Below are 576,716 nucleotides of genomic sequence, written 5' to 3'. Positions count from 1 at the left end.
TTAATTTTTGCCTATTTTAGGTTGAAAAATCTCCAGTCCTTCTCTAATCCCTGATTTTATAGTGCAGTGAACACCTTGGTCCAAACTCATTCTTCCAGTTATTCCTGGAACAGGCATAGTAATGAATGAAAAGTTTATAACTGAAAACAGAATAGTTTTTGTTGCTGCATAAAAACTTTTCATTCCATAGAAGACAAGAGCTGAAAATGCCAGTATATGGGGCCACTGTTACAGACTTTTATCTGTATGCGTGAGTACTAGCCTGGGTTTTTCTTATTTTTCTAATCTACACAGCATGGCCATTCTTATACTGTCTGTAAATTATGGATTTTCTTTCCAGATATCAGCACATCCTGCCAGGATCTGAGGCAGTTAGCAATTACAGTAATTTACCTTCAGATTTAGCAAGGTTTTATGTTTGTGGGAATAAATGAATTTTTGATAGAGTAGCTAAACAACAACAACAAAAAAAAAAAGGTAAAGAAAAAATCAATCAGGTTGACTTAAAAGATTCCTTTCTTTTGTCTTCCTCCCTCCATTACTTAAAGAATGATATAATGTATTTTGCATCAGATAACTGTCTCAGTTAAATCTAAAGAAAGTTTCATTCATTCATTCTCAAATATTTCTAAAGTTGGATTAGTTTGCTTTGGGGTTTTTTGCAACTTAAACTTATAAAGAATTAATTCAAAACAGGAACTCAGCTTAATTTCAAATTTTATTTTTTTTTTAAATCTACTTTTTTTCTCCATTTTCATGGGTTAAACTATTTAATTTAACCTGAAATAGCACATCTTGATGCTTGCTTTAGGGAGCATATAGCTATTAATTACAAAAATGTTGTCATACTCCCCCCATGACTGGAAGGGGTGTTGAGTGAGACAGGTTTGAGGTGCATTTCAAGGGCATCTGTCACGGTCCATACACTGGCTGTGCTTGAGCTCTGCCATGACCAGGGACAGTCTGGCAGCTGCGGTGACAAAGCTGCACCTCTGAGCATATCTCAGAGGGCACAAGAGAGGGGCTCTTTTATATCCCCAGATGTGACATCTTGCCATAGGGGGCAAAAGGAAATGGGAGTGAGCAAGGAATTTTAAAAGGATTTTGACATTTCTAATCACAGCCCATCTTGTAGCCTGCTCCATTCACATCCAGCTAGGCTCAAGCAGGTGAGAAAAACTGAAGCACACTGGAAGGTTTGCCCCAAACAAGAGATAAGGCCAAGCTATTTAATCTTTAAAGCTTCAGAGCTGACTGCCCTCAAAGTGAGCTCCTGGCCTTCTCTGCTGGCCTTTTCCATGTAGAGTTACTCTCTCTAAATCCCTGCACCACATATTAGGATCTTTACAACCATCAACACGTCTCAAATCCCTTCTCTTCTGGCATTTCTGTGTGCTGTCTTTTCCCCCAAAACCAGGAATAAACAATAGAAATAGGCACAACAAAAAGAAATCAAGAAAAAGGCAGAAAGGGGTATGAATTTTCTATCTGCTGAAGGAATACATCCCAGTGGAAAAATAATAACAACTGCATAATTAACAGAGAAGAGATTCCTGGTTTAAAATCTCACCATGCATGTGTTACAGTCTTAATGATGACATTTATCACACCACAGTCATTGAAGAAGGTAAGTCCAGAAAATAAAACAATATATTTTGAAGGCAGCTAATCACATTAATTAATTATTAAACAATGCTCATGGACTATCTAAAACCAGCATGGTTTCTGGTGATGTCACGTTTATTAGAAAGCTCTTCCCATTGCTGAACAGTAGGAGTGGGGCACTGTGACATTAACCAGTAACTGTGGTGAGCAATAACCTCTTTTATGGAGCTGTGGGTGTGCATGATTAAAAATAAATAGGGGATCCATTTCCCAACTCCTTCTGAGACAAAGAGAAGGGAAATATTGGCAAATGTAGGAAAAAAAAAATTTCTTTTTCTTCTAGCCCAGTTAATTTTAATTTAGGTTTTTGTAAACCACAAGCATAGAAAGATAGATCCTTTAGATAATGTACCAAGAGGGAGAAACAACTGAAAAAGATTTTAAAATTACAAAGAATATAATGTGCCCTCAATACAGGTATGAGACAACTATTAGGAGAGGGAAAGTAAGTGTTCATGGGACCAGACTGAATGTCTTCACTGGGAATGATCAGGTTATTTCAGCAGAATGAATTTTCCATTAGTAAATGTGATTACTTCTATATTGATATACTCTGTGGAAAAATACAGAATTTGATTATGGTTTTGTGGGGAAAAACAAGAAAATGTTTCTATTGTTCTTAAAAGTTTGTTTTGTTATAGTGAAAATACATCAGATCTTGCTTCAACTTTCATACTGTATTAATCTCATTCTTGCATATATTGATATTATAATTAGGATTGTGCAGCATGTTTATCTTCTTACATGAGAATATTGTAAAAAATTAAACTTGTAACTAATTGAATTTAAGTATGTTGGCAACTTTATTCTATGAAAGAGTCCAATATTTCCAAATTATGATTTTGCTGGACACCAAAAAACCAAGCATGGTCTAAAGATCCCCATTGAAAGCAAGTCTGTACTTTAGGCACATGCAGGTGCAGGCAAACATTTACTAGACCAATCCATATTCCTGGCAAAAAATTGCCTAAATCAATAATAGTTTAGTGAACTCCATAGTGATTAAAATCCTGGATAAGGGACACTGCTGCCTGAAGTCACATAGTCACATAGCCTGAAGTCACATCCTGGCTCTCCCCAGGGAAAAGCTGTATCTGCTGGCAGTGATGGAGAGAAGAGGCTCCACACTGGGTCCCCCCAGCAATCAGCAGAGATAATTCTGCCCACCTGGCTGGACTCCCAATCCTGCCTGCCCTGGAGACACAGCCACCCCTGTGTCCCTGCTGCCCATTTCCTCCTGCACACGCAGAGAATATCCATATATACCACCAAGAGGTAAAATATCTGATTCACTGGCGGTGCTGGTGTCCCTCAGAGATGCATGGTGGGGCTGGGCTAGTGCTTTACATCCACATTGGCACAGAATTGCAGGCATGGAAATGGGAACATGCAGGAGCTGTGCTTGAAACCCTGGGACTCAGAGATAGGCTTTGAAAGGATTAAATGGCTAATTCTCTCTGAAAACAGTGGGAATTTGGAATACAAACACTTTTAAAAATATCAGTCTTCTTTTAGCAGACATCAAAATAAAATCCTCATATACTCAGACCGAAAAAAATTACTGGCTTAGTGAAGTAAGCTTCCACTGGAATTTTCTCAGACTTCTGCTTGCATTTTTGTATTGTTGAAGACAGCTGAAATGTAAACAACCTCCTGGAAATTCACCCAGAATGTTAGGTGCGATTTTTTCTCCTAATGATACAGAGCTGCTGACAATCACCCACAGTTGTATGGCAGCTTGCCCCTTACCAGAGTGAAGGTGCAGAGACAGATCTCCTTACCCCCCAGTCCAAAGGTGAGACAGCAGCATTTACAGGTGTACCAAAGCTTGGCATCTCAAGGTTCAGTTCAAGAATGCTTGTGGCCTTTAGAGACTGTCCGGGCTGCTGGAGGAGAGCACAGTGCCTCAGGTACTACACACCCATGTTCAGGCAGCAGAATCTCATCTTACATCTGTATGAACAGCAGTTATCCTTTTTCTGAATTGAGCCAGCTGAGATTCTTGGTGCTTAGTGGATGAGGAAGGTTCTAAAAATAATTTATGAGACTGTGACAATTAAAAGGTGCAACTTTGACCACTGTGGAAAAATACTTCTGTTCTTGGTCTTCTCTGAACTGCAGGCCCAAGTATGATTTCTAAGAAAATTTGTGTTGAAGTGCAAACACAAAACAGTTGTGGCAGCAGCTGTAACTAACACTGAGCACTGGACTGCTAGTAGTACTCACAGCTACTAGTGTTAGCTGCCAGCACACCTGAGCACACCTATGTGAAGACATGGAAATGTAGGTGTTTGAATCTGGAGTGGAAGCCATCCAATATCATAGACATCTCTCAAGGAATCTAATTGCCCTAAAGTAGGCTTCTAGCAACATGTGGTATGTGGCAGAGTATCTCAGTTGGCCCCTAGCTGCCATTCCAGAAAGGATTACCGCTTACCTAAAGTAAGTTGCCACAGCTGACTGTCCTACATGGAAATCTTGGTAACCCTTATCATCCAAAATCTGTGCTTAAACAGCTAAAGCCTTTCCCAAAGTTACATGATCTGAACCCCAAACTAAGAAACTGTACCAGGACAGAGAATATTGGTTCAGTCCCTCTCCTACTGGAGTCAACAACACAACAGGCTTTTATTGTTTTTAAATATCCATTTGTCTTTTCATGTTCCATTTATTTGCTTAAAATAAATGCAGATTAATACAGAACAACACCTTCTATATAAAATAAAAAGTAGAATACCTCCATCAGAGGCTAGAATTTTAATTTCAAAATACTTTCACTCAGTGTATTTGTCACTTCTTTTAAGGTCCAGTTTGATTTTAGTTTAAGTGACATTTAATCATTGTATTATTGAATCAAATTCTTTTGTACTAACTTAAAAGCACTACCTTTCTTTTCCAATAGAAATCTACCTACTTTATTTTCTCTTACATTGTTTAATTTAACCCAATGTAGATATCTGCCTGTTATTTCCTAAAAAATGTAGTGCAATTTGCTTACACCAAGAAAAGCAAGCAAAAAAACTAAATTTATATTACAGGAGAGAGTCAGATGCTTTTGTTTTGAATCTGAAATTTTTTTGTTTTATAAAAAAATCATAAAATAATTCCAAAAAACCTGCTGAAGAGAAAGAATTAGATAAATGGACTGAGTTCAGTATAAGCAGTTTTGAAATGTAGTAGAACTGTTATTACACAGAGGTCCCGCTTACAGCATATTTTCTCTATTGTAAGGCAGAGTTCAGGCTGCATAGCTATCCTATTGAGCTATACACTGCTTCTCTTCCATTTAACTCCTCTTTATATGAAAGCATTTTATCTGCCAGTAGGATTACTATTGAGACATCTTCCCCATGATTTGAAGGATTTGTTTATTCAAGGTTTTTAAGGACTGTTCCAATTTTTATTTCCTTGCCATGGCAGAGATCATATCTAAGTGAAATTACCCCTGTGTTGTACAGAGTTGCATCTCTTGTGACTCTGTAGATGCAGATGCAGATGTTCCTGCCATACCTTTCAGCAGAGCGTCTGCAACAGGATGGATTTGCAAGGCATTCGCCTCAGAGATCCAGTCCTCACCCACAGGGAGGGAGTCCTAATCTGGCAAAGACTAAAAGTACATAGGAAAATCCATACTATTTCAGGGTTTTACACTAAGTGGTCCATGAATGCTCCAGGGGGGGACAGTGAGAACATTAAACAAAATAGCATGCGGGTGCAGCTGCAAGTCCAGGCTCACAGTAATAATCATCAGCGTAGCCCTGGTGCAGCTCTGGGCCATGCCAGCATTCTCACTCTCACCCAGGTGCTGCCCCCAGTCGTTTCTGGGGAGAAACCAGCTGAGTCACAGGCATATGAGCTGCAAGATGTGCCATGCCATTCTTCAGCAAGACAAGAAAATAGTCCCTCACCCATTTTACTTACTGATATGAACATCACCTTAGCAGCGAATCAATTTTCTGCAAAGACTCAGCAAAGCCTCTAAGCAATTTCTTCATCCCAATGAGTTCCTGGTCATAGCTTCTGGAGGGATTTTTTTTCACTTCGCTGCACAACTGCCCTAAAGGCTTTGTTAGATTGAGACCTAAACAAATATTGAGTCCAAAACTGGTGTTAACTTTTCTATGCAAGAATAACCACCATGGTCTTTTAAAAAAATCAGGTTTTTTATTCCTTAACCCAACACACAAAAAATATTTCTTATATCCTTTTCCCCCTTTCCTGATATTGTCTTAGATGTTTTAACAAAGCAAGCTTCTCCTCTGTTCAGAGCAGTTTTTAGGATCTTCATTTTTTCTTTTTAGATGAAAGTTGTAGCTTTATCAAAACTCAAAGGGTCTAGTCGAGATGTACTAACCTCAGGTGTGAACCAGCCTGTACAGTTCCATGTTGCCTGGAAATGTTTTTTATTGTACAGCATGTAAAAAGCTTAAATATGATCATTCACAGTTCTAGCAATGAAAAGAGCAAACAGATGTTTGTGTTGTGAGGCAAACACATGTAAAGATAAGGAACTACCTTGTTCACTTATATTAGTTCATTTGTTTGGGACTCCTCTATCTTGACACTGCCCAAGTGTCAAGTGCCTATTTGACACTGAATTTTAGCTCATCCCTGAGGTTGTCTTTAAAACTGGGCATTTATTTCCATTTATTTCCTGTTCCTCAGCTCAACTAAGAGTCTCAGACAGGACAAGCCAAAATTGCCATTAGCATTTTAGCAAGTCTACTTTAGTAAGGGATAAATGTTAATTTAAAAGTGCATATGAGTGGATTTAAGAAAATACTTGCTTTGCTTAACTTTGCTTAATAGGTCTTACCCTGACCTATGGCTTAATCCAGTGATATTTTACATTAATCACTCCCCCTGGCACCAGACCCAACATTCTTGCTTGTGCTGTTCTATTTCACCCCCGCCACCCGTTCTGGGAGCCGGCACACATTGGAGTTTGTTTCCCAGTGTTGGTGCTGTACCCTCTGGGAAACCTTTCTTCTCTTGAAATGCCTCCATAGCACTGATTCTTCTTTAAACCGTTTCCTTAAAGCTTTCCTGTACACTTTGGCTTCTGAGTAATATTAAGCACCATTTGTGTCCTTTGTATTTCCCCGTCATTTGCAGCTAGTCTGTGAAAATACATTCCTAGCACTTTTGCTTCTTTTAAAATCCAACTTTTTATTCTTTCATATCTGTCTTTGTATATTATTTTCCTCGTATAGCAGCAAAAGTACCTTTGTTGCCCACTGTTTTCTCATCTTTGTCCTACTAAATTCTGTATTTTCACATCACTCATAAAATGATCTGAAGTAAAAAATATACTCTTCTTCTGGATGGAAGATTTTTTCTAGATGCTACATTGGTTGCTTCCTGTGCTTGTTGTTTTCTAGCCCCGGAAAATTCTATATAAGCTGGAAAAAAAATCACTCAAAGTGGGGAAAAAAATAGGTTTTTTTGACCAGAATTGATGGTGCACAGTAAAGAGGAAGGCAGTAACCTCATTACTTGCCATTCTGGACAGCTTTTGTGTGGGGTGAGAAGCTTCTGGGAAGCTTCAATCCAAGTTCTGTTCCTGTTGCTATGTGTCCCTATAGCAGCATCAGCCATAACTGGATGTCACTGTACTACTGAAGTGGCACAAAGCAAAAGATTCAGAAACCAGTGAAGTATTCCCTTGCAAATTCACTGTATCCAAAATTATAGTTGTTGTAAAAACCCTAATAAAAGTTAAGCACTTCTAATGAGCCTTGCAAGACCCCCAGACTGGGCTCCTTTAGAGGCACTGGCAAGATGTGCATCTAGTGGCCACACCCAGTCCTCTTAACTGCTTGCAGAAATGACCAGATGTGTTGGCAATTTCACAGTTACATCAGGAGTGTTACCAGGACATATCTTTCCACTTAGCTTTCAACTAGATGCCCTCTGGACCAAAAAAAAAAAATCACAAATATCATGATGACGGTATATCTGTTTAATGGCATATATTAGGGTGAGATCCCACTGACTTTTGACTAACCATTAATTCATTGGCATAGATTGACTTGTATTTGTAATTAGTATAAAAATGTATCACTGAAGCAATGGCTTGTATCTGGGGTCTGTGTGACATTAATGAATTTGAGAAAGAGAGTTTGACAGCGTGAGGCTGTCTTTTACATTGGGAAAAAGACATATCCTGTGGCTTGGGCTCTGTGTTAATCCTCAATAGTCACATCCCAGAAGTCTGCAAAGGTTTTGGTATTAATTTAAGTTATTTCACTGGACAAATGAGCAGCTTCAGGAACTCTAATCATTGTTAGTCCTCGTCGTGGTATGAAACAGGAAATTGGAGCACCCTATGCCTTCAAGAGTTGAAGTGAAAAGTTACACACAGAGCATACATTATTCATAGAACATAAAATACACATTACTAGAACAAGAGAAAGCTATTTTCTTTGGCACAATCAAATAAGTCTGCCTGAAAAAAATATGCAGTGGTATGTCACTTGGGGAGAGCCCCAAGTTAAACAGCATTCCCCACCTGTCAGGACCCATGTTTCACTCGCCTGCTGCTGGAATGAGCAGGGATTTGTTTTCAGCGAAGACTTCTGGTTCATCCACTGTAGCACTATTTGCTTAATTTCGTATTTATGTCCTGTGATTACTGAAGTGAAAGAGATGGCAAAATAAAAATTAAAATGAAACCTCAGAAAAATAAAATATTAGGTGAGAACAAAGCTTTCAAAGAACAAAACCAAGATACATTTAAAATCAGATCTATTACTTTGGTATTCACATTATGGCAGAAAAGTTTAAATTAAGATGTCCTTGAGTATATCTTGGATTTTTGACTAATATGTCTCTGAAGATCCCAATGTTGTACATCTAGGGTATTGAAATTCATACTATGAGCCATTAAAATAAGGTAGGACTAACTTCATTAAATTAGGCACCTAGCTGAAATCAAACCCTTAGTTTCTTTCTGTAGTCAAGGGTAAAAGAGGCATTACCAAAGAACAGTTCATTTTCCCATATCATATTTGCTGTCCCAGGAAGGGACGAGCAGCTCTTCAAATATGCCTCTGGCATACAGACTATGTCTGGATTTAGATGTCTAGCTCCCATTTAATGTTAAATTTGCACAGACTGAAGCAAAATGAGCTGAATCCCTCCCAAAGGGATGACAGTGTGAAATAAAAGGTTTGGTAAAGTCCAGTCCAGTTTCTCTGCTGGTTTGCTCAGTGAAGGTAGGCAAGTAATTTCATATATTCATATTTCTTTTCCTGCGACCTTCTTTCATTTAGTTTAACTAATAGCTAATACAACAGGGTTCCTGGCTTCTGTCTGTGTTGTCTAGACACTGTTATAACAGTGCTATAACAATGGTGTTTTAAAAAGTCTGTATAAGGCAGGACATCAGGAAGACAGTGTTGCTCAGCCATTTACATATCTAATATTTTACTTTGTTGTGATATGCAACATGCAGTTGGCACACCAGCTTCTGTTTCTTCATTATTGTGTAGGCTTTTATGACCAAATGTAATATTTAAATATGTCTGTACTTGAGGAAAGTCAGAAAGAGCTGCACATGTCTCAGTGAGACAGAAGCTAAACGTTAAAACCTAGATATTTTGTCATAGGTCACAAATACTAAACCAAACACAGAAACAAAACAACAAAAAACTCAGAAAAATCATGATGGTGGGGTTGCACAGGCTCATACTAGTGTTTTCAGCAATACATTTATCTTGAGTCCTGCTCTTGAGCAGCTATAGTTAATGGAAGTCCTGTGTCTCTGTTAGTAGAATTATATGAATAATGCAACATGATATTCATTTGCTTTTTTTCATCCCACCATTCTTCCACTAAGCCAGCTGCCAGCTTTAACTGTCATTTCCAAGGACCTAAGGATCAGGTGGGATTATATACTCAGGCTTTCCTGATTAATAACTTTGTGAATCAATAAGGGGTAAGCCATTTAGCATAATATACCTATGAAATACTAAGTTCCCCAGCTCAATTTTTAGTTCCTGTTTCTTGTGAATGTTGATATTGATGTGTTTGTTAGCACAGAATAAACTGTCATGGCTGGGGAGTAGATAGGTTTCTTGTGTTATGCTGAGCACTTCCTTCTTGCTCTGACAAAATATATGTACCCTTCAGGAATTAGACACTTTTAGAAGTGTTATTTACAAGACTTTATTTTTCAAGAATACCATCAGAGCTTTGAAAGTTGTTAAGAAGAGGGTGATTTATTAACAAATAATTAGGTGCTACAGTTTTCATTTTTTCAGTCAGCAAAATTTCTTTGGATCTTTTCACCACCAAGTTGAGCTGCATATTTTAAGATTAAAAATAAATCAGAAAGCAGTAACTTTGAAACAGGAAGCAGTTCTCCACTCCACAGGTATCTGGAGAATGGAGATTTGTCTTCTTCTGCTTGTCTGATGCCAGTCCTAGCTCTGTTCTCACATCTAAACAGCTAAGAAGTGGGGAAACTGCATCAGGGTAAAAAAGATTCACAGAAGGACTTGAAACAGTTATACTGAATCAATCACAGAATCACAGAATGGCTTGGTTTGGAAGGGACCTTACAAAGACCATGTAGTTCTAGCCCCCCACCATGAAGTACCAGATTCCCTGTTCCTGCACCTAAGCTCTCTGGTGTCAGGGAGGCAGTGACATCTCTCCAGACTGCACAGCAAACACACTTGAAATTACAGCTGCACAGGCAGACAGAGTAAGCAAAGATCCCTGCTGCCACAGTCCTCAGCAAAGCCTGAGACTGATGTTGCTTCCTCCCAGAGTTTATGTGGTGCCTAAAGGCAAGAGAGCTACAAGAAAAGCAAGGGCATTTGACAAGACCAAGGACTGGTCAGGTCTGCTGTGATTTTCTCTCTTCCCATCTCTTTCTTCCTTTTCTTGTGACTTTACCACTTAGCATCTTTGTACTCCGGGGCTCAGTGATTTAATGTACTGTCACTAATGGCAATTCAGACCTCATATTTCAGAAGTTATACTACAGTTCTACAACTGTACTTATGAAATGGGGAGAAGCAAAAAAAAAGCAAAGGTTACTAACCAGACATCTCTTTAGAAATATTGTTCCTAATTGGAGACCAGCACTAATGAACTAAATGGGACAATGAAAAAAAGAGAAGGCAGTATTTGGAAGAGCCAGTTCAATAATGAACTGTCAAGGCCTACTCTCTTCTCACCTAATTGAAATGCTGCATCTGCTGCCTTTTTTATTGAGTTGCCTTTGGCTTTCAAAATACTTCCCACACACAGATTGACATGTGGATTTTATATTAACTTCTGCATTTGCTGCACATCACTTTTATAGCATTGTTTAGGTTTTGAGATGGGTTTTTTGCCTATTTTTTACTAAATAAAGGAAAGAAAATTTTGACCGTATTAACAGCAGTGAAAACATAAATTTTCAGGCAATTTTCAGGCCCGCATAGCTTGGCCTACATAAATTGATTTGCATGCAAGCACAGACTAGACATAATCAGGGAACTGGTTGTTTTTTTCCATTATGGTGGTTAAACTAGATGATGACATTAAGAGACAGATTATTTTGTTTTGCATCCCATTTTCAAGTATTTTCTATGTTTATACCTTCATATGTTTTTAAGTTTCTAAGTGGCAATTTAAGGATTGGTGTTCTATGCCAATAAAAATAAAGTTTTGGTGCAAAGGAAGAACTCACCTAAACTCCTTATACTAATTGATGCTACTTACCAGCACCTCTGTTTCATCAGCAAAAAATAACAATTGCTTTTCTCATGAGAAGTAAAGAAGAAATTTGTCTACCCTCCCACTGTTCTGACCTTAGGGTTATTTGTGATGAGAGAAAGCACTTTTTTCTGTTTTCTTCAGTCACCAGTTACCCCGAAAAGCATTAAAGCAAAAATAACATAAACCATGTTCTCATCTCCTAAAGTAACCACATTACTTTAGATCTACAGGTCAGTTTGACAGGGAAGAGAAGCTCCCTCTGTGTAGGGCTGCAGCCTCTTCTGCAGCCTCATCTCTTGCTGCAGCTGCCCTGTGGGGCCCAGGGAGTTTTCCCCAAAGAGGGAAGATTTAGAGCTTCCTTGGCATTTGTAACAAGCACACTGAATGTCTATTAAAAGCTTCACTTCCAGCAAAGCCAGCTGTGGTTTTACTGCAGATTTCAGCAAGGTTTCCTTACTTGCTTGCTCTGCAGTGGCTTGCTACATGTAGCCTGCTGAGTCTTAGCTCCCATAGCCTGGAATTGGGATTTCTCCATCATCAGCTTCGAAAACTTCTGTGTGACACTGGCTTGATGTTTCCTCCCTGCCCAAAAACTAGGATGATGAAGAGATGAAGTGTCACTGCCCTGAATCTTAACCCAGGGTGGAATCCAGACCAAGGGCATGAACTCTCCTGAGTTTAATATTTCTGTTCTATTCTGAGATCAAGATTTCTGAAACCAAAGAGCTTTCTACAAATATGGATGCCACACTTCTATTGGAAGGAAAAAACAAATGGATTCAATGATGAATTTACCCAAAATAATAAAAAATAGACATTATTAATAATAATAATTATAATAAAATAAAAAGAAAAGAAAAAAATTTGCCACGCACAAATTAAGTGATAGCATTATAAGAGCAGCTCAAGAGTCCTTCCTGGAACTGCCTAAATGGAGCTGGCTGAATTAATCCACCCTGAATTAATTACCATTATAACTGATGTTCTTTCTTGAGCCTTGATGTTCATTATGTTGCACAATATGATTTGCTGTGCATTTTGTATTTACTTATCACCACTTAACTACAAGTCTGAGAGTTACTAACACTCCAGGTTTAGCATAGTTTAGTTGGCTGTTTCTGCCTGTATCATAATGGTTTTTTATAGTTCATTAAGTTTTTATGTGATTTTAGATGTTCTCACAAATCATTTACTTCATATATGTTAATGTTTTATTTGCATTTCTTTGCAATCCCTTTAAAACTAACTGCCAAATATTATAAAATCAGATATTAATTCTATCATAAACTATGATATTTATTGCCTATAGCTTAGAATAAGTAATAGATTATGCACAAATAAATGAATAATTTCTCCTTCTATAATATTGTCCATGGACACATAGAAAAATGCTCTAAACATCCTGATGTAAGTAATTCTTAGCTGTTCCCATGTGACCACACAATGAAAGAAGCTCAGAGAGATAAAGTGACTTGCTTATGGATTCTAATTTTAATGACCTAATTCAAAACCCTATTGAGTCAATCCACTGCCTCCAATAGGATTTGAATCAGTCCCCAGAAGTCAGCAGGAAGCGGAAAGCAGACTCCGGGATCTCTGTTAGGGCCAGGCCTTCTAATTAACAAGCCAGGAAATGATTCATCATAACAAGAAGTATTTAATTTTATTTGTTGCAGCTAGAAGTAGGCTATTAACTTCCAATGTCACTTTGGATCCCAAAGGATCCTTAATTGCCAAGGCCATGAAAAGAGATCACACTTGTAAATTCTGACTGACCAGTTTTGCCACTGAGATTTTATGTCATTTGCTGCCCAGTAGCTCATAATTTCTTTCTCCCAGCAGTTGCTGTCAATGAGTACTTTCTTCTAGCCAGAAACTGTCTCTTGGAGTCTGAAAAACAGTTTTGTGTCCTGTCATCCCCCTCATTTTGGTAGTTTCACATTGGCAGTGGAAGATGTACTGCCTGAATATAGCAAATGAATACAGATGTAGCATATAACATCCCTCATTTATCTTTACTTGCTAATGATCATTACTAGCTGAAAACTGATGGATTTGAAACCAAAGCTCCAACCCTCAGGTCATCAGTAACGATATAACTAATGATGTTTGGTGACCCTTTAATATTTTTAAATTAACTACATCAGACTGTACCCATGTCAAAGTGATCCTTTGGTAGCAAAAGGGCACCAAGGGGCAATATTTTCTTGCTGAGAGGGAAAAAGTCTGGGGACTTCAGCAATGCTTTTATTTCTCCTTTCTGCTCCCCAAGCAGAAAGGAGAATCCCCTTTTCTAAAAATGTTTATCACACAGCAGCAGAAAAGAACCTTCACCACAGCAGAGCCTGTTACTGACTAGGAGTGTTCTGTCAGACCTGAGACAGCCAAGCAGTGTTGCAGTCAGCAACTCCAGGATCTCGTCCAGGGAAGCAGCAGGATTCTGGGGACCAGCATGAAACACCAACGAGATGGGCTCCCGGTTCATGAAACCATTTATTCAGCATGAGAACAAACTCAGGTCCAGAACAGAGAGCTCTGAACAGAGGTACAGCAGGGGTTTTTGAGGGACAGAACCCCCGAGGGTTTCCACCTTTGAGGGTGGAGTTCAGGGTCAGGGACCAGTAGAAGAACACCAAGGGAGAACCCCCCAGGGACTCAAACCCAATCAGAGCACCTGGGCCGCCCTTCACAAGGGGTTTGGGGTGGGACAATGTAACCCTTTGTCTCCCCTGAGGCCACTGCCACAAAGCAGCTTCCTTCAGAAGCCCCAGGAAAGCTTTGGGAATAGTGCACCTTTCTGCCAGCCTGCAGTTCCCTGCACACAGAGCCAAGTTTCTGGTGAATATACTGTCAAGACTCTTGACAATATTAGCAGTTACTCTGTTTGGGATGTGCAGATCATTCTCAGCTCTTTTTTTAGCATGGAAGCAGTGTCAAAGATGGATATATCTCTTTCCTATATGCCAACCTAAGGATTATGATACAAATTTTTTTGTGAGATTTAGCTCAAACTGTCATCTCCAGTTTATTTTTTCAGGAGAAAGTGTGCAGCTGCATTTCAATCCAATCACAGTAAATACTATTCCATGAACAAGATGATCTCTACTTTCTTTACAGTGTCTAACTAGTGAATAGCAATCCTAAATCAATTGATGAGTACGTGTTGCCTTCTCTAAATAGGCTTTCTGCAAAATCCTAGAAATGTAATAAGCCCTCAGCAACCAAATTACTTTATTGCCTACTACTTCACATGGTGTTGAAAATTATTTAAGACAGAGGAAAACACTGCAACAGAGCAGAATACAGGAATAGAATAGAGCTTCTGAGGCAACACAGACTGCTGCAGACCTGCTCCAGATCTGGAGCAAATCACCATGGAGAAGTTACTTCTCTTTTTCTATTTATCAACCATTGCTGATTTATCTGCCAGACCTTGTCCATCTTCCTGGCAAAGAATGGCTCCTGCCATATAAACAGGCAGGCAGAATCCAGCACAAAAGGCCCCTGCTTGACACTAAAGAAATACTTTCATACTTTAATAACTGTGCCTGTGTCCAAATTTGATATACGGGTTGCAGATAACTTCACAACGTGTCAACATTTTGAGGAGTGAAGTCCAAGATGATCAACAGTGGACTTAATTTGGCAGTTTGAGAACTTAATAACTGCTTGTTGTCAGCCCTCAGCCTATCCCTCATAGCAGAGGTACTGAAGCAAGACTGCAGATATGTATTTCAGCACAAAGCATGTCAAGTGTGAGACTAAGCCTACTTCATCCTGCAGCTATTTTAAGCTGCAGGAGTTTGCATCGAAGCAGCAGAGATTCACGCATCCATCCTGTTCATCTGTATATTTCTCTTGCTGCGCACTTGAGGTCTTACAGAGATGAGCCAAGGGATCCTGAGGTAATAGGAGCTGACAGGGAAACTCCAGTGAAATACCTAAAAGGAATTAAGGAGCGTTCCTCCAAGAAGGTGTCACAACTGACAGTCCATCTGAGGAACCTCTACACCAACGCACTCAGCATGGGCAACAAACAGGAGTTAGAAGCCATCAAGCTGCTAGAAAGATATGACCTAGTTGCATTACTGAAAATTGGTGGGATGAATCCATGACTGGAGTGTGGCTTTTGATGGACACAGACTTTTCAGAGGGACTGGAGAGGACAGAGAGGTGGAGAGTTTGCCCTCTGCATCAATAAATGGAGAGACTGTGAAGAGCTGAGAAAAAAAAGCCATAAGCAGGTGAAAGTTTGTTAAGAGTAGGAGTTAAAAACTGAGGAAACAAAGGAAGCCTTGTCATTGATGACTACTACAGGCCACCTGATCCAAGTGGGACTACTGATGAAGCCTTCTTGTTCCAGCTGGTATCATGTTTTCCAGCTCTAGTCCTGCTGGAGCACTTCAGCCACCCCAATATTCACTGGAAAAGTAACACAGACAGCTGTAGGCAATGAGAAAACTCCTGGAGTACACTGAGTATACCTTCTTAAGCTAAGTAATAGACAGATATTATCTTAAGTCACATAATAGAAATATCTCTGCAATCACCAAGGTCAGTGCAGAAGGAGGGGCAGAAGGTGTTCCAGGTTCTGGAGCAGAGGTTCCTCTGGAGCCCCTGCTGCAGCCAATGGTGAGGCAGCTGTTCTCCTGCAGCCCATGGAGGTCATCAATGGAACAGCAATCTGCCTACAGTCCTTGTAGGACACCATGCTGAAGCAGGTGAATGCCTGAAGGAAGCTGGAAATGGCCCCATGGAAAACGCACTCTCCTGGCAGGACCGGTGGCCCTGTGGAGAGGAAAGCCACGCTGGTGCAGGTTTGCTGGCAGGACTTGTGACTCCGCTTGAGACACACACTGGAGCAGCCTGTTCCTGAAAGACTGCATTTCCTGGAGAGACCCACACTGGAGCACTCTTTGAAGAACCACAGCCTATGGGAAGGAATCACAGTGGAGGAGTTCGTGGCAGACTGTCTCCTGTGCAGTGGAAGGGTATGAAAAGTGTGAGGAGTTCTCCCTGTGAAGAGGAAGGAGAGGCAGAGACCATGTGTGATGAAGTGACTGCAGCCCTCATTCCCTGTCCCTCTGTGCCACTGAAATGAAGGGGTGGAGAAAATGGCAAATAAAGGAAGAAGGGAGGGATGGGGGGAAAGTGTTTTAAGATCTTGGTTTTATTTCACATAACCCCAGATTTATCTAATGTCCCCAAGCTGAGTCTGTGTTGACCATCACAGTAATTAGTGGGATGGTCAATCCCTATTCTCATCTTGGCCCACAGGCCTTTTATCATATTTTCTCTCCTTTGTCCAGTTGAGGAGGGCAGTGATAGAGTGGTTTTGGTGGTCACCTGTTGTCCAGCCAGGGTCAACCCACCACACAAACATTTTTTACAGGAAATGTTTGGTGATTTACAGTAGCTAATAACTATTTGGAAGGTATTTCAAAGCTAGGAAGGATTACAGCAATGCTAAATATGGTAGCAGTTATCCTTCTCTGGTCAGCAACAGTTGTTATATTTCAGCATTTTTAAGTGACATATCATCCCCACACTTCTTCCACTGACAGGTAGACACATGCATATGGACAATAGCATAGGTATCTCATATATAATAACTCATTCTTCAATATTTCCATAAGTGGCACATAAAAAAGAGGGAAATATGCAAAATTTTACTTTTACAGAGCTACGTAAAAAAGCCTACATCTCAGCATAGGTATAATTAAAGTGATATTTGAAAAGTTTCGGTCGTATACACTTTCTCTGTCTCTCCCTGTCTTGGTTCTCTTCAACACTTATTTGTGTTATTGATTAGTAGATCCTGTGATATGAAAAATATAATGGATATCTACTTTCCAACACATATTTCTACATGTCCTCTGTGTGTTCTTTGGCTGCGTGGTGGGCCTACAGATTCTTGTTTTCAGTATTTTGATTGTTGGAGAATGATGTCAAGAGTGACCTTCACAACAATTTCTTTTCTGCCAAATCTATTTTATTCTTAATTAAATGTTGCACTGCAATGTGTTTGGACATATTCACTGACATGTAGAAAGGAAAAAAAAGTGTATTCAAGGAATGACCTGCCCAGATTAGATGTCATAAGTGATAAAGCATTCTTATTTCCTGTAATTTATTGCTAGATATGACTGTAGCCATAGCATCAAGTGGTGAGACCTCATTAGGTCCCTTAAGGTCAGTCTAAATTTATGGTCACACAGAGATATCCACTGAAGACTAAAATATACAGGAAGAGCTTACAGCATTTGGTTCATTTTTCAAAATCTGAGTCACAGCACATATCACATGATCCCCCTTGACACTGTCACTGGTGCCCAACTTATCTTCCCTATACCTTCAGCATGTAATTTTTATTATGGCCTTAGTCGCTTTCATTGTGGTCCATGGCAGTCAAGCTAATTTAATTTATCCATTCCATGGAAAGTGGAGGGATCCCCCCTTCACAACCACACTCCACAAATCAGCTCCTTCTCCCCTTCCTTGCTTGTGTTGCCCTCTCTTCCTCCATCTCTTGTACCAGAAACATCTTTAAGTAAACTCACAAAAGCAATGGTAGCTCTGTACTAATGAACTAAATGAATGCACCTGCTGTGCACCAGAATGGCACAGTGGAAGTGGTGGGGGCACACAGTCGGAACTCAAGAGGAAAGAGACAGCAGGATGGAGTGGGAACTCCCCCATTAAACAGTATCCAGGACCACCACAATTCTTACCAATGCACGAGGATTCATCTCACTGAACTGCAGCCAGATGGGAACAGGACCAATTTTAGGCTGTCTCCTTCTTTCTTTAGTCCGAAGAAAAACGTTGGCACTACTGCAAGATGCTTCATCTCATCTCATCCCTCTCTCCTGACTACAAAGACTTTAAAGATTGGCTTAAATTAGACTTCTACTGAGCAATTTAAGTTCCTAAACAGGTGTATCTAAGGGCCAGAGGAGACACCCTAGGGTTTCATATCCATCAGCCTCAGACAGACATTTTGGATATCCCAGAGCATTCATAATGGTACTTATTCCTAAATGTAGGCACCTACATCACTCTCCCAACATCTGCCTTTTGGAAGTGCAGTTACTTTAAAAATAAAGGGAATGACTCTTCAGTTCCCCATTCTTTCACACCAGTGTCAACCTGTGAACCCAGGGAGTTGAAAATAAAAAGAGAAGCTTTCTATCTTTGTTCCAGAATACTAGTCTACCAGGATTAGTCAAAGTGATTATCTAATAAGGACCCTGCTTGTTCCTCTCTTGTGTCTGCAGAAAAAAACACTTGAGGGGGTGTTGTTCGTGCTCTGAATCCCCACTGAAATCCATCCAGCCCCACTGAATCACTGAATTCTGCTTACATCAGAAAATCTGCCAATGGAAGTTGTTATCATCATGCTGCTAGTTCTGCTTGGAGATATAAAAAATGTTGTTTTTGTGTTTTCAGTAATGTCTCCCTTTGCTATGGTATCTGAATATCTCACCACACATTCAACCTCTCATCTCAGTGTTCAAAACATCCCAGGGTCTATAGTGGTCATGCACTCAAAATTTAATATGTAGCCATTCACCTGAATGTCCTTTAGAGTGTCTCCCTACTTTTGCCAGGCTTTCTGACCAGGATATCTTTATATAACTTTGCAGTTATACTTCCTGGAACCAGGCAAAACCTCCAGTGCTTTAAACCCACATCAGTAAAACTCAAAAGATAAAAAAGATAAAAAAGATAAAAAAGATAAAAAAGATAAAAAAGATAAAAAAGATAAAAAAGGCAGGACTATTTTTAGCAAATATGTTACTGGCCAAACAGCACTGTCCCTTCATACCATAACCATAGAAATCTCAGGACAAAACCATCAAATGGTTTGAGTGGGACAAAACAGAAAAGCAGCAAAGGAAAAAAACAATTGGGATTGAAATGTTTTTACTCTAATGCATATGATTCTTGTTCCAAGCACCAAAATCCAAGTTTATTTCTTTGGCTAGAAAATATTTGAACAATTTTCCCAGGTTACCTAAAAGATTCAGGAACACTGTATTCAAGAATACAAGGGGTGGGAGTCTTCTTTCAGCATCTCCAGATAATGCTACCTGAGTTTAAACAATGTGCTCAGCTGAGGTAGGAATTGTTTTTCAACAAAGTATCTCCTAAGAAAATAGAGATCCCTTATGTGGATCATTCAGGCAAGATCTTTAACCAACTTCCACCACTTAGGGTATTGTCTTAACACCCAGGCTAGTGAGTCATTCCATATCTGGTCCTGTGGGTTTTTTTAAGCAGAATATGTTATTGTAGCACTCAGAATAACTCCTGCCAAACGGGGTAACTTCTGAATATTTTTATCTCTGCAGTATCTCTTTCCTGTAGACACAGCCTGTATAAATATTTCCCTTTTGTCCTCTGCAGTGTCCCAAGAGTTTCAGCTAGATTAAATGGGATAGAAATCAACACAAACCAAGATTACACCTGGCAAGTGAAATCCAGAAGGAATTCTGTCACTTTACAAATATGTAGGAACAAGTAGGAACTGGAATTCCAGTGGCAACATTCTTTCATATATACACATATATTTACTAGGGCACTGAGATGTTGGGTGTCTGTTCAGTATGAATATTTGTATAACTTTTCAACTATCTCTGCAGGATCAGCAAACTTAAATTTTAATTCCCAGGCAGATGTCTGTCAAGAAGCTCAGCACTGAGAAAAGCAGCATGTCCATGAGGTCATGGCATGTATAAACAGAGCAGTTTAGATTAGAAAATTTTTGGTTATGTAGTCCAGCCCCTTGCTTGGAGCTGGATCCAGTTTGCGCAGGTTTCTCAGAAACTCATCCAGTTGCACTCTGAGGATCTTCAGTAATGGAGATTTGACAATCCCTCTGGGCAACAGCTTTAAACCGATTTCTTCACATGTAATCATAATTTCACATATTCTAATTTTTGGCTGTTAACCCTTGTCCTATGCATTTTGTTCCTGCCTGTATCTATGCATCTCTGAGAACAGCTCAGCTCCGTCTTCTAGGTAACCTCCATTAGGTAGCTGCAGACATCAGCAAGATCTCCCCTTCTCTTGTTTTAAGGCTCATGCCCCCCCCCAGTTTTTTCAGCATCTCGTTTTACATCCCATGCACCAGCCACATGACTTTCTTAGTGATTTTGTGGTGTACTTCCTCCAGTACACCTACATATTTTTTGTGCTGAGGAGCCAAAATATGGGCACAGCACTTCAAATGTAGTATCACTCATGCTGAGAGGAATGGTAGGTTCACTGCCCTTGAGTTCTTGTTAATTTTTCTCAAGCTTATAATACAAAAGTACAGCTTTGAATATGTGATCCAGAGAGCATCCAGAGTGATCTTGATGTAACACCAAATGTGAAAGCCAAGCAGGAATGTTCTTGGGTTATCAAGATGGAAGATTATTCATCATTAGAAATAACTTTTCTCTCCTCAAAGAGATTCCATTTAAGGAGAGATTTTTTTTCTATACATCTGATTTTTTAACCATGAATTATGAACTTCATACAGGATGCTGCCAAACAGAAGTTTCGGTCTATTTCACATATTAAATCAGTTAGTTCTAAGGAACCCTTTTAACCCTAAACACATTTTCATTTTTTGGCTTCCAGCTGCTACTGGTTGCTGCAGGCATAAACTGTGGTCGATTCCCATGCATAACAGGACTTATTAGCAACATTCAAACAAATATGCACAAATACAGCTAGTGTTGCTCATAAGCAATACTTGCAATAGAAAACAATTTAGGTGCCATGAAATTACAGCTTGATATGTCCGTGAACAGGGCATGGCAGCTCAAAGCAGCTGACAAACACAAAGTTGTTCCCTTGTGAGCACAGGCTCACAAGGACAACAAATTTTGCTCTTCTGGACAAGCTGCTCATTGATCATCAGTGTAATTTCAGACAAAAAGGAGATAGAGTGTCTCCCTCTCCTTCACCACAAAAACATTGAGACAACGTAGGAAAGGCTCTACTCCACTAACAGACCTGCATAACTAAAGCAACACAGTAAAGAGATCAGTATCAAGCAAGGTCTTGTGCTAAACCAGATCATATATATATATATATATATATATATATATAATATATATATATGATCTTACTCCAAGTAACCTCTTTGGAGGTTTTCTTGGTAAAATCTCCATGCAGTACTGTGTTCTCCCACCCAGAACAAAGTGGTTGTGTTTCCATTGGTTTAAGTAGCCTGAAAATACCCACAGTGATCCAAGGATATGTTTCTAAGGATTTGCATTCACTGAGAAATGTATTGGTCTGTGTTATTGTTCTTTCTGCTAACCTCTTTTGCAGATACTTAATTGCTTCCTGGTGGTTTTGTAAGCATTTGTTTTGTTTTATCATTGTTACACTATCCATAAAAGATAAAGCAATTCTCTAGACATCTCTAGCAGTCATCTCAGAAAAAGCTGTCCTCTCTCTTACTGCTGATTTAAGACAGGACTTGTTCCAAGACAGACAAGGGCTGCACAGTGCACATGATGCTGAAGAGATTCAAGTGGAGAGAATAAACCAAGGACAAGATTGAAACAGTTTCCAGATTTTTATTTAAGAAAGGAACTCCAGTAAGTTTTCGGTGGCATTTGCAGGATGTGATTTAGTGACTTGGGCGAATAACTCACTCAGGGCAGCAGGTTGTACTTTTACCTTTGATCTCTGCTCTGTAGGAGCTTGACTTCTGTGGCTGTCAGTCATTTATCTTTTCCAGTTCATTTCCCCATTTCTTCAAATTAAGAAATGCAGACGTTTTTGAGCATGTGCTCACATGGCTCCATTTGTAGGAATTTTCAAAACTAAACTTACTGTAAAAATATTCCTCTATCTTCTGTTAAAAATCCAGGAATCTTAATGCTTTAAATGTCTATGATAAGGAAGAAATGGACAGAAGTATATTCATCAGGCAGAAAAGTAACTTGTGAATGAAAGGCTGTCTGCCTTCCCATAGCCCCTCCAGGAAAATAAACATAAATCTCCATCAATAAAGGGTATTAAGCACAGTGATATGAATTGGAAATGCAATCGCATTTTATTGTTATATAGGAAGTCACAACAATGACAGCTACTGGGGGTATCTGCCCAGCACAGCAGCAGAGGTCAAAAAGGGTACAAGGCACGTCATCTACTACAAAGCTCAAAAGGTTTTGCTGCAGTCAACACCTTTCCCATCCCCCTTACTATTGCTCTTGGGCAGAGTGCAGACAGGAGGTCGTTCATGATCCTCTGCACATGTCTGTGTAGCCCTGGGTATGAGCACTCAAACCCATTGAAATCATGTGGTCTGGCAAAACAGCAGATGTATTGGGTCACACTGAGGTCCCAACCAGCCCCACGTCCTGTCTCCAGCAGTGACATAGCAAATGCCTGTGAAATAGCTAAAAGTCAGAGCAATCATCATCACAGCTTCCCAGAATATTCTTCTATTGCTCCACAATTTGTAAGACAGGAAGCCCCAGAGCCAAAACTAGTGTCTTTATAATAGCTTTGAATATCTTTTTCTTCCCTGAACTTATCCATGCAACCAATTGAAATGTAAATGTTTAGCATCTGCAACAGCCTTTGGCAATGCATTATACACCCTAACTTCATGTTGTGCAGCTCTAACCACCTCCTTGTATTTGTTTTCATGGTGTTAAATTCAAGTGTCATTCGATAATCTCAAATCATGTGAGGGAAAAGGGCAGCAGCACCACCCCTAAGGCTGCTGACACTCACTAACCAGCCATCCAAGGAAAAAAGAAAGATTTTCAGCCCACTCACTATTGTGTTCTTAAATCAAACAGCCCAGGAAATCTCTACAGTGAGGGCAGGTAGCTGTTCTGCCTTATCCTAGCACTTGAAAGAGCAAATGAAATTACATACAGTCATTTATGGTAGAAATTTATTGTCAAAAATTGCAAGATTTATAAAGTCAACTCTGTTACTACAAAAATACCAGAACTATTGAAAATCAAGATTTCATCAGCTTTTACACTTCTTTGTATTGAAGTCCAGGGTTTTGAGGTGGGGTTTTTTTCAGGTTTTTTTGTTTGTTTGTTTTGTTTTTTGTCATTGTTATTGCTATTTTGATTTTTTTCACCCCTCATTTCTTACAAAAACCCTAGGTCCTATGCAGGACTAATATCTATAAATAAAGTCTGAGGCTTTATCATGTCCATCATGGACAAACAACTTAGCCACCTCCATTTTATGGTTCTCAGAACAGACTCAGTCCACTTTACCTCAGGTCAAGGCAGGTAACAGGATCTTTCTCACAAGGTCAATTTTCAACCATTCCTTGCTTTCCAACTTATTTGCCGAGGAGTTTCTGAGGCTACAATCATTTCTCTGTAGAACAGCCTTTAAATGATTCTCTCAAGACCACTTGCAACATGTGCTCCAAAATTTCTGCTTTTCCATATTCACCGATGATTGTATGGACCTTCACCACCCCTTTTGTGGGTGATTACATCTCTTAAACAACTATCTGTTCAAAAGAGTTCTCTATATATGATAGATTTCTTTTTTCTCTGCTAAGTATCTTTTTCCAGATTGACTGTATCTTTTAGTTGAACAGAGTGGGCTAGATCTCATACCATGCCAAAGATGTGGGAAAATTCTGAATTTCTAAAATCACATGACACCTTTTTTTGTTCTGCTTTGGTTTGCTTTCCTAAGAGTTCCTACCTTTTCATTTTCTGTGTATATTTTTACTCAGCCCTGAGCTGGGATTTCCACATACTTAACCATCCTAGTCATAAACATTTTATCCTTAAGTCTTAGTCAGCTCAGGGCATCATCATATTTGCAAAGCTGGGATCCACCTATACCCCACATATGTCATTCATAGATTGAATGTCATTTGCCCTTTTTTCTTCACCTGAATTCAGGACATTCTTCAGTATTTCAGTCAACTCTCAGCATTGGATAACAGTAGTGTCAGCAAACTCTGTCACCTCATTGTCTCCAGCCTCTTACCAGACCATTTGCAAATGTGGGATATCACAGCCTGTGGGTTTATTTTGGTAAATTTCCTTCCCTGTGAGAAATGAACATTTATCCCTACTTTGTTTCCTATTTTTAGGGAGTTATTTATCCAGTTACTTCATAATTTCCCATCTTCATGTCCTTGCAAGTCCTCAATGAGAAGTTTTCTTGACTACCTTTTGCAAATGTTGGTAGACTATGACACTTAGACTTGTCCATGGTAAGTTTCTGTTTTCCCTTATCACACATAGCAGATAAGTGATCTGTAATATGTTTTCTTGGTCAGCTACAGGTGTTACTAGCCAAATGGTTCACATACAAGTTCAAATGCTGTTTATTCAGAAAGAAAATACTCCCTGCCAAAACCTTGAATAGTATCTTTTCTATTAGCCAGATGTTAATTGTAAGTTCTTTCTGAATTCTAGGCTTAATGTTGAGCCTTCTTGGTGATATCCAGTCTCACTAAACAGGATGTCACATTAGGCAATCCCATTAGCCCTTCCTATAAGAGGAAGAGTCCTAAAAGTTCAAGTGTCATGTGAAATAAATTAAAATCACTCTTGATGATTATTCTGTGATGCTAGTAAAAAAGAACACTTTTATGAGGTTCCACTCTAAGAGCGCTTGAAAGAAGTAATGCATGCACATGAGGGAGAGCAAAGACTGAAACATGCTTGTACTAGCACCAAAACCATAAAGATGAACCATTAGTCCCCTGCACCCTGCCTCCTGCTGGGTGATGTTTGACAAAAGAGGTCAGAGTATAATGCAAGATTGACTAAAAAATGTCATGGAAAACAGTAGCAACAAGAGGCACTAGGCACAGGTGCTTGTAAGGTCTGAGAAGGAACCTAATCAAAATCTCTGTGTAAAACCCAGAGGGTCATTTGGCACATGAACTGACCAGCACTGTGCTAAAAGTTGGATGTAGAATAATAAGTCTAAAAATTGTGTTTAACTAAGATTCACAAATTTCTTTTTTTCCTTCTGTGAATGGAAGAGGATACAATGAAAATAATGAGTCTAAAAAGAACAGAAGGGGGAGAAAAAAGCATGCAAATGAATTGTTTGGAATAAAAAACCTGTGCATAGACATACGAGTTTAATACATGCCTTGTGATTAGCTAATTGCCACAAGAATCCTACAGTCACAGAATGGTTTGGATTGGAAGGGACCTTTGAAGATCAATGAGTTCCAAACTCCCTGCCATGGTCAGTGGCACATTCCATTAGACTGCAATTCCATTAGGCTGAAAGGGGCTGCTCAGACCCCCTTTCAGCCTGGCCTTGAACTCTTCAGAGATGGGGCATGTTAGAAGCTCTGATTATCATCATTAATATGAACCAAAACTTTCAGGATATTCTTTCTTGTAATGCAGAACAAAGAGAAAATTTCTCATGATTTTATGATTGTACAGAATATGACATTTAAAAATCAGGTAAGTAGACTGATGTATCTGTCTGCTGCACGGTTTTTATTTCTTCATTTCTAGTTGCAGGCACTCTCAGAGACATTATAGAATCCCAAAATGTCACACTGGAGAGCACTTTCACTCTAATTTGCAGTCTAAACTTATCTTTGTTTATTTGTTCATATTTCTGGAAGCCTGATACCGCCATAAAACTTCCAGTGCTTGTATATTCTTGAGGGTCAGAGATATAATGTGAAAATGCTTTTATGCTGAATACTTCCACCTTATTCCCAAATATGCTATGCCAAATCCATGTTTTCAATTGACACCAATGAATGGACTAGATCCTTTGTGAATATGAATCAATGTAGCTTCACTGATTTAATTTTACTTGAGTAATTCATGACAGCTGAGAATCCAGCTCAAGACTTTAATTGGCTCCAAAAAGCGAGAGAAAATGAAATACCAAAATCAAACAAACACAGGTACATTCAGTCAATATTTAGTACATTATACCTCATACTCTTCCACCAGCAGGTCTCTGCACCACCCAGCTCAATGTCTTTTTGATGTTGTATTTCAGTCAGTTAGGGAATGCCAATGTGCAACACCCAGAGAGAGTTAAATTCTGAAGACTGAGGGAACAGAAAGGAAAAGAGAGAACTTTCTGTCCTATAAATGTTGCTTGTGTGAGTAATTGACTTGAATTTCCTAATCCTCTCTAACTTGCACACAGAGAAGTCAGTCAAACTGACTTTTAATAAAATTCCTTATGACATCACTCTTCATGGCCGTGAACTGAGCATTGAGCAACACTCAGTGAGCAATGTTTACTTTGTTTGTGCTTGTTATTGCACACTTCTCAATGGAGAGTGGAATAGAGTCCCGGTTACTCAGGTGTTGTGCTTTGCAGTCCGAGGCAAGATTAAAGTCCAGCTAAGCCAGGTATTGAACAAAACACAAAGAGAGGCTTGAAGGACTGCAAAGAAAAGCACACAAGAAAAGAAAGATCAGTGCCCATCTCTGCAAACTCCATGAGCACTCAGAGGTTGCAAGCCAAGCTCAAAGTCCTCTTTGAGGGCTCTGAACTGTGATGTGGCTAGTGTGACCAGGAAAGGCTCTGGTAGAGCTAAGAGCAGCACTCCAAGTGAAAAGCCTTCTCTCCAGCTAGACTTTTTAAAAAGAGAAGTAGAGTGAGGGGGTGTAGACATGAAGATAACAATTGGAGACTCCAGTTTTTTCATTTTATGGATATGGATAAAAGAGGATGTCTGAGGACTGCAATTCCCTATGCACACACAGTCCTGCAGCTAGTAAAGAATACAGTTATACAAACCCAGTGCTTGATACATTTTGGCCATGTGACAGCTCTTGTTCTCCATTTACACAGGGACCATGTAAGGGTTTTTATATGTTCTTTTCAAAACATCTATTTTGCAATTCTGATCTTTCCAAAAGCAGCATATGGCATCTTTCCAGCAGCTCAGGGCCCTATCAGATATTTATTTTAGGGATTTCACTAGAAAAACACAGATGTGGGAGAGTAGTCCAGGAAAAACATTTATTTTTTTTCCAAGAAGATGCTTCCCCTGTAAGCCAATCAAAGCTTTTAAAGTTTGAAAACATATTGTAGTCAGGTGTCATCACCAGCAGGTTCATCTGTTGATTAATACAGCCTCCAAAACCCTCTGTACATAAGATGAAAACCCATTCAAGAAGAGTCACAGCCCCACAATTAATCACAACGTTTATTCAAGACAATTCAGACAGATATTGTTTTATAGAGTAAAAATAACAAACTTCTCCAATCTATCAAATTTATAGAATTTACTCTGTGTTAATAGGGCTCTGATCAAAGAAGCGAAGTTTTGTGCTGAGCACAGGAAAACAGAAGTTATTAGTACAAACATTTATTTCCCACCTCAGTGGGCCAAATCTTATGTCACTGTAAATTGACTTTAATGTATTTAACTAATTATTTTAATTGACTTTATTTGAGAGGGTTTGTTTTTTTTTTCCAGCTGATTTTGGTGAAGGGAGCTATACCTGGTTTAAAACTGAGACAGAGCAATTGGCAGCTTCTGCTGCTCTCTTCCCTCTCACCAGCTTCTTTCCAAGACAGCTGTTCTTGTGTTGCTAGCTGGTAGCTGTACTACAGGGTCGACAAAGCCAACCATGCATGAGCAGAAGGTTGATCTGGCTCTGTGTTGTCACGACTTGGCAACAGCAGGATTTTTCAAAGCCTGTGCCAAAGGCCAAGCATGATGTGACCACGAATAACAAACCAATCCTTACCCTCTCCAACAAACTTCTCTTCAAGAGGCAACAATGCAAGAAAAATTAAGTGATATACTGATACCTAAATATTTATTCAAGCATTTTACTCTGCCTTATATTCAGTTCACTGCTTCCTTCACAGCTGTAGACCAATCTTGCATACTAATGCTGAAATTTCTTAAATTTTATCTGAAAGAACACCAGATATGCCTGACTGTTTTCAGTATAGGTGAGGAATTTGTTTACTTGATTTATTTCAGTGGATTCTCTATGCCTCTCTCATTTGGAGGGTACCCAAGGATTGCTACCTTATAGAGTGCATTTTGATAAAATGGGGGGAAAGCTTCTGGTCCTCAGTTATAAAATTCTGTTGCATAGCAAGAAAGGAATATATGATATATATTAATGGTTTCATCATTCTAAGGAGAAATCTTTCAGGTAATTTGCACCCTCTTTGGAAGGAAGCAAAGACAGCACTTGCTCAGATGTCATAACCCAATGTTACCCTGCTGATTTAATAGACCATATTCAGTTTACGTTCACCCATTGAAGTGTGAAAGCATGAACTGGAAGGGAACTTCTAAATTATTATGTCCAGTCCTCTTTAACTGCAGGTTCCATGGGTAGCACCTGGACCATCACCAAAGATACCTTAAAGAAGATATACTTGAAGCCTTTAAAATATCAGAAGTCTTCTTATTCACACCACACTGTATTTCTAAGAAAAATTTCACTTGGATGTGGTTTATAATGGGTTAATAAATGATGCTTGGAGGTTTAAAGAAATTATTAAAGAATGGATGTACATTTTATGCATCTTAATGGCTTGATTGATTAACTCTTATGACATCCAGTATTGTCATCTATTGATGCGCTTATAACAAAGGCACAGCACAAATCTATAAAGGATTTACAGTCACTATCATTCATTTATTAACCCTTTCCATAGGTTTTATTAATAGAATCTTAATATCAAACCAAGTTAATACCCTATAATATTTTGGGGAGAGATTTTTATTAATCAAATATTATGAAATAAATAATAAACAATAAATAGTGTCCTCTTATATTGCTTAGAATTATTTCTAAGAAAATACCGAGATTCCTTTTTTATTTCTATCTTCTTAAAATATTGTGAGACTAAGGAACATACTGATCTCTGTAACAGTATGCAATAAAAATCCATTATGATGCTGTCTGTGTTATTTTCAGGAAAGTTAAAACTCTATTTTTTTTTAATATTCAGTTTACATCAATGAATCTCTTAGAGGCAATCTACATGATTTAAGGACTTAAATACTGAAATGAAAGGAAACTGAGGATCTATCGACCCTCTCTGGATCATATTTAAGGGTCATCATTTTAAACAGATGAACTCCACAAAGCACTTTTGAAAATAAAGTACTGTTGAAAATAGCATCATACACAAAGGGACTAGTAGTTGGTGAATAAAATTCATATTTCTGTAAGATAGCCCCCTTTGCACAGAATTACCAAGAATGGTGGAGGTGGGAGGGGACCTCTGAAGCTCTAGTCCAAGCCTCTGCCCAAAGCAAAGCCAGCAGGGGCATTGTCAAGTCAGGTAGTAAATATCTCCAGGGATGGGCACTACCAAATCTCTTTGGGAAAATTGTTTGTGCTCACTAGCCCTTACAGTGAAAAACCTTGCTTCTCAGATTTGAATGGAATTTCTGTGTTTCAGGTTGTGCCCATTGACTCTTGTCCTCTCAGTCAGCACTGCTGAAAAGAGCCTGGCTCTGTCCCCTTTGCATCATCTTCAGCTATTTATAGCCATGAATTCATAAGGTCCCCCTAAGTCTTCTCCAGGCTAAAACCACCCCACTCTTTTAGACATTTCTTGTATGGCACATGCTTCAAATCCTTGATTACTCGAGTTGCCCTTCATTGGACATGCCTGTCGAAGTCTGTCTGCAGCGGGCAGCACAGCACTGGGCACAGAACTCCACATGTGTCTCACCAGAACTGAGTAGAGGGGAAGGATCACCTCTCTCATCTGTCTGGAAATGCTTTTCTTTCTTTTCAGGTGATCACAGCTGTAATCAGCCAAAGATGAGCAGGTAAACTCTATTCACTTAATTCCCTTCTACCCTCTCTGCTTTCCACTGTTTCCTTCTGTGTATTTCAGGATCCATGTAGCGCCAAAACTAAAATCTCCTTCCTAACACCAGACCTCCCTGAGCAGCTCTCTCAGTCAGATGTGCCATGCTTCCCACTTCATGCATGGATCTTTCCCTCATTACATGCCCCCTCAGTGACCAACCATGGTGCTCACATTTCAATCCTAGCACCACTTCCCCTGGAGCCAGACCAGGAGCTTCCTCCCATAGCAGAGCTGAGCAATTGGGTTTGGTACCTCTGCCTCTGGAGGAGGAAAAAAGCATCCCAGCTCCCAGGTAGAAAATTTTCTGTATAAATAGATGATATTGAGGCAGTTTGTCTCTCCATGGCATGGGCCTTTCTTTGATACAAGAATATATTTCCACAGAAATCAATAACTATAATACAACTGTCTTCCATTTCAAAGAATTGCACAAATGTAACTATAGATGATCTGTCTAAATTTCCCATTCCTTTTTTCCCTTGAGCCTAGCTATGAACTAAGAGAGAATTGGAACCAAGAAGTTACTGATTTATCTTTTTCCTGAGTGTTTACTAGGCTGAATGCATTTGACAGGAGACTGCTAAGGAATGTTTTTAATGATGTTTCCAAAACACATTCTAAAACCTGCTGGTTCAGTAATTACCAAGTAAGAAGGATGAGAGAAAAATTTTTTAATTTACCTTAGAACTGCTGCTATGGCCACCAAGTATTAACACAATTGATTCTGATTGCCATGGCATTCAGCTCAAATCAAACATATGCAAATCTTGTACTGCACCCTTTGAAAAGCAACCATGCCAGTGTAGGGGCTGAGTGTTAGAGGCTGGAAGAGCACAGGTGATCTCAAAGATAATATTGCTCATTAGCTAGCAAGGAAAAGAGCACTCATTGGCTAAGCAAGGATAAATTATCACAAGTTTATTTCATGCTCTCAAAGTTTTCCCTCTCATAACTTATCATGCATGTTACTGCAGCTGAGCAGTAACACCCACATGTTTGCTCCCCACACCATACATTGCTTTGCATCAATGAAAATACAAACCAGCAAGAGGTCCTTCTGGTCAGTGCAAGGACACAGCTGAGCCAAACCGATGCCGGCCGTCTTCCGAGAACCATCTTTGTTTTGCAATGATTTCACAATCTGAACTAAACTTTCTGAACTTGAGCCACCATTCATCATGCTGGTCTGGCCAGATGCCACATCTGAAAAGGACCCAAGAAAGACACACAGCAGTGGGTACAATGTTTCTGTAAATTTAAATCATCGAGGAGTCAGACAGAAAAAAGTGGGCAACAAAAGTCCTGTCATCCACTGTATCTGCCTGGAGTTTTCTCTTGACTGGTTCCCCAGCTGAGGATAGGATTTTAACCAATACCAAATGAGTTCTGAAAATCTAAAATTTAATTTTTAGTTGCCTTTTTATCCAGAATTACTTTTCACCCATATTTTCCTGAAGTGGGTTTTTAATTCATCACCAATAAATGGCACCATTTAATTAGTTCTGATAAAAAACATGCAAGGGTGAAAGGTGGTAATGCACAGAAAAATCTAGACAATAAACACTGCACAGGTCCAAGCACAGCCTGTCTCTTTTTTTTTTTTCCACACAAACTCATGAGTTTTCCACACAAACTCACACTCATGCTCATACACATGCAAATGATGAAAGCATCAAACCACTCTATGGGGTCTTCAAGCTTCTGGTTGTTCAGCCTACCAGGTCAGTGTTATAGAATGAAAGCTGTTAATTTTTCATGATTTTCTGAATATGTCCAGAATTAGTTTTACCAAGTGACTTGGTGTTTGCCAAAAGTTGTTTTGACAAGACACAGAATACAACTTTTTTGGAGACCATCCACTTTGCCCAATGATGGCACTGCAACAGTTTTTCATGCAGCAGAAAACCCTGATCTGAGCTTCAAAATCACACAGGATTCTCTGTGTTAAAGTAATAACCACAGCGAAAAAATAAGCATTAACTCTGCCTGCATCTAGCCTACGTTATGGAGTAGATTAACTGATCATTCTTTCTTTGTGTCCAGCTGACTTCATACTGGACTGTTACTGAGGATACAGGGTAAGGATCTTATCTTTTTTGTGCATATTGAATTAAAGTTGGCCTAAAAGCAGCAATCTTAAGCCAGTGTGCCAAGCTCCTCTTCTTTTCCCTCATGTGCCTGTGCCAACAGTAATGCCAAGTGAGAGCAATCATAACCCTGGTAAGATATCAGTGAGCTGTTGCACCATGCTGACAACTTTAATAATAGCCAAACAGTTTGTAGATTGTCACTGTAAGAAAAGGCCAGACAGTTTTTCAGATTTTGCTTTGTCTCAGTGCTGCCAGCTAGATGTAACCTGACAGCAGTTCAGACACATGCACACAGGGCTAGGTAGCTGCAGGTAGATATAAAGCAGATATTCTGCAGGAGACAGTATGTAAATGCATGTTGGGAGTAGAAAGGATTTAGCTGTAAGAAACTCAAAACTGTATGTCTCTGTCAGCAAATCAATTTCTTCTTGGACTTCTTCCTCTCTTTTCTGCTGGGTTTTGTGTATGTTAATCAAACAAATTACTAGAAAAAAAAATAAGCTGTCGGGAAACCAAAGAGCAGTACAACACCTTACATCCAAGTCACATTTTATTACCAGTTACATCTTCCCATGCAACCAGCCCCCTCCTCACCACCACCCTGCCATCACCACTGGCACCAGCACCTGTGTCCAATGAGACTGTCTGATGGGAAGTATTGCCTATTCAGTGTGGGATTTATTAGCTGCAGAGAGGAAACTGTTAGAGCCAGCCATGCCAGATTATCCTTTTAATAACTAGAATCCATGTGATTTGTCAGGCCAGGGCAGCCCTTGTACTCTGGAAGGTTTCCCCACTCTGGTTATTCCACTCAATCCGCACCCAAGCAGTGGCAATAAACACTGGAGAAAGAGAATTGTTTGTGTCCCATTCTGTTGTCACCAGCAACAGAAATTAAAGCAATATCCCCAGGCTACCCTATGGTATTCATTCAAGGGCCAGAGTGGAATTCTATTTTGAGAGAACATTAGAATGTAAATGGAGGTGAAATTCTCTATTTCTCCCTTTCTCTCTCGCAGAACAAGTCGCAGACATTGTTCAGTGCTTCAAAGCTAACAATAAAAGACCGTCGTCTTATTCAAGTTGCAGTGTTCAGTGCTTTTGTTCTCCAAATCTATTTTACCACGTGGAAAGGCTTTCTGAGGAGTTAATATACACTGTACAAGAATTGTCTCCATATAAAAGATTTGTTACATTCTAAAAATAGTGTGAGCTCTATTATATGTATTTGAGATTTTCTCTGAAGTTGGGATCAAAGTTTGGAATTACTGAACTAAAAATCAGTTACCAATATGAATGGCAGTAGCCTTTAAGCACGACCATTATATGCTAGATGAATGCGAGCAAGGCCCACAGCAGGTAAATAGGTCACACCTGTTTTTTCCTAGATATAGTATGGAACAGTGAAATACATTGCAGCACAGCTTAGTGTAGCATAGCACAGTGTAGTGTTGTACACTATGGTACAGCATGGCACGGCATAGTTTAATGCAGCCATATCCTCCTAGAAGCTATGCTGTGGCACCTGGAGGGCAGAGAGGTGACTCAAGACAGTCTTCATGGCTTCACCAAGGGCCTGGTGGCCTTCTACAGTGGAGTGACTACAGCAGTGAACAAGGAAAGGGTCCTAGATGTCATCTTGTGTAAAACCTTTGGCACAGTCCCCCCACACCATCTCCTTTTCTCTAAAGTGGAGAGAGGTAGATTTGATGAGTGAACTGTTCAGTGGACACAGAATTGGCTAGACTGTTGCATCCCTATGGTAGCAGTCAACAGCTCAGAGTCCAAGTAGACATCAGTGATGAGTGGTGTCCCACAGGGGGTCCATGTTGTGACAAATGTTATTTAAACTCTTCATTAATAAGATAGATTAAGAGATCAAGAGCACTCTCAGAAAATTTGCAGAAAACACCAAGCTGAATGGTCCTGTTGACACTCCTGAAGGATGGGATGCTATCCAGATGGCCTTGGGACTCTCTCATGAAGTAAGCCCATGGGAATTTCATTAAATTTAACCACATGCAAGGTGCTGCACCTGGATTGGTGCAACACATGGGATCAGTACAGGCTGGAGGATGAAGAGATCAGAGCAGCCCTGCCCAAAAGGACTTGGGAGTGCTGGTGGATGAGAGGCTGGACATGACCCAGCCATGGGCACTCACAGCCCAGAAAGCCAAATGTGTCATGGACTGCAACAAAAGCCAGCAGGGAGAAGGAGGGGATTCTGCCCCTCTACTCTGCTCTGGTGAGACCCCACCTGGATCCAGTAACCAGGTCTGGCATACCAGCACAAGAAGGACATCAACCAATAAGGACAGCTCCAGAGAAAGGCTACCAAGATGGTTAGTGGGATGGAGCACCTTTCCTATGAGAAAAGGTTGTGATTGTTCATTCTAGAGAAGAAAAACCTTTGAGATGACCTAATTGCAGGTTTCCGGTACTTCAAAGGGGCCTAAAGGAAAGAGAGAGAGACAGACAGACAGCTTACAAGGGCATGAGGACAAGCAGGGAGGGCTTCAAGTTGAAAGAGGGTAGGATTAGACTAGATATCAGAAAGAAATTCTTTACCATGAAAGTATTGAGGCAGTTGAAGAGGTTGCTGAGTGAAGTTATGGATGCCCAGTACCTAGGAGTTTTCAGTGTCAGGTTGAATAAAGCTCTGAGCAACATGGTGTAGTGGAAGGTGTCCCTGCCCACAGCAGGATGTTGGAACCAGATGATCTTTAAGGCCACATCAAATCCAAGCCATTATATGAATCTCTTACATAATTTATGTTGTAACGTAAGTCCATGTCAATATCCATATGTCTTGTGCATTAGATACACTGTCATGTCCCCAGAGATCTCAAACCATTAAAATTTGTCCTCCATAGAAAGACAATTCCTTTAATCTAAAATATCATTATTTGTCAACTATGAAGCTTCATAGTTCATGAAGTTCATGAAGTACAGGATCATCAGGGGTATCTCATTTCCATCAAATCCAGAGAATTTTTCCCCCAGACTTTTAAATTGTAAGAAATACAGAGCTGCAAAACCCACCATATTCTGGAAGTATAAGGGTTTGAGCATAAGAGGAGCCAGACAAGGACTTTTCCTAGTCAAAGAAGTTCCCAGAAGGAGGAAGGACATGCACTTAACTTCAAACACTATCAACATCAGTTGTTCCCTCTCTCAGACACTTCTCATTCATTTGCAAGCTGCCACCAACATCCACAGCTGAGCTGTTTTCTGGAGCGTGTGCTCTTCATGATGGTGATCTCCCATGTCACAGTTGAGTTAGCTCAGCTTTTTGCTACCATAGTCCTACAGCCAACATGTATCTTGATTTAAAGCCTGGGATTTCCCAGTGCTGCTCAGCCTTGCCCTGTGTACTTCACTGAGAGACAGTGAGTTTGTTTACTTCCTGCTGGCTGATTAGGCTCTGTGTCGATTCAATGTCAAGCAGCTTATTCTCCTCACAAATTGCAATGCATAACCAAACTATCCTGGACATAAACCCCACATCAGCCCTGCTGGGATTTCACACAGGCACAGCAGTTTTATTTACATGCTTTTTTAAAGTCAGATCAAATCCTTAGCCTAAGAAACAGGTTTTGAATAGCAATCTTAATAGTAGTAAGAGGTTTTGATGTGTCTTCAGTGGACATATGCTTAGGCTGACAGATCGATCTAATTTGGATCAGATGAAGGTCCTTTATGTATTTGGAAATCTTACAGAACTCCTTCCTTGCCAAGTAGTTTTCAATAGACCTTTCATGATAAAGGAGCATGTTATAAAAATATTTCTATGTTAGCAATTCTGAACATGCTCAAAAGCTGGCACAAGAATGGTGGTGGCTCAGTAGCTGTATGAATCAGTGATTTATATGGAGAAAAAGATCAATTAGTTAAATCTTTTCAGGAATATATTAAAGTTGTTACCATGAAAGCAAGGATGACCATTTAGATAGCTTTCCTGTAGGGGAAAAAAACAGTAGAAGCAATAATAATGAAAGCAGTAAAGAGACATTAAATAATTTTTTTAGGAAAACTGTCTGCCATCCAGAGGGATTTGGACAAGCTCAAGAACTGGAGTCACAAGAACTTCATGAGGTTCAACAAGGCCAAGTGCAAGGTCCTGCACATGGGTAATGGCCACCCCGTGTCCCAACACAGGCTGAGGCATGAACAGATCAGAGCAGCCCTGCCCAGGGCTTGGAGGCACTGCTGGATGAGAGGCTGAGCATGACCCAGGCATGGGCACTCACAGCCCAGAAAGCAAATCCTGTCCTGGGCTGCATCCAGCAGGGTGAGAGAAGGGATTCTGCCCCTCTCCTCTGCCCTTGTGAGACTCCACCTGGAGCATTGCATCTAACTCTGGGTCCCCAACACAAAAAGGATATGGATCTGTAAGAAAGTGCCCAGAGGAGGCCAACCAGATGATCTCTCCTGTGCAGACAGGATGATACAGGGAAAGGCGTAACAGTTTTAAAATGTTTTTTTAACCATTTTTTTAAAAATGTTGGGGGAGGTTAATGGTTTTAAAAGTGGGTTGATTTAGATTAAATATAATATAAGAAATAAGTGTTTCACAATGAAGGTTATAAAGCACTTAAGTTACCCACAGAAGTGGTAGATACCCCATGCCTGGAAGTGTTCAAGGTTAGGTTGGATGGACCTCTGAGCAACCTGGTCTAGTGGAAGGTGCTCCTTCCAATCCATAATATTTTATGATTCTATGAAAATATGATTCTATATTCTGTGTGATAAAAGCAAGAATTTTTTTTTGAAGGGTTTGTATGTAAGATGATGAAAATTAGAATGAAGTTGAGAAAAACAGGTAAAAACTGAGAAAAGACTCCCATGCAGACAAATCACCATGTACTAATAAGCCAGAAACCAAAATGCCAAAAACAAAATAAAGATGTGGTAGCCAACATGTCCTAAGGCAGAAGAGTTAGAGACATGTGGTATCTCTTTCTAAATCAAAATACAAGTGAAAAAAATGTGCAGACTTCACATTGAAAGTCAGTTAGGGAACCAAAGAAGAATTTTTAAGCAGAAAATAACATTCATTTTTCCTCAGCTCTGTCAGCTGGTCTGGTAAAATATGTCCCTTCTCCCTTAAAAGCTTGCATTTAAAAATAAAAACAGATGTGATTCTCAAACAAATTACATTTCTTTCATGTCCATCCAAGATGCAGATTTCAGGAATGTCTGAAACAGCAAATCATCTAAAAAACACCTTCCTGAAACTACAGAAAAAACCCAGATCTCTGCTAACCTAGCCCTCCTTGTTCCACAGAATGGGATTATTATGCATTAATCAATTCATGCAAAAGACTACCCCTTCTCCTATTACTCAGTAGAAATAGTTTAACATTGGATACAAGATCAAAAGTGCATAAAAAGGTAGTACTCCTGACTTATTCAAACCACCTGTCTAAGCATTTAAATTAATAAAAGGAGGAAAAGAATCAGAATGAACATAAAAGGAAGAGCGTCCCATTACATCACCACATGATTTTGGACTCTTAAGGCGAGGAGATATTACAATTCACTTAATACAGTATCTGTAGTGTCACACTGAAGTACCAAGTACCAAAAGGCAGACAGTTATTGCAAGTGTGGATGCTGTTCTGCAGTTATAAAAAAAGTACAATCTGGTTTTGGCTTCTTTAGTTTCCAACTAAATATAAGAAAACAAACACCCACTTCCTTATGTATGTTGCTGCCTTGTTCTCAAATATACAGACAAACACTGCAATCTTATGTCTCTTTTTTTTTTTTCCTGAAAGGACTGCTAATTTGCAGTCTGGGCTCTTTTGTGTTTTCTTCAGTTTCTTCGTGTCACATAGATCACTGTTTGTGTATAAGATCCGTGTTTTTCCAAACTAGTATTTACCACTTAGTCTTCCAGGGACCCAAGCTAGTAGGACATGTGTGTAAGCCAGGGTTCTTACATATTTAATGTATAATTCTCAGGAAAACTAGCAGAAACTACACATTTTCTCAATATACCAAGTTACAGGTTTGTAATAAAACTTTTTTCCCAAAACTGATGAACTAAGAATTAAACCTGTAGAAATATCCTTTTGCCACTTCATTGGTGTCCTGTTGAGTCAATTTTCTTAGGGATTTCTTGTAAAAATCTTGTCCATCTGTTACATTTTTATCCAGCAGAGAAAGTGTTCTTTTTAAGTATTATTTTATATTTTCTTTAATAAAGAATGAAGTGCCAAGAAAATCATAGCAAGTCTTCAACTGCACTAAGACCACCTTGATAGTAATGAAGAACTGAAAAGTGTCAGGGTCACTGCTCTATTTTCTGTTGTCTTATCTTGACAATCTTGGCTGATTTCAAGTTTTATAGAGTCTGGTTATGAAAAAAAATGCAAGGCATGTGTGTACATACATATTTTTGTGTTTGTGGTCTTGTCTGTATTTTTATTTACTATTTCAAATCAAAGAACAATATGCATCATTTGCATCAATTGGAGCATCCCAAACAAACTCTGAAACTTAGGAATTCTGCAAAAAGGTGACCAGAGGAATGAAGCTGTATATATGAATATTATATACTTCAGTGGCAGTTTGTCAAAAACTCTGTAAAAATAAAAATAAATAAGCTAATACTTCCCTTGCACAAGCAAATCACAACTCGCTTTCCCATCTTCAATAGATGATGCATCCATTTAATTAGTTCCAAGTCTCTGACTATTACATATTTTGGTGTATTCCAAATAGAGAATAGCATCCTCCTGGAATAATCAAAGCTTCAGGAATGAAATAGCACAAAAAGGTATATGAAATATACAGTGAGTCCAAACACAGAACAGGAAGCTCCAGAGCATAGCTGGAGGGTTCCTGGCAATAGGGAAGTATCCTAAGTCATATTAGAAATGTGATGTGAAGGAAGCTTTCCTAGGGATCCTCTGCGGTTGCTTACACGAAAGACAAGAAATTGCCCTGAAAGGACAAAATGTGTAGACAAAAGGGACAGATTTCTTTTAAACATTTAATTCTGTTTCAGTCCAACTATCCTCTACGTAAAGAGTTATGTCGTGGTAGCTTATTATTTTGTGTTCTAATAACATAAAAGCTTTAGAGATTAGCAATATTTGGTGCTTCTTGGCACATGTCTTAGGAGTTAGAAGTCATTTTATTTCAAAGGCTTTAGGCAGCCCAACATCAAACACACCACATCCCCTCCCTTCCATGAGCCATTTAGAGAAGAGATTGGCTGGACCGGGCGTTCAAAGAAATGCTTCTTTCTAAATGGATATTAAAAGAATTCACAGAACATTAGATTATGGGACTTGCAAATGAGGACATTTATTCTGGGAAAAGGTCTTAGGAGCTTATCCACTAATGCAAAGACATATAAATGACCATTTCAGATAATACAAGCAGGGTTTAGTTAAAAATACTGCCATGCCACCTACAGTCTATCTAACGTAGACATCAAACTTCAGAGAAATAATGTGCTTTAGAAGACATCTAAGGTGACTAACTTGGATTTAGACAGTTTCATTCGGCCAGGTGAATCTCACCTCATCTCACCTAGCTTGATCATGGGTACTAAAATTGCTGCTCCAGGCAAATGGAAAGTTGTTTACCAGAAAAGTTGGTTTTTTTCTCCAGTGTCAAATACTTACACTGGTTTATTCTCTGAAGGCTGAATTGAAGAAACACCAGATGATTGTGGTTTCTTCCTGATTCTGAGAAGTCTACCTGTTTTAAAATGTGTGTTATAGTGAGAACTAATAGAGGGTTTTTCATGGAAACCACTTTGCTCTGAAAATACTATTGCCTTAAATCAAAACGGTTTTTATTTAGGTTTCTTGGTGCAAATAAAATCTCCATCAAGAATGAATCTACATCAAAATACAAGACCAAAAAAAAAAAAAACCAAAACAGGAAAAAAAACCCCACCATACACAGAAAAATTTTGTTCCATGCATGGATTATATAGCCCACAAGGATATCACTGGGTGTCATGGCACACTGGTTCTTCTTTGGTAAAAAATTTCCAAACGTTTGGGGGCTTTTTTAAACCTTAATAAAATAAAAATTTAAAAAGGTGAAAGAATTGTTTATTGCCTAGTTCTACATATAACACAGAGAACATTGGCTGTGATAAAATTTAATGAACATCAATTAAATTTTGATTGAGGAGTACTTGCAATTAATTGTTTATAAACAATCCAGAAAGAAAAAAGTGTTTATCAAAAATATTGAGAAAATTAATTTATTTAGAAGTTCAAATAAAATAGCAAGCTGCTCATTAACAATTCATGAACATCAAAAAGACTGAATTAATTCTATGAAGGACTTGATATTAGTTGTTATTATCGCCTTACTTCCAAAAGAATGTGATTGTTCTAGAACAATCCTGGTCAAGCAGCTCATTCTAACACCCTCAGCTGCAAGCAATCAAAAATTAGTTTTGGACCCAGCCCAAAATCCCAACCCAATGTAATAAAAACGCTACTAATCCTTCTGACTTTGTTTACCCAGACTCTCAAAATTTCACAGAATTCAGATGTCCCATGCAAGTGTTATTACAAAATAAAATAAAATTAAATAAGCATGTTTCCTAGCCACTCTCATTTATGTTCCACCAAATAATTAGTTATTTAATAATTCTTAAAAACTAATTCAACCTAGTTCAGTCTCTCTCCACTAATAGTGAATAGAAGTTTACTGTGGCTTGTTACAAAAATTCTCTCTCATATGTTCTACTGGTTTTTGGCTTTTTAGTAAAATCCACTTGATGTTGTAGGAGGAGTAGGACGATATGAAGTGCTTACAACAGTGAGTTCATAGAAGCTTGAATCCAGCACCATGTTTAGATATGCAAACACAATCTTTTAAGCCTAGACATTTATCTAGGCTTATGAAGATATCTTGTTGTACTGTACTCCCTCAGAACCTTGTAGAGGGATCATCTAAAGCTATCTAGAGCTAAATATTGCTTCACTGGGGAGAAGTCCCTTCTTTTGAAGTGCTCATAGCCAGCAAGGATGAGGCCCTGAGAAACCTGATCCAGTGGGTGGCACCCCTTCTATGGCAGAGAGCTTGGAACAAGATGATCTGCAAGGTGCCTCCCGACCCAACCCATTCCAAGATTCTGATTCTAGGATCCAAGGAGAGCTTACTACCTCTATTAATTAACTCTTCTAAGATGGTCTTGGATGTGCAGTCCAGGTCGAACACCCCTTGAAACCCTCTCTCCAAAATTTCAGATGCTCCACAACACAGTTCTGTGTGGATTCATGTGTCACATCCCTCACCCTGCCCACAAATCCATTGACCAGGATCCTGGGATTCAGTGCTTGGGAGAAGGATCTCAACACCCTCACTGAAACTTCCTATGTGTCTTCTCCTGAGCAACAGCCCAGCATTTAATTCTGATTCCAAACAGAGCAACAACTAATTATAAAATCTTTGCTTCTAGCCCAGTCTTTGTTTCAGAACCATTATTTTCTCCAGAATTTAAATTGACTGGCAGTTGTTCAATCTGTTCTAACTTTGAGCTATGGGACCTATTATTACAAATTAGAGTTTTCAACCAAAACCCTGCCCCTGCAAGATTTATATTCAACACCAGCATATTTCTGATTTGATCATCCTGTCTTTTCCCCTTCCTTTCTCCCTTTTCTTTCCTGTAAACAATCCATGGTTCACACTGATTATAATAAAAACACATTTTACAATGACCTTGCAGTGCCTCTGCAGAGAGGAGCTGTTAACAGCTACTACTTCCCCAGAGTTAGAAAGAAGTAAAGAAGCTGGTTCTAGTCCAGACTTCATTGTCAGTGCTCAGCCATTCCATTGAGGTACAGCACAGGCTGGCTTCCTTTCCCAGGAGATCACATATAACATCCAAACTCATTGCCTCTGACCTGTAGGAAGAATTATGACTAGTCAGCTGCATAAAAGTGACAGAGGGGTTGTGTAGCTGTATTTCAGTACAGTAATTGTTCTTGTTTATATGCACTGATAACCTTTGCTATTTTTACTCCTTTTACTTAAGGAAAGACAAAAAAACTAAACACAAAACCCCAAAAGCCTCTTTTTACACAACTCACAAAAGTATCAGCTCCAAAAGTCAACAAGAAAGCATAAAGTATCATTTGCATGGCTAGAAAAAAAAATCAGACCTGTTAAGTTGAACTGAAAAAAAGTAGAGTGACTGGGTCCAACCCCACAAAATAGTCTTTGAAGAGATAATGTCTGCATTAAATAAGAAATTAATCATTGAGCTATTAATATCTTATTCTGGACAAGAGTTTGAGGACTAAGACGGGCAGATAGATCAGAAGTTTTCACATGGTTGACTCTTGCTTGTTATATGGCATGGTAAGATGATCCTGGCAATAGATTTCCTCCTATATCACTTGAAAAGGAGCTTGTTCATACAGAATATGAGAGCAGAGGTCACTCAATAGGATCTGACAAATCCCACATGCATTCCACCTCTACTGAATGTTTAGATCACATGCCAAGATCACATGCATTAAATCTGGGTGTCAAAGCAAAATATAACATTTTTCATGTGTTGTACTGAATTTTCCTCTGCTTAATTTTCCTTGATTTTTTTGAAATGAAGAACAGTGAAAATCAGTTCATTTATTACAGGTGTTAAATATTAACGTAGGGCATTTAATATTAGCAGGCATTATTAAAATAAGGAACTTTAATGTCTGTCAGACCCTCTGGCTAAAGAATCTCTGAAGTATCTAAGTACTCCAAAGCCATAGAAAGTTTCCAGTCTTCCAGGAGGCATTTATCATTCTCATTACATGAGCCTCCCTGAAGCCAGATGGTCCTTTCCAGAATGAAAAACACAAAAGGAACAATCAAAGTAAGTGACTGTACCCAGCAAACAACCAAGCTACATTTTATAGCTCATGTGTGTGCAAATTTCTTCTGTCAGCAAGAAGGATGGTTCTTCCTGCAACCACGTGGGATTTGAACTACATAGAGCATCCTTGATCATATTTCTCAGCAGTGAATGTGGTGCATTGCAACTGTACCTCCTGCAGAGACACATACACACAGAAGAGTCCAGAAGTGAGACTGGTTTTAGTTAGCTGTTTCTAAAACAAAAAATCATGGCCCTGCTCTACCTCAGAGAAACCATTGACGAGCAATTTGCCACTGCAAAAAGCCACCAAGGTCAGTTCAGCACGAGCCTGCTAAATATAGAAGAGGTGGGAGGTTGCATCAGCTCTTACACTGGCCTTCCACTAGTTTTTTCATTAAGGAAGGACTGTCCTGGGCTAGTTAATTTATAGGAAATATTTTAATTTTCATCTCTATGTCTCATTGCATCTATCTATTGATTACAAAGAAAGTTACAGCAGAAAAGACAAATCAAAGAGCTCCCAGACAATAGCACAGGAACATATACAGAAGATCTTATGCTCATGAAAACCCAAGTGGAAGCCACCACCCTGTGCTAAGCTTTCTAGTTCTCCATGTGGCATTCCTTGACTTTTTAAATCTTTACTAACTCCAGTAGTCCCTTCTTCATTTCAGTTTCCTTGAAGTCCTCTTTGCACCATCTGAAGTTAAATGACACTTCCTCAAAGGAAAATTAACATCAGAAACATATCTTCTAATTTATACACAGACACTAGTAATGTCCCATTAGAGAAAAACCATTACTCTCACCTCTATTTCATGTTAGGGAATGAAATATAGGTTGATGTGTAGCACTCTGTGAAGTGGCTCTTTCAAATATATAGAAAATAATAAATTTAGTTAGCTAAAGAAACAGGGTATATAGTAGCCATTTATGACATGAAACACTTTATTTTCTTTGTTGTATAGTCAGGTATTTCCAGTTTTGGAAATGTCAGCAGTGCAATCCAAAGGCACAGCACTCATTATCTATGAGATGATTTAATTTAAAAATGCTGTATCAAAGAAAAATGAAACAAGAGCAAGAAAAAAGCCAACTTTGAAGGCATAAAAGAAAAAAACACTGAATGAAAGTGGAAAAAAAAATCAATGCAGATTTTCTCAAGAAATTGAAAGTTATTGCTGAAATGTTGTTGCACTAGATAGGCCTCTTCACTCCCATCTTATCACTTTATCATTTAGCAAATATAATAAATTTTGTCTATCCTACTCAGGGTACATGAAGGTCCATCATCTTTTTCATTTCATTTTTTCCCTGTTGATGCTCAGAAATTTTCACAAGCAAAGAGCTCAGGATTTTGGACTGGAAGAGGTTTTGAAAAAGGAAAAATGCATGAGGAGCAAAAAGATAAGTTCAGAGTAATGGGTTAGACATGCTTCACATCATTTCATTAACCAACACTGAAAAGTCAAAAAACCAGAAGAATCAACAATAAAAAAGCATCAAAATGTCAAGGAATATATAAATTTTCAGCTTTTTCATTAAAGACCCTTAATTTTGCAAGAGTTCTAGGGGGAAAAGCATGCCAAGAAAGATTTCCATGCAGAAAAACAAAAGATTTATATATATATATGTAAACAGTACAATCTGTGTGGGGAATGTCTAAATGAACAGCAGATACTGTTCATCAGACACTGGAGGAAAGGAGAATATTAAAGAAAAAAAAAAACATATTTGGGTTAGTCCAAAAAACAATAAGAAGGAGACAGATAGTAACAATAACTGCTATGCTGTTCTAGGTGACTCAGAGCCCCTGGCTGTTCTGATCCATCCACTCAGACCTCGGGCAAGGACCTTATAGCCCCTATTAACTTTTCAGGAGAATTTGTTCCTAGAAATAAAATACAAAAGAAAAGAAACTGCAGAAAAATTAGGCAATTGCTTCAGAGGAAACAAATAAAAACAATGCCTAAAAGGAGTAGTCCAAACCCAAGACATCTATATGCATCATGAAGGTTTTGGAAAAAAAATATATTTTATAGGATCCCTGATAAAATATGCACCATAATTCAAAAGGAAAACAAAGCAATATAATAACACTCTGCATGGCTCAATGGAAAACTTAAGGAGGCTGTCGCAGGGAAAAGGTCAACAGTTAAAAAATTGAAAACTTGCTCAAATAAGGGAAACAGGTCAAAAGGAAAGCAGGTCATTTGAAGGGTTAGGACTGCAGAGCATGCACAGGGTGACTTTTTTCATTGATGGTCACATATTCACTAAATACTTCAAGTGGGGGATGCAGGTGAGTCAGTCAGTGGAACTGCTTGATGACCAAAGTATGAAAAAGAGATTCAGGGAACATAATTCCACAGTGAAAAAGCTCAGTGAACTCTTGCCATGATCCTTTCCCATGCTATGCAGAGGAAATACCTTCATATCTAACTTTGTCTGTAGTCAATAGGTCAGAGAGATTTGACACAATACAGACAAATACACGGGGTGTTTTAAACCCCACAGGTAGCTAAGACTTCAGCAGGACTGGATGGTATTTACCTGAGAGAACTGCTGAAACTGAGAAATTTCAGAGCCACAGCTGGTACATGTCAAATACAGCACAGCTAGAATCTCCTGTGCTGAGGAATGGTGGGGTGCCAAGGTGACTTGTCCACAGAAAATGGTCAGGCAGGGTCTCATAAGCACAGACTTCCGAGTCTGACCTCCAGCCTTTGCATGACAGGAAAGCCTGTAACACAGTGAAAGGTCACAGAACCAAGACAGCCTAGTGGGAAAGGCTCAGCACAGCACCTGTGGAGGGAATTCCTGACTTGGTTCAATGGCTGTGTCCCTAAGCTGATCCACTCAACACCCTAGACTTGTTTGCCCAAGAACATTTTGGGAAGGTTTTTTCTTGAAAGACCATCAAAGAAGCAACGATAAGAAGTTGAAGAAAAAGCCGCTTTGTGGATGTGAAACTGTTTAAAGGATGGGAACCAAAAGGCAGGGGTCAGTGGTCATTTCCCAGAGTGGAGAAAAAGGATCAACTATATGGCACCAAAAAGCACCAAACATCATCAGAAAGGGCTCTGAGAACAAAACACAAAACTTCATGTTGACACTGTATAAAAATTTGGCACATCCACATCTTGATTACTGTTCATGGTTCTTATCTCCACACCTCCAGAAGGTCTTTGCACAGATAGACAGGATACAGAGAAGAAAATTATCATAAGGACAGACCTGAAGTGTCTGGAAAGATTAAAAATATCTCTGGTTTACAGTTTTGAGAGGAGACTCAGTAAAATTCTGATTGAATGTAAAAAATATTAAGCCAGTAGATTATCAAGATGCAGAATTATTAGTCAACGGATCCTGCAATGCTAGAACTATCTGGAACACTTCAGAAATATCTTCAGAACACTGAAGCTTGGAGGAGCTCAAAATGGTTGAAAGGACTTAGCTTTTCACAGCCAGGGAAGTTGTCCCCATGGGAAGTTATGGGAAGCGACAGGACCAACAGATTCAGAATGAGATTAGCCATAGGTAACAAATCCACAACCAGATATGCTGCTGATGGGCATGCTGGGGAATACAGGGGGAGGGAGAGCCTACTGCAGGTGGCAGATTGGCTCACGCTCACAGCCTCACTTTCTGCACTGTCCGAAGCCTGTCCTGTGTGGGCCACTGGTCTAACCCAGCAAGATATTCCACTTTTTCTCAAGAGATGAAATAATGTGACATAAACCCTGCCCTGAAGACGTGTCTATAGCAATGCTTTATTTATTCTTTTCTTCTTCTCCTCTGATACCATCCATTAGCCTGGTCTACTGTATCAGTATAACCCATGTGTCAAAGAAGCAGCCTAGACCTAGATAGATGCTTTGTCAGGTTGGAAGCTTCCTTGGCATTTCCTAACTGTCCCAGTTTAATCCCTCATCTATTATTCTGAATAGAGAGGGTGTTTCTGGGGGAAATGAAAATATATGGAAGATCCTAGAAAAAAGCCACCTTTTATTCCAGATTCATTCTTATATTTTCATTCTTGTGTGTTCCTTAAGCTGCCCATGGGGTTAATACAAAAAGACTGAAATGAGAAAATACATTTTCAAGGGTTTTGTTGGTTTGTTGTTGTGTCTTGAGTTTTTTCCAGCTTGTCTTGACTCCCAGTATAGCTGTAACACAGAAGAAAATAACAGACTACTTTCAGGGTAATGTGGAATTCTTGCCACTCAAATTTCCTTCTAGTGTCTGCAATGCCTACTGATGTTCACCTTCAATTTTCAGAGGATCCAGGGTTCCCTACCATCTTGGCTTTATTTGATGATGTATGAGCAATGTGAGACACAAAATGTCTGATTTTCTGTGTGAAAGGCATACTAATGTTTATGACTTTCTATGTCTCAGCTAGGGAAGATGAAAAAACTCCCAGATAGTGAGGACCTAGACACACACTCAGACACATGGCACTCTGATCAAAATGGAAATTAAAAAGTTCTTTTTCGAAAAACTAAGAAATATGGGTGCATTTATTTACCTTGCAATCTATGTTTGAAAAATGCATGCATGAATGCATGAAGTGTTGGCAGAGCACACTATCACGTGTTGGCCTATTTCAAACACCATCAATTTGAACTAGCTGTAACACACTGTTGCCTTATTTCTGTTGGTCTGCAGTAGAATATTGGTTTTACTCTACAATTTGCCTAATTTTCAATAACTCTGATTTCCCTCCTGCTTTATACCTAGCCAGTGGAAGCAAGATAAAGCGTGACAATGCAGATACTCCAATTTAGCAAGATGCATTTTGCTAAATCATCCCTATGCATCAGAACCACTGTCTATTTGTGTCTAGCAACATCTGGCAAACAAGCACTGATATATTATAATGTTTATCGTGCCAGATGGCAATATGTCTTCAATGTCACCTGCAGGATGAAATAAAACCTTTGTTATCACTTTTTCTTATCCACCTACTCACTTCCTCCTTCCCCTCTCTCCAGTCATCATAAGAGAGCTCAATTCTCTGCTGACAGAGCATCCGTAGTTAAATATTGAAATAAATGTAAGAAATGGCAACAGGTTGCTAAACAAAACTAATTGTTTAAAGGTGTAAAGCATTTAATAATTAGAAATTTTATAGTCATTCAACAACCTTCCATTTTCATTATAAACACAACAATTTCCGCACAATTAAAAATTACGCATAAACTATCGTTCTGGACAATGATAATTGTGTACTGCAAGGGAACAAAATATCCAAGGTCATGACTATTTGAATGCATGTTCGTGAAATCAAAAGGAAGCATTTCCAGCTGCATCTGTGGCATATCAAGTGCTTTCTTCTTCCATTTGGGATTCTCCATATGTTACCTCCTTGAACAAGGGCAGTTTGAAGTCATTATAATCTTCTATTAATGGGGTTTACCTATCAGTCCCTTTTCTGGGAGCACTCCTGTGATGGATTTAACCTGGAGCTGCAAAATAGTACAGTGGGAAAAAAAACTGAGTAATTCTCTTGGCTTGTTCATTAGAAAGGTTTTTTTTTGCTCTGAATATTCTGTTATACTTTATCAACAAGATCTTGGTTATCTTCAAGACGAATATGAGTTGTTTTCGATATTTTAGACCAGTTAAAATGAAACATTTTGTGGATCAAACATATTTTAAACGTAAGAGATATTAATTTTCAAAAAACGCTGTTGGAAACCATCAAACTTTGTAAGTTTCACATTTTTTCATATATTATGTATTCACTTTCCAGGAAAAAATTAATATACTGTGTTTCACTAGAAGTTCCTGATAGAAATCAAATCAGGATACCTACCATTTATCAAAGGATTAAGCTTCCACATAAAAAATGCAAAAATAAAACCATCACCCCTTTTAAGGTGTATTGCTATTAGCATTCATAGATAAAGAAGAACTTTAGCAACAAAGTTCTCTTTGAATACTTTTTTAAAGGCCTGAAATAAAAGCACGAAAATGATGAAGTTCCCAGGCTTCTTCTGACATTTCTATTTAAGGCCTGTGGTCATTGGCCTGCACAACAGAGGACCAAAGAATTGCCCAGTTGTGCATTTGGTCCCCTAATTACTGTTTAATTTCTCTTCCATCCCCACAAAACGAGTGTTACAAATGAAAATGAAATAGCAATTTGGGGGCCAAATGCCCAATTGTGCAATTCTTGAGAGTGCAGCTTATACTTACTAGTGCTGGCAAATTAAGCATGACATCCAAGTAAATGAACCCTACTTTAGATCATCTGGAGAAGGCTTTATGGTCACCAACCATTTGGAAATCAATACAAACCCTGCCTTTGATTTTAGAGGTACAGGGTTAGACTTTGCTTCACAAAAGGAAAGCTAGAGTGACTGTGAAAAGACGTGTTTCCTACTTACTGAACTGACATACATAAGTCTAAAACTAAGGATTAAAACAAAATGAAGTCGAATTTCTTGGGATCTTTGTACCTATCACTAAAAATAAAAGAAGGGCTCAGGAAACAAGAAAATTTGTTCCTATTTATAAAGGTATCTACATTCAGCTGTGAATTGTTCAGTTTTTAATAGCTGGCTTGACAGTATAACTTGCTTTCCCAAGTCTAGAGCTACATCAAATTTAGCTTCAGATGATGGAAGAAATTAGATGCTTCTGGTAACCCCGAAAGTGTGCAGGTGAGAAATAGGATCAGCTTTATCTTTCTAAGAATCTATTTAAAATAAGTACTTATTGTTTTCTTACAACATGACATACAATCTGAGGATGCATATATTAAACTGAAGAAGTAAAAGATTTAATGAAAGTTCTATTTCTACAATATGATCTTTCTGTGTCTGTCTGTGCCCCAAAGACAGACTAAAGGACCATGACCTTCTGTATAAACACAGAAAATTTATTTGGTCCCCACTGGAAAGTCTCAAAAGACAATTAAGATCAGATTTCCAGTGGACAAGAAAAAAAAGAAAAAAAGGAGTTATTTTGGCCCAAATACTACCAACTCAAAGCATAAAAAATGGAGGAAGGAAGTCTCTTAGTACAGTTTCCCTTGCTCTGCAGAGATGCTAAGGATTCATTTCAGACTCATTTCCTCTCACCTTAGCTGACCACAATCTGGGCATCTCAATCTAATGATTTTATGTGCTCAAATTGGTCGGCCAGTAGAGGCATCGGCCTCTGAGCATCATATAGGTGCCATGGTGTTGGCTTGGATCCCTCACTTTCCACCAGTGACTGCCCAGAGAGAGGTCTTCTTCCCAAGGTCACAGGCTCTGCTTTAATGCTACAGGCAGCTGAACTTGCCTCCCACAAGCAAAGGGGAGATGTGTACAGAGAATGCAGAGACACTCCCTTTAAACCTCCCAGACGGTGACAGCCAAGCTGCAGGGGTTAGGCTGCTCTCCTCTTCCAGAACATGGTGTCTGTTCCAGGTGAGCTGCTCTGAGGGGGCAATGCAGGTATACCCTGAGTCTGGTAATTTCTCTTTCAGTGCCTTCTTTTCAACTGGGAAGCATTTGAAGGGAAGTATTTGAAGGGAAGTACTTGCCTCTTGAGTGCTCAAGTGTGTACTTTGTATTGCCAAGAAAGGGCACTCCAATAGCTCTTCTGGGAAAGCGCACCATATTTCACATCACCCATGCACTTTCAAGGGGCTTTGCAGAAATGGCTTATTCTGGGACATCTATGAAATATAATTAGGAAGAAAAATAAAGAAACTTTCTTCTCTTTCTGGCTGAGATAACCCACAGCGAGAAAAATAAGACTCTTGCCTTTTACTTGCCTGAAGTTCTCCAGCCTCTGAGAGGTCATCTTTGAGACAGAAGTGTTTTAATTTCCTAGCTTATAAAGCAAGCAATTATGATATTCAGGGAAACAGTGTGGATTTTGTGCAGTTAATTTCTGAGCAAGAAAAACAACAGTAGTCTGTATCCACAGAGCAGCAGCCACACTTCTCTATGGGACCATCAGGTCTGGTATGTGCAGGAAAAGTGGTGGCTGCATGGTGGTTATGCTATTTCAGTGTAAGGGGTGGCGGTAATGTACTAAGGCCAGAAATATCATTGTCTCCAGGTTATTTCTAGTGCAAACTACATGTAGAGTGAAATGAAGATAAGTATTTACAGGGGCAAAATTGGCTTTTACTTCTAATTGTAGTATAGCTCATTTGGGCAGTGTTGAAAGAAATGAGGTTTTTCATGGTAATTTGCTTTTTTTTTCCCCACCAGCGTGAGCTATAGAATGAAAATCAGGGATGTTTTGAACTACCATAAGCAAAATCAATGGCAAATAATGATACTACTCTCTATTAGTTAATACTTTCTATTGCTTTTTTCTCTGGTTATGTGTTTATAAACACACAGAGGTCCATGGGAAAAAAATTCTGAGCACTTTGGATGTTGCCAGGCTGTCTTCTATATTTGTGCAGATAACACACAAAGGGCATGTTAGGTCTGTGCTGGCCTAAACCCTGCACAAGGCTGGCCCCAGCCATAAGGAGAAACAGTACCAAGTTGCCATGGGAGGGCAAAACACCAAGTCTTGTGTGATAGGTTTTTTTATGTTTATGGCTAGCTACTCGGTCTCCCTTCACCCTTTTTTCCCTTGTGTGAAGAGGCCTCTTGTTCTTGAACTTCTTCAGAAAACCTGGAGAAGTTTTCTTTGACAAAACTTTATATTTGTTATTTTCTTCTGAACTCTCCCTAACTTTTCAGTGCTGTGTTTGCAACACAGCATTTGTAATAGACTGCTGTATTCCAATTATAATTCCAGCAGTGCTACATAGAGAAAAAAATTTGCTTGCCTTATATGCACATAACCCTCTTCCTTGTTCCTCTTGTCACTGGCCTGAATTCAAAATCTCCAATCTATTGTGACATTTCTTCAGCTCAAATAAAGATGTAATTACTTTTCGTAAGGTGTTTTAACCCTGCAATATTGAAACTTCGAGATTTCCTGAAATTGAGAAGTTGTGACCCAACATGTTTCTGCATGGATCAGACTGACAGCTCTCACCATTCTGCATCACACAGCTGTCTCTCCCCACTGCATGCACAGCTAGCACAGCTCGGGGGCATCCCTGGCTGGGAAAGCAAAAGTCAGCAGAGTAAAATGCTCCTGAGGCAGTCTGGAGGGTGGGATGGACAGGAATGTAAGAAGTTCAGATATTTCAGAGTATCAGAAATAATCTTTTCCATAGTGCAGTATGGCATATATCCCATGAAATGAAGCAGACTAAAGAGTCTATCTTCCTCCATCTAAGGAGGAAAGGGAGGAGGGACTATGTAACTTTTGAGCTGGTCTCAAAGAGTCTGGGTTGCTCTGTTCTAAGGAAAGAGACAGGTGGGGTAGGACAAACAAGGAAATCAACGCAGATGCCTGTCTTGGCCTGGAGTGATATTTCTCCTCACATCTGCACTGTATATGTAATCAACTAACCTAACTTTAGACTGCTAAATGGAAGTCACAATGACTTTATCCCATCAGTCTGAAGCTGATGGGGTTAGGCTGCTATCCTCTTCCAGGACAGGGTGTCTGTTTTATGTTCTAATCAACTGAAGAGCATGGAAACACAGGAGTTCTATCACAGCCCAGTCTAACAGCAATGCATCTCACTGAAGCTAGGAATGGTACTGCAAAAAGCACATCTAGGCCAAAGTGTGCCCGAATTACTGAGCCCCTTGCTGTGGACATCAGCAGGAGCAGGCCCTGCAAAGGAAAGTCAAACAAGTCAAATGTAGTGTTTACTCATTGCTTTCACAGGGCTTTGTAATACTAATCTCATTAGTATAAATCAGTGGCAAGCTTATTTATGTCATTACAGTTATATCAAGCAAATCAAGGTGCTCGGGCCCTGTTTCACCGCCTCTTACTAATATTCTGCCAGGATTATTGATAATGCTGGTGCACAAGCAAGGAAACTATGAAAAATATTCATTTCAAGCTCCACTGCAAGTAGAGTAAAATAATCAATATACACTTACAAACAAGAAAGAAAAGAACTTTGCTTTTGAAGAAAACTGGTCTTACAAGTAAAATGTAGTGGGAATAATTGGAATAAAATAGTAAGTATACAATTAAAACAACCTGTTTAAAGGAACATTCTCCAGATAAAATCCATACCTAGTTGGCTTCTAATTTTTTTTGTTTGCCTGCTTCCTTTTTAATTTAGCTTTAGATTTATTTTTATTATTATTATTTTTTTCTTACTTTTTCCCTCCATTAAGTGCAATTTTTGTCAATTTGGTTCTGTCTGAAGCCAGTTTCATTCCCGTGTTCTTCACTATTGGAACCCTGCTCGCTGGCTTTGCCTCAAATATGTTTTTAGAAGAACAAGAACCTGAATTGAATGATTAAGCTTTTTGTGTTTTCCATTCTTTCAGTTTGCACAAAGATATATTTTGCTTTTTTTTCTCTAGGTATCACCAAAATTACTTTTAATTTCAATTAAAAAGGAAAGTTCTACCAGAATAGCAGTAACAAAACTAACTCCTTTGGAAAAAATCATATTACATACAAACATATTATATAGTCCCCAGTTTTGTTTGATTTGTTTAATACTGTTTTCAAAAATTTCTTTAGAACATACCCTTATATCGTCTAAAATAGCATAAATTGTTGGTTTCTCTTAGATAGACCATAAAATGCAGATTAATTTTGTGATTGGATGCTCAGCTGGAGTTATTCTTTACTTACCACAGAAAAGCAGATGTTTCATATCCTCTGGGTAACTGTAGACCATAAAAAGTCATAGAAATTTTTCTCCTTTATTTTTTAAAAACCCCCAAACTAACTAGATAACGATTCTATGGTTTTTCCATTCTAAATACAGACTCATTCACCAAGAACACTGAAATATGACAACCCTATATGAATTTGAAGCACATAATTAGAGCAAAACTCAACAGCAGAATCTTATTCCTTAATGCTTTCCTTACTTCTATGAGTTGTAAATATTTGTTCCTGTACAATTCAAACATATTACTCAGTTATTAATGAGAATGCAATACTGTGAGCAGGAGAAAAATGCTTTACTGGGAATGTCCCAAAGATTAACTGAAATTCAGAAAGCTAAATAGCAATATTTTGTCTGAGCTTATATGGAAAGATTCCTTTGTATAACCTTGGCTGTGAACTTGTTAGAAGGATTGTACATTGATCTGTGTCCATGCTTATGGGCATGATATCCAGGAGTAGTGGTTTAAACAAGGGGTAATAGCTTCAAGCTGAAAGAAGGTAGGTTTGTATTGGATATTAGGAAGAAATTATTTACTATGAGGGTGGTGAGGCTCTGGAGCAGGTTGCCCAGAGAAGTTCTGGCTGTCCCATCCTTGGAAGGGTTCAAGTTCAGTTTGGATGGGGTTTTGAGCAACCTGGTCTAGCAGAAGGTATCCCTTCCCATGGCAAAGGCATTGAAAAATCTTTAAGGTCCCTTCCAATACAAATATTTCCATGATTCTATTATTTTATCTGACAGCATATACCAGTTACATGAACTATCAATAGAAGAGAAGCCAGGTGACCCTCATTTCTTGTCACAGAAACATTTGTCCTGTAGAAAGCACAAATCATTGTGGATAGTTATGGCAGACCACTCAATGTGTAGCAAGCTCACAGCCCATAACCCAGGCTTTGCTTTTGAACTCTCTCCTGAATAAACACCCCTCATTCCTCCTGCAGGAGACATTAACAGCCAGAGGCAAAAAGCAGGGTCCCATTGGGCTGCAATTGCTCTGCCCAACAGGCAGAGCAGTAGCAAGGGGAAGCCCCTTCCCATGCAGAAACAGCTGAATGGGCAGGTGGCCAGATTCAGCAGGGAAATGAGACAGCAGGTGGAAAGAAGAGATAGGAAAGGAAATTAATGAGGAGAACAATCTTGTTTCACATGCTGGACCATAGCCTCTCTGCATCGTCTGGCACTATCCCTCTCAGCCTCCAGGCGTCTGTTGCACTTTCTGTTACTGATAGAGGTTCCCCATGCTGTGAGCTCTTGGACAGCCCTGAATAAATTCTCAGGGCTGCACCCTGTCTCTTCCAGCATTGTTGCATGTCTGGGAGTTTTCCTGACACAGACACCAACCATTTCATCATCACCAATGGAAGGAGAGATGACCAGAGACAGATAGCTTGGGCAGGGAGGACAAAATGCTGTGTTAGAAGCTAAGGAAGTGGAAGCTTTTGCTTATCAATTTTTGCTCATTATCTCAATGAAAAATGGATTTGAATATCATTAGTCATGAGGAGTTTAAACTACCCCACCAAAGCAAAGTCCATTTAAACCTACTTTACACCAATTAGCTATTGATATGAGCAGTGTTTTCTTCTTCCCTTAGCCAGAGATCTCAAAGCACTCAACAAAGCTGGTTCTGCGTTACTTCCCATAAGCTGCAGGTATTGCTTTGCTTTGATTCTTGGGGTTCTCCTAAGTGTCTGCAAGGCCACATACCCAAAACCCTGTCCATGTTCAGGGCTCCATTTCTTTTACATCTTTTTTGGAAGAAACAAACAGCAGGATGACAGCTCAGACTCCAAAATCTTTCACATTAAAGCTAAAACCTGGTGACTGGCAGCATGCCTCTCCCTGTGCAGGCTCTCTATCAATTACCAGAGGGGCTCTGTGCAGAGACAGCAGTTTTCTCCTCCACAAGTGCAAAAATCAGAGCCAACTAGAGCAGAGGCTGATGGTGAAACAAATCAGAGTGGAAGTCAAGGAAAACTAAAGTCACAGCAATAAAGCTGTGTAGATGAGATGAGCACAGAAACCAAGTCCTGGTTCATGCGTGTGGAGTGGTTAGGTGACATGCTTTACTCCATACAGCCCTAGCAAGGTCAAAAGCAGATCTTTTATTCTTTTCCATTAACAATTTCAACACTGGGTATCACTGAGACCTGCATTAGCAGTGTGGTGAATCAGTGCATTTTTGTCATTTATGCTATTATATTTACTGTATTACAACTTGCCAGGATTTGTGACTAACAGCATCAGATACAAATCAGCAAGTATTGTATTTCATGGCCTGTTTTTCTAGAACCTTACAACAATGCCAAACAGATTCTTTAGCCACGGTACACCTCTCTTTTCTTCTTTGATTTCTTTTATTTCCTTCAGTAGATCCCCTTTTGAAACAGTGAAGAATTCCACACAAGGCAATGAAGATCCAATATACATTGCTTAAAGAGAATTATTTCCCTGTAAATTGATTTCAAAAAAAGATCTTGGCATTTTGACCAAAACCACATATCTTAAATTATCTTGTATCCCTCCAAACACACAGTCCTAAGCCCTTTTTTGTCCATACTAGAAAGACAGTCATACTTTGGCACAATTTAAAAGGTTTTGAGAATGATGATGATTTAAAACAAAGTATTCCCCAAGCAGGCTGTGGACTTGAGCAGAAACAGCCGCAGAGTCCTGCGGGGACTTCACAGCATAGAATTGATTTAGCAGGGAAGTGTGTAGACTGAACAGTGATGGATGCTGTAGAAAACTGTGTGATATAGAAGATAGATGGTCATTTGGAAAAGATCAAGGAAAAACACACTGAAAACCAGAAGAGCCTCCAGCTTTGTTCAAATTATGATCAGTATCAGGCCCAGTAAGGCCTCAGAAACAGAGAATGGATAAAGCCATGATCAGTATCAGGCCCAGTAAGGCCTCAGAGACAGAGAATGGATAAAGCCATGCTCTGCAGTGTCCCTTCTCTTCAGAAGGGTTGCCCCAGTGCAAAAAGCTGTTGCTGCATTAGACGCCATTAGACATCCACACAGCTGTATGGAAACTCATCTTACACAACATGGGGACATGTGTGGGGTGTTCACGTATTAAAATACTGATATTGCTGGTGCTAGAGGGAAAATATCCATCTAACATCCCCTGGCTTCTCCTGCATAGGGGCTCAGCCCCCAGATGTGCTCCCAGCTCCCTTTCCTGCCTGAACTGGAGCAGGTGCTGTGTGCAAGGTGCTGCATGGATGGCCAGCGTGGGGCCAGGGGTCTTATCCTGAAAAGGATGACCAGCATGAGAGAGGAAAAAGCAGAGGGTGCCCTGCACTGCTTGTCACCTGGAGCTCATTAAATGCATCTCTTATTTTTTCTCCTTTTTTTGCAGGAGATTTGTTTGTTTGTGGTGACAGAGGATGTGGGCTATCCATCAGTCTTACTCTTAGAAAGCACTTCAGGCCCTTTTATGTTCTTCAAGCAGAAGACAGAGTGATGGAAATATGTCTGCAAATATCCCCTGTCCTCTCAAAAAAACACATCCAAAGACAAAATGATGTAAAAAATCAACCATGCTATTTGATAAATTCCTGTATAAAGCTATATAAAGCTATATAAAACCTCATCCCATTGTAAACACCAGAGAATGCAATTTTTGCAAAGACACTAAGAGAAAATATGTACATTTGTGCTTGCAAATGTAAGTTAAATTCCAAGGGCTCGTTTTGAGACTACTTCCAATTCTTAATTTTGCAAATGCTGTTAATACCTTTAATGCTTCATTAGCATATTCTGTATGCTCTTTAAATTATACAGAAGCTGCTATCAAAAACCTGCTAAGGGAGATTCCAGAGAACCGCAACACACAAAAAAATGTGCTTAATATCTACATTTTAACATTAGTCAGAGCCTACATAGATCAAAGATATACTCTGGAACAGCATGATTATAAGCCCACACAAGTGAAAAATAGGAAGCAAATGAAAGGACAGGACCCTGAGCATCTGCATATCTGTAGACTAAATACACTCATAAAGCAAAATGCTTTGGGAGACACTAATGATCTGTGCACTAAAGCAGTATGAGAAGAGCTGTGACAAAAGACTAGCACTGGAATCCTAAAATTGTAGCAATAAAATTACCAGTTTTCTTCCTCAAAGTTTCCACTGCTTTCCATCTTGTTCTTCATAAGAGCAAAATTATCTATTTATTAGACTATTTAAATGAAGAAGCCTCAAACATAGATAAGCAAAAGACTTTGTCCATGAAAAATTCTTATAAGTGCAAAATTTGTAACATGAAACTTTTTTTTTTTACACTTCTGTAAAACCTTTAGAAAACATTGTGTGTACAAATAGGCTTCTTTCAAACATCTGAACAAAAATAGAGCTGATTTTGAAAGGGTTGAAAATGTTTTCCTGCTGTTTCTCTTTTAATTTTCAAAATGCAGGAGGGGTTAATTTTCAAACCACAGGAAGGGTTGAAAATAATGTCAAAGTAAAAGAACTCATGAAAGAAAGTGAATTGTTTTTTGCAACAGATTCATAAAGTAAGCTTTCAGTATTGGAGCAGTGCATCTTCAGGAGTTTAATTCAATGACCATGTTACTTGGCTCATTTGCTGATTGCCAATTTTTTATGATTATTTCTTGATCTGAATAACTCCCCTTAGGAAAAAAAAAAAATAAAAAAAATAGCAGACTCATTTATCTGCCCTGAAACTACTAAACAATTGACTGATTTCAATCCCCTCATTTGAATTTCCAAATACAGAAAAGCCTCTAAATGCCAATATATTCCTTTCCACACTCATATGTCAGAATATGCCAGAAAAGTTCGCTAACATTTTTCATTCCCATGAAGTGCAGAGTTTTACAGGTTGTGAACAAAGATCATTTTGTCGGCTCATAAAATAGTTTTATGTGAGGAAATACAGCAGCAAGTCTCTTCTATTTCAGAATTAAGGAGTGGGAATCTTAATTAGACATAGGGATAATATCAGCTAGTTACACAGAACAGAATAAAATGCATAAAGGGTATAAACTCTCATGCTTCAGGACATTAGTCAAGCAGTAATGGATGGGTTAGCACAGAAATACCCCTGGGGAGTAGGCAATTTTTTCATTTCCCCTTTCATTTATTGCCTTTGAAAGCTAACTCATCTGAACAGGTGTAAATGAGTCCAGTGGGTCTAATGAGACATATGAAAAAGAGGATGGGAGTTACACTGAAGATCACTAGTTTGGAAATGAAGCTTCATGAGAAGAAATAGCTGAATAATGCATTAGCTTGCCTGATAGCCACCCCTGCTACTTTTACCCCTGCTCCTCGCCCCACATTTTGTCACTGATTACCGAGGTGAAGCAATTAGGCATGTCGGTTCTCAACTACCCATAACCTATTGCTGGCTCCCCAGCAGGGATGAGCCTATTATGTACATATGAATGCAGCAGCTTTCCCATTTGTACGGACCAGTACGTTTTTAGGATCAATTTAGCTCACCGTTATAATGTGCAAAGGAGATGTAATGTGTCTTCTAACTAAACCAAACAATATCTTTCAGTGAATTTTTTGTCTTCATCCCAGCGTGTGCTCCTTCCCTGAAGGAAACACAATGTGTTATATGAGTTTGGGCGTCAGCTATGGCTTGTATTTAGTGATGGTTGTTTCTCGGCAGAGATGACTCTTGCTGCAAAATCCTAATGACAAGGCACAGATTGTAACCTCAGTAAAACTAAACGAACTGAGCCCTACAATCCCCACCAGCAATTGATTTTGGCTACTAATTTGTGGCAAAAACTACCAGCATCTCTCCTAGTGTTTTACAGGAAGATAGCTGTAAATCCTGCAGAAAACCCGCTCTTTGCACTGAAGACAAAGCTTATGTGCATAAACCGAGCTGCCAATAAATTCAATGCAAGTTGTCCATAAGCCAGATTCTCAGCTGGTGTGGACTGGCACAGCTCCACGCATGTCAATTACCAGCAACATGATGTCTGTCTCTGCTGCTGGTAGGCCATGTGCTAATTTGCAGAAGGAGAGGACACATCACACTGGATGGCTCTTGCTGGGCTGCAGCAGAGTACAGTGAATTAACTGTTTGCATGGTTTGATGGTCACCCTGTTTCACCCAGGACTGCAGTGACTAGGGCTTTGACACAGGCTTGGTTCCCAGCTCTGCAGGAGGGGATCAAAACGTCTCCTTGGTTGCAGTTATTGACCCCTTAAAGTGGACGATGTGATGAGTAGCTGACAGTCTCTCTCGTGCCCGTTGCAGTGTCATTCATAGAGTCAGGAAAAGCAGGGCTGTGGGTAGCCCTGTGGCTTGCCTGGTGCACAGACACTGCAAGCAGGAATATAAACATTCTGTGAGCTCACAATTATTTATCAGCTAAATGCACACAGCAGGCAGTGAGGGATAACAGGCTACTAGGCTCAGCAGGAGCACGCTTGCTGTCCATGACAGAGGTACCCTGTGAGTGTCTGTTGTCCAGGCAGCCGTCAGTCAGATGGGGAAGTGTCAGCTTCCTTGTTGGAAATGACTGAACTTTGACCTTCCTGAATTGCTCTCATTTCTTGGAGTTTTGTGCCATCACATGTCAGCAGTTTTCTCCTGAGGACTTAATTCTCCTTCTGCCTGTGTTTTGAATTTTCTTATTTTGCATGGCTTTGGCTTATGTTCCCTTAGAGCTTGACAGCTGCTCTTTTCATTCAAGCTAAGCTGAAATCAGAGAGCTTGGTTTCAAAATCCAAGCCGTGGGTCACAGGCAGCTAAAACCCTGGGCTGCATGCTCCATTGCCATCTCCAGCAGTGCAGTCCCACTCCTCCCTTCACACCTTTACTAGCCTATCAGCAGCTGAGCAGCAAACTTGGAGAGAGCACCAGATCCAGGCACGAGCAATTATTTCTCTCTTCCACATGAATGTAGCTTGCAGCCAGGCCATATTCCTGGCTTCACAAGGGTTCCCAGCAGCACTAAGGAGGGAAGCAGAACAGCTATCCAAAGAAAAAGTGGGAGGATAGTAATCTTGTAGCTTTAATCTGAAAGGAGGTCTGACTCTACCAATAATGAAACTACAATTTGAGAACAAGACATTCGAAAAGCCTAGTAGCAATTTAAGGAAATATCCATAGGAGATGTCAGTCTTCCTTGCCCTAGGCAAAGTAGGGAACTGAACTCCATTCTTCCAGTCTCCCCAAAAAAGCTCCCTTGATATTGAAGGACTCACTAAAAGGGACACTAATCACTTTCTTCCTATATTTTGTGAAAAGACTTTAAACAAAGTCCTCTAGAGCCATTTGTGTCATTTTTCTTAAAGATTTTCATAATTAGAATAATATTCTTTATTTGCAGATCAAATTAAATGTTTCCAGTGTTTTACTGATCTTTTTATTTAGACAAGTTAAAAACAAGAAAAAGTTGCATATTGGGGAAAAAACTTCCTCTTCCATTTAGCATACAAATCAAGAAAACAGTTATTAATGGAGTCCTATCCTGCTGTGCTGCTGTAATATGTATTTTATAGAAACCATTTCCTACAGCTCATGCTGTTCTCTCTTTTCTCAGTGATGTATCCCAAAGGATAGTCTTAAGGAATTACTTGACCTCTAGTGTCCCTGAGATTTTCAGAAAGAATCTGCTGGAGATGCTCACTGAAACAGAAAGTGGAAAACAGGTTGAAGAGAGCTTCCACAGGTTTTTATTTCAGAGAGTGAGTTCAGGACCACTTTTCTGTAAAAAACAGTGGGACAGCCTGATTTTCCATATCAGTGTCTGCTCCTGGGGTAACAGCAGGAAAAAAGAGCTTTCTGATCATTCTTTCATCTGTACTGATGCTCTGAAGACTGCATACAGACTTCATCGCCATTTAACAGTACTAGTTTTTAAAACTTTTGTTCTGACTTAGTTCTTCTGAAACTTTTCACAAAAAGGAAAAATTACAGTATCCAACCGATTCTTGAGAAAAGACTGAACTGACAGAGATATTTATTTATTTGTGCCTGTTGTCATTGAAATGTCTATGTCAGTTAGACTGTAATTAAAAATTCTGTTTGGCTGATGCACAAGGAAATTTTTTCAAATTTTTTCTAATTTTAGAGCCCAAAGAAGCACTTTGAAAGAACCATGTCCAGAGCATATAGTGCAGCATGTGTGGACACATGATTTAACAAGGCTGAGATATGACAGGTGAACAAATTACCACTATGCAGCTGAGCTCCCACATCTGGACAGTTGTGCCTCCTTGGCTTATTCCAATAATGAAACAGAATATATTAGAGGAAGCAAAATATGCTTCCCCAATGGTGGGGAAAAGCATGAAGAGTCAATTATTACCACCCAACTGCTGGGCATCAATTTCTTATGCCACAGTGATTTGATCTTTCTTGATTGTATGCCAAAATAGGTACATACAATCAGTGCTACGCAGTACCAGGTGATGGGTGGTAACTTTCTGACTTTACTTTGCTAGATTACACTTCATCATGTGTAACTTTAGATTCATTCTCAGGAATAATACAGTAATTTGTGCTCCAATTGCCTAAAAGGGCTTGTGTGGGCTTTTCAAAAGCAGTTTGGAGTATTAGAAACTTAAATTCTATTGAAAATGGGAAAGTATTTATATGTGATACAGTACTTGTCCTAATGTATACCTGCCAAATTGCATTCATCTTGTAACTTGTCACATCAACATGCTTCAAGATGCATGACAAGATGTTTTACAACCTTAAGGTGTTTCTGTTTGTGAATTATTTTACACTGAAAGAATTTGCAATTTGATCAATTGTTTGCTCAATCTGGTTATTTTTGTGTGCAGCAACTTGTAAAGCTTTGTATTTCTGCACTCTTTTGGACAAACTTTCAGTATAATTGACAATAACAATATAAAATTTATTTCTGCTGTATATGCTTTTAATTTCTTTGTTTTCCTTCTATCATTTTTTGTGACAAAATCTCTCACTGAAGTAGGAAACACAAATAGGATTATGTAGTAGCCATTTCCATTAGAAGATCAATGTTTTACTTCTTGTTCTTTGTTGCAAGATGATTTTTGACTCCCTAGCAATATTTTATAAAGTTATAAAGAGCTTTTGGGTAGCATTTTGGTCTTTTCTATACACTGGATTTCACCTGATTAAATGTCTTTAGTGCAGAATTCAACAGCTAAGAAGATTCCTAGCTTCACCTTATAGTTTTTGGGAAAGAAATAGGCATTGAAACAGAATGGATTATTTCAGCCTCAACTGATCATCTAAGATGAGACACCTAAAAGAAGGCATCCAGTTTGTGCTCTAAAATGCCTAAATCTTTCAACTGACTAAGGAAGGCTGATGATGACAGATTTATTCTGCAGGCATCCCAAACTGAAACAAAGCGACTCATCCTATGCTCTTGCAGGTTTTTCCCAGGATCTTGTTGTTGAAAGGAAGTGGAGACTACACAGTTTGTCACTGCTGCCAGATCTAACCCTAACCACCTGCCTTTAGCAAACAAACATTGCTGATCATCATGATGATAAGGAATTAAACATATGTGCAGTGCCACCATCCCAAGCTCCACAGCTATAAAAATATCCTGTCTGTGAGTATCAGTTTTAAGTATTCAGTTGAAATGAATTACCCACTAGAATGTTAAATAAAGGTTATCTAATACTTTATTTTGGAGGTGGGGGAGGGATTTCTAACCTCAATCACATAATAATATTGAACGAGCTGCATTTCAATCTTGTTGGCCAATAAAACATTGATTACACAGCTGATGCCACAGTAGAAAAATTATATCTCTCTGAGAAAGCTTGTGAATATTTCACACAACAAAGGAAGTGTACTGTGCACAGAAACATTATGCAATGTGTTACACAAAACCAACATAGCGTGGAGTGTATTATTTCCTAATATTTGTTTTTATGGTACTTCTAAGAGGTCTGTAAGTCATCTGTTTAGCCTGAAGAAATACTTCCTGATTGTTACAAAGCCAGCACAAAATCTGCAGCTCAGAATTCATATGCTTTCACTAACGCTCCTGAAAATTTTAGAGGCCAGCTAAGTCTCAGATCTGGTGGAGCTTATGGCAATCTCCACAGATCCAAATTCTGGCTTCTTCTGCACATGTGTTCTTTTGACCCTGTCCTATTAACCCTTGCTAAGTCATATTTAATAGAGCTTCTGATATACTCATGTATTACTACTTCAGAAATTTGTCTCTGAGAGAAAGAAATTCTGCATGTTCTTTACATTTCTCATATTTAGTTCATATTTGAAAAAACTGACAAATATTTTTTTCCTTTTCTGGAATGGGAAGATTTTTAGAAAGTCGAACAGACACAGTCCCTGATTGCTATGCTCCTAAGTGCTCCTGTGATAATCCTCTCTCTATGCCATGCCATGCCCAGGAAAACACAGTTTTCTTTTTTTTTCCAAGGAGAAGCATTTCAAAAACATACAAAGGTATTTCTCTATGAAGTCTTTAGCCATTTTTGCAAAGAAATGTAATGAACTTACTTTTTGGCTAAGGCCTTCAAAACACATCCCACCTTCCTTCCCTTTCTTGGCATTTGAATGCTGTTTAATCAGTCACAAGCACTAAACAAAATGAAAGAACCAGGAAAGGAAATGTGGGATCAAATTATCTAGTTCTTTTCATGCCTTATTTCAGAAATCATCAGTGAGAGATTGTGTGATTGGTTCCGATCTCATTTAATAGCCAACTAAAAACATTCTTTAAAGAAACCAGTAACATTCAGTGACTCTGAGAACAAAAGGGCATTCAGGGATTTTGTTTCTCAGTCCAAGGAAAGTGTTCAGAATCCTTTCCGATAAGATCATTCAGCAGCTTTAATTTCTCATTAGAGCAGTTTTCAAGAAGTCTAAAGTCAGATTTCCATTCAGACACATCTTGTGAATTCAAGTTACTGTGCTGGTAAAGTGTTTGTTAATTAAAAGAACATGTGGTATAGATGTGTGTGTTCTCTTGATCCACTTTAGATAAAGTGTGCTTGCCCTCTTTGGAGCACTGTGGAATGTGTTTTACCATGTTTTTTCTCGGATGGGGCACCTAATAACTTGTGTGGCTATTGGATAAACAGGTACTCAACAGTCCTCAGGCTGTATAGGCATGTTTCATGTTTCTTGATAAGAAAATGTGGAAAATTCATATAGCTTTATTTAAAGAGAGAAATTCAATTCACTTGTAGTAATTAAAATCTGAGGTAGCAATTGGTCTCAACTCACATGTACAATGGCACGTACACATACCAAGCATTACTTACTGCTCTTATGCAAACTTTGTTGTTAGCATTACATTGTGGGCTGAGAAGAAACAAGCTACAGAGTTTTCCCACTCCAGTTCTGAGGCTCTGCTTCAGGAGAGAATGGGTGGGGAAGGAGGGCAATCCTGACTTTTATCTCCCTCACCCTGGGCAAGATGAGCAGATGTTTCTGGTATGAGGTTTGACTTCAGCCTTAGAAGAGAAAATAGAAAACACGGGCTTTCCAAATAAATGCTGCTGAATATTAGTCTTTGCTATAGATTCACAGTAACTCCCCAATTTTCCCTCTGAGAGAAAATAATAAAAAGAACAATAAAAGAGAACTTCCTTTTAAAGCCACTGCCTTGCAGTTCCATCACACCTTTGTTCAGCCATAGCCAAGGCAAGAATCTGCCCTTACCACACCCTTGCCCAGGGCCAACAACTCTCCCTGAAAAGGCTTTCACTGCTTTTAGTGCCAGCCCAGAAGTAAAAGGCACTCAGTAAGTGTGAGATGACAAATAGCAGGGCCCACACCAAACACTGGAAGCCCATAACTCTCTTTGAAAAGGAGGAGGAGACAAGGCAGTGAGATGCCTGCTAGTTTCTTGTGTTGTATGGGAAATCTCACCCATAACACATCAACATTAATTCTTACGCTTTTCTGCTACATGTAGCTTTTGTGCTAAGCTCCCCATTTTCATTATTTATTCCTGAACAGCTGCTTCCTCTTAGGTATCACATGGACTGAAGCAAGGTCCTTCACAAACACAGTAGATGTTTAGAACAATAGTTGAGAAACCTAAGGTATCCAGATGGATTTAATTTTCTAAAAATTACCTTCTTGGAAAGCTAAGTTTCTCAACAGAGTAAAAACCACAGAATCACCCAAATGTGTTCCCTTATACTTGACTCCCCTAAGAGGTGTAAGCAAAAGTTGGACACAAAACACTGAACTTATGGTAATAAATCCAAATACATCCAGGAATGTTCTTGCACTCTGAAACAGTTATCTTTGCTAATAAACCATTAGACTGCTCCCCAGTATACACATGGGCTTTTCACCCCATCTATTTTACTGAAATCCCAAGTACATCCTAGAAGTTTAACTGCCCAGGAACCATTCCCAAAAGATAGAGAGAGATATTCACTCTCTCTTGGTGGCTTAAGCACCTACCTACTGTAAATGGAAACTGATCCAGAGCAATATACCTCCACACCCAGCAGTTTTCACCACCATGCTTAACCTGGTGAGATAGACCTAGATCAAATAGGTTAAGGTGCTAAATTAATATCTAGCAGACAAGTAGAAGTATCTTCCTTCTCCCAGTCCTGGAGCATCCCAGTACTGCTGAGGTCAAGAGCAGTAACAGGGCTTGAGTGCCCCTGAAAATTAATTTAGTTCTAATTGTGTAGAGAGTGAGAAGTCTGATGATAGGTTTGGACGTTTTGACCAAACTCTGTGTGACAGTCTTTAATATTGGCTGTATTATTTCCACAATCTCTTTAGAAAATACAAATACCCATTTACCAACAAAAGACAAGGCTGACAGGTTTGCACTACCAGAACTTGAATGTGGCTGAAAATTTAGTCTTGTGTGGCATAGGAAGTATATTATTTGAATCTTAACTGCAAAAGTCTCAGCCAGTGGGAAAATAAATTCTGAAACAAAATAGAGCAAGGCTTTTGCAATCCCTGCTTTGCATCTGTTTCTTGAAATAACAAACAGGTTGTGGTTATTCCTTGTCACACCCAGTGGTATATAAAAGGTGAAAAGGATTTTTGGGTTCCAGTCCATGGCTGTTAATAATTCTTTTGAAAATCCTCTGTTTATGCCTCATTTCCGGGTTGAATGTGGTTTTACAGGAGTTGCACATGAAATTGCAGCATGGACTCAGTCTTGAAAATAACCTGTGATTAACCAAAATGAAACCCCTGCACGTTTTTAATTTGGTCTCCCATTTCTTTCTAATTATTTGGTGCGAGCTATATTGTGATTCATTAGCATGATTGGGTTACAGTGTGCTTGTCACACATAAGTCCAGCATGGCTTCCAGAACTGACAATATTTTTAAAAATTTATTTTAATTTTAGACCTCTCCCTTTAAAAGGTAAGTTACATGTTTGTTGCCAAGAAATTAAATCCTACTTTGTCCATGAATATCTTTCTGAATTATCCTTATTAATCATTGTTGTCACAGCAAAGTGACTAGTGGCAAAGCAGAAAGTCAGCAGTGATTAAAACAAATTATGAGAGAAATGGAGCAATTGCATGGACACAGTACTTTTAATCTATAATGAAGACTGATGCTTATACCGGAAACAAAACTATCCTGGTGGTCTTCAACTCCTCTGCAATCGATATTCCATCTGCATCCTAAAAAGCAAGCTGGACTCTGTCTCTCTCTTCACAGAGGGAGATGGTCGCTTATGATCAAGGCTGTCAGCTGGCTCTAAGCGGAGTCATTCCGTCAGTTTTCGTGGAGTTATGCTGCTTTAGGCTGGCTTAAGACCTCAATTTACATAGCAGGGGTGTCAAAGGGCAGGGGAAAGGTATGTGAAACACCTGTCTGAATACAGCAGGACACTCACCTCTTCTGAGCAGCTGGTTATGCTGCGTTGATGCACCCCAGGATGTGGTCTGCCCTCTTGGCAGCTGGGGCACACTGTTGGCTCACACTGAGCTGCTGCTGACCTGCACTCCCAGATTGCTCCCTACAGAGCTGCTCTCCAGGCATCCCTCTCCCAATTTATGCTTATTCACAGCAATATATGCTTGTTCTGGCGCTTTTTCTCCCCCCATTTCAATACAGCTGTTCTTCAGCCCTGTGTCAGGAAGAAGAGGTATCACGGGGTTGCTCGTTTACAAATGCTTAATTCAACACTACTTTGCTGAAGCACAACTCCAGCGAGTTCCTACCCCAATTTTAAGACTGCCTGAATCAGCTGAAACCGCTGTTTTGTCAGATTTTACCACTTGTAAAACAGGGATAATGTTACCTGCCACCTTTGTTCTGCACATTGGAGCCTCCATAGGCAAAGTGTTATATAAATGTTCCACATTTACCATTTCAAATAGTAAATCAAGGGCAGGACAAGTACAGCAAGCCGGAACAGGTCTTAAATCTGCAGCCATAAGCAGAGTTGTGTGTGCAAAATGTTTCAAAAATAATATGAAAATGTGGGAATAATTCTCTGTAGTGAAGGAATAAGAGTAATTGCAGAAGCATAAGGGTGAGATGGGAATCGTGGGAATTACCACTCACACAAAATTAACTGCAACAGTGTTTTGCAAGCACACAGGACATGAATATGAAAGATTAGTCAAAAGGACTGGAAAAGTAGTCAAGCCAAGCTGTAGCAAAAGTCAGAGTCTTGGTGGCTACTGCTAGAAATTGAGGTCTTTATGGTTCTGCTTCATATGGACTAAATTAACATTACTGAAAGGATTCTGCTTATATTGGAGGAATTTGTTTCCCCACAAAAAAAAATAAAAAAAAATAAATACTGCAGTAGCTAAATCCATAGGAAAATTTCTATTAAATAAAGAATTAGGTCATTGTATATGATTTCAGACAGCCTCCATACAAGTGATATATGGGAGTACAGTGGTTCCTACAAGTCAGGGAGTACGATATCCTTAATTTGTCTGAAGAGGTGCAACTCCATTTCCAGATGCAGGTCAGGTAAATGTTCTTCACTTCAAAACATACAGAGGAAGATGGGTAAATGTTAAGTAGGACAGATTGTATTTCCATAAAAAATATACTGAGGAACATAAGAAAATATGGCATGGCCCATCTTCCTGGCTTTGAGTGTGCCTTGAATGAAAGGGGAGACCAATCTTGGACACAGTGGAACCAGTAGAGGTGTATTCTGGATTTGAAAAGCATATGCAAAAGATATTTGACTCCTGGGTACTGCTCAGCACAGCTCTATCAAGAACTCTCTGATTACAGGTTAAGAACATCTGTTAATGAAAAAAACAACTCTTCCCCAGAAAAGGAGGTTTGCAGGAAAGGTTGTTTTTCTTTACACAAGCTTCATAGGATTTCCCTGTGGTATAAGAGGAGAGGCCTCAAGTACTTGGGTAATTAATGTGAAAAGTGATAAAATAAGTTACCTATTAAACTGAATAAAGACAGGTTATGTCCCACTTCCTTAGTGGGCTAGTTGTGATTATAACCCCTCTAGCAAATATCTCCTCTGTGCTTTCCTAATGGCAAAGGAGGAGGCTGCACGCTGAGGCCACAGGCAGTGACATGGGACAACTTTGTGCAGGAGCAGTACATAGCACCACAAAAAGCAGTGCTCCTGCTGAGCTCATGCCTGACAAAGAAATTCCAGTGGTGGACAGCACTGCTGCAGGCCCTCCTGGAAGTTGCTGAGGCTCCTTAATGTCCAGTAAAGTACAAGTAAATCCAGGCTGTGCGCATCTGTTGAAAGACATGTTCAGCTTTGTGAAGTGACTCTCAGAGTCTGAAATGTGAGAACTTGCTGCCTGGGACTGGTATTTGAAGGTCAAGAGCTTGAAGATAATTTCCCTCTTTACATACGATATCTGCAAGACAAGAATTGTTATTTCTCATGCAGACATCAACTATAGCTCAGACAGGGAAGAAAAATAGAATTGTAAAATCATAATTCATGTAATCATAGCAAGGTTTTAGTTCATAGAGCCCTTTAAGATCATCTAATTCCAACCTCCCTACCATGGACAGGGATACCACCCACTTCTCACCCACAAACTAATTCTAGCTGTTGGAGTCCAAAATATACTCAGGATGTATACTTAGGGAGGAGTTTTCTTTTCTTGTAAAAATATTCAGAGTCATCAGGACATATAATTCTTCAAAGCCCAGAGGTATTTGCAGCTATTAACAGTATTTTCTGTAACTCCTAAATCTCGGACCTCTGAAAACCAGAAAATAACAGAGATAAGCCATATGTATACTTTATTTACCCAGACAACTTTAATTCTGCTGACCCTGACTGAAATGACAGAAAGGAAGAAGCACCTGCTAGTAGTTTAGCTGCACCCAGTTTATTAGCTATAAGTGTCCTGAAGGGCTGAAGATAAAATGGAGCAATCAGGAGAGCTGTGATTGTGATGTGAAGTGCTTCAGGCATCCTCTGTGTGTGTGGAGAAAGGAAGAGCTGCAAATGTACCTCAGCAGGGGCTGTGGTGCCTCGTTTCAGCAGTGTGCTGAATAGACTGTGCCAGGAGTTTAGCATAATTTCTCTTTTTGTCTAGAGGATTATAATCCATTAAATGTGAGATGAGTGAAATCTTGGAAAATGAAAGAGGGGTGTTAGATGGCATTGTATATGAAAGGTGAGGGGATTACCAAATGAAAGTGAAGAACCCTAAATATTACCAGATGTGTGGCTTTTTCAGTGCACGGAAAGTATGTTACATCAGGCATTTCCCACTCTATTCATTTCCAAGACAGGGAGCACACATGTGTGGTAAAGGCACAGCACACCACTCAGAGATGACAGAATTATGAATGTGCTGCTCACCTGCATTTGCTTTTAGGGATTCAAGATGATTGAACTCAACACTGCAGAAGTATGAGGGGCATTGTGGAAAGCCTTGCGTCTAATTAACAGGTTCTGCCACTCTGTTTCCAAGGGAATGGTTCCCTTCCCCTGGTACCTTGATTTTTTAGTTCATCTTCCTGCTTTTAATGGAGGAAGGCTGGAAAGTCAGCAGGAAATTGGGATCTGTTTCAGGAAGAAAAACTGCTTCTCGGACAAAATAGTAATCATGCACAAAATAGTTTTGCATGGAAATACTACTGTGCTTGGATAGAAACAAGGGACATGACTTTCTTCTGGAACATTCCTTTAACTGCAATGTATACCTGCTGTATACATTGTAAGCATGGTGTGAAGACTGTGAATATACTTGGAAGTGTTTCCAAAGGGTTCATTAGACCCCTGAAATAATCCCAAATTTAGTCTGTGTCCTCACACATTCACACTTCTATTCCAAGGTGGGAACAATGAGTGGTAATTACAGGTGTGAAAATCGTCTCTCTAAATACAGTTCTCTCAGCAGAATGAGAATACCCATCGGTATAAATACAGATGGAGGAAGGAAGCTCAAAAATATTTGAACTGCTTTCTTGCTATCACTGCTACACGGCAGCACTAGCACCTGAGAGTCTGTGATGTGCATCAGAGGCACCTGTTCTCAGCTACTCTATCCAACCGTATCCAACTCTTTTTAGTGTATTTCACACACCTTTTTTCCCCTCTATTCCCTTTCCAGAGAGACAAGGCAAAACTTACAAAAGAACAGAAGTCCTCGGATTCATACCCATTCACAAAAGATGGAAAAGGGGAATGAAAAAGCCTCTGTTAGATTGACAGTTGCAGGCAATTCACACATTTCCAAAACCAGAGCACACTAGAGCATGCAGGAAGGTTTCCTCATGCATCCCTCTCACAGTACTCGTTAGATGAGAAAGCAAAGTCCCCACATCCCACCTATCTTACTGTGGGCATGGTCCCTTAGCACAGGACCAGTAAACTCTTTCTTCTATACTTTTAGATGCATTCTCCATGAGTTCTTGCTTGTCTCTTTGAAAGCATTTCTATTTGTAGCTTGCTTTATTTTGTGAGTACATCCTTAATTTCCTGCTGAGTTCAGATGAGTTTATTATCCATTCTCACTACCCCCTACAAGAACATTCAAGGTTTACAGATACACAGATGATGACAATATGAATAGTTTATAGCAATAGAATGATTTAATTTTTCTTTTGGTTCAACACAATGGAAATGCATTAGGAAAAGAGAAAAAAAACACAGTGTGTTCTCAAAAAAGAGTGAGCTCATTTTGAGACATTGTATATAGAAGAGCAATTAGCTGTTTTTCATGGTAAAGTGAATACTCAGTTCTTAAAAATATAGGCCAATGTCATCAACAAACTAATGTGAAGAAATATAGAGGCTACCAGTTCAGTTCTTCACTTTAAAACTTTGATTTAAAGTGTGATTTAAAGGCCACTTATGTCAGCGGAAGACTTTCTCCTGACTTCTAAAGGATTTTTCATCAGACCATTACAGATGTAACATTTCTGGGTCCATGGAAGAAATAGAAGTCAGACATGAAAATTAAATCACTTAAATGTGGATTGTGGACAGAAGGAAAACACATTCAGCATATTAAGATGAAGCATGCCTTTTCCTCTAATACTTGGAGAAACAAGAAGTGCAATACACTAACGTTCTAATAAATTACCTATTCCAGCACTTGTGTATGCTTAGAGTGGCAGACATTAAGATATTTTCAGACAGATGACTCCATCCTGTCATTTGGCACCTTTTCACCACAGTTGTCGTCTGCTTAATTCTAGTCACACCTCTTCTTCTTTGATAGAGTTCTTGTAAAGTCACCTTGTAGTTCTCACACAGCCTGATCTATTTTTCACTTTACAGCTAGCCTGATCTGCGTTCCATGTCACTACATGAGAACTCCACCAGAAATATGTGCTCAGAAGCAGTGGATAAACCGTGGGATATTTGTAAGACAGTCTTTGTAAGGATAAGAAACAACAGGGCAAGAATAACTGCTGGAGGATTAAATGTAATGGCCACCCAGCTACAGCTTTTCAATGTATTATCAGCTCAGCTTGCTGATAGGAGAGACAATATTATGAGGAATGAAAGCTAGTACCTCTGCCTCTGGTTTTTATTCAAACTGATAGCATGCAGATGAAAAATATCATACCCTACCCATCAGATTTTTTTCCATGCTGAGAAAGATATTACAGTTCTCCTGGAACTAATGGGGTTCTCAAAAATACTGTAGTTTGCCAATTAGTATAGTCATCATTTCCTACTTGACCATAGGTGCTGGGAAGCTTCCACACCTCTTGTGTGGTCTGCTAGCCAACACAATGCTAGCTAATATTCTTCCATGTAAATTGCTTAAATAAGCAAAAGAACATCTTTTGCTGATTTGTAATTTTAAAGACAGAGAAAAAAAGTAATTCATAGGGATAGGGAGGAAGAATAAGAACTAACCCAGAAGAAATTTCCCCTTCTTCTCTCAACCTGCTATAATTCTCTGAAAAGTTTGTCTAAGAGAAGTTGGAAGTTTCAAATGATACTGTGACTCCTGGATCTCTACCTTTCATGAAAACAAAAGAAACCCCAAAATTTTGTTGAAAAGATCAGAATATAAATAAATACTCACCATTGCAATTACACTGAAAAGTTGTGGGAGACAGATGGCATCTACATAATTGAAAATTTCTACACATTCAGTTCATGGGTATTGACTACCTCTCTCCATTGCCTACTAGAAAAAAATAATCATGTTCAGTGTACAGAACACTGAAAGGAGACATATGAACCTTCAAAAATGTAAAAGAAAGCAATAAATTGTTTTTCATATTTTCTGGGAGTAGACACAAAACATTATAGTATTATGTCAATACAATACAGAAACTATTCTAAATTCTAAACTCACAGAATTTCACAAGCATTATTCATGTAAACTGATTGCTTAGAGAGTGATGAACTTTCTGACTGAGGAAAAGAGAGGAGGAAGGTTATCACAGGTAAAGAAGGATAACAATTCAAGCAGATTACTGATGTCACTTTGAATTCTGCTGTTTCATGATTCACCAACCACCATTATTCATCAGTTGTGAGCTACTCTAGGTTCAAATCTTTGTGAATACCTATTGTCTCCTTAAGACTTACTAAGATACGAGGCATGACCGTGACATAGAACATCTTTACTCATGCAAGTGGCACCCAATTAGCCCACTGCCATATTTAATGAGAAAGGGCTCCTGGTGATGAACCTGTTCCTGAATAAATGACCAAACAAAGCATTTATGGTCATAGTAGACTGTCCCTTCACCAGAAGACTTTAAAACAGGAAGGCCCATCAAGCTTAAACAGATTTATTGAGATGGAAAAGCACAGTTATTGTCCTGTCTGTGATGGAGGTCAGGCTAAAGTAATATTACTTATGCTTTCCAGCAAGTAGTGTCCACACCAACACTTGATGGCTTGGGGATGAGCAGAAATGGAAACTCCTGAAGGGCAGGAAGCCATATCTGCCTGTTGCAGACAGTAGTGTAGATGGCCTTTTTCCTGTTCATTTCCTTTGTCTTGACCAATAAATAAGCAAGCTTGAGCAATTAAACCATGAGGGGGAAAACTTGCTGACTAATGAACTGGATTTTTTCTCATTCCTGACCTTGTTGGGCCATTCCACCAGTTTAGAGGATCATTAATCAACAAATCTCCTTCATTTTATCTTTGCCTGGAAAATGAAAAGGTTCACACTTTGCATTAGTGTCATGCACATACAGTTTATAAAGTCATATTCAATGAATAAATATACACTTTAATAAGTAGTTTACCAGTTGTTGCTGACCTTGGTCAACAGACTGTGTCTATACCATGGCTTCTCAGTTCTCACTACCATGCCTCTTTTTGTATTCTGCTCTGTTACTTTTACACAGTATTTACTGTTAACAATAAATTTAATATTTTAAAGTATTTCTTCATATATAATGTGACTTCTAATACTGAAAATATTTTACTTTGAGACTCCTTCTGTTATCAGGAGATGAATACCTTATTTTTTTCTCAGCCCTTTCTGAATAGGAACAATAGAAACTGATGTAACCACTAGCAAACATATATTAGTCTCTTGGCTTTATTTCTGAAACTTCTCTATTAGAGCCCACTTAATTAGATGCATAAATCCTGTAAATGATGTCAATGTTCATAATTAAATGAGACAATTGTGAAATCAGCTGCAGCACAAAATGTAGATAAATGTGGGAAGGAACAATAAGGGATTGCTTTATTATAAATCTGCATGACTAACACTACCATAGTGATATAGCAGAGAACCTATAACATCTGCTTCATACATATGAAAATTCAATTAAATTATCAGCCATGAATTACTGTAGCAAAAATACCAACAATAAAAACTTTGACCTAATTATTTTAAGATTTTTCAGAAGGAAAAGGTCACATTTCAATACAATGAAGTTGGTAGATTCATTTTTGTGATACTTAAAAAGCTTAATCCTAAGTCTTTTAAAATACATATTTCACCAATGGAAAGAATACAAAAATAATAAAGAGACATATATAAAATTTACTGCTGCTCAAAATAAAGTCAAATATCATAAAAACAAAGATACAACAACTGTAAATTGTTGTAGCAATCAAAGTTCTATTAATTAGGATATTTTATATCAAACCAGACCCTATATCTGAACTCCAGGTGCATATTATTGTTTCTTTAAAAGAAAGATCTATTTTTATGAAATAAGATGGATGGTACTGTCACTCCAATAGTTTGGTGGATGAGGAGTTTAGGGGAAAAAAATGGCCAAGAAAAAGGATTTCAAATGTTTTCACTCTCCCCATGTTCATGCTTAAAGGACTGACAGCAACCTCGACTTTGCCTGCAATATGCATAAATGCATTTTTATTAGTGTATTGACACATATGTGAATGCACAGAGATATATATGTACATATACATATATGCATATATATACAAAATTATATCACTCTCCTTTTTCACCCTTTTGGCCAAGTTTAGACTACATTGACTTCTAGTCAGCCTGCTATCCTTAGAGAATAAACACCAGACAGATACTATCCCATCAAATAAGAAGTAAATTTTAGTATTTATTCCCAAATAAATCTTGGTGACAGATGGACTGTTCTTTACAGGAATAATAATTAGGAGTTAGGTCATCCAGCTGGATTTGGCAGTCCTCTTGCAAAAGCAATCCTCAAAGTCTTTGGGCAGATGCTCAAGTCCACCACCATGAAGTCCCTGCTGAAGAACTGGCTCCTGTAGAGCACTTGGAGTGCTCTGCAGTTCAGTGCTTCAGAAAGACCCTGCTGCTGATGTCACATCCACTTTTGTGAGGAACACAAGAGCTGAGCCCAGGGCACAACCAATGCTCCATGTCCACATTCTCGACCTTGGCAGTACCAGATAGCGGCATCTTCTGCTGTTTTTGATAGACTGCCAAAGCCAGTGTCAGCACTTAACAAACAATACTAGTGGGGCACATCCAAAGCATTTACTTAGCATTATTGAATGGCAAACAGATAGATGGAGGGGTCACAATAAAAGGATTTATCCCCAAAGGTCCTCAAGTAAAGTACCAGAGACCTTCCTTCTGCACTAAATGAGCAGTTCAGCATGGCCTTGATCCTTGCATGGGCAAACAGAAGAGCATAAAATTGTTCTCCTCCTCCTCCTATTCCAAACACCAGTTAAAGGCTTAGGGACAAAGGTTATCATAGGCCTAATAGACAGCAGGTAGTACACTTCCTTGGACTTGGAAATTGTTGCAGAACTTAAAGCAAGCCTGGCTAGAGCAGAGCTGCTGAACCATGCTGCTGTTTGGGTTTGGAGAAGGCAGCTCACTGCCCTGACTTTTCCCCAAGGTTTTCTGAAAGGAGATTAGTTCAACCAAATTCACAAATGCTACAGAATTTTTTTTGACCTAGACATACACACCCAGACCTCTAAAGAGAAAGCCCTTTACATACAGAGGGCTCAGCCCTGAGGCAATCTTTGGGTCTGGAGGCAATGAAGCTTTAAGAAAGGTGATGCAAATCTCCTTTAATCAAATTTGGTTAAAAAAACCCACAGATAACTCCAAAGTTTGCATTCAGCAAGAACAGCTGAGTAGAAGAGCATTTGGGATGTATGGGAAGGTGATGGCACTCGTTCATAACTCAAAGCTAGCTGGTCACAAGCCAGCTCTGGCTCAGGTGCTCTCTAATCAACTGTGAGTGCATGGCTTCCATATCAGAACTGGATGGGGTCCAGATGGCTCAAGGCACAGGTGGGAAGACACAGACACATCCCTGACAGATGTGCCCTCAAGCCTGATCAATCAAGCCTTGCATCAAGTTGGAGTCCAGCATTCGCTCCTACACAATTTACTCTGAGACTCAGGGCTGGTAGCTCACAGGTTTCACAGCCTGTTTAGAGCCAGCTGTATTGGATGCATAAAGCACTAGTGCAGGAGAGGAGCCATGGTATTGTAAAACAGCAGGAGCCATATTACCCTTACCTTAAAAAGGCAAGTTTTCCTTCTGGTACTTGATTTTGGGCCTTTTCATTGCATATGGTGCACAGCAGCCCTTTTTGTCTCACATGATCTAGAGCACCAGATTTTAGTGTTGTGATGCTCAGGCACTGAGAATGTGATGCTTGGGCATTCCTCTACCATAGTAAAAACAGATTACCTAATACAAAAAAAAGAAAAAAAAATAATTGCAATAAGCCAGTGATCGTGCGATTCTGCCCTGAGGCTGAGATGGGAGAGAATGAGCTATTCCTGACAGATATCACATAAAGCACCACAGATGGTGGTGACCCTCTGAAGGGTTCAGGACACCTGCACAATGCACCTGCATCGACTAAACTGAGTTTTGCCGCATATACACAAACACACACACACACATACCTGCTGGGCTACGACGCTCATATCCTAATGGATAGGTCTTCCATGGCACAGCACCAGCACATTAGCAATGTTTGGTTTAATTATCTAAGTAGCAGAGAAAAAAGATCAAACCTGTATCAGATTTGCTTCCAATCAGAAATTAGACAGAGTGCCATTATCTACAGAAAGTCTATATTATGAACTGAGCTATAGGTCCTATCCTGATGGTGCCTAATGTACTTGCATTATTGACTGAGATCCATACAGTGTAAATGGAGTCAGTATGGCAAGTAGAGTTTATAGTGATGAACAAAAATAGTCATTTACTCTGTGCTAAGGTGCTGATGGGTACTGCTCCCTATCCTCAGTCTACTTCCATCTAAGCTGTACTGAGGACATTAAAAGTTAGGTGTGACAAAACCACATCCTGCGCTTCACAAGTTGCCATGGCCTGGGCATATCTGTTTCTTTAGCTGCACTGATATTTTATGCACATATACTAGCAGCTGATCTCAGCAGAAATCAGTAGATTTTTTTTTTTTAACAGCATATTTAATACCACAGAATCATAGAATGGTTTGAGGTGGAAGAGGGACCTTAAAGACAACCTAGTTCCAATCCCTCTGACATGGACAGGTATACCCTCTACTAGAAAACCTTGCTCAAAGCCCCATCCAATGTGGCCTTGAACACTTTCCAGAAATGGGGCACTCACAGATTCTCTGCACAACTTGTGCCAGTGCCTCACCACCCTCACAATAATAATTTCTTCCTAATACCTAGTACAAACTTATTCTTGTAGCACTGAAAGCCACTCCCCCTTGTCCAGTCTCAACAAGACCTTGTGAAAAGGGCCTCTCCAGCTTTCTTGTAGCCCTTTTTTGGTACTGGAGTACATAAAGGTACCTTTAGTACCTTCAGGTACTGGCTCCTAGGAGCTTTCTCTTCTCCCAAGTAAACAACCAAACCTTCTAAGTCCCAGGGTGAGACCAACCATGTCTGTTTTCATAGTAGAGGTTCCCCAGCTCTCTCATCATATTTATGGCTTCTTCTGGACTCCAACAAGACCATGCCCTTTTTATTTTGGGGGCCACAGAGCAGGATGCAGCACTTCAGGCAAGTTCTCACGAAACTCTCATGGGGCAGAGCAGAGGGGCAGAATCCCCTCCCTGGCCCTACTTCCTATGCTGGTTTGGATGCAGCCCAGGATATGGTTGATCTTCTGGGTTGCCAGTGCACATTGTGGGTCATGTTGAGTTTCTTACCAACCAGCAACCCCAAGTCTTTCTCTCCAGGTTAGTCTTGATGAATTCTCTGCACAGTCTGTATTTGTAGTTGGGATTGCCCCAGCCCAGGCGTAGGACTTTGCACTTCATCTTGGTGAATTTCATGAGATTTGCATAGGCCCACCTCTCAAGCGTATCCAGGTTTCTCTGGACGACATCTCTTCCTTCCGGCATGTTGACTACATCACATGTCAGATTAGAAAAATTCCTCTCTGAGGAATATAAGTGAACCTGGGATCACTATTGATTTTTAACAGCCTTTGCTTGTTCGCCTTTTCTTTTACCTGAAATTACACGTGATGGTAATTGTTAACACATGTAGCAATATGCTCCTGTCACTCTCCCATCACTCCATCTCACAGCTCTGCTAAGACTTGTTTTCATTTTTTTTATTTTTAATTCACTGAAACCAGGAAATACCAAAACCCTCCACCGTGACTAGAAGCAACTGCCCCAGATCTGACTGACTCACTGGTGAGATTCCTCTGGCTGAAAGCAAACCTCCACCTGCAGCACCTACAACTGAGCCTGTCATTTTCCTCTAGGCAGGGAATAAAAAGTGCAATTCAGCCAATTCTCCTAATATTATTTCCCCCCCCCCCCATTTTTGAATGTTTCAGTGTGGCATGTATTTAAACTGACCTTGGAAAAATATTTCAATTAAACTAAAAAAAAAAAAAAAAAAAAAAAAAAAAGGCCAAAAAAAGGAAAAAAAAAAAAAAAAGGCAGAACTAGATCCCATCTTGTATTTAATGTTTTTTACTTCACTAGTAGGTTAACAGGACCAGACAGGAGAACTAAGATTTTTTTTTCCAGGTGGACTTTAGATTCTCATCTATTATAATCAAAAATTATAGTTTTAATTAGTGTTTTCCCTTTCCTAATAAACATTCAAATAACCCTAAGAGTAAAGTAGTAGAGGTGTTGAGATTCAGAGCTAGTCAGAGTCCTTTGTGTTTTCACTTTGCTAAGGTCTGGCTTCTCAATTTGATTACACTGCTGTAAATCATGACCTGGTCAATAATGTCACACAGAAGCAGGGCAGTCAAGAAAAATGTTGGAACCTCTACAGGAGCTATATGAGCCTCCAGTCTCAAAGCTACAAAGTCCCATGTGCCCTGAACATCCTGAATTTCATTGTTGCAAGTGTTTTTATGCTCTCAGAGTGTTTGACTTTATATGGGTGCATTTTTTGGCTACTGAATAATCCTAGATTCATACAGAAAAGTGTAAAGCAGCATGGCAAATTAAGAATTAGCACCCAGCCAGGTAGCAGAAGTTGGAATATACATAAACCCAAGATGCTGTGTTGTCACTGTATTCTAGGGATATATCTCAGGATTAATTCTACACTTTTCAGCTTGTTCTTTTTTAATATTCATGCTTCGGCAACAGAATTGATTTAGGAAAGAGACATTTAATTAATTCAGAATCCAAAGCTATCTCTCTCTGGCTCAGTGATATCTTCTGCACCTGGGCCTTACCTGTCCTATTATTTATTGTCCATCTGGCAGCAGACTCAAGGGAAGCACCCCTCTGAAGCTGAATAGCTTCTTCAACCCATGCCCTGTGGCTATCCAGAAACAGCATCATTTTCACACTGTAGTTTCAGCTTTTCTGTCTCCCTGAATTTTAGACACCTCTTTTTCTGCAAAATATTTAAAATATCTGTGAGGTCAAGAGTAGGAATTAAGTTCAATAGCCGAGGAATACAAAGCCTTACTGGGCTTGGCGGCCACTGTAGCTACCAATCTCTCTAAAAGCACTTCATATCAGTCTCTTCAGGACTCTTCTTCTCTGGCTGGTTTTTCACTTTAGAACCTGACCCTCCTGAAAAAATGACTTGCTGACCAGTGTATTAATAATGCGTCGAACTATGCTAAAGAGTAACTACTCTGCATCTTTAGAAATATGCACATGCATTTCTATATTGGCATTCAAAAGACCTCATCTAATGTAGTGGGAAAGTGATGAAAATGAGCCTTACCTTTAGAGTCTGTCATCCCAAAACAAAATAAGAGACAAGTGGATCCAGTTAGGAAAGCACAACGAGACCACAAGCTTCTGTTTCTTTTCATTGTTCCATTTCAACTAGCAAACTGAACAATGAAATAGTTAAATAGTCTGGATTAAACATTTATCTTAGAGTGTTTGCCTTTTTACACATAAATTAAATTTTCATGTTTAATCTCTGCTTTTCTTCTAATTATCTCTTTACACACACACTGTTGGCTCACAACTAGCATATCTCTTAAAGCAAGACGATTAGGAAGTGTCTGTTGTTATTGGGCTTTCTTTTTTTTTTCTTAAATTTCTTTCTCCTGGAGATGATAATACTATTTGTTTGCTATGCAGATGTGGCTATGACAACATATAAAAGGCAAGAAAAGACCAGTAATTTTGGTGCCTCCTACCAGAACAGGACACAGCTTACATTTTTGACATCACATTTTTACAAGTTTTTTAAAACAAAAATTCCTGTAGTAGTTCTACCTTGACACATGATTTGCTTTTCAGCTTAAACACTGATTTTTGGTGTGTATGTGTGGGTAATGCTTTAGAACTAACTGCTAGGACTTTATTACAAAGAAGCCCAAGTTTGTTTCCTATGCATTTTAGAAGTATGGCTAGAAGAATGGGTAAGAAATGAGAAAACTCAGGCCAATTATGTAAGCAACATGCTTCTAGAAGCTACATGGCTAACAAAAAACCACAGGGGTGGACCCTAAAATGTCTTCATTTCAGTTGAAAAAAAAGTAAATACAAATCTTTGTTCCTCTAATGAAAGACTGTCTCCAGCCCTAGACTGAACTTTGAAAAGCCTTCCTGAAGCACTTCCTTTTACATATGGAAGCACATTACGTGTAAATATATATTTAATAGCAGTATATAGAAACAGCAGTACAAAGCATTTGTCTCATGGCCTTGTACTAGGAAGGATTAGACCTACCCACACATTACAGATGAACTGCTGCATACAGACTAAGCACTCCCTTCACTGTTGGTGTAAAGTTTTATGTGATCATGTCGTTTAGGAAAGAGACAGCCTTCAAATCCTCCAGTGGACAAGGCTGTAGGTTGATAGACAGCTACATCCACCCATGCATGCTCTCAAAAGCATATACACTTTTCTGCAAGATTGTGTACCTCTAAAATATGTTTTTATGGACATTGTCCAAATGTCACTTAAATCCCAATAGGCTTGGGGCACCAACTACCTCCCTAGGAAACCTGTTCCAAAACAGAATAATGAAATTGTGTTGATTCATGATAATAAGACTTAATTTTTGATCAGCCCTACATTGGTCAGGCTTCTTGGTCTAGATGTCCAGTTTAGGTCCCTTCCAATTGAAATATTCTATTCTATTCTATTCTATTCTATTCTATTCTATTCTATTCTATTCTATTCTATTCTATTCTATTCTATTCTATTCTATTCTATTCTATTCTATTCTATTCTATTCTATTCTATTCTATTCTATTCTATTCTATTCTATTCTATTCTATTCTATTCTATTCTGTTCTGTTCTGTTCCGTTCTGTTCCGTTCTGTTCTGTTCCTTTCCATTCTATATACTCAGTGAATTTTTCCCTCAGTCTGCATGCAGAGTAGAAACACCAGCATACACTGAAAAAAACTAAATAGCATATTTACTGTCTATATCACTGTGAAATTTAATCCTGATGTGTTTTTTTCATTTCAAAAATATGGCTTTCAGTTGACTTTCCTTCATATACATCCCAAACAAGTGCTTCTCACTTGTATTTTTGTTTCAATCTCACAGCTCATCAGAGCATTTTGCTATCATTTGGCTTAAAGCATCTCCAGCCTTGCCAATTAATTGATGAAGAACCATTATGAGACAAATATATCATCTGCATTTTAACTGCGTGAATGGAAGGTTATTGAAGTAATCACTGGCAACATCTAAGCCATTAATAAAATATGGTCTGGGAATAGCAAATTACAAATTTTTGTACCTAGTTCCCAAAATAAATTTGCTCTTGAAGGTAGTTCTAGCACTCATGATGACATAGATGAATGATGCTGATTAAAAAGAAGTGAAGAAAAGATTATCACTTCAGCATAGAAACCACTGGTGTCATTATCAGTGTCAACCATATAAAAAGTGTTAAATTTTTCAGTGGCTTCATTGCCTTGCTGTGAAATTGCAGGTGTCACTCTATACTGTCAGTTGAGCAGAAGATAAGACAAAAATGGAGCTAACATGGGTTAGACCATAAGCAAAAGCCCACAAATCAGGAGAAGATATGATAGTCCGTGGCTTTAAAATGGGCTCTTTGTGTGCTTCCTCTTGTGAATGAAATATTTTCATTGCTTTTGCTGGTGATGTTCCTTACAACAGGAACAGACATCACTTTGAAGGAGCTAATATGCCGTTAATGAGTAAAGATGTAAATTATCAAGTGTGCTTAATGTTGTTATCACAACCCAAAGGCATGAATAAGCTTCCTAGAGAGGGAATGAGTAGGACACAAGCTCAGAAGTATTGTGTATGTCTCTCTCTTCGCTTCATATTTTCAGTGAAATTGTAGATATGCCTCTTTCCTTCTGTCTACCTGTCTTTCCTCTTCCATTCTCTGTCTTCTTGTCAATTTAAAATTTAAACTCATTGCAGAAAGACTGGCTCTCACTATGTGGTTTGCACAGTCCCTCGCACAATTGCGCTGGTGTAATGCAAATTGTGGTATTAAATATTCATACAAAAGCTTCACAGTGTGGCTGCATGAAATCAGAACAATCAGGGAACAGGCACAAGCTGAGCACCTAGGTAAGATGAAGCACAGAGATTTCTATTACAATTGCTGCTTCATTACAGAGACTGTGCTGACATAAGCTGTGTTTTCATTGTCGTAGCCCAATTTCAAAACCATGTATTAGAGTTATGAGTTCTCCTAGCAAGCCATAATGTTTTCACTTTTGGCTGTGCAATCACATACTGTTAGCTTAAGACATTTAAACTTTATAAATAGCTCTGTAATATGTGGTCTTTTCAGCTATAAAATTGTTCCTTAAAAAATAATCTGAGCCATTGGTCAATGCAGTCAATGTCACCTAACAGCAAATAAATTTTGGCAATGAATTAGAAGTTAACTACATAACTGCGAGCAATTCCTTCAACTAAGAGTTAGACATATATTTTCTTTCTGCCCAATAAAAACATCACTAAAATGCTATGCAATGTTCCTGTTCCTATCTGCTGCTTTGCTTCAGAAATGATAAAGGATGTCTAATAAAGAATTATTTCCAGCAATTTGCAGGACTTTGTGCTGAGAATTTTAGCTGGAATGCCTGGATTGATGCCCCCTGTTTAGGAAAACTTGCCTTACTCTATAACCCAGATAAGGAGACAGAATACCCACACTTGAATGGTTTCGTAACACAAAAATGCACTGAGTAAAATCAAATCCACACTCAATAAAAAGCACTTTTTCCGTCCTTTATTGAATGATTGAGCCTCTCTCCAGCTATGCTATCTGTGTATTTAGGTTGTAAGCTGTTCAAGGCAGCTGTTATCTCCTGTTCATCCTGAAGCATGCTTTTCCTGTAAATTATAGCTGGAGAAGCTCATTCTTACTCTGTACTTCCTTAGTTAAACTTTTTATTTTCAGAGGGGGAAAACAAGGCTCTGTGTCTATCACAATGAATTAATATGCAGTATATTCTATATAAATATATTTTTATCGCAGTGGACATGAATTGAAATCTCAGAGATTTGACTTAGGGTTAATATTTTGCACTTGAAAGCTTTAGATGCAGCTCTCCAGGGTGCTCTCTAAAGGCAGATTTAAGGCAGTATTTCAGAAATGACCAAGAATTCTTACACCTGAAAGACAAATAGGCAGCAGATTTAACCAAATAAGTCAGCATTTAGAAATTATCATCATTTTAAGAGATCACAGCAAGCTGTTACATCTGTATGATTCTTACCTTCTCCTGGAGCTTGATGGGAAAAGAGATCCACGTGCGGCACACTGCCTGTAGAGCCTCCTGGGTGCCACTGTGAGATGGCAATCAAAGCACAGCAGGGCCAGTGGCATTTTGTTGCCACCAGCATCAGACCAGGAAGGGATAAAAGCCAGCCAGATCCCCTCTTTCATGTCAGAATTATGTGCTGAATTTAAAAGTGTTCAGAAACCTTCTCCACTGTTGACGTGCAAATCAAGTGGCACTCAGACACATCCTCATAACTCATCTTTGTGAGAGCTCATGAGATCTTCATCTCTCCCACTCCAACCCAGAGCAACTGAAAAAGGTGCTGGTCTGAATTTGTATGTTGTGGCTTCCCCAGAGCTGCCTGGTCTGACCTTTGACCAAAGCTCTTGATATCAAAATCTTCACCAGCTCCAGACTGCAGCTGTGTCACACCAAAATCCAAATTACATACCAAATATATTTTTCTCCAAGATGTAAATGCATAGATTCATCTTTGTGAGAGAGCTCCTTGCCAGTGATCACATAGAAGAGATCATTCATGTATCACTTCCACATCCAAAAAAACACAGGGGAAGGGCTGAGGAGGTCAAGGATGTTTTCATGGGAGACCTTCATAGACAAAATGTCACAGTGCCAGAGAGAAGAGAAAGCAGAAGTTGGGTGTGGTTGCAAGGATATTCCAGTTTAGCGTCTGGGCTGCGTATTGGCACAATGCTGTGTAGTGTCTTGTTTCCCTGCCACCTACAGAAAGAAAATCTGGGCATATGGTTTGGCCAGGAAAGCCCTGAACTGGATCCAGAGAAGTCAACAAATCTTGACACAGAGAGAGATCTGAGCTGGCTGATATCCTGATGCCATGGGCTTGGACAAAATACTGGCAGCATACAGAGCTAAGACATTTCTACATTGATGTCTTTAGGACTTTGAACTGATTGTATAAAAAAAAAAACAGATTTTTTTTTTTAATTTATTTTACTGTCAGCAACTGTTGTTGTGGCTGCTGACTTCTGATTCAATAACAACGTGGACATATTTCTTTAATAGGAAAGGTTGTTCATTTTCCCTTGAGAACTTCATGTTCTGACTGAGTTTATTCATGAACCACGGAAACATCATTAACATTCACTCTGAGCAAAAGAACAGCTTTTGCTGCATCCAGAATTATTGGATGTCGCACTTGATCCCATTTCTGTCCATCACACTGAGCACTCATTCCCCTCGACCGTTTACTCCCAGTAAACAGAGAGCATGTTCTGGGAAGTACAACAATGTACCTTGGGAAAACAAACAGTTTCTAGCTGCAAGAGAAATATAACACAAATGTTTTGAGTGATGAAATGGAGACAAGACATTTTCAATGTGCTTCAGAGGTGCTCCTGCAGCACTGTCACTGACCTATTAGGACTTGCAGCAGTGTTTAACCATGTGGAGAAGTGTCTGTGGCACAGCTCAGCCTTGTAAGCCCCAGAGTCTTTTTTCACCAGCACCGTGTAACTCTTCCTTCAGATTCAAGTGTGAATTTACCATCCGAAACACCGAAGGAAGGAAAACACAAAAACCAGCAACAATAACAACACAAACCAACAAAGCACAACACCCTAAGGTTTTTAAGCTGTTTTTTATTCTCAGATTAACCTGTGCTTTAAAGCAATTCTAAGGGACTGCTGCTACATTTATATTTTTTATATGTCTTGTACAAGACATACTTCTTTCCATTGCATTTGTACAATAAATGTTCATTGAAAACACACGAGGGGCAATTAGACGTTATTGCAACTATCACATTTATTAATAGTTATTGCCTCCAATCCATTCCACTACCTGTCACAAGCTTCTTTGACTGAGCTGGCAGTCAAAGAAGAATAGCAAATTTAAGGGAAGATTTCTCCTTCAGAGTCAGAACCACAAGGATTATTTCCTCTCTTTCTTCCCTCTATTTCCAAGTCTTACAATTTGCATATTTATGACATTCAGCCAAAACCAACTCTCTAGATTTCCAGGTTTTCATTCTTTGTTCTGATGAAGTGAATACATTTTTATTTGGTGTATCTTTGCTCTGAAAACTGTGTTAATTAACCATCTTTAAGATATTTCCAGCTTTATAGCAATCTTAAATGAATCATGTCTGTAGATAGGAACTGTGACTGAAGATCAACCTACAAGGTATTCAGATACATCAATATCACTGTTTCTGACTATGGTGTTACCCAAGTGTTTCTAGCATTCTATCTATCCATGGTAACTATGAAAAAAAATACCCAAATCAGGTAAAATTAAAAACCCTACAAATAACACTCAGATAAGTCATGATGGGCCAGATCTTTTGAAAAAAAGGAAAATTAACAATCTAGAGATTCTGATTGATGCACCAGCATAAGTCTTCACAGATCTTCATGTCTTCAATTCAGTGTGATAACTTCCAAGCATGGTTTAATCATCACATGAAGGTCACTCAGAAAACTGGACAAGAAATAAGAATGATGTAAGTAAGGTGTCTGGATAAAACTAACTGTAAACTTTTTGAATGAGTATCTAAAGTAAGTGTGGTTCTTAAGATTCTTCTCTCAAATTAATAATGACTCTGCTCTGGGTTATCATTTTTAATTAGGAAGGGGGATTTAAAATAATAAAAAACAATTTGAACCATGTTGAATTATCTATTATTTTGATGTAAACCAGCTGCAGTAGTGAAAGGGCTCAGATAAAGACATAGGAAATCATGAAGAGTTCAACCTGATAAGCACCCTCAAAGTTTGTGGGCATTACCCAAACAGCAGCTGAGGAGTACATCAGTTGATGATTAATTCCAGTAAAAGGAGTTCCTCAGTGATATTCCCCATTTTTCACAGTTTTATATACTGTTCCTATGGCATATGGAAAATCACCTGTTTTTGAAGCCAGCCACAAGCATTGTGTTGGCTTCCAGCACAGGAGGCAGAGAACCCAGTGCAGTGTGAATCCTACTTACCAGCAGCTCATGCCCAAAAAGCCAGCTTACCGAAAGGAAATTTCCTACTGGGTCCCAAACATATTCTTAATCTCAGCATCCCATTTATAATTTCCCTTCTTTCACCAGGATGGTATAAGGCTGTGCTGCAAAAAATGTGTGTCTTTTTTATCTTCTTTTTTTTTTTTTTTTTTTTTTTTTGATAGCTGTCTGACAACTGACAGCTCACTTTTGCTCACTGCCAGTAGATAGTAGCTTTCCCAGCACTGTCCACTTGCCTGGATCTCAAGCTCCCTGATAGATTGGGTTTTGAGGTATTGCTGCCAGCCCTTTGCATGAGGTTTCTCTCTGTTTTATAACTCTCTTTAGCAGCAACCAACTTAATATGTCTTTTGTATCTATAAGGATAAAATAAACTGCTATAAATTTACCCAAAAGGTGACACTTCTCAGACATTCCCATGCATGCAAAGAATCTACTAATAATTGTAGCTATTAAGATAACTATAATTAAAAGGTGCAGAAGGCATTCTCAACTGCAGCTGATCCACTTTTACACACAGAAACACCTGGTTTGTTTACTCTCACAGGGGAAAAATATGAAGAATGAAGAATAGTACAACTGAAACTTGCACATTGTCATTACAGAGAGGCTTCACCACCACTCCAGCAGGGCACACCAACAGCTGCAGCCACAATGGGACCAGGATCAGCCCTTCAGCTACTGAACAGAACCAGGTGAACATCCATCTCCGTACTGAGGTGCCCTGTAGCCACTTTAACTCCTCTGTCACTTAATCACTCCTTCCCTGGTTAAAGAAGTGATAGTAGTGGGTTTATACCCCAGTATTGGATTCATTGCAGGTTGACACCCTTAAAAGGTCACCATCCTCAAATCAGACACCTGAAAGTCAGACTGGAAAGGAGACCTTCAATGAAACTATATATTTTTTAAATGTTTCTTTGCACTTTAAAGCTCACTGCCGAAAAATATACTCACAAATTCTCCCCTCCTTCTTCACAGCATGCTTAGCAACAGGAAACCTATGTACTTTTCCAGCCTACAAACTCCTGTCAGCTCCACTTTTCCTTTCCAGTGGGGTAACAAGCCTGGAAGCAATGCCATTGGCAGCGCTGCTGAGGAGCAGGAACACCGTGTCCATCCCCAGGACAGCAGCCAGTGCAGGCTTGGCCATTTGGGGGAGCTGCACACGGCAGATAGCTGGAGCCTGAGTCCCCAGAGCAACTCACATTTGTCATGTCAAAAAATGACTGGAAAACATCAGAACAGAGATAGATAGCAAGAGTGAGAGATAAGCTGACACCTTCCAATATCAAGAGTAGGAAAACAAACCTGTGCACAAATAACTCGCCAAAGTAAACAGATTTATACTGCTTGTTCTGCTTTCAATGAATAGGCTCATGCAGAAGGTCTCACCTACGCCTGCCTTTTCCAAAACTCAGTCCCTGAAGAGCATTACTTTTTCACCTATTAGGTGAGCCAAGTTGATAGTGATTTCTAAGGAGAAATTTTGAATCCTCTGTATATTAAATGTTTGGTTTTTCCTCTCTTTCTTGCTGTCAGTAGATTGCATATTTCATTCATGGATAAACCACCTTATCTCTCATATTACTTTATTTTGCAGCTACTTAGCATACTGATGTTTACAGTTCCAGGTGAAGTTCTGTTTAACCTTCCCTTTGATAGTTTGGTTTTCTCTGTGGTATGCAATATGAATATTTACACTCCCAACTCATATCTGTGGTGAGCTGTGACACTAACGTATGAATTGTGAAGAAGCCAGGAGAGCTTGTCCAGCTGGTGGGAGGCCAGCAGTGCCCAAATCCTTGCCATGGAATATATCCTAGCCTAAATTTCCTGCCATAAGGAGTAATATGATGACCTGTGTTTAGAGTGAGCAACTGATCTCAGTAGGCACAACAGTTCATTTTCTTCCCCACAGGCTTTGAATAAAATTTCTTGACCTGCCCAGTTTTGGGAGACTTAAATGGAAGTCAGTAGCAGACCTCCTGGGTCCAGACGAATCCTCTTGGTGCGTCAGACACCCACCAGAGGTAATACATGAGGCATTTAATGCATGTGATGGTTGCATGGTACTTACTTGTATGACCATGTGCAAAACCAAGTCATTCTACGACAGAATTATGTGCATGTAAGACACAGAAATTTACAATAAGACAAGATCAGTCAATGAGAAGAGCAACAAGGTCAATAAACCAGCTCACTATATTCTTACAGCCAGCTCCTGTAAAGCACAGATCTCAACCCTTCACTGCCAGCACTGCAGAGTGGTTACACTCTGCTTTCCTTTCAGACGACACTGTGGACTGTTAGTAGGCAGACTAATATCCTCTGCTCCTTCTCAAGGAATCACACCATTGTCCTGCCAGCTAATAAAGTGTAACCACCTACAGAGAGCTGCAGCAGTCAGAGTAAAGACTAATCGAGCTGCTTACAACACAGTTCTCTAAGTCACTGACAAAAATAATCCCCAACACTGAGAATCATGCTCAAAATCCACAGTAGTGTCTATCTGTATATTTTCAAAGCTTCAGGTCCTTTCCCTTTCTCCAATTAAGATGTTTTCATGGAACTGTAGAACCAACAAAATGATTTCTTTGGGGTTAAAGGCAATAAAGAAGCATTGCCAAGATATCCACAGATTAGTTTGTCTCTGATCCAGGCCCCTTCTCAGCCGGGCATATAACCAGACATTGCATATAAAAAACTCAGCTGAAGGGTTCTGAAATGCTAAGTCATATAATTCTACTTCTATCTAATTTCAGTAATTATGATGAATTGTGTAGCTACATAGTAGTTGATGTTCTAAACTAAATTGTCAGTCATCATTGGAAGAAGAGTTCAGAGGCTGAAACTAAAACTGTTCTTTTTTTTAATGTAAAAGATGGCTAATACTGAAAACACTGTCTTAGTGCTCAACTTCTCTGTTATCTCTTAGCTTGTCCACGAATATGAAGGGAAGCTTAGAATCATAGAATTTTTCTGTATCTTTTTCCCCGACATAATACTGCAAAATAGATACATTCTGAATCTATTTTATTGACTGAAATAAACTCTGTTCTCCAAGCCTTCTTACTGCAACCATTGAGATCACTCCTGAGGTAAAGAGATAGTGGTGAAAGAAAAATATCAAACTCTGGCTCATTAAAATGGAAAGAAAACATGAATATAAGTTTTATGAGTTCCTGTTGTTTGAGTTTTATTATTATACTCTTAGTATAAAATTTTGAGAAGGTACTTAGGTTTTAAGATAGCTGTGGAGACCATCAAAATGACAAATGCTAACAATAGGTAAGAAAGGGAGCTATTAAAATATAAGAGTATTGAAATCCATATCGATCAACAGGCTACTCAGAGCAGAGAATTCATGGATCATTACATATTTCAATTCAAAATCCAAGGTTGAGATGCTTAATTTTTTTTTAATAGGCTCCAAGTAATAACATATCTTTAATCAAATAAGCTCAGTATTGCACATTATTGTGTAATAATATTTGGCTTTAAAGCTTTACTTCCAAATAAATTAACAACATGTAGACACATTAAACAAGTTTAGGAAGAAATCCTTTAGAGAATCTTTTTATTTCCAATTCTACAACAAAAAGCCTTTGGAAATGAGCAGATATACCTCACAAAGAGCTAGATCCCATCTTTCACTGTAATAGAAATGATAGAATGATGCAGAATATTGGAATTTTGACTTCCTCTCCAACACAATGACAATCAGCATTAGCAATTTTACATGTAGGATTGGATAGCATTTTATGAAAGATCAGATAGACTATTGTCTTGGAAAACACTCATCATTGTCTCTTTATGAACAGACTATAATAACATTTTGGCAAAATCTGATAATCACAGTTACTACATAGTTACCCTTGGCCATTGAGCCAATGGACTTTCAGAAGAATCTACAAAGTATAATTACTCTTGGCCATGAAGTCAGTGGATAAGACTTTCAGAAGTATCTACCAGATGTAGGACTGTAAGTCTTTGTGTCTTACAGTCAAGTTTTGCTCTGACAGTAAGTGGCCTTGTTGCCTATTTAAGAATAATTGTGACACTCCAGAATCCTAAATCTATCACATCTAAATCTACTTTTAGCCTTATCAGTTAGCTACAACAGTGTCTTCTTCTGTACCTCAAAATGTGCCTTTTCAAATAAAAGGAAGCTTTTGTGTTCATGAAAAATGATCTGAACTTCTGGAGACCCTTTGAGTAAGAGGCACCCAAACAAAATTTCCTGTTGGATGCATGACAGCAGTACACTCCTCCGTAGAAACTTAGTAACTGCCCATTTATCAGTCTATCACAAGACCCTGAGCTTTTCCAAATTCCTCTTTTCCAAAATACCATTACTGGGACTTTAAAAACTGCAGAAATCAACACAGAATCTCATCATACAGCCAGTGATGTCATCAAAACACAGAAAGGTTAAAAAAAAAAAAAAAAAAGGATTTTGGTGGTGTCGTGGTTTTAAACCAGTAACTAAAAAAGATTACTTATTTTTTGCTCTGAGATATGTATTAGAACAAGAGCAAAACAGGCTTAAAACTTAAAAGGAATAAAGAAAGTTTATTAACAAACTACAAGAATAAGAACACCAGAGTAAACTTCCAGAAAACCCTTTTTATCCCCTACTACCCACCATTCCCTTGTTCACATGACAACATAGAGACAAAAACTTTGGAACTTTGGTGTTTAAAACAGTCCCAATTCTTGCTAGAGTCTTTTCATCAGTCTTTGTAGAGAAACAGAAGTCTCTTTCTGCTAATCTATAGAGTTTCTCACAAGAAAACTATTTCTGCTATAGTTTTCTATTTCCCTGATTTCAGCTGCCCAGAACTGCTGTTATCAGAGCTCACTCCTCCCATTTCACATCACTCTGAGGTGTGTATGGGCCATGAGTCTAGGGATGTCATTTTAAGGATGAGTTATTCAAAGGCAAAAGTCTTTTTCATCTGTCTCTGTGAGCTTCACTAGAAAACAGTTTTCTTATTGCCCCCAAGGCTTCAAATCTTCGCTTTACTCTATTCCAGCACTTTACTGTATCACAATCACTCTACTTTTTACTCAAAATTTACACTTCGAACACTCTATTCCTCCCTATATACTGTCATGAATTAAAGGAGTTTTTTCAAGACCTTATTGTCCATTTACATAGCCTCAACAGAAAGGTATTTCAGCTCATAAAGCATCCTCTTATTCTCTACCCTTTCTGAAACTTAATTCTTTTCTTTACTGTCTCTGACTGCTTTATAAAGTCTCTTTACATGTTGATTACTCTCTTTTTCCTTTTCTGGATAAAAAAAGATTAATCTGCAAGTCTCATCTGGGTAATGAAAGGGTTAAAATCTTGGCCAGGCTCTTGTAGATGGTTCTGTCATCTCTGCTGGAGCAGGAGCTGGAGCTGTCTTCAATAGAAGATTCCTCATGGCTGCTCTGGAAAGTGTAGTCGCCACCTCAGCCCGCCGCAGGTTCAGAGCCCTTTTCTTTCTTTACTCGGCAGTCTCAGGTGAATTCAGTCACAGCAGAAACTGCAGCCGAGCCAGAGACCGGCCTGGCCCAACCAGAGCCCGGGGCAAGCCCCGCAGGCCCCATCTCCCAGCCGGGAGCCGCTGGGCCCAGCCCAGCCCCTGCCCGGGCCGCATGGCCAGGCAGGGAACGGGAGGCCAGCCCGAGCCCTGTTACCTTTCACAGCCAGGAAAACAAAGAGAACAAGCGAGCTCTGGCTTTACATCTTAAGGTAGGGTTCACAAGTTGATCCCACCTTTCAATGGCCAAAACTGCTGTCAATTCTCAGTAATGACTGATAATTGGTCAGGAGAAAAGACTCCCATCAGTCACCAGCAACTTCAACTTCCTTAGCTCTCAAAACCACCTTAAAGGTAAAGTCACCTCATGACAGGTGGCAAGATTTTCCAGAATGTACTGCGTAGACCTAGTTTTCTTGGATCTCTCTGAGCTGAGTCAAGGCGGAAAATTAAATGTCTTCACTACCCTCCACTAGACTTCTTGCAGAGCAGAAATGAACTCTTCAGTCAGCTAAAATGGGAATTTAATCAAGAATGATCTATAAGCAAAATTTACAGTAACACCCTGGCTCCTGGCTATCTTTCTTAACACTAGCTCCAAAACAATTGTCTTTCATAAGAAAGCTGTGAAACAAACAAACCAAAACAAAAACTGTTCTTTAATTTTTTTAACTTTTTTTTTCAGTCAAACTCCAGAACCTTCTTTGTTTTTAATAAAGATCATACTGAGACTTTCCATGCCTACTGAGAAAAAACCAGAAAGAATATTCACAATTTACAAAAAAGTCCTCAGTATCATCTAAATTTAGAATATCACACTGTTATCTCACTCACATACTTTATTTCTCACCTGTTAAATTATACTTGCTGGGAATACAGCCAAGGAACAACTGCTGGCATTGTCACTCTTTGTAAGGAACAACATTACAGGTATTACTTAGAGAACATGGGTGGATTGCAGGCTGTTTTTAAAATTTGGATTGGAAAAATATCATAGAACATATTAAAGAGCAGACAAGTTAGCTAGGAAATTCATCCCCTCCCTGCTTTGTTCTTTGGAACCAGCTAAATCTAATGACTGTGAAGAATTGTTATGGATGTTTGATATCTTGCTCAGGAAAATATCTATCAAAATATATCTCCCACCACTCCAAGCCCCAGAGTGAGTGTTATGAACGCTTCTCAAGGAGATGGGGAAGGCAGAAAGGAAAAGGCTCAATGTTTTCTAACACAGAATTAATTCTCTGAACATTGTGCAAACAAATAATTTAATTTAAAGTTTTTTTAAATGTTATATGTCTTGAAGTGGAACGGAAAGCACCTGATTCTGCTTGTGATTCAGCCTCTTTCTGTTGCTGAAATGACACAGACAGGGACAGGCTGGAGGAGATGTAGGGGCAAGGGGGAAGACTGTACTTGGGTTTGCAGACACAGCCCACTGCAGCTGCTCTGTGAGGCCACAGGTGAACTCACTGTGGTGAAGCAAGAAACAAATATTGTGACTAAACTTCCACTGCTTCTGATATGTTACCACTGAAGATGAATAGATCACACGGACACAGGTCGAGGTGTGGTGAAGAGAAGAGAGAGTTTATTTTTCCTCCCAGGATTTATAGGCTCCTGACCACAGCCAGGGATTGGATGGTCAGGATAACACTTTCTCACAGCACTGGCCATGAGAGATGCCCATCACAAGACGTGTAACAGAAAGAATGTACACATATCTATGTTTACAGTTACTGTCCTGGGAAAGTCTTTAGAAAACTATGTTAGCAAGCTCAGAAGCTGAGTTTTCAGGGCGACACTGATATCCACCTTTTATGTGTTTTTTATAGTTATCTATTCTTATGCCAATTATTCTTAAATATTTCCTAACAAGTTTTTGGTAATAAACTGCCACAAAATTAAAAGATAAGAAAATAACTTTGCTGTTTTTCAGACAAGGATCCTCTCTGTTGCTTTATCTAGCAAACGTTTGACAATTTTCAGTGTAGAACTGGGTTATGCTCAAGTTATTTATTTTCAGGACAATTTTTCAGATCCTGACATGAATTAAACACCCCACTTTAAGGCCCTGAAGACCCTGAAATCCAAAGGATGCTCCCAATTAAGACAGGATTTTACACTGCATTGAACTGTCTGTGATGAGTGCATATGTGCCGTACTACTGCACATGCAATGGTCATATATATGCAAATCCTGCATCTCTAAACTTCCAGTCTGAAAACACAGCTAATCTCACCAGTAACAATGGATTAATACATCCTATAGTATTTTTCTGAGAAACACATTGGGCAAGAACCTAGTATAATAATGCTGGGCATGAAATTCAAGAAAACAAAGATAAACCTTTCAAGGCGATAATTTTCAATACATATACTCCCTCCTTGTCTATTAAGATGTAATATTAACCAGCTATTAATATTGCATATCTAAAAATAAAACTATTAATCCAGATTTTAGGATTATATTTGAGTTGTCTTTCATATTTCCCAAGCTGCTTATGTAAGTCTCTTAGTTGTTCAGAAATTGAAAAGTTTGAAATTTTTTCATGTCTGGTGCATTTCTTATAGCTATAAATATAGTCCCACTGTGAATGGCTTTGTTTCATTTTCAAATACAATCCTCAGTAATCACTGGCAAATGGCTCTGCTTCCAGGCAGTTAGACACTCTAGTTGGATGCTCTGCAAAGATTGTTTGTCAAAGATAAATACTCCAGAAAGTTGAAAACAAGATTCAGACATAACATGGATATATTGCTGTTACAAGCACCTTGACTTTGGTGGATTCTTGGATCCATTAAAGTTGCTGGGAATTTTGCTGCTCACCTGTCTGGGGCCAGCATTTCAACTGTTTGTTCTCTTTTAATGTAGAACCATTGGGAATTTCAGAACACCCCACAGTGAAAAGGAGATCTGATGTTTAAGGCACAGATTCCCGCTTCAAAACCCTCAAGCGAAGACACTGCATCATCTGCATCATGCTGGAATGGCTATGAAGGCTGAACATCAGCTCCCAGATTAAAAGTTCCCTTTCCACAGAAACCCCAGCTGGGGATCATTGAGGAGGGACTAAGGTCCCCTGAAGTCACTCAGCATCACAGAATCATGGAAATGGGAAGTCACTCTGGAGACCAATGAGTTCATTTCCCTGAGCAAAGCAGAGTAAGTGAAAGCAGGCTGCTCCAGGCTTTGTCCAGCTGATCTTTTTGATAATTCAAATGGTCTAAATAACCTCTCTGGGCAATGTGGGATGGAGTTTGGCAACTCTCACAGTGAAAAGCTTTTTTTCTCATGTTTAAAAAGAATTTCCTGTATTTCATTTGAGGCCCATCACCTCTTGTACATGCATTGGACACTGCCAAGAAAAGTCCAACTCTGTCTTTTAATCTCCTTCATCAAATACTTATAGATAAAATTCCGCTGCATTTTTTTTTCTCCAGGCTGAGCAGTCCCAGCTCTTTGAGCCTTTCCTTGTGTAGTCCTGATTCAAAAAACAGTTAAGCATGTGCTTATCAGAGCTTTGCATTGAAAGGTCACCATATTTCATGGGGGCAGGCAGACATGTCAAAATTCTATCCAAATTCAGAAAAAAAAAGTCCCAATATTTAAAAATTGTCTGAAAAAGAGAAATCTATGGGTTCCCTATCTAATCTCTGCAGTTTCTCAGCAGCAAAGCAAGGAAGCCCTAAAATCCCCTGCCTTATAGGCTGTGGAGCTATGGAGTGTGCAGTAGCCCATCTGGAGAGCTGCCCTTTGGTCAGGACTAGAGACACCCCTTGGCAGCAGCTCTGCAACACTCCAACTTCCATTTCGATAATGTTGTTCCATTGCACGGCTTGTTTATTCCAATGACAATAACTTACTTGAAATTCACAAAATAAATAAATACCTCCCAAGAGATTTATTTAAATTAAAGCACTTCCTGTAGAACAGAACTTTAAATTAGAAAATAAAATCACATAGAGGCATAAAGTTGACATTTCAGTTTAATTAAGAAGACTCCCGTACAAATACTTGTTGTTAATATTAAACCAAGACAGACTCCAAAGTGCTGATAATAATGAAATTAAAATTAGGTGCACAGATGAGACGCTGAGTTAAAATTTGGATTGCTCTTCACTAATTCTGATAGGCAAAATTCATCCCATTAGGGAAGATCAATAAATGGTTCATATATCACTATGGACCACCTGAGGTCTTGCTTTACATAGAAGGCAGGGCCCTAATATAAAAATTCAGAAATGTGAGCTCTCTACTCTCTGAATATTACTAAGGATGTAAGCCTGTGATAGTGCTTTACATTTCTACATGGAAAAATTATATTCTCACTCTCATAAATTATTCTGTGACCTATATATGACAAGCTTTAAAAACACTCACCAGCTACCATAAATGGGAAGTCAGAAGTGAATATGCTCTGTGCTGAGCTTGTGTAGGGGAATGGATTTTCTTCACTTAGAACAATTTAATTTACACTTACTTCACACAGGAAATCCTCGTGTCATATTAACAAGTTGAAAATCATATTTATGGATGTGTCCAGCAATATGATATTTTATCACAAGAAAAGGAATAATGTTTCATTTAATGGAATTCAATTTAAAAAGCAGACTGCATGGTAAATAGCACACTGGCATTTATCCAGCTATTCTTTTGGTGGTTCCTAGTCCAAAATATTTAGAGGACTGGGGTATAAGTAAAGAGCCCCAGAGAATGCTGTTGTCAGGCTCAGAGTTTAAGTCCCTTTCTAACCAGCCCAATCAGAAATTAAAACTTTTCCTACACAGCCTCCTCATATAGATCCTGCAGAGAGGCAGGCACTTCTTATACAGAGTTTCACCCTGCCCTTGAACGACAGTCTCACAATGCTCTTGGTGTTTGGGTTTCCCCAGGGCCAGGAGAACAGCTGGGACTGGCAGGACTGCAGCTCTCATCTCACCCATCATTACCCTGGCCACAGAGCCACATCACCACACAGGGCAAAATGCTCTGTGCTGGTCTAACTACTGATCAAAAACACACATCAATGACACCAGGGAATAAGTCATGATTCCGTCCCCCAAATTTACTCAGATGAGTGTTCACGGGGCTGCGTTTCTGATTTGCCGTTTATAGCTTAATTCTGGATAATGCTCTAAATAAAAGAGCAGCAGCAGAGCAGCAGAGTCACCTGTATGAAAGAGAAATTCTCCAACAGCATCTTTTGGTTTTGTTCATACTGTTAAAAAAATATTTAAACTTAAACATATTGCACATGTGTCTATTTTTTGTTAATTTCTGCTGGGTCTTAGTGAAACATTGACTATCCAGACTGACCAACACTCATGACCAGCCAGTTTTCTATATTTAATTATTTGAAAAATCATTAAAGTGCTTACAAGGGTTTCATAGGAAACATACATCAGGATTTTTCAGATGCTATTCTAGGCTGACTTCCTTTGCAGTCAGAACAGAATTAAGTGGCAGCTGGAATATTAAATGCAGATTTGTGGGAAATAAAGTGTCCAATTTGCATAAATTCCAATATTCCAACAAGAAACAAAGCAGCAGAGCTTCCTGGGGTGCCTTTTCAGAGTGATTTCCTAGTGTGAGATATACCCCTTTAAAGAATAACTTAGTACAACCCTCAGGAAAGATGAACTTCAAACAAAACCCTGGCTTATGATGACACTTCTTGTCTGGCTGCTAGTAATACTGAGATTTACCTTGTAAAAGCTAAATATGAAGATATGACCTCAAATTTCTAGGTACATGTAAATTCTTAAAAAAGTACATCCTTCTTGAAAATACTTGCAGCTGTTTGATGGTATGTAACATGAAATATTCTAATTAATACTGGTTGGGCAATGCAGTTGCCTTGTATGACACTTAATAACCTGCAGTTCACCAAGGAAGGTATGAGAGTTTGTCACCTGCACTTGTCTTGGATACAGGCACTAAGTCTTGATCTCCCTCCAACAGGACAGTTTGGCCACTTTAGCTGAGTCAACAGGCTGAGAAAAGCGACAGGAACTAGGCCACAGACCAAATGGAAATGTGCTGGATGTACTTGGATCACCATCCTTCTTAACCACTAAGTGATCCATCCTTTTGACCTATGAAGGAAATCACATTAAATGGGAAAGGGAAAGAATCACACAACAAAATCCTGTGGAGATTTGCCACCTACACATTTTTTTTTGCCAAATGACCACAGGCTCCTGTATTTCTGAGAACTGCTCATGTGAAAGTTCAGCAGATGGACTGATGAGGGATTTTCCAGTGATTGGGTTACTATCCAAAAATACCATTAAGGTGAGTAATTTAGCACCCAGGTTTGGGCCAACTTACCTATGCCTTTTCCACTGCAGCTTTACCTATACTGCATAGAAAAGCAGGTTCTCCTGATCTTTGACTCCTCTTATCCAAAAACTACAGGTTCAGCAGGAGGCCAGCTAATTATCTTTGGAATCTAGATTTAAAATACTTCAATGTTATCTTTGTTTATAGCTAAATGCTACATCTTGATTCTGGTGTGACTTCACTTTTAAAATGGAACAGAACGTTCTGACCTTCAATGGTATTTTGTTTCCCCATTTAACTTCTGTATTATACATTAGGGAAGTGATGAAAGTTTAAAAAAATTAAATGCTTTATATTTTTTTACCAAAACAAATCCTTTCCATTTTCTTTATATTAAATGTTTCGCTTGAAGCTTGGGAGAGTTGGGGTTTTTTTTAAAAAATGAGTTTTATGGATATTATTTAAATAAAAACATAGTTTTCATTCCATTTTGGAATGAAGCAAAATATATCAGCATTGCATAGTGACTGAGAAAAGGGAAAATCTTGACCATACACAGCTTAACTCAGCAGTCATTCACCTCCAGACCAGAAATAACTGCTTTATTCTAAGCCAAGTTACTGGGACTGTGTGGTGGAAACTGGATGAAGCTTATTAGCTTGAGATAATTATAGCAGAGGTCAGGTTAGATCTGGCCGGTTCTGGCCTTAACTCCAGGAAATTTTGCTGCCTGTTTGGGGACTGAGATATTGCAGTTTCCATAGCCTGTGTAAAGCAATTTGTCAAGTCTCAGGAACATGAGTAAAGCCAGGACTCTTAACAGGATTTCTAGTAGGATCATCAATTGTTAAAAGTTAAAATAGGGAAAAGGAGGAAAAGACTCGTGACATATTTTCAGGTCTGTAGGTAGCTAGTCCTTGGATTTATGTCTTGCCCCCAACTACTGGTGCAGGTCTTTCCCTGGGTGTCTAAAGTATCAATCAATAACTGACTCAGTTGCCAAAGTAATTTCAGAAATACCTCTCTACTTCATTCCAGACTTCAACATTTTGAATTTTCACTCTCAAGCAGCGTTGCAGCCTCCAGTATTACCATCACAAAGCTGCCAGAGACAAACCATCTGCCCAGAGCCCAAGCCAACTGCTTTCTTTCTAATCAGCTTCTTGTATGTACCTGGGATTGAGCTGGAAAACAGATTAATTGTTTAGGCAGGCTTCAGCCTGGACCTCATCTTTCTGTTTTCTGAGGGCTCTTCGAGTCTCTTCAATTCCCAGACTGTAGATTCATCCATTCCTCCAAAGAGGAGGCATGTTGGCACATGTTGCTAAGAGCTCAACATATGGAGTGTGTCCATCAGTCCGTCCATCCATCCATCCATCCATCCATCCATCCGTCCGTCCGTCCGTCCGTCCGTCCGTCCATCCATCCATCCATCCATCCAGGCACACAGCAGTGCTTGTGGACATTGGACCACATGCACAAGAACTGCTGCACTTCCTCTCACAAGGCCTGACCAAGTCCTGACATGAGACACAAGAGATCAGTTTTGGTTATGTGATGGACATGCATCTGGGCCACTTGTTACAGGAATGTGTAAGAATTTGGTCAAGATGGGTCCATTTTGATACATGCAGTCATTTCACATGTTTGTTATGCATTCACAGGACAAGAAACACCTGCCTTGAACCCCAGGCATGTGACGGGATCAGCCTCAATTAATACAGAGCTTAAATGATACTAGTGGAGCTTATATATGGCACCTCCCCTGCAGAATGTTTGGCACCACAAGGCTGAGATCACTTTACCTTGTAGAGAACACTCTGACAGATAAGATCACTCACAAACGTGAGAGGGGGAAATGGTGCTTGCCAGAGGTGTACACAGACAGGCTTGATACCTACAAAACGCTTCTAATCTGTGAATTCCCCATGGTACGTCCAAGTTTACATGCCAATGATTTGTTCCTAAATAAAACCTGACAGAGGTCCATGCTGCTTTTCTAGCCCAAAACTCCTGGAAATTTGAGAATCCTAAATGAATCTTGAGAGTTGTAGCTGAACATCAGGGGCTGCTGGGGCTGCTGATCTGTATCAGCACTGGGCAGAGACAGGAGCACCCTGCAACAAGTGAGGTGATTAATCACAGCACCATAACCTTCGCCATTTGACTGATTAGATCCCATATAATGAAATGTACTAACCCTGTTTCTGAGCTTGTCATTGAAAATAATTTTTTCATTTTTTTTTACTCAGATGAAATTGCAAGAGACTCTATAATGTAGCTACAGCCCATTTTTTGAACTCTCTTTTTCCTTAGCTGCCACTGAAAGAAAAAGATTTAGGATCCTATCTCCCTCCTGCTATTTGGCATCTTTAGATGGATATTCTCCTAATTTCTAAGTCTTAGGTGACAATGGCAGTTTAAAGTGTTGAGTGAACTCTCAGCATGGAAAGAACATAAATGATTTTCTATTCCAACAGCACCAAACAGAGCAAGGTCATGTGCTGTTATAAATTTTTATTTATTTATTTATTTATTTAAAAACTAATCCAGGGAAAACTATTTTTTCTTTTTTCCCAAAAAGGAAGCCAAATTCACCTCTGTCTTCATCATGATTCACTGGATCTGCACCTACCAGAAATAAGATAGAAGATTGCTGCTTCCTTTGAAACTAAGACTTCTTCTCCTAAGCAAATTCATGCAATTTATCTCCCCCCAAGTCCTCTGCTGTTCTGATTTCAGCACCTGAGACAGACCAGGCAGGTCCCTGCTGTAGCCATTGGTCTCATGACTGAACACCCATGAACAGTTCTGACATCTGACTTAACAGACACTCCATGTTGAAATCATAAAGTCAAGTGCTGAAGGATGCAATGAATGGATGGGTGGATGGATGGATGGATGGATGGATGGATGGATGGATGGATGGATGGATGGATGGATGGATGGATGGATGGATGGATCTTTAGTCACAGATCACAAGCCCAGTGTAAGTGGGGGAAAAATTACCTCTGCTAAGGCATGTTTCATATCATGTTATAGCCATCCATTTGAGAAAGAGATGAAGCACATTCTAAAGGTTCTTGCTCCTCTTTTAATAAGCAAGGATTCAAGACTGACTGCTTCTCATGTAGACAACTCTATTGGAGAGGTCTAAATCCAAACTGGGGAAATTTTACCCACCTTACTTTTCCTCTCCCACAAATATACAGCAAAACTCAATTTATATGCTGCATCTCTGTAAGACAAAGGCCCATCTTTTTATGCACACTTATCTCCCAACAATACCTCAGAGCTGAAAAATAAAAGATTATGCCCTACCTTTGTTTGGTTTATTATATTGAAAAAACCAAACAGAAGGTACCCCATGTGTGACACTGAATGATAAGTATTACTTTTCTTCCTTTACTGGATATGCCAAGATTTTTAAAATAAATATAGAAAATGTGGAAATTGTAATGTATGTATGTGAATATGGTGCCTTTATATAGAAAAGTTAACTAAGTTTACATCAGGAAATTTATTTCTTGACAGCTTCTTTGTTTTGAGGTAGAAAGTAAGTTGCTTATGAAACCATCTACTCTTACACATCTTTGCATGGATTAATTTCTCACTCTTTCTTTCGGCAGCCAATAATTGTTTTTAAATCTAAGAATGCCATGGTCTTGGTTCTCCTTTTTTTTTTTTTTAGTGTTAAGTGGGAATTGTCACAGACATCAAAGCTCAGTCATTAACAAAGATAAATAGCAATCCAGACCAATATTTTTTAAATCTCAAACTTCTCTTTTGCATCAGAGCTAATTCCATCAACTTAGAGCCTGGCACAAGTTGCCACTATGATGGAAGGGAGATTTCAATGGAAAACCTGCAACTTTATAAAGAAGCTTGGCTTTAAGTCACCCCCCAGTGAAATATCAGGAGATCAATACTGCACAGCACCCTAGTGTACTGGATTATTGTGAACATCCTGCTGGCTACAATTCAGCTTTCCAGTTAATTGTGCTCTTATTTAGAATTCTGCTGTCCCCATAGAAGAGCAAGAGAAACTCAACAGGCATTTTGTAACGTTATGAACAATGAAAAGTCTAGATAAATGTCAGAAAAAGGATAGTAGGCCATAAATCATCACTTGATAGTATCAGATGAAAAAAACTTGTTCTCTCTCTCACCTCCCCAGGGCAAGCAACAATCTGTATGTTAAATGCTGAATTTACCAGTGATGCAACATCCCCACTGACACTAAGATATGAGGTCATTTCAAAAGTGATGGAGAATTTTTTTTTTCATCTCAAAATTATTTTGATTTTTCCAGGGACAAGAAGTCTCAAGCGACAGATAAAAATAGGGTAAAGTAGCTGCAAAACTTTAAAATCCAGCCTCACAAGTGATTGCATCATATCTGCCTTTGAAAAGCTGTGAAATAAATACATTCATATTGTAAGAGTAAGACAATTTATTTTCCACCATCTCTTTGATAATCATGAATGATAATGGCATGCCTGCAATATTGTCTTGTCAAATTACAGCATCCTGGGCACTCTGACTGCCTGATGTGGTCTCTCTCTGCCTAGATACATACAAAGCAGTGAAGGAAGAAAATCATTCCAGCCTGAAACCAAAGAGGGAATCATTAAAAAATGCTTCCAAATCAAAACAATTTTTCCTTTTGTCTCCACATTTTCTCCTTCATTTCATTCCACAGTGGCAGGGGGGAATGTTGTCATCTGGCATTGGTAACAACATCATATAAAATGCAATACCCAAAGGAAAAAAAAAATAATTTTTTTTTTTCATTGAAAAATGGAGTCAGATTTTCAGAGAAAGGGAACTAAATCATGTCTGCCATGTAGCGAATCCTTGCAAGTACATGCAGCCGCAGCCACACAGAGCATACGTGTGAAGTCCTGCCAAAGCTGGGCTGAGGAATTGCCATGCTCCTCCTTATTCCTCCCTTTATTTCTCCCCACAGAGCAGAAATACAACCCTGGGGCCTCTTTCCCACTCTGTGACTTCTGGCATCCTGTGCCACAGAACACAGGATCTCGAAACAGGATGATGGCCACTATCTGCAAGCTGAGAAAAAAAAGGCTCCCAGAGGAGCCTGCAAAGGAGGTCTGGCAGACAGGACAATCTTTGGGTACCCCCTTACCTGCACAGTTAAACAGACAAATCACTTGACTAAGGAAAAGCTTTTCACAGGAAAGAACCCACAATTTGGAGATCCACATGCATGTTTGCATACTGTGCATGTTTTGGTGCACCTCTGGATAACATTCCTGTTTGCAGCCTTCTATGAAGACAAGAAAACCTGGCTCCCTCTTGTCAAAATTAAAAGACCCGTGTGTAAATATTGCTGTTCTGCATTTCTCCCAAGGAGAGCCCTGGACAAAGGAGTGGAAGTGTGACTCACAGAGACTCAGGGAGCAGAGGGCACAGAGCAGCAGATGCAGCAGCTCTCAAACAGCATGGTGTGTCCATCCCCCTCCTCTGCACAGGCAATAGCTGGTGGCAAAAGCCACCCCAGAAAGATGAAGGGGTTGACCATATCACAGTCTTCTGACCTGGGGACATTGGTGACCCACAGGGCTGAAACTCTGGGGGCAATTTTCAAGGAAAGGAGTGTCCTGCAGGTTGAAAAAGAGCCAATGACTCTGATACTTCAAAGTTTATTCAAGACTTTCATTTTTGAAGGTTTTGAAGAGCATCCAAGTAAGTTAAGGCTACAGATGGGATGAAGTGAACTTGATTTAAATTTGGATTTCACACTGCACATATGCATACACATAGATGCACAGAGCACAGCAGCTTCTCTGATCTGAGAGACAGGTTTGAGCTGCTCTTGAGACAGAGATCAGCCATGGCACTGCATCCCTAAGTCACCACACCCCTATGAATTATAGCCACAGATACTGGGGGTAAGGAAGAAAGGCAGAAGGAAATATCTTTACCTCTGCAAAAACAAGTTTTAATAAACTTACAGAAAATGGCTTTCCTTTCCCATCTGTCTCATCATTACCTATGATAAATGGAAAGTAGCACCTTCTCTCAGCTCCAGGTTTTTTCCACTGATATTCTGCATGGCACCTTTCATATATGAGCAGACAAGGACCAAGCCATTATTTCTTTCCACAGCTCTAAGAGGCTTATGGCTCCTTTACCTTCCTACAAAAGAGAAATATCTGAATGCTCAGGAACTCCTTGAATTTTTCAGCAGTTTAAGCTTCTCCTTTACTCCTTTGCACTTATATCTGCAAAGAGGACCGAGAAATCACATTAAGTCTCTGATTTGCACTTACACTACATATTCAAAGTTATGTGGGACTTTGAAGGAGAGTTTCAAACTGGGAGAAGGGTTTGTTCTTTCTTATTTATTTATATTAGCTGCCAGATTAGATCACATGAAATTGCCATTTACCTGATCCCCTCATGGGCATTTAGACATTTGGATCTCCCAGAAGGAAAGAATGGTGCTCTTGCACATCACCTTGAAGGCTGCAGATTTGGGTTATTTAAAGTATTTAAACTGGGTTATTTACGTTGTTTTCTCTAGAGATCTACGTGATTTGGGGAAAGAAAAGTTGTATTCTACTCTGCCTTGTGCTTTCTCTGTGTCACAACAAAGTGGCTTAGTGCAAGAGGGCTTTAAATCAGAACAGCAGCTTAGGCACTTGTCTTACACAGAGGTAAATGATGCTGTGAGATAAATGGGTTATAAAGCAGGGCAACCTTTGTCCTTTTGTTTCATCACTGTGAAGTTTTGTCTGATTTGGTCTTCTTTGCATTTCTAAGGTAAACTCAAGATCACCAGGAGAGGAAAAAGCAAGATGGAAAAAAAAATAGAAGATACATCTATTCTCCATATTTGAAAGAAAATAATAGCTCTGGCAATTGTAACTGAAGATCCCTGAACACTTTTTGTAAGAATGCAGCTTCCATCTTAATGTTGGATTATATTCCTACTTAACCAATTGTATTTTTTATTTAAAACATCCTTCTCTGATAGCATTAAACACCATTGTCAAATATTTAAGAAGCTTCCCCTCAGTGGTGAAAAAAGAGACTACAATTTAAATACATCTGTTAGCATATGGAGACCACTGGTCACTCAAGAGGAAGAATACTAAATACCATGAAGGTCATCCATTTATTGAGTGTTTGGTAATTAATAATTTCTTCTTCAACTCCATTATTCATAAAATGTATGGAAATTTTGAGTTGTTTTTAATATGGCTTCTCTTTTTCCTGTTCCTGGGTATTAAAAGCAAACAAAAAAAACCCAAAAAACCTCTAGCAACAAAACCAACCAACCAACACAAAACTTGTGAATTTCCAACACCCAAACAAATGTAGTACTTTTTATCTTTAACCTTCTTCAGCAGCAGGGTATATTGACTATATGCAAACAGTGCTAAACGAACAAGATAAGGCTGCTCATACATGGAAAAAAAAACAAACCTCCAAATCAAAGAAACATTTTTAAAACGGAGGTATGCATATACTACAACTTCCTTTTGCAAAGGACACAAACATAATCTGCTTATCAAGTTATCTGTGGTTGTGTACTGGGTCTTCATTTGTAGCAATTGGTTCTCATTGGGATGAATATTTGGACTAGCATTCTGAAAATAAAACCATCAAATCTCCTAATCTCTGCAAATGCAGCAGAGACATAGCAACTATGTCCTTAGAACAAGGAAAGAAAGCTATTACTCCTCCAAAGTAAGCAAGAGAAAATGTTTCCCAACCCAGCTAAATGCCGAAACTTTTCAGCTATGTCAGTGCCCCAGTTAAAAACAAACAAAAGGGTTGCAATAGCCATTGGAGCCTTTCAGCTTCAAGTACATACTCAGAAAGGTTCTCCTTGTGAGGTTAATGTCTAATGAATATTGCAGGAGAACTTGCTGGTTCTGGCTCTATCAAAATCTGGCTGCACAAAGCAATAAACACACAAAAAGCAGCTACAAGTGGGCCTTTTATACTCAAGCTGGAAAAAAGTTCAACTGTGAAAACATTTCAGAGGCCAGTTTTGATTCCCAAGCACTTTAACTTATGTATTTATTTATTTGTTTGTTTGTTTGTTTGTTTGCCATGCTATATTTAAATAAGAGGGAGAAAAAAGCTAAAGTTTTGTTTTCCAGGTGTGTGGAAAGTGATATAAGGGATGACAAAAAACTGGAGCCTCATAATGCAGAATATGACAAGGGAAATAATGAACTGAAATGAAGCATTAGAGTAACAGACGCATCGCTCAGTCCAGAGCCATATGCACACAGAGCCTTGCTAGAGGGGGAAATGAGCCCTAGAGAGAGAAACCCTAAATTTTACTACAAACCATATGTAGGATTGGAGGAGACATGAACAATTAAGGATAAACGGAAGTTCATATTGAAATTAGAAACAGAAAACATATACATTTGTTATAGAAAATTGTATATGCAATATATTCAATATACCACCACCATTTCTCTTGATTGGCTTTGTGTTAAACCTTCCACTGAGTAATATATTCAAACACATAAAGGCCTCCTTGTCCTCACACTGCCATAATCAGATAGATACTTAAGCACCAGGATGAATCAAAACCTCAGCTGTCCCTCTCATGCTACCCTTCAGTGCTTTCCTCTTGTCTCTCATCTGGGTAGTCTCCACTGCTGCCTCTGAGTACAGTCCCCACATAACTACACTCCAGGCAAGGAATTCACTGTCTGTCAGTACAGACAAGTGTGTGAGGAATATCAACAGCCACAAGGTGCCACATAAAACACAGTGGGAAGATAGAAGCACTGGAGAGAGCTGGTCTCACTCCACTGACCATATTTTGCATGTGGGTGCCAAGCAAGGAAATCAAACCCTGGACACACTTTGCATGGGTTTGTCCACCTCAACTTCCCATGCTTCTGTAGCAGCAGAACTGCTCAAAAAACTCTCTCTGACTTCTGATTACCATTATAATTTTTTAAAGGGAAGAAAGATTGTCTCAGTAAAATAACCTTTTTGGGTATCAGAGAAAGCAGCCGAGTGCAGGCCCGTGGCACACACAGGAGGACAGGAGGTGTTGGAACTGAAAAAGCAATTAGATCCACAGTGTTTCAAGATTTCTTTTCAGTGGTTTGTTGTGGTTCTTACCACAACACATGCATGATTTTTATGGAAAGCAGATAACACTCATAAAAATATCTGCTTCACTAAAACTTGATTTCCTGCAAAGATTTTCCTAACTGCAAATTTTCAATCAGTTCCAGACACAATCATTTGCAAATGGCATCAAAACTGTTGATTTTATTTAAAACAAACAAAGAAACAAACAAAAATCCTTCCCCTTACTGAATCATAAAATGCTTCTGGATGTTTATATTCAGCATGTCACAGTTAAGAACTAAAGATTATCTAAAAAAACAGCTCAAAAATATAATGAACCCAGAAAACGTCTATGATTTGTCAAGTGATCAGGCTGGTAATTCTTTTAGATCTGAAAATTGTCTAGTTATCGGAAGGGGATTCTAATGAAAGGAAACCCGTCTGTGAGCACAGCAGTGTGATCACAACATCAGAGAGCTGCTCCTTGCTTACACGTGTGTGCACAAAAGACTGGTCACACCCTCTCAGTGCCATAGACAGTCAGAACAACCAGCTCTGGCTGAAATGTTTAGGTAGAAGACTTCAAACACAGGGGCTGTGTTTTCATTAGCAAGGAAAGCTGTGTTCATAAAACTCAGCTTTGGCTATAACAGTATCTCTGCCACTGGTGATTTTTAAATTAAGAGTGGATTTTGTGGTCTTTGCAAGATAACTCTGGTTCCTTTTCATATCAGTTTTCACAATTGTGTATGATTTACTGCATTATTTTTAACTGCAGTAATGTCTTCCTATGCATGGCCAAAAAAATGTTTTTGCAGAAATGGACTCCAGTCATGTTCCATAAATTCATCACAACAATACCAATGTTTCCAAAAGATTAATTCCCACAGACATGGAATTGGTATCCTTCAGCCTAACAAGGTATTGATTACAGAACTGTAAGAAGAGAGAGGTAAAGAAGGAATTAATGGGAATAAATACACTCAGCCCTCAGTGCAGGTTTTTGATAACACCCAGAAAATGAGGCTTATATGAGTGGTAGAAACTAAAAGAATCTCCTGGCACCTGGCATGGAAAAGAGATTGAGAGTAGGGATTGAAAGGGTGAAAGAAGGAACACGAGGAGAGGGAAGGAGATCCAAGCTCCTCATGTTCAGATCATGTCTCACCAGGAGTCTGTTTCCATAGGACAGAAAGACCCGAAGAGCCAGGCACAGCTAAGACACACCTTGCAAGTCACCACTGTGGTTATATTCCTCCCTGGAGGAAATAAAAGGAAATTCTACAATCTTCTCCCTCTGGTTCTTAATCTTTCCCCTCTGACTCTCACTGTGCAACAGCACATCTCCCACAGCTGAGACTCTAGGCTCATTTTTAACATGCCCCACATATTTGGTGGATAACCTTAATGTTAAGGAGGTCAGTGAATTCTTTAATGAATTTCAACATTTATATAAATCTATTTAGCACCCAATAATTTTCTACAGTCTTCAATGGCACTTATGTATCTGGCTCTAACTTTTACGAATGTCCAGCCTTCATCCGTACCTTAAGATAGAAAGAAACAGAATTTGAATTGAAGATTTGTAACTTGAACTTGACATTGCAGATATTTACTGACTAAGAAAAGGAAATGCCCATATGCTCTTTTCAGTTCATGACATAATTTCCTTCTGCACAGGCTTACTTTGGAGCAACAAATCAAAATAAATTTAGTAATAGCAATAATGTTTTGCATTGTTACAGCACTTGCCACAAGCCAGTTAAATAACCGCTGCTCTTCAAGTACTTTCACCACCACCCTGGATTTAGGATATTGCAGGCTGGTGAGAGATACTAAGTAACACATTTCAAACCATTCTTGACATCTGTTGCTGAAGCAGGAATAGACAGCAAGTCTCATGGGTATTTAACCATTCATTTCACCACAAAACGATCATTTCTGTCTATGATATGAGTTCTTCAGTCAAGAGATTTCAATTACACAGCCCGTGAACACAATTCACATTTACCCTTGGAGTAAAAAAAAAAAAAAAGCATTGATTGAAGGAAGGACCAACTTCTTTTTTTTTCTTTTTTTTTCTTTTTTTTTCTTTTTTTTTTTAATTGGAATTTAAACTAATGATCTTAGACAGGCTTGACAGTGCAAAACAAAGGTTGGCAGCTCACATCTGGGAATACTCTGACAGCATTAACTTGCCCCAGTGCCCCAGAAACTAGGAGGATTTGTTCAGGGAAGCTGAGAAAAAGATGCCCATTGAGGAGAAAAGAATTCACAATCAATTGTGATCTCCATCGTCATCTAAGATGATTCCTCACAATATAAAAATTCACAGTATCTCCAGCTTAAATAGGAAAGTATAAGCCCCTTCCAGATAAATGCTGGATAGAACTAAGTACTATGAAGGTTTTAATTGATAGCTTTTACCCCATTATGTTGGTGACATTTGGGGCCACTTGGTACATAGCAAGGTGAGACCCTGGACCACAGTGTCACCATTAAATATGTAGCACTTTACTACTGTCCACAACTGCAGTTGCACTGTTCCCTAAAGTTTCAGTGCTGAGGGATAAAGAGGGCCTTTCTTCTCCACTGAAAATGGGGATTAAACACATATTTATAGAAACATGGTTTTCACATGCTGTGCTGGACCAGCACCAAGATGCTCTGCATACTGCAGGCTGATGCCATATTCTCAACCCAACAAAACCCAGTAACATGATCAGAAACAGATTTTGCAGTATGAACTTCATCTAAGGGAAGTCAGTGCCTATTGCCTAAGATGCAGTAAAGCTAATATTGCTGCCAAGATTATCTGACTACTGTCAGAACTGCTCATCTTTCAGCAGACATCTTGAAGTAGTTGTTTTACCTGGTACCATTTCTCCAAGCTTTCCAAAATGACATGAACATTTTATAAAAACCTACTATGGAGCAATTCTTTTTTTCTTTTTCTCCCTTACAAAGACATACATTAGAGGTTGGAGGTCAGGGACTTACCTGAAAGATTTGTGGAAATTGAAGGAAATAAAATTAATCCCCCAAGAATAAGCCCAGTACAGTCCAACTTGCAGTGAGAAAATGCAGCTTACATGGTTTTGTCAACAGCCTTTGGGTACCTCAGGAAGAGAAAATACAGCAACATCTCTATGAAGACTTAGAAATTGTATTTTTAACTACTTCAAACTCTTCTCGTGGAAATTGTTCATTGCTCAAATAATTTGTTACTCTTTTGCCCAGAAGAAAGACTGATTGGATTATGTAGATATGGTACAGCACATTCCAGCTGTCCCCCCTTACCAAAGAAAACATATCCTTTCCCCACTCTCTTTACCTGCAAAATTGTTTTAACTTAGTATCTTTTGGGTGAAAGGGAAGGAAGATTCTTCCATTCGACATCTTATGAAACTTCTATGTTAAATAGTGTTTGGAGATGACTTCTACTTTATTAGCAGGCAATAAAGAGCTGTTGTGTTATTCTCTTTACCCCCTCCTTTCAGTTTTCATACTCGCTGAAATGAGTTCAGCAACCATCTGTAATTCCACTTCTAGAAAGCTGAATGTCAGAATTCCTGGGGATTTTCCAATGCTAGAGAGCCCTAGGGAAGCAACCATTAGCTTATTCAAATGTCAAGGGATGTGACATTTTCTACCATTGATACACCACCTTTCAACATGTGAAATTTGTCCTCATGTCTCCAAAGCAGAGAGAGCATAAAAGTAGCTTCTAATATCTTCTTTCTCCCAGAGGAAACACATGCTTATGCAAAAGTTCAAGGAAGAGCTGAGAGGACAAAACTTCCTTCAACTCTGCCCATGCTAGGAAAAAAGCATATGCTTTGAAATACGATAGCAAACACACTGTAAAGGTATCATGGAGACAGAGTATGAGTATTACTCTAGTGTTCTTTGGCCCTACACATCTGTGGCCTGGAATAACCCAAAACATTTTAAGAAACTGACCTACCTCATTGCTGATGGCAGCAGAAGGATAACATGGCTGTTTCTAACTCAGGCACACAAATTTCTGGGCTCTTGATCCAGTCAGTGACTCTCTCCAGCTGCATATTAGAAAATGGGATTGCTATGGGTCGCACGGAGGGTTCTGAAGAGTCAAGGATTTTTCACTGCTTAAGCATGCTGGGCTGCTTTCTGGACACATGCATAAAAAGGAAATAACAGAAAATAAATAAGGTTGCATGGTTAGTGCTCCAGGGCTGCCAACTGCTGCTGTTTTGTTGAAGCTTGAGAAATTTACTGATTTACTTAAAGCTGCAGCTCCTTGGGTCTGGTGTCTATACATCAGTTTTATTTTCATTTTTCAAGAATGATTCTATTTTTTTATGGTTGAAGAAGACATGTTGAAGCTTGAAAAATATGAAGACAAATAAAAAAGGAAGCCAAGAATACAGTAGGAGGTGGGAGGAAAATTGGGTTTTCAGCAATTTGACAGTCTCCTGCATTTATCTCATACATTTGGAAGGTGTCTGTGAATCTTGGATTTTGAATGTCCAGAATGTGCAGCACTGAGGTGGGAGCATAGTATTAAGCAGCCCAAGATACACATATTCCAAAGAGATCAGATGTGTTTGGGAAGGAACAAGCCAAAGAATCCTCCCATTTTCATGTCTCCCCTCTATTATTAGACTGTACCTTAGTTTACATTCTGGCATACCTAAAATGGGAAGGAATATGTCCATTTTCAAGGACTGATCTCTAAATCAAAGGACCTGCATCTCTGGACCAGTGACTGCAGCTGCAATTTCCCTTGTGTTGGCCATAGCATGTGCCACAAGGAGTACTGACTCCATAGAAAAGGAGTGTATTTGCCAGTGATGCTTCCTCACTGCCATAAGAACATGCCTAGGGGGGAGTGTTGCAGAAGGATTTCCACTTCAGCCAACAGAACCTCTGATCCTCAGAGAGTTACATGCCCATGGTCAAACCCCCATCTACCAAATGAGGATGATTTGCACAAGAAAACTTGGAAATGGCTATGAAAGAGACTGTGTGTTGGGTCAAAATTTAGTGGGACCAGGTTGGGTGGGGAATATGAGAATTTTTAGGGAAAGATGTCAGTATTCTGGCTTTGGATGCATGAGATATTTTGCATGGAGCACCTTCTTCAATGAATAGAATGTATTCCACACTGAAGAAACTCCACTGAAGTCGTGCTATTGAACTTCCCCCTATAAACCAATGGGACTAAGAGAAATTTAATGATGCATAGATTCTGTGCAACATTTCCAAGGCAGACAATTGGGACCAGCATAAGAGTTAGCACATGAGATGTCTAACTCTAAGGTTTCTTCTATCCGCTTCTTTGTGTGATCGTATGCAAGATTAATCGCTGGACTTCACTTTTACCATATCTAAGAAAAGATTTCACCTTTTTTAAGAATTCCTTCCTGATATTATTTTTAATGGGGAGCCTTTATTCTTCCACATTTTTGTCTCATTACTTATTACTTTTGTGGTAAAAGAAGCATAAAGACAAAGCAACATTTTGCAGGCACGCAGACGGTAAGGATATTTTTGATGGCATGTTGTCTCTCACAAACAAATTGCTGCTGACTTACTCTACTGTTTCCTATCCTCATATGCTGCATATACAGAGAGTCTTGTTTGCAAATTTCCACTTTCACTGCTCAGACAAAAACACTGGAAAATGTACTGCGGGGTTATGAACCAGTCAGTTTGAAGAAAATGTGCTGGCTGACTCTTTCTGTCAAAGTATCTGTTATAGGCATATTACACATTTCCAGCCAAAAAAATAGAGAGAGAAAAAAAAAAAGAATAAATACTTCAGCCTATTCAAACAAAGTGAATTCTTTTGCCATGATATAATTAGCCTCCAGAAATGTGTCAAATTAGGGGGTTTTGTTTTGTTTTCTGTTTCATTTATGTACCTGTAATATATGGCCAACAACATAAGGGATAAGTATTTGAAAGGTAATCTTAGGGCACAGATCATTTGGAAGTTTGAGGTAACAGGAAAGTATACTTTTAAAAAATACACCTTGCATACAGAAAAAAAAGAAAAATCCCATATTTGCCAGGGATTATGAAAATCCTCTATCTGTAGAGAAAAAAACAGGATGCTTGAACCCAAGGTGAGCTAACAGAGCTGAAACCATCAGGTCATCTGAGATTTCAGACTGCAGAGAGCATGTGTGAAGATTTCTAAGAAAAGCAAGTGAGAAAATAGGGTATTTCCTGATACTGCTTTGACAAAGTTACTGAAGGTGCAATGACCATGCAGGCATGGCTGCCAGCCTCTTCTTAAGCACAAATGTCTTGTCTTCAGCAGGGTGGCTCAGGGTTGTGATAGCAGCCTTGCAAGGTTTCACCTTACCTGCAGTAAAATCCACAGTGGTAACCTAGGTTAGATTGCACTGAGATTATTGGACATGCAGGTGTCCGGTTTTGTACCTCAGGAGACATTAGTGCTGTCAGCATGACTGTGCCAACAGGACAACAGTGCCATTGAATGCCAAGAAGGTCACAAAAAGGTGAAATCATCAGCATTTCAAAAGACTGGGCACAAACTGACCAACAACATGCTGGCTCTAGAGGAGATTTTCTTCCTGCTGGATTCACAAATACCTAAGCAGGCTTCTGTGATGATTTGTTATGTGTGCATGACAAGTGTAAATATATATTTATAAACACTCATGGTGGTCCTCAAACTTTCTGGACCAATAGAATTTTGAAACCCTTGCAGGTGATCATATTCCACTATATTCAGCTTTTGACTGAAAGAGTTTTGTTAAATCCTGCTCAGAATCATGGCCCAAGCTGTCAGTGGGCAATTTCCCTCGGGTCAACACAGTACAGTTTTGGAATGACTAAAGCAGCACAAAACCTGCTCTTTCACTGCCGAGAATGGATTCTGACACTGAGACTGGAGGCCAGCAAAGTCAAGATAACATTTCTGTGCCACTCTATCTGTAATTCATGAGTGGGGCTTCAAAACTGCAAAGTTTTATCTCACTTCTCCCACTTTGACATCAGTAAAACTCTAACGATGAGCTCTTCACCATAATGATACATGGTGAATTAAGAGATTAGCTGAATGTCTTACCTCTGTGGTGAAAAGCATGACAAATGCATAATGTCAAAATTAAACATCTATGGACAGAACAGCAGAAAAGGAAAAGCCAGAACCACCGCTCAAAGCCAGGCACTGAGGAACGTGCAGTCCCGTGTTATGGGTGCACCCAACACAGCCTCCACGTGCCACCATGCAGCTCTGTCCCTTCCTCACGGCTCACTTTTTGCCTCTACATGTTCACTGCAGGCTGTTATTCCTGAATCCCAAGCAGGAGCAATTTCATAAAAGCAGAGACTACTTGGCCACTTGAGGTGGAACAGACATGTGGCTGCGCTGCTGCACTTCATGGGAGGGAGGGATGGAGGGCTTAAAGCACCTCTGTCTGTGGGTACAGTGCTGTGAAACCCTGTGCACTCTCCTACAAGGGGTCAGACTGCACCCAAGGCAGTTGTCCAGTCTTGAAGCCTAGAAATATTCAGCTTCAGTCTGGTACATGGCTGCAAGCTCATGGAGTTTAATGCATTGAGAAGTTATCTTTATAGATTGAGAAAGCACAAGAAGATATTGAAGAACAGGAGTAAACAAGGCTTCAAAGCCAGGAATCTGTAAAATACTTTATAATTAATAAATGACCACACCAATTACAGCCATCTAGTGGGCATATGTATTAAGCAATGAGCTGTCAACAAAGTGGTGTCCCTTGTATTATTGGAAAATGTGCCTCTTCCAAGCTCTGATCTATGTTCCTAATTAAACCAGCCACCACAGGCACCTAGGAACACAATGCTTTACAGAACAAGGGCTGAGCTGCAAAATTTGGATTCTTTTGCAAACCCCACTTAAGGCTGAAAGTGTTTGTATCAAGAGCTTTGGCATATCTGTGCTAATAGTGTAAGCATGGGCTGCAATTGCAATAATCCTTCAGCATTTTAAGCGCAGGAATAAGAAAAAAAAAAAGCTCTCCTTCTCCATGAACACTTTGCCTTGAATTTCATCAGCAGGGGATGCATGTATTATTCAATCATACACCTACCACTACTATGAAGTTGCTCTTAATTATACTCCAAGTGGAACCTCTCAGGTAATCAGAATTCAGGGCTAATGCATAGCTATTCCCCCATCAATTTATAATAGACACAATTAATCCAATTTAGAATTTCAGGTCTTAGTGATTATTAAATGCAAACAAGTGTTCATTTTTTTGCTTGAGGGTGGCCATTTTTTAAAGTGCATCACTTTTTATGGCTTAGAAATGAATAAAGTAACAATTGTCACAAAAGCAGTTAGAGCATTAATATTAAGGAATCGTGACAGAGCATGAACTTCAGTGTGTGCTTGGACTAAACCCTGTGGGAATTCACTTTACCCATCCTCCCTCTAAATGTCTGGGCAGTCCCCTTCAGTTACTTTGTGCCGCTGTTGCTCTTCTTCTGTTTTTGCCTTGGGAACAATTTACAGCACAACACAGATAATAAACTGGCAGGAAAGATCCAGTCAGAGATCCTCTGCTACGAACCAGCATCCTGGCATCTCTTTTGTTTCTTGAATTCCTACTAAACATGAAAGATCAAGTGGTATGCTTATCAAATTCCTTAAAGCGAGGAACCATATGTCACTCTTAACAGTGAATCAAAGCTTGTAGCTTATGGCTGTATGGTTCCCAGGGGGGGAAAAAAAAAAAAAAGGTGTATTTAGAATAAAAAAAAAAAGCTATCTAAAAATCCTTCCATGACTGAGAAGGCATTACACCTCTGGAAGCAAGAATTAAAAAAAAAAAAAAATATCTCTTTCTTGCTTTTTCCTCCTAAGTTTAAAATATAGCTGACCTATATAATTTTAATGTTAAGTTTCAGATTCACTGAAGTGTAATTATATATTATACTACATACCAACACAATGCATTCATTCGAGGATTTTGCCCATCTTTAGAAACATGGGTTAAATCTCCAAAACTGTTTGTGCTTCATGCTCACTGTATATTTATAGACAGTGCATCTATAAGGACACTTATTTCCTTCCTGTAGGGCCTTAATGTAAAAGCAACCTTTAAAAACACAAAGGGAATGAAATTAACCCTCTCCCCCCTCAAACCCAACATTTCTCCCAGGCAAGCAGAAGGAATAGTTGGGAAGAAAGGGAACAGAATTCACAATTGTTCTGAGGAATCTCAGCACTCTGTATTTTTAGTCATCTCTGCCTGTCACAACTGTGAAGAAAATCCAAGCTGAGCTTCACTAGAGCAACAGCGTGGGCTTGGAACAGCAGAGCAGCCTGAAACAATCGCTCCAAGAAATATAAACTGCTGCACTCCTCACATCCAAGATGCTAACTCAGATGCTCATATGCTAACACTGTTAACTGTTTCATGGCCCACCAGAGCGCAGCAGAAAGCCTACGATGTTCTGCACAGTTTGTGCCGAGCGCTTTTGCATTGGTTTTCAGCATGCCCAGGAGGCCTTCCAAAGGAGCAGCTGGTGTGGATTTCCAGTACATATGCTGCTCATGAACCAGGCCCACTCATCCACTCCCATGTTTGCCATCGGACAGCTCTGGGCTGGGTGGAAACGCCATTTGAGATTTTTCTAGATGGAGAAGTAGCTCAGATACATCAATAAAAGTAATTCAGCCAGAAGGTCTGCTCCACACTAAGCAGCACTAAACACTTGGGTCCAAAGCTGCCGTCAGTGACCATACTGCTTCCAGTATCCAAAGCACGGACAGGGCCAGTCCACTGTGCAGCTGTGTGACCAGTGACCTCTGCCAGGTCCCTGATGGGTGGCCCTGGTGTACCTTCTGGATCTTGATAAGGCAAACCTCCGTTCTCCTGCATGGGAAGAGGGTCTACCAGGTGGCACAATCCTGTAATAATTTCAAGGATTAAAAAAAGAACAAGGGCTCTCCAGACATTATATTCCTTACTTCATTTTCTAATTAGGACACATTAATTTGTTCCTTTATTTGTATGCCATTTTATTTTATGCCATTAAACATCCACAACATGAACTATAGAAACCTCATCATCCTACCAGAAATAAACAATGTATGAACCTGTGAAGTTAAAGAATAAAAACAAAAAAGAAAATTACAATTAAGGACACATTTTTGAAGCACTGAAAGTGCTTAATACCTTGAACAAACTACTAAAGGAAGCGGTGAACCCCCCACCATTTGGGGTCTTTGGAGCAGGACTCTACAGCTTTCCTGAATTTGTGCATCAGATAAACACAGGTTTTAGACTTCATGCAGGGTAACTGAATGAAATTAAATACCCTGTTATCTGCAGGAAGTTCAGTGATTTAATGGTCCCACTTTGCCTTCAGCTTCCTGTATTCAGCTGCTTATAACTAAGACCTTACTAAGGGCCAATGTTGTGTTGAAAAGTCTGGTCTTCTTTACATTTCTGTATGTGTATGTGGGTATCACGTCTATAGGAATTCATCCCCCTATGAATGATTGTGTCACTAAAGTAATGCAGCCTTTCCCATGTCAGAGAGCAACACAAAACGAAAATTATTTTTATGCCAACTTCATGGCCTTGGGTTCATCATGGAGCACACATCTAGCAAAGCACAAGATTAACCATACCTCCTAGAGAAACACAAGGTGCCCTCATTATAGGAACTCCTTCATGCATCACATGCTGTTTTTAACATGCTCCTCTGCAGCAATGAGCCCAAGGCTGAGGGAAAATTCTGTGGATTTCCTTAACTTTAGACAATGACATTGCACCTCAGTGATGTTTCTCCAATGCAAGGAATGACTCAGCTCTAGGTTACAAACTTGACTTTAGGACATGTAGGATTTGCACAGTTGTAGCCATATTGAAAACTCAAAGTCTTTCTGGTCAAAGTTTTCTCAAAAAGCTGAAATAACAAAATCAGCCAGTTGAGGTTTTTTCAATGGACGTACCTTTCATCAGCACAGTCCTATCCTTGGACCTTTTTCTGCTGCTTCCAGTTTTTCTTAGCCTTTTTGGACCCACCATCTTGTATTTCTCATATCTTCTTGCTGCTTTTTGGTCCTGCTACCCAGGTATGATTATTTTCACAACCAAGTTCAAGTCCATATCTTTTCCTAACCTTTTGGAAAAACTTGGTCTTTCTTGATCCAAGCTGCCTAACCAGTTGCAGCCATTTTCACTGCATGTTGCTAAATCAATTTAACTTCTGTCTGCTCAGTACCCAACAGACAGGCCAAATTACCCAGTGGCTTTTACAGGCAGGCAGGCAGGCAGACAGGCAGACAGACAGACAGACATACATGCAGAGGTTAGGGCCACAGGTGTCCGTAACAATGGACCTAACAGACTGAATGAAGCAGACACAAAAGCAGAGCTGGCATCATATATCCACAGTCTGTGTTTTAGGGGTATTTTTAGGGCATCTATTGATGAAGTGGGAGCCAATTTTTTGTGTGTCATTGAAATGATATGGCTGTGATGGCAGAACCCAAACCTGACAGAAAGAGATTGTCAGAGAGAGAGAGAGGAAGTAACTTTAAAAAATTACTCAAAATGCTTTATTTGTCATCTGTGTTATTAATACAGCATGTGTTTTTTCAAAGAAAAGCCAAAGTGAAATTGAAAAACTACTTGAAGGGGATAATAGAAATTGTAGGAAATATGGCTGGAAAAGGATCTCAAATGCCATTACAACCACTTTCACAATTTTTGAGAAACAGCAGGACAGTAGCCATCTTCAAAACTTTTTCAAGGATAAGACAAAATTCTTCACAGTCCTCTACAGGACTTGAATCCTCCTTACCTTTTAAGTATGGGGTTGTGTGAGGTATACAGACCTATGTCACCCCCAAAATAAATCAGCTATGGATGCAAATTTCAAGGAGAATGTGAAACACTTTTAGAGTTTATGTACCTGTATTTAGAGTTTGTGTACCTACATGCATTTCAAATTAGCTTTGTAACTACACACATATTGTTTAATTTAACCCATCATTTTCTCAAGTGATTTTCAAAAGAAGGAATTAGAAATGGCAGTTTATAACATGTAAGGGTATGGCTTCACAATGACAGGTGCTGCACCAGCAAAGGAACCTGGTTTCCTGAAGCAGTTGATGGGATCATCCCACAAGAGCTCTGTCAGCAGCAGGAAAGGCATCACACCACAGCCTGGGGATAAAAAAAATATCCAGTGTAATGGGAAGAAAATGTTTGAGGCCAAATTCTTTGTAAGATGAAACTCTTGTGTGGCTTATAAAGTATGGCAAACATTTGTGCAAATGTGCAATAGAACCAAGAGGTAAATTTGGAGAAACACCTTGAGAACAGAGAGAACGTCCAGCTTGCTATATCTGTATTTCTTTATTCAATTACAAGAGAACTGCATACAGCAAGGAAACACAGTCCTATGGACCATGAGCCATCATGATTGTATTTAGCACAAATTTTTATATTATATTCCTATCTAAAATAACCAGGAGAAGTTAGGAATAAGACATGCAACAAAATTAAAGAAGAAAAAATCTTTAATCAAAGAAAGCAGAAAACTGAAGCTTTATGTCTTTATGTCTCCTGAACCAAGCCAGCACAGTGGCGGGCAATGTTGCAGCTTTCTATTTTAGTGTCTGACTGAGGCACTGGAAGAGCTATGGACAAGCATGCATTTAAGTAAAATCAAAGGCTAACTTCCATGAGTTTCTTTCTTCTGTAACCAATTTCATAATTAAGCAGGTAATCTTGATAACTCATTGCTTGTTACTTTAATTTCAAGCCTGCCTAGCTCTTGAAAAAATAATTCAGTAAATCTGATAGACACAACACCCATGCTTTTCCAGAAAACTTTCCTCAAAAGCACTGATAAAGTTAAAACCTGCTGGAGGGGCTGCAACCCAAAATACAAGCGTGAATCCCAGAAAACAGGCTGTGCTTCCTACCATTGTGCAGAGGATAGGGAGACTCTAAGACCATTTCAGCTGGCATGGGTCACTTAAACGTGATCAACAGGCAGGCATTTAAGAAGCAAGCCACACCCATGAACAAAATGTGGTACTTGAAAAACAAAATGTAAAGCGTAACTTTTTCCTCAATTTGCAGCATGTACGCGTCCAGCTAAATTGACTCTTATTCTCAAATATGTGATAGCTTCTGAATTATAATTATTTTTAATTGCTGATTAAAGATATTTACACTCTTAAAGAATTATGATTTTTCAGCATGATTAGCTACTGATTTCCAGAAATTGACGATGTATTTATCAGCAAGCTGCAGTGATATCAAACAGAAAGCTATTTCTTTCATCCCACACTCATACTGTACTGGCAATCATCACCAGGACCTGTTTCTGGTGCCTGGAGTAGCATTTGTTGACAAGACATGTCCCAAAATCTGAACTTTACTTTCTCAGCCTTTATTTTGTATGGAGAAACTTGTGATTTTAAACTCTACTGCAAGTACCATTGCATACCAGCAGCATAAACCTTTCTCAAGCACAGCACACACCTTTTAACCAGACATGATGCCTTTCATAAAAGGAGCATCTTTCAGAGTTGATGCTTGACCAGATCTTGTACTGCTGCTTACGCAAAGCAGCTGAAGCAAATCATCAAACATAACAGACTCCGCAGAGTGGTGATGTAGTCCACCCACCTAGTTAACCAAGGGTTAACCACTCCCATCTGACTCAACCTTCTGAATGCCTTTTGAAGTTAGCATCATCTGTGCTTTTGGCACTTGCAACCAGTTGAGTGCCCTTAGAGACAGCACCTGTGAAAATTAGTTTTCCCCAAGCAATCCTGACCCCAGCATGGGCCAGATGATGAACTTCAGTCATTTCCCTTTCCAGATACTTCCACCAGAATAAAAGGCAAAAAATTCAACCTGAGTTCTAGGGGGAAAGGCTGAGACAATCAGGCTTGTTTAGCCCAGAAAAGAGTGTCTTAACAGTGACCTTTCAGCACCTGAAGGGAGCCTACAAGAAAGAGATTATTTACAAGGGCCAGAAGTGTCAGGACAGGGGGGATGGTTTTGGATTACACTTTAGGAAGAAATTATTTACCATGAGGGTGGTGAGTCATTGGTACAGGTTGCCCAGAGAGTCTATGGATGCCACACCCTTGGAAATGTACAATTCCAGGCTGGATGGGGCTCTCAGCAATGTGGACTATTGGAAGGCGTCCCTGACCATGGCAGAGGGATGAAACTAGACGATCTTCAAGGTCCCTTCCTAACCAAATCAAACCACTCTGTGATTCTCTTCTGACCTGGTTTGAGTTCAGCCTGTCTCCTGTCCAATGGACAACACGTGGTCCCAGAACCAGTTTGTAACCAGAATTTTCCTCCCCTGGATTCACTGATTTACAGCAACATTGCCTGCACCTTCCAGAGCAATACTGCTTGCCAGGCAGCCCTCCTTCTTTGCTCCTGACACATGAATCCTTATCTTCTTTTTAGCCCCAAAATGGGTGAAAATAGCTCTTGAAAGGCCACAAGTGCTACTGTGTTACAGCTATGAAACCTGTGGTGTACATCTTGAAGATTTATTTGGGTGAATTTTCAGTGTCAGTCACACATACAGAGGAAGAAAGAAATCCATGAAACAAGGTTTTCCTACATGCTGAGACTCTCTTGACAATCTAACAGCAGGGTGATCTCAATAGGGTTAATCTAAAAGGAGGCCACTTGTCATCAAGAGTAGGGTTGAGAAGGACAGTAAACTCTCTGCTATCAATCTGGTAGTACTTCTCATACAAAAAAAAAAAAAAGCAACCCAAACGCACCTGCCATCATCTGGGCATCTTCATGATGTGTTAAGGCTGCAACATGCTCTCTCAGACAGAGCCTAGAGATGCCAGGCTTGTCTTTGGAAAGCAGCTTACCTTAATAAAGTGGTGTGATTTTCATTGGTCTTGGCACTGAGAAAGTATACTGGGCAAGCAGAAAGCCTGTGGGGATGATTCTCTAGTGTTTGCATGAGATTTTTCTAATTTCCTTCTTTTTCATGCCTTTTTTTCTTTTCCTTTTTTTTTTTTTTGTACTTACCAGCTGCTTCATATTCTGCCACTTGCTACAGAAGAAGGCTGTTCCAACTTGATAGGATCCAGTTCAGTGCATAGACATCACAAAATCGGAGCCACAAACTGGTTTATTTTTCCAGTTTACAGATTTTGTTCAAAAACCCAGCAGCAAGTCCCGAGGCACAGTGTGCCAGCACCAGAGACTGAGTGATGCAGAGGTGATTTCTGGAACATCTTTTCCATTTATAATTCAACTCCAAAAATATTTTTATGACTTCCTTCTTTTCCTTCTGCTGTGATCCATAAACAGAATAGACATTCAAGCTGAAAATTGCTGAAAGACTCTTACTCATTTGCATGAAAAACAAAGTTTTGAGCTTTCCTGGCCTAGTGATGCTACTTTTGTGTTCATATCAAAGTAATTTTTCAAAGAAAAATGCCTGTTGGAATCAGATCGAGGAATTTTGTTCAGATTTACATAGGAGTAGAAAAAGTAGAAATCTGAACCATACAGGACCCCCACTGGGAATGAATTTGAAAATAAATCGGGAAAAAATCCAGGAGATGAATATTATGGTCAGATTGGTAGATATGGACAAAACATGCAATATCTGTAGTCAGTGAAACTGAGGAAGCCTGGTCTCCTATGGAACTATGCCTTGCAGATGTACTCTTGGTGCCTTAATAACACTTGAGTGCATGTTGTGGCCCTTATCCCAGGGATATTAACAGCATCTCTCTCATCAATCCACCCTCTGTTATATTAGAACTTGTCAAAAAATAATCTCTTTGGGACCACTGCTAAATGTGATTGAAATTTCACAAGCCAAAAAAACCCAGAGGAAGAGAGTGACAGATAGATGCGCAGAGAATATGAGCACAGAAGCCCTGTTTCAAAATGAAAGCAGACTAGAAGCTGGTGTAGTTGCATTCAAAGTGGTATCCTGCTAATTTAAATCTATCAGTGAACATTTCCAAGTGCATCAAGAAGCGCCAAAAGAACAGGTTGTTTGCTTATAAAGGGAACGCCTTAACCATTTAACTATCACTTTTGTCGACTGATGGGGAAATGCAGTGTTACGTGGGCAATCAGACTGGAAGTTCACAAACACTCTCTGCAGATTTAAAATATGCAGGAGCATGAAGGAGTGTAAAAAATGTAAATCAAAGGAACCAGCTCCTATCTGGATTGAATAAATGAAGGATCATTGAAAAATGACAGGGTTTGTGGGAAAACAGTAGTTAGAGAGTATGCTTACACATATGCTTGTAAGCTTATATACACTTCTGCTTACAAATAGCGCCAGGAATGTTCTCAAGCACTGGAAATCAGTCCTCCAGACTGCTAACTTGTCAGAGAGCCCCTGACACTATGCATCCCAGGCCAAGTACCTTCTTCTAGCCATGGATTAGATGTTAGCATGGATCAAAGGCCAACAGACAGCTTGGTGGCAGCCTCCCAGTTTTATAAGGTTTAAAAAGAAAAATGTTTAATAGTCTGGAGCCAGCCCAGCATGACAGAGCAGTCCTCCTCCAGCTGATCTCACCACCCAGTGTTGAGGGAAGGATGCCACACGCTCTGCACTGAAGCCAAATGCCAGACCAAAGGCTGCTGATGCTGTGGGGAAATATGAGTAGTACATATTGATGTCAGCACCACTGAAGATCATCTGACTTTGTGAGAGATATCACACAGCTTGGAAAAGCACCTGGAGAGGGAGAAATGGGGAGTAAGTATCTGTATACATTTCCCCCTGCCACTCTAGCTTCAACAATCTCCACAAGCACAGCCCAAGAGAAAAATCAGACATCCCCTTGGTAGCAGCCCAAACTACATCAAGCACATCTTGTCCCTTGGAGACTTCCTCAGCTTTGTGCCCTGACACTCTCCAAGTGTCTCTTAAGCCTAAATAAACTCTAAGACAGGGCTGCCTACCAGCCTCAACACTGGAGAACACCACCATGGAAAGCAGATTCAAGATGTTATACTCAATTTGTTCTCTTTTTCTTTTTTTAATGGGCAAAATTTGGGGACATAGGACAGTGCAAACACATTGACACAAGTTCTCGCTCCAAATCTGCTTTCCCACTTCTTGCACTCCTGTAGGAAAACCCCAAACTCCAGGTCCCTTCCTAGATACTAAGGGTGTCTTCTGAACCACAGAGAACTGTAATAACCACATCATGAAGCCACTTCTGTCACTACCTTTGCAGACAAGACAATATGAACTTCTGAAATGTCTAGCTACCTCATCACTGAGCCACCAGCTTTGACCACCCACCAAGTGAATGTCCCTTTTTGAAAGTGAGAAGACCCTCTCACTCAATTTAACAAACTTGTGCATCTGCTCTGTGGTCAGAGATGTGAGGGATAAAATTCAGATCAAAATTAAAGTGCACAAATTTCAGTAAATGTAGGTGTAGATGATGTCCAGACAGTGAGGTGATGGGGCTCTGCCCAATCAACATGCCTGTCCAAGCACTAACTAAACCTCAACTCCTCTCCCACACAGGTTCTTTGTCCTTGAGGTGACTCCAGCTTTCTGGAATCAATTCTCTCTTCTACTCTCTGCCTGCCATGACATCATTCCATCTGCTCTCCTGTGCAATGCAATGCAGGACTATATTCTTGACTGCACTTTCCCCATTATTTGTCCCAATGCAGTCTCCAGCTTTCACTGATACACTTGCCATCTCAGAGCTCCCAGTTTGTGCTCTCTCACTGCCTATGCTAATCCAGCCCAAAGGTCTCACCAAAGAATGGCACATACAAGTACGTGCTGCCTTTCGCATCCAATAATCCTTCTCATACGAGCATTTATTTTCAGTCTTTGCCCTCAACAGGGTGAAGCTTCACAGACATTAAGTCATCTGCATATTATAGGTAATTTCTAGAGAAAAGCATAAACCACACATTGATAAAAACAGTCACTTGCTTTTTTTAATTGAATGATGCAGCTATCAGGAATGAAAGGAAAGACTCCCAGCATCACTTTTATGTTAAAAAAGTAACTAGCACAGTAATTGAGGGGAGTGATGGGAAAGTCTTAATCCTTTGCTGAAGGCATTTGAACTGAAGGACTAAACTGCTTCCATGTTAATTTTGATGTTACCCTGTAATATCTCTGAGTGCACTTTGGTGAAGCTCTAATACATTTGCACAAGTTAATGTTTTATATCCGATTAACTCAAATGGGTAAGATATGTTATAATGATGGCATACATTTAAGAAAGATAGGGAAATTAACGGTATGGGCATAACTCCCCTCTACTGTTTTGGATGGAAAACCCGTGAGACAAGGGCTTTCTTGTTCTAATGCCAGCTCAGGTACAGGAAGCCCTCACCAATCCACTTAAGCTCCCTTCTCAGTTTCCCAAAAGACATAGGAAAGGAATATTTATCCTTGAGAGATTATAACTACCTCTCATCTTTTGAAGATAGAAATCTTAACATGAATGCTGTATACTATTAAGTGTACAAATGCTGTATACTATTAAGTGTACAAAAGTGTACAATCAGGAAAAAAATACCTGATTTTTGCATCAGATTTTTGCATCAAATGTTATTGACTGTAGAAACCAAGCAAGGTAAAAATTGTTCCTTTCTCACAGTATTGAATGCTATGTTGATTCTTGGAAAATATTATCTGAATTGACTTTTATTTAATATTTTTGTCATTTGATTCTCTTTCAGACAGTCCTTTATTTACCAAGAGCAATGACTTCATAGCTTCTGTATCTATACTTCACTCTGTCTTTTGAACCATGATTCTGTGAAAGGAAATGGCAATCCCTTATCACATTTAGTTTCAATTATGACTTTCCTTCACTCCTAGAGGAATATTTATTGTGATTTACAAAAGCCAGACTAAAAGAAAAACACAGAAAATTATTTAAATTATTTTTGAGTGATAAGGAGTGCCAAATAACAAATTACTAAAAAGGCAAAAGTGTTGAAGCAGACATTTTTTTCTACATTAAATCTCACTGTAGAAACATGTTTGGATTAATTCAGGGGATGCTGAAATCTCCTATCCCTCTCAAATTACAGCAGATGATGCTTGGAAAGGAACTCTTCCATTCTACACTTGAAATTCTATTATTTTTCTAGCTTTCTAAAGGCAATATACAACAGAAATCCAGACTCCTTGGACTTACTAATTTCCAGGAAGCACAGAAAGGCTCTGTTTTGATCTTATTTCTTCTAGAAGAAGCAAAATCTGGTTTTCCAAATTTCTTAGGCATGCTTGACTTGATGAGGAGTCATTCTTCCTCTTTGATATAATTACAGTTTATCTATAGAGCCAACGCTATTAAACACCTATTGCATTGTACTCCAGAGGTGGCTTCATGTGTGTGGTGAAGAGGATGATCCCCATCTACAGCTCATAAAGAGTTTTATATAAATGTCCATTACCCACAGAATGGCAACAGCCAACAGTTTTATTAGGCAATATAAAAATATATTAGGGATATAAACCGTAATGCCTCAGGACAGAAGCCAATCAATGGCTCTCGAGTTAACCAGAAGAAACTTTTCTGTTTGCAAGTTATTCCCTCATCATCTGTTAGGCTGTTTCTTGCCTCCGTCTGCAAAACATCAGGGGACGGTCATGCTCAGAGCCAGGTTGTTGAATCCTGATGGGGTCTGGTTTGGTCCAGCGTAGAAAATCCCCAGTTCTTGTCACAATGCATAACTGAAGTGTGACAGTTCACTTTATCAAATGATTGATCTCCAGTGAAGACCAATCCAGGAATTCTCACATAAAATTCATGCTTGATAAAACAAATATATAGATTTTTTACCCAACTTTTTATTAGTTTAGTTCAGGACATTTCCTTGCTATGTTCAAGCCCTTCAAGTAGCAGATGAAATGACAATAAGCTCCTGCATTTCAGATGGTGAAGAGAACATAACAGTATGATGAATCCTGCAGTCCAGAGAGACACAGTCTCAGCTTTTGCCTTGGGATTCCAGTAAAATTTATTGGGATTTCTTTGAATCACAACTCTGCATTATCAATCTTTAGGATGCACACAACCGAAAAATTGCCTCCAGCTTTCCAAACCATGTGCTGAGCTCTCTTCTTGGAGGCCAGGCCTCAAGTGCCTAAAACAATCTTGTCAGGTTTTACTTTGTTTTAGCCTTTTAACTCTGTATCTCTCACAGAAGCATTATTCCCCAGGTGGCCCAACATGTGTCCCTCAAGCTCTCTTCTTTCTCATTTTCCCCAGCTCTCTCCTAAGTGCATCTCTTAATTCTCCTCTCCTCTCCTCTCCTCTCCTCTCCTCTCCTCTCCTCTCCTCTCCTCTCCGAACCTCTCCGAACCTCTCCTCTCCGAACCTCTCCGAACCTCTCCTCTCCGAACCTCTCCTCTCCTCTCTGAACCTCTCCTCTCCTCTCCGAACCTCTCCTCTCCGAACCTCTCCGAACCTCTCCGAACCTCTCCTCTCCGAACCTCTCCTCTCCGAACCTCTCCTCTCCGAACCTCTCCTCTCCGAACCTCCAGTCTCCTCTCCCCTCCTCCCAAGACTGATTTTAGCTTCGTCACTGCTGCTTCTCCCTAGTGTGTAGTTAATCCCAACAGCTAATTGACATGTATGAAATAAAAGTGCCTTGACAACCTTACAATGTGAATGTCACACACCCTAATGGCTCCAGAAGCCTTCTGGAATATAAAGAGCAATTGCAGGGTGGAACAAAGACATTAAAAAGACTTCAGATTTTGCTACTCGAAAGATTATTTTCCTTTGCATTAAAATACATTCTTTAATTGAGACTACTAAGTTATTTTGTAAAGTAGCCTCCTAAATATAGCAAAGAAGCTCATGCTGCTTTCAGGATATGGCTTTCCCACAGGTTGCTACCTTTTCCATGAGACAGAAATAGCCATAATCTCATCTAACAATCTGCTCAGATTGTAACACCTTTCTGCCTGAAAAAAACTGTTAGTGAGGGAAGAAGATGGGATCTCTTTTGGGTGGGATAAGTCTTGGTTTGTGTTGGCTTTTTAGGGGTGGCTGGGTGAAGCATGTTTGGATGGGGGAAAGCGAAGAGCATCTGTTTTGTGTGGTTTGTGATGCAGAGCCTTTTGTACCATTGCATTCAGTATCGGTTTGGCCAGGCTGGTCTCCCTGAGGATCACAGCCATTTCACCACGGAGGACTGAAAGCGAAGTGACATCAGTCAGGGGCCCTATCTGCAGCAGGTGCAAATAACAAAAGTCAAACACACTGAGGGTTTCCCTATTTCACATCTCAATGAATCCTCTGCTTTCTGTGCTTGCGTACTGGTTTGCTGAGACAAGGCTTTGTTCAGTCACACTGTGCATTACTGCCTCTGTCGGGCAGTCTGCTCCCAAAACTTCTGAATCCCTGTTTAGAAGGATAGGGATCTATAAGATATTAAATTCCTGTAAGAGTTATGAAAATATGTTGCAAGAAAGGAGAAAAAGATTGAGAGAGGCTTACTAGATACCAAAGAATTCATTCTACAAAGAGATACTATCACTTCTCTAAAGTGGAAAAGATCTCAATTTGCATCTTAATAGAAGCCAGAGAATCCATTTCTGCCCTTGTGGCCCTGGGGTAAGAGTTGCAGCTATGATTCAGTTTCCCAGATGGAAAGAAGTGATAGGGCTTCCTGATTTTCAGCGGGTATTAAACAGACAACAATTAACCAGGTCCCTTTCTAGTTGTTGCAAACTGCCCTCAAAACTTGCATCACCTGTAACAAGGCACTATTAAACATCTCCAGCCCCTGTACTTCCTTTGGATCTTCCCTTAACCCCCAGAGAGTAACTAACCTTCTGATGTACGATGACTAGCAACCTTTGCAGCTGCCTCCAGAAAACTGGGAAAATGGTAGCAGTGAAAACCAGAACACTTTCCAAGCTGGGTCATCTTACTTCTTCCCAGGTCTGTTGGGGACTTTGAGGAGCTGTGAGGCAGTGGCATGCAGTAGGTAGCAGCACTTAAAACACAGTGACATCCCAAGATGACAATGCCATATTTGCCTTGAATTATTTTTATCACATTTTATCCTTTCATTTCAGGTTCTTTTATCTTTTGTGGTCCCTAGTTTCCTCTTTGTGTCCTATTGTACAGCTGACTATTCTTACCTGTCTTTACTGAAGTCATCAAGTGCTGGCATATTGGATGACCAGCCCGTATCTGTTTTTTCCTCTTTTTTATCATCTCTTTTCTCCTTGCTTTCCATCATTTCTGTTTGTTATCTCACTGAGTGCAAGCACCAGGGATTGTGGTTTGCGAATGATTCAGCTGGAAGCAGGGGGCAGAGGGCAGCATGCAAAGCCAGCATTGGAATTACAAAATGCACCTGACAACCTGTCATTAATGCGGCCACCAAAAGAGGAGAGTAACAATGCAATCAAACAGGACTCAGATTCACATCTCATACTCTGTTCATTATCAAGAAGGCTTTTAGGAATGACAAGTTTTTAATCCTGTAACTCTATTATGAGCTGATGCCAACAGCAGGAACAGGAGCTGTGATACAAATTAAGCAAGGATTGCCTGGCATGGCAACGGAAAGCCATCTCACCTGATGTGAGGTGACAGCTATGGCATGCAACTACAGATAAGCTGGCATTTGTAAATATATACTTTCTAGATTTTTTTTTTAAACCTGGTACCATGAAAGCATAGAACAGCAAAAGAACCTGTGAACCCAAATAAACATGATCATTTCCTCCTGCTGAACTGTTATGCACAGCCAAGCAACTCCTTCTGCTCACTTAAAACTAAAGGTTTGCTAAGTCTGTGTTATACTTCCTCTTTATTTTCAGCAGCTCAGTGTACAGCTGGTAAAATTTTTCTCTGGTTAGAAGCTTGATTTATAAAGTCTCTAGTCCTAAAACAGGAAATGACTATTTTATCCCCACAAATTTAGGAGGATTTTTTTTTGCTTTTATGTTCCACAAAATCTGTTTTTATTTCCTATAAACGGTCCAGTCCAACTGCCATCAAAATCTGTAGAAATTCCCCTGACTTCAGCCAGGCTTGGCTCATGCCCTAAGGCAGTGCTACAGAAAGAGACAACACCTAATGAAATCATGTGTGCAAAGAATCAGGGAATCCCATACTAAATCCCCCACCCCACAAACAGCCATGCCTAAGCTTAAATGTGAATTAAAATTGAAGTAAAAAAGCCATCCATGTCTATCAAGTTAAGCACATGTTTAAATGTTTACTGGAGTCAGTTCTTTGTACAATGAACAGTAAAAGCTGTACAAAGCTATTGTGGGTAAGATCAATCCCTCCCTCATGCTGCATGGTATCCTAATCCTTACAGCTTTCTACTATCTGGCTGCAGAACCCTTCACAATTTTTATAAAATCAAGTTGCTTTCATTTAATTCTGTCTCTTGCATTAATTAATTTAACATACTTCTGATACTGTACATTTCCACTGACCTCAGAGTGCTCCAAGGAGAAATCTCAGAACAATTTATTGTACCTGTTAATAAAATTAAAGGACCTTAGTCAAAGTCAGACATCTAGAAGGTAAACCACTTTAAAATACAAAACAACATATATGTTTATTTGTCTAAAAACAGAAGACAGACAAAAAGTGTTTCTGGGTTTGTATCACAGACAGAAAACTGAGGCACAGAGACAACCCACGATTTCTCTAAAATCTCATACAGATAGTAAAACAGGGAATCAAACTGCAATTTGACTGGTAAGCTTGCAAAAATATATCTTTTCTTATCTTATGATCTCTGGCGACTCTGTATTTAATTTTTCAAAATGGGAAATCAAACTCAAGGAGGTTAAGGTAAAGGTCAAGAGCTACCTAGAAACTTGCTGGCAGAACTGAGACGAATGGAAACTTCTGGCTCTACACAGCAGTTCCTTCCTCTCTCAGATCTGTTTCAATGAAATAAAAATAAAAAAAAAAAAAGCCACAAAACCTGCTCTCAATTTTCCATGAGCAGGATTTGATACGTTAGATCCAGCCATCAAATGCACTATTACCTTGATGGAGGGTAAGCGTTCCAGCATCACCTCCTGTGATTTGCCTTCAGCTCACTGATGACATCGCTACCCTCTTTGACTGGCAGGTCTGTTCCCTGGGAAGGGAGTCTGTGGATTTGATGCACTCCTCTTTGAGACAGCGATAAGCACAGCTGGGCTTGAATGAGACTGGGTTATGGCTGAGATGAGCAAAGTAGAGCAGAGAGAAAAGCAAACTTTATTTAAGTTAAACAGTCAGAGCTGAGTCCTTCATGAATACACTGTCCAAAAAAGTGGTCACAGCATAAAACCTGACACAGCTCAAGAGGGGTTTGGACAATGGTCTCAGGCACATAGTATGATTCTTGGAGTTGTCCTATGCACAGCCAGGAGTTGGACTCAATAATCTCTGTGGGTCCCTTCCCATTCAGGATATTCTATGATCCTGTTATTGCTGCATCCTTCAAATGGAAAAAACCAGACACACCAAACTGAAAGTTTCCCTTCTACATGGGATGATCTTAGTCTGTGAGTTTAAGTCAAACCTCTGACATTCAGCTGCTAGAAATGCTAATAACTTTGTGCTGCAAGGCATAATCCAGCATAATACAAGGCAATACTTCAATATGCACTGTCAAAATGGATCTTTTGATGTGTGATCCTATTGCAGCCTCTAAAAGAGATGGAGACATCTGGCAAAACCCTGATCCAGTTTTTCTTGCATTAGCAGATCTTTCTGGTTGAATGGCACTGTAAGCTAGTGATAAGCTTTGTGCTGTACCTATCCCCTTAATTATTCCTGCAAACCCTCTTTTGCTGACCCTCCTGCAATGCCCTTGAATAACATTTGTGCAGGAATGTTGCTTCTTGAGGAAATGTGAAGAATGGCCTTGAAGCAAATTTCTGGTGTCGTCACCATCAATCTGTCTTGTGCTGCCACATCGTATTTCTAGAGAAGTCTATGAGCACTGTCACTACTTGTTAACTTTCCTAACACTGTGCTAGTGCTACTCACTGTCAGGAAAAGTGAGAAGAGACAAAAAAAACTGCAAGAAATTGGTAGTGAAGTCCTTGGTATGACCAAGAGGCTGCCATTCTACAGGGAATCAGATAGTCAGAGAGAAACCCACATATGGGATATTGGACTGTGATTTGTTCACAACAGTCTTGAGGCACTTCTGAATCAGGAGATTTTCTCTGTAAGATAAAGGAGAGGCTCTGAGCAGGAGATACTATAGTATCTTGCTCATAATGAACAAGATTCACAGTGAAACTCATGGAATTTGCAAAAGGTCATGGAATTTGCAAAAGGTGATGAATGATTTTTGTATAATTTGTATGACATTTCAAGTAATTGCTTTAATTCTTTTAAACCTCAGTTTGGTGAAGTACTTAAGTGCTGTTTGTAAATCTAACCATCTGGTACTAAAGCACTTTCTTAACAAATACTTTACAGAAATTGCATCTAAAACACTGTTCTGTAAAAAAGTCTCACAAAAAGTAACTTCAGTGTTGTACTTTTCACCCTTCAGAAAAGGAACAAAAGAAAGACAAAAGCATCGTCTATACACATTATTATGTGTACATATACATATACATACAATATACATTTTTATGTTTACATATACATATGAGCAATAATGGTGTCTTGCTATGTAGTCACATTCAAAGTTCAAAATTCAGGAAAGTATATGGAATATTTTTGCTTCTTGCTCCTGCCTCATTCTTCCACTGCTATCCAGACCTTTTATTGGTAGCAAGCCCAGAAAGGCAATTGTAGCCCATTGAATGCCTCTTCCTACGTTGGTGGCCTGTGGCTCTCAAACAGAAAGCAATTGCATGAAAACAAGCAATCTCTCTTACTGAAAATCACTGGTACTATACTGAATCAAGTTAGATTATGGATTAAGGAGCCAGTGAATTATGACTGATTACCTTTTCAAAGTAACTCACACAGCAGCCCTGGGGGACAGATTGTATTAAAACAGTTCCAATATGCAAATAGTTTGATACTTTGAAAAATAGAAGTGTTGTTAACATTTGGCCTGGTGATGGAAAAAGTGTATTAATTTGTTCAAGCAACTGTCTCTAAAACAGCGTATAAATAGCTCTTTTGCATTTATTCAAAGTGAAATGTCAATGCTTCATAATTTATGATATTATGCTGAGATTAAGCTTCAATAGCTCACTACTGGTTCAGTCAACATCAGGTCTAAAACTTGCCTTCCTGTCTCCTGAACCTTGAATCTTTGGGAAAACCTTTCCTTTCCGCTTGAATTTATATTTATTTATACTAGCTGAATTATTTATGGTAATTTCAATGCAATTTACTAAGTTAAGAGAATATGAAATATTCTGTTGTCGCAGTGGTTTACTCACACCTTGAATCTGACTCTCTTGGCAGGAAAATGAGGAGAAATGCCTGCAACTCAGGATATGAGAACCTAAAAGCTGTTTCCTGGTCTCTATCTGTAGAGCATGATGACATTATTAACTAGACATAAAATTATAGAATCATAAAATTGTCAGAGTTGGAAGAGACCTTTAAGATCATCAAGTCCAACTGTCAAAGCAGCACTACCAGTGTAACCCCTGTATCACCTAACTACCACCCAATGCCAGATCCACATGCCTTTTAAACACCCACAGGGATGCTGACTTCACCACCTCCCTGGGCACCCTATCAGTAAAACGTTTTTTCAAACATCTAATCTGAATCTCCACTGTTTCAGCCTAAGGCTATTTCCTCTAGTCCTCTCACAATAAAACAGACTGGGTCCCTCCTCACCACAATCTCCTCTGGAGTAGTTGTAGAGAGTAAGCAGGTCCCCACTGAGCCCCCAGTTCTGAGACTAATCACATCAATCACCACCTTCCAATATCATATCACACAATGCTTGGATTGGACAGGATCCTAAAAGATCATCTAGTTCCAGTGCCATTGGCATGGGCACCTTCCACCAGAACACATTGTGGAGAGCCTCATCCAACCTGCCCTTGAACACTTCCAGGGACATACACAACTTCTCTGGGCAACTGTGCCAGTGCCTCACTGCCCTCAGAGTAAAGAATTTATTCAACCTGCTCTGAATCATCTTTTACAATAGTGTAAATTTTACTGAACCTAACAAATACACAACTATAAAATGATGATATGGGAGACCACACAATTCTTTCTGCCCCAGTTATTCCTTAAGCATAATTTGAGAACTGCTCACCTCCTTGGAAAAAAAACAACAAAAAAAAAGATAATGAGATTGTTATAGATGAACAAAAATGTTATATACATGCAAAACGGTCTTGTTAATCAACAGAGCTCACTCCCTGCTGGAGGAAGCTCCAGAAGAACAACAGAAATCATTACCATGCTGGTAGGATTGACTAATTAGGAAAACAGCTTCTACTAATACTCATTAGCATTTATACATTGTAAAATCCACTAAATATATGTGTAAATAATTTTCCTAAACTGACAACTAAGGGTGCCTGAAGGGTGCCACATGATGTTTTACTGTTGTTTTCATCTTGTGTGGGTTTTGCATGACAAGAAGCGCTTCTGCATTGGCAAAGAAAACCTGTAAGAGGGAGCTGGAATAGGAAGAGAATGCATGGAAGGCACATTCTGAAACATGAGACATGTTTGACATAAGAACAAATGAAAGCTGTATGCCAGGGCACATTTTAGTGTGGCCAGACAGGGGATGGTGGAATATGGGAATAAATCCAGGGTACCACTACCAGGCAAAGTGTAGGTAAGAACTGCACAGCCCCTTTAGAGCCTCAGGAAAACACTGTGAGGAACAGGATCATCTCCCCCTCCCAGGACTAAGATTTGGACATGCTCTGGTTCCTTTTGAGGAATGGGGCAGCAAAAGGAAACACACTCAGAAAGCATCTGTGTTGGCCCAGATGCTATCTGTTAGTGCCTTTTGTTTCACAGCATGAATTTCTGGGTAGAGGACTTTCAAATAATGTGGTTTAAATTTAGAAAGTGACCATTCAGTTATCAGTGCAGTTGAAAATTATAATGAACTGGAGCCCAATAACTCCAAAATACTGGTCAAAAGATGATCATCTGTGTAATGTGTGTTTTCTGGAGTTCATGTGGAATTATCAAGCACTATTTTTAGTCTGGGTTTCAGGAGCGTTGTGTTTAGTTCTTGGCTCTGCCACAGACTTCCTGCATGACCTTGGGCAAATCGGTTTCTTTCTCAGTGCCATCTGCAGCATAATACACTTTCCTCCCACTCTAAATTTGTCTTGTTGATGTGGATTATGGGCCTTTTGGAATAGGACATCTCCTTGCTGTGTTCATTTAGTGAGTAGCATAGTGAGGTTCTGAACATGTGACTTCTAAATAGCTTTTTAATGCATCAAGAACACCTTCCATGACCAGTGAAACCAAGTGGTGGGTATAAAATCATTAGCTCTATTGTGGATTTTAGATGAAGCCGGGATTTGTTACACACATCCATTGTAGAACTTTTTATTTCAGCTGCTAAATTTTACAAGCAGTTCTTGTATTTGTTTTCCTCCTCCTTTTTCACAGTGTAGCCTATGCCCTCATGCTTTGTGGTTATTATCCTGGTCCCTCTGATTAGTGTGGAGCTGCTGGTTGGTTTTGTTTGCTTACTCATTTTTTCACCTTCACTCTAAATTACAGCAGCAAATTGCCCAGGGCACGAGTGTTTTCTGGAGCCAGTGACTGGCGCTATGCTGCCGGTCCTCACGGGGACCTTCTTACCTGTACATGGGTTTAGCAGATGTGACCTGCAGCTAAGTGGGAGGAATGGACAAAGTGAGAACAGCAAACTAGAAAACAAGCAAAAGTAGCAGCATTTCAAAGCTCTTGCAGAGCAGTGAATAGCTGAAGGTAGAGATTAAAAAAAAAATACATAGGAAAAAAGATGTTAAAGTGATCATTCTCTTTCTCTCTTGAATGAGATACCTGATCAGGCAGGGGCCTGGGCTCTCCTGTTGGTGAAGGAAACAAACTGAACAGATGATCAAACAGGTGCCTCTTCACAACATCCTATTAAAATAGCCAGAGTGAGAATGCGGATATCAATGCTCAAGCGCAGAAGGCACTAAATATATTTCCTCCCTACTGAAGCTAAAGGGACCAGCTCTTTGGACAGGTGTAGCTTTTGCAGCAGAGTGTCACAGGCTCTCACAGATCCCTGTCTCAGCCACCCAACTGCGATCACAGGCAGGTTGCGACCGGGCTGCGGCCCCGGAGCGTGTCCCGTGCTGAGCCAGCGGCCACCCGGGTATAGCGTGTCGGAGATCACCGGGCTGGCGCTGCTCAGCGCGGGGACCAGGCTCCCGGCAGGGCTGGGGTGCAGGTGAAGCGGCACCGGACATGGACGGGAGCGGCCGCCGGTGAGCGCAGAGCCGGCACTGCCCACTGGCCCGGCGGCAGGGGAGGAGCGGGGACCCCTGAGGGCAGCGGGGGACACCGGGCGGCGCGGCGCCCTACCGGGAGCGGATGACCTTGGGCGAGTTCCCTGGAGGACAGACATTCCACGAACGCCTCCTCAGCCCCCCGCGTGCGGGTCCGGGCGGTGGGAGCCCCGCGGCGGGCGGGGCCGGGGCCGGGGCCGGGGCGGCGGCGGCGCGGTCCCTCCCCGCGGGCGGGAGGCGGGCGCGGGCCGCGCTCCCGGCAGGCTGCGCTGGGCTGCGCTGAGCTCGGCGCGGCGCCGGGCGGGGAGCGCCCCAGTCGCCTCGTTCTTTGCCTCTCGCCACTGCCCGGCGGCCCCCAAGGCGGCATGGAGACCCAGCGCGGGAGGCCGCGGGGCAGCGCCCGGAGCTGAGCCGGCCGGTGCGTACCCGCCTGGGGCTCGGGGAGGGGCGCGGAGGCGATGGCGGAGAAACTTTCCGCCGGCCAAACTCGGCGGTGCGCGGGGGCTCCGGGGGCTGCGGCCGCCGCTCGGGGAAACTTCTGCCGCGGGGTCTCGGCCGTGGCAGCGTCGGTGCGCTGTGCCCGTGTCCCGCAGCCATCCCCGCGCCGCTCCCCGTCAGCCGCCGGTCCCGCTCCCGCTCTGCCCCGCAAGGTGCAGCGAGCGGCTGCCCCGGGCGCGCTTCCCGCTTCGCACCGGGGATGAGCTCGCAAGCAGGCAAGAGCTGGGTTTTCGTGTTTTAAAATTTTCCTCGCTGCCCTTTAAGTGCTGTTATTTTGTAGGTTTTTTGGTGGTAGTGTTTTTTGAGGGGGAGGTTGATGATTTTTTTTTTTTTTTAACTTGTGGAAGCGAGGGAGAGGGGGTGTGCGTGTCTGTCGCTGCTCTTCAGCTGCAGTTGCTCTTGTCTGAGCCTGGGGACTGACTGCAGCTGCTTGGGCTGGGGAGAAACGCGTGTTACCGGAGGACCTGCCTGTTGGTATTTCTAGCTATCTGTCTGTCCATCTAGTTTTTCTCAATGTTTTTAGGAGGGAGGGCTCGCCTTGCCCTCCCCGTTCGCAGGCTCCGGAGCCGGGGCTCTGGCTGGAGCTGGGGGAGCGCTCTGCCCGGGACAGCGGGGGCAGCAGCCGTGTCCCCTCGGCCCTGCCGCGCTTTGCTGGGGCTGCTCGCTGCGGGCTCCCCATCCCCTCCAGCCCTGCCGGGGGCTACCCTCTGCGCGCCCCGAAACTCGGACCGTGTGTAAATGTCTGTGTGTCTGTGTGTGAGTGTGCGTGCAAGGGCTGGGGGGTGCACCCCTGGGAAGGGAACCTGCTCCGGCTGGCCATGGGTTAAACGTGGCGCTCCCAGCTCTAACTTCTGCTATTAGAGGAAGTAACCCAGCCTCTCCTGCCCGCTTTTCGAATCCCACTGGATTATTTACTGGAGGAAAAGAGAGCCGCAGTGCCCCAAGGAATGCTTCAGTGGGTGTCTTTTACCTTTTTTTATTATTTTTTCTTATTACTATTTTTCACGGTGGCTTAGTGCCCTTGCTTTGTTGTTGGGAGGATTAAGTGTTGCCGAGCGTCCTTAGTCCCAGATTCAATTAAAATACATACAAGTACGTGGGACATAAAGAGAAGTCAGCACTGGCATCCCGGTAGAGGTACTAAAGCATCAAGTTTGGTTAAAAGGAAGGGATTCGAGGAAATGAATGCTTCTGTTTGTACTGGTTTGCTTTCCCTTTACAGTGCTGTCAGACAGCTTAGAGAGGTGTATCTTTTCACCTGGGGTTGTGTGTTCTTAACCAACTTCTGTCCAACAGAAAGAAAGAAAAAGTCCTCTCCACAGGCACAGGTGTTCTAATTTATCTCCCATTTAGCAAAAGCTTTATGAAATTTGGGTTGAGCTTTCAGTAAAGGAATTAAAAATCAGGAGAGGATGAACTGTGAGGAATGCAGAGGAGAGTTGCTGCACCATTCGACTTGCTGCCTGGATGCTCTGCTTTCATTGAGGACTCATTCCTGGTCTGGAGCAGTTGTGGGAGGGTATAAGCATTAGCTGGGAAAGCAGAACAAGGCAGAATAGCCTGGCTAGTACTTGTCTGTCATTTCCTCTTGACATTCAGAGGGCTGCTCCTTCAAGTTAATAAAAATTTCCTTTTGTTGCTTGGAGAGGACTTGGTGATGGCTGCAAGGAGAGGAGTGATCTCTTCCAGATTCAGCTTGCTGTTGCAGAGTGCTGCAAAGAAAGAGCTTACAGGTGTGATCGTGTTCCAAAAAACACTGGAGTCTAGCTGAGAGAGCCAGGTAGGAAACAATGTACTGCAGGACTGCAAACTGTGGATATCCCTCTGTCTGATCCTTTGGTGGTGCTAGTGTTGTAGAAAATCAACAGATTGGCTGTGCTTGTCTTGATGCAGTAAATCATAGTTTTATTTACTTTTGTTACTGTTTATTTTTAAGCTTGATTCTTAACACAGCATCTGTTGGCATTGTAATGACTGTGCTCCATACCTGCGTGCCGATGGTGTGTAGGACGGCTCCTGAACTGTTTGTTATGTTACTGTGCTGTTACCCTGTGTGCCAGACAGTGATGGGGTATAACCCCCTCGGTTTCCCCAAGTGCTGGCTTGCTCAGTTTCTCACATGAGGGACTTCTGTTCCAGTGGGTTATATCGTCATGTCTCCTACTATGTTGCGCTACTGTGACCTGATGTACTCTGGTTGCGATTCTGTCAAATACAATGAAATGAACAATTAGGAGGTAGTTAGGGTGTTTAGCCATTGCTTGTTGGGAGCAGTTTGTAGGTGCTGTTCCCCTACAGATATATTTCTGTGCTGAGTTCTAAAATGTCTTCCGACACATGCCAACTGCAGTCATACAGCTTGTATTTACAGGCAGGTTTTTGTGAAGGACAGGAAGTTGGTTAGGATAAGGTTTGTTTTAGAATGTTGTGCCAGTGTGAAACATCATGCTTCTGGATGCAGGTTTGAATCCCTTACAATTCAGCAGTGTCTTAAATTTTCTAACTGTTTGATGAGTATTTTTTTGCTTATGTGAAGGGTTTCATGACTTCTGCCTGCAGTACATAACACAAAAGCTCTTGGCACCTTACTGTGCTGGCTGGAAGTTCCAAGGCAGAATGGGCAGGGACTCAAAATTGCTGTGGCACAGGTGAAATCGTGGCTGTGCTGGCTTCAGTGGGAGTTTTGCCATAGAAGACAATGGGCCGAAACTTCAATCCAGAAGTAGTTCTCCCTTCTTGTTGGTAATCCTGGTGTATTCTCTGGGGAAGCTTTTGCTTTTCTGTTGCCACCCAGACTGAGTCTGTTAGGCAGAGAAGACGGAAGTCTCTTAGGATGTCATGCTGTGCCTTTCACAAGCACAGCATTCTTGGGAAGGGTATCAGGGCAGATAGGAGTGGAAACAAAACCCCAAATGTGGACATGTGCTGACTGCCTTGCTGCCTGTGTCCTGAGTCATTCCCAGGAACATGGATCGAGAACTCTGAACTGGAGCACACTTAGCTTCTTGAAACTGCAGAGGAGGGATCTGCCAATGCCTGCGGCCAGTGCAACTCCCAGTCCCTGCTTCTGCATTTGCAAATTATCGGTTTAGTGACAGACATTCAATATGTGAAGCAACAGTACATTCATTAATTCAACCCTACTTAGCCTATGCATACTGACTGAGTTTTCTGTATGTATGTGATCTAGTGAGTTATTCTCAGAGACACTTCATATATCCAGCATCTAGATAAATTTTTATGTTACATGACAGTGACAAATGGGAAGTGTTTGCTACTTTTTTCCAAGACTTGAAAGGTATGTGGTACAGAATATCAGAATATGCATTTAATCAGTGCTGATTGAAAGCTGGTCCAGGACATGGCCATGTAGTAAAACTGATCATCACAACAAGAATGTGTTGCTTCAGTTTATTATATTCAGTGGAATAGGGCTTGTTAATATATACCAAAAATATTGAGTAGGATTGAGTTATTTGAATCTGTCTGATTTTTTATTTTTTTTCCAGTGGAAGCACAGTAGTGTCTGCAATTCCAGTGCAGACAGTTTTCTTTCGCAGTACATTCTTCTACCATGCATTCATGCCAGACTTTTAGGTATTTTGCTTCTGTATGAAGATGAAAGAAATGAAAATATAAACTAATGTGAAACTAAGTAGCCTGTTTTACATGTGCATCCTTACTTTAACATACTTAAATAAGGAGAATATGTTAAACCTTTATAAATTATATCTTGTTAATGTCTCTCTGTTTGTTTGCCGTGAGGATTTATGCATCTAAAACAAAACAGTACTAATTCTTATTTACTTTATGCAGGTGCACAGGCCTCATTTTGTCCCAGTATAAAATTATAGATATTATAACAGGTATTATGTTAGACCCTGAAGTCATATGAGTGGTTAACATCTGGATGCATGTATTAATGGCAAATAATTTTTGGGCACTGTTAGTACTGTCAGGATGCAAAAGATGGCAGTGCTGTGAAGAAGGATCTGAGCAAACCCTGCTGGGCTGTCATTCAAACCTCTGCTCTGGGATCTGCATGGACTTCCATCTTCTGGGCTTGCAGGTTTTTTTTTTATATATGTGCAAAACAAAAAGTTGATAACCGTTGTCGTATCTTTGCTCTCTGTCTAAGCCCTAAGTAATGTATTCACTTCAGTGCCTGAACTTGAGGGCTGAGCTGGAGACAGGGTTTGCTGGGTGCTGGACTAGAATATACATCAAGTGATGCAGTGTGGGAGAGATGCTGTTCTTAGTTTGCTTGTTTTTCTTAGCTGCATGTGCAGTGCTACAGACTGGGGGAAGGAAGAATAGCTTGAAAGCTTCCCAGTGGAAAAGGACCCGGGGATGTTGGTCAACAGCAGCTGAACATGGTCCAGGGTGTGCGCAGCTGGTCAAGAAGGCCAGTGGTGCCCTGGCTTGGATCAGCAATGGTGTGGCCAGCAGGACCAGGGCAGTGATTGTCCCCTGTACTGGGCACTGGTGAGGCCACACCTCAAATCCTGTGTTCAGTTCTGGGCCCCTCACTGCAGGAAAGACATTGAGGGGCTGGAGCGTGTCCAGAGAAGGGCAACAGAGCTGGGGAAGAGTCTGGAGCAGAATTCCTGTTGAGGAGCTTCTGAGGTTGTTTAGTCTGTAGAAGAGGAGGCTCAGAGGGGACCGTATCACTTTCACAACTGCTTGAAAGGAGGCTATAACTAGGTGGAGGTCTGTCTCTTCTACAATGTAGAAATCCATAGAAAAGAGGAAATGGTGTTACGTTATGTCATGGGATATTTATATTGGATATTAGGAAAAATTTCATTTATGAAAGGGCTGTCAACCATTGGAAGAGGCTGCCAAGGGAAGTGTCACCATCCTGGGAGGGATTTAAAGGATGTGTAGATGTCGCACTTGGGGACATAGTTTAGTGGTGGATTTGGCAGTGCTAGGTTAATGGTTGTATTGGATGATCTTAGAGGTATTTTCCAACAGAAATGATTCTATGATTCTGTGAAAAATGCAACATATAGGGTGTTTTCGGGTGGAATTGGTGTTGCATGGGATTAGTGGCAATGCTACCTACTACTGATGTGAAAACTTCTGATTTCACTCTTTATTTTTTCTTGAAAGAATCAAGAGTAGACCTTGAGTAGGGTTGCAGGGATGTAGAGAGATGTAGGGTTTTGTGTTGGAAAATTCTCCATTGTCCTATTGAGCTGTTTTTGATTTTGCTGCTGTTCTTGGTGTATGAGCCTGGTTACTATAATAATTATACCTAAATGTGTCTGTGCCTGTACTGCCTGTCATCCACAGTAAATCAAAGGCATGGACCCTGCAGGCACTTAAAGCAAGTTAACACAAATGAAATCACCAGTGGCTTTGCCTGGGAGAAAACAATATTTTATTTCTTTCTCCTAGATGATGACACTACTAATTGTATGGCTTCATTGTATGGCTACACTGTGCATGAGTGTAACTTCCTTTGACGTCAGTGCACGTTGGCCTGGTCATTACACATGTGCTAACACAGTGCAGCCCCTGCTGCAGGGCGTCGGTGGTGCTCTCTCCCTCTCTTGCAGAGTCTGCAGCTCCATCCCTTGTCTGCGGAGCTGGTCGGAGAGATGTGGCAATATGTGGGGTGGCTACTCTGGACTGAAATCCTCCTTCCTTTTCTACTAACTAAGCTGATTGCTCGCTTCTTTTAAAAGGCATCCCTGATTTTTAAAAAATTAAGGTTTTTAATGAGTTTAGCAGACCATCCTGAGATGTTCTGGGCTTTCCAGGCAGGTAGCCATCAACAGGATGAGTTAGGCCACTTCTGTCTTCAGTGGAGCTGGTGGTGAGATTTAATGCTGACTGTAATAACAACTGCATTTGGGCCATTCAGAGCTCTTGAAATCCTGCCCTGCAGCATTTCCAGCTTCTTAGCTTGGTCCTGTAGAGCATCTGGGTAGAGGGAAATAGTTTTGAAGACTTCCTGTAGTGCTGGTGAGAAATGATCTGTCACCAGCACTGGAAATGAACCAGAAATACAACTTGTTTCTGCTTGCACTGTGCAAACCAGCCATAAATAACATTTCTTCCATGTCTTTGCAGACTTCAAAGAGTCTTCCAGCTGTTGCAGGAAGCCTAGTGAGAGAAGGTAGCTGCAAGTTTAATTGTAGCTTCAGGACTTTCTCTCAATCAAAATCCAAACAATCAGATAAAAATTACAGACACTTGAATGTTGTTAAAGGTCAAAAGTGAGCCCGCTCCAGAACTGCTATTAATGGTTTGTATCTTAAAATATAGGAGCTTATTAATATTCCTAAATAACATTGCACATACATTATTTTTGCCTTTGAACCATCTGAGCACTTTGCACAATAGTGCAAGTTACACGATGATAAGTGCATATAACAACAGTATAAATGTCAGTTTTGCTGTCAGATGTGTTGCACTAGTATATTAATATTAAACATGATTATTTCCCACATTGCTTATACAAATCATGGCATCCTGAGTCTTAAGAGGATGCCTTTGTATTCTGCTACAGGGAGAAATTTTTTGATGACTCCTCATATTTCATGGAATCCTAGAATGGTTTGGGTTGGAAGGGACCTTAAAGATTGGGTAGTTCCAATCCTTCTATCATGGGCATAGACACGTTCCACTAGATCACGTTGCTCAAAGCTTTATCCAGCATGGCCTTGAACACTTCCAGGGATGGAATAGCTACAGCTTTGCTAAGTAACCTGTTTCAGTGCCTCACCACCCTTACAGTAAATAATTTCTTCCTAATATCTAATCTAAACCTGACCTCTTTCAGTTTTAAGACATTCACTTATTCTCTCACTACGTTGTAAAGTAAGAAATATCGCTTGAGTTTTGTTGAAAGTTCCCTTTATGTACTGGAAGGATGGTAGGAGGGCTCCCGAGTTCATTCTCTTGTCTGGGCTGAACAGCCCAAATTCTCTCAGCCTATAGGAGAGGTATTCCAGTCCTCTGATCATCTTTGTGGCCCTCCTCTGGACTCACTCCGACAGATCTGTGTCTTTCCAATGCTAAGGCTCACAGAGCTGGATGCATTGGTCCAGGTTGGGGTCTCATGCGAGTGGAACAGAGGGGGATAATCACCTTCTTCAACTTGCTGTTCACGCTGTTTTTCATGTAGTCCAGGATATGGTTGGCTTTCTGGGCTGACAGCTCACATGTCTGGCTTAAGGTCCGTTTTCATTCACCAAGACTCCCAAGTTCTCCTCAGAGCTGCTCTCAATCTGTTTTCTTCCCAGCCTGTATTTGTGCTTGGGATTAGTCTTGCACTTGGCCTTGTTGAATTTCATGAGTTTTGTACAGGCCTACCTCTCCAACCTGTCCAGGTCCCTCTGGATGCCATCCCTTCCCACCAGCATCTCATCCTTACCACACAGCTTGCTGTCACCTGCAGAGCTGCTGAGGGTGCCTTCAATCCCACTGAACATGTTGCCGACAGAGGTGATAAAGTTCTGCTCCCAGTACCTACCCCCTAAGTCACTTGGAATGTGACTAACCAGAAAATTTCCTTATTCACTGAGTGGTCCACCCATGAAATTCATGTCTCTCCAGCTTACAGATAAGGATGTTGTGCAGGACAGTGTTGAATGCTTTGCACAAGTCCAGGTAGATGATGCTCATCCCTCATTCACCAATGCTGCATCCCCAAAGAAGAGGGCTACCAGATCTGTCAGGCATCATTTGCCCTTAGTAAAGCCGTGTTTGCTGTCACCAGTTACCTCCCTATTTCCCATGTACCTTAGCATGGTTTTGAGGAGGATCTGCTCTGTGGTCTTGCTGGGTACAAAGGGGATACTGACTGGCCTGTGGCTCCCCGGATCTTCCTTTCTTCCCTTTTTAATGCAACAGTGTGAACTTTGCGGGCGTGCCATGACTTCTCAAATATGATAGATAGTGCTTAGCCACTTCCTTGGCCAGTTCCCTCTGGACCTGCAAATGCAGCTCATCAGATCCTGTGGATTTGTGCCCCTTCAGGTTCCATAGATACTCTTGAACATCATGTTGTCCTGCAGTGGATGGTTATTGCTTCTCCATGTCCTTGACTTTGCTTTCTACTACTTGGGTAGCGGGACTGAAGCACTTCACAAGGAAGACCTGTTGTAAAAAACTCATGAGTACCACATTCATTTATGTATCCCAGGTAACCAAGTCTTCTGTTTCCTCCTGGAGAGGGGCCACATTTTCCCTAATCTTTCTATCATTGGTGTTCCTATGGAAGCTTTTCTTGTTGCCCTTTACATCCCTGGCCAGAATTTATTGTCAGTTCTTTGGCTTTCCTAACCTGTTCCTTGTCTGCTCAGACAATCTCAGACAATATTTCTTTCAGGCTGCCTGTCCTTACTGCCATCCTCTGGAAGCTTCCTTTTTGTGTTTGAATTTGTCCAAGAGCTTCTTGTTTATCCATGTGTCCATATTTAAATAAACAGTTAATAGTTTTGGAATATGCATGTGTAGGGTGAGTTTGGTTAGGATGGTTGTTCAGGTTTTGTTTTTGGGTGTTTTTTGAAAGCTGGTGTTTGAAATTCTTTCATTCATCCTCTGTCTGGTAATTAGCTAATGGCAGCTCTTGCTGCAGTCCAGGTGAGTGAAGTCTCTGTTTGCATGGCTGCATCTTTGTGGTGTGATTGGATGTGAGGTAGAGTTGCCAGCTTGTGTTGGGATGACCTAGCTTTATGGATTTTTCCTGTAGTGCAGTGATGGATACACTGGTTGTCAATAAACTCAGAGATGAGGTTTTACATGGACATTTTTTCAAGAGGCTTGCTGTGATATTTTTTGCTCAAAATTGAGACACCATGATTCACTGCTAGGATTTTCAAGGAAGCATAATTGCTGGTTTCATTTAGAGAAGACCAGCCTTTTTCTTTGTTCTTTCACTTTTCTGCTTTGTCCTTGGTAGTGGGTGTTCATATTATTATAGTGGTTCAAACATAGACAAAGTCTGCACTATCCAGAAGTGTTCCTCTGGCAGAGAAGCTAGAGGTGGAACGACAGCAGGAGTAATTGTTACTATTGTTATTTTAAGCTGCAGGTTTTCATCTGGGGCTGTGATGCAAACAAAGCGAAAAGGCAGATGTTGCCTTCTGGTAGCAAAAGCCTTCCATGTTGTCAGATACTGAATAGCTGGAGGCACTGTGATGGTAAAGCCTCTTGACAGTTCTGCCACTTACCTGGACCCAGGAGGCTGGGTAATTCTGAGATTTTCATGAGTCTTCAGGGAGCAAACCAGTTTTAAATTCTTACTGTTGACCTTGCATGTGTGAACACAGGTTTATCCAAATGATGCGTGAGCTTTAGATCACCTTTGATGCACTGGATGAGGCTTTGCCAGCCTGCCTTGCTGCCCCGTGCAGGCAGCTGGCTTGCTTCCCTTGGCTTTGCACAGCAGCATCTGTTTGGGAGGTTCTTTACCCAGGATGTTTGGTGCAGGGAATATTTAAAGATGCCCACAATGCTCTTTTGGTGGGGTTTGTTGCATGAGTAAAAACCATAGCGATTCAGATCATTAGGACTATAACCAAATTTTCTCTGTGCTTTTGCAGCCATATTGTGAGGTCGGGAGTAAATGGTGAGGCACACACGCTGCTCTTGGGGCTGTGAGGATTGACCTTTGCCAATCTGTGATGTGTCTGTATGGCTGTGGTTTGTCTTTGGGTGAATTGACATGGTGAGGTCTAGCTGGACTCATGCTGGGCCCTGCTCCTGTGAGCTTGCACAGCGCGTGCTTGAGTTCTGCTTTGGAGTAAACCAGCAGATCACACTGACAGTGAGAGCCTGAATAGCCCTTCTGGAAATTAAGCCAGTGGTGATTCCCTATGGATTATCATGGTGTAGGGAAAAAGTCTGCATGCCATGTTAAACCAGCAGGATGTAGAGTTCTGTTCCTTTCTCTCTGTTTCCTCCACTGATACCAGAAGCTGCATTCTGGAGCACCCTTCCAAGAGCTGTTTCTCTCTATGGTGGTTTAGTGACAGCTAAAATGATTCTTGAACATTAACACATATCTGCAGCTGACTTGTTCACGTGTAGATTGTATGTATGGAAAGACTAAAGGAAAAGTGAAAGGGAGGAGAGATTGCAAGATAGGTCAGGAGAGAGTAGAATGTACTGCTGTGTCTGGGCATGGGTTAACGGATGTGGAGGAGTGAAGGGTGGGGGAAAGAAGCAGTGGAAGGGAGAGTGCAGTTTTCTGATGGTGGTGACTCAATAAAGGAACATGGAAGCTTTGGGGTCCTGGACTATGCTAGGTACCTGTCTGGGGAATGGGGAGAAGGAGAAAGATGGATAGGGAATTTCAGCTATACCAGCCTTTAACTACTTCATTTATTTATTTTTTTAAGCTGTCTTAAATACCTGAGATTTTCAGTATGGCTAGAACAGCATAGCTGATGTCTTTGTTTGGTGTTCTTAGATTGAAAAGCTTAAAATGGGCTTTCAGAATTACTTTTTTATTAGCTAAGTACACGCAGGTGGAAAATGTCTCTGGACATAGATTCTGAGAGACAGTGATGTACAAAGGATCTGACTGAGATTGAATCAAATTTGACTTCTCCAAATTTGGTATCTTTGGAGTGCTTCATCCGTTATGTTACTGTTTTGTTTTTTTTTTTCTCCTGATTGATGTGTTGCTGGAGCTGCAGGAGCATCATTACTCACTTGGATAGTCCTGTTGTATATGCGAACCCTGCATCTTGAGGATTGTTCACATGTTGCCACCAGGACCAGAACTGCAGCCGGAGGTGAAGCCCTCCCCATAGCTGGTGAACCCAAGTGCATGTGCTGGTGCTCGCAGGCAGCTGGGGCTTGAACAGCAGGCAGGCTGGGCAGGGAGCTTGTCATGGCCACAGAGCATGCTCATGGCCATCCTCACAGATGCCCTTCAGGGGTTGTATGGAGATAGGCACTGGCTCTAATAGGAGTCATTAAGCAGGAATTATGTAGGTCATTATCCTGTGTGGAGCGCGAGTTCTTGTGCAGCGTGTGTGTGTGTGCATTCAGGATTGTGGCTGTTACCACGGCTGTTACCGTGGTATGTCTTTACTGGATTTAAATAATGTTGCTCTCATGTGTTTGAAGTTTGTTCCTAATAGGATTGGGCACCTTCAGGATGCACTTTATGTGTTGGCTGTCTTTAGTGTACTGACAGTGTAACTGTATTAGTTGCTGAAGGTCAGCAGAAGTCCTAGTTTCTGCTTTTCTTGGTTAAGTAGTTCTTGGCAGTTTTGGAGTAATTTTCCTTCCACCACAATGAAGCTGAGCTGAGGTTAGACTCTGATTCTCTGGATTTCAGATAAAAGGAATAGTGACTTCTTGTGAATGTTCATTTCCTTGCCAGTAGAGGCTGGATGACTTAATCTCTGCATATATCAACATGTTGATCAAGTTTCACACCAAAGTATCCAGGTCTAACTATAACAAACATTTAAAAATGTAAGCCCAGGTTGTAACTGAAAACCTTTCTTGGTTATACAGTTCTGAGCGTAATGAAATGACAGCTCAGGGCTGGATTTTTAGGATAGCTTTATCTGCAGTAATACTCAGCTCTGGGTCTATCAAAACAGCCTTCTAAAGCCAGAGCTGCCTGTGGCATGGCATTTTCTCAAATATGCCTTAATAAAGTCAGTGCCAGGTTTCCCATCCAAAGGGAAAATGAAGTCTCTGAGTGTATCTGCTTTTCATATACCTGCTAGGAAGTTCTGGGGCTGAGATTCTGTGAAAATGGCAAAGTTAGATTAATTCTGGATGTGTTTCCTGAGGGAGATGTGTGGCTGGTTGGTTTGCTCTTTCCTTCCTTCCTTTTGGGCAGTGAGCATAAGGCTGAAGCTGATGTCTTGGGTGGAGACGGGAGCAGAGCCCTTTGCAGAGTGATTGCTAAGTGCAAGCTGTTTACACAGAAGGATTTTAAAATCAGCCATCATGCAGAGTTGCATGCTGTCCCTTGCAAATGGAGGTACTTCAGCCTGCTTGTTCCAGCAGGTCAACCCCAGGTGCAGCTGGAGGAATCAGGTGGCTGTTGAGATCTATATGCAGAAATGCTGTAGACTGAACTCATCTCATCTTTGCCATTCCCAGCAGGAGCACTTAATTTGAAGTAATGTTATTTTATTATGAGCCAAACAAAACCACACAATTAAGCTAAAAACACACCAGACTGTGTGTTTTGAAGGTATCAATCGGGCTGTTAATTTAAAAGAAAAACCTTTTTCTAGCTTGCTTTCTTATACTGATTCTTTTTTAGTTCTTAACATCTCTTCTCTGCCTGTTCACGAGTTGACTTTGATATTAGGTCATTGGGATAAAAACTGGAATGAGATATGTGGGGCTTGCCACCCTTTACAGAACCAGTAACTCTTTTCTTCTTGAAAGTGTGGACCCTGAGTTGGAGCAGATTTCATTGCTGTCTGTGCTGTGAACATATAAAGGTTTGGGATCTTCTGTAGTACTCAGACTTTGAAATCTGCCTCAAGGTACTCACTTAGTAGTTAACAGAATGAAGAAGTAAGTCTACAGACCAACAGTCCCTCCAAGGAAACCATTTTACCATCCTTGTCCCCTTGTGCCCGTGTTTTTTCCGTTGAAAAAACCAAAAACCTGAAGGGAAAAGTGGAAACCCTGAAACTCTGACACGTTAGAGAATATTTCCCAAATTCATTTGGAGAGAGATGTTATTGCCTATTACCTTCAGGTCTTGCATTGTCTTGTGTTGTACGAGTCTGCAGAATCTCTGAGGGTCAAAGTTTCAGTGCTGATGTTAGCTTGTCTCACCCCTAGCAGAAGGTCCCAAAGGTCTGTCTCCTAGGAAGGGATTAGTGCCAAGCCCTAACACACCATAAATGGATAGACCTGTGCTCCACCTGCAGTAGTAGCAGTACTGCACAGACACAGGATCCTGAATTGTTCTAGAAATTGCTTTCTTTAATGAGTTCCCAGAAAATATCTACTATATCTTGGTATTTAGTGTTGCACAAGACAAGCCTTTAGAAGAAGGGAGATTATGGAGCAGTTCGATAGGAATGACTGATAACGAGTGAAAATGCTGCTAAACAGCCCTGAGCTGGTGCTATCTGGTATGGTCTAGCTGGTCATCCCAGCCAGCCCCTTCCAGAGGCTTATGTCTGTGCTGTGGAGACACAGCTCCAGCCCACAAACATGTAATTTGTTTCACTGATACATATCAAAAGGCTTCATGACTTAGGACAGGATCCTGACTTGCTCCTGTTTTAGAAATTAGGGAATCAAGGCAGAGGCAGGTGATCTGACTTGCTCCACGACCCCATAAGTACTAGACGTTGAGGGAGATCTGGGACCCAGCTGTCCTCAGATTTTTGATGAGCAGCAGACTTTGCTCAGCAATTCTGCCCAAGAGGAAGAAGACACAAAAGCTTGACCTAGCACTGCAGTGCTTAAAAAGTCACTCATGTTGGTTAGGGCACTGTGCATATTGATTTAATGTAAGGTTTCCCTCCTGCTCTTCCCTTTCCTATAAAGAGACTGTTAAGAGCAGCATTGAAGTAGTTATGTGGTATTTTTGTAAAGAAACCTGGTTCAGGTATTGAGGTAGTCAAATATCACCCATGAGCTGTAGTTTGTCCAAGTCCTGGGAACTGATGCCCTCCCTGCCAAAGAAGACAGGTCTGCTGGCCTCCTTATCATCAGCAGAGCTAGAGATAAGGAAATTCCATGCATGAAAGGTCACCCCAGCTTAGTAACAGACCTATGGTTAATGATAAGCACTTCCAGGTGGGTTTCATTCCTTCCTTCCCATGTATCTGGCCAGGAACTCAGGGTGGGTGATTTGTGCTGCATACATTGATTACTGTGGCAGTGGAGTTGACTAATTTAGATTAGATTCATAAATTTTAGCTGGCTGAGTTGGATGAGAAAAATTCCCCACTTATCTTGGGTGAGTTAGGTGACCTCCAGTAGTTCCACCACACTAGCGTCTGTTAGAGAACTGTATTGGTGAAAGAAAAGAATAAAGAAAGATACTTAGGAAAACAAATGAGAGATGCTGTGTTACTGCTAGGCTTCGCTTGATTTGAAGATCCAGAATGGTTAGAAATTGCTGATATGTTTGCTGTAGATATTTTGCTCTTGAGGGCATTTGGGCATTGTGTTTTGTGGAAATTTGGGATGAAATTTTTTTACAGAGGTAAGCACACTTAACTTATAGGAACTCTATCTGGGAAGCAGCAATTAGGAAGAGAAGGCAATAGCAGAAATTAAAAGAGAGAGGAAATTCTATTAATGCCTGTATTTTCAGTAGCAAGTAGGTCAGTGAGCTGAAAGGGACCCTAAAGAGACTTGCAATCCTCACACAGTGAGGAAGTTGAGATGGCAATTTAATCAGGGGTTGGTTGCATAAAGCAAAGAGTAGTCAGAATTTTATTTTGATTATTGAAAATAAAGATGAAACTCTGCATTCCCATGCAGAGACAGCCAAACCCATTGTCTTTGGGTTTTATGGATGGAGGGACTAAAGCAGATTAATTGAGGCCATGCAAGATTATTGTGTTGCACATGTGATTGCTGACCTTGGTGCAAGGCACTGTCTCTTTGTGTGTCCCATGCAAGGCAAACTGTGCCACGGCGTGGGTGGCAGAGGGACCTCAGGGCTACTGTCACAGGGGGTGTGCAGGAGCCAAGGTGCCCTGATTCAGAAAGCCATTTGCGTGATGAGCAAGTGACGACACAATTCCTCCCCAATGAGCGTGAGGGTAAGAGTCCAATTATTTTTCACATAATGAGAAGGTCGCTGAAAGAAGGACTGGAGTTTGGCAAGGCAAAATGGGAATGCTTCTTGCTTCCATTTTGCACTGGGAAGCCTCATTATTTAGTTATGTGATTATGGTTGTAGTTCTGGCTCTTGAGGTTTGAAGTTACTGAAAGGATGATGCGATTGTTGTGGTGTATCTGGGGATCGCATAAGATAGAGTAGGAAAGAGGATGTGACTGTATCAGTTTGCCTTTTTTGGAAACATCCTGGGGATGATGGAGGAGTAATTATGGACATGTCAACACAAAGCAGAATAAAGCCTATTAGTACTAACCATTGCTTATTTTAATTTTTTAAAGGAAATAAAATTTCAAACCTTTTCAAAGACTTTATACAGACTGATGTTTATTGAATAATGACACTTTGATCTAGGAAACTTGAAGCAACTGGAAGAATTGAACTGGGATGGGGTGCTGGGGCAATGACAGCAATGGGTGGGATATGCCTTGGTACTGGTAAGCCAGGAGTGTTCTAGGGCTGATGGGTACAAAGCTGCAGCAGGAGACCTGTAAGCAGCCTGGGAAACCAAATCTGCTGCTTCAGTGGAAAATATGGTGAGAAATCATGATTGAGCCATTGTTCTAAAAATGCTTTGGAACTTCTAAATTTTTACTTATGTCTGGTTGCTTTGGCTTTGATAGGAAAGGTTTTTCACCCAAATAGAGTTGTTTAGAAATACTTTTAAAATCAAAAGTGTTCTTCCATTTTCCATCTCTTCCAAAATTTTTTTCCATTGTTTAGGCTGCAGGGTGGAAAAGAACGAGATGGTTGTTGCACCTTGAAACCCGCTAGGTATTCTCCAAACAGTTAAAAAAACTTTCATAAACTTGAATGAGATGCTTTAATAAAAAATAAGTGTGTGCATGCATGGAATTAAAAAGCATCTTCATCTAATTTTTCTCTTTTTATTTTTGTATAAATTTACTTAACATGTAGGGAGGCAGCAAACTGTGTACCTGTATAGTTATCACATTAATGAAGCTCTAGGTTGAAAGAAGATGAAGTTATAAAAATGAAGTGCTTCATGGCATTGATTTCTCTAGATGCTAACAAGGCAGAATTTGAGTGGAGTTGACAACAAAGTAATGTCTCTGACGGCTAACATGCCAAATTAAAGAAAGTGTAAATAAATTAACTGAGTCATCCTGTTACCTTGCAGGCTAAAGAAGTTATACAAACAATTTCTAGAATATTCTAGAGGTTTGTGAAACTAGTAATGCAGTACTAAAGGCATATGAGATATTAAAATAATTTCTTGGTGTATAACAGGTTTATATTTGGAGTGGAGAGTTTCTGAGAAGAAATGATCCTTTATTTAATGCACAGCTGTATGGTAGAATCAATTGCAGGAGTAATGAAAGTCAAGCCCACCAAATGACTGGGGCAAAAAGTCCAGTCTTCTTCCAAGTATTGAATAAATCCATAGAAGGGATAGGATACATTCTTGAAAGATAAAAATTGAAGAAATTATTAGAGGTGTGGATGTGGCTCTCACTTCCACAGGGAGGTGGAAGTCTCTCTCTACTGTAGGGTCTTGTTTCTGCAGCCCATCCTTCAAGGAATTTTAGGACAGCCACAGCTGTCTCTCAAAGTAAACTTGATATTTTGGAGCATCATATTTATGTGTCTCAGTGGCTTTGGAAGTACGTCAATGAATTTACAATACAAGAGAAGTGCCTTTTCCTTTTCTGCTCTGTGCCCCTCTTGGGTACAGACTGGTGCTTTGTCTTCAGCCTGGGTAGTACCATCCAGCTGGGAACATCCCTCATCCAACAGGACATGTTCTTCTTTAGGCGTGGCACTCCTGCATCAGGTGTTTGGGTTTTCTGTGCTGTAATCATGAAACAACGTTTTTGCAGAACTATGGATTTCATGTGGTAGTGTGAAAATAAAAGTGAAATCTGGCCTAATAAAATCTCTAGTATGAGATGTAGCTGTCTGAGTTCAGCTTTTCTATAAAATCTAAGCCTAAAATTGAAAGGAAGAAATACTTGGCATGTTCACAAAAATGAAGCATGTGAAACCGGAGTCTGTGATATAGTTGGTTTTATAGCACAGCTCCAGAACTGTGTTTTTCTTCAGGAGGAGCCAACCCAATAGATAAAAATCTTTGTATGATATGGTTTGGTGTGGTTTTTATTTTGATATATGGGTATTTCTAATGCACGTCCAGGTTGCAGTTAAGCTGGAGTATTCCTTCTATGATCGTTGCATGGTTTTGTCTCTCATAGCTTTAGCAAGTCAGTGGTCGAAAAGAATTCTGGAATATATTTTGCTTGTTTTTTCTGTCTTGTTTTTTGACAGTAAAGGTATAACTCATAATTTGTGATCTAAATCAGTCATTTTTAAAAATAATTTTTCAAGAATTTTTTAAGAGATTGAAGGTTTTTTTCTTCTATTTTATAAAAGTTATGAAAAAGCAAATCACATCCACCTTTAAAAATATTCTGTTGGATTTTCTTTACTTCGATTTTCTGATTGGTTTATTTACTTACTCTTTATTTATTGTTTATTTAGTTACTTAGGTTTTCTCATGGTTTCAGGTTTTTTTAGTTTGGATTTTCTGTTGTAGGATCTTCAATCTGATATATCTGGACTAAGTTTTTGAGGAGGCAGGGAGGTGACTTTTGGGACTTTTTTCGCTGTTTGTATTGTGGCCTCAGATTAATACATTTTTTTTTATTACTTTCTGTAAATAGAAATACAGAGAGATAATACGCCTATGGAGAAGTAATATCCATCTGTAAGGAGGTAAGTAGGGAAAATATGTATCCTGCAGAAATAGAATATGTATTAGTTTACATTTCCTTCTGTATTTTGAGCTTTAAGAAATTATAGGGTGAGTTGTTGATGCAAGCTGCTGGTTAATATGATGTTTTTAAGTTCTGCTTACCATTGCAGTCAGGGTCTCTTGCTCCACATTCAAGTTGCTAATTCTTGACACACAGGATATTTTCCTTCTCATTAAAATGTATTTATTTATTTTGCAGTGAGAATATCTTGCTTAAGATGCTTCTTTTGATCTTTGGTAATGCCACAGACTCAGTAAGACTGCTAGCATAAAGTAGTGTTTATCTCATTTCACTTCTGCATCCACTGTTAATTGGACCTGAGTAATAGAACCCCATTGCAATAACTATTTTAGTTTTCCAAGTCTCAGTATGATGTCCAAAAAGAGGCAGGTAATATTAGTGTTTGGAAATTGCTCCCTGTCTATAATTGGAAGGCTTCTTCATGTGTTTCTGTGATTTTATTTGCATTTATTGGGTTTTAGGCTTTTTCAGAAATATGGGGAGGGGGAAAAGGTGTAGCAAGAAGTATAAAGTTTTTGCATAAACAATTTTTTTTTTTTTAGCTTGAATTTGTAATATCACTTAGGTTTCTAGGGCAACAACTTAATGTAATGCAGATCAGCAGCTGAAATACTTCTAGCAGCTGGAGAGTGAAGTTAGCAGGACCCACGGTCTGTTCTGCAGCTGATACAGGGAGCTTTGTGGCTGGTGGGGATTGTCCCTGAGCTGCCCTTCGTAGCTGGTGTCACTCTGGGGAGCAGCAAGCAGCAATGAGTGATACCAGAGCTATCCTCAAGAGAGGTGGTAATGTAGGATGCTGCAAGTTCAGGCGAGTGAATAAAATCAGATTTCTTATACCTCTGGCTCTGGAGGAGCTTTGAGAGGAGGGAGGAGGTGATGAAGTGAGCTTTCTCCAGAAACTTGGATTGCGGAGGAATGTGAAACTTCACAGTTTTCTCCCATCTTGCTTTTGAAAGTTAACACAAGAGATAGGAGTGGGAGACAGTTTTCTGACAGGAATCCCAGATTCTTCATCCTCAGAAGCTGAGATGGTGACAAGAAGCTGGGTACTCAGCAGAGAGTTACCCGCAAATTTTGTTGACTGAGTTAAATCCTCCAGCAAGCAGGTGTTGGGTAAATGTTTTGATTCCTTGCAGTATATATTTGCATATTTGAAGATTTCTGGTACGTATGACTCATTTTAGTTTGCCCAAATTTTAAAAAGAGCAAGCCGGCAGGGCCCTCAATTTTTAAGGTTTTGCTTTGTAAGGGTTTCGAGATGTGTGCCCTGAGCTGGGCATGCTGGGAGGGTGACGTATATTCAGGTCCTAACCATTGGCATCTTATGGATAGCTGTAGTCACACCTCAGACTGTGTGAAGTGTCTTTACTGTCACTGTCTCATCATCTCCAGCCCTGAACCTGTTTTCTACCAACACCTCTGCTGGGTCCCTCTTGCCCTTCCCAGCATGGGTGTGCCATTGTGTCCTGCTTCTTGACCAGGGTGGGTGGGTGTTGGTGTCACAGGTCAGGCTGTAGCAGCAAGCAGCTCTGGCCCTTACAGAAGGTCCTATGAAGTGTTTCAGAGCTCTAATGGAAAGTGAGGCTTCATCCGTAGTGACGTTTTGTTTATCCAGGTTTGTTTTCTCCATGCAAATAGACTGGGGGGGTTGGAGGAAAACTTGCTGAGAGGGTAACACTTGATGCCTTGAAGCATTTTTTCCTTGATAAAAAAGCTTTTCCTGTAAATTTTTTGGTTTTGTCACTTCTTATTTGCTGGGATCATGAAGGATGGTAATATGCTCTGTGTAACCTTCTTACGTGTATTTTTTTTCTGGTACATTAATAGCTTCATTAATACGTGAGGAAAAGCAAGTTTCAACTTACTAGTTGCTGATCAGAACATGAAAGTGCTATTTTTTTTCTAAAAACTGTAATTCAAGGTTATGCATGTGCAAAAATAGCTTTAGGCTACAACAAATACTTTCTTAAGCAGGTCTAGCTCATTTTATTGACATATTGTTTTGTAAACTGTGGGTGACTTGCATTGTTCTCAACCAAAACAACTTGCATCAATCAACATAAGAGGGTAATTAATTTACATATTTTCATTGTGGAAATGATCCAGACATTTTTACTCTGCAGTGCTAGACTTGAGAGAGGAAAAAACTGAAATAACATTTTAGGTTTGTACTTTGTTTTTAAGCTGTTATTCATTTCTGATTCTATTTCTGCTGGAGAAACCATTGTGACCTTCTTAAATTTGAACCTGGCACAGCATTGAATAAAAATAAAGCAAGACCTATTTCATCACTGTGTGGTACATTAGTACAGCCTTAATGAGATGAGGAGAGGGCAGCTATTGCATGCCATAGTAAAGTGTAGTCCAAAACACTTGCTAAGAACAAATGCAAGAGTTAGCGATTTCCTTTCTCTATGAGAAGCTGAAGCCAGCAGAGGATACCATGAGAGATAGGGAGTCTAATGAATTTTTTCAGGGTGTGCTTGGCAACTCTCTGCATATCACAGGTGAGTGAAAATTTGCATCATACTGTCTTTGAATAGGCAAGGGCTGGCTCCTGATTGTATGAGGCAGCAAAAGGTTTCAGAACTGTCTGAACTTCTCTAGTCCATTGGTGAAGTGTAGTTAAAACGCCAGTTTCTGAATCTGATGAAATGCGGAGAATGGAGTGGTTATAGTTTTGCATGGATTGACAGGAAGTGGCTTTTGAGGGAGTGTGAACTTGTGTCTCTAGCGGTTTGCCACTCCTCCTCTGCATCCTGACTATTCTATGTGCTTGATTAGCTGCTTTTTTTTTTTCTTTTTACTGCCATAGGGTGATGGAGCAATGAGCCAGGAAGCACAAAGTCTCCACATAAAGAGATACCACACACAGACTATTCAGGCAAATCCAGTTTACCTACAGTATCTTTAAGAATAAATTCTTACAGTATTAAACCTGAGATGGGGTAGTGCAAAACAGTCTTCATTTTATGTTACATGTTCTTTGTTACAGTGCTTGGTCTGTTACCAACATCGCCACTGTGACCTTAATTCCTCACTTTTAAGAACTGCCTGAGGGGATAGATAGCACTGGAGGTGAAAAAACTTCTCCTTAAGGCAGGACACTAGTAAGATTTGCCCACATCAACTAAAGACATCTTAGGGGAAAAAAACAACCAAACAAACCACTTTTGTTTCTTGCTGTTCTTATTCTTTGAACCTGATTCCTGGTAGGTTTTTTTTGAGAAATTGCCCATGAACAGAGGGCATTTAAAATGATGATGTTGGCATTTCTAGTGGCTTTTGAGTGGTCAGTGTTGCATCACTGGTGCCAATTTTTTTATCCTTCTGTGAGAGAGATGGTTGCTGTGATTAAACTATTGCTGCTGTAGAGATGAGGACTGGGATCAGATTTTCTGGGTTCAGGTTCTAGTACTGAGATGAGGTGCACAGCAGTACTGCTTGTGCTGACCAAGCATAAGCAGCTTCTCCGTGACCACTGCTTGGGAGCAGCAGGTTGGCCCAGCTCACTGATAACATCCCTAACTTCAGAATATGTTCTTCCTCCTGCTTGCTTGCAATCCTGTGTCTCACTCCTCCTATGCCCACACAGAAAACCCATCCTTGCATGGAGTGGTGTTTGCAAGCTGGCTGTGCTGGTGATGGTACAGCACCTATGTTCTGCTTCCATTCAAGCTGGTAACCCTCCCACTTTTCATGGAGTACCAGCAAGCTCCCCAGAGCATTCCTGCATTTTTCCCTGGATACGTGAAAGAATGAATCGATTTCCTAGTTTGCTGGCAAAGATTTGGAGAAGTGTTTGACCCAGCAGTGAAAAGTCCTCATGACTATTCACTCAGGGGCATGAAAGGCAAGGTAAACTACAAAAGGTTGTATAGCTGGTCATTGTGAGTGTTGGCAGCTTGGCAGGACCAGGTTAGTCCCAGGTACTCTTACCTCTCCTAACTCTGCTGGGGAGTTTCAGGCTGATGGGAGAAATGCAGTTGGGTTTCAGTAACTTGCAAAGATTGAAATCAGACTTCAATTTGTAGCAGTCCAGATGTGTTCTGCTTTCTTTCCCTTCCATAAAACCAGAGGTGTCAGGGTACTGCAATTTTTGAATCAAGCCCATTTTCTCTGCGTGCTTTCATTGAATCAAGTGGTGCAGGGGCTTGAACTTGGGCTGTCCTCATACCAGGTCAGTACTTTGCTCTGTGCTTAATTGATGTGATCTGCAAGCAAAGAGAACTGGTGAGCTAATCTAGTGAAAGCCTGTTCTCAGAGCTTCAGTTTTTAATCTCCTCCTGGAAGACAAGTGATGGGTGCAGTATATGGTGCCAAATACAGGGACCCAAACAGTACTCCCACACTGTCAGAGAGCACGTTATCCCATCCTTGCTTTTTGTAATGACTTTATGCATTATGAAAATTCATGAGGATTTTATTTTCCTTTGGGTTAAGGAATTATCTGATCAACTGTCTGTCATTCTGAGAGTGTCTGGATGCTGACAGTGTCTGGATGCAGTCTGTATTCCCCTTCCATTTCGACTCCTTTTAAAAGCTTCTGACTGGTATCCATTGTCCTGGCAGTGTTCATGGGCTCCTTTTGGAGGGCACGCAAATGACTGAGGCCCAAAGCCAACTGGTGCAATGCTCAGCGAGCACTGAAATGCTTAAATAGGCATGAAGGCTGGAGTTGTGTTGCCTAAACAGAGATATCTGCTGCCATGTTAGGAGCTTCAGGGTAGTACATTGTTGGTTCAAAAGGGCATGGATCTCTCAGCTTCCAAGATGCCTCTTGGGTGCCACCGTGCCCGGGTGACTGGGCAGATGAAACTCTTGTAGGCTTCTGTTAATTAAGTGATAACTTGCTATGTGAGGGGGATAAGCAGTGTGATGCTTCACGAATTTTTATACTTTCCTGGTAAAACAGTAATTTATTTGATCGATTGTGCTAGTTCAGTATATGATAGAATCATAGAATGGCTTGGGTTGGGAGGGACATTGAAAGACCATCTAGTTCCATCCTCCCCCTGCTGTGGGCAAGGACACATTCCACTAGACCAGGGTGCTCAGAGCCCCATCCAGCCTGGCCTTAAACACTTCCAGGGACAGGACATCCCAGAACTTGTCTGAGCAACCTATCCAATATTAGCAGTATCCATTTTTAAGGAAGTTGAAATATTGGGGTTTTTTATGAGAAAATGCAGTAAAGAAAAGTTAAAGATTGCAATGTATCAAATTTATCACAAATTCATTGTGATAAATTTCATTGTGATGTGCTTGTATCTAGCTTTTCAGTAGCATACCTCACCGCAGGATGGGGGTTGGCATTACACTGGCATTAGGCATGCATTGACAGGTTCCACTATTTTAATTTGCTTCACTGTCATGTCTTGCAAACTTCTCTCGTCTCATGCTATCTGGTGCATTTAATATCTGGATATTGTTGAAGTAAATCTCAGTAAAGGGAAAGTGAAAAAAATAAATGAAATGAGCTCAAAAACTAAATGAAAGAAAAATACAGCTTTCCCTGGGGTTGTTTTTTTTTTTGTTGATTTTTTCTTTCCCCCTTTTGAAAACTATTAAAAAATCTACCTTAATCTGGCACTGTAGTAGGCATTTTGCATCTGGCCCCATGAGAACCCATTTCTAAACAGGTAGAATATGCAAATATGTGCAAATACTGACTTGGATTCTCTAACTGTCTAGGATTCCTAAAGTGAGTGAAACTAAGCCTAATTTTTTTTTTTTTTTTCTGTTTTCTTCAACTGCAGGAAACTCCTTCAGCTCCCAGGATATACCTGTTTTCACCCTTCCTGATTGGGAACATTTGTTCTTCCAAATGCTATTTAAAAAATACTTCCAAGCAAGATCTTTCCTGAGATCTGTACTTTTTTCCCCCCACATTTATAAGTTTCTTTACAGACAAAAAATACTGTAGCATTTAAAACCAGTTTCAAAGTTAATGGCTGAGCATGATAATCTTAGAAGTCTTTTCCCACCTAAATGATTCTCTGCTTTTATTGTTTTGGGGGATTCAGTTATTGATGGGATTCTGTGTGGTGTGTAGGGTTTTTGAGGAGGAAAGCAGTAGCTGTCACTGCCATGGAGAAGAAGCATAAGCAGGAGAACCTCATAGGGTGACTCCCAGTTGTAGCATGGAGAAAATTCCTGACCAGTTTGGTTAGTACAACAGTACTCCTGGGATGCCTCATGCAGAAGGGGGTGTTATTGCCATTCCCAGTCCTCAGAGAGGAATTGTGCTTCCCTTGAATTCTCCTTGGCTTTAGTTGTCATCTGACCCTGGAGGACTGTTGTGACAAGTTCCTTCATGTGCTGGGGCAACATGAAGTTGGCTGGATTTCTGCAAATGCTGGTGCTGAGTGGTGCCTGTGTTGTGTATATAAAGTTGCAGAACGAACAGTCCAAAGCAAAGCTGTTTTAATGAGCTGGAATGCCAATTGTAGCATATCCTACCCAATCTGGCAGCATTCTACTGAGCTGAAATACCTTCTTTGTTCTAAAAATAGCCCCCACTGATTCAGATTTTAATTGCAGATATTACAGCTGTCAAAGGAAAGGAGAGGTGACCAGATGATTCTGTTGATAGTATAAATGGAAGCTGAGGATATGTCAAGTTCCAGCCTTTAGATCTTGCTTCATTTAAGATATGCCTTTGTGCTGCAGTGATTACCTGGGACAGAGGGTCTCTCTAATGTTAAGATGAACCTGAAGTGCACTCTGCCTCATTATATCCACCATGCTGACTAAACTAGTCTGACAAGGATTTCAGCACTAGTAATGGTAACAAATAGGCAGAGATATTAAAAATCTTGATTAAAGCCTGAATCTTGATAAATGTGGATGGTATTTACTAAAACGCTGAGAGACTGTGATTCAGGAGTTTATTTAAAACAAAACAATAATTAAGGAGGTGAATAAAATAAACTGTTTTTAAATTTTGGGCACTAGACTGCATGTTTGCGTTGTGTATCAGTCAGTGCTGGTCAGGGGGTGAGAACTCTTCTGAGTTAGTGAACTGAATTTTTTCAGTACAGATCTGTCAGGAGCAATTTTCAACTGAGCAGGCTGCCATGTTGCTGTTTTACTTCATTACAAATCGGGTTCTCCTTGAACTTGAACTCTCTTTGATTAATAGATCACCTTATGGAAAGACGCATGATAGGTTGTCTTTGGTTTGTATTTCTAAGTTTCTGGTGCTGAGGATGGATTTTTAGCTGGATGGAAAGGTACCTTTCAGGTTCCTCAGACTGCAGGAAAACATCATGAGTATAGGATGAGACCATCCACCTTAGGTGAGTGATAACGGACATGGGAAGGAGGGAAGAAAACAGCAAAAACCTCCAGGCTGAGTCTGGAGCTCAGTGCAATGCTGACTACACAAACTGACACTGTGATTCTGTCTTTGAGCCTTTCACTGTTCTGGGCAGGACTAGCAAGTCATATCTCACAGGGGAGAAGGAGCTTCTGCCAGCCGTGGGAGATTTCTGCAGGCAATCTGGGAGAATTATGGATGGATGGTAGCACACCTTGGTAATCTTTCAGGGTTCATGATTGTCCCAGTGTTGCTGTTATATGAAGGTTTCCATTATATCTCTTATGCATAGTATCAGTCACTATTAGGTGCACATGCACACAGTGAAAGATCAAGGGAGCGGCTGATACTTGCAGCACCTAGCAGATCTGGTCCTTACAGATCTGCAGGACTTTCTTACCCATTCCTGTTTTGAAAGGTAATATCATTCATGGTTGTTGAAGACTTAATTATGCCTTTGCAGCATTCTGATGTTCCTGAAGGGATTTTGCTGAAACTTATCAACAACACGAACAAAAGCAAGGTACAAGAGGGAAAATGTGATTTTGTTTGTGTGTTTTGCTTGAAGTAGTGAAGATGGAGAGGCAGATTGTTGCTTCAGGAGAACCAAAACCTTTTTCTTTTACTCTGGCACATAGTACTTTGTAAACACAGTAATAAAATCGATTTGCATTTTCTTTCTTCCCCTGTATGTGTGATAGGGACATTCTGCTCCAAAGATACTGGCCTATGTGCATAGCTACATTAATTATATAACAAAAAAAATGTTGGTAATGGACACTGAATTGTGTGAGGAGAGAGGTGTGTAAGTCCTCTGGTGCCCTGTGATGCCTGTCCTGGTGGCAGGATACTTAACTTCCACTTCATTTTGTTCCTTTGCTCTTGGTTGAGGTGAGAGGAGAAACAAGATGAGCTTTCTTCTCTAAAATACTGACTTGCTTATTAAAAGTCTTTCAGAAGTGGAAAGCAGAATTGTTTCAAGGTTACAAGAGCCATTTGAGCTGCCTTGCAGCCTCACCCAGGAGTGGAGAACAGCAGAAGGTGGTGGTACGCTGATAGCATACGACTGGAAATAATTATCTTGAGCTATCCTGTCTTAATGAAGTTTGAAGAATGAATGTGTATGCTTTCTGGCTGTCTTGTTTTGACAGCTTTTATTTTTAAATAGCTTCACAGGAAGTTTTAAAACATTGCAGCATGGCCTTATCCTGACTGTCGATTCAGGGCAGTCTTTCAGTTGAGGTGTCAGAGGTTTCAGTTCTCTGAAGACCTTTGCAAACCCAGCGTTTTATTAATGGTGAGTAGTAGACATTGCTCCATCTCCTTCTGATTGCTGTGTGTGTTCCACTCATCTTTGCTTGATGGAAAGTGGGAGGAACATCTCAGCATCTCATATTGTTTACACTGTTTATGAGCAAATGATTTAAAATCAAAAGCTTTGGAGGAGGTAATGTGAATGAAAATTGGGAGCTTAAGGAAATTGCACTTGATGACCAAACCCTGTAATTTTGCAAGCCAGAAAGTAGGCGTTGTTTTTCAGACAACCCAAAAAACTCCACAACCCCTACATCCCACTCTCAGATCGAATTGAAAGTATATTCAAAAAAGATATTTGTTCATGGTCTGTTTGTACCAGCATAGGGAGAATATTACTGAGACTAGGTGGTACTAGCAGCCCTGAAGGAAATAAGGCACACTTGAATTTTTCTTTTCACAGTGAGTGCAATTAATGATTAGGAAGAACTCATCCAAAAATGCCATGCGTGGCTGTCAGCTGTTTTCACAACTGGGTGCTTCTCTGAGAGGTGGTGTAGCTCAGTTTAAAATGGTGCACTAGATTCAGGAGCCATTTGGCCTGAACTGAGCAGTCAAGCAGTGTGCTCTTGACCTTAAATTCTGTAAGGCACTCAAATAACTTCTGCGTGTGTGTGTGTTTTCAATATAATAATTTAAGGGTTTTTTTATAGTTCTGAAATGGGAATTGTCTCATCCTGAGGAGGTGGTAAGTATTAAGTGATGAATATTATGGTTTTACTTTGAAGTATTTTTTAATAACTGCTTGTCCCTGGCATGCTCAATAGTACTGTTTGCTTTCTTCATTGACCACCAGTTGGACTACTGGTGGTATCCCTTGCATTAGTGTGCTGGATAAACACTTCAGGTGCACTCTCTGAGGAAAAAGCATTTTGCATCCAAGTCTTTATTTAATGCAAAGTGAGGCTGAAAGATTAATCAGATAATTACATTAATAGCATAGTGTTCTTTTTAAGACAAGGATTGTGGAATACCAAGTTAGTATTGCACAACACGTCCCTATGTGGGAAATGGAGGAGGAGTCCTTCAGGGACTCCGCTACCCTCAGTAGGTATCAAACTATCAAAATATTAAAATAGCTTTCAGTGCATGTGGACTGGGATAGTTAGGTGCAATTTTTTGGTGGGAGTTATGACTGTTTCTTATTCTGTAGTCATAGGAGGGAAGAAGAAAACATCTAAAAATCAATCTATTCTTGTAAAACTGGGAGGAGACTTCTTTTCTTATTAGCCTTTCATTTAATTTAATATTATATGGAGGCGCTGGATAAGGCTTGCCTTGGAGTTAACATAATAGACTCCCATTTGTACTGGGTTTTAGTCTGTATAGACTTGAAATTTGCCCCTGGGCTGGTAAATGGTAATGCAGGGAAATAATGTCATCAGCCCTCAGGAAAGGGCTGCCTGGCCAGCTCAGCCTTCCCAAAGATGGACAAGATTTGGGATCTGAAAGTGGCCAGGTCGCCGTAAGCCTGAGTTCAGACCTGCCCAGACAAAGGAGAGGCATTTTTGCTATGCAGAAGCTGTTGTAGCAGGAGCGTGTCTATGCAGATGGGCTGAGCTCAACCTCTTCAGCCAGTGGACTTGCTCTGGTCTGGAGATGTGTCACTGGGATAGCAGTGGCCTGTACATGCCCAAAAATGCTGTGCGCAGAGGTAATGTGGGCATAGTGGCAAGAGAGCTCCTGTTGCAGGACCAGCTTCCTGGTGCCTGGAGGAGGCTCAGCTGTCTGGTGCGAGCTCTTAAAGGGTGCAGATGCTGCACAGCTGGTTTGCAGATTCTAATGTGAGCTCTCAGCCTGCTTAGTCAAATTTGTGTGCTTGAAGTTAGGTTCAGATCAATACCTGGGCACCCATTAGGTTGTTTCGAAACTGTGCTAAGCAACAATGTTCACAGCTTCTCCTGTCAACATCTTCTTGTTCTTCCCTGCTCTCAGGGTAAATTTCCTCCTAACGCTGCCTGACCCAACCCAAATCTCTCCTCTTTAACTGTAAAGCAGCTCCCTCTTGTCTGATCACTATCCATGTAAAAGGTTGCTATCCCTTGTTTTTATAAGGCCACTTTAAGTACTGGAAGTCTGCAAGGAGGTCTCACCAGAGGTCTCTTCTTGCGGTTGAACAATCCCAGCTCTCTAAGCCTCTCTTCGATAGCAGACATGCTCCGGACCTCTGATTTTGTGACCCTCCTGTGCACTCACTCCAACAGGTCCACATCCTTCTGGTCAAATCACAGAGCTGGATGAGCTCTGGGGTGGGGTCTCACAAGGGCAGAGTAGAAGGGGAGAATTGTCTCTGCCAACCTGCTGGTCATGCTTCTTTTGATGCAAGCCACGATACAGTTAGCTCTCTGGGCTAGTTGTGGCATTAAAGGTCTTCAGAGGAAGAGAGGGTGTGCAAGAAACTTTAGTGCAGTAACTTAGGGATAGTTTTCCAGACAGTTTCTGAGGGGAAGGGGGGAGAAGCAGAGGTTCTGGGAAGGTGTGTGGGTTGCTGCCATGCTACTCTGGAGAGCTGTACTGCAGCCCCTTGCAGCAGCTGGAGCCTGGCAGGGCGGAGGCTCCCCAGTGCCAGGGCAATAGCCACTGTGTCAGTGTTAGTCACGCAGCGTGTGGCTGCCTGAGCTCCCTGTTGTCACCATTGTGAAGCTGAAATTCAGTGGCAGTTTCACAATGGCACAGTTCCCCATGTGAGGGAGGAAAAGTAGGTCGCAGACTGCCCTGCCGGCATTTGTTTGTATGGCTGTAGGGCCGTGCTGAGAGCTGAGGGCACTGAGGATCCAGCAGCCAGAATGTGTTTTTCACCCCTTTCCTTTGTCTCTGACTGGCATGGGAGTTGACTGGGGAAGAGATGCTGGAAGGTTTGGTTGACTTGCCTGCTATCGTTCTGCTTGACTTGACTGCTTCAGTAGGCCCCAAAGGTTTTTGGTATGACTGGGCACCAAGCATTGTGCGGGCTGGTCAGGTTGCCCATGTGCCAGAGAGGAAATGCTTCAGGTATCCACCTGAAGCTGAGCTACAGCACAGATAAAGTGTAATTTAAAGTTTTGGCTGCTGAAGTGTGTGGTTAGTATCTGCAGAAAGTGCTTCAGGAAACCAAGATAAGGCCTTCCAGCCCCAGAGGCAGTGAAAGCATAGCAGCACCTGCATTTTGACATGCACTGCACGGTGGGTGGACACTCCCTGCACTTCCTTTCAAAGCTGTGGTAAGCTAGTGATCTGAGGGTTGGGAGAGAAGCAAAGTGGGGACTTAAAAGGTTGTAAAAGCTTTAACATGACCAGAGTATTGCAAAGACTGGGTTAATGCAGTTGTACAGATGAACTGTTTGGCAAACCCTTGGATGCACAGCTGGAGCTGAGATCTGTGTTCATGCATCAGCAGTTGGAGCTCAGAAGAGTGGAGAATCTCCAGCTACACTGACCTGTGCTCCATGATGTGGAAAGGTTGGGGGTTGGTGCCCCTGGATGCTCCTCCATCTGTGCAGTTGTAGAAGTGATCAGACAGTTTTTCCTTGCCCTAGCTGGAGCAGATGGGGGCTCCAAAGTGGCACAAAAGAGAGGACAGATCAGATTCTCCTCTGAGCACTGGCCTCCCAGTATTTTCTTGGGGAAGCTGGAATTTTTGGTGTCATATAAAACAGGGCCAGGGAGAAATTCAAGTACCGCTCCTATGTTTATTCAGTATTTTTCCATTTTTTTTCATTTGGCTCAGATATGGAAACTACTTAAGAAATAAAAAGAAATCTCCTTAACAGGCTTCCTGTGAGTGATGTCACTGGGTGTTCTGAAGACTGTCCATCACTTACTAAAAAGTTAACTTAAAACATTGTGGCTCTTTTTGACCACCACAAGTCTTAAGCTGTTGCTTAGCTACCCTTTGGCAATGACCTTTTCCAACAGAAATGATGTTGTGAGCCTCCAGGCCGAAAAGGAAAGAGCACACAACATCCAAAGTCTTTACCCTGAACTCAGTGTTTTCTTGACAGGAACCTCCTGCCTTTTATGCATGATTTCATAGAATCATTAAGGTTGGTAAAGACCTCTAAGATCAGTGGCTCCAACCATTGACCCATGTTCACCACTAAACCATGTCTCTAAGCACTACGGTTACGCATCTGTTAAATCCCTCCAGGAATGGTGACTCCACCACTGCCCTGGACAGCCTGTTCCATCCTTTCAGAGGAGAAAGCTTTCCCATCTAACCTCCCTAACCTCCAAGGAACTTGAAGCCTTTTTCTCTTCCATCACTTGTTACATCAAAGAAAACATCAGCCCTCACCTTTCTAGAATATCTCTTCAGGTGGTTGAAGAGCATTTGACAAAACCATCAGAAATTTTGAGTGATAGTTAATGGGATGCTATCTTAAATGTAGGCTGTGAATTCTTTAGTTTCTGAGCTATCATTGCCTTCCAGTTGGTTCCTCTGTGCAATTTTGGTGCCATCAAGGTAAAAGCATTGCCTTTCTGCAATTGACTTTCTGGGAGTCAAAGCTGAGTATACCAACCATCCCTGGCATTTGGGTTGGAGCAGCAAACAAACGACATGTGGCAAAGCAGTGTGGCACTCCTTCAGTCATGGCCCAGGCATTGCTTGGTTTGGTGCTTCTTGTGTCCAGAAAGAGTCTCAGAGGTTATTCCCTGTGAGCCATGGGCAAGTGCTCCTCCCCAAGTGTTGGGGTCACTGGCTTCACAAACCCTTATTTCCATGGCTTGGAGGGAGCTCTGTGGGATTTTGCAAACAGAAAGGCAGTCTGTGATGTGTTTTTATTTCTTTTTTTCCATTTTCAACTTCTCGTGTTCTGAAAGGTAGACTTGAATTATAAGTACTGTTTTTATCAGGCTGACAGGTCATTTTTAGAGAGAAGGAAGAAGTTGGTCCATCCTGCATTGTGTACATTTCATTGAAATTATAAGTACTGATGCACTAAGAAGTCAAAGTCTGTCTTCCGTTGGTTTGCTTAGCTTTCAGTAATGCTTCTGAGGTGAATTCAGCCCATAATGTGCACTTGTGTCTCTTGTTCTGTTAGGTTATGTTCTGAGCAGGGCAATCTTAAATTTCTTTTTCTGGGAGAAAGAGAGTGGTTTTGTTTTCAGTGGAATTTAACTCTCATTCGCCGTCAAAGCCAGTTCAGCTGCACAGGTATGTATGGACACAGAAGGACCAGTAGTTACAGACCCAGACAAACAGTGTGTGCAGCAGAGAAGGCAGTAGGTGATCCAAAAGTTGCAGATTTGGCATCTGAACGTAGTCTCCCATTATCTAAATATGGAACGGGACAGCTTCGTTTTGAAGCCCAATGTCAGAAATCTTCAGCTTGTGTCAAAACCAGTGAGGGAAAAAGACAGAGGCTTTATCCCAGCTTTCTGTAAGCTGTCAAAAGTAGAATTTCATAGTATGGATGCCATAGTTTACACTACATTTTTTGGCTAGGTTATGTACAATCTGATGGCCTTCTGTTCTGAGATGGTAAAGAACAATAGATTGCAGTTAAGTTATTGAGGAGTTGATTTTCCATACCTTTGAAAATAGTGTTATGGGTTAATAAACTGTTTGCTGGTTAAACATCATCCCTAAGTAAACCCAAAATAAAAATTGTCTTCCCCACTGTTGACAGTGGTGCTTGTTTCATTTATTTGACACATTTCCTGGGTCTAAGGAGTAGCAAGTTGGCTGCTTTAGATTGATTATAAAGAGTGCCATAACTGGACTTGATCTAGCAAAAATAAATAAACAGAAAGTTTATGTGATTATGGCAGCTTGAGTGATGAAACCTAAGAAATGTGTTGGAATTAATTAGGTTTTGTGCCACTGTGAAAGATGCCAAAAAACATCAGTAAAAAGATACCTAGTTCATGTTTTGTGGGTGGGTACAGAGCAGTTTGGATAGTGAGAGGAAAGCAGTCTTATTATCTTAGGGAAGTCCAGTAGTAGTTTATTATAGAAAAGGAAGAGTCAAGGGAAGAGAAATTGTATAATTTTTTAAATCTTCAAACTTTGACCCTGTACTTTTCACTACGGTATTATCTCAGAAAATCAAAAGGTGGGATCTCTAGAGGTTTTTGTGAGGGATCATATTTTTGAAGAAAGGTAGAGTTGGAAAGGAAGCAGAAAATGAAATACATTAAAAAGTTCTCATTTGTTAAGCTGCTTTGCAAATAGTTTTAGAAGAGAGGAGAGAGGTTCAAGTTCAGACTCTAGCCTCAAGCTGCTTAGGTGCTGCAGTGTTTGATTTCTCATTTGCTGCAGGACAGATGCCAGGGACACAGAATGAGTCAGAGCTTTAGCTGAAATAGAATATGTAAGATCTTGGTCCTGTGAAATTAAGAAAAAAAGTTTAAAAATCTGTATGTTGAATGGTTGGTTGATCACTTCCATTTATGAGTGATAACAGTAATACCATTGCATTACAGAAGAATAGCATTTTAGACTGTTGAAGGCTTGTGATGGCAGGCTGCTGAAGGCTCCCTTCTAGCTGTGTGCCAAACCAGAGGGAAGGACATGGTCAGAAGCATGGCTAGTACTCCTGGCCAACATGCCCTGTCCCTCCACAGGACCTGACAAGCCCCATCTCTGCTTGGCACTCAGTGAAGAGCTTCCTCCTGACTTGCTGCCTGGGGGTGCAGTCTCATGTCTCCCTGCAGACCTGCTGTGGAGATGTCCTTTTGGGTTGCACTTAAATTTGTGTCTTGGCCACTGTTCCTGGGGGCGTGAGTCACTCCCTGCTCAGAGGAAGGGGATGTGCTCCTGGGCCGGAGGAGTTCCCAGTTAAAGAGGAGTACAAGTCTCTGCAGGTGAGCTCAGTGAGCAGTGAAGGAGGATGCAGGACAAGGGTGTGCAGGGCTGGCAAGTGTGTGTGTTGCCGTTTCTAAGTGTCACGTAAGCTCCCAGGCTTTCAGAGGGTAAATCAAGGTGGTGACTGGTAGTGCGTTACTTTCCCAGCTGTAACTTGCTCTGTGTAGCTGCCCTAGTAAATACATATCCCTCTCTCTGAGAGCTGGCTGGGGAGTGACCTGCCCTTTAATCTCATTGTAGCAAAATACACCAGAGCACTCAGAGACACACTCTAATTTCCCACCTCACATTCTTGCATATATATGCTTTTAATTATGTCTGGCTTTTTTTGAAAACATTTAGCTGCCCCGAGTGACCCAGGGGTTAATTTCTCTAACCTGAATCAATATTAGCTATATGGAAAGTACTGCTGTCCTGCCGAGCTGTGTGGGCTGTCCAACAGGCTGGGCTTCATCTGGCTGAACATCAGTATTCATGAGATGGCAATGTAGCATGAGCCAGGCACATCAGCATCCCCTCTTTCCCTTGTGGAGAAAGAAAGTTGGTACCCTTCTTTTGAGGCATCTTTTTTGAGGTGGGATGCTGAGGATGACCTTACTGAGGTGCTGGTTGCTTTTCCATGATGAGGGTGGGAGTGTTCCCCAGGACAAGCCTTAACTTGGGTTGATTTTAAGTGAGAGTAATTAATCTCTGGTTAAAAACTGTAAAGTTCCCTTGTGCTGGTTTGAACATACTTCACAGAAGCACAGAATTGTAGAATTGTTTGGGTTTGAAGGGACCTGAAAGATCATCTAGTCCAAATCCCCCACTGTGGGCAGGGACACCTTCTACTAGACCAGGTTGTTCAGGATCTCATCCAACCTGGTCTCAAATATTCCACGGACATCCACATCTTCACTAGGAAACTTGTTCTGGTGCCTCACAACCTGCACAGTAAAAAAAAGTTTCCTTGTAATGTCTACTCTAAATCTACTCTCTGATTAAATGGCTTAGAATGGAGAATAGGTGGATAGCTTTTGGGATGAGTACATGCCTGAAGGCTTTTTTTCTTTACTGGATGACCTCATTGGTATGAGTACAGCAGCCCCCAAAATACACTGCAGGGTAGAAATACCTCCTCTTGCTTTAAGTGATATATTGGGAACTAGCTGCAATTGAGCAATGCCAGTCGAGCAGCTCAGCAGAAGCTCCTTTTCTGTGCTGCTTGTGTGCACCAAACACCTTGGAAAATAGTATATTCATACTTGTAACACTTCTGGAAGAAGAGTGTTATACATAAAATTACTCTGATTAGCTGTCTTTGGGAGTGGTGGTGATTCTGCTCCTGAATGCTTACACCTGCTATGTACTAGGGCATGGAAGAGTTCATTTCAAAAATTAGGATTAATGGGTTGAAGGTCTTAAGTTTATATAAACACTATATGCAGTGTATTCAACAATTTTAGTTGCTTTTTGTCCATTATTTCCTTTTTTTCAGTCCATTTACTTAGTTTCCTTAAGAGTTTTGTCCAGTACCCATTTCTGAAATATAAATATTAGTTTCCGTTTTTCCTTTTAGACTCTCCTAAATAAGAAGCCTGATTTCATACGAGAGGTTTTTTTGCAAAGGTAAGAAGGGAAAACCATTCTCTTCATTGACGTATGTGTATGCATTGCTTTAGGATAACTCGAACTTCTTCAGTTCAAGAAACAAGATTTTATTTATATTGATTTAAGGAAAAGCTTAGGGGGTTACATTTGCATATTTAATGTAGTTAGAATTTTAGTTATTTGCATTAGCAATTGCTTCACCTCCAATATTAATAAGGCAGGTGCTTTTGTATAAATAAAAAATGAAAAAAAAAGAAGAGCAAAAAAGTAAAGAGATTAGTGCCACAGGTTAATTTTTGTATAAAGGTAATGACTTCCAGCCGTCACAGTAACACTCAATATTCCCTTAGTGATACCTCGAGTCAGGAAAGAAATTAACTTCTGTATATTAAGTTAGCAGTGGCAAACAAAATTGAAGATGAAAAGAAAATGAAGAGGCAAGGAAAAAGGCTCAGCTCTTCAACAGTGCCACAAAGAGCACTCAACTCTAATTTCAAGATTTGGTTACTTCCTTTAATACCTGACAAGTGAAAAATGCTATGGCAGCACTGGGCCATATCCAAATCCCTTCGAAGCTTGTAGGATCTTAGGCCTTTTATTAGTGAGGTTTTTTTGTTGTTTTTTTTTTTTTTTTTCTGGTGTTTGGAGTTTTTTTTGTTTGTTTGGATTTGGTTTTGGGTTTTTTGGCTCTGTTTTTCGATTAGTTTTTCCAGAAACAAAAAGGCAAAATAGGCCTGCTGAAGGCACATCAGGATATTCCAGCATATGAAGATCTGCCTTACTTAATACATCCTTTTGTTTTAATGATGTTTCATTCGGTGATGTAGATTAAAGCTACACCTGTGTGGAGCTACCTGAAGTCTTTTCCATTAATGCAATTTCAAGTGCCCACTCAGGAGGAAAGCCTGCAGGTGTTCAATATTTCACCTCTCTCCCTGTGGTGTGTTTTTTGCACCCAGGAGAAGCCAAAAGATGATGAGGACTGGATATGTTCTCCCAGCAATACCTTGGAGCTTTCCTCCGATGGAGCTAGAGTGGACTTGAGGAAGCTGTCTGATCTCCAGTAATGCAGTGACTATTTTTCCCTTCTTTGGAAGGAGAGCAACTCTGTTAGGGCATAGGAAGGAAGTCAAAAAGTCAAATTGGCTGAGAACAAATAATGAAATTAGCTAGTGCAGCTTCCCTGAGAGAGCTAATAAATGGGGCAGAAAAATCTAACAAAAAACACAAATTAAGATGGGGTTGTTATGCGTTTTTTAATACTCTGTGTGTGTAACATATATATATTTCTATTTCTCTCTATATATAAAATATATTATTTTATTCTGACATTGTTATTTAAAAACAGTTGTGTGCTTTTGGAGTTTCTGGCTCTTGCCACTGCAGATTATTTTCCAAAATTGTTGAGACACACAAAAATATGAAGAGCTTAGCATTGTTCTTTAAATGGTCAGGATCTTGGAAAGAATTAATTTCTGTTGTAATACAGTTAGTTCTATTTCAGTCATGTTGAAATCTGCTCTGACCAGGAATATTGAATTAGAGCTGGCTGTTGGTGTTAAGAGTCTCCACAGATACCTTTGCTTGTGTTGAAGAAAGGAAAGAAGACTTGAGGGTGGATGGTCCTGTCTGTGTTTGTGTTTCCTGGAGAGGAGCTGTCCTGTACCCAGCTGGCTGAAGAGGACCTGGCATGACGAGTTAAGCAAGGTGCTTGTCCTTGGCAGGAGCATCTTGCTAAACAAAAACCTGTTGCTTGTGTACTGTGGCTTAGCAAAACAAAACTGAATGGCCCAGAGGAGTGGATGGACCCAGCCAGCTAAGCACCAAGCATCAAAGTCCTGCTGTGTAATTTGAAGCAGCCAAAAGCTGGTGGCTGCCATTGGCTACGCAGGGGCTGAGGGCAGAAGGTGCAAGAGAAAGCAGGTGTTGCATGCACTTGGGCTTCTTCAGGTCAAACCTTAAAAAACTGTTGCTGCTGAGCACGTGGTGTACTTCATGTGAGTTGTGCTATGTATGCTTGGCCCTTGGGACCAATTGCTATGTAAATGCAAATTATTTAATTAACATTATTGTTTCCGTTTGCCATAGTATGATTTTTATGAGCATTTCTAGATTAAAGTTCACTTTAGAAACATAGCAATTGCTTCCAAATTGCTTGGCTGTGCACTGCATTTTAAACCCACTTAATGCAGTAAGGAATCCTTATCATTCCTTAAGCATCAGATGAGAAGCCAGAAGAAAAAATATAAAAGATGGGTAAATATAACACTTCAGAAAGCATAATGAAAGCCCTGTTTGTTTTGGCATGGCAGAACCAGTAATTCATGAAAGGTAACAGGACAAAAAAATACTCAGAGAAGAAACTTGTGTCCTCTGATCTTTAAATCATAAACAGAGTTTTATCTGAATTTCTTTTTTTTTTTTTTTTTCCCTTTATTTCCTTTCCACATCAGCAGCTATGGTGCTCTGTCAGTAGAAGTTCTGTATTTGCTAAAAGTTACACTGGTTTTCCTTCTATGTGGAAAATAGGAATGGGAGATAGATGTGCTGCCTGGGGCGGCACTGGTTGGTGTCACTGGTGTGACACCGGCCTGTGTGCGGGGTCCTGCCCATAACCCGGCCAGGATGCTCTGGCACACCTGGAGCTGTGCCAGGAGCTGCCTGTGTGAACATACAGCTTATTGCTTGGTCCTTATTCTTGTTCATTTCCATGGCTTGGAGGATAGCTCACAGATCAGTTGAAACACCTTTGGAATAGGAATGTATTGTTCTGGACTCTGGTTTGCATTGTGAAATTGTTCATGGTGAAAAATTTGAGAGCAATCCCCTTGGTTATAGATGTGAAAAAGCAGAAGTGTTGGACAGTGTCGCCTTGCTTTTCCCTGGGACAGAGTTTTCCTGAAGTTTGCAGCTTTTGCAAAAGTTGTTACTTAAGTTCCTGCAGTCTTAAGACTAAGCCAATTACATGTCAGTGCATGGAATTCCAAACAGAGGAATGTTTCCATAGCCAAATTTTTCTATCCTTTTTATTCTGTGGAATTTTAGTCTGCATTAATTTAGCAAGGAGTTGGGAAATGTCTTCAATACTTACTGTCTTCTACTGTTTTGTGTTTGGGGCTTGTTTGTTTTAGGTGTTTTTTTTCAAATGGTAACAGAGCACAAACTTGTCAGGTGTCTCACATGGAAGGTGCAAAAGCACTCTACTTTCCAGTGAATGTGAAGAAATTCATGTACAGAGGAACATTCCATAAGCCATGGATTTTTGCTTCAAAAGGGGAAAAAAGTATCCTGTTACTCCAAGCCTAGTTTTGTATTGCTGGGTCTGAGCAGCCGGTGTGTAGCTGCTAACACTTCCCTGCATACCTCCGATGGTGCTACAGCTGCTGAAATCTGTAGGAGCTGGAACTTCACTTCTTGGTTTGGGTCTCTCCCCATCTGCCTGCGGCACTGTGAGCAGTTGCATGGGGCTCGTGAGAGTTGCTGGCTTCTGTGCTCAGTGTAAGCACATGGAGGAAAAAGATAAGTGTATAATTTGTTCCTTCCACATAATCTAAGGTTTCTCTGGTCAAAGCAACAGATCAGAATTTGCCAGTCAGAAATGGCAGTAGTAGTTGACAACATACCTTTAGTCTTTAATTTGCATCTACAAGTTTGGCATGTTTTTTACCCTTCCATCAGCTGAAATTCACAGTGGTTTATGTTCCTGATTAATGGTTTACCTCTGTGCCTCCATGTGCCAACAAATATCTACATGGCAGAAGTTTACCAAGTGCTTTTGAGTGTTGGTGAGGAAATCTACGTACAATTCAGCCTCTTGTACAGGGCGCACTGCTGACTTGTGACTTCTTTCTGTTTTTGGAGAGGGCGAGAGGGGTGCTTGTAAGAGCCAGCTTCATTGCAGTAAACAGAAAAGACAGGGCTTGAAGTGTTTGTATTTTTTATTTTCAGTCCCTCTTAATCCTGCTTGGGGAAGAGTGAAGCATTTGATTAGGCATGGGTTGGACAGTGGCTGGAGTGCAATGTAGTGTTGCAGTGCTTCCCTCGTCCCTGCGGCAGGGATCACCATACCTGCAGCAGCCCTTGGTCACAGCGCATCAGCTGAATATTTCAGCTTTGAGCTGAGTGAATTAGAAGGCTCCTATTAGGCTGGGGTGAGATCAGGGGTTGAGTTTTCTTGCAGCTGCAATACCCTTCAGTGTATTGAGAGAGACAGAATAAGGAAACAAGAGTGAGACTGTATTTTTAAATGGATGGGAAATACAGAGGTGGGTCCTTGCTCCCCAGCCTTCCACTGGGCACTGCCCTGAAGTCAATCCTCTGTGCAGAGGGGTGTTTGATCTGTGCACTCAGGCATGTGGGGGGAAAAATGCTGCTCTGTACCCTCCCTCCCCACCTCCTCATCTAAGAGAAATTTCATTCACAGCCAAGATGTTCAGTTGGTTGATTTATGGTGTGAGGGTATTTTTAATTTTTTTTTCTTTTCTGTTTTGCTCTTAAAAAGCCAGCTGAGTTCAGTTCTCCCAAGGCAGGAGGAACATTTTCTGTCAGTTTAATTGATCTGTGAATAACTCTGATGTTCCAAGGCATAATGTTAATAGAGTTTGTGGCGTAAAGTCATATGAAGAAAATCTAAAAATAAAGAGCAGCTTGATTAACGTCCACAGCCTAAAAAGAGCACTGCTTGTGGAGCGGCCAGAGACTGGCAGTACTTGGAGAGGAGTTTTCTAAAAGGGGGAGCTGGAGATCGCTGTGTCTGGAAATGGGACTAAATTGTCTTCAGAATAGTTTCTTTAATTGAAACCAAACTGAAATTTTTCTTCCTGGGAAAGTGCCAGTCCGCTGCGGAGCCCATGCTATGTTGCTGGCAGTGCCTGGACTTGGCAAGGGACAACTGGAGGAGAGGGCAGGAGGCTCCAGACCTGCTTGCTGCCCCTGGAGGCCCCCAGGGGCACTCAGACAAAGTAACCTGGTTATTTGCATGGTGTAAGACTCTTTACTGATACTGCTGGATTTTTCTCGTGGTGTTTCTCTTCACGCTCCAATGCCTGACAACCTTTTCAGTGAAGATTTTTTTTTCCTAATATCTAATCTAAATCCTCCCTGATGCAAGTTGAGACCAGTTTATCTTGTCCTATCACTTGTTCCTTGGAAAAAAGACTGATCTCCACCTGTCTTTAACCTTCTTCCAGGTAGTTGTAGACACAGTTGGAGTGGTGGATCTTGGTCAGAGAGAAATCCTATCATCTTGGCAAGCAGGATCAAGACCTGACTGCTGAAGCTGTGTCTCTTTCTCACTCCCATCTCCAGAATCCAGAGGGAGCATATCCAGCAGTTCCAGGTCAGGTCTCAGCCGTGGTTGGGGCAGGTCACAGCCATAGCCTGCCCTGCAGCCTGAGGAGACCCATCACCTGATGTGCTCTCCTGGGAGACAGGGAATACATACTACATTGAATCCATGCAGAAAAGGGATATTTTGTTGAGAGCAGGCCAAGATCTTGTGCTCTTGCCCAGAACTGAGAAGCTGGTAGGAGCTCCCTGGTACTTGGGAAACCCTGTGTCTCTGAGGATGTACAAGCATGGTAGAGGTGCTGGGTCTCCTCTAGGTGACTGATGCCCACCCACTGGAGACCACAAACCACCCCTTCTACTTTCCTCTGTCCTCCTTGCCTACTGCTATTAGCATTAGGCATATCTGTTAGTAACAAACATTATTTTTATCCTGAGCAGAATCCCGCACAGCCTCCTGCAGGTTTGAGGGAACCATCTGAGCCATTCTTGCATATTAACAATATTCTTTACATGGCTGGAGCTTGTCTTCTTCAGGTGCTTGGAAATTTTGTGCAGGTGACCCTCTCTAGTCCGGATGTGAGTCCTCCTAAAGTCCCTTATGAGAGATGGATTCCATATGCCATGGGTGTGCCGGTCACAGTGAGGAGTTGGCATTGTCAGCTGGAAGTTTTAGTCCATGAGCCCTCCCCTCTGGACAGATGTGGCTGAAAGCTGCCAGGAGGAGGGCCTTTTCTTGCTATTTTTTATTTCTACCACCGCCAGCCTCTCCCCTGGTTCTTAGTCCCATTGTCTTAAAAATCCTTTAATAATTTTATCCAAATGAAGTGAGTGGTTTTTTGTGTTTGGAGGTTGTTTATTATTACTTCTGGATATAAAGTCTCCAGGACTAGTTTTCCTGTGCTGTCAGTGGGGAAGCTACAAAGATTTTCTGAAGATACGTTAAGACTGTGCCTTGGTGGGACCATGTGGTAGAAAGGTTCATGACCTGATGACTTGGGGTATCACTTTCTGTTATTCCTTGTCAACCTTTCCCTGTGTTTATACATTTTTTTAAATAACTGGGCAAAAAGCAAGATAAACCAACCAAACAATCAAAGGCCAGGACTGGTAAAACTCTTCAGATTAGAAGGAAATGCATGTGCTTGGAAACCAGATGTGGTTTTATTTGAAACAAAACAGAACACAGTTTATCTGTAGGAGTCCCCCCCTTTTTTTTTTTTTTTTTTTTAACAGATTAAACAGGTTCAGTATTTAAAGACTTGCAAGGCTGGTAAGGAATCATATCTTGTGACTGCTGCTTTCAATTTTTAAGACACTGTTGTAATAGTATTATGATAGGAAATGTCCTCTGTACATTTTCTTTCTAAAGGAGCCCCATTCCCTGAGTAAGCTGTATGTAAAATGTGGTCTGGAGCATCCCCAACCAGTTTGTGATTTCATGTTAATGATACCATCTGGGTAGGGCAACTCAGTCCTTAGTGGCCACCAAGTCTGGTTGGGAAAGCACTGGCTCAAGCTTGATACGATGGGACTGCAGTTCTGACCAACATGAGATGCATGGAGCAGAAAAAGGTTTGAGATCCTTTTCCGAAAGGAAAGATAAAGTTTTTTTCTTATTGACCTTGTCATCAGAGACTCTCTGATACGTCAGCTGGAATAGAGGATGGAACCCCACTGAGCACTAGATGTTTGACTGCTCTTGTACCAAAACGAAGGCAGATGCATTTGAAGAAGTTTATATGATGACTGCTTGCTGTTTCTTCTGGCATTTATTGTTCACCAGAGTTAAATTCATAAAAATGCATAAGTTGCAGATGGGGAAGTGATGGAGGAAATGCATCATTCAAATATGTGCAAGTGCCTTCAAGGAAAAAATGCCACTAAGTGGGAAAGATAGTTTTTTTGTGAAAGGGAAGAACCTTAGGTATCTCTACCAAGGCCAGGCTGTATGAGGCTTTGAACAACTTGGTCTAGTGGAAGGTGTCCCTGCCCGTGGCAAGTGGGCTGGAACTGGAGTATCTTTAAGATCCCTTCCAAGCCAGATCGGTCTATAATTCTATGAGATATTTCACTATTTGAGTGATAAGGACAGGAAGATATGTGGCAGGCTGAGTAGACTGAGATATCGATCTGGTATTGTATTGTGTTTTCTTATGATATAGAGTAATGATACATTATCTTTCACTTCAGGAAATAATGGCTTAAAAGGTTTTTGAGCAAAGAGGCTGTTGACTGTAGAAGTAAAATTAAGTGGAAGTTAGATGAAACTGGCTGGAAGAGATCCTAGAATTTAAAAGGGCTATTGTAAAGTAGGTGCTGGCACTTTTTCAGTGAGGGTGTGCCGCCCTGTAGCCTTTTTTTCCTAAATTAGAGGTTGCATGTTCCAGTAGAGATTGAGTGGAAGCTGAGAGCTGCTGCCTTTTGCAGAGTCCATAGAATGCTACAAGGTCCAGCTTTGGGCATGTTTACTGGAACGTTTGGGATCAGTCCTTGGAGGTTTGTGCTGCACACTGCCACTCTTGGTTGTGCAGAACTCTGTGGTGCTCAGAAAAGGTGGACTATGGATTAATTTACTGTTTCTTCACAGATTAGTCTTCATAAAGTAGATGTCCCACGTGTCATGCCTTTGTTGCTAACTGGCTCCAGGTTTTATGCCTCTCGTGTTTCAGATATGACATTACCAAGGAGGTTGCTGAAAAGGTTGTGCGTTGACTCCATGGTACTTTGAGCCCTCTCAGAGTAGCATCATTCTCCCACCATGGTGGAATTTGTCTGAATGTATTGCTGGTCTGGTAACCAATTTATGGGAGATGTTGTTAGCGCCTTGTAAATCCCAAGGACAGCTGAACACAGCCTTTTATAGTTTGTCATAGAATAGCCTTCTGTTCATGAAAGTGTGAAAATTACTGGTTTGCATGTAGACTTCCTTATTAAAAAAACAGTCTCTGGTTTGGTAAATGTCATTATTATTTTAATCAAATTAAGCTTCCTTTACACTTTTTGCAATCTGCTGTTAAGAAAAATCCTTTATTAAGCATTCTTAGTACTTTCTGAATGTTCATGGTCCAGAGCACAGTTGGGGAGGAAGAAAAAAAGGGAGTTAAAAGTGGACACTTTCTTCTAACTATTCCACATATTTTTGTAAAAACTTTTAATGAGAAGCCTTCACTTTTCAATAGAAGCCCATGTATTTAATATTCCTGCATTGGTTTCTCCTGGCCAAAGTGTGCCACTAAAGAATAATAACGTTCATGGCATTCTGTGTATTTTTAAATGCAAAGAAATGCTTGGACTCAAGAATAGCATGACTGTAAAGCTTTGACTCTCTTTGTAGGTGCTACGTGCATTTGATAGTGCAAAGTCTGAATTATACATAGAGCTTTCTTATATCAGGTGGCAGTCCCTTTGAAGGGACACTTGTCATTTCTCTTTTATTTTGTTTGCCTCTGCCTGGAGGCAGCATGTATTAAAAATAATAATAAGTATTTCCACCAATGCCTGATGGATATATGATGATAGCTTAGTAGTTTAGTCATCAGATGCAGAAATATCTGGCATTTTCAAAAATTAGGGCTCGAATGCCTCTCAGGATCTGTCTCCTCAATATTGGTGTTACTGTTTTGTTAGGTTGGGATTTTTTCCTGCAGCATATGAGTCCTGATCAGTCCAGGAGCTTTCAATACATCATCATGAAATGGGTTTCAAAGCATCTCTGAGTCTTGTGGAAGTGTTGGCCAGGCTTTCTTCACTGGAGCAAACACACCATTTCTGTGCTTCACAGCTTAAGAGTTGGTAAGGAAGATGCCTACACAGGAACACTAGGCTTCCTGCCATCTAATTCTAGGGCAGCTTGAAAAGCAAACATTTAGTAGAAATAAATGAATGAAACTCAGTCAGCAAAGGAATTGGCTACCAAAAAAAAAAAAAAGGACAGATCTTGGTATTAGTCCTGTGTCAATAAATCACATGTCATGTCAAGTTTCAAATATTGATGATTATTTTCTTTGACTGTCTCTTGATATCCATTTTCTGAAGTTGAGACAGAGACAGGAGAGTAGAACTGCCAAGATTTTCTTTTTTATCTTCATTTTCCTCCACTGAGAAAGCTAATTGTATTGCTTTCTGAACCACTTAATTCATTGCCTGTCATGCTCTTCTCTCAGTGTAAACTTCCTTGGGGCTATTGCTACAGTCCCAGCAGAGGAGGAAATTAGGGTCTCTAACAGAAATAACCTACAGCTTACATAGCATAAACAAATATTGGAAAGCAAACACTGGCAGGTTGGGGAAAAGTGTTTTTTTTAAAAAGAAAAGTAATAAAAAAAGAAAAGATTAAATGCAAACATAGTGCCCTGCAGTGTTTAAAACACTTCCTTATAGTCTGTCAGGCTCCATGTTCAGGACCTTTGATCAGGATGGAGGTTGTTTATTTCCTGTACAAACCAGCTTATACATTGATCAATGCATTGTTGATATAGTGAAGGTATTCATTCCCTTTACTGGTCTCTTTGAGAGGTCTTGGACTTGACAACAGTATTGTGAGCTTTAACATGGATTTCCAGAAAATGCAAAAAGAAGAGGATGGAGTTGGTATCCTGTTTAAGGGAAGAATGCTTGGAGAGGTTTCTGTGGAAAGCAGTGCAATGGTATGAAGGTTGTTCACACTTAGACCATTTGGGAGCCATTGGCCTAAATAACCAAGCATTTTGCTTACTGTGCTGGGAGGACCTACTACAAGAGTCCTGTAATAGGAGTTGTTTCTGACTGGTCATATGTGCCCTGTGCAAGGAGGAAGACATTAATACTAAAAGAAACTAACAAAACAACAAAAAAACTGTCAAAATATACCTTCTGCCTTAAAACTTTGCTGCATTTTGGTGCAAAAGTTTAGCATGTTCCTCAGGGTGGACCAGAATGCAGAGTTATGCAAAGAATAACCATAACTTTGTGTGCACGGTAATGGGATCTAAAATAACTATTGTTACAAAGGTAAACTAGCTTAGTTGGAAAGTGAAAGATTATTTACTTTTTGTCCCAGCTCTGTTAAGTCTGAGGCATCAGGCTTAAAGTGACCTGCTGGAGATCTGTAATGAAGCTGTGAAGTTTTCTACCACTGGATCTTGTGGATGCCAGAAGTTTTTGTGCCAACAGACAGCATCTGAACAAATTCATGAAAGAGAAATCCATCAGATTTCTCTTAAAAGAGAAAAATCCCCTCCATTTCCTGAAATGTGGGAGCTGCAAATAGCTCTGTTGCTGTCTATAGTTATTACAGTGGATTTTGCCTGGTTTTACTCAACCATACACGTTTCGTTGTGGACCACTATCGAGCTGTATTTGGGTTAGGAAAACCTTTGGCCTGACCTCTGTCAGTCATTCCTGTGACTCACAGAGCAAAGGTCAACTGCAAGCCACACTTTGGGAACCTCCGATCCCAACTCATTTTTAACAGAGCAACAATTCAATAATATTATGGTTACTTGGGCTACAGCTGGGTGGGATGAATTCAGTTTTCCATCTCAGTCCACACATTTCCTTTGTCACATAAAGTTCTTTTCTATCTTTGTGAAGCACTCTGTAAAACATGAATAATGGCTCTTCTCTGATTGTGTTTATTTCATCTAAAAGCCAGCCCCCCAGCATGTATTTGAGCGCTGATTTGGGGGTTAGTGGGCATTATAGACTCTACTAGCTCAGCAAAGGGAGGAGGAGGTGAAATTCCTTCATCCATCCTCTTGAGTGATGAGGATGAGTGATGCAGAGTAGGAGCCTCCTGTTTGCAGAGAGGGCAAGCTGTTATCTGTTAATATGGCAGCATTTCGCCAAATGATTAGACTGTCAGAATTGCAGCAATTTGAACACGCTGAGCACGCTCTTATACACACAGGAACAAGATGCCGGCGTTGGATTGCTGGAGAGGAGTAACATGCGCTGGAGATTGACAAGTGCTTGGCAAACCCATGTTCCTGGGCCTCATCAGACATTCATGGCTCTTATGCAATGCTGGTGAAGAGCATACTCAAGTGCCTTCATCATAGCCTGGGTGACATCTGGTGACATGCAGTTAGGCCTGTCATGTTTTTTGGGGATGAATTCATTTTCACAATATTTGAATGGAATCCACTTATGCAAAGTGGAAATATTCTGGCATGTGCAAGTGATTTTCAAGACTAATATTTTTGGTCCATCTTGTATTTGCTGACAAAAGTGTAATTAACTGCACTTAGCCACGTGCTATTTTATGGAGTAGTTTTCTGGATTTCTGTTGCTTCTTGCTGGCTCTGCTCCTCCTCTGCTCCTTCCTGATGAATGTAGCTACAACTGTTGGGATGAGGAGGAGGAGGGAGCACAGGTACACTTGGCAGTTTCCTGTGGTCGTAACTGGGGCTCCACATAAATGTGTCTGCTAGCAGAGGTGGCTTTTTTCTCCCTCCAGCAGCTGGAGAGTTTACATTGCACTAAACAGACACTTGGACACTAAGTGGTTTTTGATCCTCTAATATGCTCTGCTTCAGTAGTGGAGTATATTATTGTTTCTCTACCGAGTTAGTAGTTTTTTCTGCTTGCTGAAGACAAGTGTTGGGAATTGGGTGGTTTTTTTTTCCTTGACCTCAAAAGATGACTGTAGGTTTGATCCTGCCTTGCATCCCAGCTGAACTCAGGTTTAGAGTGGGTTAGTAGTCTGTTAGGAGTTCTCTTAGGAGCTTTAGCTTCTTCAGCTGTCTGTGACAGAGGTGTGCAGAAAGTAGGATTTAATTGTGCAGAAAATGCTTCTATGTTAAACTGCAAGCAGTGAATTCTGCTTTTCAAGCACTCCTCTTCCTGTCAGGCTTCAGAGTTTCTGTGGCAAATTAATGTAGGAAAATGTGTATTTGGGATAAAAATCTATTTTTTCCTGAAAAGCTGCATTTAAAGGAAAATTCTTGCCTAGGTCTATTGAAAAATGCCCTTTCTGAAGCTTTGGGGCAGTGCACTGAGGCACAGTGCAGAACTGTATGTGGTGGACCAGCATGAGTCCACAGGACTCTCCTGTGCCAGTGAGTAGCTTAAAGTAGAACTCTTACTGCAGGACCTCACACTTAGGAGGGACAAGCTCGAGGACGTGTTAGCTGATTGCCTGGCCCACAGCAGCCAGGGCTGTCCTGCATCCCATGGGCCATTCACCAAAGGCACTTTGGGGTGGCATCCCGCCCAGTTCCCTGCTGATGCAGGATGCTGTGCACCCTGGGGGTCTCTGCAGCCTTCTCCAGCCTATGAAGAAGCCTCTGCCAAGCAGCAGAGATAAAACTTGGGTCATTTCAGGTTTCTGATCTGAAACCCAACAGCAAAACATTACTTGTGTCCTATACGATGCCAAAGTGTTATGTTATGGATATGGCCAAGCTGTGGCACACAACTTGAAGCTGGCTGGAAACTACTTGGCCCTGTTCTATTGATCAGTACTGTGTAACCTTTTTGCCTCTAATAACTCTAATGAAGAAGACCTTATGCAGTAAACCAGTGCAAAGTGTGTGGTCCTTGCAGTTGGTGAAATGTGAGTTGGAGCAGGAATGCAGAAAGGCAAATCCACTTTGACGTTTTGTCCTGCTCCTGGTGGAGCATCCCAAGAGCCACTGATGTGAAACACACATTTAGCAGCTTGAGTAGGGGTAAATCTGCTTTCTGTAGTCCTAGTCACACCCAAGTGCTAATGATAGTTTTGCTGAAAAGGGTCTTTGTGTGTCCAGCTGTGAAAAACGGGATGAACAAGGGGGAAAACATGCTGAAATAGGGTTTCCAAATGTTCTTCTGCGGCTTGTGCTTCTGAGTCTTAATGCATATGCTGGCTTAGGCTCCATTTAAGACTTGCCCCTTGGAGAGAGGCTGTCAGGGCTCAGGTATATGCGGAGTCTCAGGGCAAACTCATTTCACGTTAGCCTAAAGCAGCATGCCAGATGAAGTAGTATTGTGAAACTCTAATTTTAGCTATTTGCTTCTGTCTTTGAGAGAAGGTGATCATGAATGTAAACCCTCTTCTTTCCCCCCCCCCCAGTACACCGCTGTTATGATTAAAAAAACAACTCCAAAAACCTCGTATAAACTTCCGAAGTGCCTATCACTAGGTAAGGATAAAAAACGTTTCTCGTTGTTGAAATAGGCATTTTGAGAGTACCATCAAGGCATTTTGGAGAATAGAGGTGTTTTATTTTTAATGAGAAGAACTAAAGAATAAAAAATGGTAGCCTTGGAGAATTGCAGATCAAAGGTTTCTTCATTGTAAAACAAATGAAAGGTTTCAGTCCTAGAAGTGATGAATAAATTGATAAATTTTTAATATGAAGAACAGGCTATAAATGGTAATTTAATTCTTTGGGGGAGAGAATCATTTAAGCACTGTTTAAAAAGTCCAGATTTTTTTTCTGTGGAGATTATAATGATAACTGAGGGGAGGACTGGGAGAGGGCAGCCAGGGCTGTTGTGCTCAGTGCTGCTTGCACTTACCGCAGTGCTTGTGTCCTTCCCTGTGGTGTGAGGCAGGAGGTGGATGTCTCTGTGCTTCTTGCAGAAGCTTGATTGTGCCCTTTTCCTTTTCTCATGTGCATCTGGGGACTTCAGCCTTGTAGGGGGAAAACTGAATGCTTAAAATAAGAGTTCAGACTTATCAATGTGCCCATGCTTGCAGCCCCCCAGTGCTTTGGCTTTGCAAGAGGCAAAGCCCAGGGGAGTAATGATTGAGACCAAGTGTCCTCTGGCCCAGGCTACCCCTCTGCTCAGTGCCAGAGATGTGTGGTGATGTGGGATTGAAACTGACCTCATGGAAGGAGTAGATTTCCCTAGGTGCTGGTGCAGAGAGGTCTCAGGCAGCACGGGGCAGGCAGGAGGCTGGGAGAGAAATGACAGTGCTGGGAGAAGAGGACCATGGCCTTTGCTGGGTAAAGCAAGCATTACAAATGTAGGCTGGAGAAGGGACATTTAATAGCATTTGCCTAGGGCAGCTCACTGCTACCAGATTGAAAGGCTGATGGGTGCTGCCAAATTTGCATAATAGCTCCAGTAATAAAGGCCTTGAGGTCCCTGCTGATTGCTTCTCCATCACCCACTGCACACAGCCCTTGCATTGGGCACATCCTCCTCTCTGTAGCTATGACCCACTTTTCACTTTCTAAACCCGATTTTATTTGTCATTTTTGGGATAGCCTGGCCCAGCTCTGCAAGGAAACCCTGTCAGTTCCTATATGATGTTCCTGCATGGCCAGTGGCTGGGACCACAGCCCACTGCTCTGTCCCTGCCTGGGCTGTGCCCTGGCACATCTGACCTGCCAGTTTCCCAGTCTGCATCTTCCAGTGATGCTGTCACGCTCACTAATATTTTTCCCCTTCCTCCTCTTGGCAGTGTTTTGAAAGTAAAAATAAAGAAAAACAGAGGAAAAAGGGAAATATTTGCCTCTTACTTGACATTAATTCCATTATTCTAATCTTTCATGTTTCCATCCCCCTGGCAGTTCTCTCCCCTCGCTTTTGTGTCACACCCTTCCCAAGCCTAGTGGATGAAGAAGCTCCACCACTCCACCCTTGTGTGTGGAGATTGACTCGCTTCACAGACCTGGCTGGCTGAGCCATGCCTCATGCCCCCAGCAAACAGCTATTCTGGAGAGAGAAATCTGCTGCTGCTCACACTAGTGATTGAGTTCTGACTTCTTTCTGACTCTTTAGAGCAATGTAGGAAATAAAATTGGCTGTATTTGCAAGATTCAGAACAGGATCTGATTTTCAAGTGGTTGTGTCTCTATCACTGTTGAATATCTTTGACACTTTCAACAAAATAAAAAGCATAAATTGCCCACTTTGATGTAAACAAAAAAGTTTGCAAAGAAAAGGTAGTGTTTTTGACGAATGTTGCTTTCTCCTATCAGTTTATACTGAAGTGGCTTAGAAGGCATGATGGGACTTATCGGTCACAGGCATAAATTTTTGGTCAGCTTTTGGGTTACAGGGAGTCGCAAATGTGTGTGTGTATTCAGACCTTTGCTGTATCACTGGATTGCTGATGATATGCCTAAGCTCTAACAGCTGGCCACAGTGGTAGAAAGCTCCAAACTTAGAAACAGAGTTGAGCTCTCCAACTTTAACCCTCTGGGGACTGCAGGTGGGCAGTGCTAATACTGAGAGAAATTTTAAGAGTTTTATTTGTAGCTTAAATATGTAGCTTACTTGCTGCACTCCCTCCCCCCTCTTTGCGTCCTTTCCCCAGCCCAGATAATGAAAGGTGCACCTATAAGGTTTCATCATCTAATTTCTTAGCTTGTATCAACTTCACGTGGTAAGTGGATAATTCAATATTATCATTAAGAGCATAACTGAAATTGATTTCACTGTGCTGACTGGAATTTTATTTTTCAGCCCTGAGGTTTGACCAAGTGTTTGTTTCAGGTGGATTCTCCAATCCCTTTTAAGTACTCTTCAGCTTTACTTGTATCGCTGTTCAGCTGGTTGTTGTTAGCCTGAAATGAAACCTACATTTTGAAGAAGGGTGAACAATAATGTCTGGAGGTTGCATTGGTACAAAAGTGGTTCACCTTGGGAAATTCCTATCTGTATCTAGCTCACTGATCTCTTTAAGAGCTTATGGGTCTGATTCAGCCTCATGTTTATTTTGCAGCATTGCTTTGGGTAGAGCTGCTGCTGTTTTTTCACAGATGTGTGAGATCAGAGCATGCCTTGTGGAGTTTAACTCTTTGCACTCACAGCAAAAAGCTTCTGAAAGCTTTGTGACCTGCTTTTCAGCCAAATGATATTTACTGCTCCCATTTTTCCCCTGCCTCTTTATCAGGGCAGCAGAGGGAACTTGAACCTCTGGAGAGATGGTGGTGAATGCTCAGAAGGAGCCCAGGCTTGTCAGTGTAGCCTTTTTATCAAACAGGCTTGTATGAATCAACACATTTATGCAAATTTTATTCAGTTTTGACCCAGTGAAAGGTTTTACTTCAGCAGAGAAATAAACCCTTTAAATCTCACCAGCTTGGATGTTTTAACAGTGCTAATGCACGCAAACATGAAAGTTGTATTGAGTCTGTACACAGTTCCCTTCTCTCCCAGAAGCCTGTCTGAGAGAAATGTGCAGAGTAAACCAGCACAGTGAGAGCTGAGAGCTCCTGAAATGTTTGTGAGAATGTTACTGTCTTGAGTATATTTTAACTGGATACTACCCCACACCTGCTTACCGTTTTTTTTATTTTTAACGTCTGTGTTTTAAAGGATGACTGAAAAGTTCTTTGTCTGGCAGCATAGAAATACCTGGATTCAGATGATTATGAGTTTAATTTGCTGGCCCTTAAATACTTGCCTTCGCTAACACTGCACTCTAGTGACTTGCACCATTGTGTTTGCTGTGCTTGCTCTTAACTTCCAGATTTGTGTGCCCCTAGATGTTGCTTGTTCAGCTGTTGCAGTTCAGCTTAGCTTTTCAAATTCTGGTTTCCTGTCCGTGCTCCAGCCCTCTGCTCATAGCAGAGGTTGAGTTCCTGCATGTTTTTCTGTCCCTCTTACACCTGTCTGAGAGAGCTGTGAATCTACCTGGGCTGAATGTGTGACACGGTGGCAAAACTGCTAATGCCATTTAATTCCAACTCTAGCAGTGATGGCAAAGTAATAAATGAAAAATTACACAGTCAGTGTTGGACAGAGATCATTTAGTGATGTGAAATGCATTTCTGATTGGGCTGGAAGAGGCTTTCATAGCTACTAGCTCTTGTACTCTTGAAAAGGGCTGCAAGGTTTATTTGCTTTGTTGTGGTATTGGTTTTGAATAACTTTACATGAGTTGAAAGCTTAGGAAATGGAGAAAATATGGAGGGAAGTAAAGGAGGTGTGACAGTCAATCAGATAGCATATGGAAATAAGGATTGACAGGAAAAGAGGTCATAGCCATCAACACTATAATAGCAATGTGCAGAGATAAATCCAGAATACATGTTGCAAAACTGTTCCTTTAATTGGAAAATGGAGAATTTCTTGGCACAGCACTTCAAGTGTTGGAAATACAAGGTATGTAAAAAGAAATGGTATTTTTCGTTTTTATACACTCTTCTGTGGGCTAGCAAATGTGAAATATGATTACTTATGACTTCTGTTCATTTAAAAGGGCACTTATTACTAGTTTTATGGCTTAAATTTCCAAAATTAAATTCTTTATTTGTATAGCTGAGATTAGATTAAATTTGATATTCATCCTTAACACAACTGGTAAATTTGGATCTTTATTCTTAATAGTCAGAGAATCACAGAGTGACTGAGGTGGGAAGGCACCTCTGGAAGCTGTCCAGTCCAAGCCTCTGCTCATAGCAGGGTGAGTGAGAGCAGGTTGCTCACAGCCATGAGCAGTTGAACTTGGAACATTTGCAGGGAGGGAAACTTCATAATCTCTCTGGGTAACCTGTGCCAGTGCCTGACCACCCTCATGGTAGAAGAGTGATTGTGTGGTTTTCTCTTACATTTGAAAAAGGTTTCCTGTATTTCAATTTGTTCCCGCTTTATCTTTGCCATAATAATATTCCTCATACATATATTTTGTATTCAGCCTTTTGTTAAATTATATTGGCTCATTCATCCTTGTAATTTCATGAGAAAATTAGAATTAATTTTTTCATAGGGAATGTGGCTGAATCTGGGCAGAAATATTTTTTTCCAGAAATCAAAATATGAAGTTAGGTTTGCAAAAACTGTTGTATATCACTGACTAAGAACTCTTCCACCGCTTTCCGCCTGCCTCCCCCATTTTTATATGAGATGGTTGTTGATCCCCTACCATTAAGGGTTATATTTATGAGCAAATAATATTTTACAAGATCTTTATTATAAGTTGCCTCTTCAGTGGATGTATTATGTCATAAAATTTATTAGATACAAGATCAGATTTCTGATTTTTTAAGAGTGTCATAAAAAATAAAACTTCTGTGGGGAAAAAAGAAAGGCAGTAACAGTAGTAAAAACTGATGCCTCTTTCCCCACTTTCCTCTTCCTTAATTAACTTAAAATTCCACTGGACAACCCTCAAGTAATGTGCAAAACTGTCATTTAATAGATAGAAATTACTAAGAAACTTTCAGCTGTCCTCTGGGAATATGCCTTAGTGCTTCTGTGTTCTTATGGATGCCAAAAATATCCCCAGTAATTCTCAAACTCTTCTGGCAGATGAAGGCAGAATGACTGGTTTTACAACAATCAAGATCAGATGGTGGCAGATCTATCATACACTTTTCTATATTAAGAAATATGTACACTGGGAAATAAGCCGTGATCATATGTTCCTTCTCTTTCCATCAATTTGTTACTAGCAAGTTACTGTTAGCATTAGCGTCTGTGAAAGATGGGAGACAGTAAGAGTTCAAGTCAGTCGTGCTCTACGTGCTTTTTATTTCAAAGATTCTTAGCATGGTTTCACTGCTGTCTCGGGGGAAAAAAATAATAATAAAAAAGAGTTCAGTTTTCTCTTTCACTTCATGTTGAGAAACTGTCAGACACACTTTGATACTTCCATGGCTTGAAGCAGCGGTGACCACAAAGAAGAATACACCTTTTCTGCTGTGTCTTTGTTTTTTTCAGTGAGAGGTGAGGTTATACTGTTGGCAGGAGAGACTGCCTTTGTTCTGCTAAGATGTATCATTTTAGCTGTGGATGAGTCTTGGGAAACAAAAGCATTTAATTTTCTACCCAACCAAGCGATCTTGTGAGAAACTACAGCTAACACCACAGAGAATTTCTGCTTCATTTGCAGGAACAACCTTGGCTCTTTTTGTATCTGCCTGTTTCTTTTGAGGAATTGCTATACCTTTCTTCATAATTTTTGTTTTCCTAAGGGTTTTGTTCTTAGAAATTACTCTTATTTGTAGCTTAGCATCCTTGTAGTTATCTGCAAGCAGTTTTCCAGTCTATCAGAAGGACTTGTAGAGTTGCTTCTGCATAAGCTTCAAATAAGCCTGATAACATGCCTGTAAAATTGTAATTCCATTCATGCTGAAAACGCAAAACCTTCTCTTGTCAGGGTGTGCACTCTAGTCTTGCTGATGGTAGCTACCATCACAGTAATTTGAGTCATCTCCTATTTGGGGATGTAGTTTCACCAGCTAACATGAACAGTAGTATCTACATCCAATTTTAAATCAGGAGGACCCTTATTTTCCTTCATTGTCTTGAGTCAGACTCCATGTCCAATCAGGCATCCTCTAGTCAAGGATAAATGAATAGGCTCAGATCTGAAAACTCTGTCTGAGGAGTCATACTAAGTCTCAGTTCCTTTAGGTAGTTTGTTCCACAGCTTGACTTTCGGCCTATCCGTCTTGTTTACAGGTAGACATGCAAAATAATAAAAGGATTCAAAAATTCCATTTCCTTTAGTCGCAGCTTTGTAATACAAGCTATAATTATTTTCCTCTGTAATAAAGAACCCAGGTCTGGATTCAGGAAACAGGGATGCTATGAGAGCCCAGAAGGTTGATGGTTTGTTATAATTATTCAGGAATCTGTTGATGGGAATGCCTGCCCTGGCGTTCCCAGCATCTGGCCTGTGTCAGGCTGAGAGGGAAGCTCCATCCGTTTTTTCTTATATTTTCTCCTTCTGATCCAGAGGATAGCTGCAGGAGGATACCTCCCTGGCTTCCAGCCAGACCCCCGAGCGGTGCTGCTTTCCTCTTGGTTTCCCCACGCGGTTTGTGCCTTCGCTCTGCCATCTCCTTAGCAACTCGGAGCACGCCAGCAGCACACAGCCACACAGCCCCCGGGAGCTGCAGCTCTATTTATAGGCAGCTGAGCCTGGATGAAAATTTCCAGAATGCTCTGCTAAGGCCTCTACAAGCACCAAAAACTTATGGGTCCTGCTAAAGGATCTGGCGTGGTGCCGTATCTCAAAGTCCTGCCCTTTGCATCCTGCAGGATGCTCAACCTTCGCAGTAGAACACACTCACTCTGATACATAGCGAGGATTTTCTGTTTACATAACTGCTAATTAACCTTTCAGGAATCGTGTTCTCTGTAACCCAGGTTAGGAAGTGAAATGCAGGTGCAAAAACAACAGCCTGGGGTAATATCATGTTGTAACAGGCCAAGTCTCAAGGATGATGCCATGTCTATGATGTTTTGGGTTTTTTTTATTTCAGGGATATGGCTTAGTGAAATCTTAGAAAACGGGAGAGGAAAATATTTTTCTGAGCTTTGTGGTTAGGTTTATTTTTTTCTTTATAATTATGTTTCTTCAGGCTGAATTCTACATCAAAACCACAATTTAATCACTGGGTTTATTGCTTACTGTTGTTCTGCGAAGGTTTATTGATTCAAGCATTGCCCTTAGTCATGTGACTGAGAAATTAAGTAAAGAATGTGTGGTGGTGCTAAGAACAACTCCAAGTATTAAAGAAATAAATGACAATCAATTAAAATGGGTTTGTTGATGACCTTGAATAGCACACCTGTTTTCATGAGCTTTTCATGTATACTGAGCTGAAACTGTGAGACACTCGTGAAAGAACTTAGTATTTATAGGAAGATAATATCTTTTAAGTGAATGTGATGAGCCTTTTGGAGGTCTTGAAGTTACTATATATCTGCTTGTTTGACAACTTGGTACTTTTTTTATCTGGGCAAAATCATAATTAAAAACTTCCATAGGGTAGTGATTTTTTTTGTTTCTTTAATCTTTGTATCTGGACCTCATATACCAGTATAGGAGAATTTTGTGTCCTGATCTAAGGCATCCCTTCCAGATTTCCTTCATAACCTGCATTCCCTGCAGATGACTGCTAATAGGAATAGCCTTGGAGGAAATTTCACTCCACTTTTGAAATACTCTTTGATGTCTCAAAGTCATGACTGGAATTGTTCTCCTGGACACCATGGTGAGAAAATAATGCCTGTCTTCGACTGGAGTAGCAAGGAGAGTCCAAAGCAACATTTCACCTACTCCAGTTGGTAGGAATATAGTAATGACATGCTTTTGTGTGTGCTTCTACCTGCAAGCAGAACATGGTGAGGTGAAGATATGCACTGTATAGGCAAGGCTGATTGACAGCCCAGCTGGTGCAAATCAGTAATTGGAAATTCATTGCACATAAATCTTCTAGTACTTACTGTGAGACATGGGAAGGAGAATATCTGAACTCTGAAGCAGTTAACTCTTTCAGGGCCATCTGTGATGATGTTCAGCTTTCCAAGCAGAAACATTGTTCAAGTATTTATCTTTAAATCCTTCATTTTTTTGTTGTAGTGAGAACAGTGCCAGTGGAGGAAAAAGCCACCACCATGTGCTTCAATTGATAGCATTTAGGTGAACAGCCTTAAATATTTAATATTTTTCTTTTACAAGTGTAGTTTCAGGTTGTCTTGGAAAAATCATCTTTATATTTGGTGGTGAACACATTTTTTCCTTTACAAAATGCATCTTGCACGTGTTGCCTGCCAATTTCATGTCTGATTTACCTGATTTGTGTTTCCACATTGGTGGGCTTATTCTATGTTTGTCCATGTGCCAGAAGACTCTGCAACTGTATTTTAAGAGGTCTGTTCATGTCTAAATATTTATATTCTTTTCCATGAGGCTGAGACTGATTGTATGTGCTAGCAACTTCATCCCTGCACCCCCCTTCTTCCCCCAGCCCAAGTGTGTGGTTTTGGTACGTTTTCCTTCTCACTTGATTTCAACACTCTGGTGATTTCCACAATACAGTTCTGAATGTATAATTGGTTTCTGGTGACCACATTTTTTCTCATTTATTTTGGACTGCCTGTGTTCTGTTACACACATTTGTCTCTTCATTAATGTCAATGTGAATTACAAATGAGAGGCTAAGTGTGGATAAATTAGTAACTACACGAAACGGAAGGCGGCATTTAACTTTGTGAATTATTTGTGTGGGCACAGGACAGCTAATGAATACCTGAGGATCTGAACAAACAGGCAGTGCCAGCGTGCAGGGCTCCGCTGTCAACGCAGAGTTCACAGCGTGGTGCCTGTGGAAGAAGGGGGGCTCTTTGGGGGGCACTGCAAGCCTGCTGGGTTTTAAGGCCCAGTCTTCTGGCAAGTGCTGTGGATAGATGGAAGTGGTGATTGTGGTTTTGGAGCCAAAAGTCATGCTTGCCTCTAAGGGAACAGTTGTCTATGTACAGTAAATAGAAGACTGAGTAGTTTGCATATCAGTCCATAATGTATTGAGACTTCTCTTGACCCTTAAAATGGTGTAAGACAGTCCAGAATGGTGTTTCTTGCTGTAAAAATACAGCCCTTGGATGAAAGCCTTCCTTCAAGATGGCCCATGTACTCTGCTTCATTGCCTGTGGTAACACTTTATTCATTTATGTCAGGAGAAAACCTTTTGTCTTCAGCTGAACAACTTCTGCTTTGCTTGCGGTGCCCTGCAGAAACATTACAAGAGGTTTCCTTAAAGGGAAGCACTTGGCTATTTTCTAAGCTCACTTTCAAAGTACTCTGAATTAATTATAAATGAGTAAAGCTGTCTGGCTCTTGATTACACAATTGCCTATCCTGGATTCCCTCTAATGAAATGTAAGCTGGTCCAATCGCAGTAAAACGGGAGGTACTCTTCTCTCCTTCCCTATTTTATGATCTGAGCTATTCTCAGATCTACTGCTCTGATTTTTTTTTTTAGGCTGCAATTCCGCCAGCCTTACATTTCCTCCCCTCTCTCCCTGCTACCTTATTTTTATTAGGCTTTTCTTTTGGCTACACTTACGCCCTTACCCTGTTATAATTTCCATTCAAAGTAGTTAACACACATTGATACAGAGCCTTTTTGCACTGAACTAACGCAATGCATTTTATTTATTTAAAGGATTCTAAGTGCCTATAGTGTCTAAGTGTTTGACAAACATTTAAAAATACACAGAAGTCAAGCACTTAGCTGCCCCAAGAGGATGGGTTTCCCTCTGTGTCTGCCAGGAACCATCCATAAACCCTATTATTCATGTACCACGTAGCTTAGTAACAATTAAACTGAAGTCTTTGCTTTCTATGTGGTGAACCCTGACCTGCTGTCTCCATCGTTTGCCACAACCTGAACCTCAAAGGATATGCTGCATTTTATCCCATTTCTCTTTTTCTGCCCTCATTTTTTTATAGTGCTGGATATTATGGGCTGCAGTTTTGACTCCTGTCACATTTTCACTTGGTTTACCACTTCAGATGGGGTGGGAGATGGCTCAATGCAAGTGACATGGATGTCCTTTGCTCTGACATTTGTATTCTGTGTATAATATCAGAAGTTAAGGAGCTGTGAAGTCTCAGTTTGAACTGTAGTAACAGTGTATAAGCTAAAGACCCCAGCCTGAGTTTTGGAGTGGAGGTCATTGAGCCATAGCCCAATTGAATCCGGTACACATGGTAGAGATGGTGCTGCTCTCTCTTCTGCTTATTGAGTCTCCTGGCCTGGATATCCAGCACTGCTCTTGACCTTTTTTCTTGTTGAGGAAGGATGAGTTCAAAATTACTTAGGAAAGTGGCAGTGAGGGCAACATGAATTTATTCACCCCTGCTCCTCTCCCCTCTTCCTTGTGTTGGTTTAGGGAGTTGAAGACAGGCTATGAAAATGGATGAAGCTGTAAATTTTATTCTCATGATAATACTGTAGAATCTAAGGAAAATGGGTTCTTCTGGGTTTTGTTTTTCCATCTTTGCTTGAGATGGTAAATGAAGAGTTTGGAGGTCCTCCTGAGGCTGGTTGAGGATTGCCTTGAAATGTAGACTGTACCTGCTGAGTTACCATTCTCCCTGCCTTTGGGATTTGAAACCCATTTTGATGAATGCCATGTAGTTACAGAATTACCAGAGGGCTGATACATACCTATTACTGTGCCAGGCTTGGAGTCAAGTACATTGAAACTAAGTTGAAAGGGGAGACCTGAATCTTTATTACTTTTTTTCTTTTTACTGGAATGTTCTACCAGTACACCAAAGCTAGACTGTCCCAGTTGCCTTTTTCTGACAGGGTGCTGCATTTTGTCATCTGCTCGCTTCCAGCTCCCTTTGCCAGGACCTCTAGCCCTGAAGCTGTGTTTGTGGAGTATCCACAACCTTCAGGACTCATTCCCACAGCTGGTGCTTGGGTTTGATAAAGGCATCAGCCCAGAGAGTTTTTAAACCATCAGCAACCATAGCAACCAGCCTTGTATCATTTGAAGAAGTAGTCCTGAGCACAAGTCACTTTCACGACCCATGCACTTTGCTTCAGAAGACCTCCCCAAAATGGGTGGAAATTGTGACTTGATGACATTTGGGAAATAGGGCAGAACTTGTAGAACATTTGTTCTGAGAGAGACAGAAACTGTCAAAATTGTAAGACAATTACACTAATGCAGCCTCTCCTAATACTGGGCACATCAGTCTGGCTATGCTGGAAACCTGTTGGAAATAGATGGTTTTTCAGAGTGATTTCTCTATTTTCTCTTCCTCTCTAAATGGTAACTGAGACCTATATAGGCAAACCATAGAATATGAAGCATTTATAGGGGGAGGGTGGGCTGGGGAGGAGGGGAAAGGAGTAGGGAAGAGCTTTGGTGAGAAAAGCATTACCAAACCAGTGGAGAACCATCAGAGGAGAAAATTGTCTTTTTACCTATTAGTTTGGAACTAACATACTTGAATGCCAGCTTGACCTTCAGGGATATCTTTCAAATGGGAGGGTGAGCTCAGTAATCACCCCATCCTGGTGTGCCTGAAGACCCCCTACAAGTTGTATCTTCCCAGAATCTTCTCAGGAGACTCTCAGAGGAGGAGTTGATTTATAACAAGGAGTGGTTTTGACTACTCTGATGCAACATGGATCCTGAAACTATATTGACGGGGTTTTGACTGCTTGACCACAGTGACAGGGTTGTGGTGGTGGGATGTGCCAACACACTTCTTGTTCTCTTGAGCTGGCTTGCAAAAGGTGCTTAGAAAAGTTGCTGCTAAAATAAAACTGGAGAGAGAGTAAAGGATGCAAGCTTGCAGTGAGCGGGAGACAGAAATCCTAGGCGTTTGCGATCTCTTTCCAAATTTATCCATCTCTTTTCCCACATCTCTTTTCCCACATACTCTCTCCATTTCTAAGGAATGATGCTTAGCAGTTACTTTCTGTCTTGAAGGTAATAGATGTGAGCATCTGTGATGTGGCAGAGCTTTTCATTTGAACTGTTATTAGCATGTGTTGGAGATATATATTCAAGCAAAGTGACACTTAAAATATATTCCGTGTTGCATGCCAATGTCCTATAGAAAGGCCTGATATATCGGTAACCAAAATTAGCAATGGAGCCATACTATCATATAATCTTCTCAGTGAAATCACAGACCACTACATAGCAATTTTCTTACGTACTTGTAATGCTCTTATGCATACTTATTTTCCCTTCCCACTATCCCACGTAGTTGCTTCTTCAGTAGACTTTGGCTGGTATGTCCTAACCATCACTGCAGGCTCTTTTGGCTCTGTTAAGATTCAAGTCTCTCTCTGCTTTTGAGCCAGCTCTGTCCCTAACTGCCAAGCCATAGCAGTGGGGGAAGGTTTCCTTGCTGCAGAGAAGGAACCAAAGTGTGGTAACTCAGTCTGAATTGGGAGAAGCAACTAGAGGTGTTATATAGAAAAACTTCCTGAGGAGAGCTCTGTCCTGTGTTCATGCTCAGTGTGAGCAGGATCAGGGATAGGGATGAGACATACATCATGGAACCCTAAACACCTGGTAGGATCAACTGCATCAAGCTGGCAGCAGCATCAGCCCAGGCTGACTCAGTGGGGCAGGCAGATGCCCCAAGAACTATACTGCACTACCTGTAGCTGCCTTAGGACAAATGAAGCACTTACAGCTGAACAATACTAATTTCTTCCAATGTTACTTTAAACTTCATTTTTATTTCAATTCATTCTAGAAAGAGCTCCTTCCTTCCCAGTAAATTACAGATCTTCCTAATGCTACAGTCAGAAGCATGAAAAATGTCCCAGCTGCTTTAACCAAGCTTGCCTGAGTGGTTGTGTCTGCCATGAAGCCACGGTAACAGATGCTTTATCGTGGTATGGTCAGTGGTCAGAGCTTTCTGGGTCCTGATTAGATTTATGTGGTCTGTTCTGATACTTGTATCTTCACTGTTGTGATCAACAATGCTGTTCAGTCTTGTTTAAAATTAGGTTAGATTTGGTTCTCTGTGCTGCAGTCTGATTTTGGGTCCAGTTTCATTTACTAGACTGCTCATACAGAGCAAGAGCATCTCTGGTGGGAATGGTAAAGAAATAACTATTGTTTTCTAAGTTTGTGCTCTGTCATAATGTGTAGGACCTCTCTTAGGAGGGTATGTTTTGCAAACCTACTGAATAAGGACTTTAAAAATGTGATAATTAGAGATCGGTCACTTGAAATGAAGTGCCTTTAGAGAGTTTGTTAGCATCATGAGGATGTAAACAAGACTTCCCAATTCCCAGTTGACCAAAGTATGGTTAATGTGGCACAGAGTACAGTGAGCCCCTCATGCCTTGGTGGGAGGTATGAACACCTTCTGAAGAGCTGGGGCATTGAAGGGATGCAGTGGGCACTGCAGCTGCCTTTAGGATTGTTGGACCTCCGTGGTGGATGCTGTGGGGGAGGTGATCACCCAGCCCCTCAGACTCGCAGCTGCACATTGCTGAAACCAAATTTTCAAATAGGCCTTTTATCCTTGGTACTTGCTGCATAATGGTGCAGAGCATTAGTCAGCTGAGCCTCACCATGGTTTACTACCTGGTTGTAAATTGTAATTGGCTGACTAACCTTCTCTGATGTTAAGTGCCTTAAAAGGTTGTTTTTCCTTTATTTTAGTTTAGGTTTAGTTTCTGGCTTTATGTGTTCTCTCTGTTTATTCTGATACTAGAATGTAATTAGAAATAAAAAGAACAAAGCAAACCTCCAACCCTACTGATGTACATGAACATGAATCATCATCTCTTGAAAGTGTGTTTAATCCAGAGCTCTGCAACCTGATATACATCCCCTTCATTTGGTAAATATTTAAAATATCTGCAGACATTTTTTCACATTCTTGAGCAAAGACCGCATCACCACGTGTTCAGCCTTGTTTCTGAGTACTGGTGTTGTGAAGCTGAGGTGTGTTAAATGTTAAATGTTTTATCTTCTTTTGTAATTCCTAGTGTCTATTGTACTATTATGAAAACAGATACAAAGAAAGAGAGAAAAGCCTACCAATTTATTTCTCTTTTAATCATAAAAATGGGCATATTAGAAAGAAAATGTAAGCAACTTTAAATAGTGCCGAAGGCTGTAGTCTTTGAGAACAGTTGAATTGGGAGGTTTATATAATGAACAGAGTTGATGATGCTTGTAATAAAGTGGATTAGCTGCTAGAAATTCTGTTACACCATTTATCTTTACTTAGCTAATCTTCCATGTTTGCAATTTTGGTCATATATGCTTGGGGGTACCACAACAGATTGTGGCTGTCCAAAAGGAGGGCACATTTTGGTTGGCCAAAATGCTGACACTTCCCAGTATAATTTCCAAAGGAGACAAGAGAAAATGTTTCATACCTTTTCCTCTGGATCACACAGTATTGCCCCCTTAGCAATTATTAGTTCCTGCCCTCAAGTAGTAATACTGACTTCTTTCTCTTTTGATAGCAACTCTTTTTCTTTGATGCATCTTTCCATCTTGGACTTCTTCTAGGTATTCCTTACAGCTTACATGGAGTTACCTCTCAAGTGAATAAAGCAGATTCTGAGCACAGTGCTTCTTCTTCCAAATCACGTTAGGCTAAGCATGTCCTGTTCTGTGGGTTCTGTTTATGTGATTATTGGGGCCCCATGTCTGATGGTGGCAGCAGTGGCGGCCTGCGTGTTGGGCGATGCTGATCTGCGAGGACTGTTCCTGTCAGGTGGAATGTGCTGAGGTTGTTCAGAGGCTCTCTGGGGAGAGCGAGGCCTGCAGGCAGCTCACCAGGACGTCTGTGCATGGCAGACTCTTTTTAGAAGCCTCTTGCCCGGGTCAGGACCACAGCACATCCCTCTTTCCCTGCCTCCAGCAACAGAAGGGCTTGTTCTGTTGGCATCCAGGGACCGGGACCTCCACTGTGGCATTCAAGATTTTCTGCTTTAAGAGGACATGGACCAATGACTTGGTCTTACCCTGGCATATTGGCTTATTTTGAGAAATGTTCTATATCCCTTTTTCTTCACATATATGAGGTGTCCATTCAATGAATTCCCCACCGGCTTGAAATGTCCTACCAAACAGGGACACTAATTCTAATTGCCGAACAATCTTTAAATTATTTTCTAGTAAAATAGTGTGCATTTTTATTTGGAATAAAACTTGAGGGTGAATACACATGTAGAATTTTTAAGGAGCACAGTTGTTCCCCTACTACCATGAATAGTGCTTTGATTCAAACTTGAGTAGTCTAGAATGGTGTTGATACTTTTTTAAGGAACAAAGCTTTACTTTAAAAATAATGTCAAATTCAGTTGATTGTGTTTGAAAGAAGAACAGTTTTTGCAAGTAAGGGACTTGAAAAGCCTGGAATCAGTTTCCTGCTATTCTCCAACACATTTTGTATCTCCTTGGGGAGGCAATTTAGGCTTTCAGTTATCAAATCATCATCTCCAAAATGGGGATAATAAAGACATTCTTAGTGCCTGGGAATGTTGAGATGACAGATCAACTGATGGATCATTTATGGGTTCCAAGAGCCCTTATGTGCCCGTGTAGCTGTAAACCTCAGCCTTTCCCAAAATGCAGCTACCCACTGGGCCTCCATCGGCAGTGAAGATTCAGTGCTTTATATACTTACTAAAGTGGTTTTTTTTTTGTGTAAGAAATTTGATTGGCAGGGTGGGTGTATGTACGTGTTCATTCACTCTGATGTTGTCCCAAAGCAGTTGCAAAATGATTTGATCCACTTGCTGAGAGAAGTGTTGTGTGCAAGGTTTAGGCCACTTTCAGGGACACTTTAGCCAGTTAGCATTACCCCCTAATTCAGGGTAGAGGGCTGAAAGAGGAATGCCATTTTGCCAACTCTTGACTATCAGGTTGGTATTACAAATCTCATTTCAAATGCAGTTTGCAGTACTGTGGTGCTGGATCAGTAACAACTGTGAAGCATCATGATCTACATAAATTCCTGTGATTTTCAGCGAAGGTTTTTTATTTTGCTCTCTTTCAAACTGTCACCAGGTGTTGTCCTGCTTAATACTGTGTTAATCAGGGGTACTTCTTCCTGACCCTTTTTGCTCAAAAAACCCCTATGTCAGCTAAAAGGTATTTGTGAAGTGCAGCATCTGCACCACAAATACAGGTGCAAGTACATGAGCCTGGAATTACCATAGCTCAAGAAACATGCCTTCATGTCTATAAGCAGTATAGCTGCACTTTCAAATCTTCCCATGTAAATCAACCTTTGATTTGTGATATCTCTTGGGATATTTGACCACTTCTTGGGATTTCTGCATGCCCCACGTTTATCTGACTATGAAGGATGTTACTTGGAATCATAAGGAATTTGTGACAAATGGTGTGATATTTGGATCTATTGCTTGTAGTCACTAACAGAAATTTGTCCTGCTGCTGGGTTTTTTCCCTCTGTTAGCTAGAGGGAGAATCATAACCTTAACATTATTTAATTGGAGGCCTTTTGAGTTAATTAATTTAACTCTTCACTGCCTTTGATCGCATGGTTTTATGAGTATTTTTAATTGATCTTATTTGTATGGAAATGTAATCTAACATTAATTTAACAAGATGGATTCAAATCAGTGGTCAACCCAGCTGTTCAATCAAGGATATTGCTCAGTGCTATTTATTAGGTTTAATTTGAAGATCATGGCCACCCCAGAAACAAAGAAGGGAAAGCAGCTACTGGTGCTGAAATCCTGTAATTGTAGGCAGTTTCACTAATGGATACTCTTAGCTTGGAATTGTACTGGCCACAGCAAATAAATATGGCTTTCTTTCCTTTCCACTGAGTTTTACAAATACAAATAGAAATATGGAAAGGGAAAGGGGAGCACTTAACCTGTGAATTTCAGTCCAGTTGGATTTAAGCAAAACACCCATTCACGCTTAGATTAATGGCTTGCCAGCAGACTCTATCAGTTGTGGACTGTATTGTATTAATTTGCAACTGCAAGAGTTAATGCTAGTAATTGCTTTTCCTCTATAGAGAGCGTCTCTAGTAGATTGTTTTTGCATGGCAATCTGTGATTGATAGATCAGGGAAAACAGGACCAAAGAAGGTTACTGCCTCCCAACAACTTCCCTCTTCAAATTAAAATAATTCGCAATTTGCAGGATGCCTTGTCACACGTGCTTCAGGAATGAAGCAGTAAACACACTAGGCTGCATTCCCTTAAAGCAGTGAACCTCTTACTGCCTTTCTTTCACCAAACCAAACAAGTCGTGTTGTTGGGAGTCCATTGAAAACAAGTGTGCTGGTGAAACAGTCCCCAGACCCCTTCAGCAAACTTCCTGTACGGTCAGGCAGCGGACCTGATGAAAGAGCCTGTTTGTGAACCTTTGGATTCCTTCCATTGATTTGTAAATCCACTTTATTAAAGTACTGCCGAAGCTAGTGAAATGAGCAGCCGAGGGCTCCCGTCAAGTTCCTAACAAATATCTGATGCAGCTTGGATCACTGGTACTGGCACATGCTTTTGAAATTGTTTTTTTCTGCTGTGTTGGATCGTTTCGAGACTGGGGGAGTAGAGACGTAGGAGGAAAAACGCAGTCTCCACCAGCCACACATTACATGGCTGCTTTATTTTTCAATGCTGCTAAAACTCCTCTTATTTAATATCGATCATACCAAGGAGCCAGCAAAGTACAGTGTTAATTGGGTCCACTGGAATTCTTGTCCCCTGGGAGAGAGAGAGCTTCCTAGGCAGGGAGGGCGGAGGGAAGGAGGGAGGGAGGGAGAGGAGGAGGGAAGCAGGCAGGGAGGAGGGGACCCACTGTGCGCAGCATAAAATGTAAGTGCACTAGACATCAAGGCTTCTGCTTGCATCGCTGGGAAGCAGTCGCAGCGGTTCCCACCCGCCCCCTTTTCAGAAATTCGCCAACTATTTTTTTTTAGTTTTTTTTTTTTTAGTCTGGTAGTTGTTGAATTAACAGCTCCTTTCTTTTATTTTTCTTTGCTTTTTTTTTTCCCCCTCCCCATTTGTGCAGCGCTTTTTTTTTATTTTAATTGTTTTCCTCTCCTTTCTGCAAAGCTGCAAAAGCTGTGCTTTGAAAACTGCTGCCCCAGAGTGCAGTTGCTTAGCTGTCCTGTCAGCATTGTTCTAATGCTCATTCCATATGTATGTCACATAGGAGCAGTACCCTCCTCCTCTCCCTTCCCCCCATCCATGCATTTGATTTTTTCCCCCTAAAGACTGATTTTTATTTTTTTTTTATTTTTCTGAAGGAGCTTGCAAACAGGGAAATTCAAACGGAATGTTTCTGTGCTGTGGTTACTTATACAGACAAGACCACATTTCTCTTAGAAAAAGTGTTTGCTCTGTTCCTTCTTTTCCCCTACTCTTTCTTCCCTATAAGCACAAAGGCTTTAAAAACTAAGATCTATAGTTCCTTTTGCCTTTTTTTTTTTTGCGTTACCGTGACAGCATGTATCTCTGTTGCTGAAGAATGAAGCAGGCAGGCTGGAGGATTTTTATGTTCAATGCTTTTGGGACCACTAAAAAGAAGTCTGCAGAGAAATACGTACAGCAGCTGTGCCAACTGAGTTTCTCATGACTGTTATCTGTCACTTACTCTGACTAAAAGGTAAGGGGTTCTTTAGTTTTTTTGTTAAAGTCTTTGTGCATTGTTTGTGTGGTGTCATTTGACATGTGCAACTCTGTGGCTCGGGAGGGAGGTGGGTTGTGAAGATTTTTGTGTTAAGGTATTATAGGTCACCCAAGCAAAGCTCTTCGCATGCAGAGGAGAAAAAAAGATCTTGTTTCTTGGAATTGTTTCCCTTTTCATCTCAAATGGTTCCTCCAGCTTAGCTCGCTACTGATTGAGACATAGAGCTGGGGCATTATCGCTGCTGCTTATCTTTCCTGGTGCTCTTTCTCTACCTAGGGAGCACACGCAGCCAGTTGTGCGTGCGTGCGCAGATGTGGGGTAAAGCATAGCCCCGGTGCATGGCAAGTACTTGGCAACATGCACATTCTCCCCTCTTACTGTAACTAAATGTCTTCAAGCACCCTTCGCAAGGTAAGAATGCCTTAGTTCAGCACACTGCAGCTTATGCCTGTTTAAAATTATTACTTGGATTACAGTGCATACTGTGGAAAGTTATTAGTTTCCACAGAGACCAGTTTAATTGGGGGGTATGTGTGCAGCGGTTCTGTTTTGTGCTTTCCATACACTGCTTGTGGGGGAGTATGAAATGTTATTTTCTTCTTAATTCTTGGGAAGGGTGAAGTTTACACTGTCTGTTAGGCATAGCAAATGAAGTTATAGCTGAAATCGATTAAAGCTGTGGAGAAGCATAGCCTTACAAGGCTTTTCAACTTAGCCTGAGAGTCAGAAGATACTTTATTAAAATATTTTTTTTCTCTGCATTGTAACATGCAGAATTGTAAGCAGGAAGGCATCTTCACCAAGCAGAACTAGCAGTGACTGATGCCTGGATGGGATCATTTTGTCATTTATGTGTTAGAAACCTGTTTAATCCACAACCTTGGTGCGCACTGCTTGTTTTGTGCATGTGCTGGATACATCTTTCAACAGCCTCTTAGTTCAAGAGGGCATTGTTTTATAAAATGTGTTAATGTGTTTCTGCTTTGCAGGCAGGCAGAAGTGCTCTCTGTAACTGTCCCCTTAGCTGTGACCCAGCTGCTTTGGCATTTTGGAAGGGGCTGATTTTAGGGCTTGCTTTGCTTTCTTTCACAGTTATTTGTGTTCTTACTTCTTAGCTGTTAGTTCTCTGCATGGAAAATGCATCTTAAGGGTGCTCATTTCTTATGCTTTGCAATTGTAAGTGGCTGAGACAGTTGAGCAACCTGATTTAGTGGTGTCGCTTTACCAGGAATGTTGCATTGCTTATTTGAATAACCAGGAATGCCACCAAATATGTAATTACTTTAAAAACAGTCTAAAATACAAAGTGTGAAGGAAGAGAGAGAAGTCCTGTCTGCAGGCATTTCTTTCTTTCTGTACTGTGGCTGTTTATAATGTTATTTCAAAATCAGATATTTCTTAACACATGCTCTGTGACTCTTATTTTCCCATTATTGTTGCTTTATATCAGCACTGAGAAAACAGTCATTTAGATAACAGGTTTTCATAGATATCCTTTTTATAATATAGAAAGCAGTATAAGAAGCAGTAATAAGTTAAATTGGCATCTGCTAATTATGCTGAATACAGATTGCAAGCTCTTCAAGTCGTCCCTTGCCTTAATGCTGTTAGCATATTTTAGCACTGGCAACCAAAGGAAAGAAACTGGAATGTTCCTGCTTGGGGTTTTTTTAGGAAGAAAAAAAAAAAAAAAAGAAAAAAAAAAAGACTTTTGAAGAAGTGTGAAGTTTTGGGGGTTTTTAATGTTTCTGTGCTGGTTATGAACATCATACACAGTTTGGTAGCACTGGGCAGAATTGTGATCCCTGAGAAACTGACCTGCTTGGTGATCACTAGACCTTGGAGACAAAACCATTGTTGTCCGATAAAAAACTTGGTCTCAGGGCAGGAAGAGTTTGAGAGTTGTCACCAAATACGCGATTCTTTTGGACGTCCAAGAGAGCCAATTAAAAATACAACTCTTCAGAACTTAGTTGTGGTTCTCCATACTATGCCGCAGTTTTGCTCACCTCATCTCAAAGCTGAAAGTCTTCCGTGGAAGCAGGAGAGCTGCGCTTGTGTCCAGATGCGCTCGCTCGGGCTCTGCGCTCCGCCGTGCTGGGGCGCGGCGCGCAGCTTGGGGGCCGTGCCCGGCCGGGAGCGGCTCCCGCGGGCGGCGGGACGGGCTCAGCCGCTAGAGGGGAGGCGAGAGCCGCTTATCCCCGTGCCCGGCACGCCGGGAGAGCGCCGGGAGCCGGCTGTCCACGGGAGCCGGCTGTCCACGGGAGCCGGCTGTCCACGGGGGCCTTTGCGCCGAGCGTGGGTGAACAGGGCCGGCAGCCCCTGGGGCCGCGAACATCCCGCGGTGCTCGTCGCGGCTGATCCAGGTGCTCTTGTCAAGGAGCGTCCCGCTGCTGCTGTGCTGGGTGGTGTCCTGAGACAGCTTTAGACGGAGCAGAAACGTGCCCGGGCTTGGGCTGCCCTGGAGTTTCTGTCTGTGGGCCTGCCCCTGTGCACAGCCTCCCTCTGGCCTGGCTCCAGCCTGCAGAACGGGAGACCGAGGGGAGAGCTCGTTGTGGTCTTCAGCATCCTCGTGAGAGGAAACCGAGGGGCAGGCACTGATCTCTTCTCTCTGTGGCCAGTGACAGGAGACGAGGGAATGGCAGGAAGCTGTGTTGGGCAGAGTTTTTAGGCTGGATATCAGGAAAAGGTTCTTCACCCAGAGGGTGGCTGGGCACTGGAACAGGCTCCCCAGGGAAGTGGTCACAGCACCAGCCTGACAGAGTTCAGTGAGCGTTTGGACAATGCTCTCAGGCATGTGGTCATATTCCTGGGGGGCTGTCCTGTGCAGGGCCAGGAGATGGACTTCAGTGATCCCTCTGGGTCCCTTCCAACTCAGGATACCCTGTGGTTTTTACCAGTAATGATGATTTGGCACATAGATTTACCATAAGTTGTTTCATCCTTCTGTAGAGAACTGTATCTTGAACTTCAAGGATTGCTCTATGTGATGGGGATGGGCACAGTGGGAAGTGTCCTGTGCTGGGAGATGCAGGACTGAGTGGAGATAAGAGAGCTCTCAGGCAGTTCTCCAGGTGAGGGTGAGGTTCCCTAGGGATGGATGGGCAGGGCAGGAACTGCATGCTTTGGATGTTGGTGTGCTGTGGTAGTGCTGTAAGTCTTGTCTTCATATGAGCCTAATTTTGCTAAAAGTGGTGTCAGAGTCTTTTTAATAAGACATTATGATTTGGCTTCAGTTTTGGGTTTTCTTACTTATGTGCATGTGTAAAATGCAAAGCATATTTAATGAGTGAATACTTCAAATGCTTCCAAATTAATTAAAAACAGTTCCACATCTGGAATAAATCCAGTTCCTTTCATGGATGGCTTCAGCTTCACGGTTTTTCCCTCTTGTGAGAAGCCCTGTGAATATTCTTGTGTGGATGCTTGTGAAAACTGGAGTAGCAGGATCCAGGATTATTTTACAAAGGAGAGAGATCTGGAACCCACAGAGATCAATAGAATCTTGGCCTTTGTTCCAGCAGACTTTTGATAAGACCTAATAATATAATAATGTTGTATGATTATATGATAGGTCTGTGCACGGTCAGGTTTTCTCAGGGTACCTTGTCTTGAATGTAACTGCAAATCTTAATTAGAATTTGCTGTTTCTTGTGGTTTAACTGCTGTTTAAATTCAGAGAGATTTCAGAGGGGCTTGAATTAGGCACCACAAACAAAAAAATAGTGTTTCTATAATAAGCTTTTTTTCTTCTGCCTTCTCTGTTCCCAGAATAAATAAAATGATCAGACTTTTCTCTGTAAGAATGTTGTGATTTAAACTGACACAACTAAGTGACCTAAAGATAGGCTTATTGCATAGATAAAAAATGCAGGGTTGGGTTGTTTGAACTGCATTAGCATCAGAATAAGAAATGGCAGGGCAAGTTGGCTGAGGTGCCCATGCAGAACTGGGGAGTGTTGTTCTTTGGAAAGCTTCTGAGCTGGGAATTCTTTTCTGAGCCATAAATAAATAAATCTGTGTCCTGAACAGTTAATGAATACAGGAGTCTGGGCAACTTTAAGCTGTTTGGGATATTTAAGAAATCCACATGGTGCTTTTGTTAGTATTGTTGTTTCTCTATTTTCCCCTAATATTTCCATTTTAAGGTTTTTGTTGAGTTGGGTTTTTGTTTGGGTTTTTTTTTTTCACTCGCTTTAGCTATGCTGAAAGATGCTCTTGATGGTGTTTTTACCAGGACTTTTCTATAACTCCCACAATAGTTTTGTTGTATGTTGCACCAAAGTACTGTCCCTGAAACTTTTGATTCTTGAGCTACAGATGAACATTGCAGAGTTTTGTGCTTCGAGTAATTTGTCTTTGGAGTTGTCCTCTGGCTTCTTTATCTGGATCCTCTGGGGATGCCAAAAAAATTATCTTGCAGGGACCCTACTGTGATTGCATATACAGCTTTTCCAGGGGAACTCAGTGTCAGCAGACCAAAACTAATTAAACCTCATGACATTCATGGCAGACAGATAAGCATAAACCATAATAAATAAACTAAAACAGGAAGAGGTGAAGAGCCCGTGTTTCCCATGGTAGTGAGCAGTGACACTCCCACTGAACCAAGCTATGGGTGCCGTGTACCTCTGAAACTGAGGGTGCTGTTTACTTGGCTGGGAGAGCTACCCTTTTGGTGGTGGATTTTGTGGAGGTAGTTAATATTGACAGTTTCGCCTCTAGCACCTGTCTATTAAAGATTGAATTCATTTAAATCACCTTAGCATTTCCTGACTGCTGAGTTCTTGGTGAGTGTGCAGTATCATCTTGGGAAGTTATTGAAATGCCCTCATGCCCTTCCAGGCTTTTTTTTAGTCTGAATTTTCTGAATTAACCAACCTTGACTGGAATTGTAACTTTCTGCATTAAGTAGAAAGTGCCTGACAGAGGTGCACCAGCTCTCACAGCACTGACAGGTTGTGACCATTTTTTCATTGATGTAGTGTTTCTAGGTATTCCATCTTTGATGTGGCTTTTGAGAGAGGTGTGATACTTCTGACATCATAGGCAAAGTAAAAAACAACACTGTACCGGTGAAGTGGATGAGCTGACCATACAGTAAAATGGAATGGGAGTGAGAAAGTTCACTCACTGAAGTGCTTTGAGTGCACAACTGCTTCAAGTACAAGCCAATGCCTTTAGAAAATAAAGGGTTTAGCCAGTCTGTTAATCAGATAATTATGGTGCTATAAGCCAGATTTGTAGGTATACTGATACAATGCAGAAATTCCCATTAGGACATGCTGTATTACTGGGATATACTGACAGAGAGAGAGTAGTGAGAGAAAGGTATGTCCCTAACTTGTACAGCCTTTTAGGAAAGCATTTTAGGCATAAGAACCAGTTAAAAAGGTTAATTGGGTGAGATCTTTTTTGTGGTATGTGAAAATGAGTTTTGGAGCATGGGAAAAGAAAGCATCAGACAAAGAAGTAAGGTGTTCCAGGAGATGAAGCTGTTCAGGGTGAAAAAATGAGGATCATCCCTATGCAAATGGGATGAAATGCGGAAATGAAATGGGGAAGTGTAAAAAAAGTGACAGAATATACTGAAGATGTGAAAGTTGTTTAAACAATACTAGACCCCTGCAAAAACAGTGTGAGTGGAAAGAGCAGGGCAGACAAGTTGCATTCAGATCTTACAGAGATTACAAGGGTTGCACTGGGAAAGGAGTAAAGTTTGTGAAAACTGTAGAGACAAGGCCTAAAAGAGGAAGGAACATGAAGGTGTTGGTGGAACCTCTTTTACCAAACCAGAATCCCTGAAAGCATCCGGGATAGTGACAGAGTTCTGTTACTGTGCGTGTTGTCGGTCAGTCATGAAAAAAAAATGAACCAAAAAGGAATGTAAAGGTCACATGTAAAGACTGCACGGGCATCTGGTATGTGCTCCTATAATCTGTCACATGTCCTGGAAGAGGGGAATACCAAAGTTCATCCTCAGCAAGACAGAGTGGTTGAACCCACCGGAACTGCTTTATATTCAGTGGTTGTTGGGGGGAATAAGCTGCCAAAGAAATCAGGAGAATAAATGAATGCTTGCTGAAATTGAGCTGAAAACCCAGGGGTTTGGCATGATGCTCTGGGTGCTAACACCAAAAAGCAGGAGTTAATTTTGCATTGGCTTCCTTACTGTAGCCTTTCTTCTGATGAAACATCCCAGAATATGAGCTGTTGATATTGGAGTATAAGTATTCATTTTTGAATTAATTTTAATAATGTGGGCATGAGTCAATATGTAGTAGTGCTTGGTGCTAATGGAGTGTATTTCAGACCAGCGGGGTCCGGAGAAGACCGCAGTTTCAGTATTTCTTCTATTGCATGTTTCAGTTTGCTGAGGACTTGGAGCAAAGGACAGCATCTCTGCTTCATTTGTTGCTGGTTCTGCAATTTAATTAGTGCCCATCAGTTGTTACTGAACAACTCCCATGAAGGTGAATATGGGCTTAGAGAAACCTTCAGCTCTGCAGAGGAACTCTCTAACTAGATGCCAAGAAGGGGCTGTTCATATACAGGAAACAAAAGAGCCCTTTATGTAAAAGTAACTTGTTAGCTTTTTGTTTTTAAGCTGTAGCATGTCTAAACGATCAGGGTGTCACACACTAATAAACTGGCCAGTCTCTCTGGAATGGACATTCTTGGTGGTGATTTAGAAGGTGCATTTATACAGTAGTCTCCAACTTCATTACTACGCTGTTTCCTTGGATACTGAACATTTGGCATAAAATTATGAGAGGGACGTTAACAATGCTTTGTGGTTCTAACGGCTTTAATAAAAGTTTTTCATATTACTTGGTTAGTGATTCTCTTTTTCCTTTAATATTCTGTATCAGAGAGGAAGAACAAAAGAAAGCGATTCTTGTCAGCTAATTTGCACAAATTCTTTTGAGCCAAGAACAGGTTTTATTTCTTAGAGTGTGGAAATCCTGCATGCTATTTCTGGAATTATGTTGCTGAATGGGTTGTAAATAGGGGTTAGAGTGCTACTATTCATTGTAACATGAAATTCACACTGTTTGGGAACAATTTTACAATAGTAAAGAAAAAGCTGTTTAAATGCTGGGCAGTAAACAAAACTTGTTATGGGTGTGAAAGCATATAAATGCTTCATGTGTCTATTTAAGGCTTGGGTATTTTGATAGTGTTCAGTATGTTTCTCAAAGGTACTTTCTGCTCTCTACACACCATCTTCGTTGCCTCAACTCCGGCTGTTGTTTAACAAACAGTTTGAGCTGCCATGGACATGGAGAGGATCCTGCCTGCCCCACGCACCAGTTCCCATCTCCCTCCCTCCCTCCTTTTTGTTTGCAGGCGTATTTGCAATAGGGCAGCTTAGTCCCCACTGAGAACAAATCAACAAAAAAACAAATAAAAAACCAAACTAAACCAAAACAACCATAACAAAGACAAAACAAATGCCAAAACCGTGCATACACACAAACCACAAAAAATAAAAAACACAAAAGAAAAACTACAGGAAAAAGCAGGGTAATTGAGCCTGGAACAGCTGCTTTGGTGGCCACGGTGGCTTATCCTGCTGTAAAGTGATCACCAAGCTGTGGCATGAAAGGATTATGCCTGAATATAATTAGGTTTAGTTGTGCAGAGTGTCTGCAACTCTTGCAAAGAAGTTGGTTGGAGCCTCCAGGCTCAGACAGTGAAACACTGTCTGTTGTGGCCCTTCACTGATGCTGCACGTGAACATGAAGCTCTGTGTGTGTTACCTCCCTGGTTTTTGCACATCACATTGTTCCACTGGCTGTAGAGGATGCTTTCATATGCGCTTGAGGAACATCTGCTTGGGAGCAATATTTCTGCATGTCAAAAAAAGAATTAATGCTTTCATGTTCTTCAAGACCCCATTAGACCTTGGGATATTCCCTAGAAACACAGCAACAAGGATTTAAACTCTGAAATGTCTGTAACTGTCACAGGCTGTGTAGTTACATGAGGTACGAGGGCAGCTGGGTGTGATGAAATGGGCTCTGTGTGTGTGTGTGTGTGTGTGTGTGTGTGTGTGTGTGTGTGTGTGTGTGTGTGTACACCCTCACTCAAACCAGAAGTGTGCTCTCTTACTGGAAGCTGGTTTCAAATTCAAAACGTTGTGTGTTTTTTAGTGTTGAAAGAACTACTTTATATTCCTACTGATGCTTTTTCTTCAGAGAAACAATATATTGTGTAGTTCATTTAATAAAATAAAAGCATTTTTCCAAAAGCCAGAGAATAAAGAATTTAATAAAGTGGCATTTGAAGATAAATTCTAGGGATGCATATGAGAAGGTGTTTTAACAGTATACTCAGTTTTATTGAAGTCCTCACAGAGGCTTTCATATGCCAAAAGCTATTGGCAATCTTTTCCCATCAAAGTGGTACAGAACTATACTATATACAGATACTTTGTCCTTACCCATAATAGTTTCACAGGTGAGGGATGCTGCTTTTTCCCCCCTTTGGTGTGGATTGGTAAATTTGCTTTGTAAGCTTATGCACTTCTATTTTATATATTTATATTTTTTCCCCCTGCATAGTTTCATGTTAAAAACACAGAGGAAACAGGTTAAATTATTCCAAATGATTTTGATCTTTGACCTGATGCTTTCTGAAACAACTTCTTTTGGTTTTTATACCTTTCTGAAGATTTTCAGGGGTCAGGTTGAAAAGGAAGCTGACTTTCAGTCAGTGCATGGTAAAGCCTGAGGAAGCATTATCTGCAAGTAGTGCCTTGTTATGTGTAACTTCATTTTAAACTGTGGTTTCAAATTCAGAAGCAGTGAGCCTCACTGGGTATGAGTTAAGAGTTGTTATGTAGGCTGGAGCCCTTTTTATTTCATCTGAACAGTTTTCCCCTTCTCTTGTCAGAAGAAAAAGGGTATGAGAATGGTGAATATGCGGCCTGAGCTTGCTTCTGTGAGATGCTGTAAGAGAGAACATCCATGTACCTTTGCCTTGTGCAGCTCCTAGGAGCTGCACACCATCATGGCACCTTTGGGATGAGGCAGGAGGGATGAAGCAGCATGGCATAGCCATGCCTGGGTTTTCAGGGAACAGGTGGGATGGTATGGGGGTGCCAGCAGTGATTACTCCCCTCTTGATGAACAAACAGAAGGTATAGAGCCAGTGACTGTGTGTGTTTTGTGAACATGGATCAGCAGCTTGGGGACATGGGATCTGCCTCATTTATTGGGAAGCACTAGGCTGGATGTTCAGGATGTGATGGGTGGTGGTCACTTCACTAGCAACTTCTCTGCTTGTCGAAGTGTCTATGGGGTGGGGTGGCTCTATTAGGAAGATTTATCCACAGGGACTTGGTGTGGCACCAGCAGGCAGGGAGCAGTCAGACCAAGGAGTCTGACTGCAAGGTGATGCACAGGAGGGAGACATGATGAATGGTCAAGGGAACTGGGCCTGACCTTGCCTTGCATGTTCAGGTGATTTACTCCAGCCAGTGTTGGGTGTGCACACCCAGGACTTGGGAGCACAGGCTTTGAAACTTGACCTTTGTCTGCAAGTGATCCTGACTCCAGAACAAATAGAAGAGGATGAGACATTGAGATGTGGCTGTTCTTCCTGCTGGCTGCCATTGTAAGCAACATAATGGAGTCATAACACTGTTGTTGATGTTGTTGGCATTATTATTATTATTCTTTTTATTACTATTAATATTATTACTACTATTATTATTATTACTGTTATTATTATTGCTATTGTTTCCTCTGCCTTACTGGTCTCCATTCCATGATCAGTGTCCACTTAATTTTCCAAGATCTACATGTAATTTTGAAGACCAAACCCAAACTCCTGGCCTGTAAATAAATTAGGAATTTTGAGTTGTAGCCATGGAAGTGGTAGTGAGAAACACAACTGTATGACCCTCTGCTCTGGGAATTTAGGCCATAAATTCTGGTGAGTATTGCTTTGTGAAGTAAAGGGAGAGGGAAGCCTTCCTGCCCTAGGTTTTGCATGTACCAAGGGCAGCATAGCGAGGCAGTGAGAGCTGGAGTATGTGGGAAGGGTTTCCTGTGCAACCAGGAGCAAGGGGCTTGAGATGCTGTGCCTGTTTCCTCATCTGGAAATAGGCTACGTGTGTGCACTAACCTGACCTTCAAGTATGCACGAAAATCAGGGACCTCAAGGGCAGTGCTGTCAGTGCAGGTGGAGGCACTTTGCAGTTGAAGTTTTTGTGACAGCCAGTGAGTGTGGGTGCCTCAGAGAAGTCCAGTACCTATAGGGTGCTATGCCTGTCCTCTATGGGGATTTCAGGAGGTAGATAGCAGTCTGCCATGGAGTTCATTCGTGCTTCCCAATGTGCCTGGTGGTGAGGCTCTCCATGAAGCCTGGGCTGTTGTGCTTGTTTAAAGTGCGTTTCATAGAGGAAGGGCAGGTTGTAGATCTGTATGGCTGTTTCCCCTGGTTTTCCATGCACTGCTCCTGTAGATATTTGAGGAATATGCTTCTCCAGAGGGAAGCGTGGAGCTCTGTTAGTGGGGAGAGCTAAAAGAAAATTAAGCTACTTTTTTCTTCTTTTTTAAATTTTGTATGATTTTGACATTTGAAACTGCATCATAAATAGAAATACGCTTTTTCTGGGGTTCTGCCTCTCATGCCAAATATTTTAAAGGCAGTTTTCCAAGGTGATTATCAAAAATCTGCATTAAGAGATACCTCATTTAATCTAACATATGCTGATTGCCGTGAATATATTTTCAGCGGATACTCTGCCATGGTGTCTGTTATTCTTCAGGACATAAATAGCTGCTGGACTGTAGATGACTCTGTGGGTAACCAGCGGCTTATGGGTAACCTCTTTTCTGGCACAGAAATAATGGGCTGTTTGTTCCTCCAGTTGAAGTCCTGATGTGTTTTGATGTTTCTGATTTACATTTTTAGCACTGTTCCTGATACCATTCAGTGTTCTGTGAACAGTCTTTAAACTTGGTGTTTATTTTGGAGCGTTGGTTTTCCAGCAAACAAATATGTGATTAGCAATTAATGGTTTTGCTATAAATAAACAAAAGCGAACAGTTCAGCTTTAAATAGTGATCTCTGCTCTATGGAGTTTTTAATTGAGCTGTGCCTGCACAGTTCAACCTTTCCAAGCACGCAACTGGCTTTGGGGGACTCTCAGCTGTGGTGACTGAACTGGCCGAGTTGGAAAGCTGAAGCTGTGGTGGTTTGAGTTAATGTATGGTTAGCTAAAAAGTGGTTATCGTCTCCAAATATGTATGCATGAGCCGACCATTGGAGGGGGGAAGAATCCTGGCTTCGGTACAGATGAAATGTTGGAATGTGGAACGAGTTCCAGCATGCTGAAGACTTCCAGTGCTGTGCTTTTCCCTTGAGGGCTGCCCTCTGGGTGGTGGTGACTGGTGGAGGTGGCACCAGAGGTGGTACCAAAGGCTCTTCCTCACAGCCAGTGAGTGTCAGACAGTGTCTCTCTGAGTGCTCCAAGCAATCCCTTGTGTGCATCAAAAATAGTATGTTATTATATTCCCTTCAAAATAATTGGATTTAGCACCTTGTATGGATTTGGGCATTTCTAATGCAGATAGCAATCCAAGGTCAGCTTTGTTGGAGAGCTTTCCTACTCTGCAGTGTTTGAACCTTAACACATGAGCTGCAAGGAACTTTCTAGGTTTCTGTCAGAACTGTTAGGTTTAAGGCTGCCTTGATCTACTTTTATGTTTCCCATGTGATGTCTGCAGTTGTGTATTCCACTGCATTATCTGAAAGTGTGATTTATTTGGCCTGATGTAGCTGTTTAGTGTTTTTACTTAGGCAGGTGAACAAACTACTATGGCCTGAGCTGGATGTAATTTGAAAAAGTAGTGGCAGCAGTCCTCTCTCTAAATATGGTCTCTTTGAACAAATGTCAAACCTTCTGATTTTTTTGCAGAAAACGTTGGAGAGCAGCCACTGTATTTATCAAATTCATTTTTTTTGTTTGTTTCTCTTTTTTTTTTTGTGAACAGTTGTGGGCTCTTGCAATTTGTCCAAGTTTACAGAGACTGTTTTATCAGAGGGCCACTGAGAGGCAGATTTTGAGGAGCTGGCTTTCAGAAAGGTGGCTGCTCTGCAGTGCCTAGCCGGCAAGACCCATGCAGATACCTCTAGTTGGTTGTAGACAGCTCCATTGTGTTGCTCCAGAAGCAGGTCTGTGCTGTGCCTGTGACACAGCAGCAAGTGCCAGCAGATTCCTGCCCTACCAAAAGAAAAAATGTTCATTTTTCATAGAAAAATGCTAAATCAAGGTTTTGTTCTCAAATCTCAAACTTGTTGAGATTCTCAATCAAAATATTTTCTCCTTCCACTTTCATCATGATCTCTTTCTATTGCTGTGTGTCACAGCATCCTGAAGAGAAATGGCACTGAAAAACAAATAATCCAATTCCTAGCCTTAAGAAGGATTTTTTTTTCTTTCTTTCTTCCTGACTAGGTTGGTGAGGTCTAGCTAATTCTCAAGTGATTGTTCTGTTTAATTGTGTTTTTATTTAAGGGCACCTGGCTATATTCATATGTCTTTTTTGGTATAGAGTGAAAAGCTTTATCCTGCAGTCTCTTTGGACTATAATGATTTTGATTTGGCATCTCATAATCATAGAACATTAGAATGGTTAGGTGTGGGAGGGGTCTTTAAATATCTTCTAGTCCAACCTGACAGTCTTTTCCCTTAATCTCCATTTTATATTGTCCATTTTACACGGAGCTGTCAATGGTGAAGAAGCTTTTGTGTATGCATCTCTATTTTCAGTCTCCTTTCATTTGCCCATCTATAAAGGTCTGGACCATTTGAGCTCCCCTGCCTCCCCACACAGAGTGTCTGAGGGAGATGTATAGTATTTTTTTTCCACTGAGAGTAACAGCTTACTGCTGTCCTTATACCTACATACCTATTTATGGCCCTGGAAACAGTAGTTGTAAATCTCATGGACTTCTTTCTTACTCTAAACTATATCCAAATAGTTTATACAAGCCTCTGCAAGCTGTCAGGAGGAGTATGTGCAGTATCCCAAACACAGAACAGACTGGAGGCAGCAACCAGCAGCAGCTGGGACTAGCAAGTGTGAGTTTGCAGGAAAACAACCATGGAAGAGAGTTCATGGTGTGAACTGAGCCTTGTGTGGCAAAGGTGGAATATGCTTTTTTAGCTGCAGGTACATCACTTTCAAATCAGTGATGCAGCTCAAAAAGGGTTTATTTCATTGCTGTTTTCCCAGGTATTGTAAAAAGTTGAGATTCAGATTGCTCTTGGGTTTTGTGTGAAGACTATCTCATCTCAATTGTATTATTATTATTATTATTATTATTATTATTATTATTATTATTTATTTTTTATTATTATTCTTACTACTACTACTATTGTTGTTATTATTTATTAGCATTATTATTTGCATTATGGTAAGGGCAGAGCTGCAAAAAGCCCAGTCAAATCACTGCTCAGGCCCCACTATATGCTGCTGGAATATGCCCCATGGTGGGCTGTGGTCCTGCTTCTCATCCTCAGCAGCCTTTGTCGGTGTATGAGTATAGCTTTTGCCCCTAAGGATCAGAGGTGCAGCTTGGGAAAAACTGGCTGTTTGGAGGGGATCCAGATTTACTTGTGGTGGAGGGAGAGCTGGGGAAAGACTAGAAGTGACAGGAGTGGGACTCAGCAGTGCTGGATTTTTGCTGCTGACATGGTACCTTGAAAGAGCTTTCAAACTAGGACTCCTTCGACTGGGGTCAAAGTAGATTTATGAATAAAGCATAAGTGGGAAAGTAAAAAAAAAAGGAAGTCCAGATAAGCAAGAAATAATATCATTGAGTGTGTTCCATTAGGAAACCCCTATGAAAACAACTGGCTCATTTGAAAACTGCCCAAATGCATCCCCATTTTACAGTGACTAAGAAGCAGGAGCCGGGGGGGATTTGAGATACACAAAGCGTGAAAACCGGATAGCAGCCTTTGTTTCCCTGGAGCCAGACCACCAAGGGACAAGCTCAGATCCTTTGTAAGGTGGCTCCCAGGAATTCACTTTTGACAGATCTCACATGGCGGCAAATTATTCCTCCCCCCTCTTCCTACATTTTCAAGACGCGTTTCATCCTGGAGGGGAAAGGGAGAGTCCGGCAGACCCTTTGCACCCTTTCCTTGGGAAGAAAAATGATGCTCGGCTCCTGCTCACAAGTGGAAGCATTTGCTGATGAACTGATACTTGGCAAAAATTGGTGTTGTATGGAAAAAAATCCCCAGCACCTGCTAGCAAAACAAAGTTATTCATAACATACGGCTGGGTGGCTAAATCTTCACTTCCTAGGGACGGCCTGAATTACACTTGCTACACGCTGAGCGGCCTGTCTCCCGTGTGGAATGACATGCAGGCAGCAGGAGGATTTGCAGCTCTGAGAAAGGTTAGGATTTATAGTGCTGTCTCTTGCAAGGGCTTACTCTGCAGAAATGATCATTTTGTCTTCACCTTCTCTTTTGGGGATAAACACATCATGATATAATCATATATATGGAAAAGCAGATCTTCATGCTCTTCAGGGAGCAGGTAGCTCCATGAATATATCTCCTGTTGTAAATCTGTCGGTGTCAGTAAGGTTTTTTTCGCCTCCTGCCTAGATTCAAACACAAATCTTTAATTCATTTCTGTATGGCACAAGTTCTCAATTCTTATTCTGTATTCTGATTTCTTTCCTGGCCAGTAAATTGTTAGCCTTTCCTAGCTGGGTGAATTATTGTGGAGTGCAAGGAAGTTGTCTGGCTAGGGGAGGTGTTGTTCAAACATACTTTTTTGCCTTACTCAGTATTCATTTGACAACGTACTAGTGATATTGCCTGTGTAATGAGAGGAGAGTTAAAAAAACCCTTGTGTCTCTCTGGCCTGTGCTTCAGCTTTGCAGGTAGAATGACACCTTGGTCATTAAACTCCTAGATCGATATCTTCCATATGCCAGAGTAATAATTTCTATGAGTTTGGAAGAGTTTTCAGTGGCTCTGTGCTATGGAAGAGACTTCTTCCAAGGGGGCACTGACCCACATGGGCTCTCACTTCCTGGTTGCAATATTGACAATGGTTTTACTGTCAGGTTTTTTTCTGTTGCTGATGCACCTCAGCGCAAGCCTTTCATAGGTGACAACTGCAAACCTACCACAACTCTTTGCAATCTTCCTTGTATCCTTTTTGCAGCTCCTCATAGCCTGGCCATGCAGAACTTTTGTGTAGTCAAATTGCTGTTGTTGGTAGAAAATAACACTGAGAAGAAGAGGTTTCATGCCTTGTGTGTTGATGGTTAGACCATGAGCATAGATTAGCTGTTACTGGTGTTGACATTTGAGTGACAGGAGGTAGCTAGAAAGATTAAGACCACTTCCAAACAAATCAAGAGCTTCTGTTCCTGCAGCAGATGCATGACTTTTCTACCTACTATTTAGACTTCATGTGCATGTGATGTTACTGTTCTGCTTCCTAAAAATACCTTTACATTTTTAAATATACTTTTTTTGCTGAAAAGCTGTTTATTTAGTAAAATTTAAATAGCTACAGTTTGAAAGAGAATTGTGACATCTCTCTCAAGGAAGCAGTAGTAATTTCAAATTGTAGTATTTGTCCATACCATGAGGTCTTCAGTTCTGTCCTGTGTGAGGAGACATGCTTCCTTACCCAGCTTCACCAAGAGAAATGCAAATTAAGATGAAAACCTTTCAGTCAAGGTTTCTTGACCCCTTTTTTTTCTCATATGTGTGGGTGCATAAAAACCTCAACTCTCAGAAATTTACCTGAAGTCGAGAAACTCTTTTTTCTTCCTCATAACCCAGAGGACCTATATATGAGCTCTATTGGGTTGTTCACCCTTGGTTGAGTGAAGCTGGAAGTTGCAGCACAGATGGGTTTCTTTTGTCTTCAAAGGACACGTAAAAAAGTCCCTAATGGTTGTTTTCTATTAGCTAGTCACATTGGCTGAATTAATTTGCCTAATGGCCAACTGGAAACATGCTCTCAGAGTATAACTGTGCTTGGAGGCAAAGTAGGGAGAGAGGAGAAGGCTCTTTTGTTATCCCTTCTGTGGCCTGCTAAAAGCTTATTCCTCCTGTGTGTTTAAGGAATTTGCCTGCTGTTTTCCTTATATTCTAGAAGAATATAGACCTTTTAGCTCTTGTTGACCCAAGAGACATATGCACTGTTTTCTTTTTCAAGTATTTTATGGTGTGGAGGTTTTTGGAACTAGAAAAATTAGCCTAGGGAGAAGGAGTCAAACCAAGGAACAGATAGCAGTTTCATATCTGCATGTTGAGTTAGAGCCACATTTTTGGTGTGCTGGAATCCTGGAAGTTCCTGGGACTTTAGTCTTCCTTCTCTGTCTGATGGGGTGTTATGTTTGGCTGCAGCCCAGACTAGAGGTTGCCAGAGCCGAGATGAGATAAAGGGATGATGGTCATACCTCTCTCAATTCCTCTAAGGAGCACCAGCCACCTACAGGTCCTTGCAGCTATTCTGCAAGGTTTGGGTCACAGAGTTAGTCTTTCTTCAAGGAGCAAAGGAAAATAACTCAAATGATGACCTGAATTTAAAATCATAGAGTTCTCCATGATGTTCAAGTTTATTTCAGAGTATTAAAAATCAAGACACACTGTTCTATTTCTCAATTTTTTTCCTTCCCACTTCAAGGCCAGAGTATTTAATGAGAGCTAAAGTGGAAAGATTCTGGACTCCTGTATTGTGTTATTTTTTCACCTCGGGTAGTTGGAAGGAAGTTGTTTCCTTTTAGTCTCTGCTGCTGTTGTAGAGCAGTTCTCCTCTCTCAGAAAGCTTTTCCCTTTTCCATTTTCCCTGTTCCCATTTCCCTTAATTTCCTTTCTTTTTTCCTTTTTTTTTTCCTTCATACTAACCGTGTTGAACAGTATTAAGGAATTTTTTTTAGTGGCTCCTGCCCAAACGTTTTAAAATCAAGGAAAAGTAATCACAACCTTTCTCTTCACTTCAAACATAGCATTTTTTGACAAGAAGTGCCTTTAAAGAAATGCCTCCTAATTTATGGCGGGTTACTTTGTACTTTCTTTCTGAAACCTATCTTGTTACATTTCCTGTGTGTTAAGTATGTATGTGTTATGAGCTCTTAAAAACAAATATCCCAGAAGAAAGGAATTCAGTAAATGAATAAAACATTTCTTAGGTTGCCCAAGTGGCAGCTTAATAGCTCATCCATTGGGACTTTAATATAATGATGATGGCCATATAAATATATGGATAGATGAATAACTTCAATGGGGAGCTTGTTACAACTCTGCATACCACATTTGAGATGATATCAAACTCTGAAAGTGCTGCCTGATGTGAAGGTCCAATTTTTCCATTGCCAACCATGAAATTCTACCTAAAAGTACACAATCTGTGTTTCTGTGTTTCCATATGTACACATAGCTAAAACCTGCTTTCAATAGCACACACACACACACACACATATGCATATGCTGCTTCTAGGTGGGATTTAGTGTTTTAGGACTGATATTGATTGCAGTGAAAATCTAAAACTTGGTGGGCTATTGACACGGCTGGGTTTGCAGCAGTGTGTTTGAGATTAGGTCTTAGCCCGTTTTCTTTAAAAATTATAAGATAAATGGAATAGGAGCATAAGGTTGTTGTGTTATATTGCCTAGGATTTACACAACTTTTTCATTAGGTTCCCCTAATCGCGAAGCTTTGTAAATATCTACTTTGATACTTGTCTGCCACTGCAGTCTGTAACCTTGGATAGGGCTTAAAGTAAAGTTTCAAATATTTTTTTTTTCTTTTGTAGCAATGATATTCTCAAGAAAACTGATTTCCAGTTATGCTTGAGTTGAAAATATGATGTTGATGACTCTCAAAGGTGGAGAGAAACCAGCTCATGCTGAACTATGGCATGGTCAGAAGAAACTAGACCACCAAATAAGACATAAATAGGATAAGACAATTAATTTCCTTACTTCAAAGAATAGGAAAATGAACTTCTAGGAAGTTGTTGAACTTCCTAGATGAAAGAAGTCTAGGTGCTTATATGGAATATAACACCAATCTCTTTTGTAAGCCAGCAAAAATTCTCTCTCTCTTAGCAGGAGGAGAGACGGGTATTGTGGTACAGACAAAGGATGCTCAAGTGCTCTTCATGAAAGGCAGCAATACAGTGATTGTCTGTTGATTGTTTCAATAATGCATATCACAGAAGAGGTTTATTTTCCCATGAGTTGTCTCATTAGAATTTCTCATTTTCATTGGCTCAATTTCCTCAGCAGTTTATTGTATGTTGTGTGTATATACGTGTATATATATATGTATGTATATATATATATATGTATATATATATATAAATACAACTAGCATCATCTCCCACACTAGTCTGAAGCAACAGCTTTTAGTGTCAGTACTCAAAAGTGATCACATAAAAATAAGGGACTTTGATATTTTCATACTGGAGGATTAAATTGTCGAATGTTGTGCTGAAGAATAAGGTGCCACTGCTAATCTTTCAGCTGAATGAAATGACAACAACAATAAAATAGTATTTCCTAGATGAAGTAGAAGAATTCCATCCTGGGGTTTCTGGAGGTCAACCTGAGCATGGGGAGACCTGTTCCCTCATGTACCCCAAATATATTGGACAATTGTGCTTATTTGATGTATGAACTGTGTGGAACAAGATGTTAATCATAGGATTCACATGCTATGTGCACAGTAATTGTGGAGAATTATGCTTATTTGATGAATGAACTGTATGGAACAAGATGTTAATCATAGGATTCACATGCTATGTGCACAATAATTGAGCGAGCATATTCAGAAAAGGAACTGCCATAAATGAAGTTTGCTGGCTTCTGGGGAATGCAGATGCAGAAGGTGATACAATCTTACGTTTTTATTATCTCTTTTAAAGAGTTTATTTCTTCTTCTTATTCTTTTTTTTTTTCATTAATAAAATATAAAAGAAAATAAGAAGGAAACAAAGACAAGGAGAGAACTGCATGTGAAAATAAGTGTATTGAAAGATGAGGGCTTTGACCAACACGTGGGAGAATTTGCCAAATTGATCAGTTTGTTAAACAATGGGGTATAGATTGTGGGATCAGGAAGTTAAGTGTTGTGTGTGGACATTGCAACATCAGTATGATAAATTGATTGTTTTTAGTACTGAAACTGCAGTAGTTGCTCCATTATATTGAAGGTGATAACTAATACAAGTTCATATTCCAAAACTTGCATGCAATTTATAAATCTCTTTGAGAAAGTTGAAATCTTGTTGGAAGTTTAAATTAACCTGTGTCATTGATAACTTTTGCTATCCTTTTCCTCCCAGTATTCTAGCTTGGAAAATAACTACATCTTCAAGTAGCTTTTAAATGACAATGAGAACAATGTGTCTGTGCAGTGGGCCTTTCAATAATTGCCTTTTAAAATCGATTTTTAAGATTTTCACAAGTAGCAGTGCATGTACTCTGTAACAAAGATACTTATTCCTGCTGCTTTATGGTAGCACCTGCCTAGTTTCCTCAGGCTCCTTTCCTCTGCTTTCAAGGAGGAAGTGATAAGGAGGACTTGGCTCTCAGCTTCTGCAGTACCCTCCAGCAACCTTCAGCCAGTGCCTCCGCTTACTCTGTCTCTGTTTAACCTCACAATTTAGATTCTTGAAGTGAGGCACTGGGCCTTTTCTAAAGGTATCTGTATTTAAAGTAATGACTGCATAATGACTTTCTTATTCTGCTTGTTCTTGGTGGCTCAAATGTAATCATTCCTAACTGACCATAAAAAAAAAAAGGTAACATTTGACTATCGCAGTGCCACATGCATATGAAAATCCTGTCTCTCTTCCAAACATTGGGACTGAGAATGTGTTGTTCTGGACTGTGTTTCTGTGTATATGGATGTGGTAGGGTCTTTTATATGAAAAAAAGTGTGCATACACACATATATTTTGTCATATATATATATATGCATATATGTGCACATGCATATGTTCTACTCAGACAGGTGTTAAAATACCCAGAGCTGGTGTGATTGTATGGGTGTGTTTACAGTCCCTCCCTTTTTAAATATGTGGTGAATTGATTTTACATAGATTTTACTTTTGATTAGAAATTTAGTAAATAATTTGGACATGTCACTTCATAGTACAGTTTTTATCTCTTGATCAACTATTTCCCGTTTTCTCTCTCTGTCACAGGGTGAAAGAATGATGTGATGGATGTGAATATGGGCCGCTGGTCAGGCTCACGGCTACCTCCGTCATGCCTTGCCCTTCTGATTGTCAAGTTCCTGGCCTGCGTTTGCCAGGTGGCTCCTGGGACTGTCCCACTTGGCTTTCACTTCACACATTCCACTTACAATGCCACAGTGTACGAGAATTCCGCAGCCAGGACCTATGTCAACAGTCAGACAAGGATGGGCATTACCATGGCTGACCTTTCATGGGATATCAAGTACAAAATAGTGTCTGGTGATGATGAGGGCTTTTTTAAAGCAGAGGAAGTCATCATTGCTGACTTCTGCTTCCTCAGAATAAGGACTAAAGGTGGGAATTCTGCTATATTGAACAGAGAAATCCAGGACAACTATTTATTGATGGTAAAAGGGTCTGTCAGAGGAGAGGACTTGGAAGCATGGACAAAAGTGAACATCCAGGTTTTGGATATGAATGACCTAAGACCTTTGTTTTCGCCAACCACATACTCTGTCACGATAGCAGAAAGCACTCCCTTAAGGACTAGCATTGCACAGGTGACTGCAACAGATGCAGATATTGGGTCCAATGGTGAATTTTATTATTATTTTAAAAATAAAGTTGATCTCTTCTCAGTTCATCCTACAAGTGGTGTTATCTCCTTAAGCGGCCGGTTAAATTACGATGAGAAAAACAGATATGACCTTGAGATTTTGGCAGTGGACCGTGGGATGAAGCTTTATGGAAACAATGGCGTAAGCAGCACTGCCAAGCTTTATGTTCACATTGAACGTATAAATGAACATGCCCCAACAATAAGTGTAGTAACCCACATTCCCTTCCCGTCAGACAAGGAACCTACCTATGCAGTTGTGAACGTTGATGACCTAGATGAAGGAGCCAATGGAGAAATAGAATCTGTTTCTATTGTGGCTGGAGATCCTCTAGAACAATTCTTTCTGACTAAAGAAGGGAAATGGATGAATGAGTACAAAATCAAAGAAAGAAAGCCTATTGATTGGGACAGCTTCCCTTATGGTTACAACCTCACTCTCCAAGCTAAGGACAAAGGATCTCCTCAGAAATTTTCTGCGGTCAAGCTGGTCCACATTGCTAGTCCCAAGAAAGAAAGCATCCCCCTGAAGTTTGAAAAGGAAGCATATGATGTTTCGATCAGTGAATTTTCTCCTCCTGGTGTGGTGGTTGCAGTAGTTAAGCTGATGCCTGAGCCTCAGGGTGTGGAATATAGAATATCTCCTAGTGAGGAAGCTGAGTATTTTAAGATCAATCCCAACACAGGCCTTATTACTACTGCTCGTCCTTTGAAAATCATTGAGAAAGACCTCTATGAATTAGAAGTCTATGCAAACAAAGGTGGTAATTTAAAAGCACAGGTTACTGTCAGGTTAGAGGATGCCAATGATCATACTCCAGAGTTCCAGCAGCTCTCCTACAGCTCATTCGTCAATGAGAGTGTCCCAGTGGGGTCCAGCGTTTTGGCAGTGTCAGCAGTTGATGAAGACAGGGGAGAAAACGGATACATCACATACAGTATTGCCAGTCTGAACTCACTGCCATTTACAATAAACCAGTTTACAGGTGTCATCAGCACATCTGAGGAACTGGATTTTGAGTCCTCACCAGAAAGCTATAGGTTCATTGTGAGAGCTTCTGACTGGGGTTCTCCCTACCGCCACGAAAGTGAGGTGAATGTCACCATATACATAGGCAATGTCAATGATAACAAGCCCCTCTTTGAAAAAGTGGCCTGTCAGGGAGTGATTTCATCTGATTTTCCTGTTGGTGGTCACATCACTGCTGTTTCTGCAATCGACATAGATGAGTTAGAGCTTGTGAAATACAAAATAATCTCTGGAAATGAACTTGGCATTTTTTATTTAAATCCAGACTCTGGTGTCCTGCAACTTAAAAAATCTCTTGTTAACTCTGGCATAAAGAACAGCAATTTTGGCCTTAAGATAACGGCAACTGATGGGGAGAACTTCGCTGATGCTATGTTTGTTAATATTTCAGTGGTTCATGGGAAAGTGTCTTCAAAGACATTTAGCTGTAGAGAAACTAGAGTTGCTCAGAAGCTAGCAGAAAAATTGCTCAAAAAGGCAAAAGCAAATGTGAAGCTGAACTTGGAAGATGGTTTTCTTGATTTTTATTCAGTCAACAGGCAAGCACCTCATTTTGACAAATCCTTTCCCACTGATGTAAAGGTTTCAGAAGATCTGCCGGTTGGTGCCACCATCCTCAGGATAAAAGCCTATGATGCTGACTCAGGCTTTAATGGAAGAGTACTTTATACAATTTCTGATGGTAATGTAGATAGTTGTTTCAACATTGACATGGAGATGGGTATACTTAGTGTTCTCATGCCCTTGGACCGTGAAAAAACAGAGCTCTATCTCCTTAATATTACAATTTATGATTTAGGTAATCCACAGAAATCTGCATGGAGACTGCTGACTGTCACTGTGGAGGATGCAAATGATAACAAGCCTGTTTTTTTACAGGACAGTTACTCGGTTAATATTTTAGAAAGTACAAGTCTTGGTACAGAGATTATCCAGGTAGAAGCCAGGGATAAAGACCTAGGATCTAATGGTGAAGTGACTTACTCAGTACTGACAGACACCCATCAATTTGCTATCAACGGTTCCACGGGAGTGGTGTATGTTGCAGATCAACTAGACCGGGAAGCAAAAGCAAACTACACACTGAAGATTGAGGCTAGGGACAGAGCAGAGAGTGGCCATCAGCAGTTCTCTGTTGTGCCTCTGAAGGTTTTTTTGGATGACGTTAACGATTGCTCCCCAGCTTTTATCCCATCCAGCTACAACGTGAAGGTCCTTGAGGACCTGCCGGTTGGCACTGTCATAGCTTGGCTGGAAACTCATGATCCAGACCTGGGCTTGGGAGGCCAGGTCCGCTACTCGCTGGTGAACGACTACAACGGGCGGTTCGAGATCGACAAAGCCAGCGGCGCCATCCGCCTGAACAAGGAGCTCGACTATGAGAAGCAGCAGTTCTACAACCTGACCGTGCGCGCCAAGGACAAGGGGCGCCCAGTTTCTCTATCTTCGCTTTCTTTTGTGGAAGTTGAAGTGGTGGATGTTAATGAAAACCTTTATAGCCCTTATTTTCCTGACTTTGCTGTCATTGGATCTGTAAAGGAAAACTCCCGCATTGGTACAAGTGTTTTGCAAGTTGTTGCTCGAGATGAGGACTCTGGAAGAGATGGGGAGATCCAGTATTCCATCAGGGACGGCAGTGGCCTGGGGAGATTCAGCATCGATGAAGAAACTGGTGAGTTTTGTTTCTAATTTCTCCTTCATAGAGGTTTTTTTTCAAAAGCAGAACTGAGGCATAATTGTTTTCTAACCTGAACAAGAGATTCAGTTCTTCTTAACAGGAGAGATAAAATTAAGTAAGGATTTTCCAGGCACAGCAATGACATGATTTAATTACCTGGTTACATTCATCACTCTGTGGATGTGAAATAATAGCCATTTCTTTTCAGCAGCTATGTGATGACTCCATTTAGAAGGCAGTGATAGTTACAGAATGACTTGCTTACAGTCACTGCATTATCTGTTGATCACTGTAAATTACTCAGGCCACCTCCACAGAGTCACAATACTCATGACCTTGAATTCGGTGTTAAACCAAATGAAAGGAACTAAGGAGCATGAAAGAAAGATTATTTTGTCCTAAAACCTATTTGTGGTCTTGTTCTTGTTGCTGGGGGTCATTTTTCATGGGAGTTACTCTGGAATGACACACCATCCTGTGTAATATGCTTTCTTGTGGCACAGTGTTTATCAGTAAACTTATGTATAAGGTAGAAATCCAGGGAAATGTTCATAGCTGTATACGACCTGTGCTAGCTTTCCTTTGGTGGCGGTACTATTATAAACATTGATGTCAGAAAGCATTGTTAATATAGTGAAGGTTTTTCAGATGCTGAACTTTATTACCCTACCACGCTATTGGAAAATGTTCAAAATGCTAAATATAAAAGTGTGTTTAATAAAACACTTAAAAGCTAGCTGCTTAAATGTCTGATGGTTGTTGGGAGTAATGGTGCAGCTGTGCACCACTAGAACTAGTGAGGAAATTAGAAAATATTAGTCAACAGTTTCAGAAATTACATTAAATATGTTAGGTCTGTGAGTTTACTGTGGTTTGTATGTCTTCTTCTAAAGCTTTTAATTGAGAATGTGGTATTAAACATAAGATTAAAATGTATGTTTTGGCAAATTCAGACTGTTTAATCAAATGTCAACTTTCTAAACTGAACATTATGAAAAACAGACGACATTACAAATGCTGTGGCTCTCATCTAAGTATAAGCAGAGAAAAATATTTTTATTCTATTTTTGCTATAGTCTTGCTGCTACAGCTGTACACAGATGATTGCAGTCAAAACCTTATGTCCAGAAACATCAGACTTGAGTGTCAGAAGTCAAGAGGGCACCTAGTGTAATTTCCAGAAATGTTAGGAGCTCACATATCCTACAGTGCAGCTAGTAGCAGAAGGCATTCAGGCAACATTATTTAGACATTTGGACATGTGTTTAAATATTAAGCTCCTGCATTTGAAAATTTCATCATACCTACTTATTGAGTAGAACTTCAACTTCATCTCAATGGGTTCTTTATGAAGCACTGGGAGGCTGATGCAAATGCTACAGTATTGATAGAGAAATCATTTGACATTTTTTGAACTTGAAAGAGCTGATAGGGAAAGTAACTCACTGTGTGTCACTCATAAGTAAAATAACCAGTTTTTTTACCCTGTGCCTACACTAATAGAGGTGATGGCCTAGAATAAGTTAGGTCCCTTGTTCAAGCACAAATCATGTTTTAATGTGAGTGGAAATTGTACTCGGTGTGCTTAAATATACTTTCTTTCCAAAATTGAAATTTACTTTGTGGAGGCAAAAAAAGCCCCAAATCTCCCGAGATGCAAAGATTTTTCTGCCTTCACTCTTTCACGAGTGTTACATGAAAATGAACCAACCTGTGCAATTTCACTTGATTTCACTTAATTATTCCAGAAGAGACTTGATAATCCAGCAGATCAAAAGATCTGGGATTCTTGTTTCTGATTTCCCCAAATGTTCCATGCTGCGTAAGCCTTCTTGAAAGCAATTTGAGGATCACTTTGGGTGCAGAACTGCAGCCAGGGCGATGTGGAGGACAGGACTTCAGGGTTACTCTGGGTCATGATGTTGTAAGCTGAACGTAGGATTTGACCTTCTGTGTCAAATAGAATGCAACATTAATACTCTGCTATTGAACTGGTGGCAACTTAAATGCTGCTGAATGATGAATCAGCTTTCTAGCTGTAGAAAAGGGCTTAAGTCACATATTGAATTAATTTATAAAGAGATAGCTGTTTATTTACTTTCAGTGCAGTTCATTTGTCACTTTTAAACTCACCAACTCTATTGGCTTCTGTTCTGTCTCTCCTGAAATTTGTGAAGGTAAGCAGGAGTGTGAAGTATAAGAAATCAATATTTTTGGCTGCTGCCTTAATGAAATGATGACTGCAGCATCCATTATAATCATTAGGATATAAACTGGGCCAAATTCATTCTGATGCATGATCAGGCTGGACTGCAAGCGTGTGCTTTCAGCAAAATTCTGCTCAAGTGCATTGTTTTTATTTTTCTGAACTACTGCTTGTTAATGATGTTGCCCTGTGTATTGAGTGAGATGTGCTTTTGCTCCCTGAGGCACACTGAGGAGTTGAAATGAGGAGAAGCAGGCCTTCATGATGGATACACACTACACCATGCAGCTGCACATTTGTTGTCATGGTGGCTTCTTCCTCTACAGATGTATATAGGTGCATCATGGTGCATCTGGAAAAAACGAGGCTCAGGGGAGATCTTCTCACACTCTACAACTGCCTGAAAGGAGCTTGTAGTGAGGCGGGGTTCAGTCTGTTCTACAAGTGTCAGGACAAGATGAAATGGCCAGGAGAGGTTTAGATTGGGTGTTAAGGGAAATGTATTCACTGAAAGAGCCGTGAAGCATTGGAACAGGCTGCCGAGGGATATGGTGGAATCACCATGTCTGAAAGTGTTCAAAAAGTGTGTGGATGTTGCACTTACGGCTATGGCTTAGTGAAGGACTTTGCAGTGCTGGGTTAATTGTTGGACTCTGTGATCTTGGAGGTCTTGTCAAAGTTAAATGATTCTATGGTTCTGTGATCTGTCTCCATCAAGCTTGATCTAGCTTTTGGTGTGGGTTCCACAACAGGCTATTCTTCATTCAGGCTGGAAGAGGAGATTGCAGTCAGCGAGCTTGGGACTCTTCTCTGTATTGGTCTCATGGATCCTTTTGCACAGTGTGAATATGCAATCTGGGAGCTGTTGTAGTTTGGTAAGAGATGTACCGTGGGGTGAGCCTGGAATTTCCTTCCTACAGTGTTGCTCTTTGCCTCATATGGAATTATATAGAATAGAATAGAATAGAATAGAATATATCATATAGAATTGGTTTGGAAGATTACTGTTGTTACAGCATTCACTGCTAAATATACCAGTTCATACCAGAAGCATAGAAAGTATTTGCCAGCTAGAAGTGTGAATCACTTCTAAATTTGCTTCAGTGGATTTATTTTCCATTTCCAGGAGTCAGAGCCAGTACAAACCTGTAAATAAATAGTCTCCTGAAGTGAATTGCTCCAGTTTCTGACCTTTCAACTCCATCTGTGGTTTCCTACTACCTTAGATAGAAAATGAAATTTCTTATTGGTTTAGAAGTCAGTCATGATTCATAGCTAAAAATCTGGTTTCAGACTTTTCTAGAGGTTAAAAAAAAATGGAGGAACACTTTTTTATTTCTTGACTGTTGATGTAAATGTTGCAAACATGCCATTTAAAAACCATGAACTGAGGAGCATATAATGTGATCCTTCTGTCTCCTGTTCAGAACTGACAGGGTTTTTTGGGGTGTTTTTTTTTGTTTGTTTTTGGGGTTTTTTTATGTTCCTTTTCTTGGAATACAGATATGTAATCTGTTATAAAATATGGTTGTCTACAATGAGAACTCATCATTGCAGGGTTCTTCAAGTCAACAGAAGGAAACAAGCAACTGGGAAACATGATTCATTTCACCCTAATGTAAAAATAAGAAATAAGTTGGGTAAATCATGCTGTAAAAATGTGCAAAGGTCCTTGTGAGACTGGCTCAGGTAGAAGTCTATACTGAGTGCCTTGCTTTGGTCAGACATAGCCCATCCCTGTTAACTGTGAACAAGAATATATACTGTCAGCCTTACTGCTAGGTAATTTGTTATGACTCCTCTCTACCAGATTCATGGTTTTAATCTAATTCTGAGAATCACCTTTCATTCCGAAACCCACACATAAGTGCACTTACAGAAATAAAAAGTGGAAAAAGGGTTTTTAATAGTATAGGGGTGAGAGTAATGTAAATAATAGTTGATGATTTTTCATTTTCTGACAATACAGTGTTAGAGCATCCCACCCTCTTTTCTATCTACAGAAATTGATCAATATCTGATATTTTGATTTTGTAGAAGTGACTAGTAACCTTCCTCTTGTGCAGCTGTGGTGCTACAGAGAAGCTGGAGCCGTTTCCTCATCTTTAGTACTGCTTCCTGCCTGGTGTGCATCTCCACTCTCTTTGCCAGTCTGATAATTGCAGTTCCTTAGAAGAAAATTAGGTAAAACCCACTCCTAGAACTCCAGATAGTTGTGACACAAAATGATCAGAGATGTGGCAAAATTCCAAAAATTCCAAAAATTTTGTTGAATGAGGGTGTGCTCTGAGTTTCTATCATAGGTTAGCTCTTATAGTTGTGACTACTCTTGTGGAAATGGTCTCTGTCAGAGATCCTACACTGCCTTATTCAAAACCTGGATTTTCTTAGCTCTGGTGTATACACCCTCATAGTGCTGATACCGCAGCAAAGGGGTGTATTTTTGTTGTTTCGGGAGTTGGTGATGAGTCAAACAAATGCATATGGGTTTATGATACCACCTGCCTTGGGAGACTAAATACCATCTATCAGAACCTTTTTTTCTGGCTGCAGTGAAGATCTGAACAACTAGTGGGAGTTCCTGGCTTCTTGAAAGGTTGAGTTAGATGAGATCAGGCCTAAATGCAGGAATCCTCCTCATTTTTTGCTGATTTGTAGTTCAGCTAAAGTGCATTTTTACTTTAGCTCCACTTTTTAGTCTGGTATCTGTTTCTACATGTAGAATGTAATGTAACAGCCTGGCACTCAAAGAGTTTCTTTATTTACCCTTATGCTACCCATGGATGTGCTGGTAATCAGAAATTATCAAAGTGAGTTCTAGAGTAGCAGAGAGATGAGACAAAATCAGCATCTTCCGCTGCAGGGGCTTCTGTAGGGTTTGTCAGAGTTGGTGGAGCAGCATCATGACATGCAAGGAATTACTAACTCCACTGCACAGGTGGGAAAACTGAAGGAACAAGTTTTTTACTTGCATAGAAAGCACAGAAACATCTTAAGTCCTGCTGAAATGAAACACAAAGACAAAACAGTGGTGTTAATGAAATGCTTATGGGATCTTTAATGTTCTTGCAAATCCCATGAGCACAGACTTAAGGAATGCTTTCAGAACTTACTAACTTTATTTCCTAGGGTTGTTCGGGAACCCGAGTACTCTAACTTTCATTAGAAGTTTAAATTTAGGCATTAGCTGACACTAATTTCTAACCCTGTGGAGTAGCTGATAAGAATGCAAGCTGTAGGTGACCCTGTTAGCTTAATATCTTTAGGTATTTCAGCCCTGAAATTCACGTTAACAAGCCAGTCCTGTCTTTCAGAGTGGTGAAAGCTTAAAGGTACTGTTAAATGGAGGTAGAGTTCAAATTGTTACAGACTCCGTGGGTTTATTTATGGTGTTAAGGATAATGACCTGATCTTCTGATTGGATACCTCAAAAGTGATAGAAATTCCTGACAAACTGTGGCTGGAGAAGGAAGTTGATTCTGGAAAACCCTAATCATGTCTTCAAATGACTCATAATAGAAACTAGAAACACCAGATTATATAGTTTACAATAAACCAGACAGACCTGCCTTCACAGTTCCATCTATTTGGCAGAAAGGAACGAATTTACTGCTTCAGACTCCTTGCATCTTGTTGCTGTCTCCTAAAATAGTTTTCAGTTATCATGTATGCATGTTGAAGGACTACTGCAATGTGAGTGGTTTGATAATATTTATGTGGGACCATTGCTAGCATTTCCTCAGAACAAAGTAAATGAAAATGAAAATAATTTGTGATACGCATTTTCCTCCCTCTCAGTTGTTTAATTTTATGGGGGCATGTAGGAGCCAGTGGGTGGATTTGGGTAGACTCACTGGCAGGATTTAATTCACTGTAGAACTTGGAGACACTAGTATTACAGATATTCTTCATCTTCCTAGATAGTGTAGGCAAATTTCATTACCCAGAGACAGTGTTTTGGAGCCTCTTTGTTATCCCAGGCTTCTAAACCCAGTGATCAAGGTAACTTCAGGCTACACCACAAGAGACCAGTGGGTGCTGCTGGGAGGTGGCTTGGGAAAACAGGGTTGCTCACAGGGGAGGCACCTGGATGGAGCAGGCACTCATGACTAGATCATCAGTCCTCAGCCTGTCCATAGTGTGCCTCCTGAGCAGCCTTTTTGGGGAGGGGTGTGCAAGATGGATCACAGAGCACAGTCCTGGCCAGAATCTGGTCTGTCAGCCTGTCTCTGTGTCAGGCAGGAATGAAGCATTCCTGAGAGCAGCTATTTCTGAGCCTGTGGTTCTGTGTTACCATTGTTCTGTGAGTTATCTCTGGCAGCCTTTAACAGTGGAAGTGTTTCTTCATAGAAGATTTCTACTTTTAGGACAACAATCACTAACGCTTTTCTTTTTCTTTCAAATTAGTTGTGGTAGAAAGCCAATATTTTTTACACAAATTCAATGTCTGTGTGTTTATAATTTCCCTGTCATTTCTAGATGTAAATTAGTAAAGAACAAGGCTTGTCTTAGTTTCACTGGAAAAAATTTGTTTAACTTTTTTTCTAATAATATGAACCCTAAAACAATGCATCATCTTATGAAAATATTTACTTTTAAAAGCTCTGAGTATCATTCTGACATACTTTTAAAGTTTCCGAAGTGAGGCCAGTCATGCAGAATTGTTTTATTCATGCTGTTCAGTTCTCTAGGCTTTATACCCCATAAACCAGCTCACAACATACAATTTTTATAGCTAGCTGTAATTTGCATGCTTTCCCTTCTTTGGAAAATGTTTAGAGAATCTCCTGTATTATTCAGGATGCTCCTGGTGATAGGACATTTTGTCTCAATCTCCAAGTAGTTTATTTATTAATAAAGAAATGTGTAGTCTGTATTTCCTCCTGTCAGCCTTTATTACCCTTGAGAGATGTTTCCAAGAGCATTTTGTATTATATATTCTGTTATTCACTTTCTTAGTGTATAATCCCAGAGTGACCTCTATATTAGCTCATGCATCATCATCCATTAAATTATACCCAGGTGCTTCTGCAGGAAGCTGATCTCCAAGGTGCCAGAAAAGGGACCAAGCCACAAGGTAGTGAGTTAGATGATACTAGAGGGAAATTGACTTCCAGTGTCTGGTGATCAGTCTGAGCACATGAGCACCAGCTTTATCCTGGCATCACTTCAGACCATGAGCAGTAATTCATGGTAGTTCAGAGGAAACCGGAGAAAAATCCATTTCAGCTGTTCCACAGCACCAGTGGAAGCCAAAGACATTGAGAAACAATGTCGTTCATGCAAAAGTGTGAGCTTAGGAGCATGTGGAGGGCAATGTGGGCGCTCCTCTCTTCCAGGGATATACAAAGGAGGATGTTTGGACAATGTCTAAGGTTACATGGAGCCATTTTGTTGCACTGCCTAATCCTTTCCTGTAACAAGTCCAAGAGAGAGAAATCTCCGCTGGCCAATAAAATTGAGGATGCGTTTTGTTGTCTGACCTTGCCGCAGGTTTGGTGGCTTTTTAGGGAACAGTAGGACTGGACAGAGTTAATCAGGAATTTGTGGAGCTGGTTTGGAGTGATAACACTGGACTGATTACATATCTCTTCCTCTGCTTGAATATGTAGGTAGGCTCAAGGATTTACCTTGGAAGCTGGATTAGAGGGTACTTTTTATAAAGCTGTTTTCAGTTCAAGGGCTACGAGTAATGGTTAATCAGTCAGTTGCTTGAAAAGCTTTTCCAAGCTTTCATTGCTCTTATTGCTAAAAAATTGTGTCACATTTTAAGGCTGTTTGGATAATTTCAGTGTTCAAGTCTTGGAACTTCTTAGGTGTTTGCCAACAAGGTAAAAATAAAATAAAATTAAAAAGACCTTCCACTGTCAGATCTCTTTGAATTCACATATACATGTTTACCTGAAAATAGATGTTTGGAGATGAGCTTCTGTAGCTCATGGAACAGATTCTTTTAATCTGTAGTCTGCTGTTTAATGTAAACATCTTTATTGCATTTTATACACTTATGGTGTCTTATTAGCATTGAAGTGTTGCCAGTAAGAAATAACTGAGAGAAAGCCAAACAGAGTACATGCGGGGAGGGGGTTTTCATTGCAGTTGGTTTCCATTAGGTGTTTGCACTAATACATCTCTGTGTGTCTGAGTGAAGCTGTCTGCTGGCATTGACCAGGTCATTTTGTCCAGGGTGAACAAAAGGGGTAAATCAAATTCAGTTATGGCAAGAAGTTTGTCACAAGTGTTGCTGCAGTATTCCACCAGAGTGGGAAGTGTGGGAAGGTGTAGGACTTTGTTTCCTCCATGCAGAGAGCTGTGGCACACGCCAGCACATCCCCCACGTAAACGACTGGGAATATCAGGGCATGCTGTGGCACTTGCCCACCCCTCCAGTGAGACACGTGCTGATTTTTTTGCTCTTAGATGTCTCAACTTTGCGGCTGTTACCCACTGGAGACAGTCTGGTTACCACAACCCCCCTCGAGGGGGAGGCAGCCTGCAGCTACTTCTTTTGGGAAATGTTTTCCAATTACTTTGATGATAATCTTGGAGTTGAGCAAAATGTGGTCACTGTACATGAGCAACAATTCTTCAAGGTGATGGACGGGAAAGGTGAGAGCAATCTCATTGTGTGTGGTTTCAACAGCTCTCTGCTTCCACAGTGTGATGGCGAGGTCTGCCTATCTTTCACAGCTGAAGCTTTTGGTTTTTCAGTTTTGGTAAAATATGCATAGCAAATTGTTTTCTGATTTTAGATATTTGAGGCCCATAATGAATTTTATGCATCTTTATTTGGGGATTTTTCATCTTCATTTGAAAATTCTATTGAGAATCTGTGTTCAGGAAATGTAACTTTACACATAATCATTAATTTTGTCATTGAAAATAGTTTTGGTTCTCACCAATGGTTCATTTTGTAGGGTAAAGATTTGGCAAAAAGAAGAAAACAAACTATTACTGTGAACCAGTTAATTTTTTTTTTCCCAAAATCTTTATTTTTACAACAGATTAACTGCGGGATTTAATTAAATTTGCCAGAATACTTCACAGTCCCAGAACACCTTTCATCTAAAGTACACAAATTATTTTTCACATTTTAATGAAGGAAGCTCTTTGATGTACAATGCTTATGTGGTTTCCATTTTACTGAAAGGTGCAGAAAAATTAATAGTTTGAGATGTTTTTCTCCTTTTTGGAAGCAGGGGAATGACAATGCACAAATTCATTAAAAGAAAGCCATGGGAACCTCAGGTGATCTCCGTGATGAAGCTGTACTTAGCCACAGCGAAGAGTGGTGGATGGGGCAGATTCTTCTGAGTCCCAGCATGTCATTCCATGTGAGACCACCCTTCTTGTACAGGATCTTGGAGCTGATTTAAAAAGGGTTGGATTTCACCGTTTCTTTTTGAGATAGTTTATAAGAATGAACTGGTTTGATTGCTCTGCTCTACTTCCACTGGATATGTTAGTTTGTTTTGGTATTTTACTTTGCTTTAATTACCATTTAACAATAACTCCTTGACGATGGCAGGTTTTAGTGTAAGCCATCATCAGTGATTAATGCAGCTTCCTCTGGGGTGATTACCTTCTGTTTTGCTGTGGGGGAAAGAGCAGTGGATAGCCACAAGCACCAGCAGCAAGGGTCAGTCCAGGGGTAACCGGAGTCTCTGAGCTGCCCGTGGGACTGGCAGCTGGACAGAAACCTCGGCCAGCCTTTGTGGCTGATTCTTCTGGGTGGCACTGAGTGGTCTGAGTTGCTGTGGGGGCCTTCCCAGTATGGGGCAGACTTCCCAGTACGGAGCAGCCTTCCTCACTTCACCATCTCCCAGCACTGCCCTTCAGAGACACTTGCCTTGCTCTTCTCTTTAAGGAAGTCCTGAAAGCAGCGGGTTGAGCCCCTGTGAGCTACGAGTACAGCTTCCATTGGAAACCTAACAAACATTTAATGTGCTATTTTCACTCCCACAGTACCAGGATAGGGCAGGCTGTTCTGTGCTTTCTGTACCTCAAATGAGTGCTGCATCTTCATCTCCACGAGGAGCAGTTGCATCAGCCATTTGCTAATGAGATGAGATGCTTTTTGCAAGTGTGTGGCTCCTTTGCTACCCAATGTGGCTCTGCCTTTAATGAGGCTTTTTGGAACATTCGGTGTGGGCAGTAGTTCAGTGTGGGCAGCAAGCAGCTTCTGAGGTACAGAGTGTCATACTGTAGACAAGCACAGTAATCAAAAAGGGAAGATTGTGCCCATAGTGACATTTGTAGAGGAGATGGAGGCTATTTATGAGGCAAGGCCAGGACTGGCATTTAGCTGTGCTGGCTAAAGGGTAAATAGCAAAATCTGTTTCATAAATGTGACCGAATGAATTTAGGACTGCTGATTCTAAAGTTTGCCCCTCCATCAGTTTATTATTGAAACCAGTAGTAGCTTCCTTCTAAAAACATAAGGTAATATTTAAATAATGTTGAAATTTTTTCAGCTATAAAGATTGAATTTGTTGATGCTGGAAGTGGAAAAAACCACTCAGCTGGTGGATATTGCAAAGTGCTCTACTATATTGTTAGGAGCACAGAAGGGTTCCTGTTGTCTTTGTGTAAACATACCAGTGTTTAAAACTTTTTGCATATGCTTCTTCTCTTTCATGGGGATTTCCTTTAATTGCTTAATCTCTCATAATGAACATTAATCTGTCACTGGCAAAGATAAAATCCAGCTAATTCTCAGAAAATCTGTTTTTCTGTCTCTGTACCCACAAATTAAAACTCATAACAGTTGGAAGCTCTATCTAGACATTGAATGTGGTCAGAAATAACTGTGTGGTCACACTGTCAATCATAATCCAGTGCACTTTAACAAGTGGGTTTGGACTTTCCTGGCAAGTCCTTGGAGGGCATGGGAAGCTCTGGTAAAGGGGCCCTGGATCCCCTTTCCCTGGTCACCTAGATCTAGGAGACACAATCTTACTGGTAGGGTTCCTAAAGGGTAGATGTATACACAGAAAAAGCCCCAACCAAGCAAACAAGCTTAACAACAAGCTTTTGCAACTTGAATTGCTTCTGAAGAATCCCATGTTTTCAATTAAAAAAGGCTGTGATTGCCACTCCCTTTATACCTGGCATTTATCTGTTCTGACAACAGCAGAGGCAGCCCACTCCTGGTCCTGAGTGCTGTTCCTACTACCTCCCCTCAGTGGCTCTGTTTTTTCCCCACAGCCACTGGTGAAACAGCTCAAGGAAGCCACAAAGGAGGAACTCATCTTTTTTTTTTGAGGAAGAGAGTGGGGGAATCAGCTCCGTGATTGCATTTATGGGCCTTGCAAGCACAAGCCATTTTGGTAGAGCTAGAGAAGGAGATCAGGTGCAAAGCGAAGTATTGCATTGCCGTTTTGATGTTTGTGGCTATGTGGATTTGGGAACGTCCACAGAGCTGCACTGGTGTAATTCATGTAATTGAAATTCATACTGAGACATAGTAGACATTTACTTGTCAATATGGGAAATTTGTAATTCCCTGTTTTGTAGAAGTTGCTTGGTGAAGAGTCGACCTGATAAACCAGAAGTGGATTTAGCAGGATGGAGGAATTTCTTGGAAATGACACATGCAAGAGCTGCTGCTTTGTCCTGGCTTTGGTGGGGAGGGGATGAGTGTGCTAATGTGGGGATTCGGTGTGTTGGCTGATTGGGATTCTTGTTTGCTGCGTGGTGTTTATGGTGTGGGTCCCTGAGCCTCAAGCTGAAATCACAAGTCAGAACAACTATCAGATGGCTAAAGCGGCTTACTGCATGTCACGGAGAGAGACAGAATCCCTCTGGCAGAATAACTAACCTTTTCATGCCTCACTTTACCTGTCTGTACAATAAGTCTAATGATCATCACATTGTCAAAGGCAGTTTTCTGCCAGTTGTGATACTTGCATGATTAATGGCTTTAAAATGCTGTAAGTGATTTTGGTGGAAACACGTATCAAAATGCAGTGCAGCAACTGGGTAATTCAGTCACTTGGTATTGGGAGGGTGTTAGAAGAGAAGTCCCTTCAGGAGTCGCTTCTTCCCAGTTTAATCTCCCAGGAGAACTGCAGAATCACAGTGACCTATTTAAGCCAGTACATTTATTCCAAATGATTAGCAATAGAAATGTTACACTGCACTGGACATCTAAAACAGCCATGTGCTCATGTTGCTCAGTCATTCCTATCAGCCTTTCAGAGGTGAGTGATGCTTCAAATCCTGGCTCACTGCAGTGCTAGGTGGAAACAAAATGTTAAGTTTCAGGATCAGATGAGACAGATCCTTACTGTTTCTCCCTGCATGCCATAATTGCTGTGTCTCTGTTTGACCTGGCAAAGGGGCTGGCTGTGGCTTCATGTTGCAAGTAGTCCTTTGATGCATCATTTTAAATGGATAAAAAATGAAGCTACAGTATTGTTTTTAGCCATTTTTCCCAATTGTGGAGCTGATAGCCATTGATGGATAGAGCTGTTGAACATTTTGCCTTGGGAAAGCATTCCTTTTAAGACATAATGGTGGACTCAGAATTTTTTGGAGTTATGCTTCTTGCTTTCAGGTGCTATGGGAGAATGTCCCTTCAGTATTCCTGAGACAGGTAATACTTTTTGTGATACTATACATAATTTATCGAGGGCCCATGCTAGGATGGGGCTCTGCTATTATCCAGAACAAGAATTTTTGTGCCATATTATCCCTTGGAAAGCAGGAGTACCTCCAGCCCAGCATGCTCAGCTGCAGGACAACAGACAGAGCATGACAAAGCATGTTCTGAAATGCCAGAAATGTGCAGGATTTGTGTCCATGCCATGGGTGTAGTGTGAGTGTAGCAAGGATGGAAAGCTGTAGACGACAGCAAAGTGCAACAGAAGCTCATTTGAAGATTCTCTCTATTTACCTAAATAAGTAGTTCTGGCAGCTGCTGGCTAACTTACCTTCTTGAGTATTTTCCATGTCAGTGAGGAGCATTGCTACAGTGTCCTCATTTTAAATCCAGTATGAGGCTCACCAGAGGCAACAGAAATTAATCTGAGCTACTAACTCCCATTTTTGGGTTTGGGGCCAGGAAGTTTGAGGCAGCCTGCAGAAGCTGAGGAAGCAGATTAATGCTGCCTGCAGCAGGTGGTATTTTGGCTCAGAAATGTGCTGAAGGATGACGTGTCTACCGTGGCTTCACTGCCTTGCCAAAACATTTGCTGTGTTGTATGGCATAGAAGGTGGTAGTTGTTTAAGGGAAGCATGCTCTGCCATTTCATATTCCTCCCATTTTGATTGAACTTATGACTTCTACCCCGCAAGCAGAGTTGCAGACCTCTCCTTTATTTCATGTGATGCTTGACCTTCTCTGTTTTTCTTGGCTTTTTATGGTTTTATCTTCTTGTGGAAGTGTTTCTTCCCAGTACAATCTAAATTCCAGGCAACTCCCCATCAAACCCCTGTCGTCTCTGCCTTGCACTGCTTTAACTCAAGAGCCAGTTGGGTGAGGTTTTTCAGTTTTTCATTAACTGGAGCTAAGCACAGGACTGGAAATACTCCTAAAGATTTCAGGAATTATAGCACGATTTGGAATAATTTCATATGTCAGTGTCACAGCCTGGCCCATCTGTATGAACAGGACTAGGTATTACAGGAAATAACGTATTTATTTAATGGAGGTACCTAAGGTTTAAGCAAACACAAATATAATTGATGCTACAGTCCTTGGTTGAGTTGTTTGATATCACTGAAGTTTATTTTATTTATTGACTTATATATTCAAAAGATGTGGATTCTTTGGGATAGAAAATATTAAAAAGACCTTAAAGAGTTATTAGACTACATGGCAAAAAGAAAAAAAAAGATCATTCTATCCCTAATAATTCATATATTGTCCTTTTTTGTGTGAAAATGGCTTTGTGTTTCTAACCAGCCAGAAAGGAAGTTGGTCTCTTGGCAGTGATACTGCTAATGGTGATAAGCAAACGCAACACAGAAAAAGTCATGCTGAAACTAATGTTCCCTGGTCCTTGTCACCAGCCTCCGTTTTGACTTTTTCATTTGTGCTGGCAATGAGTGATGTTAAGAGTGTCTCCTGGGCAACATACTGCCTGAATGGTGTGATTTATGGTCCACTATTTTAGAGAAACTGCAATATTCTGCTTCTTACTAAAGAGAGCTTTAAAAACATACAGAAGTTGGGGAAATATTATCTGTCTTTTAAAAACAAGATCTGTGAACGGATGTATGTGTCTATTCTGTCACCATACAGATGGGCAGAAAACATTTAGTTGTCATGGCAACAAAATGTATAGTGCCACAAATGAAAAAGAAATATATAAAAGAAAAGTATTTGTCTTGGCAGTTGTTATATCATGGCAGTAGCTGCTGAATTTGAGTTTTATTGTCCTGAAACTTCAACACAAAATCCTCCAGACCACGTTTCTCCTTAATGCAGTATTTGTATCCTTTAGGCTTCCTGCGATTTGCCTTCAGATCTCTTTACTCTGGGAGGCATTGGCATTTTCATCTGCAGTTATTTATGTAGATGTGGTTTTTCTCTTGAATGAGCACGGGGCAGTAAGCAATAGATGGTTACCTCAGTTCTCATGAAGCAGCTCCTAAATGAGTTAACGTTTCTATTTTGTTGTTAACTGAGATTTCCATATTGCTGAGCATGATGGGTTCCCTTAATATTAGGGTGAAACAGGAACTGTTCAGGCTGTAATCAAAATTCCTGTATATCTGTATATAAAGTAAGCAGAAGAAAATAATGTAGCCTATTCGTATTATTCATTGGGATATTCTGTTCTGGGAAAATCAGCCTTTGAAAGTGAAATGACACAATTCAAATGACTGTGTCGTGGTGGTGGCAAGGTCACTTTCCCATCAGCACGGAGTTGGGTTGTGTCAAGCACCTGCAGCCCTGTGGCAGTGGTGGGCCTTGAGGGTGGCCTTGGTTCCTCCATGGTGTCCGAAATTGGTGTGCAAGCACCCATTGGGCCTGCCCCCGTTCTAGTGCAGGGTGCTGCTATTTCACCCATGAAACAAGTACAAGATTCCAGCAGGAATTACAGTATTTGGCAATGAACACATGAAGGAATAGTAGCAATTAAGAAACTGTCAATAGTCAACTCAAAGCCATCGTCAAAATTCCTGTTTGCTCCTGTGTCCTGCTAGATGTTTTAACTGCTTTTTAAGATGTTCTCCAAAATAAATAAATAAAAAATAAAAAAAAATGAGACTTGCTGGTGCCACTTCTTTGCTTTGTTGGTTTTGCATAATATTGCGAATGTTCAGGATGCATCCTCTTGGTCACTGCAACTGAGGTGCGTAGCCAATTCCATTTAAATGACTTTTTTTTTTTTCTTTAGCTGCTTGAAGCAGTGTTTCTTTTTTGGAATAATTAAAGAGAAAGCCAGGGTCTCAGAAGGTCAGAACTGTTTATAGCGCTCTTCACTGCTTGGCTTTTGTTTTCACACTCACACACAAAAAAAATTACAATTAAAAAAAAAAAAATGGGATTTTTGGATTAGTTAATGTATTTACCCAGCTTTAAAAGTTAATTTGCATGGGATAAAATGATCTTGTTTACAATATGTATAAAAAGATTAAAAGGAATTAATATAATTGTGTAAAACTGTAAGTAATCGCCTGCCTTCTTCTGTCAACATGTTGTATTCAGTTGAGTGGCACTTCCTATTTCTACTTTTTCTAAATTTCCAATTAAGTAGAAAGCTTTCTCACATTTTTTAATTCTGTCTTTTATTTCCTTCCAAAGCCTTCTCTAGCAAATTCGTGCTTACCCTGGTATGTCCTCTCTTCCTGTCTGTCTGTCATGTATTTTTATTCCCTGCCACCAGCACTGGCCTCCTATTTAGCTGAGTGCTTTTAACCCAATGAAGCCAGTGGGATTTAAATACCTGTCTGAGAATTTTGGAAAGGGATTAGCTTTACTGAACTCAGCCCTTTATTATGAAAGCAATGTTCCAGTCTACATCTGCAGTTGTGCAGATGAAGAGTTGAGCCAGAGATAAAAATCCTCTGAGAATAAAGATGTGCTTGCAGTCAGTTCGCAGCCTCTGAATGTTGAAGAGTCTTCTTTTTGTCTGGTTTAGGCTTTTAAATTTGTCTGTAAATCCAAATGCCTATTTCTGTAATATAAATCCAGTGAACAAGTCACAAGAGTGCTCCTCCATCCTGCTGGGCACCTCTTCTCCTCTTAACCAGCACAACCTTGTTCATACCTAAGGAGAAGAAGTCACTGAGCATGGGGGAAGAAGTTAACAGTCAGCTTTGCCTTGTTGAAAATGCCAGTATTGTAATTTACATCACCTAACAAGAAAATGTACTTTTTATTTTTTCATCTTCTTCAGTATGTTATCAGAGCTGTTACTACTATTTCCAACTGGCCCAGCCTTGGCCAGTGGCACATCCATCATGGAGCTGCCTGACATTGGCTCTGCTAGACATGGGGGAAGTTTCTGGCACGTCTCACAGAAGCCACTCTTGTAGCTCACCCTGCTGCTGAAACCTGGCCGTGCAGACTCAATGCACCTGCCCACGGTGGGAGGGTTGGAAGTAGGTCTTTAGTTAAAGAAAGAATCTTTATGGTGCCTTCTGATCCAAGCCATTCCATGATCCTATGATTCTAATTTTGCCCAGCAGTATCTGACAAGTGCTCTGCCTCTTCCATTGGGATAATTTCCCCAGTACAGCACAGCTCATTTTTTCAGAGGTGTCTGCCATGGGTCTAGCTCTGCTTGCAGTGCAACAGACTTCAGCAGTATTCCAGCTAGAAAACTGTTATTTTTCTCTCTGGGTGAATATTACTTGTGTGGTCACTGGGTCTGATCTCACTTGTGCGTGCTAGAGCTTGCTGCCTTCTTAAAACTGTGCAAGCAGCATGAAAAGATTCATGGATACGAGCCCTTGCTAGTTCACAACCGGTAAATGAGCTAATGATGATACATCTTCCCCTCCCTGCTGCACTCAGAATTTTTATTGCAAGGCCAGTGTCATTTGTTTTCATCTCTAGCAAATCCTCCCTACATCCTTCTCCATCCTAATAATTTCCTTTGAAAAACACCTACTGCAGTGACCTCCATTTGACTATGAAATTGAAGCACTAATCAGCAGGGCTGGTATCCAGGAGGTTTTGTGTCATATGGTACAGACCCCTTTCCAGCTAAATTAGCCACCAAAAGGCAGCACTTTTAAGCAATACAGAGCCAGACACCTTCTTATATGAACTTTGGTCTCAGCATCAACATCCCTTCTCAGAAGGAAATTTAAGAAGACAATTCGAGTGTAACTGTTTGCAAAATACAGAGTTCACCACTAATTTAACCCAGGCTAATAGGTATCATGTAAGGTTGAAAAGATTAAAGTGAAACACTTTCCAGGCTTAGGAGCAGCCTGCATGGGGTTTTCCATGTGAAAATTTTAATTATGGATCTTGATGTCCTCTGGTTCTGCCTGAACAGTGAGCCCTGCCATGAGTGTCTGCTTTATGAATGGCACTTCCACATGCCAGTGGCACTCAAAGCAATCATAAATTCCTATTTTAATGTCAAATGCTTGGATGTACATAGCTCCTCTTTCAAGTAGGAGCCAGGATATGAAGATTGGAGTGCATGCCTCAGTGGAGGAAGATTTTCTGAATTTTGGAAGGTGACTTGGACAGGTCATGCTCCTATCTAAAGAAATGGATTTCAGCTGAATTTTGAAAAGGACAAATGTCTGTCTGCATTATGTATTTGTTACTTAATGTCAAGAAGCAAATTATGTATTTGGCAGATCTCTGTAATAGATGTCCATAAGTGATTCTAGCAGTCTAAGCTGAATGAAAAAGCAGATTTGTGGACTAACATGTCTGTAAAATGAATTATGTTTTGACTTTGTGCAAGATTTGTTAAAATATATTTTTGTTCTGTTTGGGTAGTGTTGCATTGGATAAGTACATGTGTGGGTGTACAGAAGCCTGCTGAATGGTGTATTTTTTAATAGCAACAATTCAGTTCCTGAGTTTTTTGAGTACATGATGAACTGATAAGTTTCAGTCATCATAAGTAATTTAATGATTTTCCTGACCCCTTGCATAATGATCTTAGGCCCTCATTTTAAATGACCCAAGTGTGGGGACATTTATTCTGGAAGATTTTTTATTAGTGCAGGGATTTGTTGCTGTGCTTGGACAGCAGGTAGAAATTCCTGCTACTTTTTCTTACAAATATTTTTGGACACAGTCAGTATGCAGAGTGCTTCTCCCCTCCCTGTCACAGGAAGCCTTCTCCCTTCTCACCTTCCATCTTGGGGCTGACTTCGTGCCCAGAGACTGCACCTCTTTCACACAGTGCATGCTGGACTGATAAAGGAGGGTTTCCTTTTTGCCACTTTGGTCCCTTCTTCCTCAGCCTCATCATTACTTCAGTGATGTCCCAGTATCTGGCATGGTGACAGATAAACCTTTTTAACACTCAGCTGATGCAGACTGAAGCTGAATCCTGATGTATGCCTGCCCCCTCCCTAAGACCATGCTTAGAGCTGCAGTTCATGCATTTTTAAAAACAATTATATTTCTACCACATTAGGAGGCCCCCCTCTTTTTTTTTTCTTTCCCCCTTGTCTTTGTACCTAATTAGTCATTCCCTAAGTAAATGTTGTTGTGCTTTCCAAATTACTTTGCACCATGAGGAAATACAGGAGTTCTCTGTCTCCCAAATCCATGAAGCACAAAACAGATTGTGAGTGATGGATTTGTCTCACAGATAAACTTACTGAGAACGTTTTTCATAGCTTCTTAGCTTGAGGCATGTTTATGTTTTGAATCAAATATCATATTTTTTGAGGTTTCTCTTTTGTGAAGGTTATCACTGTCTTGTTCCTTGAAGAGGGATGGGGTGGGGTTTCCTAGTGTTTCTCCTGATGGTCTCCTTAGTCCTTTAAGGTCCCATTCTTCTTGTTTTAACTGGCTATTTCTTATATTCCAGCAACATAGTATATTTTTTTAGCTTTTTGGTACCTTCTGATTGACTACCAGTTCCTTAACTTGAAAAATGTTGTATTTCAACTCTTAATGTCTTTTGTGTGTTTAGCAGTTTGCACATACATCTTTATCATCAGCATTGCTCTCTGGGTTTATCTGGAAGGAAATGCTTTCCATGAGATAAAGCTAATCAAATGATGAAACTCTACTCACACTTTGAACTCCTAGTTTAATGAAAAAATCACCTGAACTATAAAGTGTGTAATTATGCTGATTTTCATGACATTTGGGTCACAAATGGATTCTTCCTTGTGTACAGATGACATCAATTAATACCCATTAGAGCTTTCTGGTAAGCCACAGATTTAGCAGTATTTTTTGATTAAGTGGGCTTTAATTCATGCTAAACTATGAAGTGAGTCTTTCTGTTTTACTACTACTGATCAGATACCTGGAGATTTCCTTTTTTGTCTTAATGCTAGAAGGCTCTACCATGGAAAGTTCTTTCAACTGGGAATGTGCCTTTTTTGGCAGGATAAGTATTTTGAGATTAAAGGAATATTTTCAGCTAATTAAAATTTCATTGACATAGAAATACGAATCTGTATGGAATATTCATGGTGTTCATTTCTGTATTGTTGAAAGAAGACAGCTACTTCTGTGTTTATACCCCAAAAGTTTGGCAGAACAAGAGAGATGCAAAGTTCCCCGGGCTAATCTTCGTTGTTAATGTCCAGAGTGAATGGGGCAATGCTGCCCATTTTCCATGCTGGAGCAGATCTGTCTTCTCTACTGGAAAGGTGTGCTGGGTTAGGTGGTAGGCTAATGTGAATGCTGAAACTGCCGTGACTTGTCAGATAAATACTGTTCAGGCAAATCATATTACAGATAAATGAACCTTTGTACCATATGGCAAGAGGTAAAAAAAACCCCAAAAAAACCAGTTGACACAGAAAGGAGAATAAGGAACAATGTTTCTGGTGTCATGTTGCTCTTACATGAGCATTTTCTCCCTTAAAATATCTTAAGCATTTTTAAAGAAATTGCTGTTTCTATAGCATGCAATACATATGGAGTATGTAATAGGGTTATATATATACACATACATACGTATTTTATATATATATATATAAAGTTTTTTTAAATAATCTCTCTAGGTGATACTAAATTTTCTCCCTTCAATGTCATGTTTTGAACTTAACTCCTTCCTCTGTTATATTATTGTTCTTTGATATTTCATTAATTCTGACTAAATTCTTTTAAATTATAAGCGTAGTTCTTATTTCTGCAGAAATGCTAATTAAAGATGGCATGCCATATTTGGGATTTTTATTGAATTTAATTAATAACAAAGTGAGCTAATCAGGTAACAGTCACCTTGAACTTTTTCCTTTAAAGGGAGATAATTTCTCATCTCTTGCATTTTCGTATGAGGTGGAAATTTTCCAAGCACATTCTGACAGCTACATTTGAATATCTTTGTAGAGTGTAGTTAAATATTCTGTAAGCACTGCTGCTTAGTGATCTAATGAGCACAATACCAGTCTCTTGCTACATTATATCGCTGATTCTTCACAGGAAATGCATCTGGATGCATTCAGCATGTAGAGCTGTTGTCAATTTGTATTATTTAATATGATAGGAAATAATATTTTTAAATATTTAAGTGCTGAAAAATTATAATTGTTAAAGTTGAGTGCTTTTATTTTGTACCTTGAAGAAACCCTTCATTTTAGGGCATTTGGTAGAAAACTATATTGGTACTGTAAAAAATGGTTTTATTTCACAGCCATGAACTAGTTTATATTTTAGGTTAGTGCATATGCAAAAATATTCACTCTTTCCTTAATGGAGTAACTGATTGTGGATTTTACTGGAGTGTTGCCAGCCTCAACCTACTTTCTGTGTGAACTATTAGGACAAAAGAAACTCCTTAAAATAGGTATTCAGAACATGATATTATGGATGCAATTCATAAAGCGGCAAGAATGATTTCAAGAAGAAAAAGTAAGGCTGTATAAAATTACATTATAAATCTCAAGCTGGGGAGGGGAAGAGGGGGAGGAAGATGTCAGAAGGATAAAGAAATTACCCTGGTCTTCAGGGAGAGAAATGTTAATCCAACACTGAGTGTCTTTGAAAACTTCACCCTTTAGTATTCATATACTCATAACTGAGCCTGGAACACTGCAGACTGAAAGTGCATTAAAAGAATGGGATTAAGGTGAAAAAGTCAGAAAACTTCCAAGTTAGGGAAATACCTGTGTCAATCTAGTCTGTCCACTCTCTGCATTATCAGGTACTCTTTAATTATGCAATCATTAGTGGTAGCAGTTGCATTTTTGCATGTCTTTATTATTCAAAGTGTAATATTTTGGGGAATGTTCATTACTTTGTTTTTACCTTGTCTTTTATTTATTGTGGCCCAGTTCACTATTTTTTAATGTATTTTTAAACAAGATAAATTCCATTGTATTTATCTCGGATTCCCTTGATGCTTTTCACTCCCCACAGTATCTTTTTTTTTTTTCCAAGATGACTCTGGCTGTGGAAATTATGGTTAGGATTCAGCTAGAGTTGAGACTTGCAGGTGGAGACCTGTGGGGTTCTGAGTGTGAACCTGCATTTGGCCAGCTGAAGGGCTAGTGGGGCCATTTCGTATGTCCCAGCATTGCCTACCCAGTCTCCTGCTAGAGCTGCAGAGGAGTATCAATCCATGCATAATTTCTGTCATACCTGTCAGTCCCTTGAAGATGCCTCAGGTAATATGCTGAGGAACCTTAAATGGTACTAAATGACAGTGGGGAGGGAGCTGATTTTTCATACGTTCATTGAGCATGAGGAGAGCGTAGGTGTTTCGCTCACGTCGAGACACCTACGTTTAAGAATCTGAATCTGGACTTGGACTCCATCCTTGGTAATAATGTTAATAACACATTGCAGATGGAAAACAGGGGGACAAAGGAAAATAAAACAGGAAATACACAGAAATTGTATGGCCTGAGGTTTCAGAAAATACAACAAACTGTATTTCAAAGCACATCAGAAAATTGCTGAACCTTTTAGATTAGGATGTTTTCTAGCCTATCCTCTTCCTCTAACTTAATCTAACCTCAGTGTTGGGTCCAGTTACTCCAGGCAGGCCTTGTCCAAATTGTTTGAGCAAATGTCTCTGGGAAGGCTGTTCCAGTGCTTAACCACACTTCTGGCAATGAGTTTTCACTTAGTTCCAACAGGGGTTTATTTTGTTGCCTCTCATGATGGTTTCTTCTTTGTGCTTTGTCTTCTCTGGAGCCTCTCTTTAGGTGGGAAGACTGCAAGGAGATTCCCCTCTACCACCATTAACCTTTTCTTCTCAGTCTGTACAGACGCAGTTCCCTTATCTTCTCCCCATCCAGGTCTTGGGGGCTCTGACAGTTATATTGGAGAGACATCAGTTTGTCTTTAGGGGCACTGGCACTGGGGAGTGTAAAGCTGGGCCTGCTGTTCCATCATGGCTTGTTCTGTGTTACCTACCAGAAGCACCATGACTTTCTCCTCTGTCCTGCTCCCATTGGGCTCCAGTGGATGAACAGCAAATCCCAGTGCAGGATTTTATTCACTGAAGTTTTGAATGGTTCTTGTCAATTGTTTTCATGTCGATTAATCTTCCATCTTACTACAGTGCCTCTGAAGAGAAGCCCTTTCCACAATATCCATTGTTCCTGCTAAACTGGTGTCATTTGTGAATTGGGTGAGGCTGGTTTTTATCCACCACCCAGGCTGTGGCTGAACAACAACAGTTCCACTCCTGACCTTTCAGGATCCCTTAGGTCACAATGAACCCCTGTATGTGTGACTGAGCCAGAATACTTGGAACTACAGACTCCGTTATTTGTGTCCAGCCAGTTGCTTCACCTTGACCACTTATCCAGCCCAAATCCCCTAAATTAGGGTGTAAAGACTTCAGAAAACCATACTGAGCTGTGTTTGAAATGAAGCTTTGATTTAGCCATTGGGAGATCCACCATGCGTACCAAACTTAGGACTTTAGCTGCCTTCCAGCTGGAAATGAACTCCACCACCTTGTGGGTTTTTTTTATGAGAACAGTCTGTGGCAGATGCTCAGCATGGTGCCTCCATGAAGTTCCAGCACTGCAGGCTCAGCTGGCAGCCGTGCCAGCACCTGCTCTAGTGACTTGGATCCCACTGGCACATTCCATTAGTACATCCCTGCATGCTCCTGGTTGGGTGGGAAAGACCACTCAAGGCTGTTCTTATCCCTTGCAATTTTTTTTTCTTGGCTGGCGACTCCTTACACTGCCTTTTGCTGTGTACATTTTGCTCACTTTGTGAGCATGGGATGCCGTCCCTGATCCTCCTTTCTTGACTGGGCAGCAGCCTGGACCACGCTCTCCAGAAACTTTGGTTATATCTGTATACCTGCCTGCTGCTTCTGACCCCTTTTCCAGTGTGAATCATGGAAATGCTACGACCTCTCATAGAATTATTTTAACTTTTTTTAAAAAACATTTTAAAATTGTTTTCACCAATGCAGCTCTTGAACGTGTTATTAATTTAAGCTGAGCTGTAGGAAAAGGTTGAGTTGAAGGCAGGTATGTGACATGGAAGGCTTAGTGAAGAAATGCTTAGAAATTGGGTAAACTTTCAAACAAATGAAGAGAGATACTTCTAAAATTCATTTCAAGCAATTTTAATGTCAGCACTGCAGCCCAACTATTTTAGCCAAGCTAATGAAATGTGTTTATAAAATGGCATGTGTACACTTACTTTATGATGTGAGATCAATGCCAAGTATGAGGACTTCCCATTTCACAAACCGGCGGTTTCCCTAAGTTATGCGTAGAAATAAACTGCTTTCAGCAATGGCTGTGAAACGTAATTATTGCAAAGGGAAAGCAGACATGGTTGCAAAGATAACATTGAACTGGAAAGGTGACTTGTGATGCTTGTAATGAGAGTTTTGATTATTAATCAGCAGATGGATTCTTTCTTATTAGATGTTACTTGGAATAATCATATTTATTAGAAAACTTCACAGCAGTATGAAGATAAGTGCTAGCACACTTTGGTTTTATCCCTCATAAACTTCTAATACCTGGTATTAGCATCTCTGTGGAGTACAAGCTTGGTCTTAGCCCCATGGGGTGGGAGGGACAAAACTCTGCCTGGCTGTGGGAGCCAGAGTGCATCAAGGAGAAGCTTATTTGCAGCCTAGTCTGGATTAGGTGTTTGATACACTTACTGGCATTGTGTTCACCTGATATCATTTGTCTAGAAATTGTCTGTTGTGTCCAATCCTTTGAGCTTCCTCTGTAAGAGGCTCTTCTGAGGATGGTTTTCCCTCTGGAAATGGCTTTCTCTCTCTACTCTGAATGCACAGGAGGTCTATCAGACCAAGTTGCACCAGACACCAAACTTCTAGACACGTAAGGATAGCTGTAGAGAAGTTGTATCCTTAAATAAAATATAAACTGACTTCCAGGACTGTGGGAAATGACACCAGTTTTGTTGCTTAACATCTGCCTTTTTCATTAGGAAGCCAGACCCAGAAACCTTTTGATTTGTGCTTGTAGACTCTGTGATCTTCAGCTTTAGTTAATCTTGGTTTATTTAGCTGTGGCCAAATCACATTAACTGGGTAAAATGTACCCAGTCAGTGGAGCAGAGCCCAGCTGAGCCCTGGTGTGGAGGAAGAAAGGGCAGTACATACAATGGAGCTTATGTGCTGGCAAAATGATGGGAGTAACTGGAATATCATCCAGGAATTTCTTAACCATCTGGATGCATCAAGAGAGATTTAGGGATGATGCATGTTGATCAGTCAGCCCTGAGTGACCAAGAGTTAGCTGTGTCTCCTACTGTGTCCAGGTTTGGTGAACTTTCCTGTTTTGCTGCCATCTGATTTGAATGAAATTTACCTCTCCTTGTTCACTGTATTTTTCCTTGCCACAATTTTAGATGCATTATAAGGTCCTTGTTTCATTGTTCATCTTGGCAAAACATGACTACAGTTTTACATTTCTGAGATTATAGAAAAAGAAAAATATTATTTCTCTCTCCTTCTCTTTTACCCAGAATCATATCTAAATTTTGTGAGCTCAAAAAAGGAGCTTTTATTCCTGAAGATTTCAAGATAAGGTTTTGCATTTTCTTCCATAGCAGATTTCAGGTTAAGACACTAATTTAAATGCATTTGAAATCAAAGTATGTTATTTCCTTTTAATTTGAAAGGAAGATGGATTTAAAAGCGAAGCTTATAGGACTGCTTGGATATGTTCTGTAAATTGTTTGTATAAATTATATGAGAATAAATAGCAGAGAGCTTTAACTCTTCCCTTCTAATTTTCCATGGATTTGAACTTGTTTATTCAGAAGTTAGAGAGTATCATTTGTGGCATTTACATTATACTGAAAATCATCTGCTCTCCATTTTCATTATTTTTCATGCTGTGAGGTTCCTGGGTGCCTTTATTTCCATGGAGTTGGACAGTCAGGGCAGATGGAGAATCTGAGAATACTTTATCCTGGAGTGTTCCCCGTTTTCTTTCTCTACCCTTCATTTTTACAGCTTGCCGTATTTTGTCCATCTGGTATTTATAGCAGTTGTAGCAATTTCAAATTTCTCTCCCTCTTATATTCCCTCAGAAAGTAAAATGAAGTAAAGAGGAACACAGATGCCACAGCTTGCAGCTTTAGAATTGTAGAATCAGGGAATGTTTTGGGTTGGAAGGGAGCTGAAAGATCCTCTAGTTCCACCCCCTCTGCTGTGAGCTGGGATACCATTCACTGGAGCAGGTTGCTCAGGGCCCCTTCCAGCCTGGCCTTGAGCACTTGCAGGGATGGGGCATCCCCAGCTTCTCTGTGCAGCCTGTGCCAGTGCCTCACCACCTTCCTTCACAGTAAAGAATGTCTTCCTAATGCCTAATCTAAACCTGCCCTTTTTCCATTGAAAGCCATTCCCCCTTTTTTTTTCACTACATGCTTTTGTGAGAAGTCCTTCTCCAGCTCTTCTGTAGTCTCTTTAGGAACTGGAAAGCTGTTAGAAGTTCTCCCTGGAGCCTTCTGTTCTCCAGGCTGAGCAGCCCCAGCTTTCTCAGCCTGTCTTCCTGGGAGAAATAATCCAGTCCTCTGATCATCTTCATGGCCCTCCTTTTGACTCACTCAGGTGTGTGTCCTTCTTGTGCTGGGACACCAGAGCTGGACACAGCACTGCAGTGGGGTCTCAGCAGAGCAGAGGGGCAGAATCCCCTCCCTGGCCCATTGCTGCCCACGCTGCTCTGGATGCAGCCCAGGACACATTTGGCTTTCTGGGCTGTGAGCACACACACTGGCTCACGTTCAGATATTCATCCATAAGAACCCCCAAGTTCTTCTCCACAGGGCTGTTCTCAGAGAGTTCTTGCAGAATGTGCTCATGTCTGGGATTAGCCACACCAGGTCTGCAGCTCCTTGCACTTCAATTTACTGCATTTCCTGAGATTCAAGGGACGTGCTTGTATTTATGGAGGTCTCATCCTTGCACACCATGTACTTGTCTTGTGTCACAGGATTACTTCTGTCAGAATTTTCAATTTGAAAATTTAAGAAATTTGAAGAAATTTGTGAAGTTCTATGGTATTGTTGGTGGAAATTGATTTACTAATTTATAGCCCTGGGCTGATAACATTGCTGTCTGATGTTGGCTTGATAACTTGCAAAAAGTAATTTGAAGGTATCCTGTATTTAAACCGGAGTTTTGAAAGCCATGAAGATTTATCATTATTGATGTTAAGAATTTTGGAAGGGATATTAGATCTTGTGCTTCAGAGTTTCATCCAGTTTCTGAATTGTCTTGTGTTGTTGCCTTGAGTTACTTTGATAATAACGTAACCATCAAATGAGATTGAAGTCTGGATGGCTCGTAACCCCATTTGTCACTGCCATAACCTACTTTGGCTTCCCAGGCTCTGGGTTAGACCAGTGTCTGACTTCTGCTGTCCAGATGCAGTAATTCAAAAGAGGAGATTATTCCATATGTTTCTATAGGGACTTGCTGACAAATAATCTTTGAGGAAGGTCAGTAAATTGGAAATATTTTAGGTCTGGTCCTGTTTAGATGGAAACATAGTGGTTTTTCAGTTCTTATTTTTCATTTTCTGTTTACGTGCCTTCAGGTTTTATATTAATGTTTAAAGATTTAAGTATTTAAAATTGTGTGGCCACTGAAAAATGACAAATCTTGACTCAGAAAGGGAAGCCCAGAGGCTGTTCCCAGTGTTCCATCTAGCAGGATGTGTTGCCCACATTAATAGGTGTCAGTGCTGAGGGTTTCGTGAATTTCCATTGGCTCTACCTGCGTGTGTCCGAGGTGCAGATGTGACTGCTGGAGTTTCACCTTCTCAGCTGAGTTAGTGGGCAAAGAAACAACAGAAGCAATTCCAATGTAAGGGGAAAAAAACCTGGTGGTTTTGCTTTAGATTACTCCATAAATTTCATTCTGTTTCCAAGAGAAAGTGGCACTGTCCATTAAGGTAAACAATTTCACAGTCCATTTGGCATCATGCAATGAAGGGCTGAGTTCAGAGATACAAGAGGGAGCTCTGGTAGGTTTTATTATTATTTTTTCCCTCTGAAGTTCCTAGAAGTGGGATGCCAAGAATATTGGTGGTCTACATTTACTTTTGCTCCAAATATGTGGGACTCGGATCTATATGTGTGTTATCTTGATAAGAATTATTAAATCCATTAATATTTTCTGTATTTTGAAGGTTCGTCTTTCTTTAATTGATCCAAAAAGCCCAAACTGAACACAAACTAAGCCACAAACTAAAACCCCAAATTTCACAAACTAAGAATCCAGCAAATCTAGGTCAAGATTGTCAACTAATTCAGTTCAGTGTTTAAATTGTAGTTAACATTAGATTTTAAGCTGATTTTAAGCTTTTACAATGAACTGAGAAATGGAATTTCTCATTCTGAGTTTCTCAAAGTATAAATTTTTTATAATTATTAATTATATTGTTAACTTCCCAATTCTAAATTAATTTTATTAGTTGTAGTTTTGAGACACAGAAAAAAAAGAAGGAAAGGAGGAGAGAAAGAAACAAGGGTAAAGTTGTGTCCAGTTGCACAACAGTTTTGGAGTAAAATTCCAAACTATTTCCAGTTTCTCCCCTGAAAACAGCTTCCTGTGAGTAAATGGAGAGCAAGTAGCTGCCATACAGAGAGGAGAGTCTTTGACTTTCACATTGTCATCTCTTAGGTTTGCAAAAACAGTATTTTTGGGATTTTAATGCTAGAAGTTAAAAAGTTGTGTTTTGCAGGCATTCTTAGGGGGCTACTTTCTTCAGGAATTAAAACTGAAATGAAATTATTACCTTACAATAGACTTCCTAATCTTTATACAGTGAAAATAGGATGACTTTCATCCCTGCTGTTCAGGTTCTAATGCAAAATCCCTGCCCTTTTTATATACTTTTTAATCATAGTGTTAGTCAAAGAGTAACTGTAGTTAGTGAAGTACTGTATTCAGGGTTGTTAATAGAGATAAATGATTTTTTTTTTCCCTCTTTCAAGTTGGGTGCAAAGCACTTATTTTGAATGCTGTATTAGTCATTGCCAAAAATAAACTGTCATATCCTGCTCCTTCTACTCCCATGTCTTCTGGGGAGCTCTTCTCTTGCTCTTTATCTCAGGAGACTTGTGGGTTTCATGTTTCTGTGATAGACCCATACTACAGCTCCGCTGCCTGGTGGCATGCTGCAGTTCAGTCTTTAGCAAATACCTGTCCCTCATATGAGGAAAAAAGTTGGATTTCCTTACTTTCCATCCCAAACCACCAATGCCTGCTGGTTTACACTGTCCTTGACAGAGGCCAGGGGGTGCATCTCAGCATCTGTGTCCCTCCAAAGTGCCTGGTTGAGTCATGCCAATGGTCACCCAGCGGTGGGGACTGGCCAGGCTGCTCCTGGGCACTGACATCTGGATCCCACTGCGGGAAAGCAGAGCCCCAGGGTACTGCTCCTGCAGTCCTGCTCCTGGCGTGCCACGGGACGTTTACTGACCTCACCTTTTAGCTGCAGGGTAGGTGATGTACAACAAGAGTGGCCAGAGGTCTTCCAGCAAGCTCTGGGCTCAGAAGGGACAATTTGGAGGTTTGCCAACAAAGTAACTTAGAAAAAGGTATGGATCCGGGATGAAAGGAAAAAAGAAAGTGTAAATGAGGAAAGGCAGCAGCTTGTATTGATTGTGTTGGGATTTGGCATTGGGTTTAAGACCATAGAAGTCTTTTCTCAAGTCTTAAGGTTTGGGGTTTTTTATGACACATTTTTCCAAATTAGCATTTAATCATAACCAGGAGGAAGGAACTATTCCTCTGGTATTTTTCACTACTGGAGGCTGTAATAGTACCATCTCTTGGGAAACTTCCCAAAAGTATTTTACTTCCTATTGTATTTTCTACTGTTTAGTCTGGTTTAGTTCCAAAACACTTCTTTGTTGCGGATGTCACAGAACTTTCCTCAAGATGCATTCAGATAATAATCACAGGCCTGATGCAGAATAGAATGGTCTTTCTGAAATGTCAGGAATAACAAAAGACATCTTCGTGTTGGTGAGCTGCTGCACTTTGAGGCATCTAATTTCACTCTGTACCTTTGTAACTGACATGGATATCACAACTTTGCTTCCTCAGAGCATGTGAAAAATGGGAAACTTTGGTGGAATTTCTATGTGGTTTTAGTTCTAATTTTTCCCCCCCCTCAGGAATTACATTACAGTAGAATTTCAGTTTGCTTTGTTTAATGTGAAGGGCTGCATGTTCATGGATCAGAGAAGATTTGGCCTCTTGAAGTGTCTGTTCTTTACCAGGGGAGAAATGCAAGGAACATGATATAATTATATATATTTTTCACATGAGAAGACTTTATTCTTCCACACCTTTTGTGTTGCTTATAAAGTACCAGTCCCAAAGTAATTGTCATTCCCCAAACTGCTCATATTTAACACATATTGGCTTGCAAATCCCTCAGAAATAACTTGTGTTCCATGCAGGAGTTAGTGGGAAATGAGACTGCCAGGGACATCCAGAAGATGCTGGCCTGGTGTCTCCCAGCAACCTTGAAGGATTTATTTGCAGCTTGCCTGTCCCTGCAGCTACAAGGTCTGCTTTTATGAATGATTTCAAACAGCTCTCAGGGGATAGCAATAGAACTAGGATTCAGCACTGTCTCTCCTTTTCAGTACTGTTGCAGGACATATATGATAAAAAAAGACAGAAGAAACCATCACAAATTCTATATAAAAGTGCAGCTTTTGTCAGAAATCAATCAACGTTCTTCACAAGGGGAAGTAGAGGCACAGGCACTGATCTCTTTTCTGGGCTGACTAGGGATAAGACCTGAGGGAATGGCATGAAGCTGTGTTCTCCAGGGTTTGGTTTGGATACTAGAAAATGCTTCTTTATCCAGAGGGTGGTTGGAACAAGATGCCCAGGGAAGTGGTCACAGTATCAAGCCTGACAGAGTTCAGGAAGAATTTGGACAATACTCTCAGGCACATGGTGTGATTCTTTGGGCTTTCCTGTGCAGGGCCAGAAGCTGGGCTTGATGGTCCTTGTAGATCTTTTCCAACTCAGGATATGACTCTGTTCTATGATTCTAAAGTGAATTTTTTGGAGGTGCTCTACAGAACACCAGCCATTTCTTGAGACACGTGGCCAGAGTGAGGCGGGATTCATCTCACCTGACTTTAGCCATCTGGAAGTTAAATGAGTATTTTTTAGATGGTCATCCAGGCTCTTGCCATAAAAGCAAGAGAGAGCGCTCTGCATGACACAGTGCCACCTCTCCAAAGTGGAATACCTAGGCTGGTTGGTTTGCTGGTTGATTGGATGATTTAGAGATGCAGTCATGGGAAAGAAGCATATCTTTCTTTGAAGATAATTTGGTTTTAAATTTATTTATGTGAATAGTCTGGTTGATGAACAAGAAAGGTCACTTCTAGTTCATCTTCCTTCGCAACACAGGGTATTAAGAAAACTTGTTAGTTTTCAGATAAAGGCAATCAATACTAGAAGGAAGTTATTTCAAGGAATGCAGGAAGATTATTAGTTCAGTTGGAATGTTTTTCCTTTCCATGAAAACTCTGAAACAATCCTTGAAGGACTGTAACAACTGTGCCTTCGAGTTGAGGTCATCATCAATGTCCCTTCTCACTGCTGAGTGCTGGATCCATGTGACTCCTCCAATAGTTTGCCTGTAGTGTTTGCTCCTGCAATGAAATCCGGTCTATATATAGGGACTTACAATAAACTAATGGATTCATTTTCATACACAAGCGCATTGATTTAATAAATAGATATTATTAAGCATATAAAGGTTGAAGGAAAGTTAGATAAAGACACCAACTAATTAATCATGCAGACTGCATATTTGCCTGTGAGCTATATTTGGCTTCTGCTTAGCAAGTAAAGGGTGAGTAGATCTGTGCTTGATTACATTGAAAGAACTCTCTGTGTTGGCAAGGGAGTGAAAGCAGGTTTGTATTTACTTTTAGGGACAAAAGCAGCATTCCTTTGACATGTGAGTTGTACTCCTTTTCTGCTTACATCCCTGTTTGGAATAACTTACACCCAGCTTGCAATTTACCCCACTGCTCTAAGCGTCTTGCAGGATTTGGCCCCGGCAGATTAACATGCATTTACAAATCCAGCTGGCTGTTTGGAAGCTCCCAAAGGAGTACTTGATTGCCAATTACACTGTTTCTCCTTTCTATCAAATTGCCAAGAAACAGTAACTCAATTGATTTAAAATTATTTCTATCCCACGCAGTCTCTAAGCCTTGGAAGCAGGTTATTTTGCTCAGCTGCATGGTAGTGTTTTATGCCACTGAATTGTGGTTTTAGGATTGCTCATCATGTGCCCTGTTGGACTCCAGTTAATATCTTGTTTGTGCTACATTAACTGTGTTTTCTATCAGATAATTCTGCCTTCCTGTTAGGAAACAATGTCTCATAGTAAAAGCAAACGCAGCTTGTATCTAGGTTTGGACAGGTAAATTTCAAACCAGTGATATGCATTTATTATTTTGTTTAAATAAAATACAAAAAAAGGTGTCACAGTCATAAAGGAAGCAAGTTGCCTGTCACTAGGAGAACAAACCATGTCTTTGCTTATTCTTTGCCTATTCTTTGCAAACAGTTATGTTAAAAGAAGATTAATAAGACAGAGAATGCAAGCATTCAGGCTTAAGTAGTTTCAGGGTGAAGGCTGCCCATGTTGCCCTTCCTCTCTTGTGCCCTTTGGTATCCCCTAGTTTGAATTTGAAGGATTGAGCAGTCGCTTTTACTGCAAACCAATTACCTTATTCTGTTCCCTTCTTAAGTGGTGCTTTGGCTTTGAATGACTATTCATCTTCTTTCTCTTCCATAGTCCAACTGAATTTGTAGAGCAGCATTTGAATAGAGAATGATTAACATCCCAAAAGGCATCTTTCTGTAGATGATTTTGGGCATCTGACTTGTCTGAACACCGCTCCCTAGAAGGCACCAAATATGTGCTGGAAAAAGCTGGTGCCAGCTGGATCTGCTAAGGACCATTACACCTGAAGGTGCCAGGGTAGCTGGAGGTGTCTTGTGTGCAAGTAGAAGCTGCCCATGAAGCCTTTGTTTCAGAATATATCTGTGACACAAGGGTTGGGATGCAGTTGCCCATGGAGCCTTGAGCTGAGCTTCTGTTCTCCTAACCCCCTTCTGTGCTCCCTGCCTGCCTTCCCGCTCATGCAGCAGGTGGCATGAACACCCTCGTAATCAAGAAGCCCTTGCAGCTCTGTGGTCCTGACTAACCTGACAGCAGTCTCATTGCCTGCAGGTGAGGAGACAGTGGGGAGAAGAGCTTGGGCTGCTCCTGGGCGCACACAATAGTACCCTTGTATGGTAGTGATAAATGGCAAATCCATCTGCCTGGCATCAGCTGTCATTAGAAGTGCATGCAACACACTTTTCCACTGCGTTTTGAAGTTGTTTTCTTATAAATACTAAGGTGCAGGAATTTTCTCACTGTAGGCTTTGGATGAGAGTTTATTAGGCACAGGCTTTTTCTGCCCATCCTTGGTATAGCTTTTTCCATCCTCCTCCCTTCCTGCCTTGGGAGACTTCTGAGAGCACTCACAAGGACAGTGCCTACACTGATCTCTGGGACAAACAGCTTACAAAGCTTGGTACAGCCAGTAGCAGCAGTCACATGTGACATCCTGTGATGGGGAGTGGATCACATCTGGGTTTGCAGGGACATGGCACAGATCACCTCTGATCTTGCAGGAAATGAGCAGTAACTGTTCATCAGTGACAGTTTTTGAAGGCTTGTAATTTTGGAGAGAAAATGGGCAGCATTTAACAGAGAGAAGAAATAAAATACTGGGACTTGGAGGCTGCTCCCATGCCAATTCAAAGTCCATCTTGCAAATGACACGGACATAGAAATCTTCAGACAGCTCTGATTTATTGTGAGCCATAAAATAGGGATTGTTATGTCCTCAGTAAGTTTCACGGGTACTCACCATGGTGCAGGCAATCTGGCCTGGAAAACCTCAGGCAGGTTGTGGTCTGGAGGAGTAGTGAGTAAGCTACTCGTCAAAAACAGTGTTTGTGGAAGGCATTTGCAGGCAGCCATACCCCAGGTGTTTGTGCCGGCAGCTCGCACGCGTGGGTTTGCTCGTGCACCTGCACAGCACAACCAGTTATTTCCATGTAGCGCTTAACGCAGCTGGCAATCAACAAGATGCTTTCTCATGTAGAGTGCTGTGAAGGAAGATCAGAACACCAGCTTGCTTTTGGATAGCTGTTACACTGGAATACTGTAAGCCCTGTGATAATTAATGTCTATTCAGGAAGGAGTGTAGAAAAGCAAGACATAGGTGTCCACAGTGCGTTGGGTAGAGCCAGTTTACTCCCTGTGGCAGAGCATTGCTCAGGCTCCCCCAGCCACCAATTTGTGGTGAAGAATAAGACCATTTCAGTGACATGCAGACTTCTTTATACAAGCAGTTTGTAAAGCCTTTGGAAATAGTGTTAAATAAACAAGACATTATTGTACAGTTGACCAGCTAAATTGAGCTTTAGCCAGTAATCCTGCTTACTAAGCATATTATCAGGAGGAATACACTAGTCTAGACACTTTTTGTGATTTTTAACTTTGGTATGCATTTACTCTGAAATAACAGGCTTTGAAAGGAAAATTGTCTGAAATGGTGAGTTCTTCACTGCAAGCATTAAGTACATTCAGGGAGAGAAAACATTAAGCATTAAAGGGCACTTAAATCTAGTGGAGAAAGAGCACAAAGGGGTGTCTAAAAGCTGGGACAGACAAGTTTATGCAGAAAGTGAGACACATTTTTAACACAGTTACAATCCATTGGAACAAATTGTCCTTGGAAATGTTAGATTTTTCTTTCTGTTTTCAAATTAAGTCTTGTTTTAGCCCAACAAAACTGATCTTCAATGAAACAGAAAGTACTGGGATCTGTGGTGGAGTAGCTGGGAGATGTATGTTATCTGTGATGTAAAGATCAAATTACTTGATTTGAGGGAGTTTTCTTAACTTGTATTGTGAATTTAATGGCAAATGTCTGTCCATAGTCCTTCCCAAGGTATCCACCACAACTCTTCCCTTGATTCTAGCTAACTTGTACATGCAGATTGGTGTACAGAAACCTGTTTGTTTGTTTGTTTGTTTGTTTGTTTGTTTGTTTGTTTTAGTGGGTCTTGACACAATTCAGTTGACCTGGAGCCTCACAGTGTCTGAGCATAGCAGGCATAAGTGTGATGGTTTCTGAAAGGAAGGAAATAACTGCTTCCCTGTAATGCAGATACCTCAGGCATCTCTCAGTGCCCTTATCACACATTCTGTATCAGCCTCTGGCCTGAAAGGGCTTCTTTTGCTTGTTGATTAATTGGCTGTGAGATATGGAAACCAACCTGAGCCAGTTCCAAGGAGACCCATATTAATCACACCATCATGCAAACCATATATGGCAAACTGAGTAAGCAGCTACTTTCAAAATCTTTGGGACACTTTAAAGCATAGGGACAAGAGCCATACTTACATATTTTGACAGCTAAATAAAGCCTTAGTCTTAAGCATGAAGCTCCAGCAGACAAATGAAATGGAGCATCTGGATTCCCTTAATGTAATCCTCAAAAAAAACAGAAGGAAAAATGTTTATGACCAATGAATGAATGATCATGGAATCCATATGCTGAGCAAGGGAGCCTTGTTGGGGGACTGAGAAGGAAACTCTTGGGAGCTACCTCTAGGTTTAGGCAATACCAGGGACCAAGCTTTTGGGATCACATGCATGCATTTATCTGACTGCCAGTTTCAGCTCATTTTACACAGAAAGTTAAGGTCTTGTTGCCTCTGCCTTTACCTTTTAGGTGGCACACAATGTCATGTGCAGATAGAATCAGGGAATGTTTTGGGTTGGAAGGGAGCTGAAAGATCCTCTAGTTCCACCCCCTCTGCTGTGAGCTGGGGTACCATTCACTGGAGCAGGTTGCTCAGGGCCCCTTCCAGCCTGGCCTTGAGCACTTGCAGGGATGGGGCATCCCCAGCTTCTCTGTGCAGCCTGTGCCAGTGCCTCACCACCTTCCTTCACAGTAAAGAATGTCTTCCTAATGCCTAATCTAAACCTGCCCTTTTTCCATTGAAAGCCATTCCCCCTTTTTTTTTCACTACATGCTTTTGTGAGAAGTCCTTCTCCAGCTCTTCTGTAGTCTCTTTAGGAACTGGAAAGCTGTTAGAAGTTCTCCCTGGAGCCTTCTGTTCTCCAGGCTGAGCAGCCCCAGCTTTCTCAGCCTGTCTTCCTGGGAGAAATAATCCAGTCCTCTGATCATCTTCATGGCCCTCCTTTTGACTCACTCAGGTGTGTGTCCTTCTTGTGCTGGGACACCAGAGCTGGACACAGCACTGCAGGTGGGGTCCCATTGGAGAGGAGGAAAGATGCAGAATCACCAGCCCAGGACACAGTTGGCTTTTTGGATTGTGGGGGCCCATTGCTGAGTCATGTTGAGCTGTTCATCCACCAGCATGTCCAGGTCCTTGTCCTTAAGGCTGCTTGGCCTTGAAGAGCTTGATGCAATTCATACGGGCCCACCTCTCCAGCATGTCCAAGCCCCTCTGGATAGCAAAGATACATTAAACAGCAGTTTTATTTCAGGAGCACCTTCCCATTCCCTGGCCCATGGGGGAGTCAGGGCTGGGGAGGAAGTAATTACATGTGTTGGCTAATTGTACCTCAAGTCTAAAGGCATGGGTACAGGTGACTGCAGACAGCCTGGGCATGCTGAGATCTGGCACTGCTGAGTGTTTGTGACTTGGGCTTTGCAAGGTGCACAGTACTGCACAACAAAGAAATTATATGCAATTAAAATATGCTTCATTATTAATTATTTAAATGCAATTAAATGATGCTTAATAGACTGTGTGAGCTCACGCCCACACCTAACTCTGCTGTGACTCTCCATAATGCACCAATACACCAGCCTTTCTTGGAAAGGCAAATCTACTCATTAAGCAGGTGTTTACTCCCTCACTCTGCTCTATTTTTTTCCACTAGTGTTTTGCCCAGGGGGGAACCAGATTATTCACTTGGAATTAGAGGAAATCACAGCCAGTTGGTAGTGGATTGGTGTGGGAACACTTTTTACTGGCTTTGGAAGTTGGGCTTTTTTAGGATTTTTTCAATTTCATCAGTGAATTAAGCTCTGGAAAGAATTATTCAGATAGCCTATTCTTTAGGAAGCAACGGGACTCTGTTCCAGGAATGTTTGTTTTCTTTAGGATTTCTCATTTCCCTTTACTCTTACTCTGTCTTGTTGCTTTTCTCCTTTCCACCTGTCCCACTCCCTCATTGCTTCATGTTTTTATTTTTCATTCTTTCTACATACCTGTGTCATGTTCGTCCTTCACACGTTTGTCAGTCATTATTTGCTGCCTATTTCTCATTCTGTCCACTGCTGCCCTGATTATCTCCCCCTTCTCTCCTTTATGTTTTGTTTTTTTTTTTTCCCACCCTCCCATATCTCCCTAGCATCACATAATGAGGAACAGATTGGATTCCTTACTGGGCTTGTCAGTGAAGAGCACCATGTTGATGCCAGGTTGAGCTGATATGATATGATACTACAGACAGGAGTTGGAAATAAGTAAACGTGGTTATTGTGGCACATTGAGATTCTTGGCTCTGCCCCAAGGGATTTAAAAAAAAACTAAAAAAAAAAAAGGGAAGAAAATTGAAGGGGGAGTGAGAAACCAGCTAAATAGTCTGTTTCAGCTCACTTAGAGGGGGGAAAAAATTGCAGAATATCAACTGTATTTTTGGGGGCTGATCTTATAGTGGCTTCATCAGTCATGCTACTTTATATCAGTGGATTTGCACAATAAAAATAATGTGCTTTCCAAGCTTCTCCTTGTTTGAAAGGTCTCCCAGCAGTGCTGGGAACAGAAACTTTGAGGTTTCCATAATTTGCTTGCAAGACTGGTGTTGGGATCCTGTCGGGGTATCACACAGAGTTGAAAAGTGATGTTTCAGTTGACTGCATGCTGTATATAGATGGTATTTTCAGTTTAGAGGAATCCTGAGATTTGAGAGTCCCATAGAGGTGCAGTATAAAGAGTTATTTTTAATTGATGGAGAACTGATAACCTGCCAGGTCCTTCTGCAAATGAAGAAGGCTGGAGCATGATCCAGACTTAATGACACTTTCAGGTATCTTGGTACCCATAGGCAGTATTTGTTCATGGTCTTTTTTTTTTTTTTTAACTTTTCTTGGTTATTACAAGTAAACAGATAATGTAGGAGTAAACAACCCATGCAAGATAAGGATTTTTAGGTGTTCTATCTGATACTTCTGGGTTTGTCTCAAAAAATATATGTTTTTATCTCAAAACCAAGACCTGTTCAACAGTGTTAGTAGTTCTGCATTAAGAAGAGATCTCAGTGCTCAGTTTTCTTCTACCATGTCCTTGTTTGCACTAGATAGAGCTGTGGCGCTGAAGGGAGTTTGAACCAAGATGGGAAGGACATAACCTCACTGTGCGCCAGCATCTGTCCAGCTCTCTCTGTGCTCTATGTGTCCTATGTGTACATTATTATACCCAAGGATCTGGTGATCCTTATCTTGTGAAAGTGAGAACAGCTTAAAGGATATAGTATTGCACAATAGCATGTATATATATATATATATATATATATATATATATATATATATATATATATATATATATATATATATATATATATATATAAAATATTACACAATAGTATTGAGCAAGAAACTGAGCCTCACACATAGGACCTGAGTAACGCACTTCGCCAATCAGCTCTCGGTGTGCTTGATGCACAAGCATCTATCAAGCATATTTATAATTCTGTTTCAGCTTACATCATGGCATTATTTTCTGTTTATACCTTTTAGTGATTTTAAGGTAAGTGCTACCCTTGCAAGGCTGGTCAGGACTGAGCTAGGGGTAACTAAGCAAACTGCCCACATTTGACTCAGGACTCCTGCGCTCCTCAGCTGGAATACCATGCCAATCTGGAGTCCTCCAGCCTACACATTGGGAAGGAAGACAGTCATGTGTTCCCCAAATAAATAAGGCAGTTTCCATCTCAGCTAGTGGGTGGACCTAACACATCCCTGCCTTTGTGATGACATGCCTGTGACAGGCCTCTTTGATGCCTCTATTCTTTTCACAATTCATGGGCATGGGGGAGAGCATCTATGGACTGATTGGAGTAGTTTGATGTGATGTGAGCAGTGCTCAGCACCTGGGGACTGTGCCCTGCGAGTCACCTTTAGCCTCCTGCTCATGGGACTGTGGGTCCTCTATAAAGGATGAGGTGCTACAGGGTGAGGGCTTCAAGCCCCTTTTCTTACCTGAAGATGATACATTGGAGGATTTTCAGCAGATCTGTAGGTTCAGATCCCATGACAAGTGTATAGGCAGTTCCTTCTGATCTCGGTTGCAGTTTGGTATGGTCTATTTCCACAGTTTGTGCTTCTCTCTGTGAGCAGGGATAAAAGCATTCTTTTACAGAAGCAATGCTGGTGGTAAACATATTAGCTTTCATAAGGTCCTCTAGTACCAGGGAGATGAGAGCCCTCTCAGGACAAGAGTACTCATGAGGCTTGATGATGTTTCCATTGTAGTCAATTGGCTAGGACAATGAAACATCAGCTTCCCTGGGGAATACTCATGCAAATTCAGCTTTTCTCCTGGATATACTTCACCATAACTGTAGGGGTTGATGAGCTTTCAAAATTGACTGTCTCTCCTTGTATGGATCAGCGGAAAGAAGGGGAACAGCAGATGTCAACAGCTGTGATACTGATCCCAGGTACAGCATTGCAGCATTAATGTGCTTTTCTGTGGTAAGTATTCAGCTGTTCAGGCTCCAGTCTGCCTTCATGCCCACACATGAGTGACAGGCTTGGCCACACTGTCCCGCTGGGATTCTCTGCTTCTGAAAGCAGGGTTTGGACATCCTCCTACTCAGGATGACATTGCTCTGCCAGTGAGGTGGGAGAGGGCATCCACAGTTCTTAAGGTTTTAAAAGACTTACTAATGCCACTGGTCAGGATTTCTGAAGAAAATGTTAATCACTATAAGTATGTTTAATGTGACTCATCATCCTAGGAAAAACAGTTTAAGTGCTTAAGAACTTGCCAGTTATCCTGCTCTAACATGCAGTGGAGGAAGTGAGAAAGAAATCAACAGAGACTCAATACTGAATTTGCTAAAGTTCAACAAGCCCATCCTAAGGCTGCTTTGCTCTGTAACAGATGATATTAAATGGATCACTGATCACTTAGCAGAAAATTAATATTGATGTTCCAGGGATTTTCTTGAAAAAAAAAAAAAGGAGAACTAAAACTAGCATACAAAGAAATTGCACCATCACCAAACTAGTATTTTCTGTAAAGCATGACATTCATTACATGGATAAACAAGCAAATGTTAAAGGATGAACTATTTTCCTTCTCAGATGAATATTAAGGAGTGAAATCACTCTTGCTCCAGATGAGATAGTAATATGTTTCTTTTCTTGAGGAATAAGGCGTTGTCTTTGCTGTCTCAAAGAGGAATGCTCACATGAATCTTTCCTCCATGAAATGCCACATCTTTGGGCAGTGTATCAAATGACGGCCTTATTCCACATGCTTCAAAAGAGAACAGCTTTCTAAGAATCTGTTTGTCACATTCCAAGGGATATTTTAGATCTAATCTCTGCCTTGTGATGATATAGCTATTTATATTTCTCTAAACACCAAAAGCAATTAGACATCTTAAGAAAAGTGAGTGAAGCCACTTCCTCCCCCACAACCCCCTCAGTACAGACAGTACAGACAGTACGTTGTCTGTAAGATGGTATTAGTCTGGTCATGTAGCATGTAAACATGTATTGCAGAAAGTACAGCTCCATAATATATTACCCATTGTATGTCCTTAGGTTTTCTATAGTGACAGTGCTTTCCATCTGCATCTTGCATGTAGTCCTCTTGTCCTTGCACTAGACCTTAGTGATGATGCTGTAATGTGGGATTGCATCATCTGGCTCAGCTGCCTCCCTTTCCATAACTATCACCTTGGGCATTAAATGGGATGGCCAGAATTTCTCCTCTGTGGTTTATTCCCTGCCTGCATGGAGCCGTGTGTGCGTGCAGGAAGATGTTTTGCTTGGTAGAGGTTTTGCTTTTTGTTTTTAAATATGCATGTCTGCTCCATTCCTGTATTCCTGGAGGAATTAAATTTGTGGTCTTGGACTGGGCCCCAAGAATGCTTTTACTGTAGCACTCATTGATTTAACTCTCATGGTAGATGCATCTCCTCTGCTGGTGGGGCAAAAGCAGGATGGAAGAGAGGCATCTGTGCTGGGTTCCTCCTTGTACAGTCCTGCTTTATCATTATAGACAAAAAGAGGACACGTTTTCCTCTTTTCCCTGAGGACTAGCCCAGGACTTGGAGGCTGCTATGAGGAGTGGGATGCTGTGTGGGGAGGTGGGTGAAGAAGATGCTGCCACCTCCTCACCACACATAGCACTGTGTGTCTGTGACCCTGCAGGTCACGGGTGTTCGGCTGCTGTGAAATTGCTTGAGGCTTTGCCATTGCACCTCGGTTCTTTCCAGGCTTCTGACCTTGAGTCAAAGCCTCCAGACCTGCTGTGGCCAAAAAACAGGTCCTGCTTTCATAGGTAGGGCTGTTGCTTTGTGATGGAATTATTTTGCTTCTTGAGATTTGTTTGGGGGTTTCTGCCCATTTCTAGAATGTTAGAATGGTTTCTGCTATGTCACAGAGCAGCCAAGAACACTAGCAGCAGGCAAAGCCTAAGCTGTATTTGTTTGGGGGTTTTATTGTTTTCTTTTGTTTTCCAGTGGGATCCTTTGAGAATTGTTTAACTACAGTATTTCAGCTGATACTAACCCAGTCCTGTTTCTTTTTCCTTCCTTAGAGGACAGGATTAAAGGAACAGTTTCAAATTCAAGAAGATTCTGAAATAAAATAAAATAAGGACAGACCTCCTAGTAATGTAAGGGCATTATATGCAGTTGGCCACAGTGGTTGGGAAGGGTGTGGGGTTACCTCCAGAAGCATCATTTCCAAGGTGTAAAAAAAATAGGAACATATGGAGGAGGGTGTTATTGTTTGGGGAAAAGTTCATGCATGGAAATTGTAATTTCAATAAATACAAAAATGGATAAAGCAAACACATACAGTAACTGCAGCATAATGTCATCTGCTATTTATTTCTGAAGTCTAAAGCAAACAAATATGATCTAATGGAGAAAATGGATGCTTTGAAAGCCAAAAAAAAAAAAAAAAAAAAGACAGGGAGTACACCCTAGTCTGTGGATCATGCCTTTTTTGTTTGTGGTAAAATTAGAAATAATCAAATACATTGGCCAAAGCTCAGAAAATTGGCTTAAAGCTGGGGGGGGGGGGTAAAGTGTTTGGAAATACTGTGATATTTAGTGGGAGTCCAAGTGCCTTATGCTTCATTCTCATCCACAGTGAGGGTTTTGTGGTGAGACCACATTCCTCTCCTACACAGTGGTTACAGGAGGTGGTGAGCTGTGGGAGTAGGTGCTTGGGCACATCCTGGGGGATGTGCATGACATGAAAATAACTGTTATTCCCCCAGATCTAGGCAGAGTATCTGTATTTATTATCCTGAAGGTAGATCACCAAGCTGTTTGCTCCCTTTGAGGCAGCATCCCTCCATTCTTGCAGTGGTGGCTGTGGTAGGACCCAGTGCCAGTTATGTCCTGTAGGCATTTTTGTTATCAGTAAACTTATTAATGATGTTCTCTGCTCACATCTGTTACTAATAGCTTTACATTTCATCAGTATGGAGTCAGTCCCAAAATGTCACACTAATAAAGATATGGCTTTCTTGACTCTCAAAAACTCTGCTCATTTTAAATGATCCCTGCTCACGTTCTGCATCCAGACTGCAGTTTGGGATCTACGCGTGTTGCTGGATATGTTTGGATTGAGGCATTTTTGGAAGCAAATCCATTTGTCTCCACTTGGCTTTGATACAGACTGGGAGAAGGTCTCACAGGACTTAAATGTGCTGCCTTTTTGGAAAACTGAACTGGGAGAAGAGCTCGTGGTGCACTCCATGGGTGTGCAGCCACGGGAACGGGCTGGAGCACACCCCCAATGCAGAGAGTATGGCTTTGGACTCCTCTGAACCCATTGCTTTGCTGTACAGACACGCTCCAGTTGCATCATACTGCTGTCTGGCATAGGCAAGGTTTATTCTGATTATGTTAGAGACAGGGAATTTAAAACCTGAAAGGATTATTGTTCATTTTTTGAATAATGGAAGCAATATATTACTCTATGATTTTTCCAGCTTCGTGGTAGCCCATGTAGCTTAGGCAGTTTTGGTCTAGGAGACAATGGAATAATTCACAGAATTATATGATGGATTTTTTTATTCTTACTGTGAATAAAATACTCAATTATACTCTGAATTTGCTGACATTTTTCATTCCTGTATTTGTTGACACCTGCTTTTTTGACACTGTTCTGTTCATTTTCTGCATCTTCTTGCATACTTTACTTTTGTCAAGTAAAGAAGAAAATTTTTGATGTCACTTCATTGTGAAGCTTCTATATCTGTAAAGATGGTTTCTGCCAATCTGGGATTGAGAGACATGTTTTCTAACATATCTGCTGTTAGAGTGTACTTGCATTTCTACAAGGCTTTGGACTTGGTACCACGAAATCTTTTGTTTTGACTTGTATAGGCATAACACATACATAGTACATGCTAGATGGATTAAAAACTGGTTTAATGATGTGTGTCAAAATGTCATTGTTAGGGAGAGGGTATCAGTGAGGAGGTTACTTCTCACTATATACTCCTGGGAGCAGTTCTTGTACTGGTGCTACTCAGTATTTTTGGCAGCAACCTAGAAAATGGTCTGAAATCTTTACAGATGAGATAAAGATAAGTGAAGGTGCTAAAGATGTGGAGGCTATTCGTCAGTGTGTGTTAAAAAAACTGACTATGTCGTCAGTGTGTCATAAAAAAATACACTGGCCAGAACAAAATAAAATAAAGGTATTATGTTCTGATGCTGGCAGTGGGGTTCTGAGCAGAGATGAGAGGAGATTTCAGTCATTGCAAGGAGATACAAAAGTGAGGAGCTCAATACAGCTGTTTTTATCCAAGAAAACATTGTTTGGTGTCTTCATCCTTCCATGTAGTTGCACAGAGAACAGTTACTGAAAGCCAGCATCTTTGTGGTTCTCCTGGTGAACCCTACAAGACTACAGGATCCAATGACTTGTGAGAAAACTTTTAAGTTGAATTAGGGCTGCTTGTTACTAATGAAAGTCAGTAGGTACCAGAATTTGCAAAGGAAGGTGATAGTCCCGTGGCTTGGAAAATCTAAAAAGAGTTATTTTGAAAAAGAAAAGCATATATATATATATATATATACACACACACACACACACACACACACCAGCTCCACCTGCTCATCCTGACTCTTTATCACTCTACTAGTGTTGTCTTCAGGAACTTTTTAATACTTGAGGCTTTCTGTGCAGCTCATAAATAAAATCAGTTCTGTGTTCCTTCTCTCAGACTTGTCCACTAGGTTAAGAATGGATGAAATCTGCTTTATCAATACATAATTAACTGGGGATGTGCTGCATCTCTGTCTGTTTTTTCTCTTTGGTTGGTTGAGTTGTTTCTTTTCTTTTCCATTCCTTGGGGAAAGAGGGACCTTATTTGGAGATAAGAAACTGAACAGGATGGACAAATGCTTGATCCTAGCAGTTTAGCCAGGGAGGGTCTGTGGTCATGATCACAGTGATAACTGTTCGAAGGGAGGAGAGATTTTTCCACCGCATGATTAGCAGAGAACTTGGAAAAAATTCATCTCTGCAGCAGGTCTCATCCATCATCTGGGGGAGTCATTTTTGCCTTTATCTTCCCTAATAATTTCCCTGCCGAGTCTCTAGTAGGAGCTGTGAGCACTAAGGCCGTTTTTTCCCTTAAGAGTCAGCCAGCCTGAGAGCAGTTCACCATAAAGCCAGGGTCTGTGATGTGTCTGAGGAGTCACACCTGGTAGTGCCTGCCTCTCCCTGCTGACCTGGCAGGCTGGCAAGATGAATTCCACCCAAAAGCGGTATTTTCTCTTGGTGAACTATAATGAGGCTCATGAACATTGAGCTTAAATACGAATGTGTTATAGGTGTCCATGTTTTGGTGCTGTGAATCTATGGAAAGTATGGCAGAAGGCTTGCTTTGCTTCTCCTTATCAGCTTTACATATCAGCAGTGAGAAACCAGTGGTAGTTCACTTGGGAAAGATAAGCCAACCATTATCTGTGAAATAGTTTTTCCCAAGTAGTCCATTTGATCATGGTGAGCAGTTATGGACCTCAGAAAAGTCTGACAAAGGAGGGTATAAATAGAGGATAGTTGTGGATCAGTTCACATAGAGAAGGTTATCTCTGCAACCTTTAAAGGCTAGAAGTTTAATTTTTATTTTTAAATGAAAGCTTAAATTCTGCAGATGGCTTTGATATGGTGGCACATCGATTTTTCATCTCCTGTTTGTTATTACTGTGAGGTCAGGAAAAGGTCCTGTGTTAAGGATATGTGGGAGAAAAAAAGAAAAAAAAATAATAAGAAAATAAAAAAGTGTAAAGTCTTCACAGGCCTGAAGCTAAAAAGGGAAGAAAACCAGTCTTCCAGGAATGGCACATCAAAGCAGTTTAGGAGGAAGGTATCTGTTTGTATTCCCACTGTAGTTTCTCTTTGCCATTACCACCCCTGGAGCATGTTCTTGACCTCAGCAGCAAATTATTACAGTAAATGCTTTTGTTTTTATTTTTTTTAATTTTATTTTCAGGAATGAAAAAAAAAAAAAGTGGTACAGGCAGGGGGGTGGGCAAACCAGCAGAGAAAGTAATGTTTGTCTTTCCTTGTGATGAAACAGAGCAGTCTGTAATTATGATTTATTTAGTTTTGATGTGCAGCACACTGAGCTTCCCTCTCTGCATTTCTTGCTTCTGTGGATCAGAAACAAAAAGCTATAGTTAATAACTGATTGTTCAGGTATTTGTAAAACCCCTTGAAAATAGCAAAGTGACTTGTAGGTTGGTGGGCTTGTTTGGGGTTTTCTTAATGTATTTTCTCCCTCATGGAGAGGATATTATTGTACAGTTTGAAGTGAAAAGTTACTGTGATGTTCTCTCTCCCTCTTTGTTCCTGTTTCTTTCCCCTGGAAAAGTAAAATAAATTCTCACCAGTCCCACCTAGAGAGGGCTCAGACTGGGAGGGAACAGGGAGGTTGCCCACTGCTTGTCCACTCCTGTTAACATCTCAGCATTCTGTATTTGGAGTTTCCATCCAATTCTTGGGGCCTCACCAAAGCAAGTCCCTTCAACCCATCTTAGTACTCCTGCCTGGGCTTTAATTTTTGTCTCCTGCTAGGTGCAAAGGAGGAGGTGATTTAAATACAGATATTTAAAATGCAGGTGTTATACTTCTACAAAATATTGGCAATGTTTTAGTGCTCTTTTTTTTACCTTTCTGTGATGTAGACAGCAGAGGACGGTCAGTGAACTTTGACTGCTGTCGTGTGTGTGTTGGCTGCCGTTCAGAAACCCTCTTTGCCTGGCTATGTTTCTCCCTATTGCCAGTCTATCTTACGAGAAGGTGTTTGCTTTTAATGATTCTTGCCTTGTAGCAGTGCTGGCAGCCAGGATGACATCCTGAGTGACAGCTCTGCTCCCAGCTCCTGCTGCAGAGATTAATATGAGCAGTTGCCTCTAAACATTTTAATCTCACTTTTGGTCGTTTTGAAAAATGGGTAATCAAACCTTGTAAATCATTACCCAGAGAAAGTAAACAATGCTTACAAGTGTTCAACACATGGATTTCACCTCAACCTTAAATCACTGCTGACCAGCACCCTGGGAAGCTCATCACTTAGTGACGTGGTGTCTTGGGAAGGTGTCCCATGAACAAAGCTGAGAAGCTCTGTGTGCTTCTGTCTGGTCGAGCTTCAATTCAGCTGTGACTGGGAGGGTTGCCTTGCATCACCTGGCACTAGGTGCAGGTCTTGCCTCATGGGCTGTTCATGTGGAGGGAAGAGAGGTTTGTGGTCTTTGCAAAGACCCAAATGGAGTCTTGCATTGGCCAAACACTTCCACTGGGTTTAATGGCTCTTTCTACAAATGTTCTGGGATTTAGATTGATTGTAATATGCTCTGTGATAACCCTCAAAACTATCTGGCAGTGGCAGTTTGTCAGTCAAAACTGGATTGGTTTTCTGTAAAAATAATTTGTCAGCCTTAATTTTACATGATGGTGATGAACTGTTAGAACAACATTAGAAAAAATTCATGCAAAAGAATGTTTTAAAAATTCACGCAAAAGAATGTTTTTCATTCCTAAGAATGACCTTTCCCTTTCTTTGTCCAGCAGCTGGGCACTTGTCAGATGATGCCAGTAACTGCAATTCCTGAAATGCATTTGCTGCTGATCTGTGAAAACCTCTGAGGCAGATGTTTATGGCACAGGCAACACATTCAGACACCTTGTACAGCTGAATTTTGTTAAACTAAATGAAAGTTCTGTCTTGGTAAATGAAACAACCCAAAAATCTCTAAAGTTGCTGCCAGCATGTGAACATCAATGTTTGTGAGATAACAGAAAGTTGGAACAACAGAGGAAGAGGCCATATGATACTATTTAAATAAAGTTTCATTAAATACAGCTTCATCAAGTCCTTCATTTCTTCATTTTTAATAATATCAGGGGATGGTGCTGTGGGTGTCACCTGGAGCCCACCAGCCAGGATATGGAGCCTGGAGCATTGGCCATCTGCACAGGAGGAGCTGTAGGTCTGCAGGGACAGGAAGGAGTTACTCCAGGAGACCACTGGACCATTATATACCTGAGAGTTAAAACTTTTTTTTTTCTTTCTTTATATTTGAATTAAATTGCAAGCTCAAAGGAAATGTGAAAACCTCAGCAAGAGTGTATTAGCTCAGGCTTTTCCTATGTCTTCTTGATCCTGTGCAGCAACTGAGAATTAAGAGGGGCTCTCCAGAGGCAATGAAGGACTGGCATGGCTGAAGGCATGCAGGTCCAGACCTGAGGTCAGTGGAGGCAGCAGCATTGCCTGGAGAGCCAAAAGTAGGTCTTGATTAAGTATGCTTCCAGGGGATAAAATTAGACAATGTATTCTAGGCCTTCAAATAATTTTCCTATATTCAATCCCATTTAAAAATCATAGAAAGATCTGTTACTCATCTGGTAGGATGGGATACTGTTTTGCTTGTACTTTTGATTCTTTTTTACTGTATTGATGCTTTTTATTTGGGTGAAATTAATATTTTTGAGCTTTGCAGACTTTAGGTGGACATTTGCTAATTTTTAACGGATGAGTATCATCAGGAGTATATTAGAGGGGTGATCATTAGTCAAATAAAAGAATGATTAGTAGTGTTCTTATTACTGTCCTCAACGTTTTTTATAGTGCTTAAATATGCAGCAGTTTAAAGATGTAGACAACTGATAATCTGGATGTCTGTGGATGACACTAGATTTCAAACCACATTTTTCAGCTAAGTTCTCTTTTCACATGAAAGACTGGACCAGATGGTCTTTTGAGGTCCTTCCAACCTGAACTGTTTCGTGTTTCTAACATCACGTGAAATGTGTGTATATTCTCATCTTTCAACAGCCCTCCTTCCTGCAAGAAGGCTTGTCACCTGCAAAGAAATCTTTACAGTAACAAGTTTTTTCTACAAATTTTGGAGCCACTATCAAGGTGGTGATATCAGAGCCATTATCATTATAAGCTGTGCTCATGCTCCAGCTACACTGCTTGCATGATATCAATGCTGCCTGCCCATTGGGCTCATTCCCTGTGAATCAGTGAAGCCTTGCAAGCCTGACATAGCCTACAATCCTGCAGAAAAAGAACAAAACAAAACAAACCCAAAATAAACCAAAAAAAAACCAGCAGAAAAAAAAACCCCTCACATCATTAAATAAGCTACTTTAGCACCCCCAGGGAGATTTATGAATATATGTGTGTCAGGTGAGAAGCTGAGACATCAGTTTAATGGCAGATTTCAGAGTTCCAGCCTTCTTGCAGAGGCTTCCATGCGTGGCCATGTAAAGCTATGCACTGGAGGAAGGAAGGAACCTTGCTGCTATCACTGACTTTGATACCATTATCTTCACTTCCAAATACTGGGAGGTATTACTTGCTGAGAGTACCACATTGATACGAATACTAAAATCCAGACTGTACAAAAATATTACTTTTACTTTATGATTCTTTTTAAATATAGGTGTAGTGAAGATTAAATAATTTGGTTTAAGGATCTGGGAAGCACAGCTAACAGGCTGATCAGGTACTGGGGAGAGACTGGGGAGGGGGCATGGCAGGGAGAAACCACAAAGAGTAACACGAGGTCTTTTGAAAGGTTTTGTGGCAAAATGATTCTTTAAAGTGTTTGAAATGTGGATGGCAAGTGATATTTCCAGAAATGAGTGACAAAGGCATCTACTGAGAAAATGCATGGACATTTGGTGTATCTGGGTGCAGGTTCTAGCATTTCATTGTGTGTACAGTATCTTTTTGTTCTTCGATTTATATTGAAAAGGAAATTTGTAATCAAAAGGAAAAGGACACTTCAGCTCACAGAATTTCTCTCTCGTAGACAGGCCCATGTCATCAGTGCAGAACGAATGTTCTTATTGCTTCCTAACAGAACCTGGACATGACGGGTAGCCTGCAGAAAGCACAGGATTTCTTTATGCTATTTCAGCTTAGGCCTGTGCTGATGCTACCACCTGTGCCCTGTGAGAGCTGTGTTTCCTGTTGCTGCTAACCTGGGGTTCACGCTAGTAGGCTGAAAGATGAAAGGCTAATACTAATGCCTTCACACATTTCATAGAGTGAACATTTCATACTCACTTATTCCCCCCAGAGCTGGTTAGAAAATGCTCCTGTTCCTTGTTGTTCTGATGAGGTTAAATGGTGAACATGCATTTTCAAGTGCTTTGGGTTTTGTTGCTTTAGGCTTTTTTTCCACAGCAATGCAAACTCGAGACATTGTCAGCTGTCCTCATGTCCTTCAAAATTCCTCCTATGGTTGTGTATTTTCCATATCCAAGGAGCTCTTTCATTTTGGTTAGCTAAGGCGCTTTACGTACTTAATTATCCCTAGTAAGCTTTTCTGATGAGCCCTGTGAAGGAGCTGAATATAAGGGGGAAACAAAAGAAAAAGAGGGGAAAGGTTCTGCATTATTCTCTCCAGGAGATTACCAGACAACAGTTGTGGATGCATTTAGTGATCAGTGCTGCCTTTCCTCAAAACAAAAGAAATTCTGGGGTAAATGAAATTGAAAGCCAGCACTTCGGAGTAAAGAGCCCAAAAGTAATATCCTGGAAAAGCAGTTTTCTGAGAGAGACCAAGTCAGTAACACATCTGGCTTATTTTTCCTAAAACTGCATTTTTTTCCTATAGGTACTGACATGGGCATCCTTGATGCTGACTACTAGGTGATTCTTTTCACATCCTGAAGGTTTCAGTGTAAACATCCTTAAGGGGCCACGTAGGATTGGTCTTCACAGATACATCTTCTACCCCAAGTGTCTCTTGAAGCTTTTTGGGCTTCTGTTGTGGCATTGCTGGGTTAACCAAGACTGAACCTATAATCCCTGAATTTGAAGATGATGCTACTCTCTACCGTCTCTACTGACACCAGAGATATTCATTATAATTAATGTATTTTAAGGGGTAATTGGATTCCTTGGGACCCTTTGCTCTTGCTGGGAAGAAGAACTGCCAGTGGGGGAACACCTCAGGGTGTACCTTCCCAGCACCTCTAGGCATCCTAGGGTAGGAAGAAGAACATAATCTTGCTGTTCCACTTCACCACTTGCAGCAGTGTGAATGAGGAGGTTTTGGCCTGCTTGATTGTCCCCATGGGTAGCACTTTAAAAAAAAGAAAAAGAGTAGTTCCTGAAACATGAGGACTTTGGCTTGTCAGGAGCAGGGTAATGATAGTCTGTCATGTATAAAAGCTGTACGCCATGTTTCCAGCTTGTTCATTTCTCTGAGAGCATCGCAGTCCTGAGGAGGGAAGTAATTGTCAAGTAGACTGATAGGATGAAGGTGTTACAGAGATGTAATTTCCTAGAAAAAATTCTCCAAATTTCCTAGATTTTCCAAAGCTGTATGAAACACTTTGGTTTCTGTGTCTTTTTGGGAAAAGCCAAAATTTTCCAGCTGAACTCTGTCTGACATAAAGATTGCCTCTGTCTGCATTTCTGAGAGCTTTAACAATCAGTTGAGATATATAGCTTCCTACAGTAAATTATATTGCAAAAGGGAGTCTTTACTAAAAAATAGATAGAAATAAACTCAGAACAACTTGGAGATGTGTGCAGCATGATTTTGCCTTTTTTGAGCAATCCTTTGTTCATCGCTTTAGTTAGTACCTAAGCTGTTTTCTTCTGCTTCTACATGTGTATGTGTGTCTATACTGTTCTGGTGTAGGAATGGTATTCTCCAATTTGTAAGTCCCACTGAAACCATTCCAAACCACGCTGTCACTCACTCACTCCCACCCTTCCCCATACTCTTCCCCTCCCCTGCAATGGGATGGAGAGGAGAACTGGAAGCACAAAAGGTAAAGATCACGGCTTGGGTAAAGAATAATTTACTGGAAACAGCAATGAGATAAGAGAACACAGTAACAACAATGCTAGTGACAGAGGGTACAAGAAAGAGTCAAATTATTCATGTGGAAAGCACCCAACACTGCCCACCTCTTCCCTCTGCCATTTTGTGCTACCCAGAAGGGAGCTCTTCCCCCATCCCTGGAAAATGATGCAGGGTGGTATAGAATAACCTGCGGGTCCTGGCCATACACCCTCCTGGCTACTGTAGCAATTAACCCTGTCCTGGCTGGAACCAAGACACAAACCTACCTCTCTGTGTGTGTCTGTGTGCCTGTTTGAACCATGGTGACTGCCAGTCGTGGGCCCATGCTGGAGACGCTCAGTCCCACAGTGAATGTCCTTCCCCAGGTGATGGACAGTTCTCTGCAGATGCCAGCAGTTGCCGAGAGTGTGGTTCAGTCTCCTGACAAAGTGGATTCTGTATTATTAATATTTTAAATGAGTCTAACAGAATGAAGTAGCAGTTTGTTAAAGCCTGTTTTCAGCCCAGGTAGTTTAAATAATAGCAGGACACAGCCGCCGTAAGTTTTTCATGCTGGGATTTCTGCAGGTTGCTTCCCAGGTTATCTGCTTCTCATGACTTGTCTTTTTCATCTTCTTCTGTCAGTAACTTCAGTGCATAAATGAACTGCAGATTAACCATCCAGCCTGGAATGTTTTGCTTTGCATTTGAAATGCAGATTACCAACATGAGGAGCTTGAACTCTCTGGCTGCCTTTGCTCCAGAAAGTGTCACAGAGATTCAGATGTTAGAGCCACTTGCAGCACCAAATAGTTCCTTCTCAGAGGCTACAGTCTTCAGGCATGATATTTTAAATAATTTTTGAGTCAAAGGTTAAATTTATGTCATCATCCCCAACATGGAGTATATTAAGATAGGTCAGTCATTCCTGTCATTAACCTATAACCTTATTTTGTTTGTTTTAAAGGAATTGATTTTGTAATTACCCCAGAGATAGCCACTGAAAACCCCAAGAATGCACTGTTAATTGAAATCCAAATATCGAAAGCTGTAGGAATGTAGCCCTTTGATGGGCTCTGCCACCCACAGGAGAAAATTAAATGTTTGCAAAACCAAGCCAAACCTCATGTACGACTATTTTTGAAAACTGCTTGCATGACTGGTAAACCAATAAAATGCCTCAGGCACAGTGGTGTTGTCACTGTCTATTGGCATGGCTCAGCTCAGTCCAGCTTTGGTCTCCTTAGGCCTGCCAGGAGATCCATGGAGATTAAAACCACAAAGTTTTTTACTGTTTCAAGTATTTACTCTGCCAAGACAGCTGAACCTTTGCCTGATGATTAACTCCATAGGGACCCTGTTGTGTATGTCTGGGAAGCAGAACTGAACACCAGTGCCCTATCCATGGGGAGGCACACACCCAGCCAAGTCTTCAAATGCACAGTATTGAAAAATGTATGTGAAATCTTAAAATACAGGTCTTACAGTGTCCATGAATTCATCTCATCCCTTCTTCCAAAGCAATTTGTTTCCTCTTTATCTTTGGAAGGGTGTTGTGGACAGGAATGTGTGTCATGTTTGGGCTGCTTGTTTGCAATCTCTGGTCCTCCCCAGGGAGAGCGTGGCCAGGTTCCTGTGCAGCTGGATCATGCAGGCAGCAGGGCACTATCTCCACTGGAAACCCTGGATGGAAGAGTTGACCGCTACATCAATTGCCAATGAAGTGCCGAGCAGGATGGTCACAGGAATACTTACTACTTGTTAGCCCTGTGAAAATACAAAAGCCTGTTTAGACTCAGAGGCTGGCTAAGGGGCTCATAGCTCTCAACCCTACCAGTGTATAAGAAAAGGAGTAATAACCACATATCCTCAGTCACATACAGATGCACAGTGATGAAAACTGTAATGCTTGTATAAGCTTCACTCGTTTGGCAAAGGTCGGGGGCTTTAATCTTCATTTTCTTTTGCCTTCTTCAGCTATGTTGATATCTCACTTAAATGTGAATAAATACAAAGACCCTCTCAGTCTCATAGTAGAAGACAGCCAGGAGGTGGGGGAAAAGGAAAGGGGAAAATATTTTAGATGTCACTGAGGAGGTGGACTTTCTAGGTCTCTCTTAGAACATGATGTAAGAGTTAATCCATGTTATGAGCCAGTGTGGTCTGACACAAGCATGTCATTCTGGGGTGGGCTGACAGGCTCAAATTCAGTCTTTGTCCATACAGCGGAGTTTTACAAAAGTTTGCCTCTGGAATGACTCTGATAACTGCTTTAGAGGGACAGTGTTGGCTGTGATGCAGGGGAGTTTGGGTCTAAGGGGGCTGTAGATGCCATCTGTCACACCTCATGTGTTATGCAAGCTGGGGCAAGCGAACATATGGTCAGCATCCTCCACCTGAAAGCCTCTGATGCCTTTTTGCTGAACAGAAATTCTTGCTAAATTCTGACACCATGGAATTAGGAACAAATCTAAATAAATCATGATTTCACTCCCATCTCCACATTTTAAGTGCTGAAGGTTTGGTGTCATAAGCTCTGGGAGGTCCATCCTGTTGGTGATGACACTGTAAGGGCAGAGATGCAGAGAGGCTGGGTTGCTGTGGGGACATCCTGGCTGTGTCTCAACAACATCAAGCCATGTCATGGTCTTTTGAAGAACCAGCAGTGGAAAATAGGGAGAACTCAGGTGGTCGCCTTGATGTGGGCATCCAGCTGGATTAATGGGCTGGTGACCTACCTGCAGTGCAGAGCCTGCAGGAGGGAGGTGTTAGCACATGGAATGGGGCAACCACGGGGGACCTTTGTGTGGCTTAATCTGGGTTTGTGAAGGCTGGCGGAGCTGGAAATTGGGACTCCTGAAGATTGTTCCGCTGCCATTGTGGTGACTGCCCCTAACAGGAAGCCTCTGTTTATATTGGCATCTGAACAGGCTCTGAAGTCGTGTGCTGCTTCAAGACACAACACTGCCATGTGCTATTTCTCCTGCTGCTGTGCTGTATTTTATTAGCACTGCCTGTCACTGTGCCTAGCATTGGGAAGTAACAAAAAGAAATTACTCAGATGCTTTGAAAATAGATAGAAGTATCAGTTGAAAATAGATAATTTTCTCTTTCAATTACTAAGGTCTAAGATGTGTTCATTTGTTAGTGTTTAAACAGCAGCTATTAACCTTTTTGTCCCTACCACTTATTCCTTCCTTATATTTTTCTGCTTGTGAATTTTGCAGCCCCGATGAATATGGAATGACTGTTTTTAATAAATTATTTCTTTCTCTTTCTGAAGCTGAGTCAAGGAGCATCAATGTCGATGTCTCGATTTGTATTAAGGACACTGTAGATAATTAAGCACTTGTGAGGGTCTGGGCAGTTTGTTGATGTGTTTATAATTTTCTGGTGAGTGAGTGATGTTCTTTGAATAGTGGTCATTGGGGAAATCAGAGCTTACTGAAGTGACAACCAGTGTTGTCTTCACTGTCATGTTCAGTGCAAGTCCAGCAGTATTGTGGCAAAGCTTATGGGTAGAAATAGCTATGCATCAGTCAGATGCAATGACAAATACTCTTTGTATCCCTGTGTTAAATTTGTAAGAATTTGTGTCAGTTGTTTGGATTTCAGATTTCTGTTACACTACCATACCAGGCTGTGAGGTGTAGTTGCTTTGTGCACCATCTGTATTGTAAACCACAATAATCTGTAACACAAAATCAAGAGTTGTTGGTGGGCTGATGCTGCCTGGACACCAGATGCCCACCAAAGCTGCTCTGTCACTCCCTTCCTCAGCTGGACAGAGGAAATAAAACAAAATTCCTGGGAGTCAAGAAAAGGACAGGGAGAGATCTCTCGCCATTACCATCATGTGCAAAACAGACTAAGCTTGGGGAATTACTGTAATTTATTACCCATCAAATCAGAGTAGGATAATGATAAATAAAACTGAAATCTTAAAACACCTCACTCTTCTTCCTGGGCTCAGCTTCACTCCCAGTGGCACAGGGGAATGGGGAATGGGAACTGCAGTCAGTTCATCACACTTTCTGCCACTCCTTCCTCCTCAGGCAGGACTCCCCACAAAAGTTGCTCCTTCAGCCTGGGCTTCCTCCCACTGGAGGCAGTCCTCCACAAATTTATCTGAGTCCTGCCCACTGGCTGCAGTTGTCCATGAACTGCTCCAGCGTGGGTCCCTCCAGGGGCTGCAGTCCTTCAGGAACAGGCTGCTCCAGCGTGGGTTCCCCATGGGCTCACGAGTCCTGCCAGCAAACCTGCTCCACTGTGAGCTCCTTTCTCCCAAGTCCCACAGGTCCTGCCAGGAGCCTGCTGCACTGTGGGCTTCCCACAGGGCAAAAGCCTCATTTGGGCACCACCCTGCTCTGGCCTGGGTCCCTCCAGGGGCTGCAGGTGGATCTCTGCTCCACCCTGCACCTCCATGGGCTGCAGGGGCACAGCTGCCTCACCATGGGCTGCACCAGGGGCTGCAGGGGAACCTCTGCTCTGGTGCCTGGAGCACCTCCTGCCCCTCCTTCTGCACTGACCATGGGGTCTGTGTGTCTGGAGGTTTTCTGGTAATTTCATTAGGACCAATCTCTCGGCTGTTCTTGGACTTGCTGCCAGGCCACGGTTCCTGCTTGCCTAAAGTTACAAGAGATTGCAAAAACAAGTCTTCAGAAATGCTGCCCATATCTACTTGGCACCCATTGCCTTGAGTCAGACTGTGTGCTGAGGCTCTGCACATGCCTGAGTATTTCTAATAGGTGGTTCAGGATGCAATCTCATCCAAATCAAAATTTCATCTTATTTTGAATAAGGAACACAGACTTTTCTTCAAAGCAATTTCTGTGAGATACAGGCTGCTCATTGCAAACAGAGGGACGCTTGAGCGCAGTAACCCGCTTGGAGAGGACAATGCCGTTTAAAGCCCTGAGTTAATGAGAAGTCCACAGCACACATTTGATAAGCTTTGTCATTCTTTTGTCTGCAGATCATAGACCCTGCATTTTAATTTACTATACATAATGCTTTCTTAATGAGTTCCAGTAGATAGCCATTGAAACATGGCCCTTGCAGCTGCCAGCACGATTATGAAAAAGAGGCAGTTATTTGATTTACGTGATATTCTGTTATGGTAACTAATATTTGCAGACAGGATACAATAGAGGAAGAAAAACCCCTGCATTTAGATTTTTGGTATCTCAGAGCTAAGGTGCTAAATCATTTATTTTCCTTGTACGTGGACCAACTACTAATTGAAAATTAATGGAATTATGTTTGAGTTTTGAAAGTCTAGAGAGACTTCTGTTTGCTTTGCACCACAAAGTTCAAGCAAACCTAGTAACACTAACAGGATTTCTAAAGTGCAAATGAGCTTCTTAACATAGTACACAGAAGAATTTTATAGAAGAGGTCCCTCATCTATTCCCTCTGTTTCAAAACAGAAGTGAAAACAACAGAACATGGGAAACAACAAAACTGTAGTGCTGTGGAAGCAATGATGCATTGCTGCTGGTGAGGTTTGTTGTGTAAGGAGTTACTTTCCTGGCCTCCTTTCATTTTCTTCAGCTTGAGCCTGTGTGCAAGCCTTTATCTAGAGCTCTGTGTGTGTGTGCATGCCTATCCCCTTTCCTATACAGCCCTCCTTGCAGAGCACCACTCTTGTGACTTCTCACATGGAGGCACTGTTTAAAGGGTTTGTAGGGTTTTTCTATTGTTCTTCCTGGGATTTTGTTTCATTTGTTTTGTTTTGTTATAGTAGGAATAGGAGCCGTGATATCTTTGTGTAGGCAGCTGTAGTACTAGGCAGTAAACAAGGTGATAATTTTCTTGTGTGCTGGTAATTTCAACTGAGTTTGTATGTGGTGGGGAAACATGTATGTTTGTGGTGGGATGATACTGTGAGGTCCAAGTCAAGGAAGAGATGCAACTTCTGGACACTAATACAAGATACAAACTGCTGGAAGGGGAACTAAAAAAGGAAAGAAAATTAAAAAAAATTAACTGGGAATGAATTAAATTTTGTATGATTACAATATCTGGTATTTTCTAAGTTAGACTGCTTGATTTTGCAGTTGTAATTCTTAGCATTGATGGTGGTGATGATGGTTGTTGTTGTTGTTGTTGTTGTTATCGTTACAAATGCTTGGAAGGCCCCATAGGGCTAGCAGGGGGATAAGGCCTGCCTTATGGGCAGATACTTGCAGAAACTTTGAAGTGGAGAGTCTGAAATTTCCATATTCCAATCTCAGGTATGAGGGGAGGGGTTGTCACAATCATTCACTGTCCTAATCTCATTTGTCTGTCCTAGTCCATCTCTGCCTAATCCAGTGCTCCCAAGTTTTCCCTTTCCTGATTTAGCAGTGGAGCAGACTGCCCAGGGAAGTGATTGAGTTGCAGTCCCAGGAGGTATTTAAAAAATGTGTAGATATGATTCTTGGGGACATGATTTATTGGTAACTTGGCAGTGCTGGGTTAACAGTTTGACCCAACTATCTTAGAGGTCTTTTCCAGCCTGAACAATTCCATGATTCTATGAATCATACAGAACTTAACATACAACATAAAAATACCACTGCTCCCCTGCACAGTGACAGGCACTGCTGCAGCTAGAGCAGGGATATCTCACCCTTGATCTGCAGCTTATACACCAAAAGCATCCCCAACAGTCAAGCACAAATCACATCTACTCATCCCATGAAAGCCAGGAGAACAGACATAGCCTCACCTCACCACACTGCCAAAGCAAAGTGCTCCAGTCAGAAAACTGGTAGCTGTTTTTGCTCTGGCCTGCAGTAAAGAGTGATGGCAATTAATCTAATGACAGAAATCTCCAGTATGAAAGTTTAAATACTGAGTCATTTAAGCTTGGCGAAGTGCGGAGGAGCAGAGTCCCACAGCCAAAAGCTTCTGCATTCCTGGTGAATGGACTTGAAGTGCACATTCCCCTTCTGTAGCATGTGAGCAAATGCATACGTCTGTGTGTGCACCGTGCGAGGCTGAGTCATCAGTATCACCCCTTGCCAAGGCATGGAGACTGAAAAAATGAGAAATGCATGTAAAAATACACCCGTTGCTAGATCAAAAGGATGTGCCACGGGGAAGCTGCAGCGAGGCGATAGTGATGCTCGTGTTCCTCAAATGGCTTTTGTGCGAGAGGAAATTAAACGGAGAGGGACTGTGCCGTGTGGAGATGCCATTTCCAAGCAGCAGAGAGAAGGGAGAAAGAAGCAATTTTTCATGGGTTTGCCTGCTTAAAGGTGTACGTGTGTCAGATGAAATAACTGGGCAGCAAGTTCAGAGCAAAAAAGAGGGACCCCATTTTCCCCAGCAGTTTGCACCCCTGGCTGCTCTGCCTGCCAGGGCCAACATGGGCACACAAAAGGGCTGCAGAAAGGCATGGATGAAAAGCCTTTGTGGAGCTGTTACTAACCAAGGAACAGTTATTCCTCGTGGCTCAGGAATCCTCCTAATTTTAGGCTGCCAGAAGCTTGTAAGGCCTGCGTGGGGAGGTCTCCCTGTTCTCATGCCAGGCTTACATCTGGCTCCAAGCAGCAGCAGAAATGAGCTCATGATTTGGTTCAGTCCAGACCTCCTTGTTCCTGTTGTTTTGCTGAGCTTTTAAATTAGTCCTCTTTAATATTTTTCGAAGTTTCTGAGGAGGAATTGCTTTAATATAACTGTAATTAAACCCCAGAACTCTTTAAAAGTCTCGTTTAGAAGTAGGTCAGTTTGCACTTACTTGTCTTGAAGGGTTTTTTTTCTTTTTTCATGTCTTAGTTGTAGGGCGACTTACCATCTGCCTTTCCTTGGCAAAGCAAAGAAGTGGAAGATAAAAATTTGTAAGATATAATTGGGCTAATATTAATAATTTATCTCACATGAGGTGAGTCACTGGAAATTATCCTTGACTGTATTTCTCAGTTCTCTTCACGGTCTTTTATGGTAGACTTCAAGTTCAGAAAAGCTTTTCAATAAAAAAAATCCCAAATAAAAGACTCAGTCTGTGCAGAGGGTGCTAGGATATTTTAAAGCCATGTGTGGAGAGCTGGGAGTTTCTTGTCGTGCAGTAATTGGGTTGGGTTGGGAAATTGCATGGTTGGGAAATCACAGGGTGAGCCCAGGCAGGATGTGGGATTGGTGCCCACCCCAGGGGTTTGCAGAGCAGGATGGGCTCTCTTCCCCACTGTCCTCCCAGGCTGGCAGTGAGCAAAGAGCAAAACAGTTGTCTGTAGTACACAGAGACTTCAACAGATGTGATTATTTATTGCAGCTGTACTGTAACAAGTCTCCACAGCCAATGTGTCAGTTTACAGATGATGGTTTTCAATCTACACACATAACGAAGTTCACTAACTTCCCCAATTTTGCAAAAGAAAAATTTTATAAAAAGGCTAAAAAATGGACATCTCCTGCAGCATCCCAAAAGTAATTTTGCTTTTGGTCCAGTCATTGAATTAAAAGGAAGCAAGGTGCCTTAATTATAAATTTACCTTCGTTTCTCCTTATCCTTCTCTACTCACAATTACTGTTGTAGTGTTCAGCACTGACATCAAATAAAGCAATTTACAGCAGCACATTTTCCTTTGTCTTCCCATGGGTTTTGTAGCTGCTTTACACTGCCTTTGGTTGGTTGTTTGGGTGGTTGGTTGGTTGGTGATTAAGACTCAAAAGGGATAGTAAAGTTTATAAGTGTGAACGCTGGTAGCACCCAGTGTGGTGTTGGGCCCATGGAAACAGTTTGGCCTTTTTGGCTCCAGTGCTCCCAGGAGTTTAAGCCTGCTTAATGTTTCTCTAGACCTATTCTTATATTTTGACTAGTTTTATATAGTTCAGAACTGAATGTTTTAAGTTTTGGGTTGGTTGAAACACTAATGAAATAATTCGTCTTTGATTGATGGTGAAAGGAAACAAGAGAATAAAGAAAATTTGGTGACTTCTCTGGTCCACTGAGACTAGGAAGGGAATTATCTATGCCCTCACCTGAGTCAGAAAACCTGATAAGGAAACACAAAAATGACTGGAGTCATAGAAGTAACGGAATGTTACTGTTTTTCAGTGAGAAGTCTTAAAATTGTAGAATGTTTCCTGCTTAGTTTATCTAAATAGATAAAGTGTTGATTAACTTGGTAAAAGCTTTCACCCAGAGACAGTGCCAGGTGCTCTGAGACTCTTCAGTGCAGCACAGAAAGAAGGGAAAGACCCCAGGGAGGGCTGGTTGAAGTTGAATGTCAGAGCCACCACTTCAAAAAACTACCCCCCATCTCCCCATGCCATCAGGAAAATAAGCCTTAAGCAAATATATAAGCAGCACAGTGCAGATTTTGAAGTCCAGTCAAGGTTCAGATCAGTGAAAAGATGATATATGTGTTATATAAGAGGTCAGATTATGTGATCTCGTGATTTCTTTTTACCTTAAAAGCTATTATTGTGTGCCATTTTCTGTTTTAGATATGGATAACCCACATCTGTTACATGCAGTTTATAGTTAACATACTATTTGTCTGGAGGAAAAAAATGTCAAAATTGATAAGTGGAATCTGAGTTTTATGTCTTTGTGCCAGATTTCTTTGGGGAAATTTCCCATAGTCTTCTATTGTGAATATTGATACAGGCTCTGTCTTTGGTGATTTGTCTTGCTGCCAGATAAAGTTTGTTGAAAGGAGTGTAGTGATTAATAGCAAGGACATTTTAAAATTCTTGGGAGATGGACTAAGATTATTACTTTCCTTCCTTGAGTTTTGCCATGTAATGCCTGTTGTCAGAAGATAAGCACAATGTGACTTAATCAGCTCTTGGGGAGAGCCCATTAGTGACGAATCCAGGTACTTACAGGCGATCATGTAGATGACTGAATAAATAGTGTTGTTCTTTCTTTTCCAGTGTATAGCACAGCTATTGTGGTGTTCAGTTCAGTTGCTGGACGTAGAATGAGTTTTTGCGAGGTATCGTATGTCAGTAGGAAAGGGAAAAGTGCATAGGATGCAGATGGTGTAAGCAGGAACAGTAGAGTTTTCAGCAGAAGAAATTAGTTTGCTAATTTCTTAGATGCTCTTAAGATGTTGAAGTCAGGTGGGCGCTTAGCAAAGCAAAGCAAAATAGACATGAATGGGCACATTGAGAAGTGTTTCGGCTTTTAATAAAGGTTTCCTAAGAGTCACAGAGTCAAACTTGAATTTCTTTTGTGTTCTGCAAAGGGATAATTTAAAACATATTACAGAATTAATGTTTTATTAAAATGCAGATAAGGATTATGACTGTCTGAAAGCAATTTAGGGCTGGGCGCATTACAGGAATACTGCAAATATTTTAAAATAAACCTAATAGATGCAATGTATCTAGAATTAAAGCTAATCTTAAAATAAATCAAAGATGTTCAGGAATGAAAATGCACAGTCACTTCGCCCAAATAATCTTGACTTTGTTCTGTACTGAGGTCATGTAATAGCCATATAATTATTGTGAGTGAATAATAGGGTTTTATTCTTTTTAATGTCCTGAAACAGATTACATTGGTATTTTAAATTGTTTTCCTCTTAAGTTGTGCCTGAGGGATGAAGATATGGTTAAGAGTAGTGCCTGAGGAAGGTTAGTACCAGTGCATTTTCACATTTTTGTTCACAAAATGACAAATGACCCTATTTGTGAGTTCTTGAAATATGCTGTCTGAACTCTCTATTGTACAGGGAAGATGTGCCACATAGTGTGTAGTTAAGTCTTTGCTTTCAGTGCAGGACTCAGACTAGTTCAGGAAACTAAGTGGCACTTCTGCTGTGAAAGATGTGTAAAATGTTGAAAAAGTGACTATGGGAAACTCTGAACACGAGAAAAATGTCATAGATAGAGTTACCAAGGGAATGGAATGAAAAATAGGTATTTGTCTGAATGTGATATTGACTTGAACCCTGCAATGAGATAAAAAAAAAAGAAGGGCAGAAAGAAGAGCTACTTCAAGAATTGGCCAGAGAAATTCAGTGATTTGCTTCTACCCTGAATGCAAATGCAGGGAAAGCTGATGCAGAGCGGTGGCTCCCACAGGACTGGGAGTGGTTGCCAAGTGAAGGCAGGGGAGCTCTCTTTGAATACAAGCAGTTTTTTGGGTGGGTGAGGGAGCCTGGGTACCACTCTGAGAGCCTTCAGTAAGACAGTACTGGAAAGAAGCCATGGGAAACACCTCCTCAACTGCAGCTGAGGGGAAATCTTTCTGTAAGGAGACTTTCTCATGTTAGTGAGCCTGTGCAAATCCATGTCCCTGGTGGATTCTGAGGTCTGTGAATTGTGTAGTGGCCCAGATACTAGAACATTGGCATATCTGCTATGTAAAATGCGGGTCCAGTGGTATATCCAGAGCCTGGCACGTGCCAGGACATAGGGAAAACAAATGTCTCAATACTGGGACTGTTACCATTTCACTGAAGCTGTTGCTAGAAATAAAGCACCTTTCCTTGGGATGAAAGGATTTTGGCTTGGTGTAAGGCTGCTTTAGTGGATTTAGCAGCAGCAAGGCACTTCATAACCCTTCAGTAAGAGCAGAAACAACACAGGATACTGAGTCCACCATATGTTCATGTTTAATAGAAGTTTATAAGTCTGTGAATTTTGCCTACGGGATGTCTAAAGACTCAGGGGTCATGTAAATTGAAACAATGCAAAGTTTATTGTGCATTTAACTTAATTTAAATACCTAGAAACAAGCACAGGGGGATTCTTACCAGTTGCAGTTATTGGTTTTAATAAATACCATTGTAATTGAATGTGATTTAATAAAAACAGTGTATTTCCAGCCTTTTGGAGTGGGCACACAACTCCCCGAAGAGAAGACAACAGAGGGGGGTTAATCAGAGTAACTTTTCTTTTAACCCAGCCAGTGTTGCTGAGTTGCTCCAGTGAGCCAGTGGGTGTTCAGTTTCACTCACACCAATGTCAGACTCTGTGTTTAATCTTGGTGGTGGTGAGAAGGTCTGCACCGAGGTGGCTGCTTCACTCTGCGGGACTCCTGTGAAATGACCTTTGGGAGGAGGCTACTTTTTGACCAATATCATGGTCTTTTTCCTAGGAGTTGTGGGGAATGGCAACTTCCCAGTTGATCCTGTGGAATTTCAGAGCTCAGGAGAAGCTGCTCACATGGCTGCGTGCCCATCAGTTCTCCTTTCTGTTTTATTCAGCTCAGTGTGGTCTTTGAGCTGCTGTGATCTAATGTGATCTCATCGAACATCATCTTTTTGTATTCAGAATCCCAGCTGAAGTTAGTGGCAATATTGATACTAATTTCAGTAAACCTAAGATTTTTCCCGATTTTGATATTTACACACCTAAACACCTGCAGAGACACCATTTCTGTGCAAATCACAGTCAACAGTAATTCTGCAGTGTTCAAATACATGCAAAAAATTAACATAGTTAAAAGTTCTCTTCCTGTTAATGGATTTCCTGGTAGATTATAAACCTGGAGATACACGTATAATTCCTGTGTGTTGTTTTAATAGCAAATTCACTAAAGCCATCACCAGATTCTGCAAGTCTGTGTTGCATTACTTTTATGCAGCTTGTTTTATTGAAAACACCTGTGTGAAACTAACAGCTATCTGGCATGCATTCGATATTCAGCATCTAAAAAATATTCACTTATTTATGTAGTATTTAGGGATCAGAATAATTGCTTTCAGCATAGTATTGGTGCTGAGAAAACCAGTTTTTGAGGTATCACTCTAAGGTCACTAATAAGTTTTGAGTCCTAGAGTTGCCTCCAGAAAAGCAAAAGGGGTCTGTGACACAGTATTTGAAATATTATTCTGCTTTGGATATTGAGCCAGAATATTTATTTAGCTTAAAATCAAGTAGGTGCGTCAGAGATGGGTTTTATGTTTCATATTATTAGGTAGACCCTGTAAGCCTGTTACAGAATCACAGCAAGAAATGGGATCCCTATATTTAGGGTAAGGTTAGGAGAGATCTTTTGGCTCTATGGCCATCATAATACTACCTTTTGCTCAGCTGGAAAGTCCTGTGTTCAGTTTGTAAAGTGTAACGGTAATTTCTTCTTTGATGAGGTCTCCAATTACAGTGATTTTATCTTAAGATGTTTGATTGTGTAATCTTTAGAAAACCATTTAGACATGCTGAAGCATTAGCACCAGGTGTATGGTACCATGAAATCTGTTATAAAACAGCTGTTAGCAATGCATTCGCCAAGTATCTCTAAATAATTGGAAGACCCAGTTAAGAAAATACTTGTTATTAATGCAGCATCAGCTTGAGAGTGCTGCGTGTGGTAGCACAGCAGGAATGGTGTAACCAGCCTGTTGCAGCATCACTGAGTTTAATACTCTCACAGGTAGGAAACTTGGTATTTTGTGATATTTGTAATGCAGTAATTCACTGGATCTGGTGACAATGTTTTTTTGAGTTTAGCTGTCAGTGAGATGGAGACTGGAGGTGGTATTTCAGCATCACTGGGGCATGTGATCCTGCCAGCACAGGTGACAATCAATGATACAACACTATAAGCAGTCATATAATGCTAAATCAAATAAAATAATCAAAAACATAACACCAATGCTATAATAATAAATTATGTTATGATGATAGCTATAAGAAATGTGTCTGAGCAACCGTTCTCCAGTAAGGTCCAGGATATGCCCATGTGGCATTGTTCTCCATTGTGTGCACTGACAGTGAACAAACAACCTGCCAGCTGCAAAGCTTCTGTAAAAAGCACAAAATTTGATTCAAGATTTGAAAACACCACAGAACATGAACAGGAGAATATTTGATAATACCTTTATAAATGCTGTCCTTTGACAAAGCTCTTGCTCCTTAGCTGGCCTCTGAATACTGTATTATCCTAGAATGAAAATAAGATTCAAGATAAAAACAAAGAAACAGCCTCTGTTAACACTAAAGAGCCTCTGCAGGTTTCCCTATCTGGGCCAGCCTCTTTGTATTTTCTTCCCTCAATGAGTTCCTGTCGGTTTATATTTCATCAGATGATATATATTTAAGTCCTTACAATGTTCTCCCTCTCATTTCTCTCCTATCATTTATTATTTAACCCTCTAAAGCATTTTATGTCTTGCAAGGTGTCATAGAAAATAAAGTTGATTGGTATAAATATTGCATTAGGAAGTTTTTACATTTGTGACCTGGTTTTTGTTGCCCTACATCATAGGATGCTAAATATTAGTTTATGTTTAGGGCCTGTGTGGTGTAACGTTATATACCTGTGTGTGCTTTAATTCAACTATACACATAAATGAAGTTAAAACTCTCAATGTAATACTGTGTTGGTGTCTGTACACCAGTGAGTGTACATAGCAAGCTGGGCAGACTTTTTGTTTGCAGATTATTATTTAACATTGCATCAGAAATTCTCCAGAGTGATGAGATTTTTAATTCAGAAAGAAAAAAAAAGAATCATATAGTTGAAAATGTAGGTTTGCAAAACCCTTGCACCTGGTTTCATAGCTGTCTGTGGCAGCCAGTTCTCTATTTATCACTTGGCTTACCTGTTTCAGTTAGTTGAAATAGTAGAAGTAAAGCATGAAATAACCTCAATTTGCATAAAATTTATCCATTTTTTCTGAATGCCAGTTTTTACCAGGTTTGATCCTCAAACTGCTTGATTTATGTTTTATTTATGGTGTTTTACTGAGGTGTAGAAACCTGATGGAGGTGAGATTTTTGTTTTTCTCCCTTGAATATGGAAATACTTCATCAGTCTGACTTTACACCAAGGGTGAGATGACCAGCATCAGTAAGAGAGCAGGTCCTTGTGATTGACATTAAACATGATCTAGACAGACTGTGCTATATGGGGACCTCTGTTATCTGAAGTGCCAGGTAGACAGAACTATGTATTTATAACTGAAAGCATAAAATGGATTATACTGGAAAAATGTGGTGTGTAGGAGAGAGAGTAGAAAGCAATGATTACTTCAGGTACTTGGAATGAATCTTTCATCAGAGCCCTAGAATGAAAATCCAAAGATTTAAAAGGTAGTGTGGATTGAGGCCAATAACAACAGTTGATTGGTTTTAGTGGTCTTAAATTAATCTTAATGCAGAAAGAGAATTTCCAATAAATTAATCTTAAAGTAGCAAAAAACAACCCAGCACTGTGGCTTACTTTATGTAAGATAAATAATAGGAAGGAAAATATTTCTACTGATAAGATGACAAGTATAGAATAATCCTGAAGATACCTTTATGCACAGTACTTTGTTTTAGCAGCCTAAATGTTTATGGAAATCACAGGCAGTGGGACTTCCACACTGCTTTATTTTCAGATGAATGACATTTGAGTCATCAAAAGAAGAACATTAAACAAGGGTGTTTTTTTACAAAACTAATTTAAGCTGTTAGGTGGCCACTTCACCATTCATGGGTGGGTCTGTGGTGGTGTGATTTTTCAGAGTATGTTCTTCATCAGAGGAAAATATTTTAAGTGGAAGTTAAAAAAAATGCCTTTGTCTTATGATTCTTTCTCACACAACAGTGTTTCATAGGTTTTTGTAAGCTTTATCTTCCCTCAAAATTCCCAACTGTGTAACATATGCACAAGGATTTGGGAGATGGCAGTAGAGGTTGATCTGGACACTTTATTTCCTCCCTGTCTTCTGCATCAATGAGGAATGGGAGAAGTGGTTGAAAAACAAAAATTTTAGAAAAAAAAAAAAAAAAACTTCTGATTTTTTTTTCCAAACCTCTTTTTTTCTGTCCTCAAAAATGTCTGGCTTTAATCAGGCTGGATTTACTCGTGGTGAGCAATCCCAGGTTTTCACAGCAGTGATAGTGAAAGTGTTTTTCTCAGTATTTGGAATAACTGCGAGGGATAGTTCATAGCTCAGAGGTATTGCTGTCAGGTTTATTGCAAACATAGCCAGGAACTGCAAACTGAGGACACCCAGCTCAGTCTTGGTTTTTATGAGGGTAACATGTCTTAGGGAGTTCAGAGAAGTCTTCTCCTCTCCCATATCTCAGAGCTTTCTTTCTGCATGCTTGTTGGGAGACCATTAGCTCTGAAAAACATTGCTGGAAGCACATACCTCTTATTTTTCCTCCCAGTCTGGGGACGTTTCATCAAGAAAGCTTTTTCTTCTGTGCAGGTTCTCTTTATGTTATGAATATTTCAGCAGAATCTGTGCAAAAGAAAGGGGCTTTTTAGCTGAAAAGCATTCTTTGCTCTTCTGAACCGCACACCTATTCAGACGTCTTTCTATTGTCTGAGCTGTAATTGTTCAGTGCCGCTGTTGTTTAGGGAGTAGGTTGCACACTCAGCATCCTCAGAGTTGCAGATCTCTCCTTTCTCTCCTTTCCCCAGCAACTCAACTTTTCTAATGCAGCTGATTTTTGACTACAGCAGAGCCAATGATTTCGAAGCCTCATTGTCTACAAGATCTCTAGTATGGCAGAGCACGTGATTTTGTGGTCATTTATTTTTGCTAAAATATCCATGTGGTAGCGTATGTTTGTGTGTGTTTGCGTATCTGTGTCTCTAGGGACTGTCTCTTAAGGGAAAAGTGTAGAAGAGCCAAAAAGAGAGGCTGAGTATCTAGCATGGTGTCTCTAGAGATTCCCTCCTCTTCTATTAACCTTTCCACCACAACCACTTTTGTATTTCTGTTCTTAATTAGAATTTTGAGTGGAGCTATGGAAGGAGCGTATCTATCCCCTAGTTGATTCCTCCATCTGATTTGGCATCCAGAAATACATTTCTTAGGAATTAATTATAATTGCTTTTGATGGAAAGCCAACTTTTCTCTTGTGTTAACTGTTAATTCTTAGCTTGTTTAACATGTGATTAAGTAACGATGATAAGCCTGAGTGCAGGCTCTCTGTGTGCTTGTGATTTGAATGGTTGTGTTTTGTGTTCCAGGCTCAGTGTGGCTTGGTGGCTGTGGCACGTTAGTGGTCAGCATGGAGACGTGTGTTTCAGAGGGGCAAAGACAAGACTGTATGGAAGAGGGTTTTAGAGCTGGAGGAGCTGATTAATGAAAGGTTAAAACTACTATTTTTTAGGACTGCCTGGCTCATTTTCAGTTCACTCCATACTATGCCTCTCCCCAGCCGTATTTAGGTTAGAAAAGTTTAATGCTGTGGTCCCTTCTTGACAGCTACACGTGGCTGATGTGGGAACATTAGCACCTCGTTTCTTGTGTGATTTCTCTGTTCTAGGGATGATGAGTAGCACCCAACTCCTGGGTTGGAGAAGCCTGTGGCTGTAGCCTCTGCTTCAGGGACTCATCATGACAGGCTCCCAGAGCTGTGGGTATTTTTGTTTTCCTGCTTTTTCCTCTATATATATTTTTAGACTGCCTGCTATTCCAGTTTCTGGGAGTAACGCTGCATGCTTGTAACTATGTTTTTATTTCCCTTCCTCCTCATGACAGCCAAAGATATCATACAGGTTCTTCAAGACAGGTTAAAACATCTTTTAGACACTTTATAACTATGCTGCTGGAATTATTTGTGACTGTCAGTGAAAAGCCTTTACTGGGTTATTTTATTCTGAAAACTGGCTTTGTAAAAGGAGACTTGTAGCTGTCCAAGCACATTTCTTTGTCAAAATCACTGAGCTTAAGGTGGGGAAGTGCTTATCCTCCTGCCAGCCTTAAACCCCATCTCAGTGCCAATCAATATGAGGATTGTTTTCAGTTTAGACAGACAGTTTGACAAAGTAGTAATGGTTGTGAGTAAAGACAGAGGCTTTTCTCTAGCTCAGTCAGTGAAACTGCATATAAGCTTTACATCAGAGAAGGTAGGTTCCCCCCACCAACCTGATCATAAATGGGCAAAAAGTAGGTAGAAGATGTCCTGTTTATGTCAAACACTCATTTGTGCTATTAATTTAGGTGACAGGATTTCTAGAGACACCTTGTGGTGCAGCATGAAATGTGGGAGTCCCAGAAATGCCATGTGGATAAGTGCTTTGTGCATGTATGAGTGGCAGGTCCTCAGGAGGAGATGCTGCTGGGGGGCAGGCGGTGAGGGGGAATGCTGTACTCCTGACTCTGGCAGGGGAGCGTTTCCAAAAGCTCCAGTGCAGCTGGACAGCTGCAATTCCACTGGGGCTTGGACAGGGGCAGTGAGAGGTTGGGGGATTGTTGCTTTGACTGCCACCTTTTCAGTCCAACATGATGTCTTTTCAGCTGGGCATGAACCTATCCTGTTTTATCTCCCAGACACGAACAAGCCAAAGGAAGAGCTAGTACATAAAGAAAATATTGAAATGAGTAGGGAAATAAAAGAAGTTTTCGGAGTTGTTGAGCAACTTCCAGGGGAGCCATGAACTTAAGAATGCTTTCAGTTTGCATTCCATGATCAGCCATGCCAAAAAGGATTAAAATTATGGATTCTGAATAAAATAAGTATTCTTAATAATTATTAATTCTCTAGACTTCATCTTCTCACTGGGAAATATCGTCTAGAGTGCCTGGGATCATCATCAGCTTCAGTCCTGACCTGAGACCTCCTGAACTCAAGATAGAGATACAGGTGGCAAGTTTTTTTGTCTCATGTTGCTATGGGTTTGTGCCTAGGTTTTACTGAGAGAGAGTGACCTGGTTGTTTTTATCAACTTTTAACCTATCCAGGAAAGAAGTGTGCTCTTGGCAGAAGAGGTGAGGCCTGGGAATGGTGAGCTGTGCAGTGGTACCAGCCACAGCAGGTGATGAGATTGCCAGGAGTGTTGGGGGAACTTTGAGTCCAGCTGAAAATGTGAGCTAAGATCTGGTAATATTAGATAATGTATGAAAATAGCCATATTCCATGAGGTCAAACTCAAGAGATGTTTTACTGTGGCTGGTAGCAGATACATAGGCAGGAATCCATGTACAGGACACTAGTCATCTTAAGTCTGTCCCAGCTATAAAGAGTGAGACAAGGACCACACTGCAGGAGGAAGGGTTATGATATTGCAGATATTTGTGCTTTTCCAATAATGTTTGAGAGATGGTTAGAAGGCCATGAAAAATTACTGGAACCAGGATGTGACTAATTGCTAAATCCCATTAAACAGAAGTGGATTGATTTTTATGATCAGCAACCTGAACTAACTAAGTGTTTGCATAACTTTGCAGGGTATCTTCAAGGCACTGAGAAAGAGAATTGAAAACATCCTTTTTTGTTCCCAGTTTAAGCGTTTGACATTTTTATCTGCATGCAGCAGGTTAGCAGTGGAAGGGTTGTGCAGGGCAGCACTTGCTTCATTCTGCCTGTGCTGGGGACAGCATCCCTGTTGCACCCTCGGGGCCCCTCAAATATCGACTCTCCTGTATCTGCTCTGCACACTCTGTTAGATGCCTCATTTGCACGTGTGCTGCTGGTTTATTTATTGTGGTGTAATTGCTTGCTGTGTTTGTACTGTTTTTCAAAGCTCTCATAAATGATCCCACTCCACTCAGTCTGCCACGGTAAATACCTATTCCAGTGTATTGTCTCTCACCTTGAATGTTCTCTCTCTCTCACTGAAGCAATTTGATTCCTGGCTCTGCTTTTCTTGATAACCACTTCAGCCCAGTGAGCCTTTCCCCTTTGGGAAGCCTCTCCTTTTTTGTGCTTATCTGTGTTTTACCCAGTGCCTAGTGTCTCTTTACTCCCAAAGAGAAAAACCTTCTCCTTGGGTCTCTGCTAATTCTGCTTCTCTTTTTTTCAGTTTTATTCCTTAAAAAAACCTAAAACATATAAGTGGCCTGTGGTCCCTATTCCTCTCCATCTGGTGCAAAAGAGACATTAGGAAGGAACCCCACATGTAAAATCGTATTTTGAGATTTACAGTGCTGAGAGAACTAGTAATTCTGTTTTAATCATAACTGTAGCTGTGTCACATCCCGTCTCTTCTGGCTGACCAGCCTTTGGTCCCACAGCTTTCTTCTGACATCTAACCTGGGAAATCTCTGTTACTTTTTTCTTCTCCTCGCCCATCATGTCTCTATTTCCTGTCTGATTCCTGCTGTGGTGACATACTTTACTTCACCACTCTTATACTGGGGTGAGTTTCATTTTTAATTGCATATCTAGCACATCCCTTCAAGTCCCTCAAATAGGCGAGGGGTTTTCTTAGCTTCTTCTGTCTCTTCCTTGTCACTGGAGGTTCTAGTCAAGTTACTAATAACTCTTCCCTTCATCCCTCATCTCAAGTAACATCTTGCCAATCTACCCAACACGTCCATCTCTTCCTGTTTGGACTTCGGAGTCTGGCGGTCTCCTGGTTTGCAGCTTACTTTTCCAACCCCCTTCATCATTCCCTATTGCCTAACACCCTGCCGTAATACTCGCTGGCATTTAAATATTCTCCTTCTCTAAAAGTATTTTTTAAAAATGTTTTTGCTTTTATGTGCTCTCCCTCTAACTATCTTAGCTGCAGCTGTCATTTCTATAAGTGACTCCAAAGATCCTTTCAAAGCACATTGGGTCCAGGGCTTGGTGCATCACAGCCTGGCCCCTGTTATTTGCTTTTTTTAATTACAAGTAGTGGGCAAGGTACATAGATGTTTTTATCAGTGTAGGTACAAAATTTTGCAGAAGGCAGAAGTGTGATCTTTTATTTTATTTTATTTTTTTGTCTGAGGCACACTTTATGTGAACAGAAAGGCAGGGCAGGGGAAAAGACCTGTCTAATTTACCACTAGGTAGCTGAGTTACAGTGTGCTGTAGTGATGGTTCTGTCTGAAACAGTTTAATAACATGATAAAAGGCATTTCTGTTCTAAATGTCTGTTGGTGATAAGGAGATTGTTTCTCTCAAGTTAATAAATTTTAATTAAAACTGCATAGAGTGATGTAAGAACGGTGTTTTACTCATAATCATTGTCAGCTCAAGTCAAAGAGAGAAATTTAGCTGGTTGAGAAGGGATGGAATTTTTCTTTTGAGTCTCCAAATTCATTACAGAAAAATTGAACTGAGACCTTTGGTGGAGGCTGATATGATGCAATAAGGAATTGCAGTAAAATTAAGAAAAGTCCAACTTTCATTCGGCGTCCTCCAGATAGGAGATGCTTTTTATTGGCTCTTTCCTTTGGGAATGTGCTCATTACAGTAACCATCAAAATAGGATTCCTTCATCTGGAGGCGCTGCTTATGTTTCCTATCTGGCTGTTTGGGGAATGAGATCTTTAATTAGTTCCGGATATAAAATATTACACAGAATTTCCCTTCAACTCTTCCTTTGTTGCTGGGGTCAGTAAGTGCAGCTTTGTTGTAATTGTGGTTGTAATGGTGTTGTCCTTGTCTAATCATAACACTCCTTTTCCCCTATAAACTGTCAGGATGTATTTTTCTATTCTGTAAATAGCATAGAAATTGTATCCCAAGGTTGATAATAAATATGTCCACTCAAAACAGGGATCTGGTTGACACATATATAATGATATGACTAGTGGAGAAGTTTTATAGCTGTCCTTACAGGAGACTTTTAAAATTAGAGGGTGAGATCTGGATTTTTTTCAGAGGCATGAGAGATTCAGCATTGATGTGAATGGCGTTGTGATTTCATGCAACATTTGCTTAGAGGTTATTGCTGTGGTCTTAATGGAAAATGAGGTAAATAGACTTCTCAGGACTGGTACGTGTTACGCCTCTGTGAGTGTAGTAAGTGCAGATGAAAGCGAATCAAAGTCATTGCTTCTTATAGCCTGGCAAAGCTTAAGCTAGAAGGGATAGGGAGAGAAGAATATACTGTACCTTGTTTAACCCAGCTGAAATAGAAGGTGTGGAAGGATGCCTTTTCTCTTTGAGACATTCTGGTGCCCCTTTTCCCAAACTGCAGGCACACATGATCCTCAGAGGACCAGCTGAGGAAGATACACTGGGAGGGCACAGCTCTTCCTCATGGCCAGTGACCGTGGGTGCTTTGGGACAGAAATCCCTTTTTTATCTCTTTCATGTGAGATCCACAATGGACAAACCTCATTCTTCCCGCTTTTGACTTGTTCCTTTTTCAATCCCTAGCGACCTTTATTTACTGTTCTTCATGCCACCTCACTTAACCCTATTTTCTTCCTTGGCATCCCTTCAACTTTCAGTTCTGCCTTTGTGTCCCTGCACAGGGAAAACCCCACAATTCTCCGAGCATATCTGCTGCTGCCAGGCACCCCTTCGCCTTTTCTCTCCTACCCAAGCTCCTTATTCCTCCTCTATATTCTGGCTGCCTTCATCTTCCCACTGCCAACTCTCTCTTTCAGAGTTTTTGCCCTCTCTGCTCCACTGAGATTGCAGTTGACTAAACCCACAAATTATCACCTCCTGGCCAAATCCCAAAGCACCATGCCTGTCCTTGGCCTTGACTTGTTTTCATATTCACTGCAGTTGACCCCTCTATCCCCTTCAATTCACTCTTTTCTCAATAGCTCTTGGCAGCTACGATTACTTCGAAGAATGGCTGGTGTCTCTTATCTCGGAAGTGTGTTGTTCAGCAACTGCCTTGGCAGCTGCATCTTCTACATATCCCCCTCATCTTAGCATTTAGCAAGGCTGCAGCCTCAGTTGCTTTCCTTCTCTCTTCCTGGTCCCAATCACTTAGAAATTTCACGTTTTTTATTGCACCAGCTTCCTCCTCCATGCTGTCTGATTAGAAGTAATACCTTTTAACGCAGAAATTTCCATTCCAGTTGGAATGAAAATTGCTGTCTATTCCCAGACACCCCCTGCTAGTTCATTTGCAAGTTGCTGCAATCAGCTTGTGCATTATCCCTTCATGAAATTCCTATTTCTTTCATCATGGGGGTGTGGGGGAGGAAGCAAAACCCGACTCTTTTTCTTTGACTGAGAATAAATAGGTCATTAAGGGTAACTGTAGGATTTTCCTTCTGCAGCACTTTCGGATGCCTTTGTGTATCTCCACCCTTAGTGCTGGATTGGCCCAATGTTCTCTGGAGTTGACATAGAATGTCTTTTGTCCTTTCACTTGGTTTCTGATTACTTTGGTTGCACAAAATGCTGCTTGAAAATCAGTAACAGGGCACAGAGGTGGGGTTATATTCTAGAGGGTTCATTCGGGTTATATACAGCCTCTGCTTGCAAAGTCTTACAATAGAATATTCGGAAAAAAGGTAAGTTCCAAGCAAGATGGACAGCAAGTTTGTGCCAGAGGAAAGGCAAAGATAAACAAAATTGCTAATGAGATATAGTATTGAGGTGGCGCACTTCAAGAAATGTCATCACACCACGTGTAGGGTTAATCTGTGTACATGAAATGTTGCTGGTGTAAAAATTGGTGTAAAAGATGACAGCACTGAGTCTATGAGCTGTGTCCCTGCTCTGTTTTCAGGAGCCCTCAGTGTTCAGAAAATGGGATCATCTGAAGTTCTTTAATACTTGATTTTGCTAAGAGTTCACCTCCATGGTGTTACTTACAGACTTCCAGCAATTCTCAGAATTCTAATCATTTTACTACTGCGGTAACAATGCATATTGTAGAGATTGTTGGATAATAATGACAATAAAAAGTAATTTCAGCATTGTATTCAGTTTATGAATGGCTGTAACGTAGTAGCTTAATATTGCTTCTCTGCTGGAAACCATGTAAATGCCTGATTATGTACACCTATTAAAAACCCCCGGAATTATTTATAGCAGAAATAAAAACAAAGCATCTGTTTGTCACTGGGGAAAACACTCCCTGCACTGTTCTGTAATAGGCCATCCATGTATTGAGATTTCTGCAGTCCCCAGTCCTTTAATCACCTGAGTTAATAGCCTGCACCATTAGACTGCACGAGCTCGAGGGAGGCTTCCCCTCCGCAGAGCAGTGCTGTGCGGTGAGCCGTGTTTGCCCACTTCTGTAAAACTTGATCCAGTTTTGCCCACTGAGCAGCTGAACATGTGTTATAGTAAATTTGCACAGTCAGTTGGTTAAACTGAAGATGCAGTGGTTAATAATGTGGGAATTTTATACGGTTCTTACGTTCAGTCAGGATGTCAGTGCCAAAGTTAGTAATGTGTGTGCATGTTTGTTTTGCCTTTTTTCAGTCTTGTTTTGTCTGGCTGTTGTAAGAATTAGCAGATGTTTCATTTGATTGATGATGCTGGATGTCATGTCTTGGAACTGGTGTTTTAATTAGGTGGCACCAGATGCTTGTTTGGTAGTGAGTAGAGGCATGCTCATGCTGGGAATGCCAATGTCGTTGCAGTACCATTGCTGCTTCCCCTCTCGTTTTGTCCTCAAAGTGGTGCCTTCTGCAATGAACATCCACAGTCTCTTGTCATTATTTTACTTCCAGGTTGTGCCTTCAGGTCACTTGCAAGGAACAATCCTTCAGAGCTTGGTTTGCATGCCCCAGTGCATTGTTTAAAACTTACTGACCAGCCAGACTATTTCTTTCCTGTCTTCCCAGGATCTTCTCTGGCAGCCTCCGGCATCAGAAACCTTGATACCACAGTTCCTCTTGGCATTACAAACTGAGATTAAAGGAAGGTCTGCTGCCTTTCGGTGGCATGGCCACAGTTCCAGTTAACAGAGATCCTTTCAGCCAGCTTGTTCCTGCGACAGCAGCTATTCAGACATAAGCTTTTGAGTGTCACTTTGGGCATACAGGCAGTGGGTGACATAGTCTTGAGGTAGGATTAATTGTGGCCATGACACATCCAGATACGAGGAGACAGCAGCAGTAATTCCAGCATACTGTGTATCTTATAAATGGCTCTAATATAAAGCTTAATATTCTGCTCAGCTGGGAGCCATATAGATACCTGATTGTTGTTCTGTGTGGAAATGGCACCTCTACATAGCAAAACACTCCCTGGTTCTGTTTGGGGAGATGTCACACTATATTAGGAACAGCGATAAGCACAACACGGACTCCCTTAGCTTCATTGTCCAAGAGAGCAAAGCTTATTACTCTTTATCTCCTTTTATAGACATGTTCGAGAAGGTCTGAGAGGTAAAACTCTCATCGGTCATTAAAGCAACACATCCACCATCATTGGTTAAGTGTAACATCACTCCTTGACTGTTTTCCTAAACACCACCTGCTAAGATTGTTGTCCTTTACCAAGGACCTTTAGATTCTTTTGGATTCTTTCTCATGCTTTCTCAGACCAGACTGAGAAGACTGTGTGACTTAGTTTCACACAGGCTCTGTTCCCTGCTTACTTTTTGCATTTAACATCCATAGAGAGACTCCACAGCAAAACGGAGAAGAGCAGGTTTGCTGGTCACCTTCTTTTAAAAAGCAAGAGCAGCCCATATTTCTTGCCCCTGACTGCCTCTAGAAATTCCTTGAAATGTTGCAGCCTCATTAGATACTTTTTCGAACTTTGGAGTGACCCTGGAAGTGTTTGGGGAGATGCCTGGCACTCATTCACACAGCAGCGTGGCTGTGCTGCTGCTGGGCAGCTTTTGGCACAGCCAGCCTGGTGCTGTCCAGCTAGCCTGCTCCTGGCCTGACTGGCACCATATCAGTCTGTCAGTACCAGGGATTGACCTGGAATTAAAGACAACTGGGTAGGTCAGCACCATTTGCAGTTCACACTCCTGGAGTATGAAGTTAGGAGTGTGCTCCACTCAGGCATTTTGGCTATGGAGCCTGCCAGCCTAGTCCCTGGTATGATGGTCTTGAATGACAAATTTACCTCTTGTTCGCCTTCAGGATCTCAGCAAATTTGTGTTTTACTTAGTATCACTGGTGCAAACGTTTAATAGTTTAGAATAAGTATGAAGTGATTCATCTATTTTGAGAGGTTGAATGCCTGACCACAATATGTTTTCTTACATTTTACAATTTTATAGTAGCCTGGGGTGCTGTATTAATTTTACTTTACTGCTCCAAGAGGCAGTTTGGTTCTCTCCTGCTTTAGCTTAGCAGTGCTCTGTGAGATTGTGATGACTGCTTGGTAGCTGGAGCTTTACTCTTTCCCTTCTGTTGTATTTCTAGGTGATGCTGGGCTTAACCCTCTGTTAAATAGGTGCAGAAGCAACTGGCTACTGGTAGTTTATTGATATTTGTCAAGAGCTCCTGAAGTGATGTTGTATAAAGTCTGACTATTTTTTAAAGAATGGCATCCTTCAAAAATTCCTGTACACTGGGTCTTGAGGGGGAGAATTTGATTGCAAACCATCACAATTAAAAGTGGAAGTAAAGAATGACTGACTGCTCAAAGCTGCTTTATATGTTTTCTTCCCACTGGCCCTGTTACCCTGTACCCTCCTAGGGTAAAGACAAGTATAATTCCATCCTGTAGCAGTAAAAGCAAATAAAACCAAAGGTAGTATTTTTATTTTTTTTTTATTGGGGTTTTGGTCCTCACCACAGTATGTTTATAAGGTAAACTCAAGTTTAATGTAACAGACTTACCTGTTCAAGAATCAAGTTTTGACCTGCACTTTCCCAAGCAAGCTTTCCTGAAGAAACCAGTACCTATCAAACGTGCTGTCAGAGTTTTACTGCTCAGTGCTGGACAAGTGGACATGTTGCATTTCAATTAAGAATGGAAGATAAATGGATGGCAGTAAATGGAGGTCATGGGTTAGAAGCATTTAATGGAAGAAATGGAAATGAAATTGGAAAACAATCTAAGGGATCTTGAGAGGATAAGAGCAAAGGAAACTCAATTAGAGGCAGCCATGCTTCCGCTCTTGGATCAGGGATAATTTCCTGGGTTTTGTTTGATAGGGTTTATTGCTTTCATAGTCAGCAAAGTTGCATTATAAATAAATAATTACATTCTGTTTTATGATTTGCTCAAACTGATGCATTTCAAACAGTGAAAATATAATCTCCATTTCAGAACGGTGTATAAATAGACAAATAGACTTTTCATAAGTGTAGCCTATCAATTAGCCCTAGGCAAAGCCCACACTGGTATTGCTGAGTGTTTAAGAACTTAAAGCATAAAATACAAGTATATTTTTAAAAGCTGAAATACTCACAAATCAGATTCAAATGCTAACTGTTTATGAAAGCTTTCAATGATAGATTTAACTGCATACAGTGATAGATTTGCAAGGCAATCCATGCATAGAAAACATCTTATGCATTTATGTCTGGCCATTTACAGAAAATAAAATAAATCACCTTCCCTTTTCCCCTCTTTCTTTTGAAATATGTGTCTGTGAGTTGTATGTATATGTGTTTTTATACATATATCATACCTGTCTGTACGTATATTCAACATTTCATCATGATGATTAAGTGTGATAAAGTGGTAGAAGTTGCTGTGGTGCATAATGAGCACGTAAGTGTTGTGTCCACAGCAAAGCCCTTATTTTCTGTGTCTTATTTCATTAGGGCTCGTGCTTGTGGTTTCCCTCAAGGGATCACACAGCGTATATTGGTACTGCAACATTTCATTATTTACTTTATCAGGACTCTCACTTTCCCTGTCTCTTTAGGGAGCTTAGTTTGTCTCATCATAAAACACTTCAAAATTGAGCTGCTGCAGTTTATGTGCTTGTACATATACACCACCTGGGGAAGGCAATACTTACTCCTACAGACTGCATCTGAGCCTTGCCCTCAATAGCAAGGGAGCATATGGGTGGATGCTGAAGTCTCGGCACCCCTTTAGTGCCAGGCTGCCCATTTTGCTGCCCAGTGATGTTAGTAGAGCCAGAACATCTCCTGGAACCGTGAACAGGTAAAGCTGGTAGGAAGTGCCATGACTTTGGAAGACTCCTGGGGGATAAGGACTGACCTTCATGTCTTACATGAAAGGTTATACTTTGGAGTGCAGCAGCCAGAGCATATTTATTTGCTTCTCTCTCTTCAAAGCCAAAAGGAAGCACCCACAGAGTCACTGGCACTAGTCCCAGTAATCACAATAGAGTTGTCTGAGTCAAGGCTTTTATTGTACAGCTCTCATTTGCCACAGTCCCTTGGTATTTCAGCTTTCTTCTCCCTTCTGTTCTCTTGTCCAAAGAAGAATATCCTACCTGTGGAAGATTCTTGGAGATAAATATAAGACTAGTGCTTCCCCAAGATTAAAAGCAGTATACTTTCTACCAGTATACTCCAGCATATTCCCATGTACTCTTTGAACCTTGGATTTATTATCACACAGAGTGTGGAGAGTGAAACAGAAGTGTAATTATGGTCTGCTTGTGCAGGGTCTGTGCTGGGTTTGATGTTATAAGCCCAGCTCCATTTCCTGTATGAAAGGTAGAAAATTAAACTTCTGACTATCTCAATGATCATGTGCAGTTTTTCCTGTGGAGGTACCGTGAGGTTGCCCAAGGGGATTTGGAAAAAATCCAGTATGGAAATGAGTCCTAGTTATTTCACTTTTTGCAGTCACAGATAGGGCTGAAGGTGAGGTGCCTTCCATACAAAGCTCTAAGACTGTCCTATTACAAAGATGCTTAGAAGCATCTGAGGTTGCACTTGGCAATTTTTGTGGATATTTGTTCCATACTAAGAGAGAGTCAGCTTAATTGTGAGAAATCCTTGAAGACTGATGGGAGTTTTTGGTGAAAGGTGTATGGTGGCAGGGTAGTTACTGGGAAATCAGAAAAGAAGCTTCAAGAGAGTTCCGGGGACATCATGCCATCCTCAGACAAAATAAGAACATTAAAAAAAAGACCAACAACAAAACAAACCCCACAGACTTTTAAGGAAGGTGGGTTTTGGTATAAATTGGTGGGTATCAGCTTTTCAGCTATCAGTTACCAGCTATCCACAGAGGATTGTGGTCCTACTTGGTTCGAGAATGGCAGTGGGAGTAAAGACATGATGCTAGTGTGGTTTCCATGCAGAGGTTCAGCATCTATGCAAAAAGGTGTCTCATGGGGACTGCTTTGTGGAGGTTAATTTCCCATTAGTGAAGTAGGTCTGGGGTCTTAGAACCATTTTTGTTCTTAGAAGTGCTACCAGAGATGGTCTTGTGTATGTTCAACAAGGAAAACAGATCTCCTGTCTTTTCTGAAGCAAACAAAAGGAATGCTCCTAATCTTCTCAGTGTTGGCAGGTGATCTCAACAAAACTCTGGCCTCCAGGCAACCCTCTTGGTTTTTTTTCTGCTGCAGTCACTGAGACTTCTGCCCAGGGCAGAAGCAGGAGCTTGAGGTGTTTTTATACTCTCTGGATAAGAAGGATGAAAGGTGGTGAGTCTCTTGCTCAGCCTCTCTAGAGAAGAGAGGATAGAGTACACCTAAAAGCATGCTTAAGAAAAACTGAAATGCTTTGCTTCCAGGCAATTTAAAGAGGAAGTACTGATCCAAAACAAGTCACTTTTTTTTTTTTTTTTTTTTTGACGTGCTTACCATGGAATACCTTGGTGCCTGGTACACAAAACCAGTCAAAACCAGTGTGATACAGAGGAATAACTTTCTTTTTACGGACCTGAGAAAAGTCCTGAAAATGTGTCTACGTAAAACTTCAGGTTTCAGTGCATCTATTCTGCATTTCATGGTGAAATGCAAAGTCTCTCTTTGCAGAACAGAGATATTATTCTACAATATTGATGAAGTATATACTGCCCTTACCACTGGAAATTTCACTCAGAAAAACAGAGACAATTGATTTTTCTCACAAAACCACAAAGTTGCCTGTCTGAAAGCATCTCCTGAGACCCAGCTGTTCACTGTCTGCCATCCCTGCAGTGCCTCCCACTCCGTGCTCTGCCTGGACAGAAGCAGTGGGCATTGCTCCAGGCTCACCAGTGGTCACATCCAGCACTTGTGCTGCTTCTGATACACAGCTCTAGAACAGACTCTGCAGTTTCTTCCATGCCCTCATTTCTGGAGCAAGAAGAGAAGACACTGGGAGCTTCTTTTTTTCATTAAATGTGTTTTCTCCCCATTGTGGTGTTGGCAGTGAAGCTGTTGGGACAGCATAAAATGACCATGGGAGTGGACCTGGGCATGTTGGGAGCACTGCAGCAGCCCAGCATCACCCAGTGAACTTCTTCTTTACCATGCTCTTTGGAGAAAACAGCTGGACAGTGTTCACAGATCTGTAGTGCTTAAAACCAGAAAAAAACACATAATTTGATCTCATCCCTTTTATATCTCTGTCTATTATATATCACTTTTATATCTTAACTAAATGATCCTTCTCTAACTAAACCATAGCATACATTTGCCACGAAATGTTTCTCCCTCAACAGTTTGTAGCTCTCATTTGCAGATGTCTCAGATTATTCCAGGAATTAATCATCTGCTTAAAAAAAAAAAAAAATAAAGAGTATCAAGCTGATTGCTAATTTTATTTTTCCTGGCTTCAGTTTCCAATCATTAGATGTTGCTCCACCTTATTTTGTTAGATTAAAGAGCCCTTTGCTTCCCAGTAATATTTCCCCATGAACCTTACATGGATTTTTCTAATCAAGTTGCCTCTTCATCTTCTTTTTAATAAGCTTAGCAGATTGAAATCTTAAACTCCCTTATTGTAAATCACTGTCTCTGCTTCTCAGACTGTTTTCGGAGCCTTTTTTTGTTCACCTTCTCCAATTTTTTTGACATGCTTTATAAAACAGACTCCAGAGTCATGCATGGTATGTCGAAGAAGAGGAGACATGGACAGGTTAAATGATGCTCCTGTGCTGGCTTTGTGCATCACACTCCTCTTTCCTGCTGTGTTCATGTTCAGGGGCAGCATGGCTGTTGAGCCATTTCAGAGCTACTCTTTTCTTCTTGACTGCTCCTCTAGGTTAATGTTTTGATAGAGAGATAAAGGCAGAATCCAGGGTAATGTTACTACTTCTTTCCTAGGGTTGCTCATTTTCTGTGGGCCTAAAGAAACAAGCAAGAGGGACAGAGCTGGGGAGTGAGTGGGAAGATGACACTTTTTCCAGTAAAAGGCACATACTCTGTTTTCAGTATAATGTGTACAACTGAAAAGGGAAAGACATTCCTAGCTGGAATACCCCAATACTTCCTTGTTTGCTCTGGCTAACCATCCTGGGCCAGCCCTGCTCAGTATGCAGCATCACTTGTTCTCCAGGGCAGCCTTCCCCAGCAGTCAGTCTAGCCTGCAGAGCTGCCTCTGCTTCCCTCCACCTCCCTCGCCACTGGTACTAAATACCTGAAGCAGACTGGCACAGATTTTGCAGAAGGGCTCCCAAAGCAATGTCTTGTACTGTAGGGAGTACAAAAGATGCAGATCTTTGTGTAAAGGGAAAGGACTCGGCACAGAAGTCCCTTGACAGGACTTTTATCAGAATCCTTTTGAGCATCCTTTGCCTTTTTTCTCCATCTTTGCTTTCTGCTTCAGCTTTTCTGCACTTATGATCTTATTTCTAAAATAACCAGCAGCAAACCCTTCTTTTTAAAATAGCTTCCTAGTCCTCCAGGCAGAGGACACATGGGTTGGACTTTGATCTCTTTATTAATCTACTAAAGAGGATGTGTGAAAAATCTAGGTTACTCTGGGTGTTAGCGAGACCCTTTGAGAAAAATTGCCTCCATTCAAACAGATTATTATTGAGAGTTAACAGCTTTCATCCTTGGTGAAGATTTCTGCTGGTACCATTCCCACATTTGGTTTGGTTGGGAAGGCTGCATAGGTGGGCACAAGGCATGCAAGTGTTTTGAAATCCCAGAAGTGCTCAGAAAATAAGGCAGAACTTGTCATTTGCTGTAAGAACAAACAGATCCAGGGGCAAAAAATACATACAGAGAGGCTATAATAATGAAGAGAGTTCCCAGTTTGTAATTCATGCGTGGCTAGAAATGCAGTACCCACAAGTGCTTTAAAAAAAAAGACAAAAAAAAAAAAAAAGCATAATCAGTAGAGTTAAATTATGCCATCAGCTGTTGTTCCTCTGAGTTACATTAAGAATGTATTCCCACAGTAGATCTTCAGAAAGATTTTGTGAAAGTTTGAGGTATCTGAATTTTACACCTGCCACAGCCACAAAATTGTGCTTTTCGTTTGTTTTTCTTGCCCCTTTGGCTGAAAAGTTGAGCCTGTGCATATCCAGGGAATAGCACAAAATTCATTCAGTACACACAGTCATTGTATTTTGCTGTGCCTTTGAGACCAAAAATAAAGGTGGATCTACTACCACTAAAGGGATGCCAGTAGCAGCCCAGATTTCTAAAAGTTGAGCAATATGGCTCAAGCCATGCAGGGTGGCAACAAATCCCTCTTGTCAGAGCAGCATCATGGTTTGCCCCATTGTTCTCAAGCACTTGGTGTGAGTAGGGAGTGGAACGTGGCAGCAGTTTAGTCTTCAGTGGGGCTTCATGACTCCTCTCAGCCTGGTTTTACTGCTGAGTTTTATTGTATTGTCTGGCAGTGATGGAGGGTGTTAAGTTTTGACAGAGGATATTCATAAATTAGAGGTTTCTTTCCCGTATTTTTGCTCTTGAAGGCAGTTTGTTTCTTCCAGAGTTGTCCATTCTGTAATTTATCTATATAAGATTTTTTTTCCCTATCTATCTAGCAAAAGATATTAAAGAAAGATGAATATGGATATTTCTTTAAATAAGTACAGGGATGTGATGGAAGACACAAAAATGGTAATAAAGCCTAGTCAGGTAAAAATGTTGGCACATCTTATTTCATTTAATTCGTAAGTGGAAGAAGATAGAGAATTTATTTGACTAAAGCTCTGGTTCAGTGTCTTGATGATATGTTTGGAAAATTGCTTGGAAATTGATGTGTAAGTGACCTTGAAGATGTCATATTTAAGTGATAGCTCATTTTGATGTGAAGTTGTAAGCCTCCCCCCTGGCCTCAAATAAAGCAAGCAGAGGAACTCAGCATTGAATTTAAGTCATTTCAAGGTAAAGAGGGAAGAAACTCTCCTCAAAACTCAAAATATAAATAGTCTGGAAGGTCAGGCACTAATCTGAGATGTGCCTCTGTTTCAGTGTCATTAGGATGCTGCTTCACTGGGAAGTTTGCCCTGGTGGCAGCAGTCCCCCAACCCTGGTGTCAGGCTTGGGACACCTGCGGAGATGTGGTCTGACTCCGGAGAAAACTCAGTCCTTGTCTTGGGTGGCACTGCCAATTCCGTATGCAACAGTCACCCTTGGAATGACATCATTCCTCTGTGTGTGTATAAATATATACAAATGCATTCATCAATATTAATGTATTCATATGTGATTATTAAAAAATTAAAATACATTTTTAAAAAATTATTTTTGTTTGAGAGGGCAGTGGCCAGACCTGAACTTGACAATTGTCTTTAGTTTGTTGAACTTCCCCGCTACATGTAGTAAAGTAGGTTACCTTTATGTTTTGCAGCCTGAGGCAGGGCTGGCCAGGATTCCTGCTCAGGCAGGACACCCTTCCCAGCCTGGTGCCGAGGCCGTGCCAGTGTAGGCTGTGCTGATGGGCTGTACCTGATTTAATGGCCCTGGCAGAATTCAAGTGCAGCTACACTTCACATTTATGCCACATGAGCATCCCTGACTTTGTCTAGGCTGTTGGCTGGCCCAACACCTCAGAGGAATCACAGAATCACTAAGGCTGGAAAAGACAATCAGCTTCAGCCATTAAAAATTGGAAGTTTCCATATGTACCTGAGCTGGATTTCAGCCCAGCTGGCCATGTTTGATCTAAAGCATTGCCTGATGGTGGTTTCCTCTGTGAGCAAGAGTGTTTTACAGCCGCTCTGTGCACTGATGCTCACAGCAGCAGCAGTGCTCCCTCCTTTGGGAAGAGCCAACAACTTGAACTTGCTTCAGAAACACATGGTGGCATGTTGTGTCCAGCCAGAGTTGTAAACTGTACATTATCTACCTACTTATCTATTGTATGCAGATATATTACATTTATTAACAAAGTGAATGTCCTTGCCACGATTCTGGCTGGTTGTGATGGTCATGATATTGTGTGTAATATCATGGTAAAAGGTTTATTTGCAGACTAATTCAGTGTTGTTGGAAATAGCATCGCTGAGGATTGGATTTCTAATTCTCTTTTACTGTTCTGGGAACTCAGATGTGATATTTACCACAGAAACTGAACTTTGAGGTAACAGTAAATTTGTACATTCAAAACATCAGTAAAAAAAGAGAAAATCAGAAGTTAATCCCTAGATAGGAATGTAACCTGTCTTTCATTGTCTGACAAGAGTGGTTTATGATATATGTTTTGTATTTGAACCAGACATAAGAATATTAGGAAGCTGAAGGTATGTATAGCTTCACAAAGTTAATATTGCTTTTGGACTCATTCCTGGGCATGATCTAATCTCCATTTAAATCAGTGGAGATTTTTCTTCTTGCTTAAATAGGAATTGGGTTTGTGCTTTAATATGCAGAAAAGCCTACAAAATTTGTGCAATAAAATAAAAACAGGAGGGCACACTTTGCGCAATGGGGGGCCTTAAATGAAGGCGTTGAAATAGCGTTTAATCACCAGAGTAAGGAGGCAGATTTTCAAAGCTGCCGGCTGCGAGCGGTGGGGGGGAAGAGCGATAGGTCTCCTTCATGCTCCGGTTGAGTCTGTGGCTGGTGTGATACCACTGCCCGCATTCAGAACTGGCCCTGGTTATTTACGGCTTGAGAAGACTTTAAAAAGGGGTGAATATAATCTATGGTTTATTCTGATTCCCACTGGCTTTGGTGGCCCCAGTGTGCTAAATCAGTCTGGCATTGGAGCTCAGGTTCATGTCTTCCTTATGCTAAAACTGTTTAATCCTTCGGGTTGTAGCTACAGTTTACCCTTTAATGGAAATAATGAATAAAATATCTCCCAAGAGATGTATACACTCTGCTTTCAGGCACACTGAAATGTTCTATGTGAAGTCCTAAATAAAAAAAAACCAAACAACAATGGGTTAGGTATAAGATTCGTTTTCTTGAAATCATAAATATTCTTCCTTAATTGTGTGTGAAATTCTTGTCTACAAATCATGACATTTTGGTTGATTTTGCATTCACTAGTTTGATGAATAATGGGCTTGCAACATTTTTTAAACTTTTCCTGCCTACAATAGCTCTCTGCTAAATGTCCTTCAAAAAACCCATCTCTGCTCAATGCAAGGAATCTGAATTAGCTCTGACATTTGCATTTACACTCACAAATCTTTCCATGGCTCTCCTGTGTGCTGATGTGTGGGGGAAGGATCCAGCCAGCTGTTGTGGGCAGGAGCATGGGTAGGCAGATGTAGAGCTTTCATCTTGGTGCAGCCAAATGAGGTATGTAAGTTCTTTCTTCCCTCTCTGTATTTTAGACAGGACAAAAAAAAATCTAAAAACTCATTATTCAACTGTTTTCTTCTCAAGCTACTTTTATTTATTACTTTTTCCCGGCAAGGCAATGTAAAGGAGGACCTTTGGCTGACAGCTTGGTGACAGCCAAGGTGTTGTGTTTACTGCCAGGAGACTCAAGAGAGTCTTTGATAAAGGATCATGAATAATTAGTAGCATTTTGGAATCAGTGATTTTTCTGTTTCTTCCTCTGAGGGATGTAACAGTCCTGAATACTTCACTGTTAGTCGGCATTCCTGACAGCCTCATTTCTGTCATTTTAGTTTAGGGACAAACCAGCTTCTGCTTTGTAGCTGGTCTGCGCTGAGCCCCTTTGTTTGGACGCTGGAGGAGGGAGGCAGATGGGGGCTCTGGAAATGTGTTTATCCAGCGTTTTGTGGCAGAAGCTGATGTGGCCCTTGGATATATTGAGTGAGTTTGCTAGTGTCCTGGAGTCTGGAGTCAGGAAGGTGCATGTTACCCTCAGTCCTTCAGTCACCCTGAGGTTTATGCATTTTTATAGTGGTTTTAACCACCAAACCTTGCATTTGCACTAACAAGGAACTGGCTTTGGGCACGCTGCACTCTGGCAGCTGGGAGTACCTGGGAGTGTGTTACTGTAATGTTGCTTACATCCTGTGCTGTAGCTTGTGATGAGGGCATGATCTGCCTTTGCTGCCTCCCACTCCTCCTGCCCACCTCTATGGCCACTCCTGGAAATAAGTGGGCCATTCACCTTCTCTAACCTTCCGTCATTTCCCAGTCTGAGGTGCACATTTGTGCAGTGAGCTCATACTCCTGGAAAGGTTTGAGGAGAATAAGCAACATCTTTTGTCACTGAGACTCTTCCCAGTTGACAGCTGATGCAATATGTCCCCCTGCAAAACCACTACAGTATTTCGAAAACTATTTTGAAAATGAGAGTACTAAGTATTTTTAGGTGGCATTTCTGTGTGAGACTTTTTGGAAGAGTAGCAGATACTTCCTGGTCAGTCTTCTTTCCCCGTATCTTGTGCATCGTTTATGGAGGGTATGGCTACTTCTACTGGCAAGTTTTATAACATGGGCTACTGAGTCACTCAGCAAAATCACATTCTGTGTTAGCTTCTGCAGCTAAGCCAATAATTTGGGTAGAAAAATAGGCTCTATTGTCTTGTCTCAGTACCAAGGTGCCAAATGATGGGAGATGCTGGCCTGTCCCTGACAAGCAATTGCTCCTGCCAGATATCCTCCTTTGTTTAATATTTGCACTCTACTTTTTCTGCCACTGACTTCCAGCCATCAGACCTCAGTTTGCTTTTCTCAGCTAGATTAAAGAGCCTTGTTACTCTCTTTTGACTTTTCCATGCACAGCTTCTTACAGACCACCAAGTTGTCTTTTAATCTTGCCTTGAAAAAAACTAAATAGAATTGAACTCCTTTCAATGTTTGTGCTATTGAGGGTATTCATGAAGGATGATCTGACTTTTAAGAGGAACGTATGTGTGTAGCAGATATCCATGGTGATGGGCACCTATGTAAACAGCCAGGCTGACAGCTCCAGTAAACATTCTCTTAAAGAGCTGTGGCAGGTCCATCCATCACACTACCTATATACACAGTACTGTCAAATATGTAAAGTAAACAAACAGGGGGCAAAAAAGAGGTGATGAAAGCAATAATGCTTTCCTTTAATCCCTTTTTGTTTTAAGAGCCTCTTGGGTTTCTTATCATGATAGTAAATACATGACTTTTAGATATTTTTTGGGTGGACCACATCATTTGAAGTGGTCTGGTGACAGATACACAGCAAATCAGTGGGAGAGGAAAGAGGGAAATCCAGTTTTCTGATTCTTCATCCACTTTAATAGTTTTTTTGTTTTGTTTCTTTTTTTTTTTTTTTAACCTTCGTCCTTCATAATGCTGTGTCTCATTGTATCCAATTGCAAGAGCCATACAGAAAACATTATCCCATTATTTTCTCAGGGAAAGACGGAAAACAAGCCTTAAGGAGAAACAAGCACACAACCTTCGCATTGCTGGCACATTGCCGAGCCCAAGGGCTGCACTTAATTTACATATAAATGTGCTGAGGATTTTAATCAGCAACTAATGCGCTCTGTTGTTATTTTTCACTTACAGTGTTTGTAATGCACGTGGTGTTTGGCAAATTGCATGGGGCATATGTACTTGGAGGAATGCAGTGGCAAGCATATCAGTGGCACTGCTTTTTGGATTGTTGGCTGGCTTTATTTCTGAGGCTGCCCTGGGCCTCAGGTAATGCTGGCTCCAGGCCTTCAGGGATAGCTGCAAAATCCAGCCAAGGGTGACATAAAGAGCTGGCTCACAGATGTGTGGTTGCATTTCAGCTGTCTCATGTAAAAACGCAATAGTGCCTCCACGGTGTAGCATCCCAGTGGATGAGAACATCTGTTTTATCAGTCTTGTTCAGAAATGTATCTGCAAAATCTTAGAACTTTTTGGTTTTCAGTCCCTTTGAAATTTTCATTATTTCTGCTGGTGTTTCTTCTTGATTTGTTTGGTTCAGGCATCATTACACTGTTCACATTTCTCTTTTAATTAGCAAGCAGCTGGAAAGAGTACACCACAAAATCCATCCAAGGAAAGCCCTTAGAGCTGCTCCCAAAGACCTCTCCTCCCTTCTGCTTTCCTGGTCTTGAAAATCAAATTCTGTCTTTCTGTAGTATCTGTCAATATCTAAGAGCTTTTAAGTAAGTGATGTGTTTTCTGAATTTATTGTGATTTTATCCAAGGATATTCCCCTCCTTTGTCTCAGCTAAAGTGAGTGAGAGACTATCTGTGGACTGTCCAGGGAATATTTTGCAGCTCCTGATGTCAGATCTGTCAGCCTCTTTGCATTCATGTCATAATGATGAAGAAGCAGTGTTGGTGACCAAATATCATCTTTAGTCTCAAGAGTTAAGACCTCATATGAAGCTGGCATTTGACATCCCTCTGGAAGGATGTCATCCACACCTGTGTGGAGTGATCCATTAAATATTTGGGCAGCTTGTGTATCTTGTGGGTACTACCTTTATATCCATATAAAGCAAGGGGGCATTTTGTGCAGAACATTCAAGAGCATGGTAGAAAGGTATTCCCAGGATGATGGAAGGATTTCCATGTGGAAAACCTGAAAGTGAACAAAAGCCATCTTACTTATTAAGCTGCTGTGTGGTGTTGACAGGTGAAAAGACAAGACTTATTTAGGAAAAGAAAATATTTGTATCTGGGACCTTTTAATAAATCAAAAGTAAAAGTAAGAACCAGTGTAGTAGACCTGTTGGTGGTAGCTAATGCTTGTTCAATGATCCTTCCCTTCTGAAATACAGAAATGAAAAGTAACTGTTGCCAGGAGTTATAAAATGAAGGAATGACTCAGATGATAGATTTATTATCACCTCAGTATCGGTGAAATTCAGCTTCATAAACATAGGTTAATCTGCTAAAACCTTCTGTGCTCTCACTGGGGGAGAACCCTATTTATTTCAAATTTTGTTTAAAGATGTAAAATAATTCTTCTTGTCTTCTGAATAAATCATAATTTCTAGTATCACTAATATTAATCTTTTTTTCCTCATTCTTTCCTATGTGGATTTATTTTATTTATTTATTTCTATGGGGTGTTATTGGCTCTTCTCATCCCTGCAGTGTAATTTCTCTTCTGGACTTGCAGGCTTTTTTCATCACAGTTCACCATATATTTCACCCATGTTTCTACAGAAACTCATTACATAGCACAGGCTTCTGCCGGCAGGAATATTTAGAATACACTTCTCCTTTGTCCTCCAGTGCTACCATGCTCACCTGCAATGGGTGAATAATACATCTGAGAGAGAAGGACATGGATCTGAGGTTACTACAGAACGACCTGTGCCTGTACATGACCAGAATCAGTGCTGCTCCTTTCCCCTTTCTCTCTTACATGGCTGATCAAATGTTAGGAGTATACTTGTCAGTTCAAACTAGCATTAAAAGACATTTAAAAAAAAAAAAAAAAAATCCTAAACTTGAAAAAAAATAATTGTAGTATTAAAAAAAAAAAAATAATCTTATAAGACAAGAGCAAATACATGTGATACATGTGGCATCTCTGTGACTGTGTGGCGGGGTTCTCTGTTACCTTGAAAACTTTTAAGACTTCAAGCTGTCATGGAAACAGTGCAATTGGATCCTTAAAAAAAACCCCAAAGACAAAAAGACACACATATCTTTTATTAATGCCGGCCTTAGAGCAGCTCTGTCCTCAGTGATTAACTGATAATTTTGTTCTAAATAGCATCAAACACATCTGAGACTAAATTTAGGTTTCTTGTGTTCCTGTTTTGCCCTGCAATTTCCCCATCATTTTCTATCGACTAATGATTTGATGGTTTGCAAGCTGTCCTTTTGAGTATTTCTTAAGCTTGAGATCCACTGCATTAGTGTGTCTCTCGAGATTTAACAATGCTGTATTAGGAGATGAAAATGTTCTTGATATATGTGCCATAGAAGTGGTGAGGAAGTGCATTTGCTTATTTTGATGCTGGTGTGATTTTGTGTGTGGTACTGGTGTATTTGGTCCTGCGTGCACTCATGGTCTTAAGCCAGTGAAGGTTTGGACTGTGCCAGTACAAGCAAGTCTTAGAGAGTGGTAGAGTTTCTGCTTTATCATAGAATCACAGAATGTTTTGGTTTAGAAGGGAACTGAAAGGTCATCTGGTTCCAACCAGATACAAACCAGATGTTCATGAGGAGGATGGCTTTCTAAAGCTCTTCAGGGAGAAATGAGATGGGTGGAAGCTCTTCATGGCAGGACTCTTCTGGCACGGGGCTGGTACTTTGAGCCCTCTCTGTGGCTCTGAAATACACAGACAGGCTTTCTCTTTTGTTTCTTAGGACAAGGTGGAAAACCAACTGATGTTTTCTTACACCAGTAGGTAAAGTGGCCAAGCCTCTCTCTGTGATAAAAGAGGATATATTCGTTGTCTAAGGGCTACTGTATGAGCTTTTGATTGCTTGTTATCCAGGATTACACTGTGCAATGAGTGAGCTCAATTTTAAATTTACGGTCTATTTTCTGAACTTGGATGGATTCATTTTAAATTGCCTCCTAGGTTTTCTTCTTTAGCAAGGACACAGAAAAGAAAAGCCATTTCTTTTGTGTAATTCATTGTCAGTGGTTGTATCCCTCCCTACCAAGGTTTATACAGGTTTGCATCACAAAGCAGAAAATGATGGTGTTTCTTCTGTTACTCTGCCAGCTGCAGTTCTAGCAAAGAAATGGCTGTGGCATTAGGGCATTTATGAAGAGCCGTCCTTTTACCTTCCCTCCCACTCAATTTCTTGGGACAAAGGATTGAGATACTGAGCTGAGTTCACAAAACAATTCCTGAGCTCAGGCTTCTGTTTTCATTTGTTGCACAACTTGAATCTTTCTATGGGTGGAGCCTTTGTTACATGCTGAACACATTTCTGTAGTACAGCCAAATGAAAATAGATGTGATGTTTTATTGATCCTATTCATGACATCCTCTGCTTGCTGTTTTTCTGCAGGGGTTATCTACACAGCAGATATTCTTGACCGGGAGACAACCAAATCCTACTGGTTGACAGTGTATGCGACTGATCATGGAGTTGTCCCACTCTACACTACCATCGAAGTCTACATTGAAGTGGAGGACATGAATGACAATGCCCCTCTCACCTCTGAGCCTATCTATTACCCAGTTGTCATGGAGAACTCCCCAAAGGATGTGTCTGTCATTCAGATCCAAGCCCAGGACCCTGACTCCAGCACTAATGAAAAACTGACTTACCGGATTACAAGTGGAAATCCCCAGAACTTCTTTGTAATCAATCCCAAAACAGGTAACAAAACCCACTTGCCTCAGGGCAGTGGGAGAATGCAACTTACATATTTATCAGCTTTCACCCCTTTGGGATGCACTGGTTTGCTTTCCAAACCTCTGTTTTCTGGTTGCTTATGTGACTAAAGCATCTTGCATGTGTCTGAAGCGTTCTGCTTTGCATCGGTGTGCAAACGCACTGGCAGATGATGCGCTGCAGATGTGCTGCTGCAGCAATTACTCTGCCCTGGGTCACTGAATTGCTGCTGGCTGTTGCCTCTTCCCTGCGTCCACAGGGATGAGACTTTGCTGCACTGAGTCTGCAGAGTGCTAGAAAGCAGATTCAAGCTGTTGCAGGTTACAGAACACCGTTTCATTCTTTATAAGCTGGTGTAGCACCACTGAAGTGAGTGACATGATGTCTGTCCAGCATATGTAATAAGGCTCCACATTAAAGTAGGTAGATTTAATTCTGCAGCTTGCTTTACAAAAAAGTTTAGATGACCTAAACGTCCCCCTGGCCTTTAAGAAAAAATCCATGTGTTTGCATTGATTTATAACAGCTGGGGATGTAGCCTGTGGGTGCAGTGTGACAGAGATGGTGATTGTTTGAAGTTAAAATACCATTGTTAGCTGCCAGCGGAGCATGGCACCCATGCAGAGCAGCTCTGCACATGTCTGTACCCTAGGTGCCTTTGCTGAATGAGGCTGATAAAGAAATTGCCCCAGGAGTACCCAGCTTTGCTCACTCATTGTGCTTGTGAGCACCCTCCACCATGCGCTGTAGCTGGAGAGTTGAGGGGATCTTTCAGAGCAGTATGCCTATCTTTAGGGAGGTAGTTCAGAGAATTCACACAGTGCTCCTGCTTGTTTACATGCTCCTAGTTTAGTTCTGGGGTTTTGATTTTTTTTTTTTTTTAAAGTTTATTTATATCTTCTCCAAATTTCTAAACAGCTAAAAACTAGAAGGAATAGATGTGGGAAGGAACATTTTTAATTTAATATATGGAAATGATGTTCACTGAATAGGTTTTCAACATTTGGTTGGGCAATCCTATTGCAATGTGTGGCATAAGAAGGGGTCAGGATCTTCTCAGGCGTAAGCCCAGGTGAAGAATCATGGAGAATGTATAATCACTGTGTTCAATCTGCTGAGCCCTAAGGCACATATCTCACTTATTTTTAACACTTGGAATGGTCGAAGATGCTCTTCCATCTGCATCCCTTCTCCCCCTCCCCACCCCATAAATCCCATCTGGGCAAAGTAGCAGAGTTAGGACTCACAGTGTTTAATGCTTGTGCTTCCCTTCCATCGGCTCCTCCCGCAGAGCAATCTGCTCAGCGCAGCCCTGCTTATCTGTCAGCGTGAGCCCATGACAAGGACAAGAGCCGGGCACCTGGCAGCCCTACAGCACCCTAGCGTGGTGGCACACCCTGTGCGCTGGCTCTTTGTCCCTCTGGAGAGCAAGCAGGATACTCTGCCCTAACAGTGAGATCTTATTCTCGCTCTTAACACTAACAGTGGTTTGTCTTCATTTGCACTGTGGAAATTGCTGTCTGAGAACTTAAAGGCTTCAGGATGAGTAACTTTGCTGCTTGGGCAACTCCCAAAGGGCCCCCCTTACAGTCAGTGAGCATCCTTGCTAGTGACTGGCTGTGATTTGTCATAGAGAGGATAAATCATCCCCTTCTATCCAATTCAGTACCAAACACAGAGCAGTGAGAACTGGGCAAGGTGGCCTCTTTGAATTTGTTTTGAAAACGATGAGGCTGACAGAGAGCGTGTGTGCAGAGATCCCTTTTCCCCAAGGGGAGCGCCAGGCCTTGACATCAGGAGGCTTTCTCCTGATGGGATGCTGATGTCCGAGAAATAAAAGCATAATGGATTTTCCTAGAGAGTGCCCCTGGGGGTCTCTGACAAGGCTCCTTTCAGCTGTCTCCCTGCAGTGCTCTAGTTTTCTCTAAGACAGTAATTTACACTCCAGTTGTTTTGTACAGGAGACTTCTGCACACACAGAAGAGGTTCGTAGCCTGTCAGCCCCGTACCCTTGCTGGGATTCAGCACAGCAGTAACTCACGTAGAGCGTTGCACAGCAGCCCTAAATGCGACAGCATGCTGTATAATCAAGATGAAAAGGTTTAATGTGAACCCAAATATGCTGCGATTGCTGCATACGTGGGCTGAATGAGCATGCTCCTGCTGTCGGGGAAGAACAGTCATTTGAGAAAGGGGATCTTTTATTTTCTGTGCCACTTTGGAAGTTTAGACACTGCCAGCAAACTGACATCTCACTCCTGTGAGTAATCCACTGTTGAGAGTGAACAGGAAGGCAGCATCCTGTATTTCTTACATCCTTTGGTGGGAAGTGGCAGAGGCGATGGGAGTTTGCCTGGAGCATAGGGATGTTCTCAGCTGTCTTTGGAGGTCAGCAGTGACCGTGTTTGCCTTCTTCTGAAGCTCACTTTCAGCTGCCTGGTAGCTCATGCAGGTCAGGTGGGTTTCTGGAGGCACATGGACCTACTGGTGTCTGATCAAGCGAGGACACAGGGAGTCCGGGTTTTGTTCCTGGTTCTAATTCAGGATCATAATTGCAGCCAATTCTTACACTTTTGATTGATTATCTGGATAGCAGAAGCAACAGCACTCCTTGTATGCCATATCTGTAGACAGAAGAAACCTCTTAATAGACAAGTTGTCACTTCCTACATTTTTATAGGCTGGCACAGCTCACAGTGGCTATTTTAGGCAAATTTATCACGTGCATTTGGATCTGTTTGAAGGCAGGCTTTAGACTTTTTAGGATTATTACCTGCAGTTTGCTCTGTGGGTTTTAGAGAGATGAAGAGTTGCTCCTGCAGGAATGAAGAGCTGCTAAAAAACTGCTGATAGCAAGATTTGGGCACTGAAGTCACCCTGGAGAGCTTATGCTCTCACTGGGGGCTGACTGCTGCGGGGGAACAAGTACATGGTGGCAAGGGCCCTCCTCTTCAGGCTTGGGCGTTATATGGGTGCTCCAGGGAAGAGGACAGCAACATGAGCTGCCCGCCTACGTGTGTCAGGATTGGAAAGGCAGTGTGGGCAACCTCCCATGAAGGCCTTTTTTTTTCTCACCTTAATATTTTTACTAAAATACAGCCAAGCATCAGTTTGCGCCTTGGTGTGCACTTTTATCTCATGAGCTGATATTCGTAGGTACAAGTACTAAGTGAATAATGAAGCACATGAGCACGTGTGAATCCATAAATCATTCACACTGGAGAACAAGGCAGTCTTGTTCTGCTAGCTGGTGGACACTGCAGCCTAAGTGTAGCAGGTCCAAGAGAGCTAGCTGGGATTTTCCTTTATAGCGGGCAAGAAGAAAATATTGCAAAGCACAATTTTGTGAGGGGAGTAGGAAACATGCTTTTCAAAAAGTTGAGGTGACTCTAGGGGTTACATGACTACAGGGAAAGGCATTCCCCTGGGCATTTGTTTCCCAGCTGTGTATACACACAGCAGCAAGGGAGTCATTCCTGGAGTTCAGCATCTTCAGCAGCTGCAAGTCAGCCTGAAACCCTTGTGTGGCTGCTGACAGAGCCAGCCCTTTTCCTCATAGCTTGACTTCTATGCTTGGGAGAGCTTAGGGTTGCTTTGGCAGAGCACAGGGTCACAGGGCTGTGCTCCTTTGTGGGTGGTGTAAGATGGGGAGGACAGCAGAGCTGCTGCCAGAGCAGCTGGGCTGACCAGCTCCCAGGAGTGCCACGTTCAGCCCGAGCCGAGTCAGTTACTCTGGGGTGAGAGGCACATAAATAAAACAGAAGATGGAGTTAATAAAAAAATTTGATTGATCAGAGCTGTAAATTCTTATTTTTATTTGATGTATATGGGTGTTAATTTCACAGCACAGGGGTAATTTACTGCATTGATTTATTATGTTTCTGTGCTCTGGAAAAAAAAAATTAATTTGAACCATTACATTATTTTGTTTAGTGTTAACATCTTTTAAACAAACCAAGTAAGCTTCTCTGCAGTCTTACGTAGATTACTTAAGATATTCTTTAACACACCAGTAGACCAAATTTCACTCTTGTGCACATTGTTATTAATTAATTTACTCTAAAATTATGCTTGTGTGTCTGGAAAATCTGCTTACACCTTGCTTAGCCTTTTGCTGACACCATTTAAACAGAGGCAGACCCCTGGCACCCCTGAAATTCTATTTGCTGCAGTGGTTAAGGCAGGATGCACTAGTAGGTTTAGAAATAGTGCATGTAGGTCAACACCTCTTTGCCGAGCAGCAATACTCTGCCTCTGGAAGTTGCCTCTGAACTGTCACATACGCACCTAGATTTGGAAAGACTCTGGATATTTTCATGCTGAAGTAGTATTAATATTTATATAAGCTAATTCAGGGTTAGCGAGTGTCAGAATTTAATTGGTATGAATGCTACTCTTCTCAGTAGGCTGGGCTTTTCTTGCTTTTGCACTGACAAAGCCAGCTGGCATAGAATCCTGCTGGGTCTGAAAGCCACGTTTGCTCTGCCATACTAAAATAGTGCTTCACCCTCCTGTCATACATCCTGATTTTTATAGCCACTTTTCTTTGGCTTGTCCCGGGAAATCCCCACACATCTTTGCTCTCCAGACTTAGACAAATCCAGTGGTCTGCTGCTGCTCCACATCCTGATGGCTGCCAGCAGTGCAGGTGCTAGGTATCCAGTGCCTCTTTTCAGCCCATAAATCGTAGAATCACGGAATGGTTTGGATTGGAAGTGACATTAAAGACCATGTAGTTCCAACACCACTGCCAGGGGCAGGAACCTCTCCACTAGACCAGTTGCTCAGAAGCAATGCAGAGCCTGCCCAAAAACATTTCCAGGAATGGAACAGGGATTATCCTTCTATCACATTTAAATTATTACAGCTGCTGTTAGAGCAGACCTTGAGGAGGGGATTGCTTTGGGCAGCTCTAGAGGGTTTCCCAGTGGTTGTGGAGGGTTTCTAGGTTTCTCAGCCTGTTCTTGTGGTCAGGGGACACTCACCTGTCCTGGCTGCTCCATCCATGCTGCTAAACTCTTAATAAACGTCCTCTGAAATAAGATCCTCTGTATCTTGTAAATGAAAGCCGTTATTTTTTTGGTTTGTTTTGTTTTTAGTCTAGACTGCAGTCTTTCTCCAGGGTTTGTTTTAGGTGCTATAGTGATCAAATTAGGAAATGTACTTTGAATTTTTATGGAGTTGAAGGTCAGCTCCCTCCCACTTAGGTACTCCTTCTGAAGGGTTGTCTCCCTCATGTGTGTTGGCCATGGAGCCATTTTTGGCAGCTTGTGTATAGGATGAAAATCATCTCTGCAGATCATGTCATAGCAAGAATAGCTCAATGCTATTCAGCCTATAAGTATTCTTGCCCTGTCTAAGAGCAGAGAGGACCTTGCAGAGGGAAAAGATATTGATTGTGGGGCTCTCCAGTCAATGGTGAATTTGAGGAATTGGTCTCCCTTTCCTTCTGTGCTCTTTTACACTGTTTGTACAAATGCTGAGTTCACCAACAGCTGCAGAGTCCAGCCTGATAGATCCATCACTGATATGTGACCATAACGAATACAGATTTTTACAATGTAATTCCCCTTCCACATTAGCTGTCTTCCATTCTCTGTAACTTATGTTGTATCAACACACACTAAATGGTCTACTTTCTTTGCTTTCACTTCTCTATTATTTAAAAGTGTGGCTCTTAATGACTTCCTTGTAATACACTCACTGTTAAAAATGGAGCTTTGGAGTATTTTAAAAGCTTTAGTTTCTGCTTTGGCATGGCTTATTCTTTACTAGATACTGTATTTCCAGTGGTCTGAGCCCAGAGTTAACAGCTGGAAAATCAAAGGACCATGGATGTTGGAGTTGTGTGCTTAATCACAGTGGGACCTGTAAGTGTGCTTATATAACTGTACAGCATATTAGACAAAGTTTCTGCATTAAGGAGTTTGTCATAATAACAATAATAGTAATAATTAGGAAAAAAGAGGAGAAGAAAAAAAATAGGGAGGAGGATGTAAATCAAGTCAATCTGCTTGCCAGGGCACGTTTATTCCCCAGAGTAGATTTTCAATTAGATCCTGAACTGCAGGATATCCATAGCTGCTGCTTATGCTGAGCATAGCAGGGACACAAACTCTTCTTTTGACTTTGAGTGAGTCACTTCACCTCATGGTTTGTTGTTTTGTTTTGTGGAAGTGGAAGTGGAAGTATTGTTTTGCCTTGTGTGATTGTCCTGTAAATTAATTCACAGTAGATGGTTTGCACATCAGATATGCTCTGGAAATGCAAGCTATCAATTTTTCAGGCATCTTGGCATTCAAAGACATGCATTCACAGGCATGTGTTCATAGGCATGCAAAAACCCAAAAAAAGAAGGGCGGAAAAAAAACCAAACATCACGTCCAAAATGGTAAGATGAAGAGGAATATAAAACAATTTTAGACTAAGTATGGTAGTATTATCTAATGGCCAGACCACTAATTCCACGGAAAATGACAAAATTTGGACTCAGCCAGCATGTCTCTTCCCTTCTCCCTTCCTCTGTGGCAGTGATTTCCTTTTCAATCTGTATATGTTATCTGTGGTGAGGATAAAGTTGTGAGCCGTGTCACCTCAGTTGCAGCTACAATAATTCTGCTATTAATAAAATAATAAATCCAGTTTTATCATGTCTTTTGAACAGACCTGATTTCTGCTAGCAGTGGGTTTTTATTCACGAAGTACTGAATATGGCTGAGATTGCTGGATGTCTCTGGGATCAAGTGCCTCTTTTAAAATGACATTTAAAGATACAGTATTTCTTATAAATGCCATTTCTTTGCAATCAGCAGATTTATACTTGGCTTATAGAAATTTTAATCTTTCTTTAGATCTCCATGATGACTTCTTTAGACCTCTTTCACAGTAAGAAGTTTAAGGAGTATTCCCATTGCCTTGACTGGACAATTATGTCCTTGCTTACTCAATGCAGTGCCAGTTTTTAATCTCAACTCCCCGTTTGCTTCAGTACAGGTTATTTCTGAAGGGCATAAGCATGGCAAGGGCCAGTGGGACAGGTTTTTTTCTGATGGAAGAAGTTTCTGCCCAATAAGCTGACAGCTCACTTCTTTCCTGTCCTGGGATCAATGCTGGAACAGCAACAATTTTGCCACTGGTCTCATAAATCTTATGTTGTGCATTACACCAATCATTTATTATTCTTAAAAACATCATCAGAGTATATCTTCTGCCTATTCAGAAGTAACTTTGATTATAAGCTTAGCTGTGAAAAACATTTTTCAACCTTGTCTGTCAGTTCAGTTTCTCTATTCCTAAATTTCCAGAAGTCATGGCTAGGCAGAAATCACCTATCTTTTAAATAGGCTGTGCTATTCCTTCACTAATTTTTAATTAGGGCTATTCCATTCATTTCCAGGTAGTCAAATTCTCTTGTTAGAATTATTATCAATGGCAGAAGCACAGTTGAGCTTACTGAGTGAAACTGTACCACAAGCACTGGGTAACAGCCCTGTTAAATGTATGCACAGTGCATATGCTATGGATACTTGTCATATCCTGCCATCCATTATTATGATTACATCAGTGAATGTCCCTGCGTTACAGTAATTGCTTGTGGTCCGAGTCTGAACTCTGGCAGGAGGAATTAGGTGGTTGAATTAGGGATGCTGAGGTGTGGAGCCTGTGAGCATGGCATTCATGTAGGGGCAGGGGTCTGGAGAGGGAGCTTCTCTCCACAAGAGAAGAAAATAAAGCTGTCATGTTAGCCCAGAGGAGGTGAAAGCTTGGGATGGGGGTAGTTGAGGGGGTTCTTTTTCCTTTTTTATTTCCTACTGCTTTTTAATCAATCAAGTAACTTATGTTTATCTTTTACACAACAGTCAAAGTTACTACTGGTGTCTGTGATCCCAAGCAAACAAGATTAAACCAGTGTTTTCCCCTTTTGCTCAGGTGCAGTGAATACAGTCATACTGTCATCTTAGAACAGGCACTTTTTGTGGCTTGGATAGTGTTTCACCTTGTGTGAGCAATTGCTAAAATCTCTTCATGGACTGGAAATTAGAGGCAAGGAATGTGGTTCTGTTTCACTCTTAGTTAACATCCGATCCTGGGTACAAACTGTGATATTTCCTGTTTGGAGAATTAGATTGACCTATGCTGCATGTGGGTATTAAAAAAAATAACAAAGCTCGGAAATGGAAATAAAAAGAGAAGGCAACTGGGAGGGCAGGTGTGTTTGCATAAGCCATAACGATGTCAGTAATCACCAACTATTAATTCTTCTTTGTCTTCCATCACATAGGAGGTTGTGTCAGCACCTCTTAAACTCCCGAAGTCTCATGACCTCACAGTTCAGCTAAACTAGTCCGTTCAAAAATTAAGCTTAACAGTGGACTGTATTATTTTTCCCCCCCTTTTTTTTTCCCTGACTCTGTTTCCATCAGTTACGCTGTTACAACCAAAGATGATTATTTTCTGTGAAATTGCTCTCCCCTCCTTTCCCCTTCCCCTTATGTTAATGAGAGTGTTTTTCGTTTGCTGGGAAGACTGACACAACTTCTTTGAAATTAGTAGTGTTGTTGCCAGTTAAGTGTGTGACCTTATCTGTGTAATTGTACAGATCGTGCTGCCATATGTCTACATGCACAGAGCTTAATTTAACCGGAGACATACATGTGTAAAAATAAAGCAGTATCTGGGGGTTAAATATCAGAAGAGTCCCCTAATCACAGCTTTCACATTATACACAGCTTTCTAGAGAGCTTGAAGAGCTCTGAAGTTAAATCTTTAAAAAATACTCTTTACATGGGACCATGCTCTTGTAACTCTGTTTTTACATTGATTGTCATGTGGACTCTACTATGCCTCTACTTCCTTGCTTGTTGCTCCTACTTGGTTTTTCCCCCTGTAGTAGCTAAGTCCTTCATGCTGCTTGCTAAGGTAGAATAGGACAAATTTTAATTTTTTCCAAGCAGGGAACTGTTGCAAAGGAAGCAGCTAACTCATCCGATGCCAGCAGTAAAAATTTGGTCTTACTTTGCCTTCAGAGCCAATGGCCACATGTAATGCAAAGCCTTATGTCCAGCCCATCCTACCCTGCTAAACGCAAGGCAACCCTGGCACCAGTGCTTTCTGACACGTGTACAGAACTTAACCTGGGCATGTTGGAACCCTGCTATTTCCTATCCTGTTACAGCTAGCCCGCCATATCCCATCCCTGCCTTTCAGTCCTTCTTCGCCTTTTTTTCTCTCTTGTAAAAAGCAAGCTTGGGTTGCCCACAGCAGGGAAAGAACTGCTGTTTGCACAGGGACAAGGAGCCTCAGATGGCTCTGTTGGCACCTGGGCATATAAGGGCAGAGGATTTATGTCTCTTGTCTTCTGAGTGGATGAAGCAACCTCCTTCTCCATCAGCCTAATGCAGGCACAAGCCTAAGCATTTGTGCTGGTGCTGTCATGGAGCAAGGAAGCAGACACAGAGCACTCAGGTCTCCCACTACCCTCAATAATCATGTTATTTCTTTCTCAATACTACATTTGCTTGTACTTTCTGTGCAGGAACGTTCCCTCATTGCTTCCTGTGTATGTGAGTCAATGTCATGACATGCTGTGGGTTTGTTGCCTTCTAGGAGAAATTTAATGTTTGTGTCGTGCAAGGAATCTGTGCTGCAGTGATCTATTTATATGGTAATTAGCAAGTAGCTTTGCAGCTCTTAAAGGGATTTGGTTTGAAAACTAAGTATTATTCCCTGAATTTTAACTTACCAACAGTGTATGAACAGCAGTGCACATGCACATTTTTTTTTAAACATAGCCACAATACCCAAAAGATAAATGTAAGTCTGCTCTGCAAGAGAATATTTTGACTATAATTAATTTTGCTCCATTCACCATATGCTTTTATTTTCTGACCTTCATTTTATTCGCAGATCCTATGTAATAAAATATGCAGTATTAGAACAAAAGTTGCTTAAAGAAGCACAAGTGCTTGTGTTACTACATCTTCAGCTAAATTATGTGGTTTGTGCCACCTGAGAATTTGACCATCTTATGCTTAAGAAGTTATTATTATGGAAAGGTGCTGTCGTTGCTCAGAGATGTTGAAGTTATTTTTGTTAATAGAAGAATGAGTGAGCTTTTTTAAATCTTTGAAGAAATGCTGTAAGCCCACTCAGATCCTTTAGGAGAGGCAGACAGGGATGAAGAATCTTCTCTTTGTCCTTTATTATTCTGTGTTTGAGGCAGTTCTCAAGACACGACCTGGGAATGCACTGCAAATGACGCAAAGAATAATTGCTGCTAAATTTAGTTTATCGTGTAGGTGTGAATTAGATTAATTAAACAGAGAATAAACACACACAAGATTACCCAAAGAAGCTGCATGGGTGGAAAAATGTTAGACTATATTAACAGCTTAGATATGCATGATGCTGAGATATTTTTCATGCGAGTCTGTAATTTCTTAGGGGATTTCTCTCAGGTATATTATTTCTTTCTTCTAACACTTAATGTAATCCAAACTGATTAAGGGAATGCTGTTCATTAAAGGGAAGAAAAATAAGGCAAACGCATGCTTTAGAATTAACTCGAGTAGTCTACTGGGTGAGCTGCAGCTCTGACTCAGTAATATGCCCATGCCCCTGCATTTGGATATGTCAAAACCCCTCGGCTTGGGTTGGAAGAAGGATGCACAGCTCAGCATCAGAGAAGCAGATAGGCAGGATTTGGATACAGTCCTTGTTTTGTTAGCTGCATGGGGGGGCTTCATGCCCCACCCCCAAGTTTACCTCTAATCTGTCAGTGCATCTCTCCTCCTGCAACCTGATGTTAAGCAGGGCGGGTCTCAAGGACTTCTTATTGTATTCAGCCTGCAGGAGGAGGTTTCCTCTCCACCTCCAAAACTTCTGTCCCTACTTTCTGCTTGAAGTCATTGTGCAAAACAGCTGGGATTTTACAAACACCCCACAAGACATTAGCCTAACCTCTTTACCAGGCTGCCTTATTAACAGCAGAAGTGCAGCACTGAGAACATAATTAAAATTTAATGGAAAGACAGGAATTTCAGAGAAGAAAAGATTCCTATGTAGACAGAAATTAATTTTGCTTATGAAAAAAAATGAGGAAAGGGGATGAAAAAATGAAGAAAGTAATACACGATTTGTTGAAGGGACTGTATAAAGACACTTGCATGACACAGAAAATAGTGCATGTCCAAAACTGTTTCACCCATCTGTGAGTATGGACTTGGCTTTTGTCATCATGAATTCTCACCCCCACCTCTAACAGCTCCTAAAAAAACAACCCAGAATTATATATTCAAGATACCTTAATTTCTGCACATTGAGTCCTGCAAGAAAAGTAAGGACTATGGATGTTCAGGTTGGGTTTGGTTTTGTGGTTTTGTTTCTGGTTTAGGCTTTTTTTTTTTTGCACAAGTCTGTGTTTTTTGTGGTTTTTCTTTAGCGCTTTTATTTCAATTATTTAGCAATTAAAAATAGTTCATAGCTAAGAACTCAGTCAGGAAAAGCAAAACCTGTGCTGCCTTTTGGTAAGCTGAAGCAGTGACTTATTTTTTAAAATATTTATTTGCAATATTGTGGCACCTTCGTAGCTGCAGCCACGAGGCTGTAGCTTGGCAGGGTAAGTGGAGTAAAATATGGTTGCTACACCAAAAAAGCTCGCAGTTTAGGGGGAGCCTGAGACAACAGATGGGGAAAAGCAGATGGAGATGCGTCAGAAAAACCAAGGCGGTATTGATCCGTGCTAAGTTTGTTGCTGGGCACTCTGGGTGTGTGGAGGAGTGGAGACCAGGCTTTTAGAAGACGGAGCAGTGGGCAGTTTGGACACGTGCTGGCAAGGTGCCCTCGTGTGCCATGGGCTTCGTCCTGGGGCTGCAGCTCCCAGCCTTTTGTAGAGCTTGCAGGGAGGGGCTGCAAGGGATTGTCTCCAAATAGGCTACAGGAGGTATATATATAAATATATATATATATATATTCTGAATCTGTATCCATGGAAAGATTTCCCTTCCTCTCCCTGAGGTGTGTATATATAGATACAATTTTTAATTTTTTTTTTCCAAAATTTAAAACAAATTGCAAAGGCTTGGTTCTGGTGGGTTTCAGTTTTGGCTTTTTCTTTTTTTTTTTTTTTTTATGTTTGGGTTGTTTGGCGCTTTTTTTTTTTTTTTTTTTAATTAAAGAGTTTTTCAGAAAAAAAAACATTTAAAGTGGATTTTTTTTTTCTTTATTGGAATGTGTATTAGTTTGGAGGTCTTTTTCCCTGTTCTCTTCCTCTGTTTTCATGAGAAAAGAAAGACAGTGGCAGTCTTACAAGTGAAGGGCTTAACTGTCCTTTGAATGGAACATGAGGGCAGAGTGTCCTGGAAAGGCTGAAGTTTTCAAGCATGATGTGCAGGTGTGCTCCTGAAAGGTGAAATTCCTTTATAGTCTGGAAAAGCTTTTAGCTATGATCCTCACCATAGCTAAAAAACAAAATGCCTAATGGAGCATCTCCATCCTTTCCTCCTGCACTGGATATCCAGGAGTTTTGGAGTAGGGATTTATAGGGGCATTTGCTGTCTACAGCCAGGGTAGGATTCAGGAAGGTCTCCGAATGCTTGATTTCTTGGTAATAATGTGCATATAGGCAGGTGCACCAGAGTTAAAATCCTACGTTTTCTTCACCTGTCTACCTGTGTGGGCAGAGGGACTCAATGTTAAATGACAGAGTCAGACCTTGAGAGCAAGATTCTCATCTCTTTTCAAGCATGACTGGATCCTGTGTCAACCCATCTACTTAAAAGGATCACATCACTGGGGTTCTCAAGTGCCCTTTTTTAAACCTAAAATTTGCACTACCAAACCATGGGGAGCTGAAGAATTTCAGTCAGTGTAATTTGTCAAGAAAAATTGAAGAGGTTGTGGCTTCATAGTTTGTATGTGCCTGCATGGGGACAGGATTTCTGTTGAAGGTTTTCTTTCATCTAACAGATAAAAGTAATAAAAGACAGTGAAGTTAGAGAAATTCAGACTAAAAAGAGTCCTATTTTTCTGGCTCAGGACAGTTGTAGTAGCTGTAAAGGTGCTATTCCAAGGTTATGGTCCAGACACAGAGGCCAAGCGGTGAAATTCCCTGACCATTATTATCCAGGAGCACAGAATAGATGGTCTGATTTGGACTAAAATCCTATTAATGTGTAATGAACACAGTTTAAGCCAAAAATTACCATAGGATTAGAGGGGCTTTATGGCACAGCTCTGTTTTGCACAAAAAGCTAGGAGAAGATGCCTTGTCTCTTCTGGGAATGGGTAATATCTATTCAAATACAGTGCTGTCCCATGTTTTTCTCCTCTGGGCTTCTTGAATACCATTATTGCTGTGAAATGTTATAAATAAATCAACAAAAGAAAAGATTTGTTATATATATTCCTATATTGATTCTAACAGGATATAAATAAGAAAACATTAGCACCAGCTTGCCTCACATAAGAAACATGATTTTCTTGTTCTGTCACAGCTTGAAACATTGCAGACCATATTCCTTTTAAAACACTTTCTCACTGATAGCAAGGTGTAATGGAGCTTTTCAGACTGTTGGTACAAATTTTTGGATTAAAAAGTTTGTTATCTGTTACAAAACATCAATAAGCATTGATGTTTTCATAGCATAAGTATAAGATTCAGGGAGGTGTGGGGTAGGAGTGCCTTGTTCCATTTCTGGGGGCATGTAATATTTTATCATCTTGCAGCCTTCTTGCAATTTGGTATGCTGAGAGAAATTAATTTGACTGTTTACAATATTTAATTTTCAATAATTATTCAAGCATATAGAATGACAGGCATTTACAGTATGTAGTAAACAGATGGATTAGCAATTGTGCATGTAATTAGAAATCACACTTAAAATACAAACGTGCGTTTGAATATTCAGTTACCTTTAAAAAGAGAAAAGGTATAAATAAAACTGTGAGTGCCTTAGGAATTATTTATAGAGTCCATGAGGTGCCCTTCATAAGTGGGTCTTTGCCAAAAATATTCATTGAATTCCAATTACAAATTGCATATACTTCTTTTTTCCTACGATAAGACTGAATTGTTCAGATTTGTTAGTTTTTCCATGGTGTTGTGGTTTCAGAATGATGCCAGGATGACTTTTTCCAGCCTCCAAAGAGAGACATCCCCCCTGCATCACTGTGTGTCCATGGTGTTGGTGGTGTGAAACGCAGGGCGCTGACTCCTGCCTGGCTCCTAGTCCTCAGCCCTGCCTTTGCTAGAGGTCCACCTGAGTCATGACACTTGAGAAATTATTTTGTTATGACAAGATAAATCTTTCATAGAAATTGTGGAACTGTCAGGGTGTGAAAGTACTCTAAATGAATAACAGTCTGATCTTACTACTTTAGCGTTTATCCTTTTCCCCACCTTGAATTGTGTTGCAGTCTTTCATTCAGTCAAAACTGATTTGTAGGATAGATGACACAGTGACCCCCAGTGAAATCACCAAAAATGCCTGGAAATTATGTTTAGAAATGACTTTTGAGAATCCATGTCAGACACCTTTGAAAATACATTCTTCCCTGATTTTGGTATGGTCTCCTCACACATCTCCTGGGTTGAATGCTTTGGTGCTGTCCATGTGGCACATGCACCAGGCTGTCTTCATCAGAGCTGGTGTAGAAGAACCCCAACTTATTTTTCTCTGTTAATTTATTAATTAAAAAAAAACCAAATAAACCCAAAGAGCCCCACAACAAACCCCACTCTTTTGTCTCATGAATACTTTGGAAAAAATGGGCTATAAATGTAACACCTTCAAGGAAAGAGGTTGATCCTGCTCTCAGGGAAGTCAGTGGGATTCTTGCCATTGCTGCAGATGTGTGTGGGATTGAACCCTTAGTGATTATCTGAGTGTGAAATGTGAAAATATATTTAGCCAGGTTCATTTGACAGCATTAGAGACAAATTCTCATGTAAAGTAACAGTTGGAGATGATTTCCATGGCCTTTGAGCATATTGACCATAAATCATGTCATGAGTATGAAATACTCCTTCCCCCTGTATGTATCTCCTCCATTTAAAGGAATTATAATTTAACGTAGAAAAAAAATTTCAAATCTCTGGCACTCAAAAGTTTACTGGATTTAAGTAAGTATGTTGACTTTAGGAAAAAAAAAAGTAGCTTAAGATAGTTATTTTCCATGTTTTTACTATATTGTGTTACTTATTTTCATGCTATTGTTCTATTCACTGTTGTAATTCAATTAATTGTATGTATTTATTTGTTGATGAACAAGATTTTTTTCCTAGGTTTTCCAGCATAGTGCATGAGAGCTCCTCTGTTTTTCCTGTTTGTGGTATTTTCTGGTTTAGAGATGGAAGCAGAGTTTTTGAGAGGTTTTGCAGTGTTATAGGACAGTGAACAAACAGATTTATAGGCTTTAGGTCACAGGGATATTGTATCACCTGCTCTGACCCCTTCATGGTAGACATGGTATAAAATCACCTAATTAGTCCTACTAACTAGGACTAGGGTGTCTAACTGGTGTTTGACTAAAGCCTGTATTCCAGGAAGATACCAATTTAAAGGCTTCAAGACATTCTTTTTTTTTTGGTTCCCCTGATACTTATCTCTTATATTATTTGAAATGTCTCGTTTATTTTTCATTTAATTTGTCTGCCTCTTCTCTCCACTGTTAGATTTCACTGTCCTTTTCTCTGCTAGAGTAAAAAACCCTTTACTCCCTAGTAATTTCTCTCTGTGCAGGTACTCATATGCATGAATCCAATTATTAATTAATTGACTACAGTATAGTTTTTAATGCAGAGAGGAAAAGAAGCACTGATTTAATTGGTGCCATATTGCCGTTGACTTACATGTTAGAAAAATGCAGGCTGTTCTGCCTCCATAAAGACATTTGTGGTCACAGTCTAGACGTGACTTCCAGAGTTCTCCCTGATCAAGTTTGAAACATGCAGGAAAAACCAGGGTCAGGTGCAGAGGCGGGTTTGATGTAGCTCTGAGAACCTTCTCAACATGAGCAACAGCAGCTGTCAATGCACCAAAGAAGGGGTGCCAGGTTATTGTTCACAAAAATTACTGCTCATGGTGCTGGCTCCCATGGTAAGCTGATAGATTCTTAATTTCTTTTTGTTGTAGATAGGAAGTGAATGCATATGGCTTAGCCATTTTTCACCCACCATGGTTACCCCCCCTTCTTTAAGGACAATTTACTCCACTGTTTTTATGGCTAGAGATAGAAGGCTCTTGGCTTGGGGTAGTTATCCCCTTTAATGCTTCCTTTGTGGTCAAAATAATGAAAATTTGGTGTTGTCTCTAAATATGTAGGAAGCATCTTTGTGGTAAGGAACCTAGATAGATGCAAGATTTCTAAACATCACAGTGTATATTTAAAGGAGAAAAAAAAGAAGACCTAAGTTCTGATATTTCCAGAATGTACAGCCGATGCTCTTAAAAACTCCAGTTTGTTTCTGCTCTGCTCCCACTGATCACATTCATGCACACTGTGAGCCCAGTCAGTGTGGGTTTATCAGCTGCAGATGATGAGCAGTGTTGCATAGCACAGAAGAGGTCCAGTGTGAACCATCATCTAAGCACTGCAATCACATTTCCTCACCAATGTGGCAGGCGATGATGTCCATGCTGTCCCTTGATGCTCTCCCATCCAGTTCATGGCCTTTGTCCTGCCAACAGGATGGTGCTGGCTTCCTTACCCACTGGCAAAACTTTGCTAATGTCACAGAAGCCAATGTAATAAATCATAGGGACTTGTCTTTTCGGAAGACAGTCTAACATGGGTGAGGGATTGGCTTTAGTTGGTGAATGGAAGTTGGGGTAGGATCACAAGTTAGAACTTGGCTCCTCTGAACTCCAGCTACCTCAAGATGTTTCACAGTGTTTGCTCTCGCAGGCTGGCAGTTAACTCACTTGTGTATTAACAACTCCTTGTTAACTTGAAATGTGGGGTAATTAAGACCTGGATTCCCTCCTTAGCTCTGCCATAAGGCTTATGCATGTTCTGGAAGTGTCTCTTGGAGCAGCTTCCCCTGCACAGAGGTCAGGATTGTGCCCCAGCCAGCTGACTTCACTCCAGCGGTGCAAGGCTGGTTTCCACACACGGACAGAAAACCTGACTCAGCCCCCAAGAAGGACTTGCAGCCTCTAAGGGAATGGGAGTATAAGAAGCACAAAAAGAAAATACATTTTTGTTGTTTTCATTTGCCTTCTGGTTTAGGGCAGACTGAACAGATTTCAAACTTCAGATCCACAAATACAGCTTTTTCTGGGGATTGTTTTCATTTTGTTTCTTGTAAATGAAAGCTGAGTCTCTTGCAATTACCAAGTCTCAAGACTTTGGCTAAAATATGGAGCATGAGGAAGGCAATGACAAATCCTTGATGAGACCCATAACTGGCAGTGAAGTATGTGGTGCCACTTGCTCGCTTGGTCCTCACAATGAAATTCTGTGTCTGAAATCACGACTTTATGACTGTGAGCAGCAGCAGTAATGATCCCCTTCTTCCTCACAGTGCTCTTGTGTGAGTTATTTCATTACTGCCTGTAATGTGCTTTGAGACCTTGGATTGAAGAGCAGGGTGATTATTATGGTAGTTTAATAATACTGTTTAGAAGGATGTAGTACGCTGCGGCACTGGCTTTCATGGAAACACAATCTGCATTCAGTGGAAATGTTCTCAATCACCAAAGTCAACTCCCAGAGTCAAAGTCACACTTGGTATTGCTGCTGCTCCATCTTCAGCAGCTTTTGGGGAGCTCAGTGCAGCATGGTCATCTTCCAGGCCCCAGCTCCATGGCAGGACACAGCTACACTGGTTGTTCTCACCCATACTCTGTTCTCACTGAAATCTTTGTGTGTAGAGTTCTGTGGTTTGGGACAAGGGCATTTTCCTCAGGGTACCTGTCCTTCTCCTCTGATTTCCACTATTGCCTGGTTTTAATATTGCTCCATGCCAAGAGGCTGCTGTGATAGTACTTGGGTTATCCCTGCACCTGACTTCAGATACAGATTTTTGTAATTGCTTTCACAGGTGTCACTGTGACTTTACTCTTAGGTGGTGACCACCTCTTGCAGCTTGGTGTGCTGGCTTTTGAGAAGGAAGCACTACCTGCTGCCGTAGGCTTCAACACCAGAAAGAGCTGTTGTTGTTTGAGACAAACAGTCATTTCCCTGGTTTGAGGGGGAGCATGGGGATTTCATGGCCTCCCTAGGGCCCAAACCTGCAGGACAGGTTTCCTGGTACTGGTGGCTGAGCTGCCACCTCTGAGGCAGCTCCTGCTCTCAATGGGGATGTGCCATCTGGGTGCTCTGCCAGCTCCCAAGCTTTCCCCTGTCTGTGCCACTGCCGGTCTGCCCAAGGACCCGAGCTCATGCACAATCACAGAGTTTTGCAGATGTTGCAGTATTGCTCAGTATCTGGAGAAAAGGCAATTTCAAAACATCCTTTTTCCATCCAGTTATGTGACCTTTTATATATTTTGTCACTTTCCAGGCTATTGTGCTCTTTTGCCTATTATCTCTTTTTTTTGTTAACAAAGGCAGATGTAAGGTTATTGAAAAATACCATTTGCTGCTTAAATTGGTGCCTGAATTACTGTAGTGTCTGTACTGTAGCATCTCAGAGTTTGTCCTGTATTCAGATTTTTACATTAATCTTTAATGCCACAGCATTTAAATACCTTTCAAAAATGCATTAACCAATCCATTTAACATTTCCAATAAGATGCAGACTTGTTCTATGTAAGAAATACTAATACACTGTTCAATTCTCAAGTTGCATTAAAGCATACATTAACCAGAAGCATAAAAAACCTCTTCAGAATGCCTCTGTAATGAAAGCACGGAGAGGGCAGATCTTCCCATTGTGTCTTCAGTTGGAGGGTGTGAGTGGGTCTGCGAAGGTTCTAGAAAAAGAACTTAGCTGTTAGGAAACTCACTACCAGTATGGGAGGTAGGATCTGTGGCTCTAGACTAGAAGATAAAAAGGAGGGAGAGATTTTGGGGTAAGAATTGCCAAAACTTCATCTCTATTGCCCTCCTTCTGTCTCCTGCCTCCCACCACTTTTGGACATCACAGGACAAGTAGCATGAGGAATCTCTTTACCCTCCCTTCATTTTCCCCTGTAGACCCAGTTTAGCAACACTTTCAGTAAAGACAGAGGAAAGAGAGGCATGAAATTATATATATTTTTTGTCATCTGGCTTGTTTTCATTTTTTTCTTGTCCTGTGTCTGGAACAATTAGTTTTGGTCCACATTTAGGGCCTCCAAGGGCTGTCATAATATAAATGATGTAAATAGAAAAACTGGTCTCTTCCACCAAAGTCATGCAGGTTTCTTCCCTTATTTGGTCACAGAAAATGAGAAATGGCAAGGAGCTTTCAGATTTGGCTTTTCAGATTGATTCCTGACCGTATGTGTCATGTGAGACAGATAAATGCAGTTTAATGATAAATTCCAAAGGGAAAGGAAGAATTAGGAGGGATTTGTCTGAAAATACAACATCTTTGCCAGCCAGCTACATGCTAGAATATAATTTCTGACTGATTATCATCTAGTAACAATTAAACATCTTTAACCTTTTCAACCTCCTGTGATTTGGTGCGTTAATGAAAACTGTAAAATGGAGCATCCATCTTTCTGAAGAGGTTACAGAGAGGAAAAAAATGGTTGTGAGACTGAGCAAGGTTTCATTTACATAGCAAATCTGGTTATTACTTAAATTGTCTGTCAGAACACAGTAAGACAGTGTCCAGAGAAAGAATATTCTTCTGACACTACATAATGATAAGATTTGAAAACTGAGAGGAATACAGTGGCAGGAATTGGTGAAGTTTTTAGTTGGCCTTTGATTGGTTTTTGGGGTTCTTTTCCTGTGTTAAAAGAATATTACTTAAGTTTTAAAATACTATTTTAATTACCACTTCATAATAGTCTTAAATATATATAGCTGTATTTTTTACAAATAAACAGACAGTTTCATATTTGTAAGGACGTCAAAACTTAGAGCTCTTTTTCACCATTTGGGACTGATTTGCCTTGTTCTCAGGTTAAAAAAAAACAACTGTTGCCATGTGGGCTGAAAAGTGATCTGTAATGACTAATCGACTGCAAACATACACTATTCGGGTATTGAAGCAGATAAAATTGTCAGGCATTTTTTAAATCAGGCTCTCAATATTTTTTTCTCCCCAGATGCTCTGGGCTCTAGCAAGTGCTCGCTATTCAGCAGGCATTAAAGAGGAACACTTAGCCATTTCTAAGAACAGATTGATCAGTTTAATCTCTTTCTTTAAAGGTGAACAAAAAGCACTGTGCATTTTATGTATCACAATGATCTCCTGAAATGAGGCTGCGTGGTTTTCCTGAGTCTGCAACTGTTCAGCCTGCTCTGCCTCTGCTGCAGCTGTCGGTGTATAAATAGGCTGTGGGCTTCTCCAGGGGTTCATGCTGCTGACACTCTTGTAGATCGTGTTGGCCTCAGCCTTCATCTGAATTCCCTGAGGTCTCCACAGTAGGAATTTGTCTAACAAGGGAGAATCTCTGTACCAGCCCAAGGAGGCACACTACATACAACTTCAGTCCTGCTTGGTACTTGTCTTACATCTCAGCCTCAGCTTTGGCAGGCATCTGACACTAGTTTTTCTAATAAGAAAACAAATAGCTTCATGTTACATTCTCCGTCTTCACGGCTGGGCAATAGTCACATAATTTCAGTAATGTACCTTCTGCCATTCTGTGTCAGAATTTTAAACTACACCCTGCTAAAGCTAAACGCGGGTGGTCAGCACTTAGCTGCTGCTATGAGGGACACTGCAGAGCCTGGATAAATTCAGCTCTGGAGGCATCAGGTATAGGCTGAAAGCCAAACACTGCACAAACTACTGTTCCTCAGGCTCCTGAACATTTTCAGAAATGCCACATAGCACACGTGTCTCAGCTTTGGTGTGCACAGGCATGGAGACAAGGCCAGGGGATGAGGCATGGGTGGAAAGACTTGGTGATGGGGAAGGCTCATTATGGGAGACGAGAGAAAACTCTTTATCTTCCAAACGCTCCACAAACAGCGTGGTAGCACTCCCCAGCAGTGTGAACTTGTAGTGGATGCAGTGTAAGAGATCCATCCCAGTCTCAGTTCACTCCCACTTTGGTGCAGAAGGAAATTAGTGGTGCAGAAGGGCCTGAAAAATGGGATGGGGAGCATCTGCTGAACTTAATGTTGTGAGGTTCAGGAGACTGTGATCAGAAATCATTCAAAGGGAGAGGGCAGCTTATTTGCACACCCCATCTCTTTTGTTGCTTACATTTGTTTATAAATCTCATTCTGATCAGAGCAACCTCAAAGCTGCTGAATTCCCCAGGTTAGCAATGCTGGTAACAGTGGAGCAAGGTGGTTTTCAGCTGCTCTGCCTTGGCATGCTGAGAACAATCCTTTCATGCTATTAAAGCCTAAAATGACTTCCTAGGTCTGGAGTCCCAGCATCATACTCCTCTTGATCAGAATTACTTCTGGGGTTATAAAGAACAAAGTTCACAGCTTCAGAGCATGCTGGGTAGCTTTCTTCAGTGCCACAGTAACCTGTTAGGAGGTGGATTAATGATGAACACTACAGCTTTGCATAGTACTTTTGAACAAGATGTAAAGAGACAGTAAACCACGGGGAAGGGAACTCTCTGAGTTATTGGTCATTTTTTATGCTGTCAAGTAGCTTCATACAAATCACGTACAGTTCAAGCTTTCTTCTGAACAGCCCCTGGACATAATTGCTGAAGATGTCTCTCAAGGCAAGTTTGACAAAAGGGCAAACTTCTCGTTTCTGCAGCGTTGACATTGACCAGAACGTCCTGAAGTCCTTGCAGAGGAGCAGAGCCTGATTAATGTCTCAGCAACAAGGTGAAGGAGCTTCACAGCACAGGCTGCAGCTGTCAGTGTGGTGCCTTGCCGCACGTGCACACACCACAAACAGCATGCCTACTTTGTTTTCCTCCACTTTAAGAATGTTTTAGAGGTTTTTTTTTTTGCTAAGAAATCTGGATGTGAAGATCCAGATGACTGTACTAGCAGTCATAAAAAGTAGGTTGTCCATTCTTTGTTGTAAAAGAGATAGCATGTGTGTGGAGGGGGTTGGAGGTGTCAAAACTTTTCCCTTCTTTATTTCAAATCACAGAAGGGGAGGTCAATTTCTAGGACCTTTTAAATTAAAAGCAATTTATTTCTGGACAGTCTTTTAACACCCAGTGCAAACTTTAGAGTTCTTTAACAAACCAATTGTTTTAGCGTTCTGTAACAATATCTGAATGAGAGAAAATGAGGCATTTAATTGTTAAAAGGCATTGATTTTGTGAAAAGTCAGCCATGGCAGAGATTCATAGAATTGTTTAACTTGGAAAAGACCTTTAAAATCACCAGGCTAAACTGTTTGCACTCAAAAATATCATTGTGTCACAACATATACAATACTTTTCCTATTTTCTGCCTTCTTTCAGTGTCTGCTGTAGCTCTATGGCCATCTGGGTTTGGAGAGCATAATTTCCAGGTCATCATTTTTATGCAGGCAGCTAAATATGTGGCACATTCAGAGTCCAGGACTCTGGATACAGATGAGATTCAATGCAGAAAATTCAGCATGCGTGAAAGGCGTGTCATATATTAAATCTATCTAATTTAGTGTTACCAGAAAAAAAAAAAAAAAAAGGTATTTTTGCAAGCATAAGATGAAAGGTTAGAATTGTTTTACATTAAAGGCAGACTGGTAATCTGGTTCCAAAATGTCACTAGAGAGCAATTTTTAACCCTTCTAGTTGTACTTTGTGAGAAACAGCATTGTAAAATTCATTGTTCAGTGAGACCTCACTATAGTGGATTATTTCTATGTGGATGAAGGGACACCATGCTCTCAATTCACTGCCATACACACTGAAGTGGCATAGCACACCTTTCCTTATTTGTTGTTATTTTAATCCCTCTTCTTATAGGTTCTCTGTTTTAGTTGTTATGAGGCAACAGCTGAAGAAATACTTTATAGTGCAGTTAATGAGCTGTTAGAGGAGAGGCACATCTTCAATATATACGGAATGTCTAAATCTGTGAGATAGTTTGCCTGAGGCCTCCAAAATATTACCCAGGTGCCAGCACCTAGAAGATAACCAGCAACAATGAGACATGTACATTGGATCGTAGTACAAGTGTGCATTATTCTCATCTCAAGTTTGCTTGAAGATAAAGGAGAGAAGGATGCAGTAAAAACAGTCAAGTGAATAAAGCAGTGTCTGTTGCTGTAGGTAAGTTTCTTTGGAAAGGAGTGCAGAGTTCTGATCGCAAGAAGCTGGGTTGCATGTGTGACACTTGTAGTGCAGGAAGCACCATGAGGAAAGTAAGGCATTTCGAGCATATGAAAGAGAGGTGTGCTGGACTTCATTAGGAATTTCAGTCACTTCTTCAGTACATGACAAGACAGACAGTGTATTTTGCTGTTTAGTCACTTTACTTGTTCCCTGTACAATCCACAGGAAGGTTAAGCATCTTTATTTTTTCTTTAAATGAAAGTGGGCATCAGTGCAAGACAGAGACATCTCTGAGACTGCATTTTAACAAGGTAGCTACCTGGTGGAATTATTTTAGATTTGCTTGGAGTTCTGATTTAAGGGAACTCTTTTCACCTACAGCATCTTTTTCTGTGCTAATGTTACTGGACTATTTGAACCAAAATTTGTTAATGCATTTACTCGCAAAGGCAGAACCAGAAGTGGCATTTACAGCTTTTCCCACTGTTATGCATGGTACCTTTTCTACAAGCCTCAGTGTCATAAATTTATTTTATTTTTTTCTTTTTAAAGAAGACTACTCCAACCCAAAATATATTTATCAACTTCAAAAGTTTGGATTGAAAGGGAAGTTCTTTGAATTAAGTCTTACCCATCTGCTGGAGGACAGGACCTTAAGGTCTCATTTTTTACTTTGATTTCAGTCCTGGTTTCAACTGATATAGAGTTAATTTTCATCTTATTAGCTGGTACAGTGCTATGTTTTGGATTCAGTATAAGAATAGTCTTGATTACACATTGATGTTTAAGTTTCTGCAGAGCAGTGCTTACCCTAAGTCAAGGACTTGTAGTGTCCCATGCTCTGCCAGCAAAGAGGTGCACAAGAGCTGGGAAAGAGTATGGCCGGGAAAGCTGCCCTGAACTGGCCATGCCACAGATAATCATGCTTAGTTTATAAACTACTGATCATGCTTAGTTTATAAACTGGAGGGAGTTGCCCATAGGTGCTGACCACTACCTGGGGACAGGCTGGGTCTTGGTCACTGAGTGGTGGGTGACTGTAATGGGCATCGCTTGCTTCTCTGGTGATGTGAGAGCAACTTGAGGGCAATTTCCTATTGCTTTTTACTTCAGAGAAGAGACTGACCCACATCTGGCTAGAGCCTCCTTTCAGGGTTTTGAAGAGAGCAATATGGTCCCTCCTGAGCCTCCTTTTCTCCAGGAGGAGAAACATCCCTATCTCCCTCAGCAGCTCCTCATCAGACTTGTGCTCCAGACCCTACCCCAACTCTCTTACCCTTCCCTCCACTCCAGCACTTCAATGTCTTTCTTGTATTGAGGAGCCCAGAACCGAATTGAGCACATATTCAAGATGTGGCCTCACCACATAAATGTATTTTTATCTATGCATGTGTGTGTATGTGTGAACCTTACTATACGTATTTTTTTCATAAGGTAAAAAGAAAAATTGGAAAGTGCCTGGGAGAAAATGGAAGTAACATATGCTTTGGCAGATTTCTGTCTCATGTAGTATTTTATTTTGTGCTTAGAATCTATAGATACATAATTCTAAATGTATGCAAAAAGCCCTCCATATTGTCAGTACCTTATATTATAAATGCAATTTTCTATTCCATTGATAATGCAGATTTTTCTATAGAAAGTGCAGATATAAAAGAACATTGCTAAGTATAGTTAATAACTGGAGATAACTGTAACATGAATATTTCCTTTAATAAAACTCAGAACTGCCATCCTGAGAGTGGCTTTTGAATTAGCAGAACCAAAACTTTCTGTTTTATTTGACCACATTTTGAGCTGAAAATAAACAAGGTGATGACATTAAAATCCTGAAAGCAGCAGCAGTGTTCCAGCATCATACCTCGTCCCTTGTGGTTTATGGCAACCCACACAGAGGTTTAGATCCAACACAATTAAAAAAGTCAAGTTGTCCCACTCCAGAATGAGAGGTGGCAGTTACTACTGCCTTTTAGAATGTGTACAATTACTACATTCTGCTGTTAAAATTATGAAATGTGTTCCTAAGCACAATGTGTTGCATTTTCCAAAGAACCCTTTCACCGTGGGATCATGTTTAAAAGCCCCAGACACTGCTTCTGATTGCATTGCTTCTGCACACACTTAGCTAATATGTTAGTAGGCAGAGAACTATATGAAATCTTTATTTTGAGGTGATGCTCTGTAATTGCGCTTTATTTTGTTTGGTTGTTTTTTTTGCAGCACAGTTCCAAACTTGGAGGAGAATCCATCTTTCATGAAACATGAGGTTGTTAAATCCCGTTGTTATGTTGTTGTTGTTTTCCTCACATCAGTCATCTTCTCTGCAGAAGCTGAAGATAAGGTGTAGTTTGTATCTTCTCTCACAAATGACTGTAGAGCTGTTTTGAATCCACCCCCAGTGCATAATGCAGTAAAAGCCTTATGGATACATGTGGGGGGGAGTGGAAAAAAGGCACTTGAAATATCCAACATAAAACTAATGTGTCAAATAAAACAGGCTTTTTTTTTTTTTTTTTCCCATAGTAAAATAGTTAATTCTTTTGGTAATAGTAATTATGTCACATTTGTTCAGTAGCACATATTAAGCAAGCCTGTGTAGCCTTTGTGCCCCTTCACATGTTTCACTGCTTCTGTTTGCTGAGTGCTCAGAGCAGGGACATAAAATACTAAGTACGTTGAGCTCAAATGGTAAATATTCAAACTGAAGTATGCTGCTTCATTAATTAAAATTAATAACATTTGCATTTTAAATGGCTGCATTTGCGTGTTGGTGCTGTCTGGCCGTTAGGAGGATGTTTGGACGAGGCTGGGAGGGTCCCTTGGGCTGCATCTTGCCGTGTGTTGGTGAGGATACTTGTTCCTGGCTGAGGCTGTCTTTGAACAAAGATACACCGAGTCCATGCAAAAATAAATTTGTGCGAGTAATATACTTTATACACGGTGTCACTCTAATGTTCAGCGTGATCCCAATCTATTCATAATCCATGAAACTGATAGAGTGATATTCAATACTGTATGGATTCAGCCAGCTTTTTGTAAGATGAGTAGTAAATTTATGTGATGTTCTTTAACATCCCTCTTTACAAATGCCTAAGAGCCAGTTTCTTATCTATGCCTTGTGTAGAAGCACAATCACAAAAGGACAACTGTTTCTGGAATAACGAATCTGTTTATACACTGATCTCACTGCCAGTTTCTTCTTACTGTCTCCTAGAGCAATCCAGTGATATTTGTATGGCAGCAGACCTTTTGAAATAGTGATTCATGCATAAATCTATTAGAAAACCAAATTAGTTCATCCATCCCAAAGCTACCAAAACTTGTGATGAGCCTCTTGTCCAGGCACTGGGAAGTTCACAAAATCTGCAGTTTTCACAAAGTGACCAGGAATCAGCAGTTCAGTTCTCTGACTAGCATTTCATTAATTTAAGAAATCAGGTAGTATGATATTTTTGCTAGTATTATATTGTATAATATATATATTATCATCATAATACTTAATTTAAAAATATTATTTATTAACTTTGTAATTGAATTCTAATTAGCCTGTCAAGGCAGTTTGATGCAGGAATAAAATACAAAATAAAATAAAGTAAAAAAGTAATCTAGACAAAGAAAGCCACAAATGTACTCTAAGAAAGCACAGAACTTCTTTAAAGTGTGTGCAGATTTAATGTACTGTCCTGGTTAAAAAAAGGTTTCAAATTTAGTGTATAGTTACAGTTTAGTTATAATTCAGTGTGTTTTAATGATTACCAACCATTGGACTGAAACTTACTTTAGGGAAATAACTAAAAAGTACAGCTGCAAAGCAAGATTAGAATTGATTATTTAAATTAATGTTTCCTGCTTGCTGATTTAAATCATGATTAGAAGGGGTGATTTAAGTCTCTTTTATTTATATCATATTGTGCAGTGTGGAGACTTGCAATCCAAGTTTGGAGATGTTACTTCCTATTCCAGAATCACAGAACTGCCTCTACTAAACCACAGTTAAATTTTGGAGTCCTCTTGTCTTCACTAGTTCAAAAATACTTTTTTTCTCCCTCTGCTTAAACAAAGTACATCGATGTCACAAGTTGCCTAATTATTGTTTCCTCTGGCCTCTTAATGCAGCCTACATACTGTTGGGTCTGGGGTTTCTTTGTCTGAAGTGTCTCTTGTTTTACTTGTCCTTGCCCACTGCAATGCCGCCTTCCTTGACAACTCTTGCCAGCACTTGGAGTAGGACAGTGTGGGTAGATGTGAGTACTGGAGCTGCTGTGCTTAAGGAATTGCATTCCTCAGCAGACCCTGGTGGTGGACATCAGATGCTCTTGACTGATGACAAAAATCACCACAGAGGTAGTTTAAAGCTTGCATGATTTCCTTTGCATTTGTGGCAGGGTAGGAGCGTGGACACGGTTCCTCATTGATAAATCTGTAAAGTGCAGAAATTTTTATTGCAGTGCCCTTGTGTATGGCGGGCTGTGTGTGTGTCTGGAGGTTAAGCATGGCTTAGTATGCTATGGTCTGACTTTGTAGGATAAGACTTTTGTATGAACTTTTCAGTTTCATTTAAGGGAATAGTCTTGTGCAGCTGGAAAGTAGTTGTAGTCATGGCAAACAGAAGGCATGAAAGCTTTCACTGTAACCTGGAGGTTAATCTCCATCACACCATTACTGGAAATACAAGAGATCATAATGAAATCTTCAGGTTTTTTGAATATCACTTGCCTAAAGCCTGAAAGAATAAATATAAGAGGCTCTCTAACTGATTTTAAAGAGGGAGAAAATGTGCAGATTTTGTTCACTCAAACATCCAAGGTTATTTTTTTTCCTTTTTGAAACATTCATAATTCTTCTGATAAGTAAATTCAGTAATGTGTAATGCAGAAGGGAAAGTAAAATGCAGTGTCCTCTTCTCTTTGTACTTCTGTTTCAAAGAGCAGAAATAACACTGCTGTTTTTAAGAATGTTCATATAATTATGTGGGGTAATTTCATAGATTGGCTGGAGTTTGATCCTTGAAGTCTTTTAGTGGGATCCGGCCCTAGTGAGTAATAAATGCAGTCTACTCAAGGAAAGGGAATTTTTAAAACAAAAAAGGAAGCAAATCCAAAGACTTGTAGCTCAGAGAACAAATACTATGTTGTCAGCATCCCTAAATTAACTGAGTGACTGACCTACACTTTAAAGGATTTTTACCTTAAGATCAGAAGGGATCCTTCAGCTCAAGAACTTGTGTATCCTCTCATACATCCTTAATGTACTAGAGCTTCCCAGAGCCTTGTTCGGAAATTCTGGTGATGTGAAATAGAACCATTTGGGAAGAAAAGAAAAAAATAAAAAAGGGTATTTGTTGTTACTATCACTGTTACGCTTAGTAAGATAAAAAATGTAAGTGATACCAGTTTTTATGCTTTAGAACAGAAAGCAATTCAATTCTTCTGATATACAGTTAAATACACTATTTTCCTCCGTGGAGGCAGATCTTCCATCTGCAGGTGCCTTGCACCTCCACAGGAAGCATGCAGCACTGAGCATTGTTGGAAGTATAATAAAGATGACTCTCAGTTAACCACTCATTTCTTTCAAATAACCATGCTATTGTCTTAAAAGTGATATGAGGGACATAATATCCAACAAAGCAGATAAACTGAGAGGAAAAATAATGAAGGTTTTCGTTATATGGATTGCTTAAATTAAAAATGTACATACTTTGGAACTCAGGGCTCATTTATTATAAGATACATAGACCCTCATGGCTTTTGGCTGTGGATATTTAGCAGTCCTTGGGGCTCACTCCAAACAGAGATCACAAAAGCATTAGTTCGTGAAATAGGAACAGTTGCATAGAAGAGAGGGATTGGGGTTTTTTTTATCCTCCTTTACTATTGGATGTTCTTACCTTACATAGTGGACTTTTCCATGCAACCTCAGTTGCTTTCATAATAGATCTGTCAGAGTAGCTGTCATTCTTCTGTGGCAGTGACTAATGTTCAACATTCAAGAAAGTGAACAGGAATGTATGTGTTCACCCTACTCTTTCATCAAGGATTGTCTTTTTATTTATGCTTAATCTCAGTGTGTTTCCATTTGATTACAGGCTGCAGTTCAAGCAAGAGAAAGAAAGCTGCAGAAACCCAAGAGGCAGATGGAGTTTTGTTTTCCTGTTAGTGGAGGAACTTAAATGTATCTATGTTTATTTAATAGTACCTGTGGCAGAAATTGAACTGTTCTGGCCTTAAAACATCAAGTTGCTTCTTCTGCCCCTTACTTATCTGTTGCATGCGCTAGGAGCTCTTAAAACGTGAAGACTAGAAATGAATGCTCCTGTGAGTAGGGATTCTGGTTTGTATATTATTTTTTAAGTACTATAGAATACTTCAGGATGAAAGATGATACATGAATAGCCAGATGAGATTGATTGTTAACTTTAAGCATCAAACCAAAAATACCTTGATTTCCTGGAACTACAGATGTAAATCTTGGCAGAATCACCTCAGTGTTTATCCTTGCCTTTTATGTAGATGAAAGACTACCCATTTTATTGTGTTTCATTCTCTCGGAATGAGATCTTAATGACTGAGACCCAATCTGATATATGTAGCCATTACATTCCATTATCACTTTCTGTAACAGTAGAAATTCTCCAAATTACTTTAGACAGAATTTTGTCTTGCATGATGTGCTGCTTACTAATTGCCTACAGCCGTAAGTGCTGTAGTGGCTATCCATCAGGGGAATGCCTCTTTGGCAGTACACATCTCATTGAGTGACATGAGGTTCTGATCATCCTAACAGGCTCCCTTCTTCTGAAGGACATGCTTGGAGGTGTTTGGAATACATGTTGTTTCGAAGCTTTCTGGATTCCTCTGCCATAAATGGATTCGTCATTTTAACTTCGTTACATTATTGATAGATTTCCAAAAGGAATCTCTAGAAAATGTCCCTAGAGAGTCAAAGGTTTTACCTATTTAGGAAAACTTACTTTCTAGTAAGTCTAGGAAATTGTCAGTCTTGCCATACTTCAGTTCAGTGTGATGCATTAGAGGCAATTTTGGTGAAAACAAATATGTAAAAGGACCCCAGCATGCTGTTTTTACATGACCACTGAGTCATATCTCTTGCAGTCTCCAGCAAAGTTCCTTGGTGAATGTTGTATTTCCAAGTCATTGTCTCTGAGACCTTGAAAGTTTTGATGTGAGTTTTTTTTTCCTGTTTTTTAAGTAGGGAAAATAATCACATTTGCATGACTATGACTTACCCCTTTTAGCCTTGCTATTTCAGACTGTCAGTAAGTGACTTTGAAGCTGCTAGGTTTTTCCTAGGGCTGGTTCAGGTCATCTTCAACAAGATTAATTTTCTAATAGTTTGCTTCAAAGGGCAGAGATAGCCATCAGTGTGTCTTCTCATTTGATACTTTCTGGAAAAGGGCAGACTCATTTCCACCATTTGCTCAAAGTGGTCTCCAACAGTAAAGCTCCTGTTAGAATATTATTTATGGAACACAGAAGTATTACAAAGTCCAACCTGATTAACTAAAGTGGCTCTTCTCTATAATCCATTACTCTAAGCTGATGCTTGATAGATGGATGGTTATTGCCCTGTTTGTATTTAAAGCAGTTATTTCTCCAGTTATAAATTTGCTGTCAGAGTTATTTCCAGCTTCTAAAAAGCTAGCGTAACCTTTTTAGAAAACTTGAGTGGTTTGAAATGTTAAAATACAAAGTGTGTTCTATGTTCATGAACAGAATAAGAAAAAAGCAATTAATTTGAAAATTAAACTTTCTGCTTTTTTTTTTAAAAGACATGTAGGTGTGATACTTTGGAACATGGTTTAGTGGTGGACTTGGCAGTACTGGGTTAATGGTTGAACTCAATGATCTTAGAGATCTTAAGTGATTCTACATTTCTAAATACAGCCAAAATCTTTTGTAATCACTGATGGTAGAGGGGTAGCTGAGTTGCACTGGCTGTCCTTACTGTAGTTCTAGTAGCAGTACAGTAGTGAAAATAGAGTGGTATTATTGGTGATTGCTTTTGTACTCTCAGAGAGATGTTTGCAGTAAGGAGTAGTAGGAATCAGGTCTGTCCTTGAAATTTGTTTCATTTGCACCCTACTTCTGAACTGGATATTGTTTTTCAGATCTTTCTGCAAGGATGATAAATGCTTTATTTTTGTGGTAGTTATTTGACTTTTCTCCGAAGGCAAAATACTGTTACCCATTCAGCCCAGCAAAGACACAATTTTAGGGCCTGGTAGCAATATTTAGAAAAACACATAGTACACAACGAAAGAACAGAATACTTGCTGTCACTCCCCTGTATCCCATGAATTTTTTGTGCCATCTCTGCAAGCTAGGGACATGTTTATAAAGCACAGTTTCTTTTGTGCAGTAGAAAAAAATAGATGTCTTAGAAATTTTCTTCCCCTTTCCTCCTGAGACCACCTCAGAGTGTTAGATATGTTATCCTCCCAAAACCATGTTTCCACCTGTATGAAGCTGCCAAATTCATACTTTTTGCTGCCTGATGCTTTAGTCTCCTTTTTTTTTTTTTTATCCCTCGCAGTCCCAAGTATCTGTGCACAGCAGTGCAGCAAAGTTGTCTGTGTTCTTATCCAGCACAGCTCTTACACTGGGGGCTCCTTGCAAACCACAGCACCTGCATGAACTGGAGAATGGTTTAGAATGGTTTATGCAGCCGCTACCTCCTGTCAAAGAAAACCAAACTTGTACTGCTGCTGTGGTTAACAAGTATTCGTTGTCTTTCTATTAGTCACTGCATTTAGAAATAGTAACCAGAGAAGTGTTCTTACAGCCATGGTGGGACATCTCAGGAACTTTGGCATCTACACTTACTAAAAGGTCCTTCAGGTCTCATATTTCTAAAATAGTGATGAACTCAGTTTTAAAAGTCTGTTAATTTGAAAGTCTTGTTACCTCATTGATAGTAGAGCCTTATAGTAGAAGACTCTAAGAAAACTGTAATGCTCCTTGAAGATTAGTTCTCCTTTTGGCCTCACATGTGCAAGACTGCCAAATTGAAATGGATATGGGGTTTGTATTAGCATTTCTAAAATTTAAGCCATTTACCTAAATGCCTAGATAAGGCTTAAAATGTCTGGATTTTATCCAGGCATCCCAATTAAAAGAGGCTAATGTAGGCATCCTTGTGGAAGCAGACATTCACAGAAGACTCATGTACCTAGATACCTGTTCAGCTTCTGGGGAACTTGGAAAGCCTTGGAATTACAGACTCTGATTTTTGCCTTTCTGGAAGACTAGTGCTGGTTAATTGCACCATTCTCTTGTCTTTCTAAAATTGAAATACATCTATTTCAGTTTGCAGTGATAAATCTGATAATAAAATTGTAATTGCAAAAAGCAATTTGTTGGAGCAGCAATTAGCAGTGGAACAACTGCTTTGTTAACATACAGATGCAGGGTAATGGCTTCTGAATCAAATGGAACTTGGTGAACTCTCTGGTAAAGAGGTTCTCCCTATTACATATTTTCCTTTCTCTGAGCATTGTTTTCTGTTGCTTATGAGCTTGACTTGCTTTAACACAACATTATTCAAATGCCTCCAATACCATTCTTAACATTATTCAAGCTTTTTCTGTTTAAAGTCAGAAGCAATTAGATAGCTTATATTCAGCTGATTTACTGTGTCAAACTCAGTCACCTGCTCTGATGTCTGAACTCAAGAGAGTGATTAAAAATTCAAGTAGTCTGTTGAGTGAGGCTGCTGATCCACAGGTTTATGCTGAGGGCTGTATTCAAACCAGAGCTCTGAAAGCTTTCCTCAGGTGCTGCACCCACTGGTTGTCCTGGGCTGTGCAGGTAACTGTTGTCTGGCACTCCTGAACTGTAGCAGGTCTTGGTCATCACTTTCCAAAACTGATACCAGTACAGGTACATTGTAGATGTCACCAGGATTTCTGCTGAAACTCCTTCATGAGCCACAGACTTCAGTGCTTGTCACAAAGTCTTTGACATTTCTCCTTTTCTTAGGAAAAACTCATCTTGGGTAGAAGTTTGCGGTTGGAGGTTTATTTATTTTTATGAATAACAATGGAAAAATGTGTTGTCCCACAGGTAGACTCTTCTGTCAGTCAGTGGACACCAGACTACAAGGTTCAGCTCTCAACAGTGCTGAGTAGCCTGTAATGGCCATTGGAAGAGCTGAAACCATAGCTTTCCAGCACTACTGAAGTTAGCCCACCTTCTAGGGACCTGCTCTTGAAAGGCTGTGTCAGTCTTACCACACATAAGGAAGTTTCCTCTGTAGCAGATATTTGATATTACTTGAATGTATAAACAGCTGCATGGTTTTTGAGTTTCTCCTTTCCAGATGATATATCATTTAGTCCTCTGGTTTTTTTCCACTCTTGAAATCTCTTCCCCAGATGCGTAGGGGATGCTGAAATCACTGGTTCCTTGGTGGGATTAGGGTAATAATACATGCTTGTAATTTCTGAAGGCGGTAATATGAGTAGAGATCCATACTGAAAATCACGATCATTTGGCAACCTGTTTACCATAGCACTGTCGTTGTAAGGTGTTGTCATGTTACAGTGACCAGCAGACAGCCTTCTGAACAGAGTATTTGAAAACTGGAGATACCTCCCCAGGAGATGTTTCTCTTTTGCATTCTATTACTATGCTTCACTAAAGGGATAGCGAGTAGAAATCTCAGGAGACCCTAAAATCCACATTTTCAAATGTGTTACTTGGTGCTTAATGGTGCAGTCTTAGGCATTGGATGCCAACCTATGCACTGAAGTCTACACACTTTTCTGGTACTCCTGGAGCTATCTGGGAGCTGCCAAATATGCAAAGCACTGCCACAGGCACGTAGCATCACTGTCACACATCAGAGTGTTAGTGATACGCTTCTGGGCACTGTCACATCTCACCTCTGCTCTCACAGCACCTGTTCAATCCAGTCCAGCTCAGGAGGACAGGCCACAAAAGGGTAACACCAACAAAGGCTGACAATATGGATGTAGAGCTATCTCCTGAAATGCGTGTGGTACATTTTGATTTACGTGACATTACTTCTTGGACAATAACAGAGCACATCAAGGTGATGATGACATTATTGATTTTTATAAATAGAGGTTTCATTTCATGTTTATAACAGTTTCAGGACTGGAAACTTCAGTACTTATTCCTCAATCAGCACCATTTTACAATTAGCAGTAAGAGTTAAGAAGAGTTTAGTCTCCCACATTTTATTAGATGTGAAATCTGATCAATCTTCCTTCCTAGCAGTGTGTGGAGCAGGGCAACTCTAACACTCGCAATTCCACTGTAATAACATCCATGAGGCAGACTGCTTGCTGCAGTTCCTTTGGATGTGACATGCCAGCTTAATAAAAGGCAGCAATTTCAGACACATGGTGATAATAGCTTTTGCTTGTGGGCTCTGAGGAGGCATTAAGCGGTGAGGTTTTGGTCTTTTCTTACAGCAAGAAACAAATGTGTCTTAGAATTAAGTCCAATATCAACTAAGTGCAAAGGCAGCTTTTAGGAGATTGCAGAATGTGGGCTGCTGATAGCTACAGTTTTTCAAAACCACAAAGATACTTTAAATGCAATGTCATAGGTAGATCTCAAGGGCAGGAGTGAACTCCTTGACACACACACTGCCCTGGTAAGAGTAGGAAAGCAGCTGTGATAGGAAATGGGTTGTCAGAAGAGCAATGTCAGTGTTAGGGCTTGGTTTGGAGCTCGGTGAAGCTGTGGGTTTGGGCAGTTTACCAGAGCATACGAGAGACGATGCTGCAAACCTACACTGCATTGGCAGAACTATGAAGGAGTCACCAGGGCCATCTCCACTGTCACAAAGCCAGAAGTGTTGTTTACTTTTTCCCCAGAGACAGCTATCATACAGTGGTTTCTTTGCTATAAAAGCATCGGTGGTGACAACATCCCTGCACTGCTCGTTAGCACTCTGACCAGCAGTCACCCTCCATACTTCCACAGCAGCCAGAAGACCTTGTCGCCACTTCCGTACAGGGATAAATTACACAGATTGTCCTGCAGATAAAATATATGCCTTCCTGGCTTACTGTCATTGGTGCTCAGTGCAGGCATCCCGTGACAACAGCTTTGAAAAGGTTCAAGAGTATGAACTGGGGGTGAGGGATGAGCAGTGTGGCATGACTGACTTACGGTGATTTGCATCCTGCCCTCAATTCCCAGCTTTCTCTACTGTTACACCCAACAGAAAGGGTCTTCTGGAGCCCCAATAGCTGTTGCTGTGTAATGTCTGCAGGCTTTCCTCTCACTACACTTCTCAACACCATTCATCAGTGGTGAAAGGTGACATTAATTCATGTGGTAACCATCTTCAACATTTCTCCAAGCCTGGGCTCATCACCAAAAGTGACGCCACAGGCTACTGAAGTCAGCACAGTAGAAATTTGCCTCTATTACCCTATCTGTGTGAGCCCTTGGAAAGGCTCAACTGGCAGCACTGGGAGCCAGTCTGTTCCTGTGAAATGTAGCAGCCAAATACCCTGGGACGCTACTGTCTCCCTGGTGTTCTTTGAAGTCACCAGTGATGCCGTGAGTCCCTATGGAGAGCACCATGCTGCCTTACACTCCCACAGGAGCACACAGGAGCTGTGCTGTAGAGTGTCCCACGTCCGGCTGTGCGTGGACACCTCTTGTTCCCACTCTTGCAGGGCCCCTGGAGCTACTACAGCAGTTGCAAAGGGGAGAACAGATATTAGCAAGAACCTGTGAGCGTTCACTGCCTGGCCACACACAGACAGCACAAAGAAACACCATCTGACCAGGCAGTGCCTGTGGAGAAGTGTGAAATTCCTCTTCGTCAGGAGCCCAATCTGTTCCCGAGACAATTACCAGCTTTTCGTATTCCCTTTGGTCTTGGCTCCTCACGAGCGGATGGGCAGATCCCAAAGCACATACATGCCTGCTAGCTTCATCCCTTGGAGCTGACTTTCCATTTCAATGAGGGGAGGTTTTCCTCAGCTCTGCTCGGCTAGGGAGATCAGGAATCCTCCATCACAGCAGATGACCTCTACCAGAAGGGAGGTGAATTTTAAAAAGGCTGGGCTTTCAATCTAAACTGTGATTAATAGATAAAACATCTGAAACTGCTTTAGACTGTCAGGTAGATTCATTCTGCACCATGGCATGGGAAAGCCATTTGACTTTTAACTTGTTGTGAACTGGGCAGCGTGTGGCATCTCTCTGTTCCTCTCGTTACGTTGCGTATCTGCCAAAGGCATTTCTCACTCCTCCTTTGGTGGCAACTGGTACATTAGCTAAATTCGCTTCTTCCAGCAGATGGTGATGCTGCTGCCCCGTCTGTAAGTGTGCTCTGCCTCAACAGCTCCTATCACTCCTGCTCTTCTCTTTTACTTGATATTCAGGCTGGGGGCTTCCAAGGGATTTTCTTACATCAATTTTTATGTGACACCTTTTCATTGGACTTGTGATCAAAAGAAAATGTCAGGCTCATTTTCTCAGCAAGTGTCATGGTAATGAGAGAGATCTAGGCTAAACTTTAGGGGAAACGTTTTAACCATAAGGACAGCTAAGCTGTCCATTTCAGTGATGAAATGTGAAGTGCCATGAAACATCCTCAGGAGCAGTAGAGTAGTTAGAGAATATCTGGAGTAGTAAAAGCAGTAAAGAGAATTTCTGTTGGGAATGGATTAGATATTGCTGATCTGTCTTTGGGGCCCTGATATGGAAAAAACAGTTTAAAGTTGTTCTGGTCCTGTCTTCATATTCTCTTACTAAATTTGTTAATTAATGGGTTGTTCTGAACATACTGTTCGCCCTGGATGTGGGTGTCTGAGCAGTGAAATGTGTAATATAAAGGAGGTCATTTTTCAGAGGCAGATGAACTTTGCAAATATGAGATCAGGGAGGGCTATCTATCTATCTGTCTGTCTGTCTGTCTATCCCTTTCTCCAGGCTCAGTAGAGTAAAACATGCATATTGAACATCAGACTGATACAGATGCAAGGCCTTTTACTCTGCCTGATGCTTGGGAACAGGATTTCATTAAGGAGTTTTTAGGATGACTGAGACAATACCTGGCTTAAGGTGTGTCATAAGCAGTGTGCTTTTACAGCCACTGGTTTGATGAATATCTGAATCTGTGACTTTTCAAAGACAAGAGTTACTGGAATGGGGAGTTTTTAAAGGTGGTATTAGTAGACCTTGAGAAAGATGCTAGAGAAATGGCCATTTTCATCAGTAAAGGAGCTCCTGGGAAGACTTAAAAGAGAGAGAATCCAGTCTTGCCAGCATCTCTAAAAGCGGCTGAAAGAAAACAGCCTTGTTGCTGGCTTGCTTGCTGCCAGACCCTGGAATCTCATGTATTTCTACCCGGCCCAACAAATAGGGCATCGTTAATTTTTTCAGTGGTAAGAAGTGAGTCCAGACATTCTGAAATGCAGCATGTAAATTAATAACTCCAACGCAGCTAGCAAACCTTTCATTGTTAAATTTTAAAAATAGAGATCAGTAAATAACAAATATTCCCAAGCATGGAACATTTGTAGGCAACTCAGTATCAGTAGGCATGCAGCTGATTCTGTATAAGTATTAAATTTGCTGGTTTTATTCTTGATAGAAGTGAATACTCGAGTGCATTATTAAATTTACTTTTATTCCTGAGAAACCCTCTCTGATTTTATAATCAGTAATGTTTCTGTGCTTGTGTTGAAGTGCCCATGGCTAGAATTTACAAACAATATTTGAAAGTGACACTGACAGCTTTTTCAGATGTGTTAATTTTTAATATTATTTATTGTTACTTTATTTTTGTTTGCTGTTTTCACATAAATATTTAGTTGAATTATAAAAATAAAACTGTATATCTCTGCAGTATGGCCTTTTTCTTCCCGGTACTGATGGTCAGAGCTGGAAGGTTGCTGATTTAAGTAAGATAACTTTCCGTAATCCCTACAATGAAATCTCCTCATCATCCTTCAGTATGGATGTGTGTTCTGCAGCACAGATTTAAATGCTGACTTACATTTACATGAGAGTTTTTTTACTCAAAAAGTAGGGTAGTTTCAGCATCACTATAAAACCAAAGTGAGGTGGCCAGCCCCAGATGACAAGTTTCTTGTCCTCAGTGGCTGTTTTGGACTACTGAAAGCAGCAGAAGCCATATGAGAGGCCTGAGTGAGAGTAAAACCATTGAACCTGGTCTCAAGAAATCCATACTGGGATCCCTATTGCCCCAGGATCTTCATAGCTTGGGAGCCTATTCATTACAGAATGTTTTGCTACAGTCAGGGCCCCCTTTGTAGAGATCCTGGGTCAGTTTGGTTGCCTCCTGTAGGTTGGAAGTTGTTACAGGCTGCCTGGTGTAAGCTTGGGTTCAGCTCCTTGGGCAGTCTTCCACCTGTTTGTCTGGTCTGCAAGCCTCAGTTTCCATCCAGGTCCTGCTGGGAGTGCAAACTTTCATCTCCTCCATTTTCCAGATGTTGACTGTTTTCATCTGCCCTTGATCTTAGTTTGGATATAAAATTAATTTGGGCTCAAGAAAAGGTTTGATGCCCCATTTTGATACAGCTCCCAAGCAGTTGCAGGCGACAAATTTGTTATGACAGCGTTCACAGCTCTGAGATTTAACTACAATGGAATGAGGCATGTGACAAGGTAAATCAGGTCAGTGGTTTGAAGGCACTGACAGATTACAGTATTCAAGTCATTATATCCAGGCTGTATGTCCAGGTCAGTAACAGTGAGAATGATCAAATCTGCATATCATGTGGCTGTGCCTTGTAATAAGGTTGTGCTCTTAGCACGTATTTGCCGACATTAAGTATTTGCATTTGGACTTATTTTGCTTTATCACATTAAAATTTTGGTTTATACTTTCTTATCTACATGAACATTCTGATTACTCCTGGGAGTTTTATTTAATAGGAATCTGCAATCTTAACTGCCACTGAATTCAGATGGTAAGATCTCTTAAATTTTAGAATTCACTGGCATTTCCTAAAAATTGCTCCTAGATGTAAACAGTTCCCAAATTTCCTAATTTTGTATCCAACAGCTTCCCAAGCATTTGTTTTCAAAACAGCTATGTTGCTGAGCCTGTCACAGAATTAATGTCACCTAGTTTTTGAAAAGTAGTAATAGTGGTATTTACACTTGGGCTTGTTCTCCAGGATTCCCTCAATGCTTACTGAAAACAAACAAGACCCAAGTGAGTCATCTGTGGGAGAATATTCCTCATTGGCTGCAAATTTATGTGGGGTTGCTAAGCGAGCTGTAAAGATCTGCACTGTACTCACCTCTTTTGGTTTGAGGGCTCCTGCCCTCTGTCTCTCTTGAACCATCAGATACAAACCTTGTCCTTGCACTCCAGCATCTCACTTGAGCTCCCTTTCTGGCTCTCTTCTTCTAAAATATCTTGGCTGTTCAGCTTCACTTTGGATATTCTCTAAGGGACAGACTTCCTCTTTCTTCTTATCCCGAGCCCTTTCTTTCTACCTGTGTAATTTCCAGCTTCCTCTCCCAGTGTCACGTTTGTCATTTTATTTGGAGCTCTAACACTGAAAGGAGCTATTATTGTGTTTGGATATATGTGAGATAAGGCTACTCTGAACAAACCCTCTTTGTAGGCCTTGTCTGCACCAAATGTTCTGCTACTTTTTGCTCAGATGTCTGTGATTCTTTGTTCCCAGTGCAGTACTTGGGATTGCACAGTCACAAGCACACAGTTTATGAAGGCACGTGAGGATGAAACCACGGGAGGGTATTGTTGAAGTCACAATAAGCAGTTTCCTAATGGTAACTTTGTTGGTTAGGAAAATAGAAGAATAACTGTCCCCTTTGAAAATGTAGTTCATCAGCAGAATTCTTCAGTGTGCTTTTCACAGTTTCCTCGGAGTTGTCAGTGTCTATTACAAGTGAACTGCGAATAGTGTATAGTATTAAATATTTAATCACAGTTAGGTACAGTATCTATTCATCAGCCTGTATAGTGAGCTTGTCAAAAGGCTTCTTGTTTTTGTGTTCAAGTCAAGTCACATATTTTTAATACAAATCTGTCATGTCTGTTATGTGGACTTAAATTGCTGCTTTGCTTGCAAAACTAGAAAAAAAAGAAACTAAAGCTGTTAGGGCTTTAAGTGATTTTGAAATACCTTGGGCAAGGATGTAGAATGAGAAGTTGTATCCACATAATAAATGTTTAGTGTAAAACTTAATGTAAAATAATGTGTATGTCTTGTAAGGCATGGCCACTGACCATGGTAAGCTTTATTCCACCTTTGGTACTTTATTCCTTCTGAAAAAGGTGTCTTTATTTCCTAGTAGAAGCACCCTTAGCGAATCTCATGTCATTTGGGCATTTAGAAGTTTTACTGTTCATTTTTTCAAGCACTGAACAATCAGAATTAAAAGTAATGCGAGATAATGAGCCTGTGCTGCTTGTGGCCTTAAGGTATGGAACTTGATAGGAAACCAGCTAATGAGAGTATCTACAGTTGTATTAGGTAGGATAAGGACTAAAAATACCCAAGACTTTTAAACCCTCATGCTTCAGAGCCAGCCCTTAATTGGGAGGGAGGTATGAAGAAACTTCCACAGTGCACAGGGTACATATTTTGATTTCTTCTTGTAACTTCTTCAGGAACATCTGGTACTCATTCCTGTTAAACTGAAGGTGGTGGAGTTAAGAATTTCTCAGGGCACCAGTCAGATATCATAAATTTAAAGCTGAAGACGCCTATTGCACATTATTTGGCAGCTGTTTGGAGCATTAGATTTATATGTGGATATGAGTTTTCTTAATTAGTCAGTGGAGGAATGATTCCCCTTCCTTGGGGAAAAAATGTGTGAAAAGTAGATGGTATAGGACTGGAAGCAGAAAATCAGATACATACTTGAAATGACAGATGTAATAGTGATCAGGATATAAATAGAATAGGAAGCAGGACGCACAAAGAAGGAAGCTGTAATGAAACCAGCTGTACCATATACTGCTAAATGAGACCAGTGCTTTAGCATTTCAGCTCACTGTTACATCTGCATAGATGATGACTTTGGTATTGCTCCATAATTGTCTGTGGTACCTGCCATGTCATGAGTTTGGCTGGAATGTACTTTAGAATAGAAGATTTTTTTTTACCTTGAAGCATTTAGAAGCAATTTGTCCAGTCCCTGAAAGCTAGATGCTTTTTGTCCAGCCCTTGACATGGTTATCTTCATAAAAGCAGAGCTAGTGTTTAGCTCAGCAAGTTCTGTGCTGCTCATTCCTATTACTGTTTCTAGAGCAGGAGCAAGCTGATGGTTTTCTTCACTTCAGATGAACCTGTTGTGAGTTGACATCAGCAGCACAGGTTGTAGTTGGTGATTAAAGCATTGGTTAAATGGGCACACTTTACCAGCCTGAATAAATCCTTCAGCAGAGTATCTCTGTAATAATTTTAGTAATCACGTACCAGGGCAAGAGGTGGCATTGAACAAACCTGCAGAGGATTAAACTGTTGTTACGTTGCCCTCTGAACAACATGAAAGAGCAGGGGAAATGAAAGACTTGATTTTACCTTGTGATAGATGATTGTGGCTAGAGCTGGGGGCTGACCATCCGGTCCTCTGCTGCACAGCCTAATAATGAATTGAGAAGGCACTCATTGACCTCATCTCAAATGAAATTTGTCCCATAATCACAAGGCCTTCTTTTTTCCTTAATCTATTTTTATTAAAGGAAATCTTATAACCTTTTGACTTCAGGAGGAAAAGGAAAGTAGTCTATTAATTGGGAAAGTTTTCCCTTAACTGTTCTTTGCTGGCAACCCTCAGAAGTCTCTTTTGATTGCTGATAAAGATTATTCATCTTTGCTTGATGATAATAGTTACCATGAGAGTGAGATCGATATGATACTAAAAATTAAGAGCATTTGAAGGGTCAGCACTGGAAATTGCATTAAGGTTTCTCATTTAACTAGAATCCCTTTGGTTGTGACTCTTGTAAGTAGCATAAATGACATAACAGACTATTAGTTTAGGTATTTTGGGTAGGATAAGGCCTAGATTCACAGCTTAGCTGTTTTTCAGAACAGTGCTGAACTGATTGGTTTGGTCCCTTTTCTCTATAAAAGCAGATTTTGCCTTCTGCTTTGTTCTGTATCATCTCTTCTAAGAAGGAGATGTGATCTTGGCAATGCAAATTATAGGGAAATATTTTTAAGCAATGGAAAAAATATAATTCCTTATAGTCCACTTAAATAAAATATATTAACTCTGGGATTTGTGGGATCGCTTTCACAGATATTTTATGCACTTTATCTATGGCTGTTCATATCAGCATACAGATCTTCCAGCGATTCACTTCGTCTGATTTACTTTAAATTCCATTAATCAACCTTGTGATAGTTTCCACAGCTGCACTGCTATGTAATAAAAGTGTTCTGTAAATCACTGTATGTGTATATATGCACGTGCATATTTTTACATACAGAATTCCAAATGTGTTCATACAAGTTACGGGCAACCAAAAGACCACATTTAATACAAGAATGCAAATCTCAGAATTTTTTTATGTATTTTTTTTTAATTAATGTCTTTTCAGTGTAATCAAATGGAACAACAGCTGCTTATCATTAGACTAATTATAAAAAGAATCTAAATCACCAAATTTCTGTAAAGGGTCATTAATAATATAGTAAAATTGTGTTCCCAAGTATCTGTCTGATTTTACATTTCCATTCCCTAATTAGTAAGTGGAGCTGTCAGCGTCATCTGCTCTTTGCAAGAGGAGTATGATGTTGATGATAGGGATTTCATTCTCATGAGTTTTGAGTTCACTCAGAATTATTTTTTCCCCATAGTTCAGTATCACAGTAGTTCACAGGTTGTGCTTTCCTCTTGGTTCACGAGGTTGCTTGAACCACAGTTACTTACTTTTGCTGGTCTTCTGTACAAACCATGATTTCTCTTTTGGAGCAGAAAAAGAATCTGGAATTGCACGTAGCTAAGCAGAACTGAAGTAAGTAAAGGTAAATTAGTAAATTAGGCAATGGTTCAATTAAAACAACTTCAAAAGGCAGTCAACAGGCAAATAAACACAGGCAAATTTTACAGCTGGTCAAATGAGGCAGTAGGCATCTGATAGTAGGGCCAGCAGCAAACATTTCTTGACTTCTGTAGGTACAGCAAACACCAAGCTAAAACCAGTTCAAGACCAGACAAGGTCTTACAGGATTTGCAGTCACATATAGCTCATACAGTTAATTATTGTTGTAAAACTTGAGATGTGGTACAAACACCAGCATTTACCAACAGGGCTCTGGCTGGGCCACGGGGCTCCTGTCTGTGTGTGGTAGTTTGAACCCTACCATTCCCAGGTTTGCAGAAGGTGGGTTTGGGAAGTACCAATTTGCAACAAAAACACTTGCAAGAAGGAGATGATGGTATTACCCCTCTGCAGCATGATTTATTGATGCCTAAAGAAATCCTCCCTAAGGCAGAACCAGGTTCAGTTCTCTCCTGTGCCTGCAAGGTCTTCTTGCTCCCAGGAAGCATCCTGGCCACCAAGCTGTGTCCCAGGTTAGTCCATGGCTCTCGCTGTGCTAAATCCAGCTCCTCCAGCAGCATCACACACAGGGTTTCATTACTGACCAAACCTCCCTCAGCCAATGGTGCTGAGGCAATGGTGTGCAACAGCTTTCCCACTGGCAGCAGGGCCTCAGTTGCTGAGGCTGCATCATGTTTATTCGAGGATTTGGATTTGAACAGCTCGCACCCCTCTCTTCCCTCAGGGCATAAAGAAGCCTGCAACAGACTGCAATATGTGTTATGGGGGTCTTGATGGAAATGAAGGCACGGTGAAACACAAATGTTCAAAGAAATGTCCTTCCCTGGCTCCAAAAGTGACTGGCAATGAAGCAGGAAGGGTAATAGAAAGGATTATGGCCCCTTTCCATGGATATATTGACATACATTCTGTGGTATTTTAACAGATTGAAAGCTCCTGAAGCTGGAGTGCAGACAACATGCTCTGAGTAGCAGGCTACCCGTGGTTGTATGTGCTCATGTTTGGAGCACTTTCAAATACAAAGGTCTATTGCCTTAAAGTTGTTGCACACAGATTACTATCTAGTCTAATAAAATACAGGTGTTTATTTGAGATGGCACTGTCATGAAAGAGTAGGACCACTAGGAACCTAAATTTTTTGGCAGCCCCTAAGGTTCTTAGACAATTCTCAGTTGAAAGTCTTTTCACATTATACTTTCATGCTTGAAGCACACAGTGTTACTTCACTGTTCTGGGCTTCACTGCATATTGCCAGGCATTTTTAGTGGAAAATGTTTGGAGAGGCTTGTGTAGCACTAATCCTCTTTTTGTCTTTTGGCTTCAACTCAAGGGACACCTCCTGCTTCCTTTGGGAGAGCTGGTCTTCAAGAGAGACAGTCTGTGGGTAGGGAATGAGCACAGGCAGCCTTGTCCTTCCAGTTAATGTTCCAGGTTCAATACTGAAATGGGGGTGGTTGTTGACAGGGTGTGGATGGTCATAAAATATCCTTAAACCAGAGACTAACTGGAGGATAGAAATAAAACTGCTCTCAGACCGGTAGCAGCAGATGCCATTAGGCTTGTAACAGTTGGAAGGGAGTATGGGCCGAGTGAAGAGGAAGATTAGAGATACTCCCCTTCTGACCAGAGCTGTGTAGTCGATCTGCTGTATTACAGCTTGGTTTGATGAGAGATTTCACTGAAGCAGAGCTGATTTCTGCCTTCCAAAGCTCTGACCTTAGCACTAACTTTGAATTCTTGGGGAATTTGAAATAGGGAAATGGTAGATTGACATATGGATGGAAAATCCTGGAGAGTTGGCACAGTTGCATAACATCAAGTATCCTGTGTTGAGGTGTCAAGGACCCCTTGGTCAGGCAGAAACAAAAAATTTGGATATGTTGTGCATGGGGAGCAGGGACTGAACCAAAGCATTTGCATTAGTGCTAAAGCTTATGTGGTGCCCTGGCTCCCACATCAGTACTCTATTCCCTTTAAATTTGCACTAAATCTGTCCTTTCCAATTTGTTAAGAAGCACCCATGCTCTGAATCGCTGGAAAGCCAGCACTGGTAGTTTTGGATTAGCAGCATACTCCATTTGATGCACCACTTGGCCTCCCTATTTCCTCTCAAGCTCTAATCCTGTGGAAACTCTACTGAGTTTATCACTCTGTCATTTCCCTGAAGCAAATCAGCTTGGCAAACGAAGCAAGATTCTTTGTAATAACTGTGTCATCATCTCTCTCCGAAGAGATCTCTTGGAGCAAATGTTTGTGAATGTACCATTGTTTGGAATGCAAACCCAGTTTTTGCCGTAAGAACTACAGGAGCCAGTAGGGCATGCACTAAGTTTATCCCATAGTGTTGACAGAAGGAAAAGGATTTAGTGTTCATTTTTCCTGTTTAAAATCAGTTTAAGATTCTGCTTACATCTGATAATTTGTTAGGCTAGGGAGGCAAATATTTGAGGTTGGGGGGAATATTGCAAACTGCACCTTGCTGCATTCCTATATTTGAATGATTTGGGCACTGTAACAAGATACAGAGAGTCTTTAAATACCTGGAAAAGCTGCTGACTTGGCTGTGTGCCAGCACCAAGAGCACATGCTGGGGGTTTGGCCAGGGGCCTCTTCCCAGATTGCAGACTTAAATACATTTCCAGTCCAGGAAGGGCCATAAGCCTATAAACATCATCTGGGAACTTGCTTCTTAGAGGAGATTTCCTCAGAAAAGATTAGGTACCGGGGAGATCCACAACTAAGGGAGGTGGTTCTCATCATTTAAATCATACTTAAGAACATCTAAAGATTATTTTAAATTGAAGTTTTGAGAACAGAATTTTCTCTGTCTTTACATCTCTAAAATTCTCTTTTACCTTTCCATTCTCAGAGTATTCTGAGAGTGACACAGAGGCTTCTACATGGAACTGTGGAGATTAACTGATAGGATTTTAGAAGTGAACTGAAAGGAATGCTTGGGTATTTTTCTCTTTTTTCTAGCTGCCCCTCTGCCATGGTTAGTTAATACTATCCAAAAAGGTTAAAAAACACAAGAGAATAAAGAATGCAGCAAGTGCATGAAACATGATCATGCATACTGTGATCATCAGGGGAAAAAAATAATCACATGTTGCTGGGGCTTTACGAGTTACCTTTTTCCTATGACTCCTCCATTCATAATTCCTTTTTGACATGTGCATTCTCTGACCACTGCTAAGTCAGCTGAAGTCTTTCTACAGCTTGAGCAGAGGGAGGCACTAAAGTGGTGCTCTGTTCTTCAGCTGGCTGCTTTTTATCAGACTCCCAGGAGCATGGATAGAGAATTCTCCCTTCCTATCAAATGAACTCTCAGTTCTATGGGAGTGGGGTGTGTCTGAGGTTCTCACCATGTCAGCACTTGTAGTTTCTGATGGGCAAAGCTGCATTTCACAATGCAGGAGGTATCTTTAAGATGCACGTATTTAGGAGCCCCCTACCTGCCTGCATTCTTTGAAACTCATGAAGCTTTTATGCTGAGTGATTTTGTTCACCAGCACTGCATCAGGAGAGTCTGATTGCCTGGCTTTGATCAAGGGGAAGAAGGGCTGCTTCCTAAGCAGTACCAACTACACGTGGCATTAGAAGGTCAAGTACCACTCCTTAAGGTTCACACAGGAGCCATTTGGCATCCAGCAGAAATTTAAGGAGAGCGGGGTAATGAGCCATATGGGTTATAAGAACTTTTTTGGTGAACTGCTACGTGGCTAAGCATTTCTGCCAGCCTGCATTAAGGCACATATCACAAAGCAGTTTGAGAATGCATTTAAGCACACTTCTAAAGCTAAGCATGTTCTTGAAAACAAGGAGACAAAACCATATGTACAGTGTGTTTCCCTGAATAAGAACTTGAAAAAAAATCTGAAAACCAATGGCTGCAAAGGTTTAAATATAATCACCAACTTCAAGTTTAACAGAGCTGCAGAAAAGCCACATATTGTAATTTTCATTATCTGTGTTGTGTTTCCCTCTTGTTAGAAATTCATCCAAAGTCCAGAAGAGGCAGGATTTTGATTGCAAAATTGCAGGAAAGGCATCTCAGACCACAGCGTTTTCAGCTACTCAGTGAATTCAGAGTCACCTGTCACTCATGGGTCTGAGTTCTGTCTGTTTGACCCATTTCCCCACTCTTGCACTGTGTTATATTCTGCAGCACATGTTCCAAACCCATGACCAAGGCAATTTCCTGCCACAGCTGTGGCTCTCAAGTCATGGTGCTGTGATCACAAATCCCCCTGTCATCTAGAAAAACTGCCAAGCTGGCAAAATGCAGCAGCATCAGTACTAATACCAGATCAAATTTGATATTTCAGCCTCCAGTGAAAAAATGGACTGTCAACTCAATTATTGTTTGGAGCAAAACACAACAGTACTGTTGGCTGCAAGCCACGCCATTATTGGGACAATTGAGTTTTATGCTGGGGAATAAAATATAGTTATCCTTAAGAGTGTCTGTCTGTGTGTGCACTGCACTGCAGATCTCCACGCACCCAGCAAACAAGTGGCAAGACTGTTTTCCTTACTGTATCTGTCTGTCATGTGTCTATCCAGATGCTTCAAGGACCCCATGCAAAGGAGCATGAAAGGTACTGCATAATTCCTGTCTCCTCAACTGCTGTTTTTTGAGAGAGAGCATTCACAGCCTGCCTGTGTCCTGTGGATGAGTTCCTTTCTATTCTTTTCATCTCCTCTTTTCAATTTCTTTGTTTTCATCGACGGAATCACAGAAAAGCTTATATTGAAAGGGAACCTGCAAGTCATCTAGCCCAACTCTTTCGAGAAACTGTGACACTTTAGATCAGCATCAATTTGGATGTGATTTGTTTCCACATGGTATCAAGGGGCTTCTGTAAATAAGGATGCCTTCATCTTCTCCTGACTTACTTGTACACTCCTTTAGTCACTGTCCTGGTTCTCCTGAATTCAGAGTGATAATATATTCACGGGTCCATGTCCATGGACTCCTGTGTCTGTGGGAATTGTGCTGTCTGTTTATTGTCCCCTTTTTGGTCAGAAAAGAGAGCTGATTCTAGTTTTCCTAGTGGAGTCATCCTCTGCTGCTGCAGCAGAGCACTGAGCTGCATGATGCAGTAACTTGGGGGGGGCACAAACTTGTACTGAAATCCAAGGCCAGAGCATGTTTTCAGAGTGACAGCTGTCTGAGACGAGAATGGCTTTGCAGCCTTGCACTGTGAATATTTGTGTTCCATGCCGGTAGGCTTCTCCTCACATTTCTCCATTGATGGATTTGGAGGTGTCACTTCATTTCACAGAACTCTGGTCATGAATGATGTAGCTTCAGTTGCACCGCTAAGGTTTCATGATGGTCCAGAAGCATTAACTACATTAACCCCATCTTTCCAAATCTAGTTGGAAACTCTTTTTGCTTTCTACTCCATTGGCATGCTCCCCATGATGCTGGATAACTCCTGCAGATTTGAGCATCTTGCACATAAGCCGTGGCAGCCACCTGAAAGAAAGGTTCCTGAGCCTTTAAGCCTGTCTGCCACCAGCACACCTTTCTTAGTGTTCTGGCTCTGGAGACATCCTTAGTCTTAAAATGACTCTTTTGGCTGTGGGCCCTCCTTACACTTATGATTTGACTCCATAAGCACATCACACCACCAAGGATGTATCAGGTTCACATCAAAGGCCTTCACTTGGTTTTTATGTTCCATCACTAGCACAAGACAAGTTTTCTGATTTGCTCATGATGATTTGACTCATCTTCCTCCTGGGATGAACAGGCATCGCTCCCATCAGTGTAACAAGTGGCTGGCTATCTCTGGAGGTATGCAAGGAGGCATGAAGAAGAAGTGCAACTTTACAGATTCCCATGGAGGAATTAAAGAAGCTTACATGTGAATTCAGGGATACATACATATGCACCAGTCAGCCCTCATCCAGTTAGTCCCATCCTCACGTTGGAGAATGAGGACAAGAACAGGCAGTCTGCCACTCATGACTTGCACAAGCAGAAGTCTGGCAAGCCCTTTTCAAGGCTGTGGACCTGTGTATCTTTCTCACCACTTTTCTTTCAGTGCTTCCCATGGCCAAAAGAAACATAAGACAGTAGTGTAGCATTGTGAAAAAAAGGATGAAACCAGAAGAATGGGAGAAAAGGGCAGGAGAATTTAAAAAAAACAAAAACAAAAACAAACCAACAAAACAAAACAACAAACCACAAAACAACCACTATGCAGGATCGTATTGATTTTGTGTCGATTTTGTGTTGAATATCAGTGCCAAGATAGAAGGAAACTCGGTTGGTTTTTTGACGTAATAGCTCCTGCAGAGGCAGGAGATGTGCAATTGGGAAGTCATGACAGTCTGGAAGGAATATTGTTTGCTCTATCTGCAGAAGAATTGGAGTAGCATTCACCTTCCCTGCTCTTAGACATCTGCAGTCTATCTATCCTTGTCACTCCAGGCTTACATGTTGCATTATAAGAAATTTCAGATACAAATCAGAAAAGACTTTTTTTTTACATTGAGGATGCTCAGATGCTGGAACAGGTACCCAGAGAGGTTATGGGGTTTTCATCTTTGGAGATATTCAAAATTCAACCAGTCCTTGAGCCACCTGATCTTTTCCTCCTGATTTGTGCAGTGGAATGCTCTGTATGCCATTCACATGTCCTTTCCTATAATTCACAACCTGAATTATACTAAATTGCTATGATCCTATAATCATTACAAAGAAATGGAACATTCCAGACAGGGCTTGTCTGCTTAACAGCTGTATCACCTAGGGAAAGATGAAGGTCTGCCAGAAATGTTTTTTTTTATGGTTTTCTGTTCTTGTCTTAATTGAAGATTAGGAAATCAGCAACTACGTATGTATTTATCTCACCATGGCAGAAAAAAAATGTTATGATGCCTAGAAACAGTTTCTGTTGCTACCTTAAAACACCGAGAAATTGTCTGCTAAAGTCAGAGATACTGCTTTCTGAGTAGTGGCTGGTTTTTCCATTTTTTTCTTTTGCTATTAATATTATCTGTGATATTTCTTTGCATTTTTATCTATAAAGTTGTTTTTTTTTAGACTCCACAATATTCAAATTGCAAACAGCTCTGTTGTCATGGAAATCATTACAGAATTAGGCCACAAAGAGTGACAGTGACTCAGTAGCCAGGTGATACAGGCACTCATCTGGGAAAAGAGAAATCTATTTTTCTGTCCCTGCTCCCATGAACATGCAATTATTTCTTTGCTAATGAAACAGATGCATTAAGAGGGGATATCCCAGAAAACTCATGCCAGGTAACTGCAGTATTTCTTCTGGCCTGGATTCAGGTCTCTTGTCCTTACCGAGCAAGAGGAGAGAAGAGTTGAATTTCGATTTTGCATATGTTAGCAGAAGGAATTAATCTCTGAATGAGGAGGTGGGAGAGGCAAGATGGCCACACTTGCCTGTCCTTGCCCGGGTGCTTAGGCAGGCTTAAGCACACTTACCCATCACTGCCACAGCTAAATGAGCTGATAGACAAGCGGGTGACTAATTTTAGTTGCATCAAAACTCATCCAGGCGTGAAGCTGTTTGCTCCTCACACAACAGATGTGGGCTTAGGAATGCAGGCATTGATGGGAATTTGTCTAAATGGAAATGGAGCAGGAGTATTGGGAATCTCTTTCTATCAGCACAGGAGCCTCTGTTTATCTGCTGAGTTCAATGCTTCAGCGTTTGGTGTTGCAAAAATAAATAGTTTAATAAAAATTAACCCTGATTTGCACAAAAGCATACAATGAACATCAAGAAGCAGTCCCATGGTGAATGTGACAAAATGGACTTTCTGAGGTCCCTTCCAGTCTGAATTACCACCTGTGGTCTTACATCTGAAAAATCTGGCGCATTGTCAGGGGCATTAAAAATGCTTAAACCCTTGCTCACAGAAGAGTCCAGTTTAAGTGTTTTTTTCCCACTCAGTTCACATGAGAAAGAAGGTAATGTTTGCAGAAGTTTATCTCAAGATATCACTGTTATTACTATCAGAAAGCAAATTCAGATTGAACCAGAATTTACTCTAATTTTAATACTAATTTTGATACTCTATTAATGATCTTCATGGAAGCAAGAAAATAAAATAAAAATACTTCACCAGGAAAATAGAAATTTGCATCAAAACTTTAAACAGCTAGTATGTCCTCCCTTAGTTGCTATTGTGGTGGGTTTTTTCATTTTTTTAGTATCAGCTTTTAACTCAGTACTTTCTTTCTCACAAGAAGGAAAAGCCAGTGCAGTTCTGTAACCGACAGTCGTTTGTTGGGGATGGGAGTGGAACAAGATTAGCTCATAACTCTGTAATCTCATCTCCTATCTATTTTTGGACATAATTTGATTAATTCCCTATTAAGCAAATTCAGTGGTGTGCGTTATTATAGTGTCATGCTTTTCTGTAGCGTGCTACCTGTGTCATGTGATGAGCTGTCCTGAGGGCAAGAAACCAATAAAAATGACATTCTTGCTTATTTGCACCACTACCCTTTCATAGCCCATCATAGCCTATGTGTTGCCTAAGTTCAAAGTTAATTAGAATGACTGCCACTGCATGTCATATGAAAGATGATTACTGTATGTACAGGAGAAGTTATGCCCCTCCTTATACGTGTCTGTCAGCAGCTCTGCCAGTTGTGCCCCATTCTTTGTTTTTAATGATTGCTGTCACTAGGAATATGGGACACCCAACAACCATGAGGGTGCCAGGTTTAAATGGCTGGGAAATCAGCAACCTTTTCACTACAAATGTGACGTTTCTCAGGAAGGCCTTAACTCCACTAGCCAAAAACTCTACTTTGTACAAAATCATCCTATTAAAAATTATTTTAAGCTCTTCTATTTTATTTATGTCAATCACTGGAAGAAGATTTGTGAAAAGATAGCGAAGAACAATCCTTAAAATACGTGGTTATGAATTGTAAGATAAAAAACTTAATTGCAGTTTAGACTTCAGATTTATTTGAAAAGGGGATAATGATAGTAATTACCCAGTTTGAGTTTTGTAGAAGGCTAATTAGATCCCAAAAGCATTTGTATGCACAAGGCAAACCATAAATACAAAAGACCATCTGGTCCTTATCAGCTTACAACACTAACACTGTCTGTAATTATTTTTTCTATATTGTTTTGATGTTGACATTTTATGATGCAATACATCTAGCCATGGTTAGGGAATAACCTGTAAATGCTTTTTTGGTTGTTGATGGGTTTGGGGTTTTCTCCTGCGTTTGATGACATGGTCTGACTCTAGGAGTGCAGTGAAGCAATTTGGAGTTAAATCATTTACACTACAAATGGGTCAGTGTTTTAAGCTGAGTTTTATTGTGGGGTTTTAATCTAAATTGTTCCATCTGTTTTTTCCAGCATTCTAGGGGTTCAAAAATCATACGTGAATATGATGATAAGGCTTTAGCAGGCTGTGAAGAAGTAGTTCCACATCAATGTAGGGACTAATTCCGATGCCCTTGCTCCGTGTTCAGAGCTTGCTGTCCAGAGCTGCCTGTGCTTTTGCTCCAACATGAACTCCATGTGTGGCCTGGTAAAAGTGCCTTGTTATCACTGTGAAGTTACATGTTCAGTCCCTTTTGTGCTGTAGGGATGGCTCTCCAGACCTCCATACCATGAGCCCAGGCAGGCAGGATGTCTCAGTGGGACCTCTCCCAGGCTGCAGACAGGTGCTGTGCTGCTGAAGTGGCCACAGATCCTGTGGAAAGCATTAGTCAGGCCCTACAAAACACAGGGAGGCAGGACTGGCTCCAAGCCTTAGGGAGGTGTTGAATTTGATTCAGTCTGAGTGATTTACCAGAGATACAGAGAGAGACGCTGCCAGCTGCTTTCTGTGGCATCTTGTGGTTTCTCTGAGCTTCTCTCTAAGAGGAAAATTCTTGTGCAGAATTTTAATCAATTCTTTATTTATGAAAATTGTCACTGATTTGATGCCTTCTGACAGCTCTCCTCAGTCAAACAAGGACTAAGTAGTCAATCCTGCAGGTGCTGCTCAGGGACCCACGCAGGCTTCAGGGATCTGCCTGTGCAAATCCAAGTGCAAATCAGACACTTCATCATTAAGTTTAGAATCTATTTCACTGAAATTAGAAGGGTTTTAATCCAGTCCTAATTTTCTTCATTTCAGATACCTCCTAACCAACTGGCCATCTAAATGTTGTCTGGGGTCCCGCATCAGTCCAAATCCTAAAATTTGACAAGAATTATGCATTTAAAGTAACAAATTGTCCTGAAATTTAATCTTGTGTAAAAAATTACTTGATGCCAGGCGCCTTTACTTCTCTTTGTTCAAGGGACAGGATTTTCTTTCCAAATATTTTTGTGTTGCACATGAAGAACCTATCATCTCTAGTGCTTTAGAGTCTGTTTCCTTATAATTGCATAATCTCATTTAACAGCGCACAGAATCTCTAACCAGACTCGGGCCTGTGTGAGCTTTCTGTTTGGAAAGAACAGAGTAGGAAAGGCACAGCTGTACAAGCTGTGTGAGCAGACTGTTACATACGTATGCCCTATTACTTTCCGTGGTTTGTCCATGTTTCCATGGTCTTTTGTCTCAGAAAGCCTGGCCTGTGTGGATACTGTGAATGTCACTCTGCTTGTGCAAGGCTTCATCCATCAGCTCCATCATACACTGGTGCAATCCTGGTGTCCAGACTCATACACTTTGTGCACCATCAGCCTCTCAGCTCCATACCGAGGAGGATGAGCCTTCCCTGGCCATGGCATCAGGTTCTGGCTGTCCTCACACACAACCCTCATCCCATCACCATCCCAGGCAGGAGAACCCTGTTTGAGCCAGGGTTGAAGGAACCGTTATATAACCACAGCATGAAACGTGGGTTTGGGTAAAGAAGATAAAGATCTGTATCTGCAGAGGAGTTTGTTTGTATTTAAGTAGCAAAACATTACTAGAAAATTAGTACATTTTGGAGATAGTCTTAGGTGGGTATATTGTTTATTCTTTAACTTTTTCAAAACAGACTGGTGACAGGTTTTGTATAGTACCTAGAAGCTCTTTTTTTCTTTTTTCTCACAGGGACCAGGTTTAAAGTAGACAGTGTTCCTTAAGTAAATGCCACTGAATGTCCTAAAATTCCATGTCTAATCTCATGTTTTCATGTGAGAACCATCTACTTTCCATCTACTGCAAAATCATGACCCAGATCTTCCAGATACTGAAGCCCACTCACACCACTTTCGTGTCACCATATTTTTGTAAAGGACAAGTAGAAAACAGATAGCTCCTGGAGCTCACACAGAGTCTGTAGACAGAGATTGCAGTTGGGGAAAATAAAAATTTCATAGCACAGAAGCATGTGAATTCTCAAAACTAGACTTCATGCAGCCCTACCACCTCCCGTGGCATCCGAAAGGTTAAGATGTACAGCAGGAGCCACAAAGGGTGAGTTTGCTTTCTAATATCGACTGTCAGGAAAATCATAACACTGTTTTACTACTAAAATTGCTTTGGAGATTTTTGTGGAATCATCTTGATTGAGTGTTATAACTGTCTGTAGGAAATTGCTTGGGATTAGCCTTGGGAGTAGAGTCGTGCATGTGAGACCGATGGACCTGTGGTGTGCACAGGCACATTACGTGCAGCGTGCCTGAGGCTGGGCTGGGGCAGGGAAGGAGCATTCAGACTGTGTGGCAAAGCTTCCTTTTTGCTGTCCTCTTCCTCCTCCTGTGGTCATTCCTGCACTCCCAGCAAGCATCCAGGCATCCAGCATCTGCTTCCCTCTTAATGTAATCCCCCAGATCCGTGTATGCTTCCTCCAGGCCACAGAAAATGTGGTTTAATTTAGTTTTCTGCATCTGAAATTAACACCTGGGATGGGATTTGCTTAACTGAATATGGACCACTAAAAAGTCAGCATTTCTGAACACAGGTTCCAAATGCTGTGAAAGGACATTTGGGTGGTTACTCTGGTGAAACATCATTATTATATGCTTAGGCAACAGGAAATCTTCAGCTAACTGGTCACCAGGGGGCTACATCCAGAAAACATCAGTTGACTAAAATGAGACTTAGAATTTAAAGACATAAATCTAATATTGCAGTCCCAAAGCCATAATTACTTGCACACAACCCTGATGTCTCTTCAGTTTTTCAGCTCATTTCTGTTAATAGTGAAGATTCAACCAGCCCCAGAGTCCTGGAGTCCGCTGTATTCCACACAGAACTGATCAGCCTGGATTGTAATTCACATACAAACTGGATGAGCTTGATCCATGAAGGTTTAGGAAAGGAAAGCCTACTGGATGGATTGGGCAGCCTGCACCTCATCATTGCCAGGCTATTTTTGAAGGGTGTAAAATGGGTGGAGGGGCTCTGTTTTTGATGAAATAATGCAAGAGCTATAGCACTTACCCAGCTAGCTTAATGTTCTCTCATCCCAAAGATTCAGGATGGCATTTCCCCTCTTCCAGGAGGTGAGTGTACTAGGTTCGATGCACTGTAATGATTCCTTTGATACCCTTTCTTTTATGCTGACTCTCAGTACAGAAAAAAGAATTAATGATTTTCTGTAATGGAAGGAGAGAAGCAAAGCACAGCAAGCTTTGCAGAGGGAGCAAGAGAAAATATGGCTTTCTATTACAGGGCTCTGAGCATTTACCTGGAAGGGAATGTTCAAGCACTCTTCTCGACTGCTGAGGCAGCCCTGGTGTTTCTTGTGCCAGAACAGCAGAAACCTGGTGTTTCTTGAACCACAGCTGAATTAACACAGCCAACATAAAACTGGAGAATTTCCAAGATGAGATTCTCCACCAAAGAGCTCCACCAAAGACTGGTGATCCAGTTTAAGCTTTCTCTCACAGCCAGTAAATTCTAGGTAATTTGTTTTGCTTTAGTGCAGTACCTGTGAGGAGGAACCAGATAGTTTGTTTCATTGTGGTTCCACACACATGCCTTGAGGTCTGAGTTGACTGTTCTCTGAGGAGCAGGGATGTAAGGTTTTGGCTTCACATCCTAGACAGTCAGGAGCTCAGGACTGGCCATCCCTGCCAGTGTCCCCTAGTACAAAGGCTTCGACCTGCTGTCATGGGTAGATCCACCACCACTGGCCTCACCTTGCTGTGCCTCACCTGTTTACAGCTGGGGTTTATTTCTGAAATCTATAACAAGTTATATCAAATTAGTATAATTGAGACCTGTACTTGTCTGTTAATTTTTGTTGAAATCACCTATATAAATATAATTGAGGGCTTTTACCAGGCAGTACAAAAGTGATAGTGGGCTTCAATCAGGCAGTGTAATCTTGTCATCTTGTTTTCTCAGGAAAAAAGGCTGAACTAAGGGTACATTATGAGTGAACATCACTCTTCCTGTGACACTTGGATGTCAGCAAGAGAAGGGAGGTGGATTTTACATCATGGTTTAGTTACTGTAGCTAGAATCCATTAAGTTTCATTACCAATTTTGATTTGATGTGATGATTTGACCCTGGCGGTCAAATCCTGTAAATAAAGCAATGTGAGTTTACTAAAATCTCTCCCTGACAGGAGCACTCAGTTGTAGCATTATGACCTATTATCTAACATTATTGTTAAGCTATGGTTCAGGAGAAGAATCTCCTTGCAGATGTAATTTATTACATCTTGCTAAACTCTTTGAGTGACATTCAGACTTAAAGAGAGCCAATTACACTGCTTCTCACAATAGGCATATCCGTTTGCAGAGCCTTTTAATAGTACTTAAGATTCCTTGACTGCATTTGTCTTTTGTCTGTGAAGCTTGCTTTCAATGTCATTTCCACTCTGCTGCTGGAGATAATCTCTGGCATCACACTTTTCCTTTCACTCCCTCTGCCTCAATTTTTCTCGCAGAATTTGCCGGCGGCTGAGGGGTGTCAGCCATGGCTGTAGCTTCAGGAGCCTGAAGCAGTTATAAGAAGAGTCAGGACCATGAAGGCACCTCACACCATTGTGTCCCCCCTTGCTACAGCCCTTGTTAAAACCTCAGTTCACCTGCCCTGTTGCTGACACCAGCTGTCATCAGTTGGCTGACTTCAGGCTGGCTGACTTTGTGTCTTCCTCTCTCATCAGCTGCTCGATATTTTGTGATCTGTTTTGTTTGCAGTGTGATAGGTTTGAGCATACTGTATTATTTATAAATGTTTGGTAATTTTCTTTTACAATGATGTAGTCTTTGGGGCTGCTTCAGTCTTTCGAAAACAGGTTTGACACAGCATCTCTGTCTCAGGGTTACAGCAGCATTCCCAACCGGTTATGCTGTACTTGTCTCCACTTGCTACAGTTTTAAAAATGTTCTTGAGCGCTTGTGCTGAGTGTTTAATTAAAATTTCATGAGGAAGCTCGGTCTAATTCTCATCTAAATTACAATACCATGAATGGGAAGTAGCCGCAGAGGAGTCAGCAGAGTTAGGGTAGTGTAAAATTGGAGAATGAGGGCTGTTGTCTTCAGTTACATTGCCAAATAGTAAATCTTACTGAAGACCTTTCCCTACAAAACCTAACAAATTGAAACTAACATTTTTGTCCATTCACTTTTCCAGTGTTTTTATTACTAAACCTACTGTATTTATATTTAATGCCCCAGAGTCTGGTCTTGAGATGTGCTGACCCCCCTACAATTTACTCAAACTTACATGTCATGTTTTGGACCTGAATCAATAAAGCTTGCTTGCAGTGTATTCTGTATTTTGCAAGCATTAAGAGATCTTCAGAGCAAGGAAGAGAGTAACTAGTACCTCCTTACCCCCTTACAAAGGGGTTTTGTCCCACACAGTCCCCATGCCTGAAGGTATTCAAGGCCAGGTTGGATGGGGCTGTGTGCAGCCTGGTTTAGTGGAAGGTGTCCCTGTCCATGGCAGAGGGCTTAGAATGAAATGTCCTTTAAGGTCCCTTCCAATGCAAACAATTCTATGTTCCTATGATTCTTTTCAGATCCCAGTGGCCTCAGCACGGAGCCATGCTTACAGGGTTGGAGAAGGGAACACCTGCACAATAGCTGTAACTCCACTGTTACCAGTCTTTTTGCTTCTCTCCACCTTTTCCCTACTGTCCAGGCAGATGCAAATATAGTTACAACTTTGAATAGAGATCTAGTGAGCTACTGATTGCCAGCTATGTTGTCTGGCCATGACAGATCTTTTACTTTTATAGGTGCAAGCATAAATTACTTTAGATCCTCCTGAAAAACAAAAAATTTGTGTCCATGTAGCTGCAGATTACTTACTTTTTAACATCTTTATGAGTGTGTGAGAGAGAGAAGAAAAATATTCTGTGCAAAAATTGAAAAAACAAGATGTGTAGATATGGAAGCTCAAAGTCAAATTTGTGTGCATCCTTTCTCCTGGTCCATCATGGATGTCATATTTTCCTGAAATGTCACTGTGTTGTCTTAAAAGTGTTGCTAATTGACTGTACTTTATATATGCCCATTCCTATCCTTAATGTAAACTGCATCTTATCCACAGATAGTAAAAGAGATGATGGGACACAATGATACTGTCCACTAAAAACCAGCACTGTCAAAATGGCACATCAACCTCCTAATATTGCTGTTAACAGTATACATGTGAAGATACATTAACACCTTAGGGATTTTTCATGATCTTCATAATCCTTGTCTATTAAAGGGACAGCTTAGCATCTTCAAAGGAAGAAGTAGATTTCTGCAATGCTTAATTGTAAGGGCAAAAATAAATTGATATACTCCTCAAGTTAACTAAATAAGCAAAGAATGCATTAGGAATAAGGAGAAAAAAAGATGTCCAAGATTTATCCCATAAGACCACATGGATAAGCACAAGTGTAAATCTCAGATAAACTTATGCTGAGAAAATACCATCTCATTTGCAAACAGGCACTGAACCGGGTGGTTGTGGAACTACTGAGAAGAGTAGTTTGATCCCCAAATGTAAATAATGACTTCTAGTTGACGGCAGATTTGATTGCTCCTTGTAGCTACCCAAGCGAAAGAGAAACTAATGCAGTTGTCAGCCTGATCACTGACTATCTGGACTCTTCTTGTTCTGACAAGTGTATCAGGTACAGATGTTGATAAAATTTGCTAAATAGGAGTCAGACAGGTCTGTCTTACCCATCAGCTGCCTCACGTGTAGAGAGGCCACCATCGTCATTGCTTCTTGCTTTCCTCCATCCTTGTTTGAGAGAAACCTGATGTATTCTCCACAAGCCCTACAAAGGTTGTAGCCTCAGAGCTCTGCTCTTGATTCATTATTTGTATCTGTATACAGATACGTCTTTCTTGTCTGGATTCCTCTGCTTTTCTACCCAAAGAAGAGCAATAGTTCTAGCTCTTCTGCTCGACTCTGCTCCATTTTACGTGCTCCCCGCGGAGTCTAATGAGCAGCAGCAGCCATGATTCTCATATTGCCTCCTCAATGTGCATAAAGATCACTCAGGGACCTTCAGCTTTTTACCTCTTCATGGGTTTCTTTTTTCCATTGCTGGCAGAGGTGGACACTCTGGCCCAGATGTCTCCCAGCAGCATTCCCAAGCACTGGGTGTGAAGATGTGGCTCAAGCACTGAGCCACTGCTCTGCTGCAGTAGGTGGCTTTCAGCTGTAGATCATCCTTCCCTGTGAGCCAGAGATCTGTAGCCAGAGATGGAACCATTGATGGCTAAGCACAGCATCACAGGATCATTCAGGCTGGAGAAGACCTCTAAGATCATCAGACAGAAAGCACAAATTTACATTCAGTGATTGAAAGGAGGGACACTGGATATGGTAAAACGTGTGCCTCACCTCACTGTGAAAAGAGGAGTTTAGCAGATAGGACTGACTCCTAGGAGTTGTGCCTATGTGCTAGATATTAACACAGAAGTATTTTCATTCTGTATGTTAAAGTCATTAGTTTAATTTAGACCACTTACAAAAACAGTTCATTAGGAACTTCAGTTACTTCAATTTAGGGGCACCCAAAATGAAGTAATGATCTGATATAAGAAGATGTAGTTTTTCAGTCTTCTAAAAACATTTTTAAGGTACCTTCAATTGTGGCACCCCAGATTATTATGTCTGAAAATTGAAAGTAATTGTTGAAATACTGCTTTTTCCCTTAGGCTTAAGAGCACAATAACTCTAATTGTCCTGCTGAGCCTTAATGTCAGTTACTTAAAATTCTTTCAGGTACAGACTTGTTTGCTTGGTAAGCTGGCTCAGAGTGAGACACTGCCATCATTCCAATGCACTGCTGCTGTTCAGGGCTGCAGCCTTTTCTTGTTTCTAGCAACAGTTTGACCTAGATATTTCTATGGATCTTGCATGGAGGTGGAAGAGAATGGATCATCTCAGCAGGTGCAAGTTCTGGTTATTGGTGATCCCTCCTTTTAGTCTTTGACTTTGATTTGCAAAGGTGGAAACATCAGCAGCACATCAATTCTTACTCCCTACTTCCTAAGCAACTTGATGAGATTTGACATAATGGATGCAGGTAACTGATCATTTATCCCTTTGCCAAGTAGCTAATGAGTTGATATGACAGCCAAAACTCCTAAGTCCAGTGTAATTTTCACCATGTTCTTTCTCAGAAATGTTTTGGGGACAGAAAATATCATTATCACACATCCAGCATCTATGCAACTTTTGCTCATATTAGTAAATAGATCTTAAGTATCAGCATGGCCATGTGTGAAACTGTTCTCCTCAGTGCCAGTTTAAAATATGATGGTGATTTAAATGCTGCTTTCTGATCAGGTATTCACCATTTGTATAAGCATCAAATAAATGTTTCAGAAAAACATCATAAAATCATAGAATGTGCTAACTTAGAAAGGACCCATCAGGATCATCGAGTCCAGCTCCTGGCCCTGTGCAGGACACCCCAAGAAACATACCAAGTACCCGTTACTCAGTTTTTGCTGGAAATGACACAAATTTTGTCCAGTTTTCTGAGTTGTCCATAAATGAATCTTAAATTCAGTCACTTGGAGAGGATAGGAAGTGTATGGTCATATTTTATTTCCATTTAATACAGTGCATATCCTTTGGAAAAATGCCATCACGTGCTACATGCACAGATACAGGCACGGTGCAGTGAGGTATAGGATCCAAGCTCCTAAGCTAGGTTATTCTAAAAGAGGAAATTCTGGTTATTGATATCATGGGCACAGAGAGGAGGTTAGCTGCTAGGTGTTTCAACTTAGTTGTAAATTGTTTTATTGTCCTGTTGTCTTTGTGATACTTCAGCAGTCATCATTGCTGAGAATTGTTAGTATTGCTGTATCCTGGGTTTATAACTGAAACAGAAGAAGCAGAAGAGAGTGTATGTTGAGGAGCTGGTTAGAGGGAAGGAACTTGGACTTGTTCTTTCTGAAATATTTACTGCCTTTCACAGATTTTTTTATGGGCTCCAGGAGGGATTTGAATGAGGTGTTAGGTTGAAAACTGAACTGAGAGGCTGTTCCTTATGTAGGGGAAGATGGTATAAAGGAATTAACTGTTTGACAGCTGGACTTTGACTTTTGATGGATATTTTTTACGGGAGAGTGCGAATCCCCCTGCTCCTTTTTCCGCTGCTCCAAACAGAGGGTGTAGTGTGCAGAGGGTCGCTGCTCACTGTTCCATCCCTGTGCTGGGGGCAGGGGAATGAGGACTGTGTAGGGTTCTTCTGCTTCTGGGCTTCACAGGGAGCTGTGCCACGACGTGTTACTGTCACGGGTCCGTGTTGGGTGACTGCCCTGGGGACGTGGCAGGGAAGTGTGTGGGACCCAGGAGTATGTGTCTGAGCCATGACACCTCCTGGAGCTGCTCTCCCTGGGCTGGAGGTTGTGGTCAAGTCCTTACTCAGGGCTTGGTTTACAGGCACTGTCTGGCTTATAAAAAGCAATTATGGCAAGTATTTGCCCCTAGCTACCCTTGTGGGCTTGCAGAGAGAACTCAGCCAATAAATCATTACTCTTCAACATCAGCTTGTACCTTCCTCATAAGCCTGTTCCTGAGCTTGGCACCGGAAAAGAAAGAAAATAGCATTCAACCAAAGACTAGAGTTTTGTGTTGTGGTTTTATTTTTACTCTGAGAGTTCAGTTATTTTTACCTAACAAACAACATTATTACCCCTATAACTCTCTGCGTGTTGGCACGGGGGCTCTACAGTGCCGGTGTCTGACAGCTTGCTAATAATGCAGCGTGGTACGAGCACGTCCTGTGCCAGCAGCGATCACCGCGAGCAGGCGGCAGCGCGATGACAGCCTTGAGAAGCGGCAAGCGCAATCTGAGAGGTGACATCGGAGGGAATTTCCCAATTATTTCTGCTTCGTTAGGCTTCGGGTGACGGGAAGGTCGCGCAGCAAGCGCACTCCCACCCAGAAGGTGCAGGTCACCCCTTTCAGGCTTCTCAAAATGGTGCCTTTATAATTAGAGGATGTGATTTAGTTTTATTATATTTTTAAAAGATAATAAACTATTGACAGCTGAGGTTGCAGGCTGAATTTAGCCATAATCACAACCACAGATGCCTGTGTTTTCACACAAGTAACTGTACTCATTAAGTCTTCCTGTATAAACAGCTAAAACTCAGCACTAAATTGCCAAAAAGAAACCAAGACTTTTGAATACCAGCATGCTGCTGCCCAGGGTGTCTACTCAATGTATGGAATGGGCGTGGGGGGAGAGCGGAGAACAAAGAGTGATTAGGACAGCTTTTGTGGTGGTGATGCTGGCACTGAAGGATAGGATTAATCACAGAACATCCTGAATTGTAAAGGACTCACAAAGGATCATCAAGTCCAGCTCCTGACCCTGCAGAGGACACCCCAAGAGTCACACTGTGTGCCCAAGAGCATTGTCCAAATGCTCCTTGAGCTCTGTCAGGCTTGCTGCTGTGACCACTTCCCTGGGGAGCCTGTTCCAGTGCCCAGCCACCCTCTGGGTGAAGAACTTTTTCCTAATCTCCAACCCAAACCTACCCTGACTCCGCTTCAGGCCATTCCCCTGGGTCCTGTCATTGGTTACCAGAGAGAAGAGATCAGTGCCTGCCTTTTGCTTCCCCTGGTGAGGAATTTGTAGATTGCCACAAGATCTCCCCTCAGTCTCCTCTTATTTAATTAGTATCACTATTTCAGAAATAGGCTTCAGTGCTAAGCCAGGCATGCAGACTGATCTGTAGGTACTGGAGAGAGGCAGTCAAGACTGCCCAGCAGGCCCTTCTGTGTGTTTTACAGCAGAAATCTGGACTACAGGCTTAGGCAGGACACCCAGATTTACTTAGCCAAAACCAGACAAGATGACTTCCGTGCTCTGGAGTGTTTGGAATCATATCAACTGAAATATTAATACTGTTGCTATGACAGAATGGTGCTCCCGTGATATAGGTCTCATGAAATTACTGGGTGTGATTTTTTTCACCCTTAGATGTTTTAATGCAGAACTATCAAACAACTCCACTTAAGGTTGTATATTCTGGTGGTATCATTCCTGTGGAAAGGGCAGTGTGGAGCAAGAATGGAGACACAGTACCCTCTTGCAGACCCTTGTCCAGTGCCAGCCCTTTGCTTCCTCCTCAAGGATAAGAGGACAGAGCAAAAGCGAGCTGTTGGTGCTCAGAAGCTGCTGTCATGGTGTCTGAGTATTGAGAAAAGCAAGAAAATAGGTACATCCACTTGCAGCCCTGAGCACACACTCATTCAAGGGTCTATTTGGGCTCTAACTTGGCTTCTTACTCCTTCCATGTTGACCTGTTTGTCAGGGGAAAACAGTCCTTACAGAAACCAAACACTGTCAACCCAGAAACTACGTCTGCAAGGAGGATTTTCAGTTGGTGACATGCCTCAAAGTTATACAGAATCACAGAATCGTAGAATACCCTGAGTTGGAAGGGACCCACAAGGATCACCAAAGTCCAGCTCCTGGCCCTGCACAGGACACCCCCAAGAATCACACCATGTGCCTGAGAGCATTATCCAATATATCACTGTATAAAGTGAAGAGAGACTGAGTGGTTTTGCTGTAGTTTGCTGGGGTTTTTTCCATTAAAAAATCCAAGTTGGATTTTTGGGGGGTCAAAAATCAACATTTCAATTACTTCTTTGTTCTTTTAGAGAAGCAATCTAAATGCCTTTACTATAGCTTCCACTCCCCTGGGATGGACAACCCACTGAGACAGCTTCCTCTAGCAGTAGGTTTTGTCTCTGAGATTCTGTGAGAACTTGGATTACATCAAGGCATGAAGAGAGACTGTTAGACAGCACAGTGGGATCCTCAAATCCAAGCTCCTAGTTTTAGAGAAAAAATATTGAAATTAAAAACACTGTAATGAAAAGGTGTGAGTGAGTTGTGTTTGGGCTTTTTTTAAACAAACAAAAAAAACCTTCACCACTGCTGGAAAGTGAGAAAAGTACTTCCTTTGATGCCCAATTTTGTCAAAACCACTTGGGAGCAAGTCTATCACTAGTGCTGAGCAGTGTAGGAAGGTATGAATTAGCTTGATGCCAGGTAGGGTCTGGAAAACAGCCATATAAGATGAAAATTAAATTAAAATCACTGAAAGTAGGAACCTAAATTGTTCTTTAAATTATTTGTCCCCATCACTGTGTTGCAGGAACGTGTATGAAAAGTAACATTTTCCTTTTATCCTTCAAACTGGTAGAAAAGCACCTCAGAGGTGGGCATGAAGTGCTAAATGAGAAGTCCTGCAGATGCTACAGCTAGGAGCCAGATGTACCCAAAGCCATAGATGCTTATGTGTAGGACACCAAGTTGAACAAGCACTGATGAGCTCTCTGGATCCCATGCAGACACCTAAATTCAAGTGTCTTAGTCCCAAGATGACTCTCATCTGATGTTTCATGTGAAGAATCACTAATTTTTCAAACAGATCTGCTCCCCATAAAAGAAATTTGTATTTGTGTTCATCTCTTCTTCCCCAAGGAAAAAAAAAAACCAAACCAGCTCCTTACAGACATCTGAGTATTTCCAGAAACGTGTTCAATACATGTCAGTTCTGTCCAGCATTTTCCATATTTATGCCCTATGTATTTCCAGCATGACATGTCCTTTGTTTATGGTAGTATTACATGACCCACTCAGACATTTGGGAAAATAGAAGATGGTTGGAGATGGGGAGAGTCCATGTGTCTGGTTGGCATCTGTGCTGCTTCAGTATTTGTAGCCAGTGCTTCAGTCTTTCCCTGCTTGTGCATTTCTGTGTGTTTGACCTTCAGAAAACCAGTAAGCCCCTCTGTGCCTCTGTTCCCTGACTGTCCTATGGAAACATTGCTTCCTGTCCACACTGGCAGCCTGTTCTCTTTTTTTAATTAAATCTCTTTTTATTTTTTTCTGGTTAAGGAATTTCTCATTGTTTCCTGTGAGGTTGTGCTAGTATTATTCAGGGAAAAAAAGAATTAAGTGATATGTGTCCATTATCACTTTGATGGGTTCAGCAGCTTCTTGGCAAACCTGGTTTCAGGGAAAGAGCAATTTGGTTTTCTGTGGCTTGAAGTTTAACCACTGGAGAGTGCTTATGGGAGATGGGGGTGGTTTTCTGGGATTGTTTTTCCTCCCTTTGTCAAGTTGTGTACTGTGCAGGGCGCACTTTCTCCCAGGATGAGTTGACAAATACTCTGTCTAAAGCAATCTTGATGTATATCCAAACCTCTCTCCGAGCGAGGCCAAGCGCTTTGGCAGCTCCTTTCTGCACTGAGCATCTCCAGAGCTGAGAGCCCAGGCGCTGCTGAATGGGCCAGCACAGGGCCAGTGCTGATTAATGATGCAAACACAACCCCGAGCAGCAAAGCCTGAGCAAACAGGGCTGATGTCAGCCCTAGCAACAGATGGCAGAGCCCCTTTTTCCCGTGCTCCGCGGGCTGCTCCAGCACTCGGAGCGGGTGAATAAGGAACAATAAGGGTAGCACAGGGTTAACCACCGCTTCTATCAGCGCTTTTGTGCTGCCTTCGCTCTTTCACAGCAAAATGTCACCGGGTGAATTGATTATTTTTTGTTGTTGTTGTTTTGCTGTCCGGACGCAAGAGAAAAGTGGCCACAAGCAACTTTCAGCTCTTGGGGCCGCCTGGTAAAAGGGGCACAATAAACATCCTTCCCGCAAATGTGGAAAAAGCAATTGAAGGTGGAGCTGTTTTATAGAGGTTTCTGATGCTGTTGCAAATTGTTATGGGTCAGTTGCTATTTCTGACACTAACCTCAGCTGCTCAGGGTGGCTGGAAATGCCCGTGTTAATTACCATCAGGCTGAGGTCTTGTCTTGTAGACACAAGTTGTATTGCTTTAACTACACTGCTATCACTAAAGAGGTACAAATACCCCGAAGTGAATGCAGTTACAGCAGTATAAATGAGCTTGTTTATCTCATAATCTATGCTAGTATAAAGCACCTTTATACCCATATAATTGCACTCACTGGGGGTTGTGCCAGTATAAATGTTTTGGTACAGAAATCAGTAACTTGCCTACTTGGACGCTGTCTGGGGTCTGGCAGGCTGGAAGTGCTGTGCTGCAGCAGCCTCCATACTGAATACTCAGCTATTTTTGTTTTTAATCTATCATTCTTGTCTTGACCTAGAAATAAAAATTTAATGGAAAGTTGAATTTATGGCAGCAGCAGAAATAGGGGTCGCAGGTGCTATCTTCCCTCCTTGAACTCCAGTGGCTGGGGAATGAAGGAACCATCTGAGCCACGGGACAGGAGAAGTCCCTCCCTGCATAGAGACAGGCAAAGGGCCAGCCAGCAGACACTCCCAGAGAAATATCAGTGATGGGAAAGAGAGTGATGCAGCCTAAAAGAAGAGGCAGAGAGCTGCTTCACAGCTTTCTGGGGCTGCTCTAATGCAGGCCTAAAGCCATGCTGATAGCCCCAAATCCCACAGGACCTCCAGGGGTAAGAAACAATCTGCTTTTGCCTCCCTCATCTGCCTCATGGAGGTTTTTTTCTTAGGACATGGAGGTTGTCATTCCCCTTACCAAATTGTAGTGATCATCTGTAGACTGCCTTTATAGTGACTGGAGAGAGACATGCCTCTAAACTACATTCTAGCTCGTCTTAGCTTGGATATCTAATAAAAAACTCATATAAATCATGCTTAAGAGGAGCCTGCTTCTCTGCTTTGGCTGTACAAGGATGTTTGTCAGCTGGGTAGGATGCAAGTACATTGAGTCTTACCTGTCCTGGTTAAGCAGGGTCCTGTTCTGCTCCATGGCACCTGTGCTGGCCCATGGCTTGGAGAGAGGTTTTGGTGGTGTGGCTGCAGAAATATTACCGGCTCTTGGAAAACTCCATGTACTAAAAATGTGTTTGCTTTCATTTCTTTGTCCTTCTTCCTTTAACTGACAAGGCAAAACTACTTTGGGACATTGGGTGTCTTAATGAACTTTTAATTAATTGTTTTCTCATTTCACTTTTTAATGAAATGTTGTTGATTATTTCACTACTTCACACTGTGGCTACTTTGACTCATTTCTGCCTGCTCATACAAGCATTTCTTCTGGAATAGAAAAGGCCATCGTATCTCTCTGTGCACTCCTGGTTTTGGACCACCATCACCACTCTTTGAAGTAGCCACCAGGATTGCCCAGGTCCTCAACAATTCACTCAGCCCTGTCTGTCGCTGTTACCAGATATCATGATCCTTTTGAAAGCAGTGGGGTTTAGTTCCTGGGATCAGATCTATGGCTCTCCTGACTCTGATGGAGCCCCATCCCAGCTGCCAAGCAGTCTCCAGTCTCTGTTCCCAACTCCTGCATGTCTCCATGATTCCCTATAGAGTGACTCTTAGCTCAGTGTGCCTCGGTAGATATGGGCGGTTAAGAAGCTACCTGATAGTGATTTAAGATTTTAAAACATCTTAAATGTTTTAAAAACGTAATGCATTTACCTTTTGCTTCTGGTTGTTTCAGTTTCACCAAACACTACCTACAGCAGTTACAACCTGATCCTTTTGGATCCTGCAGGACCAGTTTCTAGATTTAGGGCTGTGCTATTAAAAACAAGTGCTAGTAAAAACAATACTGCAAGTAAAAAGAATAATTTGGGTGAGTGAGGAGGCCTAATTGATTCATCAAGGGTTATACAGCACAAACACTTCAAAGCATCCTCACAGGACCCTGCTGTGAAATGCCACTCAGCCTCCTGCCACAAGGAGCCCAAGGACCAAATGCTCTGCATATTTTAAGGAGGTGCTGCGTCTTAGCTTTAAAAACCCCAAAACTCATAGTTTTTCCATGCATAGAGACTCCATGTCAAGTATTTTTGCATTATTTTTACTTACATTTACCCATTATTTATCTCAAGAAGGACTCTCAAAATTGCTCAGATTCTTAAAACTTGAACCTGAGAGACTAAAGTGTTTTAAATGTGTTTCTGCTATGCACAGCACCAGTCATCAACATGTAGTTTTACTTTTATAGGATTCCTTACCTATAAAGTGGGAGAAATCGTTTTAACCCAAGACAGGGCTAACCTCATACCTCACACAAGCTTTTGGTGCTGAATTTATTGACATTTCTAGGGTACAATGCAATCTTTGTGTGCTAAATGTTGTTAAAGAACATGATTTTAAAGTTCTTAGGTTTGCCTGGAGTTTATTTTTTTTTAAATCATTTTAAGTGGTTGTTGAAAACTACCAAGTCACTGACGAATGAAGTTTTATTTCAAACTTGTTAAAACATACTGAAAACTACGGAAAACAGGTAACTCAGTGTTGTTTTGAGTCCCATGTTTGAGGCAGTTTTATTCCCTTCAGTACTGAATAACAAAATTGTAACCGATCTGTAAATCAACCCTTTGATGCAGTAAAACTGCCAGAAACCAAAACTGATCTGGCTCAAATGATAGACACTTACTCTGGCTGACAACTTATACATTTAATTGGAAGCTACAGCTTTTGAAATGAATTGGACAGGGTGAAATCATCACAGTCTCAGATGCAGACAATGACAGAAGCCAGTATGTTCAGTTCTCTTCACTGAGGCTTGTAACACAGAAAAAGCTGCTGATCTTACTAGATTGCAATTGAAGATATTTGCCCTTCACTGAATAATGAGCTTGCAATCACATTTTGCTGAAACAGGTTCTTTGTACAAATGAAACTTAAATCAGAAGGAAGTTAAATCTCATTTCTTACTCTTCGATCAAAACCTTCATGCTTGAGCGCCTTGTAGAGAGGAACATTAGGCTCACATTGCTGTAATCTTATTTGTTATTCAAGATATGCTTCTGATAGCTTAAACTACAGGGGGAGAAAAACCCCCAAAAAAACCCAACAACAACAAACCCACACCCATACAGCCTTAAAAATGGAAAATCTATTCATTTTCACCACTTTGCAAAGCCTTTCATTATAAAGGGAGAGCAAAGCAAGTAGAAAAGAACTGCATGCATCCGAAGTCACCAAATCTTTTCACTTGTTCCCAGGGCTCGGACAACAATGCCACTATGAAAATAGCACTGAGGAGCAAGAGCATGCTGGGTAATGAGATGCAAACGAGCACACCAAGCATCCCACTCTGCCTTGGAGCCTTTGTATCCAGTAGTGCAATAGCAACCAGCTTTTAAGTCATGATAAGTTAGCAGAGAATACATTTCACAATGGGTGTATGTATTATCTTCATGGTTCTCCTCAGCTTGTGGTCAGCAGGACAGTTAAACATGGCATCCATTTTAGTGAGAAGTTGCCTAGATTAAAACTAGCTGAAATGAGAGTGTCACAATTAATTGTAACAAACTCAGTGTGAGACCTTGCGAAGGGAGAAGGGCATTTTATTTAACTTGATCAGGAACTTGTTTTTCTTACACTCTCATACTCTGCACACCGAAGCATAGGTATCCAAGTGCTGTGGCAGAGATGGGAAACTGTTGTTCCCACTCCTGTGGGAAACTGAAGTCCTCACTGTGTGTCTTGGGTTCTTCACTTACAAGGAACTGAACAGGTCTTCTAAAACATTTAGGACTTAACAGGACTTTATATTGCAATTTGGTTTATTTCTGCTTCTGTAACTCATTGCTGACTCTCTTTGTCTCATCCTGGGTCTCTTTAAGGCCATCATTCGTCCTTTTCTTAGCATGATAGTTCAGGTGATGTGCTGGAACCTTGTTGCTCTCCTTCTGTTATCAAACCACAGATCTTCTGCTGACAGGTCAGTGCTGGGAAAGCATTATCAGAGCTGTGTGCCCAGATGTGAACAGCATGTTCCCCTTGGTTTAGCAGCATAGACCATTCCTTTAAACATGACTGTTGTTTCTTTGAGTGCTTTCACGCATACATGTTTCCATTCCTGTTTCATCCATATCCATCATATTTCTAAAAGGGACCTGTGGAAGAGGAAGGCATCCAAGGAGACTTGGATTTATGCAAAAGACTGAGCTGTTTCCCAAGGCTGGGGCACTGGGCTGGCTTCACAGGGAAAAGCAACTACTGTTCCTGTTCTAGTTTTGCTGTGCATTTTTGCTGTTTGTTACATGCTGAGCCACTAAATTGGGGGTCACACCTAATACTGTATTTTACCCTTTGATAACAGTTTATAAATCTGTGCTCAGAGAATCAAAAAAAGGACAAATTTTAGAAAATGCTTAGTGCTCTTATCGCTGAGCTTTATGATATTGTTAGTGAAGAACATCTTACAGAAGTATTTTTTTTTTCCTTTTAGGTCACACAAGACACTTTACAAAGAACATACCCATTATCCCAGTTTTATGGGAGGGGAAGCTGAAGCATGGAGACATTAAATGTCCCTTGTAAGGTTACAGACCAAGACAGAGGGTGAGCTGGAAATCTAACAGAGGTGTCTCAGTATGCTTTCTCAGGCAGGAGACCACCTTGGGAAAAGCAGAAGATCTTTACAGTGCTGAGTGTAAGCTGCATGTCACGAAAGAGGGCCATATATCTTTTCTGTGAGGCTTCTTTCCACAGCTCTGTGTTCTGCCTCCAAATCAGCAAGATCACCTTGCCAATGAATCATTTTCTTATTAGAGATGAAGATGAGATTGACTTGACCTGAGGAATCTGCAGGTAGCACACTCTCACCATTGTGCTTTACTGAGCTGGAGACAATTGATGGTCATGAGGGATTGGCACCTTCTTTTTTTTTTTTTTTTTTTTTGTAACACACTTGGGGAAAAAGCTGGTGTTGTTTTTGTGCTGTTGAGAACAGCACTTGGTTGAGGGAAAAATGCAAAATCACTTCTCTTTAAAAGGTAATGAGGGTGTGTAGACTGGAGAGGGGGAAGGGGAACTGACACAGCTGCACCCTCACACCCTCCGCACCTCCTCCACAATTGAGAAGGGAAAATACCAGGACTTCATCATGCTGTGACCTATGCATATCTTATACAAAGGCATACATTGGAGGCTTTTTCTATTATTCTTTTTTCCTTCTTCTGACATAATATATTAGAAAAAGAGATTGAACAAGGATTCATGATGTATACAGGTCCAAGGTGCATAATATTTGCCCCTTTCCACTGAAAGTGACAGCACCACCACCCTTGCCACAGATATTGTATGTCTTCATTCCTGCAAACAGTGAAATTAATCAGCATAAATTATATCCAGAGTCTAGTTAGGCTTAGTTGTTGCTTTTGCAGAATTATGAGGCATTATGAGGCCTTTGTGCACAAAAAAATTAAAGAAAATTGTTTAATGATGATGTGTGCTGGTTACTAAGCTAGCCACCAGTTAGATAATACATTTATAGCTATTTTTGCCTCTAATAATGATATGCTAATTATAACCCAAATAGAATTCTGTAATTTCTCTCTGAAAATGGAAGAGATGCAGAGAGATGTTATAATCTGTGCTGAGGCATCGTATTAGCAATTAGGTTTTTAGGTGGCACTGTGCTTCTGAAAGGAAGAAAGCAAAAGATATGAATAGCTGTTTCCTATTCTTACATATTTGTTTGAGCCTAAATAAAGGATTTGAACTTGGAAACCTTCTTATCTTACAAAGCAGGAACTTATCTGTGAAGTGTTTCAGAAGAACTAAGTGCCCGTGGGACAGTCCCTCAAGGGCATTTGCTCAGCTGTTCCAGAGCATCACAGCCTTAAGAGATGACTCAGGCAGCAGTGACAGCATAGAGGAATTGCTCATCAGCTGTGCTACAGGGGCCAGTGCAGCTTGAGCATGTTGAATACTATCTTATAAATATTGCAGCTATGCACTGCAGACTGTGTTAGCAATCTTAAGGGTAGGTCCTGAGGGATCGTTTTAGACGGACAGGTATTTTGGGTTGCATCTTTGAGTTTTATCCCACCGGAGTTCAAGAAGCACATCACTGTGAGATGCCTGGAGCCATTTGCAGTCCAAAGTGACCATAGTCAGGTGGTGACTGTGGTTTGATATAGCAACCTTTGCAAACCTTACTCTGCTGTCTGCAGCAAGTTTGTATTTGGCTTCTTCCAGGCTAAACACAACTCACTTCCATCACTCTTATATCAAGTAAGAATAACTATGATAATTTCTCCTCCAGATATATGAAAGAGTTGGCACCTTAAATACAACCCCTGTAGCAAGTAACTACTGAGGGGTATTATAAAATCTAAGATTTAAGCCATGCAGCTGGGAGATAACAAATAAAATGTCAGCAGCACAGAGCAGGAAGACAGGGTGAAGAAATAAGCCTTGCAGTCACAGAACTATTTGTCTGACCTCTGTCAACCGCAAGGCTTTCAAAGTACTTTGAAGGACAGTATAATTAAAAACATGAAAATAAATAGAAAGTGAGATAAAAGTGCTCATGGGTTTACCAGAAGTAAATCGTATCAGCCTATCTTGATGTCATGGGTAAGATAAATGATGTTCTAAGAAATACTTTGTATGTCATCTACGTGGACTTCAGTAATGCATTTGATACGGTTGCAGTGCAGAATTTATGAGGCACAAGGACGCGGAGATTAATTGTTGAATTGATATTGCGTATGGGCATGGCTAAAGAGGAAATAAAAATGATGAGTCTTGAATAAGGAATTTGCATGCTGAAGGGCATACATTAACAGATTATCTCAAGTATTGGCTAGACAAATGATCTTATTTGGTCATTTCTTCAGTGATGTTGGCTTCAAAAGAGGGAGTTTGCTCTCATCTGGGGTTGGAAGGCATCATCCAAATGGGAAGGTTTGGTGAAAAGAAAAAAAAAAAACAAACAACAAAGAAAGGATCTGTGGAAGTTTGAAGAGTAGAAATTCATTAATGAAGTAAACTAAACAGTGTATTTGAGGACCAATACAAGATTGCTTCTCCCTGCTAGATGCATCCACAGGAATCAGTAGTTAAGGTGCTCTAGTGTGGCTGTGTAGATGTTATCTGGAGCGCAGTGTTCTCCATCCATCAGGGTTAGGAGGGATGAAGGTTGGAACTGTAATGCAGGAATGGTAACAGCAAATTTGTTAGGTGAAAGGGAGCTAATACAGCTTATTTTGTTTAGTTGACCAAAATGAAGGTGCAAATTGTTCATAAATGCAGACTGGAAACCAGGGTATTCAACAGTCATGTGTACAAAAACCTTCCAGAAGGAATACACAGAACAGAAAACCTGGCCACTCCACAAGTGGAGAAGAATATTTAGAAAAGAAGTGTCTTTGCCTGCAGATCCTTGGGACTGCACTGGCTGAGTTTTAAAGAATGAAAGGGAGTCCCTCTAAGTCCTGTTTTACAAGCAGAACAGACTGGCACACCATATTGTCACTTTAAACATATTCTAGGAACTAAAAAAGAGCCAGAATCTGCCTTTAAAGGAAAGCATAATCCAAAATCTTCATTGAAGTGAATGTTTGCTGTGCATTTTGTTCAGAGTTTTGATATTTTCAGCAATAAGCTGACGGAACTCTTTAATGAGAGACAGAAGGGACAACGAAAGAAGAACAAAAAGGTTTTGCTTCAGCTTTTCCTTTTTTTTTTTTTTTCCTGCCCTGACATAACCATGCATTAGAAAATGTAACTGTTTTTAAAAAGCAATCATTTTTTATACCTAGCTTGTTTCAAAAAGGTCGTTCCACTCTCATTGTCACCTCAGGAAAAACAATAAAGCAGCAGTCCTCCACGTAATTGCACAGGCTCGCCTGGTGGGTTCTCTTTCTTGTTCAATGAAGTATCATTCATTTAGATCAGAATACAGTCTTTCTAAATTAGAGGTTTACATGTGTAATTATATAAAATGATATGTTTGTTTACATCTCCAAGTAAAATGCACGTAGTTTTCTATCATTTATCTTTGAAATTCAATTTTGCTTTGTCGATCCCTAATTTATTGCAGGAGATGAATGTGCTGTTAGAGTGTTTACAATGCCTCTCACTGCCTGTGGATAATAGAATTACCCTGGTTATTGCTATTCATTTCGACATTTCTATGGTTAGGAATACACGATAGTTTTACGTTCCTGAATATATGGTGCAAATCCTTACGCTGTTTATTGTGGCTGCCCTTTTTTGTTTTATCCATCTAAAGACTTAAATTTACTTTCAAAGAGTAGTGGGACAGTTGACAGCTGATGGCTGTATTTCTCAGCAGCTGCATACTCTCTTCTGGGTTCATAATTGTGTGGAAAGGCTGTTTCGTACCTTTGTGTGTCATGTTAATAAATATTGTGGATTTCTAGTAAACCCGTAAACTCACATATGAATTTCTGCCAATTCAACCCTGGGGCTTTGGTCAATGAGCAGTGTGCATAACCAGTCACTGAATTTATGGAACATTTTTGTAAAAGCAGTGTTTGTTTTAGTTACTCAGTTTGTCTGTTTAGCTGGTTGGGTTAAAAGACCTGTATTTCTAGCAAACAATCTCAAGGCATTATTTTTCCAAGCAGAGCTTTCAAGGGTAACTCTACAGAATGTTTCCTTTAATATCTTCTTGCAGTTTTCTTTCTGTATACTTGTTCCTTACAGTGCTTGAGAAGGGCAGACTGGGAAGGGCATCCTCTTTAGACTGTCACAGGATAGGAGCAGTGTTGCAGGATGCTCAGAGCATCTCACAGGGCACAAGAACTGTGAGAAAGGTGTCGAATTTTATCCTCTTGTTTCCATTTCAAAACTGTACTCTTCGAAAATGAGAATCAGTGTCTGAATGAAGTTAAAGTTTCCCTCATCACCTAGGGAGTAGAAATCTTTCTGATTAGACCTCAGCTAATCCATCCAGACCATCTCTGTGTGTCTCTGCGCTGCAGGACATATATGGCCCTATGTTGCCTGGAAGTCCTAGGCAAAGGTCCTGACTCCACTGTGAATGTGAAAGGTGTAAAGCGTGTACTGCTATGACTTGGAGCCAGGCACTGTCTTCTGAGCTTCTGTTTAACCCTGCTTAATAACCTGAATCCCCTGTTACACTTCAAATTCATCCATCCCCCATCTGTATTTTCTTATTAAATAGTTTTTATGAATATGCAGAGCAGGAAAAAAAATACTGGACAGTAAAACATGCAGTAAATTGTATCCTATTAATTTTTTGCCAGGGAAGGGGATGATGTTGCTTTCTTTCTCAGCTTCCTATCTCTATGAAGACACTCAGCCTTCATCTTTAAACAGAGAAATTTATTTGGCTTCTTTTACTTTATGCTGCTTATTACATGTCTTTCACTTTTTTCATATTTCACATAAACAAAGTTTGAGAATGAAAAATCAATAAAGGAGTTCTTCAGAATTCCATTTTTAAAAAATAAATATTCCTTATACTATAAAATTTGCAGCACTTCCAGAGATAGCAGTAAAATATGCTGTCTCTCCATACCAGATTCTGTTATCTTTTAAGCAGTACTTCAGGAAACAGCTCAGGTAAGGTTATCCATCCACAGGTTGAATGAAAATAATTTAATTTCATAAGGAGAAGGCTATTGAACTCTCCTTGGCTTCACAGCCATATTAGGGAAATTCAATCTGTGTCAGAAAATAGCCTGTGGCAAACTAATTTTTGGTCCCTAAGTGCCACAGTACTGAAAAATATGTGAATTTCTTCTGAGTCAAGGGTCAGTTCAGTTACTATCACACCTACAGCTGTGAGCTGTTCTGGATGTGTAGGGAATAAGCATCAGAAAAAGCAAACCCAGAGCAGAGCTTCCCTCTGTGTAATACTGTTCAAACTTTCCAGTGCTTCAAGATTTCCTCTGCCACAGCCTTTGCATTCAACAGCCCTTTATGAATTTTTCTTCTGTGGCTAAGTCCACAGAAAAAAATTGAATTAATTAATTCCTTTGTTTGCAACAGAAATAGTTCAAGTAATGCATATATATGGAAAGAATGAACATCAGTAAACCTGAGAGGTAAATATACCTCTGTAAATATGTGCGTTTTAGGATAACTTTTAATACTCAACTTACGGGGTAGATGCAAAATGTCACACACATGCATATACATAGTCTAATATTTGACTGTACATACAGAATATATGTAAGTATTTGTATAGCACTGTCTGTCTACTTCAGCACACACAGGCACACAGAGGTTTTATTTCTGTGAGCACCCTTCTGTCAAATGAGAGCTAACTGAAGGCAGAGCATGGATTAAATCCTTCACTTTGATCATGATCAAATTCTAAATAAAAAAAAACTTAAAAAATTATAAAGCATTAGTCATACTGTTGAATTTGTAACTATTACTGATTTTATGTCACGTTCATACAGAAACACATGTGCATTCACCCACACACATACCTGGCATTACTCGTATGACATCAGACCAATCACCAAGCTCCTGTTTGCCTATTAGTTTTATTTCTCCATTTGCACTGTAGTAACTGCAGGCTTCACTAACTGCAAGTGCAAAGTATCTCAGGTGGGTTTTGATCTTTAACTGAACGTTTCCCTTCTTCATCACATCTCAGTGTGCTAAAAGCACTATCCCAAGCATCAATACTAAGTGTTGCTCAAATGTCTCGATCACACATCTAAGCCATTATAATGGGTGGGTTTTTTGTAAGATGATGCATTGGCTGAAGTTTGTATAGGATGATGTATTGGCTAAATTGTCAGGATTTCTTTGTGTTGGTCCTGTTCTTTCTGCTGTGTCACTAAGGCTGCATCTAAGCACTAAGGCAGGTCTGTCTTTTTACCCACCCTACGTCTCTGGTTGCCCCGTCAACATCATAAAGTGATGGGATGGGAACACTGCCATTTCTTCTCCATCTACATGATAGATTTCCTTTTACAGGGGAATGATTTGGCATGATCTTATCCAGTGTTCAGTGGGGTTTTGATAGGATGTTCCTCTGTCAGTTTCAGCTGGGACTTGTGACTGTGTCCTGCAGTATTATGGGACATGTTGTGTAGAGTGAGCATGTTCACCTTCCAGCATTTTCAAACTCCGTAACAGGAGTAGAATAATAATTATTCATTGGTTAAGATGGGAAAAAATACTTCAACAGCAAAAGTGACAGGTGTCATAGAAAGGCAGGTTGTATAAGACCTCCAAGGTCTTATGTAGTAAGCTATCTCAAAGCTGAAATATTTGGTCAAACAGTGTTTTGGAGTTTCACAAAACGACTCATGTCATCTGAGGAACAGATGTGCCAGGATGAAGAGAGAGATGCCTTAACTCAAAAAATCAAAGAAAAGTATGAAATTCTGTGAGCAGAATGGCATAACCTTGTTTGTAACCGAGTGGTTTTACTGTAGATAACTTCTCCATTGAATAAAATTTTCCTCTTTACTTTTCTGGATGTTCTTAAAGATGACAGTTATAAATATCTCCTGCCCTTAGCAGGACCATGATGTTTCCCTGCAAATTTGAGAGAAACTACTTGAGAGGTGTACAACAGCTTCTGAAGCTTGTTAGTGGTTTTGACTATTTTTTGATAAATGTGTGCCATATTTCCCAGCTGGCTTTGCAGAGTTGTCCATATGGCTGTGTCCATAAGAGCTACAGCACATACTAAAGAAAGGAAAAAAAGGAAGGGTCATTTTTTATCACTGTCCTCTTGTGATTTTCTCATAGCCAGGAGTGCAGCCTGACATAATTTCCTGGGGTTTATTTTTCTCTGTGAGTTATTTTCTTTAGATAATGCCTTTACACCATAACCGAGTATGACAATTTAATACACTTAGATAAGAACTAAACCTGGGATATAGTCTCTTGTGCAAAGTCAAGTTTTTCTCGGTTGCCCCAGTGTCTGGAAAAATAAAGTTCTACATCCTACTAAATATTGCTATTATGTATCTGTGACATGGAGTAGTAAACACAGGAGGGAGGAACACAGTAAGGTTTTCATAAAACCCAGGAAATTAATTTCTTTGAGACTGATCTGGTAAAGCTGTGGGTAGTCTTAGACATAACTGGCTTTTTTTTTTTTTTTTTTTTCAGTTCTGATGATTACTCTTCATAATTTCTTGAAATAGTTTTGTAACCTGAAAGAACCATACTTGTATCCCTACCAATACATTACAATAATTCAATAAATATTAATATCAAGTAACCGAGACTTGATTTTATGCGTATATTATGTTTTGAGCAGTAGTGTCAGACAGCATGATCTGTCCCTGAGGTAGGAATGGATGTGACAGTGAGCAGCCAGGATACTGCAATGGGGCCATCATGGGTGTCAGGAGGGACAGAGAACAGGAGAGGAAAATAAAAGCCTCATGACTTCACACATGTAGGAACAGTTATTTCTACACATTAATTTAATCACCTGACAGAACTACCCAGAATGGGTGTTGTATGCTGTCTTTAAAGCAAAAACAAGCAGTTGTGATGGTTTGCAATCAACTTACTTCACGATCAGGTCTGCAGAACTGATGGTGATGATCTGCTACCTGCCCCCTTTAGCATCAGCTGTTAAATCTGAGTGATAAGTCTCCTGTGACCTGCTACATTTTAAATACAGGGAATTGTGTTGTAGAGACTTGCTATGGGTTCATATATCTCTCTTAGAAGAAAATTCAGATCCTAAGGTACTCTTACAGTTATTGCAGTCAAAAAGGCTCTACATTAAACAAAGGAAAACAAAAAACCTCCTTTATGATAACAGTAGTTTTGTGAGGAGGAGCAGTAGTAGTAGTAGTTTTAGTTTTACCAATGAAAGACAAGTACTGTTCATTCTGAGTTCATGATACTAAGTTTCAAATGTTAGCTCTTGGTCTTCAAAAGGAATGTGAATCTCTCTGCCTGAAGAAGATTATGAGAACAGAGACCTTCTATAATTTACAGCTAGAGAGCTCTTGTTTAAGAAGAAAGTAGGTAGAGTCCACAATAGCACATTAGGAATAAAGGAAGTGGAAGATAATATAAAAATTATTATATTGCTTAATCTGATTAGGTTGTCCTTGATAAATATCCATAGTGGCCATGCGTATGATGAATCTTTATCAAATTTGAAATCTTTACTTTATCAATTTATTTGGGCTGAACTTCTTCCAAAATTAGTAATTTCTTGCCTGTATCTTTGAGTTCTTTTCATACATGGGGGGGATCCTGTGCGAATGTCACCAATTTATCATCTGTGCTGTCATTTCTGTTCAAACTCATGCAGTGAGTAGATGGATGTCTCCCATATGGTGTAACAGTTTTGAATACTTACAACTGCTTGATGCAGGCAATACCAGGTTTGTTTTTTTAGCTTTTTGCCAGGACCAGCTTCTTCCATATAATTGTAATGATCCACTCTTAATTTCTGTGGCCTCCCCATGGGTGTCACTTCTGTGGTCTGATGTATCTTGTAACAAGTCTGAAATCCCGGAAGCAGAGTGCACTTCCCTTTGTGCAGGTCATCCCATCACTTCAAGTAATACCTCTCCCCTTCTCACCAAAGTGGGTAAACAGATTCCTCCAAGGACAAGGCGATAACATATGAGGAGCTGTAGCTGTAGAAGCCTTCTAGGGCTAGAAGTCTTACGTAGATGTTGCTGATGGGGTATTTTAAGAATTCAGGATCATCATGGATTTGTGTTTAGATGCTTGGCTAGTCTGATTAATTCAATAAGTAGAATAGCTAATTCAGGAAGAATTTATTTTCTTGTTTCCCTCGATAATCCTAAAGATGACAAATTCTTGAGAACAGCTTGGCCCACTAGCATTGTCTCCAAAATCAGCTTTTTCTTTAGGAAAAGTTGGTCTATCAAAAAACAAGCACATAATGCATTTTCCCATCCAGAGAAATGTTTTGTATGAGGGAAAACCCAAATCTGCCCTTTAAATCTCTATTAAGAACTAAATAAAAACTAGGCTGTGTTCCTAGAAGGTATGCATCACTTTTCTTGAGGGAACTTTGGAAGTGTTTCCTTTCTTTTTCTGTGGTATAAATCTCACAAGAGTTTAAACATTCATGGAAGTACATTGCTTTTAATAAAAGGTATCTCAATCATCCTCATGTAAAAAGGTACTTTATGTTAAAGACTCAATTTGAGCATGGAACAAATTGATGAAATTATAGTACAAAACCTTTAATGCATTAGAATTATTACATTTGGAAATCATTATGTATACAAGTAGTTATTACAGAAATAACCTTCTTTGTCAAGTATTCTTGGTGTGGAAGTAATCAGCATCCTATCCCATTAATTGTTTGAGAACTCTGAAATCTTTAATGAGGTTTTTTGCAGAAGAATTTCAGTCAAATGCAAATGATTCATTGAAACTCTTAATCATAAGACAAATAGTGATTCTTTAGTGAGTTTTTTTTATTCACTGTAATAAGTGTAGCGTGTTAACTATAGACATACAGTTAACTGTTTCTCAGTTACTTTCCTCACAGCATTTTTCTTTCAAGATTCATTGCTGGTCAGAAAGCGATAATGGTTGGACTAAGAAATAAAATGCTTGACAAATATCAAGAGATCTGTGTCTGATATGGTTTCAAGCAGATTGTTTTCCCTTTGAGTGTTGTTTTAAAAATTAATTTTTATTCAGGTTGAAAAAGATATATATTTTTCAATGGCTATTGACAATCAAATATCATCCTTTTTTCACAGGTCTGATTACTACAACATCAAGAAAATTGGATCGGGAGCAGCAAGCAGAACATTTTTTAGAGGTAAGTTTAAGTGGAAAATATATGTTAAGAGCTTAGCTGATTTTTGTAGTTTAAAATCATTTCCTCCTGTTCCAGGAGAGTGGTATTCTCCTTTCTCTTCATTTACAAGAGACTCATACAAAGCTGGGAATTGCCTGATTATACAGAAGAAATAAAACATTTTGCAATTCGCAAGCACAGGAAAAAATTGAACAAAAACTGAACATTTGTTTTCCACCTCTAACCTACTTCAGTTAAGTCTTTTATTGTAGCTCTTAAATTGTTTGTGACAGAAATTTAGAATATCCGAGCAAAATATTTTTTAAAAATATGTGGAATGACCCCAACCCTGCCAAAATTTTCAGTCTCTCAGATTAAACCGGTTTAAATTTTGCACCTTGGATCTAATGTGCAAACTGATTTGGATTAAAGCAAACTTTGAACTTTTTCACATTCACCGCATTTTCAGAATGAATGATTTTTTTTTTTTTAGCTTTCGCTTACTGGGACTGTTAACAACAATTTTCAAGTTAAAAATCGCCTTCCAAAAAAGAGCATCTAAACCATTCCATTGGCCCTTGTGATGAATGTTTCTCTTTATAAGGAGCTCACATGTGTTGGATATGGAGTGATATACTTGTAAACTACTGGTTTATGCCACATGTGTTTTCTTTCACATTGCTGTACACCATGCTGTGGGGTTTTTTTTTTTCCCTTTGGGTAAAAGTTCCTTGACTGTGTTCTTTTATCTATTTGTGGATTAAGGAATTCTTGTTTCCTGTTGGTACAAGTAAAAAGAACCATATTGTACCACATAATCAATCATCTCTACTATGTATTTTAGGAAATGCTCTTCAAATCCATACAAGCTAAAAAACATCTGGACACAACAGCTCCCAATGCAATCACTATCTGACAGCAAAGTGTAGTAAAATATATATTAGAATATTCATTAGGTTTTTTATTTGCTTGAAATCACAAATTATTTTGGTTGGTGCAGAAGACAGAAGACAAGGGTTGATTATTACTATATGCAGGTTTGGGTTGGCATTTTTTATTGATAATTCACTGTAGAGTCTTACACGTTCCAGGTCATAAATAAATGGAGAGAAATACAAGGATTTTTCCCTTTTTAGGATTTAAGTTGTAAAGTTGGTAAAGTAATCATGTATTCCAACAACTTCAAGCTTTCCAGTTTATACTGTCCGAAAAGATCACAAATGGAATGAAAGGGGCATTGATTTTGAAATGTGTCTGTTGATGAGAATCTTGGGTCTGTAAGTCTGCTTTGCAGGGAAGGACCAGGTAATCCTGGTGGACAGCATTTTAGCTCAACATGAAACACAGGAAGTTCCATCTGCATATGAGGAAAAAACTACTTTTATGTGAGGGTGACAGAGCACTAGAGCAGGTTGCACAGAGAGATTGTGGAGTGTGTCTGTCTGGAGATACTCAAAACCTGCCTGGCTGTGATCCTACACAGCCAGCTGTAGGTGAACCTCCTTGAGCAGGGATTGGACTAGATGAGCTCCACAGGTCCCTTCCAACATCACCTATTCTGTGCTTCCATAATTCTGTAATTCTGTGATTTATGTGTCTGCCTCAGAGATCTCAGTGAAACATGCCAAATACACATTTTCCAAAGGATTCCCAAACAGATGGGGAAGTGCTACTATTAATAGCGAGAAGAAAACAAATTACTTACAGGAATTTAGATTTAGTCATCAATATAAGTTAATCTGTTCTTTCCCCTGTATTGCATGTTGCTTGAAAAAATAGCAATCTTAAAGATTTTAGGGGCTGAAGATGCAGTAGAGGGAAATTTGTGTCTTACACTGCTCCAAGGCTTGTGAATGGGGAGTGGAGGGCAGGCTGCGGAGAAGGGAAACAAAGGAGCAGGGTGTCCTGCAGAAGTGCAGATATCACCACATTGTAAAGCCCACCTGGGAACAATGAGTGGGAAGGGGAATTGGATTCTGGTGGAGACACAGCCCCGGTGGTCAAATTGCCCCTTTGAGCTGCTGCTGAAACCTTGCCCATCGCTGGCTCCCGGGAGGCGCGTTCCTGCCGCACATCCGCGCACAGGCTGGGATCCAGAGGCAGGCTGGTCAAGCTGTGCTTGTTCTTGTGGCAAACTGAGAAACGTTTTCTAAAATGCCTGTCTGTCTCTGCGTAATTAACCCCCTGGGGATGCCTTAATTGCCGAGACAGCCGTGGTTTCCCAGTAGTACAGTGTTTCCCTTCCGGCTCTGTTTCATACCCTTCTTCCAGGAGTCTGTCTGGTGTAAAGGAGTGCAAACTTGGCTGCCTTTGAAAGGCTCTGATTAGTACTTGACCTAGCAACCCTTGCTCCCTTTGCCCAGTGTCTGTGTGAGCCACTGACAGACCTTTCCTGGATACAACTTTTAATTATTTATAATAAGCCTTCCTTTGACAGAGACACTATACCCTGTAAGTACCTGCCAGTATTTACTTAGCAAATTTCATTATTAACAGTATTTCCACTTCTTTCACCAAAGCTGTTAGGAAAATGAAGTGATATAAGATAGCAGATGTTAGTCACTGTAGCTGTGTGTAGTGCCAGGCCACCTCTTGTGATGGCTTAGAGTTGTTCTTCTGGAGTTGCCTGTCCCTGTCTATAACAGAGGAAACATGAATTATCAGCAAGGACTGGATGTGTATTTTTAAAGCTTCCATGCTTAGGAAAGGTGAATCTAAGTGACTTTCCTTGTAAGTTGCATGAGAATTCTGTTGCAAAGTATTGAGGTAAGATGTGCATTTCTTATTCATTCCTCCTTTAATGGTCTTGTTTAGATGAATGGACCTGTGTCCATATGGAATTTTTTAATGGTACCTCAGGCTGCTGACACAGAACTTACACTTACCAAGGAGTATGTTCCAAAGTGAGTGCAAAAACATGTCTAGACCCTGATCCAAAAGATGGGTGAAGAAGTCAGAAATTGACTTCTCTTTATAATCACTGAGATTTTCTATTTGCTTTGGCGATATTTTTGGGTACTGTTTATTTGTTTGTTTGTTTTGAAAGGAGGGGATAAAAAAAGAATTGCTTCTCCTAGGTTTTTTATTGATTGTGGCATTGTCAATGGCTTTTTTTTAAGCTTCCAAGTTGAGGGCTTAATTTTTTTCTGACACATTTATAATGCCTTGCAAAGCTGCAACTTGTATTCAGTGCTTGTTATCAGGTAGAATTTTGCTGCTAAGGTTTAAATTGGATGTCGCTGGATTTTATACAGAATGGTCTCTTGTTTTAGTGGATTCTTATTAATGCAGTGGTTCTGCCTGAAATGGGAGGAAAATGACCACCTGATTACATTACTTTCTCACATGAAGCAAGACAAAAGCATTTGTTCTATTTCACAGACTTTCTCAAATATTTTGTAGTTAGGAACAAGTATTTAAGTAACAATCTGAAAGAGGAAAGGTAATCCTGAGAGCTTTGCAAGTGAATGAGAATAGTGGTATTTCCAAGAGAGGTGCAAGTTTATTCTCCTCCAGTAATTGAATACATCATCCTCTTCTTTTCTTCTTTTACTTCCTCCTTCTTCAAGACATGTCTTATCTTGTAATAATTTCTATGTTAACACTTCATATTCTCTTCTCATGTTATGCTAATTTACTAAAAAGAAGAATCTAGAAGTGGAGAATGTTAGTGGACTTTGAGCTATGGAGTAAAAACCCTCACAAAAACAGTCTCATTTTTTTTTTCCACTGATAGTTTCTGTAGATGCCTCCTAATGCTGCTTGACAGTTTTACAAACTCTAGTGGTTTTGCTACGTGATTTTATTTAAACAGCTCTGGGAGTGGCGGAGGTTCCACAATAAGCATAAAAATTAAACCATTTCATGCAGGATCTGCACCCTTGCATGGTGTGAGCTTCTTCTGAGATGCCTAGAACATGAATAGTTCCTGGTCTGCTTTCCAGTGTACATAGGCAACTTGATGGAGGAGGATTGTTGAATCCAGGCTGCAGCTCATTGACTTGTGCATTCAGTCCAGAAAGTGGATCTGAGCACGTTTTCTTGCCCTGAGCACTTCCTAAACAACTCTGTTGCAGAGGCATTGTTACTCATGCTTCCAACACAGCCTCTGCAAAATGCAGCCCCACTGAGCAGTTCAGCTTGTTGGGAATTGCTGTGTCAAGACCTGCGTTTAGCAAAAGAATGAGCCAGAGGAGTTACAGGCTTCAGTGTGCAATTCTAGCAACAGTCTTTGAAACTTCATGATTGAAGGGATGAATTGTCTGTAGGGAGAGGTGACCTCTCCATCCTCTTGATAGTAGTATACAATAAGTTGGTGCTTTTAAAGTACTGAGGCTGTTTAGTCTCTCCCTGATGAGCACATGTGCTGTGGGCTCTTCAGACATTTAGCCAGTTTTGAAAATTGTATCCATAGTATCTGTTTGTCCAAAACACTAAAACAGCTGTTTAAATTTACCACTGTAGATTCATTCAGAAAATATCTTTTAACATTTGTCACAGTGAAAAACCTGTCTATTCAAACTGTCTCTAAAGAATAAAAGCAGCTGTTAATAAGCATGGTCAGAACTTTAAATCTCTTCATAAGTGACAAAGCAACTGAAGGCAATAGGTTTAAAAATAGTGTTCCAGCAGCCTTAGCCTTTCAAGGTCCAAGCCATGTACCCTAATTGAGGAGGAGGAGGAGAAGTGGGAGCAGAGTATTGGCTTAGTGCTGTTAATTTTTAGCCCTCTTAGTGCTATCAGAATGGTAACAGTGCCTCTCAAGTGCCCTGCTTTTGTCACAAATCAGTATACACAAGCTTCATCAATCTTCCTGCTGCGAAGCTTGAGCACAGCACTGAGAAGGATGGCAGTAACAGTGCAAGGGGTTGTAATGAAGACAAATTGCTAAATCTGATGTGAGTGTCAAAATACAAGGGCTGAATGAAACACATTGGTTTCTATTTACTGTAGGTACACTAAGAGTACAATAAACTGTGTTAACATGGTATGTATTTATATGCAGTAATTAGAGGGAAACATGATAATCTGCTGTAATTGGAGCCTTCTAAAAAGAATTCAAATTTCCACTCATTTAATGGGGAGTTGTAAATGTGAGGGGAATGTTGATAGAGGGATTATAATTTTATTCCGCTTGGAATTTGGTCCAGAATATCACTGAGGAAGTTGCTGCTGTCAAGTTTATGGCCACAGTTTGCAGGGGAGGAGTTTAAAAACTTGCAAAGTGGCATTTAAAAATAGCTCTACCTCTCAGTTCTTCCCACAAACACCACGCTGGTGGCTCAGCATTGGACCAGCCTGTGTTCTCCACCATCCTCCTCTTTCCCTCCAGCATCTCCCACACAAGAACTTAACAAGTTTGTTTTGCTGTTGAGCCTGCTCAGTTGGGCTGTAGCCTTTGCTAGTGGTGATGCCTGAAGTCAGTGGTCCTTTGTGAGAAACTGCAACATTTTCTGAAGAATATAGGCAGCTGTGTGGCAATATGCTCATGTATATTTTTAAAGGAGAGGTACAAAAGCTGAAGTTCACTGGGTTTATGTAGCTGAATAGTGCTCTACAGCACACTGATTGCTTAAATCCTGGATTACAAGTCTGTGTAAGCATTTGTTTCATGGTTCTTTAGCATTGCCCACATTTGGCAGAGAAAGCTGCATTTTTTCTCAGTGACATGCTGGTGATGGTGTAAAAATGAGGCAGTGTGTCTGATTGAACATTTTGTCTGAGGTTTAAATGGCTCCAAAGGCACATGCCTTTCCCTTTTTAACACTGAAGCCTATCAGAAAATGCAAGGGACGTTTAAAAAATAGGTAAACAGCCTCTTCTTACCAGCTTGAGTTTGAAAACTATTACTGGTTGTGATTCCTGGAAATAAGAGAACTTTTAATTATTTCTAAGACACCTGAAAGTGTTTCTAGTGTGACAGTTTATAGAGGCAGCTTTCTAAAAAGACAGTGAAAGATGTATCAATGTCATCTTCAAATGGTGACACGCTGAACTTTAATGTCAACTTCAAAGTTAAGGGCAAAAAACTAAAAGGAAAAAAGAAGGGAAAGGGAAAAAGAAGAGAAAGAGGGTGGGGAGGAAGGAAAGGGAAGAAAACAGTTCTAAAGAAAATCAAAACCGTGTTCATCTCATATTACCTCTCCATTGGGCTACTGGCAGAGGGGAAATGCACCTGGCCAGTGTGGTGGGAGATACGGCAGAGACACAAGGTCTGGGCTGAGGAGGCACAAACTGAGCTCACTCACCCCATGATGCAGGTTTCCATCAGGCATCCTGTGTTATCCTGCTGCCATTTTCAGAAATAGCCAGCAACTTTCCAAGGGCAGGAGGTGACTGGAGGGTAAAACTATCCTTCAGAGGCAGATTTACATATGACATTGCACACTGCTTCTCCTGTGTATTTGGGCAGAAAGTCTTACACAGCAAAATATGGGAAAAGTCCTGGCGTGATTCATCTGTCTGCAGTGACAAGTGGTCTCCTCAGCAAGACTGCTGTCTCTAACTTACATGATCTGGTAAGATGAAGAATTATCAAGTGCATCAATGAAAATATTCCTAATTCCATTGTTAAGTGAGTGGTCTCTGTGCAAGAGATATGAACAGAATTTTAAACAGCAAAATAATTAAGGCATCATGTTTTTACAGATTAGTAGCTTTTATTATTACAAATTTCAATAGCTCCCAAATGTCCCATTATTTTAGATAACGTCTTGAGAAGTAACACAAGTAACAGAGCCTAAGCATTGGGAAAACTGAATTTAATAGCATCTTTCTTCATGCATGTGGAATCTTAATTCTGTTTACTTATCAAATAAGAAAAAATATCTCTTTATAAATTTATAATAATAGGGAAAATTAAGCTTGGATTGAAAAAGAAAAGAACAAAAATAATTGTGCATTAAAAGTCCTTAGTATTCCATGTTAAATTCAGGTAGCCGTTGGAAAATATGCCCACAATTCTGATGACACAATAAATATACACCAGAGGAAAAGGGCAAGAATGTGTCTGTGTATATCAAATAGTAGCAGTGACCCTCAGATGGTTTCAGTTATTCAATGAAATACCAATAGCCTTGAGAGACTGGGTATGCAAAGAATGTCTGTGACATTTCCATAAAATTTGTAGACTTTCAAGTCAACCCTGAGGATGCTTTGTTTACTTTTTTGCCTTATGCTAATGGCTGATTTAAATCTTTATTTTTTAGATAATAATTATCTCATTCTTTTAACTTTCTCATGATTAGTTTGATTCTCTTAAAATCATTTTGCACATGCTAACACCAGGATGATGTCAAGGACAAATACACTACTACTGATGGGCAGTTCCATCAGTGCATCACTTATGTCAGAATACCTGATTCTGGCCTCTTTTGGAGAGTGTTTAAGCCATTCAGCTAATCCGATACTGTATGGAAGTTCTTACATGGCATGAGTTTATTCCAGCATTAAAAATCTCACACTTGTTGGATTAATCTATTTTATTGATTTGGGATACCAGTAGTAATGAGGAAAAGCAGTCCTCTTTTCTTTCTTTAATGAGCTTCCTAAGTAAAAAATCTTCATAACTCAATATGCAAAACTAGGGTTTTGTTATGAATGTTTGACGATTACAGGAAGAAGACAGATTGCTTACAGACCTTCTATAGGTGTAATGTATGCTTGTGCTAACTTATTTGGTATTAAAGTAAGAAAGCATACCTCATATAGTATTTATTCTCTCCTCAGCTCATGGAAAAGATTTGATTTTCCCAGTTCATTGACATACGATGAGGTATACGCCATCTACAGTGGAATACTCCCCCAAATATATTTTTTACTAAATCACATTTCATTGGACAGTGAGTCTGCTAGAAATGGGCAGGGAACAATTGGTATTATGATCCAGGATAAAAAACTGATTTCCTATTTAGATGAAAACCTGGCCCAGTATCAAGATACAGATGATTTTTCAGGTACTCATTCAGGTTTATGTTTTGAAGCATGAAGATAGGAGTCATCCAGAGCTGAGGCTTTGGTTCACTCACTGCAGTCTGCCATGGTAGTTGTTTCTTGTTAGACAAATCACATTTCTGATTGCCTAGAGTTTTGCTTTAGTCAAGGAATTATTTGCATATATCTGACATTTGCGGAGGGAGTGAGGTTATATTGCAGATTTTATGTATCACTGACCTGGACTATTGGGTCATGAAATGAATAAATTAATATCTGCAAAGCACAGCTCTGCTGGCTTTTTCATGCTGGGCATCAAATGCCTCTTTTAGGATTTTCCTTGTAGACCCATGGCATTCTAGCAGCAGGTCTTGGCTCTAAGCACCTCAGCATGGAAGGAGATATTCAACGTATAGACTTTGAGTGCTATTTTATCAGGCATTTTCCAAATCTTTAAAAGGCATAACAGAAAAGATGCAGTTGTGCCAGGGAGGAAATCCAGCCTGCAGTCAGACACCCTGCAAGGTTCTGAGCATCTCCTGGGACCCTAGGGATGTATCAGCACTTCCTTGACCCTCTGGACCTAATTAAAATCTCACTGGACTCAGCATCACGGAGTAGTGCAAGAAAGTTACCTTATGATTAACTAGTGTTATATTAAGACATTGTGATGTCACTGTGGAGAGGGGAAGTTATTATGCTGGAGGCTAGCTCAATTCCTTTGCTTATGCTGAGTGGTATGCTTAGTCTGGCTTCAGTAGCAATGATTTTCCTAAACTTATCCCTAATAATCCAAGGATAAAAGAATTAGACATTGATGCCCATGGCTGCATTTCCCCAGGTGTGTTGGAAATGGCTGAGTGAATACATGAGAGAAAACCAATTTAAAATACACTCAATACCTCTCTCTTCTCTTTGCAGAACTGTGAGATAGCAGAGCATTAGATCAATGCAAATGGGTGGAAAAGTATTAAAACATCAAGTTTTATTGCATGCTTCGAAAATTAGGTTTGCACTCGTGTGCGTTAAATGCTGTTGAAACAGAGAGGGATATATTAGTGGTCTTCCTTCTTGTTTTATAAATCATTCCTCATGCTAAACTTGTGCAGGCAAATTCTGTGGTTAATCTATATCAAGCTTTTCTTTTCAGTCAGGATTTACAAGTTTGGTCTAATGTTGCTTTCTCACTGAGGGATTAGCTCGTAGATTAGCTCAGGGCTAACAGGTTTTTTCTTCACTGTATGTTTCTTAAGATCTGTAGCTCCCTTTTTTATGGGCTGAAGCCCACCTACCAGGCCAAATTGGTCAGATATACTCTTTCAGGGTGTCTCTTTTGCCAGGCTCCGTGCTTGGTGGAACAAAGAGCCATTGTGCAGGGTGCACTGCTTTGCTAAATCTTCACATTTTTACATGAATGTACCAATGTTTTAATCTTCTGCAGAAGCCACAGGAAATCTTTCACATGATTTGAATTTATTTTAGATATAGAGAGCCTTTGTGTTATGTGAAACATGTCTGCTTTAGTGCTATATCATATTTTTTGTAGCATGTGTAATACCCATCAGCTGCCAGACTGTTAATTTATGTCTGTAATGTTTGAGCACACAAACATGCATGCACACACACACATTTTGCAGAGGCCTTATTTTCCTGCCTTGACAGCTAAGACCAAGCTGAGATTTGAATTTAGAGCAGGGGAGCATCTTCTTCCTCAGTTAGGAATGCATTGCATCTGGACTAAAATCCTTTCTGGGCATTGGAAATCCTAGTATGCCTTTTAATTAATCCATCATCTAGAAAAATGCCCTCAAACAAGAATTGCATCCATTTGTTCTTTCTCCCAGGGTGATCTGTTCTCAGCTGTTCCAAATTCAGGCTTGTTATTGCTAAAAAAAGTTGAATCAGGGATTTTTTCACAGTAACTTTACTCGCCACCACCACTTATGTGCTCCAAATAACTCACCTGCAATACCCTGTGTAGGGGTCCCAGCACTAACTCTCATATTCTATTGTCTAGAGTGGCCTTTGGGTTGATTTTGACATACGTGTTCTGTCCTCTGATTTCAATTTCTTTTTTTTTTTTGTCTTTTTCTTCTTGGTGCTTTTCTTACTCAGGGATTTATAATTTCCCATACTGATGATACATAAAAAACTCAGCATTCCATATAACTGCCCCCACCAGTCCATGCACTTTATGAGAACTTTTTCCCAGTACACAATGAATACACAGTGTTTTGTTTGAGCCTCATCACATCTCACAGTCTTCTCACTGTAGCTGGTAATATCCTTCAATATAATGTATTTTCCCTCTTTTTTTGATCTTTCAGATCTTTCCCACATTACCACACTGTCCCTCTACCATATAATCCTTAAACATTCATCTTGATCAAGAAAGATACACTGAACAGGATAGAAAACTGTCAAGTAAAATCATGATAGTTTGGAAAAAAAAAATGTCATTTGGGGTTTTGTTTTGTTTTGTTTTGTTTTTAAATAATTTGTTATGGCAAAAGTGCATCATTGTGTGAAGTGTGCTGAAGTAAGATCAGAGTTTTTAGTGTAATTTGTAACATGACACAAATTAAAGTATTTACTAGATATCTAGAGATAATAAAACCTCTAATCGGGTTGAGAATCAGTTTACTAAGCATAATTGACACTACTTTTCTCCCTAAATATATTATCACAGAACATAAGAATCCTAATGTTTTTCTTATCTGACTTCAGCTTGATAATAATCAGAGACCAAACAGTTATTTTGCTTTTTATGAAGATATGATTTAAACAGAAAAGTACAAAGGCCCTGAAGCATCAAGTGCAAAGAAATCGGCCCTCCAAACCAGTAATTTTCTTTTCACAGCCTAACAAATTTCAGTTGTCAAGAAACAGATTAATCTCATCGTTCGCAAATGCAATATTGCGGTTTGCTAATCTCATGATACAGAGACATTGAAAATGTTATCATAGCAGTCCTAAAGTACATTTTATGGTTTGGCAAAACATAATACTTTCTTTGGCAAGGAATATGCTAAATATTCAAAAGCAAGGATTAACATTAGCACTTGAGAGCAGAAATGTCAGAATCAAAAGAACGAGTTATTTTTTCTCACATTCCTTGGGAGAGTAAAAAATACATATATTGCTTATAGCAGTATGTCGATTCATGGCTTTGACTTTTCTGAGACCCAGCATGTTATCTTTAATCCATATACCAGTAAATAACTTAATATTTTTTTCCACAACCTCAAATATATCTGGTTTTCCCACTGTATCTTGTTTTCTTCCACTGTTCTTCCAGATAGTTATTAAGGTGTTGTATAAACTAAAACAAATGTTCTTAACCCTCAGATTGTTATTTTTAAGACTTTATTGGGGAAAAAAAAAAAAAACAAACCCAACAGGGAGAATATAAAAACGTGGGTTTTATATTGCCACATTTTTTTAAAACCCCAACACTTGACCATGGTTTAAAAAACACTAGGAAAATTTCTGCAAAATCACAAATATTAGACCACGCATTTTAGCCAAGCAGAGATAATGCTTTATTATCTGATACACCAAAGTATGCATGAAATAGCATGATTTCTGTTGACTGAGAGGGACAGAAGGCAGTGAGGGATGTCTGTTAGCTTGGTCTCAGTAGACCATAATTTGTAGCAGAAGGAATCAAAATATTAACTGACACGTGAGTTTAATTTGCATTTACTCCTTATCCTCTTCACCAAAACCCTGTTGTTCAAATGGACCTGCACAAACTCTCTCTCTGTGTTGCTTTGGACATATGTTTGTGGGATTGAATTGAATACTAAAGCTTGTTCTGTCTTCTCCACTGGCATTTACGAGGTATATGTACATTTAAGGATCTTTCACTGTTTTTGTTGCATCACACTAAATACTGCCTGAGTGCCATCTTCTCTGCAGCACCTCAGCCGGGGAATGACATTTAAAAAGTAAAACAATACTTTCTTTGAATGCCTTCTCTTCAGCCATTCAATCCTCATAATATCCGACTCTCAGTGTGAAAGTATCAATTGAAAGCTGTGGCTTTTTTAATAAAAGAAGTCTGAAGTGTACAGAAGATGTGTTATTTCTGCAGCCCTGGGAGGGTGCCTGATGATGGATCACAGTGGTGACAGGATGCCCAACTTCCAGCAAGTTGCTCAGGTCCCAGAAGAAATCCTTGCTGCTGCAGCACAGTGGTCAGCATGAGTCAGTCATTTATCCTTCTTCCTGACAAAGCACATTATCCAACTCAGAGCTGAGGGCTGTTGTCAGCTCATTCAGTTCTTGTGGAGCTAATTTGGTGTCCCTTCCCTCTCCTCCAGGCTATAGTTGAGAGCTACCTCATGACTTCCTAGCTTGAGAGACACCCCTGGTTTCTCTGGAGTGCAATATGCTCCACTAACCCTTGAATGCCTAAAAGGTAGTAGCTGAATAAATTACACATTTGTGCTCTATTTTGTAGAGGTTATTGAGAATGCATTTACCAGATCTATGTACCAAAACAGGAGCTGTGCTTAAACTTCACTTGATTGTCAAACTGCCTCACGAAGCCTGTAAATCAGTTTTACGTGTTTTGTCATATTAGTAATCTGTGGATTAAATCTGCTCCTCATACTCCATTTCTAAAACTGGATGCACTTTTGGAGAACAAGTTTGTTTATATTCTGCACAGAATTTCTCAAAGGGAGCAGTGGCAGCACCTCTGGGTAAGTGGTGGTGGTAGCCGTAGCATTTCCATTGCATCATCGTGAGCGAACATCTGCAGTAGTGACCCAGCACTGACCATGGGGATTAGTGCATGGGGCTGGCATTATCTGATTTGCCTGTGCCAAGGGATCATGCCTCCTGCACTGGTCCTGACAGGCTGCACTTGTGCTGTTCAGGGCCTCCCATAAATCAGGAGCTTTCTCACGGCTATTTCCAATAGAGCACCCTGCCCCTTTAGCACCTCCTGAGAGTCTCAAAAGCAAAGCAGCTCCTAAAACTTTACTTTTTCAATCTTTTCTGCCACAACCCAACAAAGCAACTCATTAGAGGGACCCTTTCTGCTTCCTCCTTTCGCTTCTTTCACCTAGTGAGGGCTAATTGGAGGTCCATAAAATGAATCCAGGGAAATACACCGCCTTCTCTCATATATCAGCCCTGCACTACCAAATTGGGCATATTGTCTCGTGCAGTGTTTTATTGTTCCCCAGACCACATTATCAGGGAGGCAATCTCACAAAGGTTAATAGCATTATTTGGTTGTCTCTCCATCTGACATTCCTGCTCATCACTCTAAATCCAGACATTTCAGCAGTCACTTTTGACGCCTCTTCTGCCCTTAATTGGGTGCTGCTTCCCACAGACTTCAAACCCAGTTCTATAAATTGTAACTACTAGTAGCTGATTGTCCCTGCTCTTAAATTTAATTTCACAACTGGGAAAAGTATGTGTGGGTTGATACACCTGTCTTTTCAACCCCACTCTTTGACATTTGCAGTCCAATTATCAGTCACCTTGGCCATTTGTTGGGTCTTAGTGTCCTCCCCTTGGTATGCTGTGTGTCAACACCTACCCCATACACTGCCCTAATGGGAAAATAAACAGTAAATTATGAGACTGTATAAATCCAATAAAGAGTGACTCCAGAAACTATGGAAGAGTAACTGAGGTGTTTGATGCAGTTGCTGGTATCCCAGGCTGGAATTGCTGCTCTGTATTTTTTGAGTGGCACAGCTCATTGGAGTCAGGTATCTATTGAGGGCCGTGGTGCCCATGCTGTAGGAACATGAACCTTAAGGGCTATGCATGTTAAGATTTCTGTATTACTTTCTTGAATCAATGGTTGTCATCAGTAGAAAGCAGTAAATTTATATTAATCATTCTTGATTAAATATTTCCTTTCCACAGATAAAAAGTATGCTTCCTAAGCTCTACTCACATTTTACATTTTACTGACCCTTTGCACAGCAGTGAATGCCATCCTGTGGCTACAAACCCCAAATGCATGTTAAGGACTAATTCTGCAGAAGACTCAAAGTGCTAAGAATATTTTAAAAGTTGCAATCTTTTAAAATTCCTCCCACACTGCAGGAGTAGAATACCATCTTATTATTATTCTGACACATAAAAATCCCTTTCCAGGACTCCAGGCACTGTGCAATTAATTAATTATAATAGTATTAATTGATTAATTAATATTAATAACCTGAACATTTTAATGCGTTCCAAGTGTTACTCTGGGAAATTAAGGTTTTGGGACAGGATTTTTTCTTTTCAACACATTTGGGATATTAAAACTTGGGGACAGCTTTTCCTGTTGTATCGTTGCCCCAAAATGACTTTGTTCCCATACACACACCTACTTATTTATGTTGGCAGTATGGTCTTGACACATTCTGAAAATTATTCGTATGCATCACTGTTCACAGGATCACTGGCTATGTGTGTAACAGATTGAACCAACAGGAAAAAAACACCCATGCTGAAGAAAATAATTGCATGTGAAATTGCTGTTTCTTTAAAGCAAACAGAAAATCTCACATTTGCCCTGGGTGTTAAATAAAGTTGTCCCCAATCAGTTATCAGGCGTGCAGTGGTGATGCTGCACTGGTGCACACCTTCCCTACCTTTTAGTGAAGGCTCACAGCTTTCAAATACTCCTGCAACTGAAGCCCAGGGCTGGGCAAAAGCTCAGTGAGAATCAAAACTACTGAAATTAGATTGTTGAGTTCTGGATGCCACCCCATTCTCACCAGAGTCAAGGGGAAAATTCCCATTGATTTCTAAGTCTGAGGGTTTCACAGCTGACCAGTACTTCCCTACCAAGGAGGTGTCCATAATTATTTGGCTGCTCAGATGATATGAGATTGGTTCATTAGGGTAATATTTGTCTTGTGTGTCTCCAGATCTGTAGATATGTACCCCACTGTCCATGGCATGACTGGGGAGGCTGAGACTATTCTCAGGTGTTTGTGGTGATTTCTAGAGATTCAGCAGAGCTGAGAAAAGAGCTAAACAGACTTAGTGAAAAAGAGGTTTACAGTGAACCTGTCCCTGAAGGTATGCCTTGTGTGTGTCAGTCTTGTCCAGCGAGAAAGAGCAAGGTTTGTACTGTGTCTGGTGAAACAGAGTCCTACTGCACTCATCAGGGGATGATAGCTCTCATTCTTTATCACCAGAACAGTTACCTGAACTTCAGTTTCACATCTCTGTACTGGATGCAACACCTAAGCCCATTTTTCAGGTTGAGTTTTCCAAGCTGGAAAATCAGTGTGGAAAAAGTAAAAAAGGCAATCGGTCCAAGAATGTGAGTTTTACTTCAAAACTGGAACCTTCATTTTTTTTTCCCATGCTGATTTATTCTCAACCAGCTTGTAAAATTGACCCCATGCCAATATAAATTGGCTAGTAGATATTTACGGGACATATAAAATCAAAGACAAGTAGAGGTTGAGATAATAAGGCTTGTCTGTATTGCCTATTAGATGGAAGTGTGATTAAATATGGCCCAATTAATGCCTGTTATCTGTTCAAAATTGATTTGTAACAGAAAGTTGTGAAGTAGGCATCAAGAAGTCAAGTAGAACTTTTTATTACTAAAATCAAAGCAGTTATTGATGTGATTTACTTTAACCTGGTCTGCCAAAACCAGGATGATACTGTCACTAAAAAAATCTGCCTTGGGAAGAGCCCCAACAACCAGGCTTCTTGCTCATCCTTATCTCTTTCACCTTATTTTAATTACTTTTCATACTGATGTTCTGAGAATTTTTATACTATTTTATAAGGTCTTTTAGGATGGAATCCTCATCTGACTCCAAAAACTACTTTATTCAAATATGCATGAATAATTGCAATGATATTGTCCTCTAAGTTGATTAAAATTTTACTTTCATCAAGCACCTCCTTGATAACCAAAGAAATTACTATCAAATAACTTGAACATCACCAAAAAAATAATATTTTATTTTTTTTTCCTTTTTGATTAATGAAAACAGTCACTGCAATTTTCCTGGGTGACTATTCAGTGAACAAAGATAAATTTCTGAGGCCTGAACCATACATTTTGCTTTTTTTAAATTTAAAATATCTCTAAAGGATATTCAAAAATTGGGAAAAACTTGTATCACTTAAAAGTCTGATTTATATAGTTTCTACCCAGCTACAAAATCAATTTTTTATTCATCAGTTTTCTAACCAGTAAGCTTTATTTTGAACATAAAACTGCGGAAGCTTCATGTTTTACTGTGAAATTTAAATGTCAGAGGCTACTCGTCAGTCTGTTGGCTGTAAAACAGTCTTTGAAATGTTTTACCTCTGTGTGTGTGTGTATGGAGAGCCCTTGTTTCTTGTATATTGTGGAAAAATAGTGTAAGATGAAAATAGGATATTTTCAGCATTACTGATGGGACATGAAGGCTTTTATATTAATATTAATGGTTCTGTCTTTGCCCGCTTTGGTATTGATCAAAGGCTTGTTGGTAAGTGATGAGTTCAAAGATAGAGATTTTTTGGGAGGAGGGTTTGGGGGGTGGACTCTAAATTTCTATCTGTAGCAAAATTGCAGAATTCATCACCAAAATTGTAGTTGCACTATGCATGTTCTGTCAGTGACCAAACATCATAGTAAACTTAGATAAAACTCCCCAGCCTGACTTGGGGAGCTGACACGCCTGTGTTCCTTTTGCTCTCTCACTGCTGTTTGCCTTTTTGGGGGTGGGTTTGTCTCCTTTTGGTGGTTCACTTTAAACCCTGATTATTTCAGTAGCCCTCTTCGTAGCACAGATGCACAAACAGTTTATTGGTGGGTGGAGGTGGCTGCAAATGGATGGCAAGGGAAGAATGTTTGGAGATGGGGCTGGATGCATCTTAATCTGCTTTTTGGCCAGAGACAAGGTGGTGTCATCCCCTGTTAGAACAACCAAGTGCTGCTTTGGGGGAAAAAATAAAGTGTTACCTTTCTTTTGACAATCCATGGTTCTGCTTTATATAGCAGCATAAAATTTGGATGCAGTGTACCTATAAAGTAAATAAATTTAAGGAACTACAGTGTATGTCTTTCATCTTATTGCTGGCCAAATACACATTTTATCTCCCCAGTAACAGCAGTATTGTTTTAAAACTGACCATCACAGAGCCTCAACTGAGGATGTTTCATCCAACATCAGAGGGCAGTGGAAGTCAGCATGACGAAAATTGCTTAGAACTAGGTTTTTATATTATAGTTTAGGACACAAGATGATTATTCCCTTTGAAGACTGAAAGTTTTAGTTGAAGTTATTGCTTTGTTCTAACAGAAGCTTCTGCCACAATATTTTTAAGGGCGTACAGAGCAAACTCCTTCACACTGTGCCTTTCCTTAGAGGACCTTCAGGAGCTTGTACCCCATTAGCATGGGGCAGTGCTGACTTACTGCCAGATAGAATGGAGGCTATTGCCACACACCTGCTCTGAATCTGAGAGGTTCTGCTAAAAGAGTTGGGAGTTAATTCCTCATCAGTTTTGAAGTCTGGGCACCCGTGCTACAAACTAACACGGCTGCACACCCAAACAAGGGTGAAAAGTAAATGCTGTTGAGTAGTTAGCTTCGTGGTGACAAGTACTATAGCTTGATAAAATTTTGGCAATAAATAAATCAGCATGTATTTTTTGAGCAGGGTGCATCTGTTGATAGTTAAAACATAACATAAATTATTAATACTAGGAAAATATCTTGGAAGCCTGGATAACATACTCTGTCTCTATTAATAGCCAGAATGTTCTTCTTAGATGATTACACATATTAATTGGTCTAGTATGAAAAAATGGAAGTTTGTAGATGTGTAACAATCTTCATCATTTTGGGGAAACTGAAGAAGGTGTTTGGTTCCTGCTTATAGTGAAGATGAGAATCAAGTAACTTTTGTGGATAGAAAATGAAGAGTAATTGAATCTTTGAGAAAACAGCAGTGTGTTGGGCTTACAAGTTGATGCACACCTCTTTTGAAGCACAAAAACTGAGAGCTACTGTATTTCCTGAGTGCTAGGATAAGAATTTTGGAGAAGGGCATTATCTCTAGAGGTAGATCTGATAGAGGGGAACTTATCAATATTTAATCACAGGTGTTTCTTATCACAAGAGAAGCAAAATCCACAAATAGCTGAAGTAGATATTGAGGTATGAATCAGATTAAAATTGACATAGAGACTACTACTAACATTAAAATGCATGCATATCTTGATTTGCAAACTTTATGTTATTTAAATCTGCTTGAAGTGAAATATTCTCACATTTGACTATTCATTTTCTGTTCACAAAACACTCAGATTGTAATCTTCACTTTCAGCAGGAGCTAAACACCTTCTTCAAAGTTTACTATGAAGATCAATAGGCAACTTTTATCTTCTTTCTTGTTTAGGGGCTATGATGGTAGTTAAACTTCAGTGATAGTTGTTCCTCAAGAGGTTTCATATGCCTAAAAAAATTATTTTTAAGTAATTGCATATCCTACTTCATCTTGTTTGTAAGGTCTCAGTCTAAAGGTGGGTAAATGTCCTTTGATGGGCATCAGGGGACAGTTTAAGAGTGTATTCTGCCGCTTTACAATTCTTTCTTCATTATATATTTAGCAAGATTCATTACTGTAGCCTCGTGAGCAAAGAGAGGAAGCTCATAATGTACTCAAAAAGACATTTACAATTGTTGTTTGGAGACTGTGCTTGATGTTCTTACTGTGATCATCTCAAATTTTCCAGTGTTCTTGTTGCACACGTTGCAAACTGCTCAATATAGGACATGATATGTACAGTTTCAAGCAGTTGTTATCATCTAGAAACTCAGAAAAAGTCCTAGTTGAGCAATGCTTTTCCTTGCCAGAGGAGTTCCACTGAATCTTATGTGACTGTATACTGCAGTTAGGCAGTAGAGATAAAGCTTTTCTATTTAATTCCACCAATGGAAGAGGTGCTTCTGGACTTCTGGAAAGTGTCTGACTTAGAATCACTTCTGGACAAGTTTAATCTACATTTCATCAAAAGCAAATTGTATGAGCTTGATATTTCTAAGGATTATAGTTTTTCCTCAGGGAAAGGAAGGGGAAAGTGCTTTTTGAGTTTGCCTGAAGGAATTTCCTTTAACACATGACAGGCTGCTCTGTTTTCCTGGGAATCCAATGGAGTAGTGGTCGGTTCTGCACTTAGCATGTATTGATTGAAGGGCACTGTAAATAAAGCCTGGTGCACTAAGGTCGCCAAGATCTCCAGACTGTAATGAACTTTAAAAGCAATGACTGTGGAAAATTGCTGGTTTTCTTTCAGAGGCTCACTGTCAGGAGCTATGTAGATTCTTTCTTTCATTGCTACTAAAGTTGAAATATAAGTCTGTAGTTTCTTTTCAGAGACTTGTTTACTGTTTCTGTTTTCAAAAAACTTACCTGTCTTCAAAAAGCTTAAAGTGTGGCACAGGATAAATGTAGTAGAAGTAGTAGTGGTTTTGGACTTTAAAGTTACCCATTCTGATATTTCACTCTGCCATGTCCTTTGACTACCATGGTCTCAGCACTCTTGAGTCTGACAAAAGTTAAGATTTGAAGCCTCTAAGGCATTCTTCAGTGCACTCTCCTAATATTTAGGTTTGCAAATACTACAGGGAGCATTTAACTCCAAATGAAAAAGCCTGCCTTCCTTCCTTTCTTCCTGTCTTTTGGCAATACAGCACTGAAATTTCCTGATGTCATCGTTAATTCTCAAATGGTTTAACAGACCATTATGCATCGTTTTCTAACTTGAGTATGGCTGGAAGCCATTGACATTCCTAATCAAACACCTAGAGTGTTTATGTCAGTAATAATCTCTATTTAAAATGTACTTTGAACTATTTATTTCCCATTACTCGCCAGAGTGAACATATTTATTTTTTTTTTATGTTTGAAAACAAAGATTTCCCAGGTTAGCACCTTTTAAAGGAAATAAAGAAAGATTAATCATATTGATATGATTGGAACTCTTTTGGACAAGAAGTGTAATTTGTCTTTTGAGACAGCTCCGCATCCTATAAAACCAGTGAAATATGCACTACCTATTTCTTTTCCACAGTTGCTAGATAAAGGATTGGAAAGAGAAGGTATCTAGTTTGATACAGCTAACTCAGTATTTGTTTTGAACTAAAAAAAAACCCGATGTAAATTTATTTTTCTTGCATATTCTGTATATCTTTGTATATATCATATATACTTCCTTCACTTCGTAGCAATAATCCGACATGTAGTTCAGTAACAGCGAGCATTTCAGAAAAATATTTCCTTGTAAGAATTTAGCCAGGAATTTAGTCTCTCTCTGTAGCAGGCAGAGATAGTAATTCAATGCATTTGACTTTCAAGTTCTATTCATCCCTCGATGAGCTCTCCTTTATAATCTTTCACTTCTTCTACTTGGGCTGAATTCCAGAGATTTACAATAGGTATTGCAGCTCGTTTACACGTTGGCAGAAGAAACAAACCCATTAGTCACTAACAGCAGGGGTATGCCTTGACTCTCCTGCTCCCTTTGATCATTTTTCTGCCTTCAGTAACTCAACCATATTCTCTTTTCTAAAGTTTTCTGAAGCAAAATTAGCATTTCTTGTTGGGGGAAGGGAGAGACTTTTACCTGAAGACCTTGTTGTGCACACTCCTTTGATAAAGCACAAGCATCTCAGCTCACTTTATTTTGCATTAAGCAGTTATCACACTAAAAAAAAAATAAACAAGCAAATATGACATCTTCAGCTTTTTGCAATGCTAATGACAGCGATGTGGCAGTTCCTCAAAACTTAAAAATTTGGTAGGCTGAGTACTTCCTCCTGCCAAAGAATGATATGGAAGAAGATACTTGTTCTCAAGGCTTGATGACTCACATTAAACACCTGCTAATTGTCTTGTACTTGTTGAAGTAACATCCCTGCTAGCTACTCCCTCCAGCTGAGTTAATAATTGTCTTGGAAGTTGTGAGCTTTTGTTAATGAGACTCCGTATAGTACTCCTAATTCAGGAGGCTGGTCCTCACAGTTGTATTTGTTTTCTGAAAGGTTCAAAAACTACACTTTATCTGATTGTCACAGTCGACTCACAGGAGGAGTGACTGTCCCAAGGTAAAATTCCTTTTGTCCCCATTGCCTAGGTCTACTAGGCTGGATTAAGCTGTATTATTAGGCAATACTTTCACAGTAGATGTCTCCTCCATGCCTTCTCCTTAGTCATAAAAAGAAGAAATTCTCACATCTAACATTCCAGCTGTGGTATGTTAACAGTCAGTGTCAGTTTTCATTTTCACTGAGAAGGTCCACTGCTATGGAAATCCCTTTGTAGTTGTTCTGTGGATATGAACATAAACATGAATATCCCTTAGTCCTGTAGGGAAGGGAGTGTTAATGTCTGTAGACCAAACCTACTGAAGTAGATCCTGCAGATAAACTGGAAATTGTTTTACTCTGACAGAAAGTTGTTATCACACTGAATTTGTCATATGCTGCAGAAGGAGATATATTAGTGCATTTTCCTCAAAAAATACATGTCTGAGAGAAATAGAGGGAATTTGATGAGGCCTTGTCCTGGTCCATCCAGCTAAAGGAAACATTGTAAGGAAGGTGTGACTGTTGTTACTTTAGCAAAGAAATTCCCAGGTAACCAATACCTGTATGTGTATTGACAGACATATTTTGGTAAAGTCATAAGCAATAAAGCCAATGGATAAATACAGATTCCTAACAGAAAATGCTCATTTCGTGGAGAAAACTGTAGTGGAACTGTCTGTAGGTTCAGAGAAAACAGCAACAATGCTTTGGATTTCACCATAAAAATATATAATAGTTCATACTATTTTTGTTGTCTGTTGCATTCAGGCCCTATTAAATATGTAATCACATTCCTTTTAAGATATTCCACCCTTGCTGAATTGACCAAGCCTTTGTCTGATTAGTCAGGGAGTCCAAATTCAGCTGCTTTCATGGCTGTGTCCCATCTTTGGGAGATTGTATCCTCTGCTTGGGCTGTCCTGACACAGCATGAGCAGCAGTATCTAACCAGTGCAGCAGAGGGGACAGTAACTGGGCCATCTCAGCTGCACATGGTCAAGCAGCAGCTTTTCTGCAGCAGTTGGATGTGGATGCTAGACTCATCACACAGACAGCAGAAGGTGTTCACCATTTAGGAAAGCACATGCTTGACCAAGCAGCTGTTCCTCATCTCTGCTGGGAAAGCCATGATTTTGTCCTTACCCTTTTCCCGTGCTGACTGCCGTGAGTCACCTCTTGTTGGGTTTTCGATGGCACATCTTAACAAGCATGTATGGAGACAGTCTGCCTCAGACTGACAGATGAATGACAGATGTCATTCACATGTCATTCATCTGCATTACCTTTCTTCTCTGTTTTCTTTTTCCTATCATGCTGCCTGCAGGTTTCTAAACAGGAAAACCTCACTGGTCCTAAATTACAGCTTCTCTCCTGCAAGCTCTCCTGTGCCTTGCACATCTGCCTTTAGCGTTTCCAGAGATACCAGCTGTGAATTAGCTTTGTACTATGAACATCCTAACCTCCCTCCCCTCCCTGGTTACTTTTTACTGTAATTTCCAGCTGTTCAAGGGTTTAGCTAAGAACTGTGGTAATGTTTGAATTGAAATTGCCTTGGTTAGAGGGGCCCCTAAGTGCTGGTGTGATATTGTGTCCTGATGGAAATGGCATTTGCAGAGTGATGTGCTGATTGACCTCTCTGGTTCTCCCTGTTTTCATCTGGGAATAATTCTGAACTGGCAACAGTTTCTTAGTTTTTTTTTAATGTGTTGTCATGGCGGTTTTTTTTTCTGTAGGGGCAGAGGAAATTTTTGCAGCTCTTTTACTTTGTTTGTGGCTGGAACCTGAATAGCCAGGCCTGGGTCAGGATGATGGAGCACAGAAAAGGGGTCAGCCATGTTGCAGATTTACAGTAAGGGAAATAATCACATCACCGGTATGACAGAGACTTAATTAATTGGCATGCCTGCAAAGAGAGACCTTCAGCTCCTGTGTCTGGCACTCAGAGCTTTTTGAGTGGAGCTGCATCCAGTAATTTTGAAAAGTTTTGAGTGTCACCCAGAGAAAAAGGCTTAGCTGGTACCTAATATTTTCCTCTCCAGGGATGTAAAGTTTTAGCCCAAAGAGAATTGACTAACTTCAGCCATTCTTTCTTAATTTTTATTATTTAGCTGTCATTTCATGTTATTGCCATTACTCTTTCCTGTTAGCTGTCAGCAAATATTTTCAGTGCAACTTTTATGTTATTGAATACATTTCCCCCAAGTCTGGGTTTACTGAACAAACAAATGCATGCAAATATTTGCTGCCACAACACTATGCTAGTCAGGATTTCAGAAGTAACCTGACAAACTTTGAGAATGTACTGGTAAGACAGAAGGATGCTTCATTTCTTGAGCAGTTTTTTGACTTAAGTAGGGTTTTTTCATTATAGTTGTTTGACCATATATGTGGTTTTCATAGATTTTATTGTCATAGTTGGTTGTAAGCCCTTTATCTCACTCACACACCTTTTTAGTTGATTACTGTTGGCAGGTTGAAGGAAATGTCTTTTTTTTAAAAAAAAAAAAAAGAGAAAAAGTTGTATTTGTTCAGAGAACAAGAGTTTCCAGAATCTCACTAATATTTTTTTATGCAAGAATATTTCTCCTTAAAAAATAATTTTGTTCATATTTTTTGAGTTTGAATTAGTATGTATCTGTTTCTATGCAATACAGCCCATACGGCTTGTCATCAATGATTATTTTATCTGTGGAGAAACCCAAAAAGGGTTTTCCTTTGTTAACTTGTGGTCTGGCCTAGAGCTTGGCCGGTTGCAACAGAGTAGAACAGAAATAGAGGGGATCATCAGTGAAGTGGAGAGGCTGAGGTCCCTGGTGGCGTGGCTCTCATCGTGTGGAAAGGCAGATTCACAGCTGTATGTACAGCCTTTCAGCATTAAAAATGCTGTTTTTGAATGTGTTGGCAGTGGGAACTGGATGGCTGAGCACACTGATAATGATGTGGGGCTTCTTCCCACACCCCAGTGCTGGTGACTGGCAGGTGTCACCTTGGTGGCTTTGCAGGATGGGTCTGATCCCCACCCAGCACTCTGCAAACAGCTGTCCCCGTCACAGGAGTGGTGATCCCAGCAACTGCTAATTGCCAAACCTAATCAGCACTTGGGAAGCTCTACTCCAGTCTTGGGAGAAGGAGGCCTGGGGCTGATATGTGTTGTTGGGACGATGGGTTCTATTCTCCAAGTGGGTTCTGGGCTGTTTTGGGGATATGTATGTTGCCATACTCCTCGCTTTTCTGTAAATGAGCCTCTGTCCCTGACGCTGTCAGTCTACTCCCTTCCACTGCTTCAGTTTTTAAACACATACTTAAATGCATAAAAGGGATAATGTCTTTTACCCTTCTCATAGAAAATACGATCTTTCTGCTGATCTCAGTGTTAAACCGGGGTTATTTACTCTAAGTTTAGATTTTACACAAGGATGGGACAATGCCATCTGCACCAATAATACCCAGTGGGGAATTATTCCCAGAGAATTTTGCTTTGCATAAGGATTGGACGTAGGGACAATAGGATTTGCAAGAGAACATAAAAACTTTTAAGGAGAAATAAATCAAGAAATTACCAGGAAACCAATCGATGTTTAGTGATCAGTGTGAGCAGGGAAGGGTATGTAATATCTTGGCTCACTATCATCAGAAATTGCTACTGTGGGATTTGGCATGTTACCATATGTAGCTGAAAATGAAATTTGAACTTCTTTCATGCAAACAAAAATAACTTTCTGCCTTATTTCTTTCCCATTAAGAATGCAATCGAAATATTGAGGGAGAAGTTTGAAACATATTGATTTCATTTTGAAGGCATATTATTAAATCTCTTGAGGGCTTGTTGATCTTGAATCATTTCATTTTCATAGTGTTTCAGATTGAAAATTATTAGTAATTCTGTTTAAGTTGCAGCTAAATTACTAATTAACTTTCATCTCAAAGATTTTATTTCTTACATGTTTCTGGCAGCTCAGTGCACTCTCTACACAATGCAGCAGAAATTTTTTGTTACCTGCCTCTCTGTGCTCCTTATAATCTTATAAAGCAGGTTTGGAATTAATGAGCTGTCACGTCTTGGGTAATGAATGAAAAGAGCTGACAGAAATCCTTTTGTTGTTTAAGAAATTCCAAATAATTAATGGGAAAAAAAATGACAGAGGTTCTTTTACTGTTTAAGAAGAGATGCAACTTTCAAATTCTTTCCATGACAGAAGAAACTTTAAAATATGTATGAGAAAAATGGAGGTATCCCTGATTAATGGGTTAATTCCAGTTCTCTCTTCTGAGATAAACTTGCAGAATTTGAAATAAAAGAATTTTCTGTTTTGAGAAATAGCCTCCTAGTCTGCAGGTTCCTTATTCCACGTTCATCTCAGAAGTGAAAAATATTCTGGATTCCTGGATTTGCCACTGTGGACAAATTGAGTTAAGCGCTGAGCATGTTTATAGTAATCATGTATTGTGTACACAGAAGATTTACTAAACTGCAGGTTGGTTTTGTGGAAGGCAAGGTGTTCCCTTATGTTCTGTGTTTTTCTCCAGTTCCTGAAGTCCCACTGCAGCTGTTGAGAATAACTTGTACTGCTGTTTTTCAGGTAACCATCTCAGATGGGGGCACATCTCCCAAGCAATCCTCCGTTTGGGTGGTGGTCCAAGTTCTGGATGAGAATGATAACAAGCCACAGTTTCTAGAGAAAGCTTATCAGATCAAGCTGCCTGAGAGGGACCGTAAGAAAAGAGGGGAGCCAATCTACAGAGCTTTTGCTTTTGACAAAGACGAAGGCCCTAATGCGGAAATCTCGTACAGCATTGTGGATGGAAATGATGACGGGAAGTTCTTCATTGATCCCAAAACAGGGATGGTTTCTTCCAGAAAGCAGTTCACAGCAGGGAGTTATGACATCTTAACAGTAAGCACTCTTTCATTGACATACATGATTTGACTGACTTTTTTTTTTTTTCTTTTTTCCAGAAATAGGCCTTCCTGTATAAAGAGGAATATATAACTGTGTTTATGCCCTGCATGTAAGACCTAAATTAAGAAAACTAATATTCATATACAACTATTGCCAAAAAATCTGAGAGATCATTCATGCTATTGCAAGTCATGAGGTATTCTATGAGTGTTAAGTTAGCCTGCAAATTGTTAGCATAAGCTATTCCCTTGAATATGCAGAAATGAAGACCAAGCAAGCGCTTGTCTGCTCCCAAAGTTGTATCATGTTGGCTGGGGCAGCTACAACTACAAATGACTACTTACTTTTTGTGTAGATGCAGTTGTTCACCCGTACAGAGGGCATCTACTGTCCCAGTTATGTGGCTGCATCTAAGTACTGTGGAGTACTGTGTACTCTGTGTTGTGGAAGCAATTTCAGTTAAAAGAAATCTCAGTCAAAATTTTTCTTTCAGAACTGTAACCATATAGTGAAAGGAAGGGGGAATAAAATACGGTTGAGTTGATATAATGCCATATAATGGAATGTGTGCTGTTCATTCATAGAAATAAGCCAACAAGTTGTAGTTAAGGAGTTGAAATAAAAGTGTCAGAGGTCCATGGTCTGACATCTGGAAGCAATGTATCTTACAGGTGGGTTCCCTTCATAATGTTGGAAAAGGAATAAATAACAAAATGTTGAGAAATACCTAGGAATCAGAGTAGAGCAGCCTTCAGAGTACTTTTCCCTCTGACGACCTCAAAGTCACGTTTGAGATCTGAGCCTTCTTATAATGCAACAACTGAAGATTTTCTATCTAGAAACTGCTCATTACAGCCTCAGCATCTTTTCACAAAGGGCGGGACTGCCTGCCTGGAATGGAGCAGGTTGACAAGTGTTAGCATCAAACCCACTTAACACATTTCCAGAGGAAGAAATAGGGCATGATATTTCAGGCGGGAAAAAAGTATTTTCCATTTTTAAAAGATATTATAGCATCATTTTCACACCAGTGGTCCTATATAGCCAGAAACATTACCCTTTTTTTTTTAAAAAAAGCCCTTTTTGTTAACAGTGATGTTATCCATCAAAGCACCCATTTTGTAACCTGCATTCAGCCTTTTCTTAAGCCCAGTGTTTGTTGCTGCTCATCTTGTCTTTGCTATGCTAAATCCATTAAGCATGCCACACAAATATCAAGTCTATCCATCTTTCCAGAGGACTTTATAATAATAAGAATTAGCACCAATCAAAGCAGCTTTTAATGAACATGACAGCCAGGAGAAAGAAAAGAAAATACGGCAAATTTTTAAATTATATTCATTATGGAGAATGAGGGAAATTACTTGAAACTTACTTAATTTAATTAAAAACCCTGAGGAAGGCAATATAAGGAATATTTGTGTCCAACAGAAAACTTGCCTCTTGAAAGCAGTCAGACATGCTCTGGGTGAGCATGTTTTGAAAGTGCATGGTCTCACACAGGGTCATTACAAAGCTTCCTTCTTTGCTGCAAGAGGGAGCTGGGTACAAGATGAAATCAGAGAGGGAAGCTGGTTCTGGAGAGGAGGATCTGTGTGGGGAGTGTTTGAATTGCATCTGCAGGAGTTGTCATACCAGCATTCCTTAAACAAAACTTTTCATTTTAAAATCAGGTTTTTTTCAGTGAAAAGTCAAAGCATTATGCAAGGAAAAAAAAAAACCAACAAAGTGAGAACTGAGATGTAAGTGTTTATCTTCCTCTTTTTTCTTGGGATTTTACATACAGGATTACAAAACCCATTTTCCAAACAGTTACCCCACTGCAGTAGAATTAGGTCTGACCTGCCAAGCTGGGATGCTCAGCCTGAGCCCTCTTTTCTTTGTGCCTGCCAGATAAAAGCAGTGGACAATGGCCGGCCCCAAAAATCTTCAACTGCACGTCTCCATATTGAGTGGATAAAAAAGCCGGCACCCTCGCCCGTGCCCCTGACTTTCGACGAACCCTTTTACAACTTCACCGTCATGGAGAGCGATAAAGTGAACGAGATTGTCGGGGTGGTCTCTGTGGAGCCCTCTAACATCCCTCTCTGGTTCGATATCGTCGGTAAGTTGGGAGCCAGTGGTGCGAGGAGGACGCCCCGGAAGCAGAGCACATGGCTGTGTGGTTTTGAGAGCAAGAAAACTAACCGTGAAGCGCCTCCCCACCTCCCCCACCTCACCCCCAATTAAATCTGTTTTCCTAATGATGAAATGAAAATGCTATTTTAATACAGTGATAACAGTAGTAATAATAATAATAACAATAACAATAATATTCCTGCTTTTGTTATGACTCTTTAGCTAAGCTTAAAAAAGAGCGCTATATGGCTGAATTGGTTTTTTTCATACTATGTTATTTACTGCAATCTTAATGTTGTCTGTCATTTAAATTCTATTGTCATACTTTGCTAATCTCATTTCTAAATGTATTTATGGTATTAGACTTCCTGTCCCTCATTTCTCTCTTTCTTCACCTTTTTTTCTGCATTCTGTTCTTTTTTTTCTGCTTCCGACTGCCCTGCTTCAAGGTGGCAAGCATGCTCGAGAGATGTTCTATATTCTACAGACAGCTTGTGGGCAGAACTGTTCAACAGAAGGTACCCTTAGTGCAAACACATTTGCTAAAATACAACTATCCAGGCTGCCTTTTATTTTTTGCAAGTTTTTTGAGACAATTTATATTACATCTTTCATAAGTGCCTGTGACAGGATGCGATGCGACACATGGATGTGCTGCATTTCTTTCTATGACAGCTTTTACTGTATTTTTGTCCAATTATTATCATTTTATTCACGGATTTTCCACAGTTTATCACAAATAATTAATTCAAACTTTTCACAGTCCAGTGCCATCCATTTAACTGTGAAACAGAATGGGATGCCTCAACATATGGGTTACAAATGGAGCCACCAAAAGTTTGTCTTGAATGCAAGCTGAAACAGAGAAATGTGTTTTGATGTGAGATTTCAACCACAAAATTGCCTTACATAAAATTGCTTATAAAAATAGGGAGGGGGAAGCATCCTAAGTAAAAAGGAGAAGAAGCCATAGAAGTCTTAAAATCACAGGGAAATGCCATTAGCTGCCAAAATGACAGGGAGCAAAGGGTCTCGCTTGGTTGAAGTAGAGAAATGGGAGTCAATGTTCCTAAGTATTTTTTCCTTACTTCTGCTGCTGATTCAGATAATGTCATTTAAAATAACTCATTTAACATGTCAAAAGTGAGAAATTCCCTTGGAAAATTATTGTGCTTTTTAATATTTGCAGATACTTGTACGTAATGTTTGCATATCTTTGGATGTAAAACAGTGCATTTGCACAAAGTGTAGTTGTTTGAATGAAGGGTCATAAAGCAAATGCTATATGAAAGATTAGAGAAACAAAAAGCCTTTGCCATAGACTTAGCAGAAAGTGTGCATCAGCAGTCTTTATTTACAGGGATTGAGCCTGGCTCCCATTTCAGCATAGTTATTTGCAAATGGGTTTAGCCAACAGGAAGGACAGGGACCACAGGAGAAAGGGTCTGTCAGAGTTGTTTTCATCCACCTTTTATTGCCGGTTTGTGCAGGTGAAAGACAGAAGCAGCACCATTTTCTCTCTGAATTTGTAGCACAGTTTCTGATGTGCCAATCATATTAAAATTAAACCCAATGCTACTACCATGTTCTGGCGTTCCTGCTAGTCCCTGGGGGAGGACAGCATATGTTTTCTAAGGTTTTCCTACCATTTCCTTGGTTGCTTCAGTATGTTACATGCAGGTTATTAACTAATGTTTACATTTCCATTCCCTTCCTCACTGACCCTTTCCTCCCAGGACAAATCCATCTTTTTGATGTTATTGACAGTTTTTATCCTATTTGAACCTTTTGCTGGACTTCTTTTGGTCCTTTCCATGGCAACTTGACCAATTCTCATTAAAATGCTGCCCTGAGGGAAGCCTCTGCTCTTCCACTACATTCTTTTTCATTAAGAGTGACTTTCAATCAAGCAACACCTTAGAATGATACTTGATTTTTTGCCTACCAAACAGAGATGATAGGGAGAAAATTAGGAAATTTTAGCCTCTGTCATTCAATGTGGTCTTTATGCCTAAAGTAGTTCAAAGGATTTAGAAGATTTTCCCTATTTAAACAATTCTAATGGTTTCCCTCTAGTCTGCAGCTTCTGAAGTTGCAAGATGCTGCACCACTGCAGAGGTCACTGAGACAGAGCTTTCCTAGATTTAATGAGAAATCGGTGACCCTGACCGTCCAGTTTGGTTCTGTTACCACATTAATGTTTTCATTAAATATTGCTGCTGTTACAAACAATAGCACTCCAACAGCACTCATTTCTGCAACAGGAATAGCCAACAATCCTGGGCATGCAGAAGACCCTGCTGTTCCAGACATTTGGCATGCAAGGAGCAAAGACAAAGCCCATCCTGAGAGTTTTACAGACAGAGCACAGTGTATTCAGATTGCTGCTGTTAGCCAGTGTCAAAGCCCACATTTTGTCATTGTTCCTTGATAGCATCAACATTGAGGTCTAGTGCTGAAAAGCCCAATGAAAGATGTGGGGTATTTGTAGAAGTTAATTGTCATATATAGAAAGCTGTATGTGACTGCTGATGCAAGAGATGATTCGTGTGCTGCTATAAAACCAGACCTGATCCTGCTCCATCTGGTATTTTGTGATTCAGTACCTCTGCATAGTTCACAGTAATGTCAACAAAACCCCCGAAGGCTTATGTAGAGGCATGGTTTAATATAGAGTTTGCAGCTTGACCTTTCTCTTTATGACCTTTTCAAACTAAATGGGCATTGGAATTCCAGAGGATCTCTTTTTTAATGCATAACATGCACTTTCTCCCAGCTAAATAAAAGACAGGGAGAGCAGATAAAGTTTGGCTATGAAGTATTCTGTCTGCCTAACTTTGCACCTTAATTATATATACCTTAGGTGGGTGTTCTTGAGTCCTTGAGTTACTCAGCTCCAAGAGAGGAAGATGCCGCAGAGGCAGGAAGGTCATCTTCCACTGATGGACTAGAGAGGAACAGGATACTTGGATGATTGTTTCTTTAATAGCTGAGATGTCACACCTGGTTTCTGTTTTCAGACTGCATTCAATGCTATTCATAATTCATACAGATCCCACAATGTGAAATACATAAGTTGTATCAGTTGTATTAAATTTATTCAGTCATTAATAAGAAAGTAATTTTCAATGGGAGCTCCAAGAAAAGTCAGAGACCTTTATTTGTACCAGGTAAATTGAGCCCTTTCCGTTTTTCCCTTTGTTAATGATGGGGATGGTGGGATGACTACTTGAACACTGGAGCTAAGCTGCATGGTGCTAGTTTTTGCTTAAGTAGCATGTTGCACAGCATCTCTCTGGTTCCCCAAACAGTCTTCTCTCTGTCTTTGCTTCCTCCTCCAGCCTGTGCCTTTATAACAGCAGCCAAGCTTTGAAAGCACATCAGAACTTTTTACCAAGCGTGCTTAAATGCCAATAATTTTAATATCTATTAATTTTAGTTAATTGTCCATTTAATTAGTAGTGCTGCAAGTTTTCATTAATGTCAAAAGCATGTAGCTCCCTAGCCTTCTTTGAATAATCTTCTCTGAGAACTACCTAAAATACCTTCCTCATTTCTTAGTTGCTTTTTATGCCCTTGCTTTCAGCTTCTTAGCAGCAAACTCAAGGCTTTGACTCTCTTTACAGTAGTTCTGTCTAAAATTCAGAGTTTGCATTACTTTCTTTTTAGCATGATACAGTACATAAAAGAATAAATATTTGCCTGTCATTTTACTGATATTTATGATGTTATGGTTTAAATCGTCTGTAGTTGAATTTCTATTTCTTGAGACAGTCATTAAGTTTATTTCATATTCTTTGAAAAAGAAATGAAAACTTCGGCTTTGCTTCTTTTTGTGAAAATCCTAGAGTAGTTTAGTCTCACCTCTGAGTTTTAGGGTGAATTAGTTTTCTGTGTTTTGCTCTGATTCTCTTCCCTGACCAATGTGAGAAATGTAGCAATTGGCCCAGTTTATCATCACTGTTCACTACTGTCAGCTTTTTTTGGGACAAGACAAGTAAGAGTCTTCTCTGCACCGAGAAAATGTGGTTTAGAGGACTCTTCTCTAAATCAGATAATCTTCCATATTTCTTTTCTCCATTTGCCCATCGTGGCATGGTGGGCCAAATGAGACTTGTGTGAGGATATCCATATATCGTGGCTCTATTAAGTTTGAACATGGAACATTGTGTGCTGTTTGCTGTCTACCAGTGAAGGAACACTCCTGCCAGGTTTTAGCAACGTTTGAACTGGGGCTCTTCCAGAGCTCAGTGTGATCCATCCTTGCATCTAAGGCTGAACGAGTCTGATTCTCTGAAGTCTTCACATATTTCTGAGATGGTATTCAATTCCAGCCTTTTTGATCATCCCACTGGAAAATATGGAAGAAAGACCTCATATGGGATTCATTTGCCTACAAAATCTCCAGATTTGCTGACATGTTTTCTTCTCAGAGGAAAAAACTGTTTTTCTCAGCAGCATGACCCCATCTTAAAATGTGTATCAGCAACTGATAGGAACATGGGGAGGCTCAGCATTTTACCAAAAAGGAAACACATCTAGGAAAAGCCCTACCAAATAAATTAACTGCTTTCAGCAAAATGCAATATAAGAAGAATATGCTTGAAAATTAAAAACCCCAGCACTGAAATTAGAAAGGGGCAGAGATGCAGAGCCTACGTCCTGTGAGAATGCAAGTTTTCCTCGGCCTGCCCATTGCATCTCTCTCGTTAGCCTCACAAGGTTCAATGGGTTGGGGTTTTTTAGATACCTTTTTTATAAAAAGGAAAATTAATTCTTTCCAAAGTATACAGGACTTTTGTCAGACGAAAGATTGTTCACAGTGACTATGAAGCCAAGAAATAAGCTAAGAACGAAGGTAACAGTCTGGATTCAGATAGAAAATGAATTCTATACCAAATACACAACTTCAAGTCTGTTGGCTCAGAGGTGTCTCAGTTCATTTTCCTGAGATCTCTTTCTTAACTCTACTATACCAGCTGTTAAACTGAAAATAAAGGCTGTTCTAGAAAGTAGTAGTGAGGACCAGCTAATAAGATCTTCTGTACCAGGGGCTGTTTCTGTGGCTGTACTTGTAACAGCTGGAATTGGAAAATCCTATATAAACTATAACATGCTTTTAGATGACATAAAAAATTACTAGTTCTAAAATCTACTAGATCTAAAAATTTGATGCTTCCTGAGCTTATGCAAAAGCATTAAAATCAACCTCAAGAAAGTAAGGGTGAAAATCATCTCATTTAACTTTAGGTGTCCAAAGTGTAGACATAACTCTGCTAGGTGACTTTGGGACTCTTATCAATCCATTAGAGAGAAAAAGTATTTTCTGGATGAATTTTTGTCATTCCAACAACCAAAGATGGCATTTAAAGTAGATGTGGACTTTTCATAAAATTTTATTCAAAGTGCTTCAGTCTAATCAGATTATTTTAAGGGAAGTCTTTAAACTGTATTGAAGATGTATCAGCATTACATTTTAGGCTGTAATGATACCATAGACAACAGCTAATCCACATCTCTCTAGGGTTATTCAGTATTAAAATGCTTTCTCAGGACAACTTGTCTAGCCAGATTGTCAGTTCAATCATCTTGCTCTCTTTGTCGCTGATTTTCCCAAAGTGCCTGAGGAACTCACAATGTACTACCTTCATTTGAAGTATTTCTTTCCTAATGCAATTGCAAGCACATTAGCAAAGACAGCTTCTACATATCTTGTATCTGAATGCAGGGCTTAGTAGACAATAAAAAGGAAAGCATGTGCCATATGCTGGAAAGTGGAATAAGTAATGAAAATTCACGTTAATAAAACTGAGCAGCTGAACAAAATGCCATCATCCTTAGCCCTCTTTCATCTGAAGATTGTGATCACAAAAACTGTTAAATGGACAATAGTAAAATTGTTAAAACTGATACTGTGGGAGCTTATGGCACTGCAGGCAAACTCACTCCCAAAGGGTTGGTGCAGACACAGTGTCAGGCTTTTGAAAACAGCCTCCATCACCCCAGAAGCCAACACCTTCTCAGCTGTCACTTCTTAGGGCCTTAGCCCTCCAGCCTCTGCATGGGCACCTTCAAAAGGAAGTGGTTTCATGTGGAGTTCCCAGCTGCAGAAGTTTTAAAGAGAAGATTCCTGTTTGTTTTTACATAAGAATGATACCTCTCTTTTTGTGCAACTCCATCACCCATCTTTCAAAGATGATTGTGGTGGATGCTTCTAGTAGGCCTTGCATAGACTTAACACATCTATAAGACCCTTAATGTTTAACTTTGATAGCATTTTTATGTAATTCATTAATTCTTCAGTGTTTAATGCAGCTTCAGAAGCATTTATCATATGAGGACCTCATATAATGTTTTGAGCATATATGAAAGCCAAGGAGCAGCACAGACCATTTTCAGATTGCCTCTAGAACTGCAGATGAGAGGCAGAACCCCTTATCTCAGGCAGTACTCCCAGAAGTTCATCCATCTGCATGGTTCTTCATCTGACCATGGTCTCTTAAAATGCAGAAGACTGAATCATGAATAATTCAGGGTTTCACTCCAAAATATATTATAATCACAAATCTCACAGCAGGATGTTCTCTGATCAATTTGCCTCAGTGTTTGATGCAATTTCTGTCTTGTTTAATAGAAAATGATTCTATGTAAAAAGAACTGCATTGCCTGGTTAGTTACAGGTGTAGGCTGGGGTGGCTGGCAACCAAGATTAATTTGTTTGTCACTAGACCATTTTGGAAGATGTGAATAATGTATAAAAAATTCACATGATGGATTCAGTTCTTCTTTTAGCGGAAGAGTATACTTCAGTTAATGGAAATGGCTTGAAGAAGTTGGTCTATTTGCAGTAGACCATGTGGTGCCCTGAAAACCCAGCTCCAAGCCAGCAGAAGGTCATTTAAAACATTTATTGCTAATCCTTCCCTGTTACTTCTTGGAAGTTTTAAAGGCAGGTTTTTTTGGAAGTGTGTGCCAGTTGATAGCATATAATTTTTGATTGCTCATTTAAGATGGTTATTAAGCATCTCAAAGTATAGACTTGCACTTTGTTTTCATGGTTATCAGTATGAAACATTCTCTTTGGAAAGTGCCTACTGTCCCAAGGCTAGTTTCATTTCAGCTGAGATTTCCTTGCATGAATCTCAAGCTCTTTTCTTCAAAGGAGGTTTTCATGGTGCAATTTTTCTCAAGTAAATCAATTTCAAACATTAATTGGGGGAGAGAAACTTTCTTGCAAACTATTTTTTTTTAATTTATTTAAAAAAAGAGCACCAAAGATAAAATCAATGTCCAAATTCCTTGCTATTGCTTAAATATCAAGGACAGATTGCACAATGCAGGTAAGGAATGAGCAGTGTTTCTATCTGCCATAAATGACAGCAGATCCAGTGGCAGTGATTTCCTGGAAGACCACAATTTCATCTATTAGAGTTAGACCTGTATATATGGACATACATCTATTCAGCATGTGGAAATCTGATGGCACATCTGAAATTACTACATTTGGATCATTTCAGTGGGAAGAAGTTCACCAGTTCTGCCTTTCCTCTGCAGCAGTCACCTGCATTCTTATTTTTTCCTCCCGTTTTCTTTTACCCATCCTGGAATGTCTTTCAAGGCAAAGATGGACAGAGCAATGCTTCTTCTACCTTGCCCTTTCTTTGCAATAGCCCATGCAAGAGGTAGAAGTGAGGGTTCCTTCACATTATGGAATTCAGGGACTGTGATTTTGCTGTGTTATCTCCCAATCTTCAACTTCTTCAAATGCCAAAACCTTCTTCTCTCACTAAATGCATGACTGCTTCTGAGAATGAAGCCAGTTCCTGGTCAGCAAACCATGCAGATGAGAGAGCATGGAAGACTCTTCTCTACCCAGTCCCCAGCCCTAAAATTTCAAGAGCCATCTTGTGATGCTACCAGCCATTCACATATATCTCTCTTTATATATATTTCACCAGAGCTAAGTTAATGGGATGGATATTTTTCTACCTGTGGACCTCATCTCAAGAGGTTTCAGCACCTGTTACACAAGTCTCATAACCAGTGGGGTTTGAAAGGCTTTTTGTCTCTGTAGAACTGGGTTGGCATTGAATTGCTGTGTTATGAATATACCTTAAGAGTTTGTCTGTCAGCAGTGTTGTGTCCCACCTCACCCTGTCCCTAGCCTCCAAAAATCTCAGACTCAACTAATAATAAATTACACTTTATAGATGAGTGAGTAAGAAAACAGCTTATCAGCAGGGAGTGTATGCTTTGCTTTCCAAAATAATGAGTGGTTCAAATTTATAAACTATATCTGTGGCTGACAAGTCTTGTAACCCTTCAGTCTGAAATGATATTTGAGATTATATTATTTATAGCTTTCTTTCACTTTTTAAAATATTTTTTTTTTCTTTTCTTTCACTCAGTACTTAGGAGGGTTTTCCCACTGCTGCATCATTCAGTGTGTGTCAGGAGAAGGGGCTGTTAGTATTTGAACAGTGCTTTGTGAGGATTTTTTGTGCATTGAAAAGAATTTAGGTTGTGTATCCTGTCAGATCTATTTGAATAATTCCTAAAAGACTGGCAGGATTTGACCTTTGCTGCCAGTAATTATCGTTGTCCCTGGTATTAACATAATAAATCTCTATTTGCTTTTTTTAAATTTATTTTAATTGTAATTTGTAAAAACTTAAGATTATGGTATTTGCACCCAGAAGTATCAGTGAGAATTTCCTGAAAATAAGATTTGTAGAATAAAACCCTTTGAAATGACTTCTATACAAAAAGATGATTATTCTTGTTTGTTATTCAAACTACAAGGGCACATATCTTAGGGGCTTATAGCCATTTGATTCTTTTTACAGATTCAGCTATAGTTTACTTAAATGTACTGCTAGATTTTTTATTCTTTCTTTCTGGCAATACATTTTAATGATACCTGCTTTTCAATATACAGACTCTGCTTTGAAATATAAATGAGTTATGAACAAAGAAGTATCACTAGGCGTACTGTGTACGCTAAGAGAGGCCATTAAGATGGCACTAAACAGATATGCTCATTTTTAGGAATACTTGCAATTGAGATTTTCAAGAGATGGCTAATTTGATTGTATTTTTGTGCAACAATTAGGAGGGAATTACGATAGTTCTTTCGACGCGAAGAAGGGAGTGGGCACTATTGTCATTGCAAAGCCCTTGGATGCAGAGCAGAGGTCAATGTATAATATGACTGTGGAGGTCACCGATGGAACAAACATTGCCACAACTCAGGTAGAATATCACATTCCTTTCTTGGCAAGTTATTCATTTGTTACTGGAATGTATATGCTATAAAAATTATTAATTTTTCCATTCAAGTGAAACCTCATCCTTTGAGACCACCAATAACTAATGGAGGGGGTATTTTTCAGAGCCTTTCCATCTGGCTATAAAGAATCGGCTGTTGAATGTTTCAAAGCATTATTTCTCCTTTTGTTCTCTTCCTGCTCACATGAAAGTAATTTGCCTTCCTCCAGCTGAGGGAGTCCCTATCACAGGCAGCTAAGCCTAGATTTTGACAATTGTGTCGCCCCATAATAGTCCAAAATACAATAGTGCTCCATGGTGTTGGGGAATATTGCTATTGATTGTGTTAAATGGAGTTTATACCTCTCATCCTCCAAAGACCCAAATGTGGGACACAAGATCAATTGTTCAGAGAAGAAATTGTTCCGAGGCAAAACTTAAAATTCAAAGACTACCTCCTTTAGTGTCACTGCCTGTGATTACACTGTCTTCTATGAAGCAGCCCCACTGAAGCTTTTTGAAACCATGCTTGCTTATCAGGCTCGTTGCCTTAAAAGTTGGGTCAGATAAACGTGACCAGCTGGAGCAATGCTGGCTCTGACACGTCTTTGTAGGAGAGACCCTGATGCAGAGCCTAGGTATCTGTTCCATGGGAACCAGTCTGGAACTGGGTCATGGCATGAGGACAGGGACTCTGAGGTCCAGGTGTGGCACCAGGGAGACTTCAAACAGCAAAATCCTTTGATATGAGGTGGAGTTGTGGCCTGTGGATTACTTAGGGCCTGAAATTCTACATCTGAGTTACTCCCCAAGTGTAAATGGAAAAAAAATAGGTTTGTGATGTTATTTTCTTTTTATAATTCAGGAGGAAAGCCTGAACATTTTTGTTTACATATATGCATGCACATGCAGATGCTTCTGTTGTACCTTGCCTTTTTGCTCAAATGCTTTGGATGTAAATCTGTATTCACTGAGCCACAACACCAGCTTTCCTAAGAAATTGTGTAAATCATTGAGTGTTTTCTCAGTCTGAATTCCTGTTTATATATTCTGTTTATAACCCAGCCCTAAAATGTCTGATGTTTCCTCCCAACAATCCACCCTTGGTAAGAAAATATTAGTTGATAGTAAGTTAGGTGGAAGGAAAGCCACTGTTTTCCCTGTTAGTTTCAGAATTAATTGCATCTTTGCTAAAAACATCCCTCACTTTAAGCTTGATTATATCTGGCCCATGTTCCCTGTTATGCCTTTCTCTGCTCAATTAAGGAACTCTTTAAAAACTACTATTTTCTCCCCAGGAAGGCACTCACAATACTCAAATCACCTCTCAGTCTTCTGGTAGACAAATGAAGGAGAATGACTGACCTCTTTATGTTCCCTTTCCATAAGGCATTTTCTTCAATATTTGAATTTTTTTCTTCTTACTATTATTTTTTTTGTTATGCTGTGTTTTTTAATCTTGGCTACACTCTTAGTCCACATTTCAGATGGTGTTGAATACCTAATGTGACCTTTTTTCTTTCTTGCGAACACTTCAGCCAAAAAAATATTAAAAAGCTTAGGGAATTTCAAACATGCTGGATTAAAGTAATTTCTCATGGACATTGCGTTTATTGTTTCTGCTGTTTTTGATTTTATAAGTTGACCCATGTAACAGTCCTCAAAAACCTAGTTGGATGAAACCCCTACATTTTTAATTAAAACATATGGTAAAAACATATTTCAGTAAAGCTGTTGCATTCTAAAAGAAGCCTGAGCGTTCTTTTTAACAGCGATGTGACCCATTTAGGAATGTAAGATAATTTCAGATTGCAATAGTACAGTATTAATAGTGGGTACAGACCCTTCCTTCCCCTACCTTCTTCTCTCTGTGTAGATACTGTTTAATTATTTCATTGTGGCCAGGGCATCCGAGTATGTGTTTCTTTTGGTCTTCACAATAGATTTCAAAAGTGATTTTTATCTGAAAAGTGCCAGAATTGTGGCCTTTCTATTTATTTCTTCATTTTGCAAAACTTCCCTACTGTATTTTTAGCTGTACTTTGGAGCCTTTGGTTATCTTACTGATCTTAATTTCCTTTTAGAAAAACAATGAAAAAATGTAAAACTGATAGGGTTAATTAAAAATGTCATAGAATAGATCTATTTACTGATAGCTCTCAGTCGCCTTATTCTGATTTTTGATAAAACAACATTTTAAGTATTTTGTTCTATGTACACAGTACCACCTGGATTTTTAACTGTAGCTGCAGGAGGTTATGGTAGAAGACAAAGTGGGTAGAAGGCAATTTTATAAATACGTCCCCTTGAATAACAATGAAATAATTTAAAGTATGATGGTTTATTATGAAACAGCTGATGATCACCATGTGCAATGGAACACTTGCTTTTTATTCCAGCCCAGCTGTTTTCCTTTATCTCTTCCTGGCCTTTTGTCTATTATACAGTTGGAGGTGGTAAAATACAGCATAAAAATGCCAAAGATTTTTGTTTGGGTAACATGATCCTTTGCATGGACTTGGTGAAATTTCTTCAGCAATGTCCCTGCACATGACTTAAACTCCAACACTTCCTTCATGCCTTACTGTGCACATGGTTCATTACTGTACCGGGAAAGGAAGGAAATCATTTTGATTTAAAAGTTACATCTGTTGTAATAATGGTTCACTGTTGTGAAAATAATAAAAAAAAATTTAAAAAATCTCCAAAGTGAGAACCAAAGTGCCAGGACTTGTTGAGCCACTGCCAGTCACCATGCTGCCCTTCCATCTATGCCCAAACCATCCAGGCAGCAGTTGGGATGAGGAGGAATGGAGATGGGAGAATATGAAGAAATGTTGACTTGTTAAATTTATATATTTGAAGTGTGGGTATAAAACTTCAGTCATGGTGATTAACTTCTAGAATGGCTAAGTCTCCTGATCTAGCCAGGGAGAATTTTTGCTTTTTCCCTTTCTTTTATCCCTCATTGCTTGAGGCCAAGCAGTCATTTATTAAAGGCTGAGGGCATACTTTTTCTCTAAATTCCCACGAAACACAACTCCTGCAGCTGCCAGGCAAACTGCTGGCCTTGCAGAAGGATTGGGGCTTCTGTGTCCAGTGTGCTGGAGAGAGAGATGGGACAGCAGCTATGTGCAGTGACTGCTGCCTGCCATGGCCATCAACTCCCCTTGGGCTGCAGAAGGGTCTTGAGCCCTTGCTTGAGCAGAGAGAAGTCTCTCCTCAGAAGGATTCATTTTAATGGCATCTAAATGCCTACTCCTGCCACAAATTTGACTCTGAAATATTAGAAATTCTCCTGGTCATGAGTCAGGTTTATCCCAAACCTCTTTTTTTACTGAACAACTCTGATCTTTTACCTACAGGCGCAACAGAGGAGTGGAATAGCATTTATTTACTTATTTATAGCACATACTCTTGAGTTTTGCTAAAATATCCACAGAAATAGAGAACTGGGGGGAATCACTGAGCTACCATTTAAGTTATTATAATGTTTCAATTTTATTGAGAATGTTGTCCTTGTAGATAATTATATTTTTCTAAGAACAGCCTCTGGAGTGATGTTACTATGTGCAAAAGATGGTTTTACTCTTCTTCCTTTTCCTACCTTCTCCTTCTTTCTCGTCATCGTAATTGCTATAGAAAAGATGTGCTAGAGCATGAAGGCTGTTGCTTCCAAGCTAGGAGGCAAAAAGCACCTCAGTTTCACTTACTGCAAAACCACCTGACTATTTGCCAGTAGAGTGGGCACTCAGAGGGTAATGTGCAATTCCCTCAGAAAAGTTTCTGCAGATCAATACATGTTCACTTATAATACCTTCTTCTGGAGCCCACCAGAGTGGAAGAGCAGACAGAAGTTACTTACTGCCCCTTTCTGTCTCTTCTTGCAGAAGGGTTTGGAATTTAATTTATTCTTGTGCTGGGAATTGACTGTTAACTCTGAGTTTCTGTCTCACCTTTCAGAGATCACCTTCTCTTTACAACATTTTCTTAAGAGGAGCTGATCAGTCACCCTGAGTGAGGGTGGTTCCCTTAAATGAATGGTGAAAAGCTCTTCATAGAGGACCATGGCCAAAATGTAGATAAGACATTAGAGCCTGCCAGAAGCAATTCTGGGCTGTGGATTCTTCTAGGGCAGAAAAAGAGACATGGGGATTCAAATCAGTTTTTCGCTTTTACTCTGTTGAACATTTCCTCCTACCTATAACCAATCCAATCCTTGATTTTTTTTTCTGTCACATCCAGTAATCTCAGCACTGCCTTGCCTATGAAGCAAAGATTTTTCTTTCAATTTTAACATAACACAAAGAACACAGTAAAGTATAAATAACTGGCCACTGAGGTTGGTAGGGAAACTGAATTTTTATGTTAAACTTAGGGTTTGGAGGAAAGAAGAACTTGTCAGGAAGTAGAAAATAAAGCTATGTGGTAGCACTGTTGAAAGCAATATTGAATCAAAATACATTTCAAAACCTGTACAGAAGTGTAACCTGAGTTTAAATAATTCAGGCACTTAATAGGTTGTACTACAACACGGTGCCTAGACCAAGCAATTAGCCAAGCAGATTCTTCTAGCTTCAAATGTCTGTAAAGCAGCTGCTGGCATTTACCCAGTTTTCACTCCAGTATGTCTGTGCCTAAACCAAAGGTATTTGTTATGGGCAACATTAAAAACAGCTTTGGAAAGACTTCCTGCATTAGGTTTTGTCCTGCTTTGATTTGATTGTATTTCTCTAGGCCTTTCACTTACCATTTTGAGTACAAAGTCTTTGCTAATGCTCTGAGTGTTACTTTGCCTAATTTATAATCTTGGAGGCCCGTGATTCCTTTATTTGAAACTTGCTTTAACTGTGGGAAATAGGAAGTGAGCAGGGAGAAGCAAATCTTTTATCATGAAGCGCTTGTTCAGACTATAAATTAGGCTCCACACAATGGACGCAGAAGGAGGCAAGCCTGCCTTTCTGAAGCCCACAATGCACTGGAAAAGATACGGGCTTTCAAGAAGAACCAGGCAGAGACTGGTTTGCTGCATGTTGGCTTTATGAGCGTGGAAAAGGACTTTTGGCTAATGTTTGTCAATGAAAAGTAGTTCAGTCAGTAATCTTGAACAGTCGTCAGCAAAGAGAAATCCCTACTTAGCAGCCAACAAACAGTAAACATTTCCATTCGTCACCTTTTGGAGATGTGTTGGGAAACTTTTAAAGCCTGGCTTTGATCCTACACAGTGGGTATTGTCATAGCTTAACAGCCTGGGCACCTACGCAATAATGAAGGATATTTATGCCACACAGCTCGTTCTTGCCCTATCTTCCATTTGGGAATAAATACGTAGAAAATACTAAATTACACAGACACTGGGAGTTTCTGAGTCACTTGAGTAGTGTAACACTTGATTTGAAGTGAAGGATGTGCTACCAGCTGGCTAAAGTGTAAGACTTCAAGGACCCTTATGCTCACCCTTTTGAAGTCAACAGGAAATTTTTCAACAGTACCAAGATATTATGCCTAAAGTTGGCAGCCATAAAATGAATTTGAGAAACTTTGCTCATATTAACAATCTGGTGGCACTCAGTTTAGTCAATTTCATGTATGTTTGTAGGATCAGGTTTTCTATGAGCCTGGTATTCATGCGAGTGTCACATTTTCCTTTATTTCTTTTTAAGGAACATCTTACTAGGAGTTATCCTGATGAAGCAGGAAATCTGCATAGGAAGGATGGCATTTTAAGGTGACCTAATAAAAAGGCTGTGGCTCAAAAATAAACTTAAAACACCTTCCCCACCTTGACCACTGCCCTTCACCTGTGATTTTGGTAGCCTTGCTGCAAGGCATTTTTTTCCTGGGCAAAATATGGGGATAATAGTCACTTTCTCCTGAGAAATGTTGTAAGAACTATGGGACTAATACCTATTTAAAATGGGACTAAAATTCCATTTTCTTTTACCTGATTTTGTTTCAAGTAACTCCCAAGATAGCTCAATTTTTAAGAACATTAAAGAATTCCATTTATAGGTTTAACAGAGCTCTGTATAATCAGTATTCCCATATATAACCTAACTTTCTTTTGTTGCAAGGAAAATACACCCCCCTCTATTAAAGGAGAGAAATGTTAAAATTACATTTGACTCTCGGGGATTTTGAAGGACAGCTGACAAAAATTAGAAATACTCTTAACTGCTTAAATAGAAGAAATTGTGAATCAATAATGACTTCTTTATTCATTAGCATCTCTAACCCACCACCTTCCATCTCCAGATGGAAGTGGCTGTTGAAGTGCAAAGCATGTAATAAATAATGTGTATTTCAATGTAGATCACTTGACAAATCATTAAAATACTGGCATCTCTAGGGAGGAAGATGCCTGCTACTTAAACAGGCACTTGATCACTCTTACAGTAGATGTGAAGTGAAAGAGAGAAAAGAAAAAGAAGGAAAAATAAGGGGTTTTTGGCAATGATCAAAGCAATTTTAAGTGCTTAGCTCCCTGTAACTTTGATAATCACAGTGAATGAGGGCCTCAATTTTTTTATCTTTACCCCCTCCATGCCTCACACTCCCCAAACATGATTATGTCCGTATATGTGTCAGGGCAACAACTTACACCTTTTTCAGTGGGAAGAAATGCTGCTCTCTGAATCCATACTGCAATTTCCATAGTCTCATGGGTTACCCTTGGTCTCTGATGCTGATCCAGTTCCACCCTGTTCACTTTGTGCAGTCTAGTGAAGGCAAAAATCATGGAGCCATGGCTTGGACAGTCATAGTGGGATGGAGAAACCTTTTTTCCCTTTTCTGATTTCTCAGTTTGCAGAGATCCCAAAATGCATTAGATATTACAGGAAGTGAATCGCTGCTCTGGGGTGATCATAAAGCATGCAAACAAAATAGCATGTCACTTCTGTAGCAGTACTTCTAAGACACTTTGGTGTGCTTCTGTACATTTATTTTTTTGTCTCCCAGAACATCTTCAGCTTGCTCACACCATTTTAAAAAATAAATTCATGGATACAAGCCTGTCCCCTTACATGGAAGCTTACTTGTTCAAGTTAGGCTGTACTGTACTGTTGCCAGCAGAGTCAAACACTATTGGTGTTTTCAACCCATTTGAAAAGTTTATACTTCTCTGTTGGACTGTCTAAAACGATACATGACAAAGTTTTTGGTCATGAATGAAAAGAAAAAATAAATTATCTGTGTTAACAGTGAAGCAGTAAAATAATCCAGTCATGTTATAGTGGTACCTGTCTAGGACTGAGAGTATCGAAACTGCTCAAGAAAATACCTGTAAGTATTAAACACTGATTATCCCCAACTCCTATTTTTTTCTCTTGTCTCTCCCTTACACTAAAAAAAGCGGTTCAGCACTGGCTCTGTGCCCCATTAGATTAGAGTTCAAGACTTTAATCTTTTCCTCAGGCTTTCTTTCATATGTTAAACTAGTTTCTTCACATATTTTTAAGACATATATTTGGGTGGATTTTTTTCCTCAGATCAGAAACATGCTTTGATATATTACAGCAACAATAAAACTATAAAAACCTAAGTAACTCTTCATCATTATTACAGGCCTAGTAATGTGTATTACCCCCCAATTTTATTGCTATCTGTCCAAGACTGAAACATAACTTAATATAAGCTTCACCCTGCTTCACTCTGGCATGCCATAATCTGGTGAAAATTAAATTGTATGGAATCCAGGTCCTATGCCATTTAACTTACAGAGCATTTTATTTCAGCTGTCTTTTGAACAGTTCCCAGGCTAGTTCATTACAACTGCTTCTTACAACTGTTCATGTTCCTTCTGGTAATGTATTCTGCAAAGCCTTCCACATATCATGGAAATCTAAAGTTTCATTTCCCTCTGAGGCCAACATCTGTTTGTGCAATATTGCAGTAAAAGTATAGCTGTATTTTCCTTGTGTTAAGAAAGTATGGGTGAACAGGGCTTGATCAAGCAAAATAATAAAATATTTGCTCAAAAAAGAGGCAAGTAACAAAGCAACAAAGAAATCATGAGTGATGGGTCAGGTCTCCTACCCCGACCAATGAGTCCTTTGTGTGGCCTTTCCCAAGTCATTAATTGGACTTTTTCTTATTTTAAAGCCTTTGAATAAAAAGTTTGTTCTGTTTTACTTACTGTGAAATTAGATGTGTGCTTTCATAGGCATATTCTGGAAAAGATACTTTTTGTTTCTAGCGCTGAAAAAGAGTCAACTCTTCAGATTTCACTATTACATAGTTTGTCAAGGGTTTTGCTGCCACACTGCCCACAGCAATCTGTGGTTTACAAAGTCTGCAAAGCACATTCCCCCCAGGGAGTGACTTCTCCAATGGCAAAACCCACAAAATGTCATCAGAGCAACACATGCATAATGTAACTTGTGAAAGGCAAAGCTTGGAAAACAGTGATTCTTATTATTTATCAGGGTCAGTTTGTGATACATTGAAATGGGTGTAATAGGCAGCAAGAGCAGCACCCTGGACTGTTCTGTCCCTCTCCAAGTTTCCTTAAGATTAATACTGAAGTTTTAAAGACAGTTTAAGGCAAAGAGCACGGTGTTCATTCACAGTTTCAGTGTTATGCCATTCATAAACTGCAACAGAAAGGAGGAAAATAGGTGTTGGAGGGGAAAGAGAATTAGCTGGCAATAAAGACAGCCATCACTGGGAAAGAGAGAGTGTGGATGCAACAAAAAATAGAATCCTTCTGTGCCACCAGTGCCCTGAGATCAGCTGTCCTTGGTGGTACATATTGATCTGTATGGGGTGTGCTTGTGTGGTAGTGAGGTTGTGTCTCCTCTGCCCACCTCAGGTGCTGTAAGAACAATCTGAGGTGTCACAGCAGCTTGAAGTCTCCACTGCTGTTACAATTTGATGTTGCCAGTACGCCCCAATACAATATACTGGACAGAAAGCAGAGGATTCAGCTGAATCTTGATTGTATAAAAAGCAGATTTAAGCAATGTGAAAAGGATTCTTTTATAGCCTTATTAATAGTGAAGGGGAAAGGAAATTGGATAATAGTTCTAGAAGTCTCTTGTAACTGAGGCAGTTACAAGGAAGAAAAAAATCTTTCCTTATGACCACTGCAAATGAAAATATGGGCTTCTTTATCAGGCTCTGAGTAGGTCTTACAGTTAGTATCATTTTGCTTCTAAAGTCAAATCGTTTCCATTTCTTCTGATCTGACAAGTAAGCATTTAATATTAAATAACATTTCTCAGTCCCACCATGCAGCAGCATAACATCTTCAGCCATTCAAAGCAAATTGCATTTCTCTAGGTGCTTATTCAGTAGTCTGACTAGACTTCAATAACTTTGAATTTCTTTTTTTTACTAACTATAGGTTCTTATCAAAGTGTTGGATAACAACGATAACGGCCCGGAATTCTCTCAGCCAAGTTACGATGTCACCATTTCAGAGGACATCCTCCCTGATACTGAAATTCTGCAAATTGAAGCTATAGACAGAGACGAAAAGCATAAGCTGAGCTACACCATTCACAGCAGCATCGATACAGTCAGCATGAGGAAGTTCAGAATTGATCCCAACACCGGGGTTCTCTACACGGCTGAGAGATTAGACCACGAAGCTCAAGATAAGCACATCCTTAATGTCATGGTAAGAGTGCAATATTCCCTTGGGTCTGGCCACAGTCATGGCTGCTTCAGGTACATACATAAAGTAGTCTTCACTTGAGCGAAGGACTCAGTGCAATGAGTAGCCACTAATTTAATCTTACCTGCCCTGCTGTGTATTTATTTCACAGTTTTTATTTCAGCTTTTTGGGAAACTTTATTGTGAATTCATTGTATGGAATGTGATATGATTCTCTATCTCAAGGGAGAGCAAGCAGGAAATTATTTAATCTCGTGGCATCTGGTCCTCTCCTTCAAGGTAATTTTCATAGTTTCTGAAGTGAGGCTGAAAGTTATTTGAGAAGTTATTCACAGGGAGATAACTGCTTTCTTGCCATGGAGAATGCTACAGCCTTTCTGAATACAAGCCTCATTTATAGCTTACTTTTATGGACTTATTTCAGTACATAAACTGTTGATATACAAAATAGCTTTCTTTTATCGACATTTCCAAATCTTTGGGTATGCAGAAGAAACTTAATTACCAAGTTTTGCTTGGTGTGCCTGGACTACAGAACATAAATCTGTCTGTTTTCAAGTGGAGATTGTATATCATGGAGGTTTTTTTTTTAATTAAAAAAACAAACAAAAAACCAAACAAAAGACAACAAGCAAAAAACACCCAAACAACAAAAAACATTGTGTTAGTTTAAACATTGTAGTCCGCTATTTTCTTTAACCACTTCTGCAGCAGAGGCCCTGTAAGGAACTACTCATGGTGTGTTAGGTCCAGGGGAAGCTTTAGCAGGGCACCCTAGAAAGCAAAAAGCTGCTGTGAAATGCAGAAAAATCAATCTGAGTGTGGTCTCCACTCACAGAGTAAAATGTTGCAAGTCCTTTGACGAGGAGACTAAGAAATAGCAATAAACTGAGTCACAGAAACACTTGGCTAAGAGAGGTCATTCCCTGGTGCTTTGTTTTGAACTCCACCTTATACAACAGGTCTTTTCCCCTGCTTAAGAAGAACTAAAATGTTGGGGAGATAGTGGTGGCAGGACTATCAGTGAGGCAGTGCTGAGGTATTTTGGATGGGGTTGAGACAGGTGTGGTAATTTACACCTCTGTTGACAGCTACCAGCACTTCATAAAGCAATTCCTGCTCTATTTACTGTTCACATGATCATCTACGTGTATAATCATGAAGTAGTCCATTGGCAGCTACAAGCACTAGACTGACATGCCTATATGCTGTAAAGAAGGCAGTGGCAAGAAAAAGGCATGACCTTTCAGCAAGTATAAAAAAAAAAAGAATTTCTTGCGAACCTCAACCCAAATTTAAGCTGCCACTTCAGAAATTCATGTCATGATGGTTAGCTGCAATGCATTTTTTTCACAAGTGAAAAAAAAAAAGTCGCTAAGCTCCTTCCTGTTCCTCTGATTTTAGTATCTGCCATCCCATGTGTGAATGTATTTCAGACTGTTCTTTGGGACAAATGGATTTTTTTACTACCTTGTATTAAATAAAATTGAAAGTAGTATTCACACTCAGATGAGTAATATTTGTGCAGTTTTTCTAGATGACTGTCAAATTGTGTGTTATGCACTTGTTCTATAGGTTCGAGATCAAGAATTCCCTTATAGAAGAAACCTGGCCAGAGTCATCATAAATGTGGAAGACTCCAATGACCACAGTCCCTACTTCACCAGCCCATTGTATGAAGCCTCAGTGTTTGAATCAGCAGCAGTTGGCTCAGCAGTGTTGCAGGTCACGGCTCTGGACAAAGACAAAGGAGAAAATGCAGAGCTTATCTATACTATTGAAGCAGGTTAGGACAGAGGCCAAAAATGAAGTACCATGAATTGTGCCAGACACAGAACAGTGATGTGATGGTGATATGTCTTGACACACAATTCAGCTTCTTTGGTCTACTTTCTCCTGTACAGATGGGCAAAGGAGTTGTTTCATTGGGGCTTTTTTAATTCTTTTTTTGATTCTACTATACTCAAAACCTGTCAGAACAAGCTCATTCAGGAATAGGTTGCCTCCGAGAGGTTATGGAGTCTCCTCTGGAGACGTTCAGAACCCCACAGGATCCTGTGCAACCTGCTGTAGGTGAACCTGCCTTAGCAGGAAGGTTGGACCAGATGCTCTCCAGTGGTCCCTTTCCAGCCCAGCCATTCTGTTATTCTGTGACTGAGTCATTTTCAACAGATGGCTACAGAGCCTGCTACCTCTGAGTCATTGGGTCAAAGCCATCACAGAAGATAGTTACTCAAAACTGCAGCCAGTGACTTGTTTTCAGGGTTCTGGTTTCGGACTAGTGTACAGTGGATCCTCCATAAAAAAAATGCCACAACAGCTGGTATGTCCTGACATCTTTGCCAGTATTCAGACCACAAGAGCACAGAAACTAAGAACAGGACTATGCTTAAACTTCTGCCAGAGCATTTTAATAGCTCTTGAAACTAACTAACTAACTAACTAACTAACTAACTAACTAACTAACTAACTATCTGATACCAGACGAAAACTATTCTGCTGTTAAACTGTGGATATTTGCATTCAGCACACAGTCTGTACCAGCAAAAGCATTCTTCTACTGGTGCAACAGCACAGTAGGAAGACATTTGCATTATCACTGACATACATGCAAGTGAATGTAAGTTTCTCTGGGTCACATGAATCAGAAGTTAAGAATTATCTTTGAGATAAAACATTGACAGGTATATAAGAGAGGGATGCCTGGAAAAAGAGAAAGAATTACAAATTTGTAACCTTAGCATTTTGTAATGTTTCATTTCTGCTTAAGGAGTTTGATTCATAGTATGAATCTTTCCACTGTAATACTAGCAAAACTTGAAACTTATATTGCCATAAAAGGAAGTTACAGGTACTTCAGATTGCACTCACTTTAGGCAGATTGCAAGCCTTTCCTGGCATTAGTCTCTCATCCTACTGCATCATTATTTATTCCTATATTATTATAAAGACTTGTTACTGCCTAGGATAGCTTATGTCAATTAGGAACAGGTTAAGTGACAAATAACTAATGAAACAGGAGTATCTACACTGTCTCATGCTGATTTAGTTTCATATCATTCAAGCTCACACCTTAAATTAAGATGATATAACCTGAAGTTTAGAGAAGGCCCAAGGAACACGTTTTCTGTCATTATCTTGTATGCTCTGTGGAAGACGATTACCTTCAGCAAACCAGAACGTGAAATCTTTTGCAGCTGAAAGTGTTGAACTTAGAATGAGGAAGATGTTAGCACTCCAAATATTTCCTTTATGCCCTGCATTTGGTCTGAGCAGTTATTTCTCACTATTCTCCAGTGGCCTTTAACTTAAATTAGAGGTAATCTTACATGTGCCCAGACAGGACAGCGCTGTGCTGTATGGAACAAATTCTGAGCCCACTGGATTAGGTTCTTGGGGCACTGTTTTTCAAGATTATTTCCAGCTTTTTCTTGACACCTTATTACTATTATGGGTTCCAAATCATCTGGAGGTGCCACCATAATGTAAAGAGCATCCTGACATCTAAGGACTGTAGTTCCCATTACACTGGTAATAGAATCCTATGTGATGCAGACAGGAAAATACTATGATTAGAAAAGATGCTTTAGCTATTAGATGATTTCTAGAGACTCTCTTTTTCATTACAGCCTGTTTATGTTTCCTCATGAGCTCTCTCTGCAGTGTCAGACCACAGACTTCCATTTACTCACACTCCAGGCCTCACACTCCACCAGTTTCATTATCCACAGATGTCCCAGTCTCAGATGCATCAAAATTCAGTATTCTGCTGCTGTAGTTTCTATGATCCATAAAATGTGCAGTTGAGGATATTGATTTTAACTGCAGAATTCAGGATTGTACACAGCCCTCTGATTCACGGGAATTACTCACCTTATCTTACATTGCTCTGAAGAGAGCAATTGGTAAAAAAAGTCGTTTTTGTGTAATTTCATAAGAAATTCCTAAAGGAGAAGAACCAGCTCTAGGCTTGCAGGAGACATTCAGTGGCTCAAAATTATTTGTATTAGCAAGCACTGACAAAATAACAGCAGCGGCATTTGTAGTGTCTGTAAATGTGACAGGTAACCGTGATTTTTATAAGAATTTGTAGCTCTGGAAGAATCTCACCTCCTGGGTGAATAGCACAATTTTTGGTTTAGCTAGTAGAGTAAACTTTACTGATCTGAAAGGAAGGATATAAATAGAAAGCCACTATCAGTGTTGAACTACATAGAGTAGTATATAGCTTAAATTAGCCTCCAGAATTTACAACAGGTAGTGAATCATATCTTAAAAATAGTTCACATTACCTCACTTCATTTAGGATTCCATGTATTTGGCATTCCAGCTGCAACTTACACATTTACTGCTCTGTGCACAGTACCTGTAACAATTGCTATTAAAAAAAAACAACCCTCTTTTGTATCACCTGAGATATATTTCTCTCCCAGCCTTGGTTGGATGCTTCACTGTAGATTGGAAACATTTCTGGATTGTAAGAATTAATTACAATAGAGGAAACATGGTACAGTGACTGAAATCACTGTAACTCAGTATATGCTTTCTGCATTTAGAATCAAATTCAGGAAAAGAGTCTGCATGCTTATATATGCCATATATATATGCAGCAAACACTCAGCAAACCAGAAAAATAAGGATTGCCAATTAAAGATGATCTCTAATTACAGGGTAAGAACACATACAGAAAGTTTTGAATGTGTCTTGCTGAAGAAGAGATTGACAAAATGACCAGAAGGAAATAAAGGCCCCCAAAAAGTTCTCTTATCCAAACTTACTGTTTTCACCTTTATGCAGTGATATCTGTGCTTTCATGTTGTAACAGGCATTTCATGACATTTTCTGCTAAATCTCACTCATCTGGATGCATCCTCCTCAGAGATCATATGATAAACCTTCATGCCACAAGACACTTGAATCTCTTTTCTATGCTATTTGCTCTATTTTATTTTTTCTAAATGCCACTTTAACCTTTTTATATTCAGTTCTTTGAGTCTTAAACTACTGTAATCTCCTGTATGGTTTCTTAATATCCCATTCAATTAGGAGCCTGAGTTGTTATCCATTAGTCATGTAATTGGCTTGTTAGCCTCTGATCTCATTTCTTTGCCTTAGGTGTACATGAATTTGACTAATTTCTGTAATTTAGGGATGCTTTTCCTTACTTCAGTAGAAGTACATGCAGTTCTTGCTCAGAGGCTGGTACTGGGAATCAAGGTAGAGGTAGCAACAGTAGTTTCTGATGCTTTGAATACCTATACCATCTACTGAGCTCTCTAGCAGAAAGAAAGTCTGGAAGGGCCTTTAGAATACTTCAACACTGGGGTTTTCTTGGGTTTTTTTAAGTAACTGCCTTTAAAAATGCAGTTTGTTGCTCCTGGTTTAAATTATCATCAAGTGAGTGTTTAATTTCTAATCTCATTCCAATATTTTTGTTTTAGGAAACACAGGAAACACATTCAAGATTGAACCAGTTTTAGGCATCATTACATTACTCAAGGAGCCAGACTTAACCACAATGGGACAGTTTGTTTTATCAGTCAAAGTGACTGATCAAGGTTCTCCAGCACTGTCTGCAACAGCAATTGTGCGTATATCTGTGACAATGGCAGATAACTCCCACCCTAAGTTCACTCTAAAAGAATACCAAGCAGAGGTTAATGAAAATGTGGATATTGGTACTTCCGTCATTTCTCTTTCTGCAATTAGTCAGTCTACATTAGTTTACGAGGTTAAAGATGGCAATGTTGATGGAGTCTTCACTATAAACCCATATTCTGGAGTGATCACCAGTCAAAAGGCCCTTGATTATGAACGTGCTTCCTCCTATCAGCTCATCGTACAGGCAACAAATATGGCAGGCATGGCATCAAATGCCACTGTGAACATTCAGATTGTTGATGAAAATGATAACCCACCCGTTTTTCTCTTCTCTCAGTACTCGGGCAGCATAAGCGAAGCTGCTCCTGTGAACAGCGTGGTCCGGAGTGCGAATAACAGTCCCCTTGTCATACGTGCCACCGATGCTGACAGCAACCAGAATGCTTTGCTTGTCTACCAGATTGTTGAATCAACTGCAAAAAAGTATTTCACGGTAGATTCCAGCACAGGTGCAATCAGAACAATTGCAAATTTAGACCATGAAACCATAGCCCACTTCCATTTCCATGTTCACGTTAGAGACAGTGGGAATCCCCAGCTTACAGCAGAGAGCCCAGTTGAAGTGACCATTGAGGTAACTGATGTCAATGACAACCCACCAGTCTTCAGCCAGGCCGTATTTGAGACAGTCTTGCTCCTGCCCACGTATATTGGTGTCGAGGTTCTCAAAGTCAAAGCTTCAGACCCCGATTCAGAGATCCCTCCAGAACTAACATTTAGTATAATTGAAGGCAATATGGATCATTTTTTAATTGACTCAAGCACAGGGGTACTCACCATTAAAAACAATAGTCTCTCCAAAGACCATTATATGCTAATAGTAAGAGTATCTGATGGGAAGTTTTACAGCACTGCTATGGTGACAATAATGGTAAAAGAAGCTATGGATAGTGGACTCCATTTCACACAAAATTTTTATTCCACTTCGATCTCAGAAAACAGCACCAATATCACAAAGATCGCTGTGGTGAATGCTGTTGGCAACCGCCTCAATGAGCCTTTGAAATACAGCATATTAAACCCAGGAAACAAATTTAAGATCAAATCCACCTCAGGAGTCATTCAGACCACTGGTGTCCCCTTTGACCGAGAGGAGCAGGAGCTGTATGAGTTGGTGGTGGAAGCAAGCCGAGAGCTAGATCACCTCCGTGTCGCTCGAGTCGTGGTGAGAGTTTACATTGAGGACATAAATGACAATGCCCCGGTGTTTGTAGGGCTTCCGTACTACGCTGCTGTGCAGGTCGATGCTGAACCTGGTACCCTGATATATCGAGTGACAGCTATTGATAAAGACAAGGGTGACAATGGCGAGGTGTCATACCTGCTGAAGGAAGACTATGGACATTTTGAAATTGATAGAGGATCTGGTAGCGTCACTTTAAAAGAAGCCTTCAATTCTGATTTGTCTAATATAGAGTACTTGGTCGTCATTCTTGCCAAAGATGGTGGTAACCCTTCTTTGTCTGCGTCAGTAGAGCTACCCATTACTATTGTTAACAAAGCAATGCCTGTGTTTGACAAGCCCTTCTATACAGCTTCCGTGAATGAAGATGTAGAAATGCACATGCCGATTTTAAGCATAAATGCAACAAGTCCAGAAGGCCAGGGTATCATTTATATCATTGTTGATGGAGATCCCTACAACCAGTTTAATATCGACTTTGATACTGGAGTTCTGAGTGTCATCAGCCCACTGGACTATGAAATAAATTCTCTTTTCAAGCTGATGGTGCGAGCCAGCGATGCTCTCACTGGCGCTCGCGCTGAGGTAACTGTGGACTTGATTGTTAATGATGTTAATGATAATCCTCCAGTTTTTGATCAGTCAGCTTATAATGCTACTCTGTCCGAAGCTTCTTTGATTGGAACTCCTGTACTGCAGGTTGTTGCTACTGATGCTGACTCTGACAATAACAAGATTGTACAGTATCAGATAGTCCAGGACACCTTTAACAGCACTGACTATTTCCATATAGACAGCAGCAGTGGCCTAATTTTGACAGCCCGGATGCTGGATCATGAACTCATACAGCAGTGCAGCTTGAAAGTCAGAGCAACCGATAATGGGTTCCCACCTCTGAGCAGTGAGGTTCTCATTAGTATCTCAATAACAGATATGAATGACAACCCTCCAGTTTTCAACCAGTTAATATATGAATCATATGTGAGCGAACTGGCACCTCGAGGTCATTTTGTGACTTGTGTCCAAGCTTCTGATGCCGACAGCTCTGATTTTGACAGGCTGGAGTACAGCATCCTATCAGGAAATGATCGGACCAGTTTCATTATGGACAGCAAGAGTGGTGTTATCACCCTTTCCAACCATCGCAAGCAGAGGATGGAGCCCATGTACAGCCTAAATGTCTCTGTGTCAGATGGGCTGTTCACCAGCACAGCTCAGGTGCACATACAGATCCTTGGGGCCAACCTCTACAGCCCTGTGTTTTCACAGAGCATTTATGTTGCAGAGGTTAGAGAAAACGCTGCTCCTGGAACGAAGGTAATCCACGTGAAGGCAACGGACGGGGATTCAGGTGTATATGGCCAGATCAGCTACTCCATAATAAATGACTTCGCCAAGGACCGATTCTTGATTGATGCAAATGGGCAGATTCTGACAACTGAGAGGTTAGACCGTGAGAACCCACTGGAAAGTGATATCGATATATTCTTGAGAGCCCTTGATGGAGGTGGCAGGACTACATTTTGCACTGTGAGAGTGATAGTAGTGGATGAGAATGACAATGCTCCCAAATTTATGACAGTTGAATACAGAGCAAGTGTCAAAGCTGATGTTGGGAAGGGTTACTTGGTGACCCAAGTGCAAGCAGTAGATCTAGATGATGGAGCCAATGCCAGAATTACCTATTCTCTGTATAGCGAAGCCTCAGTTTCAATAGCTCATCTGCTTGAAATAGATCCAGATAATGGATGGATGGTCACCAAGGGTAGCTTTAACCACCTGAAAAGCACTGTTCTGTCATTCTTTGTAAAAGCAGTTGATGGTGGCATTCCTGTAAAACATTCCCTCATTCCTGTCTACATCCATGTTTTACCGCCAGAAACCATTTTGCCTTCTTTTTCTCAACCCCAGTATTCTTTCACCGTGGCAGAAGACACACTCATAGGCAGTACTATTGACATTCTGCATGTTCTGCCCAATCAAGGTGCTTTGTATAGTACAGTTAATGGTGAGCTACCTGAAAACAACAAAGATGGGGTTTTCATCATAGAGAAAGACACAGGGCTCATAAAATTGGATAAGAGACTTGACCATGAAATAAATCCCGCCTTCCACTTCAAAGTTTCAGCCACAATTCAGTTAGACAAAGTAGACGTTGTGCTGACTGTGGATGTGGAGGTGAAGGTGTTGGATGTAAATGACAACAAGCCTGTGTTTGAAACAGCTAACTATGATGCTATAATAATGGAAGGGATGCCCATAGGAACAAAACTTATGCAAGTCAAAGCGGTTGATGCAGACTCAAGTGCGAATGGCCAGGTCATGTACACACTTGCAGTGGAATCGGAGCTGCAGAAGATCACAGAAGCATTCACCATTGATAGCAACAGTGGCTGGATTAGTACACTGAAGGATCTGGACCACGAAAAGGATTCTGCTTTCACCTTTGCAGTTGTGGCCTCAGATCTGGGGGAAGCTTTGTCCTTGTCCTCAACCACCTTGGTCTCAGTCACTGTGACAGATATAAACGATAATGCACCCGTCTTTGAGCATGAGGTGTACAGAGGGTCAGTGAAGGAGAGTGACCCTCCAGGGGAAGTTGTGGCTGTTCTTAGCACCTGGGATGAAGACACATCTGATGTCAATCGGCAGGTTAGCTACCATATTACAGGTGAGAAACAGCTTGCATGCTTTCTTCCCATTACCAGCTTAGTGAAGAACTGTGCATGTGTCCAGTTTTAGGTGAATATTTAGCAGGGTTTCAGATAAATTATCACTGTGAATGAGCCAGTTACATTCCTTTTTGTTCTTTTTTGACAGAATTTGCAGAAAAGCTGTAAAGAGGGAGAGCAATGTGTTTGTGTGTCTGTCTTTATGTCTGTGTTACTCTCAATTTTCCAAGATGAATGCTTCCTGATTTGCTTCAGTGCAATGTTGTGTAGCCATCAACCCATTATAATTGATACGTCAGCTTGAAAACCATCATGACTTAATGTTTCAAACAAGAGAAAAGGAAAATTTTCTTCTTACAGAGAAAATCCTTTTACTTCCAAGCATTTAAATTTTTTTTTTGAAATAACGTTTTTCTTTTTGAGATAGGAAAGTAGATGCCAGAGCCATTTTGAAATACCACTATTTGGAATGGGGTGGAGGTGGGGGCACAAATTAATTTTACATTATGGAGTGAGGGGATGCCATTTCTTATTAGCACAGATTTCTGGCCAGGGAAATAGTAATATACTTAGAACCACTGGTTAGCTGCCATGCATTGTTATATACAGCATAATAACATGATTACATTACTAATACATTTTTCAAAGCATGGTAATGCTGCTCTTTCCTATTGTGTAATATTTATTATCATTCTTTTTTCCTAGATTCAGCCTGGCTTTGTGTAAGTATGTTATGAGTGATGGGTGCTGCAGCTATTTTTCTCATTCCATCTTGCATTGTCCAATAGATTTTGTTAAGGAACAAATTTTTCACTCCGCCCAACCTTAGCAATTCAAGAGCTAGTATTAACTGCCTAGTAATAACCAAATTATTGGAAAAATTCACATTTTTCTCACTAGATGGGATTCAACATATATAAGACTGCATGTAGGAAGCAGGCTGTGGGCAAAAATTACTTAACTAATGGGAAAACAGTTTTTGTATCTTGCTCTGGAGGGTAAGGCTCCTATCCCTTTCTTAGCTATCAAAATGGAAGTGGCTGTGGGATGGTGTGTAGGGAGAGATGTGACACTCCAGTTAGCCACAGACTGCCTGTGTAACATATACAAGTAGCATCATTTTCAAAGCAACCGGAAATTCGTTGATTAATTGTAACTTGAAATTTTGGATTCAATTTAAAGGTTTGTAAAGACTATGTGTTTATAATGTAATGTGTTGTAGGATATTAGAAATAGGGGCAAAAGTAGTCCTGTGTGTAAATGTCAGGATTTAGAGGCTCTGAGCAAGGTGCATTAGCTGCTGGTAGCCCACTTCCCACATCTGTAAATCGGTAGTGCCTCATACTAGAGATTTTGGGATATTTGAAGTAGTAGTGTAGAAAGTACTACGGGAAATGAAAACCCTTAGGTTTGTAACAAAGATACGTTAGTGTGCTGTGATCTTTGGCTTTGTTGTGAAGTCTCGCAGTCATCTCTTATAATGAATTATGTCTTTAGCTACATAGTGTTTTTTCTTCACAAACCTGTGCTGTTAATTTAGTAAAAACTGGACTTTTGAATAATAATTGTCAGTTTTGACTCGTAAATTATAGATGATTCTGTACCTTAGTTTCTGTCACAGTTCAAAATATGACAGATATTTTGCTGCTCTGTTAGCTTCTGAAAACATTAGATGTCAAAGTCCAAAACTTTCTAAATGTACAATTACTAAAGCACATGGGCTCAGAAATTCCACTTCCTTTGAATATATCATTTGAGCTTGGGAAATGCGCAAGGAGAAATTAGGTTCTTTTGATTAAAATGTCAAAACATGTTAAAATAACAGTTTCACTCACAAAATAATCTATTCACACTTTACCTTAAGTTGATCTCAGGAAGTGGGCTTGAGTATTTAATGGAATCAAATTAACTAGATGATTATTCAAAAGCTGTGGCTTTCTGGAGGCATTTTGATTCATAGAAACTTCTGTGAATACAGCAAACTCTGAGTAAAAACAGTACATTAATAAAAAGGAAGAAGAAAAAAAAATTATGGGACTGTCATATGGATCCACCAAAAACAGCTTTGTGAAAATGCATCTGCAGTGAAGTAACACATAGAAGATAGAGAGATACAGACAGACAGACAGACAGACAGACAGAGAAAGATAGAAAGATAGAAAGGACAGAAGAGAAGGGAAGGGGTAGTGGGAGGGAGGGAGGGAGGGAGGGAGGGAGGGAGGGAGGGAGGGAGGGAGGGAGGGAGGGAGGGAGGGAGGGAGGGAGGGAGGGAGGGAGGGAGGGAGGGAGGAAGGAAGGAAGGAAGGAAGGAAGGAAGGAAGGAAGGAAGGAAGGAAGGAAGGAAGGAAGGAAGGAAGGAAGGAAGGAAGGAAGGAAGGAAGGAAGGAAGGAAGGAAGGAAGGAAGGAAGGAAGGAAGGAAGGAAGGAAGGAAGGAAGGAAGGAAGGAAGGAAGGAAGGAAGGAAGGAAGGAAGGAAGGAAGGAAGGAATCTATCTCATTATTTAGAAGATAAGAGACATAAACATTCTGGGGCAAATGTGATCACTGAAGAGGCTTTTGTGCTCTTTTGAGAAATACAAATGCCTATTGCACTCTTCTGGTCAATCTTGAAAAGGAGTAAATACATTTGGGTGGATAAATAAATATTCTGCTTGGATTTCTTCAGTTTATGATTGTTTTCCATGGTTTCTGGCAAGTAGTTGCCATTGTCAAATCCACCTTCATTTGCATTTGATGGCAAGGGGAAAAAATTTAGCACTTACTCTTTGTTATTTGTAGTTCAGTAGCAGCTGGAGATGTTCACAAAGCAAAAGCACTATACATAAATCTTAATAGAAAATCAATAGGAAGGGCAGATGACACAAATGCACTTAGGAAGCACTGTAGTTTTCTTTTGAAGGCTCATTTGAGATCATTGCCTATATCATTTGAGGCAGTTTGTCTAAAACCAGGGCTCTTCTGATATCTAGCCAGCCTACACCCAGCCAAATATTACTGAGATTTAGGAGTGGCAAGCCATGAAAACCCACCAGAAAAATGTCAGCTGCCAAGACATTGGTACAGTAAAGTGTTTTGTGTTCCTTAGTGAGGTTAATTAGGCTTCATCAGGCACATAAAGCTAGGCAGTCAATAGTCTTTAAGCTTGGTTCAGCAGAATACAAGGAAGATGGACAGTGTGTTTTGGAAGAAAGAAGTTGTATACAGTAGGTTATTTGCTGGGTTGATTACCCAGTATGAGCAAAGGTGTAGCTTTTGTCAGTTTTTGTCATATATTTGAGATACTGGGATTCTGGAGAAATGGATATTTCAGTGTTTGGGAAGGCCTTGTGTTGCCAGATGAAGAACAGTTTCTGCAATTTTATGGTTGCAAAGCTAAGAGGATTGGATTTATCATTTCAGAAGCTCAATAAACATGCAGCATCTTAAACGGGAAGTGGAGGATAAACCTATTGATTTTGTGTGATGCAAACGCCTAGAGTTCTAACTGGGAATTGAAAGTACCTAAATAAATGCATAAATGTAAGACAGAAACTAAATAAATAAGTTAGTAAATATTCAGTTCCCCCTCCCATATGGGGGCATTGCAGTGAAAACTGATACTGTTGGCTTCTAGTTTCCCATTCCCTTTTAGTTGCTATAATGGCCTCTGTGTGTGCTTTAGTAATGATGTGTGTCAGGATTTGTTTATTTTGGATCACTGTGTCTCTGCATTTCATTTGTATCTGGCTGTTTTCTTTCTTTACTTAAACTTGAGCTTGATTTGGCTTTGTACTATTTGCTGACTAGGGAGGGAGGGAGAGCATTATTTAAACTTCAAGTAACAAAAGATAAAAGATACTGCTGATTCTTTTAGCCTCAAAGCCTTTCTAAAAAGTTACTGGAGTGTTTTTTGTAGCTAGCACTTCACTGTTGTGACATTCAAAGTAGAACATAAGAAAACTGCCAAAAGATTTTAAAGAATCCATTAATACATGTAGTCAGGAGGCTTCCGTTTAGAAAAGCGACATTATTCAGAGTGAAAAACTAATTAATTAGAATGCCCCTAGGAAACTGAATCTGCTTGCATATATTAGTGAAAAAGTTAATTAATCACTGCAGAACGAGATCTGCATCAAGACATATGTATAAGTACTAGGGAATGATTTCCTGGGCCACAGTGTGCATTTTTTTGCCTTTCTATTTTTAAGAATGTTTTCTGGTGGTGTTTTTAGTTTTATATCTCATTATTTTACTTACACTTTATAGTCCACCTTTGCTTTCTGTCAGAAAAGTATAGAGCCTGTCCTGAGAAGCAAAAAAAAGAAACAAAAAACAAAGTGCTCATGAAAAAGACATGCAGATAAACCCTATCCCTGCTTCTTGCACAGGTTTCTTGGTCATTCAGGTTGAATCTTTTCTAGCAGAGTAAAGGAGAGGAAAAGAGATCCCAAGGACCATTTTTTAATACATATTCCCCAAATTCCTAGGTAGGATTTAAAAGCCTTTCCATTAGCAACAAAGCAACAGTAATTTTAAAATTGCTCCAAGGTAGTGTTACTGCTAACGATAAAAGCCACCAGCTGATTTTAATTAGATTTTACCTTTCCTCTTTCCTTAGCAATGGGATGCCTGTACCTTGAGTGTATTGCTTTCTGGTTGGTCAGGACAGTTAATCATTTCCTTTTACAAAAGGACTAATATGCAGGAAAGCCCTGATTAATATCACGAAGCAAAATAAGAATATTTAAGACTACTTTTATTAATGGTTTACAACATTAAACTCACTATGACAAGATTACAGCCTTTTATAAAGGAGAGTTAAGCTTTTTTTATGCTGGCATTGAACTGAATAGAAGGAATTTAATGTCAGTCAGCAGGGGTCTGGCTTCTTTGAAGTCACATTCAGACTCAAGTCAGTGGACAGATTCTGATTTCCTTGGATTGTATTCAGATCTGGCCAGCAGTACACATCAACACTCTGTGTAACCCTCTTTATGAGAAATGTGTGTTTATATGACACAACAGATTAAATAATGTGTCCTCTGGTGATTATCCCAGACTGCCATAGAAACCAGTGAGAAAACTGCTCAGTTTTGTGATCAAAAAGGGTGGTTCTCTATCAACAGAAAATATCTGTATTTGATACATAAGTTTAGTGTTCTGTATGATTCAAAAGCCTTTTATAATTATAATGCCTATCTGACTAATTTTCTGGAAATCCTATTCATTACAACTTGCTTTTTTTGGCACAGTCACAGCTAGCACAAATGGTGACTCTTAACAAGAAAGATTTGCTCAGCCTGACTCAACTGACTTAGTTTTAGTATTAAATAGAAACCAGTCTATCTTGTCACTGGTAGCTAATGAAGAAGGCACAGATTATGGCCTGTGACCTCTTTCCTGCTTTTTGATGTAGAAAGAAGGTATGGAATGGACGTTAGACTTTTTTGATTGGTTTTAAGCTCAACTTCAAGTTCAGACCTTCTCTTGTTATTTTGACCAAAAGGTCCCTGAGAACTGACAGAATTGTGACAACAGAAGCAACATCAGATACACTAATTGCCTGACAACAGAGTCAACACAAATAAATTCAGCCTTGGATTTTTTTTTTTTTTAATACTTACTTATGCAGCCATTCAGTGGAAGTACTAGAGGGGAAGGTTTAAGAACCTGGTCTTTCCATTCAGCTTGTACAGATCCTGTGACACATGTCAGAACCCTGATTAATTTGTAAGCAAATGTACACTAGCATGTTTGACATTCTTGTGTGTTACGAGAAAGAATAAGCAATTCCTTAATAGTTTTACAGCAGTTTTAAACATGAACAACATGGAAAGTAGTTCTCAGATGGAATTCCTGCATGGAGACCATAGGAGAAAGCTTAATATAGTGGGCAAAGAGCTAGTAGCGGGTTAGCTGCAATTACAGTTCAGCCAGTGGAGCATCATGGTGCTTTTTAATATATCCTCACTCAGTTTCTGTAGCACATGAGTTTGGTATGACTATAGTGCTCTATCCTGAATTATTAAATGTGCAGTTACGTTTTTACAGGCCAAACTGGGCACAGAAGACTGAGAGGTTGGCTTTACTGGCTTTGGCTAGGGTAGAATTAATTTTATAAGTAGAATCTGCTATTGAGCTATGATTTGGATTTGTGATGTCACAGGAATGTTTTAGTTACTGCTGAGCAGAGCTTGCACAGGGTCAAGGCCTTTTCTGATCCTCATGCACCCCACCAGTGTGGAGGGTGGGGATGCACAAGGAGTTGAGAGGAGATGGCTGGGATAGCTGATCCCAACTGACCACAGGGACATTCCACTCCATGTTGCCACATGCTCAGCATATAAAAGCTGAGGGAAGAAGGAGGAAGGGGAAATGTTCAGAGTTAATGGCATTCATCTTCCCACATAATTGTCAGGATGAGAGAGCCCTGCTTTCCTGGAGATATCTGAACACCTGCCGTAAATTCTATTTTCTTTTGCTTATACACAGAGCTTTTGCTTTAACCATTAAACTGTCCTTGTCTCAACCCATGAGTTTTCTTACTTTTACCCTTCAGTTTCTCCTCCCATTCCCACTGGGGAGGAAATGAGCAAGCAGCTGTATAGGGCAAGCGGAGTAAAGTCATAGCATTGGTTTAAAAGATTTTACTGTCTAGTCTGACAGAAGGTTTGGATCAGACTCCCGGAAAGGTGATTGAAGGTGTTTTCTTTATTGACCAGGCAGGAGACTATAGCATTTCAGATAAAAGAGTAAATAACTGTTGGAAACATGAATGACTGTACCAGCCTTAGTTATTCTGTATGTGACATGTCCTTCCCTTCCCATCCCTTCCATTCCCCCCTCCTGAGGATGGTGTGGAGCAAAACTTTCCCTTTCCCAACCTGTTTTTGTCACCAGGCAATTTAATGATGTGGAAGACCAACACTGCCAGGTTCAATGCCAGTGTTATGGCACGGAAACAAATTCTTCTGCTTTATCCCCTGCATACCTTTCACCAGATTTCACTCTTGGATACATTTGATCTATTTGTACTGCTTATCTTCCACCTGTTCCTCAAATGACCTCTTGTTAGGACTATTTAATACTAATGTGTCTTCCTGTGTCATGTAAACTTCTTTAAAAACGACAATTTTAATAAGCACAAGAATGGCGCAGCTGTATGATAAAGCTTTCATGAGAGGATTCCTTAATAGATCCCACTTCCAGTCCTTGATTGCATAATCAACAGCTAATGAAATTGTCTTGGTAACAAGAGCTACGGTGTATTACATCCTCTCCCGAGACTAAGTGGAAAGACAATTGTACCAGCCCGAGAGGACTATTGATTGTTCACAGTTTGAATTTGATTACCCTTACGGGGAACTGAACAAGAGATCATCTTCAGCTCTGCTAAATGGATTTTTTTTCCCACTGAAAGTTATCGGTTCACTTTCATGCAGGGCATTTGTGGGGCAATAAACACAGGAAGTGTAATTTCATTACAGATTTCCTGAGTCTGCAAGTTTGGAAGCACCAAAAGCTGTGAAAGAAATTATGGCTGCTTAGTGATATGTCTCTGTGTTTAAACCAGGTGGGAACTCTGAAGGGAGACACAGCTCATTGTGTGTTGCTTGTCTTATTGCAGGAGGGAATCCCAAAGGGAAATTCGCTCTGGGACTGGTTCAGAATGAGTGGAAAGTTTATGTTAAAAGGCCTCTGGATCGGGAAGAGCAAGACATTTATTATCTGAACATCACGGCCACAGATGGCCTCTTTGTGACCCAAGCTGCTGTGGAAGTGACTGTCACTGATGTCAATGATAATAATCCAGTTTGTGAACAGGTGAGTTAACACCACCCATGGCAATCAGCTGCTGTGTTGAGAGCAATGCTTTCCCTACGGGTGTCTCTTGCTCTTTGCAAGTACTCAAAGTATTCATAGGCACTGCTGATTTTCATTCTTATGGTCTTAGTTGAAGAATCTGCAGTGATCTGGGAGAGAGGCAGGATAAAGCATTCCTGTGAAGCCAAGACTGAAGGATAATAATCTCCTAAAGCTTGCAAAGGAGTCTGGTGCACAGTGCCCTTGGTTGGCTTTACTGCAAATGATGCGTTGTGAGGTGGCATAGGGCAGCTACTCTTCCTCTGCAAAAAAAGAGTGTGCTCTTCCTTCACAACCTATGTGGAAATGTCATCAGTCTAGTTTAACTCCTGCTTTCCTCAACTTTCCAGATACCAGAGGAATGTAGCTTGCTGTCCTGTTGTTGGGAATGTATGCAATGTGGCCTGACCACAGCTTTCAGAGTGTTAGCTGTCTTGTATTCTGTGAAAAGGCAATCCAGGGAACTGATGTTAATGCAATGGAAAGGTCTGTGTGAAAGAAAAGACATGATAAAACCCAGAGTTCCTTAATGCTACTACTCACAGAAAATATGTATAAATATATATGTGTGTGTGTGTGTGTGTATACATATACTCATGTAATTCCCATCATTACATTATCACTCACTGACGATTACTGTCATTGCAAGAACTACTCTATCACTCTGGGGAATCACAATCTGTATTTCCCTCAAGACTGCAGGATGAGGTGATAAAAACAATTGTTTCTGTTTGCACACTCATCAAGATTTTCATTTCATAGGTGTCAATTGAATAAACAGAAGATACAAAATGGTATTGCATTAAGCACCTAAGATGAGCCTTATTCACAGTCATAATTTGACGTTGTTTCTGTGACACCTGAAAGCTTAACTGTGACTCGAATTTCTAGGAATGTGTTGTGTAAAGGAAAATTGTTTCCTGTATAGAAAGATGCATTACAAATAGTTTTTTAAAAAAGGTTTTTCAAAGACTGTAAAATACTGCTACAGCATAGCTTACGTCTGTTTTTGACTCTAGGTTGCATATACAGCATTGTTTCCTGAAGACATTCCACCAAACAAAGTAATTCTCAAAATCAGCGCTAAAGATGCTGACATCGGGTCCAATGGTGAAATTCGCTATTCTCTTTATGGTTCGGGGAACAATAAATTTCTCTTAGATCCAGAAAATGGTAAGAAGGCAACCAAATGTTTCTGAATAGCCTTAACCCCTCTACATCTGGGTACTGATTTCCTTAATTAGAGTTAGGTTACACATGGCTATCAGCCAGTTGTTCCAGTTCTGGCAGATGTGGGTGATCATTTGAATGGTGGTGACAGGAGGGAGAAAGAGGGACATCTCTGTTGGCCAGGCTGGATGCTATAACCAGAACAGTGGATATTGATCCTTTTGTTTCCCTGTACACTTCAAGTTAGATCAGAGATTTACCACAGAACCACAGAATATTTTGGGCTGGAAGAGAACTTTGAAGGTCATCTAGGCCAAACCCCTTGCCATATGCAGAGTCGTCTTCAAATAGATCATGTTGATCAGAGACCCATCCAATTAAGGTTCCTAGAGCTACCTGTGCCACTGTTTCACCACCCTAATTCTAAAAAATGTCTTCACTTATATCTAGTCAAAATCTACCCTCTTTTAGTTTAAAACAATTACCCTTTGTCATATCACAGCAGGTACTGCTAAAAAGGACGTGTTTCTGTTTTAAGGAGTCTATAAATCCTTGGAATGACAGAAAGACTGACTTGGAAAAACATGGTGGTGTTCATATGGGTAAACTGTAGGCAGCTGTTGCCTACCATGTCACCATGAAAGGCTTCTCATCCCTGCACTTATATTGGCACCTCACTTTTTTGGGTAAAGAGGAAGGGGAAGTGGCACTGCTGTGAGTTTTTAATCTGTTCATTGGAATAAGCAATGTTGATTTTGTTTTCTCTTTCCTATTCCTGTGAAACACATGTTTTTGAGACACTTAGGCTGTCTAGAATTAGTGATGTTGCTACCATAATAATGATAGCTGCTGCTTTTAAATAATTTCAGGTGAGCTGAAATCTTTGGCCCCTCTCGACCGAGAGAAAATCCCTGCATACAACTTGGTTGCCCGAGCCACTGATGGTGGTGGCAGGTTTTGCCAGTCAGAAATCCATCTTATTTTAGAAGATGTTAATGATAATCCACCAGTGTTTTCATCTGACCACTACACTGCTTGTGTCTATGAGAACACAGCCACTAAAGCTTTGTTAACAAGAGTTCAAGCAACTGATCCTGATGTTGGTAAGTGGATAACATTGCAAAAAATAAATGTCTATGAAAATTCTGTGAAATTCTGGTGGAATTACAATGCAGATTTGCTTTTCTATTGCTAAATTTTCCATTTTTCTCCTCCTCCTTCTTTTTTATCCTCCCCATTTCTTTCTCTTCTCTTTCTTTACATCAAAATGCTTGTGTCTGATCTTGACACAGTGGTGTTACAAACAGAAAAGCTTTGCAGCATGAAACAGCCACAGAAGCATGTAGTCTTCTCTTGATCAGCAATAGCTGTATTTAGGGGGTAAATATAATTTTGGGGCTAAATTGCAACTTTTTTCCTTCAGTGGTCTCACCTCTTTTTTTGAGCCATGATTTTGAATACCCGTGCCTCTATTTATGCAAATTATATAGTTACATGCCACAGGGACCTATACCTGATTAATCACAGCTTTTCTAGAGTTTTAGACTGCAATAGCTCCTATTTGTTCCAGCTGGTTACTTTAGCATAAAGCTATTGTACACTGTGAATGTACATTATAAATGTTCTGGTTATTTAACTGCACATTCTTTGAAAATGTAATAGTTTATTATATGACGACCTTAGCCTTGAAATGTGGGCCCAATTATAAATATTTAAAGGGAAGTATTTTTGCATAATACAGTGGTAAATCCTACTGAATATTAGAAAAAAAAATTAGGTAATTCACTTGAGTTGAAATAAATAACTTAGTTTGGTTTTTTTTCTTCCTGTGTTTTTGGAGGTGTTTTGTGAAAACTATAGCCTGAGTAGTTTCATGTAAAAAGCAGATCTTTCATTCAATGAAATTTTTTTTTTCTGAGTGCATGCTCTAAGTCTCAGTTTTTGCAAGACTGATAGTTTAGATATACAGGAGCAGCAAACATTCATTAATGTATCTATGAAGAGCTGCAGTATATGCCATGGTTGAAAACTCACAATTAAAATTATGATACTGTCCTGCAGTGAAGAGCCAATTACTGGAGGTAAACTACTGAACCATCTGAAGAGACAGTGTTGTTACTTTCCACTGTTGTATTAATTACCATTTTTCTTGTACATGTGGTGACATTCAAGGAGAGAGGGGACACAGTTAGAATTAAAAGTTGTAAATAAAAGTTCTTGCTAGCACCAACTTTACATAATTAGATGGTTAACAATAAAAAAAAAACCCACAAACCATGAGCTTGTTGCTGTACCTCCCTTCTGAAACTGGGGAAGTTAAAGGGAGGGCTGGATATGATGAATGAGAAGGGGCTATGTACTTCCTTAATGCTTAGACCTGAAAACCAAACCATGCAGTGTATCATAACTAAAGGACTAAAAAGTCCCTAAAACTGGATTTTGTTCTAATTACTGTTTTGTTAGTCCCTATTAAAATCACTGATTCCCTGTTGCTAGATAACGAATGAGTTCAGGTAGTATAATGTTCCCATGAGGGAAAAAATGTATTACTGATATTCCTCTAAGACTTTTTGAAGTGTTATCCTGAAAACATCGGTGGAGGCAGTAATCATTGTACAAATAAATTTTTAACATTCAGGAAACATCTTGTGATCATTCTTAGAATTTGCCTCCTCTGCTTTGGGCTTGAAGGGCTGTGTATTGTAAGGACAGGAGTATGAATATTGAAGCCATTGAGGGAAAACTTGAGAGAAGTCCCTTTGTGGTCCACAACTAAACACAATTTAACAAAATCCTGAGAATACTGTGTTCAGACACTGTTAAATAATTAACACAATTTCCAGTTAAAAGAAAAATAGTGTTATATCTGCCTTGTGCCTTTGATATCCGTTGAAGTTCCTGATCGCATAATATCCTGTGAAATTCTAGGACTGGACCATAAATTGCTGTTTAATATATTTATAATTTGGATACATACTTAGAGACTAGCTGTATCAGCTGGACACACTGAGGGAGAACTGTGATCCTTCTTCGTAGTGTTCAACAGAAGAAAACAGTTTTAACTGTTTAGTAGCACACAAGTTCATTTTCCATAACCTCTACATACAGCTGGGGATCTTAAATTACGTGATCTCATGAAAGATAGAGAATATACGTAAGTCTATTTGTTAGGATATTTTAGTAGCTTTAATTGAAAATCTATACTGCTGCAATTGGAAATTTTTAGTATTTCCACAATATGATATTTGCTACTTACTCACCACCAGCAGATTTGGAAATGTTCAAACTAAGAAATTAAAGTGAAATACTGGTTCTGCATTTTTTAGAGAGTTTCACAGAAAGCGGTGAATTTTTTCACCTCCCACTGTCTCCAAAGCAAAGTGCCAAATTACTCCATTTTGTTCAAATTAAGGCACAAGGAGAGCTGGAATGTATGCTGAGGTATAATTACCTGAACAAACCCATCACACAGCTGCTGTATCGGCCTGTTTCAAAGGAATTAGGATCATACTAGGGCAGCAACTCTGAGGAAAGCTACATGGGACATTGTGGCAAGTATGATCTTAAAAATTGATAAACTTTAGAAAAAATGTGGAGCCCAGAGCAGAGGCACAGGCACATTACTCATTTCCAGTGCTGCTCACATGTTCTGCATGCACAGAGTGTTGTGGCCTCGCTCACACAGTACAGGAACAAATGACAGCATCATCCAAGCTCAGCAGTGCTTTAAGAGATGGTTAAATCCTGCCTCACTTGAAGATGCTGTGTTTTGTGAATGACCTCCGTGCTCAGGCCTGTTTCCATGATGATTGATGGTGTAGTCTACCACAGGCAGGAGTACTTAACTGTACTAAAAATGAACAGTGCATTATCCATCCTTCTGCAGTCTTCTTCATCACCACTGGGGCATCAGCCATCCAGATCTGTAGTCAGTTTAGTGATTTCACTGACCAATTGATTTTTTTCTGAGTTTATGATGAGTATGAGATTCTAGTTTTGCTCAGAATGGGAGTAGCCTTGTCAGGCAGTTCTGTCTTGCCTGCCACTGCTGCCTTCCAGCCTCTCTCTCCGTTAGGCGATGTTTAAAGCTGTGGCAGATCATCCCTGTTCCCTGCACAACCAGGCAATACCGATGGACTGGGCCGTCTTTGAGCCAGCACCTTGCATGCAGCCAACATGCAGGAAAACACAGGTGTGTAGGTAAAAACTTGTCAGGAGTGTCTTTTATTTGGTTGCAGAGTTCATGCAGTGTGCAGACTGCCCTGCTGTGTGCTGAGCTGCCCCTCACCCCCACAGCCCTTCCCCAGCCCAGGGCCCATACCACAGGAGATGTGGTAGCATGTATGCTGCTAGGAGCTGTTGGTATCAATTGTTTGGTTTGGGAAGGCAAATCTAGGAGCTTCTCAGAGTCACTGATCAAACTGATCTGCTTCTCCCTTGACTAGCTGGCATCTTGTCCAACCCCTCTGCTCAAGCAGGGACATCTACAGCAGGTTATCTAGAACTCAGTCCAGATGGCTTTTGGCTACCTCCAAGACCAGAGAGTGCTGTCCTCCAAGGATTGAGTACTCTGCAGCATGAGCACCCTAGAGGTCCTCTGGGAATAACCAGACGTGCATTGTGGATACAGACAAAAGTGTAATATCCTCACCATGATCTGTTGTACATGAAAAAAAGTGTAGTTTTGGGAATTACGCTCCCATATCTTACAGCAGATTTAATAGCATTGAGTAATGCAACCTAGAAAAAAAACAGGCAGTGTGCTACCTTATTCAAAGCTTTATTAATTAAATTCATTTTAATTTTAATTTCTTAATATAATACCTTATGTTTTCTCACTTTTGTGCATAGGTTGCCCAGAGTTGCAGATGTGTCCCAGCTTCTGCAGGGCTTGTAGCCTCACGAGCAGAAGGGTCTAAGGTTTATTCACCAGTTCTGAAAAAAAATCATCCAGCTCATTTTGTGGTCAGCAGATTTGTATGATGAGCCTAGATTTACCTTCTTTGTTCCTGGTATTTGAAGCTTTGGTACTTAGGTGGCTGTGAGAGAAAACATGGGTGTTGAAAACCTAATTCAGGAAGCCAGAATAAGGTTTGAGACCCTCCCACAGATATGTTTATACAGCCAGGTTATATGGGTTAATTGTAGTTGAATTTGATTGTATTTTTAAAGCAGTTTTATAGAGTTAAATATTATTTAGACCAGGATTTATGAGAAGGATTCTGCTGTCAGCTGATTAGTGCATTTGTGTTTAATCTGGAGAGTTTAAATCAATCAAGTTTCTAATCAGTCTGATTCTTGGTGTGGGGAGCTAATTATTCACCTTTTCACACAAAGTGGAAGAGCTGCAGAAAGCAGAAAAGACTCAGCCCTTCTGGGGGAAGTTGTTTGACATTCTTAGTAGGAGACATCGGCTTCCTAAACCCAAACTTCTCCAACAAGAATTGATAGGGGAACTGGAAAACTGGGGGAAGGAGTGTCATTTTCTTTCAGGTTCTGATGAAAAATTTTATGTTGGATTTCAAAGAAACCTGTGTCAAAAATTATATTTTTCCTGCATGGTTTGACCTTGCTGATTTTGATGTTTCAATAAAGACCTGCTTTGTCAAAAAAAGCTGAAACCCAAACCCTTACCATATGTGCTCCTAAGGCACCTGCACAGGAAATAATAAATATCTTTACTAGGGAAGAATGGTAGTATGACTTCTCCTTCAGGTTTCAACCTGTCCATTTTTGTGTGTACCTACCTTCAAGAGGATGGGGAAGCAAGCATGTTTTATCTTCTTTTTCTTCCTGTCCTCTCTTTGTGTCAATGAGAAAAAAAGAAGAAATTACTAAAACAATAAAAATGAAATATTTCTCACAAATAGCCACCAGGGGCTATAGACAGTTCTGTGAGGTTTATCACTGGTTTTGAGAAAATGGCATCAGGATGCTGGTGAGCCCAGCATGGAAAAAAGTCACACAGGCTGTTCAGTGGGTCACCACTTTCAAGAATACATGCAGGGAGCTAGGGTACAGACATCATCCTCATCAATAGTGGGCTTTGGTTTTCAAGGCATTAGGGCAACTGAGCCTGTTGCAGTCACAGCTGCCTCACAGCTGGGCTTGGGGAAGTGAAAAGTGTTGCGTGAGATTGCAGGACTGTCAGAGAGAAGTGTAAGACAGTCACAGCTTGATTGGAGAGCAGCTCTCTGAATTATGTATAATGGTGTTAACAAAATAATAGAAATGCTGAAGCAGATACTGATTTTGGCATTTTATGGCAAAACTAGTACACAACAAACCTCTGCTTTGTGTGTTTGTTAATGGGCATGTCCCTTAAAACAGACCTAGAAACTTTGGAAGCACTCAGCATCTGAAAAAGACGAAAGCGAGGATCAAAACATGAATAAAAAGAATAACAGAGATAATAGGACAGAAGATTTACTAAAACTGGACAGCTAATAAGTAGTTAACTTTGGCAATGAGGCCAGCTAGATGGCATTCCTGGGTATTATCTAAGTTTTTGTAAAATAAATATTACAAGATACTTTACAGAGGATGATTCATTCTCTTTAAAATATGCATGGTGCTTCCTCTATCTTCACCCACATCATTGCCTCGCACACTTTTAAAATAATACTCGGGTTAGGGCTCTAATGCAGGAGATGAGAGAGACATGAATTATTAATTCCTTTTACTCTAGCAATCCAAAACAAGATTGCATAAGTTAAGAGGTATAGTTGAAGTAGGGAGGTCGGTCCACTGTCACTTGAAGCTGTTTTCAGAAAGAATTCAAAAATCAGCCTTGGAAGTAAAAACCAACCAACCAATCAACCAAAAGACAAAGCAAAATAAAAAAAAGGAAAAACCAACCAACCAAAAATACCAGAATACAAAACAAAAGGCAGGAGTGGACATTGCTGTATAGCCTGGTGGGTGATTTGGTTCTGGGCCCTGTTCCTTAGAGCTTATTCAATGAATAGTAATAGTCCATGATTATGTACCCTTGTGCTCCTTCTTCCTGGAAAGGTATCCTTACTATTACACTTCTGTCCAGTCTTCCATAAGGAAGTGGAAGGTTAATGCCCCACATTCCCCATTTGTCTGGCCAGTCCTACAGACACATGCAGGTCCAGATTCACTCAGTAAGCTGCTCAAGAGAAAACCTAGATTTTTACCTCCTAGTAAAGGGAAAAGCACTAATAGGAATGCAGAGGTAAAGCACACTGAATCCCTGAAAAATTGCCAAATAAAAAAATTGTCAGGCTTTTAGGAGTTCAGACTTGACTTATTGTTAGGAGGTAAATAAACAAGGTATTCGGGGATTTTGAAAACCTCTTTCAAAGCATTCAGCATGACCCTGTTGAATCCCTCAGAGGGCCATATTTTTAAAGCTTCAGGGATAGTCAGGGGAATGCAGTAACCCTCCTTGCATTAAAATAATGGGATGTGTGTATCAAGATGACTAAAAGCTAGTCTGTGTTCAGGAACTGGAAGTCATCAAACCAATCTCATTTCCTTCTGCAACATGTGACGAGGCCATATTGAAATAAATATTATGGGTGTTATGGCTTAGGTTTAGTGAGTTTTATGGCATTGTACTGCCCCATGTTTTTATGTGTAAGCCAGGGAAACACGGTCTTTGCCAAACTGCTGTCAGGGGAGTTTGTAGTAGAGGGGTAAGTTAAGAAAGATATTGGGTGCAGCATCGCTATTTTGATTCCTGAATGCATAAGTAGGCATAAGGACTGTACTGCTAAATGTCAGAAAGTAGAGTGGTGCTGCAAGTTACCCTGGATAGTGTCAAATCCGCAGTTGTGTTATTTAACAGTTGGAAGAGTGGTATGGAAAAACCCAGTGCAAGTCATCAAGATAAATGTGATGTCTCATGTTTAGGCAAGAAAAACAAGTGCACTGTTATTGTCTGGGTGGTGACTGCCTGGGCAGCAGAACTGCTGTATTGCTGGGACCCACAGGCTATTTAAGGTATTTGCACTTTCATGCTGTTGTGAAAAGGCAAATACTTTAATGATATACCCATCTCTAATGAGATGGGTAAACCAGAGTAGTGCTGGAAAAAAAGTAGTCCTTTCTGTTTATTTGGTGTTGGCAAATCCTGACGTGAAAGGTTGTTTTGGGTACAGCACTTCCAAGATGTGGGCTACATCTTCCAGGAAGATGTAGGAGATTGACAAAAGAGATCACAAGTCTGGAAGTAAAATTCAGGAAATATTGTAACAGTTGAGAGGGTCTGCTGGGGAAAAAGAGTTGAGATTATAAAATATAACAGCTTTTAGCTATCAGATAAGTATCTCTGAGGAAGGAAGTTGACCCCTGTTCTTTCATTTTTTTTTCCCTTGTCTTTTATTAATTGTATTCAATCTCAGACAAAAATCAGGACAAAATTTTTTGTTGTAAGAAAAGTGAGACACTGGGGTGTGTTATCGAAGGAGGTTATGCAAGTTCCTGATCAAAGGATAGACCTCTGTTTGGGGATAAATTGCATCCATCTTTGTCTTTGTGCAGGGATAAACTAGATGACCTCTCAAGATTCCAGCTCTCTTTACACTTTCTCATTTCTGGTAGTTTCTTTAATTTTTGAGATTTCCAAGACATTGTTAACAACATAGAGGTAAAGAACTAGACAATTCAAAGGAGAATTGTATCACTTGGATTATATTGACTGAATAAACTCCGTCTTTAAACTGGATCACTTAAACCTCTGTGTACATGAATAGTCTCTCTCTATATATACACATATACACATAAATACAAAATACAATATACAAACTATTTGAGAACATATCTGATGAAGAGAGGCTGAGGGAGCTGGGGTTGTTTAGCCTGGAGAAAAGCAATCTGAGAGGGGACCTTCTTGCTTTTAATAACTACCTAAAAGGAGCTTTTATTGGAGTGGGGGTTGGTCTCATCTCCCGGGTAGCAAATGAAAGGACAAGAGGAAATGGCCTCAAGTTGTGCCAGGAAAGGTTTAGATAGGATATTAGGAAAAAATTAAAATTAAATAATTAAAATTTTGATGGGCATTGGAATAGGCTCTCCAGGGTGGAATTACTACCCCTGGAAGTATTTGAAATGTGCACGGATGTGATGCTTGAGAACATGGTTTGGAGCTGGGTTAACAGCTGTACCCAAGGATCTGAGAGGTCTTTTTCCATCTTAATGGTTCTATTCATGCTTACATATATGCATCTATGTTTTTATCTCTTTCTCTGTGTGCATTCCACTGCTTCCAGTTATGTTTCTCTATGTTTCCAGCTGCAGTGTGTAACCCTAAATCAGGTATCTCCAAATCCCAACTTCAGAAAAACTGACTCAGGAGCACTGAAGAAAACAAGTATATATTTCAAGTGATGTAAGCCAGTACCCAGGAATTTATAAATCCCTAGTAGGAAAGAGATGGATGATGGGGCAACTATCCAGATCTTGACTTCCTACCAAAAAAGACAACACCTTCCCCAGCTGAAATGGCAAGCAGGGTTTTAGACACCCATGGATGGTCCCATACTGCTAGCAGTTTATACTTCCCATTTCTGTGAAGTATTCCACTTCAGTAAGGGGCTGATTATCTTCAGCTTTGCCCTGCCCTCATCCCATGGTACCCTGACTCTGTTGGAGCAGTGGTATGAACAAAGGCCTCTGGGGTTAGCGCTATTTTTTCCCTCAGAAAAGAGAAAAACACTGAAAGTCTATCCTGGTAGCACTGTTATGGATTAAACTCAGCCAGGTTTTCTGCTTAAGTTGTAAAAATCACTTGAAATATTTTCCCTGTGGGGCTATATATTCTTCTACAGTTCAACAAGGTACTTCAGGCAAGATTTCTCTTTCATCTCAAAATGATGAAGTAGAGTACTACAAAATCTGGTTTAGAATTCATCTTTTTGTCTGGTTTGCTGTTAACGAAGTTGTGGACTTTTATCTTCTCGGAATTGGCCTGATGGTTAACATTTGAGTAGTCAAGAAGGGTCATAGGTGCACACCAGTGTTAATCACTACACCATAAAAGAGGCAAGGGGAAGCACAATAATCAGATAACTTGCTTTGTATGTTTGCAAACCACTGCTGAACTGAAAAATAATTTTTTTTCAGCTTGCTTTCTGGTCTGCATCCTGTTTCTTTAATTTTAATACTTGCCATTACATTTCTTTTCATAGGTTTTCAAGATGAAAATGAGCAGATGACAAAAGTTAATTGTCATTTTTCAGACAAAAACAAAAACGAGTGGTCTAGCTGTACTTGGGGAAATATATTTAGTAAAGAGTTCATGATAACAGATGAAAACAGAAAGGAGAAACACTATGTGGCTTTTAATGTGTATAACTTATACTTCATGTGTGATGAATAAAGGTATTGCCCACTGCAGAAACTTAATGTCATATGGGATTGTGCCTATTGGGTTAATAATGCTCAGCCTTTTAATTGGTGTCAGTCTGGATCAAAATGTGTTGTAACTCCACCATTTTCAGCTGAGTTGCACGTCAAATGCTGTGCTCAGTTCTGGGCCCCTCAGTGCAAGAAAGACATTGAGGGGCTGGAGCGTGTCCAGAGAAGGGCAGCGGAGCTGGGGAAGGGTCAGGGGCACAAGTGCTGTGAGGAGCAGCTGAGGGAGCTGGGGGTGTTTAGTCTGGAGAAAAGGAGCCTCAGGGGGACCTTCTGTCTCTCTACAGCAACTTAAAAGAAGGTTGTAGTGAGTTGAGGGTCAGGCTCTTTTCCCAAGTAACAAGCAATAGGACAACAAGAAATGGCAGCAAGTTAAGCCATGGGAGGTTAAGATGGAGAGAAGGAAAGATTTCTTCTCTGAAAGTATTGTCAAGCCCTGGAACAGGCCTAAGGAAGTAGTTGAATTACAACTTTGGGAAGTATTTAAAAGATGTGTAGATGTGACACTCAGGGACATGGTTGAGTGGTGGCCTCGACAGTGCTGGGCTAATCGATGATCTCAAAGGTCCTGTCCAACCTGAATGAGTCTGTGATTCTATACTTTATACAAGGAGGATATTGATAGTGCTGAATTATGAAGCAAAGTTATTATATATTCCTGATGCTATTTAAAGTAGTAATGACATAGAAGTTGTCATAATCTGACATTCAGTGTGTGCCCCTTTGTTTTAGTATAGAAAAGAACAAAAAGAAAAGCCTTTTTGAAGAATGGCATTTGAGGTACTAGGCAGGTGTATGTTTTACAAACTTCACACCAGAGATTTGGCAAAGGGCAGTATTCTATCATATGCTAATACAAGTCTAAATAGAAAATGTGCTACCTTATTCCTTTATTTAAAAAAAAAAAATGTAGTGCAATTTTCTTTTTTGTAATAGTGATTCTTGCAAAGGCTTTCTGTGTTCAAATAGCTCATGTTCATGATTGGCACCTTAGAAATATGAGAAGTTTGAGTGAGTGAGCTGACAGAAAACAGTTTGCAAACATTAATCCCCCAACAGCTGTAGGCAAGCAGTGTGGGAGGATTGCTCTCTTTACCAGTGCAGGAACTATGGCACTGAAGCACAGAAGGTATCTCCTTCGTAGTCCTAGTGGAATCTGCTATCACCTCTGTGGCAGGGATGCCATTGACACACACTGGTGGACACTTGTCTCTCAGGAGAGGGTGGCCTCTAGACTAAAGCATTTTCAGTTTCAGTTTTAAAATAGCTTCCTACTCCATCTTTGCCTCATGCCCATTTCTCTCCCAGCCTTGGGTCAGAAAGCTCAGTAGAAACTGCTACTGATGTAATGCAACACTTCAAAGTGCTGTTTCTGCCACAGTTTTTCACTGATTTTACCCCTAAGAAGCAAATATTAAGTTCCACCCGCCAAAACACTCTAAAAGAGGGTCAGCACAAAGCTAAGATCTCCCTCTGTATGTCTCCCTTTTTTAATCCTTTTGGAATTTGGGCCAAAAGCCACCAAGGGTTGGTATCTGTATCCCTGCTGGTATTTGTATCCCTGTATCCCTCTGACCTATCTTCTGTCTCTCCTTGCACAAAAAGGCACTTTAACCTGTAAGAGCTTTTCTTTCATGTCCCATGGGAAAAATAAGACTGTTCATCATACCAGACTGGTACAAGATAACCTATGGCTCTGGAATTCCAGCCTATTTCTCTCTCATTCTCCAGGGAGGAAAAATTAAAGCACTTACCTTCAAGATTCAAAATTCCATATATTAGAGTGAGCACCCAGAACACCATAATCTATATCTGACCTGTTTCTATTGTAGGAATACCAGAAATTACTTTAAAAAAATTATTAATATTTTGTTAATTCATGGGCATCTCTTTTAGGAAGAAGAATACAAGAAGAGGGGCTGGATTATATGTTAGATTGCCTTTACTGGAGTTATTACCTCCTGAACATAAACTTGCTCTCTGTGGTGTTGCATGCACCAAATTCTCTCTCTCCATTTCCCATTGCAAGGTCATTTTGCTGAAGTTTCATGGTGTTTCAAGTCATCTGTTGGCCATTTCCTTTCTAGCTGTTTGTGCCATTAAGGACTGTGGTATATGAATCTTCTGTTTTGTGCACAGGCATTCTGTACTAAGTATCAAAAAGGGAGCTTGTGCCAGAGAAAAGTGCAAACCAGACTAAGGCTCTCCTGCAGTCACAGACATGTAGAAGGTGGCTTAAGGCCCCCTGCCTCAGAGGAGTGTTTGACACTGTGTAGAAACTGGCAGGCACCAAGAGTGGCTGGTGGAGAATACTAAATAGTTTTACAGTTAAAACTCCTGTGTAGGTTGGGTGTTCAGTGTCATGCTCTGAAACAAGGGGGAAAAAAGCCCATTTTCCAGCATCGCTGAGGATCAGCTGTTATTACTAACTCATTAATTGTTATGGTCAGGTCTGTCATTTTTTTTATGTGGAAGTTCGTGGAGGATGTCGAAGCGAAGATCTCCCCATCTGGGAACATCGATACCTCCAACCATTCAGATTTTGAAAAATCTTCCACTTTCTAGAGGACTTTACTCCTTTTTAATGTTTGTCAGTTTGGTTGACTGTCAGCTGGCAGAGTATTTGGGTGTATGTCTCAAGAGACTAAGGAAAGGGGTGACTATGCTCTCCAGCAGCTCTAGGGTATTCAAAGCCTAATGTTTTAACATGAAGGCACCTCCTGTGCGTTCATGGGCTGAGCTCAGTTCCTTGTCTATAGGACAAGAGTCACTTTCTTGATTGCCTTGCTGTTTTGCTGAAGGTGGGACATTTCATTTTTTGACACTTGTGATGCCATGGTGAATGGAGGGGCTCGGCTGTGATGGAAAACCAAAACAGAACAACACAAAAAGCCTAACAGAGTCATTCACTGCAGTATTGCCATTTAATTTGTTCCATGTTTAAAAGACATTTGAGCCTTTTAAATATACTCTGGTATCTCAAGCACTGCATAAAAACTTTATTCTCTGAAGAGCCATACAGTAATTCCTAATGCCCTTCAAGTAGGGTCTGGGACTTTGTAGTTCCTCTAGCTTTTATGTGCGTGTGATTCAACAAAGAGTCTCCCAGCTCCCCCTTGTGTGGATGCTCAACTCCTGCTACATCAAGCAGAAAACAACTGTGATTTGTGCTGCTTTTGATCAGACATTTCTACAATGCTTTGCTGCTGGAAAGCAGAATAATACTGTCACAAATTTTAAATTAACAAAATATGCCTAGAAGGAATTGGTAGCTCTTGTTCATCTGATTAATGTCAGGCTTGTAAAGTTTGTTCTCCAACAAAAATAGCAGCAAATTCTCAAGTGAGAGATGTTAAAAACAGAGACTCTCCATTTTAGTGGGTCTTTGTGTTTTAGTTATAGTCTCTTACAGAAGCACCCAGGACAAAATCACAAAATCAACTAGCATCAAGGGAGTTGAATTAGCTTGTATCTGTGTTCACTTTTAATTAGATTTGAAATGGCTATCCCACTGTAGTGCAGAAACCAAGTCAGTACCATCCCCTCAGGCCTTATTACTGACAACAACCTTAGCATAGATCTGCATATTCAGCAGCCAGGTGGATAGGTGTTTTGTATTGGGAAATACGGGCACGATTTTAAAACACAGGATATCTTTTGTACAACTCGATTTTTGCTCTTACGCTGGGGAACAGAGGGACTTTCCTTTTTAAAATGTTCATATTCTGGCAGGAGTTTCTTAATGCAGCTTTTATTTAATAGGTATCATCTTATAATATTTTTCTGCTCAACAGTGGAATCAAGGCAGCACTGGTAGCAAGTACATTCTGATGTATTTCTACGGGTTTATTTTCCCCTTATGTACATTTCTACTCCTTCAAGATGTGCTCTGAGACATTTCCAATTTCAGCATTCTGCTTGTCTCATCTAATTCAATTATAAGCTGTTCTGGGCAAGGGCCATATCTGGATTCTGCTTTCAAGTTTCAATACACAGTAGTTCTGCAAAGTAATCTTTAAAAAAAAGTATCATGATGAGGGAGGGAACTTAACTTATCCAAAGGGATTTGTCATGTGAGAAGAGCATGTCCTGATCTCCCAAACTTTCAGCAATACTGTAGCCACAAGGCACTCCTACCTCTATCCCTACTGGAAATGCTCAGCATGATAGCAGATTTTGTTTAGGGTTTCCATTAGATGGAGAGAGATTTTTCTTTTCTTTATGTCTCATTTTTATTTTCCCATTTGCTTCTCTTTCAGGCGTGAACAGAAAAGTCACCTATTCCCTGTCAGACTCTGCAGATGGTTACTTCTCAGTTGACCGGTCATCAGGAATCATTATTTTGGAGCATCCACTTGACAGAGAGCTTCAGTCCTCCTATAACATCACTGTAAAGGCCTCAGATCAAAGCATTGTGCTGACCTTATCCTCGTTTGCCACCGTTACCATTACAGTGCTGGACATTAATGACAACCCTCCCGTGTTTGAAAGAAGAGATTATCTTGTTACAGTACCTGAAGACACCTCACCTGGCACCGAGGTCCTTTCTGTTTTTGCTACAAGCCAAGACATTGGTACAAATGCTGAGATTGCCTATCTCATCAGATCAGGGAATGAGAAAGGGAAGTTCCGGATTAACTCAAAAACAGGTTTGTAAAGTGGCTCTTACTTGCAATGCTAAATTAAAGCATCAGAAAAACATGAATGCTTTGGGGAAGCCTCTTGGACCACAAGATTTCCAAGGCCAGAGACTTACAGCTTGTCATTGCGTAATTAACTAGAGAGTTAAAAAGCAATTTTAGGTTGGAGAGTGCTGTCAATTATGGTCACACTTGGCTGCCCCAGCTCAAGTGGAGAATACTTTTCTCCATTAGTAAGTCTGTTGAAGCCAATATAGATGTGACAACCTATTAGCCAAACTGTGCAAACCACTTCTGAACACTTGCAATGTTTACTTGCTTACCAGCTGAGTACAGCCTCAGCTGTCTGCCCCTTAGAAAGCATCAACAAGTGCTACAAGGACCTGTTAGGACCAATTCAGTCCTATTATTTGATTACCATTAAGTAGCTTTCCTGACTTAGGTTGTTCTGATTCATCTTTTTTATTTCAGCCATGGCTTGGGTTGAGGTCTTTTTGGTTATGTATCACAAATTTTAGAAGCACAGCACCTCTTCTCTATAAGAATGACCTAGGAAAGGCATTATGTTTGGTGTAAATGGCTCATTTTCTTTGAATATCCTTAGTGGGATATATTCTTTATCCTCACTGAGCTTTTATTCCATCAACTGTAAGCTTTTTCTTCTATGCCTTCCTGTAGTGGATCCCCTTCTTCTCATAGCATTCAGGATGACCAGTACAAATCTGCCACCAGAGTCTGAAAGCAGAACCTTTATTTTAAAAGCTGAAGATAACACTTCTTTGGGTGTAACTGTAATAGCCAGTAACATGAAAAATCTCAAAATTATGCATTGTGTCATTTCTATAATTGTGTGCAAAAATGGCTCTCCACTCTGTAGAGAATGCTGCCTCTCATGTGAGGGACTTAGCATAACTGTGTGTTGTCTGTCACCTTAATCATGCTGATTAGTGCTAGCAAAATTTAAACATAAATATGCCTAGGCAGCAATACTTAACTTCACATTTGACAATGAAGCCAAGGAAATAAATCAATAAAAACCCATAATGAAGCTTAATCACACAGGGAAAAAAAACACCCCAAAACTAAAACTATATATTATTCATTAATGTGTGACAGCTCCCTTATTATCCGTTTAGAGGCAGGAGCTCAGTTTCTAGACAGCAGATTGGTGATGTAGCATGCCTGATCAGAGCTTGAAAAATAATGTCCTCCACACCATTTATCAGTGGGAACTCTCTGCTAGCCATTTGGAAGCTTCTCTTCAGGGCTCTTGCTTTCAGCAAGTCATGCTGAAAGGTGGAATTTGTTTGGAAAGAGCCCAGACAAGATTAAGAGGAATGAGCTGAGGTCTGTAAAATGTGAATTATCAGGAAAGACTGAAGGATTTAAGGCTGTTTAAGCTAGAAAAAAGAAGACATGCTGTTAATTTTCATACCTGTAGAAAGTACCTGTGAAGAAGAGGGGAATAAACTGTACTCCATGCCTGGTAATAAGAAAAGAAGTTGTGAATGGGCTTAAGTTACATTTGGATTACTTTGGTTAAATGATGGGAAGAAATTCCTAGCTGTAATGATTATTAAGTCCTGAAATGTATTTCCTAAGAAGGTTAGGAAGCTGATATTGTTGGAGGTTTATAAGAACACTAGAAATCAGATCATTTCTATCCTAGAGGGAATCTGGGTGTATGTTGTGAATCAAGTTACAGAGAATCTTAATATTGGTGGTGTGGTGAAGTAACACAAAATTTATAAACCTAGCTGAGTGGGGAAGTTTCTGTTTAATCACTTAAATGATAGACAACTGATTTCTCAAAGGTATTCATATCCTCATTTGTATTTAATTCATGAGAAGTTAATTGTGTGGGAGTGAATTTCTGTTGACTTGTCAGGGCTTATTTCCAGAGTCGGCATCCAGTTCTCCCAAAGGCTCTGTGAATGAGATGGTAAATGGGTGGATATTGCCCCTACTTCTTCATCTGTGATACTCACATTGTGAAAGCTGTTTTCCTGGGGAACCATTCATTGCCTCATGCCTTGTAAAGGTCCTTTCTGCAGAGGCAACCCAAGTGCAGTTGGCATAATTCTTTAATCAAACAACAGCAGTAGAAACCTGAATAAACATTTTTATAGGATTGGGCAGTCTTACAGTTAGTGTTGTATGTGTGCCATGGTGATAAATAGCATGCTGTACTGTTTACTACAGTCAAATCCCTTACTCTGTGGCATTATTTATTTTTTGCTGGCTGTTGACATTCCCTCCTTTGCTTCAAAGGAGTGATTTCCATTTTCGAAGCTCTGGATTTTGAATCGTGCAAGGACTTCTACTTAGTAGTGGAAGCAAAGGATGGAGGAACTCCAGCGCTGAGCGCAGTTACAACGGTGAACGTTAACGTGACAGACGTCAATGACAACGCGCCCACGTTCAGCCAGGCTGTCTACAGCGCTGTCATCAGCGAGGACGCGGCCATTGGGGACTCTGTGGTCTTGGTGAGTGGGGCCATGGGTGGCATTTAGGTGCGGTGAAGCCCTCTGCCCCCAACAAAGTGCTGCACTACTTAATAATGATCATTACTACGTTTTGAAGCCCCCAGACCATTTTCTAGCCAATACTCTGCATCTGCTACTGCTCTCAAAGCTGTTGTTTCTCCCCAAAAGAAAGCAGTAGTAGTACCTTTCTTTTTAACCCTGTTATGCTGTCAAAGAGCAATGGCGTATAAGGTGTTGGATTTCATGAGTCAGCTGGAAAGAAACAGGTTTTAATAGAAAGGCAGAATTAAACTTTTCAGTGAAATATGATCACAGAGTCATAGGGTTGGATGAGATCTTAATGATCATCTAGTTCCAACCCCCCTGATGTGGGCAGGGACACCCTTCACTGCACCAGGTTGCTCAGAGCACCAAATACACAGTTTTTGTATAGTCTGACATGAAGTGTGCCATCCCTAAACTTTGCAGTATTCTTATCTTGCAACTTGTGGATCCAGAGAGAGAGTGTTGTATGAAATGTTAAGATAAAAACATTCATTATGTTTTCAGACGAGAATTTTGAAAAGGCCCAAGTGAAACCTCCTTACAAAAGCCTATAGGATTGATGCTGTAGAGGTGTGCAGCTCAGGTATAACAAGTCTGATGGAATGAAGTTTACTTTTTGGAGTGTTGAGCAATTAATGTATCATAAAGATCACTTAATATTTGTTTCACTAATTTTTTATTCTTCTCTCAAAAAAAGTTGATAGCAGAAGATCTGGACAGTCCTCCCAATGGTCAGATTCATTTTTCCATAGTGAATGGGGATCAAGACAATGAATTTTCAGTTGATCCTGTTCTGGGACTCGTGAAAGTTAAAAAGAAATTGGATAGAGAAAGGGTAAGACATGTGGGATTTCTTAATTTGCAATGACTTACAGATGTGCATCAATCTCCGCTCTGCTGCTAGCTTGTGTTGAAGGAGTTTCTTTTATACTCTGCAGCGATCAGCCTAAAATGCTCCAACAGGTCTTTCCAACATTTTCCCTCTTCATTCCATGCCAGCCCTGTCCCCAGTCTATCTACAGGCCAACTGCTCTTCCGCCACTCCCACCCTGCACCCACCCAGCAGCCGGGGTCGCGTCAGGGGAGAGGAGCAGCACTGGATTTCTACCGCGGTGCCAGCGGGAGCTGCTGCTGTGTTAATGGGCTGCCTCCTCTCCCATGTGCGTGCAAGCGCACTCGTGCAACAGAGTGGTTACAAAATGCTCCAGATTGTGGCACTGAGCACCGAGCTGAGACCTCAGCCATTAATTAGCGCTCTGCAAAACATGTCACTGGGGAGGGGATGTTATGAAGTGGCCAGGCTGTACCAAAAGTGAAAGAGTGCTTCATTAAGCAGATTCTGCTGCTTTGTTTGCTCACTCCATTATTCATTCAGGATTATTTATCACCATTTTGCCATAGCTAGCAATTAGCAGCTTTTGGGAAAAAAAACAAACAAATGCAGTTGCCTGTACTTCTAGTAGGGCAGGAGAATGTTACATGGCTTCAGAAATCTTGCAGCGCATAAGGAATCCATGCCCCCTGCCTCGCAGTAATGCACCCACAAAACTGGGGAAGCAGGTTGCTGCTTTCAGAATATGGGCTCAGCTGGAGAAGCTCTTTACTAGAAGCAGGCCTGCTTCTTAAAACAGTGGCAAAAACCCCTTTCTGTATTATGACAAAGGCAGGATTAAATTGTTCATGTTTGGTGGTAGAATGACTTTACCGTGGACTGTCCACAACAGGGTGTAACAATGGCTGTGCATGTTACAAGTTGGCCATAAATAAAAGCCCAGGCTGAGTTTCTTAATATGACTTTTTATAGTTTCTGAAGTGCATTCATATGCAGCTGCATTCAGACACACACACTTACCCTCACAAGCGTGTGTTCGTGTAATGCCAGCTGTGTTAGGTCTGCATTTTCCGAAGTTTCTCTCAGTTAAAATAAGCTGTGATACTGTCTTTTTCTTTGCTTCCCTGGCACATTTTGTAGACACAGGTGTTTCTGACCCCTTCAGGGAAATTTATATATGGTGCCCCATCTGCTGTAGATCCCCAAAGGCAGTGCTGATTCCCAGGTTTCTGTAGTTTAAGGAGACTTATTTCCAGAGGTTTAATCACATAGAGACCATGACTTTTGCCATCCACCTTTCTGGATACATGGAAATGAAAGCAAACACAGAAAAAAAAAAAAAAAAAAGGGAAAGATTTTACAAAACTCTTTGTCTTTAGCTAGCAGTGGAAATTACGATTAAAAAAAAGATTAATTCTCTTCCTCAAATTTCTTGACTTTCCATAGTTCAATATTTCTCTTCCTTCCTGTCTTACTTTGCCCCAAACAAATCATGTCTATCTCCTCCATACAACCCCCCAAAAACATGTTCCCTTTTTCTTTGTATTGGTCCCACATCCCAGAGGAGCCCCCTTATTTTGTGTGCTCAGTCTGATCTCCTCCCTACCACAAAAAAAGCTTTTACTTTTCAAACATATTTGGATTTCCTTCCCTCCCACCCCCCTCCAAAAAAAGCCCCTTTAACATTAGCTTTTTCCCCTCTGCAGGGCCATGCTTTTCCCCTTTCCAGCCCTGCCCTGAGAGGGTAGAGTGTTGTATCTGGCATGTTTTGCCCTTCTCTTGCTCCCCTGTGGGAGGATTCAGGGGCAGACATGTCAGAAGCTATCCCTGCAGAGCAAGGAGCAATATACATTAAAAAAGCAGTTGTAAGACCTAAGGAAACCAACATAAGGATGCAGTTCGGAAAATCCAACTGTCATCCATAAACTGTGCATAGACAGAGCTTTTACAAGTTGTCACATATGCTCACACCTCACACACGGGCACATATGTGTGTAGAGGGCCCGTGGATGATGCACTGAACTGCCTGCACTGCTCTGAGTTGTTTGTGTCTGTTGCAAACAAGCAGACTCAAGCCCACTTATCTTCTGCAGAATGGTGGATAATAATTCTGTTGCTACAGAGACTGTTGTCCCTCGTACTCCCAAATGTTTTCCAGTGTGTTTAAGCCAACTGCCTGTGAACTTTTTCTTGGCTCTCCATCACCGCGTTAGAAACAGTATGTGTCAAACTGACGCTGGCTCTAATAAGCAATTTATATAATATCTTGGAAACCAGCTGTAAGATAAATAGAATCAGGTCACTTATCCCAGCTGACACCCAGGAGAGATGAAAATGTAAGCTTACAGGACTAATAGCTGAGTTCAGATATTATCTGTCATTTATTTTCTGTCTGCCCCTTTGTTTCAGGAATGCTTTATCTGATACAGTTATTTTAATACAATGAAGCCATTATGTCTATTGGGAGCATTTTAAAACAGAAGTTGGGGCACAATATGGTGATAAACAGGATAATGTTGTACTAAGGGCAGGAAAGTAATGAGGCCAAACAGCTTTCCTTAGAATATGGAAGGTGGTGCATTGAATGTAAAGAACCTGGGTTTAAATTTAGGTCCACTTTCACAATGATTCAATGTTTTCACCTTTTTTCAGATATCTGGCTATTCATTAGTTGTCCAGGCAAGAGACAGTGGTACCCCTCCTTTGTCTTCATCTGTGACAGTCAATGTGGACATTTCTGATGTGAATGATAACAGCCCTGTGTTTACTCCAGCTAACTACACAGCCGTAATTCAAGTAAGTTTATCCTGCACATCAAAAACTTCTCTTTTAAAATGCATGGGCATTTGGTTTCAGTTAAGTACCTTTTGATGATCTATCTGCAAAACATGTTATCAAGTGATCCTGTCTAAAGGAAAGCATAAACAAATCTTTCTTGAATCTTTTGGTAAGTTTGTTTTTGCTGAGGCTCCTTAACCACAGCATCTGTCACACATTTTAGCATTCATCCCTGCTGCACCAGGTACTACAGTCTCAAAATATCTGCTCTGGGATAAGTTCACACTTCTTCACACCTTGCTCTGGGTGTGAGTCTTGACATTTAGTCAGTCCTGATGGTCCAGGCAGAGTATCAGACAGAGCCCAGCAGGCCCTGAAGCAGGCCTCTGCCACTGGTCCATGGGGTGTAAGTGGTTTCAGCCAAACACAGCTTGTGAAATGCCAGCTTGGGCAAAGAACATTCAGTTGAATATTCTCGATAGAAAAATGTGGTTATTTTATGATTGCAATATGTACTATTTTAATCCTTTTCTTTATACACTGTGTATATGTGTAAAGGAAAATAAACCAGTGGGCACAAGCATTTTGCAGCTGGTAGTGACAGACAAAGACTCTTTTCACAATGGCCCCCCTTTTACCTTCACCATCCTCACTGGCAATGAAGAGGAGGAGTTTACACTGGACCCTCATGGCGTTTTGAGGTCTGCAGTCATCTTCAAGCACATGGTCTCAACTGAGTATGTGCTCTGTGTGCAGGTAAGGCTTGATTTTACATCTGCACTGAACCAAAAAAATCTCTTAGTGGTAGGTAACCCGTACTTTGCCTGTATGGGTTGGTTTTAATAGACTGTATTCCATGAGTAAATACTACACATTCCAGTTTGCAAATACACAATGCAGAATATTTTCTTTGATGTTCTTAAACCTGGTTTGATGTAAATATAAATAGGTAGCCAGCCACCTTTCCAATTTCCTCGGCATGAAATGAATTTTCTGAGCAGCGACCGTTATGGTTTAAGATTTTCATCATTTTTTTCTGCAGCTAAGGAAGGAAAATGAGAAAAAATGCATTATATGCATATAAATACACCCCATAACAAGTGACTGCAAAATACTGCTCTAGGAATGAAAATAATTTCGCTTTTAAGTTATAAATTTAATAATAAATTTTTGGAAGCCTTTCAAGAATTCATGAAATCACATTTCCAAGGTCAACTTAGTTTTTAAAGAATGTCAAAATAAGACAGGCAATGGAAGTCCAGCTCAAACTTAGCTTTAGAATAACTGGTGAGAAACTTTGTAACCAGGGTAATTTTGATTGCCAAAATGTGTAAATCCAAAAGTAATTTGTCCACATTTCTCAGGTCTACCAGAGAAGATGTATTAGGGTTCAGTAAATATGCAAGTCTAGGGGATGAACCTCTTCACTGAAATGAGTCATGGTCCCATAAGCTGTGTATGAAATTCTTGCTTCCTCCGCTTGCTTTGCTGAGATTTTTCTCTCTGAACACAGCCTGTCTGTTCCTTTACAAGCACATTTAATGCCATTCACAGCAGTAACATCCTTAGATACAATTGTTGGTTATGATTCATAAAATATAAGCTCTGATGCTAATTAACAGTTCAAATCAATGTTTTACAAGTTTGCCATTTAGTATCCTTGAAACCTATTTTTTAGCCATGTAGAGAAATAAAAAATCATCACCTTTCTTTCTTACCATGCCTGAAGCGTAAAATATCCTACTTTCAGGGTAATTTGCTAGCCAGAGTTCTAGTGTAGCCAGAACTGGGCATGAGAGTTAAATTTGAGCAGCATCCTCTAGCTTTAGAGCTCCACATATTTCATATAAATGAAATATTAGACAAACCACCATGTCTGAGATGTACCAACATGCTCAGAAAACCACACTGTTGGATTATGGAGGCGTGATTCCTCCCAGAATTATTTTCTTCAGGGACTTCTGCAGTGAAAACATATTTTATAGTTCCCTGTTGTGTATAGACCACAGAAGTGTTTCTTTCCATCCATATGTGCCAGAGTGCTGCTTTCTCTTTTCCACTATCAGGTTTCTCCTCTGTATTAGGTTTATTAAGAATTAATGTTGAAGTAGAAAGTGGAATGAGACATAATCTTATCTGCATGTACATGGGTATTTGTCTGCACATATATATAAAATACTTTTGAATACTCCACCCAGCTTTTTTAGGAGTGAAGATGAATGAATTTTAAAGTGTCTTAGAGTTACTAATCTACTTCTAGTAGTGTCCATATTACTGTTGTCATCCTGCCACTTTTTCCTTCTGCTTGTAAATTTTCCTTCCATGTCCAAATACAAAGATTTTTGAACATATCCTACATCTTTGCCTAGTGGCAGTTTAGTCTGCTGATTTTCTCTGAAGCAAATAAATGTATGGAGCAGTATATCGTAATAGGGATTGCAATAAAACATTTTTCTTATTGTACAAAAGGACACTGATTCAAGTTTGCACACATTTCTGTCAAGATGGCCTTGGGTTTTTTGTCATACTTGCTCTTTTGCTCTCCATAAAAAAAAGTGCAAATGATGCTATAATACCTGCTCTGGGTCATCCAGTCATCTGTCCAAGTGCAGTGCTGCTGTCGTATTTTATCATTAGTAACAGCACAAGCACCTATTTCATTTCTGGAGGATGATAAATTTTATTTATGTCAAGCATGTTTCTTGATTGCTTCAGGTAAAGAAGTACAGAATGTTGTAGAAAAATTCTGAACTCCCTCACATCCATACAAGCTAAGCAGGGTCTGGAGTGCTTTAGAGCACACCAGGCAATGCAGAAAGCTGATATTTCACTGGAATTCAGTCTGTCTGTTCTCCAGGGCAGAAGTGAGCCCAAACTGTGTTTGGTGCAGAATATACCACATTGTTGGTATATTCTCTGTTGTGAAGATGACAAGTGATAGCTGTGGGATCCTGGGAACATTTCAGTTTGAGTAATGAGACATTCTACTGACACATTTCTCTCTGCAATCCACTTAGAGATCTGTGCTTGCTTAAAGAGTCTGTAAGTTCCACTGCTAGAAATGGCTGAGACACTTCTTTACATATGTATTTTACGAATGCATTCGAGCATTCTTTTGAGAATTTTCAGAATTACTGATACTGTGAGAATATACATAGCAAGAAGTTATGGTTGCAGGCTGTGTTCTGTGTGTCTTTATTTTTGTTTTTAATTATTTTTTTATTTTTTCTGCATTACATTAGGCAAAGGACTCTGGGAGGCCTCAGCAGGTTTCCCATACCTATGTTCAGGTGAGGGTTATTGAAGAGAGCATTCACAAACCAACCGCCATTCCACTGGAGATTTTCATTGTCACCATGGAAGATGATTTTCCTGGGGGAGTCATTGGGAAAATTCATGCCACAGATCAGGATGTGTACGATGTCCTCACATACACGCTAAAATCCGAGCAGAAAAGCCTGTTCAAGGTCAACAGCCACGATGGGAAGATCATCGCCCTCGGAGGACTGGATAACGGCAAGTACGTCCTGAACGTCTCCGTGAGCGATGGCCGGTTCCAGGTGCCCATCGATGTTGTGGTCCACGTCGAGCAGCTGCTGCAAGAAATGCTGCAGAACACGGTCACCATCCGCTTTGAGAACGTTTCCCCGGAAGACTTTGTGGGTCTGCACATGCACGGGTTCAGGCGCACCCTGCGCAACGCGGTGCTCTCCCAGAAGCAGGACAGCCTGCACATCATCAGCATTCAGCCGGTGGCAGGCAGCGGCCAGCTCGACATGCTCTTTGCGGTTCAGATGCACAGCGGTGGTTTCTATAAGCCCGCCTATTTGATTCAGAAGCTTACCAATGCGAGGAGACACTTGGAAAATGTGATTCGTATTTCTGCCATCCTGGAGAAGAATTGCTCGGGACTGGATTGTCAGGAACAACACTGTGAGCAAAGTCTGTCTATTGATTCCCATTCCCTGATGACTTACAGCACAGCACGAATTAGTTTTGTGTGTCCCCGCTTTTACAGGAATGTGCGCTGCATGTGCAATGGTGAGTACTGCTCCCTCTTCCCCTGCCATCGCTGCACATTATGCGATAGGATCCATTTTATTCCTCTGATGCAGATCAGAAGGGGCATTTCAATTCAGTCCACTAAAGCATGACTGGCTGATGCGTTGTGGGAACTGATTTCTCAGGCTCAGGAAGAATTGTTCCTGTTTACTGATGTAAATGGAAGTTTATGAACTTTGGCCTTTTCCGACAAAGACCGCTTTCCTGGAGGCTCCGCAATCAGAGCCATCAGCTAGTTTCCAGGGGAGAGAAAGGAGCGGGAGAGGAAGGACGAGGAGAGGGAGGGGTGTAGTTTCCCAGTCTGTTGGTGCCACCACTGGAATAAACCTGGATTGTGACTGCAGCAGAGCAGCCTGGTCTCCAGCAATGCACCAGCAGTCTCCAAGGAAAAGCACCTCTGACCTAAGCCAGGCAGGTGGAAAGGCCCTTTCCAGTCCCATTGTTGCAGAGAGCCACAGAAACCAATGAAATATTTTATTAGCAAGCACTTTTCCTGACCTTTAATGGTACAGTAGGGGACAGAGTAGGTTTCAGGCTGCTCCACATTTTGGCAGAGATTTCACATGGGCATATGACAGATAGACTCGTGAGTCAATCTTCTGTATGATTCTGCACTTGGATTTTAAAACCTCAGGCAGTTATAATACTGGCTGTGTTTCTTTTGTTTGCCAGGCTATTTGCTCCTCATTCCACTTCATTTAAGAGCAGAGAAAAAAGCTGCTGTAAAATCAATACATCTAAGTCTCCCTCATCTTAAGCACACATGCACACACACACAGAGTAATACAAGAATTCAGCAGCCATATCCCTCAGTAACCAACCTTTGTTTCTGCAGCAGTCAGCAGGGCTTCATGTTTTACCACTGACCTCGGTGGGGATGAAAATAGGCATAAATTGCATAAAACTTAACCAGAAATAATTTTTTTTCCTGCAGCACATGGATAATAATGCCAGAGAAGTTCAGTTTGGAAAAAAATACCATGATTCTCTATCTGAGGTACATTCAAGAGCAGACTATCTGTCTGCTTTTTAAGTAAGAGTCTTAAAAGTTTCAAGTAGACATATCTGTCATAACAGTAATCAGCATTTTGTTACACATGAAAGGCTCTGAAGTAAAGGATTTTCACAGGTTTAAAAGGGACAATGCTGCAGTATCCTCCAGTCACGTCCAGGAGCCAGTGCAGGAACACTGTCTGCCAAACTTTTTTATATTCTCTAAGTTATAGCTTAGTCTCACTTTTGTATCAAGAAATCACAAATCCTCATCTCCATGGGGATAGTGGTAGTCCTCACAGTCAGAAATTTTTCTTCTGGCAGCCAAAATTTTCACTGTTTATCATTTCATTTCACTACCTATTAAAGTCAATAATGATGTATTATTCCCTCTGCCTCATAATCCCTTAGTTTAACTCCAAAAAAGGGACTTTGCAGCACAGCAGAGTTCTGACCCAGCAGCTCTCCTGGCAAAGCAAGCTTGCAGTGGAAGCACAGAAATTCAGCAGGGACAGCGATTTCCAAATTTTTCTGTCATGTACCAGTCAATCCTCAAAATGGATGACAGGCTGCTGGAAAGGCAGTGTGGTTCTGAGAGCGACTGTGGTCCCCAGCCTCTGGGCCATTTATCATGGCCTTGAAGATTGCTGTGTGGGGAACACTTGCAACAGGCAGCTTGTGCTGGTCCTGCTGAAAAGCTGGAGGGGGTCCCCCTGCTCCCGTCTGAGCCACTAGGTACGGATTTCCCATGGGGGATCCATATGATTTGGATCCAGCAAATCCAGCCTGCCATAGAGCCTGTAGTAAAAAAATGTTCAGAGTGGCTGAGTTAGGTACAGCTGACAAAGAGGTGAACACCTTGGTGTTGATTACTTGCACAGAAATAATACATCTTGGGGGAAAGCAAAAATTCATGCTTTGGGCCTTCTCCTCATTACTTAGTGCTTCATCCTCTTCTACTGTTTTTAATTAAAGGAGGCACAGAAAGTATTTTGGTGCTATGGTAAACACACTGTGTTTTCTCACATAGGAGATAATATAGACTAGTGAGAGTATAATTGTTAGAGAATGTATGGGTAGTTTTGCCTTCCTGAAAGGTAAAGACTAGAGTAAAAGAGTTAGAAAAATGCAAATACTCCTTCCATCAGTAGTTCTTACAAATAAATGTACAAATGCAGCAATTCAGGAAAAAGTGCACGAATTTATTTTGGCTTGTTTAACGAGAGAGCATTAGCAAGATATTAGCAGTGTAATAAAAGTATTATACTTCCTTTGTTGCTAAGAGAGTTCCATATCCGGTAAATATTAATACCTTGAATTATGAAAAAGCCATTAAAATATTGCATATGTTTCCAGAGATCTGATTCAATTATGGCCCAGAAAGCTTGAGTTTGAACTAATTCACTCATTCTTGAAATATGTATCATACTTGGAGTGTTTTTCCCACTGGCAGATGTCACAGATATGCACAATTTATGCATGCCAGCTGTGCATAACTTACCTAGATTACCTTTGTGAGCAAACAGAGTTATCTAATGTGAAAATGCAGTAAGACTGTGAAGTAGGCAGTGGGTGAACTTCGGAGGTTCAGCAGCTCAGCTCTGGAAGCATAAGTTCAAAAGTTCACATGCATCAATCTTAGCTTTTAAATCAATAAAATTGAACTAAAGAGTTTTCCAATAACAGACTGTCTCCTTACATTTTTGGCTCATCTGTTTGTGTTTGTATGAAAAATATTGTCACAAACTGGGGTTTGTGTCAGTGTCACCAGAGGGGCCATGTGATTACCAACCTCCCATCACATGGCATGAGGTATGCAAACATCTGTCAGTGCTGGGGGAAATAAAAGTAGGAGGAATGGAATAAATATATTCCTGTAAAATAGTTCTCATAGCATTCTTATTTTTCAGAGGCAAAAATCTATTCCGAATTTTTTTCATGATGCAAAATAGTTCTTTTGTGTTGAGACAAAGGTGCAGGGATAGAGCAGGTTTAGTTGGGACTACTTTGCTCTAGAGTTGTTCTGCATTATTATAATCGTACAAAAGTGATGGAATATTAATATGTTCACAGGAGAGGGATGGATTGAAATAATCTTGACAAATATGGACATATATCTACATCTTTACTGGTCACTCCAGGCCCCATTGGCAGATAGTGGGAAGAATGAGGTATTTTTAATAGTGCAATACATCTCTCCCTAGATGTCTAAAACCAGTCAGATGAATCATGCCCTAAAGTTAGATGAGATGAATTACATTTCAAGTGTTTAATATGGTACTGGCCTTACTGTTTGAAAGAATTTTTCTAATAGACCCAGGAGTGTTCAGCAAAAGTGCAGACACAAACATGTTCTTTAATCAAAATAACAGCAGTCTTGGACCACTTTCTCATGAAACAAGACAATTCAGACTTTATGAAGCCACTTCTAGTGTTTTGTGAGTGCTCTGACAGAAGGAAGTCATAGACTGTGAGGGTCTGCTGCTAATACAGGACCTATTCTTCAGAGCTGATTTTTGGCCTCAGCTCCACAGAGCACACATTGCCTCTAAAGGAGTCCTGAATGCTTTGAAGGAGTGGGCATCAGCAACACAGTTCTTATGTGTACAACACAGCTTTTCCCATTTTCAGGAAGCACACACATGCATATTAATGAGCGTGGAATCCTCCTGGCAAGGAAAGTTGAAGAAAAAGGTCTGTGCTTGGGAACAAAGAACGACAGATAATTTTGTTAGACCTGACCACGGTCTATTTAATGTCACCTTTGTCCAAGGAAAGTTTTCTCCCTGTGAATATCCCTAGCAGTAAAGCCCATGCTGAGGATGCACAAGCTCATATAAAAAGTGGGAGAGCTGCAGCGTGAAGTGGGGGCATGACTCAGAACCAGGGCAAATGAGAATTGCTGTCTATCACATAAGGAGTTCTGATAGAATCTGGGATCAAGAAGGGCGTGAAAGAGTTCAAATGTCTTGTTACTTAAAACTCAGAGAGAATCTGTTTCACTGGGACATGCTGTTTCCAGGGGCACCTGAGCCAACTGAAGCTCATTGCTGGCTTGTGCAGAAACAATTCTGTGGTGTCTGCACTGACATGCATGGAATGATCACTGCCTACAATACCTGCTCCAAAAATAAAAACAGATTGCAGATCATGAGTTGCCAGTCTTCTCTCCCCAATAAACTAATTATTATTTGAAGTAGCGGTTTGGAGTTTGCTTTACAAGCTTCCTGCAAAAAAAGCTTCTGGCTTTCAGGAATCTCCTTCCTTATGAGCTTTTTTCCTACAAGTGAGAAAAACTGAGTCTTTTTAATACTCATAAAGATTCAGGAGAAAGGGCTGATAGAAAACCACCTAATATCACAAGGCTTAAGTTAGAATTGTTGAAGTACTCAATTTTCAAAATATATTTACAGTCCTGGAAGTGCTCATTTTTTGAAGGAATAGGAATTAAATAAACCTCTCATCTTGCAATGGAACAGTGTTTTCTTCCTCAGTATATTGGTTAGAAGATTGAAATACTTTTATCTTCTTTTAGAGAATTAAACTGAAGATGATCTGTCAAAATCAAGTGGGTCTATTCCACCTTTTCCTGCCACGCACTGGTTGATGCTAGCTCATGTGTTTCTGTGATACCTTGTAGAGAACAGTTTTATTAATACTAATGTGGGTTTAAGAGAATGCTGTGGATTGTCTGGACCTGCCTAGAAAAAAAAAAAAAAAAAGATCAATTTGAACCTATATTTCTTGAATCTTTTATTGGATGGAAAATAGACTGCTCTTTGGAGTGGAAATGCAACATTAGAATAATTTTATTTAAACTCAGGCTGTAAATCTTTGATGTGGACAACGTAACCTTGAACAATTTTACAATTTTGCTCCACATAGTTGTGAAATCAGCCTGAAAATGGGTGTTAGCTGGGGCAATGCAATAATGCAGATTTGTAGCTTATGTACTTATAACCATACAGACAGGCATAAAGCACTTCTCGCAAGTCTGAATATTTTAAAGTTTTGTGACAGCTATGAAATCCTGCTGCAGCAAGATGAATAAAAAGTTGGTTTCCATGTAGTTTACCAGAAGGAGTATTCCTGGCTGTTGAGGATAAACAGTTATCTCCACCGTTGCATGGAGTATGTTAGATCTTTTCCATATATTTTTTGAATGCAGAAGGATGGCTCTAAAGTACAAATCAGAGCTTGAATCAGATAAAAAGCCTGGCAGAGATGGATAACAAAGTAAACTGTTCCTTTATTGCTTCATGTCAAAGATACAGTCAGAGGTTAGGGGATGTGAAAATTTTTAGAGCCACATTTGGAAATCTCAGTGCTGCTTTCTGCTGCATAGTGACAAGCTGTGGGGCTTTAGTCCAAATGGCATGTCTGTCAGCTACACAGAGGCTCACTTGAATTGCAGCCTCACAAAAGGTTTAAGTTTGTTCAAGGAAGATCTATACTCTGCAGACACCAGAATGCTGTGTATTTGTCACATAAGAATGAGTTAAAAGAGCTAGAACAACCAAGCAGCCTGTAGAATTTTTAACAACCTGTTATAATTTCAGAAATAATTGTTACTTGCCATTGAATTCTAAGAAGTGAGGAGTTTTATTCTTAAAAAAAGCCAAACAAACCAAAGTATAGAAAATATCATATTCTCTCTGTTAAATTCTACAGATCTTACATTTAAATAGAATATAAATCTGTAGTTCAGAACCCTATGACAGTTTTTTCCTGATTCTATGAGGCCTAAAGTGTGACTGTGTATTGCAGCTGATATTCCTTTAATGTTACCTACTAGTGTGATTAATAAAGATTGCCATGCATCATTTTCTAGCAGTGCTACAGGCAGTACTGTAAATCTTTTACTCCATAGACCTCTCAAACAAATGTTTGATAAAGGAGGGAGGATGTTAAACATTAAATTGACTGTGCTGTACATCAAGGAAGATATTTACAGTAATTGCCATATTTTTAGTCAGCCCATGTCCACTTTGAAAGCTACAGTAGTAATTTTTCTTTTCCCAGAAAATACTTAAGAGTGTCAGGTAATTTCAGCTATGCTTACGATGAGCCCTGTTTGGCTTGTACAAAAGTGGGAGAGCAGTAAGATTCTTTCTTTAATTACTTTTGGAGATGTACACCATGACAAGTTGATTCCTTGCTTTAACTGTAAATAAAACAATGTGCTCAAAAATAATATTCAAAAATACTCAAAAACTAGTTTTTGAATATGGTAAGGATCCGACAATATAGATCCTGCAATATACAAGAACTGCCAATATTCAGAAAGGAGTGGGTAGGAAGGTGCTTTTTATCACTCAATTCATCACCTGCATGTCTTAAATAAATGAACTTAATAAACAAAGGAAGAGGTGTCTGTCCATTCCCAGCAACTGCCTTTCCCTCCATTCATGCTGGGGCTGCAAATCAACAAAAGCAAGGGCAGGAGTGCCTTTTTTCCTGCACTTAGAGTCTACTTTCATAATAGTCATACACAGATATCCAAATGTAGAAACTGACCCTGCATCTCCCAAGTACCTTACTGTAACCAAGAAGACACTTGCTGTTCTGGAAGTCACATATTTCTGAAAATTCATATATTTAGCAACAATAATTATATCGTGTTTTGCATTATTATAGAGAGTGTGTGCAAATCTTTTAAGAATAGGGCAATCAAAACAGATTTATTTAGACACTTCTAGAAGTTACATTGAAGTTTTAGCCAAACCCTATGAAATGCAAAAAATTCTTCTGACATTGACAGGCTTTAAATACTAAGTCCTTGACATGCTCTGCTTGATAGATATAAAGAATTTAGGAGGTTTTGAAAAACCTACATATAATTGTGTTGCTCAAGTATTTTAAGTAAATTTGAAAGTCAGTATAGTTCTGTCCCTGCAGATTAGAAAAAAGGAGGGCAGGTTTTGGTAGCCTGGGTCAGCTGGATAGTATGTGAGATCTCAGAAATGTCAGGAGGAGCATAGGGAGAGGGCAAGTTTGCCTGTGCTGTAGGATCAAGCTGACAGTATGTCTTGTGTAGCGTGAGAATGAAAAATCCAGGTGTCACTGTAGCCCAAGCATGGCTTAGAATCACAGAATATCCTGAGCTGGAAGGGAACCACAAGGATCATGGAAGTCCAACTGCTGGCCCTGCACAGGACCACCAAGAATCAAATCATGTGCCTGAGAGTATTGTCCAAATGCTTCTTGAATTCTGGCAGGCTTGGTGCTGACCATTCCTGCCTCCTTAGACCTGCTTTTCATAGGTGTGCTGAGGGAAAAGGAGTGCATAGCTTCAAGCAGTTTTTTTTTTCCCTAATATCTCTAAAGCCCCTGTGCAGGAAGCTTTGCGGGAAAATGAATGGCCTGAGAGTTATCACACCATTTATAAACCAGTTACTGCTCATAACAGTTCATTTTTATAATATGTTCCCATGGGGTTTAGGCCAGTTTTTGGAAAATAACTGTTGCAGTTCTGCTGTGTGCTTGTCCAAAAACTGTTCCTTTCTGGGAAGGTTTGCTGGGGTTTTTTGGTGGAGTTATTATTATTAAGCCATTTTTGGCTTGTACTGAAGTATGCAATCATTAATTGTCTTTCGTTGCTCTTCTGTTGCAGCAGATCATGCTTTACACTGTGGATCCCTGACAGTATTTTAACTTCTTTCAGGAGGACTCTGCCCAGGGTCCAACGATCCCTGTCTGGAGAAGCCGTGTCCAGGGGACATGCAGTGCGTGGGGTACGAAGCCAACCGGCGACCATTCATCTGCCAGTGCCCACCGGGAAAGCTTGGCGAGTGTTCAGGTGCATGTCACAGCCATAACGGGGCATGCACTTGGACAATAAAGTGCTGCCATTCTCATTTTGCAGGCAGAGGTGCCAGTGGAGTCAACAGAAAATGTACTGCTTAACTCATCTCAGCACGGGCACTTGGGATGTCTGTTTAAAAGCCCTATAAATACTTGTCATTATAGCTATGGGGCTGTATGTAGACTGTGATCCAGTTTCTGTTTGGAAATTCCCACTGGCTTGCTTGAATACCAGCTCAGTAAAACAGGCTGCTGAGAAAACAGGATTTTTTCCTAGAGAATGTTATGCCAGATGTTTTCCTGCCCATGGGCAAAGCTCTATAATTAACTCTTCTGCTTATTATTTAGATTACCAAAATTCCAACCTTTATTAATGAAAACACTACACTATCCCAAAAAAAAAGTTTGAGGGTATCTGTTAGTTCTCTGCATCTGTGTTGTTCCCTGGGATCTGAGGAGCCAGGTGGACAGCCAGAGGTAAAGCTTTCTGTTGACTCCAGTGAATCCCAGGCTGCAGGACAGAGGGTTTGTGCTGTTTGCCTGATGAAAGCACAGCAGATGCTGAGCTGTGGTCCTGGGCACTGGTTGCAGGGGACTCAGTGCAAGGGTTTGGCTGACATCTCATGTAACTTGACACCCATAACTCAACTGCTTGATGGATAGGTGTGGTCATCTTTGATTCCCCTGTGTTATCAGTGAGGCAAGACTGGTGTCTCCAGGACTGTATAAGCTGAAAAATCCTGAATACTCTTTTTTTTATTTATTTATCTTTAAGTATGGAGAAATCTTAGTTTCCTCTATCCCCTGAAAAATAGCTTTAAAAAATGAAAGGCAGAAATATTTTGTAGTAGATGCCAGCTTTGTTTTCTCTTGTGAAAGAAAGGTTTTATTTATTTATTCCTAGTCATTGTCATTAACTTTATAAATTCGTTAATTACTTAACAGTTGAGGAATTGTTTCATGTATCACTAAAAGCACATGTGTCTTTTCAAAATGGTTGTTTCAGGCCACACTTCCCTTAGCTTTGCTGGGAATAGCTACATTAAATACCGTGTTTCTGAAAATAGCAAGAAAGAGGAATTCAAGTTGGCTCTCCGTCTGCGAACCCTGCAAAGCAATGGGATTATAATGTACACCAGAGCAAATCCCTGTATAATTCTAAAGGTAATTAAAATTACTTATCTTTTCTGCAGTTGTTTTTCTTGATTCTGTATTTTCTCTTGGCTCTTGATTTGGGGAATGCTGTTCTCATTTCAGCTGTAGATTGAGAAGATGAAGTCTGATTCTAACAGGGAAAAACAATTTCAACAACAGCAGCAGCAACAACGATCAGGAAAGCAGCTTGTTAGTGGTACTTTACTTGGAAAATTCCCCACTGGGTGCTGTTCATTATAAGCACGTTATGTGTGTCTGTGTGCAGGAGCCAGTCTGCACGAGATGTAAGATTTGGCCATTTATATCACTATGTAGTCAAAATGAAGCCTGCTGAAATTGCTGTTTTTCCCTTCTGTCCTGTCTGTGGTTAGAGGATATGCCCTCACTGTTAGTGAGCTAATTCCAGGAACCAGCTGCTTAGAACATGTCTCCTACTGAATATGAAGATCTCTGCACTCTGTGGATTAAGATTCTTTGTTGAGAAAGTCATGGGGTCAATAGAGATTGATACCAAATCAATATTTAATTGATAAGCTTTCCATGCATTTTTATTCTTTTTTGTTGTTGTTGTTTCTGTGGATTGGCAAATAAATGCAGGATGGCAAGGGAGTACTAGGCTCATCCAAGAGCCTGCACATATAGTATTTCTGCTATAGCCTCTAAAGTACAAAATTAAAACATTGACATTTGTAATTCAGCCACATGCTATAATTCAGCAGTGGGAGAACTGGCACAGAGCCTTTTCTGTCTGTATTTGCAATCTTTAGGGTACTTTTGGCTGAATGCTTAGGTAATGTAAAAGTGGCTAGATGAGTTATTAATGGGCAACAGTTTTATAGCTGTTAGACTGAAGTATTTAATGAGCAAGAGTACTGTCTGTCATTCACCAGGAACTGTCAGCATTGTTCAGATTTGCACAAGACAATTAACCTCTGCTTTGAGACATGTAGAAATGCAGTTTGAACTTTCATGCATATGTTTTTGTTTAAAAAATAAGCAAGAAAAACTGCAGGTTGGAAGACCTTCTTTGAAGTCTTCATCGTGCTTGCTCTTAGCATATGCCCATAGATAATGTTTGCAATTTTGTAATTTCAAAAAATACCTGGGAAAAATACCTGGGAAAAAACCAAATGGCCCTGGTGGAAGGTGCCACTCTTGAAAACAATAGGAGATACAGTGAACTGGGAGTAAGAATGGTGATAGGAGAATTCATCTTGCTGGAGTTCTGTGTGTAAAGCTCTCATCATTAAGGAGCATGACATATCCAGGTCATAGACAACTGAGTGAAAATTTTTTGAAGCAGGGATATTTTGCCACCAAAATAGAAAAGTTGATGCTACTACTATTGTTACAAAAAACAAAAACAAAAACAAACAAAAAAAAAACAAAAAACAAACAAAAAAAAACAAACCAAGCAAAAACCCCAAAACCAAATTAACGTACAAACAAAAAAAACAAAACAAAAAAAATTCAAATCAGTAAAAGAATCCCCCTTTGCAATCACCTGAACTGAGTTTTTAGTTGTGAGGTAAGAATTATGTTCTAATCACATGATTATTTTCCTTTGAAAGATGCCGAGTTAAAAATAATACTTCAAGGAGCAGCAACAAGAGCTGGATTGTGTTCCAATCTCAGTCAGCAACCTCCATGTCAAGCTGGTTTGCTTCCTATGTCTAAGAAACAAAGAAAGAAAAAGTAGAGACCTTCAAATGCAGCTGCTACGTTACATATCTGATTAGTGAGGTCCAGGGTCGTGGATGGACGCAAAGCCTCTGCTTTCTCCTATGCACTGATCAGGGGAGGACATGCAAAATTACCTTCTCAAAGCCTCATGCTCAGCTTTTCAGTAGGGCAGAATTCACTGTTGCAGTGAGTATGTCCATCACCCAGGTCTGGCTCTGGGCTTCTGCATGCATGGGGTTTAAAGGAAACAAAATCATTACATTCAGCATAGTTTTTCTAAGGAATGGTATCACTTAAAAGATCAGGAATTGTCAGAGTTTAGTTTTTGAAGGTCTTTTAGATGAGGAATGTCAGGCTAAATTCTCACAAAAGTGCTCTGGGGCAGACAAATGGCATCATGCTCAAGGGATTTGGCCCTATCAGGTCTCTTCAGGGATGGCAGCTGACTCATGGACTGCACTTTGGAGATCCCTGACTCAGGTGTTTTCAAGGAAGCTATGCTTAGACTTTCTAAATACACTTTTTTTCATTTGTAAACGAAAGGTAAGGCTTCCTTTTTTTTCCTTTAACCAGGTACATATGTTGGGAGGTAGGGAGGCACTCAGAAATGAGGCCATTAAGCAGATTAATTAGAGGTCTATAAATGTGAAGTTGTTATCATTTGAGCATTGCTTTCAATTAAATTAAACATGAGGAGAAGCTTTCCAAATAGAGGATAAAGGATGAAATCCTGTGTTCCTTTGAGTACTCTGGCATCACTCCAGCAAAGCACTTAATCACTTGCTTAACTTCCTGTATTTGAAAGCAATTGGAACTATTCACATACCTTAATTTTAAGCATCTACTTAAGCATCTGCTGGATTAGCACCAGAGAACCCAGCACCATCACTAAGCTTCAACTAAAGGCAGAGGCAGAAGAAATGTAGACCCATAATGTATGAACCCGTGGGACAACAGGCAGAAAACACCTGTGCTCTTGGGGCATGGAGTGGCATTGATTGTTTTGAAGCAAGTCTGCCATTGCAGTCTCTTTAAACATTAATGCTGCAATATGCTTTTTGGTGTTTCAATGGCCAGCTTAATTTTGGAAGCTCATACATTTGTGATAACTCCAGGGATGGAAATATTTCATAATCTTAACACAGTGTCCTTCCTGGATGAATAATCAATTCCATAGAGCAAACTGCTTGTCTACTACTTTGCTGAAAGCCTACCAGCTACACTGTATTGATACAATAAAATAAGGGTGTTATTTATTCAGCTGTTTCAAATAAAGCAACTCATCCATTGATTTTGAGAGGTTGGCCATATTTTTTTTGTTGCATGCTCTTGGTTTTAAGACAAGTGGAGCAAAATGAGATGCAGGTCAATGTTGGTTTTTTTTCTTTTAGAAAGATTGCATGTCCCAAAATGAGTACCACCATTTCCTTTTTACCTATGTAGCAGCTAACACAGAATAATAAGATTTAACCATTTAAAGCATTATAAGGCCATTGCAGAAGAGAATTCCATTTCTCCCCTCCCCCCTTCATGGAATATAATGGAGATTCATCTTGTTTTGTGAAATTTTAAGGATTAAAAATATGTAAAGACAGATTTTCCCATCATGCCATAAATATAGCAGCTAAATTGTAAAAGGCAAGCATATGTTCTTCTGTCCAGGCAGTTAATGTGAAACTTTGCATGGTTTAGTTAGGTGTATATTGCACATTTTAATGCATTACCGCTGCATGGCTTATGCTGGATAGGACTGAAGTTTGGATGTGATCCCAGTTGTGGCTGGAGTTGAAACGAGTAATATTTTAATTAAATACACCATTTTACACAAATGAACCTGAAATGCAATTCAGCTAACAAAATGTTTCCCCAGATAGATTAGGAGGCAGCATGCAGTATCCATGGTGTTTGACTGCAGATGGACTGTGTGAGCTGGAGGTGGTCTCAGAAGAACCATTTGATCATTTTATTACCTGTGTTGATACACAAATATGGATGTTAGCCAAACATCTTAGCCAGACTACTATTCTAATATAATTTACAGTATGTGTTTGGCTCCATTCTGCTCATTGAATGAAATTGTTGAAATGTAACAGATTGCATCAGCTTTTGGAGTCTTCTTTGTTCTTTTTACTTCTCTACAGGTGAGGGATCTTGTGGCATATATGCTTAAGTGTACATTAACCTCCCTGTCATAGTTGTTATAACTGAGACTGTAATTAAACCCTGCACCTGGAAAGCTCTGGGAAGTGGAGGCTTTGTGGGAATTTTCTGCCCAGCTAGGATGAAGCAGTGTCTCTCTGCTTTCATGGTGCAGAGGGTCTCTGCTGGTGCCATGGGCTGCACTGGTAAGAGGTTGGAAACTTTGCTTGTCTCTGCTGTGAGATGGAATAACTCTAGCTTTTTGCTGTGTCGCACTGTATAGATGGATAAAAAAAGCAATGCCACACACTCAGTGCTGGACTGAGAGACTGACACTACCAGCTCTCAGCCAGACCAACCATGCCATTGAGGTTGTTGTCTGGAAAGCTGCTGAGCCTGGAAAAGAGCCTGGCTATTCATTGCATGCCCATACTTTTTGCTTGAATGTCCCTCAGTTAGATTGAAGTTCAGCTTTCCTTGGTACTGAGGTCCAGGCTATAATCAAAGACCCCCTCTGAGAACTGGGCAGTGACCCTGACATCTCAGCAGTTACAAGGAATCACAGCAATGCCAGAGATGAATTGCTGAATGATGGTTGAATTCTCTGTGCTTAGGACTGGGGACAGAAATTTTGCCTGTTAGGTGGAAGAACCTTCATCTCCCTGCCTGGCCAGTCTAGCTGCTAAGTAGTCAAGAGTGGAGCCTTTTGCAGCATCTGCTCCTTGCCAGCTCTTCCTGTTCTTCCTACTCCTCCTCAAAGTCCTTCAGGGGACAAATATTTCCTCCCAGCCCCTCTACAGCAAGGCCCGTCTGATTAATGAAAGTACTTTTCTGGTCCCATTGCTAGGGGTATCTGGGCATGTCACACAGTCTTTAATGTATGAGTCCATAAAGCAGTGGTGTGAGGTAGGGAAATGACGTTACCCCTCTTTTACTGATGGAGACCTGAAACTAATGGCTTGCTTGAGATCTCAGAGGAAGAATGTTGCAGCGTGTGGATTCCCATGCAGATCTGTCATGTCTTAGGCTAGTACTGTAAGCATCAGACCATCCTTTCCATCTTTCATTCTAGTTAGAGGTTACTTGTGTTTCTTCAATAACAGGAAGGAAATCTAACCCTTCAGACAATTACATATTTATTGTGTATGTCAGATCATCTGCTGGTAAAAAGAAATAAAAGTGGATGAGAAAGATGTATAAAACATATTTTAATGGCAAATCTTTTAGATCATAGTTTCCTGTATACAAATGGTGTAATATTTATCCCAGGTGCTCAAATGTGGTGTTGTATTTATAAAGATAATTGGAAAAACATGTTCTGTGAGTAAGAGTAATAGACACGCAGGCAGTAGGTCCTTCAGGGCATAAGTAGTCATAGGGGAGGTATATGTATATTAAACACAATCAGTAGAAGAGTTTCCATAGGGAAAAGCCTTTTTAGTAAGCAGCAAGTTATCTGCTTATCCAGTGATGGCTGTTTTTCAAAGTGTAATATGTTGGCATGCATTTTTCTGTTTGATTTGTATTCCTGGTGAGACAGACCACACTTTCTGAGCAGCACCTTCACTGTTTATGGACTACTTTGTGCACAGGGAGGAAAAAACTATTGTTCCTGGAGTTTGTATCTCTGGAGAGAAAAAAATTCTCTGTTTATCAGGGCATCTCAAGAGTCCTCCTGAGAATATGCTTTAACAGACCGAATTTCAATCCGCAGAAACTGTTCATGGCTGAATTTTGAGTCCTGTAAAAAAGTGTTTTTAAATTAAAAATGTTCCGGACTCATTATTCGATACATCTATTAGCTTTTTGATTCAGCTGTAAGAGTACCAAGCAACATCCATCCCTTAACTTGTATTACAGTCATAGATCTGATTTCTTCTTAGTTTCATTACATCCTACAGATCAGGGACTCCAAAGCACTCATTTGTTCATAGCAGGGGCTAATTCTAGCTCCTTCCCATGGCTCCCTCTATGTGTGTATTCATTCCCCTACATCCCCTCAAACCATGCAGAGTAAGTGGGCAGCTGGCATCTGTAGGGAGCTTGGCCCATCCTTAGCAGCTCTTTGTCCATGCTGCTGAGCAATCACCGAGCAGAGGAGTGGTTTATACCCCGATTGCCCTGTGTGTCTTGGCTTGGAGTCCAGTTCAGATTCAGCCAGCCAAGAAACCAAGAGTGTGCAGAAAAGGAAATCCAGAGGTCTACGGATCTCAAGATTTTACCCTTTTACCTTTTTGTCAACCACCAAGGACATAAAATGCTGATAATAATGGCATGACAGCACAGTCTGCTCCTGTAGATTAACACTTTCCTGTTTACCTTCAAGCCATATCAGGGAGCCTGGCTGAGAAGAGTTTGAGCACACAGTCACATGCCAAGGGATGTTTCCACCTAACATGACTGGTCATGGTTGAAATGGCCAAAAATGGCCAAAGGCAGAGGGACACACTGCAGCATCCTCACATCTGCATTTGCCATGCAAATTCAGCAGGCCACCAAAGCTCTGTGGGATTCTTTCATGGACAGCTGTGGCAGCTCTGCTCTCACTGAGGGGGAGCAGGCAGACTCTGTAACAGATACACCAGTGAGAGGACAATGTGAGCTGCCTGGAAGGATGAAAAATGACACAGTACCTGAACTTTTCATGGGGATAAATAATGGGGCATAACTGTCTTGAAATGGGGTTTGCAGAAATAAATACTTCCTGGAGCATGACAAAGGTAAAATACTTCAAAGAGCTTTCAGAGAACTTGAATACAATTAATGTGTCATAAGAAATTATTTCCAAATTTGTCAGCCATTTTAAACTTATATGCCATCTGTTAGAGAAACCTAAAATCTTTGGGTAAACTGCTAGTCAGGAAAGCAGCACTTCATACCCACTCCCTCACTCTGCACTTTGCCTGCCCCAGTAGGGTAGCACAGATTTTCCCTTATGAGGACTTGGGATGGGTGAGGGACCAGGAGGGAGAGTGCGAAATCCTCTACAAACTCTAAATCCATGAGTCCAGCATAAATCTTAAGAAAGAAAGAAAATTAAGACCCATCTTATATAATCTCTGAGGTATACACAGAGCAGGTTGTGTAGCATCTTTGGGAAATAACTGACCTTTGGTCAGCTAGTATCTTACTGTTGTAATTAGAGATACTGAACTTTCGATGTTCAGGGACAAATCCACACCTCACTGAGATGCTCCTAAAGGTTACAGAAGCACAGGATGTCTGCATGAGCAGAGTACCTAACATGAATAGCTGAAAGTGTGGCCATTGAGGTTTTTTTGACACAAGTCTCTCAAACACTAAGAGGTGATCCTGTGCCCTGACCATCCTTTTGATAACATCAACCACTGGGAGCAGAATCACAGCTCTCGGACTTGCTGAGAGAGACACACAGCTGTTCAACAGCAGAGCCAAGAGCAGAACGAGGGTCCTCAAGTTCATATCCTGATCAGTAAAACATAAAATTATCCAAGTTTTGCCCCATATGATTTTTTATATTTTAAGTTTTCCTGCAGTAATTGGCTTTGGGCAAATAAGACGTAAGGTGATATTTTCCACCTTTTATTTTTTTGTTCATGATAAAGGCACAACTTATTGCTGGTTTAGTGTCATGTAGGAGAGCAGCTTTAACAGTGTGCAGAGACTGTCTAGAAGTTGTCTGTGCTTCCAGATTCCCTGTGAGAGCGTATTAGGAGACAGCTGAGTGCCTGAAGCGGTTTGATTTCTGTTTTCCTCCTGCAGATTGTTGATGGCAAACTCTGGTTCCAGTTGGATTGCGGAAGTGGCCCAGGAATCCTGGGAATTTCTGGCAGGGCCGTTAATGATGGAAGCTGGCATTCGGTCTTCCTGGAGCTGAACCGCAATTTCACGAGCCTGTCTCTGGACGACAGCTACGTGGAGCGCCGCAAAGCCCCCCTCTACTTCCAGACGCTCAGCACAGATAGCTCCGTCTACTTCGGCGCCCAGGTCCAAGTGGATAACGTCCGCAGCCTGACTGACAAGAGGACAACGCAGGTCCTGAGCGGCTTCCAGGGCTGCCTGGACTCGGTAGTCCTAAACAACAATGAGCTGCCACTGCAGAACAAGCGCAGCAGCTTCGCAGAAGTGGTTGGCCTGACGGAATTGAAGCTTGGCTGCGTCCTTTATCCCGATGCCTGTGAGAGACACCCCTGCCAGAACGGCGGCACCTGTACTGCCGTGCCATCTGGTGGTAAATGTTTTCATTACTTTATGGGCTTCCCCCTCCCCGTTTTCCTCTCTAATTTATTGCCAGAGATGGTTTTATGCAGCAACATGCTTGAAAAATCTCATGAACTCTATAAAACTCTGATAGGTATTGCAAATTGGGTAAAAGCTGTTTGCTCTATAAATAACAGTGAAATGGTGCCCCTTCTTATTGCATTACTGTTCCAGGAGGAAATTGATTTATTGGCTGTTAGTATAATCCTATTTCTATAGAAACCAATAGAATTACAATTACTGTAATGTTCAGCTGGATTTTTCAGAATCCATTTACAGCATCTTTACAGCACTGGGGGCTGTACACAAAGATGGTGATTTGAAATGTCCATCACAGATGCAACAGCAGTGTTGCCTTGCTCTTTCCGAAGCTGTCGCAAATAATTACTGAGCTGTCTACAAACACTTTCGTCCTTTTGTAAGTGAGTAATTTGATTACATGTCTGCATGGAATATAGCAAGTTGGGCCATTATAAACCCACCTGAACTGTATTTTGCAGCTTTCTCGGAGGCCTGATTGCTCTAAGGTCTAAGTAATATTATCCAAATTTTACAGGGTATTGATTTAAACTGTGCATGTGTTGGATTTTCCTATCCAGTGGTTATGTGGTGGTTTGTGTGATTTGATGCCAGTGACTTACTGCAGTTCCCAAGTTACCAGAGCAGTCAGCATGTTAGCAGGAGAAAAGTAAATAGCACACATGTAGAACATTCCCTCTCGGGCAGTTCTCTTTCTGCAGTGTAGGAGTTTCCTTTCCAATTCCCCATACTGTATTAGCATGCAGCATTGCACACCTTTTCTAGCAGAATAAAGCTTCCTCTGAAAAGAAGGTTGCTGAACAGAGAGATTTTCTGCAAGTTCAGAGCTTTCCATCCACTTACTGTCAGTGAGTTTTGGTCATGGTTCTCTAGGGAAGTTCCTGCTAAACTCTTGTTTTATGGAGCATTTAACCACTGTCCCAGGGCTTTCTGCTTTAATGTGTCCATGCAATTTCCTTGCATCCATAGTTATTATTTCTGTTTTTCATTAGTTTAAGGATGACTTTCATATTTTCTTTCTGAGTCCTCTCCACCACTCAGAATTTTTAGGCCTAAACTTCAGATTAATTCAAGACTGACATGTGGTGAGATCTGAGCAAAACTGATAAGTTTCTTAGTTGAACAGTGCCACTCTTACAAAGTAAGTGCTGAAAATGTGGATTTATCTGTGCTGGGTTGTCTCAGCTAGCATCTCCTCTGGATCTTTGGCGTTGATGGAGCTGGGAGGACAGTTAGAAGGAATAAAGCACAGCCTTAGCAATCCAGAATGTGTTGTGGGAAATGAACAGAAATGGTGCTGTGTCTGTATTTGTCCTTAAAGGTCTTTATTTATTTACCAAGGGAGGGAGAGAAAAGGAAGGCTGCACAGCAAGGGCTAAAGAAAATGATTCTGAGACAGAAGAATGCCGCAGCCACTGGAAGAATTGCTAAGCATGATTATTGAAATTCCTAGGAAATATGACCATAGTATGTACAGGAACGTACGTACGATGGCTTTGATTCAGACTCCGTAATTAATAAATGAGGTAACCATTCACCTCACATCCTAGGAAGCATGGTAACAGTTCCTTCTATTGATTTTATTTGAGTCTACTTACAGTATTGCTCAGCAATCTCATGATGAGTAAATTGAAACCTTTCTAACAGAACTCCTTACAATAATTCTATTTTTCCCAATGCCATGTGCATGCCGATTCAAACTGAGGGGAGACATGGTGTAGGGGAGAAACAAGCAGCCCTGAAGTTTGGACCCATCTTATTACTGGAATGGCAAATACCATTTTTGTGTCAACAAAATTTGCTGCTGGAAAGCAGTCACAGAACTGATCTAACTTGCCTGTGTTCGTGCCTCAGCGAGGGGCGTGTGCCCTGCAGGGATGTTTTGGCTGCCTGCCGTCAAAAAATCTGTTTGCTGTTTTTACTGTCTCAGCAGTGTGTGTAAATAAAGGATTGTTATAAAGCCATAATTCCAGTGCAATGGGCCCTGACTGTATGTCGGTGGTTCTACAGCCCAGCCCCTTAAGGAGAAGGCATGGGCATTTTTGCTTCCACTAGGCAAAGCAATTCTGTTGTTAGTGTCCTCCATATGCTGAAAGGCCACATAATTGAATTCTAAGAGCACGAGTGTCCAACAGCATTGCAAGTCCTAGTTGCAGAGCCACAAATTGCAATGTGCATTTAAGAACAATCAACCATTGCACTTGCTGACAGATGTTAGCAGCTGACTTCCATTTAAAACAGGAGAAAAACCCACTTCATTTTTTAAAGAATTTTCTTAAGAATGAAAACATCAGCTTTTTTCTTTTTTGGTGAGGGGAAGAATGCAAAAAAAATACCTTGCAAAGGTCTTTTTCCCAATTGCAGGGCATTCATTAGCATCAGGGTCTCTTGACTGTATTTTCTATGATATTATCCTCCTTTTTCAGTTTTTCGAGAATAATGTTCATTTTCCTAAACACAGAGTATTTGGCATAAGATTTAATAAATACACCCTCTAATTCAAATTTACAAAGCAGATTTCATATACTGTTAGCATCCTTTTTGTTATGTACAACCTACTGTGCTTTACAAGAAAATTAGGAGAGAGAAAAAGAAAGCTGAGATTTATAGCTAACTTAGGAAGAAAACAGTCAAGCAAAGGTTACCCAACATTATAACATGAAAGAGTTTCTGGCTACATACCAGAAGTCAAAGAGGCTGTGTCTAATTTACATATAATTTGCATAAGTTGAACTTCTACGACACAAACCTCTATAACAGCATTCCTGTTGTGAGATCTTCCTTTCAGTAGGAATGCCTATTGCCCTGTTCACCATTAATAAAAAAGCTGCCTCAGTTGCCTTTGGCTTCATCCTGTGGTTACGGGAATAGGGTCACACCGTGGCCCTTTTTGGGGAAGTGTTCTGTATGCTCTAGGAGAGTGTTTGTGCTGCTGATGTTAGGGTTTGGATGATTATGTTCCCAGCAGCTTCACAGTGCCTGGCACAGGGCAGGGCTATGCCTGAGCTGCACACAGCTCAGGAATGACCAGAGAGGTGTGGCCCAAAGCAGGGCTGGCACAGGGCTACGCTCACCCACAGTGACTCTTTCTGCCTGACCTCTCTGCATATGGGACAGGGCAGAAAGGGGATCTCAGCCTGTAAGAGAGAGCACAGATAGCTCAGATGGGAGCTCCCAGGAGTACAGAAAAGCCTCTCTGCTTTCAGACTCTGGTTTGAGCCAGCAGAAAGCGACTGTGACATGAACTTCTGCTTGCTCTCATGGCCACAGTGTTGGTCAAAGTGATGTCAGTGGTTCAAGATGGGGGACTGCATGTCCAGAGGCCCCATGGGGAGATCCAATGCATTCTTAAATAGGGGTTGGCAGAGACGGATGAGTGCTCACTAGGTCTGACAGCTCAGGAGACTTGTAGGAGAGATACAGTCAGTCTTAGGACATTTTTCTTGGGAGACAGTGTAAACCACAGACCTGAAATACAAGCCACATTCTCCAAGACTTTTCAGTCCCTATCCATAAGTATGGATCAGTAAAGCTATTTTTAAAGAACGCTAGCATTTTGAAACTGGACAAACAGCATGATTTTCAGAAATGGCTTGGCTTTCTGAACTGAAATTTGCCAAGAAAATTCAGCCAAGTGTTTAAAATGTGGTTAAGCAATAAGCTGCTGAATATGAGGTCTTAAAATGGGAAATGTCACACAACCTTAATAATAGTGTGGCACTTCCAGGGCTGCCAGTAGTAAATGTATGTTTATCTGCATGAGTAACAGCATGAGCAATCTCAGCAATAGAAAGCTTTACTGTAATCACATGCAAAGACTGCACCAAGGTTTTCAACCACAGAGAGAAACCTCATGTTTGTAAAGGCTGCAATTATAAGTTACTTCCTTTTAATTTGATCAGTCCTATATACATCTGGCTTTGATTAACATAAATGGCTTATATGAGTAGGCGATTTTATTTAAACATGAAGCATTTGAGCGGAAACTACTGAGTCAAGGAGGACCGTGGGCAGAGTGTGAAGACATAAACTCATTTCACTTTCCCCACTATTCACTTTTCTTTTTTTCCTTTTTTTTTTTCTTTTTTCATGAACAGAGCTAAAATCCAAAGGGAGGAGAAAATGGCTCTTGGGTGGTGGGTTTAATACTTGTTTTAAATGCTGTTGGCAACATTATTCACAGCTGGTTTTTAGGATCAGGTAGTTCATAAGAAAGAAATAAGGGAAAAATTAGTATAATAATACCAGTGACCTGGTCTTACTAATGTTTTTGATCTTGCTTTTTCACACACACGCTAACAACCCAGCATACAGTGATGTGAGTATACCGAATGCACATCAATTATATTTAAAAGCTTTTTTAGAAATTTTGGGGGTGTCTATACTCTTTTTTATGCCTATGATTATAGGCATCTGTTCTTGAATTCCCTCTTTAAAATCATGTACATGCCAATACTCTCATAGAAAGCACTGTTTCAGTAAAGGCTGAGGTTCTTTTTTCACCAGCAAGTGGCAGAAGGCAATGATCTGTTTGAAGACAGATAAGTTAAATCTGAAGTGGCAAGACTGTGTATGGCTGAAGAACACACACTACTTGAGGGTGGTCTGGATTGACTATAGACCTACCAAAATACAAATGCTGGGAGAGGTCCTCTTCACCTTCAGTAGTTCTCATCAGTTAACTTTCTGTGTAACCCTGTGTGGTCAATGCCAAGGCTTGGGCTGTTTCTGGACACTGAGTTTGTCAGATTTAGCTGCACAGCAGGGAGAGAAACTACACAGAGAGACAAATGGAAAAGCCAAAACACGTTAACAGATAAAAGCCAGCCTGTCTTGCATGGGATAGATAGAAACAGGAGTATACACATGTTAAAAAAAAAAAAAAATTGGCAGCGGTTCGGAGCATCCTCTTTAATAAAGCCAAGTAAACCTTAGGATAGACAGACATTCAGATGCTCAGGCTGGGAATGCTACCAACAGAGATGTTCGCTACATAATGACACCCCATCTGCTGATGGCACCGTGCCTGCCTTGTGCCGCTGCCTCTGCTTCCTAAGTGCCAGGCAAACATAGGTATAGGCAGGGAGCCTGTGTGGTGTCCTGTCTTACTGCATGTTGCTCCTCAGTAAGGTCTGGGATGAAAAACACCTTTTCCTCTGGATAGGGACATGCTAAGAGGGCAGTAAGAGAAGCTGTTTGAATCACAATGAGAAGGTGAGGTTTAACTATGTAGAGGGGACTCAGATTAATGAAGGAGCATGAGACAAGCCTTATAAAACAACCAGTAAGCCCAAGACCATGTGCAGACCTATTTCTACATAATGTTTCAGGTCATGAACAATATTTGATGCGATTCTTACTATTGTCATCTCTCCCTGGGCTTCACTTCCCACTGTAGAGAGGCAAGGTCTCGGAGGGTAGGACCAGGCTGAATTGGGAGACAGCTGGTCCCAAAGCCCTGAGCTGCACACAGTGAGGGTGCTGGGTCCTCAGCACCAGCTGTTTGGCTCCACAGACCCACTGCTGCTGCTGCAGGACTTGTTAACTTGTAGATACAGCCTAAAAAGGCTCATAGCTTGTTGTTCCTTTTAGGTGAGCTGTTGGTACATGCTAAAGCACATGCTGAGAATGTTGTGGTCCCACCTGGAAACATTTCAGAGGTGTTTTCCAGAGCTTCCTGTCTTTTTCCACTGATTCCCTCTGAAGAAATACAGTGGTGGCATCACAAAATTTGCCTTGGAGATCTGCCTTGGAGAATGAAGATAAACATTTCTAGGAGTGAAATATTAATTCTTCTTAGAGGAAGCTCAGATGGACTGTATGATCTTAAATGTTGATGAATTTCCAAGACTTCAGTGCTTTCATTGTGAACAGGATCAAGACCTACATTGTTTAAAAGAGATTTTTCATCCCTTGCTGAGAGGACAGGACACTGAGCCTTTTGTCATCCTTGACTGTGAGAAGTATGCTTGTTATTCCTGTTCTAAACAGGAGGGAAGAAATAAGTATTACATTAGCAGGATATTTAATTAAAAATATAGTAAAAATCCTTTATTAGACCCAAGATGCACTCCCAACCAGAAGGATTTTCTTTACAATTCACCTTTGTCCACAGCAATGTGGCTAAAATATGCAGTAGCCGGCAAAATTACAGCCTCTGCTGGGAGGTTTGGAGAAGGATTAAAGGTCTGGCAGGCCTTCCAGCTGAGCTGCTATATGCTGTCTACTGAGCCATCATATCAGCTCTTCTCTCCCCTACTCCATGAATTTTGACATATGCTTTGCTGTGTCAGAGTCCTCTCGGGTGAATGCACTGCAGCTCTGAGCGTGTGTGTCACAGCAAAGTTCTGTGTCTTCTGCCAGCACCTTGGACTTGGCAGGTGTATGGCAGTGAATCCATCGAGAGGAAACACCAGTGGTAAATATGGTAATTTAATACTGCCTTGTTTTAGTGCCTTTTTGATTTCTAACTTTGATCCTTAGACTTAGAATCTATAGTGAATTCTTTAGTCTTCTCATATCTGATGTGTGTTCCACTATCATTAAATCAAATTGCGTGAAAAATGTAGGCTTTCGGAAGCAGACTTTCATTTTGGTCCTGTTCATACACTGCTGGACAGGGCTCTGACCCATCTGGTGCATTCAGTTTCATCTCTTCCTCATATAAAATGCATAAATACATGTTTCTTTCATAGTCGGTGGTAAAAGTGTTATTTTAATCAAATCAATACTTCTCGAGTTTTCTATAATGAACAAATGTAAAAAGAATATTTTACAGAACTTAGAACTTAGTCAGCTGGAGCAAACACAAGACATTAAGTGATTCAAAGGCTTTGTCTTATAAATGCTTGGTACCTAAGACCTTGGTTAAAAAACAACAGAAACTTGGCTTTTAACATCACTTTAGAGTTATGGAGGTTTATGAAATATCAGATAACAAATAGAATAACATATATATTCTGTTGTTATAAAAGCAACAGAATTGATTGTGAATAAAGTGATTTATATTTGAATTGAACATTCTCCTTTTGCTTAAACTCATTGAGACTGTAAAAAACATATAAACATTACTGTAAATTTTTGAACTATAGATGTCACTGTTCAGTCATAAAAAGGAAGCACTGAAACAGCCTTATTTATTCATGCTGTGAATTCTACCTGCAGTCACAGGTTTGTGATTCCTCAGACCCAGATCTCTATAGGTCCAGAAAGCTGTTCACATTGTCTGAGTGAGATACTTTTAAGACACACAAAGAAATAATTCCATCTTGCTGATGCTGACTAAACATGCTTTCTGGGATGCCCAAAAGTTGAATAATTTATATTCCTAACTCTGTAACCTTGGAAAGATCAGTGTGTCTGTCTCCCTTCTTGTAGCAGGACAATGAAACAGCATGATATTTGAGTATCTATTTCATTTATCTTAAATTAAATAGTATTGGACTCTTGACTGAGTATGCCAGCAAGTCTGGTTCCAAGTTTATTCTCAAAAGCCTGTCCTCATGAAAGAATTCAATTAGAGTAACTGAACAAGGCGAACTGAACCGTATAGGACATAAAAGATGTGGGAGTCTTGACGCAGAATTGCTTTTCCTTATGCCTCCACTGGGTTTTTCCATATTGTTTCCATGAAATTCTTTTCCTTGTAACTGTGCTGGAAATTACTTCCATGTTTGCAGAAAGAGTAACTTTTTAAAGAAGTATTTGGGTTGTTTTTTTTCCAGATGCATAGATAAAGAAGGTTTTTAAAAATACATTTAAAAGGCTCACCACATCAGCTTGATTGCCAATAATTTTGACACTGAATTGAGTTGCACTCAACCATTTCAGCTCTAACTGCAGCTGTATTAATGACAGGAAGGTTCCTTGTTTTACTTGCTTAATATGCTATATTCAATAAGTATGTGAACCCCGTAACTTGAGCTTGAATCTTGCCTACACATCTGTTTGGGACATTTGGATTATAGAAGGAGCTTTTCAAAAGATCAGCCAAAGTTTTTTTACAGATGTCCAGGAAAAATTTGCTGGTTCAACAGGTCTAACTTGGGAGTCTTCTACTTCCAGGGACTGTCTTAGCCATCTCATGGCTTTCACAGCCTACGTGTTCCATGCTCTTTTCAAGTGAAAAAGCAGTCAGATTTCCATATCCAGTTCACAACATTGAGATGCACTGCCTTGCTGGATTTCTTTGTGACTTTAAATAAAGCTTTTATTAATGGCAATGTGCCATATGAACTCAGAAGGAGAGAAAAAGAAAAAAGAGAATTTCCATTTGATACTTGGCAGGGTGAACTGATGTGTTTAAAACCTCTCTTTTTTTTTTTTTTTTTTAATTTTGATGTTGCCCCTGTGTTGGCAAAAAACATAGAAATGGGACTTCAGTCCCCAGCAGGGTCCCCCTCCACGTGAATGTTGTTATGTGTGATGAATTGCAGTCAGTGATTAATCAGAACCTGATACAACACACTGAACATAATCAGCTCTGATTAGGGCTGGTATTGCCCAGGTCAGCCGGTATTTTGAAGTTTATAGCTCCTGCCTTGAGGATGCACTTTATAAAACTGGTGTTTTATTACTGTCACATCCCCATAATGTTGTCCTTGTAAAGGGCAGAGATGGAAAAGCTCTCAGCTGATGTGTTTGTTGATTGGTGAAGCCCCAAAAGGAGAGTGAGACACTATCAGCAAACATTTTCCAAAAGCTGGGAAATACATCCTTAATCTAGAATATGGTTTCTTGTTACCTTTCTTAAAAGGTGTTCACAAATGACATTTATTCTTACCTGAATCATGACAATTAGGATGGTCTGGGCTGCAGCAATTCCTCTGGTCCCTGATTGTAGACATGAGCTCTGATTGTGTGGGCATCTCAGATAGACAAACTCTTGACTAGCATTAGTGTGGACTACATGGACAGACCAGAGTGAGTGTAAACATCCCCTTGCCCCCACAGTACAATTTATTTTTCAGTGTAACGCCAAATGGGTCTTTTTGCTTTTAGACAGACTCAGTGTTAGGAGTCTAATTTCCCTCTCTCTGTCCCTCACCTCCCAGGGTACCATTGCAATTGCCTCTCCCAGTTTACAGGAAGGAATTGTGAGTCAGAGATCACAGCCTGCTTCCCAAATCCTTGCCGGAATGGAGGCTCATGTGATCCCATCGGCAATGCTTTCATCTGCAACTGCAAAAATGGCCTGACAGGAGTAACGTAAGTGTCCCTCCCCAGGTGGGCAATGGCAGCTTTTTGGCTCAGTGATGGTGGGCTTTTTGATCAGGCATTTTATACCCAGAAGCTATGATTCACCTCACAAAAAATAACCCCAACCTTAGTGCTTATTCCGATCTAAGCTAATGACAGCTGAGAAATCCCTGAGACTTGCACGCTCAGAAATGTTTTTTTCTGAACTTACCCTCCTAAGCTGTTGATTCAGGATGTTATCTCGAGACAGTTTTCTCTGAGATACACCTATCTAAGTGTTGCCAGCTTTTTGAACAATCTCATAAAACCATGGAAGCTGCTGTGTAATCTTTATTTTGAAAATGGATCAACTACTTAGTCATCTTAGCCCTGACATAAAAGGCTAATTTATTGAAGTCATTTTTTTTAAATCCATGCCATGATCATAAACTTGGTGTAGACACAGAAAATCCTGACCTGCCCATCAACATGTTTTTCCATCATCTGGGTTGTCCACTGTATGTACTTTTTCCTCTGCATTTTACTACCTCTTGTTCTTTCCAATTCTCCTCTCTCTTTATGGTTCCTGTTCTTTTTTTTTTCCCCCTGCCTCTGATAGTTATTTTATCTCCAGACCTAAATAATTTTTCATATTATATAATTCTCTCCTCTCCCTCTCCCTCTTCCTCTTGCTCTTGCTCTTATTCTTCCCTTCAATAAATACTGTATTTTTTCTCAACTGTTTCCTCCTTGAATCTCCCTCTAATATTTTGTATTGAAACCCATAGAGTAGTCCAACAACAGTATAAAAAAGCAGATTCTCTATTACATTCACTAAACCCCATTAGGATCAGGGAGCCTTTTCTTATCAGATGCTGTATTTCCTTCTTGATATCTATCAAATGCTTTAAACTCTTGTTTCCTTCTTGATATTTCCATTTTATTGACTTTAAAAAAACCATGGAATAACCATAGAAAAAAATTAAATGCCATTAAATAATATGATAATAAAAATATAATTTGCAAAGTACTACAGGGTGTTAACTAATGGCAGCACTTTGACCGGAAAAGGCATCATGCACAAGCTGGACTGCTTCTTAGATGTTCTCCAGATTCCAGACTCTCCTTTTCTCCTTTTAAGGTGTGAGGAAGACATCAACGAGTGTGAAAGAGAAGAATGTGAAAATGGTGGCTCCTGTGTCAACATCTTTGGTTCATTTCTGTGTAACTGCACCCCTGGCTATGTGGGTCAATACTGTGGTCTTCGCCCCGTGGTGGTTCCCAATATACAAGCTGGGCATTCCTACGTTGGCAAGGAGGAGCTGATAGGAATAGCCGTGGTCCTGTTTGTCATATTTGTGTTAATCGTTCTTTTCATCATTTTTCGCAAGAAAGTTTTCAGGAAGAACTATTCCCGCAACAACATCACGCTCGTACAGGATCCAGCTACTGCAGCCCTGCTCAACAAGAGCAATGGCATCCAATTCAAGAACATCAGGAACAGCGGAGACAGCAGAAATATCTACCAAGAGGTGGGGCCTCCACAGGTGCCCGTGAGGCCAATGGCCTATACCCCGTGCTTCCAGAGTGACTCACGGAATAACCTGGACAAGATAGTGGATGGGCTTGGTGTGGAGCACCAGGAGATGACAACGTTTCATCCCGAGTCCCCTCGAATACTGACAGCCAGGAGGGGGGTGGTGGTGTGCAGTGTAGCACCAAACTTGCCTGCTGTGTCTCCCTGTCGCTCCGACTGTGACTCCATCAGGAAGAGCACATGGGATGCTGGGACAGAAAGTAAGTAGCACTGTGTGCCAGTCTCGTTCTTCCCTGCCAGCAGTAAGGGTTGCCTTCAGGGTGCAGCAGGCACAGTGTCACAGGTACTCTTTATACTTCAGCCTAATATGTATGAATTGTTACATTTCTCCAGTAAGTGATTTGGTTTAATTTTGAAAGGTTATAATTATCCAGGCATACAAGACCTTTACTTCTATGCATGAAGTATGACTAAAAGCATTTATTTCACTTGTTCAGAAAGCATATAGGAGTAAGTGCTCTGAGCGTTTTTCAAGTGACACAATGCAATCATCTTTCTATTGGAAAGAAACAATTTGGGGCAGAATTCTCAAATAGAAGTTCTGTTAGGTTCAGGCTGTTTGTTTCCCAAGGGAGTTAAAAATATTTAAACGTTCTGCAAGATGCAATCCTGTTTTGCATCAGGGAGAAATGAACTAATATTCCCTACTTTCTGTGTCTGTGAAGTGAAGCAGAAAATCATGTACTCCTTGATATATGGGATCACATTTTCTGGCCATTGCATTCCCCTCTGCATTCACTATCAGAGTCATCATAGAATCTTCAATCCCCACACTTACCTATTTGTGCTCTGACGGCTCCTCACCTGATAAAACAGTGCTCTGTCCATTCCTGAATGAGTTGCTGGAGATGCAGCAAACTTAACATCTTCTGTCATGGCAGGAGAAAGCAGTTTTCTGGGACAGAGTTACAGCCCTACATCGTCTAGCCTTGCTAGTCAGAACACCTCATATAGACTGGGAGATGTTTGCTTCACCATATATTTTATCAAACATGTTTTATCACCATATCAAACATGTTTTCTCTAATTAGGAATTTTTCCTAATGCATCTTTCAGTACCTGTTGGGAGGGGGCTTGCAAGAAGGCTGGAGGGGGACGTTTCACAAGGGCCTGTAGTGATGAATGGCCTTAAGCTGAAGAAGGGTAGGTTTAGATTAGCTATTAGGAAGAATCTTTACTGTGAGGGTGGTGAGGCACTGAAACAGGTTGCTCAGAGAAGGGGTGGGGGTCCTACTCCTGGAAGTGTTCAAGGCCATACTGGATGGGGGTCTGAGCAACCTGGTGTAGTGAAAGCTTCCCTGCCCATGGAAGGGAAGTTGGACCCAAATGATCTTTAAAGTCCTTTCCAGCTCAAACTGTTCCATGATTCTATGATCTTCAACCCAATTGCAACACGGCTGTAACCAAAGCTGTCACATAAACCTGCACAATCCAGTCCTGTAGTTGAAAGCAATAGGAGCTGAGGAATAGAGAGAGGCAACAGATTCAAGAGGACATCATCATGCTATGCCTGGGGAGGTTCAGGATGGACATCAGGAAGAATTTTTGCTCTGAAAGAGTGGTCAAACCTTGGAAAGGGCTACGCAGGGAGGTGGTAAAGTCACCACCACTGGAAGTAGTCAAGAAATTATTGGACATGGTGCTTAATGCTATGATTTTGTTGGCACAGTGACGTTCAGTCAAAGGTTGGGCTCAATATTCTTGGAGGTCTTTTCCAGCCTTACCGAGTTTATGATTCTGTGATTTATACCTGTGCCCTGATTGGCACATTTTCATCCGAGGCAGCACTGGCTAAGGTCATGTAGTGAAAAATTTAATTAACTTCCATTTATTTGGGCTGTATTTCAGGATTGTGTTGTGTCTGACCTTTTAAACCTTTAAATATAGTTATGCTGATTGGAAGCATCAGTATGCCAGCCTCCACACATATTCTGTTCTCTATTCTCCTACGTGTTTGGTGCCAGTATGAATTTCTGCACACCACAAGTGAGTCCATACCAGGGAAACAGATCTCAGCTGTCACAGAGTGGGAAGCAGTGCAGCTTCGTTACTGCAGCACTCACTCCATCAGCTCCAAACCCTGCTCCTCAGCAGGAGTAAATCAGCTCTCACCATGTGGAGGTGTGCCATGCTGGGTAGAAATACATACAGCTGGCAGGTAGAGAGCTGTACTTTCATGTTGATAGCACCTGAGCTGCTTTATTTGTGATTGGCTCTGGTATCTCAATGCTTACAATGGAGGATATCTTTCTGTGTTCCTGATTGTTGCCCATACAATGTGTAGTTGAATGTGTTTATTTATATGTGCTTAAATACAGGAGAATTTATACCATAGGTTGCAGTTACTTACATTCCTAAATAGTAGAGTTGTGAAGACTGAATGTCTCTGATGAAAAGCAATGTAAATGGAAGCATAATCTATTATATGTCAGTGATGGAGCTATTAAAATCTGATCCAAGGGCCACTGATATGAATAACAAGATGCATGGTAACTTTACCGAGCATTGAATGAACCTTTAATGAGGATCTCAAATTAGGAAATTAACAATAAAGTTAAATGTAACAGTAATCTCTTGTAAAAGCTGTTTATACCACATTCCTTAAGTCATCATTTTCATTGCTTTTGAGACTAAATGTCATCTAAAAAGACAATATTGAACACAGATGTTTCTTTATTGATTACAGTGTTGTCAGCCACTTGAATGACTCTTTGGGCTTCAAACACTTCAGAAGTCTAGGTATCTTCACCAACTGCCTTCTTGACGAATAGGTCATGTCCTCTGTGTGAAAGAAATAATTTTATCCTGACTCAAGTAATAGAAGGCAGGATTTAAGTGTGTCCATGGTATAAATAGATAAATGTGCATACCTAGAGAGTACCATTTTGCTTTGTCTTTGCTGTCAATGAAGGTAAAGGGGTTGATGACGCTGAAGAAGTGACCTGTTTTTCAGGAAGTAATAAAGGCAGCAACTCCGAAGTACAGTCCCTCAGCTCCTTCCAGTCTGATTCTGGAGATGATAATGGTAAGAAATGACTTAATCTTTACTATGCCGGGGGAAAAAACTATTTATTTATTTTTCTAATATTATAAAACATTTAATTGACATCTTGAAACCCTTTAATGATGCCAAAAGTAGAGAAAGTCATGGGTTCAAACCCACAAACTTTGTGTTCTGCTTATTAAATTATAGGAACAAAATAGAAATCTTTATGCTTGGGGCTGTTTTATCAGGACCAAGCTTTAAAGTGTCTTAGAGGTATGATACAGCAGAGTCACATTGCCAAGATGTAAGTTGACAAATAGGTTGCAAGTGAAACTGTAGAATTTATGTCATTTTCCTTCTTGGAAGAGCATGACTTTCATGTTGCACCAGTCAAATATAAGGGATTTCTGTGCTATTTGCCAGGTCTCATTCATGGTCTCAACAAAGCTCTTCTGGTGCTCAGCCACAACAATGAGCAGATGAGCCAGTCCCCAGCATCTTGGCTTCTTCCTGGCAGTCACAGCTCAGCAAACAAGAGAGCACCGTTAAATCTTTGTTTGGTGCATACTCAGTGCCTTCTCTCATGTCCTGTGTCATTATCTCAGTGGTGACACAGGCAGAGCCATACACAGCCCACAAAGAGGCCCACAAAGTCAGAGCAAACCTTTGTTCCTCCAGCCCATGTATGTTGAGCAGTGGGCCCGAGAAAAGTCAAGATGTTTCTGCTGGGAGGGATGGTGGATGTCAGGGAAGCCTTACTCAGACACACAGAAAAAGACTAGCACAAAGAAATCGTACTTGGTTTCCTCAGCCACCAGTTAATGAACTGTCTCTAGACTCAGTTCCTCAGTCATGTCATGCAGCTATTCTCTAGGAACTCTGAAATGTTGGAAAAAGCACTGATAGCAAAGTACACTTGCAGTTCCTTTTGGGCTGCTGTGGCTGAAGCATTACAATTGTTTTTGTCAGGCTTCTCAATGCTTTTCTGCCCCTGCACCAAAAAACCCCTTTAGCCTTTTTTTAGGATAAGTATTATTTTAATGATATATATTTATATTATAGTTATCTTTGGAATAATTATTTAAGTGATTGTTTACTGTACATTGTTACTTTTTATATCTCCCAAATTCTAATTAGATGTTTCAAACTCCTAATCCTCTTCCCACTGAAATCAGTGACACAGTACCCACAGAAGCTGGATTGGACCTTCTGTGCCTACTCATTTTTTGTGAAAGCTGCATTTAAAATATGGCCTTTAGAGATAACATTTCTACTTCAGGGTTCAAACAAATCTATATCTTCAGGGAGAACGAGGGAAGAAACTTAAATCATCTGAATCATTTACAGAGATCGATGCAAGACCACACGCTCTGATTTGCTTGAAGCAGCAGGGAAGGTTTGCAGTGAAAGAGCCTAAAGGGCAAAGCCAGGCATAAGTAAGCACATAAGTCACATGCCTGTACTCTAGGGCTAATGGATATGCCTCCTAAAGCCATAAATCCTTGCTCTTCCTGTCATTTTAATTCTTTGTACTTCACATACCTGCGAAGGTTAGAAGGTTGTCAGTGAAACCACAACAAACGCAGTTAAGCATCCACGCTCTTTGATGAGACAGGATAGTGGCACCTTCTCCAAACCCCTTCCTCCAAAGCCAGGAGCAATGCTGCTGGATTCTCAGGCTGGCAGAGGGGACAGGGCTTGTGTCATAGAGATGTACAAATGCCTGTGCTGACACTGACCTGTAAAACTGGGTAGCAGCTTCTGACTAGGGAAACCTATCTTGCAGCAGTGGAGCACGGGGATGAATCCCATTGAAGGTGAAGGCAGCCTCTACTCACCCTCTCCAGGGCTCTTGGAGCCTTCTCTTGCTGTGTCAAGGGCTTGTCTTATGAAAACTCACATGGGATGAGATTTTGGAGCTACTTTTTTTTGTCTCACCTTACTTCTCTTGCATTTAAATTGCTCAGCTTCCCTAGTCTTTCTGTGAGTAGTTTGCAGTAATTTTTATAATCCAAAATCTGAGCAATGCTGTATTTGAGCATTGACTTGCACTGAGCTGTGTGGGGTGGGGTTCCCTCCTTTCTGTGAACTTGCTCTGCACAGCTCCCACCAGAGCCAGCCCTTAGTTGCAAAGAAAACTGTGCTGGCCCTGGTTTTTGACCTGTTTCTCACTCTCAGGTTTTTTTCCTCTAATAGTTTATAGCTGCCCTCCATCTTTTTTCCCAGCCATGCAGCACTAATTGCATGGAGTCCCTTATTTTTCTATAATGTTTATTAGGCATTAGCCAGTACAAGTCTCCTTTGTATAATTACCATTGCTGTTGATGGCATAAATATGCTGATGACAGACACAGCATAGAGGTCCTTTTGATTCTATCAAGGCTCTTTTTGCTAAGCCCTCACTACAACAGAGGAAATTGGATGACATACCTGTTGCAATGCCCAAAATTTAGCAAAGATGTGAAAATATTCAACGTATGTCTGCACTGTTAACACATTTCTTGTGCCCTCTAAGTCTGTTGGCTGTGTGAAACAAAAAAGTTTATTTTGCCCCACACTTCTGGTCCCCTTCTCAGCCTGCTCCAAGCAACTGGTTTTCTCATAACTAAAGACAAAGGGAGGGATCCAGTGCCCACTCATCCAGAGCTTTCCCTTCAGTTTTGATGGGGTTTATTTCATCAAAGGCAGGGGCATTAGGTGGTGCAAAATGGAGATCATCTAGAGAACCATTATAGGCCTCCACATTAAACAGATGCACAGTCTATATTAATTATTTCAAGGGAAAATGATGTTTTGTTGGAATACCTGCAGGGAATGCACAAAGCATTTGTGAAACTATTCTGTCAAACCTGGGTAAAAATTTGAACCACAGCTACATGGATGTGTCCTCCTAATTATTATATCTGTGCTCCTTAACCTCCCTGAGGTATTACATGGCATAGCATAGTCTGTAAATACGTAAAACATTCCTCTTAGGAAATAGATTGAGCTTAACACCGTTTCTGATGGTGTGATGGTCTAAAAGATAATGATCCTTGGAGCACATGGCACCATCTCCAGAGACCTCTAAGCAAGAATGAATTAGAAATTAGTGTCAGGTAGACAAGATTCTGCTGTGGTTAATTGAATCAGCTGACCAGTCTGCTTGAATTTATGAGGTGATACCCATCATCCCATATGCCTTTCTGGAAATGCTGGTTTGGAATTTATCACCACTCTGAAGATATATGGGATTATCTGAAATGAAATGTCCTGCAACCCACTGCATAAATCATGCATTGGTCAGCAGCCTTTTTTTTTTTTTTTTTCAGTGTCAGTTCTGTCTTTTGAGAGAATTTATTGTGGTAACATTCGATGTGTGTTTTAAATACTAACCTGAAGCTGTCCTTCCCCTCCCTTTATTTTCTGCTTTCCCTCCCCTGCAAGCTTCCATAGTGACTGTCATACAGCTTGTCAACAATGTAGTTGACACTATAGAAAATGAAGGTATTTAAATTTTTTTTCTTTCTTGTTATACAACAATGCTTCCTATTTTCATTGTGAAACATTCCAGCAGAACCTCACTAATCTACACTGACCAGCAATCCTGTGGCAGGGATTGGGTTTTGCAGATCAGCATGTTCACCAGCAAACATGAAAATGCCAGAGGAATGTACCACAAAATATCTGTGGGTAACTGGAGGTGGTAGAAAAGGTGTCAAGCCTTCACCCTCTTCTGTTCAAGTCAATGTTTCTGCTTTTTTATTCTCATTGCCTTCAGTGAAAATAATAGACTGATAATGGAGCCATATCGTTGAGATTATCCTGGCTGCAGAGACTGGGAAACAGAAGATGACACAGGAAGTCTGTAAAGTGTCCCAAGCTGCAGCAGAGCTGGGTTATGAACTCCAGTGGTATCACACGGAGAGGAGCACAGTGGTGGTTGGCTGGTGGCTGGTTTCTCCCAGGAAACCCTGCCAAACAGTGATGTGTGGGCACAGCTCCACAGAGGCCGTGGCTCTCCCATGGCATTGGGGTGCTCATTCAACAGAGCATGGCAGTGTGCTCCAAGGACCCAACACTCACCTCTTCCACTGACCTCCTGGGTAACCTCAGGCATATCATGTTATAAGTGAACCTGTAATGCGGGGATATCACTATTTTCTTTTTTTCCATAAAGCACTGAGGAAATGTCTTGTTATCATAGATAAACATTACTTTTATTTATTTTATAACATTTTTCCTACCCTTGGGCAAATGTCAACTCAGCATCAACTCAGGTTATCCACAAGTCAAAAACTTCATCTGTCCTTAGCAAATTTAAGACAGATTTTGCATATTTCAGCTATAACCTAGTCTGCATAATACATAAAGATGATAAAGTAAATTATTTTTGTGAAATTACTGATTTTTTTTCCTGAGCCAGTGTCACGGTAATTTTGTAAAACACTTCTACAAGAAGTGTAAAACACTTCTATCCTAGCTAGTGATGCCACTTGAGTATTTGTTCATAGTACATTTATTGATTTCCTGAAGTGTAAGAGTGCCATTCTTCTCACTTTCAAAAAAAAAAAAAAAAAGTTTAATTAGCCAAGGTTAATTCAAAAGAAAATACCATTCAAAAAATAAAAATAAAAAATAACCTTGAAAAGAAACCACAGGCACTGCAAATGACCTTGCCTTCCTAAGGGAAAGCTCAAGCAAACACACTGGCTCATTATCATCCTTTACAGGTCAGAAAAAGCCAGTCTGCCAGCAGTTTTAACTGTCACTGAAAATGCTTTGCCCACTTCCCCATTTCTTGTATGAAACTTAGGATTCTTGCCTGCTCTGCAGCAGAGCTGGTGGAAGTGGTGAATAGCTCCACACTGGAGCTCCAGGCAGAATCTCTGCCATGGGAGTGTCATGGGAGGATGGGGCTCCTGACCTGGGGACCTGCCCTGGGTTGTGCAAGTCAGCAAATTAGTGAGGTTCTCCTGGATCCTGATCCTCACAGCTCAGAGAGCCCTGACACATGTCAGGTGCAGTGCACTGACCTAATACAGCAAAATCCACTGTACAAAGAAGAGAGAGGTGCAGAAGAGAGGTTAGGGCCGGTTCAGACATTGCTGCTAAACCTGTAGTAGCCCCAGCCCTCCTCACTCCAGGACATGGCAGAGCAGGTGGAGAACTCCTGCCTGGCTATTGAGCTAAGGAAGTAATCAGCATCACCACATGAACCATATGCTGATGAGCAAGGGCAGGTGTGGTCTTAGCAGATGAAGGTCTGGAGGAGTCTTCTCTGCCCTCACCTCTGTCTGAGCCACAGAGGTTACAAGCTGTGATGCCATAAAGGCCTGATTCTACTTCCAGACCTCCTCCAGCAATGTCATCCAGAGACTTTGCCCGATGACTTCTTGCATGAAGCCCAGTAACATGTGGCTGAACAAGAGCATATCCATCTAGAAAACGCTGCAGCTTATTCCCTGCTCTTGTCTCACATAAAACCTCTTTCCTTGCTCTCTCCCCCACCCCTGCACCCTCTCCATACTGGAATGCCTCCCTCCCCACCAGCTAGCATGGCAGTGCAGGTGGGAGGTGGGTGTGGGGTTCTGGAGCATTGTAGCTGATAGCCCCATTAAATGGCTTTGTATTCTATTCTATTCAGGTTCTTATACCGTGCCCATCACCATGGTATCTGAGCCCAGGTGGGCCCAGATTTGTTTGAACCGGCCCTGAGAATGGTAGATTCTTATTTTTCTGTTTCAAAGTGAACAAGTGAGAGAAAAAATGTACTTTGCAATTATAAGCCATGTCGATGGTGGATAGCCCTTTTTTGTATTAAGAATTACAGCTCTAATGTAATTCTGTATCTGTTCAGTGAGGGTAAATAATTAAGATATGATAGAAAAGGAATATAATACACGACATAAACGTTTATGTATTTGTCTGTATTTGACAGGCAAGCTTATCTTGTTTGTTAAAATAAAGATTAATTAAAAATCCTACTAAAATGACACCATGGCAGCTGTACTTTAGAAATATGCATGCAGAGTTTTGTATTTTCACATGTAATACAATGCTGGTGACAAGCTCCGAGTTACCAGTTTTTGCTTTTCACTTTGTATCTGACAGTGTCTGTTATGGATCAAGGACAGAACTACAACAGAGGTGATTTTTCTGGGACACCTTCTGCCTGTGGGCCGGGGTGGGCAGAGCTCTGACTTGATCTATTTGGTTTTTTTCTTGAACTGCTTCACATGTACTCTTTTGTTTGAATTTTGTTGGGTTCAAAAGATGCATGAAAATGGTCAGCCACCTTTTTTGTTTCAAAATTCAGTTTTCAGTCAATCAGATTTTTTGCTTGCACACTTCCTTTCTTGAAGTCATTGGATGTGGAAGGGGAGATAAGATTCCATAAGCATGCTGACTGCATGTAAAGATATTTTTCAAATAACTGCAAAGCAGTAATTCAGACATTTTGATTTCTTGGACTCATAGTTTCTAATACAACGCAGTAGCATCTTAAAAAGAAAAATGCCTGAGAGTGGCCATGTTTTGTTTCTTTGCTTGTTTGCATTAGCATCATAATGCAGTTTATTCTCCTCCTCTACCCCTCTGGTCAGAGCATGGCTGACCCGTGTCCGTGGCCTGTGGCGCATGCTGTGATTTGAATGTGCTGTGAGGACTCAGGCGAGTGCATGCAGGACGCTCCTCTCCTCTGTGGTCTCATCCTAACAGAGCACTGTGGTTCTCTTCCCTGCTGCAGCGTATCATTGGGATACCTCTGACTGGATGCCCAGCGCTCGCTTGTCCGACATTGAGGAAGTGCCCAATTTTGAGACGACAGATGGAGGCTCGGCTCATCACGGCAGTACCAGGGAGCTGGAAACAGATTACTACCTTGGTGGCTACGACATCGACAGCGACTACCCTCCCCCTCACGAAGAGGAGTTTTTGAGCCAGGACCAGTTACCACCTCCTCTTCCAGAGGATTACCCAGACCAATATGAAACCCTCCCACCCTCGCAGCCTGTCTCAATGGCAAGTACTCTCAGTCCTGACTGCAGGAGACGGCCACACTTCCACCCAAGCCAATACCTCCCTCCCCACCAGTTCCCCAATGAGACGGACACCACAGGATCTCAGACTGGGAACGAATTTAGTACTTTTGCTGTTGGCCCAAGCCAGAACACAGAAAATGTTAGTGCAGGTAAGATGCCCTTATCTTTGCACAACTCTCTCAACGCCTCCTCCTCTGACGTCTCGGCCGGCTGCGGCTTTGATGACTCCGAAGTAGCCATGAGTGACTTTGAAAGCGTGGAGGAACTCAGCCTAGAAAATGTTCACATTCCATTTGTGGAGACCCAGCACCAGACACAAGTGTAAAGGAAGCTCCTTTCTTCTTCCTCCTCCTCTTCTTTTTTTAATTTTGTCATTTGGTCCAATTAATAGTATAAATATTGAGAAGAAATTTTGCTGAAGGTGTGTCTATATATATATTGGGCAAAGAAAAGTACAGTATAACCCATTATTAACTTGTTCAGAAATGATACTGTATGTGCAGACACGAAGAGACCAATTGTGTTAAGTATTATAGATCACAAAATTTTTATAGACAATCTGGAGAGTGTGTACATTCTATTTATTACCAAGAGTAAAACTCAGCTTTTGAGGCAGGGGGGAAAATAACTAATAATTTCTTTCTCTCTCACAAAGTTGGGTTGTTTTGGGGGTTTTTTCGGCATTGTGTTATTAAAAGTGTTACAGTGTTATGATGTCCCCACAGTATTAAGGAATGGGTATGGATCATTCTAGGATGTAGTGTTGCATGAAATCTTACGTCAGCAAAGAGTGAAAGCAATTGATCGCTGGGGCTGCTGCATACAACATGTCAGATGGCTAAAAAAAAGCAATCTGTGAATTGACCTATCAAAGACAAGTGACCAATTATTTGTCCATAAATATTTATCTATCCTTTTGTTTAATACACAGAATTTCATTCTATTTTGTGTAGAGTAACACACATCCATACAGTTTGTATTTACTCCAAATTGGCTTACTTTGGTTCTCATTTTTTAAATCTTACGTCAGATGCATGTGCATAGATCTGCCCATGATGTCCTCTCAAAATGTCAAGAGTTTGGCTCAGGAGTGGCCTGGTTTTGCCCCAGCTGTGTATGCACAGCCTCTCTTAACATGTGTACAACATGAGCATGGATCTCATGAGGAACCCAGGGGCGGTACACAGCAGCTACGCAGCTGATAGTTTTTTGGAAATTTCTTGCTGGGGCAATCAGCTATTTAACAGAAGTCCTCATGCTGCAGTTACTGCAGTAAAATCAGTTGCAATTAAGTTACGTATAAGGCTGCTGTAACCTCACATCATTAGTTTAACATCCTTTGGCAAATGTCCATCCCTAGAGTTCACGGGATGAGTTCTCAGCTGCTGTAGACTGACTCAGTCAGCGGAACTGCATGAATGGTCTGTGGCCAAAGATCTATTGCTAGATTTTACACTGGATGCATGATTTTGTAGGATTTGAGTACATCCAAAGGTTGTTTGCAGACATAAGAATATTGTTGTAGAATCAAGGAAACCATGGCATCTGTATGCTTTTATGCTTCCCTCAGCCTGATTTGAGTTAATGGTAATTCACATTAATTTGGTCAGAGCAGTCAAGTGCAATCGGGAAATACGGGATTTTCACTCAATGTATGAAAGCAGATATACACGCCTTTTTCTTCGTGCTCTGAGTATGTTTTTACCACTGCATTTTACAGCATCTGTGTACCTTACCAGTGAATGTGAGCCCAAAAGCCTGCGTTACTGTTGGGTTTTCATCCATTTCTTCCATGTCATAATTCTGTCATTCAGATAAGCTATTGAATACCTAAATCATTGTGATAAATGAACAGAATCATTAGCCGGCTTCCTGTGCTGCTTTCCGTGTCCTGTCCCTTGGTCAGTCACCTTAATTGGATAGTTTCAGCAGTTGTGTGCCAGGGCATGTTCTTGACTGACATGAGTTTCACACAAAATTAAATTGTGGGCCATTTCTTGACATGCAGAAAGAGTTTATTCAAAAATTTTCCCCAACACAAAGAAATTACTAGTAGAATGTAATTTAAATAATTGCAGCTTGTAACACTTTTAATAAAACAGGATTTCTAGAATTCTTGGGAGTAAATACAGTGTGTTGCTGCTTCCCTCCAGTAGCTCATATAGCTGTGAAAGATCAGTGTGGATGTTTTATTTGGGACAGTGCGGCAGTTCTTCAGTAGAAAACAGCTCATTATGCAGGTATGTGAATAAAATGAGTGAACTTCTGGAAAGAATGTACTGCACATACAAGTATTATCAAGCACTTGTCTGCAAATAGGTCCTGTCCATTGAATTTATGAATGTCACTTGGTCTTCTCAAAGTAAACATGCTTCTGTAACAGTGATATATTCTGAATGTGCTCATGGTGCGTTTCAAACCCTTTCCCCTGATATTATTCCTGTGTTTTTAAGAAGAAAAAAATACGTAAATTTGTGTTGTGATTGCAAGGAACTGAGGGATTTGCCAGAAGGCCATAAAATGGTTTGGCAAGCCTAGAGGCACAGATAGAGGATAACTTGTATTGTTCATGAAGTCTGTATTACAGGAAAGGAAATGCAATTAGATTGATGTCTCTTCAAGAGTTAGGAGCATCAGAGTTGGCAAAGCAATTCTGCAAATTTAGCTGCACTTTTAAAGCTTGTATGAACTTCTGAGAATGTGATGCTTTCTTAGCATCGGCCTGCAGTTTACATGAGGTTTGCTCCTACTCAGTTTTGGTTTGAGACATTTTTATCCATTCTTTACGCAATTAATTCTGTTCAAGCCCCCAGCTAGTTATTAGGTGTACTTGTCACCTGTCTTCTGTAGTGAAAGTTCTTGCATAAGCCTGAGACACCGATATCAAACCTTTACTGGGACATATCAAAGGTGTCATGAGGGGCAGCACGATGGGAGCCTAGTGATCGCCATACAAAAAAAAAAAAATATTAATGTTTCTTACCAAGCTTGTTGCCTCAGTAATATATTGTTGGTAGTGAGTTTTAATAGTAAAATATGCATAAATACAATGTATAGTACTTTTTCTGTTTGATGTTGTTGCCATTTCATTTCACTGAATGCCTACTTATTAAAGTACTGTTGGGAAGGTGCCAAGGATCACCCGTTCAGCCTTCTCTGTCCTATTCATGATTTCTATACCTCAATATCTCCTCTCCTCCAAATCCATCTTCAGATTCCCCTCTGTGAATATTGGTACTTCTGTGGCCTTTCTGATTTTGTTCAGGCTCTTTTTGATAATGATAAAACCCAAATGCAGATCAAAAGGTGAAATACCTCTTAGGGAGTATGATTTTCGTGTTAACATCTCTTGTTAAACCAAGCAATTTTATTTTCTTTTTAATGACTGGTCTGCACAAACAAGTCAAAATCTTCTAATATGGAACATAAGAACACATTCATAACATAACGTAAAAATTACTGTTCATATTAGCACTTCCAATATATATTTCCTTTTTCTGCCATATGCTGATTTTTGTATCACTGCTGCTGTCAGGTCCCTGGTTCTACAAGAGCTACCCTGCACATCTCTTCTTATCCTCTGTGTCTGTATTTCAGACTACATCCCTGTAGATGGCTCCACTACACAATATTTTCTCCCAGAATAATCTGTAGCAGATTATTTCATAGGCTTAATTAAGTACTTTGAAGTATCACTGGCTTATAACTTAGGATCAAGATTTTTTGCTTTTTGGAAAGAAGCAGCAAGAGGAAAAAAGCAAGTTGTTAAAATGCAAATACACATTTATATAAGAAATCACGAACTTTGCCAGGGGTGTATGAGTCCAAGTAAAAGGGTGCATGAGTCCAAGTAAAAGGGTGCATGTTCTCTGTGTTTTGATCAAGTTGAGAATGTTATGCACAGTGCTGGCCTTTTAAATAATGCTGGCAGTGGAAAGAGCCTTACAGTGACTATATGATTTATTCTGCCGATACCACATTAGGTGGCCTTGTGCAAAAGGAAAAATTTGGCTTATGTACCATTCTTAAGTATGTTAATTACTTTGCCTTTGTATTATAAACAAAAAAAAAAAGGGGGGGAAAACCCCCCACAAAATTATAGATACTGGATGTCATTGCTGTTCTTGACCAGTATCTTAAAGTGGAATAAAGGGCCAAATATGACACCATGGAGCTGTAGAATCACTTCCCTCCCATGGGAGAAAATGGACAACCCCACTAGAAGACCACCATAAAGTTGCCTTCCTCTAGGACCCTCCTACAGGATACAGCATATGAAGGCAACCAGGAGGACTTTGGAATGCAGAGATTCACTACAGAACTGTGATTTCCTGTCAATCAAGCTGTTTTCCTTAAGCTCAGTGACATGTTTGATCCCAAACTATCCCATGGGTATCTTTTACATATAATTCCAGTAAAAGGCTGGAAGGAGTCACAGGCCTCTCACTGCCACTGTCTTCCTCAACCTGGAGGTTATGTGCTCCATCTGTCAAGCAGGGTCTTCACCTCTACATGTCCCACAAAGAACTTAAATTTTGGTCTTTGGAATTTTTTCTCCCATTCTCTAGATTCTCTAGTGCAGTCTGAAATAGTGAGAGCCTTGATGTATCGGTACCCTGTCTAGTCAGAAACTCAGTGTTGCTGCAGCACAGTGAATAAAAGCATGTCAGGAAATGCTGATCAGTGGGAAGGCAGCAGCCTGGTGTCTCTGTGAGCCAGGCAGAGACATTTTGAGAATACGACATAAAAGTTGTGGCTCTTGTCTCCTATAAATTCCATCATAAAGAAAAATGTGGGCTCAACAGGACAAATGGCTAAGAACTCACTTTACTCCTCATCGAGCTCCTGAAAAAGCTAAATGGATGCTGGAGTAAGTATATCCTTACAGTCAATAGTAACTGCAGTCATGGGAGAGGGAGTTGAAGGTGCCCTGGACCAGTTCTGCTAAGCTTCATTTGAAAAGGAAGCATCCTTAATAATGGAGGAAGCCAGCTCTTCAGAACCAGTATGAAAATGCATGTGTGCTTTTTAGGTAATGTTCGGAGCTATTCACTCAGTAATAATGGGCATTTCATTGGTTTCCAACAAGAGAGTTATGTCTTGAGCTTCATTCCCTGATGGTTTACCATCATTTACCATGTGGTAAAAACTGTGCTTTTTTGCCTGTTTGCATCTCTGCTTCTCTCAATACACCAAAATGTGATTTGAGCCTTAGAAATTTAGACCGTTGCCCATTTCCTATGGTTTTTAGCCTGTATTTCATGAACTTCACATTTAACATCTCCATTATCAGAAGGGCCATTCAGTTAGTAAATTAGCTGCATCATCCAAGGGATGGGCGGATGGGGAGGAAATGGAATTAAATTCGTTTCTTTATGTAATAATGAAAAGCAATAATTGCAAATACGTCGTATTACACAAAGGCCATAAGTAATCTTTACCAGTGTTAAGAGTGCACTTGAACTGTAGAAAGAGATTGGAGCCCTCAGAACTGTAGCATTCTTTTGTCATAGGAATACCTGAAACACTATTAATCAGCAATGCAATGAGCCCATACTGCCGCTTTTCAGGAGATGACAAAGATGTTTAGGAGTGAAAGCAGTTCTCTTTAAAGCACTGTATTGGAAAAGATTGTCTTGTAAATTTTACCTGTCTCAAGCAGGCTGGTTTGTAAAAGATGTATGTTTTGGTGTTTAAAAAGAAGTTTATAAAATAATGTATATAATGGTTTCAAATTACCAGGCTTTTGTAGATATTTGATGCCAATCAGGTTGCTTTAATTTCTTTTGTTTGTTTGTTTTATATAATTCTAAAGAGTCATCAAAGTTGGTTTAAACTTCTAAGATAATAGAAAAAACAAAAACATTTTAGATCTGAAAACTTTTTAATCATTTCAAAGTGTATTGTAACTTTCCTTTGGGTTCAAAGCTCTTTTTGTTTAACTTCTTTCTGGTTTTAAGAAGATTTTTTTATTGACTTTTTTAAATGAATGTGTTTTGCACAAAAAACCTAGAGATATGATTTTTATTCCATTTCAAGTAGGTATTAAGAAATGTCATTTTTCCAATGACAACAAATTCAACCTTATGCAAAAGGGAAGGTTTATCACTTTGAGTGGGTATAGTTCTTCATCTGAAAACTAATTGTTCCTTCATAAATTGCTGTTGGCAGTATTGTCTTGTGTTCTTTTGCTATAAAAACAAAACAACAAAAAAAAGTGTACAGGTTTGTAACTGCCAAAATTTGCTAAAGTTGATGGTTAAAATAAGTTTTCCAAGTAAACAAAAAGAAAAGCCCAGCTGTGTTGACTGCTTCTTGATTTTTCTCCTACTTTCAAAGGAGGGAGCAAGATGAGATACACCAGTTCTTTAAGGAATGTAGTATTTCATTCCCTCTCTGTGTTGCAGAAAATGCTATTTTTTTGAACTCTTTAAATTAATTTCATTATTAATTTCTCTACTGGGGCCTCTACTTACACTGCAGAGCACTCTTGCCAAGAGTAGCTTAGCTGATGTGTGTAAGCTAAGGCAGTTTCCTGATTAAATCCACATCTTCAAAGAATGCAAGAGGCATCATTGCATCATGCAGCCATCTAGGCATTGAGCTCCGTCGATGGAGACAATTTCAGGAGACAGTGCAGCTGTCTAGTTGTTTAGTGGGGGTAGGAGTGGGCATGTAAAGCAGCATCCCACTCCACAGTGGGCCTGCCATGGGCATCTCTGTCCTCCAGCATCATGGCACTGGCAGGTGGGACCAGCTGGGACAAGTTCATGTGTGTTAGCACTGCCTCTGGAAGGAGATGTCATTGTGCTGGGCATGATACTCAGTCTGGCCAGGGGCTTGCATTCAGAAATACCCCAATTATTCCTCCTTCCTCTCATCTTTTCAGCTCCACAGCCCAAGCTGCCATGGCTTCAGAAGCTCAGTGTAGGAAGTCCTTCCTGAGCTCTTTGAATACCCTGCCATGACACAGCCAAGAGCACCCTCATGCTGCTGGGGAGGAGGGATGCTGCCTGCAGTCTGTGTCCCATTAGAGCAAGGACTCAGAGCAGTCACGACCAGTCAGCACACAAATATCCGTTCTCAGCAATCTTGAAACAGAATTTAAGCTGTGGAAAGGCAAAATACCAAGTCAACATCAGAAGTGTCTCTTCCCTCAAGAATACCCTTTTCTTTTTTTCCTAGCATGGATGACTGCCTTATTTTAGCCAGTTTCCTATTTAATTTTCTATTTCTGTCTCTGCTTGTAGAGGATCTCTTTTTTTTTATTTTCTACCATTACCAGTAGATCTTGACACAATCTCAGGGAAATACTTGTGGCAGCAAAAGTAGCCTGGCAGTTCAGTGAGACTCACTTATAGTGAGCTGAAGCAGAGCATTATAAGAGAAAGTGAGTATAGTGCAGAGAACATTCAAGATGTAAAATTTTTGCTTCAGTTTAATGTTAAAAGCTAGATATACAAAATTACGTCAGTATTTCTATTAGGATGGAAAATATGAGAATTGAGATGGCAAACAGGTCAAAATGCACCTAAGTTCTGTCAAAATGTAACCAGCACCACTGATTTTCCCCTTAACATCAGCCAAAAACAAGTTATTTCTTCCCTCCGTGTGTTTTGGTAACAGGTTTTGTAAATAGGCAGCGTATCCTGTCCGTCACAGTGGAAACCCTTCCCTCATTATCACTGCGGTGCTGCTGGTGCATGAAGTCACACCAGAAGCCTTTGTGGTCTAAAAACTAAGGGGGGAACACCTCATGAGAAAGTGTGAAAAGGAGAAGACAACTAAAATGACAGCTCTAGTCATGCCAATGGACCTGAAGTTTTTCACACAGAATCTTTTCCTTTGTTGGCACAGAAACATCTGTAGTGCAAAACAAAGTGAAAAACAGAGCTAGCTAGCAGTCTGTGGCATTTCCTGCCCTTCAGAAAAACTTGGAGGGCTTCTGCAGTATTCTGGGGGTGAGTCATTCTAGTGGACATTAAGAAGGAGACAATCCATCCTATTTGAACACTTCCTAAGAATCTTCATTTTCAGATCAAAGACAGACTTTTCCATGCTGGTAAAACCTTTCCTACTTGCAGTTTTTGTTCTGCCTACCCCCACTCTATCATGCAACGGGGGACAAAACACCAGTGCAATGACTGAGACTTCCTCTAATGTTCAAAGAAAGCAATTTAGAAACCCCCTGCCTCTTCTCAGCCAGCAGTCATAGCCACAAAGAAGAAAACATTTTGCAGAAGGCACGTCAGCCTGTTGCAGGAAGGACTCCTGGCTGTGGAGGGAAATGTGTGGTTTCATAGGAGAACAGGCAAGGAAACTGTAACAGCAGGTGCATGTCAAGTTCTTCCTCTCCTAATTTAACTTCTTCAGATGTGTGTTCTCCCCAATGATACCAACCAAGGGTCTTTCTGTGCATATATTTAGCTCACATCCCCACTTAAACTTGCTTTTCTAGGCTTCCAGAGACTACATAAATTTCTTCCAGCACCTGAAACCATGTCTCTGGCTCTGGTGTGAAGGAGGGTTCCTTATAGGATTTAATAAGCCAGACACTTAAAAATGGGGTGACCAGCCCTGGCAGTGAAACCCTACAGTGTCCCTTAGGCCACTGGCATAGAGGAAGCTTTTACTGTGAGGGTGGTGAGTCACTGGCACAGATTGCCCAGAGCAGCTGTGGCTGCCCCATCCCTGGAAGTGTCCAAGGCCAGGCTGGATGGTGCTTGGAGCAACCTGGGATAGTAGAAAGCATCCCTGCCCATGGCAGGGCACTGGAACTAGATGATATTTAAGGTCCCCTCCAACCCAAACCATTCTGTGATTCCATGTTTATCAGGGAGGTATGGCCGGGGATGATCAAATGCCGGTTAAGGGAGTCTTTATCCACAGGTATGTGAGTTGTAATTCTGCCACTGCTTTGGTGTGATTTACAGCTTCCACTACCTTTGGAATATACTTTCTGCACCACACATAACCTGAGCTTCCAGGAGCCACTGGATGGCCACTGGCAGCTCCTGCAAGAGATGGACTTTAAAAGCCAAGGTAAATCTATGGAGCTCAGTGGACACTGCTGCTCTGAAGCTATTGCCCCGTGAAGACAGAAAGTACAAAGAACCAGCTGCACAGAAGCCAATTCCAGCTGTCACACTTGGCTAATTCTTGGCTTACTCAGACATGTCACAGATTGCCCTCCAGGGAAAAATGCTGCTGTAATCAGGCCAAGCAGAGAGAGCAGCTGCCTGCTGCAGCTTATTGAGCAGTTACATGGCAGTGTTTGTAAGGTCATTTATATGGCAAATAGATACTAAAACAAAGCAAAAAAAGAAAACAAAAACAGCTATGAAGATAATTTTTTGAAGTCACTTTAAGGCATTTATTTCAAATAACAGAAAATTAAATGCATTAAGTGTTAACACAATGGTAGCAGGTGATATTATTTGTACAGAACAACATGTGAGAATTCAAGCAGCATGAGTATTTAAGCCTTAATCCGCATAAAAGGTCATGTGCTGATTTTGCTAAGTCTGCTAGGTCACTCCAGTTGTCTTCAATAACTTCAGGGGTCTTCCTGAGAATGGGGTGTTTGCAATCCACCTGTTGAGGCATTACCAATGCCTTAATAAAAACAGGAAGGAGTTGTCCTGGGAATTGTTTGCTAGGAAAACTTAAATATGCCATTTAAATTTGGTTGTGAATTGATATGTTGCAAGGAGACCAAGTTCCTGTTATTCACCATCCTGTGAAAAGTAAAGCACAGTTAACAGTTTCTGTGCATCTTGAGGTGGAAGATTAATACCTAGAGTAGTGGAGCTGCTGCCTGAAGAGCTTCCAGTGCAAAACTGTGTTTAGTGTTTGCTTCCCAGCACAGACTGAAATACAGCCACAGGGGGAGGATTGCTGTCATCTACCCTGATATCTGCAGTGGCAGTGCTTCCCTCTGAGCCAGTCATCTTTGGATGCTTTATGTTCAGTGAAGAGATCTAAGATGTAAAGTCATCTAATCTAATGTTAATATGGACTTTAGGACACCTTCTGAGAACAGATTATTTGTCTTCAGTGACCATTAAGGATTCCAGATGATAATCGTCTCAGCCATTAACTTGTATTTGGATCCCATGGATTCTGCCTCCAGGGCTTGATTTCCTATTGTTGTATCATGTAATTGCTTTAATATTTAATTAAAATTTAATTGCTTTAATATTTAATTTAATATAAATATTTAAAATTTACTCCTACGAGAGAGAGAGATTAGCAAACTCGAGACGTCAGAAGAGACCCATTAAGAGGACCAGGGCCTGGAATATATGACATATGGGAAGGATTTAAAGGTTTCAACTTACCTTCTTTTGTGATTCTATCCATTTCTGTGCTTCCTGTCATAAGAAATAAAATGTTTTCTATTCTACTGAAATTTCTCCATTGCTATTTATAAATGTTATTTTCCTTCCATTAATTATTTTAAGTGTAAATCTAATTAGTAGGTTTTCAGGAAAAAACATCTTATATTACCCCTGCTTGCTGTTAAATTTTAATAGTACTAACTAATTAATGCACACCTCAAAAATCATGTTACTCTACAGGAGAAGGAAAAATTTACTCCTGAAGCAAGAAGACGATGTTCTGATCAAGGCCTTTTTCCATTTCAAAGTTTTGCCATCACATGCTGTCCTTCTGTCTGTTTTTGAATGCACCCACAAGTAGCCGGATGGAACCTGCAGCACTTGTGCATCAGTGCAGCTGGTGAGGCACAGAGACCTAGTCAGCACTCAGGATTAGCCAGGATGACCAGAAACCCACTTTTCCTCCTTCCATCCCTTAAAAATCTCAAAATGTTTAGTATTGTTGCGTTTTCCACTGGTCTATGGTTGTGAACCAAGTTTATACCCAGAGATGCAGGATTTCTTCAGGGCACAGCAGAGTCAGAGCAAGAGGTGCCAGGAGAAGAGCAGTGCTCTAAGACTGCAGGAAAACACAGCACTGTAACACTGCTGAGTGGCTTTGTCTCTGCTATACAGCCCTCTCATTTTGGAAAATGGCATCATTTTTCCGAGGCCGGAGGTAATCAAATTCCTTTGATTGTTATGTTCAGTGATAAATTTGAGCCATTTAATGAAAAATTACTTATGACTAATAGCAAACTGAAATAAGTTCAGAAGAACATAATAATTCCCCTCTAAAAGTACCCAAAGGCCTGGTGAGTTGGAGTGTTGGAGGCTGTGGTTTGGTCACCCTCTTCAAAGAAACTACAGCCTCTGACCCCCTGTCATGTTGTTCCCTTGGGCTGGATGTAGGTAGGTGTGGGAGCAGCACTCCAAATGAGAGTTCGGAGAACACAAAGAGCTGCCTTGCTCCAGCTGGTGGTACAGAAGAGGTTGTGATATTCAAAGCGGCCTCTACTTAAGGAATTTTATTTAATATAATTCACTGCTTTTTAACAATAACTGTTGATTACTGATTCGGATAGCAAGGTAAGAAAAGAAGATAAGAACACAGCAAATGTCACAAAAAGCTAGGGGAAAAGCTGTTCTACAAGATGCAGCCCCTCAGGGTTGTCCTTGCCCTTGCATGAGTTGCCCAAGGCCACGATTCCTCAGAGGGGATCATACCCCAGCATGGGTCACCCACAGCATCCCCTTGGGTGTACCTTCTATGGCATGGAGCGCCTCTTTCCAAGAGTATTTCCAGCCATTTTCCCAACATCTCCTTCCACATGCTTCCTTATTGTCTCTTCTCACGTGTCTTAACCCATGCAGCTCCCTCCTTAAATACATTTGAGCATGAGTTTTTTGGCACCTGTGAGTTGGTATTGTGTCTCAGCGAACTAAACTCAGAAACAGTGTAGTAGATAATCCTTTGAATAAATGCTTTAAGTGTGATGGTAGGAGTTTGATCTATGGCTGAGAAGCAATCTGGCTGCGTAAGACTGATAGTAGGTAGATGATTTTTCCAGCTATACTAAGACTCATTCAAATCACAAAAAAGAATGTTGAGAAGCTGGAAAAAATTCAGAAAATCTGCAAAGCTAAAACAAGAGTTGAGAGCCATACTTTTCAGTGTCTCTTACTTATTTAGCTATCAAAAGATCGTTAAAATTACTAGAGAAAACAAAGCTTTGTCTATCTCAGGCTAGTTCTGTAGCAAGGCAGGGAACTGACATCGAGAAATTACTCACTTAGAGCTTGGATTGAGTGCCCATCACTGGATATCTTTAGATCACTCTGATCTGAAATCTGTCTGTTCTTAAACAGGACTCCATCTGTATCTCTGAAAGATAAGCTGTCGTTCAGGTCAAAGTTACAGAACTGACAGTACACTCAGGCAAGTTACTTGGTTTGTGGTAAAAAAAGTCAGTGTGGTCAAAATTAATCCCTTCTATGATTTAAAAAAAAAAAAAAAAAAAAGTTATTAATGTAGAGAAGAAATTAGAAGTCTGAGAGATAGAAAATTCCTCTAAATCCCCCTTGGTGTTGAGCAGATCCTATCTGGAAACCTCCTGGATTGCGTCTGCCATGTGAGTACCATGGCAGCACTCCTGCCCTGGTCAATCAGGTGTGCAGCTGAACTTTGCTAGGAACCACTGAGGGAGAGGTGGGTGATTTATAAGCACTAATCCATAATTTTCAATATTTATTTCTTATTTTACCACCTACTTTTTTTCTTTCTTAAATCATATTTTTAATCAAGGGATGGTTTCATTTTATTGACTGCAATACTGAAAGCATGAGACTTCAACAATATTTCTCCAGAACACTTTCTGAGGGAATTTAGCATTTGCAAAGGCATTACTCATCATACACCCTGTAGGAAGAAATAAATTCTCTTCCAAATTGCCAATGAAGGTGTTTTTAATTTTTCTTTTCCTTCTTTCTTGTTTGCTCTGATTTCAAGAGCCAGAGGTGTTTTTGACATTAGATCACTGCTTTGACGTGGTTCCTTCACAGGGGACTAATTTTAGGGGACAATAGAGTTTATCATGCAAAGGAGAATTACTCATTGCTTAGAGAAACTAAGCAAAAGAGAAAAACTTCAAATTGTCAAAAGCACTCACTAGAAACTCAAACTACAAATGTTTTAGATAACTGAAAGTGATCTTCCATGTTCCCGCACAGAGATGTTAGAAAGGATAATGGATACACTTTTGGCAGCACACAAGACAACAGCTCTAGGGGCTTTCAGGGCTTTCAGTTTGAGATTTACTACAGGGAAAATCACTGTGCTGGGTGTTCCTGCTGCATCCCACAGGACTACTGTGTGAGTGCTTACAAAGACACTGTCACAGCCTCCTGGTCCTCAACAGCAGAAACCAGTGACCGAGTTTTGCATAGGGCTGCAGCAAGTTAGGGACATACGTTTCACTGAATTTCAGGGTTGTACATCTCAAAGAACTCACTGTTAATACAAGTTTTCAGGATTTGGAAGAAGATCTTCTATCATGTATGTGTTGATAGATATTTGAAAGCTTGCTGATGATGCAGATACCCATCCTTGTTCTATGATAGTCTTGAAAAACTGAACAAAATCCAAGCTGTACGTTTGAAGTTAATGCTCTACAATAAACTGTAAACATGTCAGCACAGCTCAGCCCACCTTTCAGCTGTCTTCCATCTTATTAATATACCTTTCCAGTTGGGAAGCAATGTGCAGTAATTTAATACTCTTAAAAAAGTGTGGTCAAGTTTCTAGTATACGATAGGCAACACTGAAGTAATATACATTGATTTAATAATCTCAAATTTACCAAACAATGTCTCCCATGAAATGTTGTTCTGTTGGTTAGCTGCCTCAGTGGCAATTAAAAGTACTTATCCTTCTCCCTATTTATTTAGAGCCCATCTGAATTCTCCTCCATGTGATAGAATCATATCAAAGGCCAAAGATGAGCAAACTGTACTTCTTTCCTTATTTGTCAGGAAAGTTGAAAATCACTGAACTCTCATATTTTCCTGCCCTCCTAGCTACCTGGCAGGCAAACAGCAAGTCTCCACCAGCCAGGGGAGCAGCAAGGCAGAAGGTGTTCGTTTTGTCCAGCAGCCAGACATCTCCATACTTGCTAGGGCCCTTTTGTTCTTCCAGTATCAGTATTCTTCTATCTTTTTTTCCCTGAAGGGCTTGTCCTTGCATCAATGCCTACTTGAATTGTTGTCCTTTTTCTAACCTTTGCTTTCCTGTCTGGAGGAATAGGCAGACGAATATATAAACAAAGCACAAGATGCATAGAAAAAGTAGCTCAGGGAAACTACATTGAGGCTGTGTATGAAAAGGCAGCTTTAACTAAAATAAGGTTCAAGGAGGAAACAACAGTCAAGTTGAAGCAGCTGTTTTCTCTGCAGTGTTTTGGCTAGTTGGAGATTGTGGCCATGACCTGAGTGAGTCACAGCAGTGGGGGCTGCTCTGTACCAACCAGGGTAGTGATGCTGGCATTGGTGTGGGTGCAATGCTGAAATGGGAGCTGTCTCAGCTGCCAGTTACCTGTATATGCCCTCTTCTTTGCATCCTGATGCCTGGTTCCCTCCCATGTGCTTCCATCTGTGCAGGTCCCTCTAATGAACACCACCTATTGCAATGTCATTTCTGTTGCTCACACGAAGTGGATTCTTCTAGTCTTCAGACTTACGGTGTCAATTATAGCATGGCTTTCTGCCAGGGCAGGATCCCAGGACACCTGCTTTTGTCCTATAAACTATTTTCAAAGCTAAGCTACTTTGATTGTCTGAGCACAGAGAGGAGCAAATTGCCTGGGAGATGCTGCTCTGGACATGATAAGATGGTGCTATCAGGAGCCAGCATGCCTGTGGTGACTGTGATAAGCAGAGGCATTCCTCCTCCCTATGCTCTTTTTGCCTGAGGAGATCATGTGGCTTGCTATTCCAGATGAATATGTTGGATTATTTCCTAAAGCATGGGGTGGCAATGCCTCTGTCCTGTGAATGCAGTGCAAGCAAAAGCTGGATAACTCTGCAGTGGGGCTGATTATGGAACTGCTGCTGGGTGTACAGGCGCTTTTCATCTTTTGCCCTCTCCCAATTCCTGGCTGTAATATAAAAATTATACTCCTCAAAAAAAATACTGTAGTTTGGGAGTTCTAACTTTCTCTGAAAGCAGATTAGAGTGGCTAAAACACCCTCCAGTGCCCACAGAAACTACCTCAATCCAAAGTGCAATGCAAGCAGTAAATAAGTGGCATTTGAAAATGTAATTTGTGAATTAGGTTAGAATGCAATTGAATATCAAATTGGAGGAGAGAGGCATGGCAGAAATGTTTGTGCATGGCCACGACAGAAATGCAGAAACTTGGATGCCAGACCAACATAACTGCATTGGTAGCGATTTCCTGAAAACCTATAAACATTTTGCACACATGGGCTTTGGATTTTCATTCAGTCAAAATGGACGGTTTGTGAGATCCCTTTTTACTAACAATTTTTCTCATTTTCCTCTTTGGATATCTAGAGTTTTGCAATGCAAAAGTTCAGTATTCAGGGGAAAAGAAAAAAAAGTATGTGAAACTGAAAATATAATGCTATCTTTATTGGAAGGAGCAATTTCTGATAAGTAGAGAAATATTGCTGAGAGCAATAGGAGTTCTGATGACAGATGCTGATCACCAAGAAAACCTCATTTATTATCTTCACATGTCATTTTGGTGCTCTTAATATCTTTAATCATTGTCAAGCAAGAACAAGAATCCAAAATAACTGAACAGCTGCTTGGTTCCATTTTTCTTGGTATGGAAATGAAATCTTTGCTTTTACTCCAGCTCCCTGGATAAATACTTTCTTTCATGGATTTTATTTCATTCTAATCCTCCTGGTGTATATGTGAAAGCAATTGTGTGTATAAATACACAGAGCAGCTGTAGCCATATTGGATAATAGGCTTATAATTACTTCTCTGATTTAAAGCCTAATAGTTTATTCCACAACTGTTGTGATGCATTTTTATTAATATTGCAATAATTTTGCTGCCCTTTTGCTAAGTTACGTACCATTGTCTCCCCAAATAAATGAAGTACTTACAGTAGAAGGGATAATTAGAATTTAGCTCAGTATGGAAATACTTAACTCTCAAACATCTGGCTCAATCTGTTTACAAGAAGAACTTAGGAACAAAATACTAAGAGAAACATGGAATAAAACTGAAGTTCCTTTGTGCCAATTTATTGAAAGTGTGCAAACCAATCCATGGGGTGAAACTATGCATTTTATCAGGGCTTTAAACATCTCAGGTCTCCTGAAGTGATTTCTCGTTGCCCTAGATATGGCCAGTAAGTGAAAATTTGTTTCCTATAAAGATATACATGTTTTGTAGTGGGCCAGGATTGCCCCATTGTGAATTGATATCTGAATTTCCTAGAATTTCCCCAGGAGTTCTACAGTTTCTGATTTGCTGCACTTCTAAGTGATGAGCTTATTGCTTTAGTTAATAAAACACCAGGGAAATTGAAGACAGCAAGTATGATGCCAAATTTTATAGGTAGCTCCAGGTAACTACAGACCCATAAGACTGAGCACCACGCTAAGCAAATTACTCAAAACAGTGACAGAGAATAGAATTAGAGGAGAGTTAGCACTGATTTGGTTTGTAGAAGTAATCTGTCACAAATCTACTTGAATTTTTTGGAGAAGTCAATGAGGGTGTTGCAATGTGTGTCCGGTAAACATGGTGTACCTAGTGTCTTTAAAAAACTTTCAATATGGTCCTACAAGAAAAAAATTATCAAAGAAATTAGATTAATAGGCAAAATCAGAGATCCCTTTGGGGAAAACCTGGTTGAAACATCAGAAATGAAAGATAGGAGGCCATGAGTTTTAATGTCAGAGTTACAAGAATAATTTCAGAAGGCTGTGATAGAATCTGGGAAGTTCAACATATTCACAAAGTATTCACAGAAGTGTTGTACCTAGGTGTGCAAATAAAATTATTCAGGATAGTCAGAATTTAAGATGACTACAAACATTTTCAGAAATGTTAGATTAAATTTTATGTTGATAAATGATTGGTACTCCACATTACAAAAAATAACTCTAATTTTAGAGCTATTAATTTATTTATACCCACATATAGCGAGTTCTAATGATGCATTTTTATTCAGAAAAGGAATCTAGGAGTCGTCAGCAGTCACTGTGAAAATGAGGTTTCTTCTGAAAACATCAGCTTAATATTTAGACATTTTTCAAAAGCAAGTTGTGTTGAGAAGTATAAGGAAAGTAATTGAAAACACAGGTAAAAATATACTTTTTTCTAAATCAATAAAGCACCCTTATCTTCAATTTTGTGTATTTTTGTGATCTTCTGTCTCACATATGGCATAGCTGAACTGCAGAAAGGGCAGCAAAGGACAGCAATAGCAGTATTCCACCATACAGGAAGACATATTAATATATTACATCTTAGAGAGAAATACCAAAATGCTTTATGATAAAGACCTGGAAGTACTGGAAACATTGAACACTTATACAGAGAACATGCCTGGCAAACAATCATTAACTGCTTTTCCTAATACAGGATTACAGGGACACCATGAAATTCTTAAGCAATCATTTTGAAACAAATAGAAAGCAGTACTTTATTTATAGAGTTAACTTGAGAAACGTTTCATTGAAAACGTTAAGGAGTCTAAAATGTAAATGATGCTTGAAATAGAATCATATGAAGTTTATAAAGCTAATGTTTCACAGATCCCTTGATGGCTATTTAACTGAAATTGTTTAAAGGAAATGTCTGGTTCGGGTATTTCCTAGGAGACTTCCCCAGTCCTCTTTACTAGTAATGACCACTACATACTTTGAGTTGTTCTATTTCTTAAGTTCTTTCTCCAAGCATCTTGTGTTAGTCACCTTCATAGACAGGACATATGGGCTATTAGTGTCACCCTGTGTTCTTACATTCGACATTCGCTATGCTGTGGAACACAAATCTCAGTACTCCTTTATAATGTAAGTTGGCAGTATTCACTTAATTTGTATCAATTTCTCTTCAAGAAGCACCAGCTTTTTGGTTTAGCTAAGTGATCTGATGTCGGGTTACCTTCTATCAGATGACATTTGTCTTGCACAAGATTAATTATATTACTACAGCTGAAATCCCAACCCTATTTTAGAATCATGCTCTTGGAATTAGAGGCTGATACACTCAGTGTTCAACTAAGTGTTTTAAGGTGTTTAACAACTGTCTGGGTGATCAGCTCTGATCTATTAGGCCCTGTAAAACTGTTTGTATTGATGTTCATTTACATTAATTTCCATTACTGCCTTCATCTGCCATCATGTTCTTGGGAAAGGTTCATCTGAAGTTCAGACATGCAGTTCCTGGGTGTGACTGACCTGGCTGGCATGCTGCCAGAATAAATTACAGCTTTCTCGGGCTAAATGGATTCAAGTGCAGCTGTCAGAGCTGCCAGAGCTGCTGAAACATCAGGTCATTGAGGGAGCTGGATGTCAGCTATATGCACTTGTGCAAAGGGAAGGGATTGCTCTTTGAAGGAAGAAAGGGCTGCTTAACTCCAGATACACAGCAAGGTGGGTCTGACCCAGGAACTCAGCAGAGGAGCTCTGGCCTGCTGAAGCTCTTACTATTCAAGGAAAAAGGATCAGATGCAGGTTATTGGAAGCTGTACAGATAGTACCTGTATGTGTTATCTGTATTTACATCTACATATTCACATGTAAACATGCGTGTAATTCTGGATTTGGAATAACATGTGCCTTTAGAGAGCAGGCTAGTTAAAACTGCATGCAAATAAACTTCACTGCCAATGGAAAAAAGTAACAAAACACCTCACCCCCCCCCCATCTTCCCCCAAGTTTGGGGGTTTGGTTTGCTGCTTAATACCCTGAACCCATGAATACCTGTCCAGTAGTTACCCATGTGGCCAGAAAAATGTGTCTGCAGATTATTCTTCAGACTTTCTGAGGCATAGTGCAGTTACAAAGGTTTTCAGCCCATGCTGAGAGCTCAGAAAACCAGACTTAAAGTGAGGCATCCTAAACACAGGCAGCCAAAATGATTGGTTTTTTAAAGAAACTAAAACCATCATAATCGCTGCTTAAAGCATAGTAAGGAATTTAAAAGATTTCTGCTTATGGATGAAAATCTTCTCTGCATTGATAGCTAAAAATGTGTTAAAAGGCCTTTCTGTATTAACACCCACAGCAAATGAATAGGACAAATTGCACTTCCTTACTAGCATTCCAATCTGGAGGCGATGACTAAGAAATATTCATAATTCATAGCTATGACATCAAACCAGGGAATATTGTGTTTCTAGCCTTTACACTGTGAGTGGCAATCTCAGTCCCTGGGAATAGATTATATTTTTGCATGGAGTGGGACTTTCATGCATCGTATGCAGCAATCTGGTCTCCTTCCTTCCGTGGCAGCATGACCTGCCTAGTGAATGAGGGAAATGCTGTGGATGTCATCTACCTACACTTTATTTATATAAAGACTTTGACAATGTATCTAGTGGCATTCTCCTGGAGAAATTGGCTGCTCATGGTTTGGACAGGTGCACTCTTTGCTGGGTAAAAAAATGGCTGGATGCTGGAGCCCAGAGAGTGGTGGTGGCTGGAGTTACATCCAGCCACCAAGCAGGGTTCCCCAGGACTCTGTTAGTACTGGGGGCAGTTCTGCTTATTAGATAACTGCATCATTGCACCTTCCTTCTCCTCTGCTGTTAATCTCTGAAAGGTCTCATTGTTTCCACTGTAGTCAGAAATGCCCATAAAACATGTCCAATTCAGGTCTGTTTAAGGTATATTCTCTAGTTAGTTTTTGTTGCTTCCTCCTTCTTGGTTCTTGGTATTTTTGTTGCTCAGTGTCAAGATGTTGTGACCCTCTCTGTAAAAGTATGAAATAGTGAGGCATCTTATTTAGTCAGTGGAGAGAATGCTTTGACTCACTCTTGAGAAGTACCAGAATGTTTTCAGTGAGTGTATAGAGAAGCTAAGCACCTCCTTTGGCGCTCTGCATTTTTGAACAGTGCAATAGGTAAGTTAGGTACCACAGGTATTTAGGTCTGGAGACAGCTTCTACTTCCCTTTTACACTTTTCTTGTTAACAGATGGGTCAAGGGGAGAAGAAAAGCCTGTATATTTCCTCCCTATCCACTCGTGAGGGAACAAGAATGCTCTGCGTTTGTATGAAAGCAAGTGTCTGTCAGCAACCAATAATGATGTTTAAGCTATTGCTGAATTTCAGATAATTTTTTCCAAGAAGTACAATGCTAAACCTGAAATAAATGTTATTTATAACCAACAGTTCTTGATAAATACGGACAAAATTAACTGCAATCTCACAACTATGTCTTATGTCTCATATGTGGATGCCAAGTGCTAAGTGACTATGGTCTTTCAACAAATAAATAAAAATAAATTAATTTAAACCTGAAGATTTCTAAAAAAAAAAAAAAAGGTGCAGTATTATTTAGGAGGCCAGTTGTCTATAATCTCACTTCAAGCTTTTCCTAAAAGTGTGGATTCAGCACAAAATTCTGAATTCTGATTTCTTTGTTCTCTAGGATAAGTATATGTTTTTCTGTGAGGCCTCTTAAGTTCCACATTAAGAGAAATAAAAGGATTAAATAAAAGACAAGAGGAAAAAAGTGATGTTTTAGACCCTGCAACTACCAAATCCCGTCACTGTGCTATTGGTTATGGGTACAAGAAGGCCACTCCTCCGCATTCAAGTAGGGTTTGATTTCAAGCATCTGCTTTGACATTTAAGTAGATGAATCATTAAATGCAACCACTACCTGGAGGCAGGGATGCACTTCATTGTTTTTTCTCCTGGCAGCACACTATATTCTAAAATATAAGGATGCTTAAAGATTTTGCGTCAGTGGATCCTGCTTATTTAAAAACAAAACCAGAATCTCTCTTTTTCAAGTTTGCTTATGAGAAGTTCATAAAATGAGACCCTTGAGTTACCTCACTGTCTTTCTTTGATCAGAAACAGATGAGTTTCAGCAACTGCTATTGTTTTTAAAGAATATGAACCCAAATTCCAAAATGTTTGACAGGGACAGCTGAAAAACTGAACTGAAGCTGACACTTAAAATGTGCTTGTACTTCTGCAGCACTCATGATGGGGAAAGAAGAGCAAATGTGTAGATATATGTCATTCAGAATTCAGGCACAGCAGGTGGCTTACAGCTGATTATTGACTATCAGATGTAAAACTAGGAGGTTTACAGTATAGCAGTATATGCTCATGGCTGAACTGAACATGCCATTTTGACTCTTCAAAGACTAATGCTGTGACTATCATCAGATAAAATTCTCATTTCTTCTCTTAGGTGGTACTTGCACATCCATCTCATCCCATTTCTCTCTAAGGAATCTGCTAAGAGGAAACAAAACTTTACTTTCGGGAAGCGCTTAATGGAAGAATGTCGAATATGTAGTGAAAGAAGACTCTCTCAGCTTTATGTCAGGAGCATGTTGGGTGGATGGCAAACAGGGAAGAAAGCAGAAAGGAGTAGGCAAGCATGGAGAGAAAAATATGCCAGTAAATCCATTTCTATACAAGATTTAATAATATTATGGTTACTTGCACCTACTTGAAATAACACTGGGAGCAAGGAGGAAACTCCCCAGCTAGAAAGTTCTAAATGTAAGATTTGTTGCTCTGTTTCATTATGAGGTAAATGGAAGAGGCAGAAACTTTCACAAGGTACCTGGACAACCACAGCCAGGCAAAAATTAACATGGACAGCACGAGGGAACAATTGCATACTCACAGCAGAATATTAAGTAACCTGGATTTAGTCTTGCTGCACAGAGGCTGAGGCAGAAGGCAATGAGGGATGTCTTTTCTTTCAGCTACAGATAATGTCTAAACTTTGCTATGGAACAGCTGCGTGTAGGAAAAATAGAACACAAAAAATATCAAAGCACACTGAAAATTTTGGCTCCTCTACAGCTGAACTGCTAAGGGAGGCTTAAGTCAAGACTTGTTTGAAAGATACTGTCTAAATATGTTGTATCTTAAAAGGTATGAATGACTCAGAGGTGTTTCACCTGCTGCACACAGTAACCCAACAAATGTGGAAAGCAGTCACTTTTACTAAATAAACTGAGTCTGTGACCTGGAAAACATTAAGGCTAAATGCCCTCCACTAACTAAGGATGACTCCATTAGGAAAAAAAAAAAAAACCCTTTTAGTGCCAGATGTTAGAGAAAAATATTGATAATTCTAGATAAACGGAGTAGCTTCCTCACCATACAGACTGGACAACAAGAAAGAGACAGAAGCAGCAAAACACTGGGATCCAAGCCAAACCAAACTGCCACATTGCAGAAAGCCCTCCTGTAAAATTTGTGGGGTCTCTGTTTGAGTAGACAGCATTTCCAGGCTATTGCCCTGAGAGTGGCAATAGCAATTCATCACCAAGGCCTTCCCTGACTGCTGGGAAGGGCTCTGGGAGTAAATTCAAGATTGAATAAATGAAGATAATGCTGTGATTGACTTCAGTACCACACATATAAGGAGATGAAAAATTCCCATAGCCTTTTGTTAGTACCCTGATCTGCCATAGCTATCAAGTCTCATAGAAAAAGAAAACTATGCCTTATTTTCACAATAAACTGCACAAACTGCAGCTTCTGTTTGTACACTGATAATCACCCTTGTGAGAATGAGAGGTTACTGGAGGGTGTCTAAAAGGCCATTGCAGGGAAAGGAGTAAAATGTTTTAGGAACCTAAGTGTCTTTATGTGTGCCATTTTCAGAACGACAGACTCAGGTTTCTTGGAATTAATTTGTGCATTTTCCTTGGAAATGGACTGTTAGTCATCCCCACTTAGTCACGACCAGATCATGGCCAGTGAAAAGGTAAATCTGCATTGGGCAGTTACAATTGCTAAAAGTCTATTAAATAACATGGTGGAAAGAAAAATAAATTGCTACAATGACACTTCTGAATGGAGAAATTTCTCTCCAGAGGCATCTATAACAGACACGCTGTTGGTTCGAGATACAACCCTACAGTCAAGTGCATAACCCATGGGGTGCTTCCAGCAGACAAGAAGACACATACATTACATAGATGCTGTTTATGGTAGACAAGGAAAGGATCTCCCAGAAGATCAGTTTAGGCCCGCTGCCAGGATTAAATGACTCTTCAAAGAAAAAAACCAAGCATTTTATTTACTCCTGTATTAAATTCCTATTATTACTGTAAATGACATTTGTCTTTCCTATTTCTTGAGGGAACCTGAAATAGTGAGAAATTCATTCTCTCCATCTGGAAACAGAAAACTATATCACTTTTAATCCATTGCCTGTGATCTGCCCTGACAGCTTGGACTTCATGCTATGGATGCAATTTTCATAGAATGAACAGTCAAATCCTCATTTATATTATAACACAAAGCTAGTTTTGTATGTTGCCCAAATGCATTTCCCAGACTCATTGCAAAAGTAAAAGAGAAACATAGGCATGGAGGACCACCAAGCATGCACAGGCTGAGAGGTCCTAAGTAGGATAGACTCAATCACAGGCACTTAGTGATCCATCTCAGCCAGCAGCAGAAGAAACTAACCCAAGGTGAAGAGTCAAATGCTAAATACTCCTAAATACTCCTGCCTATGCTGCCTGTCCTTTATAAGGACTACAAATCTTTGCTACAGCCTCAGGGCATGGCATATGCATGAAGACCTAAGAAAGAACAGTCAGACAACTGCACAGGTAAGCTTCTAACCACAAGATTCCTTGACAAATGAATCCTCAACAGGAAAGAGTAGATAAGCTGCTTCACTTGGGCCAAAAAAGAGGCCCTGTGGGTCCCTCACAGTAGAAATATCATCATTAGTAATTTTTTATGGAAAAAGGTTGTGGTACTTCACTACTTGTGCAGGACTTCCATGAGTGGCTCCAAGTTCGGCTTTCCAATATGCCTTTTTGAGCAGACCTCTGAAAGCGTTACACTTAGGGACAATCTCTGGGCACAAGGAATAAATCCTAAACTGTGTCTTTCCTTTTTTCTTTTTCCATGTGGGCTCAAGGAGTGGAAAATTGCAGTTAACTTTTAATATAAAGTCTTAGAAGACTGTCTTTTTAAATAGACTTCTAGTCCAGTTCATCAGGCAAGTGAGAATTTTATCTTCTATTAATATGTCTGCCATGGACAGCACATGGTTGATGGAAGTGCCTTAAGCAATACTGTTGTCAGCAGCTCACAGATATGTTAGAGCATCAGTTCCTTATCAAATTCTATTTTCCAACAAGAGTTTCTTCTTATGTCATTAAACTAACACTTTAATCTTCTGGTGAAACCTTTCTTTTGATATCAAAACATATGAAAAACATAGAGGGGAAACCTTCCCCTGGAAGGTCTCACTAATGGATTCACCATGATTTTCCTAATTCCCTTGTTATGACTCTTTTGATCAAATAATCAATTAAATCATATTAAAGGGTTAGCTATGATTATAAGTAGAAAATTGTGAAGTGTAAGGTATAGAAATATCTGGAGTGCTCTGTAACCATGGAAACCTCACCAAGAAGTTACTGGACCTTTATATTTCAGTCAAGAAACTGTGAGAAGATCACACTCGACAGTTATGCTGCTTGGAAACCCAACCCTTCCCATCTTGATTTTCATATTGAGGATTCCAATCAGTATACCTCAGTAGAAATAGCCAATGATTGCTTTAGGATATGAATATTGATTAATTTATTAACCATTAGAACAAAGCAGTGTAAAAATTAAATTTAAGAACCAGCCTAATATGTATAGTATGTATAAGAACTTATTTAACAATGTTTTAGCAAAAAAAGTATGTAAAAGGGGTGGGGTTTTTTTGTTGAGTAGAACAAGTTTCAGAAGAGTTACACCCCGTGTCCCCAGTGCCCCCAAAAAAGAAATGTCTGCTTATTCGCATCGAATTGGTGTTGGATAGGTTTTTTTCATCCCATTTGGTGAGGCCCTAGCTAAAGCTCTTTGAAAAGCCAAAATGAGGAAAAAGGGTGGAAAAGAGGCAAGGCATATGACTAAGGGGAAAAAAATAAAAGTTGATAGGGCTGCTTGGATCCTTAACTACATTTCCCTTCACATTCCTTCTCTTCCCAGGCCCTACTTGTTCTCTTTCCCTTGTGTCCAACATTCTACTTTCTTTACTGCCCTCTGCTTTAAAACGTGGATTCTGCTGGCCCTCACTTCTCCTTTGGTGGTCATGACTCAACTGTGTCTGAGACGTGAAGATGTCCAACAGCAATGTTTCAACCACTGCCAAAACGATACTTGGTGGCCCACCCTGGGGCTCATGCAGTCTGTAGTCCAGTTCCTGGCAAGGGCTTCCCAAAAGCCCTTCTAGTATCCAGTCCACTGCATGGCCTGCCTTCCGTGCTCTCTGCTGGAAAGGACAGATTGCATCTGCAAACCGGGTTTTCTATGTGTTTGATTGTCTCCACCAAGAGCAATATTTACCAAAATGCTAGCAAGTTTGATGATTTTATCAACAATGCTCAGCACTCAGCAGCTGCTGCTGTTTCCAGTGCCTAAAAGAAAGCCAATCCAAACCCTGAGAACCTGCCAGCAGTATCTGCAAGCCATGAACCTGTGACAAAAGAAAGCTGGGGTGTGATGCCTCCTCCTGCACAGACTGCCAGCACCGTGGAAGCACTGGAGCTTGGCAATGGGAACAATGTAGACATGGAGGTGTGTTTACCAGCAGGGGCTGGGGAGGGGGCTGTTGTTTGTTTTTAATGCATATCTACATTGGTGTATTCTGACTGAAAAGAATTATCAAGCACATCCGCCAAATCCATGAGTTCCCCTTCTTTTATGTACACATGAACAGAAGGAAACCAGACATAGCACACAGTAAAAATACCATATGTGTCACCCTGTGTCCCACTGGAAAACACAGCGCTCAGATCTCTTTATCAAAGGTCAAGTCACCTCCTGATCATGTGCAAACACCCGCTCACCTGGAGGAAAAGCGCCAAATGCACACAGCTGTGCTGAAATATCACGTGCATGGTTAAAGGAGCTGGGAAAGGCATCTCAGGTGCTGCATAGGGTGTTTGGGCTGGCCCCCTCACACACTACACAGGTGTGGGGTGCTGCGCTTCCAGGCTGGCTGGGCAGGGAGGGACCACTGGAAGGAGGCAATTGCATTTAACCAGGAGAAGGGGAATGTGGGGATGAGTCATAACAAACCAGAGTTTAAGCCTCTACTGTTGAATTCAAAATACATCAAACCAGGAGAAAAAGCCTTTCTACTGATTGGCTTGGTGAATCAGGTTCGATTTTGACCTTGGCTATACTAGTAAGGAGCAACAATCGCTTTTCTATTGAGCTCCCATTTCTCACTGCAGTCCCATTCTGACTGTTCTTGCTATAGCAGAGCTGTCTCCCCTTACCATGTTTCTCTTTAACCACCAACCCCATTTCTTTCTGAAGGCTGAGAGTCATGCACAGGTCTCTTCACTGGTTCTTGGGGTTCAGTTTCAAAAAACCTGCATCTTTTAGGGGTTTACTAAAGTACAGTTCTCCCAAGCCAGAGGACAATTGCATCTCCTGGTGATGACATGTGAATCTGTACAGAGACCTGCAGAATCCATCACAGGACTGGAACAAACTTCAAGGCAGTATGAGAAGAAGACAGTGGTGGAGAGGGAATGAAGGGATGATAATAATATGCCTATGACTTCTGCATGCCTAAGAAGGGAAAATGGAGAGAGGCAATACGCTTCCTGGGGATCACAGCCTCTAGAGTACTTCAGTCTCACCTAAGTGCAAAGCTCTGTTGAATCACTGTAGCTTTAGCAAATTAATGTCTCTGCAGCTGAAGGCAGGATGAAAACAGTCCATTATATAAAGGGCTGCCAATTATGGTTCTTTTATTCACACAGAGGAGTGATGGGCTGGTACATGTGTGCCTAGAGCAGGATGTTTCTGATCATAATGTCCACTTACCTCTGTTTAGATCCCTTCCTAGTCCTAAATACCCCACTGACTTCTACCATCCTTGCTTGAATGAACAATGTAATAGAGCATGACCTCTGCGGCAAATGCAAGGAAAGAGGAGGAGAAAAGTGCTAGTCCTGTAAGATGAGGTTAACAACAGTCTGGAAGAGTGGAAAACAGGCTTATCTCCTGTGATGCATAATGTCTGGTGGCACATTTTATTTTAGCATAAGTCTACATTAGTATTCCTATTTTATTTTATCACTAACACACAGGGAATAGTGCAGGTATCCTTATTGCTGGCAAGCAGTATATTGCTATGTAAACTACACCATTATTCTTAACCATGCAGCTTCCAGAATAATATTTTCAATTCATATTTATTGTAAGTAAGAGTATAAAAATTTGAACATGCATAATGATGTGGGTATGAAGAGCTTTTAAAGGTGAGGTCTTTCATTTCAATGTTCTGTGTAATACACCTGAAATATTATGACATATTTAATAACATGCACAAGAAAACAGAACTGTTCTCTTAGTGTTAATGATCCTTTTTACATAAAATATAAAGTATCTTTAAAAACAGAACTATAAAAAGACATTAATATTTTCTAATGTTCTTGAATAACAATCTAATAAAATTAATATAACTTTCTATTAGTGAGGCAATTTTCATTCTCAGACTAAAAAGCAATGAGCCATGTAGGATCTGCAGTGTATGGAATGCGGATATTCCTTGAACAAAGAGGCTAAATTATTTAAAAGATTATAGGGGTTAAAATGAGTGTTCCTAGTAATTTCAAACCTACTCTCACTCATGATGAAGTTTTCTGAGCATCACAATTCCTCTTCCCTCACTGTTGAGCCAGCAGACTCAACAGGGTGAGGAGGGACTATGGTATGCTTTGGTTTGGGATTTAAAAAAGACAACATAAAAAAAGCCAAAAAAAGGCCAATAAAATCCCAAACACTTTAATGGCCACTCTGAAGATTTAAAAACACTTTGGAGCTCTACCTTAAGACTGTAGCATATACTTCAAAAATATTGCTGCCCAGACCACTATCAAGTTCAATGCAGAAATGGCCAAGATCATGCAGCGACTAAAAACAGAGGTGAGGCTCTGCAAGGACTGCAAAGGGTTACTCACCATCATATGTGTGAACTAAGGACAAGCCATATGATGCACCTGATGCAGCAGCTCAGTTTTAGTGAAAGCTTTGCTTTTCTCACTAGCCCTGTTACTGTGTCTTCACCCTATATTCAATCTTCACAAGAGAGTTTTTTAGTGTACCCAGCTACATCTAGCAGCTAAGTCAGAATAATATACACTATGAAGGTAAAGGACAGCATCTATTTCATGCTTGAATACTTACTCCCAAGTAAACATCTTTATGCAGATAGTTTTTTCCAGAATCGTTATGCCAAAATAGCTACTCCCATGTGACTGCTTAGCCTGGAGCAGTTGTGAATGCACTGTATTTGCACTGATTCACTTTCAGATAGTTTACCCAAACTGGATCAACTGCTATGGATTGAATCTCTTACACTGGAGGCAAAAATGCACAGGTACAAGCTGTCCTTTGATGACCCCTTTGTAAAAAACATGTCCATTTCAAAGCAAGTCCAAATGTTTAATGAACATTTCAGTCATTGAAAAGACAGGTTTGGGATGAAAGCCTTTCCGTTTAAAATGCACTAGCTCTCCCTCAGACACTCCCAAGGTATCCATGTATTTTGGAATGTGCTGTTATCCAACACAAAACTTACTTACTCTTTACAATTTAGATATCTTTATCTGAAAGCTGTTAGATTTTAAACCCTGAAGAATATACACAGCAGGTAATCACCACCATTGCTGTAGCAGAGCGAAAAGAAGACCCCATAGTCTCAAATTTTGGTTTCTGCTTTCCTTCATTTCCAGTGAATTATTGTCTTCTATTATCAGATGTTTGCTTCAAGACCCTGCTGAGAGTAAACTTCTTTGGACATGATGCTGCACAGACATACAACAACAATTTTATCATAAACTTCAATGATGTTGAATCTTTGCTTTCCTTGCTTTCCTTTTGGGACTGAGCCAAAATGTCCAGATGCTGATTCCTAAGACACTGATGGGGAAGTTAGGCTAGTTCCTTCTCTGGTTAGCATCACTCTATTCTCTCTACCAACACATCTGAGATGGTTAATGTTCGAGAAAATACATAGCACTTTGTTCATGAAAGCAAATATAAATTGCCAGGAAAATTATTGCATTTTTCTCAGTAAGTGTACTTCCAGTGAGGTCAAATTGTTTTCGTTGTAGAAAAAGATCTAAATAACATTAATCTGTCTAAGCTTACAATTTCGATGTTGTTGTATTTGGTTTTCTTCAGGAATAAATAATTCTTTCTTTAGAGGTTTCATCTGAATTAAATTAAATATGAATAAAAATTAAAATTAGGATTAGGATGTGGGTAAAACCCCCTAGATGATTGAGAAGGCTTAAATCAAAATATCTTCATAATTTCTCTTCCCAAAGAAAATGTTTTATCTTGAATTGTCATTCAAATTTAAAGCTAGTTATTGTTTGCTACATTCTGAAATATTTTTGAGACAGAAACAGCAGCTTCTTAACACTTAGATTATCACTTCTATATAGAATTGATTTATAGACAGTCTTATCAATGAACAAAGAGATGTCTCCTTACTCTGGGGCTTTTTAGAGAAATAAGCCTTAAATAGTTAGAAGAAAGGCTCTTGGGAAAGAATAAACTCTTTTCAGGTAACTCCTGAAAATTTTTCTTCTGAGCTCATGTGAACCTTCTTAACTTCCATGCTTGAATGCAATATTTAGTAAAAACACAATTTCCTCCTTTAAAATTACCCTTAATTAAGACCTGACTATAGCCTTAATTATTTTATGAGACAGTTTCTCCTTTTGAATAACAAACTAAAAATGTGAATATCTAATGCTACGTCCAATTAGAATGCAATTGTTTCCTGCCCAGAGGGCCTTTTGGGAATGGTTCACAACTTGCTGTGTCTGCCAGGCCCTGCATGGGCATTGCAGGGGAGAATGCTTGTTGGGACTGATCCAAACCACAGGCCGGATGGACAGGTTATTAGATGAGTTAAAAATGGGCTGGACTGCCAGAATCAGAGGGCAGTAATCAGTGGCTCAGTGCCCAGTGGGAAAACAGTAATGGATGGAATATGTCAGAGGTTGATCATCTTCATCAGTTACCCAGGCAATGAGGCAGAACAAAGACTCAGCAAATTTGTGGACTAAATTAAATTGGAGGCACTTGATATGCAAAGCAGTAGAGATTTAATTCAAGGGGACCTTGGCAAATTCAGGGATGGGACCAATAGAAATTTCAGGAAGTGCAGCAAGAAATACAAAGTGCTCCATCTGGGGCAGAGTAACTGTTACAAATGTTAATACACATGGGAAACAGACTGGTTCACTGCTGAACAGGACCTAAGAGTTATGATGGACACAAGGCTCAATATCAGCCTAGAGTGTGCTCTCTGCACAGATAAGAAGACAAGCTGCAGAGCAGAGGTGGAGGAGCAAAGCCAGCAGGAAAAAGACAAGCAGCCTCATCTCCTTGGCCATGGTGAAACCACACCTTGCAAAACTCAGTCCAGTTTTGGGTCTTCCAGACCAAGAGGGTTGTGGGGAAACTGGAAAGAGTCCAAAGGATGGCTATATAGATGGTCAGTACCTAGAATTACAACACAGAGATGTTAAGGGATCAGGGATTGTTTGGTATTGTGAAGAGGAGGTTAAACAGAGACCTAACTGCAGGCTGTAGAACTTAGTGGAGAGATAGAAACTCCTTTCAGCAACAGCGGTAAGAGAATATATGAAAATTAACAACAGTCACAGATGGGGATATGGGAGGTTCAGGCTGGACATTAATTTTTTATCAACACTGGAACAGACTATCCAAGAAGTCTGAATATTATCCATTCTGAGGTTTTCAACTCAGCTAGCAAAGCCACACTGCTTCAGTACTGGTGATCTTCAAGGAGGAGGTTGGAGAAACACCTGCAGGGATCCCTCTAACCAACATTATTCCTGGTTCTCACACAGACTTGCCTAGGACTTTTATACAACTTCATGTGAATTTTACTGTGGGGCTGTCTCCAGCTGCCTGCTTGACCTTTCTCCTCGTACTTGCTCAACAGCCCAGCCCAGGCCCCTGACTCTCCTGCTGCCCCACAGCCATGGCATGCAAACTGAGAACTGAGGCCAGCGCCAGCCACTCCACTGGGGAAAAATCTGTTAGAAATCCTCAAAGAATAGAGTAAGTCCTGACACACCTGTAACACCACCACAGCTGTTTGCTAGGCCAACTTTACCTTGCGGTCTGGGTTTAGACCCATTTGCAAGCATAGCTTTTACAAGCCTTTCAGAATGAACCAATAGAGCTGATGTCCATCCTTCCCACTTGTATACTTCTAAATGCATGGTAAATGAAGGAGACCTTTGTAGAATGATAGTGTCTGCTTGTATGCAATATTCACAGTAATATTCATAAAAATATCTTTGCTGAAAGGATTAGCACATGATAGGATAATTCTAGTTTTGTACCCAGCATGTTCAAAATTCATGCAGTCCTGGGGACAGTCAGTCAGAGGAAAGATCATTGCAAGATTCTTACTTGGGGCAAAAAACCAAACATTTTTCTCAAAAACATGACAGACAAAATGGCTGATTCTGCTCTTTATGTTGTAATCCATTATCCCCTGTTACCAGAAACAAATTTATCAATTCACCACTATAAGGAAAACTCCTCTTTTCCAATGATTCACAATAAATCCTTACTTGTCAGCTTTACCCTGAAAAATGCAAAACATCCTGAAAGAAGCAACCCCACTATGCCCTCCCAAGAACAAAAGCTCAGTTTTTCTGAACTGCAGATCTAACCTTCCCAGGAAATACAAGGACAGTAATTTGACTGTGATGATCATCTCATTAACAGAAATGGTATCCCTTGCCTCCATTGTTAGTAAATGTATATTCACACAGAAAATGGCCTGTTTAACTCATAATTATTTTTTGATATAGATATAATATTTTTTATCTCAGTGGATAAAAACAAGTTGAATGTTGGATGCACAATGTAATATTTCCCTTAAAATATCTTTGTATTAGACAGTAAGCTGGTAATAGAGAAGATAGGGTGATTGAAACCTTCTGGGCTTCAGTGCTTCTAAAGACCAAACACTGTCATTGAGACCTTCAGTGAGATTTATCAGACTTCATGTGCTTATCCTTGAGCCAGCCACCCTCCCTCAATGTCCAGACAGGCAGAGAGGAATGGACAATTAAGGAAAAAATTCACTGTGTCCTGGTGCAGACACATAAAAGAAGTGAATTTGTTGAATGACAAAAGCTTTTCTTCCCCTCCATTTCACAGAAGGGAACCCAATGGGTCAGCTCAGGTGTGGATGTGTGCACTGCAGACACCTCAGGTTAGGTGAGACTATCCCTAACCCTGATGTGGGCTGTGTTCCCCTTAAATAGAAGGTAATCTGTTTGCAGAAAGAATTTCAAAGAATTATGCCCCACTTTAAGATCTGGAGTGTACCACTGTTTCAACAGATACAGCTCTCTCTGCACAATATGCCATGGATGGGAGCCCCAGGTGCCTGTCTGTGAGAGCTGCATTTGACCTCAAAGTCAAATGGACTGGAAGCACCTGTATCTTGACCACCTTTCATAAAGATTTCTGATTCTCTAAGCTAACTGGAAATACTCTTCTTTATGTACATCCCCTATTTGAAGACTTTTGCAAAATAACTGCTTCTCAGAGGCATAGTGACTCTCCCCAAAATAAATTCTCTCTTTTTTTTCTCTCATGCAAATATACTCAACTTGTACTTTTAAAATTCTTTCTCAGGATATGTGGTTTTGGTTTTCCTTTTCACAGTCTTCAGGATCTTGCTGATCTTGCAGTCCACTATGCACTATTCTGTTTTCCTTCTGAGCAGTTATTTTTTGCAGCCTGACAAAGTCTGATTGCTTTTCCTCAACTAAAAAAAAAAAAGGAATTTTAGCATTTCTGTTTCTGCTTTGAGTCCCTGATATCCCATCTGGACTCAGACTGTGCAAACCATCCAAAACTGCATATTCAGCTCTGCAGTTTCAAATCTGTTATAAACGATGCAGCAGTCCTTTCCTTTCTTTCGGCTTCTCCTATCAAGTTAATGCCTTTCAAATGCATCATTCTTTTTAGAGCACAGTACTTTTCAGATGTCTATGACTGTCTAGCTGTCATACTCTTCTTCATTTAAATATAGCTATTAAGCCTAGTGTGTCCAATCCCTTAATATTAAAATAAAAACAGCTACCTTTGGTGTGTCTTCCTTTCCAGAAGGCCCATTTTCATTCCTGAAGACACTAAATCCTTGCCATCGATGTTTCCAGTTGGCAGGAATTCTGGAGTGTTTGAGGTGCCTTGGGGTTTCTACCTTCTGCTCCAGTTTCTCCAGTCTTCTCTTCCACTTTTTTTTTTCCACTTCCATTACTGCCATGCGGAGTGGCTAATATGATGACTAACATGATTCTTGACTCAGAGTGTGTATCTCTGATGAGGTTTTCGTATAACAGAAGATAAAATAAGAAAAAATTGTAGGAAAGAGCTTGAAAGAAAAGGAGAAGGAGGGATTTTCATGCAAATTCTTTGTGAGATTGTTCATCAATTAACACTAATAAGCTGCAGTTCCCAAGCAAGATGAGCCAAACTTCTTAAATGCCCAGTCAGCTATACAACCCAGAAGTTTCCATATCTCTATTACAAAGGCAAAGTTTCTTTATTTGGGGTTCTTTCTACCTCTTTTCTAAATCAAGAGAAAAAAAAAAAGACATGTTCAGGAATTACTACTACTGGGTAAGAGTCAGATAGGATATGCTGGGAAATAGAAAGAATTACTTTTAAACATAATAAAGGAAAAGCCTGGAAGAAATGTGTTATGTAAATTTGACTCTCCAGACAGGAAGTTTATCTTTTCCTTCTTTGCTTTAATTCAGCGATTTGTTTCTGGGAAAAAAATAACAGAACAATCGAAAAAACCAAACAACAAAAAAATAAAACAAAAAAACTAAACCAAAAACACTCACAAAACCCCCCAAAAATAAACAAACACATCAAAATTATTACTGATTGGAGGGCAGAGGAAAAAGGGAAGAATTCATGCCAGTGCCATGGAAAAACAAATGGCTCTGTGGGGCTTAGTTGCCAGCTTGGTTTAAACCACAATAATAATATCATAAATACTAGGCTGTATGAATTGCATGGATGTGATTTATTTTTTGTGTAATGAAGAGAACCATCCACATTGCTGATTTTGAGACAAGCTCTCACCTTCCAAATCTTGCACCTGGGGATGCAGTAATTGGCCCGATAAAGGAGCCTGACCTCCTTTCAAGCTGTGGAAATTATCAGTAAAATGCATTGGACTGGGGATTAAATCAGCCTGGGTGGTCTTGGCTGACTCAGATACAAAGCTGATATTTCCAGAAAGGGATAATAGAATATTTAGAACTATGAAGCTTTCTGATCTGGGAGAGAGTTCACAGACATATGACTTGAAGGTCTTTGTTGCATCAATGTCCTTAATCATTGAATCATAGAATATGCTGAGTTAGAAGGCACCCATTGGGATCATCATGTCCAGCTCCCTTAGAACCTCTAGAATTTCTTTATAACCCGTTAAATTACCTGCTGATACAAAAAGGCCTCCACTGCTCAAACTTGCAAGTAAAATGGTGATTTTCTTTAATATATTTAAAGAGTAGCAGTGGTAACAGCATGAAGTGGCAGTCATTTTTTTTCTAGGATGTAGCACGCTGCATTTCTCATATGAACCCTCTGAACTTTTAATTTCTGGAGTCTGAAAACTTTTAATTTCTAATAGGCTAGAGTGAAATTCACTAAAATTATTATCATTACAAAGAGAAAACCATTTCAATCCAAGAGAATAATTATTATTCAAGAATTGAGCTAACAAAGTCATTTTTAAATGAATGAACACTTTGTTACTTGAAAGATTGTAGTGGTTTTTTCTTCAAGTGTCACCTAATTGTCCATGAGGATTTGTCCAGACCTGGTACATCTGTGGCAGCTAGTTGTCTCTGCAGCCGTGATGTTTGGAGCCAGTTGCTTTTCAAACTGCAAAAGGGAGCAAGGTGCCCTGCCCTGCACACAGCATGGTGGGAGCAGGGCTATGCTGTTACCAGACAGCTCCTTGTACCACATCATGTAACTTTACTGCCTCAGGTGTTTACTAGGTTAGAATCTCTGCATTGCATTCCAGGTCCTAGTGAGGACATGTCCACAGAGAACTTGCGACTGACTATCATTTGTCTCCAGGCAGTGGAATCAAAGGCATGTGATAAGGTGTCCCTGTGATAGAGCATAAACCAGTGTCAAGGCATCCAGCAGATTCAACCCCATCCATCAAATAAAGCACTAAGGCTCCTCCCTTGTCTCCTCCAAACCATGCACTCACTCTTGTGAATGAGCACAATGTCAGTTTGCCCACTGGAGCATACAGTGATCCACCTGACTTGCTAAGATAGCAGAAGAATATCCACTATTTTTACTGAGTGATTAAAAGCTTAAAGAACAGCAGAAAAGGCTGGCAGAAGATAAGAGAAAAAATGTGCTCCAAGGAGGGAGAACTGGGACTCTTCCTGTTTGGCAGCAATCAGCTGTTCTATTTGGTGCAAACAGCTCTGTTAAAGTCTCATCCATGAGGATGAAGCAGCTGTAGATGAAAAGAGAGGATAACAATGAATAGGTATGGTTTATAAAACTGTAAGGAAAGTCTTCAGCAACAGACCCACAATACAGATTTCCAGGTTTGTCTCCAACAGGGATACAGATCTGAAATGCAATGCTCTGGCACTCCAGGCCACTTTGCTTCCAGCAGGCATGGTCACACTCAGAACCTGTATCATCAGTTCTCTAAATGAGTGGTCACAAAGCTTTCAGGTGTGTGGGGTAGAAGGGATAGAGGGCAGATTTTGTGTCAACTTGTGCAGTATGGTGTGTAGAGTGGACTTCAAATATGTTTGGCATCAAGAAAGCAAGAGATAAGCTATTTTATCAACATATGAATTTTTCTGCAAAAAACAGAGCATAGAAAAGAGGACATTTGCTAATGACAATGCTGTTGTGGAGACATGAAGAGGAGTGGAAGGTAAAGACCAAAAAAGCATCAGGCCTCTGCCCCAGACGTTTTCAAAAAATGTAGATGTTTTGTGACTTTGCATATATTTTTGAAAGACCTGAAATAATCTTGCTTCCTTAATAGTGCAATGCAGTGCATGTAAAGGGTATGTCTTGATGGAAAAAAGTGTTCTGTGCTGTGCAGGACACTCAGCACAGTGATGGCTATCCAGAACTTCTCTCACGCATTTTATGGGGCAGAGCCACACTTGGCACAGTTGGACCCTTTGTGCTTTCTGAGCAAGGTTGATGTGGCATAGATGTTCTTCTGAGACTTCTGTTAAGGAGGGACTAAAATAATTGGATATTTTCAAAGGAATTTGAAGGGATGGGGGAAGCATGGGAGAAGGTGTAAAGCTGAAGAGATTCATCATTAGGTTCACATTTCAGATTTCACTGACTTTCAACTTCTATTGATTCCTGGTTCCCTTTCAGCAGCTCCACCTTATTAGGAAGGTAAATTACTGACAAGAACTGAAGAAATTGCTATCACGTACTGCTACAGAAATACTGTGTGATTAGCACAAAGTGAGTCATATGTTTTTCACAGTGTGGGAGAAACCATACCTGCTTGAAAATAATCCCTTCTCATCCCATATAATCCTTTCAGTAGTACACTCTAACACATAAAAGCAGGGTCACAGTGCTCTCAGAAAACTCACATATTTCAGTTGTCTCCTAAAAGCACCAACTCCTGATGCTTTTATTCCTTAGCACAGTGCTGGAAGGAGCTTCTTTCTGCAGTATACCTAACAGAGTCACCACTGACAAAGGGAGAATTACAGGTACATTGAACAATTATATCTAAGAGACTGTAGGTCAGTTGACTAGAGCTCTATGACATTTACTACAGACTGCATTAAACAAAAAAATGTGTAAATGAATTGTTTACAGCCTCAGGCCATAAAATGTTGTACAATCTCATATGGGAAATGTCTTCCAGAAGTGTGAGCTTAGTAATGCCTTCATCAAAGGGATATCCTGCAAAATGAAGCTAGCAGCTCAAAGGTCCTGAAAGGCTTTCTGGTATTGTGGATGTCAGCCCACAATTCTTGCATTAGTATTTTGATTTAGTCTTTGTTCTTGAGCTTACTGTCTATAAAGAATAATTCTTAGTCCTATCTGCTAAATAAGTTTTCTTTGACAAAGGGAGAATTACTTGAGTTTTAGTTCGTTCTTTGATTCAATCTAACCCTAAAATGTCCTGAAACAATACAGAAAGAATTCTTTAAGAGTTCCATTTTGTCATCACCACAAGCTGTGATGGGAGCATCCCTACCCCAGGCAGGGTACCACTGCAATGTAAATTAACCATAATGACAGTGATTGTGATACGGCTTGAAATGGGGGGCAGAGGGAACAGACACTTGCAACTTCACCTCAGCATTAGACTATAACATTTAAAAGCTAATGAGCTAAAAAGGAATGAATGAGAAAATTAATAATGCACTGCAGAGTAGAGCATTCAAGAGAAACTTCTCCTCCCCGCCATACCAGGGCTAATTAATGTGATCTATCCTAATAAAAACAACCCTAAGCACTACTTCTTCATTTTTAACAATCTGTATTACAAGTTAATGTATAAATGCTCTTTGTAAAAGTACAGAATCTGAGTAGCTATGAATCATGACACTTAAAATGACACATTCAATTGTGAAAGAAAATTCAAGGACACTGATTTTTCAAGTGGTTTGTTGTGTTCATATTGCTGTTAAGGAGTCCAGGTGGTTGTTCTATCAAATAAATGTTTTTTTTTTTCTTGTATTGGTGCATGTGTTATATGCTCCCAAAAGACTACAGAAGTTGGACCAATTTTTGCACTAAGTAATAGTGCAAATCTTGCTGATGTCAAAGGAGTTGCCCAGGATACAGCTGCTAGCAGTTTTGGCCTTCTGCATTAAAATTCTAGCAGCAGGCAAGAAATTGCTGTAACAATGACCACGGAATACAAATTGACCAACTCCCCTCAAAGGGAACTTTGTCACACTAACAATAAGGAGATGACTTTCAAGTTTACATAAACTTGCAAGACAACTAGAAGGAGTGATGAATTAATGAGCCACTCCCACATTTATAGACACTGTCCTTTCCTTAGAGGATAAGTAATGGTTCACAGTCTTTTTATTCTGCATAAGAGAATCATAAAGTCATAGAATCATTTAGGTTGGAAAGATCATTGAATCCAACCATACAGCTAGCACTGACAAGTCCACCACTAAACCATGTTCATAAGTGTCACATCTGCATGTCTTTTAAATACCTCTAAGGATGGTGAATCAACCACTTCCCGAGGCAAGTGCTTTTATCAGCTTACTCATAAATGCAGTTTGTTATGTCCTCCTAGTCTTTCCCATCTTTGCATTAGAATCAAAGAGCCATAGAATTATGAAATGGTTTGGGCTAAAAGTGATTTTAAATATCTTCCAGTTCCGCCCATCCTGCCATGGGCAGGGCCGTCTTTCACTAGGCCAAGTTCCTTAGAGCCCACACAACTTCACTGTGAACGCTTCCAGTGATGTGGCAACTCTGAACAACCTGTTCTGGTGTCACGTCACCCTCATTGTAGAAACATTGCTTTCTTATGTCCAATCTAACTCCACCCCATTTCAATTTAAAAATGTTGTCCCTTGTCCTGTCACTGCATGCCATGGTGAAAAGTCTCCATCTTTCTTGTAAGTCTGCTTTTTATACTAAAAGGCCGCAGCGCGTACATGCAAGCACACTGTCTCTAAATGCTTCCTATGGAATGTTCTGAAAAAGAAGAAAATTTATTAAGAAACAAGAGATTCCTAGCAGTATTACCTCTTGGGGAAGAACTAATTGACAGTTATTTTTAACTTTAGACTTCCTATAGTAGACACTAAAGCACTGGTAAAAAAAAATGAAAAGGGGAATGGTAAATTAGCAAGTAATATTTTATTATTTGGTTTTTTCCCTTAGTTTGGTGATGTGTCGAGTAGAATAGTACATGCGTACTTCACATGGTTGGTTCTGTACATGATTTTTTCTGTAGATGAAATTACCATAGGTAAAAATGTTTTCGAAATGAGTTGAATGAAATGTCAATCTGAATGGTGGTTATGCTACTGCTAGTGACTGGGGAGTATTAATTATGACGAGACACCAGATATTTCTCATTAACATTAGTTGTTCCTATGTCAATAATCTTGCCAATTTAGCATAACTTGACAATACTCATGAATCACCAGGTGACTTTCAAGGCACAGAACTCACAATTACAGAACTTCAGGATTTATACCTGTGCTAATTACAAATTTTGATTGTTAATAAAACTGCATGAATTACAGTGTATTTGCAACTTCTGTTACAGATGTACTTAAATTATGTAGCTGTATGTACACATCACTTTTGTTATATTTGTATAAGCATATAAATACGCACCCTGGGTGTAACCTTCCCTCTACCTTCCTTCAGGATAAAGAAAACTGGGGAAATTTTCATGCAGTTGTAGAATATAGAGGGTCCTCTCCAGTTCCACAATTAGAGTGCCAGGGTGGAGGGTTACAGGAAGGATAGGCAGGACATGCAAGGTAAGAGGTGTGACACTGTGAAAGGGAGAGGTTTGACTGCACACTCCTTACAGTTCGTGGTGATGTGGTTGAGCTTCTGGGTTTAGAGATTAGAGATCTAGGATTAGAGAATGTGATGGTAAGAGACTGTATTGGCCACAGTAATGACAAAATGGTTGTGTTTAAAATTTTGAGTGAAGTAAGAATAAAAGACAGCAAAGTTCCTATCCTGGACTTCAGAGGAGCAAGCTTTGAGTTATTCAGGGAGATCTTTAGCACTAATTAATTTAACTCATTAATTTGGTCCCAGAGAAGAACTTTTTTCAGCCCTCAAATATTTCTGTGGCTCTCTATTGATCATCTACAGATCTTATTAAGCACTCCTGAAAGGATGCATTTCTCCAGTGCTGGGTTTATTAAATATCCCAAACACACAATGGAAAAAGCAGTCTGACTATGTTTACCAATTCTTGCCCTGATTACAGATTCAGTAATGCTAGCCCTTTTTACCACCACATCTGTTTGTTCAACACAGTCTGTAAATTGCTTTCACAATGACTGCCGCTTAGGAGTTACTCTGCCATTCATCTGTGTATTCTCTATACGCTGTTACCACTTTGTACTGCTACTTACATGTGTATCTTTGTTGTTGGCTGTACTAAAACACAGCTTGGATGGATTAAGAATACCAAGCAACCCTGATCAGTCATTCTGTCTGCATGTTCCTGTTTGTAGTGGTGACTGTATTGGTCTGTAGTTTGATCTACAATAAATTGAGAGACTGAACGAAGCAATTCAATGGCTTAAACTTCTGATGGGTTTATACTTGATAGAATCAGTCTTTCATGTCTGAGGTCTGATTCATGTTATATTTAACAGTTTTATACAGAGTATGGGATACCCTACTCTCTGATTCTGAAATGTAATCTGCCTTCCTGCTTGGATCCATATCAAGGGCAGTCATAAAATAAATCTTGGGGCATACTGCTAGTCCTTCCTCGAGGTGTCCGACATTCTTTGCTGCCAAGAGGCATGAATTGGGTAGACAGCTTCCTCTTAGACTGCCTTGAAGCAGTGTGGATACTGACACCTGGCTCACATGCTCCATTTTACAGGCTTTATGGCTTCACAGTAGCTGCACAGAAGTGGATAAGTGAGTGAAATGTTCTCCAGTAGTTTTAAGTGTGTTGACTCTGAAAAGATAGCACATTTGTAACCTCACTTACCAAAGGCTCGATCCATTCAGTTCGTGCTCTGCAGTACAGTACTGACTTTTAACAGGAATGCCAAAGCAAGTTAAATGCTCTAAAGAGTTCAAGTAAGAGATATCATTGTCTTTAGCAGTAGAATGGAAACCTGGATTAGAATGGAAATATTCTTAACCTTTCTTTCCATACATGTAAGATTCAGTACAACAGCTTCATATTATATCACCTAATAACTGAACTTTGCCATTGCTAGGGTTTCATTACTGCTAGCGCCCTTATATTTTCCCCCTTTCATATCTTTAGTTTTATGCATCATTTACATTTTACATGGTTCTGTTTTAATATTTTTAATTTTTATCATTCATGTCCACTGGCTGACCTCTTTCCTCTGCTGAAGAAGGGACTTGAGCCCAACACTGTGGGATTTTACTGTCCTGATTGCTTAAGGGCTCCTGTCTGCTGCATATGGCAGCACTGTGAAAGGTTAGTGTTGACATTTTTTTATACACAGTCACTAAGGCATATTCAGTTTGGTGCCCACGACTGAAGAGCAGCACACTGCCTAAGCCACCAAGCTGTCATTTTCTATGCCACTTCTGAGTCCTGCCTCATCCTACAGTGTAAGTCTAATCTAATACTCTTCTTCCATTTCATCTGCTTTCTCATGGCTTCATTGTTCTCCTGATCATTTTCCTTAGAATGAAAACTATGTGCCCTACAAAACAGAAAATACGTGGTACAGTTGGGACTATCTCTGCCTTTACAAGTTCAGAATAATCAGGTCATGGTTGCTGGTGTTCAGGTAGCATGCAGCTTTCATTTCAGAAATTATTTAATTTTCTAAATTCAGCATGGTCCTGTAAATCTCCAAGGTGAATTTAGGAAAGCTGTAATGTTTTTCACTTAAAAGGAAAAAAAATAATGCAAGCTACTTCTAATTATCTTGCATTGATGCTGAGGAAAGGCTGTGCATACATCAAATTTCCCAGCCACTCATGCACCACTGACTCTTAAAGTCTTCTTTAACAATGAACGAAGAAACCAATAAAAAAGTTATGATTTTCAGTCCCTGAAAATTACTTTCTTGGACTTCATTGGACATTCATTGACATTCGTGAATGACCATCAGTGGTCATTCATTACAATGAGGTTTAAATTAATAATTTTCCATATTTTTCTCTTTCTATAATATTTTAATGTGTTAAAAATAATATGAGATTATACATGCCCCATGTTGTTTCATTTTCCTTGGAAATGGGTGATTTGAGCTCTGAAGAACCTGCTAGTTAACTTCTCTGCTAGGATCTGGAGACTGCACCCAGCAGCAGTGCTGAACCTGCTATCCAGCCAAGATACAGCAAACAGGGGAGAGAGAACTTTGTCAATTCTGCTCCACTGAAGCTCCCTTCTATATAAACCACATTTTCCAGAGACCTTTAGGAATCAATTTTCCCAAAAAAGAATATGCCACTGATGCTCTGACTGATGACTGACTAATTGTTTGATTGGTTGATTGATTGATTTATGCACTGAAGCCTTTACAAGCCAGATATTGGTGAGAGGGACCGGTGTGAACAGGCCTGAATGTCTCATTGCACACTAGATGGGACTGAAAGGACTCAGCATCCAACTGACCCCATTTAAAAGGAAGAAAAGTGGGACCTGTGTTACAACTGGGATTCAGTGCCTAAATAGCAGCTGAGAATGTGTAATGAATGTGTAAATGGAAGGGAGTCCCTGTGTATTAGATTCAACTGAATCCTGCTATTAGTAATAGGCAGAAGATTGTAGTGCCCGGAGTTTCAGCTTTCTTTCCATTTGTACAGCAGTAGCTGGCCTCCACAGGCTCAGCTTGAGGCTTTCAGTCTAGGGTATTTTGTGGATAACAGTTTCTGATTCTCCTCCTCCTTTTTTCTCTCCTTCTTTTATTCATTGTGCTTCAAGTCAAAGCTTGAGGCAGCAGATGGATTTAACAGCATGGGATCAGCAAATTCCTATTATGATGAACTGAGAGAGTGAAAAACCCTAACTTAGCTCTATTCATGCAAAGGGGAATAATTGCTTGTGAGTCAGTGGAGCTAGGATTTCATTCTGTGCATCCAGACTCCTCCTGAGTACTTGAAAGTGGGAGCTCTGGGAGTGTTTGGCACTTTTAAGTGTATTCTTACAGAGAGAGATTACAGAGGATATTAATGAAGTAAAAAATTATCAAGATAGTAATATTTACTTTCCTTGAAAAATCATCTTAACAAGCTGGGTATGATTATACTTATAAAGCTACTTAAATTAAAGTAGAGCAAGTTCTGTTTCTGATGTATCTAGACATCCTTAAGGACTATTGGGAATACTTTCTGGTCATTAGGATAAGCCTGCTCTCTTGGACAGCATCCTACACATTAACATGTAGGTGTTGAAAGCAAACAGTAGGTGGCCTCAGAACATTAGCATTGCTCTTCCCGGGAGCAGCAGCAAGGCGAGGGCAGAGCCCTGCTGATCCTCAGCGGCTCGGTGCAGCTCCTTCCCTAATTGCAGGAAACATGCTGAGATGTGTCCTGCAGCCCAGCGCTGTGGCTTTCTCCTGGAACAAGGCCACGTGTCAAACCCGAATGCAAACTCCTGAGAGGTAACTTTGCTTTGCTGTTTTAAACCCATTTTGACCACTGTCATGCCTCAGAAGTTATAGAAAAGTGTTGAACAGAGCAAATGAGGAGATAAACAATTCTCATTATTTGATGTAGCATACTGGATATATTACCTACCTGTGGTAGTGAAGAAGACTGGAAAATCCCCTTGCTGCTTTACTATGAAGTATTATCTACTCACATGCCTTGCTTTTCAAATATCCAGTGAATAGCTAAATGTGGTGGTTTGGGAGATAAGAGCTCATTAGCCACCATTAGCTACTTCATGATTTGTCTTCTCTTTTTTAGGAAAGTTCTGCAGGCAATAAAGAATTCAGATCAAATGAAACGATGGGCTTCAGTGTCATGAGAGTCAGTTTGCAGCCTGGGTCAAGGTTTGGTCCCCTCAAGTATGATTTGTATCATCAGTACCTAATCCTGGCCCTGAATTCTTGTGCTTCAGGAGAACCCCTGATCTCAGAATCCAGACCCAGTATATGGTGGAAGTTCATTTGCAATAACCTAACCTGTTCCATCAGCCCTCTTCCAGACTGCCAGATTGTATCAAGAGCAGAGAGAAGGAGAGTCTGTTATTGCATCTACTGTTCAATATTTTCCATTGTTAACTTATCGGAATATAAAAGAAAAGCCTTGGGCACTACAATGGTAGTCATTCTTCTTCTCAACCCAGACTGCTAGGGCAGAGTTGTGTTTGCCATCCCACTTCCTTGTGTATTCTCTGTGTTCTTATAGGTAGAAGTACAGGTTACCTCGGGGAGTGTACCCTTTCTCTTGAATGGGGGGGCACCTGCTTTGAATAGCAGAGTCTCTGGTCTGTACTGGTGGAGCATGGAAAATTTCCTCTTTAATCTCCTCTGTAAGTTTCTTGTGGTCCTCTAATTTCTTCTTTTACATTCTGGAAATTCTTGATCAGTCTTTCCATGGAAGAGATATAGGCCCACAACAGGGCAGAGATAGTTTCTTCGTATATCTGGAGCGTGCCAACCAAAGTTTCCACCCTTTGTTCTGCCTCCTTCAATGACATCACTCCCAATGAGCTGGCGTATGATGCTGATGCATTCCATATGAATCATGTTTTCTGTGCAGTGGACACTATCTGGATTATTAGGGAATTGTTCATTAACCGAAAAGATTATCTCTGGCACAGCTAATTCTCTAATGTACCAGATACCTTGTGCCATTTTGTTCCACCCTTCATGGCACACTAAAAGTTCATCTTTGCATGGCTATCTTTTCCTGACACTGACAAGAGTTGTCTACACAGGCTGAAAGTTTCTGGTCTTCTCCTGATTCTGTGGTCAATACCAGAATTCTGGGAGAGGGATCCAGTTGTTTGGCTTCACTACCATCTGGTGCCACACCATTGGCCACAATATCCCAGCACTGGAGAAGCCACATCAATAGCGGCTCCCCCAGGGATAGAGGTCGAGTGGTTATCTCTGGTCCTATTTCTTTTGCTGGTTTTGAAGATCCTGCTTCCTCTTCATCACTCCCTGCAAGAATTGATTTTGGTCTTGGATTTCTTCTTAACAGTGGCGACTGTTTCTGCTATGGGTTGTCTCTCTGGTTCAGCTGCAGTGTCTGTGGCCATGGTGCTTGTTGGTCTGCTTTCCTTCCCCTCCCCTGAAGGTGCTGTGCAGTAACAAACAGTGTGAGGTAGGCAGTAGCCAGGGCCCAGCACAGCTTCATGCCTCTCTGGAACTGCCACAGTAATTTTCTTTCAAATATTCTGCCATTTCATCTGAGTCCTGTATTTGTTCAGGGGTGAACTTCCAAATCATTGGATCAGAATACTCCTTCAAAAGCTGGCCCAGTTTCTCTCACCTTTCATGCTACTCAGGACTATCCACCCCTGAGGAAGGTCTCTGAACAACTTCCCTAGAAATTTCTGTCCTGACTCCAAAGACAGTGTAGAGCACAGAGACACATTGCAGATTTAGCAGCAAGGTTATGCTGTCCTTTAGATCCAAAGGGTATTCAAAATTCCCAAAAGCTGTTGTAGCAGACCTGAATGAGGATTAAGAGGGTGAAAGGCTGGGTAAAGTCATCCTCCCCTCCTCTCCCCACCACCTGGGCACTATTATTAATGAACTGCCAAGGGTAGCAGCCAAGGCCAGGACAGGCAAGCAACACTGAATTCACATCCCAACTGTCCCTCATTCTCCTTGATGTTATCATGTCATAAACTGAGGTCACACAGTACATCACCAAAGCAATCCTAATCCTTCGCCCTACCTTGACAAATGTTATCAAGAGGAGCACATACAGGAATATATACTGGGCTAGGTACCACACCCACACAAACACATCGAGCACTGTA

General features: G+C 40.4%; 1 protein-coding gene across 1 annotated transcript; it reads left to right on the top strand.

The window, feature by feature from the left end:
* The first annotated feature begins 138,378 nt into the window (after positions 1 to 138,378).
* On the top strand, positions 138,379 to 537,173 carry FAT3 (FAT atypical cadherin 3). The gene is made up of 30 exons (XM_058828676.1): positions 138,379 to 138,511; positions 205,097 to 205,256; positions 225,495 to 228,806; positions 320,823 to 321,137; positions 402,335 to 402,396; positions 427,963 to 428,277; positions 430,177 to 430,387; positions 430,851 to 430,919; positions 439,514 to 439,653; positions 449,015 to 449,290; positions 450,863 to 451,073; positions 454,729 to 458,802; positions 466,410 to 466,606; positions 467,665 to 467,818; positions 468,685 to 468,918; positions 482,458 to 482,847; positions 485,110 to 485,324; positions 486,067 to 486,204; positions 488,854 to 488,997; positions 489,538 to 489,735; positions 492,222 to 493,020; positions 500,699 to 500,833; positions 501,845 to 502,002; positions 509,557 to 510,025; positions 519,147 to 519,300; positions 520,412 to 521,067; positions 523,779 to 523,892; positions 527,280 to 527,339; positions 529,947 to 529,982; positions 530,581 to 537,173. The coding sequence occupies exons 3-30, from the start codon at positions 225,512 to 225,514 to the stop codon at positions 531,198 to 531,200; spliced, it is 13,839 nt and encodes a 4,612-aa protein (XP_058684659.1). The 5' UTR covers positions 138,379 to 138,511; positions 205,097 to 205,256; positions 225,495 to 225,511; the 3' UTR covers positions 531,201 to 537,173.
* The last annotated feature ends 39,543 nt before the right edge of the window (positions 537,174 to 576,716 follow it).

This window comes from Poecile atricapillus, chromosome 1, assembly GCF_030490865.1.
Source record: "Poecile atricapillus isolate bPoeAtr1 chromosome 1, bPoeAtr1.hap1, whole genome shotgun sequence".
Classification (NCBI taxonomy): domain Eukaryota; kingdom Metazoa; phylum Chordata; class Aves; order Passeriformes; family Paridae; genus Poecile; species Poecile atricapillus.
Note: the sequence above shows the minus strand (reverse complement) of the source record. Positions and strands in the feature narration are given on the sequence as shown.

Coding starts and splice junctions, on each gene's coding strand:
- FAT3 (XM_058828676.1), top strand. CDS start 225,512: ATGGATGTGAATATGGGCCGCTGGTCAGGCTCACGGCTACCTCCGTCA. Junction 228,807..320,822: donor CAGCATCGATGAAGAAACTG/GTGAGTTTTGTT, acceptor GTTTTTCTGCAG/GGGTTATCTACACAGCAGAT. Junction 449,291..450,862: donor AGCACATCCTTAATGTCATG/GTAAGAGTGCAA, acceptor CTTGTTCTATAG/GTTCGAGATCAAGAATTCCC.